Source organism: Colletotrichum siamense (assembly GCF_013390195.1).
Source record: "Colletotrichum siamense strain Cg363 chromosome Unknown KSG_Cg363_contig02, whole genome shotgun sequence".
In the NCBI taxonomy this organism is placed as follows: Eukaryota; Fungi; Ascomycota; class Sordariomycetes; order Glomerellales; family Glomerellaceae; genus Colletotrichum; species Colletotrichum siamense.
Window position 1 is genome coordinate 2,717,118 of NW_023501015.1, and position 522,709 is coordinate 3,239,826.

The 522,709-nt window shown below is 49.9% G+C and overlaps 113 protein-coding genes across 113 annotated transcripts; 56 read left to right on the top strand and 57 right to left on the bottom strand.

The window, feature by feature from the left end:
- Positions 1 to 4,382: 4,382 nt before the first annotated feature.
- Positions 4,383 to 4,915, bottom strand: CGCS363_v002707 (uncharacterized protein; the record flags this gene model as incomplete). The annotated part of the gene is made up of 3 exons (XM_036634556.1): positions 4,383 to 4,390; positions 4,511 to 4,592; positions 4,643 to 4,915. The coding sequence occupies 3 exons, from the start codon at positions 4,913 to 4,915 to the stop codon at positions 4,383 to 4,385; spliced, it is 363 nt and encodes a 120-aa protein (XP_036499762.1).
- Positions 4,916 to 6,219: 1,304 nt separating this feature from the next.
- On the bottom strand, positions 6,220 to 7,114 carry CGCS363_v002708 (Protein FDD123; the record flags this gene model as incomplete). Its single annotated transcript, XM_036634557.1, has 2 exons — positions 6,220 to 6,930; positions 6,986 to 7,114. 2 exons carry the CDS (start codon positions 7,112 to 7,114, stop codon positions 6,220 to 6,222), a joined length of 840 nt encoding a protein of 279 aa, XP_036499767.1.
- A 3,063-nt stretch (positions 7,115 to 10,177) lies between these two features.
- Positions 10,178 to 13,394, bottom strand: CGCS363_v002709 (Uncharacterized protein; the record flags this gene model as incomplete). Its single annotated transcript, XM_036634558.1, has 3 exons — positions 10,178 to 11,197; positions 11,251 to 13,040; positions 13,100 to 13,394. 3 exons carry the CDS (start codon positions 13,392 to 13,394, stop codon positions 10,178 to 10,180), a joined length of 3,105 nt encoding a protein of 1,034 aa, XP_036499766.1.
- Positions 13,395 to 16,770: 3,376 nt separating this feature from the next.
- Positions 16,771 to 17,840, top strand: preg (Nuc-1 negative regulatory protein preg; the record flags this gene model as incomplete). The annotated part of the gene is made up of 2 exons (XM_036634559.1): positions 16,771 to 17,240; positions 17,306 to 17,840. 2 exons carry the CDS (start codon positions 16,771 to 16,773, stop codon positions 17,838 to 17,840), a joined length of 1,005 nt encoding a protein of 334 aa, XP_036500783.1.
- Positions 17,841 to 18,323: 483 nt separating this feature from the next.
- Positions 18,324 to 18,972, top strand: CGCS363_v002711 (uncharacterized protein; the record flags this gene model as incomplete). The annotated part of the gene is made up of 2 exons (XM_036634560.1): positions 18,324 to 18,841; positions 18,897 to 18,972. The coding sequence occupies 2 exons, from the start codon at positions 18,324 to 18,326 to the stop codon at positions 18,970 to 18,972; spliced, it is 594 nt and encodes a 197-aa protein (XP_036500784.1).
- A 738-nt stretch (positions 18,973 to 19,710) lies between these two features.
- On the top strand, positions 19,711 to 20,192 carry CHZ1 (Histone H2A.Z-specific chaperone CHZ1; the record flags this gene model as incomplete). Its single annotated transcript, XM_036634561.1, has 3 exons — positions 19,711 to 19,857; positions 19,922 to 19,934; positions 20,008 to 20,192. The coding sequence occupies 3 exons, from the start codon at positions 19,711 to 19,713 to the stop codon at positions 20,190 to 20,192; spliced, it is 345 nt and encodes a 114-aa protein (XP_036500785.1).
- A 1,633-nt stretch (positions 20,193 to 21,825) lies between these two features.
- BET1 (Protein transport protein BET1) lies at positions 21,826 to 22,832 on the top strand (the record flags this gene model as incomplete). Its single annotated transcript, XM_036634562.1, has 4 exons — positions 21,826 to 21,836; positions 22,130 to 22,348; positions 22,427 to 22,520; positions 22,626 to 22,832. The coding sequence occupies 4 exons, from the start codon at positions 21,826 to 21,828 to the stop codon at positions 22,830 to 22,832; spliced, it is 531 nt and encodes a 176-aa protein (XP_036500786.1).
- Positions 22,833 to 23,663: 831 nt separating this feature from the next.
- Positions 23,664 to 24,940, bottom strand: CGCS363_v002714 (uncharacterized protein; the record flags this gene model as incomplete). The annotated part of the gene is made up of 2 exons (XM_036634563.1): positions 23,664 to 24,827; positions 24,905 to 24,940. 2 exons carry the CDS (start codon positions 24,938 to 24,940, stop codon positions 23,664 to 23,666), a joined length of 1,200 nt encoding a protein of 399 aa, XP_036500787.1.
- Positions 24,941 to 33,132: 8,192 nt separating this feature from the next.
- On the top strand, positions 33,133 to 39,750 carry CGCS363_v002715 (putative glutamate synthase; the record flags this gene model as incomplete). The annotated part of the gene is made up of 6 exons (XM_036634564.1): positions 33,133 to 33,257; positions 33,312 to 33,365; positions 33,424 to 33,464; positions 33,518 to 38,334; positions 38,388 to 39,550; positions 39,612 to 39,750. 6 exons carry the CDS (start codon positions 33,133 to 33,135, stop codon positions 39,748 to 39,750), a joined length of 6,339 nt encoding a protein of 2,112 aa, XP_036500788.1.
- Positions 39,751 to 42,195: 2,445 nt separating this feature from the next.
- CGCS363_v002716 (uncharacterized protein) lies at positions 42,196 to 42,461 on the bottom strand (the record flags this gene model as incomplete). The annotated part of the gene is made up of 2 exons (XM_036634565.1): positions 42,196 to 42,382; positions 42,430 to 42,461. The coding sequence occupies 2 exons, from the start codon at positions 42,459 to 42,461 to the stop codon at positions 42,196 to 42,198; spliced, it is 219 nt and encodes a 72-aa protein (XP_036500789.1).
- Positions 42,462 to 45,420: 2,959 nt separating this feature from the next.
- On the top strand, positions 45,421 to 47,703 carry CGCS363_v002717 (uncharacterized protein; the record flags this gene model as incomplete). The annotated part of the gene is made up of 5 exons (XM_036634566.1): positions 45,421 to 46,426; positions 46,477 to 46,658; positions 46,709 to 47,345; positions 47,415 to 47,553; positions 47,616 to 47,703. 5 exons carry the CDS (start codon positions 45,421 to 45,423, stop codon positions 47,701 to 47,703), a joined length of 2,052 nt encoding a protein of 683 aa, XP_036500790.1.
- Positions 47,704 to 48,068: 365 nt separating this feature from the next.
- Positions 48,069 to 48,974, bottom strand: CGCS363_v002718 (9,11-endoperoxide prostaglandin H2 reductase; the record flags this gene model as incomplete). The annotated part of the gene is made up of 1 exon (XM_036634567.1): positions 48,069 to 48,974. One exon carries the CDS (start codon positions 48,972 to 48,974, stop codon positions 48,069 to 48,071), a length of 906 nt encoding a protein of 301 aa, XP_036500791.1.
- A 1,009-nt stretch (positions 48,975 to 49,983) lies between these two features.
- On the top strand, positions 49,984 to 51,212 carry CGCS363_v002719 (D-xylose 1-dehydrogenase; the record flags this gene model as incomplete). The annotated part of the gene is made up of 2 exons (XM_036634568.1): positions 49,984 to 50,038; positions 50,095 to 51,212. 2 exons carry the CDS (start codon positions 49,984 to 49,986, stop codon positions 51,210 to 51,212), a joined length of 1,173 nt encoding a protein of 390 aa, XP_036500792.1.
- A 2,278-nt stretch (positions 51,213 to 53,490) lies between these two features.
- trm9 (tRNA (carboxymethyluridine(34)-5-O)-methyltransferase) lies at positions 53,491 to 54,501 on the top strand (the record flags this gene model as incomplete). Its single annotated transcript, XM_036634569.1, has 1 exon — positions 53,491 to 54,501. The coding sequence occupies one exon, from the start codon at positions 53,491 to 53,493 to the stop codon at positions 54,499 to 54,501; it is 1,011 nt and encodes a 336-aa protein (XP_036500266.1).
- A 979-nt stretch (positions 54,502 to 55,480) lies between these two features.
- On the bottom strand, positions 55,481 to 56,505 carry mybl1 (Myb-related protein A; the record flags this gene model as incomplete). The annotated part of the gene is made up of 2 exons (XM_036634570.1): positions 55,481 to 56,189; positions 56,276 to 56,505. 2 exons carry the CDS (start codon positions 56,503 to 56,505, stop codon positions 55,481 to 55,483), a joined length of 939 nt encoding a protein of 312 aa, XP_036500265.1.
- Positions 56,506 to 66,001: 9,496 nt separating this feature from the next.
- alp11 (Cell polarity protein alp11) lies at positions 66,002 to 66,997 on the top strand (the record flags this gene model as incomplete). Its single annotated transcript, XM_036634571.1, has 2 exons — positions 66,002 to 66,235; positions 66,509 to 66,997. 2 exons carry the CDS (start codon positions 66,002 to 66,004, stop codon positions 66,995 to 66,997), a joined length of 723 nt encoding a protein of 240 aa, XP_036500268.1.
- A 5,886-nt stretch (positions 66,998 to 72,883) lies between these two features.
- Positions 72,884 to 74,548, top strand: SDIR1 (E3 ubiquitin-protein ligase SDIR1; the record flags this gene model as incomplete). Its single annotated transcript, XM_036634572.1, has 3 exons — positions 72,884 to 73,111; positions 73,183 to 74,162; positions 74,218 to 74,548. 3 exons carry the CDS (start codon positions 72,884 to 72,886, stop codon positions 74,546 to 74,548), a joined length of 1,539 nt encoding a protein of 512 aa, XP_036500267.1.
- Positions 74,549 to 81,678: 7,130 nt separating this feature from the next.
- On the top strand, positions 81,679 to 83,355 carry CGCS363_v002724 (uncharacterized protein; the record flags this gene model as incomplete). Its single annotated transcript, XM_036634573.1, has 8 exons — positions 81,679 to 81,802; positions 81,873 to 81,926; positions 81,992 to 82,164; positions 82,229 to 82,338; positions 82,390 to 82,517; positions 82,570 to 82,678; positions 82,733 to 82,803; positions 82,859 to 83,355. The coding sequence occupies 8 exons, from the start codon at positions 81,679 to 81,681 to the stop codon at positions 83,353 to 83,355; spliced, it is 1,266 nt and encodes a 421-aa protein (XP_036500262.1).
- Positions 83,356 to 90,529: 7,174 nt separating this feature from the next.
- Positions 90,530 to 91,702, bottom strand: asl1-0 (Alkali-sensitive linkage protein 1; the record flags this gene model as incomplete). The annotated part of the gene is made up of 1 exon (XM_036634574.1): positions 90,530 to 91,702. One exon carries the CDS (start codon positions 91,700 to 91,702, stop codon positions 90,530 to 90,532), a length of 1,173 nt encoding a protein of 390 aa, XP_036500261.1.
- Positions 91,703 to 98,914: 7,212 nt separating this feature from the next.
- Positions 98,915 to 100,106, top strand: CGCS363_v002726 (Sterol uptake control protein 2; the record flags this gene model as incomplete). Its single annotated transcript, XM_036634575.1, has 4 exons — positions 98,915 to 98,935; positions 98,986 to 99,120; positions 99,175 to 99,679; positions 99,763 to 100,106. The coding sequence occupies 4 exons, from the start codon at positions 98,915 to 98,917 to the stop codon at positions 100,104 to 100,106; spliced, it is 1,005 nt and encodes a 334-aa protein (XP_036500264.1).
- Positions 100,107 to 103,101: 2,995 nt separating this feature from the next.
- Positions 103,102 to 105,480, bottom strand: VTC3 (Vacuolar transporter chaperone 3; the record flags this gene model as incomplete). Its single annotated transcript, XM_036634576.1, has 2 exons — positions 103,102 to 103,194; positions 103,246 to 105,480. 2 exons carry the CDS (start codon positions 105,478 to 105,480, stop codon positions 103,102 to 103,104), a joined length of 2,328 nt encoding a protein of 775 aa, XP_036500263.1.
- A 755-nt stretch (positions 105,481 to 106,235) lies between these two features.
- Positions 106,236 to 108,244, bottom strand: CGCS363_v002728 (putative sugar kinase; the record flags this gene model as incomplete). Its single annotated transcript, XM_036634577.1, has 4 exons — positions 106,236 to 107,294; positions 107,346 to 107,918; positions 108,002 to 108,127; positions 108,206 to 108,244. The coding sequence occupies 4 exons, from the start codon at positions 108,242 to 108,244 to the stop codon at positions 106,236 to 106,238; spliced, it is 1,797 nt and encodes a 598-aa protein (XP_036499824.1).
- A 3,200-nt stretch (positions 108,245 to 111,444) lies between these two features.
- Positions 111,445 to 113,815, bottom strand: CGCS363_v002729 (Uncharacterized protein; the record flags this gene model as incomplete). The annotated part of the gene is made up of 6 exons (XM_036634578.1): positions 111,445 to 111,516; positions 111,575 to 111,913; positions 111,963 to 112,158; positions 112,208 to 113,049; positions 113,103 to 113,567; positions 113,648 to 113,815. The coding sequence occupies 6 exons, from the start codon at positions 113,813 to 113,815 to the stop codon at positions 111,445 to 111,447; spliced, it is 2,082 nt and encodes a 693-aa protein (XP_036499823.1).
- A 1,495-nt stretch (positions 113,816 to 115,310) lies between these two features.
- CGCS363_v002730 (Succinate--CoA ligase [ADP-forming] subunit beta) lies at positions 115,311 to 116,796 on the top strand (the record flags this gene model as incomplete). Its single annotated transcript, XM_036634579.1, has 3 exons — positions 115,311 to 115,454; positions 115,543 to 116,692; positions 116,753 to 116,796. The coding sequence occupies 3 exons, from the start codon at positions 115,311 to 115,313 to the stop codon at positions 116,794 to 116,796; spliced, it is 1,338 nt and encodes a 445-aa protein (XP_036500860.1).
- Positions 116,797 to 120,070: 3,274 nt separating this feature from the next.
- Positions 120,071 to 120,868, top strand: CGCS363_v002731 (uncharacterized protein; the record flags this gene model as incomplete). Its single annotated transcript, XM_036634580.1, has 1 exon — positions 120,071 to 120,868. The coding sequence occupies one exon, from the start codon at positions 120,071 to 120,073 to the stop codon at positions 120,866 to 120,868; it is 798 nt and encodes a 265-aa protein (XP_036500861.1).
- Positions 120,869 to 121,794: 926 nt separating this feature from the next.
- On the bottom strand, positions 121,795 to 123,022 carry rpl-15 (60S ribosomal protein L15; the record flags this gene model as incomplete). The annotated part of the gene is made up of 4 exons (XM_036634581.1): positions 121,795 to 122,023; positions 122,058 to 122,421; positions 122,554 to 122,710; positions 122,936 to 123,022. 4 exons carry the CDS (start codon positions 123,020 to 123,022, stop codon positions 121,795 to 121,797), a joined length of 837 nt encoding a protein of 278 aa, XP_036500858.1.
- A 923-nt stretch (positions 123,023 to 123,945) lies between these two features.
- On the bottom strand, positions 123,946 to 124,544 carry CGCS363_v002733 (uncharacterized protein; the record flags this gene model as incomplete). Its single annotated transcript, XM_036634582.1, has 2 exons — positions 123,946 to 124,226; positions 124,286 to 124,544. The coding sequence occupies 2 exons, from the start codon at positions 124,542 to 124,544 to the stop codon at positions 123,946 to 123,948; spliced, it is 540 nt and encodes a 179-aa protein (XP_036500859.1).
- Positions 124,545 to 125,724: 1,180 nt separating this feature from the next.
- Positions 125,725 to 128,517, bottom strand: CGCS363_v002734 (Uncharacterized protein; the record flags this gene model as incomplete). The annotated part of the gene is made up of 3 exons (XM_036634583.1): positions 125,725 to 126,331; positions 126,383 to 127,052; positions 127,107 to 128,517. 3 exons carry the CDS (start codon positions 128,515 to 128,517, stop codon positions 125,725 to 125,727), a joined length of 2,688 nt encoding a protein of 895 aa, XP_036500863.1.
- Positions 128,518 to 136,634: 8,117 nt separating this feature from the next.
- On the bottom strand, positions 136,635 to 137,630 carry CGCS363_v002735 (NifU-like protein; the record flags this gene model as incomplete). The annotated part of the gene is made up of 2 exons (XM_036634584.1): positions 136,635 to 136,754; positions 136,812 to 137,630. 2 exons carry the CDS (start codon positions 137,628 to 137,630, stop codon positions 136,635 to 136,637), a joined length of 939 nt encoding a protein of 312 aa, XP_036500471.1.
- Positions 137,631 to 138,815: 1,185 nt separating this feature from the next.
- CGCS363_v002736 (uncharacterized protein) lies at positions 138,816 to 139,844 on the top strand (the record flags this gene model as incomplete). Its single annotated transcript, XM_036634585.1, has 2 exons — positions 138,816 to 139,225; positions 139,334 to 139,844. 2 exons carry the CDS (start codon positions 138,816 to 138,818, stop codon positions 139,842 to 139,844), a joined length of 921 nt encoding a protein of 306 aa, XP_036500862.1.
- A 158-nt stretch (positions 139,845 to 140,002) lies between these two features.
- Positions 140,003 to 141,088, bottom strand: CGCS363_v002737 (uncharacterized protein; the record flags this gene model as incomplete). Its single annotated transcript, XM_036634586.1, has 1 exon — positions 140,003 to 141,088. The coding sequence occupies one exon, from the start codon at positions 141,086 to 141,088 to the stop codon at positions 140,003 to 140,005; it is 1,086 nt and encodes a 361-aa protein (XP_036500460.1).
- An 8,284-nt stretch (positions 141,089 to 149,372) lies between these two features.
- Positions 149,373 to 152,641, top strand: gefA-1 (Ras guanine nucleotide exchange factor A; the record flags this gene model as incomplete). The annotated part of the gene is made up of 5 exons (XM_036634587.1): positions 149,373 to 149,948; positions 150,026 to 150,371; positions 150,434 to 150,643; positions 150,699 to 152,494; positions 152,552 to 152,641. 5 exons carry the CDS (start codon positions 149,373 to 149,375, stop codon positions 152,639 to 152,641), a joined length of 3,018 nt encoding a protein of 1,005 aa, XP_036500856.1.
- A 1,648-nt stretch (positions 152,642 to 154,289) lies between these two features.
- CGCS363_v002739 (Uncharacterized protein) lies at positions 154,290 to 157,819 on the top strand (the record flags this gene model as incomplete). The annotated part of the gene is made up of 7 exons (XM_036634588.1): positions 154,290 to 154,413; positions 154,475 to 154,513; positions 154,582 to 154,699; positions 154,754 to 154,850; positions 154,965 to 156,052; positions 156,109 to 157,353; positions 157,417 to 157,819. The coding sequence occupies 7 exons, from the start codon at positions 154,290 to 154,292 to the stop codon at positions 157,817 to 157,819; spliced, it is 3,114 nt and encodes a 1,037-aa protein (XP_036500857.1).
- A 1,604-nt stretch (positions 157,820 to 159,423) lies between these two features.
- Positions 159,424 to 160,598, bottom strand: CGCS363_v002740 (ATP synthase subunit 5; the record flags this gene model as incomplete). Its single annotated transcript, XM_036634589.1, has 4 exons — positions 159,424 to 159,537; positions 159,630 to 159,722; positions 159,939 to 160,253; positions 160,428 to 160,598. The coding sequence occupies 4 exons, from the start codon at positions 160,596 to 160,598 to the stop codon at positions 159,424 to 159,426; spliced, it is 693 nt and encodes a 230-aa protein (XP_036499627.1).
- A 669-nt stretch (positions 160,599 to 161,267) lies between these two features.
- On the bottom strand, positions 161,268 to 162,271 carry mob1-1 (putative maintenance of ploidy protein mob1; the record flags this gene model as incomplete). The annotated part of the gene is made up of 4 exons (XM_036634590.1): positions 161,268 to 161,509; positions 161,563 to 161,790; positions 161,858 to 162,018; positions 162,246 to 162,271. The coding sequence occupies 4 exons, from the start codon at positions 162,269 to 162,271 to the stop codon at positions 161,268 to 161,270; spliced, it is 657 nt and encodes a 218-aa protein (XP_036499626.1).
- Positions 162,272 to 162,313: 42 nt separating this feature from the next.
- On the bottom strand, positions 162,314 to 162,858 carry CGCS363_v002742 (uncharacterized protein; the record flags this gene model as incomplete). The annotated part of the gene is made up of 3 exons (XM_036634591.1): positions 162,314 to 162,342; positions 162,430 to 162,708; positions 162,813 to 162,858. 3 exons carry the CDS (start codon positions 162,856 to 162,858, stop codon positions 162,314 to 162,316), a joined length of 354 nt encoding a protein of 117 aa, XP_036499625.1.
- A 520-nt stretch (positions 162,859 to 163,378) lies between these two features.
- Positions 163,379 to 165,545, top strand: CGCS363_v002743 (uncharacterized protein; the record flags this gene model as incomplete). The annotated part of the gene is made up of 2 exons (XM_036634592.1): positions 163,379 to 163,634; positions 163,690 to 165,545. The coding sequence occupies 2 exons, from the start codon at positions 163,379 to 163,381 to the stop codon at positions 165,543 to 165,545; spliced, it is 2,112 nt and encodes a 703-aa protein (XP_036499624.1).
- A 495-nt stretch (positions 165,546 to 166,040) lies between these two features.
- On the bottom strand, positions 166,041 to 166,719 carry lsm1 (U6 snRNA-associated Sm-like protein LSm1; the record flags this gene model as incomplete). Its single annotated transcript, XM_036634593.1, has 3 exons — positions 166,041 to 166,363; positions 166,427 to 166,495; positions 166,578 to 166,719. The coding sequence occupies 3 exons, from the start codon at positions 166,717 to 166,719 to the stop codon at positions 166,041 to 166,043; spliced, it is 534 nt and encodes a 177-aa protein (XP_036499623.1).
- A 1,548-nt stretch (positions 166,720 to 168,267) lies between these two features.
- On the bottom strand, positions 168,268 to 168,866 carry aps1 (Diphosphoinositol polyphosphate phosphohydrolase aps1; the record flags this gene model as incomplete). Its single annotated transcript, XM_036634594.1, has 2 exons — positions 168,268 to 168,695; positions 168,809 to 168,866. The coding sequence occupies 2 exons, from the start codon at positions 168,864 to 168,866 to the stop codon at positions 168,268 to 168,270; spliced, it is 486 nt and encodes a 161-aa protein (XP_036499622.1).
- A 6,772-nt stretch (positions 168,867 to 175,638) lies between these two features.
- CGCS363_v002746 (Arginyl-tRNA--protein transferase 1) lies at positions 175,639 to 176,976 on the top strand (the record flags this gene model as incomplete). The annotated part of the gene is made up of 1 exon (XM_036634595.1): positions 175,639 to 176,976. One exon carries the CDS (start codon positions 175,639 to 175,641, stop codon positions 176,974 to 176,976), a length of 1,338 nt encoding a protein of 445 aa, XP_036499621.1.
- A 1,262-nt stretch (positions 176,977 to 178,238) lies between these two features.
- On the top strand, positions 178,239 to 179,398 carry RRP42 (Exosome complex component RRP42; the record flags this gene model as incomplete). Its single annotated transcript, XM_036634596.1, has 2 exons — positions 178,239 to 178,703; positions 178,763 to 179,398. The coding sequence occupies 2 exons, from the start codon at positions 178,239 to 178,241 to the stop codon at positions 179,396 to 179,398; spliced, it is 1,101 nt and encodes a 366-aa protein (XP_036499620.1).
- Positions 179,399 to 179,596: 198 nt separating this feature from the next.
- CGCS363_v002748 (uncharacterized protein) lies at positions 179,597 to 180,419 on the bottom strand (the record flags this gene model as incomplete). The annotated part of the gene is made up of 2 exons (XM_036634597.1): positions 179,597 to 179,986; positions 180,048 to 180,419. 2 exons carry the CDS (start codon positions 180,417 to 180,419, stop codon positions 179,597 to 179,599), a joined length of 762 nt encoding a protein of 253 aa, XP_036499619.1.
- Positions 180,420 to 181,568: 1,149 nt separating this feature from the next.
- On the top strand, positions 181,569 to 182,514 carry CYC1 (Cytochrome c; the record flags this gene model as incomplete). The annotated part of the gene is made up of 4 exons (XM_036634598.1): positions 181,569 to 181,578; positions 182,076 to 182,266; positions 182,325 to 182,419; positions 182,490 to 182,514. 4 exons carry the CDS (start codon positions 181,569 to 181,571, stop codon positions 182,512 to 182,514), a joined length of 321 nt encoding a protein of 106 aa, XP_036499618.1.
- Positions 182,515 to 183,289: 775 nt separating this feature from the next.
- CGCS363_v002750 (putative AAA domain-containing protein) lies at positions 183,290 to 185,690 on the bottom strand (the record flags this gene model as incomplete). Its single annotated transcript, XM_036634599.1, has 2 exons — positions 183,290 to 185,320; positions 185,385 to 185,690. 2 exons carry the CDS (start codon positions 185,688 to 185,690, stop codon positions 183,290 to 183,292), a joined length of 2,337 nt encoding a protein of 778 aa, XP_036500660.1.
- Positions 185,691 to 186,751: 1,061 nt separating this feature from the next.
- xpo1 (Exportin-1) lies at positions 186,752 to 190,434 on the bottom strand (the record flags this gene model as incomplete). The annotated part of the gene is made up of 9 exons (XM_036634600.1): positions 186,752 to 186,989; positions 187,046 to 187,466; positions 187,515 to 188,363; positions 188,418 to 189,186; positions 189,237 to 189,946; positions 189,996 to 190,067; positions 190,124 to 190,196; positions 190,265 to 190,294; positions 190,369 to 190,434. The coding sequence occupies 9 exons, from the start codon at positions 190,432 to 190,434 to the stop codon at positions 186,752 to 186,754; spliced, it is 3,228 nt and encodes a 1,075-aa protein (XP_036500661.1).
- A 1,719-nt stretch (positions 190,435 to 192,153) lies between these two features.
- AGX1 (Alanine--glyoxylate aminotransferase 1) lies at positions 192,154 to 193,514 on the bottom strand (the record flags this gene model as incomplete). Its single annotated transcript, XM_036634601.1, has 4 exons — positions 192,154 to 192,237; positions 192,289 to 192,647; positions 192,700 to 193,325; positions 193,426 to 193,514. The coding sequence occupies 4 exons, from the start codon at positions 193,512 to 193,514 to the stop codon at positions 192,154 to 192,156; spliced, it is 1,158 nt and encodes a 385-aa protein (XP_036500662.1).
- A 1,354-nt stretch (positions 193,515 to 194,868) lies between these two features.
- Positions 194,869 to 195,609, top strand: vps29 (Vacuolar protein sorting-associated protein 29; the record flags this gene model as incomplete). Its single annotated transcript, XM_036634602.1, has 3 exons — positions 194,869 to 194,937; positions 195,007 to 195,417; positions 195,487 to 195,609. 3 exons carry the CDS (start codon positions 194,869 to 194,871, stop codon positions 195,607 to 195,609), a joined length of 603 nt encoding a protein of 200 aa, XP_036500663.1.
- A 332-nt stretch (positions 195,610 to 195,941) lies between these two features.
- Positions 195,942 to 198,251, bottom strand: sgo-1 (Shugoshin; the record flags this gene model as incomplete). Its single annotated transcript, XM_036634603.1, has 3 exons — positions 195,942 to 197,643; positions 197,702 to 198,146; positions 198,203 to 198,251. The coding sequence occupies 3 exons, from the start codon at positions 198,249 to 198,251 to the stop codon at positions 195,942 to 195,944; spliced, it is 2,196 nt and encodes a 731-aa protein (XP_036500656.1).
- A 453-nt stretch (positions 198,252 to 198,704) lies between these two features.
- Positions 198,705 to 199,264, top strand: DAD2 (DASH complex subunit DAD2; the record flags this gene model as incomplete). The annotated part of the gene is made up of 3 exons (XM_036634604.1): positions 198,705 to 198,921; positions 198,984 to 199,043; positions 199,101 to 199,264. 3 exons carry the CDS (start codon positions 198,705 to 198,707, stop codon positions 199,262 to 199,264), a joined length of 441 nt encoding a protein of 146 aa, XP_036500657.1.
- Positions 199,265 to 200,431: 1,167 nt separating this feature from the next.
- On the top strand, positions 200,432 to 202,730 carry CGCS363_v002756 (uncharacterized protein; the record flags this gene model as incomplete). Its single annotated transcript, XM_036634605.1, has 3 exons — positions 200,432 to 200,936; positions 200,989 to 201,075; positions 201,256 to 202,730. 3 exons carry the CDS (start codon positions 200,432 to 200,434, stop codon positions 202,728 to 202,730), a joined length of 2,067 nt encoding a protein of 688 aa, XP_036500658.1.
- A 677-nt stretch (positions 202,731 to 203,407) lies between these two features.
- Positions 203,408 to 205,211, top strand: pnbA-3 (Para-nitrobenzyl esterase; the record flags this gene model as incomplete). The annotated part of the gene is made up of 2 exons (XM_036634606.1): positions 203,408 to 204,007; positions 204,072 to 205,211. 2 exons carry the CDS (start codon positions 203,408 to 203,410, stop codon positions 205,209 to 205,211), a joined length of 1,740 nt encoding a protein of 579 aa, XP_036500659.1.
- A 671-nt stretch (positions 205,212 to 205,882) lies between these two features.
- Positions 205,883 to 207,118, bottom strand: CGCS363_v002758 (putative serine-rich protein; the record flags this gene model as incomplete). The annotated part of the gene is made up of 1 exon (XM_036634607.1): positions 205,883 to 207,118. The coding sequence occupies one exon, from the start codon at positions 207,116 to 207,118 to the stop codon at positions 205,883 to 205,885; it is 1,236 nt and encodes a 411-aa protein (XP_036500654.1).
- Positions 207,119 to 209,692: 2,574 nt separating this feature from the next.
- On the top strand, positions 209,693 to 210,159 carry CGCS363_v002759 (uncharacterized protein; the record flags this gene model as incomplete). Its single annotated transcript, XM_036634608.1, has 2 exons — positions 209,693 to 209,836; positions 210,037 to 210,159. The coding sequence occupies 2 exons, from the start codon at positions 209,693 to 209,695 to the stop codon at positions 210,157 to 210,159; spliced, it is 267 nt and encodes an 88-aa protein (XP_036500655.1).
- A 2,907-nt stretch (positions 210,160 to 213,066) lies between these two features.
- On the bottom strand, positions 213,067 to 215,731 carry CGCS363_v002760 (uncharacterized protein; the record flags this gene model as incomplete). The annotated part of the gene is made up of 6 exons (XM_036634609.1): positions 213,067 to 213,307; positions 213,366 to 213,818; positions 213,874 to 215,228; positions 215,279 to 215,439; positions 215,503 to 215,530; positions 215,615 to 215,731. 6 exons carry the CDS (start codon positions 215,729 to 215,731, stop codon positions 213,067 to 213,069), a joined length of 2,355 nt encoding a protein of 784 aa, XP_036499693.1.
- Positions 215,732 to 219,270: 3,539 nt separating this feature from the next.
- Positions 219,271 to 220,541, top strand: SCS7 (Ceramide very long chain fatty acid hydroxylase SCS7; the record flags this gene model as incomplete). Its single annotated transcript, XM_036634610.1, has 2 exons — positions 219,271 to 220,094; positions 220,151 to 220,541. The coding sequence occupies 2 exons, from the start codon at positions 219,271 to 219,273 to the stop codon at positions 220,539 to 220,541; spliced, it is 1,215 nt and encodes a 404-aa protein (XP_036499692.1).
- Positions 220,542 to 225,773: 5,232 nt separating this feature from the next.
- Positions 225,774 to 228,252, top strand: CGCS363_v002762 (uncharacterized protein; the record flags this gene model as incomplete). Its single annotated transcript, XM_036634611.1, has 3 exons — positions 225,774 to 226,460; positions 226,623 to 227,057; positions 227,113 to 228,252. The coding sequence occupies 3 exons, from the start codon at positions 225,774 to 225,776 to the stop codon at positions 228,250 to 228,252; spliced, it is 2,262 nt and encodes a 753-aa protein (XP_036499695.1).
- A 72-nt stretch (positions 228,253 to 228,324) lies between these two features.
- Positions 228,325 to 229,060, top strand: CGCS363_v002763 (uncharacterized protein; the record flags this gene model as incomplete). The annotated part of the gene is made up of 2 exons (XM_036634612.1): positions 228,325 to 228,538; positions 228,594 to 229,060. 2 exons carry the CDS (start codon positions 228,325 to 228,327, stop codon positions 229,058 to 229,060), a joined length of 681 nt encoding a protein of 226 aa, XP_036499694.1.
- Positions 229,061 to 230,405: 1,345 nt separating this feature from the next.
- prz1 (Transcriptional regulator prz1) lies at positions 230,406 to 231,752 on the bottom strand (the record flags this gene model as incomplete). Its single annotated transcript, XM_036634613.1, has 2 exons — positions 230,406 to 230,664; positions 230,722 to 231,752. The coding sequence occupies 2 exons, from the start codon at positions 231,750 to 231,752 to the stop codon at positions 230,406 to 230,408; spliced, it is 1,290 nt and encodes a 429-aa protein (XP_036499697.1).
- A 6,277-nt stretch (positions 231,753 to 238,029) lies between these two features.
- rad15 (General transcription and DNA repair factor IIH helicase subunit XPD) lies at positions 238,030 to 240,836 on the top strand (the record flags this gene model as incomplete). The annotated part of the gene is made up of 9 exons (XM_036634614.1): positions 238,030 to 238,046; positions 238,106 to 238,156; positions 238,215 to 238,234; positions 238,301 to 238,432; positions 238,480 to 238,733; positions 238,785 to 238,901; positions 238,951 to 239,281; positions 239,334 to 239,431; positions 239,481 to 240,836. 9 exons carry the CDS (start codon positions 238,030 to 238,032, stop codon positions 240,834 to 240,836), a joined length of 2,376 nt encoding a protein of 791 aa, XP_036499696.1.
- Positions 240,837 to 241,092: 256 nt separating this feature from the next.
- On the bottom strand, positions 241,093 to 243,107 carry CGCS363_v002766 (putative phospholipase; the record flags this gene model as incomplete). The annotated part of the gene is made up of 2 exons (XM_036634615.1): positions 241,093 to 242,956; positions 243,016 to 243,107. The coding sequence occupies 2 exons, from the start codon at positions 243,105 to 243,107 to the stop codon at positions 241,093 to 241,095; spliced, it is 1,956 nt and encodes a 651-aa protein (XP_036499699.1).
- A 5,537-nt stretch (positions 243,108 to 248,644) lies between these two features.
- Positions 248,645 to 250,777, top strand: PPS1 (Dual specificity protein phosphatase PPS1; the record flags this gene model as incomplete). Its single annotated transcript, XM_036634616.1, has 2 exons — positions 248,645 to 250,418; positions 250,470 to 250,777. 2 exons carry the CDS (start codon positions 248,645 to 248,647, stop codon positions 250,775 to 250,777), a joined length of 2,082 nt encoding a protein of 693 aa, XP_036499698.1.
- A 962-nt stretch (positions 250,778 to 251,739) lies between these two features.
- Positions 251,740 to 253,324, bottom strand: ATG18 (Autophagy-related protein 18; the record flags this gene model as incomplete). The annotated part of the gene is made up of 4 exons (XM_036634617.1): positions 251,740 to 251,788; positions 251,844 to 252,976; positions 253,026 to 253,180; positions 253,264 to 253,324. The coding sequence occupies 4 exons, from the start codon at positions 253,322 to 253,324 to the stop codon at positions 251,740 to 251,742; spliced, it is 1,398 nt and encodes a 465-aa protein (XP_036499691.1).
- Positions 253,325 to 254,621: 1,297 nt separating this feature from the next.
- Positions 254,622 to 258,157, top strand: ppm2 (tRNA wybutosine-synthesizing protein 4; the record flags this gene model as incomplete). Its single annotated transcript, XM_036634618.1, has 8 exons — positions 254,622 to 254,681; positions 254,867 to 255,051; positions 255,134 to 255,495; positions 255,549 to 256,138; positions 256,361 to 256,570; positions 256,621 to 257,274; positions 257,344 to 257,634; positions 257,705 to 258,157. 8 exons carry the CDS (start codon positions 254,622 to 254,624, stop codon positions 258,155 to 258,157), a joined length of 2,805 nt encoding a protein of 934 aa, XP_036499690.1.
- Positions 258,158 to 258,194: 37 nt separating this feature from the next.
- CGCS363_v002770 (Bypass of stop codon protein 6) lies at positions 258,195 to 259,757 on the bottom strand (the record flags this gene model as incomplete). The annotated part of the gene is made up of 5 exons (XM_036634619.1): positions 258,195 to 258,699; positions 258,762 to 258,802; positions 258,851 to 259,438; positions 259,500 to 259,514; positions 259,578 to 259,757. The coding sequence occupies 5 exons, from the start codon at positions 259,755 to 259,757 to the stop codon at positions 258,195 to 258,197; spliced, it is 1,329 nt and encodes a 442-aa protein (XP_036500729.1).
- A 3,556-nt stretch (positions 259,758 to 263,313) lies between these two features.
- Positions 263,314 to 265,191, bottom strand: CGCS363_v002771 (uncharacterized protein; the record flags this gene model as incomplete). The annotated part of the gene is made up of 3 exons (XM_036634620.1): positions 263,314 to 264,021; positions 264,074 to 264,956; positions 265,004 to 265,191. 3 exons carry the CDS (start codon positions 265,189 to 265,191, stop codon positions 263,314 to 263,316), a joined length of 1,779 nt encoding a protein of 592 aa, XP_036500730.1.
- A 2,053-nt stretch (positions 265,192 to 267,244) lies between these two features.
- CGCS363_v002772 (uncharacterized protein) lies at positions 267,245 to 268,521 on the bottom strand (the record flags this gene model as incomplete). Its single annotated transcript, XM_036634621.1, has 4 exons — positions 267,245 to 268,006; positions 268,060 to 268,209; positions 268,272 to 268,345; positions 268,416 to 268,521. The coding sequence occupies 4 exons, from the start codon at positions 268,519 to 268,521 to the stop codon at positions 267,245 to 267,247; spliced, it is 1,092 nt and encodes a 363-aa protein (XP_036500727.1).
- A 2,329-nt stretch (positions 268,522 to 270,850) lies between these two features.
- PHHY-2 (Phenol hydroxylase) lies at positions 270,851 to 272,931 on the top strand (the record flags this gene model as incomplete). The annotated part of the gene is made up of 4 exons (XM_036634622.1): positions 270,851 to 270,899; positions 270,952 to 271,547; positions 271,628 to 271,921; positions 271,975 to 272,931. 4 exons carry the CDS (start codon positions 270,851 to 270,853, stop codon positions 272,929 to 272,931), a joined length of 1,896 nt encoding a protein of 631 aa, XP_036500728.1.
- A 1,131-nt stretch (positions 272,932 to 274,062) lies between these two features.
- Positions 274,063 to 274,875, top strand: CGCS363_v002774 (uncharacterized protein; the record flags this gene model as incomplete). Its single annotated transcript, XM_036634623.1, has 1 exon — positions 274,063 to 274,875. One exon carries the CDS (start codon positions 274,063 to 274,065, stop codon positions 274,873 to 274,875), a length of 813 nt encoding a protein of 270 aa, XP_036500725.1.
- Positions 274,876 to 275,331: 456 nt separating this feature from the next.
- Positions 275,332 to 277,224, top strand: ESD4 (Ubiquitin-like-specific protease ESD4; the record flags this gene model as incomplete). The annotated part of the gene is made up of 1 exon (XM_036634624.1): positions 275,332 to 277,224. One exon carries the CDS (start codon positions 275,332 to 275,334, stop codon positions 277,222 to 277,224), a length of 1,893 nt encoding a protein of 630 aa, XP_036500726.1.
- Positions 277,225 to 289,144: 11,920 nt separating this feature from the next.
- On the top strand, positions 289,145 to 290,083 carry CGCS363_v002776 (uncharacterized protein; the record flags this gene model as incomplete). The annotated part of the gene is made up of 2 exons (XM_036634625.1): positions 289,145 to 289,695; positions 289,753 to 290,083. 2 exons carry the CDS (start codon positions 289,145 to 289,147, stop codon positions 290,081 to 290,083), a joined length of 882 nt encoding a protein of 293 aa, XP_036500723.1.
- Positions 290,084 to 290,479: 396 nt separating this feature from the next.
- Positions 290,480 to 290,926, top strand: CGCS363_v002777 (uncharacterized protein; the record flags this gene model as incomplete). The annotated part of the gene is made up of 1 exon (XM_036634626.1): positions 290,480 to 290,926. The coding sequence occupies one exon, from the start codon at positions 290,480 to 290,482 to the stop codon at positions 290,924 to 290,926; it is 447 nt and encodes a 148-aa protein (XP_036500724.1).
- A 906-nt stretch (positions 290,927 to 291,832) lies between these two features.
- CGCS363_v002778 (Glycerol-3-phosphate dehydrogenase) lies at positions 291,833 to 294,001 on the bottom strand (the record flags this gene model as incomplete). The annotated part of the gene is made up of 3 exons (XM_036634627.1): positions 291,833 to 291,975; positions 292,044 to 292,941; positions 293,000 to 294,001. The coding sequence occupies 3 exons, from the start codon at positions 293,999 to 294,001 to the stop codon at positions 291,833 to 291,835; spliced, it is 2,043 nt and encodes a 680-aa protein (XP_036500731.1).
- A 759-nt stretch (positions 294,002 to 294,760) lies between these two features.
- Positions 294,761 to 297,779, bottom strand: ykoW (Signaling protein YkoW; the record flags this gene model as incomplete). Its single annotated transcript, XM_036634628.1, has 5 exons — positions 294,761 to 295,141; positions 295,200 to 296,891; positions 296,951 to 297,457; positions 297,506 to 297,560; positions 297,613 to 297,779. The coding sequence occupies 5 exons, from the start codon at positions 297,777 to 297,779 to the stop codon at positions 294,761 to 294,763; spliced, it is 2,802 nt and encodes a 933-aa protein (XP_036500732.1).
- A 4,968-nt stretch (positions 297,780 to 302,747) lies between these two features.
- On the top strand, positions 302,748 to 304,109 carry CIA1 (putative cytosolic iron-sulfur protein assembly protein 1; the record flags this gene model as incomplete). The annotated part of the gene is made up of 1 exon (XM_036634629.1): positions 302,748 to 304,109. The coding sequence occupies one exon, from the start codon at positions 302,748 to 302,750 to the stop codon at positions 304,107 to 304,109; it is 1,362 nt and encodes a 453-aa protein (XP_036499277.1).
- A 923-nt stretch (positions 304,110 to 305,032) lies between these two features.
- On the top strand, positions 305,033 to 306,472 carry CGCS363_v002781 (uncharacterized protein; the record flags this gene model as incomplete). The annotated part of the gene is made up of 3 exons (XM_036634630.1): positions 305,033 to 305,386; positions 305,500 to 305,883; positions 305,939 to 306,472. 3 exons carry the CDS (start codon positions 305,033 to 305,035, stop codon positions 306,470 to 306,472), a joined length of 1,272 nt encoding a protein of 423 aa, XP_036499536.1.
- Positions 306,473 to 306,820: 348 nt separating this feature from the next.
- On the bottom strand, positions 306,821 to 307,557 carry CGCS363_v002782 (uncharacterized protein; the record flags this gene model as incomplete). Its single annotated transcript, XM_036634631.1, has 2 exons — positions 306,821 to 307,240; positions 307,294 to 307,557. The coding sequence occupies 2 exons, from the start codon at positions 307,555 to 307,557 to the stop codon at positions 306,821 to 306,823; spliced, it is 684 nt and encodes a 227-aa protein (XP_036499535.1).
- A 1,552-nt stretch (positions 307,558 to 309,109) lies between these two features.
- Positions 309,110 to 311,031, top strand: TUBA (Tubulin alpha chain; the record flags this gene model as incomplete). The annotated part of the gene is made up of 7 exons (XM_036634632.1): positions 309,110 to 309,134; positions 309,321 to 309,361; positions 309,507 to 309,533; positions 309,596 to 309,671; positions 309,730 to 310,260; positions 310,317 to 310,740; positions 310,803 to 311,031. The coding sequence occupies 7 exons, from the start codon at positions 309,110 to 309,112 to the stop codon at positions 311,029 to 311,031; spliced, it is 1,353 nt and encodes a 450-aa protein (XP_036500021.1).
- Positions 311,032 to 312,086: 1,055 nt separating this feature from the next.
- On the top strand, positions 312,087 to 316,072 carry CGCS363_v002784 (putative calcium-binding protein; the record flags this gene model as incomplete). The annotated part of the gene is made up of 4 exons (XM_036634633.1): positions 312,087 to 312,111; positions 312,192 to 312,343; positions 312,417 to 315,986; positions 316,043 to 316,072. 4 exons carry the CDS (start codon positions 312,087 to 312,089, stop codon positions 316,070 to 316,072), a joined length of 3,777 nt encoding a protein of 1,258 aa, XP_036499547.1.
- Positions 316,073 to 316,937: 865 nt separating this feature from the next.
- Positions 316,938 to 319,193, bottom strand: sec6 (Exocyst complex component sec6; the record flags this gene model as incomplete). Its single annotated transcript, XM_036634634.1, has 1 exon — positions 316,938 to 319,193. One exon carries the CDS (start codon positions 319,191 to 319,193, stop codon positions 316,938 to 316,940), a length of 2,256 nt encoding a protein of 751 aa, XP_036499546.1.
- A 665-nt stretch (positions 319,194 to 319,858) lies between these two features.
- PIRL (Pirin-like protein) lies at positions 319,859 to 321,033 on the bottom strand (the record flags this gene model as incomplete). The annotated part of the gene is made up of 2 exons (XM_036634635.1): positions 319,859 to 320,640; positions 320,721 to 321,033. The coding sequence occupies 2 exons, from the start codon at positions 321,031 to 321,033 to the stop codon at positions 319,859 to 319,861; spliced, it is 1,095 nt and encodes a 364-aa protein (XP_036499279.1).
- A 1,322-nt stretch (positions 321,034 to 322,355) lies between these two features.
- On the bottom strand, positions 322,356 to 322,957 carry CGCS363_v002787 (uncharacterized protein; the record flags this gene model as incomplete). Its single annotated transcript, XM_036634636.1, has 2 exons — positions 322,356 to 322,847; positions 322,907 to 322,957. 2 exons carry the CDS (start codon positions 322,955 to 322,957, stop codon positions 322,356 to 322,358), a joined length of 543 nt encoding a protein of 180 aa, XP_036499278.1.
- A 3,119-nt stretch (positions 322,958 to 326,076) lies between these two features.
- On the top strand, positions 326,077 to 326,453 carry CGCS363_v002788 (uncharacterized protein; the record flags this gene model as incomplete). Its single annotated transcript, XM_036634637.1, has 2 exons — positions 326,077 to 326,178; positions 326,244 to 326,453. 2 exons carry the CDS (start codon positions 326,077 to 326,079, stop codon positions 326,451 to 326,453), a joined length of 312 nt encoding a protein of 103 aa, XP_036500020.1.
- A 4,095-nt stretch (positions 326,454 to 330,548) lies between these two features.
- On the top strand, positions 330,549 to 333,382 carry DENND4A (C-myc promoter-binding protein; the record flags this gene model as incomplete). Its single annotated transcript, XM_036634638.1, has 3 exons — positions 330,549 to 330,938; positions 330,997 to 332,253; positions 332,306 to 333,382. The coding sequence occupies 3 exons, from the start codon at positions 330,549 to 330,551 to the stop codon at positions 333,380 to 333,382; spliced, it is 2,724 nt and encodes a 907-aa protein (XP_036500019.1).
- Positions 333,383 to 334,250: 868 nt separating this feature from the next.
- Positions 334,251 to 335,777, top strand: BCD1 (Box C/D snoRNA protein 1; the record flags this gene model as incomplete). The annotated part of the gene is made up of 1 exon (XM_036634639.1): positions 334,251 to 335,777. The coding sequence occupies one exon, from the start codon at positions 334,251 to 334,253 to the stop codon at positions 335,775 to 335,777; it is 1,527 nt and encodes a 508-aa protein (XP_036499124.1).
- A 667-nt stretch (positions 335,778 to 336,444) lies between these two features.
- On the bottom strand, positions 336,445 to 337,629 carry CGCS363_v002791 (GPI-anchored CFEM domain protein; the record flags this gene model as incomplete). Its single annotated transcript, XM_036634640.1, has 4 exons — positions 336,445 to 336,516; positions 336,570 to 337,096; positions 337,153 to 337,333; positions 337,543 to 337,629. 4 exons carry the CDS (start codon positions 337,627 to 337,629, stop codon positions 336,445 to 336,447), a joined length of 867 nt encoding a protein of 288 aa, XP_036499744.1.
- Positions 337,630 to 342,687: 5,058 nt separating this feature from the next.
- On the bottom strand, positions 342,688 to 345,548 carry rnr-1 (Ribonucleoside-diphosphate reductase large chain; the record flags this gene model as incomplete). Its single annotated transcript, XM_036634641.1, has 4 exons — positions 342,688 to 342,731; positions 342,782 to 345,257; positions 345,318 to 345,475; positions 345,530 to 345,548. The coding sequence occupies 4 exons, from the start codon at positions 345,546 to 345,548 to the stop codon at positions 342,688 to 342,690; spliced, it is 2,697 nt and encodes an 898-aa protein (XP_036499745.1).
- A 1,034-nt stretch (positions 345,549 to 346,582) lies between these two features.
- CGCS363_v002793 (Deoxyribonuclease Tat-D) lies at positions 346,583 to 347,840 on the top strand (the record flags this gene model as incomplete). Its single annotated transcript, XM_036634642.1, has 3 exons — positions 346,583 to 346,633; positions 346,696 to 346,873; positions 346,930 to 347,840. 3 exons carry the CDS (start codon positions 346,583 to 346,585, stop codon positions 347,838 to 347,840), a joined length of 1,140 nt encoding a protein of 379 aa, XP_036499125.1.
- A 3,937-nt stretch (positions 347,841 to 351,777) lies between these two features.
- Positions 351,778 to 353,462, top strand: cys-3 (Regulatory protein cys-3; the record flags this gene model as incomplete). The annotated part of the gene is made up of 2 exons (XM_036634643.1): positions 351,778 to 352,060; positions 352,918 to 353,462. 2 exons carry the CDS (start codon positions 351,778 to 351,780, stop codon positions 353,460 to 353,462), a joined length of 828 nt encoding a protein of 275 aa, XP_036499746.1.
- Positions 353,463 to 355,554: 2,092 nt separating this feature from the next.
- Positions 355,555 to 356,705, bottom strand: CGCS363_v002795 (uncharacterized protein; the record flags this gene model as incomplete). Its single annotated transcript, XM_036634644.1, has 2 exons — positions 355,555 to 356,432; positions 356,498 to 356,705. 2 exons carry the CDS (start codon positions 356,703 to 356,705, stop codon positions 355,555 to 355,557), a joined length of 1,086 nt encoding a protein of 361 aa, XP_036499747.1.
- Positions 356,706 to 358,543: 1,838 nt separating this feature from the next.
- On the top strand, positions 358,544 to 360,616 carry aspC-0 (Aspartate aminotransferase; the record flags this gene model as incomplete). Its single annotated transcript, XM_036634645.1, has 8 exons — positions 358,544 to 358,628; positions 358,973 to 359,448; positions 359,503 to 359,866; positions 359,925 to 359,937; positions 359,994 to 360,117; positions 360,168 to 360,247; positions 360,307 to 360,537; positions 360,595 to 360,616. 8 exons carry the CDS (start codon positions 358,544 to 358,546, stop codon positions 360,614 to 360,616), a joined length of 1,395 nt encoding a protein of 464 aa, XP_036499748.1.
- A 623-nt stretch (positions 360,617 to 361,239) lies between these two features.
- Positions 361,240 to 366,410, bottom strand: rpa1 (DNA-directed RNA polymerase I subunit rpa1; the record flags this gene model as incomplete). Its single annotated transcript, XM_036634646.1, has 2 exons — positions 361,240 to 366,166; positions 366,229 to 366,410. 2 exons carry the CDS (start codon positions 366,408 to 366,410, stop codon positions 361,240 to 361,242), a joined length of 5,109 nt encoding a protein of 1,702 aa, XP_036499749.1.
- A 994-nt stretch (positions 366,411 to 367,404) lies between these two features.
- prp3 (U4/U5/U6 small nuclear ribonucleoprotein prp3) lies at positions 367,405 to 368,439 on the top strand (the record flags this gene model as incomplete). The annotated part of the gene is made up of 1 exon (XM_036634647.1): positions 367,405 to 368,439. One exon carries the CDS (start codon positions 367,405 to 367,407, stop codon positions 368,437 to 368,439), a length of 1,035 nt encoding a protein of 344 aa, XP_036499122.1.
- A 689-nt stretch (positions 368,440 to 369,128) lies between these two features.
- On the bottom strand, positions 369,129 to 369,661 carry hh3 (histone H3; the record flags this gene model as incomplete). The annotated part of the gene is made up of 3 exons (XM_036634648.1): positions 369,129 to 369,326; positions 369,385 to 369,578; positions 369,643 to 369,661. 3 exons carry the CDS (start codon positions 369,659 to 369,661, stop codon positions 369,129 to 369,131), a joined length of 411 nt encoding a protein of 136 aa, XP_036499123.1.
- A 1,901-nt stretch (positions 369,662 to 371,562) lies between these two features.
- Positions 371,563 to 372,002, top strand: hH4-1-0 (Histone H4; the record flags this gene model as incomplete). The annotated part of the gene is made up of 3 exons (XM_036634649.1): positions 371,563 to 371,572; positions 371,643 to 371,780; positions 371,839 to 372,002. 3 exons carry the CDS (start codon positions 371,563 to 371,565, stop codon positions 372,000 to 372,002), a joined length of 312 nt encoding a protein of 103 aa, XP_036499341.1.
- Positions 372,003 to 380,105: 8,103 nt separating this feature from the next.
- RPN4 (Transcriptional regulator RPN4) lies at positions 380,106 to 382,202 on the top strand (the record flags this gene model as incomplete). Its single annotated transcript, XM_036634650.1, has 2 exons — positions 380,106 to 380,955; positions 381,022 to 382,202. 2 exons carry the CDS (start codon positions 380,106 to 380,108, stop codon positions 382,200 to 382,202), a joined length of 2,031 nt encoding a protein of 676 aa, XP_036499342.1.
- Positions 382,203 to 383,552: 1,350 nt separating this feature from the next.
- Positions 383,553 to 388,355, bottom strand: CGCS363_v002802 (Pentafunctional AROM polypeptide; the record flags this gene model as incomplete). The annotated part of the gene is made up of 2 exons (XM_036634651.1): positions 383,553 to 383,636; positions 383,706 to 388,355. The coding sequence occupies 2 exons, from the start codon at positions 388,353 to 388,355 to the stop codon at positions 383,553 to 383,555; spliced, it is 4,734 nt and encodes a 1,577-aa protein (XP_036499385.1).
- Positions 388,356 to 447,502: 59,147 nt separating this feature from the next.
- Nf1 (Neurofibromin) lies at positions 447,503 to 458,608 on the bottom strand (the record flags this gene model as incomplete). The annotated part of the gene is made up of 15 exons (XM_036634652.1): positions 447,503 to 447,508; positions 449,951 to 450,203; positions 450,258 to 452,097; positions 452,184 to 452,860; positions 452,908 to 453,080; positions 453,215 to 453,301; positions 453,364 to 453,735; positions 453,796 to 454,083; positions 454,144 to 454,433; positions 454,498 to 454,657; positions 454,749 to 456,284; positions 456,343 to 456,457; positions 456,667 to 456,869; positions 456,948 to 458,441; positions 458,555 to 458,608. 15 exons carry the CDS (start codon positions 458,606 to 458,608, stop codon positions 447,503 to 447,505), a joined length of 7,548 nt encoding a protein of 2,515 aa, XP_036499386.1.
- Positions 458,609 to 459,866: 1,258 nt separating this feature from the next.
- RAT1 (5'-3' exoribonuclease 2) lies at positions 459,867 to 463,126 on the bottom strand (the record flags this gene model as incomplete). Its single annotated transcript, XM_036634653.1, has 4 exons — positions 459,867 to 459,870; positions 459,997 to 460,557; positions 460,630 to 462,739; positions 462,817 to 463,126. The coding sequence occupies 4 exons, from the start codon at positions 463,124 to 463,126 to the stop codon at positions 459,867 to 459,869; spliced, it is 2,985 nt and encodes a 994-aa protein (XP_036499382.1).
- A 963-nt stretch (positions 463,127 to 464,089) lies between these two features.
- USO1 (Intracellular protein transport protein USO1) lies at positions 464,090 to 467,452 on the top strand (the record flags this gene model as incomplete). The annotated part of the gene is made up of 7 exons (XM_036634654.1): positions 464,090 to 465,070; positions 465,133 to 466,227; positions 466,345 to 466,367; positions 466,422 to 466,872; positions 466,925 to 467,074; positions 467,133 to 467,243; positions 467,306 to 467,452. 7 exons carry the CDS (start codon positions 464,090 to 464,092, stop codon positions 467,450 to 467,452), a joined length of 2,958 nt encoding a protein of 985 aa, XP_036499383.1.
- Positions 467,453 to 467,839: 387 nt separating this feature from the next.
- rmt3-1 (Ribosomal protein arginine N-methyltransferase rmt3) lies at positions 467,840 to 469,684 on the bottom strand (the record flags this gene model as incomplete). The annotated part of the gene is made up of 4 exons (XM_036634655.1): positions 467,840 to 468,720; positions 468,780 to 468,896; positions 468,978 to 469,352; positions 469,435 to 469,684. The coding sequence occupies 4 exons, from the start codon at positions 469,682 to 469,684 to the stop codon at positions 467,840 to 467,842; spliced, it is 1,623 nt and encodes a 540-aa protein (XP_036499384.1).
- A 725-nt stretch (positions 469,685 to 470,409) lies between these two features.
- CGCS363_v002807 (putative oligopeptide transporter) lies at positions 470,410 to 473,123 on the bottom strand (the record flags this gene model as incomplete). Its single annotated transcript, XM_036634656.1, has 8 exons — positions 470,410 to 470,484; positions 470,550 to 470,662; positions 470,729 to 470,943; positions 471,022 to 471,167; positions 471,233 to 471,241; positions 471,297 to 472,461; positions 472,528 to 472,649; positions 472,761 to 473,123. 8 exons carry the CDS (start codon positions 473,121 to 473,123, stop codon positions 470,410 to 470,412), a joined length of 2,208 nt encoding a protein of 735 aa, XP_036499340.1.
- Positions 473,124 to 473,902: 779 nt separating this feature from the next.
- Positions 473,903 to 482,570, bottom strand: RAV1 (Regulator of V-ATPase in vacuolar membrane protein 1; the record flags this gene model as incomplete). Its single annotated transcript, XM_036634657.1, has 10 exons — positions 473,903 to 474,132; positions 474,187 to 474,415; positions 474,494 to 474,744; positions 474,806 to 475,052; positions 475,108 to 475,551; positions 475,612 to 476,118; positions 476,245 to 477,885; positions 477,986 to 478,174; positions 480,725 to 482,382; positions 482,474 to 482,570. 10 exons carry the CDS (start codon positions 482,568 to 482,570, stop codon positions 473,903 to 473,905), a joined length of 5,493 nt encoding a protein of 1,830 aa, XP_036499343.1.
- Positions 482,571 to 484,109: 1,539 nt separating this feature from the next.
- On the bottom strand, positions 484,110 to 487,515 carry CGCS363_v002809 (Isoleucine--tRNA ligase; the record flags this gene model as incomplete). Its single annotated transcript, XM_036634658.1, has 3 exons — positions 484,110 to 485,218; positions 485,281 to 487,336; positions 487,441 to 487,515. 3 exons carry the CDS (start codon positions 487,513 to 487,515, stop codon positions 484,110 to 484,112), a joined length of 3,240 nt encoding a protein of 1,079 aa, XP_036499344.1.
- A 987-nt stretch (positions 487,516 to 488,502) lies between these two features.
- hymA (Conidiophore development protein hymA) lies at positions 488,503 to 489,832 on the top strand (the record flags this gene model as incomplete). The annotated part of the gene is made up of 4 exons (XM_036634659.1): positions 488,503 to 488,607; positions 488,677 to 488,734; positions 488,788 to 489,269; positions 489,347 to 489,832. 4 exons carry the CDS (start codon positions 488,503 to 488,505, stop codon positions 489,830 to 489,832), a joined length of 1,131 nt encoding a protein of 376 aa, XP_036500296.1.
- A 291-nt stretch (positions 489,833 to 490,123) lies between these two features.
- On the bottom strand, positions 490,124 to 491,036 carry ykvO-0 (putative oxidoreductase YkvO; the record flags this gene model as incomplete). Its single annotated transcript, XM_036634660.1, has 2 exons — positions 490,124 to 490,707; positions 490,793 to 491,036. 2 exons carry the CDS (start codon positions 491,034 to 491,036, stop codon positions 490,124 to 490,126), a joined length of 828 nt encoding a protein of 275 aa, XP_036500295.1.
- Positions 491,037 to 491,505: 469 nt separating this feature from the next.
- Positions 491,506 to 493,058, bottom strand: ssr3 (SWI/SNF and RSC complexes subunit ssr3; the record flags this gene model as incomplete). Its single annotated transcript, XM_036634661.1, has 3 exons — positions 491,506 to 492,033; positions 492,088 to 492,702; positions 492,789 to 493,058. The coding sequence occupies 3 exons, from the start codon at positions 493,056 to 493,058 to the stop codon at positions 491,506 to 491,508; spliced, it is 1,413 nt and encodes a 470-aa protein (XP_036500294.1).
- A 997-nt stretch (positions 493,059 to 494,055) lies between these two features.
- Positions 494,056 to 496,689, bottom strand: ksg1-0 (Serine/threonine-protein kinase ksg1; the record flags this gene model as incomplete). Its single annotated transcript, XM_036634662.1, has 2 exons — positions 494,056 to 494,412; positions 494,461 to 496,689. The coding sequence occupies 2 exons, from the start codon at positions 496,687 to 496,689 to the stop codon at positions 494,056 to 494,058; spliced, it is 2,586 nt and encodes an 861-aa protein (XP_036500293.1).
- Positions 496,690 to 500,856: 4,167 nt separating this feature from the next.
- Positions 500,857 to 501,750, top strand: CGCS363_v002814 (uncharacterized protein; the record flags this gene model as incomplete). Its single annotated transcript, XM_036634663.1, has 1 exon — positions 500,857 to 501,750. The coding sequence occupies one exon, from the start codon at positions 500,857 to 500,859 to the stop codon at positions 501,748 to 501,750; it is 894 nt and encodes a 297-aa protein (XP_036500292.1).
- Positions 501,751 to 503,878: 2,128 nt separating this feature from the next.
- Positions 503,879 to 505,441, top strand: CGCS363_v002815 (uncharacterized protein; the record flags this gene model as incomplete). Its single annotated transcript, XM_036634664.1, has 1 exon — positions 503,879 to 505,441. One exon carries the CDS (start codon positions 503,879 to 503,881, stop codon positions 505,439 to 505,441), a length of 1,563 nt encoding a protein of 520 aa, XP_036500291.1.
- A 1,118-nt stretch (positions 505,442 to 506,559) lies between these two features.
- Positions 506,560 to 508,342, bottom strand: CGCS363_v002816 (Flap endonuclease GEN-like protein 1; the record flags this gene model as incomplete). Its single annotated transcript, XM_036634665.1, has 4 exons — positions 506,560 to 506,627; positions 506,683 to 508,083; positions 508,136 to 508,272; positions 508,329 to 508,342. 4 exons carry the CDS (start codon positions 508,340 to 508,342, stop codon positions 506,560 to 506,562), a joined length of 1,620 nt encoding a protein of 539 aa, XP_036499183.1.
- Positions 508,343 to 509,035: 693 nt separating this feature from the next.
- Positions 509,036 to 510,849, top strand: Actr10 (Actin-related protein 10; the record flags this gene model as incomplete). The annotated part of the gene is made up of 2 exons (XM_036634666.1): positions 509,036 to 509,472; positions 509,532 to 510,849. 2 exons carry the CDS (start codon positions 509,036 to 509,038, stop codon positions 510,847 to 510,849), a joined length of 1,755 nt encoding a protein of 584 aa, XP_036499180.1.
- Positions 510,850 to 511,258: 409 nt separating this feature from the next.
- Positions 511,259 to 512,800, top strand: CGCS363_v002818 (Serine--tRNA ligase; the record flags this gene model as incomplete). The annotated part of the gene is made up of 1 exon (XM_036634667.1): positions 511,259 to 512,800. One exon carries the CDS (start codon positions 511,259 to 511,261, stop codon positions 512,798 to 512,800), a length of 1,542 nt encoding a protein of 513 aa, XP_036500297.1.
- A 407-nt stretch (positions 512,801 to 513,207) lies between these two features.
- Positions 513,208 to 520,043, bottom strand: CGCS363_v002819 (uncharacterized protein; the record flags this gene model as incomplete). The annotated part of the gene is made up of 2 exons (XM_036634668.1): positions 513,208 to 519,832; positions 519,946 to 520,043. 2 exons carry the CDS (start codon positions 520,041 to 520,043, stop codon positions 513,208 to 513,210), a joined length of 6,723 nt encoding a protein of 2,240 aa, XP_036499204.1.
- Between the last annotated feature and the right edge of the window lie 2,666 nt (positions 520,044 to 522,709).

Consider the following 522,709-nt stretch of genomic DNA (forward strand, 5'->3'; position numbering starts at 1 on the left):
ATGCGAATCCGTCCACTTCTTGCTTCATCCCCCAAACACCCACGGTCCGATTCATTACCAACCAAACCTGTCAAAGAAGGCATGGACAAGGACGCCACGCGAAGCTAGAGATCCGCACCTCGCCCCGTTGCGAGATGACTGACTGCGCCAAATATCAAATCCGACGGAAAGGTTCACCCTTTACTGTACAGATACCCAAGCCGCCGGCATGGGAAAACGCCTCTCGAGACACACACACTCTCTCTCTCCTTGTCATCACGCACTCCTGCGGCACAGGCGGCGAGAGCCATGCTTGTTTTTGGCAATGTTTGCCTGTCTGCCTGTAAATAATTCACCCGCAAACTTCGGTTCTGCTCATGGCAAAGTGAGCCACCGCCGCCCGCAATTCGACAAGATAAGATACCAATGATCGACCGTGATCACAGACTCATCCAGAAGGCCACGGGGAACCTTTTTACCACGCGTGATTGTTCCGTTTGCCCACATCGAGTCTGGTCCAGGTTCTTTCTCTCAATAGCGCTGCAACGTACGGTGGGCAAAGTAGCAATCAGCCTTCACTCTGTGAGACACGGCACGCAAGGGAAGAGAAACTCATCGGCAAAGCGCAAATGTCAAGTCTGCCAGCTGGGAACACAGCTGGGAACACCTTCGAAATCCGCCAGGGACATACCAATCGAAAGCCATCTCGCATGTCAGCCACATCATCTCGATTTACCATCCTCTCTTACCGCCCCCATCGGCTGCTCCAACTCGCCAGTAGACTGCCGCTGCTGCCATGTAACGCGACACATAATGGAAGTGTAAAGGGTAAGGAAGCTGCTGTCGAATTCACTGGTGGTAGTGAGGCTGTGAACTGGCTGAGTGGTTGACTGTATGGTTGGTTGGTTCCTTGGTTGGTCGCGTCCACTGCTGTCTACCGTTGGACGACATGTCCCAGATCACCCATTCCCATCCAACCATCTCGTATTCCCCTATACCATGTCGCGGCGTGCGTTGACCGTCCTGCCTCATCGAAGCTTCAAGACGTTTGGTCGCCGGTCGCACGACATGAGGAAAACCCACCCCGGTCGGAGAGCTCCTACGCAGAAAGGGCAAACAGGTAGAAAAATGGGCTAGGTGAGATATGATGTCTGCCGTCATCAACCACACCGGATCTCTACCTGCGTCCTGCATGTGTTTATCGTCAGCCATGCAAGCTGGGAGCCTCCATGCGCATGCAACAGCGCTTGCACTTGCAGCCTTTCATCTCTGTTGCTCTGCCTCTCTCACACACATACACACACAGGCCCGGTCTCGTTTGTCGTCTTTCTACAACGGTTGAGGCTGAAGCATTCCTTGATATCTCCACGCCGAGAATCAACGGGGGCGCAGACGTCGAGACACACGTACCGCCGCCCCTACATGGGAAGGGATGACTTGACCTTTGCCCTCCGCCGTCACAGGCATAGGCATGCAACGCCATTCGAGAAAGAGAAGCTGCACGAACCCGTGCCTTTAAACAAGGGTTCCCCGAGCAGAGCCGGGCCTTCTCATCCCACGATTGCCCAGTCGTTCCTTAACCCACCAAGCCTCATGAAACCTCCATGGCCCCCCAAAGGAATTCTCAGCTCAGCTATCCTCGCCGGCGCCCTCCTCACTGGGTCACCCACACACACATATACACACAAACAAGGATCCGAAGCTGTGGTGCAGAGAAACCAGAAACATGTCCGGCGCACATACCTCTGTCAAGACAAGACACCATCAATGACATATGCCCTCCAGCTTTTTTCTCCTGCGGGCCTAATTCGGGCGCGCTGCATATAACACTACCATACGCCTTCAAATGCAGAAGCCGGGGAGAGGGAGGGGGCGAGGGTTCACGCCTTCCTGTTGTCCTAGAATCATTCGTTTTTGCCGGGTAGTAGCAGGCGTGGGCAATGGTTCCACGAGAGGGCAAAGACGGTCCAAGTCCAGAGCCAGAATGGCATCATGATTCCCTATCCTCGTTATTCTAGACGTTCGAGATCGCTGTGATACCTGCTGGTGCCGGAGCGCTTCTTCAACCACCTCTACCAGCCTTTATTCTACTCCTCTCGGCACCGTGTGACGTGATCTTTCACAAATGCCTCCCTTTCCCCCAAGATGCTGCTTGCTTACAAACCGTTCTCCTCTCGTCAGGGTTCTCTTGTTCGCGCCAGTAACAGAAATCGGTTGACGCGAAAGAGCGAAGGCGTGTGAGTGAGTGGGTTGGGTCGGGAGTGTGTGTGTGACCCCCGTCCCAACCTATTTACCCCTATCCCAACATTCAAAACGTAAAACGGCCCTCTTTGCAAAAAAGACATCTCATCCCAGACACCCGTCGCGTTTCTCCAAGTTTTAGCCCGCCCGGTGACACCAAACGAACTTGTCGCAATTACTCGTTCATGGCTTTCGAAAGAGGGATCCAGGGTGGTTCCCTTTTAGCCTTCTCGCAGTGTGTGTGTGTGCGCATTATCGGCGACACTGCATGAAATCCTGTACTGTGCCAACACATGAGACTCTCTTACTCTCTTACTCTCTCACTCTCTACCTGCAGTCCTGCCCCGGGTCTGCGGCTGCGGGCTCTAAATTGTCTTTTTCTTGATCTTCTATCTTGAGGGAAACTCTGTACCTTGTTCCCGTAACCTGTGTTGCAGTATCTGTACGCTGTACGCCAGTATGTGTCCTCGACTAGACTTGCCGCCGAGAACCAGAAAAACGAAAAAGAGTTCGCCGAGACAGAAACACGCATAGTCTCGTTTTCTTTTCTTGGGGTTTCTGCTCCTACTATGTAGACGTGAGCCAGTTGTACTGATCCTGTATATGTGCGATGCGGTATGCGCCATGGTCTGTTCTTTGATACTGCAGTATAACTCAGCGCGTGGCGCGACGGTCATGTGCCCAGTAATAACATACGAACATTCCTCCCTGCAGCTCGCGGAAGACAACAAGAAGGATCTAGGGGCTGAAAACAATCTTAGACCCGGAGACATATTGGCCACGTGGTGAGGATTGAAGGATTGAAGGAGGACGAGAATGAGGCTTGCCGCCAACGACCAGGTTGCGGTTTTGAGAAACTGTCCCCGGGTTCATCGGTTAGAAAATAGAGACAGAATGCCTTTCGTACGAGCATTGCAGCATCTCGATCTGTGACTGCAGCAGGTCATGTATTGGATTTTTCTTTTTCGTAAACGTGACGCATGTCTTGGTGATGTTTGGGCCACCTCGGTGTTTGCTTCTAGCTGCTTCTCGCTACTGCATGTCTTGCTTCGAGAGGCGGGTCCTCGGGGAGTTTGACGTTCCCGTTGATTCTGGCGGCGGGCAGCAACGGGATATGGACAGGTGTCCGGCGTTTGGGTTTCTGGATGTTGGCTTGGTATATCCTCATTGTCGATCATTGATTGTTTCTCTGATAAAGGGGGAGGGTTTGATTTGCTCTCTCGCGGAGTTCCGCTGCGATATATTTGCTTCTTCCGTTTGCGTTTCGTCAATGCGCTCGTTCAATGAAGTCGGGAGTGTAGAGATTTTATTGCTTTTCGGCCCCGTAGGCTGGTTCTACCCAATATCTTCCTGTGTCAGGAAGGCTTGTTATTCGGCCCTCTTGGGGCATTTTGTGACGTTCAGAGGACAGACAGTCTCCATTTTATGATGTGCGTTGACATTGCCGAAGCCGAGTGTCGACCCCAAGGTGTGACGCCAAGGACCGTAGATCAGCAGCAGGACAGTTGTCAAAAGCACTCAGATGAAATTACAAGTCAGTCTCAAGTCTCATGTGTGGTGCCTCATGACATTGTAATTCACGCAATTCAGGGCTTAGGGATACCAGAGGCAGTCAGGGTGATGAAGCCACCAGATATAGTTCATTCCTCGTGATTTTGGGGTCGATATCTTACATGTTATCTTCATTTGGGAGCATGTTTATGACATGGGAATCTTGTTCATGTAACTTCGAATGAATGTGAGATGTTCGGCTCATCGGACCACTCACGTAGTTTTGTTCTTGAACATCGAACTGGGACTCCATGATATCTGCCCCCAACGTGGCCGATTTCAACCGAACGAACGCTCAGTTGTATCTTCCGGCTATTGATGATGAACAGGATCTCATGCGTGGATAGTACTCTCACTCATTTCTTATAGGATAAATAGCAATCATTGGTCAGGCACACACGTATGTGAAATTTGTTTGATAAGAGAAGATACTGCAGACCGGCCAATAGCGCTGTAATTCCGACTTAATACTTGTTTGCAATGACTCCCTTGAGAGTCCTTCAGGTATTGAACAAGTTTCCGTTTTGAAAATTTTCATCTAAAGCTCTCAATCGTCATCGGGGTTGGGCGCTGAGGTCTGATCAGACTCACTGTCATCTAAAGGCTGAACATTATGCGACTGAAGTCGAACGACTGAATTCAGTTAGCCAACAAGTCTCCGAAAAGGTATATCTCGTCCCGTGTCAACCCTATCATGGCAGATGAGACCTAGAAATGGGAGCATATCGTACGCACTTACCCTTCCTAGCACACTCACAAGCCTGCCCCTCGGTGAGTGAATTTTGATGCACCAGGGCCGTGGTTCCTTCAAAGAACAGTTGCTTTCCAAATCATCAGCAATTGGACCCGAATGACTCAGGCCGTAACTTACATAGACAAATGTTTCCATCTTCTCTAGCTCTAGTTCGAATCGTCGGACGATGGCCTCGTCGACGCTGCTGTTTCTGAGCTGTGTGATGAAGGCGGCCAGCTTCTGGGCATCGCCCTGGCTATACCGCGTCACATTACGAATGCTGCCGAGTACGACCTGTTTAGCGTGGATGTTGTCTCGCAAGTCGTGGAGGCATGTGCTGATTTGATCCTGGTCAAGTTCCTGGGAGGGATATCTCGGGCGGGCGATTCGGATAGGGCAGTAGCCGTGCATGATGACTCTCTGTGTGTTGATTAGTAGACTACGTGAGCTTTTTCTGGAGATCTGCTGGTGGCTACAGATGCGCTGGTTCCCACGATGCGAGAGATCCCCTATATACCGAAAGGTCCAAGGAAGAGGATCTGTCTCCAGGGTCTTTGGAGAAAGATAAAGATGAGGCTACGCTGCCCTGGTCGTCCTTACGATGTTGCTCCTTTGTTCAAAGCTATCTTTTTATAAGCCGTGACTCTCAAGCTTGAGGTTCTTTGGCAGGAGGACATCGCCATCGACCTCTGATGAAACAAAGCAAAGGGTTGTCATTTGTCAATTTGACAACAATTTCATTCGAAACGTGAAGCAGAAGAACTACTATCAAACTCAGGGTTCATAATTTCATCTGAGGGACCTTAACAACCCTAGAGTGCAACCGGGAAGTCCCAGGGGCTGCTTGGTTCTCCTTTACCTTGACATGGCCAAAAGTCCTGCTTCCTGAGACTCTTTGCTGTGGATTCGCCGCATTGCGATTGCGATAAAGCAACAACGAAAACTGAACAATCAGAAACAATGAAAGCTTTGAATCATTAAAGACCACCATCATACAAAGACAACAATATGGAAGGTGACGCATTATAGACACAAGGAGCACAACCAACCAGATGCTTGTACAATACAACCAGCGCTACATAGAGTCCACGTGAATACGATATTCATTTTGAATATAAGGGACTACCATTTCCAATGAGACCGCCTAATTTTCCTGTGTCTGAGCGGCTGTATTTCCTGTGCACTTGATTACTCCTATCGAAAGCGATAGTAGCGACAGCAACAATGAGGACGGGGACGAGGATAAGGACGACTATAACGACAACGACGATAACAGAAGCGACGACGACGACGACGAAAGTACATGATTAGAGTATAGTCATGGGAAAAGTAGTCGCTCTAGCACAGAAAAAATAGGCGGTCGCTTTCCAATCTATTACACATTAATGGGTCTTTCCTCCAAGCGCTCACACCCTTCTGCCACCTCTTCAAAATGGAATGGGAATATTTGAACGATCAAGCGAGTGAGGGTATTTCCAAACGATACTCCGCCCAGTCTATGCGCCTGTCCGCACAATCAACTCCTGTTTCAAAAGAGTGTGCTCCCTTCTTCTAATGGAAATTTACGTTTCGACCGTGCAACATCGGAGCGTCGAAATACTCGTGTCGTCCATGGCGACTTGATGCCACATGCGTCGGTGACTCCTTGATATGAATGGGCTCATCCTCGTCATTTGACACCGACAAGCCCTAACATCGGAGAATCCATATGTCACTTAGACAGCAGCCGTAGCGGAAGGTGCCGCCGGGGCGGCAGCGGCCGACTTCTCAGGGAAGTGTCCTCCCTGAGGAACGCGGCCGTACTGAGTAAAGTAGAGGTTCAAGGCGTTGTAGTCCCACTTCCTGGACAGCATGAGGAAGAGCACGGAGCCGAAGGGGATCATGAAAACGTCCAAGATGCCGAAGAAGATGAAGCGAGGGGTGACGCCAATCTTGTTGCCGCCCTCGGAGACACCAAAGGCGATGGGGTAGAGCAGCCACAGGAGGTTGAAGTAGCCGGCGAGAATGAGGTAGTCGCCCGTAGTACCGACGCGCTTGGCGCCGACGGTGCCCTCGGTGAAGGTCGAGGCGGCCATGGCGAGATAGGCGATGGTGCCGAAGACGAAGAAACCCCACTTGTAGACGGAGGGCGTATAGGCGGAAACGAGGTAGCTGATGACCCAGACCCAGGAGAGGAAGACGTGCCAGGCGATGGTGGCCCAGGAAGAGTTGGATACAAGGCCGAGGAGAATGTTGACGATGGGGAAAGAGACGACCCAGTTGATGTACTTGTTGAAGAAGATTTGGCGATCCGAGACGAGTGACCATCCCAGGTCGGAGGCATTCGAGAAGTAGGTGATTGCACCGACGAGCAGGGCGATGTTGAGGAGATAGTGGAAGATCTTTTCACCGCTTCTAGGCTTGAAGGATAGTGCGAAGACGCCGAGCTGCGGTCATGTTAGAGGGTTGTTGAGGTTTGCAGATTGATGTTGGCCGACTTACGAAGACGAAGGAGTAGATGGCCACGCAGGCCCAGAGCCAGTTTGAGCCGTTTACACTGAGACGCTGCTCGACCGCAGGCGGCGGATTGATGTCGAGAGCCTCGTTCACGCGTTTTAGGAGAACACCCATGGCTGCTTGCGGTGGTAATTCTGCGGACAGCGTGTAGATTGAGCGGGATAAGAGAAGAACGGTTTATGTTGCTGTGAGATCCTAATGAGATTGACTCTAGCGGTGCTTGATGATGTTGTGTTGAAGCAGAACAGTTTGCGAAAGGCGGGAGAGGCGGAACGGTCTTATACTTTTCGTCGTGCAAAACTTCTCCCATCCTGCAGGCACTGAAGTCACCATGAGGTTCCAGAACATGAAGCACACATCAATCCTGCAAGTTCACCGTCACATCAAACTCCGAACCCGCCGACATCTGCCTCCGCCCGAAAAGAAAACCTACGATTTGAGGCCGAACTACAAGATCCCCCGTCCAATGATCTAGGCGATCAGCACAGGTCAAGGTCTCCCCGACGGATGAGACGGGCGGAAGCCAGGTGAACCATAGAAGGTTCCGCTACCGTCAGAAATCTGAGAAAGTCAGAAGACCTTCTGACTGAAGTCAGCCAAGGTCGGGGTCTGGATGCAACGGTCCTGCACGAGGGAAGAAGACGAAGTGGGCCATTGTGGGTTCCAACGAGAGGTCCGCTCCCAGGGCTGCCGGGGAGCGACCCTGGACCAGAGTCGTAGCTTGTTTAACGTTGTTCCAATCCAGTGCGTCCAGGTGTGAAGGTGCCGTGGGAAGGTGCGATGAGTCGATGATGGGACCAGAAGTGACAAGGGTTTTTGTGAGCGCCAGAGCCGCTTGCATCGGAGATATCCCGGTACTCACCTGCGGGAGTGCCTGACCATGACACCGAGAAGGGTGATGGCGGGGGTCAGGCAGTCAGGCTAGGCAAATTGTATCGTTGCTTCATCTCACCCTTACACAGAAAAGATCTCAATTCTTAGATGAAAGGCGTAGTCATAATCGAAAGCTTGTATTGAACGGTAGTTGTCGCAGAGATGTGGCACGCCGGCTCTCGAGTACAAGCGCACCTTGGAACTTCATGACATGTAGGGGTCCTTGGATTGTCAATCAGACTTCAGACTACTTGCTTGGTAACTTGAGTTTTGAAGCCGACAGGAGGACTAGTGTGTACCGTAGTAGTCATATTGCTTCGAAGTGTGGGGGACGAAACCAAATGCCGACCTATAGAGGTGAATGCACAGACGCACCGTTCGCCATTTGCTACCCAAGACAAGAGAGACGACCCTTGTCGCTACTCGGGAGTGACCTGATGATCGTGACAACAGAAAGTGAGGGAAACCTTGCGATGGGAAAAACTGCAGAATGGCGCTTCCCGAGACCCAATTATTTCCCGCGTGGTTCGGCATTGGTGGGAGGTGCCGCTACTGGAAAGATTGATAATCCTAGAGGACAAATGAGAAAGATTTTCCAAGAGGAAGCTATGACATCGTTTTGATGCCAACCTGCATGCCAATGGCACGTGGTGCTCGGTATCCAAAGGATGACCCGCTCCGGGATCCCCGGCCGGCCTCAGCCGGCGGACGTTCGGGACTATCGGAACTAGCCCACGTCCTCTTTGTCCGATGACTAAAGGGTACATTTTCTAGACTCATACTATTCATTGCCTTCGGTCGGTGAACCAGCGGCGTCTGCCTTCAGCTGAGACGAGGCTTCAAAGTTGAATTCAATGATGGGGGGTCGACGTTGCCTTCCACCATCGCACCACTGCCACCCACCAATGGTCTCCCATTCCCCTCTGGCCTGGATACTGATTGTTTAATTGTCTTGTAATATGCGACCTCGAGCTCAGAGCCCTCGAGTCAACACATAAAAGTTTCAAGATGATAGCGGGGTATCAACGAACCCAAGAGAGTCTGTCAGATGAAGGTATCGCGGCGTACCTTCAAGCCAAACCATCTCGGCCTCGCGCGCTTATTCGTTTCTTGTGACCGGGTAGCACACGGGAAGCTACACCACCAAGCGCCATGGCGGCCGGTAGTTGGGACGCAGCGAGCGCCGCACCACAGATTCAGCAGGCGGTTTCTCGATGAGTCGCTCCTCGTTCGCATGCAACCATCCCTGTCTGTGATGGGGAGGTCCACACCCTCACGTCATGCCACCAAGACCCCTGCGCACCCCGAACGACGACCCTGCCGTCGATCGTTGACCCGGTTTGGACCCTTGCACATGCAGCGCCGCCCATTGAACCTCTGGTGGATCCCCCGCCCAACGGCTCGAATCCCACTACCTACCGAAACTTCTTCTTGGTTGTTGGCGGGCTTTTCCAGAGCTTTCTTCTCTGGATCCTCTCGTGATCATCAGATCACATGGAGATGAACTCATCCGCAGCTTCCGGCACACCGATCGTCGAATAGCATCTTGTCACCAGTGGCAGCTTGGGCAGTTAACAACGATGATTAGCATACACATCGGCTAACATGCTCAATGAACGTCTCTCGGCAGTCACCGAAGGGACCTCGAAGTATATCTTGCAATTCTATGGTCTCGGAGTTAGTGGTCAGAGAACTCCTTCACCTACAGGCGTTGACGTCCGAAATTCCGCTACCAAGTGAGACAGCAGCCGAGATCCTCCGCAAGATGTAACCTCGCCGTACTATGCAGTAAGATGAGTAAGAACTCAATCCACTCGCACCTAACGTCTCTCGGAGAATTGTTTTCTGAGACTTTCTGATGTAGGTTTTGATAGCTCGTCAAAATGACGAAGAAACTCCGAGATACGCAGCAGGGCTGGGGCATGGATACTAAATTTCATTACCCGGTCTTTGTGACCATACCAGTAGGTGGGAAGGAAATCTCTTCGTAGCAACCACATCAAACTCAAGCGAACGTCAGGATATAAGGCTTATGTCCTGTGGCACGTCTGACAACAACGTCAGCAACAAGTTCACGTTCCTTAGTGGTCGAAGATGGTCTCATCTCAGTGCTGAGAGTGACTGACGAAAGGCACCATTTATCCTACACCATGGACCGAGGAATGTTTGCAGAATCCGAAGTATGCCTGTGCTTCATTCATCATGTACTGTTGTACCGTATACAGTATCCCTGCAGCAAAAATCTCCATGTACAGTCTATCGTACATTCATATGAATCGGTCGATCCAACACCCTTGCCTACTTCTAATAACTGCTGACCTGCTTCATTTGCCAAACAGCGCTCTTAGCCCTTTCCCTCACGTCTAGTTCACAATCGTCCTCTAAGCCCTCAAGTTTGGTAAGGAAACCTAATTTCTTCAGCTCGTAAGCTCTCTGCGCGCATGCGCGCGCATCGCTCTCATCATCCTGCCATGTCAGGTTGCTGATCAGATGGCAGAGAGCCACCCGTACTTCCTTGTCCTTGCTGTTAAAATGGTTCGCAAGGAGTTTGAGTAGATCTGTCTGGGCGATCACCAGCTGCCGATGCTTTGGGATACTCGCAGCCATATGAACCAGAATGAATACAACTGCTTCGATGATCTTTGCCTGAGGGTAGAGCACCCGGGCCTCGCGTCCCGCGGCAGATCCTACCGAGCGTCTCGACGTGGGATGGAGGACCTTGGCCTGAAGTTTTCTGGCCAGTATGTCGAAGAACCTGTCCTGCCCAAGCTCGCTGAACAGGTAGTCAATCATCTCCGTGGTCTCGTTCGCCGACTCTGTGCTAGAGCCAGAACCAGCCGCCCCGATCAGGTTTCTGATGAAATCAAGCCCTTGCTCCTGGATGGCGAGGTCGTCATTCCGTGCTTTTCTGAGTGGGTTGAGTTCAGCCTCGCGCAAGGCTGCTAGCCTGGCTTCTGTTTGCCGGAACTTAGCAGGACGCTTCCCATCTACGTCTTGTGGTGGGATGCTGGAGCTCAACCAAGACCGAGATAATGAATCCGGCTGATCCATCTCCACATCGCCATCCATGTCGTCGCCAACGTCTATAGCATTCTGCTTGTCCATCTTTGACCTCGCGAGGAAAAGTGCATCGTCCTCGGTATCATCGCAGATGAGCTGCACAAGCCAACCGGATTCAAGCTCCTCTAGACATTGTTTCTTGGTCTCGGGATCAACGGCATGGACGAAGTGCTTCAATGCCCATAGGGCGTTGAGTCGTAACGCAGCGTTGAGCGAGTGTGCGTGCTCACACAATATTTTCATTACGCCCTTGTCGGCCAGGACCTAGAACGACCATTAACACCGATTTTCTTAAATGATCTCGGCTTGCAACTTACTTCTCTCATTGGACTCACTTCGGTGACCAAATTGCAAATCGCAGCGGTTGCAGCAATTTGGACGTCCACGTTCGGGTGCCTGAGGAAACGGTATAGGGGGACGGCGACTGCGTAATCGACCAAGGAAGTCCTCAAAATACTCACGGAACGCGACAGCATTCTGACTGCATGACAGCCAGCAATCAGCACAGACAGGGGATTGCTTCCGTATCCAGAGTTGTGATCTGATGCAGAGGCGTCGGGTACAAGTCCATCTGGCTCGCTATTCTTCGAACGGTCCTTTGGATTTGAGGGCTTTCCAGGTGTCGGCGAAAGTGACTGAACAATATGGGCTACGACGTCCTGTTCAACAAAGGCTTTGCGATACTCGTCCTTGCCAGCCGCAAGTGCTCCAATCGCCTTGAGTGCGCTTTCACGCATTCTTACTTTGTGCGCCAGGAGCGGAGGTTGTCCTTCTGGCCCTAGGGCACACGACGGATAGGTACTTTCCAACTCCATGCCCGTGTCCGCCTGGGGTGACCATAACTTAGCGTACGCTGACGGTGGAATCGGCTCATACGCATCTTTCAGAAGCTTGCTAAAGGACTTGACAGCGCCGCAATCATAGGCCGCTTTCTGGAGGTGTTCGCTATCCGTGATCATGCGAGCCAGTATCGCCGGTGTCCGCTCCAGGACCGTCCATTTCATAGCCGTGTCCGCGTCAACCAAAGGAGACTTAACCACTGGTGGCGATGCCTGAAGTTGATCTAGCATGTCCATAAGCACAGGGACCACGAGGAGGCCAAGACTGGTTTCTCTTAGATGCTTGCTGCCAAAACCGGATCTGAAGAGCGTTGTCAGAAGGTTGGCGGCCATCAATCGTTCCACGTTCTGACGTGTCCTGACCAAGAGAATGAGCCATGGGATGAGTGGAGTCTCCTGGTCCTCCTCGGGTTCGCCTTCGTTGCCAAATAGCTCAAACCGTGAAGCCTCCCAAACTGACGCAGTTGAACTGTACTTGCTCGCCGCAGAGCGGGCGCGCTCTCGGGCATCGGAAACACCCAGAGAGGGAAAATGTGACTGCTGAGAGCCAGAGAGTCGCCCCTGGTGTATTGGAATAGCAGGAAGGAGATAATCCATAGCACTAAGACTTTGCTGGCGCGCATACCCCAGGCCGCTGATTTCGAGCGAGTTCCAAGGAGCTCGAATCTCCTTGGACGGTGTGAACTTCAGAGACGGGAAAATAGCCATAATGGCCGGAGAGCACAAAAGCATACAAGCCCTGAAGCGTGAGTCCGAAATGATGGTAGCTAAAGCCTCCAAGATAGGTACCAAGTTGGAAGTCGAAGGTTCCGGTTCGGGGAAGAAATCAGACGTGTGATCCACTCGCCCGAATACTTCAGCGTATGGAATAACATGCCCTTGGCCAATAGCGATACTCGCCAGTCTTGTTGCGAGTGAGTCGAGAACATCAGAATTCGCCAGGGCAAGCTGATGCCTCTCCTCTCGACAAAGTTTACTGATTATGTTCGCTACCAACGCGATCTGGGTCTGTTGTGCCGCGGTGTTAGATGCGCTTGACAATATCGCATTCAAAGACTCGATGTGTTCGGGCGCAAAGACGGCCTCGGCCAAGGCCTGTGTATCCACTGGTGAGTCGGGCGTTGCAAGTGCAGAAGACTCGACGATATTGAGCAGCGCGCGGAGGGCCGTGGTAACGAGCAAGGGAGCATTCGAAATCGGGCAGACGTTCGCTAGCAAAGCAGGTAGGGCACCGGCAGCCAGGATTGGCTCGACAAACGCAGTTCCTCCTGAAAACATTCAAGTTAGCATGCGATTAGAAGAAGATCGTGTCAGGATGGAAACGCACCATTGGCGAAGCTTGCCAGAAGCTGGAGAGCCTGGAACCTTACGGTCTCCTCCTCACTTATCGATCGCGGGCTGCCATGGGGGGCACCGTCCTTGCCATTCACCTTGGCTGGTGACCGGGCAGCATTGAGTATCTTGACGATGCGTTCCAGCACGCCGCGCCGAGCCCACTGCTCCTTCTTTTGCGCATGGCCAACAATGTCATTCTTGAGGGCCCGCAGCGCACTTGTCTGTTCGATATAGCTCCTCGCGCTGAGGATCTGGGAAAGAATCGGAGGACTCGAGGACCGGGCCATGATGGAAGAATTTGGTGATGATGTGGGGAAAGGACCTCGGCTCTCTGCTGTCAACTTCAACCAGCACGTCGTGTGCTTGCAAGGACGAAGTGGTGCGGCGGCGACGGAGCTTGCGTCAGAGGCCAAGGTCCATGCAAATGGTCGAGTGTCAAGCAGAAGCGGTTTGAGCTTCGCACAGCGTTGCCAAGCGTTTTCTCAGAGCGCCTAGAAATGCAATAATCGATGATGTCCTCGAACGGAGGGGAGGGATGTCGTGAGAGAGTCGTTGGCAGTGGTTACTCAAGATGCAGATGAGCCGGGAAGTCGCCCGCAAGATGGACCACGATTAATCACGTCAAGGCCGATAGGTATCGGTAGGCTGGGAGACTGACTGGGTACCAGTGCCAGTTGGCGGCACCGGGGATGGCCAAGGCACGTGCACTGCACATCGCAACCAACCGTTTTCAGAATCCTCACATGCTAGCTGAAGCTTGGGGCAGCGTGGCAGCGTTGGTTAACACCGGTCCATCGTCAATGCAACGATTCCTGCCACCACCTTTCGACTCATGCCGGATCGGTGCTAATGGAGCATGATTCTCAGAACGAACTTGCTGGAGGTTGGAAGCTTATGGGGATTTCATCTTGACAATATGCACCCTCTCGCAAGCTGCATTGAACCACGACTTTTATTAGATGTTGATGCAGTTCCCAATCTGTCTCACTCTTGAAGTGTCTATCCACTGTTATGATTCACACAGAGAATGTTTCCGGAAGGAGACGAATTAAAGTTTACTGGCACGTCCCCAGTTAGCTTACCCGGAGTGAGTAGGCCAATATGACGGAGCAAAAACACTCGAAGGGCATCACGTGATGGAGTCGTGTTCCGTCGTCCTCATTGGCGCAATCGGTTTAGCGCGTCCGACTTTTACGGCTGGTTCTCGGTCGGTGAAATCGGAAGGTTGTGGGTTCGAGTCCCACATGAGGAGAGCGCGTTTCTTTTTGTGTGTTTAACAGCTATTATCTTGAGAACTTTTGCTCCTTTTTGCCTGTTTTTGGTTCTCTCTTCTCTCAGTAGTTAATCAGCCTCGATCTAATGAGCAAATATAGTGTAGAGAGGTTATTTAAGTTCTAGTAGCAGACACGCAGTTCAGATGAGAAAAGTGTGAGGAGCGATTCGCTGTCAAGCCCTCAGCGGAAACTTAGTCGCACAATACAACGGTTCCCGCGATGCGTCTTCCTGGTGCAGAGAGCAGAAGTCGATGGCCAATATAGTTTGTGAGCCGCGCTGGTAAGCGTGGCCCTTTACGAGGCACTGTTCAACCCACGCGGAACGGAACGAGTAATTAACTTCCACACAGCGGAGTTGCCAATTCCTCTAGGTGTGCGAGACCATGAGAAGCAGCGCTGGAGCGGGGCATTCCACAGCATCGGATGTTATGTGCCTAGTCTCATTGAGACAACCTGGTCTGGACGTTGTCAGGGTTCCGTCATCGTGAGAAAAGAGAAATATCGAGCCTCTGCGTCACTGAATAGCGCGTATGCAATATGCTACTGCGTACAAGCCGTTCACTTGAGCGGGCAGACGCGTTGGCCGCCGCTTAACTAAGGTCAGGCAGATTGAGAGTAGGTAAAGTTGACTCGGGTCCCATCGTGTCACCCGAGGCGGCGCATCGCGGTACTCAGCCAAAAGCACCGGGATATCTGACGCAAGATAACTGACATCTGACGACTTTACAGTGATTTTGGGACTAGGGACTCCGTGACAGCGGCAAGCAAAGCTGGGGCATCGGAGATCAGCAGCAGGGGTGTACATGATAAGGAGAGGGCGCGAAAAAATCGCAGCGGCAGCTGACGGCACGTTGTGTCGGTGAGGGTTCCCATACGTTCAGTCGGGTCTACCTTACCACAGGGCAGATACGAAGAGGAAGAAGTTTAATCCAAAGAGATTCTCTTCCTTGGAACCTTATGTCAATGCAGATGGACGTATAATAGAATGCGCAGTGATATTGCATTAGTAAGGTACCTTGACTACCTAGCATCTTGTTGTTGTGCCCCAGGTACCTACGGAACACTACCTAGGCAACTTCTTCTGTTGTTCGAGGAAGATGAGAAGAAAAGGGCAAAGAAGATTGAGCCTCCCAAACGGCGCTTCCGGCTCCAGACCAGGCATCGCAAGCAGCCAGAACCTTGTCAGCACCTGGCCGGGAGGCTGTAGAAGGGTTGCACCGCTGGCCTAAAAGCGACTTTAGCGGCGTCTCTCGGTGTCCAGAACCAGAAGGGCGGCCCACCATCAGGGCCTCAGTGCAAAAATGGTACAATCAGCGGCCCTCAAAAATTAGAGAAAAAATCCTCAGAGGTGTCTTTTACCTCAATTGTCCCCTCCCCCTTCCCCTTCCCCCCTCTTCCATGCTGCATGGCGCAGATAAGTAGGTACTACCTAAGGTACCTACCCAATGGAAGGCAGCGAATACCAGTAGCACCACTGGCACGTTTTTGCGTGTCCAGGTGTCAAATCCCCCCCACCAAACCCACCACAGACGACTGGTTGGCACCAGAGGCGTCAATGTAAGTCTTGGCTCCGGTGCCGAGACCGCAGAAAATCAGATTCGCGCGTCCTCCTCCTCCACACATGGCATGCCAATCCCACTGACTGACGGCGACCAGTCCAGTTTCCCGACATTTGGGGCCTTGCCTTACTGTTGCGCTGGTACCTTGCCTGTTACTGCTGGTGCCGAATGCCGTCTACACCTAAGGGATCTTAGCTGCCTCTGATGGTCTGAACCATTCACGCGATTCAATCCAGTGCATCCGCGGAACCTGGATCTGGAACCCAAAGAACCACCAAACTACCTACCGCGGCGGCGAATACCAAGCGTCGACTACTTACTAAACCATCCCAGTTCCATGTGGGCAAACGATGCCCCCCTCGTCCCGATTTTTCGACGTGTGGTAATCTGATCTTGGCTTTGACAATCTGCAAATCTGAGCCGACCCCAGCCAAACCTATCCAACCCAGCCCGTTAAACTATCAACCTAACCTTACCTACCTTACCTTCCTACCACTGGCGAACACACCCCCTCGGCCTGCCTCCTCAGTACCCATCGACTGGCGACTACGGCTGTCGACCCTCGCCCGCCCGCTTCTTCGACCCACGATGCGCCCGAGACCATGTTGACAACATCTCCCATCGTGGCCAGCTCCGCCAATGCGTCGCCCAGCAGCTTTCATTATGCCCCTACGCGCTCCTCCCCGCACTCGTCTCCTGCCCGGCTTTCGGCCCCTTTGCCGCGGCGGCACTCTGCATCCAGATCCTCCCCGTCCACCTCAATGACCTCACCCTCCCAACCACGCCCACGACAATATGTAGCTGTCGATGCCGGCACTCAATACTCTCCCATGGAGTCTCCGAATCACCAGCCCCAGGCACACCCGACAGAAGGTGTCGCCGATGCCCCGCGCACCTCAGTGCCCGCCACGCCCGCCGAACCCCCACCAGCGCCGCGTCCTCAACCGATAGACCCTTCCGCGCCTCTGCCGCGACCCCAACCTCAGCCGACAACGCAAACGCAGACTGTCGTGCCTCCTACCGTACGGCAGTCATCAGTCACCATTGCCTCACCTGGCAAGCGACGGAACTCCCAAGACCCCGCCATCGCGCAAGCGAGCGCATCCGGCGCCGGCGAATCTTCGAGCGCGGCTAAGCGCCCCAAGCCAACAGCTGGGCCGGCCAAGGTACTGCCACTGCGGTATGAGCTGTGCGGTGTCGAGGATATGGTTGTTTTGATATCACACATGCTATCTGAACTCATCGAGACCAATGACGCCCTGGCTCTTCGCTCTGGCAGCCTGACTCGGTTCCACTCGAGGTAAGCAAAAAAAGGCGCTTCGTATCCTTTTGATATCTATGTATGCTTACTGATATGTTGCGCAGGACGACACCGAGCATTTCTGTACTTGACTACCTGAACAGACTAGCGAAACACGCGACACTGACACCGCCGCTGCTGCTGTCCATGGTCTACTACATTGATCGACTATGTGCCTTATATCCAGAATTCACCATCAACACGCTCACTGTACATCGCTTCCTGATTACGGCGGCCACAGTCGCGGCCAAGGGCTTATCGGACTTGTTCTGGAACAACACTACATATGCGCGAGTGGGAGGCGTTAGGGTAGCCGAACTCAAGCTGCTGGAACTAGAGTTTCTGTACAGGGTAGACTGGAAGATCGTCCCTAACCCCGAAGTACTCGTCGCATACTATCGGGGCCTAGTTGAACGCTGCCCCGGGTATGCTCTGCAGGATGAGGATGCGGTCGTCGAGGATGAAGACTCTGACGAGGTTGACGACGAGGATGGGTCGACCGAAATTTCAGATGGCGGCGGTGACGACAGTGGGGACTCGCCCGATGATGAGAGCCCCGCGAAGTCGCCGCCACCTGACGCAGCAGGTGCGGCATCATAAGCTGCTTACGGATGCCGGGGGTTCTGATCTACAACATGAGGCGTGGTTTTCTTTGGTTGTTCCTTTAAAAAGGGGTGGGCAGCTGCCCTTAGAGGCATGGCAAAGTGGCGTTTGGACAGGCGGTATCATTTTAACGCTCAATGAGTGATAGCGGTAATGAAATACCACACTTTTCTGATTTCATATGAGAATGCTTGCGGCGTGTCGAATTCTCTAGATTGGGCATGGGACTGCTTTCCCGTGGTATTTCTTAAAATATTCCCCGTGTCTTGGCCACAAATTCGATGCCGCCATCGGTCGTTCATCTAGGTGCTGCTCATTTCTGTGCTGCGTTAGGTAGCTGTAAATCTGCCGGACTAATCCCGCATCCGAAGCTGGGCCCCCCAGAACCTCTCCTCCAACAACCCCCGTCTCCTTCAATCAGCGCCATCACCCAGGCCACCGAATCCGACGACTGAACGGGTGCAGAGAAACCGAAAAATCATGCGCGCGACATCGTTCCTGTCGGCGCTCTTCGCGGCGACCCTCGCCGCCGCAGCTGAGGCGCGCCTCGCCAAGATCTACGTCGAGCCAGTCTCTCTCGCCGCGAGCAAGTCGCCCTCCTTCCTCGCCGAGGTCGAATACGACGCAAAGCAACCCGCCGAGGCGACCGTATCGTCTTTCGAGTTTCCCGAGCTGCCCGAGGACGGCGCGAAGCTCGTGCGCATAGGCGTCTACGATACCGCGACGAAGCAATGGACGTCCTCCGTGTCGGTGGCCTCGACGGAGAACTTTGCCAAGGGGTACCAGCCCAACATCCTCCTGAGCGTGGACGCTGAGGGCAACGTGGTTGGAGCGGGCTTGAAGGGCGTCAGGATCGATGCGGGCGCGACGAGGGACTTCGGGCCGCAGGCTGTTGTTCGGGTTACGGGACAGGGCAAGACACCGGAGCTGAACAAGCCTGTTGTACTGAGTCCTGAGGGAAGGAAGGTCGTCCAAGAGGAGAAGACCCTCTTCCAAAAGTATACCATTCATCACAATCGGGTGTTCTTGAGCTTAAGGCTAACGTCGGCACAGGTACTGGTGGCTGATTGCGATCGTTGTCCTCATGACGGTCACGGGCGGCGGCGATGGAAAACAGACGACGATATAGAGGATGGCAGCATTGATGAATACCCGTTGATTGATGTTTTATACTGCATTAGACCGCAAGATCTGTTCAAGCGAAGCTGTGCTTAGGTGTCCCGGCGGTGTTCTCACCCGATTCGAATCCGTAACCCCTTCTGTCACTGTAAAACTGGCTGACTTGACGCATCGGCGGGTGCAGAAGGTATCCTTCTTCCTAAGTCTAGCGGTGTACTCTTATCGGGAACCTTGGACTCAGAGCCCAGGCTATAGAGACTTGCGTGCACTAAATATGGGGAGGTCTACAAGTCCAGTTGCCAATGGTTGAACAAGAAACAGAGCTTTAATCCTGTCTGATGCCGCATCTCATATCGATCGCTCAGCCTGGAGCCTTCAGTTGACAGCCTACCGCAAGCCTTCTATCGCCTTCCGTCTTCCAGACAGCTCTGACAGGGACTGACAAGGCACGTGTGGTATGGCTTTTGTGGCGCTAATCCTGCCCGGGACTAGCGCCGTTGCTAAGAGACATGCAAACCACTGCTAAAAGCTGGGACCTGCTGGGGAAGGTACGATCGAATTGATAAAATCCGCCGCCTACCTTACCTTGACCGGCGCAGCTTCACCTCCACTTTCCATCTACACCCACGCTATCCCACCCGATTCTTTCCACAACCGCAATACTTACGTTAGGTCAACGGCAATCGCCTTTTCGTCGCCTAAGCTTTACTAAACAATCTTCCCTCTCTAACACTTTCAAACAAACACAATGGCCGCCGAGAACTCCGTCACCGACCCTACCACCGAGCTCGAGAACAAGGGCAAGGGCAAGGCCGTCGCCAGCGAGGAGCCCGTCGAGCAGAGCGAGGCCATGGACGAGGATGATGATTCTAGCGAAGAGGAGGAGGCTAACGAGGTACTTACTTCCCAATCTTCCCCCTTAGTGTTTGCGCGCAAGCTAACGTTAAAAAAAAAAACAGACCGCTGAGCCTGGTAAGAGCTGATTACCGCGTCGCCTACAGCGCAAGACTTTTCCCACGACCACGACTAACGATTGGGTTCACAGTTGACGAGGACGATGGTATGGACGAGATCGACCTGAACAACATCGTTGAGGGTGGTCGCCGCACCCGTGGCCGTGTCATCGACTTCGCCAAGGCCGCCGAGGAGAACCCTGCCGACGACGAGGACGATGAGGAGGACGATGACTTCCAGGCGCCTGCCGACGACTCCAAGATGGAGGAGGACTAAGCGATTCCTCGCCACGCCTCAACTCGTCTTGCTTGCAGCCACCAACACACAAGGTGGCACGGTTACGGTTATGGAAACGAACAGCACATCAGAAAACGGAATGGGGGGTTATACAAAAGTTTTACGTGGGCTTAGGGGTTGCTCGCTTTTGATGACGGCGTGTCCGGTGATTGGACACATGCAGCAGGCAACGGTGGATGGATATTGCCCGTTTGGACGGCGTTTAGAGACGAGTTGGTCTGCTGTCTCGCCCGCCCAGGGAACCTTAGGTGGGATGGAATGTCTCTCATTCTACCTACGCTGCTCTGCCCGCGGGCGTCAATACCCCGACCATGAGTGCTATGGAAACGAATACATGCAAACACTGAACGGCCATGTGCGAAGTAGACGTGATCAGATCAACAGTGATGCTAGTAGTTAATGCTGGTGTGAAGGAGGTAACCGGCGTTATGCGTTGATGCAGGTCCCAGTAGCCGTCCCTCGCAGCAATTTTTCATTAGCTGTCCAACGGGGATTTATCCACATGAAAGCTGCCAGCTCGATCGCTGATTCATGCATGAAGCGGCCTAGATCCGATCGAGGGACCAGCACTGCCTTGGCAAATGGCAAGTACGTAGTCACGCAGCTTTCCTTTCTGCGAATAATTCTGCAAGGCACCGCAAAGCAGACAGGACGAACCGATCCATCCGTTGCAGGTCGAGTTTGGCACAGCTGACGGGACGGACCATTAAGACGGATTTCTAAGCTCTAGGTAGGGTCGTCGGGACCCGACGAAACGCGGTGCGGCCACTGACTGCGCTAGAACCACTTCAACATCTTGGACGAGTGCTGCTGAATGAATGAATGTAGGCAGCGGGGGAAAGCTGGCCGGTGTCAGACGGCGTGCAATTTAGGGGACTTTACCACAGACGGTTCAAGGAACCCGCCCGCCGCTTGCACGTTCTGGCCCTTCCACCATCGTTCTTTAGGTTATTGTCACTGCTTTCGATTGGACAACGGGAAGACACGTACAAGAGCCTGGAAAGCACTTACGTTTTGCCTCCGAGAACAGGACCTCTCGCAGCAGGACAAATAGGTCGCATCCAAATTGACCACCTTACACGCCTGCTTATTTCTCCGTTCCCACGATGGTATCTTACAACTGAACATACTTGAGCTACTCATCTCCCTCGTCGATCTCGACTCCACGACCCGGGCCATCTCTCGTCATATTTCCCCTTTCCCACACATTAGCTTGCCTTTCTCAACAGGGGTGTTGACGGCCCAAGAGAAAAGCCAAAGACGTCAGTGGACAGGACTGCCGCTACGGAAGTCTTGCCAAATAAAATTAAAGATCGCCCAGCCGTCATAAACATACCCCGGCACGCACCGAAGCGACGACCCAGGCCGACCGGGCCATTCGACCTAGCAACGACCAGCCTTTTTTTTCTTCGACGGCTGGAAGACGGGGCAAGGACTTCTTGAATTTTTTCCCTTCTTTGACACAAGACACCCCTTTTGGCATTCCGCATAGAGACAACCCGCGATCCGAACGACGGCGCCCGGATTTCCGTGTTGCGCGCGCGATACATAGGTCTCCAGTAGCTTAGGGGGTCCTCTGGACACGCCGCGACAAGGCGACGGTTCGGACACCATGGCTTCAAGGTTAGTACCTAACGGCTGATACATCTGCGCCCCTTGCTTCGTACCCTGGCATCACGAGCTTGCGCATACATCTCGAGGTCATCTCTTCTGCTTCGGAATCGTTCTGGCGGCCGTCATGGTTCGAGTCCGTCAGCCGAAGCGTTGCGGATGAGACAATGGCGCCTCCCCCCACCAACGTCCTTCAGATCGCCAGACGAGCATGCCACGATGCGACTGCGAAGACCGCCATGGATCACCTACAACACGAAAGAACGTCGATTGAGCATCTGCTAATGTTCATGCGTGAGTGACAGATTCGGCGCGTCCTCGCTCCACCAGCGCGACTCCCGCAGCGCCTTGTTCGAGGGCTACACCGGCGACAACGCAAGGAGGCCAGTCAGCGCCTCGCCATCGCGTCTTGGCGGATATGGCTATGGCTACGCCGGCGGTAGTGCCTCCCCCGCGCCCACGGGGAGCCACCTCGGCGTCGACAACGGCGCCCGGGGGTTCCGCCCGGCGACGCCCAACTCGAGGTACGCTCGCTCCATCGCCGATTGCATGACGGCGGACGCTCCGGATGCAGGAACGATTTGCTGATGGATGTTCATTAGGGGTCAATACAGCGATGCAGTCCTCAACGAGCTCGAGAGCCAGAACGACGAGCAGGTGGAGGGCATTATGGGCAAGGTCAAGATGCTGAAGAGTGTACGTGACATCCTGGCGACAGCCTCCGGCCGGCGTGTGGTGAATTACAAGCAGCAAGACGGTGAACCGGCAGATGCGAGACCAGCCGCTGACGAGACCCTTTAGATGACGGTAGCCATTGGTGACGAGATCCGCGAATCCTCCGCCCTCGCCGAGAAGATGAACGACACCTTCGACTCGACCCGGCTGCGCCTTCGCGGCACCATGAACCGCATGCTGGTCATGGCTCAGCGCACCGGCGTGGGCTGGAAGGTCTGGCTCGGCTTCTTCGCTGCTGTCTGCTTCCTCTTCATGTACGTGTGGCTATTCTAAAACTTCAAAGAGTTGGGAATATCACACCCCCCTTATGGGTCACGGTGTCAGGGCTTGACAAAGGCCAATGAGTTGACCTAAAAAAATGGCATGCTCAGAGACGAAGTTACGGCAAGCGGGAGGAGTCTGGCAAGAGAGACGATCAGACTACAACCCTGGTCCGCAAGGGCACAGGAAATGGCGTCTTTTCTCGCGAGGTTGTGCTTGATCTTGCATTGCACAGGGTCGGCCGCGATTGATTGATCTCGCATCGCTCGGCGTTACTAGGAGTACTTCATTCACAGGCTCTCTTACATCTCAACCTGTTTATATTCATCACAGGCACGCAAAGATTGGAAATTGCGAGCAAGAGCGATGCATTTGAATCACTGACGATGAAAGACGCGACGAAGAGAAGAACCCCCCCCCCCCCCCCCCCCCCCCTTCAAAATGGCAGGCCTTTTGTGTGTCTTGCATGTGTCTACGTTTGAAAGGACGGGAAACGAAACGAAGGAGTTTGTTGCCTTTGGCCAGTATAATAAACACTTTTTGTAATAACGGGGTATACCGACTAATGCTACCACTTTTTTTTCTCCCGATAGAGCAGGTTCGATTTGTTTTTCGGACTCTGCAACTGATACATTACTGTGTCTTCTCCCACCCCGTGATAGGATCATGAAGAAAGGGGGAGTATTTCTATAAGAGAATGTCCACTTCTGGCTCCGGTCGCCTCGTCTTCGTCGTCGTCGCCGTCCGTGGTGTGAATTGCTTCGTTGTGTTTCAAAGGGTATCTATCGTTCATGAATCTGTCCTATCCGTCCGTCTCCCCCAGCCTGCAATGTAGGAACGCATCTAACGCCTCTGGGCCCTGACGTTGGGACTGCTATGCAACATGCTGCTGTCCATCATGCTGCTGTCCGCAGACAGCAGCCCGCTCAGGTCCATGCTGCTCCTGGGCCCGCGCTCCCTCGTCGGGCTCAGCGGCGCCCTCAACGGCGCGGCGACCCTCGGCGCGAAGCTGATGTCCCCGTCGTCCTCTTCCTCGTCGCTGCTGGCCCCGCCGCGTCCGTCGTCGCTGCTGCTGCTCAGGTTCACCTCGGAATCGGTCTGCTCGTACACACCGCTGAGCTCGCCCGCCTCGGGGATGTCGTCGTCCAGGTCCGCGTCCATGTCCATGCCCATGCCCATGTCGTCCTCGTCGCCGGCCGCCAGGAGGTCTTCCTCGTCGAGCATGCGGCCCCCGCCCTCGGCCTCGAGCTCCTCCTCGCCGCCGTAGATGTCCTCGCCATCCGCGTCACCACGGGCCATGGCTTGCCGGTACGCATCATCCGCCATGCGCATGCGCGCCTCGACGAGGTCCTCCCGTCTTTCCTCCTCGTCTTCGTCCCCGCCGCCGCCGCCGCCGGGGCCCTGCGTGGTATCGTCATCATCCTCCTCCTCAGACGCTTCCTCGACGCTGCTCGTCATTCCGCTAAGACCATCCTCGTCAGAGTCCTCTCCGCCGTCGAAGCCGAAACTGCCGTCCGCGTCGGGGATCTCGTCATCCAAGTCGCGCGGCTCGTCGTCGCCGTCGGGAACCTCGGCGTCCAGGTCCGGACCGAGGTCGTCCCCGCCATCCTCAAGCACATCCTGCCCCGCGCCGCCGGCCTCGGCGAGCTCCTGCACGAGCGCCTCGCGACGCATGGCCTCGGCGTGTTCCTTCTGCTCCTTCTCCTCCTCGCGCATCTGGTGCAGCGTCTTGGGGATGCCGGGGGGCTTGAGCCAGCCGCTGCCAAAGTTGCGCACGTTCAGCCTGCGCCGGTCCATGTACTGCTCGTCAGCGCGCAGGCGCGCGAGGGCGGAGCGCTCGATGAGGAGCTGGCCCGCGCGGCGGGATGAGGAGCCATGTTGTTGTGCTTGCTGCTGCTGCTGCTGCTGTTGTTGTTGCTGGGTCTGCTCGCCCGACTGTTCGTGGGCTTCGAGGAGGGCGGCCTGGGCCAGAGGGTTGCGGGAGGAGGTGTACCAGATGGAATGCGACTGTTTTGGTTGTTCTCGCGTTAGAAGACGTCACGATGGCGGGGTACACTTTGGAAGCTTGGGAGGGGGAAGCTTACATCTCGTGGTGTCAGGTCAGGTAGGAGGCCGAACATGATGGATACGTTTCTGACCGGCAGGAGGGCGGTCGACGTGGAGGTGGGTTGGGTTCGCCTAGGTTCGTCAACGTCGTTGTGTGCGGGTATCACACATGATCAGGTGCTGTTGAAAGCGAGCTCTCTCTCCTGTTGCGTAGCTGTACCTAGCTGCAGGCGCGCCAAAGTGGTTGCGAGAGTAAACATTTGACAGAGTACGTACTGGCAGCAGCGACGGGGGTTAGGGGACTTACCCCACACTCGCAGACGCGCCGCGCCTAGCGCGCTTGATCCCTGTCGCAAGAGTTCACGATGCTTCACTGCGGGCGGCAGAAAATGTGGTCGACTACGTATCTATTCAACGACATCTCGTCTCGTCACACGCGGTCTTCACGATGTCTCAACGCGCACGATGAGGTGTGTGTGGCACAAGCCTGGGGAAACTCGTGTCCCCGCCCCTCCTACGACAGCAGCAGCTGCCAGCAGACAAACAGTCGGTCAAAAGGGTGCATCGGCCGTCGCCCACCGCCAAATTGCTCTCGCCTCAGTTTCTGACCGAGGCGTCGAGCCTGTCTGCTCTGCCCTGGCCTGGATGCCAGGTTTCACTGAGAGTGAAGTGTCCGTGGTTACCCACGGCGCCTATGTCTCCTTGGGTTCCAATATTTCTAGTTTTTGTGAGGTAACAAAAACAAGGGTCCGGTACCGCTGCCGCCTGGCTCCCGCCTCCCGCCACGGCCCACGAATGCTGCGTTTCTCTCGCATTCTCGACCCATTCGCAGCGGATGGGGAAACGAGGACCAAACGCTCCCTCGCGCCCCGCGACGGACGCTCTGATGTGTCTCATCGGGAAAAGTCGGAACCACCGCTGACATCGGAGTTATTGGCATTGGTTGTGTGTGCTCTAGTGGAGGTTTCAAATGCCATATTTCCGCAAAGTGGGATCTTTTCCCCTTCCTTGCGCGGCCATGGGCTGACTCGAGTGGACACTTTTTTTTTCTGCCGCCTTTTTTCTCTCGCTCCGATGTCCCTGCATCAACGGTCTGGACAGTTTGTGGACGCTCCGATATAGGGCGGTCTGAGAAACCGCAGTCCAAGACCGCTCCGCCAGGGGTTGCATCCGCCCGGCCCTAGTTGGGAGGAACCACCGAGCCGACTTCGGCGGGGCTCTGCTAGCGCTATGGAAATGGTAAAAGCATGCTATGCAGGACATAGGTCCGCTTCCGTTGTCGTGCTCCACACAGCGGTGCGGAATTCGTTCAAAGAAAGCCGTTACCAGAAAAGACGCAGCTATTTCTAATTGCAATTGATCGAGTTGCTGGTCTGACAGTAGCCGGTGACACAGGCCAGGCATGGGGCTAAATAGGCTCAGTCTGACCATCTTGTTTGACAGCATTTAACGCGTTGTTGATTCGCCCGTGCCGTCATGCCCAAATAATTCGCCAGGGGCGCTGCAGAGACCTGCACCAGGACTGAGGTAGTGAATCCGAGCCTGTGTCATACCTCGAGACCTCAGTTGGAGGGTGGCCTCGCGAGGGCATAGGTGATCAGCCGCTCCCAGCATATTGGGCACATTTACGTATGCGTCCATCCAGATCCAGGATGTTAACACGTGCTTGCTGCGAGGGATGATCCGGGAAACCCTAATTGCCTCCCCGAGTTCAAAATTCATCAGGGTCGGAAAATGCCTTTCCGGGTGCGCGTTCTGACAGGCATTCGGCTTATGCACCTCGACAGCATCTGTGACGTAGGAACTGCGTGGCGCCCAGGCGGTTCATCACCGAGGCGTGAGTCTCTCGTCTGGCAGCTGTGCCGTCCATGCCTGTGCCTCTCGTCTTCGGCAGGCTAAGCGTTTGATTCCCTGGGACGAGAAAGGCCCCTCTCCTCTCCTCTCCTCCCCTCCAGCTCCAATAGCCAAGAGCGAGAAACGTCTGTGCGTGGACGCCAGCAGGGGTCATACCAGCAGGGAGCTGTGAGATCTCGAACGCCTCCGGCCGACGGGGTTGCATTTAGCATGGGTGAGACTAGGGGATGCCTAGCTTCGCTGTACGCAGTAGCTCAGATGCAGATGCAACAAGTCGCCGTCGTGGTTGGGCCGAGATAAGACGGTTGAAGATGCGGCTACCATTGTGATTGGCCGGCTTCTCCAATTTCACGTTGTCGATTTTTTGACAGCGACCCTTTCTGCTCTGGGCGACAACATCTCTCGATGCTGCACTGCAGTCCGGTCACGCGCCAAACTCGTTTCCTTGGGCTGGATGTGCCGGACGGCGACGAGACTTGCTGCCTTATCCGTATGTCACTCTGTGCGGCAAAGGAATACGTTCCATCCATCCATCTCATCTTATTACAGCAAGCCTTCCCTTCGTGCTGCCCTTGACGCATGTGCTCGGTGCTGCCCGCCATTGGCCAGCCTTCCCATTGAACCCGTATTGCTTGCATTTGTGATGCATCTCGTCGGGAATCTCGCTCTTCTGGGCCACGCGCAACGCTGCTTTTCTGACGAGCAGCCCAGGTTTGTCTCTGTCAGAGACTTTGTCCGTACATTCCCGCCACTACCCATGATTGATGACGCCTCCGGCGCTTTTGAGAAATGTGAGAGGTTGCGCTGCTGACCGGTCCCCTGGTTTCCCGTCGGCCTCTGCCGCCGCCCAGCCATCGACACCACCAACTTCCGTAGATCGGAGGGGGTGATAGGCAGAGGATAAACACCATCCATTCTAATTCGCGCTTGATCTTCGGAGTGAAATCGGGACATGCATTCTTGTCGTTCCATGACGCAACGGACTGAGATTATCGGACGTTGCTTGGTGCCTTGAGCCTGCTGCCGCCACCACCGCCAAACGGCGTACGCACAACCGCGACAGATGGATTGAAGGACCCTAGTCGTACACACTAGGCAAAGCCTTCGGCATCAACGCGCCCCCCCCAGCAGCAGTAGCATGTGCAAGCGCACTTGTAGATGAACGATGTTGTAGTGTACACCCTCACCCCGTATCCCCAAACTCCATCCCCCAAATCACCCGCATCGGTGCTGGATTCGCCCTGGTTCGCTAATAAGGGTCCGGGTCCAATTTCTTGGGGGTTACTGCGGGCTGTCAGGGGCCCCCAAGCGGAGGCGACATCGGCCAAGGCCTCTTTGAAATGCATCAAGGTGATTGGCCGATGCCGAAAGCTTGCTCGTCGATGACATTAACCTTTCAGCTATTCAGTTTCGCAAGACGCATAGGTCAACTGGGTGACCCCTGCTTAGCCTGCATGCGGTGTGTGGGGTGCATCTCTGTCGCTGGATTTGGCCGAAGCGCTGGGTTTCTCTGCTGAATTTCTCTTACACCAAGTTATTGTCGCAAACAACACTTGACTGGAAGACAGCTCGCCTGGGGACACCAAACGAAGATTATCAGGCAATTGCTCTGCCGCCGGAGAAGAACGCGAGAGGCTGGCTAAATCGGTAGACCCTTGGCATACGTAGCCAAAAGCCAAGTTGCTGGCGGTCGCGAACATAATTGTGCGACTTGTACGTAGTTTGAAAGTCGACTATAGAGGACGGTGGGAACGAGCTGGGCGTTAGTTGTCTCGACCTTCAGCATCAGCCCACGGAAAATCTTAGCCACTGCCAAAACACGCGGTCAGAATTATTCCTCGTGTCGACGACTGAGATGGCAGACAATGCGGTCTAGCTGATTTACCACTAGCTCGACCTGTCGAGTTGTCGAACCAAGCCGCCGGCGGCCCGCGGGTAAACGAAGACCAGGGAAAGAAAACGGCATACCCGCCCATTAAGGACCTTAGCGAGCGGCTATGGGAATTGCTAGCAAGTGACAGATCTTTTCTTGCTGATCTGAATTGGCGACGTCTCCATTGGCCACGGAGTCCTGGAGAGCAGGCGGCGATGTGAGGAGGCGAAATGGCCCCCGAAAGATACTATGTGCCGAGTCCAGTGTACAGCGCCGGGGCGGACGACGTCGCAAAACGAAGCAGAATCAGAAGAAACGACTGTCGGTCTAGGGGCTGGCTGTGGATCGGGCATTATTGCAAGACGAGTCTAGCAACATCGACCTGGCGGGTTTGGGCGCGTTGCGGACAACATCCATGTTCCCCCAGACGAGGCGGCGAGGTAGTACGTCAGGCAGTCAGTGTTGTGCTGGTGTTATGCCTCGTGGTTGCGGTTAGGCCCCGTGTCGTTCAACTGATGAGAAAAAAGGGGAGTAGTAGAATATGGGGCCAAGCGCTGCGAGACTGGTAGCACGGCGTGAGGGAACCTCAAACGGTCAGGGTTGGACCCCGCAGGGCAACGTTGGCACGTCCGTTGTGGTGGGTGAGCCAGTTGTGGTTGGGGACGTTGTTGCGGCGCATGGGGACACCAATTACCGAGACGTGTTGTCTATGGAGGCGTCTGGGGACGAAGGTTTTCGGAAATCGTGTACTGTTGGAGAGGAGAGAGAGCATCGACAGAGAGGGTAAGACATGGCGAAGATGGTAAGTCGAAACGAACGAGTGGGTATTGTCGGCCAAAGGGTGATGGGTGAGTCGACGCAGAGGAAAGTCGATCGAGGTTGACGTGGCCGGAGATGAGCAGAATGTATGCTGAATGGTGGTGCACCGGTATGTATGGTGAGGTTCCGTTCCTAGCCATCCGCGGCAAGAGTCTGAACCTTTGAGAAGGAGGGAAGCAAGAGCATCCCGGTGTGCAGGTAGTAGGGCATCTGCGGGATGATGGGCAGAGGTGTGATGCTTGCTGCTGGCCGCTCAGCAGATCAGTGACGGTGGTGTCGTGTCGATGAAGAGCGCCTCCCAGCCGATGTGCGCTGTTTTCTGGCATGTGGTTAACAGCAGCGTCCTCCTCTGTCCTCAGCGCTGCACAGCGCCGAACAGCACCATGGAGGGGCAAATCGTGCGCTGGACGGTCCACTTGCAGGCCGTCCTCGCCATGGACAGGCCACTCGAGAGGGAGAAATTCCAAGGTTCATTGCAGGGTGGCAGTTCAGCAGCCCTGGATTGTCTGGGCAGTCCATGGCAGACAGGGAAAGCTAGCAGGGTAACATGGGCAAAAATGGCAACATCAGAGGCAGGGGAGCGAAGAGAGTGGAACAGCCCACTGAAGAGACATGGACCGAAAAACGGAGCATTGAAGATGGAAGCGACGCAGCCACCGACCGGAGGCGGGGCGGAGAGGAAGAGTCAGAGATGCTGTTTGGACCCCACCAATGAGAGACGATGCTGTTGGATTGAGCCCATGGCTGATTGGCTGGCCCCGTCCCCACCGACGCGGCAGTCTGGAGGAGAGTGAATCAGAGAAAGACCGACTCGCCCGAGTGGGAGGAACAGCACCACAGCAGCTGCAGCGCACAGACGTCAAGCGCCGTCCACGGAGCCTTACCCAGCGTGTACGTGCCACCCTTCAGTCCCCCTCCCCCCCATCCCATCCCGTCCCATCTCTGTCGCTTTCGCAGCATTCTGCAGAAGATACGTACCGTTTCCATCCCACCCACGCACGCTGCAAACCCCCACTGCCCACCGTTTCGGCCCCTCTTGCCAGTATCCAGCGAAAACGAAAGCCGCAGCATATCTACACTGGCACACTCAGTAGAAAGCATGAGCCTGTGCTGGCTCCATCTTCCGTCTCGTCTCGTCTGCACCGCAAATTAGGAGGGGATGAGGCATATGGACACTCCAGGAGGCGGACGTTCCGTTGCACTACGCCTCTAGAGTCCTCTCAGTATACTTGCAGCAGCGGACCAGTTCGGTTTGCATTGCCACAGCCCATTCCGATTCCGAATTAACCCCCCCAATAGCCATCTTGCGCTGGGTTAAAGGAAAAAAAAAAATTGTACCCAATATCCCGAGAAATGGCCTACTCTTTGCCGGGTGTTGTCGTTCTTGTTCGGCGCCTCATCCGTGGCTCGGCTCTTAGTCCGCATCTTGCTCTCGCTCTCTCTTTCCCTCCTTCTCGTGCTCACTCTGTGCCTCCGCTCGCCAGGCTCCAGAATCGACAGTGTCCACCCATTGTCTCCATCGACAACCGTCTTATTCATCCAATTTACCTTAGCTCCGTCTGGTCTGTGATCCCTTGTTGTCTTCGTCGGGTGGCCGCTGGCGAGTGAGAGTCCTTCCCTTTCCAATCCGCTCCCCTCCCGTCCAGTCCAACCACCCCCGGCTTGGACCCAGCGTTGCCAGCGCCGACTCAGGACTCCATCAACTCCTCTTCTGTCCATCCCACCTCGCACTCACACACACCCTCTTGGGCTAGGACCGTCCCTTTCATAAAAGGTTGCTCTTTTCCCTCCTCCCGCCTCTGCTCTCCCTTCCTCTCTCTTTCGCCCTCCCATTCCTCTCGCGCGGTGCCTCGACGGTAGTAAAATAAACCCTCTCGATACCATTGCGCATCCAGCTTGACCATTTGGTCCTTTCAAATTCACAACGCTTGCCGGTAAGTGATAAGTGCTCACAGATAGACACGCGGAACTCAAGCCCAGCCTTGAAATCCGAGCCCGTTTCCATGCCACTTCCACGTTCATCCTACCTGCCCTTCAAACACACAAACACAATCGGTCGAACAAACCAGCACCGAAGGTCGCGTAGAGCAAGAGAACGAGGCCAGAGAGGAGACATCACACAGACAGACAGACAGATTCGGAGAGAACGACGAGAGAGACAGAGACACACGGCATAGGACCTAGGACCAAGACATAGAGTTCCACAGAGACACAGCTCCCGAGACGAAAACGGCGGTTTACACAGCGATGCCCAACAGTCCCGCGCAAGCAGCAGCAACAACAGCAAAAGCAACAGCAACAGCAACAGCAACAGCGGCAGCAAAAGCACCCACTCCAGCCATGGCAATCAGATAGCAGCAATCCCAATCGCGTGCCATCCCCATCGGTTTGGGCATCTCCGTCCGCACTTTTCTGCGCAGCGCCTGTTTCCACATGCTCTTTTTTGGGGGGGCTTGCGCTTGCGACTGCGAGACGACCCCACACACCCCCAGGTCCAGACGTCGACCCCTGGTCGCAATCCCTGTGGCAGTGATGTAAGGTCACCGCGGGAATGGAGCTTGCAGTCGCCTATCAGCCGAAGCCAAAACAACACCAAAGGAGAGGAAAAAAAATTCTTGGAGGGGCAGTCGGCCGGTGGCGGCCTAGCACGCAGCTAGCGCAGCTACATGGGCATGGCAATTTGGGTGTGTCGCCTGTCGGGTGTGTGCGATGCTTGTCCGTCTCTGATAGACGGGCACTGGCGTCACGCATCGTTAGCCGCACACTCTTTTTTTCCCATTAGCCCGCATGCCATTGGCCACTGGCTCATGAGCGCCGCGGGGCCCGGTCGGCACCGCGGTCTGCATTCTGCAATCATCCCAATGTCTCTACGCAGTCTGCTGCAGTCGGCCTGGTCCAGTGTAGGGATGCGCAGCTTTGCCTGCTCTCCTCTGCTCTGCGACCTTGTCTGAGCTGAGTTGTCTTGCGGATGCTGCTGATTGTGGCTTGCTCTGGAGCTTGCCCCTCCCCCTCAATCCTGGTCCGGCTTGCATATCAACAATGCTTCGATGCTTGCTCCCGCTGCTTGCTGCTGGCGCCGTCATTCCTGAGGCCATTGCCTGCTTGCTTGGGTACAAGTGCGACTTGCTGCTTCTGCCTTGCGTCTGTCGGAAGTTCTGTCCGGAAGCCCTGAGCTTACGGCGATATCGACTAGAACCATTATAGGCACCCTCATGACCCGGAGCTGCCTCTTCTCGGGAGACGTTGCACAAACGCCGGTTCGAGAGTAGAGTTTCCGCTACTCCAGAAAAAAACCCCGACTCCTATCTTTCACCGTGCGTCCCTGGATCAGCTCGAGCTTAATTGAAAGAAATCACCCCGCATTCGATCTCTCCAACATTACCCTCCGCCATCACCCTTCTCTGTCGCCAAAATCTCTGTCAAACAATCGCATTGGCTGTCTGCTACCTACCTCTATCTCTCGCATATGCGAACGTCTCTTCGCTTCCTCTGTGCGATCCTCCTGCTCAACATCGGATATTGCCCTTCACTTCCTCTCTTCGAGCTTACCAAAAGTGTCGACTTCGTTTTCCACCTTGCTGACTTGCGTTCGCTGCTTTGAACAGATCAGTAACCGAGCCTTTGCTCCTGCCGATCGCCTGCCGACGACTGGAATAGTCGCTCCCTCGCCGACCTATACCAGCCTTTTCATTGATACACAGGCTCGAATCCTCGCCTAGCATGGGCCTGCCCGAGGATTTCGACGACCGACAAATCCACATCGAATCTGAAAAAGAGCAATACACCCCCTATGAGTATCAGACAGAGAATAACGACTCATGGGCGGGTGCTCTGCCGGTGAAGCAGTATGTGCGACCACTCGAGGTACAACTTGGATAGAGACTGACACGAGATTGCAGAGGATTGTATGATCCGAGCTTAGAAAAAGATGCATGCGGTGTCGGCTTTGCTTGGTATGTTCATGGTCATGACTCCTAACTTTCTTGGAACATTGCAGCTGACCTTCTGCAGCCACATCAAGGGCAAGCCTAGCCACAAGATCGTCAGCGATGGTAAGCTTGACGCTTCAGACATCCCCAGAACTTCCAGCTAACCGCTCCTACAGCGCGCAACCTGCTTTGCAACATGACCCACAGAGGTGCTGTGGGATCTGATGCACGAGACGGTGATGGCGCTGGCGTCATGACTTCGATCCCCCACAGGTTCTTCATCAAGAACTTTGAAAAGGAGGAGGGCATTAAGCTGCCCCCCCTGGGACAATATGCTACGGGAAACCTGTTCTTTAAGCCAGACGAGGAGACTCTGCAAGAGTCCAAGAGGCAGTTGGAAGATATTGCCGAATCGTTAGGCCTGCGTGTCTTGGGATGGCGAAGGCCTCCCGTTGACTCGACTCTGCTTGGTCCTGCTGCCAAGTCTCGTGAGCCCATTATCATGCAGCCCTTCGTCGTCTTGACCTCCGCCTACGGCCAGGGCAACGCTCCCGAGAACACCGATCCCGAGCAATTTGATGACAGACTATTCGAAAGACAATTGTATGTCCTCAGAAAGCGGGCCACCCACACTATCGGCCTCCAGAACTGGTTCTACCTCTGCTCCCTCTCCAACAAGAACATTGTTTACAAGGGACAGCTGGCCCCCGTCCAGGTCTACCAGTACTACTATGATCTGGTCAACGCCGACTACGAGGCTCACTTTGCCCTTGTCCACTCTCGTTTCTCGACCAACACTTTCCCCTCATGGGATCGTGCTCAGCCTTTGAGATGGGCTGCCCACAACGGTGAGATCAACACCCTTCGTGGTAACAAGAACTGGATGAGAGCTCGTGAGGGTGTCATGCAGTCTGACATTTTCCGCGAGGAGCTCGAGGGGCTCTACCCTATTGTTGAGGACGGCGGCTCCGATTCCGCTGCTTTCGACAACGTTTTGGAACTCCTGACCATCAACGGTGTTCTGTCCCTCCCTGAGGCTGTCATGCTCATGGTCCCCGAGGCTTGGCAAGGCAACACCCACATGGACCCCAAGAAGGCTGCTTTCTACGAGTGGGCTGCTTGCCAAATGGAGCCCTGGGACGGTCCCGCGCTCTTCACCTTCGCCGACGGCCGTTACTGCGGTGCCAACCTGGACCGTAACGGTCTCCGTCCTTGCCGTTTCTACGTCATGGACGACGACCGCATCATTTGCGCCTCTGAGGTCGGTACTATCCCCGTCGAGCCTGAGAAGGTCATTCAGAAGGGTCGTCTCCAGCCCGGTCGTATGCTTCTCGTCGACACTCTGGCCGGTCGCATCATCGACGACAAGGAGCTGAAGGAGGCTGTTTCCAGCCGCCAAGACTTCCGCGCCTGGATCGACCAGGAGCTCATCACCTTGCCCAAGGTTCTCGAGACTGTGGGCCAGACCGTGGATGTTGCGGCCAAGCCCGACGCTACGCGTCTGCAGGAGGATCCTCTTCTCCTGGCCTTCGGTTACACTCACGAGCAGGTGAGCTTGTTGCTGGCTCCCATGGCTTCTGACGAGAAGGAAGCCCTCGGATCCATGGGTAACGATGCCCCTCTGGCCTGCTTGTCTCAGGCTCCTCGCCTTCTGTACGAGTACTTCCGTCAGCTCTTCGCCCAGGTTACCAATCCTCCAATTGACCCCATCCGTGAGTCGATCGTCATGTCTCTGGAGTGCTACGTTGGTCCTCAGGGCAACCTCCTTGAGATGGACAGCTCTCAGTGCGGCCGTCTCCTTTTGCCCAGCCCCATTCTCTCCATCCCCGAGTTCAACTCGCTCAAGAACATGGCCAGCATCCACCCCGAGTGGACTGTCAAGGTCATCGACCTGACCTTCCCCAAGAGCGAGGGCACTGAGGGTTACCTGCGCCACCTCGATTACATTTGCAACGAGACCACCGCAGCCATCGAGAACAAGGACCGCATCATTGTCCTCTCTGACCGCGCCACCTCCAAGGACCGCATCCCCGTCTCCGCCCTTCTTGCCTCTGGTATGGTTCACCATCACCTGGTCAGCAACAAGTGGCGTTCCATGGCTGCGATTGTCGTCGAGACTGCCGAGGCTCGTGAGGTGCACCACATGTGTGTCCTTCTCGGCTACGGTGCCGATGCTGTCAACCCGTACCTGGCCATGGAGTGCATTCTTAAGCTGAACCGCGAGAAGCTTATTAAGAAGAAGCTCTCTGACGAGGCTCTCATCCACAACTACAAGCACTCTTGCGATGGTGGTATCCTCAAGGTCATGAGTAAGATGGGTATCTCCACCCTCGCCTCTTACAAGGGTGCTCAGATTTTCGAGGCTCTCGGTCTCGACGAGACCGTCATTGAGCGCTGCTTCAAGGGCACTGCTTCCCGTATCCAGGGCTCCACTTTCGAGCTCATTGCTGAGGATGGTTTCCGCTTCCACGAGCGTGGTTTCCCCTCTCGCTACACCGTTGGTGTCTCTGGTCTCCCTGAGTCTGGCGAATACCACTGGCGTGACGGTGGTGAGGCTCACATGAACGACCCTACCTGCATTGCCAACATCCAGGATGCCGTCCGCACCAAGAACGACAAGTCCTACGAGGCTTACTCCAAGTCTCAGTACGAGCAGATCAAGGCTTGCACCCTCCGTGGCATGCTTGACTTCAAGTTTGAAGACTGCACTCCCGTCCCCATCGAGCAGGTTGAGCCGTGGACCGAGATTGTCCGTCGCTTCTGCACAGGTGCCATGTCTTACGGCTCCATCTCCATGGAGTCTCACTCCACCTTGGCTGTTGCCATGAACAGACTCGGCGGCAAGTCCAACACTGGTGAGGGTGGTGAGGATCCTGAGCGTTCTCAGCGCTTGGCCAACGGTGACACTATGCGTTCTGCCATCAAGCAGGTCGCCTCTGGCCGTTTCGGTGTCACCTCTGCCTACCTCGCCGACTCTGACGAGCTCCAGATCAAGATGGCCCAGGGAGCTAAGCCCGGTGAGGGTGGTGAGCTCCCTGGACACAAGGTGTCCAAGTCCATTGCTCGTACTCGTCACTCCACCCCTGGTGTCGGTCTCATTTCTCCTCCTCCCCACCACGACATTTACTCCATTGAGGACTTGAAGCAGTTGATTTACGACCTCAAGTGCTCCAGCCCTCGCTCTCGTGTCTCAGTCAAGCTCGTCTCCGAGGTTGGTGTCGGTATCGTCGCCTCCGGTGTCGCTAAGGCCAAGGCCGACCACATCCTGATCTCCGGCCATGATGGTGGTACCGGTGCCTCCCGCTGGACCGGTATCAAGTACGCCGGTCTTCCCTGGGAGCTTGGTCTTGCTGAGACTCATCAAACTCTGGTCCTCAACGACCTCCGTGGTCGTGTTGTTGTGCAGACTGATGGTCAGCTCCGCACTGGTCGTGATGTTGCCATGGCTTGCTTGCTTGGTGCTGAGGAATGGGGCTTCGCCACCACTCCTCTGATCGCCATGGGCTGCATCTTCATGCGCAAGTGCCACCTGAACTCCTGCCCTGTCGGTATTGCCACCCAGGATCCTGAGCTTCGCAAGAAGTTCACCGGTACTCCCGAGCACGTCATCAACTTCTTCTACTACGTCGCCAACGAGCTCCGTGCTATCATGGCCAGGCTCGGTTTCCGCACCATCAACGAGATGGTTGGCCATGTTGAGGTTCTCAAGGTTCGCGATGACCTCCGCACGAAGAAGACCTCCAACATCGACCTCTCCCTGCTCCTGACTCCCGCTCACAAGCTCCGCCCGGGTGTTGCCACCTTCAACGTTCGCAAGCAGGATCACAAGCTCTACGTCCGCTTGGACAACAAGCTTATCTCAGAGGCCGAGTTGACTCTGGACAAGGGCCTGCCTTCCAGAATCGAGTGTGACATTGTCAACACCGACCGTGCCATGGGTACCTCGCTCTCGTACCATATCTCCAAGCGCTACGGCGAGGATGGTCTGCCTCTGGACACCGTTCACGTCAATATCAAGGGCTCCGCTGGTCAGTCCTTCGGTGCGTTCCTCGCTCCTGGTGTGACCCTGGAGCTTGAGGGTGATGCCAACGACTACGTCGGTAAGGGTCTGTCTGGCGGTCGCCTGATCGTCTACCCTCCCCGTTCTGCCGTCTTCAAGGCCGAGGAGAACATCATTGTCGGTAATGTCTGCTTGTACGGTGCTACCAAGGGTACCTGCTTCTTCCGCGGTGTTGCCGCTGAGCGTTTCGCTGTCCGTAACTCCGGTGCCACCGCCGTCGTCGAGGGTGTCGGTGACCACGGTTGCGAGTACATGACTGGTGGCCGTATCGTCATTCTTGGCAGCACTGGTCGCAACTTCGCTGCCGGTATGTCTGGCGGTATCGCCTACGTTCTCGACATTCACAAGGACTTCCTTTCCAAGCTCAACACTGAGATGGTTGAGGCCGAAGCCGTCGAGGAGCCTACTGAGATTGCCTACCTGCGCGGTCTCATTGAGGACCACCACCACTACACCGGATCCGAGCTTGCTGCCCGCATCTTGGTCGACTTCAACCGCGCTCTGCCCCGCTTCGTCAAGGTCATGCCCGTTGATTACAAGCGTGTCCTGGCTGAGGAGGCCGCCAAGGCCGCTGAGGCCAAGCGTGCCGAGTACAACCTTCCCGTCATCTCTGGCGTTCCCGCCAAGAAGGAGGAGAAGGCCGCTAAGCTCCAGGACATCGAGGAGACCATTGGCGACAACGCTGCCGAGAAGAAGCGCGCTCTCGTCCTCGACAAGACCAAGGGTTTCATGAAGTACCAGCGCCGTGCCGAGAAGTACAGGAACCCCAAGACTCGTACCAAGGATTGGGCCGAGCTTTCCTCCCGTCTCGACGAGGATGAGCTCAAGTACCAGTCTGCCCGTTGCATGGACTGTGGTGTTCCCTTCTGCCAATCTGAGACGGGTTGCCCTATCTCCAACATCATTCCTAAATGGAATGAACTTGTCTTCCAGGTAATACCGTTGTTGCCTTCTGTATGTGCTTTTTACTAACATGCGCCATCCAGAACCAATGGCAAGACGCCCTTAACCGTCTTCTCATGACCAACAACTTCCCCGAGTTCACTGGTCGTGTCTGCCCTGCTCCTTGCGAGGGTGCCTGTGTCCTTGGTATCAATGAGGACCCCGTTGGTATCAAGTCAATTGAGTGCGCCATCATTGACCGTGGTTTCGAGATGGGCTGGATGATTCCTCGTCTTCCGGATGTCCGCACCGGCAAGAAGGTTGCCATCATCGGTTCCGGACCCGCCGGTCTGGCCGCTGCCGACCAGCTGAACCGTGCCGGCCACACCGTCACCGTCTACGAGCGTGCCGACCGCCCCGGTGGTCTCCTCATGTACGGTATTCCCAACATGAAGCTTGACAAGCGCATTGTCAAGCGCCGTACCGACTTCATGGCAGCCGAGGGTGTCAACTTCAAGTGCGGTGTTGCTGTCGGCGAGGACATCCAGCTCATGGACCTCAAGGCTGAGAACGACGCCGTTGTCATCGCCACTGGTGCCACCGTCGCCCGTGACCTTCCCATCAAGGGCCGTGAGCTCGAGGGCATCCACTACGCCATGGAGTTCCTTCACAAGAACACCAAGTCCCTCCTCGACTCCGAGCTCGCCGACGGCTCTTACATCTCCGCCAAGGGCAAGGACGTCATCGTCATCGGCGGTGGTGACACCGGTAACGACTGTATCGGTACCTCCGTCCGCCACGGCGCTAAGTCCGTGATCAACTTCGAGCTGCTGCCCCAGCCTCCCCCGGAGCGTGCCCGTGACAACCCGTGGCCCCAATGGCCCCGCATCTACCGTGTGGACTACGGCCACACTGAGGTCAAGCAGCACATGGGCAAGGACCCCCGTGAGTACTGCATCATGTCCGAGGAGTTCGTCGACGACGGCTCTGGCAAGGTCAAGGGTATCAACACCATTCGCGTTGAGTGGACTCGCTCCGCTTCTGGTGGTTGGGACATGAAGAAGATCGATGGCTCTCAGCAGTTCTTCCCTGCCGACCTCGTCCTCCTGTCCATGGGTTTCCTCGGCCCCGAGGCCCGCATCCTCGGTGACGACATTGAGAAGGACGCTCGCAAGAACGTCAAGACTCCTCCCGGCAAGTACAGCACCAACATTCCCGGCGTCTTCGCCGCTGGTGACTGCCGTCGCGGCCAGTCCCTTATCGTCTGGTAAGTTTTATCTCGTCCTGCATCCATGTCAGTCTCGATCGGTCAGCTAACAAATCTGCAGGGGTATCAACGAAGGTCGCCAGGCTGCTCGCGAGATTGATCTGTTCCTCGAGCAGTGCACCAGTCTCCCCGTCACCGGTGGTATCGTCAAGCGCACCGCCGGCGAGATCTTCAGCCGGGTGAAGCCTGCCCAGGCTTAAACTCTCCCCAAAAAGCATAAAAGTTGACGCAGTCGTTGAATTTGAGGAGTACGAAGAAATGATTCAGAATGACCGCGAGGTCGGGTGGCACAACAGCGGCGCGGAAGCGGGAAACCGGAAAGGGTTCTTTCATGATACCCGATTTACTACAAAACATGCCTTTTCAGCGATCCTTTTCGTGCGGGAATGTTCTCCTTTGGGTATTAGAGTGGTTGTCTGGATTATACCATATTTACACATATCTGAAATATTAGCAGTGTGCATACATACGTCCTGCTGGTTACTCGTGACTTTTGACGGTGTGTTTCTTGAAACCTGCGACTCAAATTGCGAAATATACGGGAGCTCTTATTAACGCAGTACACGCTTCTGAGAGAGGATTATATCCACGGCAAGTTCTCTTGAACGAGAGTGGCATTGTCGTCGTCGTCGTCGTCGTGCTTATTGTCGCTATTGCCGTCTCCTCTGCATACGTCGTCCTCAATCGAACTATAGCATTGTGTTCACTAAAAAGTAGAGCCAAAGGACTAACAACTTGGATGCCGACAGCGTCTTTTAAGAGTTTGGGTCCGATGAAGGCAGCGGAAGCTCATCCCGATCCCGATCCCGTGTTACTCCCTCAAGCGATCCAGCTCACGCCCTCAAGGTGTCGTTCACCATAACATAACAGAGAGCCCGCTCGCGAGTCAAGGCAACTCTCACCGCGGCAATTCAGCCCTAGTCTGATGGCAACTCTCCCCGACAAAAATACCATCAAAGAGCCCAGACGACTTACGCCGCTGGCCCACCTCCTGTCGTTTGCTTACGGATCCGAAGCCCACGCCGTAAGCTTATCGGGTGCATTCGCGTTGGGGGCTATGTATGTACGGCCATGGAATCCACAAAGCCCCATAGCGTCCTCCCTTGCTAGCCCCCGTCCTCCACCATCATGGCCATGCCCGATTGAGCATCGCGGGGTACCCTACTTAACATGATTATTTGCCTCCTGAGTCATCAATCCGGCATAGTGTAATGGTTAACATACTCCGCTTTCATCAGATCGCATCTGAAGATCCGGAGAGCTCCGAGTTCGATTCTCGGTGTCGGAACACGCATTTATTTTTGCAATTTTTTCCGCATTGTCATTAAAAGCATCAGTATCGAGGGTGTTTAGTCGAGCGCTTTCCATGCTTTCGAAGACCAGCACGGGTCGAGTGCCAACACATGTGGTTTGATGAATCCGAGTGTCCTCTGATGATCAGTGCTTTGAAAAGTGAGTTGATTAAGGATGATGGGTTTGGTGTTGGTGATTTCGCCAATCTCCATTATGGCCATTGATCATAGCTGAAGCAGAAGGGAAGCTCCTAATGATCGAGGTCTTGACACCGAACCAATCCATGTAATTTCGTAAGTTGATCCATAACAACATCCCTAGGAAAATGCAAGATCGTGAGTGTAAGCGCGTATTTCCCTGCCTGTATTTTGTCTCGAGGTATTGAAGAAGGCTGAATAAACTACAGCTAACTGATCGAGAAACCACCTGTTGTGGGAACTTCGCGAGACCGACTTGCTCTTTTTTCCCCGTAACTTATCCTGTCGCGTTTGTATCTCAAGGTTCGATACTATGGTCATAGAATAGAGAACTTGCCGCTGTGCCTCTCAGAAGCCTAGCGCAGCTGCAAACCCAGAACGGGGTGACCCAAGGGCTTTCGATAGTAATTTCAATAGCCTGTACTGTTTTTCGAACAGCTCACCGACCAAATCAAAAGATCGACTTACCCATTCCCGCTCACCATCATAGCATGCTTCTCAGCCAAACCACCCTATGACAAAACATGTTCCGCCATGGACACCATCAAAAATTGAAAGCTATAAAATACGGATGGTAGACAACACACAAACACACACACACACACACACACACACAAACACAGAAGGAGGAGGCAGATTTAGACTCAAAGCTTACCAGCCGCGTGTGATTCAGCCACCGAAAGATATCATGTAAGCTTCATCTGAACGCTTCCTACCGCGCTTGGTAGATATCGTTGGTTTGGTGGTCGTGTCGGGGGGTGCAACCGGAACACCAAATGGCATGCCTGAGTACAGTCTACGCCTTCCTGTGCCTCGAGGTATCAAAAGCAACGCGGTCCAGCTTTGGGCGTAAGTTTGCAGAGGTGAGGCTCTCACCAAAACCACGTTAGAGACTATCCAGCGAGGCGACGTAGACCGGATGAGAGGCATCCGCCATGCGAGTCCGAGCAGACGGTGGGATAGCAGGCTCGCCTTGGGGAGGTCGAGCCTCGTCTATTCCATAACGTACCCAGTGTCTCATAGATACGATCCGGCCGCACTTCGCCGAACACACCCACGGCTACGTTGAGTTCCGTAGGTCTAGTGACTTTCTGCTCTAGAAGTGATTTTCGCGACCGCTACACCTTGGGTATAAGAGGGCGCTTGTTATATAGCTCAGTTCAAGGCATGAACTGCATACTTGGTACTATATCTGAGGGCATGAACTTGGCGGCATGTCGCTGAGCTGTGGATCCCCACCGGAACAAGCTCCGGGCAAGCTTGGGTCATGGAAGAGGGGAACAGAGACCTCCGGGCGAACCTCGTGAGTTGAGGGGAACGGACGCAGCACATGCGAGAATTGCTATTATCGTCAGTGAGGTAAAGCTCAGGGTCCAAGTGCCTGCCCACCGGTTATCTAGACTGCGTTGCAAAACGAGCATCCTGGAGGGTCCAGTGCGCACAGAGAGTTGCGCTGATGTTCAACCCAGGTTGATTAGCGTGTAAGCCAGCCGCGTATTTCGGGGCTGTTCTGGGGACTTTCAAGATTATCTCCGGCAATAAATGCCAACTTCGATGATGCCCATATTCTTCGGTCCTCAACAGTGAACAATAGCCTTGGGCGACGTACTCTATCGGGGACATCAAAGGGACCGTCCAAATATGCCGTAGTAGTGTGCAGAGCTATTAAGCGACGCCAACTCGCGGTTGAGCATTGGAGGTATACCAGACCACCGATATGGGCTTTAGAAGATCAGCATCCAAAATACCATGGACCCTGAACCTGGCTGTCACACCACCTGAGCGACAGGTCGAAACACCAGATCCAGAGTTACACCAGGAACATCCATCAGATCGAGGAACCGGTCAGGCCACTGGTCCACTGAGGGGAGTCACATCGTTGGGTCGCAAGAACACGTCAAAGTCAGACGCGTATATTAGCCGCGGAGTTAATATTTGGAGATGGCGAGGGGCAGAAGATTGCGGTTGTCCATGACGTAAAAGCCGTTCCTGATAGTCTGAGGCAATGGACGTAGGGCGGCTTGGGCTATGCGGACGGGGCGGGAGTCGGAAGTGTCGGATGTTGGTTTCTGGGAGCGAGAGTTGTAGTCCGGTGGCGGGCATCCGAGTGAGTTTGGACGGATGGCGGGTATCGCGACATGGAGGTTGACTCTGGGCCGTTGTTTCGTCCATGATGGCTGTACCTGAGCGGTCTGCGCAGGTCTGGGGAGGAGGTAGGTAGAATGCTGGAACCGGCTCCGAAGACTGAGGAGGAAGACTGATTGGCTAGGCGGTGGTTCAGCAAGACAGGGGCTCGATCTCGATCGAACAGTGGTTTATCAGGCGTCGAACTCCCAGAGTGGCATCGGACGGTGGATTCGATTAGTGACGTGCATGGACGAGGGTGACAAGAGACCAGGCAGGGCGGTTTGTTGTTGGCGGTAACGTTGGCCAAAGCCAGGGTTAGGGTCCCAATATCGGGAGTGAACCGGGTGTCAAGTCATCCAGGCCATGGGGCAGAAATAAGAAAAGAAGGCCAAAAAATGAGAGACGAAGAAGCTCGGGTAGAAGCCAGGCCCTCAAGTTGGTGGTATGCGAGTCAGAGAACGTGGAGAGCGCGGGATGACATACGACGTGGCAGGTTTGGATTTCTTGCATGCCGGTAAGGGAGACTGGGGTGTTCCTTCCTGGACGGCCGAAGATGCAGGCTCTCCCATTCTTTTGGTTTCGGTCGTTGCGGCGCCGCGCCCTATCACGACGGGCCTCCCGCCTGCAGGCGCTGCAGCATGCTTTTGGCCACAGCCACCCGATGCTGATCCCCCTCGCCATACTTGGTGCTGAATGCTGCTGTAAAAGGATAACTGCAGCTGTTCAAGCCACCTTTCCTTACCTGAGGCGATTCGATGTGGGAAACCAACCGCGGAAGGTACCGCCCTGCTTGAATGAAAGTGAGGCAGGCAGCACCCACAGCATTAGTGGCACCTGCCGGTCTGGCCAGCCCACCAGCACCGGGCCAAGGCAAGGAAGGCAGGCCGTGTTGGCGGCGATGGAAGGCGTAGAACAAACTATGAAGCAAGGGACCGACGACTAAGAAACGAGAAACAGCGAGACCTGCTGCAGCAACGCGACGTGGAACCGCAACTGCACCTGGCGATTGCGACTGCTACTGCTACTGCTACTGCAGCCCTGCTGAGAAAATTTGACAGGACAGGACAGACTGCCATTGCATCAAGTACCTGCACTAATAAGAGCCTGGAAACGTTCAATGGAACCTACCTTACCTCACCTCACCTCACCTCACCTTGGGCGGTGCAGCATTCGGGTTCTAAACTGGCCCCGTTCAGTCCCTTCCTCTTCCGTACGAATACCGTGCCGTGCCTGCCTTACTTGTCCACCCACCACTATCATCATCACCACCACCACCACCACAACGACGCCTGTCCACGTCCCGCATTCGCCCAAACCCAAAAACCCGCCCAAGAGACCCGCCGCCGCCCGAGCTCACTCCGTCATCTCATGCCGTTGCGACACGTGAACGACCACCTTGGATTGAGGTGAGCGCCATCACTGGTTCATATTTCTCAACTCAACCTTACGACCTTACTGAGCACTCTGCTGCGGACGGGCCACTGCATTTCTGTTCTGCAGCAGTCAACGGTTACGGTTACGGCTACGATTACTCCAGCCCGTCCCACGGCCCTTACCCCAACTCTACCTGACCTTCCCTTGTCGTTCTCGACTTTGAGATGCATCTCTGATTTTCGGACAACTCACGGACGTTCACACACAGACACCCGTTTCTCATCCCTCCGACGACAACGGCTGGGCTTGATTGATCCATCCTCGCCGTCACTAATAAACAACCACCGCCTCGGAATCCCAAAAATGCGTCAATCGCTGCCTTGAGCCCCAGTATCCTTATCGACCGTCCCGACGTTCATTCCTGTCAGACACGAGCTGATGCCGGGCGGCTTGCTCTGTCTGCGACAGGCGCATTCCCCGTGACACACTTGTTGCGCAGCCACGCGACTGACGAATTCACTTACGCTCGCCCTCACCCGGACCTCATCGCATTCCCAAATTTTGTTCTTCTTCCGCATCGCAATCTTTACCTAGGCCCCCTTATCGGGTTCCTCAATCCTAATTCATCAATGAGACATGGCCGACGTCAAGGAGGGGAGGGATCGAGAAAGCCGACCCGAGAAGAAAAGTTTCTGGGGTAGCATCTTCAGGAACAGGAGCCTCGCGAGGAAGGGAGCACTGGTGCGCTCGCAACCGTCGCGTTCATCGCGCGCTTCACTCCCGCGTTTGCTGGGCTGACTTTTATCACAGGATAACCCCGAATCGCGCAGGGCGAGTGATGGAGATGTCATTCCACGGAGGCGTCGGTCGTTACCCGACATGTCCGGCGGCACCAGAACTGTCGAGTCCCCAAACGGCCATCCACCGCAGCCCAGCTCTCGTCGCAGGCCAAAGAGACCTGATCCGGCGCGAGCCAAGGGCAAAGGCCGCGCCCATCCAAACGGCAATATTTTTGAACAGGGACCACTGACTGAATGGCCACCGTCCGGCATGTCAAGTAATGAAGAGCTCACTCTCGGTGATGCTGTCGCCCTCGTATCGCGAGGTGTGCCTGCTCACAAGGGACACAAGCGCCCTGTTCCTCACGCTTCAGATCATTACTACGCTCTCTTTACGACGTCTTCCAACGGAGACAAAACCGAGGAATCCGATGTGGTCAACTTACACGACTCCATGACCCAACTCATGACTCTCCGTATGCAGGGTCCTGGTCTTGCCGATTACCCTTGGGAGACATTGGAACAACCCAGTTATGCCTTCTTTCACGGTCAACGCCCTGGCACCATTACCCTTAACCAATGGGCTGCCATGTCGAGCATACTGCCACCGAGGATTGCCTTGAGAGATTCCGGGGTGACGCCTCGGGAGGTCGACTTGGGCCACATATTCAGGCGTCTGAAAGAGCTGGAGTCCGGCCTCGAGGATGATGACGAAGAATTCATGTACAGAAGTCTATACCGCCGCTTTCTTCGCGATCCCGACAAGCTGCTGAGTCCGCACAAGACGCTTGACAAGCAGATTACTGATCTGATCATGGTTTTAACACGGCCGGATTGGATTGACTTTACAAACCCCAAAAACCAAGTCGTCACGCGGTTTATCTTCGACCCAAGTCACTCCAGCCAGGCTCAGTACCTCAAGTTCTGCCATCAACTCCTGCTCAGCATGGAGCTTGACCTCCGCATCAATTCGAGTCTTCATGCTGACTCGGCAAAAGACAAGTTGGTACTGCAACTTCCACCTACCATTCAATGGAATCTCGCACTTGCGAGACGTTGGCGGGAGCACGTTAGGGTCGAGAGCTATGGGAAGACGGTCGATCAGAGTAAGTCAATGAGCGCAGCACTTTGACGGCATGAGCTCACGATGTCGCAGTAAGCCTCCGCTTCAGATTGAAGAAGCGGCAGATCAAGATGCTTCGACGATTCGCTCAGATGATGAAGTGGCCAAACCTTGGCCAAACCCTGGACAGCATGAAGCAGCGGGACATCGAGGCGAGTCTCGACATCATCAGCTCTGATGCATTGGCCTTCTTCAGCGGGCTTGTGCTGCCAGGTGTAAGTCTCCCATTTCCCACGTCATCGCGCTTGAGCTAACCTTCGACCAGCCAACATTCCCGTTTCTGATTATGAATACCCTGATCGACATCGATCCTGACAAGGCTACCGATTCGCTTGCCCTCCTCACACATCTCCATCCTCACTGTGGATTTCAGTACAGGAACAGTTACACGTACTGGACTGCTTCATCCATTGTTGGCAAGGTCCTTGCTCCCACTTGCAGGTCTTTGGCTGGCTGGGTTGGGCCCGCTCGACCAACGGCAGACCTCGGCCGTTCTCAGATCGCGAGAGTGCGGTCGCGCCGACCCCGTCAACGAATGACGCCTGAAGATGTCCAGTCCATGAGCGAGCGATCCGACCCTCTTGGCCCTCCGGCTGAGGTGTTCCCCGTCAAGGAGTACAAACTTGTGGGGCCGGATGCCGACGACATTGTCGACACGGTGCGCATTGAGCTCCTCAGCTTCAAAGCTATCCCAGACCGATTCCAGGAACCACCGCCTGCGCCGAAGGTGTACGATGCCACGATCCAATTCGCTGTTGATGGGGTTTCGTGGCCAATGCGTCTTACCTACGACGTGTCCTTCATTTCGGCATGGCCTTGTTCAGACGGGCCGCACCCATTGTTTTTCGACTACGTCTACCAAACTGTACGAGCGGACGACATCATGAGCATCAAAGACTGGGGTGGGTTATACGGACAGTCTCAAAGTGCGCGCAGCTCCCGGACCAGTTCTAATCCGGGCCCTCATACAGCTTCAAGCCAGGAACAGATTGATGAGGAGCAAGTCTTGGTTGTGGAAGCATTCGGGGTAAGGGATAACGAGGTATTGGCCAGAGCTTGGTGTTCCCACTGGGGCCTCAGCGCCATCGTTGCTGATCTTCGCAAGACTTGGTTAGTTCTACTTGCCGTCCCATTTTCTTTGTTTGCACGAGGGAAAGCTGACCTTTGAACAGTATGGCTTGCGCCATTCGAGAGGCGTATGCAGCAACTTTGACGGTTGTGATTCTGGTCGACAGTCGAGAATACAACGACGACGATTAATGACAATTGATGAGCCACGTTTGTTATAATGGCGACCCGGCAGGATAGAAGGGAAAAGTCGAGGGATAATCTGGCCGCCATTGATCAAAGCTTTCTTTGAAGTTTCAAGATACCACTGCGAGTATACTTTACGAGGGCGCCAACTTCATAGTGGGACGCCGGGATGACGTCGAGGAAGGAGGATGTATTTTGCATGAGGGCTGGCTGACAGCTCTGGCGCGTTTCTGCGAATTACGAAATACCCCGTGGCAGAATGCATTCTTGGGCGTTTCGTCACGAATGCGGGAGAGGTACCTTGCTCTCCCTATGAATACACTATTACCGGATAGTCTTGTCGTATGATTCTCTCTGCCATTCTTCTCCATTCACTTGGTCTCTCCCAGAACAAGCTTGAAGGCTTCCAAGCTTTGCTCCCAAAGTGCTGATCCCTCGCCCGCAGCCCAAGCCGCCACCTTCTCCACGCCCTCCAGGTCACCCTTCATCCGAGATTCGTTCGTTGTGCCGTCCAGAACACTTACGCCTCCTAAGCCTAGCACGAGTCCGTACATGGCGACCTCGTTGCTCACCCCCACCGCTGCAGCAATCCCCCCCACCAGTTCACTCTTGACAATACCTGGATTCGCCGTCAAGGTCCAGAAAGACTGATAATTGATACCGCGCTCGCGGCAAAAGACGCGCACGGGGGTGTTGTAGGCCTCCTTTGGGTTCAGGCGATTCTGGACGACGACGGGCTTGACGGCGGCATCTTTGCAGAGGGCCTGCAGCTCGTCCAGGTCGACGTTGGATATGCCGATGGTGCGGATGCGATGGGGCACGTAGGACTCCAGGGCACGCCAGGCGAGGAGGGTGTCCTCGTGTTCTCGGAATGGCGAGTGTAGCAGCACGCAGTCTAGGTAGAATTCGTCGTCCGCCGTGGCGGGCTCTTTGGCTGCGTCTGCCGTCTCCTTGAAAAGAGACTTGGAAACAGACAGGCGCTTGAATGAGGTGGCGACTTGCTCGTGGACCTGGTCCGGAATGGGAAGCTCAGACGGGGCCGGAGAGAACTTGGTCTGGAGGTAGAGGGATGAACGGGAGATGCTCTTTGGGTTCTGGTTAAGCCAGGTGCGCAGGCCGGCGCCGACACCCTCTTCGTAGTAGTGGTGGGACGCCGCCGTGTCGAGGCCGCGGAAGCCGGCCGAGAGGGCGGAGACCACGAGAGGGGCCGTCTGAGCCTTCTTCCAGGCCGTGCCGTAGATTAAGCGGGGAATCGGAGCGACGGTGTTTGATGCCATGGTAGTCAATAACGCCGGTGAGTCAGGCGGTGAAGAACGACAGCTGTTGCTTGGCAAATTGACTGGGGAAAGGGAGATTACGCCGTGTTGTTACACCTTGGTGAGGGGTTGGCTTGCTTGAGGAGATGCAATCAAGCAATGGGGCTCAAGCGGCGTGGGTCACGGTCGGTTCGCAAGGCATGAAACCCTTGCCTTCCAAAAAAAAATGCAAGACTATCGTTGAGATATGTAGCAGCCGGGCTTCTAGAAGTTCGATATCGCAGGAATAGCCTCATGCAAACGGCCGACACTCCGCGGTGTTAGTTTCGGCACGCCCATTCCCGCCAACGCGCGGGATTAATACCCCGCCGGAGCTCGTTTATGACGTCTTATCAGTGGCCGATAAGAGATGGAAGACCCCGCCGCGGGGTAAGTCCCGACTTTCCCCCGTGCGAAACCCCCAAGCTCTCTGAGAGCTCTCGCTCAGTAAACTCCTAGCTGGCCCAAAGGGGAAAGTCTAGGAGTTGAACCTGTACATTTCTAACGTCTCAAAGTGGGAATCCTCGTTACCCAAGGCGCGTATCTAGGGCGTCATCCATGATGTTTCGAGACTCGGGGTTTGCACAGGTCCAATTTCTAAGCATCACCCACCGAGCAATTTAGCCGGTGCTTGGGCGGGACTGGCGGACACTCCGCCCGCTGGACTTGAGTATCGTCGCTTGCTGCCATGTTCTAGTACCTAGATATTTCCGGAGGCAGGTAGTTTCGTGTTCAAGAAGGTACCCATGTTTTCCCGCTCTCGTACCCCGCAGCAGCTGCGCCTGGTGGTGTGGAGGGGCGCGTATCGACGTGCAATTGAAAAAGGAAAAGACACCCTCGCCGATTCGCACCTTTTTACCGTCCCGTGTTCTTCAGTCAACTGTCGTTTCCTCTCTCTATATAGAGTGCTACTTGACTGCCTTCGATTCTAGTTGTACCCTCAGAGTTGATTCAGTTTGCAAGCACTGTCAGCACCCGCATCGACTTCACAATGGCGCCGCACACTGTCAAATGGGGCATCATGGCCACTGGCTGGATCGCCGAGAGTAGGCCCTCCTTCACCGCAGACAAAATATTGGACATGGACGACTAATTACTCCAGCCTTCTGCAAGGATCTCTTGACCAACCCTGCCGCCCGCGATGTGACCGATGTCGCCCATAAGATCGTCGCCGTTTCGTCCTCCCGCGACGCCCAAAGGGCCCAGGACTTCATCAAGAAGATTGACGGCCCCTCGGACGCCGCCACCTACGGCTCGTACGCCGAACTTGTCGCGGACCCCAACGTCGACATCATCTACGTCGCGACTCCGCACAGCCACCACTTCCAGAACGCCATGCTGGCCCTCGATGCCGGCAAGAATGTCCTCTGCGAGAAGGCCCTGACCGTCACCGCCGACCAAACCCGCCGCCTCGTCGAGACCGCTCGCGCCAAGAAGCTCTTCTTCATGGAGGCCGTCTGGACCCGTTACTTCCCCCTCAGTATCAAGGTCCGCGAGCTCATCGCTACTGGCGCCATCGGTAAGGTCTACCGCGCCACCGCCGACTTGTCCTTCAACAACAACACCGAGGACCCCAACAAGCTGTCTTTCCCTGACTCCCATCGCATGGTCAACCCAGAGCTTGCTGGCGGCGCTCTGCTGGATCTGGGCATCTACTCTTTGACGTGGATCTTCCAGACCCTGTACCACCTGCAGGAGGGTGAGAAGGAGGCCCCCCAGGTTCTCGCGGCCGTGCAGAAGTACCCTGTTACCGGCGCCGATGAGTCTACCAGCATGATCCTCAACTTCCCCAGGCACCAGATGACCGGTATCGCGACAACCTCGATGCGCGTGGCAACCGATCCCGATGGTGCTGGCAAGTCTGCACCCGCCATTCGCGTCCAGGGCTCTGAGGGCGAAATCCAGGTTGCCCACCCTGCCTTCAGGCCGCTGTCGTACAAGCTCATCAAGAAGGACGGCACGGTCGAGGCCGTCGACTGCCCCATTCCCACGGACCCGGGCCGCAACAACTGGGGCCACGGTATGTTCTGGGAGGCCGACGAGTGCGCGCGCTGCCTGCGCGACGGCAAACTCGAGAGCTCAACGCTGCCGCTTTCGGAGAGTCTCGTCATCATGGAGACGATGGACAGCGCCATCAAGCAGGGCGGCATCAAGTACCCCGAACTCATCACCACCGACAAGTTTGACCCCAAGAGCCCGTTGAACCTCGGAAACGCCTGAGCCATTCAAAGTGTTGCAGAGTGGAGCGAAAATATGTAACTAGATGCAAGACGGCAGATGAGGTACACAAGGTTCGGAGTCGGCGGCCGCCTCCGTGGATCCGGGACCGGCGCCCCGATCCGCCATCTCGGAACGGGACGGAGGCAGCCGCCCAAGAACCTTTCTAATGCACGAAATAAGCAATTGCCCTACTCCGTCCTCCTTCGTGACCCAAGAGTACGTACTCGTCGTGGAATCCTGGAAAGCAAGCAGGAACCGGTTCGTCAGTTTGATTCTACTCTCACACCCACCCCCTGCCGCTATGCATCCCCCCTTCCCGAAGAACCCTGATGAGGCAGGCTCCCTTCCAAAATAACGTCAGCACCCGGCCAGGCAAGGTGTAGGAACTTGGAAGGAACCATTCATCCCAAATGAGGCGCTCCGTGCAACTCTGGATCTGCCACAGCTAACACTCTGCGAGCCTCACCTCACCCTACACTCTCATGCAATTACCACACGTGGCCTCGGAGACGACTGTGTAACTCGGCCAGCGGCACAGCGCAGACATAATCTCGCCTGGCAGCACAATTCTGGTGCTGATCGGAGATTAAGCAGGTCCCAAGGACTCGGCGGCGCCGTTGGTCTTTTTGACAGTGGTTCCGGCTTCATGTGACGACATGGTCCGACGAGAAAGGAAACGGCGCAATGCAGCGATTAAAGTGACGTCCCTTTTCCTGGTGTAAGTGAAGCGTTACGAATAGAGACTTAATTAACCCAGGGATGCAGAGACCCATCGTTCACCGATCGAAGCAAACATCGGAATCACACACTGATCCCCTGGTCGCCGTTCGCCCGCCTTGCTCTCTTTCTCCTATTCTGTGCCTCGATGCATCAGGGGGAACAGGTGTGTATTTCCCGGAATGGACTCCGGTCAGCAACCTTGCCGTTCGGGGGGCGTTCGCAGGAACCCCAAGGAGGGCTACCAAGATCCCTGGCGACAATCACGCAAGAAATCATCCAGGGTGGTTCTCCATCCGTTCATACCGAGTGATCGGAATTCCAAATTTCGTTTCGAGCCCCGGTCGAGCAATGCAACGTCTACTCTTTCCTGGACGTCTCCTTTTGAAAGCTTTCGTGTCTCGATCTGGTTTGCTCACACGCCGCACCACACACCCCTCTCACCCCCTTTTTTTTTCTCAATCAATCGCCAAAGCGGCTGAAGAGTATGCAGGAGGACCAGGGTGAAAATAAGACCACAAGCAAACACACGATCCATGGGTCGAATGCCGCCGGTTCTCTCAGCCCCTCAAATGCCGCTTCTTCATCAATGCACGAACGAACGAGGGAGGAATGCCGTCATTGGAAGCCGTTGCCGTTCAAACACGGGCACACAACGGGCATTGTTTAGGCGGTAGGTTCGTGATCATGTACGACCCCGGGACAATACTCGGCGTACCCCGAGCCGGGGATTAAAGGGCCCTAATCCCGGAACGCAACCCCCGTTCGAGGCGCGCCGTTCGTAGCGCTAGTTCTGAGGTGTGCCGCACCGTATCCGTGCCGCATTGCCCATTCTGCGTCGAGGACCCACCGCACACAACGCCTACACGTTTTTTTCTTTCTTCCTGTCTTTCCCTACCTACGGATACCTGACCTTACGTTAGTGTTCCCCAGTGTCAGCAGCCAGCGCAAACTGGCGGGGTGATGCAGTGCAGGAAGGCAGACAGACGCCACAGACGCACGCTCAGACTGGTTCATTTTCTCCTCTGGCTCCAAGTTGCCTCATCGTCTCTTGGTTCCATCCCACGTCCCTTCTGCAACCACACCCGGCGAAGGAAAATCATCTTCCAAGTCCTGCAGCCCGCGGCGCACGAACCCTCCGCAGTACACCCATTTTTCTGCGTCCATTTTTGTCTTCGAAACCTGCTCCCTTGCATTGATTATATTGGCACCAAACGCCTGCGCGCAGCCGCCCGGACGAACAGAACACACGCCCAGACAACGGGCGCTATATTAACGCATACCAACCTTAACGGGACCGCAGACCAGGGCCCTGGCTGAGATTGCACCACCTCACCTCCTCTTCTGTCCCACCCAGGACAGAAACTTGCCTCAGCGTGGGTGTGTGGCTACAACACTACCTTGCCACACTACACCGGCTCTCTAGACAAGGGGAGACAGCTTTGTTTTCGCTCTCGCCGCAAACACCGCCCTGTGAAGCTCGAACCTCCTGAAAAGGGAAATCAGCTGTAGCATACCTTGCTGCAACAGCTCTCAGCCCAGAGATTAGCTAGCCGCCCACATGGGAGCATCATCCGGCCCCCAACCCGGCTCCGGCACGGCCGTGCTCGCCGCCGATCCCCATTCGCCGGAGCCCCCTTCTGCTCTCGGCGACTCCTCCGCCGCCGCCGCCGCCGCAACCCCGTCATCAGCACCGACAGCCCAAACCCAGACCGACGGTCAGCAGGAAGACGCTGAGTCCTACGAGTCCCGCCACGTCCACACCGTCTACGAGGCCATCGCCCCGCACTTCTCGTCCACCCGCTACAAGCCCTGGCCCCTTGTCTCTTCCTTCCTTCTGTCCCTCGCCCCGGGCTCCGTCGGCCTCGACGCCGGCTGCGGCAACGGCAAGTACATCGGCGTCAACCCGTCCCTCTACATCATCGCCTCAGACCGGAGCGCGAACCTCGTCTCCCTCGCACGGGACTACCAGCCCCCATTCTACAATGAGAACGCGCCCAAAGGGGGGAAGAAGAAGGGCGGAAGCAAAAAGTCCACCACTACCGCTGCCGCTGCTGCGGCTCTCGTCGAGACTGCTCCTCCTCCTCCGCCAGTAGCAACCCCCAAGAACCAGGTGCTAGTCGCCGACTCGCTGGCCCTCCCCTACCGCCCCTCCGCCTTTGACTTTGCCATCTCCATCGCCGTCATCCACCACATGTCAACCCGCCAGCGCCGCCGTGCCGCCGTCGCCGCGTTGCTGTCCTCCGTCCGGCCAGGCGGCCAAGGCCAACAAGGAGGGGGCAAAGTCCTCGTCATGGTCTGGGCCCTCGAGCAAGGGAACAGCCGGCGAGGATGGGACGCCGGCGCGGACCAGGACCAGCTCGTCTCATGGGTCACCAAAGGCAGCAAGACCACTGACACCGAGGCCGCCACCGAGGAGGATAAGAAGCCCAAGGACACGACCTACCAGCGCTATTACCACCTCTACCGCGAGGGCGAGCTGGAAGAGGACGTCGTGGCTGTGGGCGGCAGAGTTCTCGAGAGCGGCTACGAAAGAGACAACTGGTGGGCCGTATTCTGCCGGGACTCATAGTTCAACAAAAATGAAGCAGCAAAAACAAAAGGGAGGGCGACCACATTGGAAATGATAGGACTGGCGACAAAGAGGCAAGGGAAAACAAGTGATCTAGGGACCTGCAATTCTATCATGACCATATCCCATCTCTTCATATCAAGTGACATCTTTCGTTTCTCCTCCCCCTCCTCTCCCCAATACACAAGGAGACAATACATACAGACGAAGTTTCACCCACGCGCCCACACATACACACACACACACACACACACACACCCAACCCGACAACACCAAACCCACCGAGCTATTCACCCATGTTTCCTTGTGACACAAAAATAGCAATGACGATAAACTCCCTTGGTTCCATCTCCCCCTTAACCTGTTCCTCACTCCGCCCCCGCCCACCCCACCTGCCGGGTACCGTGGAAACCCAACGGCAAATAAAAAAAAGTTTTGTTTTCTCTTCGCATACCACGTCGCCGGCTCAGAACATGTGTGTTTCGAACATGAGAAAAAGGAGAAATAAAAGTTAAATGACATGAAGTAGAAGAAAAGAGGCGGGGTAGGTAGGGGAAGGTAGATGGTGGTGAAGGACACACGAAATCCGGGCCTCCTCGCTTGGAGCGAAGGCGGGGCCCGATTACCAAGATTCTTGACTGACTGGCGTGGAATGGGGGAAAGCTTGTCAAGCCCGCCGCGTGTGCGTGGTGGTAACAATGTTGTTGTGTATGAGAAGAAGTAAAAAAGATGAAGACAAGATTTTAGCTCCGATCCCAATGCAACATGCCAGTGCTTCCCATTTCTCGTGCCTCTCACAACACCACGAGCAAATGAGAGAAAAAATCAACACAAACCCCGGAGGTTCCCCATGCTATCATGAAAAAGTGGAAAAGGGGTTGCGCACACGATGGCCATGCCGAACCCCTCTACCCCTTGAAATAAAACAGGTTTTTTTCCCAACTCCAAGTTCGCCTCGCCACCTTTGCTTGCCCTACTGTCATGCCATACGTCGCCTTTCCATCTCCTCCTGACGAGGATCCAAGTGCCGTCGTCGGCTCGTCTCTCGTGCGCCCATCTCGGTACCCGGGCTCGCTCTTCTCTTGGAGCCGGCAGGCTCGTGAGGAGGGTAGTGGAGGGCTGGCAGCAACGGGCCTGGACTGGCCCTCGCGCTGGGTACGGGGCTAGCCGTAGGCATGCCGCCCATCGCGTACGCTGGGGTGCTGTACGGGCTCACGCCGGTTGTCAGTTCGGCTACTCCCGGAAGCATCCCTGCACCTCGGCCCGGCGGCAGGCCTTGGATCGGAGCCAGGCCGGGGCCGCCCGGCGGTCCAATGCCCGCCAGCTGTACGCCCTCGTTCGGATCCGGACCCATAGGTGGCCGTCCAGGAATGCTCTCACGCCTGGCAGCAATGACTCGGCCGCCGGGAATCGGTGATATGCCGGGAGGCGGTCGGCTGTATCGTGGGGAAGGTCCGCCAATGTCCCGAGGTAAACTGCCCTGGGATTGCGAGTGCATGTGGCCGCGAGAGGGCGAGTGTCGGTGGCTGCCGCCTGGTTGATCGACGTTGACCGCTGTGAGGGAGAAAGGCACCACGCCAGCACGCCGGGCCATGTCCGCTTCGCCCAGCTGCCAGTGCATAGCTTCCGCAGCACGCCAAGGAACTGCCATCTCCTCCGCAACTTTCGCCCACATCTCCGGTTTGAATCTGGACACCAGGTTAGCTCAGCTCTCCGCGTTGTCAGGCGATGGAAGACCGCATTTCTTCCACGATCTCGACGGGGCGATTCGTACCTCTCGTACAACCGTGCGAGCTTGTTCTTGCGCTCCTCGTCCCATTCGCTTCGTCTCTCGAGGTAGTTTTGGTAATGAAGTCGACAGCTGATGGCACTCCGTCCCGGCAGGCGTTTCGAAATGTCCTCCCACTTCATCCCGCTCCCCCGAAGCTCGATGATTAGCGCATCCTCCTCTGGCGACCACTTGCTCTGCTTCTTTGCCGGAGACTCCGCGACGTGCGGCGGCATGGCGCGCTTGCCGCTCGCAGCCAAGCCCGGTGCTACGGGTGGCGGGACATACGGAGGTAGTCCGCTGACAGGCGCCGTGGCCGCCGTGGTTGCGGTTGTGGAGGGGACTGACGAAGATCGAGCGTGTTGAGGAGGAGCAGCGGAGGACTCATCTGAGTCGGGGGCCTTCAGGAGAGACGCGATATCCACGGTGACGGTTTTGCCGCCTAAGTAAGTGGGATACGGCCTTGTGTCATGGGCGCGATAGACGCGCGCCAGCTTTTCGGTTTGCGGAACGCCACCCAGGAGGCGGCCGGATTTTTCTTAAAAATGGAGCTGGAGGGGCGATGGTCGGTGAGATGTTCCGACCTTTCTGAGGGGCGTATCGAGTACTCGTGGGCTCGTTGGGAAGTGCTCCCAGCTTCGCAGGCAGAGATCTGGGCAAGGTCGACTCGCTGGAAAAGGCAGCAGGATGGAGTTGGAGATGGACCGGAGAGTCGTTGACGAGTGGGTATTAGTGACAAAGGAGCCCGTAGCTGCGGACGGGAGGAGCAGTGGAGGTATCGTGAGCGTGTTGTATCAGGACAATGGACGGCTCTGGCCTCGTGAGATGGGAAACGTCCCGTGTATCCTGGTGGAGAGTGAAAAGGGGAAAAAGATCTGAAAAGGAAGGAGGACCTGAGCTCAGATCAAGACGGGTGCGTAGCTGGCGGTGTTTTTGAAGGAAGTCATCAACATGATTGGGCCAGTCCGAAAGGCTGGTGACCAATGATCGGGGAAATGAGCTTGCCTGGTGATGAGGCAAGCAGGCAGGCAGGCGGGCAGGGCAGGGCAGGACGGGAGGGCGTCGGCGTAAGTATACGTCAGTCAAACTAGGCTGCTAGAAGTCTTCATCAGAAAGCGAAGCTTTGCCAGAGTCATCGTTCTCCTACGGAAAGTCGGTAGAGGCCAACGAAACAAGGTACAAGCCAGTCTACGTCGGGAACTTGCGGTGCTGCAGATTGTGAATGGAAGAGAAAAGAATTAAAATGGACCAAGGAAGCAGTAGTTGGAGGGACGGTGATGGGTTGAAGAGGTAGTGGAGGTAGAGAGGTAGAGGTGGGGGACGGAGACCGGGGTCTGATTAACAAAGTGACAGCCAGGGCCAGAAAGACTTCTCTTAAACTGACGAGAGGAAAGTCATCGAAGAAGAAACGAGAGGAGACTTGAGTGGGAGCAAGGGAGGGGCGTGTGGAAGGGCGTGAGTTGAGGAAAGAAAAAAAGAAGAAGACGGCGGGATGAGGTTGACGAGCCCAGCGGCGGCACCACAGCGGTAGCAACCCAGCAAGCAGTCCAGCAGGAGCGCGTGAGAGTATGTGTGAGAGAGGACCACCGAGGCTGTGGAGAAGGGAAAGAGACGACGAGTAGCGGTAGCGTAGCGTGTGTGTGTGTGCGTGTGTGGTGTGTATGGTAGGTATGTGGTATGTGTGTGTGCGTGTGTGCGCTGTGTGAAAAGAGGTGTAAGAAGAAGAAGGAGAAGTGTGTGTGGTGTGTGCTGCTGTGTGTTTGGCAAGGGCAAAGGTTGGGTAGGTTTTGGAAAGCAGTTCCCAGCGTGAGAAGAGCAGAAACAGCAGCAGCAGTCAGTAGCAGCAGCGGCAGCGGCAACAGTAGCAGACAATACGGTAGCTAGCCGGCAGACGCAGTGGCAGCTACAGTAAGAGTGTACGTAGCGATAGGGCAGAGCATATATGTCAAGGTCGCATATAGGGAGGTACTGCGTGAGTGCTGGTAGATGATGGGATCTTGTTGGTGCCGCCGGTCCCTTGCCTTGCCTGGGCCAACCCGTCTTTTGCCCTGCCCTCATTGAAGAATGCGATGCGGTGGAGGTGGTCGAATAAGGCTCAGGAAGTTGACCTCACCCAGGCATAGTTTGGGAACCTACATGGATGGGCTAGTTGAGCACATGTTTGAAAGACACACGCCCCCCCTTCCCGCTGCGCACACACAGACACCAGGTGGCTTCCATGCTTTCTTTTCCAACATACACCCCCCTGCCCAATGCCTTGTCTAGCGGCAGGCCTGGTGCTGATGTTCTCCCGCACGTCGACACCCTGGACGCTGTAGCTTAAGAGGGGTCTTGAATAGGAGACGAGGACGGTGAGGGATTGAGAGAAATGCAATGGGAGGAAAATACCAGAGAGACTGCCTAATTTGTTGGACACTGCAATCCCATGAGCAACCAATACTCTAGCTGCTGGTAGTATGAGTACAAAGTCATGCAAGTGGCATTTGCGCCGTAGTCGAATAGACAGTCCGCCGCCCATGGCCAACGCGTGTAATGCGAAGCCCAAGCCAAATTCACTGGTGGGCCTGGCTGGCTGGATGACAGCTCCGAAAGACGGAATCCGAGAAACGCAGACAATGGGATTTGCCTGGATAAGGGTATGTTCGTGTCCGTGTCTGATGGGCAGGCTTGGTCACAGCTCCTCGCAGGTCGCAGGGCATCAATTCCGAGTTGGAGGCGGGTGAAAATCTCATCAATGTGGGCGGGAAAAGTTCAGAGACAGATGGAGGAGGGGGGGAAACGAGAGGTCGTCAAATGTGCAGGGCCCATCCATCTTGCAAGAACCCGACAGGGCCGAGCGACTGGCGGCGAGAGTGTGTTTAGGGCAAGACAAGCGTAGCGTGGGAGAGAGGAGAGACTGCGTGGGCGGGATGTGGTGGGAAAAGACGCAGGTGTCACAAAACCGCATACGGGTGCTGTGGAGTCTATGTTTGAAACCTGCGGTTGCTGATGCAGTGAAGAGTCGAGTGGACTTTGGCTACTAGGTAGGTTGTGGGTTGTCTTGTGTCTTGTGGATGGGATCCTCCTCGCGCCCGGCTGACGATCTGGCTGGCAGCTGGCGGGAGGAAACCTCGCAACGTTGATTCTTATGACTCTCCGGAGGCGACGGGTAGCTTCGTACTCGCGGTCCCGTGGTTGGTTGGTGCCCTGAATCCGGCACGCGGTCGTAGAAGTCAAAAAGCGAAAGTATGACAGCGCGCATAGTCGAGCAGCGAAAAAGGCGAGAGCTAAGAAACACCTAACGAACCGGAGACTGGGACACCGGCGGGAGCTGTCGAACAAGAGGGATGGGCCAGTCGGCCGAGGGGGGAAGAACGCCAGTAGGCTCGCGAGGGTTCCGATGCTTGATGGTGGCCGGGAGGACAAGCTTGAGGAACCGAACCTGAAGAGAAGGTGAGCTGCGCGCTGAGGCCTTGCTGCCACCGCTGTTGATGTTGTGGTTGTTGCAGCTGCTGCTCCGCCATTTGGGTGCTTGCTTGCTTGCTTCGCTTTGGTTTGGATGGTCCCGCCGTTACCAGTGCCTGAGCCTGTACGGATGATACCTGCGCCTGTGCGTGTTTTGGCAGCTTGCCTAGGCGGTACCAATCCCCATCTCAATCCCAATCCCAAATGCGCATGCCGTTCGATGCCGATCCTAACGACGGGGCCCTGCTCGATCAAGCAATCAGGCTGCATGTCTGTCCTTGTGTTGTCTTGGGCGGCTCCTCTTCCGCGGGTTAGCGCCTGGAGCCACTGACACTCGACGGTGCGATTCGGTTTGATGAGCTGAGCTGGGCAGTCTGAAAAAAGCGCCGGCAGTGCACTTGAGTGCTGTGCTCTGCATATGGCAGCGGCAACGGCAGCGGGAGAACAAGAAGGAAGAACAGTTGCAGAGAGCCCCGACGTCTGTGCGGTTGACAATGGGCGGCGTAAGATGAGGCTTGTCTCGACAAGGCCGGACAGCCAACAAACCACGTTGACAATGCGCCACTGCCGAGCGAGTCGTCGAGAGCCGTCGACAGTCCACAGGACGGGCTGAAAGGGCTGGGTTGGCTCGAGAAACATTCATCAATGCCCTTCATGCTCTCGTCGAAATTTTCTGTACACGTCCCAGTCCGACGAGCCTTGGAACATCCATGACCTTGGCCACAAGCCAGGGACAGCCCTCACGAAGCCGGTCTGTCTTGTCTTGTGTTGTCTTGAGGAGGGGGGCTGCTCGCTCGCCCTTCCGCTGCGTTGTCCGGCCCTTGGCCTGCCCTGCTTCTCCTCTGTCTATTTTTTTTTTTTTCTGTGTGTGTGATGCTTTTCGGCTTGGCCCTTGGTCTGATGATGAACTGGCGGTCAGATATGCAGCGCAGCGCAGCTTGCAGCGTCCAGCGTCTGTCCAGCAAAAAGAGTTCCAGGACCGGGGCGGTAACGTTTTTCCCGTGGCGGCAATCCAGGTTGCGAGCTTGTGCAGAGACCTGGCTGCATCAAGTTGCCATGAACCATGATCGCCATGCAAGCCTGGGACATGCTTGCTGGGTGCTGTGTTGGCTAGCGGCTTTTCCAGCAGCCCTTTTTTTGCGGTCGTCGCATCCTTGAAGCTTGCTGTTCCCTTTTGCCGCACCACCATCACCCATGATGATCAACTCACAACCACCCACCATGTGGACAGGGCGGCGGCCACGACGTCTTCCTGGTGGTTCGGTGTCCGCAAGCCACATATGGCCTGATTGGGCCGTTTGACGTTTGTCTGTTGTCTCCCGAAGCCTTGAACTGCATCAGCCACACGGTATCGGTGCCTGACATGACGACGGGGCGGTACATAAGGGAGCAACTAAGGCCAGCGAAAGGGAAAAGAAGTAATATCGCGGCCATTCGGGTTCGAAGGCGTGTACAAGGAGAGACACTCTGTTGTACAACAGCACCGATAGCGAGGACGCGGAGCTCTTTTGGGTCTTTGGAACCGACATGCAAGATTGAATATTGGCTGCTGGGACGGAATCGTCTTCCCCGGGGACAGGTACCCAGTAGGGCGATGTACCTCAAGAGCGGCGCGGGGTGAGATCAGAAAATCGATATTTTCTCACTTGTTCTGTCGTTGTTTCTTTTTCTTTTTTGCTTCCTTCCTCCCTCCCAATTCTAGAGCACCTTCCGAGTAAATGTCCCGATAGGCAGGTAAGGACTAAACCTCAGGCTGTCCGGGTACGTACCGCGCAACGTACGCAGCAAGGCAGGTAGCTACCTAGCTACCTTACCTACCTTACCTACCTTCCCTAGGTACCTGCCGAAGCTACATGTCTACCTCATCTTACCTAAGCCGGTTGTCCGCGGTGCTACTTGTTTCGCGGCATTTCCTCCTTGCGCGTGCCCGTCCCACTGCTGACGGAGACCTGGCTCTCTGGGAAGGCAGGGCAGAAACGCTGAGACAACATAAATCCTTATAAAGTTCCGCTAAACTAGCACATAGGTAAGGTAAGGTAAGTTCATCTTGGTCTCAGTCTGCCGTCTTGCTCGTGGTCTTGGAATGAGGGATGCACACAGAGACGGAGGCGGAGGCGGAGGCGGACGGTCCACGGCATCCATCCACCACGACTTGTGCAACTAGGGTCGCAAGCAGCGTCCCTCTGGCTTCCCGCCCCAAACTGTAGGTACAGGAAAGCGTACATCGCAGAATGCCATACAAGCTACCTCGTGTGCCTCAATTCCCGGAAGGTCGCAGCCAGAATACTCCCACGCTGCCTGGCCCAAGGCCCGGTGTCGAACTAAGTCAAGGTAGCTTCGTGATTAGCTGACGACGGCTGGTACCCAACGGCATGGCTAGTAACATGGACACCGTTGAGAGATGTCGGTCAGCCATCAGCCCTGATCTATGGGTGGGCGAACATGGAAATTGCTCTAATGCTGCCTTGTCCTGACCTAAACGCCCGTTTCTCTACACCGACGCAAATTATATGCGTCCAGCTTGAATCGTCTCAAGGCCGTCGACGACATGACTAAGACAGCTCACCGCTGCTTTGATCAGGCATTGACTTTCTCATTGCCTTGACTCGAAAGAAGGAGCATATCGCCCTCCCTCACGAAAGCATCGTGACACGCGCAGCCGGTGCTAATGATATGCGCCTGCATCCCCAAACATACATCAGAGCCTCGTCGCATCCCCCGGCTCAGCTCCAGACCCTGCCTATCACTCGGTAGATGACATACATACGGCTGTGGATAGAGCGGCCGGCCTAGTGCCCGACCCGGCATGTTTGGTCTGTCGTTGTCCGAACAAAGCAATTAAGAACACGACCTTGTCCCCACGCACGTGTCATCGTCTTGTCTTTCGTTTGCATTTCCAATGTGGCTAAACACCTCCCCAGCCGCTCGTAAAGTAGCCAGATCTGATATAATGCCATTTTATCGTCATTTGGGCCCGCCAAGTTCTGCAAGCCCTGTTCATATTGAGCCTGTCGCCCTTATCTGCGCGAGGGCTACGGGCATATCCAACACAGCCGCCACATTGTCGTCGACGAGTAAGCAGGTCAAGTGAGCTGAAGCGTATGTATGTCGGTTTCCTTGTTGGTGGTGCCGAGTGAACTCAGAGCCTATCAAACAGCTCTCGACGTACTTAGCAACCGCCTGCCAATCCACCAGGCACCACTCGGCTGGGGTCGCATCCCATTTCGGGGCTGACGTTTAAAAGAAATACTTTCATTGGAAATTCTCCTTGCTGCACCTGCACCCCCTCAGAATAATATTTTTTTTATTGGCTCGCTGGCCTTGCATCGTGGCTTCGCGCGATGAGAGCGTCGTCTCAGGGGAACCCAGCCTCGGGGTTCTCATCCCATCAACAAGGCGAGACACCAGACTTTGCTGCATTTGCAATGGTAGTCTGGCAATAGACTGGAAACAAGGGCCAGGGTAACAACGGGCGATAGGACTTCCATCTTTGTCGTCGGTAGGTCTGCCGACCACCTTAACACCCTGTGCTATAGCCAGACCAGACGCGCTGTGCTGGCTATGCGCCTGGCCAGATCCCTGCCCCGGAGCTGCCTCACCAGTTATCCCGCGCCATGACTGGTGCCGACGTCATGAGGGGATCTGCGAGAACGAACAGATTGACGGGCATGTCCACAACAACTGTGCGGATGGCACATTGCCAATTGTTCAGGTTGCGAGCGTTGTGAGAAGCTCGTACGGCTCTGGGGCAGAAAAGCTGCCCCATTGATGTATGCACTCCGCACATCCCTGTCACCATCATGCCCATCCTGGGGCCGACCTAGCTAAAACAACATCTCGTCTTCTGCTTCTTCTTGTTCTTCGTTTTCTGTCACTAGTGCTTCCTTCCGCGTCGGGGCGAGTGCCACAGATCGGATTCGCACTACTCGACCAAAACAACAAATTGTCGGTGACACAAAGAAAACCCAACGTGGCGGTGAACGGCAGCCAACATTGCAGAACCGGATCTTCCTTGGGCATAGCGGCAGGCCATCGGCGGATCGGGTAGCAAGGATAGATCTGGCGTGTGGTGGAGGCAGTTTGCCCGTGACGGATCAAACATCCAGCATCGTCCAAGGATTTGTCGGTTGTCACTGCAGTCTGGGGCTGAGCTCCCCTGAGCTGACGGCCAGTGAGCAGAAACCTGACGTCGCTAATATGTCGTTTTTCCTTCTTCCCAGGCCCTCACAATAATACTTCCACGAGAAATAATATAATGTCGATTGCTCTGGGCTGTTGTCGAGTTCGGACCGACAAGTGATTTGTGACGATGTTGCATAGACGATTAGGAAGGATTTTCCTTTCCCAGAACGAGTGCCAGGATTGTTCTGGAAAAGCAAGCCCTTCACATCAAAGGGTTTGTCCATCCCGAGTCGAAAAGAGAACGTGCTCCTTGCCGTGCCCGTCCGCGAGCGACTGTCCCATGCTCGCCTAACTAACCAAACTGGAGCCCGAAGACTGTGTGCGTGTGTGCGCGCGCGCGCGGTCTCGCAGGTGTGTGTGTGGGTTATCATGATTCTGCAACGAACATGATCGTGGATGTTTCATCTTATCCGTTTGTGCTGCGTGCGCTCTTACTGGCTGGAACTTCTGGTTGCTTGTTGGCCCTGCACACAGGGTGGTGCATCTTTTGGGGTTGATGAAATCATGAACGAATATGCACTGTGGTGATTTGTCGCTGCTGGCTGGTTACACACACCAAAAAAGTAGGATCGCGAGGGGCTCTCTGGTTGTATCCGAATGGTTGCGATATGCCTTGTGTGTCTGCCCCATTCCACACACCCACCTTTGGGCTCTTCCAGGAAGTCCCGGGCGAAATCCGTTTGTTGCGGGTTGGTGATTGACATGCTTGATGATACTGCATACCTTAGCACATGTAGACAGGCCAGGATTGGGGCGTAGGCCTGGCTTTGTCAGACAGACAGACCAGAAGACCAGACCAGACCAGACGGGGCTTTGCATGCGCGAAATCTGGCGTTTGACTGCATCGATGCCGCTGTTGCCATGCTGTGGTTCCCGACCAAACGGTTCCCGTAGATTGTGGTCTGCAAACGGAGACTCGCCAATCATTGTCAATAGCGTTGTTCCCATCGGCCGAAGGTTAAACTTGTCTGAAGCGGCCTCGGACGGTTGCACCTGGATTTTGTACGACTGTGCCACAAAGCCAGATTCTTATTTTCGCGGGACGAGCTACCCGTCAATGAGGAACCGGGCTGAAATGTTTCGATCTCGTTGTATCGTGGATGACCCAGCTTCAGACTCGCGTCGAGCAGCCGCCTGGTAGGCCCCTGGGCAGGAACGAAGCAAGGCGGGATTCAGGTTCGGATACCTGCCAGAGGTTGGCGTGCCGCAGTTGCGCATGATACAGTCCTCATTCTCTTCCCCTTCCCGTTTCTCTCCCTCGCCTTCTCGTACTTGCATCGATGGTTGTCATCTAGCGGTGTACGGCCAGAGATCGGGTGAGGATGAGAGGGTGAGAGAGTGAAGTGTGGATGGGTTGACAAGTCATCACCGCAGAGAGACGTACCCTTTCCATCCAAGTTTGGGGGCGGGAGGCACCAAGCTACCTAGGTACGCTACGTACTGTGGCTGGAGCCTGAGTTGGCGTGTGGGGCTCACGCCATGTAGCTGCACCAATAAGAGAAGCTCTGAGGTGCGCTAGGTGCACGCCCCCTCCGTTACCCACTTCCTGGGTAGTGAGGCTTGAACCGCCTCCACGTTCTCGACCGATTTTCGCCCATTTCACTCATTTCAGGCACACGACAAGTCAACCACACCTCGTCAACTCATCGAGCCCGAACCCGACTGGACCTTTGCTTTGCAACAACACCCAACGTCACCGGACAGGTTTTCATACCCTCCCTCCCTGATTAAACCCGTGACAAAAGCACCACAAGCATCAGAGTGCCTACAACAGCCCAACAACCGACTGGGTCGTGCGTCTGACTTGCATACAACGGGACTATCCAGCCCTACTGTGCATTGCTCTCGCCCCAGCCAACGAAATAATTGTCCGGTTGACACCCAAGACGCTTGGTTCCTGAACCCTGTTGCGCCGTCACAACTCCTTCGGCAACTTCTATCGACCAAGTTTGCCGCCCTCTCCCCCTACTGCCTGCCTACCTCACCTTACCTTACGCTACGCCAGAACCTCCGAGGAACTCAACCCGCCCCACGTGTTCCTTGCAGCCGACCATTAGCCCGAATCCCATTCCACTCGGACCAGGAAACCAGACCAAGTCATCCAACATGGCCGACGTTCCTCTGCAAGTCATTTCGGAAAACTCCTCGTCAGAGCGCCGTATCACCCCATCATGGACCATCAGCCAGCTGAGGTCCAAGCTGGAGCCCATCACGGGTATTCCCCCTTCGTCCCAGAGAATCAGCCTCAAGACCGCTTCGGCGAGCATTCCGATTGAGGCTGCCGATGAGGACAACGCGCATTTGACAGCTTTCCCGCTCGCCCCCTATGCAGAGCTGCATGTAAGTAGGGCTGTGTTCTGTTACCTGTACCCCTTCTCAGCTCGCCTATGGCGGCTCGCTGGCGCTTCTCCCTGCCCCGTCTGCCTCGCCACCACTATTCAGCACACATATCCTCACTAGCCGCCTCGCCAAATTCAGTGACGCGGATAAGGCGGCGAAGTTGCCACCCAGGCCCTCGCCCTAATCATCTTGAGGCCTCCCATGGCGATGCCCGACTGGATGTCTGGCGTTTTGTTTCTCTGGAGTATACTGTGCTAAAAACACCTCTCTTAGGTGGCCGACACACGGCCGGCAGGAGCCCGCCCGAACTTCACAGACACCACGGGTGTTGAGAAGTATGTCATGCCGGAGGAGGAGTATGCCAAAAAGACCGACTCCGTCCTAGCATGGAAGAAGGCCCAAAAGCTGGGTCGGTTCGATCCTGACGCGCCAAGCATTGAGGAGGCCAAGATTGCAGCTATCCAGCAGGAAATTGACCAGCGGGGCATTGCGGTAGGCAAGCGTTGCCGAGTTGGAGGCGAGGATTCTCGCAGAGGTGTCGTCAAATACGTTGGAGATGTGAAGGAGATCCCCGGAGGCCTGGGTCCCTGGATCGGGGTTCACCTTGATGAACCCGTTGGAAAGAACGACGGCAGCATCAGTGGAACTAGGTATTGGGGCGAGGATTCGACCTTGAAGCATGGCGTCTTCGTGAGGCCCGAGCGGGTTGAGGTTGGCGATTGGCCGGTTCTGGACGACTTGGAAGACATGGAGGAAATTTGAAGAAAGGAAACACTCGGCGCCATCGTTGCCGCGCTTGGAGTCCATGGCGACGGGCTGACCAGGTGGTCGCGTGGCTACGCGAAGACAACGAACCCCTTTTCTTCTCTGGAACGTTCCCCAGGTCAAGTCCGAACGCATATTTCAGACGAACGCGAACGTGGAAGTTCGATCATGCACTGATCGAAAACTTCCAACTTGTTCGCGGAGAACGCTGGCCCAGAAAGGCCGTTGACCAAACGGCAAAGGGGCGTTGGTGCAGTAATGACAAGATTCGATGCTTTCTCCCGTTTCGAGTATTTCGCCCTGTGTGTAAGATGATCAGCTAAACACTATCGTCAAATACCAGACCAAATCTGTGTCAGCGATATCGGACGACGTCCAAGTCTCGCTCTCGAGTTCTCGATGCTTTCTCCTGTTTTCGGCACATCTTTGGATGAACCGTCTGCCATGGCATGGTTCGTTTCTCTCTTCCAAACATCAGACTTGACGTTCTTGTTCCAAAGAACCAACTCTCGTTCCCGCCGGGCAGAAAGTCTCCGAGTCGGACCCGGCGGCATAACAAAGCCTTGCTCTGTGACCGGCTGCTTCCCGAGCCATGTCGTTGCGTACAATGCTCGCCCACTGGTTTCTACGTCCGAAACCCGGGAGTCTTTGGCAAACTCCCACGATTCCCAGTCCGATGACTTTAGGGTCGGACGAATCGTCCACATGTTCAGCAAGCTCGCGGGCTTCTTACCGGACTGAGGGCTTGTATGACAGCATATGGAGATCCACCTCCTCGAAGCATTCCATTCTGGTGCAGCGCTGAGCCTTCTTGTGCTTGATCGCTTCGCCAGTCTCTATGGATATGGAGTGCCTTGGCGTTGACTGGTTTTAATTTTATCCTGGCAAAGGCAGGCGATCGCTAAACTTCATAAACGAAAGTCTTCTCTTCATCCCCTCCATCGAACCATCACAACGCCCCTTTTGGCAGTGACTTCATCCGACAGGGTCTGTTCCCTCAACGTGACTCGATCGTGGCAAGAAACATAAAGGCTCGTTCTCGGTGCCTGAACTCCTGACGATGGGCCAAAGGCAAAAGTTGAGAGGGAGTAGGGGGAGAGTTTGTGGTGTGTAGGAGAGTCTACCAAGAAAAGCTTTGGTCGGGGACCAGCATGAAGAAGCCAGCATCATCATCAGCTCCGAGACTTTGTGAACCTTGAAGCATTCACATACAACTGCATGAATGACAGGCAACTGCCGACCACGCCCTGGGAGATGTTTGCGGCTCAACAAAGCGGGTAAGAGACGGGACTGTCTGGGGAAGGTTCGGTAGTCAGAATGCTGGTCGGCAGCCAAGGATCCAGGATCAGCAAACTTCTCAGACATAGGCTGTGTCTGAGCCAGCTCCACGACCGCCTGGTCCAGGTCCTGCAGAAGTCATAAGCGTCGCCCGCGACCGACAAGTTGCCTTTCCTCGCTCTAGGCACCTCCCTTCTTCTCTCCTAGAATGGAACCCTGGACAGCACCACGAAGTCCGTGGGAGAATCAACTTTACCCGGGGAGTGGTAAATCTACTGCAATTCTATGATGACCTATGAACATGGGTTTTGAGAGTGGTTGAGGCTACGTTGATCAGCCCAACCTCAATGAGAGTTTGCAGAAGAAGGCGGGGATAAAAAGGAGAAAGAAAGGACGTCGCCATGCAGCGGGATATGGGGTTTCCTGTCACGCGGAAGGCATGGGGACAAGTTTGGCATCTGAGACTGAACGATGGTCGATCACCAAGCAGAGATGCGAAGAAAGTTCCGAAGGAGCCGAATGGGGGGGCGGGCGAACCGCAAACAATGTTTGCATTGGCATGGCGTTCGTCAACTTGAACTGGATGACGAGCGAGTAGAGCGCAGCAGTGTTGGACGAGATCAATGCAGATAATGCAACGGCAAAGGCTATACTATCTGATGGGACAAGCGTTCCATCCCTACCTGCCCGAATCGTCCAGAGTTCGTCTTTCGAATGACGAAGGAAGCTTGAAGTTTGACGTCGGAGGCGGGTGCCGGACGGTGAGTTAAGGACACCGGGGTCCGGGTGTTTGATGAAGAGGGTTTGTTACTGTTTCTGTTCTCGTCTTGATGCGCCAACGAGGAACAGCCCAGCAGGCCCTCCGGAGTCAGAGCCGGGCATGCTGGTCTCGTAGCGGAAGACAGATTTGGGGTAAGTTGTCCGTCCAGGAGGGTTTTCCCTTCGCCCTGTGAACTCGCAAGAAAGTATGGGCGGTTGGGGGATGTGGCCCCCCCCTGCAGCTGGCTGGCCAGTAACACGCACAAAATGAGGGTTTTGCTGATCACACAACCTCGGAGCGGTGTTGAGAATGGACAAAGTGGCAGCATCATGACAGGCAATTCGGCCGAACTGGCGCAACACCTGATCAAACGGACAGCTTCTTTCGATCGGTTCGGGATTGCAGCGCAGTCCGAAGAACGCACGGCGGAGAACAATTGCGTGGCGACGCGTAGCGAAGCTGTACAGTTGCATGGCCAGACACCACATGCGCGGGACAATTGAACGGGCAAACACACCTTACTTATCAATGGTAAGCCGAGGAAGCCGCCACTGAACAGGCGTGAGAAGTCCGAACCGACCGGAGTGCCGACATCACCTGATGTTCTGAACCCAGAAGTGTCGAAGAAGCCAACGGGCCCCAGGTGGCCTGAGTCTGTGATGAATCTGGACCCGGGCTCGAACACGACCTGGCCGAACTGTATCACAAGTCAGACGCGTCCATAAGGTATGGGATGTCCTTGAAGGCAGATCCGAACTGCCGAACTGGTTAGAACAACGGCGGCAAATTGAGGGCTTGACCTGGACGAGCTCGCTTGTCGACGACGATTTTGCCGCGCAAGGCTGAAGTTCTGGAGGCGAGATTTCTGTTAATAGTGACAGCTGCGTGTGAGGTAGAAAGGGGCGGCGGCTGTGAGGTGAGGATGCTGCTTGTTGCAGTGTGTCGGGTGCGGGATGAAGGCATGAGAAACGAGAGAAGGAAGATTTCTGATGCGGCGGCGAGATGGGGCCACGAGAGAGGTTTGAAGGCAGGGAGGCAGAGGCAGAGCAGCGCAGAGAATGGCGGGTGCTGCAATATAGCATTGAGCTTTATCGGTTTGAGTTGCGCTCAAACGGGGCTCGCCGTCTCAGCGTGTCGGAGGTTCGCGATCGCTGACGCCCAGCTGGGCAATCTACCGCACACACATCGGTTTCTCTTACAGGACACTCAACGTCAGGAACAGGCAAAGCGAACCAACCCCGGACTCCTGACAGGGGATGGACGGGGATTTGTTCGGGTGCTGGGCTGAAGATGGGGAAAAGATCTGACTGCGTTCCTATTTTTTTATTTTTTTTATTCTTCCGCCCGAGGTGGGAGTGGGAAAGGGGGCCGGGGCCGGGGCCGTGGGTGCGCGTCAATTCGGAAACCCGTGAGAGATGTCACAGGGCAGTCTCGAAGCCTGCCAAGACCGGGTCCAACGGTTGCATCAGATGCGTCAGCGATCGGTGCAGGTCCTCTGAGTGGCGGCAGATGAGGCTCGACTTGTCCAAGGGATGCAATGCAGATGGATACCATCAGCCCTGATTGCTGCGGCCTGCCACACACGCACAGGACAAGCAAAAAGAACAATAACAACAACAACACGACCGTGGCCTGTGGCGAGCGTTCCATATGTTCCTTCACCTCAAGGGGGGGTAATGGGGGCTTCGGCAAGCTCCCGGCGCCTCCGTATTGGACGCGAGGCTCTTCGCGACACGTCTCGTATTTCAAGCCAGAGGCAGGTTGAGGCCCGGGTCTCTTCTGCGTTGCGGCTGTGTTGTGTATCGGGCGCCTATATTGTCATTGTTGTTATGTGGCCTTGCGCAGTCAGTGATTCTGTGAGGTGCAGTGCAACGGTTCTTCTGATGATCAGGATTGGCCCCGGATGACTCGAAACTCTCGGGTGCGGTGCGAGGTCGGGTCGGGTAGTTTGGAGATTTGGGCATGGTTCAAATCGCAGGGCGCCCAAGTGACTGGAAACGAGAGAATGCTTCTTCAGTGTCGCCAATTGATGCCCGTTTCGCGGCAGATGGACGGGCAAACATCAGATACATGAGCTCACATCAGTCGAAGGCGTACGTGTTGGCTACTGTATCTCGAACAAACAGAGGTTCACTTCGGAGACTTTTCCCAGCGGAATCTGTTTGGTGCAGCGAATGTGGGCGACACGGCACGGCACATTTATCCATGGTGACCCCACCCGACCTTGCCCGGAAAGGCATCTGAAGCCTGAAGCCTGGAGCCCGGGGCCCTGTTAGAAGGGCGGGCTGGAACCTGAGAGGCCTGATGGTGATCACGGCAGCGTCTCGCAAGTGAGAAAGTCTGAAGCCAAGCCTCACTCATCCGTCTCCAGAAACCTGGCAATGTACATGGTATTCGTAGGTGAGCTGTGAAATACCTACCTACTTGGGAGTGATGTGATGGGCGCTGGAGAATTTCCGCGGCGAAACTCTGGTGTTGATTCCCCCGGGGCCAACGGGCCAGTCAGATGCGAGGGAATAAGAAAAACAGCGGCGACGTTGATGATTGCTGTCCGGTAGAGTTCCCGTCTTCCTTGCGCGCGCCTGGCAATCGGACCAGGTTCATCTCAGGTCTCGACGTGTGAGTTAAGGTGCGCCAACGGACGGCATGGCGACTCGCGGTAGGGATTGCGGGATAGCGGGATGGGGGGATTCTGAGATTCTGCATCTAAATCTGCTTGCGCCCCGTCTGCGTCTGGTCTGCTGCGACTTTGCGGCTCTGTCCTTCGTCGTCGTTGTCATCGTCATCTGTCATCTCCAGTGAAGGACACAGACGAAAAGAACGTGCTCTTCCTCTGTTCGAAACTGCCGCCGGAGCGCCGTCTCGTCGACAGCCAGCACATCGATTCTCACGGCATCCCCGTCGTGCTGCTGCAGCTGACCCGAACTTGCCTGGGGTCCCGGGCTGACCTGTGGCCTGTGTCGCTGCGACTGAGACTGACCTCCGCCGTCACTCCTCCACATTCGTCTTGGCGTTGGCACATCCTCCACTGGAGCCAGCACCCAGTCGCTTGCACCAGGTACTTGGCTCTCCCTGCCGTCCACCACCAAACCGCCGTGTACCTTGACCTTGCGCCTGCCTGCGTGCCGCCGCTACCGTTCCCTTCCTTTCCGGCGGCTGACTTTTGTCTTCGTCGCTCCCGCCTTTCAACCACCTCCTCACCACACCACTCCAACCACAAACCACTGCCGACCTTTCCATCTCCGACCCGGCCGTTCCTGTCGTCCAACCTTATCAACGACATCACCACCAGAGCACCGCAACAAGAAGAAGACGTCCAACCGCCCGTCTGTTCGTCGACGACACACATTAAGCGCCCTCATCCATCGGACGCATTACACTCGGCGCGACGACCACTTCTTTGCGGATACCGGAATCCAGAGAAGATGACCATCTGATATTGGCGGTTCCGAGGAGATGTGACACGCCAATCCCCCCATCTTCCTCACAAGTCCAGTCCTGCAACCGAGCGATCCCGACCACCCACGTCCTACCGTCTTCCAGCACCTCCTGCCGTGCAACTACCCGCCTGACCGCATCGACCGCATCGCACCGCACCGCACCGCACTGCATGCCCAACTGCAATTGCACTACGCTTCTTCCATCGTCGTCCCTTTTGCCTTTGGCTCAAGGTTTCCACCTTTCCCTCGACTGACATCTGTGTCGACCCCCGCAATCTTACCGACATCTTAACCTCGCCTGTCATCCGAATTTCGACTTCTGTTTTCCTCCGTCCGCACCAAGCGACGTCGACCGTCGCGCGAACGTGAGAGAAGGGAGAGAGAGCATCGACACCCCGAGGCGACATGGCTCGTTCGTTGCTTCGCGGCTTGGCCTGTGCCGCTGCCGCTGCCGCCATCGCCACGGTAAACGCCGCCACCATCGCTGCCCAGAATGACATTCCCTCATGGAGCGAGAAGTCTGCCATGCAGCTGTCGCTGTCTTCTGCTGGCGGCGATGTCGTGCCTCTGACGTTCATCGTCATGCCCTCTACCGAGAGTCTGGGCCTGAATCAATCAGACGTCGCTCGAGGGGTACGCATCAAGTCACCGTCTCGACGGGTGTTCTCATCAAGACAAAGTCAACATCGCTAACGTATCAACAGACAATCAAGATCGAGGGCACCATGGTTGCCGCCACCTCGTCAAATTACAACTCAATCAACCAGAACTCCCAGATTGCATACCTGTCTTGCGACGACAATGATGGCAGCGGCTTCATCAACCCAAACATGATGCTATCCACGTTGATGGAGAACAAGCCAAGGGCCATTGTGTTGTACAGCACCGTCGGGAACTGGTGCCAATTATCCGGGGACGTCTCGTACGGCTCCATTCTCACCATGGCGGATGCCGGAGACGCGTCGCAGGCCCTGCACATTCTCAACGGCACAAATGAGGTGGATGTAATCAAGGTCACCATCACTGGAAACGCCACGTCTGCCAACGAAGGGTCTGGCAACGGCGGAGGCGGTAACAACTCAGCGGTCGCTATGAGCATCCTTTATAGTATAACGGGTCTCATCACGCTGCTTTTCCTCATCATCATCGCTACGGGTGCTGTAAGGGCACACCGTTACCCCGAGAGGTACGGACCCCGCAGCGCGTTCAATGGCCGTCCACGCCAGAGCCGTGCCAAGGGCCTTGCTCGCGCTGTTCTGGATACCCTTCCCATTGTCAAGTTTGGCGAGAGGCAAGAGGGTATCGCTAAGCCCGACCCAAACATCGAGTTGGAGAGCGCTTCAATTCAGAATGAAAGAGGGCCTGAGAGCCGCAATGAGCAGAGGCAGCAGGATACTGCCCCAGCAAATAAGAGCGCAGCAGCCACAACCACCACGGCCATCGCCGCAGAGGCAACAAGTGCGTCAGCCGCAGCTGCAGTTGCCACTGGAGCTACGGCCAAGACGGCTGCCTCTGATAGCAAACCCGAGGCCGCGGCTCAAGATGAAGAGAACTTGGGCTGCTCCATTTGCACAGACGACTTCACCGTCGGCGAAGATGTTCGTGTGTTACCCTGCAATCACAAGTTCCACCCCAACTGCGTTGATCCATGGCTGGTCAACGTCTCGGGCACCTGCCCCCTCTGGTGAGTTGCTGTCTTTGAAACTTTGTCGAACGGAGCACTTTCTAACATACTGCAGTCGTCTCGACCTGAGACCTCAGGGTGGGAACACTGAAAACCCCAGCGATGAACTTCCCCCGCCACTGGACCTCGACGGTCACGAGAGTGACGGCTCATCAACCACACAAAGGCGGCGGACCCGGCTGTTCGACCTCAACCGGTTGAGACACGCTTCCGCCGAAGAGCGTATCCAGGCCCTGCGGCAGTATAGAACACAGCAGCAAGGCCAGGACGCGTCCGACGAGTCCGCTGGTGCAAACGGCGACGAGAGACAAGAGAGAAGTCGCAGAGCGAGGATGGCCGACAAGCTGCGGGAGAAGTTTCGCATTAGAACAAACCCCCAGTCTTAAACCTAACTGCCTCCGACATGAGCATATCAACTAGGCGATGAGCGCATGAGGTATATCGAACTTGCAGTTGCAGAGGCTGCAACAAAATTGACGAAGGAGAGAACAGCATTGAAAGCAGCATATCGACAACACACTGCGATGATCCAGAGGCCCTTGTTCAAGCGTAAAAGCGGGCAAGGACCCCCTTTTCACTTCTTCGACGGATAGAATTTGGCGTTACAGGAATAAAGTCATACCGGCGGACACTTTCAGCATTGTACGGCGTTTAGCGGACATGGAACCACGACGGACTGGTGGTCACTGGCGAACCCTAATACTTTCGGCCGGAAGAGGGAGGGCGACTGTATATTTGGTGGACTGGGAGGACTCAACGTCCATGGCATTGAATACGAATCACAATGGGCTACGTTGGCCAGGAAAGGCAGGTTCGAGGAAAACAGAGGCCTCGACATGGATGGCCATGAAGCATCTCATCCACGATTGATCACGAAGCAAGCACACGTTCTTGGTGGCATTCACGACGGTACATAGATAGAAGAATGGTGAATGAAGATTTGAATTACTTGACTCGAGTAGCGGCAGTGACTTTTGCTTGACCTCGGCAGGCTGGGCCACTAGGGCCGGCGTTTTGGACATGCTTGTTCGTTTTGGTGGAGGATGGAGGAAACGCCGAGACAACGATGGACAAGCCATAAAGGCGCGGCCAGTCAATGGGAAGCCAAACCGACTCGGCCGGCGTTTTGACTCGAGAGAGGCCGAAAGGATTCGTTGCCTTTGGTCCCCCCCCTGTGCCTCTCTGTCTCTGTGTCTCTCTCGCAGATCTTTGAGCGGCGGGATCTACCTCACCCACTCTCACTCCTCGGCCTGCTAGCCTCGTTACGTCTTGGTGCCCTTCCCTCTCTCTGTTGCCCGGCTGGCAATAGAACTGGCGGCGGCGGAGTGGAGGAGGAGGAGGGGGAGGGGGAGGAGGAGAGGAATGCTGAGCTGGAGCTAGCCTCAACTTGGTAATCCAGCCCACCGGAGGGGGAGGGACGGGACGGGATGGGATTTTGCCGTTTCTTTTGCTTTCGCTGGGTGCTAGTTTGGGCGATAGTCAGGGGAGGCCACGGGGGGCTAGAGGCGCTCATCATGGCGGTTCTTGTGTGCTTCGTCGCTGTCCCGTCCTCCCCCAAGTGCCGATCTGTCTGGATTGGGGGGGGCATGGTGAAGGACCGGTTGTTCATTCCGTTGGCTTGGCATTTCCAAGGTATCGTGACGGACTCTTGTGGCGACTGGGGGAGGCAGGATTGGACAATCACAATATCTGCAGGTTGATTGTGATGTTCCAAGAGGCTTAATTAAAGTTGTCAGGTCGCGCACAACGGCCTCGCAGACGGCCACGGGGCTCATTCAGTTTTGCCATTCTGCTGGAGAATGCCGGCACGAGACAAAAGAACTCACTCACCGGGTTCCTGGGCTCCGAGCGAGGCGGCATCTGAATCCGCAATGCCAAGTCGGGAGTGAGATGCCTTGCCAACCTCTTTGGAATGCAGAAGCTCAAAGGACTGTACCACCCTCTATAGGGCTGTGGCGCGGTGATTCAATGCCATTCGACTGCGGAAATCTGGGATTGTCTTGGGTATTTTCTGATTCCCCAAACCGTCACTCCCGAAAATGCGACTCTTTAGGGTCGGCGAAGTCTGTTTTCAGAAGTGCTCACGGCGAATCTGGGTGTGGCTGTCGTGGGCTTAGCATCACGCGGATCCCAGGTAGACTCCGGGCATGTCTCAGAGGTTAAACGACAAGCTTGAAGTCCTTTTGATCTTGGAGAAATTTGTCACGGGCGTGCTTTCGAATTCCATTGCTTCTGGAGGGGTTCTCTGTCGACTGGCAACGTGAACGCCTCGAAGAACGGGGCTGGCGGCATCTTCCACACGTTGCGCGCGTGTGCAAATCCACGCAGTTCAGCCCGCACGTCTATCAGCTGGGGAACGAAACGTGTCGTGAGCGTGGGCGTATCCTTCAGATAGGCGTTTGGGTTTGCGCCAAAGGAAGCCTCAGAATCGTTGGAATGTCAAGTGGCTTGGTGAGAGTTGGAGACTACGAGGTAGCCTCCAGGTCTCAGACACGGACGCTTCCGTGAATGAAACTAATCGAAATATCGATCGCTGAGAGGCGTCTCGGAGATCTAATCAGGCTGATCAAGGAGTGTTCCGCGTCGCATCGAAATACTACGGTGGGTTCGCGGAAAAGGGGGCGGGCGAAGCAGAAACAACTGGCTCACGGCGCCGTCGTACGCAATAAACCATGAGTGTGAGACTGCCGAAGAAAAGGGCGTTCTGGTCTAGTTGAAAACGAGGCAAGCCGGCGATGCTAGCCCTTAAAGCAGTCTGGCGTGTGGGCGTCGTGGTGTATCATCGTGTTCCCGACGTGGCTGACGATGTGTGGCTAGACGGTGATGACATGGGTGGTGGTTGATGTCGGGCCAATCAAGCGCCTGTGGACCCCTTTTTTTGTCCTTCCTTGGTTGAGGCCGCTCTTTCCCCAGACAAGTGAAGTCGGGGTGTGGCACGGTCCCTCCGTTCCCGCCGAGGCGAGCAGGAACAACCAGCAATTCCGGCAGGATGCTGTCCGTGAGAGCTTCGGAGATGTGGCTTGCGCTCACGGGCCCTTCTCAGCGGGGTGGGATCCCGCAGAAGCCGCTGTCATTGGATGTTTGGGGTTGGGCAAAAGTGGAGTTTCGTTCTTCCGAGAAAGTCGTCCACCAAAAAAAGGTTTGGTCCCTGCGCCGTCGTCCAGCTGGGGCCGGATGAATTTGCGCAATTGTCCAATGGCAACACGACGTTCTCTCCTCGGGCTGCTTGTCTCATTGCTTGCTTATCCTGTCTTCTTGTCAACCGCTTGTTTCTCCCTGATACCCGGGGCCTGGGAATACCTTTCTGTCTCGTCGCACCTTGCATATCCTCCCCGGGTCCTCGTGATCCAGTGTCGGGCGCCCCAGATCTTCGTTTTTCAGTTCGCTTATCTTCTGGCATGGGCAACTGCAGCCGCAGGCTCGCAGACTTGGCTAGATTCTGTATGGTCGCGTTTTTGGGTCGGGTTGCATTACGGGATTTGCGTCCGCCGCCGTCGCACACCATCTAGCGCATAATGGCCAACATGGAGAGTGCAACATCAGCTCGGGCGTCGTTTCTGGGACTGCAGGCCCTGCTCTCGCAACACGTTTGAATGGTACAGCGCAGCGTGCAAACGGGAGACAAACGCCTCGACGACAACGACATCTCCTCGGCCAAGGCCACGCGCCTGACGTACATACTGCAACGCAGGCGAGCTTTGAGACCGGCTGCACGAAAGCGAGGGCGGGGAGAGGAGGGTGAATGGCAAGCAAGACGGGGTGTAGCAGGTATCGGTGCCACGCATCTATCTGCATGGCGTTTCTGTCCATCTGCACGACCTGAGTGCACGGTGTTGTCCTGCCTCCTCCCCGAATCCACCCCACGACAGGTTTTCCGGCTGGCAGCCACATCTCAGCCACCAGACCGAGCACGACACTGGACTTGCCTGCCGGACAATTGTTCCCTCTGGCCTCGGGCATTTCCTCATCAGACAGACCTGCTGGCTTTATGAAGAGGAAATGCACTATGGAGCAAGCGTCCGCGGAAGGTCCCCCGCTGCACAAAACACACAAAAGTCTGGACGACTATCTTACACGATACTTTGCGGATTATGCCTTCTTTTCCTAGACGGCCATTGCGACATCCGTGGCTCGCAAAGCTCTCAAGCTCCAACCAGCCCCGGTAACCTCCGGGTCTCACCATCTGCCTAGCCTCTGCCCAATCTCTCCTTCCCGTCAACGCGGTTGGCTGGCTGCCATCTGGATGTCCCCCGACGACGCTCGACCCGCTAGCTGACGATGAGGAAGATCTACCCTTGGTGCCTCCTGCAGCTCCGTGAGTTGTCTCGGTGTTAGGTGCTAAGGTCAGCCGCACCCTCGAGCACACAATTGCCTTGGGCTGTTTGGCGTGGCGCGCATGAGCTTGAACGAGGAGGAAACCGCGGATTCGCATATCGAGGGGCACAGTCTCAACGCAGATTCAATAAGCTCAGCGACCGTTTGTTCTGGCTTCTTGGCCCTCGTTGAACCACTGCTTAGTGGTTCTAATGGTCCCCTTCTCCTTCGATTATGGGCGCTGGCAATGGCACGCCAGATGACCTGGCTCAAACGTTCGACCGAACTCTAGATCGTGACGATGATGCAAGATTGCCCGCATGTCCCGCCCACCCACAGACTCGAAAAGCCAGAAACAACTATATTGCACAAAGACTTCTCAATCAAACGCTAAACCGATCGTGCATCGAAGGTATGGCATTTGGGATTTGCGGAGGTGCGGCGAGGGCGTCGAGGACTCGAACAACGGTCAAAAAAGAAAAAGGAAAAACATAAATCAAAGATGAAAGCGAAGCGAGCGATCTGACATCTTGGCCGTGAGTGCTGCTCGCCGCCGGCCGGCGCTCTGCCACTTTCTTCCATCCATCTCGTGTTCTTCCTTTCCCTCAGGTTCATTTGCAGTCATTTAACCCCAATCGCAGAGTTGAACTTTCAAACCTTCTTTTTGGATCGTCCATCCTTCTAGCAGATACCTCTCGAGGCTGTGAGGTCACCGTCGGCCGTAAGACTTTTCTTAGTCGGTCTTTTCGGCGAATACTTGAATCTACATGGCCAGGCGGCTATAGTGCTCTTTCTTGGAGTCTTTCCCGCCGGATGAGGCGTGGAAGATCCAGGGAGGTCTCACATCGGTAGCTCGCCCACATCGGGATCCATTTAGTCCCAACTACCTGAAATGCGGATACGTTTGTCGATCTCTCCGTTCCCCAGGAATGCGTCTGTTTTAGTTGCGGGAATGGGTCTCACAGATCCGCCGTGCGTACAGCTCTTCTTTGTTGCTGCTGCTGCTGCTGCTGCGCAAGAACCAAATGGAGACCCCGTCCGTCGTTCGGCCGCGCAACCGCGGAGCCGTGACGATGCGGAAGCCCACAGCCTCAAAATCAGCAAAAGAAGGGACCCAATATGCCAGGGGGTCAGGGCTGGCGGCGTCCCGTGTGCCGCAGACTAGATTGCTCGCGCAGCTCGAACAATATCCTCAGCGGAACATTGATCGTCAGAGGCGCTCGGTGGAGGAAGATAAGCAGCAGTGGCAGCAAGTCACGGGGAAAGGGTCCATGCTACAGACGTCCAGCCATGTTTCTAGCCTGCCGTCTTTTCTTTGTGGCGGACAGCTCCTGAAGCGAAACTACGCCAATGCTGGTGCTGGCTAGCGCGGGACGTCCGCAAGTCCGCACTTCTTCCCGCAGTAGTCGATATCTGTCAAGGAGTGTGGGTGGTGGTGGACAGACGGTGAAGCCTGCCTGTGCCTAACGATGCAAATAATACGTCGTTAGGTTGCCTTGAGGCGAGATAGGGCTTCTTCGTTGGACCTGGTCAACATGGTGATTTAGCCCGGCGGACCGTCGATAGTGGACCGCGCTGGTTGGTTGCTGGACGGGATCGGCAGCGAGGTTCGACCATGGTCCCCTGTCGCCCCGTTGCAGATATTCAGCTGCTGCGTCGTCTGGTTGGAGGCATGCTTGGTAGCTTCTGCTAGGCCAACGTGCACACACAGCAGAACAGCTGCAAAGCCAACGGAAGCTCCCACCACCATCACCGCTCGGTGGATGGGCCTTCCTGTCGCGGATTTCTACTTTGTGCCTTTGACCTGCAGGCGAGAAACCCAGAGACACCCGACGAGAGAGAGCGAGAGAGAGACGGGAAAACACACATCGGATTAGAGTTTATCTCTCGTAACGATTTACCCCTCCACCTCGACTCAGGCACCCTGTCCCCCGTCCCGTCACCGTGACATGAGCTTGGCCACGAAACAGCCTTTGGCTGCTGTGTTTCCTGTCGTCACCTGTGTCTGGGGTGCTGCAGTCTTCGACCCGATGAGGTCCTTGTTCCTACCTTTTGCCTTACCGTTTTCTCCGAGGGCTGGAACCTGACCCGACGGAATGTGCTTCCCTGCTATCTTTACCATGTATTGTATGAGAGAACTCTGTCTCTGCCTACGGCACGTAAATGCTCTTTTGTGTATGTACGCAGTATGTGTGCACGAGCACACGTCTTCTCCGAGCCGTCATCACCTCTCCCTTGCATCCTCATTTCCGTTTCCCACGAGACTGCGGCTGGGTACCGCGGTACGTGTACAAACCGTTTCTCCTCATTATTAGCCCCAAAAGAATCCATCAGAGCCTGTCTGTCGCTTTGGAATCCCCTTCCTTGTGGCTTGCATCAGGGGCCGCTAGCTATCCCAATGATACTCGTCGTACCTACATGCTACTAAGCGGTAGCACATTTTCACTGTTCAACGCCGTCACTTGTTTAAAATACCAAGATCGTACTAGCATTTCTTGGCCGGTGGCTTGCTCCGAGTCAACCAGCTGCAGCCGGACCTAGACCGGTAGCTGCCACAAAAAAAAGAAGAAGAAACCGAGCAAAAACGCCCTTTTTTTTCTTCTCATGCTAAGTGGGCTTGAGTCTTACTATTGACCATTCAGCTGGGCATCACGTACGTCTCTGGATGGATGCGCCCCTCCCCCCCTCCCCTGCCTTCACATTACCCACCAGGAGGAGGAGGAAGACGAAGGAAAGAGACGTAGCCACGGATAAGTTTATTCCTCTTCGCCTGCAAGTCTGCTTTCCCACCCCTTGCCTCTAGCGCATCGGACCTCCTCCATCCTTGTAGCAGCACTGGCTTTTTGGGCTGTCTGTACCGTACCGCACCTTAGCTTGCCCCTCTCACCCGTCCGTCCTTGCACGTACGCTTCGATCACCTGTTGGACGAAACTTAAAGACGGTTGTGTCCCCCTCCCAGACATTGCGAGACGAAGGTAGCTCGGACACCCAAACCGTCGATCTCCTGCCTATAGCGTTCCCGGTTTGTCTTTGGTATATAGTTCTTCTGGCCCTTTTACACCTCTGCTCGGAGCCTCTCGTTGCCTCCCCATGTACGAAAGATCGTGACACCGAAAAACGAATCCCTCGACATCGCCTTTTCCGTCACCTCCCTCCCCTTGCGACGACCACCCGAGGGCATCAACACAGATATCGGGACATGATGGCTCCAATGGTGCTCCCCCGAGCGGACCCCGCCGGGCTGCACACGGTAGAGCCTTTGGCGGGCACGGTGATGAGCGTCATCATCTGTCTGGTTTCCATCAGTATCATCTCAGGCTTCATTGGTATGTGGATATCGCGGGAAGCGGGTGGATCAGTGGGGGCCACGACCGGGATGCTAATGAGACCTTGCAGCCCAAAGAAGTTCAGCGATAAAACAGTGGAGGAGGATACCATTCGTGGTGTGGTGTAAGTCGAATACACGGCAAACCAGTAATGCAGGGAGGACAACACATACTAACGACAGCCTCAAGTGGTGCTATTAATCTATCTCGACTCATACCTATTCGTCTTCGTCACCGCGGTTCTACAATTCGCCCTCGGCGTCAACACGAACATCCAAATCTGCGACGGCGCCATTCTGCTATGCCTCGTTTGTTACATCACGACGAAAGTGTTGATCTACCTGTTCCTGGTTGAGAAAGCAGTGCGTACCCTGTATTTCGGGAAAGGAGGTTGAAGGATGGGAAATTGGCTAACAGTCTGCGAAGCACATTATTCGAGGCGCGACGAAGCCACGGCTCAAGTCGAAGCTTTACATTTTCAACTCGTTTGGCATGCTGGGCGTCTACGCAGTTATTGCCATTCTCAACTTTATCTTGTACGCGATCCGGAAACAACTCCAGATGGACGACAGCTAACAACGCCACAGCCGAATTACTAGGATAGACGACGGCCAGTGCTACATTGGTATGCAGAAGGTCTCGATGATCCCTCTCATCTCTTTTGACGCCGTCGTCAACGTTTACCTGACTATCCTCTTCCTCATCCCCCTCAAGAGTAAGTCTCATCTACCCAGTCTACAAAAGCGCACCAACTAATCCACGAACAGGCCTTTACTCTTTCAAAAACTTCCCCAAGACTCCTGCCAACGTCCGCTTGAGGACTGTCGCGTTGCGGACGTTCGTTGGTGCCCTGTGCACGCTTACCAGCAGCATCGTGTAAGTCGCGGGCAGATAACATGATTTAAGCTCAAAGTTTCTGACTCGCTCCAGGAACCTGACTGTATTGATGGCTCTTGACGGTGAGCCCGGCTGGGTTTGCCTCATGTGCTGCAACAGCGATAGTACGCTTCCCACCCAACCATATCCCTGCTTTTCATCGGCTGACTCCATCCCCAGTCCTCTTCTCTGCTGTTGTCGTCCAGTGGGTTACAAACAAGGATAACGCTGCCACGCAAGGCTCCTCAGGAGGTGCATCGCGCAGCAACGATGCGAACCCGTTTGTGGTCGATGATTTCCGTGGTGGACCTGAAGGCGGCTACTCACCTCACATCGCCCCGAGCCAGAAGCACGTCATGGATGACATGGGAGAGATCTCGCTCGACAGCGGCACCCGTTCCGAGTTCGCCAACAGCGACAAGGGCTCGAGCGAAGCGGAACGCCAACGCCACGCCTCTTCGGCCAGCACGATACCATCGACCGGCGCCGTGATGGTGACGACGACTATCAAGCGCGAATCGAAGCCCGGGCCGGCTCTTTTCGAGGAGATGCAAATCGAGGACGGGTACACAGCACCGCCCAGTAACGCATCATCTAGACCGATGAGCGGCAGGGATCAGGAATTTGATAACTACACCAGGGGATCGCGGACGAAAATCACGGCCGGCAAGCGTTGAGTGAGGACGATCAAGAAAAGGGCATTCCCACTGCTTTTGTTTTGTCACAGGCGGCATCATATCCAGGGATCGCTTTCCTCATTTCCCGGCGCGCAACGGTTCCAAACCTACACACAACATCATTGGCGTCACAACGGTTGCTTTTTCTTTTCTTTTTGGCGGATCGGACTGCCCTCACGGGGGTTCTAGGACGAAAGACACTGGAGTCAACATATTTCCTTTTTCTTGATATCACGACATTATGAGCTCTACGATGGGCTGCATGTCTTGTCTTTGTTTCTTTTTTCTATCTCCATCTATATACACGGGCAACATGGTTGTTATTGGGTGACGGGCTTGGTATTGGATAAGGTTACTGGGGACATACACGAGGATAACCGGAAATGACGAATCTCTACGGCTCATATGAACTCTTTTGGTGTTTTGGCAAGAGAACAGGCTCACTCTTATGAGGACGTGGGAATTCTCAGGACATGGGGTCATTTTCCGCATGAAGAGACAGCGAAAATGGCGATGGGTAGGAAAATGGGGTTTCTTGCACCAGTCACGAAAACCAACAGGGTTGGACGGATCAGCGATCCGCAACGTTACGCCGCGAGCATTAGCAGCAGCACCGGCTGCAATAGTCGAGACCAAAAAGTCTTATCAGAATAAAGTATTACAACACGTGAGAGAAACAGATCCAAGAACCTCGTGTCCTGCAGTGTTCGTCGCGCATTACGTGGGCCAGGAATGGGACCCCTTCGCCACAATCTCGATCAAATAAGCTCACATCTAGTGACTGAACATTTACCTTTTGGGACTTTGGGACGTGATTTGCTCTCCAGAGAAGAGGAGCCAAGGCGGCGCCATTCACTAACCACAACTAATGCCAGACCGATGGACTGCTGCAGCTGCTGCAGAATCCGCCACCCAAGTTTAGTCCGGATTTCCCACGTGCTTGATGTTTTCGCCTCTTCCTTTCACATCTGCCGAACGTGCTTCTACGGCTCTTCTAGCGAACCTTGGACGTTTTGTTGCACCTGGAAATCGTGTCGAGCGGCGGCGGGACGCCATGTGTCACACGTCGTACAACATGTACCCGAGTGCGCGGGCGTCGGAACTTGACTTCCATGCCACGTTTTATTCGTTTTTGCCCTCTTTTCTATGTATGTATGTACTGCTTTTGACCCTAGTGTCTCGTAATCTCAGATATCGCCCATCCTATGAACGGGGATGAATGCGACCAGGGAGGCAGGGGGCCTGGGGTCAACACGCGCTTTCGGGACGTTGATTGTAATGCGAAAGGAGGATTCAACGCATACACGTGGCTCAGAGATCCTCCGAAATCTTCGCTCTCTCTCATCGGTCAGACCCTTGCTACTACTACTACATCTACGAAGCGATTTACCTCATGGAGTAGGTATGTAGTCAGTTGGTCGAAGAAGCCAAATAAAGAAAAAAAGAAGCTCTGGAACTCGAGACTCGGGCCTTCTTCATCGGGAGCTGAAAACAATGCGATATTGCGGCCTTTTTGTCCGCTCCCAAAGCGAAAGCGCCCGTTTCACCCATCAAAGACCAGCCACATGAAGAAGGGCTGCCCTGACCTGCCCTTCAGAATTACTCCCATGACTCTGCTCGTTGTCGTTTTCTCTACGAGCTTTCTGGCCGCCCAAGTCATGTAGGTGAAGCTGGGGCTTGAGCTGCGCCGTAGCAATCGTCCCAGTCCCCAAGGCCAGGAAAGCCTGTCGTTTCCCCGGTCTTGGCTACCTTCGCGGCCCCTCTGTTCCGTTTACCTTGCCGCTGCTCCACTCTGCGTGCGGGTTGTTGAGAACGGAGGGTCCTTCGGGGGAGGAGGAGGCATCACCCATGGAGCTTATCCGCAGTCGACGAACGTCGAGTCACCAGAAGCAAACAAAGTTGCATTCCTGACTCTGGACGCTTGGGCGCCTCAGCCTGCTATCTCTCTCCCTTCTTCACCGGTGTTTGCTTGAGCTGCGCAAGAGCCAAGAATTGGCCCCTCGAGCTGTAGGTGTTGTATGATTTTAACTCGGACTACCGCTTCTCGGGATTTGCTACCGTAGCAGAGAAGAGCACGTAAGCGCCTGTCTCGTCTAACAAGACCCCTTGTTTATCTCTGAGGCCTGTCTTCCGGGCAACGTGCATGCTTGTCTATGGTCGGTTACATTGCTGCGTAAACATGATTGAAAACAGCAGCTGCGTTGGTTTTGAGAGAAGGGTGCGGGCCCATCAAAAAAAAAAAAAAAAAAAAAAAAAAAAAAAAAAAAAAAAAAAGCACTGCACCGGGCTGGGCAGACTCTCTGCAAAATCAGAGATGGTGACATCTTGCGCATTGTCCTGTTGAAGCATGGGCATGAAGCATTGGGCAAGGCCCGGGCAGCAGCTATTCTGCGGGCATTGGCCCATCTTGATGGGGACTCCCCCGGATCATTCAAACCGCATGCAGGGCGTCCGTGTTAATCCTCGCGAATTCTTCGCTCTTTCTCGGGTCTTGACAGCTGACTTGGGGCATTTGACAGGATGCATTGGCTCTCTCTCTCTCCCTCGGCAAACGTTCCGAACCGACGCTTATTCGTTTCCTACGTGCCGAAAAAGAAGAAAGGCACTTTCTATTACACATGTCAGGGAGGAGGAAGGGAAGCAGTGTGTGCTTGACTGGCAAAGAGCACCCAAGAAGAAAGAAGTATGTTCTTCTTTGCATCTCATTCGGTCAGAACTTCTACCTCGCACGCACCGTTGGATTACGAAAGAGTAGCAGAAGCAGCGACCACTCAGAACGAGGAAGCACTGGCGTGGTGGCGGGCACCTTGTCCAATCTTTTCTCCCTCCCCCCAAGCAAGCGAGGCGCAATACAAAAAGATGGGATAAAGTGTAGCGGGAGGGAGGGTTGATGCGTCAAACTCTAGCATTGCGGGCAAAAAGCGTACCGCCCTCGCAGTGTCCGCGCATCATCACGCAATAACATCCCAAAACGGCAAGTCGATGGAAAACCACATGGAACGGTTTGTATCTTCGCGTGTTGGAAAAGTTCAAGGGTAGCATTACAGAAGGACAAACCAAACGAAGAGGAGGGGGGGAGGAGTGAGGAGGAGGAGGGAGGCGAAACGAAGATGAGATTAGAGATCTATCTACCGAGAAACCCAGATCTGCCGTATCCCGCAGCGTAGCTTCGCTCCTTCGTACTAGGCAGCCAGCACCACGTGTGGCGGTTTGCATGTAGCCAGTCGGAAGCGATGTTTGTGGTGTTACCGTGGCCAAAAGGACGAGGAGGAGGAGGAGGAGGAGGAGGAGTAGCCAAAAGGCTAAGAAGCTCTTGCTCCGCCCAGTAAGCCATTGAGTGCGGCGAATACGGTCCCAACCGTAGGATGATACTATGTAAGCAAGTATGCGGCGCTAAGGATGCATGGAAGAAGGGTAAATAGAAGCAGGCTCGGAAAAGTGTAGGGTTGGGTTCTTGATGGACGGGTCGTTTTGGAGGTGAGAGCTGATACCACGTCAAGACGGAAAAGTCAGGCTACAGCAGACGTCAGGTCAGCATACTATGACATCTGAAAGCTACCATCGCCCTCCAATGTGTCGCTGCGCCAAGGAGGCGTTATCTCGCATGTCTCGCCAGAGCCGCACCACGTCTCGTGGACCTTCCTCTGATATGCCGCCGCATTGAAGAGCCGGACGGAAGCGGCGTGGGAAAGAAAGATGGCAGGACTCGACAGTGGTATCAACTTACACCAGCCAGACACTGCCTGCCATCTCTTCACGCTCGCGTGACATGCCGGGTTCATCTGCAACGCAGCGTTGTCAATAGGGAGACCACACGAAAGCCGCTCCTACCGCCGGCCTATCCCCACATCACCGACTCAGGACCGGGGGAAGTTGTGTACAATGTCTCCAGACTTCAGCCCCTCCCCCGGTCCAGCTCGGAGCGCTGCGACGTATCCACACCGAGAAATGTCCCAAGCTCCCTTCCCCCCCCCCCCCCCTTCCCCTCCATCAGCCGGGGAATAGCGGTCGGTTCGACGTGTGCAAAAAGTATCCCTACTTTTCGTCTCATCGAAGAAAGCCAAGAGGCCAAAGAGACGGGAGAAACATCCTTCTTCATGCACCGTCCACCCCTGCTACGACGTGCTTCCCCTCACGAGTCATGTATTAAGCCCAGCTTCTACGCTACGCTTGTCTTCCATTATCTCCTTCTCTGGCTCACTTACATGTGCCTCCATCCCCGTTCTCCGCACACACATACACACACACATACATCGACCAACCGCACCAGCCCAACCAACAAGAACGCAAACACAGCCCAACGCAACTCTACTCGACCTTTCCGCCCCCGGCCTCCCTGTCTTTCGACTGATTTTTACATCATTCCTGCCTTTAGTCTTTTTCGTCCGTACGTGAAGGTTGCGTCGGAAACCCTCTCCGGGAACGAAGCTTCGAACTGGTTTTGAGGCAGTTTTTCTACTAGTCTACCGCGCCGCTACCTTGCCTTCGCCCTGCCCTGGCTCGTCGTCTAGCTGGCTGCCTGCGTTGCGTGCGCACAGCTGGATCTTTCCCATGCCCAAGGACGAACAACTGTAGAGGTCTATCTAATGTATCCGAACGGCATAACTTGGAGACCGGACATCGGCTGAGTTTCCTGCAAGTGCGGAACCGCATCAAACTTGACCCCCTCCCCGTCTGGCTGACCACTAACAAAACGGTATGTGTTATTTACGATTCTTGTTGCATACTCTTTTTAAGCTGTTGGCCAGAATATGTATCTACAACACATCCGAAGCTAGCATGCAATAGAGAGTTGGCTGGCTCTGGCTCGAGGACCTATGTTTACACACAATCCGCCCTCGTTGGTAGGCTATGGACACACGCGACGACAGCAGCCACCAATTTTACGCAGAGTTTTGGACAATGTCAGACATCGAGACGTCCCATCATCGGCATGCCGTTCAGTCGTCCGGCGCAATGGTGACACCCACACTCAACTCACACACTCATTCCGGCAGACCACTGGTTCGTTCGGCAATATTACCATTGGTGAGAATTCACCATCAATATGATAATGGGCAAATTTGACCAGAAATTCTCGGCCGTGGCGACAAACTGCCATTGTCAAACACATGGCAAATGGCACAATGCCGTCGATCACGATCTGATTTTTCCTCTTCGTCCTCAACACCATCTTTTCCATCGCTCTCTCCCTGAAGGGCCGGATTGGACGCAGGCGACACTAGTTCTCTGCACGTAGCGTGTCAAACACGTGTGTAGAATACCAAACCGGCGGTGAAGAAGAACATGGCCCGGCATGATGGCACCCTCAGGCGGCGGCCATTCTCATCTCCTTCCTCCGTCCGACGAGTCTTTGACCTCTGCTACACCATCACGACTGCCGTACTATGCATCCCGTCGGTCTCCCCTTTCAAATTTTGAGATGTGGATTCGTGACAGGTCTAGCACGGAAAGAGCGGCACACCGGCGCCGAAGCTCTGTCTCTCTCGTACTTCCTCAGCATCGCCGAAAGGCAAGATCTGAAAACGCCGAAAACTGCACCCCTTTCCTTCCCTCTCATGTCCGGTCGGCACACCATAATCTGCGCACCATCAGATTCATCTCTTGAACCTGCGTCGGCCTGAACCATAGTGGACGTTGCCAAAACGTCTAACTTATCCCCACTACGTGACGTGAAATCGTGTACCCGGGGTGGTTTATCCTATTCTGGCACTCTTTCGCCCCACGGTAGCATCATGATCTGCAGACGTGTACATCATAGCCATCAACCCTGAAACCTAATTGAAGACGGATGACAGTTCTCACGAACTCTTACAAACCTCGTTGCCTTCCATACATACTCCGACCCACCAAGACGGCGGCCATAGAAGGCGTTTGTCAGCAAGGAAGCGTCCCACGCAGGGCAGTCTCCATATATGGAGGAATATGCGTAATGCCATAACTCTAACGAGTCTCTTGAGTTTTGCATTTCCCCTACGTATGACCCCATACAAGCATCGCTGCGACTGCTCAGACGGCTCCCACCTCGGGCCTTTATCCCGGAAAGCTAGAATGATGAAGAAGAAAGATGGAAGTTGGCAAACAGTCATGGCCAATGAGACAACAAAGGCATACAAGGCTTACCTGCTGTAGGATCACAGGTGACACAGCGGTCCCCCCAACAACAAAGCTGTACGTCAAATCTAGAGGGCCTTCCTTCATCTTGCCTTGGCCCTACCTTTACTCTAGTCCTTTACTCTAGTCTTCACTGTGTGTCCACCACCACTAAAGGAAATGTCTCGTACGGCCCGATCAACGCACGGGCTCGTGACATCCGGCGGAAGTTTAAAATGTGTACTCGCGCACACAGGCTGTTTGTGTCACCTCTCCCCAGTGCTCTAAAGACTCGGAGCGGCTGGTACGGGCCACGGCAGACAGTGGGCCTTGTGTCTGTGTGTCTTCGCGGGAAGGAACAGGGACTCGGAACAGCTTGTGACTTCGGGACCGAACCGTTTTTGTTGCCATTGGCAATTACCCGTTGGTTGGCGGACCGCACACCTCTTCCTTCTACTCTCACCGTTTGGCCGAAAGATCAACACCGTTTTCCCCCTCTACAGTAGCAGCAGGGCCCAGCTGCACGGGTCCATGACAACAGAGTTCAAAGCATCGTCACAGCAAGGACTTATGGAATAGGACAGCAATTATTCCGTGCTTCTTCTTCGGAGTTAGTTAGCACATGGCGCGGACTACAATGGGGTTCAATGTTTGTGGACGAATGACGTGGTCTTGGCGTAATGCCTGGTATTCCATTCCATGATTGTTTGTCTGATCGTAGCTCGTGAGTCTATCCTTTTGGTTCCTCGTAGGATCGTCCAAGAGCCAATTTCCCTTTTCTATGCCTCAAAAAGTCCGCAAACACCTTGCGTCGGGTATCCCATATTTTTGAGCCAACCCCGAAGCGAAAAAAGGAAGCATCCTGTGGGAAAATATCCAGCGAGTGACCACCCCCAGATGTGAAAAAACGAGAGTCCCGAAAAGGAAGAAAAGTAACTGTATGTACAGTAGAAGAAGAAGAGAGAAAGTGCCATCCACTTTCACAAAGTTGTCCACCTTGAACCCCAGAAACCGAAGAAATGCCTGCCCATCCCAAAAGTGAAGCGCGCTCAAGAATCAAGTGAAGCTGACTTGGAACTTCTTAAGCGGCAGAGGCGTAGGTCTTGCCGAGGGCGCTCAGGCCGGTGCCGGAGGTCAGGACACCATCGCTAACCATGAAGTAGGAGTAGCGGTCGAGGTAAGAGACGGCATCCAGCTTGGGGACGTTGGTCTGGACGAAGCTGGAGATCTGGTCGTCGCTGCCGAGAGGAGCGAACTCGGTGAGCCAAACAGGCTTGTTGCCGCAGATCTCGTGGACGGACTGGAGGTGAGAGAAGAGGGTGTCGGCAGCGTCGGAGGGAGAGTACCAGTGAGTGACGCAGAAGTCGTAGGCGCAGCCAGCAGTGTCGCAGGCAGAGACCCAGGCCTTGAGCCAGTCCAGACCCTGGCCGGCGATGTTGCTGTTGGTGATGGCAGGAGAGCCGATCTTGACCTTGCCGGAGTAGGGGTTCATGTACTTGACGTGGGCAGTGGCGGCGGTAGCAGCGTCAAGGTTGGCCTGAGCGGGAAGGTCAGGCTCGTTGAAGCTCAGGATGTGGGTAGAGCCGGCCTTGATGGCGGCGTCGGCGTTGGCGGTCCAGCGGGCAGTGTGGGTGTCAATGGGTCCCCACAGCATGGGGACGTAGTTGAGGCTCTCGGAGAGACCGTTGGAGGAAGAGTCCCAGTTGTAAGCCCATGAGCACTGCTCGCAGCTGTTGCCGCTGGAGAAGAAGTTGCTGACGAGGCTGGCCGAGTTGTAAGCGAGACCACGCTTGCCGCCAGTGCTCGAGGTGCTGACGGTGCTAGCGGCAGCGGCCTTGGAGGAAGTGGCAGAGGTGGCAGCGACGTTGACGGCAGCAGCCTGGAAGACAGCAGCGGAGGAGGAGGAAGCCGGAGCAGCCTGCTGGACCTTGGGGGCATAGGAGGTGACCAAGGTGGTGGTAGGGGCAGGAGCAACGGGGGTGGGGGTAGGGACCACGACGATGCTGGTGGAAGTGGTGGTAGAGGGAAGGGGCGAGGAGGCAACCTCAGCAACGGGCTGCTGGGCAGCAGGAGTGGGAGTAGGAGTGCTGGGGGGAGCGTTGCCCTCGGTCTCGGTGACGGTGACCCAGTGGGTGACGATGTCGTACTGCATGGCACGCTTGTCCTGGTGGGCGTGACGGTGAGCGTTGAAGCCCATGGCCTGCTCGGCAAGAGCCAGAGTGGCGGCGAGGGAAAGAGCCTTCTTGGTGTACATCTTGAAAGTCGTCGATGGAGTTATCGGGTTTGGTGTTTTTTTGTGTTTCGAGGGGGCGTTTGCGTGAGTAGTGTCTATCGAGAGGTAGGTGCTTGTGAAAATAAGCTGTTGACTGTTTCTTTCCCGAAGATAACGAAGACGCGCGAAGTGCCAGCCGCTAGAAGGAGTGGTGGGTATATCGAAAGTTGATATCCGTACTCAGAAGGAGTGGTTATTGCTGTTTTGGTTTTCGGTCTGTCAAAGACGCGAATAATGAAAGTGATGCGGTCGTTGTTGGAATTGTTAGCTGGACAACGGACTGCGAAAGCAAGGTCGAGGCTGGCGACCGAAGCTGAAGGAATGTGTTGTTGGCTTGGGAAAGGGAAAGACGAGCCGGTTGATGGTGAGGTGAAGAAGGGGAAACAAGAAGAGAGTGTGGGGGAAGGAGGGCAGTTTAAGAAGACTCGGGAACTGGGTACTGGGGGGGAAACAAAAACAGGCAAGGCAGGGACGAGGAGGTGGAACGAAGGAAACAACTGGTGAAGTCGACGGGGAGGAGAAGGAGCGAGCGAACGATCTGTGGGTGTGCCGTGTGCCAACGCTGGCTAGACGCAGGAGCGACACGGGAGGAGGTGCGGGCTGTGGGTCCCGATGGGTCGGGGCTGCAGGATAACGGGGCTGATTCACGATTCACCACGAGGGATTCGGGAAGGAGCTGGGAGGGGTGGGCACCGGCACTGACTCTGGACTCTGGACCTGCCTATCCGCGCAACTCCCTCTCAGCCGGCGCCAGGCACAGACAGGACAGGGCAGCCGGAGCTCTCTCTGTCCACGTCTGGTCGCTGAGGTGGACACAGGGAAGGAAGCAGGGGGGGTGGTTTACGACGGCCCGGACGTATCGCGCTTTCCAGGAAAGGAATCATGGTGCGGTAGTGGTTGCGTACCGCAGGGAATTGTGGATGCGCCAGGACGCCAGCACACGCAATTCGCCAGTCGCGACGTGACTTCCTCAGCTTTGGTTTACTGATTTTTCATCCTGCCATTGACCTCTACCACACACCAAAATACCCGAACGCCTCAGTGACTGGCAGGTGGAGCATCCGCCGTCACTGTCGTGGTGGTCGATGGAAGGTCAATGGTGGTGGTCTTGGAACTTGAGTGGTGGCACAGATGGGACGGAATTGGATTGTGGAAACTCCCTTGCGCCCCCGTGTTCCCCTCCCCCTGGCAGTTCATCAGGTCTTTCTTCGTCTGATTTTTCTTTGAGTCTTTTTTATTTTTTTTTCTTCGTTTTTGGGAGGGGGGATCAGCGCCTCGCAGGCCCATGCTTTTTTTTTTGTGGCACCCGTCATGGGCTTCAGGGCCTGGACAGTCTGGACTGACTCTCTGGCAACCGCTCAATGGCAGCCGAGAGGGCGGGACGCATCCGCGAATGCTGCTGGGGTGGCGTACCGACGCAACTCCTTTTCGAAGGAACATAGTGTATTTTTAACCGTGTATTGTATTGGATTACTGTGTACTTGTGCTTATCCTTTCCTCGTTCGTCCCCGCACCGTCCCTATTCATCCCCATCCCCATCCATCCCCTAGAGCAATGCGTACGCTTGTCGAAGATCAGCGTACCACACCGCATATCTCAGTTCTTCAAAGGATTTAAGGCGAGCTTTATCGTTCTCGCTATCCTTTCTGCTATCCATGAAGTTAGCCTGTATTTAATAGTATATAGCTATAAGGTTTTTGCAAATAAGGTGAAGGAGATCCTTCCTTCTAGGTAATATGCCAGGCCTTCTAAGCTTAATTTCAGCAGCTAGAAGGGCTATAAGCGCTCGTTCTATATTGCTGCCTGCTAGTAGTATGCTACGCCTAAGAACGCTATTTCATATCGCACAGCACCTATTCATAACATCATTTATAAAGCTATAGCCAGGGTTTTGTTATCATATAGTGTATAACACTGCTACGTAGAACTTTAGCTTATTCTTCTTATTATAGTGGTCTTTATATCTATTGAGATTCATGCTGTTATGCAGTCTAATGGCTGATGTAGTGAGCTGGTTGTAGTATGTTTGTAGATACATCTACTAAGAGTATTATGCTTAAATTTCTTACATTTAAGCAGCCTATCTACCTCGCAAGGTATCTTAATGAAGACCTAAATAGTATCAATACCTTTTGATCTTAGTGTTAGTTTTGCGCAAAGGAAAACTCATAAAGTGTTGAGTATAAGATAGGTACTCTAATCGTGTGTAGAAAATTTCGTGTAATGTTTAGGTGGCTTACGCCACTTGCTACCAAGGTACTAAGTACCGACGCAACGACCTGATGACAGAAGATTACCCAGGGCTTCCTCGACTGTTGCATTGGAGTTGCTGCCCAGAGCGGAGACTTCAGAAACTGCCGCGGTGAATCACGGTATCACAGATAGCAGGTTCCCCGTGCAGACGAACACTCGGGAGCCCACAGTGACATAACTCGCTGGAATTCTGCGTCCTAGTCACCTTCAACGGCCAACCAAATGTACGGATACCGAAACAGAAGGGGGCAGGCAATGAACAATCCCTTTCTTCTTTGGCTATTTGCCTCTATTCCTTAATAGTTGGAGTCTCGGTTTCACTGGTCTTCGATAATCCAGATCCCCGGGCTAATTACGGCTGCTCGGCGTCAAACGAGGGAGAAACAAACAGTCGCTTTTTTGGCTTGTTTTACATTGCCGCCTACAGAGTGCCTTCACACCATCCATCACGTCCATACTTTATCCTTCCATACCTAAGTGCTCAACATGCTTCCTTCCTTCCGTGCTTCCCTCGCCAGGGCAGCACGAGCCCGGCGCATGCAGCAAGAAGAGGGGAAAGAAGCAAAACTTGGCAGGGTCGAAAACTCGTTCCCGTCAGCCTCAGTGGCCAACCAGGAGGCGAATCGAGCAAGAAGCGCCATTTTCACCCCTGGCTTATGCAGGAACGGGGGGCAAAATGCTGCAGGAACCGGAACCGCGGCGCAACCTTGGAACACCGGGCGCCAAGGATACCTCGGTGAGAGCTACTCGACAAGGTACACCTCGGCCTTGTCGTCCGCCAAAAGATACGAGCCAGCAGCCTGCACCACAAGTCGTCTGAATCAGCCAGTTCCTTGCTTATCCCCTCAACCGTCCCTGTACTATGCAGTAGTCCCCACCAAGTCCAGTCGGCGGCTGCCAGACCATGATGCACCGCACAGGCTGGCAACAGGCACAGGTGGCAGTCGATGGTAGGTAGACATGTCAGAGCCGGTGCGTGTTGTAAGCGTGATGCAGGTAAGAATCATCATCAGCACTCTCGGCCGTCTGTTTCCCGTCTGCGCTACACTGAGGTGCTTGACTTAGTACGTTGTACCTGCATCTCCGCAACTAATTAGGTTCTTGCAACCCTAACGTTTGTTTTTAGGCCCGTTGCTGAGTGCAACTTGATTGAGCCTTGACCTTGGGTCTGGACGGATACTCAGCAAAAGACTCTGCAAGTCTGCATGTGAAATCCTGGCGAACGGCCTCCACCACTTTCTTAGTTGTCCTGCTATTGCTCACAGCAGTTGCTCGGAAATCCCTCTGTTTTCGCCTCCCTCCTCACTCATCCAACAAACTTCTGCTTGGCTGCTTGGACTCGTCACCATTGCCTTGGCTCCGCTCCCTCTCCTCCCCTCTCCTCACCCATCTTGGTCCTTCTGCGCCATCACCAGGGAGACGTGTGCAAACAAACGACGAGAGCCACCGCCGTTTCCGGACATTGCCGCCTCTTCGTCCCTTGCCAGGCTCCAGGCGAAGCCTCATCGTCGACGAGTCACCTACCTCGAGGCTTCGACCATTACGCGAGACCCTCAATCCTCACTGACGAAGCCTTCAACGGCTCAGCTGGCCTGGCCCCGGGTTGAAGGGCCCGCCCTACGACGCACACAACCTGGTGTGCTTTCGTATCGGTCCCGCAGCTGCCAGCATCGGATGAACAAAGGATGACAGAAACGACAACATTGGACGGCAGCCCCGCGCTTGGGGCAACCGACAAGACTGATGCCATCTGCGAGGGAAATGGGACGAATGCGAGGCCACTGAGAGCACGATCAGGCCCACCCTTTGGACCCGTTTCACCACTTTGGGTTGGCTCCACGTTGTCGTCTTCCTCTTTCTCTTGAGCCTATCCCCTTTTGCGTTTAGTACGTTACGTGGAACCAGATGGATCGACTGGGACCAGGCCCAGCCCGTCCACGTCCCAGCCCTTGCCCGGGACTTGGGCGACTCGACTTGGAGTTGGACACGGCCGACTCTTCCAGTCCCCGACAACGTCAGTTCCGGCAGGGCCAACCCGCAAGCCCCAGGGTGCCGGCTGTGAAACCCTAAGCGAGATGAGCTTCCGCCGCCACGGGGCAGTTGTCGACCACATCCCATCGATTATCCCCGAAACTTGGCGCCCATTCTGGCATCTCTCTCACTTTTGTCTGGTCCTCTCTCCACGGCGCCCAGAGCCGCCCACATCCCTCGCCCAGTCCGACCCGGTGCCTCCCCTGCCTGCCGTGCTGCCCTGTCAAAGGAAGCTGATGATGACCAGCTCTCCGGATCAACCAAAGCTTGGTGGTCCAACGGGAGTTCGACCTCGTCCCAAATCCCCAGCAGGGCGTACCGGGATGCGATAACCTGGACACCACTGCGCCACGCCGAAGCTAGAGCCTCGGAATGTCACCCGGGTCCATTATCCGGGACTGCCATGCCGGCCGCTGTTCTTGATCAGGCCAATTACTACCGGGCTGGACGCTCGGGTCACTGTGGTTGATAAAGGCTGAAGTCGACGTCGATGGAAGCACGACTCAGAGCCCTGGGCCGCGCAACGCAGTTCATTATGAGGAACAAGAGGCTTTTCGCCGTTCAGTAGTTCAACCATCGCGGCGTACGTAATCACTCGAGCTGTGCCTCTTGCCGCAAACGGCTGCCGCACTCAAACACCGAGTACTTTCGTTCGACGCTGAGGGCATTTTCCACGTTGTTGATTCCCGAGGTGACCTGGCTTGCCTGACAGCGCCCTAACCAAGCAGGCAATCATCCGCGCCAATGTCTTACAATCATAGGCTTTAGGCCTTGGTATTGTTCTCCATTCTCTAGGCTGAAATCTGTCGGTTGGTGTCCGTCATCTGCGCTTGTCCAAACAGGCTGTCTTACTTGCATGCTGCACGCCGCACGGGAAGGTTGCCTGCAGACACCCTAAAATACCGACATTCCTTCAAAGTGTCATTCTCGTCGTTTCCTCGCCGTACTGCCGCATGGAACACAATTCCTCCCAGCTGCATGCATTTATATTTATTCAAGTCTTCCCTTGCAGGACCAGCCTCCCTCCGGCTTACGGTGGCTATGATGCGGGCGTTCGCAACGTGTCAGACGCTGCAAACCGGAAGTCGGCAGCCATCATCCGATCTCATCTACTGATACAAAGGATGCCATCCATAGCATGGGATGCTGAAATTATTAAGGAGTCCTCCAGTGACGTTGTCGGCAGCATGATGCCGAGAGAACGGGCCCCACTAAATCGGAAGTCAAAGAAAGGAATGAGTTGGCTCGCGGTACAACTTCAGGGTCCTGGGAGATCAGGTGAGTTTGGGGAGAGCAAACCAGCTGCGTCGCACCGCTGCTTTCGTCGTCGCCAACAATCAGGGTAATGAGACTTTTGCAAGCCCTCGAAAATATGGCTGAGGCCTAGGCTAGAGTTGTCCTTCTGCTCAACCTTCGGCGGCCCTTCTAGTCCCTTTGTGAGTGTTCAGCAAGGACAGCTTTCCATTTCCATCAAGGGGGAAGGCGGCTCTAGCTAAGGCTATTTCGAGGCTATCCTAAATTCGCATCCGTCGCATCGAAAACTAACAATGGCATGTCAATAATTCCGGAGTAGCGTCTGGCCCTTCTACAAGCCTCGGGATATAAGACCATGATCGTGTATGGTTAACTGATTCTGAGTACAAGTCTGTGTTGGAACAGACCGACCCCACAAAGTGAATACTTACCTCCTATGGCAGAGCACAAACACGCTTAAATTTAAGCGGGTGCGCCATGGCCACGCACACAATATGAAACCTTGCATTTCTTACGACTCAAGTGAGGAGATTGACTACACAAGCCAAAATCGTCAAAAGAAAAAAAAGGGCATCACCAGGATCGAAGTGCAAAACTGAAAGGACCGACCGCGGTTCGAACGCGGGGCCTAGAGATAACTGCGTGGAACTGCAATCTCTCGCTCTACCACTGAGCTATCGATCCAGCTGCATCTGCGGTTTTACGGACCCTGGGGCGCTTACGGAGCGCACGCGCATGCCGAAGCGGGTCTTCCGTGTACCTACACGGAAGGGAACCTCACGATATTTGCACCGCCGCGACGATGCCCGCTTGGTCGCACACAATGTGCCGTTTCCAAGACTCGTTCGGTGAGCAGCGAGCCATATCACTGGTTCTGTCGCAAGGCAACTTGAAAGGCTTCATTGCGCACAGCCCCCACAAGACAGCCACCAAAGCTGAGTGACGATCTGGAGGGGCCAATGAACGCTTAGGAATGATGCATCTAAGACCTGTAGCGGGCTGAAAGTCACTCCGACACCCTGCCACGATGACAATCTTGGACGCTACCACACGTGACTGTGCTTGGCTTTCTTGGGTGCTTTTCAGGCGATGGGTTCAGCGTCAGCCCGTTGTCGACGAGCCGTTGAGGCGATGGAACAAGCTTCTTAAAACGTCTAGCACGGCGATTCGTTTCTAGCTGTCAGGCTCTTTGAAAACGACGACACATCCATCACTAACTCCCCCGAAGTTAGAACAACGAGGACATGGACGTCACACACCAAGGCATCCCGATTCAACCTGTCTTCAGTCTCAATGAGTATGACCTCGGGCCGGCCTTCACGGACGAGGACCTGCTTCTCGGAGACGGGGCCGCGTACTCTAGTGAGACGCTGTCCGCCTCTCCCCCGACGGGCGCCTCTTCGGCAGTGGCTGCCAATAACTCACGTCCCGAAATTAGCACGTCCAATGCACCGGTTCAGAAGCAGAGGCTTGAGCGAAGAGGACATACGAAGAGCCGAAGAGGATGCTTTAACTGCAAAAGAAGGCGGATCAAGGTACTCCATCCGTCTTTGAATTATCTGGGGCCGGTTGGCCTGACCGCTTCCGCAGTGCCAAGAAACGCGCCCATCTTGTGGTCATTGTGTCAAGACCGGTTTGAAGTGCGAATATCCAAGCATGCCAACCATCATACACCAGGTACGCCAGGCGTCAATATTTCGAGTACGGCAGCTGATGATATTCTCCAGCCTCACCACCAAGTTCCGCTCTTTAGCTTGCAGGACATGAGGTTCTTCCAGCACTTCATGCTCCAGTGCTACCCGCACCACCCCATCGGCAACGAGAACATTTGGACCCACGAGATTCCATGCTTGTCTCAAAGCGTACGACCCTGCTCGCTCCCGAGGCATTTGTCACGTTCACTAACGCCTCCACAGCACGAGTTTTTAATGCACGCCATCCTCGGCATGGCGGCCTGCGATCTAATGGCCCAAGACCCGAGCCTGTTGGCCTTCGCCATGGCACATCGTGTCAAGGCCATCAAGGCAATCAAGAAGTCTCTGGCCGAGCTTCCGACCAAGGGGACCAACACAGAGCACGCCAACGCGCTCGTAGCCACGTGCTTTGCACTGACGTTCCAGTCGACCAGCTTCGAGGATGGCATGGGCGAGTTCATGACCTTCATTAGAGGCATTCTCATCATCGGCGCGCAGATGATGTGCAAAGGGATCAAGCCCGTCTTCGTCAACATGCTTGACCAAGATTCGCGGGCGGTCTTGGAGCCGAAGATGGTGAATCTTCCATTGATACGGCAGGAGTGGGCTGACGGTGCGGTTGAAGCCATTGGTGCGTTACGACATCTGTGCCGAGACGATGTTGAGATTCAGTACTATGATATCATATACGAGTTGGCGTGCAAGATGCATACATCATCCTGGGAAGGTACCGCAAAGTCTCTCTATCTGCCCCGATACTGAAGAGTCCGCCAAAAGAATAAGAAGCTGACCTGAGCGGAACTCGAAAAGCGTACAGAATGATCTCGAAACACTACGGCTGGTGGATCCAGCTGCCACATGACAAGTTCCAGCGGGTCATCGACATGTCAAACATGACGATGGTTCTCCTGGCTACTCACTGGATCGCCGCTCAGCTAGTAATGGCGTCGGTTACCAAGGCCGAGCATGAATGCCGCGAGAAAGCGCCGCCGAAGAAGGAGACGGACAACCCTGAGGACACGGGCAGCATTGTCCGCTGGCTGAGGTATCTGAACAGGCAGATAGACCATGAGCACCTCATATACAACCAGTGGCCGGTGTGGGTGGAGGACCAGATGAGTCGGGATCACTTCTTCTTTACAAAGATAGAATGAATGATCCGGTGCTCCCTCAGATACAATGACGGATAGTAATCACAACTTTGGTGCTATAATCTTACATCTCCTCTCGTGTGCTTGCAGCCCGCAAGACGTGCTCGAATTCGCCGGTAAGAAGCCAGCCCTACAAAGATTGCAAACTCCACTGGATCACTCACGCGTGCAGACGGGTAGATCAATCACGCAAACTCAAGTTCCCACACGGCGAAAACGACATGTGAGCAAGACAAGGTTTGTTCTTCCAGGACCATGGCAACAATACCGCCGATCCTCATCACCGCTCTAATCGTCGGTGCGGGTACCCGAGGCAGGATGGGCCCCACCCGGCCCGGCACCGCCTCCACCATCATCTTGACGCACCGCCCGGACGCCCGGCTTCTCATTGGCTGAAGTGAGCAAAACGAGCAATACGACGGCCGAAAGTGGGGCCGCTGGAGAATGAGACTCCAACCATCTCACGTTTGAATTTCTGATGACCAAGGCGACCTGGAGAAAAGCTTGATTTTCTGCAATTTGGCCAGCGTTCCAGGAGGCAATTGGAAGACATACGATCAATACGCTTGGTGACCAAGCACGTGGCGGGAAGGCGCATAGAGTTCTCCCTGCCACTTTCAGCTCTCAAAGCTGGGACGATGAGGTGGCTAGGCAGCTGCGCCTCTGGGGTCGCTCGTGGAATCTCATGGGACACTATATGCTTCCTGCCCCAAGTGGGTGAGGAAGCGAATGGGCAATGTCGGATGGACGATTGCAGATTGTGAGGCGCTGCCATTTACCGTATTTCTCGTTCTTTCTTCACGGAGGCCAACCTTTTGAAATCAAGCATACCTTGGAGAGAAAGGCCAGCTCATTTAAGGCGTGCTTCCCCGTGTCCTGAACAACTTCGTGTCAAGAGGCTTTGCATGTCTATCATCCAAAACTTTTCAAAGACCCAACAATACTAGTACATTACATCGTCATTTGAAATTTCCCACCTCTTCAATAGCAAAGTTAACCATGTCTACGCTAACCGAAACACCTCGACCCGTTTTGCGCACATCGTCCCTCCCGTCGTACTCTTCAGCGACAGAGCTGCCGTCTTCTTCTGCCGTGAACCTGACAGAGCTATCGCCGCGAACACGGCTCTCAAACTCGCCGCCAACCTACGATGATGCCACAGCCCGTTCGTTTCCCAATGCTAGCATCAGACCTCCTCCAAACACCCCGGATTCTCTCTCCTCTGACAGCTCTCCATCTCGAGCCGACGAGCGCTTCACACCCACAGTGCAATTTCAGATCGAGTCCTCGGGAAAGCATTGGCTTTCTTTGCCGAGAGGGACAAGGCCAGACCCCATCCCAGTCTTCCGAGTCGAGGAGGGGCGCTGGAACTGCTCCACGCCAGCCTATAGGTCCCTCCGCTTCTCACGCAGCGACAACAGCTGTATCCTGATACGGGGAGACGATGCGGCTCAAATGCCCGTTTGTACAACGCTCTACCGCTTCGGACCAGGAAAGCCCCCAGTCTTTCGCTTGCAAAATGAAAATTCGTCACTGCATGGCTCTGCAGCAGTGACAGAGATATGCGAGGAAGATTCGGACCTCCAAATACGCTCAAAATCCTTGACCTCCCGCACCCAGGTCCTCAAAACCCCATGCGGAACTTTTCGATGGCGCTACGCTTCCCGCAAAGAGCGCGCCGCTGTCGACGGTGCGGACACGCTACTCATCTGTGAGCTTGTCCAGCAGGCTATTCCTGCGAATGGGATGAAGACAGAGGAGAAGGCTTCGCGCGTCGCTCAGCTCGTGCGCGGGGAGAAAACAAGAACGCCGGGGACCGGAAGGAGTACGGCCGGCAACGGGGGCCGGCTGATGATGGACTTGTTCAGGTGGACGGATTTGAAGAATGGTGGCAAAGACACTGTAGAATGCCTCATCGTTGCAAGCTGTATTTGTATGCTGAAGAAGGAGGTCGACAGGAGAAGAATGCATCAGCTGATGGCTGTTGGAGCTGGTGTTGCCATTATAGCCTGAACCTGAGGGAACTTTAGTATTCATATCATTGGTCGTCCTGTCCATTTAAAGAAGTCGAACTGGATATGAAGGATAACATAATGCAGCTGTTATTAACTCGACATTTACGTAGAACAATGCTCACTTGGGTATATCAGCCAGTAAAAAGTAGTTTCACATAGAATTTGTAGCAGCTAGACAGACAAGAGTATAACTAGCGTCAAAGATTGTGATTAAGGTATTTCGAGGCATACTCTCCGTCGTCAGGGACCACTCATCACATTCTGCAATTGATTCTAAGTAAGCGGCAAGGAAAAAGTGCGATAGACGACGGCGGCTTCAAAGCGTCCCTTAATTATCATCGTTCTTCCATCACACAAGACTCAGAGAAGAGGGACAGCAGAAACAGACGCTAGTGCGCATGATCTACCTTGATAAAAAGACGGAACAAACTTTCCAAACATGTTCTCAACCAAGCCTTTGGACTCAGCTAGCAAGTCAGAATTCATCGAAACAGCGCCATCGAGACTATCCTCCGAACCTCATCAATATTTGAAGCTGGAGTCGAAGCTTGCAACATGGCAATCCTCGTTATCTTAATGTGACTATAGCGAGACGCGCTGCTTGACGAAATATGGCCGGTCTACACTTCCTGCGCACCATCGTCATCGTACACGGTAACGCTAGGAAACTTGTACAAAAACCACAGAGCCTGAACAGAGAGAAGTCGAGAGTTTCGAAAGCAGAAGCTCGTGTCGCCAGTGTGGTGCAATATAGTTCTACTTGACCGACAAAGGAAATGTATTTTTTTGATGCACAGTCCTATCCCATAAACATTTACACGATGCTTCTACATCCGCCTCCGACTAAGGTATCACGCATTATACCAAAAAAAGAGCCAATGCAGCACCCGGCCCAAAGCCATGTTGATCACCAAACGAAATCTACGCGAGACATCTACATAGGGTTCACCCACACAATCTACATTTGTCGAGTTTCTCGTCACTTAAATGAGCTCCTGGCGGATAGGCTCACCGGTGCCGTTGATAATTTCCCAGGCCATCTTCTCCCCGTTCAGCCTCTCCATAGCACCGCGGTACTAACATGTCGTTAGCTTTCTGTCACAGTTCAAAGATCGGCGTCAACTTACAGCGAACACAAAGTTCAACACAAGCGCAGCCATCATCGCGACGCTGATAATCAACGGCCCGACGAGGTTATCAAAGTCCTTTCCGCTGCGGTCGATAATCATCTTTCTCCGGCTGTGCATCATGAAGTATCCCCACATGCCGGCAAAAACGGCGATCAAGATGTAGGCAATACCCATGACCTCGGCGAGGAAGTTCTCCCCAGCGGCGGTGTACAGCGAGACGGCCAATGCACCCAAGAGGATGCAGATGTGCTGCCACTTGAGGAACGTGCGCTCGTTGGCCAGCCACACCTTGGGCTCGATCTTGAGCTCGCCCGAGTTCTTGAGCCACTGAACCGGCTCGACAACACCTTCGGGCAGCTGCACCTGATTCTTTTGTGCTCTCTTAGCCTTGGAATACTTGGACAGGGAGAAACCGGGGAGGACGGAAGACAGCGTGCCATAGCTGCGCGGCTGTTGGTCACCATTCTCCTGATTCGAGCCAGCTTGCTGGTTCTCCGTGGTGCCCGCTTGCCTCGAGCGAGCGCTCGCCTCGGCCGCCATACGGTTGGCGAGATAGGACGCGCCGGCCGGCGAGCTCTTGGAGACCTTGTAGGAACTGACTTTGTTGCCCAAAAAGCTGCCGACGGCCTGCTCATCCTCGGCGCGCTGGGCCCGACGCTGCTCCTCAGCCTCGAACGCCTTCTGAGGATCCTTGCGGATGTCGGCTTCCAGATCGCTGAGCCAGAAAGGAAGGCTGTTGACGTAGTCTTCAAAGAGAGAGGCAACACCGTGAACGAACTTGGAAAATCGTGGAGTGGGATGAACCAAGTGGGAACCCATGAGATCCGCGACCCACGCAGGACGCTTTCGGTTGGGGTCTTCCTTGAGCTTGATCTCCAGGATGGCGTAGGGGAAGCGAGAGACCTCGCTCTGGTTGATGGCCTTGAACGGATAGGTCACGTTTGAACCGTCAATATCGGTGCGGTGCCACTCGGAAGGGTCACGGCAAGGCCTATCGCAATCCAAGGTGTCCTCGCGAATGAAGGCAACCTCGGTGTCGATCGAGATACGGACGCGGTCGTCAGCGGGTTTCTGGAAGGCGGTGCGGGCGTAGTTGGCGCGAAGTACGGGCTGGAGCTTGTTCTCTTGAACGAAAGCCTGAAGCGCCTGGACGGTGTTTTTGAAGTTTTCAATTTCCTCGGCCTGGACGCCTTGTCGCTCCATCTTTTGCACCGTCTTCTCCATCTTGTATGTTCCGTCGATGAACGGCTTGATGTACTTGTCTTTGATCGTGAACTTGCGCTCCTCGCTGGATCCCTGCTCTCCGACAATCTTTTGCTCGATGAACAGGTCAGGCTTGGAGCTCAACTGTCCGTACCAACGCACGCGCAGTGAAGAGGCCTCGGCCTTGCGCTCCACCTTCTTTCCATAGAGGTCGAACTTGGGGCTGTCGAAGTAGAGCGACGTAATCGTAGGGTCGCTGGAGCCGTCGAGTTCCCTGGCCGACTGTTCGCTGTAGACAAGCGCGGGAAGCCGTCTCATGATGTACGTCTTCACCTCTAGCAGGTTGTCCGGATGCACCCAGAACTTGTGGGCAGTGTACCTCTCTCCGTTATGCGTCTCGCCTTGGCTTTCCAGGTCCAAGGGCTGCTGATCGGCGCTGCCCTCGTCAAGTTGTTGGCGGATAGCGTAGTACATGATGGATAGCTTGTTGAGCAATGGCGAGTAGCCCTGCTCGGAGTTGAAGGGCCGCTGCGACAGGCTCAGCTGCATCATCGGGCGCACCTTGTAGCGGTCGCCTCTCTTGCGATCGTGCTTCTTGACGATCTTGAGGAAGCCCGTGTAGTTGATATTGCTGTACTTCTTGAGCTCCGAGATCTCGGTCGTGATCTTGTCCAGCTCCGCTTCAATGTCCTTCAGCTTCTGGGCCGTCGCGGCGTCGGGCTTCTTGGCTTCGGACCCGTCCTGCTCCTCCCCCTCACTGGCCGGCGGCGCCAGATCCTTGAGTTTCTCGAACGCGGCATCGATGCGATCCTTCAGCGCGTTGAATGTCTCCTCCTGAAACTGCGCGACTTTCTCGAGTTGGGTGTTGAAGATCTCGTCGCAGAATCGGTTCTCGTCCTCCTCGGTCCACGCGACATCCTCGTCGTCGTACTTGTCCTCTCGCAGAAGGGACTTGAGCTTCGCGTAGTCAATGTACTTGTCTTTCCAAGGCGCATAAATGGCCTGCCGCAAAGTCTTTCCGAATCGCATGGTGGGCTCGTGGCAGCGGCGGCTGCAATTGCTGCTAGGGGCTCTTCGGGAGGGATTGTTGGTGAAGCTGGCGAGCTGTTTGTTTATCGGTCGTCGAGGGATTGAAACGGGCCAGTGCACGTCACAAATTTGCCTAGATTTTGTTCTCGATCAACTAGATCCGAACCGGCAGGCCTAGAAGCAGGAAATTTAAAGAGGCAAAAGTACAACGGAGAAAGAGAATAGAAAAACAAGCTTCGGCCGTTGCAAGGTGATGTCTGTCGCCTTGGTCCGTGGCAGCTGAGGCGCGGCCCCACACGCCTCTCCCCGTTGCAGCATCACAAATCCACCGTCCCGCTACCTACACTACTAGCGCAGAGGCCATTGCCCTATCAGCTGCTATGCTCATAGGCACGTGTGTTCGCTACAGATGCGGACGTGCAGCAACGAAACCCGCAGCTACCCCTGTTTTCACTGCAGCATCCTCGCTGTTCGCCTCAAAACATTCGCGAGCTGCAATGCGACCGAGCCACGGTTCCACGTCGGATTAGTATGAAATCTCTTTTGTGTGTGAAGAACTTCTATGTTCGTAACGAACGACTATTATCATTATCGTTGAAAAACCCTCGAAACGATCCATCCAGAGGGTGACCGAAGTCCAGGGTCTGAAAGCCGCAAATCCCCTGAGCCAAGCCGTCTAACCCACGCCGAAAGATTCCGTTTCCCCTTTTTTTTATCTCGTCAATCCGTCGTTAGTCCGTGAAAAAGAAAATGCCCTAGTTCTGCAGCCACTGGTCAACGGCGACATCAACCTGCTTGCGGTACTCCTGCTGCGTCTTGCACTGCTCGAGGAAGACCTTGTACTTGGCGTCGAAGAGGAACTTCTCGCCCTTCAGAGTGCCGGGCTTGACAAGCTTGCCAGGCTTGCTCATGCGATCCATAATGGACCACAGGTTCTCCGTGGTGCCGTCCTCGGACGCGGTGGCCGCCTTGGCACCCAACATGGCGGCGCCGTGGACGACGGCAGCGTTGACGTAGCGGGGCACCAGAACGGGCATGTCGCAGATGGTGGCCATCAGGTCCATGAGCAGCGGGTTTTGGCACTGGCTGCCGGACATGAAGATGGTGTTGAGGACGTGACCGGCGTTGTTCATCGACTCGACGATCTGGCGCGTCTGCATGGCAATGAACTCCATCGTCGCGTAGTACCATAGCGCGAGGTTATCTGTTGTCTTGTCGCTGCTCAGGCCAATGACGGCACCCTTCATGTTGGGGTCGGCGACGGGTGATCGGTTGCCCCAGAGGTCGCCATAGAAGAAGAAGTGGCGGCCCAAGTAGGAGATGGAAGGAGCGTTCGCCTTCTCTCGCATGTACTCCAGATGAGCATTCAGGAAGTCGTAAATGTTCTTCGACTCGGCGGTGGCAAGCGCCTGGGTCTCGACGTATGCGGGATGGATATCGAGAATGTGACGAAGGAGCTCACCGGTGGCGGACTGACCACCTTCAGCCATCCAGAACTCGGGCAGAAGCACATCGCGGTAGGGACCCCAAACGCCGGGCACGAACACAGCTTCTCGGGACATGGCCAAGTGGCACGTGGATGTTCCGGCAACCGCCGCCAACCTATGGAAAGCCTGGGACAGGTCATTCTTGGGCGCCTCCTCATCGAGATGATCAGGAGGGAGCTCAACCTTGGCTCCGACGGTGCCGATCCATCCAGCGTAGGCGTCAATGACACCACCACCGACGGCGATGCCCTCGGGAAGTCCCAGCTCCCGGGCAGCCTTCTTGCTGAGAGTTCCGACGAGCTCGCCGGCACTCTGGTACTTTCCGTTCTGCGATTCTTGTTAGCCAAATGTCCTCGATTCACGGGAACCGGCGCTCACCACCCCGTTGACGCCGCCCATGCGCTTGAAGTTATCGTTGCACAGGTCTTCCAGACCGATTGTCGTAAGGAAATCCTCCTGCCAACCCTTGACGCTGCCGTCGACACCAACAGGGACGTAGCCCTGCTTGCAAACGGTGCTGCAGAAGCTCCGCGTCTCGTTGCCGGTGGCCATGTGCGTGAGGGCATCCGCGAGGTCGTAGAACTTGCAGCGGTCGAAGAGCTCCTTGGGCATGTGATTCTTGAGCCAGAGCACCTTGGGGATCTCCATCTCGATGCTCATGGTGCCGCCGACGTACTTGAGCAGGTTGTGGCCAGTGGCGTTGATCTTCTCCGTCTCCTCAACGGGACGGTGGTCCAGCCAAAGGATGACGTTGCGGTCATTGCCATCGGCGTTATCGAAGTCGGGGCCTGTGACAGGGACGGGAACATCGGTGTCGTCTCTGAAGACGGCGAGGGAGCAGGTAGCATCGAAGCCGATTCCCTTGATTTTGGCAGGGTCAACAGAGGAGTCGATGAGGACCTGCTTGACGCAGAGGCAAATGCATGCCCAGATGTCTGTGGTCGATTGTTCCTGCCGATAGTCAGCTTACTTTGTTTCGGTGGCGGAGGCTGTCGTAAAGCTAGAGAATACAACGGGAGGATCGGGAGACTCACGTAGAATCCGGTCTCTGGCTGCCAGAGCTTGATGGGCTCGGTGGCCAGGGCCTTGATATCGCCGGTCTCATCAATGATGCAAGCTCTGGCGGAGCCAGTGCCCACATCAATTCCGATGTAATGATCCTATCGATTGCTTCAGTCAGTGGCCCGCGCTCGTGTCGAGGGTGAGATAAGCCGGTGAGCTCTCGGTTGGCAACTCACGAGAAGTTGGGGAGGCCTGGAAGGAGGATTGTTAGCCATCTTGAGGCTCTTTTGTTAAGCCAATGTGAAGCCAAAGGATCAGGATACTGTTGTGAGCGCGATCAATAGCTTCACAAAGGGAGAAGAAAACACCATAGAGATAAAACTTACTCCATCTGTGGCAGATATTCACCCATTCACGCGGTATTGTATGACGTAGTGCAAAGTTGGGAAAGTGAGACTTTGGGGTCTCGTTTGTTTTTGTCGACTGGTGAAAGATTTTAGCACGAGTGGGAAGGCAGTAGAAGTTTTGGGTCCTCCAGATCCATTAATCAATGGCACCCAGAGGAAAAAAAAAAAGAGGAGTGAAGAGGAGCTTTCTTAAGAAGGGAGCTGGACCTCAACACGAGCTGGAGGGGCGGCTGGAGACAAGACAGACAAACACACACACCCACACCACGACCGTCAACGTCTGGACCACCACCTTCAACACTTCTACGACGGGGATTGAGCTTGGTGCTCGCGCCGCCTGCCCAGGACCTGGACCCCTTTTGCCCCTCCGTTGGGTGGGGTAAGTAAGGTACAAGAGCTACCCTGCGCATTTGTAGGCCATCGCTTGTACACGATGCGGAAGTGTGAGAGGGCCAAGCTAGAATCCAGCAGACTGGCAGAAAACAGAGAATCAAAGTAGCCAAACCGCAAAAATGATGGCAAGCTCGGGATGGATCCGCGGCCTGTGTCAGCTGCAATTCCAAGCGCTATCGGGGGCCGGCCAGGCTCACCCTCGTACCGGGGGCAACACCGATGGGATGGAGGGGTGTGGAGGGGGCATCCACTTCGATATGCGGGCACCCACCCAGCCCGCAGCACCGACCACAAGCCGCGCCGCAAGGGACCTTCGGGGAACCTGAACCTGACCTCCACTGAATTTGGGGTGTGTCCAGCCGCCTGTTGGGAGCCAAGCAACCAAGGAGCCCAGTCCATCGCCAGCTCTGCCTTTCGAATCGAATCTGCTGGTCGCTGGACTGCAGCAAGGGGGGTTACACCGTGGGATTTCCGGGGCTCGGGGAAGCTGCCACGACGTCTGGGAAGGTCCCTGAATGGCCAGGCCCCCAACCTAATGCTCCAGAACTGGTATGCTCCGGGAGAGCTCATCCATCATCGCCTTTTCTCTCCCCAGTCGCTCTGGTCTCGCCCCAAGTGCCTACCTAGGTTCCTACACCAAGTCCAGAACAGAGCTCTTTGGGTAACTGGAGGCAAAGTCGAAGGCCATGGAAAGGAAGCATAACCCCGCCAAATGACAGCATTCCCCACATGCTTCCAGAAGGGGTCGCGATACCATCCATGAACAGGCGGGCTACTTTAATTTTAGCAAGACCTGGAGAAACACTTGGCTAGGTGGTGACGGCCCTGACGGGAGTTGTGTGTCAACCCAATGCTCGCTCGCTCAGAAACGAACTTGGGAGCTCCCTCCACAATTATGATGTTGCTTTTGTTTGAATTTCAATGTTATTTCGTCCCGTCTCCGTCACCGCCACCACACCCGTTGGGCCCCAATGCTACCTAGCATCTACACCACTGACTACCTTACATCATAAGTACGCTGTCCATGTAACAGCTATTCAGCATTTTGACATCCGAATCAGACTAATACAACTCAATGGGTTTCAACGTAGAACACCGTGCTTGTAGGAGTCTTTTGTGGTCTAATCAAACAAGGCAATGGCTCACTAGATAGCAAAGCAAATTCTTCTATCAATAGACGGTCAGACAGCAGTACTTACTTCCATACGGAGATCTGCATACGCCAGCCAGAAAACAATGAGGCACCAAGCCCCGAAAGAAGCAAAAAGAAGGCGAGACACAAAAGAGACAAGGGCGCCACGTCGGGAAGCCCAAAAAGGATGGTCCGGCTGCCATCCGCCGCCTCCCGTCCCAAGCCACCAGTGTCTTCGACCTTGCCAGTGTGCTCCTGGACTGCCACCGACGTCGTCGTGGGGTGCTGAGTCCTGCACTATCCCCATACTATTTCCTTCTCCGTCCTTTCCGCCTCCATGCGACCCAATCGTGGCCCAACGCCTGTGTCTCTCTCTCGCGCTCCTCCTCCAAGTTCACACCAATCTACGAGTGCCTCTTGTGGCCGATCTAAACGGAGGTCGGAAACATTGCCAGGAACCAGCCGCAAGAGAGCATCGCAGCAGGCCGCGTTCCAGCCCGCTCCGGCAACATTTCCATGCACCTGCACCATATCGGAGTCGCCCACGCACTGCAATACAATGAAAAAGGGTTGACATGCAAGGATTCCTACAGATGCGCGCTGCGTTCCCTTGCAACCCTCCTCCCAACTAGCGCAGAGTCAAGACTGTGGGGAGTGGGACGTGGGATGCGATGCAACGGCAAAATCCATGATCACAAGAGCTCATGTGGAGAAGCGTCGAGAAACTTCATGGGGCGCGGCTGCATTTTGCATGGCTTCGAGATGCCAATAGAAGAGGTTGCCTGTCATCGCCATCACGGTTTCCACGGAATCTTGCATGGTTTCGGCATTTCATTATTAAAGCCAAGGTGATATCTGACCCCCCCCCCCCCCCCCCCGAGAAGCACGATAAACACGAATTGTCACGATACGTGAAAAAAGTGTCTGCCCGCCATGTGAGCATCAAACCCCTGATGCCAGCTGCGCTGTCACCCGTCTGGATTTGCGGTGTGTCTTGGTTGCTTTCTCAGCCCTCGTCTCTCGCCCCTTGCGCATCGTCTATAAACATTATCTCCGCTCATGCAGCCATAGCCTAGCCTTGCCGAGCATGTAGGTTGACCGCGATACCAAGGAGCTCGTCCGCCGATCCCCTGCCCGGCAACTCCGACGAACGGAGGAGCTTCGAGAATCACCACCACGAATGCGTCTTCCCACCTGGCGCCCGCACCTCTGCTGTTCCGTATGTGCCGATCCCCCCACGATCGACTCTCATCTCTTCCAACCGGGCCTTAGTCCATGGAACCCGTTTTTTTTCTTATTCTCTATCGTCGGGTGCGTTGGCGTTTTTACTTGTGTGACAAGTGTTTCGATTCGCCCACACCGCCTTCCAATCAATTGTTTCGTAAATGTCAACGACTCGCTTGGCAACGCGTAATGCCCCCAGAAAGTGTGCCTCGTGTGTTCAAGATGCAGATATGGTGTCTTCTAGACCTCCCCTGGATGATCTGACGCCGTCCCACGAGGCCCTGTCAATATGCCGCTTCCCACTGGTTCGATGCAATCGCTAGTAATCGAGCTCTGTTTCCCATTTCCTGTTCTCCGCCTTCACTCTTCCTCGATGAGATTTGTGGTCACCCTGTTATGGATGTCAGCGAATGTTGGCCGATGAACCTTCTTGGTTGTGCACTGCTTACCTCCGCCTTCCGCTTGCGGTGCACCGGCTCGGGGGTACTCCTCGAGTATGTCGGGGTGCTCCCCCGGGCTTGTGTTGCCTCCGCGTGGCAGCTGTAATGGTATGCCCGGTTGCCGACTAGAATTGTATCCAGCCAAACCCATTCCTGCGCCGTATCCAGCCACTTGTTCTCGAACTTTTCTTGACATATAGGGCAGACACTGTTGACTCTGCTTGACGCATCTGGCACAGGGATGTACTTGGGCTTGGCTTCCTTCTTCTCCTTGCCGGGGCTAGACGAGGCATCGCCCGTAGATGGCGGGTGGTCGACATCGACTGCCTCTCGTGACTTGAGCCAGTCCTGTGAAATATTAGATACTGCCACACCTCAAACCAGACAAGAGACTTACGTTATTGTCGACATACCAGCTGCGATGCTGGCCTCGCTTCTCTGCTTCTGCAAGCCGTTGGTGAGCTTTGAAGTGCCAATCCATGTGCGCCATCTTCTTCTTTCTGCCCTCCTCATCTGTCTTGAATCGTCTGCCGCATTGCGTGCATTGCGGCCCTAATTGCTCGTAGATTGACGCAATCAAATGCGGCTGGTATCTACAGAAGCGTGAGTACAGTGACATCCATAGTCACGGGAAAAACTTACTGCTGTTTGAGCGCTGTGGCATCTAGCTGGTTAGCGTTCATATTCGGCATGGGAGGTCGCGGCATGCCAGCTAGCAAGCTGGCAATGTTCGGAGGCAACAAGCCGGGCGGCAGCATAGGCATTCCCGGAGGGGGAACTGGCGCGGGAGCCGGCGGTGCTGGTGTTGGCGTAGTGCTTGGCGCACCTCCAGACAGCAATCCCGCTTGCCGCAATCCTGCAAGCAAGGCCATAGGGTCCGCAGCGGGCGGAACGCTACTCTGCCGTTGAGGCTCGGCTCTTTGTGGTGGAGGAGATCGGATCGCCATGTTCGGGAACGGCGGAGGCGGCGTTGGTGTTGGTGCTTGTGGTGTAGCTGACTGACGGGTCAACAGAGCAGCAAGAGCCCCTTGGCCGAAGAGAGCGTCAAGTGTCACGCCTCCTGACTGCTGAGGAGGTCCGGACGGCGGTACTACAGGTGCCGCAGCAGCGGGCGGTGGATGATGGGGGACAGGCGTAGCAGCAGGGGCATGACCCTGGGCCGCGAACGGCCTCACTTTTACAGCAAGATCGGCTACTTGATTCTTTATAAGGACCAATTGGTCCTGAGGCAAGTTCTGGTGCTGGAGCAAGTTCTGCACATCCAACAATGCCTTAAGTCTTTGATGAACACTATGATCATGTGGGTTCTGCGCAAACTCCAACTTCGACGCATCGATCAACTTCTGGATATCTTGACCCAGAGAATCTTTGCTTATCACACCAGTCTGAGCACCCGCAAGCCCAGCGTGTGGCATTTGTGGAGGGGGCTGGTAGGGACCAGGGGCCGCTGAAGGCGGCTGAGCACTGTACGATGCTGGCGGGGGCTGTAGGTGAAGTTAGCATGAGTGACGGATACCCAACGAACGGATTGACGTACTGCATATGGCGCCATTTGCGGATGATGTGGGAGCGGAGCACTTGGAGGTCGGTTTCCGTTCGGCTGTTGCATAGGAGGCGGCTGGCCGTAGGGTCCTTGGTGATTTGATCCAGGTCGCACACCTGGAGGCGTGGGCGTCTCGCGATACGGCGCACCCGGTCGTCCACGGCCGCGGCCTTGTTGAGCTTGAAGAGCCGACGTCCGGGCTTTCATGAGTGCGCTCTCGATGGGCTGAGTGACTTCCGGAGCAAAGACTGGACGCTTGTCCAGAGATCCCGGGACAGGTTCTTTCCATGTGCGCAACATCTCATCCATCTTGCGGCGTACTTGGCCGTCGACTGCGGCATACGCTTCCATGAATGTTTGGTATAGCTTGGCTCCGAAGAAAAGGGTGTACGGAGTTCCGACATTTTTGACGATCGAATCGAGGACGTAAAGGGCTGGCAGCTTCTTGTGTGCAGGGGCCTGGGGAATATGTCAGATGTTGAATAGCGATGCAGATGGACGGTGGCTCGTCAATCGTGAGCAAGGGAGGCTCAACCTACCTTCAAGATGTGGTCCTGCAGCACTTCAGAGATGACCTGTGCATGTTCGGTCTGTTCTCTTGCAATCATCGTAAGATTGCTAATTTCGAAGCGCACGTTGGTAGTCAGGTCCTCAAGAGCCTGGCGGTAATCTTCCGCCACTTCGGCGGCGGAGGATTCGTATGACATTGTTGTGAAAGTCCCCTTGGGTTGCGAGATTTGATATTGTTTTTGATCTGTCAAGAGCACGCGAGCAAAAGCGAGCAGAAATTGCAGAAAAGCGAAGGGGCGACAGGAAACACCTCAAGTCCTTGTCGGCCCTTCACCGTGAGCACTGGAAAGCACGAGTGAACCACCGTTATTTGAGAAGCACAGCACTGTCGTTCTGATGGGAAAAAGACGACGCTGGTAACCTAAACTGGGAGGGCCGAAGTGCAGTTTCCAACTCTTGTGTCCAGGCTTCCTCCTGCTCAATCCCCCACACCAAGCCAACCAGATCCAAGCAGATGGCGCGGTAACCTCTACAACATCATCCGACGGGAGTTATCGCATCCACTTGAAGTATGCAATGGTGTCTCTGTGTGATGTATGTGGACGTAGGGGAGTGTCGCGACGACGGCGCGGAGCGGGTGGCTTTGGCAGTTGGGCGATCACGAGGGTATCGCTGTGGCGATACTCTGTCAGGAAGTCAATCAATATGAAGGCGTTTTCGATGAATGTTCGCGTCGTCAGCGATCAAGGTCGTCTTTGCAAGGTGTTGTTGAAGGAAAGTTGAGAGACTAGGTGGGACCTCGGACGTGATTGACGTGCTAAATGAGGCGTCAGAGTGCAACAATGCCAGCCAAAAACCTAAGGTACCTGCCTAAGCCCATCCTACCGAGCTCACGTGTTTTGGCAGTGCACGGTCCAGGAGCTGTGGCTGGAAGCAGGAACCGGGAGTCCCAGTTTTGGATTGGATGACAACCAACGAGTCAAACTGCGCTTCAAGGTAGTTGCTATCTCTTATCTAATCGCTGGAATCAAGTCTCTCCTGGATGCAATAGCCCGGTACATATAGCATAGCTACTTTCAGGCTCTTGATGGCAATGCCACTCAAATGCAGGAATGCTTAGGATGCGTATTTAAGGACAGAAACATTACAACTCTGACTTTTTGGCGCCTGCTCCATGGGAAGGGTTTCTACCTGATTGTTTTGGCTGATTGCACTTCGAGAAAGGTGCTTTATCTTGGTCGCCTTAGGTAAGCAGGCGTCCCATCCCACCTACCTACCTAAGGTACCTGCTGTACCTACCGTCTGAGCGGCGGTGCATCCTTTTACCGGGTGCTCGGTCCAGCGTTCCCTTTGCAGGACACAGGACAGCTGTCTCGCTTCGGTTGAAGCTTTGTTCCGAGCGAAAAACAGCCAGTCGGGGCCGGGAATTCCCGCGGACCAGCAGACACACCTCTGGTTTTCTGCATTGCTGTGATAGCGCTTTTCCCGTGAAGCCCCCGATTGCATCACATTACATCCGCCTTGGACTTTTTGGTCCTTGTCTTCCTTTTTTGGCCCTTTCGTCACTGAAAGCGCCTTTTCCATTCTCCCACTTGGACCCTCTCCCCTCTACGGTTTCGATTTCCTCGAAAAGGTCCCCTCTCCTTTTTCCTCACCCCTCGTCGCGACACGCTTCAATACACATCTTCGACAATGTTCAAGCTCGGACGTAGCCGTTTGGCTTCCGCCATCCCTTCGAGGCTCGCTGCCCCGGCCGCCAGATTCCCCGGTGTTGCTCAGCAACAAAGGAGAAACCTGAGCATCCACGAGTACCTCTCCGCCGACCTCCTGCGCCAGGTAAAACGTCCCGCGATTGCGCCCCACTCTCCTCAAGCCAGGTTTTCAGGAGCTCCCTATCAACTAACATCTGTCGCATTCTCGATAGTATGGAGTCGGTGTTCCCAAGGGCTCCAATGCGAAGACCGCCGCCGAGGCCAAGGCCATTGCGAAGGAGATTGGTGGTGAGGACATGGTTATCAAGGCCCAGGTTCTCGCTGGTGGACGTGGAAAGGGTACTTTCGACAACGGCCTGAAGGGCGGTGTTCGCGTCATCTACTCGGCTCACGAGGCCGAGATGTTCGCTGAGCAGATGATCGGCCACAAGCTCATCACCAAGCAGACCGGCGCTGGCGGCCGCCTCTGCAGCTCCGTCTACATCTGCGAGCGCAAGTTCGCCCGTCGGGAGTTCTACCTCGCCATCCTGATGGACCGCGCCACCCAGGCCCCCGTTATCGTTTCCTCCTCCCAGGGCGGTATGGATATCGAGACTGTCGCCAAGGAGAACCCTGAGGCCATCATCACCACCAACATCGACATCAACAAGGGTGTCACCGATGAGATTGCCCGCGACATCGCCGTTAAGCTCGGTTTCTCCGAGCAGTGCATCGAGGATGCCAAGGACACCATCCAGAAGCTCTACAAGATCTTCGTCGAGAAGGACGCTACCCAGATCGAGATCAACCCCCTCTCCGAGACCTCTGACCACAAGGTTCTGTGCATGGACGCCAAGTTCGGCTTCGACGACAACGCCGACTACCGCCAGAAGGAGATCTTCACGTGGCGCGACACCACCCAGGAGGACGCCGACGAGGTCCGCGCCGCCCAGTCCGGCCTGAACTTCATCAAGCTCGACGGTGACATCGGCTGCCTGGTCAACGGTGCCGGCCTGGCCATGGCCACCATGGACATCATCAAGCTCAACAAGGGCGCCCCGGCCAACTTCCTCGACGTTGGTGGTGGTGCCACCCCCGCTGCCATCAAGGAGGCTTTCGAGCTCATCACCAGCGACCCCAAGGTCACTGCCATCTTCGTCAACATCTTCGGTGGTATCGTCCGCTGCGACCTGATCGCCCACGGTCTCATCAACACCGTTAAGGAGCTTAACCTCAAGATCCCCATCATTGCCCGTCTGCAGGGCACCAACATGGAGGCCGCCCACGAGATCATCAACAACTCCGGCATGAAGATCTTCTCCATCGACGACCTCCAGACTGCCGCCGAGAAGGCCGTACAGCTGTCCAAGGTTGTGAAGATGGGTAAGCTGTTCCAGCCTCCATGATGTGTCTGAAATGAACTGTGCTAACTGGGACTTTCAGCTCGTGATATTGACGTCGGCGTCGAGTTCACCCTTGGTATCTAACTCTAGCGTTGTGTTTAGACTGGCCTCGCCCTGTACATTAATTAACATAGCCCTAGGTTGATGGCGCTAGCACTGGGAGCCAAATTCAAACTGTGTTCAATGTCATTTCGAAGTCTTTCGTTGTTCAGTGTGATGGTGACCCTTCTTATTTCCGCTGTGCTGCGCATGTAGTCCTGTCCACGGATAGATTGACTAGCCCAAAATTGTGCCCCATTCTGAATGTGAAACATGTAATTCAACATACCAACAGTTTCTACAAAGGGCGAAGTTCCTCTTACTAATTTGGTGAACTAGATCATGGTCAGTCGTCATGAAGGCGACCTGTAAGCAACTGGGACAAGTGACGGTGAGGAACCCTCGGGATGAAAATAAGCAGCTCATCATACATGTGTCTCATTTCAAGACAGGCACGTCAAAGTATGATTCAACTTCTGACCTTTTTGGCGCCACATGGTCGCGGCAATGGCCCAGGAGGCAGTGCTGGCGCTTCTACGCAGTGTTCGTGATAAGCGAAGAGGGAGCGCGGCTGGCCGTGTGAATGGCCTAGAATTGCTTGTGTTAAGAAAAAGAAAATGGAAGCGCGGAAGACGGCAGCATACAAGATATGAGGTGGAGTTTGACAGCTAAATTTGGGCAAGGCGAAATGAGGTGCAACGCGAGCGGGCGCTTATTAGGCGACTTCGGTGGGCCATATGCAGAAAGTATCTGGACTCGGAGCCGACTTCATCTGGAATTCTGGATGCATTTGATGGCGCTTGAGGCACGGTCAATTTGTCATTCTTCTTCCGTCGAGGTCATGCCCAATCCTGCGGTTTCATGCTCAGGTTTCATGCGATGAAGGTGCGTCGTGATCATTGCGCAGGCCGTGAGGCATCGTATGTGTGACGAGCTAGAGTCGGGAGCTTGGGCCGACCACTCAGCTTTCCAAGAAGAAGAACGGAACCGAAATCATGAAGGAATCGAGAGTATTCGATTGGCATTCGAGTGATTGACATCATCGCGGTGATGCCTCGGCTTACTGCAGTGCCTGGGGCAAGCCGCCAGACTCATGAAGCAATAATGACTGAGGTGTAGACGAAATATATTCAGCACAGGGCTACCTTCAGCCACACATACTTTGCTCTCATGACCAAATGATTGATTGTGAATCGAGCAACCATCCGAATATGTCTGCATACACAAACCTCGTGAGGCGGATGCTCCATGTAAGCCATCATCAGCTTGGTGGAGTGGCTTAGAGGCTGTCGGTATTGTAGTGGGGATTCCGTATCGTATCGCACGGAGGTGGTTGCCAACCGGTGCTGTGAGGGTCCATCGCACTCGGGACAGCCAACACAATAGCGTCTGTTCTCAGTTGGCTCAGCTGCAGCACGGCAGGGGCTGCTTTGCCGCTCAAACTTCAATGCCCTCTCAACTGGCAGCCTATCGGCAGTTCTGGCGCCTGCAGGGGTCGCCCAGCGGGTCTTTGTGCCTGACATTCGGCCGGCGGCTGTCTCTGCTAAACTCGCATGAAACAAAGTCTGGTCGCCCGTCATCCAATCAATCCGTCTTCGACGCCAACAACTGAGAACATACCATGTTCCTTCAACCCATTGCCATGCACTAGTTCTATCTGTTTGCAACTTCTCAACTGCAGCCCACCCCTATTCACGTTACTTCTGCTATCTCTGTATCCATGTCTACACCGTTGGCCTCGCTCCCAGGCCCTGTCTTTTTGCATCCCTCTGGCCTGGTCTATCGCCTCATCCCACCTCGAAGCGCCCCTTCATATGTTCGCTTGCTATTCTTTACGGGCCCCGCCAGCCGTCTGTGACTGGTCCATGATGGCAACGATGGTGGCCAGTGACTTTCAGTGCACGATTGGATGAAAGCGGCCCACGCCACTCATGCCACACCCATGGTCTCTGCTTCCCGGGGCCCTGCTTCGTCTCGTCTTCGCTATTGATCAGCCCGGGGGATCTTCAACAAAGCTGAACGTTCACAGGCCATCAGCAGCTCCGGCTCGAGTATGGGCTCACGCACATGCTGCAGGTCCCCGCTGCCCGACCCGTAAGATGGAAAGCAGAGGCCCGGACGAAAGACACCCGCCTAGACGCCTTGGACTTGTGGTTCAGCTGGTGCTGCGAGTGCTCGACCAGGGGACCTCATTGAAACCACGTCTGCTCGCAGGAGCACGGCAACGTCTGGAACCTCAACCGCAGGTACAGCAAAGCAAGGCATCTCCTCACGTTGCCGCCACCTCCACCGCTCTAGTGCCCGTCCACATGCCCACAAGCGTGGTGTTCCCATCCCATAATCCTGGTCGTGCTTCGTGCCGCTGCTGGGATGCGAGAGAGAAAGAGAGAGAGAAAGTAGAGATGGAGGAGGAAATGCTAGATCGTCTAAGCCGTTCGTGAGAGAACCCTTGGAGGTCTCCTCATCCCTCCTCATCGACCATCCCCCACCGACCCATCCCGGCCCTGAGGGTCCCTTCGCGCTGCTGAATCGATTGGTTGATGGCTGCGCGAAACTTTTTCCTGCATTTCGAAACGGCGAATAGGGAGGGTCACCGGGCAGGCACCCTCGGTCAAACCATACCTACCCTACCTGACTTGACTTTGCTCTTGTGTTCCCGTTCAAATAAGAAATTCCTAGTGACGCGCAGGAGGAACAATACACTGTTTCTGCTCTGCATTATTTTTTTCTTATGCTGTCACCCAATCTTTCCCAGAGCTTAACAAAAAAGAGGCCAGACACTCGGAGCAACAAGTCCTTGTCCGTATTAAAGGAAGGAACTCCCCGTTCCTCCTTCCTTTGACATCGACATCACCCACCGGTCCTTTGGCAGGCGCTTCCTCACCCCTCCTTCCCCATTGAACAGCTGTGGACAATCCTGTTCTTGGGTCTCAACTAATCCTGTTCACGTTCAGTCTTTCCTCTCTTCTACCCACAACTCTGTGTGAAGCTCTCCGTTGCACCACACCACTCTCCCTATATCAACGCACCTTCTGGACTGGTTTCCAGAAAAATTGTCCATCAGCCTCATAATCATCTCACATTCTCTCGACAATCTTGCGACAGATCACTAGTCACAATATTTTGGATTGCTCAGTCTGATTGACTCGACTGTTTTGCTACGCCACGGCTCTCGTCACCCACAAACTCACAAACAGCTATCGACAGCCAGGCATCGGCCTCTCGTACGTATATATACACACACCATCGCGGTCTCGACACACCACTAACCATGCCAGTCAACATTTGCGACGTCCCGATCGTCAAAAAGACCGTTAGGATGTTCAACATCGCCGAGAACCAACGCCTCGCCGGCTCGAGCCATGTGGTTCTGAACGTTTTCCGCGCCTTCAACATTATCGGCCTGTCGGCTGTCTGCGCCTCGAGCTGGGTCATGATTGTCATGTCCATCCTCAAGGGCAACTTTGCCTTTTTCGACTCTGTCTCTCACTTCTTCACCTTCTGCATCGCAGTTTTCCTCATCGTCTCCGAGCTCCCCGTCTTCGAGGGGTACTTTCAGCGTAACTGGCCGGTCCTCTCACTCAACCATGGTCTCAGCTGGCTGGGTATTGCCATGATTGTCATGGGTTGCCAGGTCCTCGCTAACACCTCCGAACCCGCCTTCTCTGTTGAAACACTTGGCCTTCCGCTTTGGCGTCTTATTCTTGCCTCGGGCATCCTGGCTATTACCTTTGGCTTCTTCAACATCATCTCCGCCATCATCTTCCGCGATGGTGACCTCAACTCCCGCAACTTCCGCGCCGACGGCTCTCTCGCTTCGGCCAAGAGCGTTGACGGGTACTCGTTCCGCAGCAACTCCGTCCGCGAGGAGAAGCCATCCAAGTTCAAGCGCCTGACACAAATGACTCCCTGGGGCAGAAACGACAACGGCCGGCCTGAGATCAGCCATCCGATTCCGGACATGGAGCGTGGATACACACCTCAACAGCCGCACGACTACGATGAGGACCGCCGCAGCCCCATCATTCCCAACATCGAGCGGCCGCTGACCACGCTGCATCCCGCTCACCGGGCCCGAGCCACCAATTACAGCGTCGCTTCAATGAGCCAGTTCTAGGGGCACTACGTACGGAGTCGTCAGTAAAGAAGAGTTAGATGGGCAAATGAATTGGCCTGAAAAGCATTGGTCACTAGGGAGTCGGCGTCGCGAGTCTTTTTCTTTTGTCACTGGAAAACAAAATACCCGGGTATGGAAGGTCTTTAGCGAGGGATATGAGATTTAGGGATCTTTCTTCATGAGCGCCATCGGTAACCACCCTATTACAAGATGACAGATAATCTGGGAAGATAGAACCAGTAATTACAGTTTGATATACAGGAGATCAAAACTTTGCAGTTGCATGCTATGGTAGTAGACGTGTATCTGCATTGCCAGTCGGTATCGCGTCCGGCGACGAAATCAGTGACCCTTGTCCTGCTTCATATTTCCTTCCACTGCATGTGTAGACGCGGTGCTGGTTTCACATGAAAAGAGGAGTGAAATTCGAATCGGAGCAAGGAAATGTAGCTGAAACCGTGTGGCAGACGAGGACAAATTGCTTTGGCTCGTCAGCCCGGCCGTGATGAGGCACCTCGACTGATGAGACTCCCGTGCCGTGCACATCTTATCGGGATGTCTCCTGTCGATCACGCCTGCCGGGGGGTTGCCCGCTTGCAAAACCCCCCACCTATTGGAGCCTTGGTCGAAATTTTCACTGCTTTGTTTGGAAGAACCACTGCGACCGGGAAGGCGACTGTGAGCACATATCAAGGCCACTTAGAGCCCGTAAGCCTGACTCTAGAGGTGTATCCGACATGAAGACATTCAGGGGCACACACACGAAGCACACCACAGCCAGAGAGGACTTTACGAGGGAGAAATCGGGGAGTTGAAGTGTGTCATCACAAAAATCACATTTTGATCATTACGCCCGCCCAAAAGTTATGTAAAAGCTCTTTCAGAGAGTCTGTTTCCATTTTCGTATCGTAATTGAAATTCCCTGGTCAGACCAGAATACTCCAGCGCATGATACCAAGTGCGTCGCGCAAACGCGCGGCGGCAGTCCCGAATACCACCCAGAAACCACACCTGACGGCAGCAGGGCCCGATAGTACGCCAGCCGTCTTTTTCTTGTCGTCGTCGTTAAAGTCCCCAGTTGTAGTAGAAACAGTAGCAGCAGCAACAGCAACAGCGCCGACACCACGACGACCGCCCTTCTCAGAGCGGTGCCGCCTATGTTGACGTTGATGGTGGGCGAGCCGCTTACCGGTAGCGCCAGAGGGAGAGGGTGTTGTGGCGCTTCCAGGTCTTTCTGCGGCCGGCGCGGGTCTTGTTGTAGCGGTGGCCCTTGTTGAGGCCGCGGGACTTCTTGCCGGTGGCGGTGAGACCGCGAGCCTCGCGGTGCTTGTGGACGGGGTTGACGATCCAGTTGATGCGGGGGTCGGTGCGGATGGCCTTGTGCTGGGGGTCGACGAGGATGACCTCGTAGTACTTGTAGGTCGAGTCCTGGTTGATCCAGTAGGAGTTGAGGACACGCAGGTTAGCGCAGCGGCGGCCGACACGCTCCTCGGCGGTGGCAGCGAGGGAGCGCTGGTACTTGAGCTGGTTGACTCCCTGGTTGGTGGGCTTGCCTGTTGGTGAAGCGTCATGTTAGCGGTCTGTGACAAGACAAAAATTCTCTTCTGCCCTCATCTTCTTCACTCCCATTTCCGAACATCTCTTCCTTCCACCGGCAATCCTTTCTCCAGAGGGACAAAACGTACCGAAGGTAGCACCCTTGGCGACGGGCTTCTTGCGGCCTCCACGGCGGACGCGGACACGGTAGATAACGTAGCCCTGCTTGGCCTTGTAACCGAGGCGGCGAGCCTTGTCGGGGCGCGAGGGACGCGAGGCGCGGTGGATGACGTTCAACTGACGGAGCTATATTGATGCACTCTCAGCAAAAAGTTCAACGAGTGTATAGCAGGAACGCAAAGTTTTCCCAATCCTCTCCCGAGTCCCCGCACTCCCAGACCGACTTGTGCTTCTCAATAAGATTCTCTCACCAAATCTCATTGAGAGCAGTCGACAGGAAGATAGGTCGTCGGAGAGGAGAGCGAAAAAGTCTTTGGCGTCCACATTTTCGGATTGGGTGATTCAACGTACTTCCCAGCAGCGAACGCGCAGAAGGAAGCGCATCACATCGGACTGCTTCTTCTTCTGGAGCTCTTCGACATACTTGAGGGCACCCATTTTGACTGCAACAGCGAGACAAGAGGTTAGCCGCTCTGTTTGATTGAGGAAATAGTAGAAAGAAAGTCAAGCCGACGTCAATCAGGCTGTCGAGGGGATCGCAGGGGAACAAACCAGCTTTTCACGTAAAATCCGGCTGCCGAGGTTTTGGTGAGGGTGGTGGTTGGAGTTGAAAAAAATGGCTACGAAGAGAAAGTTCAATCGGGCAGTGAAATTTCGAAGTTCACAATGTGGGTGCTAGCCCCAAGCGAGCTGCGCTAGTCCCGAAGAGGACAGAAAGACGGGGCCATACCCCGCTCACCGACAGGGCTCGGTGAGCACCAGGGCAAAGCAGGGCTTCTCGGTGAGGCCAAGTGCCCCACCAGGCAGACGCTCGCCGCCTCTGTCGTAGTCTGTACCTTATCGTCGGACGTTGTCTCTGCTATCGTTGCCAGTAGCTGTGCTATGCTCATCATAGTCCATTCAGTGTTATCGTGCTATTCATATCCGATATGTTCAACCTTTAATCCACAAGAGCCACGGGTTCTTGAACTACCACTCTCGTCATCGACAGCACCCCTTTTTATACTGACACCAATGCAAGTTTTGCGCCCTCCCAGTTCAAAAACCACAAGCTCCAAGTCTTGGTGAACACCCCGTTGAAAGGATTGCACCAACTTCATGTCAATATTGAACCAATGCCGACGCTCTCTGCTCCATGGACATCGGTTTCACCTCCTCTGTTCGCCGTCAGATGCAGAGAACAGCAATCACCCAACCCCACTTCACCAGGCAAGCTTCTTCCAGTTTACTTCGACGATCTCGACCCTTTCTTTTTGGTGCTGCCGGGTTTCTTCACGCCGCCGGAGGAACCCAACCGCTTGGGTCGTCTTGTCCTTGGAAACTGATCAGCAAGTAGGGACAAATGTCTTGGCTTGAAAATATCACCCATCGTGGCCGGGCTTCGCATCCTCTGGCTCCGAGGGTTGGTCCTCGCTCGGCACAGTCCTTCCCTCAGGCTGGGAGACTTTCTTCGAGGCGCTGCGAGTTGGAGATTCACTTTTCTTTGCTCTAGCTCTAACAGTTCCAGCAGCCTTCTTCTCAAGACTCGGGTTCTCCGAAGAATCCTCATCAAGAACAGAGGGGTTTGACTCGGTTGTGGGAAGTTTATACTTCGATCTGCCACGTCGTGACGGTGCTCTTGATTTGATTTGTTGCCGCCCATCTATTCCAGGTCAGATATCAAGGTTACATGTATGGGGACCACGAGTAACTTGCCTGGACCTCTCCATGTGCGGTTCTTGCCGTACTTGGTCAGGCTGACTTTTCTCCTCTGATCCTGGCTCCCGTTCCTTACCGGGCTGCTCCCTGTTTTCGCTGGGCTGCTCAGGGTGTTTGTAGTAGTAGTAAGAGTGTCTTTTGTGGCAGTAGGAGTGTCTATCGTGGCAGGTGTGCTGCTCTTCTCAGGCGCCGTGGTAGCTTTGGGGGCCTTATTGTCTTTGGGGGCCATGATGGCTTCGGCGCCGGCGATGGCTTCGTCCATCGTCGCCAGCCGGCCGACACGTATATAAGGATGCGAGCACTGAGGCGAAATATGCACACAAAAGAAGAATGGTTGATTGGATATCCTAACAATGGGGATTGTTGCTTTTCGGACGCGATGTCGAATGTGGAAAACGAACATCTGTTGGCATGAGACGAGGGAAAGCTGCACCTCTCCAGCAGGCGTGGCATCTACCTACCTAGGTACCATGCCGTTAGGAAAAATAGCGGAAGGAGGTGACGACACCCATGCAAAGCAGCGCTTTCCCGATTCCATTGTATTACAGGAGTAGAAGTCGCCATCCAGTCAGGGAGGACAGCTGACCAGTCAGGGAAGCAAGTGCCTTCCTGAACATCGCTCTATGTCAGAGATACCTCTTGACCGAGGAATTAAGGACAAAGCAGCATGGGCAAGAACATCATTACAGACGATAAGTATTTCAAGGATGTAAGAACGTCCTCAAGATCAGGTACCAATTCACGTGTGGCCCCTCTCAAATGGCATGATTGATACCTGCAAATCGGCACCACCATCTCCAAGGTCTCCTGCGAACTCGTCAACTAAATTGTGTAATCCTTATATTCTCGAAACCCAATGGAAAAGCAAAATCTTTCGTACAAGAATCCCACAGAGCCATTAACCAGAAACAAGTCCCTTTTTTGATTCTCAGGTTACACCATGCTCGTGCTAAAAAGTCTCTCTGTCTATGACGGTAGTGCCCTGAGTAGTAGTGAAAGTCTCTCTCAATCTCCTCTTGAATCTCTCATCATCATGAATGGGGGAGGCCGTGGTCCCTGCATCGCGAAACGCAAGCAAACAAAACAAGAGTGAAAGTGGTGTGTAGTTCAACATGTCTTCCTTTCCTTTTTAAGCCTTCTTTTGTCTTCCCAAAGAAGCACAAAAAGGTCCCGCCGTTTTGACAATTTAAGCAGAAAATGAGAACCATTCCAACGCCAAAAGTGAGAGAAATGCCGCCGGGCCTCTCAGCCACGGCCATGCTTATAATGCCTCGGCCATGCCAACCAGATTCGGATGCGTGGGTTCGATGTGGCAGCAATGCGTGAAGAAGTGGAATGGAAGAAAAAGATTAAAACTCGGTGCGAGGATCGACGAGTCGTAGATGAATGAGGTTGCGCGTCCAATATCGATAACGTTTCAACCGGAGGAAGAACAAGTCTTATCACCGGCTGTTCAGAGACAGACCCTGGAAGGCAGCCGCCCAATCATTTTGGGAGTTCATTGGTGCACCCGTATCGTGAGGGCCAGGTCCTTCCGGGGCCGGAGCAAAACGCGTGCGCATCTGATAGTCACCCGCTCCCTGGAAGCTGTAGCTGTCAAGCGAAGGCATGACTCCAGGTACGTAGGGCATGTTTCCAGGCCGAGGGGCGCTGCTCAAACCACCACCCATGTGGGAGTACGGGTAGTTTGGCTGGCCGTAGCCAGCGCCAGGGCCGGGCCTGTCCCCTCCGAAAGGAGGCGTGAACGAGTTCTGGAATCCACGGCCGCCAGGCCCAGCCCCGTTGAACCCTACAGGCTGCTGTTCCTGCTGCTGTTGTTGCTGCTGGTTGGATCGTCTTTCTGAGTTGTTTGAACCACGACCAACGCCGACAGCGCCTGGGCCAACGCCACTTGGTGCCTGAATGCCGAGAGTCGGGCTGGCGAAGGACGCCGGGTTGATGGCCGACATCCAGATCCTGGTCTTGTAGATCTTAAACAAGTCTGTAACGAGCGAGTTGAAATTGATGTAGGAGTCGGCGAAATAGTAAAAAGTCAACTTCTTCCAGTCCCTGTGGCCGATTAGTTAGTTGTCCCAACAGAGAGAAGTACCAATCACTTACATTTGGAACTCGGCGTCGAGGATCTCCATATTGAGCCCATGCTCCTTGACCTTCTGCATACAAACACGCTTGGCCTTGGCCTCGTTGCCCTCCTTGTCCCGCAAGGCATGGATCTCGTGGCTTTGTGCAAGGCGTTTGATCAGTTTCGGCTTGAGCTCTCCCGCGTTGGGCTCTTGCATATGATGCTGGTTCGGGGGACCCATGCCGCCAACAGCACTACCTTGGAGGCCGTTCGCGGCCGCCATCAGGCCGGCGCCTGTGCCGTCCTGAGCGGCAGCGGCATTCTGCGAGTACATCATCAACCACTTGTACTGCTCCTCAGCGTAGTGCTCTTTCAGCTCCTTGGCAGTTTGCCAATCAACATTGTCTCGCGCAACGGTTCCCAAATCAGTTCCTCGATCCGCTTCGACAATCACGAGATCGCCTGGTTTCACCGTGAGACCGGTGCCCTCCTGAATGTAGAATACATCGGCTCTGGCGCACTTGAACAAGACTATGTGCAGTAATTGGTTGTGGCGCGGCTGTGACATGGCATAGACGTTACGATGAGGCGAGGGCGCTCGGTTGCCGTACTGGGTGGGGTGCATCTGAGGGTAAGGTGAGGAGAACGGGTTGCTGAACATGCTCGCTGGGGGGGCCTGGAGGCTGCCACCAGGTGTAAAATACGATGCTATATCGCTGAGTCAGTCGTGTTAAATCCAAAACGACATAGTGATGAACTCACCGGTATTGACAGGAAAGTTCGGGTTCTCACCATAAGCAGCGGAGAAATCCACGGGCTGTTGCGGTTCTGCCACGGGCGTATCGAGCCCGGTGACGGTCTCACTGATGGAGCTGATGGAGCCTTGACGCGTCGGGATATCTGCAAATGAGTGTCTCCGACTCTGCTGTCCTTCGGGCCCTCCAAATCCGAGCGAGCTATGCCAGTATGCCTTCTTAACGTTTTCCAGCTTGCGATTCTCGTATGGAGAACGGAACGCGGATACTCCAAACTCGCTCATCCTGCGACCCATGGCCCTCTTTGCTGCCAAGTCAGCTCCTTCGTTGGCCTCGTCCAGCTCGTCAATAGCATAGTCGGATTCCTCTGGCACAGTCTCTCGGAGTGAGTAGCCGTTGCCAAGCCCGTACGCGGCACCAGTTGAAGCCCTAGGCCTGAGTCGGTTCTGATATTGCTGCTGTTGCTGCTGCTGCTGTTGTTGTTGCTGTTGCCGGAGCATGGCATTCTCACGCGCAAGAAGCTCAATCGTCTTCGCTTCGGCAGATTGATGCATGGAGCCTTGCATGGACTCGCTTGCGCTCTCGTCATCATCGTCGTCCACCTCCTTGACCTTGCCAAGCAGACCTCCATCATTTGACATCTCACTCAGCATGCTGGGTCGTGAGGGACGGTGCTGCAGACCAGAGTGACCATGAGCGCGACCACGTCCAAGGATCGTCGAGCTGCTCATAGATGCGGGCGGCGCATCGGGTTCGAGCTGGCCGACAGAGTACGACTGGGAGCGGTATGTCTTCGGTGTCGGGTGCAGAGGAATCGCAAACGGGATCTGAGCGTTAGGGGCGGAGTCTCGCGGGGCGGGCGAAGTCTGTCCGTAGCTGCTCTCGCTGAAAAAAGAGCCTCCAGCTGAACCAGGAGGCATCGTCGAGGTAGGCGAGGGCAGAACCTCACTCAGGCGCGAAGGTGGATCCTTCCTGTCGTTGTTCCAAATACCAGTTCCCCAAGTGAAAGTAGATCCTGGCACCGGGGCCCGGCCCATTACGCCGGAAGACTGTGAATGAGAGCCCCAAGGCGCGTTGCCCTCCGCTGATGGGGTGCTCGGGTGGGAAGCCGTAGGAGACATGGAGCTGCTGGCGAAAGAACCCTTGCGTGGCCGAGGCAGAGGTTGTGTGGTATCGTTAAGCCAAGAGGCGCGCCTGACTGGTTTCTGGGGTTGAGACACCGGCTGAGGAAGGTCTTGACGGTGAGCGTCGGCCTCGTCGTCTGAGCTTGCCAGAGCTTCGGAATCAGGAGTCGAGCGACGGTTAAGCTTATCGAGAAGGATGGCGTGGCTACTTGGAGCGACCGCCGAGAAGGTGCCCTGGCCCGGTTTGGAAGGCGGGCCGGGTTTGGCGGGGTTAGCACTTCCTCCAGAGCTCATTGTCCTACTACTTTAGTCAAGTGAGACCCGAACCCTGAAACCAACTCAGACAACAGCTTCCTCGTCGAAAGAAATGGCAGTCGAACCACCTGCTGTGTGAATGTCAAAAGAACAATATCTTCAAACGAAAGAATGAGTTCAGTGAGATGATGAGAGAGGACCCTGTTTCGGCCGGAAGTAGTAGAACAAGGATGAAAGGCGGTCAAGGCCGAATGAGCCTAGAATTTGTGTTAGCAGCTATGTCATTAAACGTTAAAAGGCAAGCGCTGTGAGACAAGATGAAAGAGACGAGTTTCGCCGCAAGCAGCTTGGGGTGTCACGGGAGCTGCGGCTCAGCTCTCGGGGGGTCCAAGCTGGCAGCCACTGGCATAGGGCAATTGGAATGCGCCACGAGGTCCGAGCAAGAGTCATTCAGAGGCTAGAAGGCCGAGGTGACTGAATGACAAAAATTGCTGAGTCCTCGAACGAGCCTCTTTAGCTACTCGTTCAACGATGAGCTGAGCCGAGGTGGAGCTGGTGACACGCGCGAGGATAGACAAGACCGTCAAGTCAGACAGACGATGGCGCCGCGCAGCTGTTGGACCAACGAGAGCAGTGAACCCGGTCCTCGGAGGATTTATCGCCTGGCAGCAGCAGCAGCAGCAGCAGCCTTGCGACATAGGTGTGTGATTCGCACAGCAAACGATTGAAAGCAGTAACGTACCAGACAGCAGGGACTTGGGTAGATCTATCGGCGGGGTATCAAAAGGCGCAACTTCTAGATATTGAGAAACGTGGATGATGAATCAATGAGATTGAAGCGGCAACAGTGGCGCGGGGTGTTGTGTTGTGTGTCGGACGTGGGCGCAGTCGAGCTGGGAGCCTGGCCGAGGCGAGATGGAGGCAGCAGCAGCAACAGTTCTGACGATGTGGCAGTGGGCCAACGCAACTGCAGATGTAGGTGCAGGGAGCGAGAAAAAGGGCGTGTCCTAGAAGATGGTAGGCCTCTGAAGAGTGGACGGCTTGGGTTGGGCGAGATGCGACTCGACGGCAAAGAGATAGAAGATGATTATGGCGCGCGCGAAATGGGAACCGAAAAAAATCGCCAATGTCGTCTAAACCAGTTCGTCTAACCCAGACCCCAAGTGCCGAAAGGAAATACAACGTTTTGTTTGACGGGATTGTTGCGCAGCGCAAGGTCGCCGGGAGCCCAAAGGTACCGTGTAGTGTGAGCGAGCGCGAGTGCGCGGTTGCCGTCTAGAATGGAGATGCGGTGCGGTCGTTGGTCGAGAGCGAGGTAATGCGACAAGAGCTACGCGCATCCCATGGCAGGCGCGTAGGGTAGTGATCGCAAGGCGGGATGCGGTTGGAGATGGCGAGATGTGTGTTGGGGATGTAGAAGGGAGAGAAAGAAAAAAAGGCTTGGGACGGCGCCCTCGATCCTTGAAGTGGTGGTCCTTGATGGAGGAAGGAGGGAGAGCAGCAGCTTGTGAGGAGAAGGGGAACGGACGAGAAGAGAGTTGGAGTGGTTTGAGAAGGCGATGGGAAGAGGTTGTAGTACGTCGACGGAAGCGGGGGAGGAGAAGACGTTGCGACACGAGACCAGAGCTTGTCCAAGTGGCTGGTGCGTAGCTACGGGACGGGTAGGTACGAAGTAAGGTAAGGCAGGAGGTATGGGGGCAGGTAGGTACTAGGTAAGGTAGGTAAGTAAAATGGGACTGGACTGTGCAGTGAGGTGGAAGGGTCCCGGTACAGGGTTGTTGGTAAGGTAAGGGTAGTATGTATGTATGTAGCCTGTAGGTATGTAGTCAAGTATGTAGGTATGTATGTATGTACCTAGGTAGTGTAGGTGGCAATCTGGAACGTATGGAAGCTACCTACCAGACGACAGAAGCGCCGAAGAGGTCAGGTCAGGTCAGGTTCAGGTACGTTGCGACGGCGTCAGGCAAAGTGGTGGTGGGTGGCTAAGGCGGGAAAGGATGGGAGAGAAACGTGGAGTGGAGGAGGGGCGAGACGCTCAGCGGATGGATGGGTTGGGACTGCGGGAATGGAAGATGCCGTCAGGAAACGAGGTCAGCCAGGGCCGGGTTCCTGAGGTGTTGGATTCGCAGATTTTCCTACGTCGTTGGGGAGGGAAAGACGGCGCACAGAGACTGAGCAAAATAAGGTGAGATGGAGCTAAGGTGAAGGGTAAGATTGGCTTGGGCACCTGGTTGGAGAGAGAGTCGAGACTGACTGACTGGACGGAGGAGAAGGCACAGCAATCCGTGAAGACCAGGCGTCTGTCGGTTGTCTGTCTGTGTGCTTTGCCGTATGCACTGCACTGCACTGCGCTACGCTTCGCTTCAAGCCACGAACACCATGCGCACTGTACGAATACCACTCGCAGAAGCACACTACAGGCGCACGAGTCTGCCCAGGCTGGCCTAGGTAAGGTATCCGTACCTAGGTAGGTTAGGGATCCGGGCAGGGCAAGGTGGCACGGGAGTTGGGTCTGGTAGGCAGATTGTCAGGGACGGGAATGTGCGGCGGGCGGACGCGGGCAGTGGATCGAATCGACTAATATCGGTGGAGAGGACAAGTGGGCAGGACCCAGTTGATCATCGTACGGGAGAGTGGGAACGCGTCGGAACGATGAAGCACGACACACAACGGCGATGCTTCGAGATGGAGATGGCGGAGAACCGAGGAGAAAAAGAAAAAGGAAAAGGAAACGGATGGGCTTGCTGGCGAGCAAAGACGGGACGGGGTAGGGTATTCGTAGGAAGCTCGAAAGCACTGCTTAGTGTAAGGTAGCTACCTACATAGACACACGCACGTACGCACACTCACGCACACACCAGACATCCATCAAGTGAGAGAGAGCGTAGGCAAGCTCCAGCTAGGCATTTGCAACGTTCTTAGGTAAGGTGAGGTGTTGATGTACGCAACTCAACTCACGTCGTAGGCAAAGCAAGGCAGGGGAAGGTTGTCAAGCATGGGCGTCTGCATCTGCGACTACCTGGCCAAGGTGGTGAGGAGACTTGGAGGATGAGGAGTAACAGACATGGCCCTGAATGAGGGGACTGGCGATGCAGGCCGGGCTGCCGTGCAGAGAATGATACCTGCGACCCTCAGGTACCGACAAGGACCACCTACGTTCATTGGAGGAGGGCATTTTATCTGGCAAGGAGACTACATTACTTTGCCTGCAAGACACGAGATTCGGTTGACGCGGAGAAGCAGACCAACGGCAGTCGTAAAATCGACACGACCGCTGTCTGAAGACACAGACACCGCAACCACAGACTGACTGCCCGGCTACTCTGGAAGACCGGACCACTTGGAATCCCTGGAACCCGTAAAGATCGAGCAAAGTGAAATATTCTAGAGACTAGACCGGTCTTCAGACAACATGATATCCAGTTTCCGGCCCAAGGATTGGATGAGTTTGCCAGGTTGCGGTCCGTAGGCTGTAAGAACGTCCGGGGAAACATGAAGCATGCATCTCGCTGAGGGTACGGCAGCTAGGTCACTTACGGCAAGGTTGGCACTGAGTGTGCTGCTGGATGGTTCCCCCCTCCTTGTCAAACGCCGCTCTATGGCTCAAGCTGGACTGCGAGAGGGTGTGCACCAGAAAGCGAGACAGAAAGAGAGAGAGAGGGAGAGAGAGAGAGAGGGGCGACATGGAAGACCAGAAACCCCTTTTCACGGGGGCCAGCCAGCGATGAGAACCATAGTACGCAGGAAGTTGTCCAAAGACTGCCGCTGGAGCCCAGAGGAGCTTGAAGTGGTGTACTGCACCTAGCTTCCGCGGCTGCCAGGGAACTCGACAACTCAGGCTGAGGCCTCTCTGATGGACCAATGAGCAACGTGCCATTAATACATGAAGCATAAGAAGTCGACTAAAGAGCAGGTTGCCCAAGAGCAGACGGGACGGTTGAGAAGACGGATGTCGGACAAGCTCAGGCTAAGGTACCCCTTCTGCCCTGGGCCCTGACGCCTGCTGTTCAAAAAGAAGGAAAAATAACGATGGGCGTTACTCGGTCGGTTGGTGTCCATACAGTGCAAGCAAGATGTCCGCCCTGAGTGATGGAGTCGCGCTAACCACACCTGTGAGCAAGCAGGTACGTACCGCTCAGTATCGTTCCGATTCCCCACACTTTTCTCCAGGTAAAGGCCCGCTTCATGTCCTGTGCCACTGCCAGTCAGAGCCAAGCTAGGCTGGGCTGGGCTGGTCAGGGGTGCTGGCTAGTGGGGCCGTCCATCTCTGATGCGCCAATCACGTTAGCCCCTCCCCGACCCCCGTCCACGTCCTCTTTGTTCCTCACGGAAGGAGGAACTGGGAGCTGCCTCGACACATCTAAGATTCTAGACCAAAAGAGAAAGAAGCGGGGAAACACAGCCAGAAGGAGGCCAGACGAATATTGAGATAGAGTAGTTAGGAAGGAATCGGGAACCACAAAAGAAGGAGGCCAGACGAGAGGGAGAAAAACCCACTGAGATGTGTTCTGGCCGTGGCGAGCAGCCTGCCCCCAAAATCCCCAATTTGCCAACCGGGTTTTTTCAGGGTAACCTCATCTTACGGTGCTCTTCTTCTTCATCGACTCGACTTGACTGCACCTCGTGTGCCCTGGACAGCTGCATCTCTGAACCGTTTCTTGCTTGTCAACCCGCACTATCTTCAGATTCCAGCTTTGTCCCGTTCTCAATCAAGGCCAGGAAGATACCCAAACTTCTTTTTTGGCCGGGCGATGGATACTAATTCCGTGTCCCAGCAGCTTTCAATTAAGTGATTGGGAAACTCGCATAAGATTCTTGCGATTACAACGAGACCCCGGCATCTCAACCAATTCTGTTCTGAGCCCATGCCATAACATGCCTATGTACTACGCCGTACAATGTTGCTGCGATCGACACGTCTACAGCCATGCACCCCAAGCTATTCACCACCCTTCCATCTGCTGCCGGTGCGGCCTTCACCGATAAAGCTTACCTACACGACTTCCGAGCTCCGACATCTGTCTTCTGCCGGATCAGGACGTTTACAAAGAGACTTGAGAGTAACTCACGGCCAAGCCCCGCGCGCCAAATAAACAGTCTGACTGTGGCCCCGGCTGAGAGACTGACAAAAAGTTGGCCAACACGAAATCGAACAGGGCCATCACCGGATGGAAACCCCGTGGGATGGGCCCGACGATGCCGTCAGTCTCGCAGCTCTGTTCTTGCATGCTTTCCCTCAGCCTCCCAGCATGGAGTGGGCATCTGACCCAAATGCGGCTGTAACAGGCGGAGCCCATTCGCCCATCGCCGATCCTCCAACCTTAGCTGCCTTTCGCCCCCCGATTAACGCTGGGCCAAGTCCACCTCGGTCAGCGGTGGCATTGCGCAAACAATCGACAAGGTATCATCGTCGCAATTCGCGACTTTCACTCGACCCGTTCCTCGTTTCCATGTTCCGTCCTATGTGCAGTCATGCAGACCCGCCGTTGTAGGGTCTCTCCCCCCGCTCACATCACATCGCTCTGGCCGCGGACGTACGTGAGACGCCGTCTCGATCCAAACACGTTTGTTTCTTGAACGCTACATGACGCACACGCCGCCATCGTGCCCTATCAGCGAAAACACAGGAGCTCTGGTCCAGTCTTGCAGGGCCTCTCCTTGCAAGTGTATTGTTTCTGCCGTTGGGGGGTTGCGACTGTGTTCGGGAATCTGCAGCTGGTCACCGGCTTTCATCCAACACCCCGCATCGAATCCATGTTCCTCGAATGTCCGTGTGTTCCAGCTCCAACACACGAGGACGTCTGTCCCTCTGCAATGGTTCATTCCATAGCTTATATGGCGGCCTTGCTAATCAACTGCTTCTTTTTCTTACAAGCCGCAAGATTAATTGAAAGGTCAATTGAAACCCAGAAAAAACAGCATTTGCAGCCGTCACCACATGCCCCAGCTACTTCGGCAACCGCCTTACTGAAGAAAAGCAATGGAACTGGGTAGAGGCATCCGTGACGTCGAAAGGACCAGCCACTACAGGCGAACGTGCATGTGCAGACGCGGGCACAAGGTTTGGTGTTGAGGGTCTGGGTACAGGGCACATCTCCGAGACCAAGAGGGGTAAGGATCCGTGGAGCAGACGGGCTGCTGCAGCTTGTCACGCGCGCCGTTCTCCACCTAACCTCCTTCATTCTGCAGAAGCCCTCCTCAATGGGGTTTCCTTCTTCACTGACCTCACTGTGGCATCATCCAGACTTGTGGCATATAACACTTTTTGGAGGGACGATATGTCGAATGAAGGTATATCATCGAGGTCCGCGTGCGAGCGCACTGCCGGCAGCCGACGTGTTTGGCAAACGTGCGCTGAAGAGATACATGCAACCCTGGATTCCTGCATACCGATGCGCTGATGTATCTGTATGTGCAAGCTGGCTAGCCTATTTTTCCTACCCGAGACTGGAGTGAGAAATGCTGCCGCTTCTGATGTGAACAACCAAGGGCAATACTAAGCTCCCGAGAGATAAGTTGGAGGTCGGGTTCACCGCTGCATCTTGATGGCATCATCAACAATCAACAATGGCATCGTCCCTGAGACTGGCTCACCGTCGAATGGATGTGATGTAGGGAACCGAAACGCGACGTACCGCACCGCAGCCCAGATCGACATACCCCCGAGCCGATGGAGGGCGAAAGTCAAATGTCAGCCAGGGGCTTTACCCCGGATTCTCATCTCGTCATTAAACTCAACCTTGGCTCTAGCTGCTCTAACGGGTGGATGGGCGAGAAAACCACAGGAAATACTCAAGCGGCGCCATCCGTTGACCGACAGCATCCATGCTCACTCTCGCTGGACGTAAGAAGATCAGTTCAACCCAAGGCTCACTTACGGCAAGCGATACTTTGATAAGTTACAAAGCGACCCTCTCGAAGCGCGCTAGCGCATCTAACATCCTAAGGCTCCCAAGGTCAGTTCGCCAGCACCACCACATCTTTCTGCTGCGCCGGCTGCCCCTCATCCTCTGTGCCCTGCAAGCCTTTGCTCGGACGGCCTCTGTTCACATTGTGGTCTTTGGAACAAAGCTTGCTCAGGACGTGACCGTTGCTTGTCAGAAAGCATCCAGTTGTATTCGGTGCGGAGACGGGACAGGCATGTACCCGGAATGGCTGGCATGATGATGAGGAGATGCGGCACAAGATCAGCGGAAGTCAAGGAACCTAAACTTGACCGAGGGGGAAAAGCAAGTTACCCCCAAGTGGATTGATTTCCCCCCGTCCACATATGCGAGGACAAGAGGGGTGGGAAACAAGCCGGACGTGGCCGTGTCGTGGAACGGATCGTTGGCCTGCTTTGCTCGCTGGGTGGCCTTACGACGACGTAGGCGAGGGAGGGCAAGGAGTGCACTCCGGTCGGCGGTTGCGACTCTACACCACGGCGAAAAGCGTGGAGATGGATGCCCGCCCACCCTCTTCATCCAAGCGGATTGAGGGGTTCACTCTCACTTGAGGGGTTCCTGCACGGCGACCAGCTACCCCGGCTCCCCGCCCTGATCCGCTGCAGCAACCCTTGGCTGGACAAGAGAGCCCAATCAACGTTGAAGAACAGAAAACCCTCCGCCAACCCTGACGGTTGTGAAGACGAAGACGGTCTCGAACGCTCATGTCTGTAGGAATTATGACGATCTTTTCCCGCCTCGTCTACGGACGTTGTCTGGCTCTTCATCTGGCCAGCGCCGGCCCGAGGGGGTCTCGTGCACCCCGCGCATAGGCTGGCACGCACTTGGACCGGTCTCGCCCTGGAACACGAGTCTATCTGATGGAAAGCCAAAGTTGCATAGTTGTCGAATTGGTGAGGCTCACTCGATTTACAGCCGAACACGAGCCATCGCGAGCCTGATCAGACAGACGCTGGCAACCAGCTGAAGCGGTGACGGCTTGCGTGAAGCATGCCACTGGCGATGGCGAGGCTGTACGGGCGACGTAGACGAGGCTGTGATGAACAGCGATGTGATGGGTATTGCCTCGGTCACCGGCCTTGTTTTTGGCCTGGTGAGTCCTGAGGATGTAATGATACAGCATTTTCTACAGGATCCATACCGCGCCCCCAACTCCTTTTTTTCCCGTCTCTTCCCAAAGTCATAATCGCGCAAAGACTCTATTCCCAGCTTTTAGGCGATGGCCTCGACGCCCTTTTGCGCCTTGAGCTTCTCCTCGAACTTGGCAAACTCCTTGAGGGCAACCTCTTCTTCCTCGTCCATGATCTGCTCGACACCCTTGACTTCCTCAATCTGGCAATAAGGATTAGCACACAAAGCCAGACAGGCACAAGATTTTCGAATACTCACGTAGTGCATCAGCATACTCTCGATGCCGTTCTTCAGGGTGGCGGTACTGGAGTCGCACGTGCGGCAGGCACCGCGAAGCTTCAGCAGAACGACGCCCTCGTCCGTGAAGCCACGGAAGTCAATGTCGCCACCGTCCTCCTGAATTGCGGGTCGTATCCTCGTCTCGAGCAACTCCTTGATCATACCGACCACCTCGCTGTCGTTCTCGTCGTACGCGAGACTGTCCTCCTCCTCGGCCTCGGGCGCCGCGGCGCCGTCCTTCTTTTCCACGACGTTGACGATCGTCTGGCCAGAAGTGATGGCCTCGGTGATGAGCGCAAAGATCTCGGGACGGATGTGTGCCCAATTAGCATCGGCGGCCTTGGTCACCGTGATGAAGTCGGCGCCGTAGAAGACGGAGGTGACGCCGTCAATGTTCATCAGCTGGGCGGCCAGCGGGGAGGGGTACGGCGGTGCGATGGTCGAGCGCGGGTTCATGTACTCGATGAAGGGGCTCGAGATCGTCTCGGGGAGGATGCGGTGGTTCGGGAGGAATTTGATGGCGTCCGGGTTCGGGGTCGACTCCGTCTGTATGAAGATTGTGCGGACGGCGCCCTGACGCCCGGCGAAGGGCGATTGTCTTTGTTGGGGCTGCTGGTGCGTCGGACTGCGAGGCAGTCGACTCTGCTGCAGAAGGCCGGAGGATACGGCCGCGGGCAGGCTGGAGGGGTGATGGCTCGCGAAATGTCTCGATCGCTGCGCGGCGGGGGCCGATCTGATTTGCCTCGTGGAGCGCGCAATGGCGCGGAGCGCTGTCCTCGACGTTCTGAAGGATGACATCGTGTGTGGGTGTGTGTGTGAGTGTGTATAATTATGTTTGTCGTCGTCAAGTGCGTACTTGTCGGCAGCGGCGTCGTTACTATTCAGGTTTGGCTCGTAAGTTGGTTTGCAAGGTGCAAGTTTACATCAAAATGATGACTGCGGTCGCCATGTACAAATTTACCCCAGGGTTCGAACGCTCTGCTCCTCGGCATTACTCAACGCAGGGCGCAACCGCCAGATGGAGCTAAATCGGCTTTTCGAGCACAGTTTTGACAGAGGGATCCTCTTTTTTCCCCTTCGCCGCTCAATTCCGAGGCCTTGTATTACCAATCATGGGTCTTGCGGCTGCGGGCCTTGTCAGGATGACGCAAAGCCTTTTTCCCTCACTAATATTCGCATGCCTTCGTCCGCAGAATTCCCGACTCGCCCGAACACAGTGGGACTGGGTAGGCACGCAAATGGACACTCGGACGAGCTCCAGAATAATTCGATACTGGCACGAATGCACTTCTCACAGTGTTCAAGTTGCATCCATCTTGTGGGGAAGAGCCAAAGTCACCCCGGGTCCCCAGAGTACTCTATACATGGCGGGCAGACATTCGACTCGGGCTTTTGGCGGTCAGGCCCAGCTGCCCAGTGGACTGCGGTGCGGACCTCTGCACTGAGGTTAGGACTGACCGCCTAAAAGCTCAGGCCCCACTAGAATTTTCTCGAGAGCTCCGACGCTTGGGTCTGCGAGCCCGTTAAGCGGCAGAAAAAATGAAACGATGTGAGGGAAACAACAGCAAGCAACGTTCCCGAACAAAAAGGAAAGCGCAGGGTGAACCACAACGGCTGAACCTCCGTTTGCGACCAAAAAGTTTTTTCCGTCTTCTTTTTTCTTTGCTTCCCCTATCTCTGACATATCCTAGTCGGCATTCTTGTCCAAAGCCAGCACGTTGTTCATATTAGCGACGCAGACGAGGTCGAACCATTCTCTACCGAACAGGACGCTTCTCAAGCACCGAGGCAAGTAAGATCCAAAGCCTGGATCTTTGCGAGAAACGCAGCCACCCAACGAAGACTTCAATTGCGGCGCTTGCAGACATAGCTACTCGGAGAGCTGCTTAGAGACTGCTCACGGAGCGGAGAAAGTACTTCAAAAGGAAACGGGCGAAACACTTTGTGGCGGCGCGCGAATCGATCCGAGAAAGAAGCGAAACAATGTCCGCCGATAACGACGGCCCTCCGCCGCAGCCGGTCGTCCCTCGGTCCCCCAAGCGCTCGCAAGATGTGCTGGAGGAGCTGATTGAGCATGCGAACAAGAGGTCGAGGACTGTGAGCCCCCACGAGAACCAACAAGAGGCGGAGGGGGCCGCGGCGAAGAGCGGGGAGAAAGATGCGCCGGCTGCCAACGGAACGACGAGCAAGGACGCAACAGGCGACGCCGTTGACGAGAGCAGAAAACAAGAGGTGTCACCAAATCTTGCCAAAGAGCCTGCGCCAACAACAGCACCGCAAACCCAAGAACCCGAAGCAGTACCCGAGCCAAAGGCGGCGCCCAAGACTAAGATGTGTGGCATTTGCAACGAGAAGGAAGGCAAATACAAGTGCACCCGTTGTCCTTTGCCATTGTACGTCTCACCGTGGGGACATTTTGTCTTCATTATACATTCTCTGTTGTCGTGTGCATTATTTACTAACATTAATGGGTATGAAAATAGTTGCTCGGTGCAATGTAGTAAGATCCACCGCGAGAACCACCCGCCAGATCCCGAACCCGTTCCCAAACCGCCCGTCGAGGCGCCTAAGCAGCCAGGGGCCAAAAAAGCCTTCGATCCAAAGAACCCCTTCAGCGTCCTCGACGACTCGCCCCAGCTGCGCTACCTGTTCAAGCGCTACCCGAGTCTAAAATCGCGTCTGCTGGGTATCCTCGCCGCCACCGAACCGCCGCCAGAGTTGCAGGGAACCGGAAACAGCCTGAACGACACGATGAAGGCGAGGGCCTTGGCGGCCGCGAATCCCAAGAAGGAACAGTGGTCGCATGATGTGGGTATCCGCAACGGCAAGGAGGCATTGCGGAAGGCGAGGACCGCGGCGGGGGAGGACGGCGAGGGAGTGCGGGAGTACATTGAGCTCATCAACCATCTCATCCTCAAGGGCGAGGACGCCGCTGCTGAGGAGGCGATCCGGAAGAGTGCAGCGGAGAAGGATACGGATCTCATCAGGAAGCTCTTGGAGGAGGGTAGGTGAATAGCCCGGCGGGAGACAAATGGGCTTGACGCCATGGTTTGGATTAGGCGTACACATTCGAAAGGTGTGCTGTGAACCACCGTGTACGTGTAGAAGTATTCGTATAGTAATATTGTTGGACAACGGTAAGCCGACCCCCCTCTGTATTGCCGCGGGGATCAATGGTTGACCTTGAATCTAGCAAAGAATCCACTCTTGGGTGACCTGAGCGTGGTGTCAGACGGCGGGCTGCCATCCCTGGACCTCTGCTGCTGATCATCCTGCTTGTGCTTGGTCAACGCGCTCAACTTATTCCTCAGCGCCCAGATGGAATCTGCGCTGCGCAAGGAGGGCCTGGACTTTTGCCGTTGTGCCTGCTGCTCTGGCTGGTGGGGAAGAGTCTCGTCCCTTTGCGTCCAGTCGGCACGGCGGTCATAAGGATCCTGATCGGGCACTTCGGGGCTGTCGCCGTCCGGGTTCGGTGACGAGGTGCCGGATTCCCACGACATCAGCAGGTCTGCAGCCCCTGTGCTCGCGCGCCTCGCAGCGCGGGCGCGGCGGTCTTCCGCATGGTGTCCGGCGGGTGCACCTTCGATGGTGTGCCTGTGGTGATTCCTGTCGCGATACGGACGTTCAATCGGCTGCGTCTCATCCTCCGGGATGCGGTCCGAGTAGAAGTTCTTGCGCTCCTGCTGATGCCGCTCCCGGTGAGCCTGCGCGATCCTCAGGGCGGTGCGGGACAGCTTGTGGACGAGCCCCTTGCCCTCCGGCATGCTGTCTGACGTGGTCGTCCGTGCAAACTGCGAGGCGGCGAACTGCGGGATGTAGTGGTGCTTGCTCTTGGAGGAGTCCTTTGACTTGGAGCTCGAGCTCCGGCTGTCGTCGGACATCTTGGACTTTGGCCGTGCCGCGCTGGTATCGGGTCTCTCCTTGGGTGCCGTGGGTTTCTTCGCTGCTGGCTCGGTGCGTGGCCTGACGGGGTTGATCACGGTTCGACGTTCTCCGGGCTTGAGAGTGCCTTGTTCGAATATTTCCCTGGCCATGCTAGCGTGTGGTGGTGGTTGAGTGGCTGAGGATAGGTTCATGGGCGCTGCGTTCCCGCCGGCCGCTCCCTCGGCCCTGGCTCTCCTCCTTCTCTCGGAATAAGCCTGGCGATCAGCAATGACTTTGTTGAGTTTCTGTGAGAGCTCCTCCGGGTCGAAGGGCATCGGCTGGGAGCACCGCTGTTTCGGCGGCCGGATGGCGGCGGCGCCCACGGGTGCCATTGTGGGTTTGATGGGTTGCTGCCCCGCTACCGCCGCCGGAGGTGCCCCCGCGTGGTCGTGAGGGTAGCTCATGTTGTATAACATGTCGATGACGTGCAAGTACCCCACTGGGGATTTCTCTAAGCGAGGCTGTTTGGAGGTGAAAGTGTTCCAGAGTTTTTGGCGACTCTTGGTGGGAGTATGTGAAAGCCCTTGAGAAGTGTATACACAATGTAAGGCGATGCTATTTGTCGTGTGTTCGTAAGAAGTTTCGCCGTGTCAATCGGTTGATCGGAGGACGGTGGGTTGACGACAAGGAGAAAATAAGTAGCGAGATCTTTGGTGGTTTGTACAACAGGGTTTCGTTGATATGTCACATCCGGAGAACCCAGCCTTGACGTACGAAACGGAGAGGTGGACGGCGAAATGCGAACGAAAAAAGGTGACTGCTGACTTTTGGTTACGCTGCTTGCTGCCCTGGAAATGCGACAAACTGCCCTGGAAGTGAGAACGGTACAGCCGCCAGTCTTGGGTCCTGTGTGGGCTATGTATATGTCATACGACCCGGCGCAGAACCACGGTTCGAAGCAGGTCACAAGCGACCCGAGTGTGTGTTCCTTTGGCTCGATCGTCCCAGGCCCAGGCCGAACGGAAGTGGGGTCGAAAGCGTTTCCCCCCGGTCCTGCTCTTCTGTCACTCTCCCGCGGCGCGGCACGGCGGGCGCACAGGGGTCCTTGTGAAATCCTGTCGGCTGTTCGTCTGGTGCAAGGCACCGTAGCGGAGCGAGCTGGGCTTGCGTCGTGTGTCCTGCGTGCGGACTGAGAGGGGGATGGATGGGTGGATGGATGGATGGATGGGAGGCAAGCCAAGGAGGTGAGAGGTGAGTTTGCGTATGCGTGGTTGCGTCTTCTTGCTGCTTCGTCCTCTCTTTTGGTCCGGCAGGGTCCCAGACAATATGTACCTCACGGGCGAACACACACACTTTCAGACTGCTGTGTCCGCGCTTAGTCCCTCCCCGGTTCCTTCTACTCGGATGCTGATGTGTGTGTTTTGGGACGGGAGAGCGGAGATAAAGCGTAGGTATGATGACTGTGTGTGCAAGAAGGTGCAGGAAGAGGAGAAGAGAAGAATGCGTTTTGCTTATATGTAAAGTTATTGCTGTGTTGTTGGTGTGTGTGTATGTATGTTTGGTCGAGGCGAGAACGGACGCTCTCTCTTCCTCTCTCTCTTTGCAGCGTGCAAGGATGAGGAGGGCAGGAGGAGAGACAGTTGACTGAGAATGCTCCGTGTGCTAGTGGTCGAGAACACAACCGCACCAGGAATAGTACAGAGACAAGACCCAAGAGAACCAGAGACAGAGGAGACAAAAATAAAGGTTGTTTTTGTGGTGGGAAAAGATGAAGAATTAAGAGCCACAAGGGGGGGAGGAGGGGGTCACGGATGTCTTGAAGGACGAGCGTTCCATAGGTTGCATTTTTAGACAAGCTCGCCTGGTCAGGTCTGGTCAGGTCTCTCTCTCTCTCTCTCTCTCTTTCGTCGAGTGTGAGTGAGTAAGTGAGTGAGCGAGAGAGAGATGTCTGGCTCATTATGGCTTAATGCTTGCATGGGGTTGGGTTGGAGGAGCTCAGCACTACTACTACTGACTTACTTGCTTGGAGGCTTTATTTCCCGTCCATTTCATGTCTTCAAGCGGGTGGGGGTTGGGAATTGCGCCGCCATACGCAGTAACGCAGTAGGGGAAGAAGGGTAGGTACTTTTCAAAAGTCCATGGATGAAGAGGTATGGGGAACCTTGGGACGGGCGACGGACGACGGACGACGCCAGACTCGGGGCGCCATCTGGCTCCTCCTCTGCTCCTCTGCCTCTCGCCGGCACGCGGCGCATAAGGGAAGCCATCAAACTCGCATGCCTCTCTCTGGATTTTCTTGCCCCTCGGGCCAATCGATAGTGATGGCGCTTGTGACTGGCAACTGGGGGGGTTTTGGTGCTAGCAAGATGTGATTTAATTAATTAGCAGCGTCGTAGTAGCATGCTGGGCGAGTAAGGTGCATGAAGGCTGCTTCCCCGCTGGGGGCAGAACGGATGGCCGATGGCAGCAAAACCAGGGCGACCATTCCCGAACCGATCAAGATCGTGACCTGCAATGGGGAGAAAGAGGGTAGGACGGGGTGGGCGAAGCGAGAAAAATTAAGGCCAGGAAGCATAACCAGCCAAGGGCTTCAGACTATCTTAGCAGATGAACCGATCAACGAACCAACTCGGGATAGTCTCCAGACTTCAAGGGGTTCCTAGGACGCCCCGTTGGTCGGTCGAGTTGCACTGGGCCAGTGGTCGGATACCGCTTTGGGACACACTCTCCGCCGCTTCACCGACACACATGAAGCCGGTTGGAGGCGGTTGCATGGGCTTTTTTGGACGTCCATCGTTTGTTTCTGTCCTTCTCCCTGGTGCTGGCTGTCGTCCCAGCTTTTCCTGATCTCACACATCGGTGGCGTTGCGGCACTCGACCCTTGGCGGCCCTCCCTCCAGCCCGTAGGAAGAGGCAACATGGCTTGGGCGCCTCTGCTGCTGCATAATCAAGGAAAAAGCAAACGTTCCTTTGGATGGGATGAATCAGTCAAAAGGTGTGGTGAGCTTTTTGAGTGTGTATGGTGAGTAGCACCCTTGGGTTGGTGGGGATGATCCACGGCGGGCATCAGTCTACTGCAGTGCACTCACACGACAAAGTGTCAGCGCCCCGTGAAGGACCACCTACAGGAAGCAACTGGTGCAGACAAGCTCCTTGACAAGTCCGATGGGCCGTCTCCATTGGCCATGGTGTCCGCAGTCCAGCATCTGTACGGCGTAGTAGTCTGACCTCCGGTCTCTTGAATGTGGTTGGTTTCGTCATGTCGGAGGCGGTGGAGGGGGCATGCCACGTTCCCAACGCCTCCGTCCCTTGTTCACGTTTACTGCCTGAGGTGCGGCAAAGAAAGAACCAACCCCAGGAAAAGGCTGGATAGCGAGCCTCAAGGCACGGTTGTTGTTGTTTTTTATGGTGGCCCTCAGCCATCAGGCGGGTTAGGGCTTCGCCGGCTGTCTCAGAACAGCCATTAAATCGCCGACTAAGAAGCAGACCAGCGGCCGGCCTTGGCAGTTGACGATGGCGGATCTGCTAGCGTTGAGCTTCACTCCTCCCACTCGCACTTACCCCATGGAAACGCGAACAATGGACAATGGTCGATCATGGGATCAATAAGCTGGCTGGCCGTCATCCCTCGACAACCGCGTCGCGTCGGGGCCAGCTTTCTAGGGGTCCGTCTTTTCTTCATTTCTCACCAGTAGCCACGGCAAAGAAGCAATCTGACGACGGCCGTCTCCTCCATCGCAAACCGCCCTCACCGTCTCAACACAGGTGCGGCGGCGGCGGCGGCGGCGGCTCGTCGATTGTTGAATGCGTTTCTCGGTCAATAGGGCCCGTCCAATCTCGACACGTACCAGGCCGAACCTCCTGTCTCGGTTGACGGACACCTTACCGCCAGTGCTGTGCGCAACTCGCGTGCCATCCAGAGGCCTCGGCAGGCAGAGCAAGCGTCTGTCTCTGATTGCGTTTGTCCCATGCCTGCGATGCGAGTCCAACAACACTCCGATCTAGGACGAAACAAAGACGACGTGGGTTTCGGCAATGAGCGATATCTCCTGCTGCTGCGTGCAGTGCTGCAGTGCAGTGCATTGGCAGTAGCAGTGGCAGTGGCCTGCCTCTTGCAGTTTGCTGCTGCAGGTCTGCATGTCTTGTCCTCGTATCCCAAGTCCATGTAACCCAAAGACGACGCTTTTTACGAAGGGTCTCGTCGTCGTCTTGCCATATCATGCGGCTTGGCGATGCAGCCACAACCCCATCCTCCCCTCTGCGCATCTGAGTGGCACCAAAAGCTGCATGCGCCTCCAGAAGGATCGCCCTTTAGCTTATGTCGCCAATGGAAATAAGGCTTTGTGACGCCACAGCTGCACGCTGATATCCATAACACTCTCGCGGGCTGGGGTTTACGGAGGATGTTCTGGAAATTCAAATGTGCGTGCGGTCAATTCTGGCCATCCCAAGGTAAGGTCGCCAGCCTTTCGAATCCTGTGCTCCGCCATTGTTTCCCATCATCTGCTGGACTGAATGGCCATTCTTCGCCCAGATGCTGGCGCTGTCACTCATGGCCTCAAGCCGTTCACGGATACAAACTTGCGCACAGTCTGCGCAAGCCCTTTTTTGCAAAGAAAACAAGCCGTTCTTCAAATTAGCACCCGGCCAATCCCCGGTAGTTGTGATCTCTGGAATGCATGAGGTGAGCACACTAGGCCGCCACAATGCTCAGCATTTCCAATCTATTGAGCACGTCCATGCCTCGCTTGATCCGCCGGTCAAGCTGGTAAGGTGAGATGTTGCTGACGACGACTCGGGGCGGGCAAACTCAAAGTCCAATTGCACACTGACTTTGTAGAGATTTGATGATGAGGACGGTGAAATTGTGAAGGTCGATTTCCGGATCCCGGAATCAGACGACGGTCGGGTCCAGGCTCGTCAATTGCTGCAAGATGATTCGATGGCCACTCGTTTTGTGCAGGCACGCGACGAAGAAGTGGCCAAGACCAGGGGTCCGCGGCGGAATGCCAAGAAAGCGGCCAGAAGTTTAGTCCACGACGTTATTTCCACCACGCCCTGACGACGCCTGCGGCCGGTTGGTTGCTTCAGTGATGGCCTGAGAATATTCCATAGTCAAGCGAAGGAATGGCTTAGAGTCGTAGCGCAATGAGCTGGAGCTGACAGAATGTCGAGCGGGAGCTCATAACTAGCTGCGTCAATGTTCAGTGCTGGTTGGTTGCCTTTGGCAATCCGAAACCAAGTTTCGACGAAGTTTCGGGCCATCACAAAATTGCATCGTTCAGAGAGGGCAATTTCAAGACGAACCGTGCTCGAAATTGACAGAAGTTTATTATCCGAGGCAGAAGCTTGGCGCCGTTTTTGGAATGCGGTTTCGAGATCCGAGTGTCCGGGACGGCAAGTGAGAAGGGCCGTTTGCACGAGGCCGACAATCTGCGGATGGGTGTCGCGTGTCCCGTTCCGCGAGATGAGGGAGTGACAAAGTCAGATCATGCTGCCGGATCCGACATGGGCTAATTGGGAGTTTCCCAAGACCCAAGCTACTGGAGCTTGATGGGCAACGCCAAGCTCCAAGTTCTGGAGGATCATCCATGGACGACGGGTCTTAATTTGGTCAAGGATCATCAGTCAGAAGATGAGTGAGGCGCACAACGTGAGGCGCCCGTCCGTAGAAAAGGAGCCGGTGCATGAGGAAGGTCCGTCGACGAAGGCATGGATGGCACAGAATAAAGTGCCGACGATGAGGCGTCGCAAGCTTCTTGTGGTGAGCAAGTAATACATTGTACATGGCGGGGGTGTCCGGGGCTGGAGCCAACGGTTCTTGGTAATTAGTTGCTGATGGCAGAAGAACAGTCCTGAACCTTGACAGAGTATCCATACGGACACTTAAAGTAAAGTAAGGTAGAACGGATACTTAGCTAGTTACCTTACGTAGTATACCATGGTATACTAGGTAGCCAAGAGGTGTGATTCGCTCCGCGGCCACGTGTTGATGCGACTCTGAGCTGATTAGGGCGCTTGAAGATCATGGCACCAGCCGGGCTGCTTCATCTTGAGACATCAACGGTGTCCGTACGCGCGCTCACGGCAGGCTTGCTGTGATGTGCGGTGACATTAGCTTGCTTGGTGCTACGCGGATCTTGTAGAGGAGATATTGCGACTGATTGAATCCTAAAGAGGAAGGGAGCTCGACGTTGGAGCTTGGTACGTCATGCGGAGAGGAGGACGTGTTGTGGTGCTGTCTTACGCGAGGCGCATATCGTATATCGTACCTAGGTAGGTAGTTGGAGTGGGCTCTGCAAGATGCCAAGGTCGCGCAATCCAGACGGCAAACCTCGGCGTACGTGCTTATGAATACGTAGGTTTATGACAATGGATTGAATTGACGATTCCATTGTCCGAGTCGTGCGCATTTCGGGATGGCCAGACCGCCATTTGATGTTTGCTTGCATGCCATTTGACTGTAACGTTCGAGGTGGAAGTGGCTGGAGGGGAAGGAAAGTGAAAGCCCGGGAATCAGAGCAGACCTGATGGAAGCACCTGCACCTGCACCTGCACCTGTCTGCACTGTGAGCCGGAGTTGACCCCGGTTGACGGGCCTGACGGGCCTGACGGTGCCTGAGCACAGGTCCCGCAGGTACGAAAACTCGGGCTACGAATAGCCGCACCTGTTGGTCCACGACCTGTCTGTAAAGACTAACAAGCACCAAACCACACACACGCTCCACTGACAGCTGGGTCCGCGGCGCTGGGCTCAGGGTGGCCTGGGTGCCTGGGTCCAGCGGCCCACTGAACAGACAGGGCCATCTGTACAGTGTACCGTATCCACCACTTGTACCTGCAGCCCCAGCAGCTAAGTGTGCCTACCTAGGTAGGTAGGTAGGTACTTGAGGACGGGACCAAGAGGGGGCAGTTGCCAGGCGTGATTGAGCGGGTGCGGTCCGGACGTGGCGGCTCCCAGTCTCTGGGATACGGTGCCGGGTCTCCGAGCGCTCACGGTGCAGTCGGCTGCTGCCAGCTTGTGGCCCATCCAGTGCTGCTCCATGGCCAGCGTCCCGTCCCATTCGTTCCATGCCGCGCACTAGAACCACCCAAGCCGAAAGGCCCCCATTGTCGTTTGCTGCATTGGGGTCTTGAAATCCACACCAAACGACACACAATTTCGTAGAGTTTTCAGACGGACTGCGCGGGAGAAAGGGAGCATTAGCATTCGCTGCGTATTGTTCCGGCTCTATTGCTCTATTGTGCCTTTCAATGCATGCGAATGAATGTCTGCAATAGCATCATCCATCTGTGACTGAGTACGTACCGTAGGTATTTGTCTACCCTACGGGCAGGTACGGATACTTACCTCACTTACCTTACCTCGTGCCCACTAGCAGGAGGTAACTAACACTCCCGCCGCACAGTCGCATTCGCGCTCCAAGCCCCCCCTTCCCTCCTTCCCCCCTTTCCCCTCTGATCATCAGGTCCAGGTCGCGGCTATATCCCGCTCTGCCGTTAGTCTCTCTGCTGCTCTTCCTCCCGTCCTCTTCCTGCTGGTCCCCTAATTAACCCTTCAGCAATCATTATTCCCTCCTCCACACCCCTTTCTCTCATCTTACTCGACCAGTCCGGCCCAGACCAGCGTGGCCCAGGAACGACCATTCCTCACACTACCTTACCTACCTCACCTACCGTACCTACCGACGAAGCAGACTTGTTGCCTCTGCATCGTACAACTTTGACGAATCTCAAGAGGTAGGTAACGCAACGTCCCGTCCTGCTGTCTCTCGCCCCCCTCCCCGTTCCCCGGCCCGCTGTACCAATCCCAGCCTAAAGGTTGCGCACCATCACAACCGGTCCTGGTCCTGCACATGCGCCGTCAAATGTCCACAAAGTCCACCTTGCCGTATTTCACTCGTCCAAGGGGGTCGTGCCCTTGGCTTGGAACGAGTTTGCCCTGGATCTGGATCCGCGACTGACCTCATTTGCTGTGCCTAGCATCGTCGTCGACCGCCGTGCCGTGCTTCCCCTTCCCTTCCCCCTTCCTGGCGTGCCGGCCCCCTTCCCCATCAAGCAGCTTCCAGTACTGGCCTCTGCCCTCCGGACATCTGCGTCGTGGTGGAGCGCCTAGCGAGGAAAAGGGCCCCTTTTTGCAACCCCTGGTCCGCCGCACCACGAAGCTCCAGAGTCAACACTAGGACAACCGCGTACTGCGTACAGAAAAGAGTACAGAGTACAGAGTACGAAGGGTCTGCTGAGTACAGTACAGTGTACGAGAATCCCTCTCCCCTCTCCCCCCTGCCCTGCCCTGCCGTGAGATGATCCATCCTGCTCCCGTTCCTGTTCCTGTTCCTGTCCTTGACCCTTCCCGTTCGTTCGTCTCGCCAGCCAGTATCCGTCGCGTACCTGACCCTACCGCTCCCTTGTTCGCACTAAGTACGGTGCCTGTGGGTTTGCCATGCCTTCCTTGAGCCTCGACAATCCCGACTTTTAGTCAGTGCATCCACTGTCCCAAAAGTTTGGTTTGGACAAGGCTTGGATTTTTTTGGCCCTGCTCATACATTGCCTGCCTGTTCTCCTGCACTCCGTCGCTGTCGTTTTTCCATCTTTTGTCCCTTTCACGTCGCATGTTTGTTTTCTCCGAATAGCCTCTGCCGCAGTGCTGCCTCCCCCCTGCTCGTGGTCGTGGCCATGGCGTCAGATCGAATAGGAGCTCGAAAGGCTCACAGGAGTTCAGAAGGCTCTCACATCCCTCCGAATCACTTCCACCGCTCCGGAACCCCGTCCTCTTTCGCCTCCGCCTCCGCCTCCGAGACAGCAGCCGCAGCGAGGAGGGCCGAACGCGAGACCGCCCACCGCTCCGCGCCCGCGGCCTCGAAGCAGTACCAACCGCATTACGCCCTCCACCGAGACGAACCCTTCTTGCCTCCCAGATTCCCGACCGAACAGCCGGCCAACTACCGCGACTCGATTGTGTCGATTGTGGACGACCCGTTCTTCCAGCGCTTCGACGACTACGCAGGGGAGGGTGCGCATGGATTTGAGCCGCTTCGGACTCCCACACTCCACGACCCTAACCCCGAAGACGATAACGAACAAGACGACGAGCACGAGGAGATAGGCGCGACGCAAAAATACGAAATCACGCAGGAATTCGATTTCGACTTCGACTTCGGATACTTTGAGCTCCGCGATGACGACAACCCCAACGAGCGCTGGCCGCCCCCAAGAAGAGAGTCGTTGATAATAGGACCTTCCTTGTCCTGGGTAAATGCCCCACCAAACACAGACTGCGGGGTAGCTGATGAGACGGGAAGTGGAAAAAAAGGGGCTGACGATCATAGCAACAACCAACCTCCGCCGCCGCTGTCGCCGCCGCCATCATGGAGAGCCTCAACATCGCCGTCATTGGCGCATCCGGCGTCGGCAAGTCGTCCTTCGTCCAACGAGTCCTCGGTCTGTCGCGCCCTCCCATAACAAACGCCTCCAGCGTGCGCATGGTCGTCGACAACGTCACCTACGGCGTAACCCTGATCGAGCTCGACCTCGAATACTTCGAATTGAATCCTCTGCAGCCCATCCAGTGGCCCAAGCAGATTAACGGCCACATTGTACCTCGCGTAGACGGCGCATTGATTATTTACGATGTTATGAACAAGGAGAGCATGAAAGAGTTGCCACAAGCCACAGGTGAGCGATAATCTTGTTGGTTCTCCGTCTGACGCGTCGCGCCTTGCTGACGAGACCGCAAGCCGCCTTGACGAAATCCGGTCTCCCCGCGGTCCTCGTCGCCAACAAGTGCGATCACCCCGAGAGCGAACGACAAATTGACGCCGCCCGTGTCGCCAACCACGAATACTTCAAGTCCTGCGTCGGCCAGTTCAATCTGTCGACGAGTAGTCCCGAACGGGCGCGAGCCTGCCTGAATGCCATGCTGAAAGCCGCCATCGCTTATCGCAAGGGTACGTGAACACGAGTTCCAACTGCATAAGCCAATGCATGCTGATGAACCGTCAGAAACGCAAGCGTCGGAAGGGGGCTTGTCCCGCCGTCGTGCAGCCTCGGCAGCCAATCTCGAGGCCCACGACAGCTCCAACGGCCGCCCGCTAAGTCAGCACAGCAAACATAGCCGAGCGAGCTCTGATTTGTCGCTCCTTCGAGGTGTCCCCCCTCCCATCCCCGACCACCTACGCGGCCCACCAACTCCAGGTAGTCCCCGACTGGCCAACTTCAGCGCGCCATCAACCTCAACTTTTGGAACAGAGACCATCGAAGAAGAAACACAACAACAAACCGTATCGAGCCAGCTGCGGACCCCGGGCATCCGCCTCGATCGCGGGCCAACCGACTCATTCCTCGACATGGAGGAATCAGACGCCGAGTCCTTCAGGTATTCGGAGGACATCCCGATCCTGCAGCGGAGCGAAGAAACTTTCCTCGAAAAGCCCAAGCCAACGGGTGTGGCGTTTGACGAATTGGTTGACCGCCTCATCGCCCCACGCATGACCAAAGCAGATAACAACTTCTCGGATGTATTCCTCTGTCTGTATCGAAAATTCGCCGCACCAGGCGAACTCTTCTCAGCCATCCTCACGCGACTCGATCGCGTCCGGGACGACAAGTCAGCACACTATCTGTCAAAGACAGCCACCCAACTCAGGATCATTGAAGTAGTTGCGAAGTGGGTGTCATTGTATCCCGGCGACTTTGCGCGGCCAGGAACGAGACGGAATTTGGAGGAGTTTATCAAGCACCTGTCCACTGAGCCAATCTTTTCCATCGCTGCGCAGCAGATCAAGCGCCATCTTGAATTCAGCGTTGTGGAAGACGACGACACGGGCTGGGCGAAATCAGATGAATTGGCGGACCAAGAGGGCAGCAAAGTCTTGTCCAAGGACAAGACGCGCTCAACATCAGATTTGTCAAATGGGATGATCACACTCACCGTTGACGATGCGATCGATGAGAGGCCATCCAATAGCTCTGATCTGTCACACGTGGACAGGACGAGTAGCGTTGGTACACATGTCTCCTTCCATTCTTATGACGAGTACGAAAGGGAGGCTGCCAACATGGAGCCGACAGATGTTTTGCCCATGAACAAGTTCCGCTACCACATCTTCATGGACATTACAGACGATGACATTGCTGATGAGATGACACGTATCGATTGGGTCATGTTTTCGTCTATTCGTATCAGAGACTTCGTACGGCACGTCAGCCTCTCATTGGAACTTCGATCCAAGTGCAAGAGTCTCAAGAACGTTAACCGCATGATCAATCATTTTAATCATGTGGCGAAGTGGGTGGCCAACCTCATCCTGCTCCGGGACAAGGCGAAGCATCGCGCCCAGATGCTGGAGAAGTTCATGAACATTGCGCAGAAGCTTCGGCGACTGAACAATTACAACGGGCTGGCAGCTGTGCTTGCCGGCATTAACGGCACTGCAGTTCACCGGTTGGCGCAGACATGGGCGCTGGTGCCACCGGAGGCGCAAAAGTCGTTTGCCAAATTGGGCATTCTTATGGGCACCCAAAAAAGTCACTTTGCGTATCGCCTGGCATGGGAAAACTCACCGTTGCCCCGGATACCATACATACCACTCCATCGGAGAGACTTGGTTTCGGCCGAAGAGGGAAGCAAGACATTCGTGGGGCCCGACGGCGACAGAGTAAATTGGAAGAAGTTCGAGGTGCTCGGCGAAGTGCTCCTCCCTCTCATGAAGAGTCAAGGGACCGCATATCCGAATCTCACAAAGCACGAGGCGGCCCGAGAACTTATTTTGGACTGCAGGATGCCAACAGATGAAGAGGTAAGTCTAGGGAAGACAGTCTGAGACAGGCATGTGATGCTAACGGTGGTCCTCCAGGAAATTTACCAGCGCAGTGTGCAGCTCGAGAGCACGGCAGGAGGCGGTGGTGACATTAGCAAGAAGAAGTTCCCCTGGTTCGCCAAATAGAATTTGGCAGTCCGGCGGTGCATATCGATGGAGAAACTCTGTCTAACGAGGCGACAGCAACAGTGGCAACGACCAGCGATGGCGTGACGCGCGAATGGAGGGGCAGGCCAGAAGCTGGCATGTCGGTGCATGCAGGCGTATATATAACAAGTCGGGTTCATACGACGTTGCGGGAGGGACTGGTGAATGGCGATTTGGGTCGATTTCCGCGATATAGATATCCTCTTCAGCAATTGACATCGGGGCCACAGAAGGCCTCGAATTCCTCACGATATCCAGACCATTCCTGACACGGACGTCCTGGCTGGTGTGCGGTTCTGGTCCTGGTCCTGGTCCTGGTGGAGTTTTATCTCATCTCCGTCGCGGGACAATTCGCCCGTTCGAGAGACGAGAAGGTCCAGAATAACGGCGGAAGAAGAACGGCCAAGCACCGGTACGGCGGCAGCTATATTAAAAAACAGAGGCTCATCGGCGATCGTCAAGGCCGTCCGTTCGTCCCCTGTCGGTCGGTGCGGTCCAGGCCTACTCGGGGCCTGCGGCGGCCCAATGCAGTGCGATGTGGTCGGTGAACAGCTTGCCCCGCTAGGTTGGATTCAGGTGCGCTAGAGCTGGTTGACGTCATACCTCTGAAAGCTCTGATTTTAGCGTTTCAAGGAGAGGGGCAACAAGGGGCAGAAACCGGGAGCCAGCGAGCTGCAAGAGAGAGGACGAAATCACAATGGAGAGCGCATGTTCTGCAGGAATAACTGTCAATACCTAGGTAGCTAGGTATGTGATGGGCATGTGGGTATGGGGCAGTGGACAACACACTCAGTACCTAGTGTACCTCTTGATAAGGGCCCCATTCGTTGTTGTTGTTGGGGCGGGGAGACGGCCATTCCACATGGAAAAGAGAATAGCATACTGATGAATGCCCCGCGCTGTCGCCCCCTCAACCTTGAACCTGGGCAGGCCGGGACTGTCGCCGTCGCCGTCAACCACAGCGCCCCGTGTGACAGAAGCAGGCACCTGCTTGCCGGTGCTGACACTTTGCGCACAGTCTCTAGAAGGGCAGAAAGAGCCAGATAGGTAGCTTCCTTGAGCTAATCTTGCTGTCATTTGGTTGGCCGACCGGCGCTTGAAGCGTAAGGTACCTTAGGTAGTTAGTTACCTTAGCCCGTGTTCCTTGTTCGGGGCTGAGGTGCCCGGAGTAGAGCTCCCGTTGACGCCCGTCTCCCGACACATTGGTCGTTTCTCTGGCCGCTCATCAGAAAGAAAAAAAAGAAGCACACAACACGGCGAAAGTCTCTTTCCGCCAACATCCCCTCCAACCTCCGCCATTCATCAATCTACATTGCCAGCCCTCCATTGGCCAGCAAGACTAACTTGTCCGACTTTTTCCTAAGCTGACCGCCTGCCGCTGAAGCTATCGTGATACGTGACGTTGCCTACTGAGTCGTTGTGGTGGTATTTGCTAGGGTGTCTGGCTCTTACTAAAGCCAGCTCCTCCCAAGGCCTGCAGCCTCTCGCTCTTTTCGCCGCAGCAACCCACAAGTTTCTTCCCTTCTTCAACTCTCGCAAACCCCTCAAGCTCACCCGCTTGTCGTTGTCGTGACCGGCGTCCTGCCAGCCACTGTACCCAGCTCCTCACGGTGCCAATTCGCCCGCCATGGTTATCCATGACAAACACGAGTTCCTCACCGAGGAGGAGAGGCGCCTGAGGGAAGACCGCCATCGCGAGAAGTACTGGAAGAAATGGGGTCCCTATGTCGCCGAGCGACAATGGGCAACCGGTGAGCCAGCGGCTGTCTCCCAATCATGACAAAAAGCCATCTAACCAGAGTTGTGTCGCAGTGCGAGAGGACTACAGTCCCGACGGAGACGCGTGGAGTCGTGAGGATCTCCCCCCGCCTGCTTGCTCCACGAGCTCCAATTGCAACCCGCTGACAGACCAACCCCAGACTTTACCCACGACGATGCACGATCCCGAGCTTACAGATGGGGTGAAGACGGAATTGCTGGCGTTTCCGACACCCACGGTTTCCAAAACATCGCATTCGCCTTCTGGAACGAGGAAGAGTAGGTCGGCGTAGAAAATCATGTCGATCAGCTCAATTGCTGACGATACGATAGCGATTTTCTCAAGGAGAGGCTCTTTGGTCTCTCTAATCCTCAGGGCAACCATGGCGAGAGCGTCAAGGAAGCTCATTTCCACGTCGATAACACACCCGTGAGTAACCATTCCAACAATCTTCCAGAATAGGAACAAAGCTAACAACTTCGGCAGACGGTAAGCCCAAAGAAGGATCCAACTGGGATCATTGGTGCTGACGAACAGACGTAGCACTCTTACATGAAGTTCCTGTACAAATACCCCCAGAAGAAGTTTCCGTACAAGGATCTCCTTGACGAGAACGCGAAAAGAGGCAAGACAGACAAGGAATACCAGATTATCGACACTGGTGTTTTCGAGGAAGACAGATACTGGGATATTTTTATCGAAACTGCCAAGGCGACCGACGACCCTGAGGAAATCCTGTTCCGCGTGACGGCATGGAACAGAGGTCCCGATCCGGCACCCCTCCACATTATCCCGCACATGTGGTTCCGCAATACCTGGGCTTGGGGCCGCGAGCCCGAGGACAAGAAACCGTCCGTTGAGGCATACGCGGAGAGCATGGTCAAGTCCAAGCATCACAAGCTTGGCGACCGGTATCTTCTCATGTCGCCCTCGCCTGGTGTCGGCTCTAGCGGCGACGACGTCCTTCCCAAGATGATGTTCACAGACAATGACACCAACTATGAATTGTTGTACAAGCAAGAGAACAAGACTCCCTATGTCAAGGATGCATTCCACAGGTACATTGTCGATGGCGAGAAGGAAGCAATCAATCCCGAGCAGAAGGGAACCAAGAGCGCCGCATGGTTCAGTTTCAACGAGGACGGCGGTGTTGGCCCTGGCGAGTGCGCGGTTGTGCGTTTCCGCCTTTCCAAGCGGAATGAGACATATTTCGACGAAGGCGAGTTTGATGACTTGATCGACCTCAGAATCGCCGAAGCCGATGACTTTTACTACCGCCTCAGCCCGTTGCCGATGGCTGACGACCTCCGCAACATCCAGCGTCAGGCGTTCTCTGGCATGATGTGGACCAAACAGCACTACCTGTTCATTTGGGACCAGTGGGCGAATGGGGACCCAACTCAGCCACCGCCGCCGCCAAGCAGGAAGGACATCCGCAATAATCAGTGGAAGCACATGCATTGCGACGATATCTTGTCCATGCCTGATTCTTGGGAATACCCTTTCTTCGCCGCTTGGGACAGTGCCTTCCACTGCATCACGCTCGCCATGCTGGATCCTGACTTTGCAAAGAAACAGTTGGATCTCTTCACTCGCGAGTGGTACTGTCATCCGAACGGTCAACTGCCAGCGTGAGCTGCCTACCATATGCGTTGAAACAAAGACGGTGTTTGCTGACTAGGAACAGATATGAATGGAACTTTGGCGATGTCAACCCCCCCGTCCATGCGTGGGCCACCTTCCGCACGTTCAAAATTGAGCGCAAGCTGTACGGAAGGCAGGATCTGGACTTCCTTGAGCGAGTTTTCCAGAAACTGTTGTTGAACTTCACTTGGTGGGTTAACCGCAAGGATGCCGAGGGCAAGAACGTCTTCGAGGGAGGCTTCCTCGGCCTCGACAACATCGGGCTCTTCAACCGATCTGAGCCGTTACCGACTGGCGGCTCCCTGGAGCAGGCCGACAGTACCGGCTGGATGGCTTTCTACTGTCTCAGCATGCTGAACATTGCCCTTGAGCTTGCCAAGCACAGGCGCACCTACGAGGATATTGCGTCCAAGTTCTTTGAGCACTTCATCTTCATCAGTGACGCCATGACCTTCAGGACTGGCCAGAAGGATGAGAAGTCTCTGTGGAACGACGAGGATGGCTTCTACTACGATGCCATTTCTTGGGGTGGCCCCTGGATTCAGCAGCTCCCTGTCCGATCTTTGGTCGGCCTGATTCCACTCTACGCCACCATGACTCTGGAGCCTGAGCTGATTAACAAGCTGCCCTCGTTCAAGAAGAGAGTGGATTGGTTTATAGAGAACCGCTGTGACTTGGCCGAGAGAAACATGGCCAGTATCGCTAAGCGTGGCGAGGGCAACAGAATCCTGCTGTCTATCGTGAGCAAGGACAGGCTCGAGAAGATTCTCAAGCGCATGCTTGACGAGGATGAATTCTTTTCCGAGCACGGCATTCGGTCTCTTTCCAAGTTCCACGAGAAGAATCCCTTCTCAATGGACGTCAACGGGCAGACCTTCTCCGTCGGATACGTACCAGGCGATTCTGACAGTGGCTTATTCGGAGGCAACAGCAACTGGAGAGGACCCATCTGGCTGTGTGTCAATTTCCTCTTGGTTGAGTCCCTCCAGCGCTTCTATTTGTTCTACGGCCATGAGTTCCAGGTCGAGTGTCCCACAGGCAGCGGCGACTACATGCATCTCGGCCACGTCTCGAGAGAGATCCAGCACCGTCTGCAGCACTTGATGTCTCTCAACGACGACGGCCGTCGCAGCATCAACGCCGGAAACGACTTGCTTGATTTTGACCCTTACTGGAAGGACTACCTCTGGTTCTACGAGTTCTTCGACGGCGACTCCGGCCGTGGTCTCGGTGCCACCCACCAGTGCGGTTGGACTGGCCTGATGGCCAAAATCATTCACGACACTGGGTAAGCTTCCTGGTTTTGATGCTTGTTCTTTTCTCCTTGTATGCGTGCTAACAACGATCACAGCATCACCTGCCGCCTTCCACAGACTCCCCGCACTCCTTCTGCTGGCATGTCGCACTACTTCGACGATATCCTCACTCGCTCGATCAAGCGCCGCGACTCTACCGCCCCAGGCACCCCGGGACCTAACGGCAAGCCACGCATGCGCAGATCTTCTACCGCACGCTCCATCGGCGCACGTAGCGACTTCGACTCCGAGATGAACGGACAGGACGGCGGCGACGATTCGCTCGGCAACTCGGTCACTTTGGAGGATCCGGACAAGCTGCGCGAGAGGATGAGGGAGCGCTCGGAGGCGGACGCGCACATGCATCGCTACATCTCAGATCAGCTCCAGCGCTACAAGGATGACAAGGAGGATAAGGAGTATGTCAACGGCGGCGACGAGTACGAGACCAGAGCCTAAGTGATTTATGTGACCTGTAAGTATCGTCCTATCTGGTTAGTATAATCATCGTTCGATGCTTATCCGAGTGTGAGAGAGCGAGAGAATGGTTTGAAATGTAATGGCGACCGAAGTACCGGGCGAGAAAACAATTATGTGAGAGAGCATGGGAGGGGGGCTTCAGAAGAATAGAGATTGCATGCGGGAAACTTCCCTTGGTTACGAATCCGAATATTACTGCCGTCAGTGCATATAGAGCCACAGACAGAACTGTTAGAATGTGGAACAGATAGATTTCAATTTTTTCAGGCTTCTAATAAGTACACGGAGAGTCCAGCTCATCTTCTGTTTTTGTCGCCCAGACCTGGCTCGTCTCGGTATGGTTCTTTGTGCGTGAATCACTCAAGAAGCCAGCCTCTCTGCCTTCCCAATTCAAGGTCGTTCTCTCACCCGCCTGCCTGCCTGCCTGCCTTACCTCCCCTCAACGCATCAACCCCTCCCTCCCCCCTCCTCCTTCCCTCTTATCCAACCTGTTGCCTCGTCACCGTCAACCAAGCCTGATGAAGGGCCAAGTGGCCCAGAGGTATAACGCTGTGAGTCGTTAGTTTGAACTTGGTATGAAATCCGATTGCTGGTTTCGTAGGGTCTGCGGTTCGAGTCCGCACCTGAGCTTTTGTCTTTTAACTTGCTCGAGCTCTTCTCACCACCCCTCCTGTATTCCACTTTTAGTCTCTCCTTTCTACCTTTCTAGGCCCCCTTTCCGCCCTCTAGCTGATGCCATACGTTCATCACTAAGTAGGCTCTCTGTATCCAAAGGCGACTTTACCCCAGCGGGACAAGACTCGGCCCGCAACATGCGCAGCATCTTGAACCAACTCGTAGTCGGGCTTGATCAAAAGCGGGCATTTTTCTTTTGTGACGACCAAACGAGAATACCACATGTGCCCTCGGCCTTTGATGACTCCTTGTCTGAACGAAAGTCTGGTTTTAAATGAGAATTGACAAACCAGGGTCATTGGAACTGTGTCCGAGGGACCAAGTCGAGGAACGCCCCAATGTTGTTGAACGCGACTATTGGTCATCGTGCCACACCATCGTGTCAACCTGCGAGAACGCTTATGTAGTCCTTATCGGTAGACAGCAGCGGGTTCGTAGTGCATGGGTGTCACTGGTGTCATTCACCAGCTACTCACGCTACCTACACAAACACGACGTCTACTCGCTTGACTCGCAGTCTAGATCATATCACCAAGATCAGAGTACCGTGAATGCTTCTATTGTAGACTATGCACAGCTCGTCTCATGGCCTGGAATAGGATCCCTCCCATCTCTCTCTCACCCAGTCGAGGTCGAAGGACCCAACGACAGTCTCTACAGGAAGATGACGTCTTTTCAGAAGAAACATTTCCCGTTTCCCCCTTTTCCCCCCTTTCACAAGCCACCTCCCACCCCATGGCCAAAGTTTACAAGAAACACACACAAAGAGAAATCAGTTCGGCGGGGAGGTGTGGGAAGGGGATTAGATGAGTCATGGAGATATGCTAGTCGGTTGCTTCATCTTTTACTCTTCTCTTCTCTCATAAAAAAGGGAGGGGCTTGATGGTTTTGTTATGGTAAGAACTGTTTTACAAAGTGTCGGTAAGGAGCTTGTTGAGCTTGGCGATCTTGGAGGAGACGCTAAGGTCAATGGTACGGTCGCCGACCTCAACAATGAGGCCACCGACGATCTCGGGGTTGACCTGGATATTGTGTCAGTCCATGTTGCGCAGGGCGCAGAGCTTCGCCCGGTCCGAGGTGATCTCGGGGACTCGGCCGAGGTGAAGTGACGTACCTGGTTGGTGACCTTGAGCTTCTTGCCCTGGCCGACGTAGGAGGACTTGGTGATGGCAGACTCCAGTCTGTTGAGAGTCTTGTTGTCGAGTTGCTGCCATGATGTCAGTCGCAATTTTCGTGTAAGTCATCATCCGCTCTGAAATCTGCTTGATGAGAACCGCACATATGCGCGGTATTTCTGTTCGTCGAGAAAGTTCCGCCGCCAAATCCTCAGTCAAGCTTCGCTTTCTTGATTCACTGAATGCTCATGCCCTCCCCAAAGCAGAAAACACAATGCAACATTCCCTCAGCATGGTGTGAGACGTACCGTAGCGCTGGTGACAATAAGCTCAACCTCACCACGAGCAGCGCTCATGATCTCGCCGAACTTCTGGCAGACACCGGGGAGAAGGCCGAGGCGGTTGTTCTCGGCGAGGGCGGCAAGGAAGTTCTTGACGGTCTCCTGGGAGCCGGCGCCGGCCTGCTTGGTGAGCTCGGCGACGATGGCGGTCTTGTCCTCGGCGCTCAGGGTAGGCGCGGCCAGGATGGTGGACAGCTTGGCATCCTTGCTGACGAGGGCCTCGAGACTGGACAGAGCCTTGGCCGTGGGGTCGAGGGCGGAGGTCTTGACAGCGGCGGTGTACTGTGGTAAGTGAACGCAGTTAGCGATTGTTTCGCTCGATTGTTATCCAACTTTTTTTTTATCCCTCCATTTCGCTTCCTTCATCGGAGGGGACCCCTCGATGTTTCGAGCTGCTTCAATTGAATGACAGGACCCAATTGAGCCAGGAAAAACATGACAACAGGATGTTCGTACCAGGGCAGTGGCGTAGGTGCCATCGAGGCCAAAGACGGCGACGGGGGGCTTGACGTTCTCGGTGGCAGCAGCGGCAGCGGCGTAGGTTCGGACGGCCGGGACACGGGGAGCAACGAGGCGCGACGCGGGAGCCGCCGCACGAACTGCGCGGGTAGCCGATCTCGAGAACATGGTGAACGTTCGGGTGGGAGTGTTCGTTTGATGGGAGTCGGACGGGGGGGGCGTCGAGGCGGGGAGGGAGGGATGCTGCTGATTTGAGGAGCAGTGGTGGTAGCTGTCGGTTTTCGAGGTTGAGGTTTGAACTTCGGCAATTTGGGATGTTGATGCCTTGGGGCTGGCGCTGTGTCGTGCGCTGTTGCTGTGAGGCATCAACTTAGGTAAGCTGGGTCTCCAGGGTGGTCGGGTCGGTGGAAATCGGAGCTGGAATTCCATTCCGTGCTGTGTCCCGTCATTACGTTACAGGCACCAACAGCACGGAGCCTAAACAGACGCAAGCCCCACACCAATTGAGTTCCCTGTAAGCGTCGATACGAATTGAGATGAACCATGAGTCCTTGGCGACACATTCGCCCGTGGCCAAACGCGCGAAAACAGAGTTGGTCATGTCTAATGCTCGAATTCTCAAACCCATAGCCGAGTCGTCCGTAACCCTGTGCGTAATCTACAGTAATATCACATATGTCGCTACGACGCCCCGTCTCGGGGCGCTGCAACGGTCTCAAAGCCCAACGCGCCCAGTCATTAGCACTTCCCTCATTGCAAGCCAGCCCGCGTCCCTGTTATCCCCAACGCCTAGACAATGCAGTTTACTCATCGGCGCAAACATCGTCATTACTGCGCTCAATCGCTCTCAATCATCTTTTCGGCAAGGTCGTTCAAAGGCCCGTAAAAATCCTTGCCGCTCGCGAGCTTGTGCTCGTCGACAAACAGCACGTACTGCTTGAAGCTCGTGTTGAGATGGGGCTCAAGACCGAGCTCTCTGATGATGCTGTAGTGGTGGCAGTAGACGTGGGCGTAGACTCGGTACATGCGCTTGAAGATTTGTCGAACGTGCGACGGGAAGTTCTTGGGGAAGGGAACGCCTGAGCCTTGCTGTCAATACCACGTCCTCGCATGCAGGGGGGAGTATACGTACCAATCCTGCTCGGCATCATCGTCTCGTTGTCGATGGTGCTTTGCACCCAGGTCATGAGGTGCTCAATGTAGTCCGGGGCTGACATGTGGGTTGGTTTCTTATACTGGTCACTATCCTGCCACAGATACTCGAATTCGTCCGTTGCCTTCATCTCGGGGCACGACTTGGGTGAGCAAAACTCGGTGATGGCGCCGTAGAGGAGATTGATCTGGTTGTAAAAGTCGACCACTATGCATCGTAAACGTCAGCCAGAACGGTACGCCGCTGCTGTCTTTCAACGCCTGGGATCCCTTACTGTTTACCGCCAACCACTCGTTCTCGTCCTCGCCCTCCGGCAGCTTCACGACCTTCCTCAGACTTCCTCCTCCCAGGGTCGCTTCGGCATACTGTCGCAGCGCAACACCATTGTTGCCTCCCTTGACAGTGCGCGCACGGAACTGGTTCCTACCGGCCTTACTGTTCCCGTCGCAGTCGTCGTCAGCGCTTGTCTCAATAACTTCGGGTTCATACGTCTTGATGACGGTCACGTCGCGAGTGACAGCATTGCTGCGCAGAGGGTCTGGTGCCGCTGGCGGGGGCGAAGGCATCGGCAGCGATGGAATGCCTCCCGCCAGCAACCCAGTCCTCACGCTGAGGTACTGCAAAAGGGACATCATCGGGGCCGCTGTTCTGGTGGTACTGACACTGTCATTCCCGGCACCGCGCTCATGTTTGCGGCTTGTCGAGAAGCGCTTGAGAGTTTGGATGCGTTTTAATACTGTCGTCGTTTCGTTTGGGATCCTGCATTCCATTCCAACGGTTAGCGGGGTAATGGAACAAATAGAATCCACAAGATGTACGCCGAGATGTTGTTTGGAGCATGCATACCTGCTGACGTCGGCGGACTTATGTGGTGGATGTAGGGGTCCGGTCGGTGGGAAAATGTAATGTTGGGGCTGAAGATCAACCTGGGATCGCAAAGGTTGCAGGTTAAGCAAGAGATGCGGTGCAGGTTGTTGTTTTGGGATATCGGTAAGGTGCTGGTCAAAGGGTCCTTCCTGCCTATTGTGTTGGTGGTGTTTATGCGCTTGCCCAATCGGTGTGGTTGCTGGGCTGCAAGGGCCGGCTTTATGGGTACTTCAGCCACATTCCCCCTTGTCTCTGTGGCTAGAGCACGGGGCCATCTCCGTTGCTGTTCCGCAATGACGGACAGCCGGACGCGGTCCCAGCTACGGATACGGAGTACTTCGCAGCTGTAAGACCCATTCTCCCAAATCCAATCGTTCGGGAGCCGATCCGTTTTTCGTGTCGAGCCATGCTTTACGGCGTCACTCCGGTTGAAAATCCAAAGCTTTGCAGACCGGGTCCTTACTCGTGTCTATCCATGCAAATCCATCACGCTCAGCCCCCTAATGAGTTCTACCGGCCGCTCATTTGAATAGCCTCAATACAAAGTGGGGAACAAGTCATCCCCGCACTCTCTGTTCCTGTTTCCCCTCTTTATCCCTCCCTCTGGGTCCAGGTAATGCCGGTCTGCTTTGCAACTACACTTGGGTGTCTTCGGTTGAGAAATGCCCGAGATTGTTCATTTTACGAAGGAAGCTCCAGACAGAGGCTAGAAATGCTCGTGACCCCAACCATTAGTCGTCATGGGTTGGGTGTCGATCTCCCAGGGTTCTGGTCGTGGCAGGCCTTCCCCGCGCAGACGGAAATCCGGAGACGACAACGCGAGTTAGTTTACAAATAGTTATCAGACCCGTTGTGGTGTCTAATAGATCTCTAGCTCTCAACAAGTTTTGGAAGCTGTACTTGGAAGTTCTGGGAGTTGTCTGTCGCCATGCGTGCCTTAGACATCGTGCCACTACTATGTACCCTGGTTGAGGCCAGGATAGACCGGCAGAGGGTCGTTCAGGCTTTCAATCCTCGCCGTACTGCCAGTTCTCCTGAGACGCCGCTGCAGGTAGGCAATGGCAACTTTGCATTCGGGGCCGACATCACTGGCCTCCAAACCTTCAGTCCCTTCGCGACTATGTCAACGTGGGGATGGCATAACTTCAGCTTGCCCACAGCTCCGGGTCAGACGTCAATCGATGGTTCGTTCGCTGAAGATATTGACCTCTAGGAACCAGACACTGATTACCTTCGCAGACTACCATGGCACTGAGTGGTGGACCCATGGCCGGCTCGTCCAGTACAACATGGCCAACCCGACAAACAGTGAGATTGCCGACTGGCTCCGCGAGAACCCTCATCGAATCAACCTTGGCACAATCGGCTTCTCTTTCAACGGCGGGAACATCACCACGGTCACGGAGAGCATGCTGGGCGACAAGGAACAGACCCTCGATATGTGGTCGGGTGTTATTCACTCGAGTTTCACACACAAGAACGCTTCTGTCAAGGTCGAAACCTGGGCCGATCCTAACTCTGACACCGTCGCTGTGGCCGTTGAATCAAAGCTTCTGTCATCCGGAGATTTGGCCATCTTTTTCGACTTTCCCTATCCGACGAACGACAAGTTTGGGGCGCCCTTCGTAGGTGCATTCAACTTGACCGACCAACACACGACCACTCTCGGGGAATGTGGAAAGAGCTATGCTACGATTCACCATAACCTGGCCACCGCAGAATACGACCTGCGTCTTGGATGGGATAGCGGTAGAGGTGATGGCAAGTTGGCATCACCAACCGACGGGAGCCATCGGTATGTCTTGTCCGCAAGTGGTACTGACAAGCTCCGCTTCACGGCGAACTTCGCACCTTCCAAGCTAGCAAGCCAACCCAGCTTCGACGAGATTGCGAAAGCGTCCCAAATTTGGTGGCCGACATACTGGTCTAGTGGCGCCTTCATCGACATGACCGCCACCGCAAACGCAAACGCAACCGAGCTCCAGAGGCGGACGATCCAGTCCCAGTATCTGGTAGCTGTCAACTCGGCATCGAACTACCCTCCGCAGGAATCTGGCCTCGTTAATAACGGCTGGTTCGGCAAGTTTCACATGGAGATGGTCCTCTGGCACAACCTCCAGTTCGCCCGTTGGAACCACTTCCCTCTTCTATCCCGCTCTCTGCCCCAAACCTATACACGTCTCCTCCCTTCCTCGGTCTCCCGCGCCTTGACGCAAGGGTATGCTGGTGCCCGCTGGGGCAAGATGACAGACCCCTCGACTATCGATGCCCCGGGTGAGATCAACACCCTCCTCATCTGGCAGCAGCCTCACCCAATGTACTTCGCCGAGATGGAGTACCGCCACGCGCCAACCACGGAGACCCTGGAGAAGTGGAACGAGATCTTGACAGCAACGGCTGACTTCATGGCATCCTTTGCCTTCTTCAACGAGTCGACTGGAGTGTATGACCTGGGGCCGCCAATGTACCCCGTCTCGGAGAACACAAATCCAAATGCCACAGTTAACCCTACGTTTGAGCTGGCATACTGGCGCTTCGGGCTCGATATCGCGTTGTCCTGGAAATCTCGTCTTGGGGAGCAGGCCCCTAGCACTTGGGAAAATGTCAGAGACAAGTTAGCACCTCTACCCATTATTGATGACACATACCCTGTCTACGAAGGCATTCAGGGAATGTGGACCAACATATCCACTGTACAAGACCACCCAGCAATGTCGGGTATTTTCGGCCTCCTCCCACCACCAAGATCAGGCCCTGCTTTGAACCGGACCACTCTGGAAAACACAGCCGCCAAGATCTGGGATCTTTGGGATCTCGACGAGTCTTTCGGCTGGGATTTCCCCATGCTTGCGATGAACAGCCTGCGGTTGGGTGACTCGCAACGAGCGGCTGAGTATCTTTTGCACTCGACTTTCCAGTTCGACGATGCGGGTTACCCCGTCGGAGGGACTAGAGTGCCCACGCCATATTTCCCTAGCTCAAGCAGTTTGCTCTTAGCAATGGCTATGATGGCGGGCGGCTGGGACGATGCTGAAGGCCCACACTTTCCGGAAAGTTGGAATGTTGTCGTAGAAGGTTTCGTGCCGGGTTTGTAGATGAATCAGGATGGTTAGCCTAGAGATTTATAAAGTTAGACATCCTCTCAAGTTGAACTCTCCACCAAGTCTGCATGACCAACTCGCCTCTCCTACTGTCCCTTTCAGCGTAGGTAAGCTCAGATACAATGTCAAAGTCGACCAAAGCTATTGCACGGGACAATCCACTTATTGATAAAACACTGGCTGGAATCCGAAATGTTTGATTTCCCTATGCTGGCGTCCGTCATAACAACCAGACCCAGGATGGCGAGCATTTCACAATATTCTGCTCCCCATCCAACCAGCCGTTTGCTGCGGCGTCGAACGACAAATATGAAGGGGTGCCGGTACGCCGTATCCTGGCGCTCATCCCACCAGCACCTGAAACTCCGCCTTTCCATCCTCTCGTCTTTCAAGTTGATATTCACTCCCTAATGCGCATTCAGGCGTTTTGCCATTTGATCATTCCAAGGGCTGCAGAGTACAAGAAGCTCCGGTGCGGTAGAGCAGAGCTCAGAGCAGAATTTCGCCCATATTCTCGCCTTCGAAGCCTAGCTTGCTCAACTTCTTGATGCGACTCTTGTCACGCGCCTTGTCTTGCTCCTTCTTCTCAGCGGCCAGCTTGTGCACCAGCTTAAGGTCAGCCGGCTCGTAGCCCGGTGGCGGGTCGTCGTCCTTGTCAAGGTCGATCTCGCCCAGAAGGAGCACATTCTCGCCGCGAACGAGGAAGATGCCTCTCTTTATGTCGGCAAAGAGCCCCGATGGGCGGGGTGGGTTCGCCTCCGGATCAGGATGGGCAAAGACACGTTCGATGGTGTCTTGAAGGACGAGGTTTGCTGGTGACGCGGAGAGTGTCAGTCATGGCGCCTATGCCACGCATCTGTATGCGATGCACATACCGAACTGATCCCAGCTGCGAAGGACACCGATCAGTTTGCGACCGTCACGGAGGGCGACCATAAGCTTTTCTACAGTCTGGCGTTAGCCAGCTACGTCAATTGCGCCTGCCTCAAGCCAAGCAGGCAACGGCAGTCGCGTGTTTTGCCTTACTGTCAGTAAGATCCAGCAACTGGGCGGCGGTGGTGAACATCTGCGGCGGGAGTTGAGTCTGTTGGGGAGGGGGCGGTGCGCGGCCGCCGAGAGCGGATTGGGCCCCCTGTGCAGGGGCGTCGGAGATTGTGAGGTTTTCCATGATTTTTCCCCTCGTTATCTGGTTGGCATTGGTATTTGAGAATTATTGCATTCGGACCAGTCCCAGTCCATCGATTATGGGCCAGGGGAGAAAATGCGAAAAGAACAAGCAAGAGCTTATGCGAGGGCGCCAAAAAGCATCATCGAGGTGGGAGCGTGCGTGTCGGTCGTGTCTAGTTTGATGGCAGTAGCCTTGCGATTCTGCCTCGTTTCGCTGCTGAGATACGAGCTGGAGTGTGGTGGGTAGGTAGAGTGGTGTTCGATCAAGCCATCATCATCGTAGGTCCACCCTGGTCACCTCTGCTCCTGTGGGCGACGGCGTTGTCAAGCGGTGCTTCAATGTTAGGTTGAGGTGGGTCCCAGCCGTCGTCGGAGGGAATGTTTTTGCGTCATCCGAAAAAGAAAACTGCAGGTGCCCTGGATGGATCCCGCCTGGACGGCAGCTGGCTGGTTGGTTGGCTGGCTGGGTTTGGAGCTGGCACTTTTGGGCGCAAACCCCGGCAGGAACTCCGAGCACGGATCGTCGGGTGACAGGCGTTTGGGCGGCTGGGGCACGTGAAAGGCGGGGCATGAGTCAACCCCCTGCTGTCAAAAATTCTGATGATCTCAGATGCATGCGGGGCATAGGTACAGTTGCTGATGTTCCTTCAGCACCAGTCACTGCTCTCGCCCTTGGAGGGGTATCAGCTTGACCAGTCTGCGTCCCTGCTTGGGCTCTCGCTCTCTCTCTGTCTCTCTCTCTCTCTCTCTCTCTCTCTCTCTCTCTTTTTTTTTTTTTTTTTTCCCTCCCTCTTCTTTTCCCTTATTCTTTTCTTCTTCTGTCAGTGAAGGACCATAACTTGAGCGCTTCGTGCCGCGCAATTGCAAGATATGGATGGAGGACGACCAGTCTTGGGCCCTCGTGTCACACGAACCTCCAGAGCTGGAAGCTTACTTTTACTTCTAGCTTTTTGTTTCTTTCTCGCCTCTGTGGAGACTACTTGCGCTCTATCTAATAAGCAGTGATGGGGCCCTTTCTTTGGTGTGTGTATGTAAAAGCAGAACCGACAGATCCGAAAAGCACTCATTCGGGTCATGGACGAAGAAGACTACGGTAAACTGTGATTTCAAGCCTTCCGCTTCGCCCGTTTGTAACGACCAAATACCCTCTTACGCACCAAAGCCAGGCTGGTTCATAGCTGTTCCCTTTTCCCACCATCTATAGCAAGCCAGCCGATAACGCCCATTCGTGATGCAATTGTTTGTTTCCCCCATAATCTTGGTTAATGAAAAATAATAATGTTTCGTTTGTAAAGCAGGCAACATCGCTGATTGACTTTACGTCCAACACGTTCAGAATCTCCGTTCCGAGACTGAGTACGAGGGGCCATTGGGGCTTGTGTGGTCTGCGTTTCGTGAGACAAAGTGTATAGCAGCGGCGAGGCGAAATCCGGGCGGCTCGCGGTGAATAAAGACCTTGCAGTAATGTTCGCGCAGGAAAGGTGCATGCGTCGCTTTCATATCATGAGCAAGGGACGAGGGACCAAGGCGCCAACGCGCCCATTGCGTATCATGACTTTTTCATAGTGCATCTAGTCAAGGCTTCAAGAAGCTCTGGCCGTGCCGCCAACGCTTCCTTGGCCTGGGTGTATGTCATCCATTGACGCTCCCTCTTGTGCTTCTCGGGCCAGTTGTCCTCTTGGCGAACGACTGTCGCTTCGTAGAATCGGTACAAGGACTTTGACGAGTCCTTGCTGGAGTGCTTCGGCGGGCGAGTCTCGACGATATCTCCCAAGTCATAGTTGATCTCGATGCTGATGCCTGCTTCTTCCCAGGCCTCGCGGGCCGCTGCCTCGGTGCACTCTTCGTCTGTCTCCCAACCACCTTTGGGCAACACCCAGCCTTTCCTACGAGTAGACTGGATGAGGAGAACGTAGTGCTTGTCCTCTGTGAGGGGAACAACGCCGGCAACCAGACGCTCGCCTTTGGAGTTGTAACCTGCAGGACAAGGTGTTAGTGGGTCCCGCGCTGCAAGCAGGCGCACCAGGGTTTGAGGGGAGAGACATAGAGAAGGGGAAGGGGAAAGCCTCTGCCCGCAATTGCGCACTTACGCTGCTTGCTTCTTCCTGTGCGCGACTCCATCGTCCGCTCCTTATGAGAGGAAGACATGCCAGGCAGCCTGTTGTTGTTGAATTCGCGGGAATTTGAAGTGGTGGGAGGGGTGTCGGAGGAGCTGACTAGGTAGTTGTGGGCTGCAGACTGCTCTGATATGTAGTCGCGGTAGCGTGGCGGTAGCGGTAGGTACGGCAACAACTTTTTTTTTTTTTTTTTTTTTTTTTTTGCTCCTTTCTCGCGGTTGATGTGCAAGTCAAAAAGGTGCCGGGGCGTCGGGGTTTGGCGAGGGCTCAAATGCTTTTCAGCGACATGATCGCGTATTCAGTAGGGCAGTTTCTTGTTCCAAACGGCAAGCGTTCGCTCTCTGAATCAAAGGTTATTGCGAGATTTGGAGAAGTGAATGGCGTGGTGATGGCGCGCGCTCTGTAGCTTCGGATGGTGTCGGTTGGGAGCTTCCAGATTCCGCTGGAGGCCAGAACCTGGTCTTGCCTGAACAGGGCACCACTCCCACACGGTGTGATCGTAGGCGCGGCAGAGCAAGAGGGAACGCTCGGATAGATTTGATTCACCACCTCTGGAGAAACGAGTGGGACCAGCCTGAGGTGTGATGGGCCAGCAAGTCGCACGCTTCCGGCCGGAGGGCAGATTTTGGCTGAACCGACGAGTAACTCGGGCGGCGGAAGTAACAAGCGGACGAAGGCGCAAAGTCGAGTTGAGCGGCGAGGGAAAAGCAGGCAGCAAGAGTTGTATGCTCAGCCTTGGCAAGCACCAGAGGCGAAGTACGGATGGAGGCGAGGTAGACACAAGGGCAGCGTCAGATATGACTGAGGCACCACCGACTGACGACAGACCGCACCTTGGTGAGAGGGTGAGGGCGAGTGTCGGGTAGAGCGTCTGGCTTACGACCTGGCCGGCAACGGCACAAGACTAAAAAAAAAAGACCAAAAAAAAACCCGAAAGGGTTCAACGTGGGAGAAGAAAGAGGTTGAAGCCGGGAAGGGCCAGGAAGGTTGAGGGAAAGCTGTTGTAGCAGTGGCTGTAGTAATAGCTGGGAGCTCTGGTGCAGACCAGAGGGTGGCATGTCTCGTGCCATAGCAGCAGAACGGGGGAACGGGCTTCAGGGGAAATTAAAGTTGATTTATATACTTAACCCTTTGAAGATGGAGCTTGTGCTCGAACAGCCCACGCGTGCTAAACAACTATGGAGGTGGCCCAGCTAGCATGTCCGGCCCAAAGAAAGGGAAGGGGGAAAAAAATTAAAAGAGAGGTCAGGGTATGATGCCAGACCAGGTTGGTAGCGGTAGGGAGTGCGTTGTGTGGCTGCGGCGTGTGAGTGAGATGCGAGTGTGTGTGGGAGAGGAAGTGGGCAATGGGAGGTGTGGGCTGAGCGTTAAAAACCGAGAGAAGATAAACACGGGCAAACGGTGCACCGTACCAAGCACAAGCAGTATGTACTGCGTAGGTAAGGTAAGGTAAGGAAGGTAAGAAACGAGAGAGGAAAAGGGAAGGGGGGAGGTGTGTGTTGTGTTGTGGGAGCGAGCAAGCATTGGGAAAGGACGGCGAGATGGGGTGAGAAAGAGAAAGTGAGTGACATGCATAGGAAAGCTTCCTGTTGGTCTCTGGGAGTGGGAGCCAGGGCGGGAGCAGGGACAGCTCCGGTTCTGAACAATGGAACCCCCGCCGGCCCAGGCCCAATCCAACCGGCGGAAACGGGGAGTACCTTAGGTAAGGTACCTAAGGCACCTTAAGAAGCAGCAAGAAGTGCCTTCCCGATCCTTTGCATCGAGCAGCAACTCCCGTCGCAGCGGAAATGGAAGCAAGAACAGCAGACGCCGCCGCTAATCTTCATGAAGCAAGCTGACGATCGATGGGGGTCCTGGGTCCCAGGTCCCAGGCTGGTCCAGCCAGACCCAGTGTTCCAGCGCTTTTTCGCGGTGCTCGGCGTGTCAGTGTCAGGCCTGTATCCCGTTCATACGACCTGGAAGATCACTCATCTTGGTTACGAGCAGGACATGGAACCCGGTCTTCCAATTCGCACCTTGCCAAGTCCTTCATTCACTTCACTGGACAATCCATCCCGCGCCCTCGTCGCCGCCAGCTCTGCCCCTCCTACCAAACGCCAAAGCCAAACGCCAAACACCAAACAACGCAGAGCACAACGCTTAAGCATTGGATGCCAAATGTGCCGCATGTCCTGCAGGCTCGGCATCCACTGCACTTGCGGCAGGGCATGTTCCCAAAAATGCGTTAGAGTGGTGGGGTGCTGCAGTCGGGTTTTGATGCGACTGGAAGACCGTTCCGGCAGTAATAGTAGGTACCTAAGTAAGGTAGGTAGGCACCTTGGACCTACCTTATCCACCAAGGGTCGGGTGCCTGAGGTGGTTACCAAACACCACGACACTGCAGTGTGTCCAGCAAACACCCCCGCCGTCAACCAGCGGCACGGGCTGCTTTCCCACCAGAACTGCCTTACTGAGTCCTCCCCCTGAGGAGCCAACTCGTCACGACCTGGAGGTAAGGTACCTACCTACCTACCTGTATCCGTAAGGTACCCAGCCAGGACTGCCACCGTTTTGCCGCTCCCGTCCCCGTGTCCGTCCAAGGTTCTCTCAGATTTTGGTTTCGCACCGTTTCCGAAGCTCTGCAACACCGCAGACATTCTTCGGCCTCAAGACCCTGCAACTCTCTCGCGTCATCAACCACTTTTCCCAGTCCTGTCGCCAGACGGCAAGAGATCCATCATCTTTGAAACCTGCGGGTGAACGGGCATGATAAAGACCTCTCTATTTCGCCGAGGTCTTGTCCAAAGAGGTTTAGAAGCCCAGAGTTAGGATGGCGTATCCTTTGAGTTTGCCTCGCGCCTCTGAAGGTTGCGTTGCGGCTTGCCAGAAAGAAGACTAAACCCTTCTGTCCAGTAACTATTAGCTACCTACCTACACACAGTGACTCCTCAACCTCGCCTGTTCTTGCTCCAATGACTCTCCCCACCAGACAACACCGCGCACGATCACGCCCTTCTGCTTCAAATCCACGCCCCCTTGTTTCCCTCTCTTGGCACGAGCCCTGCCGGTCCGTTTCCGTTTCTCAGTCGCCTCAATTGAGAAGGCAGAGCCGGTGATGCGACTGGAGCAAATGATGATGCTCCCAAGAGCCCATCATGAGCTTCATGTCTTGGCGTCCTCCTCTCAGCCAAGCGATGCAACGAACAAGCATATCGCTGGGAGATGTGTCCAATGCAAGCCATACCTTGCCGCTACTAAAACAAACGAGGGCAAGAACGTCGGTATGAACAGCCGTTGTCTGCACTTTCATCCATGGCCCGAGAACCAACGAGCTTGACCCTGCAGCGAGTGCACCACCGCCTACAGCGCGAATCTGTGTCAGCCAGCGAAGAATGACCTTCAAACCGGCATGCAAGCAAAGATCCTTCTGACCCCATCCACCCCCTCTTCAAACTTCAAAGCAGGGACTTGGCAACCGCCGCTGGGGCTGCTGCACTAAAGGACTAATTAAGATCGGGTGCAAAAGAGACCGGTCAGTGGACCCGAGGAACTTAGGCGCCTCCTCTGACATGCGGACAGCGTGGCAGATGGAGATATCGGCCTGCATCTCTGCTTGATGATCGCCTGTAGACGGACGACTTTGGTGTTGCATCCAAGTCATCAATGAAGAAAGACCCCAGACTCGACCCGTCCACGCGGGCCAGTTGGTTCAAACAACGAGACAGGTCTAGAGGTTGCTTCAAGACACGGCATTGATCAGCCGCTCGCATCACTGTTATTCTGTATAGAATCCGGAACCTTCTTGAGCCCAGGCTTCCAAGATGAACCGTCGTTCATCTTTGGCGTCTTCCAGAAGCGGTTCCACTGATCCGGTTCTCCCCTCGGGGGGCATGCAGCCAACCATCCAATGCAGTCCGTCCAAAGTAGAATTGGAGAGGCTACCGGAATGCATGCCACCACACTCCGTTGCCTCTCTGCACCACTGAAGGAGGACCGGCCTCTCAAACGACGACATGAGAATAAACCAATCCAGTCTTCCGGTTGTGTTCTGGTGACGGCTCATTGTGGGGGTTTCGCATGTGCCCAAGGCATTCTGAAGATCCGATTCTGTAAGTCATCCTCATGTTCATGGAGGAGTGAGGCACACTGCCATCCCACGCAACAATAACACAGCATCAATCCATGTACCCGTGCCTACCTAGGAGGTAGGTACCTTACCTTACGTGCTTACCTGCCTATTATACCAAAGGTGCCTTATTCCAGGTTGTGCCAGGTAAGGTAGGTAAGGTAGGTACCGAAAGGTAGGTAGGTAGGTAATCATGGATCGCCCACTATTGGAGGGGTTTCACAGCGTTCATACATAAAAAAGCTTACTGGACCACACTACGGCTCACTGAAATTGCGTCGGTAGGTAGGTACCTACTTTACGGTGCCCGGTGCAGCATGCCTCCCGCCAGGGCCTGGGCAGCTGAGCTTCATCTCAACGGCCTTGCGGGAAAGAAATAGTTGTACTTTGTCAAACTACGATCTACCGGCTGCATCGATCCCAAATCATACTCAACAACACCACGTTGTCACAGTCAATCCCCACGAGATAGACGAGTTACGTCGCAATTTGCACGTCGATACAGTCTTTGTGTAACTGTCAATTTCTCGACACCCTCTCTGATGGTGCGCCTCTCCTCCTCGTGTTGCGTCCCACCTTGTCTTCCGCCATCGCATCTCAACTCCTGGCCTCCATCTCTCGCGTCATTCCAGATCCGACAGAGCCGCCGCCACCATACCCTGGCTCCCCTGTCTTATGTGCAATTCCTCGAACCAAACAGAACCTGATTTTACTCAGTAATCAGTCGGGAGGTAACGCTGGCAGCTCGCATCACACGTGCTCCAAGCTCCGAGCTCCTGCATATCCGTGCCTCCATCTCTGTTCCGAAAGACTTGCAAACGGGCATCTTCTAAGCAGAACGCGGTGCAAAGCAATACCGAGAGAGGGCCAAGGGCAAGTACTCGAATCCGAATCACACACCCACAGGCCCTGTCGCGCTGGCAAGGCAAGACGATCCAAGACGTTGGGCTGGCAGTTGACGGTATATCGCACGCCACGGATGAGTGCCTACTGGCTGCAGCTAAGGTAAGGTAGGCAGGATAACGGCCAGGCAGAGATCAAGGTCGTCACACTTTGGGGATTCATGGCCCCATGTATTTGACGTTAATTGGCCGGTGCAGACTACAAATACAGACCGGCCCGTGATACTAGCAAGCTTCTTCGGTCATCCTAGAGCGAGCCTCATCGCAGCACGGCAAATTGTATCACACCTGCGCGCATTCCTTTGCTTCGCCTCGCCTCGCCTCTCGCCTTGCCTCGGAGCGCAAATTGCTGAACAGGGCAATAGTGCGCAGTCACACTTACAACCAACCAGCTGCACTTTACAGCGCTGCATCTCTCAGCAACGACGACGGGAGACAGCCAAACCCCCAAATCCCGTCCAGGCCGGGTCTGACGACAACACAACTGCCCCTCCATCCCAGGCTTCCCCGAGCCCCGCCATCCGAATTTCCCTCTGCTCCATGACCTGACGGCAGCGTGTTCCAGTCCGACGGGTTCCATTCGCAGGAATCTGTCCATCCACAACCCGCGATTCGACTACTGCAACAATTCTGTCGGTTTATCAAACATCGCCATCCGCTAAAAGCGGCTCCCGGAAACCCCAATCCTCGATCCTCGTCATTCCCAGGAAGAAAGGACCCCAGCCCTCCCTCTCGGGCGATGCGCGCTGCTACCTCCCGAATACCTGATTCACTTTTACAACGACCATCAGCCAACGTTCCGTGCTTGTCTAGCGCTAGTCCAGCTGGCTGCTTCCCTGGTGCGTTAGAGCGCGCAAGTTGCAGCAGACAGTCATGGACGCAACGAGCATGCAAACCCCTGGTGATGCATTGTCCTATATAACTCCAATCGGTGAGTCGTTCATCCTATTCTCTCCTCCAACCATCCGCCCCCGTGCAGTCTTTCCAGCCTGCCGTTGGCTCGTGGCATTTTATGGGGAAGCCCCCAAACGACCTCCCGTCACCTGCACATCTGCCTTAGTTGTTTTTGCCCTCTTTTTTTTTTTTTTTTCCTCGTCATTTTCCCCTCGAGTCTCTGCGACCGTCAGTGTCACTCCGTTATCATTTCTTGTGTCACACACCACCGTACAGGGCTTCGCTGTAAGTCTGGCCTGATTACGGAGACGTCAACTTGGCGACGTCAACGTTGAGGGGGGGCAGGCTGTGCGCGCAGGTCTGACTGAGGGAGTCTATTTCACGCTCGCTCAGCTAGCTGCTATCAATGTTGGAGCCGCGTTCCCTACAGTGGTTTCTCCATAATCACTCGAATGTCCTTCATTTCTTGGCCGTCGCTGTAGAGACAACAAGTCATGTCGTCCAACAAGACAATGAGATGTAATCTAGCAACATAACATATCACGAGCAAGTGCCCATATTGAGGGACTAGCTTTGAAGGATTTCCGTCATCTGAGAAACAGGACTTCATAGCCATTAGCCTTGCTTTTTTACTGACGTAAGTCTAGGATATTCGAACTCGTCGCGTTGTGGTTATTGTGGCCGCCAAGGCAAGAGTCAGTCAAAACGTGAATTGCATCCCACGTCCCCCTTGCTCCCCCCTCGTGATAAGCCCGAGACTTCGGGTCACTATGTTATATCTTGCAATGATATGGCGTGTTGTTTTGCGTTGTGGCATACCACTCTCACGTGGGCTGCACGTGGGCTGGTGTTGTCGGCGATTTGCAGAAATAACTGAGAAAGATGATTTGATCAGCACTAACATGGATGTCGACCTCCCAGGCTTCTCCTACTACGCCAAGGCCACATTACTCACGCCGGAATACTATCAGACGTTATTGGATCATTACTGGAGGCGTTCGGGAACTACTCTGTATCGGCCAGATCAACTCCACGCGTGCTGTGTTCACTACACTCTGCGCCTCGACTCCACTCAGTTCAAGCCAACCCGGGATCAGCGCCAAACGGTGAACCGTTTCAACAAATACGTGACTGGCGAGGCTTATACGACGGAAGCGGCCCGCCTCCACCCTCGGTCACGCGAGCAGGCCAAGAAACGGGATTCAGAGTTTGACCTGATCGAGAGGATCCATGAAGCGGAGCATGAGACCCTGCAGGTACCGCCCGAACCCGCTCACAGGTTTACTGTGACTTTGGAGGAAGATGACTTCACCGAGGAGAAATACCTCGTGTACGAGAACTATCAACGTATCGTGCACAAGGAGGACCCCGCAGACATCACAAGGCGTGGGTTCAGGCGCTTCCTTTGCGAGTCTCCTGTTCAACGCAAAACCGTCAAGACGGCCGACGGCAAGGACCAGGTTCTGGGCTCGTTCCACCAATGCTACCGGCTAGATGGCAAGTTAGTGGCTATCGGTGTATTGGATCTGCTTCCTCACTGCGTCAGCGCCGTATACTTTCTCTACCACGAGTCTATCCACAAGCATGCTCCTGGAAAGCTCGGTGCCGTTCGCGAGATCGCTTTGGCTCGGGAGGCTGGATATCGTTACTGGTACCCAGGTTTCTACATCCATACCTGCCCGAAGATGCGATACAAGATGGACTACAATCCTCAGTACATCTTGGACCCAGAGACACTGACATGGGACCCCATGGACAAACGCGTGATGGATTTGCTCGACGAAAAGGCTTACCTGAGTCTTTCCAGGGAAGCAAAGGGACGCCCGTCGGCTGAAGGCCAAGGTCGGGGGTCTGCAAAAGGGAATGACGGTGGTGAAACGAAGGTCAGCTCTGATAGCATGGATGAGGACAACGACAAAGTGGATAATGAAAACGACGATGACGATGACGACGACGACGACCATGATGATGATGGTGAAGACGACACTTTTTTGTTCAACACCGGCATGCCAGGCATCATGACACTGGACGAGATTCGTGCTTTGATCGAGATGGATCACCTCAAGCTACGCATAGACGGGTCCGGCATGCTCTTTGAGACGGGCGACCTAGTGGCATGGCATCGCCAGGACATCGGAACGAGTGGCTGTCTGAAGGCCGGCATTGCAGAATTGATTGCGGCCCTCGGGCCTGATCTGCTGGAAGGACTTGTCATCGACTTCTGGAACCCGAATTTCTAGGTCAAGAGCATGCAGCAGCAAACAGCATTGCAGCATGGCTATTCAGCATGATGTTGCCACTATGGGCTAGATAGCGAGTAGCGTCTATTGAGACTTTGCGAGGACACCCAAGGCTTCTAGACGTCTGCACATGAAAAAATTCCAATAATCTAGCTGATTGACTCGTCTTAGTAGATGCAAAGCTAGTGAAAACAGGTATATGTCTCGTTTGAATATCGTGAGCATCACATATGGGTCCTGTAGAACGAAACAGCATATGTGCTAGCTGAGTAACCAAATGTGGTGGTATGCAGCTTTCAATCAGAGTGTGTGACTGGCCACATGGGCAACTTTTCTCTTCGTTTTATGTCAACTGTAAAGTTCTAACCGTCGAAGTGCAAGCTTCTCAAGGGCTTTCAACGGTTTTTTCATACCTACTCTGAATCGTTCAGTTTTCTTCAAAGTGATCGTCACACACACTGTGCCATCAGTGCAGGAGACGTACGCTTCCACACTCCACCAATCGAGTGCAGGAAAGCCCAGGAACAAGAGATAAGAATACTGTCTCGGTCCGAAGGGAAATATGTCTTGGCAGATCTTGTTTAGCCTGTTCAAATTGCTCAAATGGTATTGCGTGAAATACCCCATCCTGTAAACAATTGTGAAGGCAAAGGTCAAGTTCAATATAGATGTAGTCACCATTTCTTTTTGCCATTTTCGTCTAATTTGTCTGTGGTTTCATCCAAGTAAACCTACGATTTACAAGGACATAACCAGCGACGTACAAAGCCAAGCAGACAATATTTTGTTCACTCCATCTACGCCACGTTAAGTTGACTACCTCAACATACCAATTCAATTGAACAGCATATGGTGGCCCTTTACTATCACAGTTGAGGTAGTGGAACGAATCCATCGCCATGAATAAGAAAGAAAATAGAGTTGTCCACGTAGCATTTGAATCACCAGTGACCCCAGAAGAAAGCCAACCATCTCAATAGCTTGTCGTTCCGATCCGGACAGCTCGCGCCGGTCGGCCCCACACCCCGCGGACCCCACCATCCCAAATCCCTGCAGTGTCCCTGCTGAACATTTGCTTGGTGAAATCTAATCACGGTCTATGCAACTTTTTGCGACGACTACCTGCCGCGATTCGAACCCGAAACTCCCAAACAACTCGCTACGGAGCCAGCAATTCAAAATTGCAGGAGGTTACCGGACGACGACGCCGGAAGAAAGAGCAATATAGTCAGAGTAGCGAGCCAGCATTCTCAAAAGAAGCCATGGCGTCGGCCCAGCAGGTTCTGCTCTCCCCGGCAGAGCTTGCCTACCTTCACTCAACGCTCTCTCTCACGCCGCCAATTCGCCCAGACGGCCGGAAGGCGAACCAGTTCCGCCCTCTCACTGCTGAGACGGGCATTCTCCCCGGCACCAACGGCAGCGCACGTGTGTGCTTCGCCGACGGCACCGAAGCAATCGTGGGCGCCAAGGCTGAAATCGAAAAGACGCCCAGCCCCTTCGGCAGCGAAGACGACAGCGAGGAAACGAGAAAGCTGAGAGAGGCGGGCGAGGAGGCAAGAGGTCGCAATGAGTGGCTTGAGATCACGGTTGAGATTCCCGGATCGAGAGACGATGACGCCGCGACCGTTTTTCTGGCAAACATGCTGAGCGAGGCGCTGCTCGCCGACGGAGAGTTCTCAAAGAAGCTGCGCATCAACAACCGATTTCATTGGAAGCTCTATCTTGATGTTTGTAGTCCCCTCGCATCATTCTGGGCCACTGTCGCTGACTTCTTTTTGCCCTACAGATTCTCCTGATCTCGCCGCCCCTGTCCTATCCGCTACCTCTGCTCTCCCTCACAACCCACATCGCGCTGCTGGCGACCCGCCTCCCGCGTCTCAAGTCAGAGGGTGACGAAGACCCGATGTTTGATGACGATTGGGAAGCCTCGACATTCCTGTATCCTCGCGACGGTGGCGGCGTTTCGACCACGCGGCCACCTATCACTCTGCTCGTTATCGCTGTGGGAGGAAACATCATATTCGACCCTGCGCGCGAGGAGCTGGCGGTCGCCGAGTCAGCGTTGGCGGTGTCTGTCGCGGAGGAGAGGAGGGCGACCGACGCCGGAGCTGGAGGTATGGAAGTGGATGGTGCGGGCAGAGAGCTGAAGCTGCTTGCCGTCAGGACCGTTGACCCGCCCTCGAGACTGACGGCGCCGGGTGTGCTCAACTCAAACAATCCTGCGACCGGTCTCGCTGGCACGCCTTCGAAGCAGCCGCCGACTCTGCCACATGCGGACGGCCAAGCTGCAGAGGGCGTCTGGAAGCCGCCGATAGGAGGTACCAAGCTCAACGTACTCGAAGCTATGATTGCCAAGGTGCTGGAGAAGGGAGGCATTGCAGACGAGGTGCTGGATGGCGTCGCTGGAGTGGATTTGTCCTAATGCTACGGGGGTAATCGGACCGGTATTTGTTTACGTTTTCAATGTGCATCAGGAAGGCAAGGGGGGAAGACAAAAAGTCATGATACCAACTGGTGGTTCTGGTTTGAGAGAGGTCATGTTGTACAGATTTCTTTTACGAGGGTATATCACAAAGTGGTCCTCCACCTCTTATACTGACTGACTAGCGTTGATGATACCTCAGAAGATGCCAAACCACTTCTTCCTCGGCTCGCCCTCCGCGGGCGTCGTTTCAACAGCTCCGGATACAGGTGGAGCGTCAGCGACAGGCGCCGGCTCGTCAGCACCCTCCTTCATGCCCAAGAAGTTGGCAATGGGGTTCTGCTTGTCCAGCCCGTGCTCCTTGCGGTAGTATTGACGTTTGGCAACGTCGTCGGTGTGGCGCGTGTGCATGGCAATGGCTTTCTCATTGCGGTCGCGCTCGTGCAGTTGGAGGACTCTGATCCAGGTCTGGACAAAGTCGACCGGATGACTCCAGAATTCGGAGGCGGGCGGGAGCAGGTGCTTGAATGGGGATGTGTGGGTGAAGTTGAGGTACAAGCTCGTGACGGCTAATGTTGTGAGGGTTCCCTGTTGGTCCCAGGATTAGTTGATGCCTGTTACAGGGTCCGTGGAGGGGTCCTGATCATACCATGGTAATGAACAAGTGAATGGCCTTATTATTCACAAACCAATGCGCCCACGTTCCCTCAGGGGCTGGCATGCCCGGATACTCCTTTACACGCTGCGCGCGCACCTCCTGAGAGCTCAGCTGGCCGCCATAATGCTTCGGGAGACCCTTCTTGGGCAAGCGAGAGCCGTGTGAGGGTGGATTGAACTTCTCGGGCTTCTCAAGGACGATAGGGCCCTTCGCGCCCCCGGTCGAGGCATACCGGACAATCCAAACGGCATTGCCACGGAAGGCCGCCGGAGCTGGGCCGCCGGTCGCTCTCACTGCCCCGGCGCGCCACATGGGGCTCAGGGCCGGGAGGAGGAACCTGGGGAGGATGGTTGAGGCCGTCATTGATGTGTCGTGTGCTGAGATGTCCGCCACACAAGATATTTTCCCGGGAGCCGCAGGTTTGAGAGACGTGGTCAGCTGGGCATATGAGACTTTTTTAGGTTCCAGGCTAGTGAAAGCGTTTCACGGCGTCATTGAGGCTCTGGGCTGGATCGGCGGGATCATCAGGTGCGCGGTCGGGCGGTGGGTTATGTGTCGGGGCTTGGAAAAAAGAAGCTCCAGGAAGAATTTCTTCGCGGCCGGCGACGTGTGGAGCTGCGTCCGTCCGAAGCCAAGTTAGAGTCTAAGGCGCACCAACACCAACGGGTCGCCGAACTTCCACCGCGTTGGGTACGTATCCCGGGGTACAACCTCTCGTCGTCATCCGCTATGTTCGATTCTCGCGAGAGAATAGAGTGGTCCTCCCCCCCACTACACTGTATCGGTGAGGTCCTCGATTCGACTGCGAGATTGACTCGCCCGGGCTCTGCGGTATCAGACGCCGAGGGAAAATACGCAGGAATTGCTGGGAATATTCAGGAATCCCAGTCGAAGCTCGGGAAACGGGATGGACGGGGCGGGTTACCTACGACATCCAACAAGCGGCGGCGGCGGGCTCTAAAAAAACTCGTCAACTGGCAGGGAAGAGACTGCGAAAAAGTCCCCGCTGGCCCGCCCAGTTCACCAGCGCACCAGGCCAACCACTGGGCTGGAAACACCGAAGCGCAGCGGACCAAGTGATGTTCCGGCTCAGTATCCGGTTTTGCCCGGGTAAGCGACCCCGGACGCATGACCATCTTAGCAATGCTGCACATCTGATTGGCGGGCGCGTCGCCACAGCTGTGGCTTGTGCACTGTGGGAGAGCGAGTGAGTGAGCTCATTCCAGGCGCAGGTGCCTTGCTGCCGGCTGTTGTCATAATTAAAATCGGATAGTCTTAGGTTGAGCGTGGTGGCCGTAGCCGTGGCCGTGGCTGTCGTCTCGTCTTTTTCCCTGGCCCGATCCTCTCTCAAAACTTTTTTTTCTTTTCCCTTTTTCTCTCCCAACACTCCTGAACATCTACCAACCTCAACGACCTTGACGACTTTGCAAAAGACTTCTTCTCTTTTGCATCTCATTACCTGATACCCCCTTTCGACCTTCTTCTCCTTAATAACACTTTTAATCCGTCAAAATGGCCGGTGGTAAGTTTCCTTCCTGCGGCGCGCGCATCTTCATGCTTCCCCTTTGAGCCGTGCGTGGTTGGCGAATCCCCGAAATCCCACGCCGAGGTGTTTCTTGTCTGTCGCCGACGAGCCATTGAGCAGCAGCACGCTTTTCGATGAGCCCAAAACGACACGGACTTGTTTCCCGGGTCTTTTCCCCTTCGAATCGACCACCTGCGAACCCTTTATCATGTGCGACTTGATCTCGATCACATCCCAATCTCATGCGCCATTTTCCTGGGGCCCTTCGCTTGCAGGGGAGTCACCGGCAACTGGGTGGGAATGGGGCTGCGCGACAAGTCAACTGGCAGCTGGTGACGATCGCCCTCCATCGGTGAGCGAATTTCGCTCACGAGAGACGTTGGCTTCCAGCGCAGACACACCTTGGCGGTTTTTTTTTGGGGATTTTCTGCCTTAACAACGCATGGAAGCAGCACACAGCATGTGAGCAGATTTCACTGACCTCGGCAATGTAGGTGATCTCAAGAAGGGTGCCAACCTCTTCAAGACCCGTTGCGCTCAGTGCCACACCGTCGACAAGGACGGCGGCAACAAGATCGGCCCTGCTCTGCACGGCCTCTGGGGCCGTAAGACCGGTTCCGTCGAGGGTTACTCCTACACCGACGCCAACAAGCAGAAGGGCATCGAGTGGAACGACAAGACTCTGGTATGCGACTTCGGCTTTTCTCTCGCCCTGCGACATTCACTAACGCTATCCCTTACAGTTCGACTACCTCGAGAACCCCAAGAAGTACATCCCTGGTACCAAGATGGCCTTCGGTGGTCTCAAGAAGGAGAAGGACCGCAACGACCTCATTGCGTGCGTTCACCACCCGGAACTATCTCTAAATCAACACAATTGGACTCGATTGCTAACATGTGCTGTGCAGCTACCTCAAGGATGCTACGAAATAAATTTGGTGACGTGTAACGATAGGACTGCATTAGACGGATTGGCGATTTGCGAATTGTATCATAGACCACTAGAACAGTGTGTTTTGGGGCTTCATCAATAGCCCCCATTTCATCTCGAACATTCTCCTCTTTCAAAACAATGAAGATGTAATACCACCAAACATATTTTTTTATTTTTTTTTCGGCTTGCGATCGGCAGACTCGTCCATGATGTAACCCGCTTAGCTAGTCCCGAAATCGAGTCGCACGCGGAATCCAGATCAAGGAACAAAAAAAAAAAACAAAAAAAAAAGCACCTGCTTACTCATGTGATGCGAACAGCATTTCTCCTTTGTCTCGAGCCAATCAGATGACTCGTCTTGCATCGATATCCCAGCAATGATCAGTGGAACTTTTCCAGGCACAGGTTACAGAAAAGGAGCCGCCGTTTGCAAAAATAGCTGGCGAGACAAAGGGACTTAAGTACGGATTGGCGCGATTGTGAGGATGCGGCTCGAGTTGTCGTTTTGCCATGGTTCTTCCCCGATTCATGGTACGTGATTGTCACTTCTCCACTCTCAATGGCCAATCGCCGTCGCATCGCATACGGCTTGTATGCAAAGAAACTCTCGCTCCCCCATCCTGGGATCCTCAGGGCATCGCATGATGTCCTACTCATCATGATGTAGGTGCTTGAGAAAGTATTGCTAGGAACTATCGGGGCGTATATACCCCATCATTATCATCATTGCTCGAACTGTTGTCTATGCAGGTCTACCTTGCATCAAATTCCACGTTAACTCTGATGGTGCAATTTCGCAGCCAGCTTCCTGTACGTCTCCGGGTTCGGCACGCTGGGCTTCGTCTTGTTCAGCGCAGCCTCCCAGTCGTCGCGCGTAAGGGCCGGCTCTCCGCCCTCATACCGTAACACGCACTCGTCAAGAGCGTTTTTGTACAAACCGTACAGATCGGCGCCGCTGAAGCCCCTGCAACGGGCGTCTCTCGCGATGCTCTCAATCTCTGCCCCATCCGTGCCGCCGATGCCATTTCGGACAATCGTGCGGAGGATATCCACGCGCTCGTCCTCGGTAGGGAGGTCGACAAACAGGAGCTTGTCGAGACGCCCGGGACGCAGGACGGCGGGGTCGATCATGTCGGGCCGGTTACTGGTACCAATGACGTAGACCTCGCCTCTGTCGCCGGCGCCGTCGAGCTCAGCGAGCAGTGCGTTGACGACACGGGCGCCGGCCTCCGTGGTGGTGTTCTCTCTCTTGGGCACCAACGAGTCCATCTCGTCAAAAAAGAGGATACACGGCGCGCAGGACTTGGCGCGCGTGAACAGCTCGCGGATGGCCCGTTCCGACTCTCCCACGTACTTGTTGAGCAGCTCGGGGCCCTTGATGAGGATGAAGCTTGCCTGGGCATCGTTGGCGACAGCCTTCGCGACGAGCGTCTTTCCGCAACCCGGGGGACCGAAGAGGAGGACGCCTGCGGGGCGCTGCTTGCCGAACTTCTGGAAGAGGAGAGGTTCCTTGATGCGGCGAACGATGGAGACCTGGAACGCGGCGCGGACAGAGTGCAGGGCGCCCACCTCGGACCAGCTTGTGCTGGGGATGGAGGAGAAACCTTCCCGGCGCATGTAAGGGGTGTGTTCTGCGATGGCATCGACGAAATCCTGCTGGCTGACGTGTACGCGGGTGGGATTTGAGTAGGCGGGGTGTTCGATGTAGTCGTGGTACAGGCAAGTGTCATCGTAGACTCTGTCCCAGGTTTTCACGTCGTTTCCGTCCGTCATGTCCATCCTGTCCGCCTCGAGCGTGTTCCTCGCTCTCGCATCCTCCAGGTCTAAGAAGCGATCGCTCGCCTTTCGGTTCGCGACCTGGACCACGGCACGGATGTCGTCTCCCACGAAGCCGTGAGTGCGGACAGCCAAGGCCTTGAAGTCAACTTCTGGAGGGATCTCGAGCTCTCGCGTCAACACCCTGAAAATCTCCTCGCGGGCATCCGTATCGGGCACCTTGACTGTGATGGTCTGGGCGAAATAATCCGGTCTCCTGAGAGTAGGATCAATCAACTCGAGCTTGCTTGTCGTGGCCACAACCACGACCCGCGGCCCACCCCCAATCTCCTCTCCCTCTCGTAGACGTCGCATATTCAGCTTCAGCTGTGTGATGACCTCGTGATCGAATTCACTCTGATTGCTGCCCTTCGCCATGTACTCATCCAAGTGCTCGATCAAGAGGATGCACGGCGCAACCTTCTTCGCTTCGTCTATCACGTCTGTTATGATCTTGGCGACCTTCTCTGGGGACCGGGTCTCGGCCAGGTATCGTCCTAGGGAGACGACGGGCGTCCTCGTTCTCCATGACAACGAGCGAACAAGGGACTGCTTTCCAGTGCCCGGCGGGCCGGAGACGAGAATTCCGACCGGTTGCTCGCCAAAGGGGAGGAAATCTTCTGGTTTTCGGGCACGCGCAAATACATAACGACTTAGTTCCCGTAGGATGCCTCCGACTCCCCCGAGAACTACGGAGCCATGCGGGATCTGCTCGGGGCCATACTTGCTTGCCTTCAGTGCCTTCTTTGTCGTCGTTGTCGTCCTTGCCTCGGCTCCGTTAGCCTTGGCCTTGGAGTTTACAATGGCCGAAGCATCGCTGACCGCTCCTGCTTCCACTCCCGCGCCATTTGCGTCAGGCTCCGGAGACAGGCGCCGCTTCTTCGTGCTCTTGCCCTCGGAGCCCTGTGCCGTAACTGCCGGCGCAGGACTCGCCGGGGTCACATTCCAATGTTTCGTCATCTGCCTGTTCAGCAAAAAGCGGTCCTCTTCCTGTTGTATCGATCAGCGAGTCGCTCATTCCATAAGAAGGGGGGGGAGGAGGATGAGCGCTCACCTTATACGCCTTCTCTGCCAGTTCTTGGGCTTCGAGAAGGTCGTCGCTGTCGTCATCCTGCTCCATCTCCTCTTTCCGAAAATCTAGAACCCTCTCAATGGCATCCTCGAGTGGTCTTCGCTTCTGTCGGCTCAGACTACTGTTACTCCTCTTGATGCTCTCGTAGATGCCCGTCACTGTCAGTTTCGCTGGCTTCTTCTTCCCTTCGCCCTTCTTGGAGCATTCGCTTTGGCGCTCATCCTCCAGCTTCTTGACGATTTGATATACATCGCGATCGAGGCCTGTTCTCAGGCTTATCCGGGCCATGGTGTCTTGAAGCTGAGCTGGATACAGGATGAGATTCCGTCCTCACGCTTGCTTTCGACGACCCAAGAAAAAAAGTTGCGATCGGAGTCCTTATAGCGTTTTTTAATTGGCTGGGAGCCATTGGATCTCCACTAAAAAGTTGAGCAGTGGGGGGCGGGGATACCTCCGAAGCTACGAGCTTATGCCTACTTCAGTCAATCGTCTGTCGTCCATGGTCAGCACCGGGAAATGTACCTGTCTTCGCCGAACACAATTCATACAATTCGCATGAATTGGCCATAGGTTTCCCTGTGACTCTTTCATGATTCTTCATCTTCACCAATAAGCCTAGAAAGGTACGCTAGCAGGCGGTAAAAAGCTGCACTGAAAGTTCGAAAGGGAAAGAAAAAACAAAAACACGATCTGAGCATGCCAATGACTATAATGAGCGTCTTTTCATTTACATTGCATGGCTATTAACGTCTTCAACAGAAGTCATTGGTTGAGGACTTTGTCATCGGAGATGCGAAAGGCGGCGGTAATCATGCAATCTATCTGCTGAAATTGCCTACATAGAAAGCTGTCTACCACTACATCCGGCTTTTCGCCGTTCTCGTTGTATAGCTTTTTCTTTTGATTTAACCACCCGTTATCATAAACCTCCTCTCGCCACTTGGTGGGCTCCACGAGTGACGGCACCTTTCCTCCGAGAAAACACTCAGAGGAAGGTGGTGCGCAATCTGCAGATACCCTCCTCACCATTTTCCGTTGCCAGATGGATGAAAGGAAATAAGTCGGCCCTATCTGTATCAATGCCAGGGGGCCCAAAGCGGCGAAAGGTTATCCTGCAATCATCAGGTCATCTATCCATGGTATCACTACAGAATGAGAGGGCTAGAACGGGCCGCAGAGCCAGGGATTGGCGAGTCGTGCTCAAGTCCATGACGCTTGGCATCTGGTCAGAGCCCGTACAGCTCCCACTCATCAAAATCGGTTCCTTGCCCCTGAGAATCCTTCGGTGTCGTGTCCACGTTCTCGGGCTTCCATGTCGGGGCATACTCAGTTCGTAACTCTTGGCCAAGTCACAACTCGTCATCCTCGAGCTCAGATGGCTTGAGAAGCCCGCCAACCTTGCCTCGGCGCTCAAGGTCGGCTGCCTTAGCATCCCGCTCCTGCTGCTCCTTCTCCACCAAGAAAAGCTCAGCGTTGTCGCCAGCAAACTCCTTCAGAGAGATAAGGAAATCGCGCAAGTTCAGGCGGAACTTATCATACTGAACGTTGAGCGTGAATAATCCCTCGACGAAGGTCTGAATTTGGGCACTGAACACTGTTGTTAGCACGCTCTCTGGGTTATCTGATCAAACGGTGTTACGTACGGTTGCAGGTTGGGGAAAGCACCACGGAGCAAGTTGGCCACGAAGTTAGCGAGGAACTCCTTGTTTGAGGTGCCGGCAGCAGCCTGATCAGGGCTGTAGATGGGACCCTGGATCTTGGGCGCAGATCCGTCAGCGGGCTGCACAAAGTAGAACATGCGCATCAAGACCATGGACTGGGTCTTGAAACCGGCCTTGTGGTCGCTGTCGGTAAGAACGAAGAACACATCCTGCAGGATCGTGATGAAGAACTGCTGGAAGAAGGCATTGGAGGTTTGAACGTCCGTCTTGTCCGCAATGTTGTTAATAAGCTCAAGGCACATGTTAAGACCAGCAGCCTCAACGTCACGGTTATCGTGCTTGAACGCCCAGGAACAAGAGTCAATGACGAACTTGAACTGGCGGTTGTCCAATTTCAACAGAGCTAGGCGAATTAGTTTTGAGTCTTCGAGGCAAAGGAGGTTGCACATACCAGGGAAGCAGTGAAGGTTGATCGCGCGGAGAAGGTTGAAGAACTCGACACGGTGCTCGGGGAACTCAGAGAAATCCTTGTTGATCATGTCCAGCGTACATTCAAACACATTCTCCATGATGTTAGGAACCTGGTCTTCCATCAAGGCAGAGAGCTTCGTGATGATGGCAGACATGGCCTTCAGCACTTCGGCGTCGCGAGCTCCGGGAACATTGCGGTTGTAGTCGACGAGAACTGACTCCAACAGGGGAGGGACCATCTGCTGACGTACGGACTGCAAGTCCTCAGCCTTCTCGACATAGGTCTCGACCAGCTTGAGGATTTCCTTCTTGATGGTTCGCAGGCCACGGACATTGGGCATCTTGGTTGCAATTTCACCCTGCTTCTGAACAGCCTCACTGATCAGCTCACTGGTAGCTCGGTACATCTGCAACATGTCAAGGAAGATGCGGCCGATCTGGGGGTAGAAGTAGGGACCGATAGACGTGCAGGCTGAGACGTTCGTCTTCATGATGTTGCCGATGACTTTGATAGTCTCAGCATCCTGCAAAATGACCGGGTTCATCCGCGCCTGCTTAATGATCTCGTCCCACGCAGCATTGGGGATAGCCATCAGGTCGCTCAAGAGCCGCTCCTGCTGGTGCTTGTTGCCCTGGGCTGCCACCATGTAGCCGCACGCCTCGTAGAAAGTGTGAACCTGCTGGGGGGACAGATCGCAAGTGATCTTGTGCATGTTGCGGACAATCTCCTCGATGAATGGCTCCTGTTCAGACGGCTGAAGAGCAACGAAGTGACGACGGCACTGTCTTGCGATCTTGATGAACGTGTCACAAGCCATGTCCTGAACACCTATAATGTGTTAGCAAGAGAAGGCCGATGCGACTGTGCATGATTCCAACTTACCCTCGTGGGACTCGTGCATGAACTCGAAGAGCTTGTTGACAACCGTCTTAAGAAACTTCCAGTGGGCCTTCAGGAAACGCGGGTATTGTCCAACAATGTACATAATGTTGGACGCGACCACAGCCTTGTTGTCCTTGCCACGCTTCATCTCTGTGAGACCAAGAAGATCTTTAATGACCGTAACCAAGAAGCGCTTCTCGGTATCTTCATTCATAGCCAAAGAAATAGAACCAATGGCCCAGCAGAGCACATTACAGTTGTGCCATGACCATTCGCTACCGTCGACTTGACGGGCGAGTTTCTCCGTCATGATGTTCTCGGTATCGACGACGTCCAAGTGCGTCAGGTACACCAAACACTCTCGGATAGTCTTGTAGAGTTGTACCGTGTCACTCTCCTTGACGAATTCACGAACAATCTCTCCCTCGTCGTTTTCGACAATGAGAACCTCCTCGGGACGGACCATCTTCTCAATCATGACTGTACGCAGGTTCGACAAGACCTCGTTGTACTTGTGCTTGCGCAGCGGATAGTTGTTCAGCATGTCCGGACTCGGCGCGCCGGCTCCAGTGATTCCTCCAGCCATGCCCATCAAGGGATTCACTTCCGTCATAGGGAGCTGCTGCATCTCCGAGAAGAGCTCCTGAACGAGCTTGAGCCAGTAGTCGAGGCAGATCTTGAAGATCTCGCGGTCGTCGATCTGGGATATGCGGATCAAGTAGTAGTGGCCATGTGTAAGGAAGTCCCGGTTAGGCAAGTTCTCGATAAGCTGCTAGAGTGTCAGCTTGGGTCTATCAGCAGCTACACAGCGATTCTTACGTTGAGGTGCATCCCGAAGAAATTGCACAAAAACAGAGCCAAGTTCTGAATGAATTCTTGGTCTCTAGAGTTACTATTGGGGTATGTCGACTTCAAATCCAGGCTAATGGGGATAATCGTTGCGATGGTAGTCAAGACCTCAGTGAACATCTTGACCAACTGCTCGTCGTAAGTGTTTCCACCGGTCGGCAGACCGCCAATCTCCGTCAAGCATTGCAAAGTAACGTTGCGGAACTCGGGAACAGGCAAGAATCGGGTTCGCAAAGTGTCAATCAGGGGGGTCTCGAAGATGTAGCCGAGGGGGATCCAGTTGCAGAAGCGCAATAATGTCTCGAGGGTAGCCTTGACGAGACTCGGTTGGTCGGCGGTGTTAAGGACCTCCTGGCAGAGGGTAAAAATCTGAGAAAACTCGGCGCACATGGTGGTTTTGAGGTTTCGAGTCTTGGCGGAAGTCATTTGCTCGGCGGAGTAGTCGAAGACCTCTTCAGACAGCAGGCGGAGAATGACCATGTTGTTCTCGCAGATGGATAGACTCGAGTGGCACGACGTGATGATCTCGTTGATGAAGGTAGGCCAGTTATGGGGCCATTCCTGCTTGAGGATGGAAATCAGGACGAGGTTGAGCTTGTTGAGCAGGGTGCGCTCAGCCTTCATAGTCTCTTCGGAGCTGGAGCACTGGATGATGAACTGCACAACAAAGTTACGGATACCTGGTTGGGTCAGTCGCGGTGTAAAAGCGCGGTGTAGCAAGCTCCAAACCTTGACACTGATCTCTTGGGAGAACCTTCCATCTCGTCATGATCACGTTGTCGAGCACCTGCAAGCCCAAGTCTGTATCCGTCAGCTGGTCTGCAAGGCCAGAAAAGGGTAATTTATGCTGGGCATACACTTTGTTTGGGGGTAGGTCGCTTCGGAGAGGATCTTGTCGACGAGGAGCCAAGCATCTTGATCTTCCTTGAACTGCAAGAAAGGTACCTAGTCAGAGACTTGAAATAGGATACGATGGCGGGAGGGGATTGGGTTCGTACCTGGTTGAGTGCAGCTTGCGCTTGCTTTTGCTGTATGGGACAAATGGTCGGTCAGCCTCGGGCCAAAAATCTCTATTTATTCGAATGTGTAAAAAGCTGCGCACCTGTTCGCCACGGCCCTCGTAGAAGGAGCGGACGAGGTCGTCCAGCTCCGGGATCGTAATAGCCATCGCGTGTGGTGCGGTACGGCGGGCGGGGTGGTCGAAGGTCGATCTCGATCGCAAGAGGCAACGGATGAGGGGGAACTGGTCGCAGGCTCTCTATGAGGAGGAAGGGAAACAATAGAGAGCGCGGCGCAAGAGTGCTGCGAGCGCTACGGTAAATCCAGCACGGAACGAGGCCAGCTGGTGATGATTCGGGAGATTGTTGCAATGGGGGGGAGAGAGAAGGAAAAGAGGAGAGAGAAGGTAGAGGTCGCAGAGGAGAATATGTGGTGAGGAGAGTCTGCCTGGCGTGAAGGCGAGGATAGGTTGGTTATCGAAAGAGCGAAAGAGGCGGATGGCGGGGGACAACCAATTTTGTCAGCCGCCCGCTAACTCCACCAGCCACAGGTATCGATACCTGCCATAGGTCTGGTTTTGGGCCACTGGGACCGGAGCCAAGGGCACCTAAAGACCGCCAGCACAGAGCACTGAGGTGAGCAGCCTACCTAGGTACCTTCCCTGGGTACCTTAGGTGCCTACCTGGGTAGCCTGACAGCACCTCAGCAGAACGGGAAGTCGCGAATGGGCTAGAAGCTTGGGCCGGACCACGTTACCGCCTGGCCTTGAAGACTTTCTTTCCCCTTTGGCATTGGATCGTTTCTTTCCACCTCATCCACTCGGCCTGCGTTACCCAGGCACCCCTCTTCCCCTCTTTTCCACCGGGCCTGTTGCTGCAATCACTTGGCGCGGTGAACCCTGCGACCGCCAACTGCAACAACCGAACTGGGCTGCAGCTGAGCTCCGGGTTCCCCTTCCTCTGATATTGGCCCGTCTGCTGTGAGGCTGCCCGCCTGCTGGTGTGCCACGCCTACGGCCACTGCACCCGACTCAAGAAAACACCCGACTGTGTGGATGCGCGTCATAGCCAGGCAGGACTCACCTTCTTCACCTTGTTCACCTTGTTCACCGAGCTCTTGCCTCGTGCATCCCTCGGACTCTCCGACGACCCGGCCGACCTGTCCAGTCCCGTCGCATCGACACTTGAACAGCCGTGACAGCATACCTCAAGGCGCCTCCAAATTTGGAGTATCGGATGGCATCGGAGCATCCTCGCCCAATTACTACCCTGCGCCTCAGAATATTGTCCAGCTACGGCACCATGTACTGATACATCGCGTCACACATTCAGGTAGACTTCCCAGCCTTCTACTCATCCCCTCCTCACCCCACCTTTTTGGCGATGATCACAGTACATGCTTTCATCGGACAACAATGCGCCCAGCACACCGAGGAGGTCTCCGGATCGCTATTAGTAATAGATCATGTCAATAGACGCACGCATAGATGCACGTATGCGGTCGTTCTTGCATCACCCTAGGTGCCACATTATGGTTTCCTCAAACCCCGCCAACAGGAGACTCGGCCGAAATCCTCTATCGTCCGATCATGGGGCTGATTCGACAACGTTCAAGGTGATTCATTGCCTACCATACTAGTCTGAGGGCGAACCTCATCCGCTACCGCGCGGCTCTGAGCAGACCCCAATTGCCATTGAGTCCGAACAAGGCACTCGTTCCCACGTAACTATCACAACCTGTCACCTTAAGCGCTGGTTGAGTCTTGCTTCACCAAACGTTTCAAAGGCGACCATAGTCTTTCACAAAATGATTCTTTCTTTCTTTACTGCCTTAGGGATGACCGTCTAGTTGAGATGTACAAAATGCAAACCCTTCTATAAACCGCCGTTTACGGCTTCTGGTAGCCAACCTCGAAAAGGCTGTCCTGCAGCGCCTTGATGGCGTTGTCGATGTCCTTTCGGTTGGGATCCGTCTGTGTTTATTAGTATACCATTGCCCAAGTATCCGTACAGTGAGAACTTACAACGCTGACGCCCATGTGTCCAAAGCGAATGTACTTGGGCGCAATCTCCTTGTGAATACCACCGGCAAACACGATACCCTTCTTGGCCAAGCTGGGAAGAATATCAGTAGCCTTGACGCTCTCAGGGAGGTAGATGGCGGTCATGCCATGGGCTTGGTCTTCGGGCTTTGCGGCAACCTGCTTCAGTCCAAGATCGGCAACGGCCTTCTTGACCTTGTCGGAAACCTCCTTGTGCCTGGCGAAGCGCTCAGACAGAGGCTTGGCGAGAATCTGGGTAAGACCGGTGTGCAGGGCGTGGATCAGTTGAGGAGAGGGTGTCGCAAAGTAGGAAGGCTTCTTCGCCTCGTAGTTTTGCATGACTGCGCATGGTCAACAATGGACTCGCAACCGACTTCTAGATCTGTGGCTTACCAGGAGTCCAGTTCTTGAAGGAGGCAAAGTAAGACGCCGGCAGGGTCTTGCGGTTCTGGAAAGACTGCATCGCCTTGCCGCTGAACATGGATATCGACAGACCAGCGGGAACGCCAATGGCCTTCTGCGAAGCGGTAATGACACCATCGAGCTTCCATTCGTCGAACTTGATTTCCTCAACGCCGACACTGCAGACACCGTCGACGATGATGAGGGTTTCGGGAGACACCTTCTTGACGACAGCAGCCAAGTCCTTGAGCTCGCTGAGCACAGCAGTAGAGGTATCGACGTGGGTGACGGTCAGAACCTTGTACTTCTTCTCGGACAGGGCCTTCTCGATCTCGGGCAACTGAGGGCGGGAGCCAACGGGGGCTCTGAGCTCGGTAACGTTGGCGCCGTAGGTCTTGAAACAGTCGGTGAAGCCATTGCTGAAGTAGCCGGTGGCTAGCACGAGGACGTCCTCGCCGGCCTCGACGAGGTTGGCAGCGACGAGATCCCAGCCAAGGGTGCCGGAGCCGGAGATGACGAAGGGTTGCGACGAGGAATCGGTAGTCTGGAAGAGCTGGCGCAGCATGGACAACGCCTCGCCGAAGGTGTTGACGAAGCCAGGGCCGACGTGGCTCTCACTGTGCAAGTCGACTTCTGGTCAGCAATGGATCATCGCGAGCTGGAGGTCAGTTCAGGTGGAGCTCCACCTGGGAAATGGGCATATATGATAGCACGGACCTGTAGTGGCTCATGGACTGCAGGACAGCATCATCGAACTCGATGGGCCCGGGGATGAGGAGCGTGGGGTGGGGTGGTTGAGTAGACATGGTGGAATGTAGTCTTTGTTGCTGCTGCCGAACCAGATATGGATGAGAAAAGAGGTGATCAATTAATGGTTGTGAGGTGGACTTACAGGAGTTGAAGTAGTCTGCGGTTCCGGCTGTCGCAAGTGCCTCGAGATGAGAGATACCCGGGCTGATGAGGGGTTGTTAAGGTTATGGAGGGGCATTCTCCCCCCCTTTGCCAGAGTGCGGAGAGGCAGGAGCGGGAGCTGGAGCCGCCGTAGGGGAACGTGCATGTGTGCCTGTGGCGTCAGAGGTCGGAACGTAAGCCGAGCGTCGCTTTCAGACGGGACGGAACCGAGATATGGATGTTTGGATTGGGACCAGACGGGATTGGGCAAGATAGACACGTTTTGGAATGGTTACGCTTACAACTTTGCTCAGTTTATTCCCGTGGCAGCGGGAGAAGATGAAAAAAAAAGAGGAGAAGGACAGAAGATTACACTGAGTTTAAGCGGGCGGAAATCGGAGCTGGATCCCCCTGATGGATCTTTTTCCCTCTCTCACTTTCCCCTGTCCTGCTAGCAAAAAGCAATTGAGCGCAAAAGATGCTGCTGCAAGTCCTGCCGTCTAAAGAAAAGCGGTCCTTACAGTATGTCTTCAAAAGACAATGGGCTGGTGAACACTATTAACGCGAAGACTAAATCACAATGTGATATGGTCGTACTGGAGGTAACTCGGGATTCGAGTCAGGGCGGATGCCGTCGTTCGTTGGTGTCGGAAAGTGGAGGCCACCGTTCAAAGCGCTTGAGGAGCATCAGTCCACGACACACAAACAAGCTGGCTGGAATCAGACTGAGAGCTTCTTCGCATGGACTGGTTTGGCGGCGTATGTACACCGGACGACATCGGCGGTCTTCCGAGTCCCCCGAGCACTAACCCCCATCGGGCAGACATCCGAACCATGGCCAGCCACAGATGAAGTGGTGCTTCGACAGATGGTGTGGCTTGACTATACGTACCTACACTGTAGACGCATGGACGTCCCCACTTGCAACTGAGGCTAGGAGAGCGGTCGCAGCAAGCTACCAAGTGCCTCCGACAAGCAGCCAAGCTGCTACCTTACCTGCCTGGAGATCCGCAAGATATTACGTCGCCTGCCGGAACAGCAACACGCCCGACCATCGACCGTCGCGAATATAATCTGCCGCTCAGCGTGTCAATATCAGACGCCCTCCGAAGAGGAACTGTGTCCGGCCCTCGGCCTCCCCATCGGCCGCGCGACCCTCCTGCGCAACCACCGACCTCCCGACGTCCCAGCCAGCGTCCCACGCGCCGCCGCTACGACTCCATCACCATCGCAAGACCCAATCGAAAACTATACACACCCCTAACGACCATGGCTTTCTTAATACTGGTCATCGGCGACCTGCACATCCCAGACCGCGCTCTTGATATCCCCCAGAAGGTATACGCAGCTCGTCTAATGTATTGCAAGCTACTATCGACCTTGGACTAACACCAACAACCACTGCAGTTCAAGAAGCTTCTTGCTCCAGGCAAGATTGGCCAAACTCTCTGCCTGGGCAACCTGACCGACAAACACACGTACGAGTACCTCCGTACCATCGCTCCGGACCTCAAGATCGTCAAGGGCCGTTACGATGTCGAGGCCACAAGCCTGCCCCTAACCCAGGTAGTCACTCACGGCTCTCTACGCATTGGCTTCCTCGAGGGGTTCACTCTTGTCTCCAACGAACCCGATCTGCTCCTCGCCGAGGCAAATAAGCTCGATGTCGACGTTCTCTGTTGGGGTGGCACCCATAAGTTCGATGCCTTCGAGTACATGGACAAGTTCTTCGTCAACCCCGGTAGTGCTACTGGCGCCTTTACCGCAGGCTGGGGCAAGGACGGCGAGGAACCCGTCCCAAGTTTCTGCCTGATGGACGTACGTATCTGTGGAATTCCCCCGTGTTATGGGGAGGCTTGCGGGAACGTTTGCTGATCGTCAACATAGGTTCAAGGCATTTCGCTGACTCTATATGTTTACCAACTACGCAAGGACGACAAGGGAAATGAGAATGTTGCGGTGGAAAAGGTGACTTACACGAAGCCCGTGGAGCCGTCTGCAACATCATGAGCCGTCATCATGCAAGACGAGCTGCTGCAGGAGACATTGAATTTAACCAAACGGGAGGTTCAGCCACCGATGGCTGACGTCATGAATCAAGACCACACGAATTCTTAGGCGAATGATGATCATTATAATAATAACGGTTTCAGCCAACCGTATCCATGGACTCATGTTTGATGCTCTCGCCAATATGCACGGGAATCCATTTGTTTCCCCCCTCGGTAACCAGACAATGAAGCCACTGAAACACTAATACAGAACAGTAACCCAACAATCAGAGTGGTATCTGCGATGGTGTCCAACTCCAAAAACACCGGTGCTTGCCAACCGTCAAGTCATTATAACATCATGCTCCTCCTCCTTCTCACAGAGATTTTCGACGACTCCTGAATGTCACCGTCCAGGCTCTCGAAGCTGCTATCTTCGGAGCCCTCCGTATCCGCTCGGGTCCTCTTTGGCAGGACCATCGAAGCCCTCTTCCTAGATACGCCAGTCTTTGCTCGCTCGGCCCCCTCAAGGCTTTCAATCTTGAAGTCCTCTCTCACGACGGACGAGAGCCGTCTCGAAGACTTGGATTGTCTTGCTGGCGGCGCGCTTTCTTTCATTTCAATGATGCGCGAACTGTCACTTCCCGGGGTCGAGGTGGTGAAATCGTAAGGATCGACGACCTTGGTGGACGATGATGAAGTGGAACGACCCGGAGAAGCGATTTGAGCCTGTCGGGCCGATGTCTCTTCTTCAGTCTCGGATATGGACCTCGACATCATCGATGATGTTCGCTTCTTACGGTCAGGCCTTGCTGGGCCAGGTTCGGTGTCCAATGATCGCATGCTTGTCATCTCAGCAGGGCTTGACGTTCTCTGTGGGGTATCAACTGTGGATGGCGCAAGAGATGGAATATGCCTTAGCGTATCGCCGTCGGCAGACTCGCGCTTGATCGTGACAGTGGCGTCTGGCGTGGCACTGTCCGATTTGGCGCTCCCACCGCGCTGCAGATATCTAGTCTGCCCAGACACTGCGTCATAAAGCTCCTTGGTCGGACGTCTCATTTTGTCTCGCAAGTTGGGCTCAGCATAACTGACGGCGGATCGAGCTCGCCTGCTTGGTCGTGATGTCTCTCCATGAGAGGATATTTCGGCAGGCGGTGGAGTGTCCCTGACACTAGAAAGGCTCATTCTGGACGTCTGCTCTGGGGAAGCCGGTGAAAGCAAAGCAGCTTCGAGGGGAACAGCTTCTGTGCTAGGGAGAACATTGACAACTGAAGTCGGGGACAATGGGGCTGCCATGGGTATCTCAACAGGCGCATTATCGACGTCGTTCTCCCCAGCCTCAGTCTCCTTGATCTTTTGCGCCGCTCGTTCTCTTGCTGCCCGCGGCTTTGCCTTCTCAACTCCGATTTTGCCCTCTGCTGTTGCAGCCTTTGCGATCTTGATCGGAGAAGTCACGTCATCGTTCGTGCTTTTTGCTGACAAAGGCTTCCTTGGGTTGACGGGTGGAGCCATACGTTCCCTCGTCTCACGTCGGATGCTTGCCAGCTCCTTCAATGTTTTCCCGGTCTGATGATCTCGTCCGATGAGCGAACGTTCCGAAATGTTCTTCGACTTTTGCGGTTCAGCTGTTTGCTGCCCTGTTTTACTTGTATCCTCCCCAACACTGTACTTCCGCTTGGAGCCTGTCTTGGCAGATACACTGGGCACGACAGGAGGCAAGATGGGGCTCTCTTTCTGAAGCACTCTCTGAGGTTCAGATGCCTCAATGGTAGGTACAGGGTCGGGGCGGACGATGAGGTTCTTCTCCATCCTTGGTGTTGATTTGGTCGCCGAGACTGGCGCCGGTGCCGGTGACGGGATCGGTGAAACTGCTGGAGAACTGTGCGCGAGTGGCTCCGGCTCAACGTACTCGATGGATTTGCTGGGTGATCCAATATCGACAGTTTCGCCGTCAACAAATCGAGACACAGGCGGGGGGCCGAGCTCTGGCGAGTCTGTTGTGTCGGTCGTATCTGCAGCTTCGGAGCAAAGGGCCAAGATTTGCTCGCGACTTGCGAGACGCGTCAGCAAAAAGGGGTTTCTGCGAATGCGGACGTTGCTTGACTTACTCCAAAGTTGCTCTTGGGTAGGATTTGTTTTCTGCGATCGTTGGCAGCTTATCATCCTCCGGCGCTCGGGCCCCTGCCTCCCTCATCAACTCGCGTGGCGGACGTCTTCGAGGGGGGCTTTGAAGCGGCAGACTTGCTCGTGATGATCTTCTGCCCCTGGGACTCGCGTGCCTCTTCGTGGGGGGCTCCTGGCCAAGGCTGGAAAGAACAGACATGCATTCTGAGAGCTGTGCCTCGAGTCTGGACCTGATGTCCAAAGCGTGGTCGGCTATCCTTCTGGCATTGTTGTCCTCCAGCTCCTTTTCTAATTCAATAATGCGGCTTTCTAGTCGAAGATTGTCGGACAGAGACCGCGCGAAGTCGGCTTCGATGGTACGGATGCGGAGTAAGTGGACGGCATTTGCTTTTGCGAGATCTCTATTCTGGCGCAATAGCTTCCTGCGCACTACAGGACATTAGTTGATGGGCTCCAACAAAATTGAAGAAATGAACAGAACATACATATGTCGATGCTATCTGCTGATACGGGAGGCTCGTTGAGTCGAGCCATGGTGCATTCTGGGTGAGGGAGTGGCGGTTGCGTGACGAGTCCAGAAACTGAGGAATGAAAAGCTGAGAAACGAAGCGAAGCTCGATACGGAGGAGGCTGGGACAGTGACGCTGGGGGTCTGAGTGAGAGAAAATTTACCGAGTGTCATTTATTTACACTCGGCCTGATTTGGACTAGTGTAAACAAAGTCCAGGATGAGGGGTTGCTGGGGGCGCATTCGCAGGGCCAGAGACCCCACTAAACATGCTCCAGTTTCCCACTGCCCAGCTGCGTGCAATTCTTACATGTGCATCTACGAACATCTCACCTCACATAACTTTTTGTGAGGAAGCTGCATTCGACGAGATAACAACCCCGCCACCACACGCACTTTGCAGAGTTTCTCGGGACAGCAGCAGGCCGACTCTGGAGAGCCATCAGGTCGACTCTTTCAATCTCATCGACGGATCCACGATGTCGTACCCAACTAGATCGCTTTCGACTCGACTGCCCGGCACGGGGTCGCAGAACGCCTCCTCGGCCGGTCCCTCGCCCATGTTGGTTGCGCGCATTGCAGAGAAGAAGGCAGAGCTAGAACACCTGAGAGAGCTTCGCGACCTGAGCGCAGCAGTTGCAGGCCAGATGGAAGCTCTGGAGCAGAGGCTGTCTACGCTGTCAAACGGAACGGAAGGTGGGCATTAGCACGCTTTCTACAGCACTGTGGAATCGAATGTCAGGGCTAACCAACATTAGCGATCGCCATGGTCATTGGGAACTGGCATAACGTGTTGGGTGCCATCAACATGGCTTCTGGTATGTGCAGCCCGCAAGCAACTGGTGATGTCCGATAAAGCTCACGAACATGCCTAGCCAAACTTGCAAAACCACCTGCAGACGAACCATCAGAGAATGAAGACCCCAGCATGCCTCTTCCACAAACGTTGGTTCGCATTCCAACGGAGCATGCACCGACGTTGCAGGCGCAGGCCGAGAACGCGGCAGAGAGCGCAGAGAACACGTCGACCTTGTCATGATGGCGACACACCAATCCGGACGAATCAACCCAGAAAGCAAGCATGTCTTACGCCGCATCATCCTCCTAGATGCCCAACGCTCTGACTGTTACCGTACAACGTTGGCCAACCTATCCTTTTCCGGATAGAGTATTCAGTCAGGTCAACTCCCAATTCACGCCTAGCACGTGTACCCATGGCGGCCATCCACTACGTCCTGTTGGACAATATGGCTATACTGATATTGTCACGAAAGCGCAACTCTGCATGGAGGGTGCCACCATAGCGTACCCAGTCTGCTATCTGGAAGTAGCATGCCCTGCTTTATCTGAAGCTGACGGAAAGCAATGTGTTGGCGCCGCTTAGCGTCCAGCTCCTGCATGTCTGGAATGACATTGGATTGGGCGGAAAGGCCCCACCGAAGTCAACAAATGCGTGCGGGGTCCAAACGGAAAGACGCGTCTGAGGGCAGACACGCGTTTCCTGCACTTACGGATGCTCTGTACAGTCGCATGAGTCGTCGCACTTGCACGTTGCTACAGCGAGATGGACTAGGTAGCTGCCTCATCCCTCGGGGGCCTTGCCTTGTGGTTTGGGCATGCCACCCTTCCCTAGCAAGCCAAACGAGCTTGCCGCAACCCAATATCCGTCATGTCACGCCGGCGCCTGCGCCTGTGCACACACACTGGCGCTGTCCTGTCCTGTTCTGGCTGGTGTGATGGGAACTGACGGTTAGGTAGAAGAGGAAAGTGCAGTATTGATTACAATTTCCGCCGACTTCTTGGCCATTGATCATTGCCTGTGTTTATTTGTCCCTCCCAGCCGTGACCCCAGACTTCTTCAGTTTCTCCCGGCGTCAACCCCCTCTCATCTTGGTTTCCCATCAAACTCAGCTAAAGGTATACGCCCAAATACGCATTGTCTTGGTTTTTCCATCCTCTCTTCCAGCTGATAATCCCGAACACTTCATCGACATCCCCTCCGCCTTACGCTGTCCCAAGTTCACAAGGCCAAATAACCCCGCCAATATTACACGCACCCCGGCTGTCCCGAAGCGAGATTGCCTGCGAATTCCAGATAGCCAACTGGTCCCCAAAGTCGCCATTCCCTTGCCCGTCCAATTGCCTGGGTTGGCAGCTCCCTGCCACGTTCAGGTCGGATCCGGAGATTGGTCTGGCTGCTGGCACGATGGCTCGCGGTGCACCTCGATCCAGGGCCCGGGCCCACGCCCACGAGTTCGTCGTCGTTGAAGACGACACAGCCACCACGGATATTTCCAAGCAACATGCTTCAACAGACGCAAACATTGCTCTCCTTGACAGACATGACACTAATACTGAGAGAAGCCCCCACGACTTCATTGACCACTTGACCGACAAACTTAAGGAGCTGCATATTTATAGCCCTAAAAAGAATCGCGGCGACAGATCATTACTTCCCATTTCCCACAGCCGTCCAACTCGATTGTCTGTTCACAGTGTCGACACCGAGATCTTCCCACTCCTCGAGGTTGTCAAGGAAGAAGCCGAAGACTGCGACAATTGCCCAGCTGAGACCATTTACGCGCAAGGACCAATCCCTGCACAGCCGCCTCGAGTGATCGAGGGTGTCCCCTCGTTGGCTGAAACAAACGCATTAACGGCGTCTGCTAGCCAGGCACAGGACTCATTTGAAGCCAGCGTCCCCTCTGAAGGTTTGCTCATTTTGTGCTTTTCCTCATGTACCATCGATCCTAACCGCCGTAGTCTTTTCTGTCCTTAACATTCCTGATCACCAACGGCCGCTGAGTATTGATTTACATACTCAGTCGAGTATCGCACGACACAAGGCAGGTCAGTATGACTACGTACTTTCGGTTCCTGGCCTAGACGGCCCAGTCTCGCGAATTGGTCCGCCCAGTCGGGTTCAGGATGAATCGCAGAGCTTCGGCTGCAATGTTTTGGCGCAGAACCAAGGCTCGACCTCTCATGTCTGCAGTCAGGGCAAACCGACTAATACCTACCGAATTCTAGCCACTCCTTTAGGGCGTGAGGAAATCGTGTCACAGCCCGCACATCGACACTCAGAGGTGGAAGAAGCCATGGCCATTGCCGAGCCCGTCATTCGACTTCTTTCTTCGACGCCTGTGGGGAACGACACCGCATTGAACAAGACATCGCAGTCAGGTATCACGGTCACCATTGTTGAACAGACCCGGCCGAACCAGATGGATCCTTCAGCCAAGGCAACTGAAAACAGGAAGGAGTCCTCAATTGATGTACTTGAGCATTCAAAGGACAGAGTCATTTCCGTATCTACAGACGACAGCAGTTTTCAGGCTCCGCGTACGCCCTCACGATCGACTTCTGCAAGTTCGCAGTCGCGCATAGAGGACTCCTTAGAAGCCATTGATAGACTCGAAGAGCAATTGGAGCTTGTCGATGCTGCCATCACACCACCTAGCAAAACCCGGCGACACCAAGCAGCAAACGATGGGTCGCTTGCGTTGAACAATTCCGCCATCCGGTGCAACGGCTCCTTACTGAATCATGGCCCAAGCAGTGCCGGGCCAAAACCTGTGACCTCTAAACCCCGCCCAAATCAGAGAAAGTCTGTCTCAATCGTTGACGACAAGAGAGCTACGGGGTCTCCGGCCAAAGCAACTCCGACCCGATCTTCTGTTTCTCGGCCAACGAGCTTGCTGCCACCAATCAAATCCACCAAGCCCCCAACAAAGCCATCGTTTGAGCTGCCGGGAGAGGCCGTCGCTAGGCGTCTAAAGGAGCAGCGCGAAGCCCGTCAAGCGCAGCAAGCACAGGACAAGGCTGCAGCCGCAGCGGCAGCAGCGCCTCAAAGAAGGAGATCAACTAAAGCACTGACTCGACCCACGTTTGAGCTTCCGGGAGAGGCAATCTCCAAGCGCAAGAGGGAGGATCGTGAAGCCAGGCTCAGACAACAGGAGGAGGACGAGCGCAAGCGTCGCGAGTTCAAGGCGCGTCCTATCAGGGCGAAACTGAATTCAGCTTCGTACCCCCGCGAGACTGCTACTAGTCGTGCTCGCCAGGGCAAAGCCTCTGAGTCGAGCGAGGCAGCCCAGGTTGAGCAAAGCCCTTCCAAGCGCTCATCGATTATTATGACTCCGCGAACGCCAGTTACAAGGACCACATCAAACAGATCCCCACAGGCTCGAGGCAGAGGCCTGTCCCAAGCTACCGTCACTTCCCAAATCAGCCGTGGTACTTCTACTTCTACTACCAGCATGGGCAAGCGTAGCACGCTATCTGCTGAGGACTTGGAGCAGCAAAAGATGAAGGGCAGGGAGGTTTTTGAGCGGGACAACGGTTACCTTGAGGATAAGGAGCGGGAACGTCGTGAACGTGAACTCAATGCCAAGCTTGCTCGCGAGCAGGCCGCCGAGCGCTCCAGACAAGCGAGCAGAGAGTGGGCTGAGAAGCAGCGACGCAAGCAGCTGGCAGCAGCTAATGCGGCGGCCCGTCAAGCGGTTTAGCCCGTGTTGGGTTTTGTGGCATTGGATTGTGTGGAGTTTTTGGAGTCAGAAAGGTCTGTAGTTTTAAAGCCTACCGTGTAAGAGAACCTGTTACCACCTCATGTCAATTTCCAACGTGTGTAGCCAGTGGCCTATCATAGCGGCTCTGAGAACACTAGCGAGTATGATGAGGCAAAGAACATTGGTGAGAGCTGTCAAACAAAGCAACAATACCAGTCGCCCAGTCTCAAACTTTGTTTCAACTTCAACCGTTCGGCAGTCCGGTTTGCTGTTAATGAGATCTCCTGTAAATATGATACAGCCAGCTGGCACGTGTCTCCCCCCGAGTTTCAGCCACAACAGAAATTTTGCGGCTGGGACCGCCCAGCTCGCTTGGCTGACCAGGCGGTTCCGGCGTGCCGTACCGGGGGGGAAAACGGACAGAGCCGCTCGGTCGGACTAGCGCCGGGTGATAGCGGAGCCCGCCAACGACATCCCGCAAACTTGGTCTCGGTCCTCTTGTCGCCTGGTTTCAAATTCCCACAAGCTTTGTGAGGGAGACGTACCTGGATCCTTCAATACAACAAAATATCGATCAAATACCTGATTCGAACGACGCTTACGAATTGTGAGACAGTCTACATCACCGCAATTCGTTATACATACGAGCAGGGGCATCGTATTCCTTTTGCTCCGCCATGATCATGAGAAGTTTTGAAGGCCGACGGCCTACCGTCCGCCTAACCCAGGGCATATACACTGGAAAGATAGTCGATGATGAGGACTTTCCGCGTGAAATAGAGGCCTTTCTTGGCATCCCCTACGCGGAGGCCCAACGCCTCCAACGCGCATCGCACCCGCCGGCATCCTCGGAGACCTTTGACGCTTCCGAATACGGCCCCGCCTGTCCAACGGCAGACCCTTCTGTCCCTTCTCGTGAGGCTTGTCTAAGCACAAACGTCTTTCGGCCCTACTCAGAAGGTTCGGGAGAGATCACGAAGAAGGTCCCGGTGTTGGTCTATGTCCACGGCGGGGCCTTCAACTTTGGACGAGGAGCAGACAGGAATCTCGGTGCTTTCGTGGCCTTCGCCAAGAAGGACATCGTCGCTGTGAGCTTCAACTACCGTCTTGGACCGCTTGGCTTTCTGCCGTGTGGCATCGCAGCGAACGAGGGCATCTCCAATCTGGGGCTCCATGATCAGAGGTCCCTCCTGGATTGGGTCCACCAGAACATCGCTCAGTTCGGGGGCGACGCAGAAGATGTCACGGTGATGGGCTTCAGTGCCGGCGCACATTCAGTACGCCACCCCTCGTTCATCTCTTCGCAATCTCACACCTAGAAGGCTTCACTGACACCCCCAGCTTGGCCATCACCTCCTCTCGACACCCTCGCGTAAGCTCTTCCGCCGCGCGATTATGGAATCAGGCGCGGCAACAGCCCGCTCCGTTCTCGCAGCAACGCATCCTCGCCACGAAGCCCAGTTTGCGCAATTTCTGTCATACGCCTCCCTCTCTCATCTCCCAAAAGACCAAATCCTCCCCGCCCTCCGCTCCCTACCGCTGCCAAAGCTCCTCCAAGCTTCAGTGGCCGTTTGGACGGAAAACGCGCCGTCGGTCCAATGGCCCTTTCAGCCATCCATCGACGGCAACGTAGACACCGAGACCGCAATCATCCCAGGCATGCCCATCCGTACATGGGCGACACTGTCTCCGGACCTTCCCTCGCCTCCACCTCTCATTACAGGCTTCAACTCCTCCGAAGGCACAACCTTCGTCCCGGCGTCCGCATCGTCTCCCACCTCCCTGAAAGACTTCTTCGCCGCCCTGATACCCTCCTTGACGCACTCCGACTTGGAGACACTGGACTCCCTCTACCCTCCCGCCTCAAGCTACCCACCCCCGCCAACGCCCGGCCACGGCGCCCAGTTCCGCCGCCTGGCGCACGCATACGGCCACTACGGCTATATTGCGCCGCTGATCCATTCAGCCCACTTTGCGTCCCGCAAGGGCGGGCCGGTGTGGGTGTATGAATACGCCGCGCACGCGGACCTCGGCGCCGCGAACCACGGAGACCACGTCCCCGCCGCCACTCGCGACAGTGACATACTCTCGCCGCACCGGACGCCCGGGTTGTGGGCCACGAGCGAGGCCATGCACGGATTCTGGTCGTCTTTCGTCACCAGCAAGGATTCCGAGGAAGGGCCCAACGAATTGGTCAACTCGAGCGGTATCACCTGGCCGAGGTTTGTGTCCCCGTTCGGTGATTCACCGGGAGGCGCGGACGATCACGTTCCCAAGGATGATGAAGATGAGGTGAGAGGGAAGATTGTCGTCTTTGGGGAGGGGAATGATGAGTTCATGGGCCGTCGTGGGCAGCGAAGGCATGGTACTGTCGCACGGGTGAGGGCGTTGACAGAGGCGGAAGTGCGGCAATTCCGATTCTGGTGGGATCGTGTTGGGTTGAGCGAGGGCATGGGGCTTGCCGGTGAGGACGGGACATGATTGTAATGGTCTACCTAGAGCGACACCCATTAAGAGGAACAGGTACTCATGACATTAAGACATGTTGCATCCACGAAATGTCATGCAAGTCTACGACAGAATTGTTCAGACTTGACAAAGGAACATCATTTCATACATATCTAGAAAACTAATTGCCCATACGATATATCTGGGTTGACCCAACATCCATTTTAAACCGATACTTCAGAAACTTTTGCTGCGGGACAATGCCTTGCATTCAAAACAGGCAACACGTGCTTCTCTGTGAGCAACAAGTCATAGAGCCTGTGTGCCTTCATTCTCTCTATGTACACCGATTAAATTGAAGCAACATGGCTGCGACCGTGGAGGATTTGACCGGAACAACCCCAACTGGTGTATGTATATGAAGAAATGAATCATGTGCGTCGAATGAGTGATTATAAGCTCCGTGCAAGCGATATGGTGCAAGCTGTAGATGGCAGGCAAATGGCAGCGGAGATGGCCGATATTAATAGTGTAGTTCTCTGAGCAGCAAAGGTGCTGTCGCATGCCATGATTTCCGTGATTCCGTAACGCCGTTTTAACTTCCCGACTTGGGCATCGTTTGCCTGGTGGGGACGGTGGGTATCTTCAGAACAAAACCCCAGCAGACTGGTTATCAACAAAGTTTTAGCGTGACTCGCTAGATTTCAAAAGTTCTGCGAGATGCCCGCATTTTGTTGTTGTGGGTAGTGAGAGGGGTTTTCGATCCTGGTGTTACGACGAGCCGGGTTGTCACGGATTACGGGTTGGCCGGGAAGCTCGGTGGGTCGCTGATCGCCGTACGGGTTATCGGAGTAAGGATTGTTGCCATACTGATCGTAGTAGGCATTGCCTCCTCCTCCTCCGGTGTAGGCCATGCCGATGCCACCATCAGACGTATCGGAGCGGTTGCCAGCACTGTAGGAGGACGATGCGTTTGATGGGCCACGCTGGACGCCAGGTCCACGATTCAGAGCGGCCGAAGGGCCCATGGCGCCAAGAATCTCGCCGTCGGGTGAGTATGAGCCGTCGTTGATCAGAGGCTCTCCTGAACGGGTGTCAGTGCCGCGAGTTGGTGATGTTGTGTCCGAGTGAGCCGCACCTGTGTTGCCTCCAGACATGGTCGTAGATGCCTTGCGTCCGGTGGATCCGGCCAGAGTGGTGGTGCCCCATCCGCGGTATCCAGCAGAACCATCCTCTTTCATCTCATAAGAGCCGCCATCACCAAGAGATGGGATCGTGGGGTCCGCGTTAGGGTTGTAGGCGTAATCTTCAACCTCCTTCCGGCGTTCCTCCTCGGCATGCTTGCGCTGCTTCCTCTTGCGCCAAAAGTAAATACCGGCCAAAATGAGCAGCGCCACAGCTGCGATGGGAACAACCACAGCGACAGCGATTTTACCTCCATCGGTGAGACCGCCTTTCGAATCGCTGCCGGAGTTGGAAGCGCCGTTCGTTGAAGAGGCAGATGCAGAGGTGCTCCCGGTCGTCTTGGAGGGGTTGGCAGCCTCGGTCTGTGTAATAATTTGGATGACTGTGCTGGTCTGGCCCCCGGGTACAGTTGGGGTAATCACAACAGTAGTTGCGACAACCGATGTTGCTGGCTGTGTGGTTTCAGCAGCGGCCGTGGTTGTCTGCGGGGTGGTCTGCTGTGTCGTGGTCGTCGGAACCTGTTGCTGCGTTGTTGTCTGAACTTGAGATGTAGCCGCAGGTGCAGTTGTGGTAATCAGCGTTGTAGGAGCAGCTGTGGTGGTCTCAGCGGCAGGGGTTGTTGTCGCCGCAGCAGGTGTGGTTTGCTGCTGAGTCGTTTGAGGAGTCGTTGCAGCAGGCGTGGTGGCAGCTACGGTCCCATTGGAAGATGATTCCTGCCTCAAGAAGAGGTGCGGAAACCGACTGGGAAACGACATGTTAGTGATGGTTCTAGGAAGTGGCGAGGTCGCATCGCCAAGTGCACGAGTAGGAGAGATGATGCGAATTGAAGCCGCGGGAAGACGGGGTGCAGATTTCAAGTACAGAATGGCAGTTGGGTGCCACGGCTGCAGGATCCCTCCGCGAGCTGGCGATCTGCAAAGGTGCCGTAGTTGGCTCGGCAAAATGGAGAGGAAGCACAAAAGTTGGACAACTCACCCCCAATACATGGTTGGCGCAAAGTGCAGACTGCAGGGCCGAGTACGGTGTGTTTCAACGCGCAGGCGACTAGAAACAGCGCGCTGTCGATTTCAATCGGCTTCAATCGGCGGGCGGCCAACGATAGGGCTCAATGAGACCGCTGAGAAGAAAGTTGGCGACACGCACGTGGAACAGGCGGCAACGAAGGGCCTGATTCGCAAGTGGCACGGTGCGGCAGGTTGTCAATTGTTTGGAGTTCGTGCGGGAAGGGGAAGAAAAAGGGAGATGTTTCGCGTTTGAGTCGCCGTCTGCTCAGACAAGACGAACGGGCGATAATTGGCGCGGGTGGCTGAGTCAGGTTCAGGCGGTGCCTGCGAAAGCGACCAAGTGCAGACGGTTCGGCTGCGCGTAGCCCAGATACTACTGCGCGGGTCGGCGGAAAAGGTCGGGCGGTTGGCAGGGCCGAAGTCGAGTTGGGCGAAGCAGCAAGCGCCGCGGAGGTTGCGACTTGTCGATCGCGGTGACGCAAGGAGTGATCAATTGGACGGGAGTAAAAGACCCCCCAAAAAAAAGAAGAAGAAGAAACGGATTAGACAATTACGAGGGAAGAAGAAAGCGAGGGGATATGAGGAGCAGTCGGGAAGGAGGGGAAAGGGAGGATGTAATAGAACGGGTGGGTGGAAGGACTGTCGAATTATTCGTAGCAGGTCGTGGATTTCTTGGAAGCGTGTCGACTAACTTGTTACTGCTGCTGCTGCTGCTGCTCCTGCTGCCGCCGATTGGAAGGGCAAGGGCAGGGGTTGACGGAGGCGGGAAGGGACACGGGAGGGGAAAAGCAGCGAAAGGGAGGAGGAGGGAGAGGGAGGAACGCTCCGAAGGAGCAGGACAGGAAGCCGGGAATATGTATGTTTTGAGCAAGTGAGATCGCAGGTGGAGCTGCCCATCCGTCCCTCGCCCTTCCGTGTACAGGAACGGGCAGTGAACACGGGCAACGAGGTAGGTAAGGTAGCTACTACTGCCTACTACTGCAATTGCACTGCACTGCAGGCACCATACCAAACCACACCACACCACACCACACCATCGTCCTCGCATTGCACTCAAACGCACATGGAATCCGAAGCAATTGCAAATGCGGACGCAGAGGTAGACGCGCAGGCACAGCTACATTGGCTTCCCTTCTGCTTCCACAGCCCAGCACAACCCAGCCAGCCATCTTGCCTGGGCAAGTACCTAACATAGGTAAGGTAGGTCAGGTAGGTAGGCATCTCATCCCATCCCATCTTACCTTGCGGACCCCGTCCCATCCATCCCATCCTGTTCTATCCTGTCCCCTGCTATCCCATTGTCAGCCGTTTGGGGTGCCAGTGGCTCAGCAGCAACGGGCGATGATTCCAACGGCAGGTTACAGCATGAGGTCACCTTCTGCAGTCATGTCGCCGGCGTGCCTGGCAAGCGACCCATATCGACTTGTCCGATCTGCAGCTCGGGCACGGCACCTTACAGCGGATACCTACTTCATTCTAGGTAAGTAGCCCAGGTGAGGTACTCGACTGAGCCCTTTCCTCCCTCCCTCAACGCTCTTGAACAAGTTTGACCTCTTTCAGAACCATCATGTTTGTCTCTTGACCAAAACGAACACTCGAGTCTCGAGACCTGCCGCCAATATCATATCCCGATGTCTCTGTCATCTCGCAGAAAGTGCGGCGCATGCCCGTCGAAATTGCGAATCGCTGCAACCACTGCCTTCTTTGGCTGCCCTGCACCACAAAGTCCCCGAGGTACTCTGTACCCTGGCCAGCACAAAAGCCTAAAGTGCTTAGACGCGCGAAGGGAATGCACCTGGACTTGGTCCCTTCACTAGGCCACGGCAAGCGGTTGTCCGTCATTAAAATCCCGGGAATGTTCAGTCCTGAATGTCATCTAGTTGAATGCCCGTTGGCGCCCGCCTCCTCTGCGTTTACGAATACCTGACAAGCACTTGCGGCTTGACTCGTCTCGACTCGAGTCCCGTCCCGCCGCCCTTGACAGTCGCTCACAACGTGCTGCGCGTTCCAGACCTTGCCACACATGTCGGCCGACAACGAGAAACGGGAGACAAATCAATAAGTTTGGAAATGCACGACACGACTTCTCAAACGCGACACGCCAGGCGAGTACGCAAGCGAGGAAGGCAAAGCACGATGGTAAGGTTTCACTTGGGGGACAGAAAGACCAGACGAAGAAGCACCCTGGAAGCCATCCCCGGACTCCGTTAAGAGTTGGACTGCCCTGAGTCCGTCCTCCAACAGCACGGTACAGCACTGCACAGCACCCGACCGCAATGCACGGATCTCGCTCCTTTTGGAGCCCTCGAACAGCAAATTGAGCTCATGATTGGGATTCGCGATTTGCTTCGCTACGCCGCGCCGGGGACACCAGATGGTCTGTCCGCTCTGCTCGTATCCAGAGTGACTGCGACTTGCGCCGGCCTGGCCCAATTTCTCCTCGTCGTCCGACCTACCAACCTAAGCTGGGTAAGTTGCAGGCCTCCTCCTGGCAAACCACGCCGGATGCCGGGGCCAACAGCCTAGCCCAGCCCAGTACCCGTCATCATTGTTCCCGGCCATGTCCACTGTTCGTCGGGCCATTCATCCACCCGCTGCTTTCCGTTTCCTCGGGTCTTGTTCTCTTTCCTCGTTCCGTGGGTGGAGGAAGAAGTCGAACTGACGCCCTGTCAGGAATGACGAGCAATTGCCAACAACGCGTCCTGATTCCTAGAGTCCAGCCTTTGACTCTCAATCTCTTCTTCATTACTCGCAGCCCAGGCAATACTGTTACTGTGCACATACACAAATAACCCTTCCCGGTGTTTATTTTGCCGCCCGTAGCTGTCCCCACGTCGACATTTCAGCGGCGCCAATTATTGCTAAAACTAGCCGATTTGCCTCACAGTGGGCTTTTGCTTGTGGACCGCTTCGTATCCTGTTGGCACAAAAAAAGGCTGCTGATCTCCAGCGCGTGCCTGTTCGTGTGCAGCCAAGGCAGCGTGGATACAACTGATCGCTTGTGTCCGTACGTACGATCCCGCCGATCGACCATGGTAACGATATGGCGTCAAGCCCACGCTTCTCTGGTCAGATCGGCAGGAGGTGACCCGCTTGACCAAGCGCAGAGGTTGCGCCCATCCAAGCGCGAAGGCGGACAAGGAGGGAATAGGACAGCCAAGCAACACGGCAACAAAACCGATTCTGTGAATGATCGGCAGCCGCACCGGCAGACCTCCTCGGTTCAAGAAACCCACATTGTGTTCTGCGTTCTGGAAGTCGAGACCGCAGACAGTAACAGGGTCTTGTTGGCGCAAATTTTTGGAGCCAGCCAACTTTCAGAGCCGCCAGGCGAATTGGCGACTCACCGCTGCTCCGTTATCCGCTGTCGACGTTATTGGTGTAACCTTGGTTTACATCCGACAGCTTATTCAAGCCCCCAAGTCCCGTATTGAGGGGCCGCCGCTTTCGAGATCGGGGTCACATCTGCTGGACTGCCTACCGTCCGCACTTGACATCCGAAGGCCGATCATTTAGACCTCATATCTGCATGCGGCCCGTATCAACCATCAGATTTCGTAGCATTGCTTACATGCGGCTTGCAACCTACGGATAGATGGTCTTTCGAACTGCCTCACCTGACCTATACGCTGTTTTCTTTCCTGTAAGCTGACAGTTCATTCGCAGACAACCGCGTTGTTGAGGCCATCAGTAGTGTCAGTTCTCCGTTATTACCACTGCGTTGGCACATATACCCTTGACCCCCCAGATGACGTCTGGAGTTGGCAAATCTCGGCCAGAGACAGCGGCCAGGATTGCCCCGACGTGTCAAGATCTGAGGAGGGATAACTGCAATAACATCAAGTTGAGTATATTGTCCCGTCGGCATCTCCTTTTTCAAGCAAGGGATCAACACCACCAGCCCACCAGGCAAAACGTCATGTCTCCTGTAAACCCCTCCACAGCCTCGGGGCACTGACCAGATCCCCTTGCCATTTCGCCTCAACCTATCCATGGAAACCTCTCAAACAAGCAGCAGCCAATTTGCTTTCATTGCATCATCCCATCTTTTGCAAACAAGACTCAACATGGGCATCTGTCCTAGACCATACAGCCCAGAACTCAATCGCTCCTGCACTACCCGGTCTTTCGCTCCAGGAGATGACGGCGGCCATGCGGTGCCCGCATTACAGTTCCAGCGTCGTTGTAGTTGGACAATGCGGCATGTCAACCGACTACGCTTACGTGATCCTGAACCTTTTTTATGTTGGAAACTTTGAAGCATTCCCTCCTTTGATTGGTCTCATCCTCTATTCAGAAGCATACGGCTGGCACCATGCAAAGATTGGTCTGGCAACGTCACATGAATCAGGAAGAAGCAGAGCAGGTGGGCGCCGGTAAGCTAACATGCTAGATTCGCCCACGCGCAGCTTTGCCGCAGATATCAATCCAGAAGTTCTTCAGCAGCGTGGAACTCCGCACACGCGTACGCCTCAAGCTTGCCTCTTCAGTCTCGAAAGAGACAGAGATAAGCTGTTGGTCCCCTCTCTCCTCACTAATGGGAAATCTTTGTCCAACGGCGTCGTCCCGAAACTAGCTTACTCTTAAGCTAAGTTACCGAGCCCAAGCTCGTTTTCCCGGCCGCCTCACACATACACACATACACACACACGCATGGCTGCGCCCTCCTTTGAAAATCCAAAACTCATCCCAGCTTCGTACCGACAGCTTCCCATTGGCTGCGGCCCGCGCTCCTCGCCAGTAGAAACGCCACCGAGTGCACCGTCGACTGCTAGGCGCAAACAAGAACCACGCCGCTCCACAACATCTGACAAGTGTCCGGATGGTAATTAAAAATAACTTTCTAGTCAAACCTGCTGTCATCGGTGCCGAAAACGCCTGGGAGGGACTCGCCGCCGACGACATACGCTGCCGATGATAGTGGCCGCCGGTTCGGGTTCAGTAGAATCGCGAGAGGTGTTGGGCCGTGATGGGTGTTTGATACTGACTCGCAGAAGGGGGTGATCTATTGCGAGTCCACGCACCACGACAGTCAGCAACTTCATCAGCGGACGTCAGTGAAGACAGTGGAGCGGTTGGAGTGTCTCTGCAGTGAACGGCGGAGCGATGGCGGCGTCTGCGTCTGCACATGTCCCGCCGGCTGCAATCGGAGGCCAGCACGGAGCGTCTTACTCCTCGTCGGAGCTTACCCGGCCCTGCTCGCATCATCATATCCTCTGAAGCCCACGTCTCGCTGGAGCGTGGCTGGAAAAGAGCGAGCAGGAACGACTTGGCCGTTCGATCCCATGTTATGAAAAGCCCAGCCTCTACTGTCTTTCCCGACCCTTTGGTCAGATCTGTGCCTCGCCTTGATCAAATGTTTGCCAAATTATTGCTGCAAAGGGGCTCTGTTGACTGTTTGAAAACAAAGCGGTAGCAGGATACTTTCGGTCGTTGTGATGCTTTCCATGTGTTCTCATCGTCAACCAAAACAAACGTGAGTTGTGTATAGGTCCTCATCCCGATTTTGCTTCTCTCGCTTCTCTCCCAGACATGCCACTTGATGGTTGCGAAATGAAATAAATCATGTTACTCATGGTCTGTGGGAATCATTCTACATCGTGCCCATTGCAACGAACCTCCTACCCCCAGTCATCCGCCGAGCCCTTACAAGCCTTAGCCAGCCTGTCAAGTCCCATGACCCTCAGAACCTTCCCAATCTACAACGCATCGTGACTAGTAGCGGTGTTGGCCTGGGTATTGTCCCCAGCCACCACCACCACCACCCTGCGGATGATGGGGGTGATGCGGTTGCTGATAAGGAGGATACTGGCCCGGCGGTGGTCCACCGTATCCAGGGCCGCCATAGCCTGGTCCGCCATACCCCTGAGGAGGTTGCGGAGGCCCCCACTGTCCCTGAGGAGGGGGAGGCGGCTGGTGACCATAGCCTTGCGGTTCAGGCTGACTGTAATAGCCGGAGGCGTGGCCTTGAGAAGATTCGTAGCCACCACTTGGGTACGGCTGGCTGCTCGCTCTATGGTCTTGGTCATAACCGTAGTTTGTATTCTGTGGTGGCAGAGGAGAGCTGGACAGAGGCTTTCTGTCGTCTCCGTCCATTGAGTTGAGATCTCTCGTCCGGATTTGGCTCCAAAGCGATCCCTTGTTCTTCCCATGACCCAACTCGCCAAAGCTGTCCCAAGCGCCGTGAGAGTGGCCGGGACCATCTTGGCCTCTGGAGGCCTCGCCGCTCAGAATATGGTTCTTACCGGCCTTGACAGACTCAGATGACAGAAGGCGGGACAGCTCATGCTTGTGAGGGCTTTCGTCGACCCACTTGCGAACCGTCTCGAACATACTTCTTTGAATCTCAATTCTCTCGTCTCGGATAGCCGGGTGGTGGAAGGCCCGAAGGACATCGTTGACAACCTCGTCAACAGGTACTCCGGGATTCTCCCAAGCATAAAGAACTCGGCTGCCTTCTGTTAGCAACTTGTTCAATATGTCGTTGTCCCCACGGGGGCACTTACGGAACAACATATTGCAGAACAGTCGCGGCAACTCTGCCGGCGCACGAGTTGAGGATGTTAGTGAAGTGGTCCTTGGACAGCATTGAGTGAGTGGGGTCATCGCAGCTCGGATTTTTCCAAGGCTCCAGCTGTGAGTTGGAACTTGCACTGATGACGGTTGAGGAGCCATCCTTGAGGACCTTGGAGACTTGGTTGATGATCGGTCTCACGAAAGGTGCCAGCAGCCCGAGGATGAAGGCTGTTAGTGTCTCACTGATATGGTCCAATAACTTCTCCAGGCCAGGAACCTTGGAAATGAGGTTGCTGATAGACTTGACGATCTTATCCCTGAACTGGAGGATAGGGTAGATGTTCTTCGCCGTCTTGACAGGGTCGAAGTTTGTACTCATGCCGGGTACTTGATTGGCGCTGTCGCGAGACAAGTCACCACGACTGCTTGAGTAGTTGCCGACATTCTGGTTTTCCCGCTCTTGTTCAGCCGATCGGGCTTGTAGCTCCTTGGCTTGTTTAGCCAAGCCGCCACCAATACCCGGGAGCTGGTCAACAAGGGAGATGAAGTCATTTGACTTGTTTGAAGAAGACGAGCTGGAACCAAGTCCAAAAAGTCCACGGCTGCCGCTGCTACTGTTGCCGCCGAGGCCGGCAAGATTGCCCAGGCTTCCCAGTCCGGGTATGCTTCCCAGACCACTTGAGGAGCTCCCAGAAGAACCACCTCCTATGTTTCCAGTCAGGCCTTCGGCGTTCTGAAGCGCTACGTTCATCTCGTCGACCTCGGATTGTGTGAAGTGATCAGTAGCCTCGCCTAAGACAGAGTGGAGGAAGTCTACAGCTCCAAAAGTTCCGGTAACAAGAGGGAACACTCGACGGCCGTGAAGATCGATCTCCGTGGCGGCGCCACAATGGGGGTAGACTTGATGATAACCGAGTTCGCGAAGGGCGAGCTCGCAGTAGTTGCTATGGGCGCTGAAGTCCTCCATGCAGTGTAGGGCTTGGCCGAGACACCGCAGGGCCTCGCAAAGATCGTCCTCCTTGCCCGAGCCACGGGAGCCGTTCGTGTAAACTCGACCATAGTGGATGCTGCGAGCAAAGCTGAAGCGAAGGTAGCCAGCGCTGGTTGCCCAACCGCCTGATTCGTTGGCAATATAGTTCTTCATGCCGGTGCGAGAATCGATTTTGGTCTCGACAGGGTCTACAGGACCTCGCAGACGAGGATCAAACTTGCGTGCGTCCATGCCGTCAGCGTACCCAAGGGGGTTGTCGATATGCTCCTCGGGACGGTAGACGCCGAGGCGCTCCTCAGTGACCTCGAATTCCTCAGTCGCATAGCCAAACGCCATGAAGGAAAGCACCCAGACCTAATTGAACGGTAAGAAGCGAAGGGGACAACATTGCGCGAGAGACGAACCAAGATTCTGATTGTGGGAGCATTGACTCCCTTCAAGCTTCCAACATCGACAGCCTGAGAATAGTCACGCAGCCAGTTGCCGAAGTAGACCCTTGAAACCAGCATCGACGTCCACTTCTTGCCCTTCAAGAAGGCGATGGTCTTGAGCATATCCTCGATATCTGCATGCGACCACGTCAGCGAATCAGTAATTATGAGAAGCAGAGGAGCAAGAAGGAACACACCTCCATGACGCCAATTGACACCCTCGACCTGAGAAATCGTCCAGTGGTCAGTAGTTGCAACATGTGGTAGATAAAGAGCATCAGCAAAACAGTGCTCGGGTAAAGCGCCTACCTGCGCGATGGAGGGAATGTTGCCGGCGCCAAAAGCTGCGGCGCGCCCTGGTAAAAGCACCAGGAGAAGGCAGAGGGCAAGGAGAAGAGATCCTCTCCCAAGACCGGATGACGCCATGTGCAGGGGAATGAGGTTCAGGTTGTGCGAAAGAAGGGAAGTGAGGTTCGATCGCAGAGGCGCGTCGGATGTTCGGTAAACAGTGGAGGGGTCGCCTTGTTATCGGGTGTTGTTGGCCCACGAGGTTGGGAATCAGCCTTGGAGGGGTAAAAGGTGAGAAAGCAACGTAAGGTAGGATGGCGAAGGAAAGTTCAGGTCCAAGTAGGACAGATGAGCTAAGCTCAGCTAAAAAACGGCGAGCTGAACTGTCTCGCCAGGGAGGGGAGCTTGAGTAAGATGGACTGGGTGAAGATTTTAGCTTGACGAAGTAAGATTGGGTTTGGCTACCCCGACTGTCTGAAGCAACACTGGATTATTAGCTCTTGCTGGTGCCTCTTGCCCAGATACCTAGTCTTCGCAAACAGCCTAACAGGGTGATGTAAGGTAGGATGGTAGGGTCGTACGTCAACGGCAAAGCCGTGCCGCGCAAAAGATTGTGGAAGCTTGGGTGCTTGGCTACGGAACCTGGGGCTTGGGAAATGGTAGTCTTAGATAATACGTGAGGCACAAGCGGGGCAACATCTCTAGCATGAGATACCTCACATTACTACCCAGCTTGCTGCCCCGCCACACGTCAGGATCACTGCTGACGACGACGTCGTCCCGCACCGCACTGCACCACACTCTCGCCCTTCCAGTGCGGCTATGCCCTAGGGTCAGACGGAGGACTGCCCCAAGAGAAGAGCTGAACAATTGATTACTTGGCTGTGAAGCTGAGCAAGCCATTGGCCTGCGCCACACGGGTAGTCGTCCCTGGCTGTTGTCCAATGATTGACGTGGGCTTGGTTTTGCTTGGTCTTGCTGTAAGATAACGTAAAGTGAAATAAGGTATGCGACTGAGGGGCTCCCTCGCGGCAATCGGTCAATGCTCTAAGCTCAAGCGCCGAGCGACAAATTTGTGCTGGGGGGCAAATCTTTTCAACATGGTCCCTGCTCATCCGCCCCCTTAGATGGTTATGTATCTATTGAGTATAGACATAAACCCGGTGTCAAGGCAGCCGGACATTGCATAAGAAGATATGTTGCTGAGAAGAATTCCATTGTGGCAGGTAGACGCATATGGATTTAATGATGACGTCTTCCGATAATGAAAAGCGTACCGCATGATGCCAACGAACAAATGAATGTGCCTGACAATGGAAAACTTCCGGGGGTCACATACTGCATAGTAGGATGCGTGGCTGTAAGAAACTTCCTGTTTCTTTAAGCGTGCCACCGCAGCTGCAAGGTTGATGGTGATGAGCTCAGCGCCAAAGGTATTCGTAGGGCAGGGCTGTCTTTGTACGGCAGCTGGTGAGACGTTCTCCTCTCCAAGCACATCGCGTCTGGTAGGTTAGGCCTGGGTGCCCGGCAGCTAGTCGGAGGGTGCCTGACAATGTCCAGGCTTCTTCCCAGCTCGAGAGCCAGCCCAGTGAGGTGATCAAGCATGTTTGGCAGTCAAGGTTGGTTGGTCTAGCCGCCGTGTTCGTTTCCTCATCCATTTCCTCCAAAAGTTGGGCGCGACTTGACTTTCAACTCAATTTGACAGCGACTTGTGCAGCTCAAGTGCGGGGGAGTTATGCGTAAGTACACTACCTTATGTAGGTAGGTAGACAGCCAACCGGGTTCACAGCTTCAATTTACACACAAGCGAATGCTCTGTCAGGGTGAGTAGTCACCTCAGCAGATACAGAATGGAGCCAACGATGGACGTCGATATAGACGAATCCAACGCGTGGCTTTCAGCTACCACGCAGGCGGAGCCACAGTGTGCCCTGGCAAAGGCCTGGAGGCCACATGCACGTGCGAGAGATTGAGGTCGCCACTATCACGCATCCCTTCAAGAGAGGGACTCTGTCCAACGCATCAACAAGTCACAAGTCGCATCTTGCAAGCCAAGCGCATTGCATGTGCGCTGCAAGACACCGGCTGCTTCTGCTGTAAAGCAGAGTGCTAGAGTGCCGCCCCCAACAATGCTCTAAGAAGACCACAGACCGCCGCTGCTGCCAGAGGGCGCCACGGCACTCGCTGCGATCTTGCTCATTGGGGGTCACGGCCCATTGCCGATGGTGCTAAGATGTAGAGGCGACCATGATAGGTGTAGGTAGGTAAGACCAAGAGCCCCAAGCCCCAAGACTACCCCTCGTTTCCAAGCCACGGCCCGCATGTGAGAACTCTACGCCGTCTACTGTGTCCATCTACCCAAGGTACGAGGTGTAGAGGCCTCACACCGCATCGACATCCTTCATCCTCTACTGCGTAGATGTTTTGCCCAATCCACGACCCCGTCCAACAAAACCACAAGGTCGCAGAAGCATTTCCTGCACGGACCCGTCAGCCCGGGGCGATCCAGCGGCGCCGACACTCGGCTGCTTTTGCATTGCTGTGACCTGGAGGCTCAGTGATTATCGTTGTTTAATGGCACGGCCGAGGCGTGCTCTTAGCGTCGCCATCTCCCGAGTCCCGTCTCAAAGGTCCAAACTGCCATGCAACTCTTTCTTCTGCCAATGCCCATCGCCGTTTGCCCTCTCAGAATCCACATATCCACACCAACTTTTGCAGATGCTCATTGACATTTCATTCACCAATTGTTTCTGCGAACCCACTCCCGTCACCGTCCATTCCCTCCCCTCATCCCTATGTCCCCGGGCCTTCGTACCTGTACCTGTATCTATCTGTATCTGTACCTGTACCGGTACCCTCACGAATACCGCTGCTCCTGCACACTCACACCCCCCGCCGCTCATTGCCCGTTCGGGAACGTGTTCGACTGTTGCTGAGCTGAGGCAGGCACAGCTTTCCACCAGCCTACTGCGTGGCTCCTGGTGGGAATCTCGGGGTTTGCATCCAAGCAACACAGTGCAAAGTAAACCCTGAATGATGAGAGGGAGCAAAATCGACGGAGGAAAAAAAAAAAAAACGCCAGAGGTTGTCGAGCAGTGGAACCACAAATCGGCTGTCCAAGCTTCCGCAAGGTGCCAGAGTAACGCCACCACGCCGTAAATTTTCGGTCTAGAGAGATTGGCAATCGCGTAGAGAGCTTCTCCCTGACCTGCCCGTCCACTCATCCCCCCAAATCAAACGCACCCCCTAATTAATTCTTCCCCCGTCTCCGTTCGTCTCTCACCACCCTGTTCCACCGAACCTCAGTCCCGGCCTCTCTTGCCTACCTCCGGCCCTCCCGGCTTTTGGCTCCTTTTTTTCGCATTAGATCACCTTTTATCTGTACTACACACACCTGTCAAGGTGCCACGGTTACCACCTTAATACCCTTTCTCTCCCGCGTCGTCGCTCCTGTCCTTGTCCCTTCTTTTTCCCTCCTCGCCAGCGCCTGCGACTGCCTGCTGCGACTCCAAACCGTCCACTCTCTTTGTTCTGCCACCGCTACTCTGCACTCCGTCCTGTTTGGACCCGGCCAACCGCTTAACCACCTAATCGGCCGTCGCAATCAGTCTGCATCAACCGAGTCGTTTCACCTCCAGGCCTCCGTTGCAGCGTATTCACGATCGCCACCTGCAGCTATGCCGTCGAGAACTCTCCCTACCTTCACCCGCGCCGAGGTCGAGGCACATAATTCGAAGAAGTCCTGTTATGTTACGATTGGCAAAAATGTCTACGACGTAACCGACTTCGCCCAGGACCATCCCGGTGGCGCCGACCTCGTCTTCGACTACGGCGGCAAGGACATCGAATCCATCCTGCGCGATCCGACATCCCACCCCCACTCCGAGGCTGCGTACGAAGTTCTCGACGACTCCTTGGTTGGATTCGTCATTTCTCAAAAGTCAATCAATGGGACGGCCAACAAGCCCAACGGGAAAGCGAATGGACATGTGAACGGGAATGCGAACGGCAATGGCAACAGCGCTGCCAAGACCCAGGAGCATGAGGACGAGCCAAAGATGAATGAGAATGGCGAGCTCTGGGATGGTGAGCGATGGGTTCATCCTCGCACTGGCATGGCTAGCGAGGAGGATTTGAGCAAGGAGACGGATTACACCAATGACTACAAGAAACACAAGTTCCTCGACTTGAGCCGCCCACTGTTCCCTCAGATCTGGTACGGGGGCTTCAGCAAGGAGTTCTACCTTGATCAGGTTCATCGCCCTCGCCATTACAAGGGCGGCGAGTCTGCACCACTATTTGGAAACTTTCTCGAGCCCCTTTCCAAGACGCCTTGGTGGGTTGTGCCTGTGGCGTGGCTCCCCCCAGTTGCATACGGTACCTATTTGGCTAGAGAGGGCATGGACAGCACCTTCCAGGAGGTCTGCTATTGGGGGCTCGGCTTCTTTCTCTGGAGCTTGATCGAGTACATCTTGCACCGCTTCCTCTTCCACCTTGACAAGTAAGCTGCCCCTATGATGTGCTATGCAATTCCAGATAACCAACAGCGAAAACCAGGTGGCTTCCGGACAACCGAGTTGGCATTACCATGCATTTCCTCCTCCACGGCATCCATCATTACCTGCCTATGGACAAGTATCGCCTCGTCATGCCTCCTACACTTTTTGTTGTTCTCGCCACGCCGTTCTACAAGCTGGCTCATTGGGTTTTTTCGTACAGCTGGCACGCCGCTACCGCTGTTTATTGCGGAGGCATCTTTGGTTACATCTGCTACGACTTGACGCACTACTTCCTTCACCACCAGAACTTGCCGCTCTGGTACAAGGAATTGAAGAAGTACCACCTTCAGCACCACTTCCTTGACTATGAGCTTGGCTTTGGCGTCACCAGCCGGTTCTGGGATAGCATTTTCGGCACCGAACTGCCTCCCATTGTCAAGACGCAATAATTCATCGACCAACGTTCATACATCTTGTCACGATGACGATCCGGGGGACTATTCTAATGCCCAAGAGAGCGACTTTTGCTCATTCTTTATCAACATGTGCCCCCATGTATATACGCTCGCAGGAGTGCCTAACGCAGTAATGGGGTCTTTTCGCCAGGCGTTTCGAGGAGACGGTTTCAAGGTGGTTGTCGCGTATTATAGCGCCCCGGGCAGTTATGATACCGCCATGGGAAGAGTCGTCATCTTGTCATGGCGACTGGTTCAGTACAGAATATTTTTGAATGATACCACAACTCAGTAGGCCATGCCTTAATTAGAAAAGCACGTTCTACATCTTTCAAACCATGTCCTTGGCCACTACCGCTGCGTTGACAAGCTTGATATCTGCCTCTACGCGAAAGTTCAGTGCCCCAACCAGCGAGGCAACCTTAACGACGCCATGATCGCAGCCCACGGCGAACCGTTAAAGCGGACTAGTTCACGGGCAGTCGTAAAGGGGGTCTGGTCGGGCCTCCGGTTGGAAGTCAGTTCGACAACACAAACACTTCGGAAGCATGGGACGGATAATGATTACTCTGCATAGCCACGTGACTAACGAGATCTTGGTGCACAGGTTTGACCTCAGACCGTGCGGCTCGGTCTGGACTCTGGTAGATTGTGCAGACCTGGTCGCTTAGGTAAGGCACCCGAATGACCGCATGTAGCCAGTGCTTGGCAAGGTAAGCGTGTAGGAAGGTACCTACCTACCTGGTAGGTAAGAAGGTCGGGTAGGCACCTAGTGGAACTACCAGGCACCTACCCAAGGTACCTACGAATACCTACCTTAATGCTTGGCCAAAAGTGCCGTAGTCCCTAAACCCGACTCATGAGCCACGCCTGCCTGCCCGCCCAAAGGTTTTCTGGTGAATCCGCTGCGCTAGTCACTTCTGACACGAAGCCAGCCTCCCCCATCCCACGGAATCTCGTTGTCTCCTTCCCCCTCCATCACCACAGCGACAAGACTCTGCTCCTGGCCCCGTCGAGAGCAGCTTCCCCATCGAAACAGGAAACATAGTCGCCTTTCTCTCTGATCACAATTCCAGTCAACATGTCCGGCCTAGATGTCGAAGCTTTGCTTGACGCCACGGCGAAAAGCTCGACCGAAAGCAAGCCAAAGACCACCGAGGTGGAAGATCGTCCTAATGGAGATCGCCCAGAGCGCCGAGACCGCGACCGTGGCCGCGATGGAAGCCGCGACCGCGACTACGACCGTCGACGCCGAGACCGCGACCGCCGCGAACGCAGTTCGACTCGAAGCCGCCGTGGCACACCGGAAGAACACAAGGCATCCACCCCTCGGAGCGACGCTGGCAGCCACAAGAGTAGGCGGAGAAGCAGAAGCCGCGATGATGACCGCCGTCACTCACGTCGTCACAGAGGAGATGGTGACTACTACAGAGGCGGACGCAGACACTCTCGTTCTCGTTCTCGCTCACCCCACCGCTCTTACCGCTCGTCGCGTGACGACCGTGACTACCGCGACCGTCGGGATCGCTCTGATCGCTACTCGGGGGACCATCGCCGGGCAAGGGACGACGATCGTAATGAGAATTCCAAGCGTGAGGCAACACCACAACTTACTGAAGATGAACGGGACCGCCGCACTGTCTTTGTCCAGCAGCTCGCCGCCCGTCTTCGCACTCGCGACCTAAAGGCATTTTTCGAAAAGGTCGGCCCTGTCAACGAGGCCCAGATTGTCAAGGACCGCATCAGCCAAAGATCCAAGGGGTAAGTCTTCACTCTACACTACAGACCCAGATACTAATGATTCATCCAGAGTTGGTTACGTTGAATTCAAGAACGAGGAATCTGTCACTCAAGCTCTTCAACTTACTGGGCAGAAACTGCTAGGTATCCCTATCATAGTTCAGCTCACAGAGGCCGAGAAGAACCGCCAAGTCCGCAACTCCGAGACCGCTACCGGCGCACACCCAAACTCGATCCCCTTCCATCGACTCTACGTTGGCAACATTCACTTCAACGTCACCGAACAGGATTTGCAGGCTGTTTTTGAACCCTTTGGTGAACTTGAATTTGTCCAGCTCCAAAAGGATGACAATGGACGCAGCCGAGGCTATGGTTTCGTGCAGTAAGCTTTTCGTATCCTTGCCTGCAAATTCCCATGCTAACCATTCTTCAGGTACCGGGAAGCTAGCCAAGCCAGAGAGGCACTCGAAAAAATGAACGGGTTCGACCTTGCTGGTCGCCCGATCCGTGTTGGCCTCGGAAACGATAAGTTCACCCCTGAGAGCACTGCCAACATGTTGCAGAGATTCCCTGGTCAGAACCAAGCGTATCAAGGCTCTGCATTTTCGGGTGCTGGCGGACGTGGCCCGCAGACATCAGCATTTGACCGTGCCGGTGGACGAGACAGCGAAAAGTCTGGTGGTGCCAGCGCCCTGGATGACACCGATGTTGCCGGAGTCAACTTTAACAACTACAGCCGTGATGCCCTGATGAGAAAACTTGCCAGGACTGATGAAGCTTCGAACGGAGCAGATGAGCGACAGGTTCTGAAGCCCAAGACCGAGATTAAGCCCTTACCGGTCAACGTTAGCATGGCTAGCCGATGCGTTGTGCTGCACAACATGTTTGATCCCGAAGAGTACGTTCCACCACCGTCAATCCAGGATAATTTATGCTAACTCGATGACAGGGAGGATGGTGACGACTGGGCTAAAGAGCTGGAAGACGATGTGCGACAAGAAGCCGAAAAGAAATATGGTCGTGTTGTACACATCGCAGTCGATCCTAACTCCAAGGGTGACATCTACCTCAAATTCGACAAGGTCCAGGGCGGCGAGAACGCCATCAGGGGTCTGAACGGTCGCTACTTCGGAGGCAGGATGATCGACGCGTCACCTGTTGTAGATGCCGTCTACAGCAGTTTGTTCTCTCGCACACGAGCGATCTGAAAGCTAATTCATGGCGTCGAAGAAATATTGTCTAGGATTCCTCACTGTAAGCATTGGTACACATGATCCTCAATTTCTTTTTCTGACCGGACCATTAAGGCGACGCTCTGCGACTCCAAATAGATCCTCGAGACAGACGAGCCCGCTCTGGTCTCCATCGAAGGCCACCAAACGAGTGGTGGCCAAGTCGCCGTCTGGCCAGAGAGCAAAGGTCTACCCATCATCACCACAGGAGAAAAGATCGACACCACACTGATTCTCCAGCAGAAACACGTTACATCACATATTCGATCGCCAACTACTTATGGCTGATTCTGTACCTTAGGTTTTTTCCTTTCTTTCTTTTACCCTCCATCGCCCTCCACTACGTGTGGAGCAGGTATCAGGCTACCGTGTTGGCGTCCGGGTAAGGTATAGGGAGGCATAGCTCAAATTAAATTTCGCGTATTAGAACACGAATTCATAGGAAATGTGTCACATATCTTTTGACAAAGTTGCAGATAGAACTGGTCTCTGCGATCTGCTGAGCATTCGCTGCCTCAACGCTCTCGGGTGAGATCGCAGCCCTTGATGAACCTGCCTTTGTATGTTTCACAGTCAGATTTGGTTTTCTATCATGATGTGCTCCATCTCTTCTTTCTATGCGTTGTTTAGTGTGAGCACCCACTATCTTCACTGCTGCTACATGTTTTTGTACGTCTCTTTACTAGACTGCTTGCTTCACTTGCTTATTCTGAGCAGCGCTCTCTGAAGGCCTGCTGGTCTGCCAGCTTCTATAGAACAGATGGTGTTTGTTTTTGCTGCAGCACTCCATGATCAAAATACCTGTAATTTCATGTCCAGACCTGTAGACCTAGTGCAGTGTCATTAATAGCATGCTGATATCCATTCCTGCACGTTTGTTCTGCAAGTTAGGCACAAGAAAGATCTCGTGTACTCATAGCTCCTGCCTCTTGGAATACCTTTGTTGTCGACGTCCTCCATCACCCACGTCATCAATCCGTCCCTTCCTCACTAGGTACCTTACTCCTCTGCCCCCACCATAAGTCTCTCCTGTTATTGCCCTTCTGTGCCCCGAGACGAGGATCCGCCTCACGCTCTCTCGCAGCAAATCTTAAGCGCCAGCAAATACAACCAAAAGTTCCCATCCGGAAAGCGTGGCCTATCGGGAAACGTCGGCAGTGCACTCTTGGAAGAACAGTACAGATTTACTCTGCCGCCGTAGGTTTGCGCATTTTGCTTGCCACTTTGCAAACAATAGGAAATCTCAAACTTCGCAAACGTACCTTTGAAAGGGTTCTGAGAGTAATTTGATCGATAAGTTTCGCTCCTGCTCCCAAGTTCGGTCGTGCTTTCCACGATTGCCCCCAAGACGCCTGGCATAGATAGTCCTGGTACTGGCTTCGGGGCTATTTCGATCAGCCTCCTTGGACCTCGGCTACCCTAGCAAGATTCAACAACAGCATTTGGTACATTTGACCAACAAAACTACCCACCCAAAGCAGAGGTCTTGTGTGCTGGACTCGGTACGCGAGCTCAACTTGTACGTATGTTTTCTTTTCTCTGCCAAAAGCCCCAGTCTTCCCTAGCCTCCTTCTCATTCCTCCAGATCCTTGTGGTGGAGGTCCATGAGGCATGCTGCTCTCTTGCCCTCTGAAATCTTTGCTTTCATATAGTATACGGAAGGAACCTATCTGTTTTTGCCACGGGGCTTCAAGTGAAGAGCTGGTGCACGCCTATTCCTCTTGCTTTTCTCTTATCATTGGGGTTGGATGTAAGCAGACAGGAAGGTGTGAGGTGAGCATGACATTCTTATCCTCTCGCCTTGGCTTAACTTACTTCACCTCAGGTTGGCTAAGGCAGACGAGCTACCAGAAGCTTCACCTGTCCCCTCGCCCCCCCCTTTCTGCCTTTTTTTTTCATTTTTTTTTTTTTTCATCTTCACTTCTAGTAAGTGAATCTGATGCAACTCCCGCAAAGGCTAGCGTCAGTTGTTTTGTCTGGAAGGCGCGCCTTTCTTTCTCCACTTCCCCCTCGCTATCTCTCTCCATCCATAACTCGAAAGAATCATCAACAATCTCTCACCTCCCGCATGTGAGGTTTTCTCCCACCCATATCCCTTTCCCACCACGACATCCTTTGATTACCTTCTTTCCGCACATCGTCGTTATTGTTCTTCCCCTTCCAACATACACCTAGTGGTTCTACCGTGCTATAGGATCTCCCCCCCTTCCTCACGGCGCCCTCGTTGTGACGGCCACAAAGGAAGGAAACCAAAATGGCTGACTTGAGACACAACAGTAACAGCTCCGGAGAGGATCGAGGCGGTGTGCGCCTTTCCGACCACTCACCTCCTGGTAATTCTTCGTCGCGCCACCAGCACCATCACTCAACCCCAAGCTCATCGGCCAGTACTATTGTGTACGAGAAGTCGCCTCCTGACGTTTTTGGCCCCGAACTTTGCCAGGGCAGGGTTGGCCAGCTCTATCAACAGGACTACCATCAAAACTACCAGCTTCCTGTCCCGCCAAAATTTCATACTACTCCCAGCCAAGGCAGTGCCAAACGCAGCGGTCCTTCTCACTCGCAGAATTCGACCAGCTTTTCTGCGGGTAAGTTGTCTACTCGCTCCGACGGAACAATTCTGGCAACTCCTACCGGTCGCCCAACTGCCGAGCCTTCCTCCGCTGGATATCGGCCGGCCTTTACGACGCTCCAAAGCGGCTTTGGACCAACCCCTCCTGCTGTCAAGGCACCTGGCAACACTCCCAACGCTCCTGACAGCGAAGTTCGACGTGCCCAACGAGCTCTTCCTACAATTTCTGAGGAGAAGGGAAAACTTGCAGCAAACAATCTCGCTCACTCCAAGCCAGTTGTCGCAGAGATGGCTGCCCACTGCCAGATCGACGGCCCTTTGGCCGGTCCTATCCGAGACAATCGCCGTTCTGAGCTCGCCCGAAACCACGTATGTCGACTTCCCCTTCTGGTTGCTGCCTCTTCCTGATTTACCCATCCTCCCCTCTTTACCCCCTTCGGATTTCAAGTCCCTCAATGTTTTTCCTTTTCGTCTTGAGTACCCCAAACGTCGTTCTTGTTTGAAAACATGACTGATTTTTGAGATGAAAAGCCGGCCTGGATCCCTGCCCGTCAGGTTCAGGCGGGTATCATGACCACGCAGCAGGCCATTCGTCGCACTCCAGGAATCCCCAGCAAAATCGCCAACGATCTTTGTGATGGCCTTCAGAAGTATGCGCAAGATGTCAACAACATGCTTCGCCAGGCGATCAACGAGGTCGCTGACTATCGTCTCGATATTGAGTACAACGAGAAGGTCCTTTGCTCCACGAAGCTGGAGGCAAGTATCATGCTTGAGGAGCGCGACAACCTCAAGCGTGAATATGCCGAGCTCCAGAGCAAGCATGATGAGGTCGAGAATCGGCTCGCTTGCTATCACGTGGAGACTGAGAAGTACAAGAACAAGTTGCGCGAGTATCAAGCCAGACTTGATCATGAGAACAACGGGGAAGATACCACTCAGGAAATCATGCGGGAGTTGGTGGAGGTATGTGCTATTCAGAACTACCCAATCTGTAACCAAACTAATAAGTGAATCTTAGACTGTCAAGGAGTTCTTATCTCGTCCTACTTCCCAGTGGCTGGTTACGCGAAACGAGGAAGGCTCACCTGGCAACGTTATCACCGCCCTGAGCGCTTCCAGTATCGCTGCCTTGGAGCAGCAGGGGAATGAGACTCCTCGCTCTCAGAATGTGCAGAAGCAGCTGGTGCCCACACGCGCTACCATCAAGTCAGAGCACAGTGAGATAATGCCTTCTATAGACAATGCGCTGCAGCCATTCAACTACCAGCAGCAGAATGCAGAGACGTCTCAAATCTCCGGAATGCCCAACGCATCTTCTCGCAACGGGCCGCCCACTTCTTATCCCGGCATGTTCAGTAACTCTCGTCGCCCTGCCGACAACAGAACCACTTCTTCCGCCGGTTGGACTCGTGCTTCAAGTGGCGCTTCTATGCAGCAACCGATGCTGCCAGCTCGCTCCTACTCGCGATCTGGAGATGCTCGCAGCTCTTTCAATGGTGATTACAAACAGCCAAACGAGTTTGACCTTTCTTGTGGTTATGGTGCTCAGTTTACCATGCAAGCTCGCCCTGGTACTGCCATGGGGCACCGAGGATACAACCAGCAGCAGTCTTCTTTCCGTCCCAATGCTCCAGAGTTTCATCCCGGACATAGCAGCAGCAATGGCGGTTTTGACAATGCCGAAAGCTCCTACAGCTACAGCTATGGACCTGGATCAAATGCTGGCTCTCGTCGTGGCCTCAACACCAGTACTGGCCCCTTTGAGAGCCCAACGCCTCGCTCCGTTAGCCGTACTGGATTTGGCAACTTCGAGGGCCCTTCGTCTGGCTTCACGGGGGCTTCTCCTTTGATCCCGAGAACCCCTGGTTTCGGTTCCACTCAGCAGTACAATAGTGCTCCCACCCACCGTGGTTCCCAATCTCAGCGGAATCACCCCTCCAGATCTTCGGTTCAGAACTACCACGCAGTTGATTACAATCACGGAGGCTTCACCCCTGGTCCCTTCAGCCATGGCAGCAACGGCCCCAGATCAGTCGGCAAGCCCGCAAGTGTCACCGGGACCTTGGCTTCTGGAACAGCTTTCGGCCAAGACGACAGCGGCGATAACGAGCGCTATGCTCGTGCCTTCGAAGGGGTTTGGGGTCTGGCCCGGAGCTAGGTGCTCCGATTTGCCTCCTCAATCGACCCAAGTGTGATGTTGCATCTCTCGGAAGTTCAGATTGCCCGCTACATGACTACACTGTACTCTCCTTTTAGCGAGCACCAAGCCTGGTCCTACATTCGACAGCACATGAACGACAGCATGACCCGCGCTTGTCTCATCTCTCGCGCCATTATCGACTTGCTTGTTCATCGCATCTTCGTCTTTGAGGCTTGGCAGGGCTTCTCTGTTGACGCTGATCGCCAGATTGGTGAGATACGTTATGAGATGAACAACCTCCCTGGTAAGTTTTCAGCCTTGCCTGCTACTTGATATTGACGCTGACTTAGAAGTCACAGCTGGCCAAGGCGGTGCCCTCCAGGTTTGCATTGACCGTGTCGCGGCGATCGTCAACTCATGCATCAACCATGAGCGCTACGACGCCTATCGCAGCCACCGTATCGAGTACTTCCAAGCCGAACTGCGCGAGATGCTCGCTCCCCTCATGCTGCCTGAGTCCGAGGGTGGTCCCAACTTGGATGATGCCGATGATGCTCTTCGTGACATGATCGAAAAGGCCTGGTCCATCTCTGCGAAAATGTTCACGTCACGCTGCACCTTTGAGTTTCGGTTTCCCGATGCTGGCGCTCGCTTCAGCACTCAGACCATGGTCGGTGTTGCACCCAACATTGACCCTCACATCCTCCAGGCTGAGCACTGGCGTGTTCAGTTGGTTGTCACCCCTGTCATCACCGTTCGCAACGACACAGGCGCGACTATCTCAGTCGCTTCTATTACAAGGGCCCACGTCATCTGCATGAAATGATGACAGCGGCCTCGCAATTGCTCTCTCCATTCTCTCTTTACTCCACCTTCGCGACCTCCACGGAATGATTCCGACATTCACGGCGGACCGCAACCTTTTGGGGCTTGAAAGCTTGTATGATCATGAGGTTCACGAGATTTACGACTTCCGCTTTCCAGTTTTAGCGACGGGCCACTCGTTGGTCATTAATGACGAGCAGGCTGATGGGCTGCTTGGTAACAATCAGGGTGAAGAAGAAAAAGAACAAGAAGAAGAAGCGGCAATTCTCATTGGAATCGCGGTTTGGGTTGAACGTGTTTGGGGACAGACGCTCCTCTATCTGGAGTGACTGACGCACTTGGTTTCAGGATGGTAACGGCAAGGTTTTTTTTTTTCTTTTTCTTTTGTTTCTGCAGAGTTCTTCTTGGAAGGGAGGAAGTTCCGGGCTTCTGTATCGACGATCAAAAGGATATGGGTGATAAGGAACCGGATAGAAATGGAAAACGAAGGTAGCAGAGACACGATTCGCAAAATAGTATCTGGAAAACCCCACCGTCCCAACCTACCGTGATTGTCCAGTACACCGACTACTTTTGTCAAAAGCATGATATCCGGCCCCGGGGTAAGGCGGTTTGTCTCTTGAGGGATGGATAGAGACAGATATCTTGACCTGTGCAGCCGAGTGGCTCCAATTGGTAGCGCAAAACGCAAATCCAAGCTCACCAGAAACGAGCGTATAAGACAGACCGCCGAGCGCCTAAAATTGAGATGATATCTTGTTGGGATGGAAGGAGACAGGCATGCAGAATACCTACATATCCAAAGGAAATGGTAGGGATGAGTCACCGCGTGCTCTCATGCGGATCTTTTAGGCACATCTCATGAGCGAGGGGGGTTTATACAGGTAACGGCTTGGGCGCCGCTTGCCAAGCTGGTTACCGTCATCGTTTAGCCGGTACCAGAAACTCCTCCAGCACTTGAGGATTCTGAGGCCAGGGATATGTCGTGCCTTCACTGTTGCGGCGCCGATGAAGCTGGGCCATTCTCGGAAAGTCTCGTACGTGCGTACAGAATCTCAGTATCGGAGCACGAGGCGATGTCCTGCGCAAGGCGCCGTTTTGGATACTTGCTGCTGTGTGCATTCCGTCATTTACCTCTGCAGTCCTTCATTATCGCCAACCCACTACCAAAACGCCGTTGCCCACAGGTATCTACCCTAGAAAGATGGTCATAAATCCATCCCAACCGCCCATATAATGATACAGACATGTTCTTAATATATACCATGCCACGTGTTATATAGCTTGCGCACGCATGTGTGTTCGTTCGTCGTACTTCCCGTAACTGGCCTACAACCAGCCATACATCATCGTGGCCAGTGGTCGCTGTGGGTGTCGCTCGTGCCGGACATGACACTTCTACCCCTGCTAGAGGAGGCCACCGGATGCAGCAAACCACCGTTGTTGCCCATGGGCATCGTGATCGGTGGCAGAGTACCTTGGCCTAGACCCATCGGATGCATAGACCCTCCCATGTTACGGTTGACGCTCATCCCTTCATAGCCATCGATGCGAAGGTCACAAGTTCCCACGTCGAATCGCTTGGAACACCCGTCTTCCATGTGTCTGGTACGAACCTCAGTATACGCTCCCCTGGAATACGATTCTTGCACTTCAACTTACCTCCGGAGAGTGTCTTTGCGAGCAAATAGACGACCACAGTAGTCACACTTGTGGTTTCGCTCCTTCATGTGAACGCTCTGGTTGTGCCTCTGAAGGTCTGTCTTCCGGACGAACTTCTTGTTGCAGTCGGCGACTGGACAGGGGAATGGGTACTCTCTCTTCTCGTCATGCGTCTCCAGGTGGGCTTTGTAGTTGTAACTACGACTGAACAGTTTTCCGCAGCCCTTGACCTCGCATTGGTAGTTGGCGTCCGCTACGGTCGTCATCCGCCGCGCCGACCTCTTTGGCCGGGTTGGTTTGATCTCCGCGCGCTTTGAGCCATGATGACTGCCAGATGCACTCGAATCCCCCAATGGAGTTTGATGTTGGTAGTAATGTTCGGCATCCAGCTCTGTCTTGGACCATGCAGGAGAGCTGGTGTCTGACAGGTAGGCCTGATGTGGGCTTGCATACTGGCTGGGCTCCGTCATGTACGGGACTTGCATCGAGCGTGGTGACGGGTAATGGGAAACATCGATTCCGGATCCGTAGTCGTTGGTGTTTTCCATCTTGATCCTGGGACCTGTGGGGTGGCCGCCGCCGTGCGGGTAAGAGAACGAGCTTCTTGAAGAAGACGGTGCTGGCGAGCGTCCGGTTACATCTGCGAGAGTATGCGGTTGGTTGACAACCGATGACGGTTGTGAGGGTGGCGGGGGGTACGTCTCAGATCCGTACGGGGCCGGGTCATACTCAGAAAAGGGATCGTATTCTGAGGACAGAACGTTTGGAATGGACAGTGAAGAAGAGGCCGGTGCCATGATGCTGGCCGAGGTCCAGTCAGCTGTCGTCGTGGGATCTAAAGGCGGCAAAGAGGAATCGGTGTCAGGTGTTTGTGCGAGAGAGCAGAGTTGGCCAGCAGCGTACAAAGAAGCAAGCTTGTACTGCTGAGTTGCGAGATCTGGTGATGGATAGTCCAGGGAGGATTCCGACGGGCAGTAGGTGTGAGTTGAAGACGCCGGAGATCTTGTTAATGAGGGTGGTGTGAGATCCATGACTGGCGTGGGCGGCACCCTTTTTTTGTTGGCGTTCTTGTGTTTCCCTTTTCTCCCCCCGGACGCTTTGTTGGACGCAAAAGATGAACTTATATACCAACAGGGCTGTTGGAACAAGACGCAATCAGGCCCTGAAGGGGGGGTGGAGGGTGCTGAGTTGGGACTTGTTGGAGGGATGCGCGTGAGTGGGAGGAGTGTGTGGATAGGACGGATCGGGGTGCGTATCTGATTGGCAACCTTGCCCAGGAAGGCTGAAAAGCAGGAGGTAAGATGGGGAAGGAGGCACTTATAAAGAACGTGCTCGAATTGAGGAGAGGAGCAAGACAAGGCAGCAGGACGACATAGGACAGGGGCAACTGGACTGTACCTTATTTTACCTTACATCCGACGAGCAACGGAAGGTAGGCAAGCAAGTAATCAGGCAGTGTGCTGGGAAGGGAACGCAAGAGAGGAAAAGAGAGGGCGCGGGCGCGTGTGTTGGGGCCAAGACAAGGGAAGGAAGTAAGGTAAGCCAGGTACGGTATCCGGAAGACGGGAAGAAAGACCCAGTTTGCCTCGTTCTGTAGGGGACCCAAGGGGGGTGGGCAAGTTGACCGGGACCACACGCGATGACTTTGATCGTCACTTGCAGGGTTGATCAACACAGAGGAGGGAGAGATGGACAGAGAGACAAGGAAGCAGGGCAGACCGCGAGCGCTTCACACATTGATTGCATGAGGCAGACTGGGCCAATTTTTATACAGACCTTGAGACGGGACGCCCATCTCTTTCTCTTTCTGCCGGGTCATGCTTGGGACCAAAGCGGTTCAGTCGCAGAGCAAGGTAGTATGGGCAATTTAGGGTGTATGTATGTGTATAAGTTTAGCACGGGTGAGATATACGGTACGGGGGTTAATTGAAGACAGCCGGGGGCGGAGACTGACAGCACAGAGTGTATTTACGGCATCATCAAAAGAGACTTGCGTGCATGCCATAGAGTCAGAGAAGCAGAAGCAGTGTGGGAGCGAGATAGAGCAAGTGAGAGCCAGGCCAAGATGGAGAAAGGCAGAGCCAGAACGTCGATAGCAACAGGCAATGCACGGTAGCCCTGTATTACGTGCAAGGTGATGGAGAACATGGGGGCAGGGTGGGCAGCTGGACGAAATTGGTGGAGACTGGAGTAAGATGGTGCTTTCTGAGAGGGTCCAGCATCCAGCAGGGCAAGGGGACCTTTGATTTTGTTGGAGCAGCATGTTGGAACATGTTGGTGGTGGTGGTTGGACCGTCCCGCGAAGGATCCAACCAGCCCAGGATGGGTGGCATTGGGGGCTGCTGCGAGAGGTGGAGGAGAAGAGTTGGAGCGAGGGGTGTGAGACGAAGAGGAGGACATGGAAAAGGACTGATGAGGGTGCGGAGGTTTGTGCAGAATTCAAGTCTGTCTGCTGTTAGGACGGCTGACCTCTGAGAGGAGGTTGCAGTGGGATGAAAACTCTGAAGCAACATTGCGATCAAGGTCGAGTATGCGTCGGTCTCTCTTTTCCTCCTCACTTGCCTGTATCTGTATCTGTGTCTGTGTCTGTGTCTGTCGGCGCGGTGCTCGTGTTCTTCCTCGTCTGGTTGGTTTAGCAAGTCGACGACCCTGGCTCTTGTTTGGCCGGGCGTGTTGTTGGTGGTGGTTCTAGCCGACTTGGGTGAGTAAAAACAACTTGGTGGTACGATAAATGCTTGCACCAACGCAGCCGATGCACATTCATCCGTAGGGTTCCAGTGCCATGAGTGGCCAGTCCAACAACTTGGGAATGAAAGAGGGCCTTGCCTGGAGACTAGACCAGGATACTGAGCGTAAAGCCCTGGCTGTGGACGAGCCTTTGGCCGGTGGCCCAGCATCATCTGCGCCAGGGGTCCGGGGAAGGGAAGGGGCGAGGAAGACAGGCGGACAAGGGGAGTTCGGATACAGAGAGGAGAAGGGTCGGAAGGAACAGGACAGGGCTGTGGGAGGGCATTGAACGAGAAGGGGATGGGATGATGTGGGTTGTGACAAGAGCAACAGCGAGAGTGGAAATGGAATAGGTAGGCAGGTAGGTAGGTAGGTAGGCAAGGTGACGAGCCGCGACAATGACAGAGTAATGACTGTGACGGACAACCAACAAGACTTGTTGGTAGTTGGAAGACTGACAGCCAACCGTTTAATTAAGACTCGCCGGGAAGCCACCCAGACCGGAGAGCGCCCGTGCTCTGGGTGGAGCCCTATCGATCGATTGAGCCACATCGGCCGTGGTGGACACCAGGGGAGGAGCGCAGGACCGGTGAAGGTACGTACCCCGCAGCTCACCTACTAGGCTACTAGTAGGTAAGGTAGGTAAGGTAGGTAAGGTAGAGTGAGGCCCTCCTGTCACAGTCTACTTACCTACCTACCTACCACTACCTAATACCTTGGCGTCAATACGGATAGTGAGCACCGAGACTCCAGCTGCCTGGTCCTTTTAACCAAGCTGCTGCGCGTGCTGTGGGTAGGGCAGCCTAATGACACCTTAAAGTGACATGCAAGATGCTTGCGTGCGTTACCGCGCCCGTTGCAACTCTCCAGTTTCTCTTACCTCACCTCGCGAACCGGCGAATGACGGGCCGCACTTTAAACTTCGTGGCATCAACCTGGTCTGTCGCTCAAAGTACTCCCGCCATCTCTGAGCCTGGTGGACCGTATAAATCGTTCACAACCGGGTGGAATACCTACTATGTACGCAGCGAGAGGAGAACATTATTTCGCCTCCGTCTTGCCTGCTTCACCCAATTGGCCGCCAACCGCGCCAGCACGCCCGTTTCCGAGGCGTCAACATTGAGCGTGGGATGCCTGTGGCCAATGACGCCGCATTGCTCTCCCCCCCCTTTTTGTGAGATGAGCTGTCTCTGAGCTGCAGTTTCCGAATCTGAGCATCCATAGGGCAGGCCAATCCACGGATGCCATCCAAAAGTCCTGATCTTGGTCTTTGGGCTGAGGCGGCAGGTCAGAGTTGGGGTCGCAATGGGCCCTTGGTGTGCAGTGCACTGCAGTGCAGCCCAAGGTACAGCGCAGTACATCGGCAGGGCTTCCCAAGTCGGCCGGGCAAACTGTGGAGTCAGTCACCGGGCTTGCCTCTATGTCGTCTCTCTTTCAAACACAAACACACACACTCTCTCTCTCTCTCTCTCACACTCTCTCTCCTTTGCCCACCACCCGGACTCCTCGTCATACTCCTCGTGAGAGGAAGAATGAGGTGGCCAAAACCCCAAGCTAAAACTATTTGATGTCGTCGTTTGTCAAGGTTCCAGGTGAATTAGTTTAGACGCTGTACCTGCCGTTTCACGGTGCTATCCCACCCAAATGCTCAAATTAGCATACAGCCCTGCAGAGTAAGCACTGGAGATGCGGATACGACAGATTCCAGGGTCATGCCGTGGACCTTACGGCATCGCATCGTATCTGAGCAGTATCTCAGAAATCCATCACTGGCAGAAACACACACAACTCGACTTCTTGAGGGGCATCTTTCCGCAGATAGGCTAGATAAGATGGGCAGAGTCACGTCCGTATAGCCGTGCCGTCATAAGCATATATAGGGACATTCCCATAATTGTCAACAATTCCTGATCCAGGGGCCGTGGAGGAATCGCCGCATGAATGCGGCACAGACAACGTGGTTCCTGGAGGCCGGAATGCCCCTGGAGCAAGAGTACAGATGGGGCAGAGGAATCTGCCTTGAGGCCCGCCATCTTCCCATCTTCACAGCAATCTTACTGTGACTATCATTGCGCTTCCTTCCCTGCCCATGCGTTCGTACGTAGAATACGTCGTACTACGGTAGCATAAGATTTGACAGCCTATGGTGCGTGCACACTATGTATGCGCAATGTATTCGCAGTGGCTGTTCTCTCCGCCGTTGGTGCCCGTCTGCCTAGACCGTTCTCTGGCTGGCTATTTCCAACGGTGTTGGCGGTTCGGTCCATACCCCATTACATTGATCCAGGCCAGGACCCTTATGGATGCTGCAACGTCGCAAGGTAGGCAGTGGAGGGAACACTGGGACTCCAGCGGCCACCATCCCTCCCATTCAGCCCTCATCTTCGCCTGTTGGAAAGTCAATCTCCATGGAGTTCTCATGCAGCAAGCAAGGGGCATGGTGGTGGTGATGATGGTGGTGATGCAACCAAGAGCGCCCAACAAAGATTGAAGTGTTTTCTGTGCTATTCCTGTTGGTCTTTTGTTCGTGGCCCCCAGAACATGGGCTAGCTGCTGCATCCTCTCAAATTTCCGGTGATTTTTGACTGCAACGATTGGGACGCATCTTGGTTTATCGCGGGTGCATGTAGCTATTAGATGTCTGCGGCCAGACCATACCGGACCTCATCTTGCAGAGCCTCTGACTTAAATGCTTCCCACTCCTTCGACCGACTCCCGTCTGTGGCGAGGGCATTTATCGCGGCCCTGCCCGTGCCCACCGGCTCGTTTCCTCTGCTCCCTACGCCTTGTCTTGCTTCCATCTGGTTGAGTGAGCATATCCGTCAAGCGCTATCCGTAGACGCACTAGAATCCAAATAAAACCGGCCCTACGAGACCCTGCGATCTCCCACCCCCAACCAGCCACCGGCGTCTGTATGCCCACGAAGAAATACACTACTGCAGAGCAGGTGTAGAAGACTACGAAAACATCCCTGTACTCGGTCGGCTTCCCAAGGAGCCGGGGCAGGGGTATCTCTGAAGCGAGACCGCAGTCGGGCGTAACCTGCGCCATGGTGGGCTGGAAATGGGGACTTTGGCAGAGTAAAAAAGTACTGTGCTTTTGCTCATTCCCCGTTGTTGGTGCAGGTGTACACTACTACTCCGCAGTGTACCTCTCTATCCGAACTCGCGAACCAAGTGTCTGGAGCCCGTCGGTCAATCGGTGCTCAACCGTTCCTCGGGCAGGCAGGCGGTCCCGCTCGTCCCATGGTCTGTTTCTTTACTTTCTTGGTTTCTACGTCAAGATAGCTGCGATGAGATGGGACGGTCCCGCCTCTGTACTTGTGCGCGTACATGTGCCAAAGGCGCGCTCGCATCAGTCACACCGGGATTTTCCAAGCCAGGCCATCTGATTAAGTGCTGACTACCGCGAAGGATTACTCGGTCACAGGCCTGTAGAGCCTGTAGAGCATCCATTTGCAGACGGTGATTGTGTGCTAGTTCATCGCTGCAGGCCCATCCCAGCGCAGTGAGTCTACTTACTACCTAGCAGTACCTATTATTTCCCCGCGGCGGCCGCCCTTAGACCCGGCCCCCGGCCCCCGATTCGCTAAGTAGTCGGCGGATCAATCCCGCGCAGTCCTTGTAGGCGCCACCAACTTGTCGACTTATTGGCTGTCGTAGGCGAGTCGTCAAGGCAGAGCATAACATCAGAAAATGATCTCAATCGAGAAACTGCCTCGCGGGCTGTGAATGCTGTGAAATCAGTAAACGAGGCCCGGTAGGCGCGTGATGCGGACTGGGAGATATGTAAGGTCGTGGACTACAGATTGTCTGGAACATTTAAGGACTCGCAAGGCGAAGAAGAGATATGGCTGGCAAGGTTTCCGTGTGTTGCTTCCAACGGGCCCGACGGCCCCCGTTGCATGTGGGTGTATATTCATCTGCAACTTGCTGGATTATCAACTTGGATGGCTCCTCCCGCCGGGATGATTTACAAAATTGGAATTCGGAAAAACAATGGGATTCGAAGAGAATCATTGCCCTTATGCGCACCTAGCCGGTCTATTTCTGAAAGATCAGCTATCAACAGTTAGACCTCTTCTCACCATGGTCAACGCGCTTCACACCGAGAATCGGAAAGGTGAAGGTGATGGTCACCGAAGGTCACGTGAAACCGCGACGCTTTGGCTCCACAGCTCCCCCTGCCTGTTCAAAGGCAAGAGCTGTCTCACGTCACCGATTTTCAGGCACAGCACAGCAACGCGCATCACATTTTTCCATCATCGCGGATCGTGACATGCAGAAGACTGGCTAGAATAGCTGATACTGATTCACCTAGATGCATGCAGTATCTGATTGCTCGAATACAGCAAACCTGCCCAAATTTCTGCTTTTCTTGCCTTTATCGCGGTGGCACTTTCGCTCAACCTCGACCAACCACCAAAGTCCACCGCAACTTCCACACCTGGCCAGCCTCACATCGTCACCCATATCCTTCCCTCATCTTTGACAACCGTCCCTTCCAAACTTCCAGGTCTCAAACAGGGTTCATCGAAGTATAGCTGATCGGCGGGCTTTGGGCCCCTTATCGCCTTCACAATGAAGTTCTTCATTGAGTAAGCCTCGATCGACCTTCCACGGTCCTCAAAACCCACAACTAACATCACCTTCCCAGTGATCTGCCAATTCTTTTCCCCTACCCTAGGATATACCCTGAGCAGTATGCGTAAGTCACCACGCTCCGCAACCTGAGCCCGATGAGTGCTGACTTTGTCGGTGTTTAGCTATATGTGCGACCTCAAGAGTGTGTTCGCTAGACATTGCCCCTCGAATCTCATACTTCTTACTGACTAGTTAATTCATCCACTAGAGACTCTGGACGCGGGTGGCCACTGCGTCCTAGAGATGCCTTCAGGGACAGGAAAGACGGTATCGCTGCTCTCACTTATTGTGGCCTATCAACAACATAACCCAGAGCATCGCAAGCTCATCTACTGCTCACGTACGTCTGAATTCTTCAGAAGCTTTGACTATATCTAACCATATCAGGTACCATGTCTGAGATCGAAAAGGCCCTCGCAGAGTTGAAAGCTCTCATGAAGTACCGCGCTCAAGAGCTTGGAGAGGAGGAAGAGTTCAGAGGCCTCGGGCTGACAAGTCGAAAGAACCTGTGTCTTCACCCGTCAGTCAAGCAGGAAAAGAGTGGTGCCATCGTCGACGCTCGTTGCCGAAGCCTCACGGCTGGATTTGTCAAGGAGAAAAAGGATCGAGGCGAGAATGTCGACCTATGCGTTTACCATGATGTGGGTATTGCTTCCGTCGTGGCTTCTCATTCGGCTAAAGATTCGACATAGAACCTGGATCTCCTCGAGCCGCACAATCTCATTCCAAACGGAGTTTGGACCTTTGAGGGCCTTCTGAGGTACGGCGAACAGCACAAGCAGTGCCCATATTTCACTGCAAGACGCATGGTAAGGATTGAAAGATCACTATGTTGTTTCTTGTGCTGAGCACGAACAGATGCAATTTTGCAACGTCATCATCTACTCTTACCACTATTTACTTGACCCCAAGATCGCAGAGAGAGTATCGAAAGAGCTCTCAAAAGACTGCATTGTCGTCTTTGACGAAGCCCACAATATTGACAACGTCTGCATCGAGTCCCTAAGCACAGATATCACCGAGGACTCTCTACGGAAAGCAACAAGGGGCGCACAGAACTTGGAGAAGAAGATCTCGGAGATGAGAGACACCGACCAGGAGCAGTTGCAGAATGAGTATCAGAAGCTTGTGGAAGGATTGCGGGATGCCGACGAAGCGCGACAGGAGGACGCATTCATGGCCAACCCAGGTATATGATGCCCTGATTTCTCGCTTCCTTATCGTTCACTGACAGTCAGCAGCCTTGCCAGACGACTTGCTGAAGGAGGCGGTACCAGGCAACATCAGAAGGGCTGAACATTTCGTGTCTTTTCTGAAGAGGTTCATCGAGTATCTCAAGGTAAGCAACTCTGACAGAAACAGAAAGCCGGATGTTAACCACATACCAGACACGGATGAAGGTCAGACACACCATTTCAGAGACACCTCCTTCTTTCCTTGCTCATTTGAGGGAGTACACCTTCATTGAGAAGAAGCCTCTGCGGTTCTGTGCCGAACGATTGACGTCCTTGGTGAGGACTCTCGAGCTCACGAATATTGAAGACTACCAGCCTTTGCAAGAGGTAGCTACCTTCGCGACGCTGGTAGCAACATACGAGAAGGGGTTTCTCCTGATCCTAGAACCATTCGAGTCGGAGACAGCAGAGGTGCCAAACCCTGTCCTGCACTTCACTTGTTTGGACGCCGCAATCGCAATCCGACCCGTTTTTGACAGGTTCAGTTCTGTCATCATCACTTCAGGAACGATCTCCCCTCTTGAGATGTACCCGAAGATGCTTGGCTTCTCGACCGTGGTACAGGAGTCATACAGCATGACGTTAGCGCGAAGGTCGTTCTTGCCCATGATTGTGACACGTGGAAGTGACCAAGCGAGTGTTTCCACGAGTTTCCAGGTCAGGAACGAGCCTAGCGTGGTGCGAAACTACGGCACGCTGCTGACCGAGTTTGCCAAAATCACCCCGGATGGCATGGTGGTTTTCTTCCCTTCCTATCTCTACATGGAGTCCATCATCAGCATGTGGCAGGGAATGAACATCCTCGAAGAGGTCTGGAAGTACAAACTCATCCTCGTCGAGACACCCGATGCGCAGGAAACCTCGCTGGCGCTGGAAACGTACCGAACGGCGTGCTGCAACGGCCGCGGCGCTGTTCTTCTGTGTGTCGCTCGAGGCAAGGTCTCTGAGGGTATCGATTTCGACCACCAGTACGGCCGTACTGTGTTGTGCATCGGCGTGCCATTCCAGTACACTGAGTCCCGAATCCTCAAAGCGAGACTCGAGTTCCTTCGCGAGACGTACCGTATCCGCGAGAACGACTTCCTGTCATTCGACGCCATGCGACACGCTGCCCAGTGTCTGGGTCGTGTCTTGAGAGGCAAGGACGACTACGGTATCATGGTACTGGCCGACCGCAGATTCCAAAAGAAGCGAGTGCAGCTGCCCAAATGGATCAACCAAGGTCTTCTCGACGCCGACACCAACCTCAGCACCGACATGGCTGTAAGCAGCGCTCGCCGCTTCCTCAAGCAGATGGCTCAACCGTTCCGGGCTAAGGACCAGGAGGGTGTGAGCACATGGAGCTACGACGATTTGATGAAGCACAAGGAGAAGATGGACATGGAACGGATCCAACAGCTTGAAGCTGCCGGGGTTGATAGCATGCAGTTGGGAGCTGACGAGGGCGACGAATACGGCATGGACGATGACCTTGACCAGGACATGATGGAGATCGACGATGGATTCTGAGGTTCTCGATGAGCCAGCTCATTGACTGCAGCTGGTACCTAAGCTGGAGCCCGTCAGCGTCTGGATGGGAAGCGAAAACGGCCATGTACATTAAATGTTTTGTCTGATAGAGACCTAAATCTGGTGCTTCACCCACGATCCAGTCGCACTGTCTACGCATCATGCGGGAATGACTTTGTGTCACGACTCTGCATCTATGTTTGAATCTTGCAAACCTCATTTCAAATCGTCCGCCCATCCGTCCGGCATAAGTCACCTAGTTAACGATGATCCTTTTGGTTGCCTTCTGAGCCCTCATGGCGGGAATCGTGTTTTGTCTCCCAGGCTTCCTCCCAACCTCCATGCACAGCATACGAATGAAATCCTGGCTCGTCCAGTAGCACGTATGGGCGCTCAGCATATTGAGGTACTGGATCTCCAGAGGCCCACCGCCATATCTGAGATAGTAATCAATTTGGCCATTGTCGTTCAACAAGTACGCCTTTCTCTCTGCAATCTCCTCACGCGTGAAATCGTGTACCTCCAACTCGAGCTGTGACGGCAAACGCACGACGGAGGGCTTGGGCGTGACCGCTGGCTCGATAGTCGCGGGGCTTGGGGTTGCGCCTGGCACAAGACTTCGCATGGCGTTGCCAACGTACTTGAAGATGGAACTGGTGGTCGAGGGAACATGAGCCGTCTTGAGACTTGAAGCATATACCGGGTCTATTGTGCCGTTGAGTAGGTAGGCGATTGGGTCCTCCTTAGCCAGCACGTTGTAGATGTTGTCTACTGCAATGCACCCGAACCGGCCAACTTGTCCCGTAACATCCGGTGCGTGTATATCGCTCTGATCAGCGCCAGGTTTGATCCGGCCACGCCGAGGTTGGAGCATGCCTCTCTCGAGAAGCAGGAAGAATCCGGCCGGGCTTCCGACGAGGAACAAGTTGTTGGTATCAAACTCGAAGAAATCAGCTCCTGGCAATTTGATGGACATGTCCAATCTAGGAACTCGTGTGGGTTGTCGGGACAAGATGTCAATCGCCATGGCACTGCCAAGAGAATGCCCGATCAGATGGACACGCCCCTTCTCAGCAAAACCAGGGTTGTTGCGACACCACAGCCGGTATACGCGGTTGGCCTCCGTAACAAGCGCCTTGATCATTTTGCCCTTGTGATGGGACATGTAGAATGGAATATCGAACATGACATCAGAGATCATGCTTCTCACGGCCGGGATGCTGCCAGGTTCGATGTCCTTGAGGCTGAACCCATCAGGCACGTGGGTTGCCTTGTCCTCTTCCGTCATCGGGCCACCGTCTTCGAATGACAAAGTGTGGCGCCAGTTTATCGGAAGTACCATGATTCCGTTCTGGTCGTCTCTCAAGACTCCCTTAACCACCGGATTGCACAGTTCCATATTGACTTCCCGGCGAAATGCGTTGATGGCGTGCGTGAAGTGAAAGCTTTCGACTCGCTCAGCAAACTTCTGCCCTATGCCATGTACAACCATCACAAGGTCGGTAACCTGGCCCTTCTCCTTTTCTGCCTTACAAGCTGGACATAAAACGTCCTGCCCGACGCTTTCAGCAGGGTCGCTCGTAGGAGATTCTGACTGAGAATTTGTGTCGCGCCTACCCTTCTTGTCGTGGATGCGTTCCCACGTCTCCCGATCAAAGCCACGAACTACAGGGATGCCGATAGTCATTCCCTTCATAATCTTAGCTACTGGCCGTCTCCCATAGTAGGCCGATGGTTTTAAACTGGGTTTCAAGAGGAAGGCTCGGGAAGCGTCCTTGTAAATGACGTGGTAGCTGGCGTAACTTCGATGCGGCATCGTGCTGGCAGACTTTGGAGTTGGATCGACGGATCCTTCAGCCGCAGCTTCTCCACGATAGCAGCTAGCAGCACAGAACGGATCTGTTGAAATTCGGGGGTCTGAGACGGTCTGCTTGTCGCCATCGCTCAGATTTTCCACATCTTCCGGCCAGAGACGATGCGACACTTTTTCTTCGCCAAGCGGACCGACTTCAATCGCACAGCGAAGCTCATCGCTCCAGGTCTCAGTATGCGGTTGCAGCTCTCGGTATCCAGCTTCTAGTTGATTCGCTACTGCTGGCGGAATTGGAAGCATTGTATCTCTAGGATCGCTGTCAGACCCAGCCCACAACCACTCATATCTTGATAAACATTCACGAACCTGTAGAACCATGTAGCACGGAGTACCACGGCGATGTCATTCACAGGGGACCAGTAAATCGGTTTCATCTGTAGAGCAGGAATGGACACCATGTGAAGCCTAGATACGCCAACGACGACGTCAATGGCTTCTCTTCTGTAGCTCGCGTCGCTCAGTGTGGCGATTTGTACTGTACTTGCCCTCGGCCTCGTTGGTTCTTGTGCTTTGGGCGGAGTTCGCAATTCGCGTTCATCTCCATTGGCACTGGGAGTCTCGATAGGGGGAAATGAAGTAGCAAAGGCGTCTTGTGGTCTTTGCCTTATTCCTGCTCTGACGAAAGGCTTCCCGGATATCCCATCATCCACAGACGGCCGGAATGAGGTACTCGTGCCGGGGGTCGATGGGCGAGACGCTTGCTCACTCGCGCGCGAATCAGATCTTGGTCTCGCTTTGGTGTCAGCTCCATATGTGATCCCGTCCTTTTGAGAACGAGATAATTCATTGGCGGCTTCACGGCGGGGGCTGAAAGAGCCCACAATTCCCATTTGTCTTGAGCGCGCCGAATCTGCACGAGGCCTCGAGGAGGGAACGCTCCCGGCTGTTGACCGGGAGTCATCGGCGGCTGGATTTGTACTAAGTTGGCGTCGCAGTTCCATCATGACCTCCTGAACCACATTGTCCTGGCCCAGAGAGGGTTGTTGTTTTCTCGCAAGGGCACAAAATGTGTTTTGTAGTTCGGTGGACACGTCAATAAAAAGGTCGGGACAGCAAACTGTAGCTGGAGTGTCGGGGAGGATATCCGAGTCTTCGCCTGCGACTACGGATGCCTGAAATATCCCCCCATGCTTTCGGCCATGTTTTGCGGCCAGGTGCCGAACCAGAAGCTCTAGCTTTTTTATGTTCGCCTTCTCAACATCAGGACTCAGGGTGCGATTCCGTACTAAATGCTCATGAGCTTTCACGTTATCCTCGGAGAGGAAACTGAGCCAAGCCTTCTCCAGAGCGTTGTTGTCGCCTAACGAAAAGGGACGGATTTGACCTCGAGTAGTCCGCGCATCGGACGCACCAGCGATCGTGCCAGGCGACAACGGGTCGTCTATTGGCATCACCGACGAGTAGAAGAATTGCCCGGGAACAGGGGGCACACCGTTGTCCTGCCCGGTCGGGGTCGGGTGCGCAACGGGAGTAAGGCGACACTTGGGGCCGTACGTGTGTACCTGTGCCGGGGCAGACATCATGGTTTCTCCTTAGTCAAGCAGGCAGTGTCTGTCTGTTACGTGTTTTGGTCTGACGGTGGCGGGAGTCGATCGCTGCGGACGAGCAAGCGCAACAGCCAGGTGAGCAGGAGCGGATTTTGTGGCTTCGAGAGGAGAGTGTTTGTTGTGGAGTCGGGCCTCTATCATGAACGGCTTTCAGCAAGCCGGACAAGCGAGGTGGACTTGATCATGTTTTGCGAGTCGTTAAGAGGGATCGCAGGATCGGGGTCGCGAGAAGACCTCTTTGAGGTGGAGATGGTAGAGTGTGTCTGTGAAACCAAGTCGGCGTTAGCAAAGTCACACGGGCGGATGCCGAAGAAGACGGAAGAACAGCGACTGATATGTAAAACCTGCCGGATGATATTAGCTGTACGCGCAAGACAGCGTTAGGTCCGAAGGCTGTCTCAAGTTGGCAGGGCGAGACCAGAGCTCTGTGTGAGATGCGCTTGTTGCCTTATCGCTAGATCAGGTACCAAGTAAGGGATTGCGCAGGCACGCATAAAGCGCGGACCAAATAGTCCAAAGTGCCGGAATTTTTTTATTTATTTTTTTTTAAAAAAAAAAGGAACGTCCGCCGTTTGCACATGGGTGCCTTATGTAAGGCAGATGATGTGCTCCAGATTCAACAGAACAGTGCATGGGCGTAGCTGAATCTACGATTGTTATTGAGCGATTGTCAATGACGTATGTACCAGAGCTCATGTACTAAGATGCCTGCCTACCACCTTACCCAGTACGTTCGCGTGTAGGACGTGTGGGAGCGGATCAGCCACATGAGGCACAGAGCGGGAATGGAAGTCTGTAACGGTGGCTGAGGTGATAGGATTCAGCATGGGCCTCAGACACACTAGGTAGGTACGGTGCCGGAGCTCGCTCATACACTTACGCATTAGGGACCCTCTACCCCGCCCCCGCCTTTCAGTGGGACGTGGAATTGAAGGGAGTGTGCTTTCCACTCTCAACTCTCGGCAGACAAATAATACAAAAACTTTGAGATGCTGGAGGGCGTGAGGGCTTAGTTGTTCGTGGGCATGATGTAGAGTATCCGCCACCAATAACTTCATCTAGGAGGGCATGCAACGCAGACGCAAGACTCCGCCCTGTCCTGTCGCTCTCTGGCCCATGGGCTGCAGAACCGAATATATGTTTGGTTACACGGTTCTCAAATATACATAGCTTCCAATCTTTGAAGCTGGAAATAGCTGCAACACGCACTATATTGACTGATATTCGCTTGAGAGTTGGAAAACCTTTCTAGAAAATTGATACAGGGCGCAAGTAAACAAGGTAATCTCGGGTGCGCGGAATTCGTCCTCGGTGCTCAAGATATCAAGTACACTAAAGGCAGATGTTGGGAACAGAAGCAGACCTGACGTGGAGTGGACGGGTCTAGACACTGCCCCTAGGGGGGCTTGTCGTCGGGGAATATCAAGAACCGAGATCCATAGAGCCGGATCCCTGACCGGACCCTTTCTTTCTACCTACCTTAGGTTTACTTTGTATCCGCAAGGTAACTAGGCCATGTCCACAGGTGCATCTGCCGGGAGCAACTGTTGCGGATGTGGTGCGGCAACGATAGACCTTGACGCGGTGCCGTGTGCAGACAAGGGTTCGTGCTGGAGGAAAAGAATCCAATTACACCCATTGCAAACAGGGTCAATGTACGGGTTGAATAACACGATAGAGTAAACTACACAGAATAGGGAACAAAACAAAAGTACTATGCAGTACGTAGTTTTACGGCGAATTTTGTAGGGAGCCATTCGCACGCGGCGGAATGAGTGTGGGGGCGCGTGGTTGTGGAGCGGGAAGGGAACGCTTCCATGTGGTCGTCAACTGACGTCCCCCATTCCAACCACTGTTCACCTGCGCCCCCAAGGGCCTCGTACTGCATGGTAGACGCTTGCTTCGATAATGGCAGCGCAGTAAGGTGCAGACGACATATACGCAGTAAGTCCAGATGCAAGTGCAAATGCTGAGTCTCTGCTGCCACTCGTCTTGTTTCAAGGTCGGCAGACAGGCAGGGATGGATAGCCTTGTGAAGTTCCATTCGGCGGGCGATCCACCAAACCCCGCTTGGACCGTGCTCAAGCCGTGTGGTTTGGCACCGTGATCTACCTCCCTACCTTTTTACCTACTATTGTGCTCGTTTTGCCAATTGTCCATCTGTCCGCTCACCCAACACGTTGGGGCTTGAGCAGTCCAACAGTTCATTGCCTAAACACGGCTACCTCAAGGTAAGATAGGTAGGTAGGTAGGTACGTGAGTTAATTGGTCTGTCACTTCACCGGGCAGTTCACTTTTTGGAGAGGACTGGGGCCAACACTGGATGGATGCGGATGCAGCACCTACCTTAAGGTACAGTGTACCTGGTGCTGTGTCCGTGGTGCTAGCGCCGACGCCCGTCCCCACCTGGATTGTGACACCAACTGCAACCCCAGTACTCCGTACGGTAGCCAGTACACTACGGATACACTAGGTAGGTCTCCATGCGTCCGTCCAGCTCCCCGTCGTCACTCGCTCGTCTCCTCTTGGGTCGCCTAGGTTTGCCCGGGCATCTCCCTGTCTTGTCCTGACCAGTGTTGGTCTAGTCCACTATGGTGTCGTTATCTTGGCTGATCTCTTGCGACAGACGATGCTGTGCTGCGCTGCCCATCCGCCTTGGTCACGGGATATGGCAGGCGGAAAGGCATTGGTAGAACTACCTGAGGTACCTTAGGAACCTAGTATGTTGGCAACAGTGGCAGCAGCAGCAGCAATCAGCAGAGAAAGCGCTGCCTCTGTATTGCCCAACCAGGCAGCGTATCGCGTGCCCGCCCCTCGACCACGCACACTGTACGTCTTGTACGCCCGAGTCTCCCGCTGTCGCCGTCGTCTGTTGTTTGTATGAAGCCATGAAGCAATGCTTCTCAGTTGATGGGGGAGCCCAGACCAGATCGGCACTAGAGATGGGCGACCCCAGGTCTCCAGTGGCGCGCCATGCCATTCCCCATTACTGCGTGCTCTACGGGAGTACATGAGGTAGTGCCTTACCTTCCAGAGCTAAGGTAGCTAAAGTACCTCAGGTGCAACGTGTACCTCCAGGAGACATGAGTGCTTAACAGGGGCCATGTGCCGAGTCTGGAAAACCATCCCACAGGAGCTGTTGGTGACGCTACTGTTCGCAGTAGCTCAGAAGATGCTGTAACCGTGCTCGCTCCAATTCCAACCCACCCAGCCCTCTTCAGTGTTCTCTTGCCTTTCTCCTCCCTACTACTTCACCAAGGTAACGAAGGTACAACCCTCACCCTCACCCTCCCATTCATTCAGTCATTCTGTTGGCCTGTCCTATCCTGCATGGCTGTCTCTCCCTCCCTCCCTCCCTCCCTCCCTGCCTTACTAGGTACAGGTAGGCTTAGGCTGGGTCTTGGTCCTGTCCTTGGTGGCGGTAGTCTCTCGCGCATCCATGTCGAATTGGCGGTACTGCGTACGGTACGGTGCTGTACCTCACCAATCGCAATCACCAGCCATACTGTGCGCTGTGCTCCTTCCCTTCTCCTCATCTTCTCCTCGTTGACCTTCTTTTTGGCCTATGCAGAGTTATATTCTTCTGCTAAACGCTGCTTCTTGACACTCTCCATCATATCATACGCCTTTCTACTCCCTTTCCACCGCCAGTCTTAATGAGGCCGTCTTTGCAATAGCCGTCCCTCGTCGTTGGTATTAGCTGTACAGAGTATCTTTGCCGTCTGCCGACGATAAATCTCCACCACCGGGCGCCGCTTCTGCCGTTGACGTTATCACCGTTGCAGCAAGATAACTCGTCTGCCTTCCTACCTTACGCAGCCCATCACCGCAGCTCGCCAGATACCCCTCGCCGCCTATCACGAACCGAGCTGGCGTTGCTGCTACCGTTATTGCTTTTGGGCATGTGCGATAAGGATCGCCCGCCACCCCCAGCCGACGCCAACACGCCAAACCCAGTCCATTCGAGTGCGTACTCTATTCATTACCACTCACTACCTCTCCCCGACCTCAGGCTTCCGCTGTGACAAACTCTCTTCTCTCACACACGCCGCTTTTCACCCAGTACGAGGCGCGATTGGCATCGTCCTCCATCTCTAAATCGCCTTGAAGCCAGCCCATAGACAGTGTCGTCCGAGGCAGATGCTCCAGGACGACAACCGTCCGAGTCTACGGATCTTGTCGAGCGACCTCGTAGTGGCTTAGCTGCAACACCAGCTCACTACTTTCTACTCCCGCCCCGACCACCGACCAACGACCCCAACACAACACCGACCACCCCCTATTACCGCTGATAAGCTGCCAAACCCGACGTCGAGTCAACTGTTCAACACATCCCACGTTAATTGCGACTTCCAGTCCGTCGCAACAAGAAAATTCGCCTTTGAAAAATGGCCACAATTGCTCTCCCGAGGCCTATCCCCCCTCATCGCCCTTCGTCTGCAGTGGGCTCCGTCTCGTCCATATCGCTCGAGTCCATCAGCGCAGCCCAAGTCCCCGTACCAAACAAGCATCTTCCTGTCTGCCCTCCGGGGCCAGTTCCAGCGGAGGAGCCCAACACTCCTCCTCCCTCTCCCCCACGCGATGAGGAACAGGCTCAACAATCATCGCTGCTCTATCCTCCTGACAAGTTCAATAGACAAGATTCCGCACCATTGACCTTGTACACGATAAGCCCCGCAGACGTCGCTGCTGCCGTTGACTACATCTCCCGCCAGCCGTTACCGGATCCGAATCAAGTCTTCCCCTGGTTCCACGGGCTCCACCCCCACAACCATATCCAGCAAGCTTTCTTCATTGCCCGTCATCGCTCCCTGAGGAAAACGCCCACATGTATGCGCGGCGTCACTCTCGTCAAAGCCGACGGTGATGTTGCCGTGGCACGTCTCAAGGGCGCCATCGCCCCTCAAGAGTTCATGTACTTGGGCGCTTCTCCCGAATTCATTGACATCGACCCACGCGACGGTTTCTGTGTAAGAAACTTCCAGATCCAGGCAGCCAAGTCGGCCATGATGTCCGACATCATCGTCTATGGAGAGGACGAAGCCACTGTGCAGAGGACCGGACTGGATATTGCCACAGCTCAATCACGGTGGCGCCAAAAACACGAGGCACAGGGCCACCCACTGCCAGCGTACAACACATTTCTCTGCGTTTCCCCCTTCAGCGAATTCGAAACGAAGCACAAGGACATGGTTGCCATCGATCATCAGGGTGAATTGACGGGAAATGTTCTCGACTTCTTTCAGCAGGAGAGGAAAGAGATGTACGAAATGACCAAGGCCTCAGAGATATCCCACAATGTTTGGCTTGGCCCAACACCAGATCCCACTTCTGGAGAAGAGTACAAGTACGACGTTTTGATCGAGTGCAGCGATGTTGGTCGTTTGAACCCGTCGACACTACGCGCTCTAGCCGAGTCCAAGATCAAGCCAGCCGTGCGCCCGTACATTGACTTCCCATCCTCTGGCAGCATTCTGCCACCGACTTGGTCGCAAGCTGAAGCCGACGGCATTCTAGAAACCTGCAAATGGATATATCACTTGGCACACGGCACCCTACCACCCTCTGAACAGTCCAGCTTTGACTTTGACGGAGATGTAGGAATGGACGAACCAGCGGAAGGTGAGGAGCCTGCAGGTTCTCATCCCATGAAGATACTTATTCACTGTGCCGACGGATACACTGAATCTACGATGCTGGGAATCGCCTATTTCAGCTACAGCACTGGACGAGGTATTGCTGATGCCTGGCTACACTTGCACACAGTCAAGCAACGCAACTTCTTCGCATATCCAACCGATGTGGCTCTTTTGACGTGCATTGAAGCTCGTCTACTCCATGAGTCGCCAGTTCACGCTGGAAAGGGATTACGCGAGGTGACAGCCCTGATCAAGGAGCCGGCGTGGCTGCCTGGTCTCGATGGTTCTCTGCCCAGCCGGGTGCTGGACTACATGTACCTCGGAAACCTCGGGCACGCCAACAACCCGGATTTGCTCAGGGCTCTCGGAATTGGCCAGATTCTCAGCGTGGGTGAAACTTCAATGTGGAGAGAAGGCGAGTTGGAGGAATGGGGCCCAGAGAATGTATGCGTGGTCCAGGGCGTTCAAGACAACGGCATTGATCCGTTGACTGATGAGTTCGAGCGGTGCCTCGAATTCATTGGTGAGTTTTACCAGTCTCGAAGTGTTGACAAGTTTCTGACTGTGCTCCTAGACCACGGCCGGCGCAGCGGAACAGCCACATTGGTACACTGCAGGGTTGGTGTATCCCGCAGTGCCACCATCTGTATTGCGGAAGTGATGCGGGCCATGAACCTATCGTTTCCCCGGGCGTATTGCTTCGTCCGAGCCCGCCGACTCAATGTCATCATCCAGCCTCACCTACGATTCGCATATGAGCTCCTAAAGTGGGAAGAGCTGAACCAGGTCAAGCAGTGCGGATCTGCTGGGATCAGACGGGAATTAGAGTGGGGAGAGATTGCCAGGGAGATTGCCCTGATGAACAGACCTTACGCTCGATAATGTGTCCTCGTGGATCGTTGGATGTTACACAATTCTCTAGCTCTTCTATCCTTGGTAGGGATTTCTGGGAGTTCTCTGAGGTGTTTGGCCCGGGTTTTTGCTTTCATTTTCATCCTTTTTTCCCTCTTTTCAAAATGGCATGACGGATGCACGGAGACAGGCGTCTATAACTGTCTTGCCATGGCAGGGTTTGTTGGAGAAAGTAGTTTCTTCCGATGGGTCATGGTTCGCGCGGCACTGTTGTTCCAAATGGTCGGCGTTGTTGATTTCACGCTTCCCGCCCCCTTGTTTTTTTTCACCCTTTTTTTTTAAAAATCTTTGGCGACCGCTCGTTGGGGTCTTGTGGTGACGGAGGGCATTTGACTTTCTTGGCCATCTCCAATGTTCTCGGTCTTGTTATTGCACCATCGTTGGGGACGAGTATTTAAAAGGGTTCAGCCACGGTCGATGGCAACAGGTGATGATGCCAAGATTTACTCAGCTATCCTGCTGATCGAGAACCTATACTTCCCGATGAGCAGAGATGCGACTGCTGATAATACATATACTATGAACAAGTTACCGCGCTATCGTGCGTTACCGCACACCAACCATTCCATGTTCGGAGGTTGCTCGTCTTCGGGTATCGTGATTTCACGACAGCATCCCTTCCGGAGTCTTTCATGTGGCCAATCGTGTGCAAGCGCAGAAATCGTTTCTTTTTTTTTTTTTTTTTTTTTTTTTTTGAATTAGCGGCCTCGTGATGGCCAAGCGGCAAGCAGTGTTCGCTTCGTATTAGATCAAGAATGCAAGGTGCTGTAGCCTCCTAGTCACCCCTAGGAAGAAAGCATGTAGCCAAACGCCTCCGAATGCAGCTGTCTTCTTCTGATATCAACAATGCGCAGAGCGCACACGTAGAAACCTGACCCCGATAACTCCCGTCGCCCGCAGCGGAACTACTACGAGGAGAAAAAAAAAAAAGACTACGTGCCGTAGGCCGACGAGTCCAATTTGTCGTCGCCGTCAAGAACCCTACAAATTATGCTTCGTTAGCTCTCGTCCGGGAACAATATGGACGAAGACTTACGAGAACTGCTTGACCAGGTAGCCCTCACCGCCGTGCTCCATATCGATATTGTAAACGTAAAAGCCTCCGTCACTGGTCACAACCATCACTTGCGGGCTACTACTGCTCATGGCTACAACGCTCCTCAGCGGACCGTTGGGAAGCTGTGACCCGCCTGTGAGCCCGCCGCCTCGAGTCGATGCTGTTGGCGAATTTGAAGACTTCGGGATCTTAATGTAGGCAAAGTCGCGAAGGGGCTCCCACATTTCCGTCACTGTCTGAGGCAGGTAAGAGCCAACGACACCGGCCACGCTACGACCCATTATCTGTGACGACCGTCGGAGTATGCTGCTGAATGAGCCACTTTGCCGCCGATTTATCTGCTGCTGGCTGGTACCGCCCCCATTGCTAGGTCCGACCGGCTCAACTAGGTCGCTTCTAGGGGACCCTGCTGCGCTGCCTGCAGGTGATTCATTACTGCTGTCGTAACTCCTGGATCGCGACCATCGATCCTGCCTTGGCGACCCGGGTGTTTCTGCAGCAGCCGAAGCCGAGTTGTTTCCTGGGGGAGGAGCACCGAGGCGAAATATATGAACGGTATCGGATGTCGAAGAAACGCAGAGCAACGTCGAGCTGAGATTGAAAGACATGCTGTAGATTGTGGAGGGGTAAGTTCCCCGGCGGAACTGGTACAGCTTCTGTCCTCCGGGGACAGAGAACACACGGATGATGGTGCCGGTCTCACTAGCAGTGGCAAGCAGTGTGCCCTCGCTGTTCAACGAGATGCTACAGAGAGGTGATCTATGGGCCTCGATAACGTTAACAGCTTTGAGGGTAATTGTATCGAATACTAGGACCTCTCCTGATGTAGGAGCAACGTAGGTCGAGAGGGGTGGGGCATGAGCCGGTCTCTTGTCTCCGTTATCCTCGCGGGGCTTTGGCAGCGGATATGCAATGTAGCAATTTTCCGAGGATGGTGACAGGGCACAGATGGCGCCTGGGTTCGGCGAAGTAGGGATTGTATAGAGTAGGCTCATGTTGGAAATGTCGTAGAGATAGATTTCAGACTCAAGCACGACTGCGAGACGTTTGCGATTCAGGCGGACGGCAAGAACGGCGGAGGGAAAGGTAAGCTCGCATATGACTGAAGACCTCTTTCTCAGAGTTAGTATTTTGGCAGAACAGGAACGAAAGACGACCAACTTTGGTGTTCTGTATGATCAAGTGTCGTGGAGAAAGGATCAGCGCAACCAGTGAGGTCGAGAACAGCATCTCGATGATGGCAATATTCCCGTCATCGCTGCTGAAGATTTTTGAAAAGGGATCGGTGTGGTAGATGCGGAAACCTTTTGATGTGCCTATGTGGGCGACGCAGCCAGTCAGTGAAAGATGTTCATCAACCAAATGGGGTCCGCGGGTGCGGTGGCGGGGAACCCGTTACCGACTGCGAGACAGCTATGGTCCTGGTTGAAAGTAATGAAGTTAAGGGAAGCGTTCGCCATGGTGTACGACCGAAACCGGGGCCTTCGGCAGGATGTATGCGCCGTGATGCGACAGACACCGAAGATGCACTATCGCCGGGACAGCGCCGGCGGTGGGAAACTACCAGACGGAGATGATGTTCAGTCGACGACGGGGGTTCGAGAAGCCGAAGGGTTTTGTATTTCGCCAGTCACAGCGACGATAGAAGTCCAGTATCTCGACTGAAGCCTGAGGAAGGTAGGAGGATTTGCTGTCGAAGGCAGCAGCGCAAATTGGTAGCCGCCAGGAGGCTGGAGTGCTTTGGTGTTGGTCGGTGGACGGTGGTCGGCGGTCGGGTCAAGGTTCGGACAAAGCCAAGCCGTCAAGCCTTTGATGAGCTGGTGATTGTCGGGATAAGCTGAAGTTTCGCTGCAGCGTCTGGCAGCGGAGCACCTTTTAACTTGAGGGACCTTAGAGGAAAAGTGACGATAGATGTGGAGGGTGAGATATCGAGTCTGGACGGTACCGGCAAGGTAAGGTAAGGTAAGGTAAGGTAAGGTAAGGTGAGTTCCAGACACTGAACGTGAACCTGGTGGTGGGTGGCCCCCAATGGCAAGGTGGACTGGAACCCTGGCAGCGGGGAAGCTATGTAATCCGTCGGCCGGGTGGTCCCAGCGCCTGAATGGTAGTACCTAAGTGCTTTGCGCTGAACATGGGGTGCGTTTGTGGCACGTGTGGCTGTGTTTGGCTCGGGCACTTGCGCCAGCTGACCGCAAGGAGTGTTCTAAGGTACCTAGGTAGGTACCTAGGTCTGTTAATTATTAGGTGGGCTCCCCGTGCCCGTGGGTAAATGGCAGATGCCTGTCCTACCTGCTTACGTAGGTACCTAAGGTAGGTAGGCAAGGCAAGGCACCTGAGGTAAGGTGTGGACGATAAGATAAGAAGTCCAGGATGGCACTAGAAGCCACACACAAACCCTCCATACGATGACAGAACATTCGGCAGTCTGGTCGTGGAGCTGGAATAACTTGGAGGCAAGTGCTTTGCTTGGGTCACATCAATACACAAACGAGATTCATGAAGCATTTCCATTATTCATCGGGAACCCAAATGAGGCGTTGTCGTGAACTGCAAGATGGCGCACTGAGCCCAAGAATATTAGTAAATGAGGGCTCTAGACGGGGAAACCCCGTAAACAACGTAGCTGAGCTCTCCCGCGGGTCGTTTTGGGAGAGGAAAAAAAACTGCACACCAGTGTCGGAAAAGCAAAGGCACAGAACTGTGACTCGACAACAATATTTCACCACTTTTTAGAAAGTCCGTCAACTGCCACCTAGCATGGCGCCCTCGGTGCAAAATGCCCGCAGGGGTCAGGCTCTGGACGACCTCATCATGGCAGTGAGTTAATATTGAGTTCTATCCCAGCCTACGGCTCACCTCGGTTCTTCGGTCCCTTGCTGATTAACGTGTCTTTCGTTTGCTACCTGTCAGACAAACAGCAGTTCCATAGTTTCAAAACGGAGTGTTGTAAGTTAGCCAAGCATCTTCTCCCTCCTCTATTCATCAGTCACTCATTTAATCAGGAACGCCTGTATTACCCCGACGAGCCGCATTACTTTCGGTTCTTCGTCAAGAAGTTCCAGCGACGAGCTCCTCTTATCAACAGGGGTTATCATTTACGACTGAAGGTCATTGACACGCTCGTCCGCCGTTTTCTCCAGAGGCCTTCGTATCGCAAGAAGGTAGTCGTCAACCTTGGTTGTGGAAGGTAAGCTGAGGATCCTTCTGGATTTGCGTTGCTAGACTTGTCCAATGCCGAATGTTGGTGGCGCTCACTAAACTCTCATCAGTGATGTCTTGCCGTGGCAGTGCGAGGTGCGCTACCCGGACGCCTGCCGAGATGTCACATTCATCGACGTCGACTATCCAGACCTCATCCAGAAGAAGCGCCGTATTGTTCTCGACACGCCCGAGCTGCATGCTCTTCTTGGAACTTGGGAGGTCAATGACAAGTCCCCCATCGTCCTCCAAAGCCAGAAATACTGCCAAATCGCCTGCGATCTTCGACAACTCTCCGCCCTGGAAAATGCTTTATCCAAGCTGTTTGACCTATCCGCAACTGAATTTTTCTTCGTGGCTGAAGTGTCTATTACATACATGGACACGGAGGGTGCTGATGGTGTCATCAATTGGGCTGGTTCCCTTCAACATGGTACTGCACTACTGAACACTCCCTATCTTCTATGTTGCTAATTACCGATGCAGCCGAGTTTTGCTTGCTGGAGCAGATTCTGCCGGACGGGCCGGATCATCCGTTCGCTCATACGATGCTCAAGCACTTCAACAAGTTGAATACACCAATCAAGTCTGTTTATCGCTACCCAAGCGTCGCTAGCCAAGAGGCCCGCTTTGAGACATTGGGATGGTCCGCGGCGGAGAGTTGGACGCTTTGGGAGGCTTGGGCCAACGACCTGTTCATGACTTCTGAAGAGAGGCGAGCTCTTGATGTCGTTGAGCCCTTTGATGAGTGGGAGGAGTTCGCTCTCTTCGCCAGTCACTATGTTGTCATCCTTGCCTCAACTTTTGGGTCTGACCACGGCAGACATATCTCTCAAAAGCCACGGGATTCCACCATTCCATCCTATCAAACGCACATGAACTTGTCCAAGTATGAAGCTAATCGAGGACACCGCCGATTTGGCGCAGCCATGCTCGTCGAGAACCCCAATGGTCAGGTTGTTGTCTCACACATCCAAGGCCAGGGGCCAAATGGAAGGTTGACCTCAGTGGACTTATACCGAATCTCGGCTGATCGCCCGCCAGCTTCTTCTTCTCAGAAGGGCCCGTCCGGCAGGGTTTGTCACACACTCACAGATCTAGGAAATGCCGGTGTACTCCTCGTTGGTGGACGTGCTTCTCCGTCAACGGCCTTCAAAGATTGCTGGCTTTACAGAAAAGTATTCAATACCTGGGAACGGGTACAAGACCTTCCGGCCCCCCTATTCCGCCATTCAGTGACTCGGTTGGGGACCTCGTCATTGGCATTGCTTGCTGGCGGACGGCCTAATCACACACAGACCTCTGCAGATTATCTACTCTTTAATCCCATCAACGGCTGGACAAGGTGTAAGACACAGGGCTCTCCACCTCCACTTTACGGCGCCACCTTCACGTGTATAAGCAGCATGCTGGGAGAATTTGAGGGAATCATTGCCGGGGGACTACTTGAAGACGGCCTCGTAAACCAGAGAACGTACAGATGGACATTGAAAACTTCAGATCCCGAGGTAAGAGCTCATTCCGATGTCCTTGATTATCAGCTGACCCGCGAATACAGCCTGTTGTCTCATTTGAGATCGTCGATGCACCGATTCAGAGGAACCAGACGAGCTTGTTGTCTAGATTTGGGGCAACAGTCATCAACTCTGGGGAGTACTCCTTCGTGTTTGGTGGCGTAATTAAGGACGTCCAATTGCCTGCGGCATTGGACATGATTATCGTCAAAGAGGTCAATGCCGGACTAGAAATCGTTGCGAGCCTCGTTGGATTCGGCGAGTCTGGCAGCCTTCGTCCTTTCTTGATTGGAGCTTCGGTTGTTCCTCACGCCGACGGAGAGTTCGCCGTCGTTGGCGGCGGTGCCACTTGCTTTTCGATGGGAACCTGCTGGGCACAAGGAAGTTACAACTTCGCATTCGACACTCAACGACTAGTTTCCGGGCAAAAGAAGCTACCACTTCTAGCTTCCCAAATTGCGCCAGTCGAGTACTCTGAGACTGTCGAAATCAGAGCGGACGAGACAAAAGCGAGTACAGAGATTTTGCCGCCGGTTTCTCTCCAATGTCTGCCTCGTATCAAGGTTGAGTCCAAGGATCAGTTCCATACAATCTTAGATGCGGGGAAACCGGTCATCATTGAGTCTGCAAATTTGGGCCCATGCGTATCTGAATGGTCACAGGAATATCTCGTCGAGACTGTCGGCGCAGACCGTGAGGTTCGTCCACCGGGTCCTCCACATCCCCGCCGTTTGATCTCCTGGCATCGCTAATATCCTGCTCCTTAGGTCTCAGTTCACGAATCTGCGGTCGAAAATATGGATTTCAACGCCAAGAACTTTCGTTACGTTACCAAGAATTTCGGCGAATTCATCAAAGAGACTGGAGAAGGGAAGCGGCTTTACTTGAGAGCTCTTTCGAAGGATGAGCCATCAAATCTTCCTACACAATTGGCCACCGACTATCCATCCTTGGCAAAGGACTTCATACTCCCCTCCCAACTCGCCTATGTTCAAGACAACACCTTCAGTTCCGTGTTGCGCATCTCTGGCCCGGTCAACATGTGGTTGCACTATGATGTAAGCTCCCATCTTCTGTGGTTTTTTTGCACGCAAGATCTCTCAAGATAAGGCTGACTCTCTAACAAAGGTTATGGCCAACGTTTACGCACAGGTCAGGGGATCGAAGCGTCTCATATTGTTCCCGCCTTCGGACGTTAAACACCTCTCCTTTTCCCCGGGTGCGTCAAGCTCCAGCGTGGATGTCTTTTCCGCACTGGGTGCGGGCTCACTGCGCGGCGTACAGCCATACGAGGCCGTCGTGGAGCCAGGCGACATTCTCTTCTTGCCGCCCCTCTGGCTCCATACTGCCGCTCCGACTTCGGACATGAGCGTGGCCGTCAATATATTCTTTCGCAATCTGGAGAAGGGATACTCTTCAGGGAGAGACGTCTATGGCAACCGCGACTTGGCCGCCTACGAGAAGGGGCGCCAGGACGTTTCACGCATCGCAAATAACTTCAGCAAGCTGCCATCAGATGCTCGGGAGTTCTACATAAGACGCCTTGCAGATGAGCTACTGCAATCAACAATGAACGTTTAGTGCAACGAATGTTTATTGCAGAACCCATTTTAACCTGTCACGGAGGTCCGCGAACCTTCTGCGTCGTCCAGCGGAAAATTCCGAGCACGTCATTTCCAAGTCCTTCGTTGTTCTCTCGCGCCCTCTCAAGCCCGCCACATCTGAAACCTCCAGGGAGGCAGAGCCATAATGCGAGGATGAAGACGAGTATAGCCATAATGATGGGCTGGAGTACTTGAACTCCCTTGCTTTGGGCAATGGCCCCGATGGCAAACGGGAATATTGCTGCACCGCCGCCGCCGAAAGCGGCCGCGAACCCGATCGCGCTCACGTGGTAGTCGTTGGGCAAGAGTTTGGTGGCGGCGACAATGACGGCGGGGAACAGCGGCCCGAGAAAGAAGCCTAAGAAGGTGACAAAAATAATGGAAGCTACGAAGCTAGGCACCAACCAGTAGAGCAACTCCAGGGCCACGGAGAGCACAAGGTAGATGGCAATAGCACGTTTCTCTCCGATTCTTCCTGTGATAAAACCTAGTATCACTCGACCGATCGTGAGTCCAAGCCTATATGAAACCCGGTCAGTGGGATTTCAATAGCAGCAACAGAAAATGGGGCAACGTCTTACCAGAACAGAACCACAGTAACGCCAGCCAAGAAGGGTTCCGCCTGTCTTACACGAAGCATAAACGTGACGATCCAACCTCCTAGGCTTACCTCAGCTCCAACGTAACCAAGCAGGAAAAGAGCAAGAAGCCAAGTGATTGGTTTCTTCAGAACTGTGCGGGTTGTTGTTCTCCCGCCGTTCGTGGATGGCTGATGAGTTTGTCGATGAACATCGCCGGTTGCCCCCCAAAACGCCGTCAGTGCCACGGCAAACTCAACGACCGTGACTCCTATCATCACGTAGTAAAAGGCATACCACGGCAATTTCTGCCCCTTGGTTACCATAGCAGAGGCAATGAGCGGGCCGATAGTCCCCCCAACCCCGTAAGCGCCATGAAGAATGCCCAAGAGTTCGTTCGCATTTCGCATATTACCAACCCAGGCGTTCCAAGCGCTATCCTCAAGCCCGTTCCCTAGACCGGTGAATAAGAGAACAACGGGGAGTACAGGGTACGGCGGGTGTAAGGCCAAAGGTATATAGCCAACGATGCGACTCAAGGGGCCTAGCACGGCGACACCACGTTGGCCAAAGTGGTTGTGGATCAGGTTGTTAGAAAGCGCGGCAATGACATATCCAACGAATGGCGAGAGAAACAGCAAGGCCACAACGGTGTACGTGACGTTGTAGTAGGTTTCTATCTGGGTAACCCGATCAGTGAGGCTGCATACAAGAGGTCTTGCGGCATGCCCCCGTACTTACATATGGGATTAAGGCCTGTGGTGAATGGCGTTGAGCTTGGTGATAATGCACCGGACGAGATTTTTGGCAGAGACATACCCCTATTGCCGCATCATTCATCCCCATGATCGTGAAGCTCAGCAGCGTCACGCTGAAGCGGAAAGCATTGGTACGAGTTCCGTTCCACCTTTCTAGAGGGCTCTCAGGGGTTGTTGAAGCTAAAACCTTCTCATGCCCTTCGATGACAACGTCAAGCGGCCGAGCTATCTTTTCGTCCATAACAGGCGACTCGCGCGAGCTATAATGTAGTAGATTAGAGATGATGATGAGAGCAAAGTAGACGAGAGAAGGTGTAGTGTGAACTGCAGCAAGCACAGTATTTATTCATTTGACAGCAGTATGGCCGGGGCATGGCCCACAATGGCGGCTACGGTCCCAGAGCTCTCATCCCGAAGCCGGCATGCCACAGAGAGATGAACCAACGGGCTGCGGGGCCGATACCAGAGCGAAGACATCCAATAACATCGCGGACTTGGGGAAGAGGTGGCGGGAGGATCCAGTATCATTCTACCGAGAAGCGATGTGCAGCCGATATTTAGCCATCTCCGCGCCGGCTGGTGCTCACCGGATGAGTTGATAAGGGGCGGCGGTGAGAATGAGAGTAAGTCATGACCGGATTCGGCGTTGTTGTCCCACTGTGGGGCCGGGTGGGCGCGTCGGAGCCGGTGATGACCCGAAAGTGCTGAGTTCCGGTCGGACTAATGTAAGCCGTCCGCAGATGTTAATTCGACGAGGTCCGTAATACAGCACAGAAATTTGCATACGAGTATGTCCAGTTTTCTTGGGTCTACGCGGCTATGTTTTCTTTAGACTTCCAATAACTAAAGCAATACTATGACCATGATGGTTAGAGACAACGGTAGGTACAGGCGACCATAACAACGATGTCGACGACGATATTCAGCTACAGCGACGACGAAGAAAACTGCAGTAAGATATGAGTACGCCTACCAAAAAAAGTCGGCAGTCTCTGGTGTAACCATACCGCAGGATGTCGTGCCGCAGCTTGTGTGATTACCTATTTAGTACACCCTTGCATGGCATCAATAGCGCAGTTGGTGGCCAATGGCGGAGCGTCTTACAGGGTCATGCGGCCTTGTATGTAGGTGGGCTAGGCAGGATTAAGGTGCTTCTAGCGTCCGGCATTTCCACTCTCCGGCGTGCCCTCTTGCTGCTGCGTCCAACCTTGCTCCGCCGCCCAACCTCAGCTTCCAGCCCTCTACACGTATCTTTGAACGATTTCATGCCCTTTCAATAAATGAACTGGGGTGAGAAGCAACTAAAAAGAAGAAAGAAAAATATCAGAAACAATGCACGGCGGATGAATCAATGCGGCTCAACTCAGGACGTGATGGTATTCCAGCCACCAGCATGTCGCAATATGCCGTTATTGACACCGATTTTGATACTGATGCTGATATGGATATGCGGCACGAGGCACGAGGCACGGCCACTCTGATCCCTTGGCCACCTTCCCCTCTTCATCCCGCCTGACGACTCCGTGCTCGCTGCGAAGGTGGCCGAGTGTCATGCACTTGCTTCAGCCATTCTCATCGTGTGACATCATAATTCCTCACAGCTTTGGTTGGAGGAGCCCTGACCCATACCAACAGACTGGCATCTCCTGGGTACAGCAGGGAACGGCTACCTCGCCCGTTTCTTTCGCCGGAAAAGCCACAGCCCTACAATCCTAACAATCCAGCCGCTGTACATCAGTTTCTTTTCTACTTGTTTGTACCACATATCTGGAAGCAGATAGGCTAAAGTGTGCGATACTGCGACAAAGACGCGCAAGGCTCTAGACGGGGTATTTCATCGGCTGCCCAGATACCATTCCTTTTTGGGTGACCTCACCTGGCATTTGTGGCCTTAACCCCTTCCCTCCTAAAACCACTAAGACTCTTTGACCTGTCTACAGATCATCTGCTGTCTTACTTGCCCGAGCTGATGCTGGCTGTGAGCTAGTGTACGAGAAAAACAGACAGGAGGGGGAAGAGAGAGTGTGTGTGAGTGTGAGAGAGAATGGTGGACGCTAGTGCTTTGGCTACCTAGCCTGCTTACTCGTTCAAATCTGACCTTGGTGTAGAGAAAGCCAACCGAGCCTCAAAGATAGCCTCACTTATTTTTTCGCCTCCGAGACTCGCTCTCAGGCTTTGCAAGTTCAACCCGGGACTGAGTTGCTAAAGAAGGCAGAGACCTCCTTTCTCACAAAGATCACGTCTCGGCTGCCCTTCCACCACTCATCCAGACAACCCCTTTCTTCTTCTTCCAAAAACCCAAGTTGGTCGATTCAGTCTGACGCAGATCAATTACCGTCTGACCCTGCAGAAAATCCGACGCCAAGCAGTCAAACACTTCCGTACGACACACCGACATCTCCCCTCTGCTCGATCTCAGCCTACTTATGTCTAGGCAGTACGGAGAAGCCCGCGAGGACTTTGTCCGCAGTCCAAGCCATCGCCGCGGAGAGCCACCTCCGGTATCCAGAGATCATTCGCCCGAATACTACTCCGGAGGGGGCGGGGATCCTTTGGTTCACTCCAAAGGTCCAGCGCCTGACACCGGTCCTTATGTATCTGGTGCCATCCCCCCCGAAGTAGCCAACGGTGCCGCGCGTTCATATTACGAACTGGACTCACCACTCCCACCTCGCGATACCAATGCTCTGCAACTACCGCAGCCACCGCAATACCGCCCACGTTCCGTCCCCCCAGCAGCTTTCGCCGTGTCAAGAGGTCGTCCGCGCTCGCGATCACGCTCCCGCTCCCACTCTCGCTCCCGTTCTCGCCACCGTCCCCGAACTCCGCTAGGCAAGGCGCGCCATGCTGTCGACCATACGTTCTCGAACTCTTCCTCGGGGATCGGCGTCGGTCTTCTCGGTGCCGTCGTTGGTGGTCTCGCTGCGCGGGAGGCTTCGGATGCGGCTTTGCGCAATCGCACCCGCAAAGAGATAGAGAAGGGAACATATCATCCGCGATCACCACACGACGCCGAGAAGGCGCGGGTGATATCTACGGTTGTCGGTGCTCTTGTCGGCGGGCTTGGAGCTAACGCACTTGAGAGGCGATTCGAATCTGCTCGTGAACGGGATCGTGTACAGCAAGCAGCCTGGGAAAGGAGATGGGGAAGGGACCGAGATCTTCCGCATTACGACACGGGCAGAGAACATGAACGCGATCATGGTAGGGGACATCCACGTGCCCGACGCCACGATGACTGGGATGATGACTACTATCGCGATTATGACGGCCGCGTCCGGCGCGGTTGAGATCTTAGGATCTTTAACCCCCAGAGGAATTGATTTGTCTTGGTTAACTAATCTCTTGGGACGTTACTTGTCACGACGTAATGCATAATGACAATACTTTCTTTTGCTCTGGAAATGAGAAGTTCGCTGGGTTCTCATTTTGTGACAAATTACTGAAAATCACATATCCTCACCAGCCCCCTTTCCGTGTTTCTTCCTTCTTACCGGGTGTAAGTTTTTGAGAAATCTTTGTGCCGCGCCGTCGTGCGTTCAATTACGCAGAACTATCCGTACATCGTTTCTTCATTTGTCATAGCCTCAGCGGCTTGTAGTAACGTGTTGCCGCCGCGATAATGTGAGGGGAACCATATGATGAAACCTCTTGGCACATCTCCAGCCATGTCACTTTCCACCTGCTGAGGAAACCGCAGCCCATCACCGCCTGAACTTCTCTTCTCGTCCCGCTTCAATGTACTCGTGCAGTTCTTGCCATAAGGACAAGGCTCGAGTGCGCTCCGCCAAACACGTTTATTTATCGTACCGCAGTGCCTCGGAGTTGACATCGTAGCCATCAGGAATCAAATGAAGCCTACCGTATGGATCCATCCCCTCGGCCAGATCTTTCGAAGGCTCCCACTGTCTGTCTCCCTGCCCGTGGGGCAATGTCTTGGGTGTATTGTCGCGGGCTAGCTTCTCTCGATAAGCTTGCTCCCTCTCCACGATGACTTTGAAGAATTGGGCTATCTCCGCAATCGCAATTTGCTGGGCTTCGGAGCATCCGATTGTATTGCATAGAGACTGCGAGTCAACCAACTGCTTCGCGATTACGGAATCTGGCTGGCAGAAAGTGCGAATACGGAGGGCTCGGGCGTTAACCTTCATCGCATGAAGAAGGCCTGCGATCTCCAAGTGATTGCCTTGGCGACGTCCAAAGAAGCGGAACTCATCAATATGCAGATGAACAAGGTCGAGCTGTGTCTCGAGGTCGTAGCGAAAGCCGACGACTCTGGGACGGCCCTTCTGATTCCACCCATCTGCGATCTTCTTCAGCTTGTCCGGGTTCAGGCGGCCGTGGTTGAGCTCGTTCGTGATGTAGGTATGAAGGGCATTGCTGATGTGAAACTCGAGCTCGCAGTACAGAAGACTCTGCTCGCGAGGATCTAATGAAATTGTGATTCTCTTGACCTTCCCCTCTCTCTCTACATCTCGGACTTTGCGACTGGGCTTGCTCTCAGTCTATTCACATCTTAGCCAACATGCATACACTTGTAGAAGGAATCGCACTCACCATCTCTTTGGCAATCTTCTTGAGGCTGTCGAGCAGACCTGGCTTCTTGGGAGAGGTGTCCTTCTTCTTGCGGTCCGGAGATTTTTGGTCTGAAGATTCGTTCGGTCTCTCGAGCCATCCTTGCTCTCCAATCAGGGTCTTACCGGCAATTTTGTGCACAGCCAGGTCTTTGTAAGCAAAATAGGGTCTCAGAGGAGAATATAGCTGGCCAGCATCATCCATTGCAGGCTGTCTGAGGGCCTCAAGTCTACCCTTGGGGGGCGCCTGTCTCTGAGAAGCTACTCCACGACTATCGACATCAGGCGCACCAGTAGGGACGGTGGTGGTGTGCGGGTTCGAATTCTTCCAGCCGCTGTATGACTGCAAGACGCTATCGACTTGTTGAGAGGTATTCTTATGGATCCGCAGAGGACTAGGTTGTTCTGCGTCCCTCGAGTAGATTGATGAAGATTCTTCCTCGTCAGGAGTTGCTGGAGACGGGTTGTCTGGGGTTGGGGAAGATGCAGCAACCATGTCGTCACCATGGCCGACAAGAGTAGCGTACTGACGGCGATCCTCAATGTTGATCGGAGTAAGTGTATTCTGTCTACGACGCTCTGCAATGTTTGACGACATAGAACTCTTGGCCTTGTGAGTCTTGCGAGGTGATCGGGGCATCAGCTCCGAGAAAGTCGTGGAATCACTGTCATGACCCTTCTGTGCCATTTGATCAGTCGCCTGGCCGCTCTTAGCATACGCATGTGGCTCCTCCTGATCGAGTGCCGCATGTGCTCGAGACGTGGCATGGGTGCTGGCGAAATTGTTGTTACGTTCGGGTGACCCGGTTCTGGCTGTGTTACCAGCCCTGACGCGACGAGAGGGCGACTCGTTCTTGCTCGCAAATCTAGCGATTTGTCAGTAGGGAGAAGGATATCGCATTGCGACACCTACACGTCTGTTAATCTCTCGACCTGGTTCTCCGTCAAATTCAGATTGATCTGGACAGATTTGTTTGGTTTATGTCGCATAGGCGACGGAGATCCACGCTTCCTCGGTGATACCGGAATGAAGGTGCCCTGGATAGCAGAGGGAATCATCGTGCGGCCCTTCTTCTCCAGTTTGTCCGAATTGTGTGTCATGATGGGAAGATTAGTGGATGATGTGGTTGATGTTGTCGACCTCGCGTCTTTTTTGTGTAATGTGTTGGTTAGAAAAGCCTCAGACCAAGGTCGAGACTCTTTCTGTTTGGTGAGATTTTCGATCCGCGATCGAAAGGAGTCTTCGCGAAATTGGGGACCGCCCTGTTTGTCAAGCTGCGCAGGCGTTAAAGGCGCCTGTGGGGTGAAAGACCCAGGAAATGGCCCTACAAGTTCGGGATCCTCGAATCGACTGGTTCGAAGGTCTGCAATCCAAGCTTCTATCCGTTCTTGGAAAGATGATGGTTCTGACCAGATAGCTTTAGCAGGGGTCTGAAGCTAGAAAGGGCGTTGTGGACGGGATTTTGCAGACGTGATTTTCTTTCACATCAGATTTTTCGGGGCTGGTGAATATGTCGTTTTGTTTACGTACCTCGCTGTGGAAATACCGTCTCTAGTTCGACGTATTTGCTCACAGTGTTTTCTGCGGACCCCAGCGTTTCTTTCAGGGGACCAAGGCCTTGGGTGAATGAGCACGAATCCGTCCAGGAGTTGAGGAAAGAGCAAGTCGCTGCCCGTCATAATAAGCTTCAGCCTCTACGTACCTTCCAAAACTAGCTCGTCTTCCTGGCCGGCGGCACCGTTGTCCCAACATGACTGTTCGTCACTGTAGTTTGAGCCAGTTTCTATCTCAGGCGATTTCTCATCTAAGCATATTTAGCTACAGTAGGCAGGCATGTACCTCTTCTATGACCTACGGCGAAATTTGCCTGTCTGTAAATTTGCACCACCAATGCCTTCTTGAGGTGAACCCTCAGCCTCCTTTAAGCTGTCCTCGGACGGAGAGTAGAACTGAATGCCATGTGCTGCAGGGGGACTGTCGCTCACAGAAGCTTGCGGTCTTGGCATGCTGTGTGCTCTTTGAGAACCGGCAGGAACGCGTCCTGATAGTGAACAATCGCTTGGCACGTACGTATAAAATTCGGAGAATGATGGTTGACGGTGTGCTATATCTCAGGTATCAGCACTTACTCATGCCCAAGTAAAGATCAGCCGGGAGCGACAAGAAGCACAACTCACCGGACTTAGCAGCTGTCTGATTCGACCACAGGCTCCGAAGGGAAGAAGTTCGAGCGTGAGATATCTTCTCCGATTGGTCACTTGAAGCCATCCTGCTCGACCGGGACGGTCGCCCAACGTCACGGAGGACGGGCTGCTGCTTTGTGAACGTCAGCTCTCGAGCTTTTCCAAGCATCACTCCGGTGGGAAGACGTGAGACTCTCACATCATCGAGAGCACTATGAGATTGAAAGAGGCTCGAGTCGGCGGGTTTTGTCAAACGTGTTGGGCAGCGAAGTTGGTTGAGCGATGGAGCATGCCGTAGTTTGTGGGTCTGGACTTCGACGATGCCGACAGGGTGTATCCTTGGATTCTCTGGCACCAGCCATCGACAACCAGGAACACGACGCTTTTCCTCGCCGTTGGCGTAGCCGACCGAGTCCTGCCACTTCTTGGGTCCTTGTCTAGGAGACAAGATAGCATGGAAGGCCGAACGAAAATTTGTTGGCGCTTGGGATTCGTCGACATTAGTGGCAGCCCCGCATTGCCTACGCACCATCCTCCGATGACCCGCGCGATTCGGCTCTGATGTCTTCAAGCTACTCCCATTGTCCATGCCATCGTCCATGGCACCGTCTAGTCCAAACCAATTGTTGCTTGACGGAAAACTGTGCTTCCCTTCGCGTCTGGCCGGATCGCTATGCGCGATTCTGGGAAGCCTATCAACCACGGCGCTAACAACTGGAGGACTTGTATTTGGTGAGCCGAACCCAGATATGGGAGTATCTAGCCCGAACCAATCATGGCCTCGTTGAGAACCTGGTGTTCTGACCGTTAGAGGAGTTTTCATGGCGACATAATGATGAGGGCTCGGAGCTTGGCAGGAAATCGACCGGCCGGTTGTGCGGGTTTTGGCAGGCGTGGAATCCATGAAGATCCAACGATAATCAAGCCCACCATCAAAGCCAAGTTGAGGCGTAAACGGACCCCTAAACTCCTAGGATGGATCCATGAAATCCTCCGCCGCAGCTTCCACGAGCACTTTCCTGGCCTTTATGTCTGCCGTTGGCATGAGCTCACGGGATAAAGACGACGGCAAAGGTAACCCGTCAGCTACCAAGGAAAACTTCCGGGCGAAGATGGCGTGCGGTGTCATGCAGCCATCGGGAAGCGGCACCTGCTTTGGCTCGACAAAGTCGCGAAGTGTTAGGACGGTATCAAGGCCAAATATGTTGGTAAGCCAGCTACGGCGTTTGTTGTCTAGCTGCGCTTCGGTACCACTAGGTATGTGGGCAATGTGGTTCTTCCTGAAAGCTCGCAATAGAAGGCCTGCTTTGCTGTTCTTCGAGGCTTTGGCTTGACTTGTATCAGCTTCGACTATGTCGTTGCTGTTCCTGTGATCTGAAATTGGAAATGAAGCGGTTGTTGGTGTGACCTCCTCCTCTTTGATGAATCGACCAGCTTGGATGGTTCCCATATCCCATTGCATTTCGTGCAACTCTTTGGGCTTTGGACTGCGAAAGGCACATGTACCACCCTCGCGAGTTGAAACGTACATGGTATGATCAATCATCCAGGCCTTACGACTGCGTATGCAGCTTGGTTCAATTGAGCTGGCGCGAGCCGAGAAATAGTGGTCTGAAAGTCTGATGGGATAGCGGCTTGAATGTTTCTGGCGCCATTCCACAAGAGAAAGCGTCGGACGTATGGACGTAGTGATTGTGGACATGTGTGGTATGTGAGGTAACTCGAGATTGGACTGCATGAGAATTGTCAGCATGAGAGCCACTTGTCCCTAAGCTGTTGACTCACATGTCGGTTAAGATGGTCGTATTTCCAACGCTGGAATTCGGCTCCTGGATCATCGGAATGCTGGCAATCGATTTCTATCAATTCGTACAACACTCCCCCTGCAAGATCCAGATTTTCGTCTCCGAGGTGCTCGCGCAGAACTAGGAAAACCTGCAGATCATGAGTCTGTCAACAATTCGTAACGGCGTTGACTTCGGATTCTGGTGAATTACAAGTTGAATACCGTCGCGATACTGATAGTTGCGAGGGATATGTGCACAATATCTGACGAGGACGTTGCGGCATTCTGGGACGATATGAGTATACGGCAACGTACAAGAGCGAGGTCCTGGAGAGATCAGTGGCCCAATGCTTACTTTCCTCGTCGTATCCATTTCGAGACAGGGTATCTTGAGTAAAGGCACTTGTCATGGCCTCCAACCTGTGCCGCCAGTCATCCTCGTCGGGCTCGGACTGCGGCATTGTCGGAGTCGAATCGACCCATGTCTGGAGACTGAGACGATTTCGCATCTTTCGAGGCCGGCGAGATCTCCGAGAGTGGCCTAGAAAGCTCGGAGAATCTGCAATAAGAAGAATGCCCAGGACGAGACAAGAGGCCTAGGTAAACTGCCCGGGTGAAGAAACTCAAGACTCAATTCCAGCCTTAGTAGCGCAGACAACTGCGGGTGCTGTGTTCAGGAGAAGCCCGCACATGTGGTATAAGGAGTGACTTTGGGCAACAGCGCAGAGCGACTCCGATGTCCACAACATGGTCCGGACTACCTGCCTTAGAATAAGTACGTGAACCAGGAAGGGCCATGGCACTTTATGGTAACCTCCTTTGGGCAAGAGCGCCTCACCGTACCTAGGTAAGGTAGGCAGTCCACTAAACCAGGAAGGTCCACGTGTGTGGGAAAAAGAGCCTTTCCAGACGGGTCTTTCTGACTTGGTGAATCTCGTCTACATAACATTAAGGAGGACTTCTTTATAAAGGATTATGATAAAACAGACGCTCCGAGTACTGTGTCGATGGTGACACTGGAATTCTTCGGTTGGTCCGGTCACTTGGCAGAAACTCTTGGTCCGAGATGAGGTTCACCCGGCCAGGTCCAGCCCGGGTGACCGAACCGACCTAGCCTTCAAAGGTTCAAAGCCGGCGCCCCCGAGTAGTCGGATGTCCGATCATGACGACCGGCCGGTTGTCTTAGTTCACTTGACATTTTCGGCGCGCCATCTCAACGGTGGTACATCCGTAGCTCAAGAGATGGCGTACGTACGTGCCTTTCGGCTGGCCATTGTGCCAGGTAGATCCCGTCTCTGGATGAGAGGCTAGCGCGCCCTGGCACCGGCCCAGTGCAAAATCTTCTGCGACGTTGGCGGGGCAAAGGCAAAGATAGCACAGACGTTGTCAGGAGCCCAGAAAAGTGCGCAATCGGAGGGCTGTTGACCTGAATACGGACTTGGAAGGCTGTTGGTCTGTGGATAGATAACGGGGACGTATTGGTGGGTGCTCGTGGGTGGCGGCATCGTGAGATGAGTAAGGCGGAGTAAACTGAAGTTGAAGCACCCAGACCATATCTCCACACCTATGGATGTAAGGGAAGCGACACCGGAAGACAGAGAGAGACATACGTGCTGGTCTACCCTCCCTCCCTCCCCTCTTTCCTACTTTACGCACTACCTTATTTATGAGTGTTTTGGTCGGCATCGTTGAGCGGGAAGCAAAGAGGGAAGACTCATTGGGCACTCATGTCCGGACATGGTACGGGAATGTTTTGTTCCACCTCGTGCCTGTGGACCCTTACGGCCAGTGCAAATGACAGCGGACGGATTACAGATTCGGATTCGCTACTACCTTTACGCAGTACGTCCATTTCTCCACGTGCCTTCCATCCTCGGTGCCAGCGTGGCGGCCAGGCAGGGTAGGCTCGGTTCGGCGCATTCACAGCCGCAGCGTTTCCAGGCACTTTGGGGTGCAGCCCCCTTCCCCGCACTTGCCTGCTTCTCCAACTTCACGTTCCGGGAACCCCAAATGACTTGGCCCACATATGACTGCTGGGGCCTATCAAGCTGCTCCCATCGGCCTTCGCGGACGGCATCTCTCAGGGCAGTCCAGTGTTAAAGAACGGAGGTGGACAAAAATACCTCCCGTGGACCTTCCCAAAGCACCTCACACGGCCCCACCACCGACTTGCCGACTCGACTTCCCGAGTCCCTTTTGTCTGGGCTGCGCTGCCCCAGGCAGGGATAAGCACCCAGCCAAAGTATCGAGACTCAATCTCATCCCCCAAATGCGCCACCCACACGCCCCTCCCTCTCCCCCATGACGTGCCCTTTCCTGACTCTAGAGTCTCCATACCTACACGGATCGAATGAACGGCATGCCCTTTACCAGTGCGAGCACTGCCCAACGAGATACTTCTGTTGCCTCAATGTGGGGATTTGGAGTTCCCGGCCTGTCTTGCCGTCCCCGTTCTGCTTACCGACTCTCTGTGCCGGCGAGCTTTTAGCATCTCGGTCCCCTTCGGATGAGTCTCGCTGGATCCAGATCTCCCCGCGGGTCGTCAGTTACCCTAGTCGTCTATTGATGTGTAAAATCTGCGCCAATCGGCCGGCTGCCATATATAACCTACATTCTTGCCTCCGCGACTTTCTGTGCGTGTATTCTCGCGTGAATGCGTTCGTCCCTAAGTTCCTCTTCCCTTTTCTTTTCATCACTTCTCCAAGTGCGTGCCACAGGCATCTGAGTACACAGTGAACTCTTGATAAGACCCCTAAACAACACCATCCTGCCTCTCAACTAATTCACATCATGGAAACCCAACCAGATCGCCAGTCGAGCTCGACGCTCTACGATATCGGTAAGACCGACACTGTTTCCATCTCTCTAAGCGTATCTTCTAACAGAGAAAGTCATCGTTGGGGCTGGGCCCGTAGGACTCATGCTGTCGACTTGCTTGGCCAGATGGGGTTACAAGATCAAGCACATTGACAATCGAGCTGAGCCGACACCGACCGGAAGAGCTGACGGCATTCAGCCTCGTTCCTTGGATTTGCTCCGGAACATGGGTCTCAAATCAGCCATCATGGCCCACAAGCCAGCCAGAGTATACGAAGTTGCGTTCTGGGATCCCCCAAAGAATGGCACTGGAATCGCAAGAACGGGCACCTGGGCCAGTTGTCCAAGCTTTATCGACGCCAGGTATCCCTTCACAACTCTTTTGCACCAGGGCCACATCGAGCGAGTCTTCATCTCTGACCTCAACAAGAACGGCACTCAAATCCAGCGACCATGGACAATTACGGGGTTCACCTCCAATGAGGCAGAGAACCCAGAGTATCCTGTCGAAGTCCAGTTGGAGCACGTCGATGGTACTGCTCATGAAACTGTGCGCGCCAAGTATCTGTTTGGAGGTGAAGGCGCGCGTTCATTCATCAGAAACCAGTTGCAGATTGGCATAAAGCACAAGGACCCCATCTCCCACGTATGGGGCGTCATGGACGGCGTGGTCAAGACCGATTTCCCTGATATCAAGGCACGCTTCCAGGCATCATCATGCTCGATAGAACGCTGGCTAACCGAAGTTAGATGAAATGCACCATCCACAGCAAGCATGGTTCTATCATGGTCATCCCTCGAGAAGACAACATGGTGCGCCTCTATATCCAGATTGCCTCCTCGACGGATCCCGATTTCGATCCCAGAAAGACAGCTACAGAAGAAGAAGTTCAGGAATCTGCGAAGCGAATCCTCCAGCCGTACAGCATCGAATGGGAGAGGACTGAGTGGTATTCAGTCTACCCCATCGGCCAAGGCATCTCGGACCGTTACACCTTGGATCATCGAGTTTTCCTGGGGGGCGATGCTTGCCACACCCACAGCGTACGTCGGACTGTATCTGGGTTGCGTGACTGAAGTTACTGACAATACTGCAGCCCAAGGCTGGCCAGGGCATGAACACAGCCTTTCTGGACGCCCAGAACCTGGCCTGGAAGATTCATGCAGTAGAGGCTGGTTTCGCCCATCGGGATATTCTTAAGACTTACGAGACCGAGCGCAGAGATGTCGCCGAGACGCTGCTCAACTTTGACAACAAGTATGCAGCACTGTTCTCAAAACGACCGCCAGCTGCCAGCGAAGTCGAGGCTGCTTCGGACAAGGCTATTACCGACGGTTCAGACAACGAATTCATCCAGACCTTCAAGGAGTCTTGCGAATTTACCAGTGGCTATGGTGTAGCATACAAGCCCAACTCTCTGAACTGGTCCGAATCACACCCGGCGAAATCACCTCTGATTCACCGCGAAGGTACTAAGCTTCGCACGGGACGGCTCTTCATGAATGCCGACGTGACAAGAGTTGTCGATGCCAATGTTGTTCACCTGGAGCAAGAGGTCCCTTTGAACGGTTCATTCCGTATCTTCATATTTGCTGGCAAGCCTTCGGTCACGAAGGCTGCCCTGAAAGACTTCGCCAGCCACATGAACAACAAGCGGTCGTTTTATGCCGCATACCTCAGAGACGACGTTGACAGCGTCTCTCATCACGAGAAGCACAACCCACACAGTCTCTTCTTCACCATTTGTACCATATTTGCAGCCAGCCGAAGCAGCATCGAGATTTCGCGCGATGTCCCGGACGTAATCGGACGTTACCGTGAGCACGTCTACGCAGACGACAGATGGGACCGCCGTCACTTGGACTCCAAGGCGGCGGCCCACGCCAAGATGGGGTTGGACGAGGAAAGGGGTGGTGTTGTTGTTGTGCGCCCAGACGGATACGTAGGCATGGTTGCAAAGTTGGTGGAGGGTAGCGGCACGGTCGACGCACTAAACGAGTACTTCAGCACCTTCTGCACGAAGAAGCTAGGAGAGACTCTTGCCCAGCTTTGATTCATGTAGAGGCCGGCGGCGTTTGTATGGGGAGGAATTCTTGATTGTTGTAAATAACTCGGAGCAGCGACATGCTGCCCCCGATGAGGGGCGAGAACCCGTGAGCTGCGCAGTCGGGACACTTGGACGAATATGTGGCCTGCGATCAGTATCAATTAGAATTTTGTATCTCTGCTAGACCCTTCGACTCTTTTCCAACTCGTGCATGTTCTTAGCCGCGCGCACTGCAGATGCTTTGGTCTCTATCTTCATTGTTGTCGGGATGCAATCTAGTCACTGCAGCCAGCAGCACCTATCCATACCTGGTACGTAAGGTGTGAGGTGATCGAATATACCTTACCGAAGCAAAAACGTAGGTACCTAGGTACGCTGTAAGGTACCTTATCGCGTGGGCCGACCCCACGCATCTGCATGCACCGGTTGAAGGTTGAAGGACGGAAACACTGAAGCTGCGTCGGAGCTTTCAGTGAGCAGCACCCCGGTAATCCATCCCCGGGCCATGCGCAGCCTACCTACCACTTCCATTAGGTACCTAGGTACGCTATACTTTCGGTAAGGTATGGGAGGTACCTAAGTCAGTGGAGGTCTTATGACTCTCGGTGTAGGTGAGGTGCCTGCCTAGGTACCTTTCCACAGGCAGGAAGGCACCTAAGGTAGGTGGTCATCTAGGTAGGCAAGGTACCTAGGCAGTACCTACTTTACCTTTCTCTACCTACCTAGGCCTGGTGGTTTCCTGAGCTACCAAAAAATGTAAGTTGCACCCAGTGGTGCTCTCTTTCCTCAAATCACCAACTTCATCACCAGCCTGCCCCCCCGATGGGGATTTCGCAACTGCTGTTCCCTCCCCAACCGCGACCGCACCCTCTTCCGACGAACTTTCAGAAGATATCAATCTTCTTTCAATTCCTCATCCGGTGCGCTTGCCCTCCATTTCGCGATCCACCACCGCCATCTCCAATAATTCCGACGCAGACAACAATAACAACACAAGCCTCAACTCGCCGCCGCCCCTACTCTCCGGTCTTACCAGACGCCGCGCCAAATTTATTGTAAAGCTCTCCGGCGTTTCTTTCGCCCCTCATACCTTTCACGTTTTCAGTTCCTCGCATCTTTGACCCTTCCCATGACACCATGTCTCCTGCTCAGCCATTCTGTCATGCTCCCTGCAAGCTAACAGCCATGAAGCAAGACAACTCTCAGCATCGTCGTCGCCGCCCTCGTCCTCACGGTTTCTTGCGAAAACCAACCGATTTCCTCGAGCGCTGTGCTTCCCGGGCGCAGATCCAACCTTCCGCATTCGAATACCTCTGGCACCCATACCCGGTTCCCGGTTCTGCTCTTCTCTACAACCCTGGTCTTGACTCCCGCGACCCCCTCGCTGGCTGCGTAATTCCTAGCCAGCTGAAAAGCTACGTTGGCGGCCGCTATAGAACAGAACGAACGGGTCAACCCAGCTTGCGCAGAGGTGCAACATTAGCGAATCTCACGGTCCGAAAGACTGGCTGCGATTCCGAGCGCACACCAGACGAACCAAAAAGCGCTGAGTCAAAATCCGTTGAGGGCCACGAACAGCCGAGACGTGGTCGGAATAGGTTGATTATTTTACCCTTTTTCCGCTCTGCGGCAACACCGACGAGCACGTCGCGCAAGCGCCGGGCTCAAGACTCCGAGTGGGATTTGATCGCAGGCGTTGCCGACCAGGCCCAATTTGAGGAGGACTCAGCCAATCGACAAAGTCCCCTGGACCCAAACAAGCAGAGCGTTGGTCACTCCTCCACCTTCAGCCCGTGGACAGTGGTTAACAAAGCGCAGAGAGCCACTGGCCATACGGCTTGGCTGCTTGATACCATGACATCAGTTCGCGGTGCAGTCACCAAAGTTTCCAACAGCATTGCTGGCTACGGTACGCTGCCGATCAAGACTATTGCTCGTACTGGAGTCTGACCGTACTTAGTTTATCCCCGCAACTATAATGCAGTCGAGCTTCACTCCCGCGACGAACAGAGTGGCAGCATCACCACCAAACGGATAAAACTGGAATCTCATACGGACTCAGCTAGCACCGAAAGCTCACGAGAGGAGCAGCGAGGGGCCGAACCGCAATCTCCAAAGACAAACCTTGTTTGGATTGACGAACCGACAAGAACGGCGAATTGGCATCAAGTTGCTCTGCTCGTACGAGCGTTAAGAGATATCGACCGCCGTATCCAGAAAGGCCGTGCGAGAGAGAGGACTAGCTCACCTAGCTCTCGACCGGATGACGAACCCCGCTCCCGACGACTTTACGCTCTAAGCGCTAATCTGAGGACTCTTCGGCAGACTGCGGCGATTCTTGAGCACATTTATTCCCATACGTTCCTGGTCAGGTTGAAGGAGATGTCAAGGCTTCCGCAACCAACAATGGACTACGCAACAAACCCGGATGAGTACCTCGCCATCTCAGCAGCAAAGCTATTTCTCGACGACTTGCCTGATGAGTGTGCCTCGTCTTTAATCGAGGCAGGGGTTACACCAAGGGTCATCAAAGGGGTCAGCGCTGACTTGAATGCCATCGTAACGCAAAAACCAATGCCTGGGCTAGTTCACAAAGCCGGCTTTGTTGGCAAGATGATGAATTTCTTTCGGGGGCGCGATAGTTTCGGCGTCGACTTTACGGATTATGTCATGCCTGGCAGTTTCCCCAGCAACTTTCCAGAGACACGGAAGAAGGAGCCGGCAGTCTCGGAGGCGAGTAACATTGCGGTTAATACTGAGGAGCGACAATCGAAGGGAAATCCGCCAAAGGCATTTATGCCGGTCACGGAAACGGATACCTACGCTTACATTCGAGAGCACCTTGCTGAGATGGAAACGAAAGGAAAGCCTTCGCACACGCAAACGACGATTGAAGGGACTTCTGAGGATCCTGTACCTAAGGGGATAACAAGTCCAATCTCCAAGAGAGACAAGTCGTCACCAGCATTGAAGCGCTTACAGAAATCGCGAGGATTGAAGAGGGTGCACTTCTCTTCCCCATCGAAGCAATCCTTGCCGCCTCCAGGCAAACCCACTGGCTTCCTCTCCAAGTTCTTTCGCTCTCGCGCCGAATCAAGCATAGGCTCTCAAGTTCGAAAGGATGAAGCCGAGAGTTTCCTCGGTGGGACACAGACTGACGGATCACCCGACAGTCGAAGGTCTGAGGTCACAACCCAGGATCCAGAGACTGAAGCGGAGTCAGACAACACTTCCGAAGACACCAAAAGCGAGGATACCATGGCTAGATATAGGCCCAGGCATGTGCAACATCTAAACTCGTCCATCAGAGGCCACAAGTTGAGAGCTCTCTCCGATGACAGCGAGCCCCCAAGAGTTCCTACAAGATCACCGAGCCCCCCGACATTGGCTGGGTTGAGAATTTCGGATGATAAGGAAGGAGAATTAGATGACCTGAGCGCTGCCTTGCAGTTGATGCTTGATGAGGGCGAAGCACAACGACGTGCCGAGGAAGGCAGAAAAGCCAAGCAGGCGGAGGAAGAAAGGCTGCAACGAACGGGAGGCCTTCGCGTCCCCAAGAAGCGATTAGTCAAGTCGCTGTCGACAGATTGGGCGGCAAAAGTGCAAGACAGTATTCATGCAGACCCCCAGCAGGTGCTCGCTAAAACGGCCGAAAATGTGGAACTCAGGCGACACGACTTCCTGAAGGTCGTTCCGGAAACCGAATGGCTTAACGACGAAATCGTCAACGGCTCGCTGCTGTGGCTGGATCGATATGTCAATGAAGCGGCAGGCGCAACCGATGTCAAGTCGACGAAGAGGGTATGCCTCGCCATGAATTCATTCTTCTATAAGAGACTAGTGGACAACGGTGTTCAGAATACTGAAAGGGCGCTGCGACGGTACGGGGTTACGAAGGCTACTTTTCTCAACCTTGAGACGATCCTCATGCCCATCTGCAGCGGCAATCATTGGACATTACTGGTTGTTCGGCCACAAAAGCGAACAGTTTCACACATGGATTCACTCAATCCGCGAGGCACATCGACACATACCAAGAGAGGTCTAGCATGGGTGCAGGCGGTTCTTGGAGACGACTTCAAGGCAGACGAGTGGCGCGTTGTAAAGCACGAGGCGCCAGAGCAAGACAACGGGTACGACTGCGGCGTGTTCACCATCACCAATGGCATATGTTTGGCGTTGGGCCTCAACGCCATCGACGCATACTCGAAGGATGAGCTACCACTTCAGCGCCGTAGAATCGCAGGGATGCTATTGAACAAAGGGTTCAAGGGCGACTTTGATCTAGCCGACCTCTGAGTTCTTATTAACGGGGTTAAGAGTCCCGGTCATTTGACTGGACTGCATGGAGGGGTGGTCAATATTTTGAATGTGTTGAGGACCAAACGGTTGTGTCGTCAAACGGACGGGTAGAGAGAAGATGGAAATGATGAGGGGCGACATCTGGGTGCCGTATTTTTGCTTCTGACAAGTTGGTCGAAGGGACAGGTCAAATGGCGTTGAAAAAGCTGCTTGGAGTTCTTGGGATACCACATAGAAACCGATTCAGGTTTCTCCTGCAATGTTTCAAATCGAATTTCATGGCCTTTCGCATTCCACCCTCGCCTATAGCGGACTGAAGGTTACATTTGATCAGTTGCTTGATTATAACCGGCCTGGATCACGTGAATGATGGGCAAACAAACTAGTGCCGCCGATACGGATAACCAAAGCTCTCTACGTCCCCCCCCCTCCCCCCCCAACCAACCTTGTTTACCATCTACAATCCATGGAAGCTCGAGCATTGAACGGGACGCAAAAGCTCGGCTGGCAAATACTGGACCACTTTGAGACGGCTTCGAGCCGACGAATGCAACAGAGATTGGGTGTGTTTGTTAGCAGGGCAGGCGGTTTCAGGTGCGGAAGCTAAGCGACGACCAATAAATCTCTGCGCGACCAACGGCTGCAACGCTGTCCCTCAACGAGCTGGGCTCATTGGGACAGACCATGGGCTGGCCGCGAGGAATTCCGTTGTGTCCGCCAAGCGTGACCCACGATCTGCCCAGGGTTCAGATGTTCCGTCGGCCGTCTTGACACAAGTCGAGGCAGCTGCCAAGAGGCGGGAAGAGGTGGGCTCGGGTTCCGAAGATTCAGCGACTCAGGCAGGTGCATTGTTGAAGCGTTTGGCGCTCCCGAGGTGGCGACATGTAAGTCAGAGATGAGAGACGCGGAACGAGAAGAAGGGACTGGCCGAGAGGGGAGAAGGGAAAAAAAAAAAAAAAAAAAAAAAAAAGAAGAAGAAGAAAACAGGGGCCGTTGGGAGGCACGGCAAGGGCAGCTGGTGGAGTGTTGCGTGACGGCCACTCCGCACCGGAGAGGGAAGATGTTGGTTTTCACGTATTGGACAGATGTTCGCAGTTATTGACGGCTATTCTCTCGAGACAGGATCAGGTACGGAGAGGGACGGAAGAAAGGCGGATCTCTGGGGATGCGCATGGGGGGAGGGATCTGCTTGATGTTGCTGCAGATCGTGTTGAATATACTATGTGCTTACTCCGTCCCAACCCGGCGTGGGAAAGATTGGGAGGACAGGGCAGGGCGCAGTTGGAGTCTACGCAATGGGTGGCCCGCGCCGGCGTGATGAGGTTATCGTTGGAGGCGGGCGGGCCGAGGACCACAACCAACACCGGACTCGACTGAGGTGGACCTTGCAAACCGAGCCGAGGGATTCGGTTCACGAAACGACGACGGATTCTAGCGGCGGCAACAACTGACAGTTGTTCAGAAAAAAAAATTAGGTTGAAAGTGGGGAAAAGCGGATGGGAATGGAGACGAAAGTGAGGTCAACAAGCGACGGACGGGCAGCGGTGCGGTGTTGGCGAGTCGCGCGGGCTGCGACTGTTGGACGACAAGACAGCGTTGGACGAGAATGATATGCTGACTATCAACTCAGGTAAGCGGCGGCATTACCTTAGAGTCAATGCGTGGGGAATACAGGATTTGACTGGCCAAGTTTGCGGCAGGCAGGACCTTTTTCTGAAAGGGATGGCTTGAGATGAAGAGTCAGAAGGGTCGCTGTCAGAGGCAGAATATTCTGCTTGGGCAAATGATACTTGTCGCGGGCCCGTCCATCATCATCGGTCGGGCATCCCTGAGAAGCCTTCACATCCAGCATGGCAAACATGGCATGAACAGATTTTGCTCGTTTGCTGCACAGAATCGGAATGCTGAACCGCGCGGGCGGATGCGGATGCGGATATTGCGAGGGTGAGGTGAGAGCGCAACGTGGAGCGGTCCCAGATTCGGGTTCCCGGCGAGGCCGTGGGCGCTACGGGAAATTTCCAAAGTGGTGAGTGTGACCGTGGTCGTCGTCGTCGTCGTCGTCGCTGGGCCCTGGTCTGGTTGCATCACTCAGGGATTTCCCCGTCTGAGCGGCAACGAGTGACTTCACTGCATGGCTCGTCTTGCCCACGACTCCTGGTCCATGTTGCTGTTCCCTTGGTCAGTCGGAGGAGGTGGTGGTCGTGGTGGTCGTGGTCATGGGCGTGAGAGTGAGGTGGGCTGAGTGTGTGTGCGCGCGTGTGTTTGGCGCTGCGTCAGTGAAGTTGTGTTCCATCCGCAGCCACCCGGGCACCGTTCCAGCAGGGAGTGCCTGGCCGCTCCAGAGGAGGGTCCAGTGGAAGGCAGCTGAGCGCGAGGCCGCAGGACATCCATGGATGAGGTGGGTTCCGCACTAGACCGAGAGGGGCAGGGTTCTAGAAGCATGGAAGCCTTCCACCCGTGGCACCCATCCACTCTGTTCCCCCCTCAAACCCGACAGACGGGAGGGACTTGTGTTGCTGACGGGCCCTGACGGGCGGATGCATGGAAGATTCTTTACGTGTTCCTCCTTCGGACCACGGCGATGTCAAGCAGAGCAGCAAGTACGTTCCCTACATACTGCGGTACGATACATACATGGATACCATAGTAGATAGATACTACATCCCTTCCGTCGGTCGTTGTCCGGCTGGCCATCCTTGGCGTAAAGGCTCTGGCTCTGATGGTCATGGCCTGGACTCGGCCACTCCAATTTTCACTTTGGCATTTCTGCGTCTGTGAATCCGATGGTGCGGTGTAGCTTAGGGCCCCTCTAAACAGCGTTTGTTGATCGTCTGAGGGAGCCCAGTCCCGCACACCTATCCGTTTGCTTGCTTTGGTATCGTCGTCGTCGTCGTCGTCGTCGTCGTCGAGACTCGGGCAGGCTCAGTCAAACCCGGAATCGCGTCAAGAACCCTTCCGACACGCAGTCTGAACCAGAACCAGAAGTCCCAAGGTGACGGGCCGGGTGACGCTTGTAAACGTGGAACCCACCCAAGGTCGTCCGTCTTACCTAGGTAAGGTAGGTACGGAATCGCCGTTGGGCTGCGCCGCATCCCGTTCACGACTGCAGCGAAACACCACGCAGCCTTTTGCATGCATGGCCTGGGCAATCGACATGCACAACATACCTCAACGTCGACGCCTGAACCTCGCCGAGCGCTTTGCCAAACATACCTGTACCCAACATTATACGCAGTGAAGCGGTCCTACGGATGCACACAGCATGCCTGCCATCGGGTAGCCCTGCTTACCTCATACCTCACTTCGCCATCCATCTGTGTTCCAGCAGATCCCGTAGCCCGCGCCAAGGACTGTGCTCAGCGCCCGCAGAAACTTGACCACATTCTCATCTCAATCTGGCGTCGTGAAGCAATTCCCGACTCCAGCCATCTCTGAACCCTGGCATTGCATTCATTCATTGTCCGCCACAAACAAGGCCAGCTTGCACCCATCCATCACCGCAACATGTCCACAAAACGTGACTGTCCGACGGTGGCAAGCCTCGTCGCAAACGGTCGCCTGATGGCATGATCAAGGCCCTAGCTCGTACACGTGGATACAGCCACAGTAGCTGACTGTTTTGTTAACCTGCCCGAGGTGAGCTGTGTGGCGGGGGAAAACCGAAACCCCGCCAACGTTGACCACCATAGTTGTACCTAACATCGCAATCATACCAGCACAATGTGGGGTACAGCGTGGCCTTGATACGGACTACGCAAGTGCTTGCATAGAGTCAGCCAAAGAGACTTGGACGCCAAGATTGAATCAAGCCCAAACTATTTCGTACACCGTCTCCGAAAACAGGTAGATGACCATCCATCGTGTCAGGTTCATTGTCGTTTTGTCTTGGGCTGATCAACGCAGAAACCAGTATGCCAACCAGACCTAGGAAGCAGATACCCCACTAACCTTTTTCTCCGCGTTCCTCGAATGTCTTTGCTTATCTTACAGTCTGCCATTGGCCTCGTTGTAATGATCGACGGCTTATTGCATTCGGACGGCTGCAACTGCCACTGCAACTGCATCTAAAGATGCAACCCTCCGCCGGTAGTACGGCAATCTACATTTGAGTCGCGCAGAAGAGGAAAACGACTGGCTACACTCCTTTCCCCTCTGCCATGCGTTTCAAGCCTGATGAAGGGCCTAACAAAACCTCCATAGGTTCGGGCGGTGTTTGGACTTTGCTTGTTTACCGTGTTTACTACTCGCCCAATCATTATTCTCATTGAGTGCGTGGAGAACGAGCCAGGTTTGATGTGGCATAAAGTTGCCACGGCGTGTGTACTGCGATGTATGCGGACTAATAACATGCAAGTCCGAACGATCGTCGTTTAACAGGTTATGTGTTGTATCAAGCCTAGAGGTGGATGTCGGTCTCACCAGCCACATATTCTGTCATATTCGCTCCTTGTTTGCGACCAACGATACCACACTAATGCAATTCCCCCCCTTTCTGTTAAGCGCCAACGCCCGCCGCCACCACTGCTAATGAGTGTCGTCTTTGCTGCCCATAGAGTGGCTGAACCTAGATACTACCCTCCGTCTGCGTCCGACCCTACATCATCGTCACTGCGCCATGCTATCACCGCAAACCCTTGCCAAGCCCTTGCGTACGTATATTCCGACCGCAGACGGCCGGGGTGATCTGTCGGTTTCTTTTAGTGAGAGAGACGGAGAGAGAGAGGGGGAGGGACAGAGAAAGACCAGATGGTTCGTAGAGCCGATGCAATGAACCCCGCGACGGCAGTGGTTCTGACTTGTCGCTTCCACACAAAATTCCGCGAACCATGTGTCATATCCGCAGACCATGATGTGAGGGACCCATCTCCTTCGTCTGATGATGTGACGACCATGATTTCATGGCACATATTCATGCTGAGCCCGTGAGACAGAGCTTCAGCCACAACACCTTCTCGAAGCTTTCCGTTACCTTTTTTCCCCCTGCAAATGCCGTCATTTTGTCTGTGAACAGAACGTCTCAAATCATCTTGACCCGTCACAAACAACTGTCACTCCCCATCTCATCGTTGGTCTCGTCAACTTTGTTCACACCCGAGGTTCCACTCTGATCTCCGTCTTGGCCGCTGCTGGTGCCATGATTCGGATGAATCGCCGCGGCGGCCGTAACTCTAATCCTTTTTTTTGGGGGGGTTTTTTTTTTTTTTTAAATCTTTTTTCTTCTTCTTTTGGTCTCTCCTCATCTCCTCGGCTGTACACATGCTGGGGGCAGGGGGTAAGGAGGGGATATGCAGTATCCGTAGACCTTTGAGGCTCAGCGTTACTTCTGCTGCTCTCAAAAGCCAGTTTAATGGGGGTGCCCCTGGTTAGCCCCCAACTTCCTTCCCGGGCCTCTTTCCCCATCATAGCTTGACCCCGGCGCATCTGGCTCAGGTGATTTGCCATATCCGAATACTGTATATTACAACACGCGGCCATCGCATGGGCGATCCCTCAACTGCCGTGTCTCTATGTCGTCTCATAACAGATCTGTGGGCAGTTCCTAGCAAGCGTGCTGGCTCGTAGGGTCTGATGAAGAAGAAGACGGAGAGGCTGGCTCATGGAGAGGAAGCCCAACCCCCCGCGTGTTCCTGAAGATCGCCAAGCTGATTCACAACTGAATGAAGGCAGAAAGTGTGATGTGATTTGGTGGACGGCACCGCAAAGCAACGGTGGCTTGACGAACTAGCACACCAGCAGAGATTATGACCCGTGGAGGGGCAACAACTGTCACTTTCTGCTTTCGGTAAGCGGCTGAAGGTCATGCTGCACAAGGGCTCCTGCCTCCCTCCCAGTGCATGGACTGTATTAACTTGGAAACGGCAGGGTTCTGTCGGTCATTGAATGCTACATGCTGAACGGTAAGTAACATGTTGCGGAATGAGGTTATTGCATCCAACAACGAAAGAAGGAATCGTTGAATCCCTGAGAGCAGAACTACAATAAAACCGAGACGGGAATACCATAGATCAATTACGGTTCGTACTTCGAGGGCATTGGGACGGGATTGCAGTATAACGGCACCTACTAAAATATGGATGTGCGTCCGGCAAAAAGCAGCACGGCATCACAACAGGCCGAGGACGAGTCTGTGTGGCTCTTGGACTGCCGCATTATTGTCACATGGCGTTATGCCGCAATCGGAAAGTTGAAAGAATACTGGCTTTTCGCTAAGCACGAGACTGGTGGCATATTCGTGGCATGGCATGTGCAATTGCTGGTCCATTGACGGTAGTGCCAGCGCATGATCTGGGAATATAAGTGTTAAATTAAGCGTGATCACCTCAACGGACCGGGCGGAGAGGAGAGGCAATTTTTGTCGTGGTATGTTAGCCACGTCTGCATCACGGCCTTTTGATAGGACACTAGCAGACTCATGGCTGCATGCACTGCACCCATGGCCCTTGAGCCTATGTAGAGCCTAGCGCATGTATCTAGATCTGGGGTGGTACCTGGAAAATGACGGCAAAGAGAAGGAGAATCCGGGGCAGAGCCGACGAGACGAGAGACAAATTGCGTGCGTATGTGGTAAATTAGAAGACGTGGAGCTTTCACGCCGGCAGGAAACAACGCCAAGTTAGGAATGCCCGGGGAAGGTGATAACGAAACATGAACACACCTTGCGACGTGCTAATCTGGGGGAGGAGCATGACAGCTTGGCTTGTATTGTGTAAGCACCCGTACGTGACAACTTCATACTACTTGTTGCAGGGGTTTTGAAGATAGATGAAGCCGATGGCGAGGAGGAAACACCGGGGAAGGCCGGCTTGGGACGGTGGATGGTGTCCACCCGGATGCTTCTCCGTCTGAGTGATGGCCGGAGAAACTATGCACTTTGAATACCGAATACATCAATCGCGGTCAAACATGCCATAACGACATACAGGTTGCTTAGCAGCCGTGCCAGGCCCAGCAGTCCCCGTCAACATCAGTCGCTTGCGGGCGCGCTTCTTCGAAGTGCCCGGGGGACTCGCGACCGATCCGTCATCTACACCAGGCGGCCGCTGAAGCGCGGAGGGGGACACTAGCTTGTCGGATGTTTCTCTTACGGTGGGTCGGGGCAGAGACGCTGTGGATGTGGATGTGAATGTGGATGTGAATGTGGATGTGGATGTGGATAGGATGTGCGACGCGCGACGCCGAGATTGAGGATTTGTTACTGGCACGGAAACAGAGCGACTGGTATGCCGTGGTTGATTGATTCATGGCGACGCGGGCTGAGTGAGGGCAGAAGACGCGATAGCAGCCGAAGATTACGGCGAGATGTTCAGCAAGATGCGACGAAACACCGGCGACGGAGAGATGACCGAGCACACGAGAATTGGTCACATCACAGTCATGGCCGAAGTGAAGTACAAGCAAGATAGGGCGCGAGTAAGAGAGCGAGCGAGCGAGAGCGGGAAAGAGACGATGGAAGACGACAACCACAGGCCTGGGACCGACCGTTACCACTACCACTACCACTACCACTACCACTACCACTACCACTACCGCAACCGCAACCGCAACCCCGACAGCCTCAATCACGGGCGCCTTCGCCATAGGAATGTGCCAACCAAGCCTGAGGGTACTGGTAGACTGATGACATGCCGTGTGGTGGAATCCGTGACATCAAATTACGCCATTGGCACGCGTTGTTAAGACCATCCGTCAATGTGTCACGCCCACGTCCGCACCCACTCCGACGCCCGACAGCGCTGGGCGAGAAAGAGGGCGAGACTGAGAACGGTGCTGCCACTGGAGCATTGCGGATGGGATGGGGATGGGACGGAGGAGAGGAGAATTTGTAGACAGCGGACAAGTGTGCCGTTGTTGATTGGACGAGCGGGCATTAAACGGAGAAGACGAGCATGAGCCAAGGGAGGGGGGCCGGCAGCCGGCACCAGGGCAGCAGGCTACACTTACCTTCCTTACCATCACGATGACGGTTGCTGATGTGTTGCTCTACACTAGTGAGACGGATGTTTGACAACGGCGTGAAGAAAACGATGGAGAGGCTCAGACTTGATGCATGCATTGAGCCAAGCGACGATAGTTATCCGTACGCAGCAGAAAGAAAGGAAGAGAAGTTGGACGTTGCCGCATCCAGCCTGAGACCGGATGGACTCGTCCAGACGGGACGGGGACGGCAAGGCCGTACTAGGTACCCGACGTCTCTGATGTATCGCGCGTCGTGGGCGCTGTCTCGTGGCGGACAGCATAAAATAAGGCGCGGCACAATCTCCGTACCAAACGGGGCGTTGGGAGTTCCCTTCTTTTTGGCTTTATTTTTTCATTTTCTTGGGAGACGGGGGACAGCAAGAAACCCCAAGCCAGACCAGACCACGACCACGACCTAGACCACCACGACCCAAGGACCCGCCACCATGCTTCATCCTAGGTAGGTAGGTACCTACGGATACCTCTCACCTCCTGAACAACCCTGACCCTGGTCCCTCCAGGTGTGAGGTCGGGCCCTCCCTGCCTTGCGTTCTTACCATCCTTCTTCGAAAGTTCCACAGCTTCCATTTTCCATCTCTGTTTTTTCTACCGACTTTCCCTATTCGGGCCCGATCAGCAGACACCAAAGCGCTATTGGATCACTCGGCCCCGCTTTCGAAGCCTTCTAGCGCGCTCTAGTCCTTGCTCCACTCACACCTTTCTCACGCCTTTCTTCTTCTTCTTTTTTCCTTCACGTCCTTCCAGTCACCACTGACCAGTGTCACTCTCAGAATGGCCCCACCAACTTCCGGTTGTGTTGCCAACTTGCCAGTGGCCACTCGCACTTTGGCGCTATCCGTACATTCCATTCCGCGTTGCCTTCCTGCGACGGTCCAGTGCGATTTGTCCCAGCTTCCATCCACCTTCCATCCACCTTCCATTGTGCCTTCCTTTCCACTTATATTATGCTCTCGTGTTGTGCCACATCAATTGTGAATGGTCCCGTCGTCTGCCACGACGGTTTTGAATTTGCCCAGCCAGGGCCCCATCGCAACCGCGTACCTACATAGCACCTACCCTAGGCGCCCCCGGTTGCCAAAAGGGGGTCCAAAGGGGTTCAAGCCCCTTGACTTACTTCCCTCATGGCGATGCGACCACATGGGAGATGGAGGACGGGGTGAGAGGATGGGAAAGACCAGGCCAGCGTGCTCGGCTTCCTCAGCAGACCGAATAACCCGCCTGGGGCCTAGAATTGCTACGGCGGAAGGTGCCTATTCGTAGGTCCTACCTAACGTAGGTACCTAGATCACTCCCGTCATCGCCTCAACGTCCAGTCCAGGTGCGCGCCCGGCGGCCGGCGACACTGACCGATGTGAAGACTGTCCCCGTCTCTGTGCCACTATGTCGTCGCAAGAGCAACGCGTCCTGCCGCTCGTTAGTCACGGCGTGCCTCCACCGATATCCCACTGGTCTCCGCCTCGGGTGTCTGTTTGTATATTTATGGTGTTTGTCGGGCAGCTGCTAGTCAGTCCATCATCGAGAGGAAGGGATCTCTCAAGCCCATCCCAACTCACTCTGGAGGGCCAAGTGCCGTACCGTGCAAATGTGCCCCTCGCTCCTTCAACCCAGGCGCCTTTCTACATAGGTAGTAGACTCCCGTCTGCCTCGTCTCGTCTTCTTTGCCTACCTATCTAATGAACCCTTGTCCACAGCCTGTAAGTACCCTATTTCCGCACAGGGTGGGCCAGCGCCGTGATGTAGTGGCTCGCTATCTGAGTGGATGCTTGCCAGCAATGAGGTATCGCCACAGCCAGCCAGCGCTGCTCCCGCTGCCTCTTTTGCGGCCTTGTCCCGTGTGCGGGTACATTCGCCCTGAACTTCCCATAGGCACTCAGACGGGGTGAATCCTCTTGGTTTTTTTTTTTTTTTTTTTCGGTACTCTACCTTAGGCGCTCCAGTATGTTTCTCTGTCCGCTTCTTCCAACTCCCCTCGAGCTCACTCTACGTTCCGCTCTCTCAATCCGGCGTTCAGGTCTCCTCTCTCCTCGCGGACCAGAGCGACTGGATGATTGACTGATTGATTTGGACCGAGAAAGCTGCCTGATGGTGCCGGCTTGGTAGTTGTCGATGGCATGGTCTGTTGCTGGTGGATGGGGAACGGGCATGGGTGGCAAGGAGAAGTAGGAGGCATCTGATTTGATGTCACTCCCCGGTCCAAGTCCCTTGGTGTTCGACCCTTGCCGTGACCACCTACCGCAGTACGCAGCACTGGCGGTACGTTCCCTCCCAAATGGGCAAGTGAGGTGAGGCGAGGCAAAAGGTTTTGGGTACGTACCTCCCCTGATATCCCTTGCCGACCTGCTCGCGCTAAAGCGGAGGTTCCTCAGGTACCTGCCCAGCTACGGTACCTCACGGGCCACACTCCCTGCCTGGTGGCCCCCTCAATGTCCATACCTACGCCTACCATTCCTTGCCTTACGGTACGGTACGGCCGTCGCCGCCAGCAAGTACGGATACCTGGATGAGGTGCCTCCCTCCACCTGAGCGACACAACTTACGGGAACCGACTGCTTTTAGCTTCCTTATGTTCCTCTCTCTCTCGGTCTCTCTCTTCTCCCACCACGACCCATCCACATCATTCCTGCCGTTAATGCTTCACCATCCCCCTACTTGTCAATCAATAATTCGGACCCGCTCGACATTACGCTGTTACCATTCCTTCTTCTTCTTCTTCCTCTCTCTCCCAATCTATCGCTAGATCCCATCTTCGACATCACCCGTCCCGCCTGATTGACGCTATTGGAGAAACCACATTCCGCATCCGCCGAACGCCATCGTCCTCGCCGCCACCACTGTCTGGCTCAAACCTCAAGTCTCGGTCACTCGTTCGCTGTTGCATAACCACACCCATCTTGTTCTCCCTGTCCTAGTACTTCGATACCAGGCGCCTTTTCTTGTCTCGTACAGTATCGACGAATTCGACCGCCCAACGCGTCCCCCTCCTGCTCCGATCAGCATCCACCACGCCCCCGAACAGCCCAGCCTTTAGGACGTCACATCGCCATACTGCAAGCCACGAACTACTCGGGACCCGTTTCCTACCGCGATCGGTACTCATCCGCAAAGTCTGTTGGTCCGCAGTCGAACGTGTGGCTTGGTCGCATTCCGCATAGATCTCCTCGAGCATTCTGCCAGCCGGCTACCTTCGCAGTTGGCGCATTCTTGCCGTCCAACTACTGCACCACTTTCTGCAAGCAGCATTGCGCTCACCTATTGACGATTGCAACGAGTCAATTCCATTCCCGTCACCAAGACACTTCTAGCGTCTCCAGCTCTGCCTTAGTGCAAGCCTCTTTGCAAAGCCCACCCCAAGGAAATCGTTCTTATCTGCAACGCTCCCTGGGCTATTTACCTCGCGTGGGCCCCGTCTGTTCCAGCACGTCGCCGGTTCTCCCGCCCACAGTCGTCTCTCCCCTCTGGTTAGACGCCTTGACATAGCCACTTCACCACAACGCTCAATCATACGATCAACACTCTCAACACCTACTAGCGACGAAGAAGAAGTTCGGTAGTGTCTTCGCCTACAAGAATTTTGGTATAGGACGGCAGCATTTGGACGACGGAAAATCGACCTTGGATGAGTTTCTGGCGTTGAACAACACCATCCTATTGGCAAACTATCCGCACATTTCCAGTACTCGTCGACCGGGTCAACGGCCTTCTATGGGGTTCTTGATGCAGGTCTAGGCAAGCCAGGCTACCCCGTCTTCCAGGTCATCTACCCTTCCTCGGAGTGGGACAATTGGCAGTCTTCATTCCTGAATAACACCTTTGCGTGGAAATGAAAAGGTCCAGGATACGGAGACACTCCCCCATCTACCTGAGTCCATCTCCATCTCCCGAGAGGGAGCTGTCACCACCCAGTCCAGCCTCAACTACGGGCTGGGAAAGCAACATAGTCATGTCGAGATCCAGGCCCACCAGCGGGTCCTTGATGCCCGGCGCTGTCATTGTCACCCCACCTTCACTTTCCGAAATTCTTGCCAACACGTCTTCTCCTCCGTGGACCTTAGCCGCTTTCATGGCCTACCTTTCTCAGAACCATTGCTTGGAAACGCTAGAGTTTACTATGGATGCGGAGCGATACCGAAAGGATTACGACAAGTTCATCACCAACGAGGATTGGGCCGGGGAGGGTGGAAACGACCATGTCTGTCAACTATGGGAGAAACTGATGCAAGCCTACATCATCCCTTACTCTCCCCGGGAAGTCAATCTCCCCTCTCCCGTGCGAGATCGTCTCATTGCCCAGACCTGCTCGACGACCCCTCCATCGCCATCCGAGCTCGATGAGGCTGTGAGGATTGTGTACGAGTTGATGAATGATTCCGTTCTCCTTCCATTCATCGAATCAGCATTGCCGAATCACAGCGATGTGCGCATGGACGAAGACCCGATTGATACTCGCCAGGGCCGCTCGCGCGCTCGTGGAGCAGATGAAGTAGGAGCCAGGTTAGAAGAACCCAGGCGATCTCCTAAGTTTCTTCCTAAGCTGACTGTTGGGCGCAGCGGAGCTACCAGCCGATCCGCTTCGGCATCGGGTGAGCACACAGAGCGTGAAGGATTGACAGACGACAGCGGAAGTGCTGTTTCCCCTGGTACCGAACCCATGACGCCTCCCACCACGCCACCAACTTCAGATTGGACGTTCAGCAGCACATCACCCGGTGGTGGCTTTCAGCGAGCACTGACGGCTCATAACAACGGCTGGAAAAAGGTTGGCGCGAAGCTGGGATTGCACCGCAAGTCACGCTCAAACCGCCGAAATAACCCTACGTCGTCCGCTCCTCTGGACGGAGATATCAACATGGCTGAAACCAGCCAGAGCAACACCTTATAGGAATCAGAGGTCATGCTACCATCTACATCCACCACTCCCGCAACATCCACTTCTCACCTCCCTTTGGACAGTCTCTCCCGCGTCCGTCATCTCTTCAACCCTTGGGAGGAGCCTCATCCTGGCAAACGGCTGCCTCTTGCCGGGGCTAATCAGGAGACTGAGAAGGTTGCCAACGCTGGTTCATACCACTTGAATGGTGGACGTAGAGGTGGCATGGCCGCGAAAGAACTTACTCCGTACAACCCCAATCGTCCGTGGCTGGTGCGACGCCCAATCCGTGTCCGAGCTCGAACCAATACGCCGGTTCCACTCAAAATTACCACCGAGATATCCGAAGATCACGATGCGAAATCCGCACCGAGACCGGCGGTTCGCGACATCCACGTTCACTCTACAATGGAAACAACAGCTACTGTCAACGATGAGTGTGAATCGGGAACCGAGAAGACAGATGCCCACATTGTGAATGTTTCCGGCAAAGCAGGCATGAAACCGAGCGACCTGCCGCTGCCTGCTTCTCCACCAATCGACTGTCAATTCACCGACTTCTCCAACCTCCTTGGGATCAATGTTCATTCCGAAGAGAATATCGCTGTAGACAATGCGGAGCCCGGAACATACTGCCATGTTGCCCCGGATGAGGATCTTTACGGATGGGACGCTGAACTCGACCGGCAGAGTAAGCAAAGCAGTCCCCCTTTGCCCTGCCAGTACGATCACGAATACCAATACCGACGAACGAGTTTGACAAAACGCAGCCTCTTGCACCGGGTTTTCAGCATGGGGCCTATACCCAAGGACATCGACATCGAGGTTCGTCGCGCAAGCAGCACCTCTAGTTAACGCGCCATCATTACATCGTTCGTGAGCGTCTCCGGCTTCCAGGCGATGCCTTGACAAAGTTGCCGCGAGGCCTCAACAACTCCTTTGTGCACATTTTATCGGCGTTCAGTTCTTTACCTTCGACATCTGTATTCAAATTTTGGTGGCAAAGAAAGATATCACGACTGCATTTTGGGAAACAAAAAGGGATCATAGACATGGGTTCGGACACATGGATGAGGAGTTATTGTGGCATTTAAAGGCCTGGCCTGGAAAATATCATGATGCATTGCGAGGAGCTGGTTGGAGCGGTTCATTTGATTTGATTTTTGCTTTATTACACCAGAAATGGTTGAGTAAAGAAGGCCCTTGTTTTTTTTTCCTGGGGTCAACGGTTCGCCAACTTCTCTCATATGCATTGGCACGCAACGGTCGCATGAGGCATATGACTTTCTTCTTCTTTCTGCCGCATTTTTTTTATTTTTTTTATATTAATGAGTAGTCAGGGCACGTTAACAGGCCATGCATTTAGGTTCTGTCAATGTATAAAACATGTCCGATCTAAGCTCTTACTTTTTTGACCCTACCATTGTGACTCTGTGACGCGGCAAGTATGGATGTTGACGAATGGCGTAAGTGTCATTAGGATCACTAGGCACGGCATATATTTGCCTCCTGAGGCATCGCACAGTGGCAGCCGACAATTGCATATCATTTTTTGGTATTTTCTGAGATAGTTGCGTCGTCTAACAAAGAGGCGAACAGATCCCCCAAGCCAGGCGCGAAAGAAGATCCGCAATCCCTTGTTTAGTGCGATTCAATCTTTGCGAGTGTTCTTATTGCCGTTTTGTTGAATTCTATCTTGAAATCTTGGAATTTCTCATGGGTTTAACACACCGCGGAGTAACCCTTCGACCGCAATACCTCTTACTCGTCGGCAGTGCCATCGTGCCTAGAATACATTTTGTACTCCAACGAGTTGGCAAAGTCAATCTTGCCCTGTTCGACTTGGGTCCTGGTGGCCGAAAGCATGGGCTTTGGCAGCCCCATAGACTCGAGGAAGGCGACCGCTAATGAGAATGAGCAGAGCACAGCAGCGGTGTGAAGGGAAGGCCGGTTTGAAATTAGTTTTACTCACTCTCTCTCCATTCAAGCTCCTGGCGCTGCCTATCCCACGCCAACTCCTCCGACATGATGTCAATGATCCGGGGCAGAGCTTCAAGAGAAGCTTGGGCATTGAGGAAGGCCAAGCGCATCCGTCGAGCCAGCACGTCCACAGCTGTTTGAGCGTACTCGTGTCTGGCTGCATATCTCACTTCTCCATCAACGAAAGGGTACAATTGAGAAATTCGCTCGCCTCGGGCAGGGAAGCGATTGTTGGTTGGTCGACACAGGGAAGCGACAGTCCATGCACGGTCACCGTAGCTCTCAGTAAGATGCTTTGCTACTTCGGTCTCGATGCCGAAATGCTGAATAATGTTGATGAACAACGTTTTGCTGAATCCATGTGCTCCAATAAGACGGACCTGATGGGATTTGCAGCTTCCATCGAGAATGGCGCCGTCATCGATGATATCAGTGCCACTCATTCGCGGAGGATCCCTCAAAGGCTTTGGTTGGAGGTTGAACTCGGCAATGGCAGCGTCGACACATTCTTCGGCCATTTGTCGATACGTGGTCCATTTCCCGCCCGCACATGTAAGCAGACCAGAGGCTGATATGTCAACGAGATGGTTTCGGACCAACGATTCCGTGTTTTTGGCCTTGGGGTCCTTGACAAGAGGGCGGATGCCGGACCAAGCAGCGAGAACGTCACCACGTCTGACCTTAATGTCGGGAGAGAGGTAATGGCTGATTTCTTTAAGGATCCACTCAATGGACTTTTCATCGGGCAACGGATTTTGTGAGATGGACGAGGGCTCATCGGTGGTTCCGGCGATTGTGTTGCCTTGCCACGGCAAAAAGAAAATGACACGGCCATCAGAGGTGGAGGGGTCGATGAGTCCCATATTGGAGGGACTGTAGTAGCCAGGAAGCTACGACAACGACTTAGTGGCCAAGAAGAGAGAGATGGAAGAGTCTAAGTGTACTTACAATAATATGAACTCCTGAAGCCGGGCTCACGATAGCTTTGCAGTCGGGCTGATCCATCATGCGAATCGAGTCTGTGAAGGGACCCGTGCAGTTGATGACGCATTTTGCTTTCACAGGCACATCTTGTGTCTTTTGGCCGTTTTTACTGGCCACAAGATCCCTGACAGTAGCACCACACAGTCTCCCACAGGCATCTTTCTGCAGACTAAGAACCTCCATGTGATTGACCACAGTAGCTCCGTACAGAGCCGCCGTCATGCCGATGGACACATTCATACGGGAGTCGTTATGAGCGCCGTCGTAGTAGACAAGGGCGCCGACAAGATCCGTTCGCTTCAGCATGGGAAAAGCCTCGAGAGCTTTGGATCGGGTAAGGAAGTAAGAACTCTCTATACCCTCACTCCCAGCCAGGAAGTCGTAGGCTTTTGTGCCGGCCCAATAGTACGGAGCCTTCCACCAGCGGTCGATGGGCAGCATGATAGGTAGCCACATGCTCAGATGCGGTGCGGTTTGCAAAAAGTATTTGCGCTCTTTGAGAGCTTCCATGACCAATTGAAGCTGGCTGTAATCCAACTGCCAGAAGGCCTTTTCCAAGTATCGTACACCGCCATGGACGAGTTTCGTGCTCTTGGATGAGGTGCCCGAGGAGAAGTCATCTCTTTCGACCAGAGCGACTTTTAACCCGCGAGTGGCCGCGTCGAGAGCGACTCCCGTGCCGGTGGCGCCGCCGCCAACGATCAAGATATCATATTCCCCATCTGGCAAAGCGGTGCGTTTCAATTCTCTGATCTGTTCATCTCGAGATTTGACTTTGGGGAAACGCGGAAGCTTGAAAGTACCGTCGGCACCGTAGATGGGAGGTGGAACAGCGGCAGCTTCAAAGCCAGGGATGTTCCGGGGCCGGTAGGTGTAGTAGATGATGGCACCACCGGCTGTCAGGACACCAGCAACTGGGGCGATTCGGCGCAGAAGCCCGGCGCCAGACCTGGGCATGGATGCCATGTCGCCGTCGTCTCGGTGGCGGAGGATGAGGAGATGGAAGCTATCGGGCGAGACTGAAGGCGGGCGAGTGCTTCTGCTTCGTATAGGTGAACTCCAGTGGAAGCGGAAACCAGAATGGAAGGCATTGATTGGTTTGCCTACCTTGTTAACTGGACTCTATTCTATTAAAGAGACTGTCAAGCGTCGAGCACGTGGACCTGAAAGCATATGGAAGGTGACGCGGACGGCTACAGGCTACATCAATACCGAGATTAGTAGAAGCGTTGATTGGAAATAGGTAATTCGGGGACGTGGAAGCTGCCTACCTTATCAAGGCACCAAGTGGTGAATTGCGGATTGAGGCTTGTTTAAATACATGCCCACATGTGCCTTGGCTTCCCAAGCACTGATCATCCACGCTCTGTTCACGTCCCGTAGCCTTGATACTGACCAGAGGCACGCGGACATGCACGCATGCCTCACTCACATTCCAGCTCCAGGTCTGGCTCAGGTCCCCTCAAGTTGTCTCATAAGAGCCTAATGCGGGAGAATTGACGTCAATGGAGGGTAGCGGTCCAACGAATATCAACCAATTAAAAGTGATGAAGCAGCCATGAGCGGGGCCATCCTGATCCGGATTGGAATGAATGCATGATGCAGATAACCTGGTTAAGTAAGGTATCCGGGTCTGGCTCATTCAATAGGTAGGGTATCTTGATTCACTACATACATGTGCTTTCGGTACTCGTTCATAACCAACACGCTTCCATCGTGAACCCGTCAACTTCTCTCAACACAGATCGTGAACAACTCGTCGACAAACGTGGGAATATCATTTGATCTCTCCGCTTCCACATTAGAGATCTGGACGCCGCCCCCGGCGTGGACTTTGGTTCTTATTTCGGCCACTGGCAACGTTCTCATCTCGATCGCGCCATCGCTATTAGAAGAGGCCTTGCCTCGTGCCTCTTCCATTGCTGGCGCCGCCGTTTCGCCTCCAACTCCGACTCCGATCCCGCCACTCGTCGTTGATGGGTTGTCGCTTGCCCTTCTACCAATCAGAGTTTGGGGCCTTCGGCTTGTCTTATCTGTGTCCTGAAGTTCCGCCTGGGCGACCTCTCCTGCCGAGTGCACCTCCACCCGGATTTCCTCGCTCACCATCTGCAATTTCTGTTAGTACGGGACACTCAACCATTCTCACGATGATATCTCAACTTACTATGCCGCCAAACGGCGAAGACTGAATTGCGGCTTCATGGGTTGGGTATGCCGGTGGCGCATCGAAGCTTCCGCCCCCTGGTGACAGGGCGTCGCTGCTGCGGCGTCCTGGCCACAGCTTAAGCGTCGAACTCGATCCATGCGAATTCGTTGCCGACGATGATCGATTCAGCACCGTAGGTATCGGGTTCCCTTCAGAGTCGACGGGGTATGACTGCCCAAGCCGTCCAAGCCTGCGCAGGGCGGACGGCAGACGAGACTGTCGCTTGCTCTGCACTGTAGGCCTGGGCTTTTCCAATGGGACGGACTGGATGACGGGTGCCATCTCGCGATGAACTGATTGGGTAAATGCAAGATGCCGAGACGCGTCGCGACCAACGAGCTGGTGGACTTTGAAGAAATTCAGCGGTACGAACTCGCATTTGCTACTGGATACGTTGACGTGGATTGGGATCACCAAGCGAAAGGTGACGAGGCTTGTTGGCTGAGACGCAGACCCCTCCACCTTGTTTCCTGGAAGATTGACCACAGTGCTTGTCAAAATCGCCTCGTTAAATATCGAGTCGTTCATCCACGTTCGAAACGCGTCGATACTGTCTGTCAGCTGTTGTGCGAAGAGAATCTCTCTGGCGCCCAGACTACTCAATGACGCCAACCGTCTGCTGACACCGAGCGGTGTTAAGCGGTTAACCTGGCGGAGCAAATCCACCTGCCACGGCTCGATACGATCAATGGGCATGTGTACGCTGGGAAGCAAGTTCCGAGCACCTTTGCGCACCAAAACATCGAACCCATAACCACCGACACGAGCGCGAATGCCAAAGAAGCCCACGTGTACGCCAGGTTCGAGTTGGCTGTTGTCGTCTGCATAAGCGGCCATGTTACGCAGTTTTGATTCGAGATCTTGTGACTTGATCTGCATGCTGGAACCGATAATATTACCGACCTGTCGCAGTTCAGCGAAGCGATAGCCAGCTGCCTCGAGTCTTTCGATTTCCCGGTCGGTATGGACCCGGCGTACCAAGAACATAAGCGAACCGCGACCAAATTCGTGAGGACGACGACGGCTGAGACCCTTCTCAGCGAGGTCTTCGACCCTGCCAGATGCTTCAACCTTGCGGGCTGTTCCGTCGGGGTTCAAGATCATATCGGGTTCTTGAGACGGATCCGCTTCCAGTCCCGGACGCTCCCCTCCTGCCCCGGTTGGCAGAATTTCATCCCACAGAAGACCGGCGGAGGTTATGTGTTCCTTCATCTTCTCAGCCAGGCCGGCGGCGGCAACGCAAAAGAGCTCCCGAAAAATCACGTCATAATTCTCAATCAGCTCGCCGTGCTCGTTGATTAGCTGGATACCAGCTCGAGAGTCGCGGTCCCGGCCTCGACGAGGAAGGTGCGCAAGGTGGTTCATCATTCCACCAACCAACGTTGAAATACCTGACCAGTTCCTGGATGCTTGAAACATCCACAGAAAAAGAGGGTGGGATATGCTGAAGCTGTCGCTCGCGTTCTTCTCCAGGAACGTGTCGGTGATCTTCTCGGTAGGTACTAGGCCGTCGGGGTTGACAAGAATCCGGTTGTGCCTGTCAAATACGGCAGCGGCAAGCACAACTTGTTGAGCTTTACTCGCATAGCGCCTCATAATCCTGGCTGTATAGATGGCTGTTCCGCCCATGATGAAGCATGCGCCGATAGACTACCCACAACGTCAGTGACGACGATTCAGCGACCGCAGATAACGTTTGGAGAACCTACCAGGCAAATAACGACGATGACGGTAGTGTTGCGAGAAAGCTCATTGCTGCCGGTGTTGAGACGAACAAGCTGATATTCTGTGCCAGTAGCTGCACACCAATGCATTCCCGAAACAGCACCAGCCAATACAACGGCGCATGTAGCTCGCTTCCACCAAGAGTTCGTCCATGCCGCGCGAAACACAAAAAAGAGAGACAAGGCCACGATACTGGCTGCTACAGCGATGAGAGCTGCACCGATGACGTTTACTGGGTTGTAGATACAGATGTAATTGTCGATGGAGTTGTTGCCAAGATAGTGCATCCCACATATGGCGGCACCAGCCAGGACACCTCCGACAGCAACTCGCCACCAAGATACAGTATTATTGATACCGACAGCGACGAAAGCAGCGAGAAGGACGGCAATTGGGACGAAGAAAGACAAGGCCGTAAAGCCACTCGAGTATGCGATTTGCAGCTCTGCCTCCCCATCCGCCAAGTCGATTGCTCGGTTTCCGATGAAATGCTGTCTTGATGTCAGATAGGAATCAGCAACCACCACTGATCTGCGTACCATGCACCAAATTGCAATTCCTCCCATGGTTACGGCAGCGCTGACCAAGAGCAAACTGCGCTATGTGAGCGAAATAGCGCCGTGATCAAAGGGCGAAAGCAACATACTGGTTGAACTTTCCTTTGGGCGAAGTTCTTCGATTCAACAACTCAAGCGTTGAGGCAGCACCGATCAAGCTGACGGCGAAGCTCAGTGTAATGAAGCCGCCATTGAAGGCTCGCGGTACGATGTGCCCGTGATACTTGGCGAACAGATCTTCTGTTGTTGCAGACATGTTGGCGACAATAGGCTGGGAGGGTCCACCCAGGGTCGACTCGTTCTCTAATGTCTCTCTTGACCGCGACGGGCTATCGGCTCAATGATATATATTCCAGCTCGCGTGGCAAGCTCGAGGATGAGCGGCCGTTAACCAACTTAAGGGGAGGGGGGCTTGGAGCGGCGTGCTTCCTCAGGGAAGACTGCGGGCCTGTCCAAGACATATCAAGGATGCCAGAGTAAGACATAAGTGGCGGTACGGGACCTGCGGACGCTCTGGCGCGACAGTGATCAATCTCACGACGTATCCCCACCCACCATGGAGAATTGTATCCGGAAAAGACAGGCTGGAGGACCTTCTTCAAGGCTGATTGTCTGTACTGGGCGCAGCAGCGATGGCTAGTGTTCAAGCTACGACTTAGTATGTTAGGAAGTACTGGAGTCCTGACCGATGTGCCTATACCTCGCCTGGGCAAGGGCCGGGTGTTCCTGAGCTGGTCTGAGCTGATCGACCTCAGAGGATCGGGGAAAAGGTGGTCGCCGGTAAAGGGCAGCTGCGCCGATCAAGATCAGAGCAAGCCTCTTTTCCACCCACACCTACATAACCAAGGTCGGCGACCCTACCTATTTCCAGGCTGCTCGGACCTCCCATTCACGGTGACTCGCTGGTTCTGACGACCTAGCGCACGCACGATGGGCTTCTTCTTTTGCCCATAGCGTGATGTTTTTCCGGGACGGCAACATAGTTGGGTCTGGGCTGATCCAAAGAAAGAGCTGGTCCTATCACTTCTCTCACAGCCGGCACGAAGTTTGAAAGTAGAGACCGAGGTTCAACATCAATGGATCTCCACTCGAGTCCGATAAAACATGGGAAAAGAAACGGCATTCAGCCGAGCTTGGTTAGGTCAACGCAGGGAAGGACGAGCTTTTCAGCTTGCCAGCCCGATGCATGACAATGTCGTAGACATACACAAGAAAGAGCCAATCACAACTTGGTGCGTATTGCCACGTACGGCTGGGCTGCAAGATTTTACGGCAACATCATACAGCTCTAGAGACCCGCCAGGATCAAGGGAGACGGCTAGTGAAGATTTCTACCCGTCTCTGATTGCTTGCAAAGAAGCACATCGGAACGTCAGACTCGTCCAACAATGACTTCCACGAGTCTTCAAGAGGCGTAGGCTAATAAATAGCCTCAACGCCACTACTTAATGTGTAAGGGCAACGGCTGGTCGAGGAATGCTAGCTGGAGCGCCGTTCCATCCCGCACGCCCGAATTCCCAGGCGAGAAACAAGTAGGAACGGAGGAACCCTTTCTGCAGCGACAAACCGCAGTGCCCAACGGTCTATTCGTTGAAAGGAATATCGCGGAGGCGTTCGTCTGAATTTTCCCAACCAAGCATTTCGATGCAGATTGGCTGGGATGTTGCGTTACCCCATGCCCATACAACTTCGGGCGATGATTGGATGATCTGCGCTCATCCCTGCGGACGGACACAAGGGGGAATGCAGGGTTGCCGGCATCAGGCTCTATAGAAAACCCCAGCAAGTCTCGTTCGTCGGTTTGAGACACGATACTTGGGCGAAAGCTCTCAGTTTCAAGCCGTCAAACTCGCTTAGCCCGGCTTCGTTTCTTCTTCTGCCTCTGCTTCTGCTGCTGCTGCTTCTTCTTCCTTTTTCTTGTCCCACTAGCCTACGGTGTCGCCATCCTGAGTTGCCGAGCTTCAGCTGCATGGACCTTGCGAGCATGTGGAATTGTGACGGCCACCAAAAGATTACGAATATGTCAATGTGACTAGTTTCGATCGCATCGTTTCATACATCAAGCCAAGGTGGGACCAAAATTCCTATGTCTTTCTACGACACCCTCAAATCTTTCCCTCTCTCACGACCAGCCAGGATGCTGAACTCTAACTCTTCCATTTCCGCCATGGAACACCTTCGTGCGGGCTTCAAAAGAGATCTCGGTGACCGGTCCACAGACGATATCTATTTTCTGGTGATACACAGATGCGAATTGATGTAAGTCATGCGCCAACAAGACGCTAGTGAGCGCCTTGGATGCACACTTGGCTAGCTACATCCTACAAGCTGCGCACAGGGCTGCCGAGGTGCCTGTGAGGTATCCGAGTTCCGCCAAAGCATTCAGCCTACAACTAGTTGGCGGCATATCCTGCTCGGGAGCCTCTCACAGGTTTCGCCAATCATGGACTCGAACCTGGTCTTGGGAAACACCAGATGCTCGCGGATTACTGCCGCATTGCTGACTTCTAGCTCGGCCTGGCTCGGCCGTCTAGTCCCTGCTCTTCTAGGGAAAGGGATGAAAGCCCCGTCACCCCGCTATCACTACACGTTCCTCCGAAAGTTGCAGTTGCATGGCATATGCCAGCTCGTCTCGTTTACTCGGCAACCTTTATCAGTGCAGTGACCTAACGCACCGGACACTCTCGACGCAGCGGTGACGTGGGCCCGTCGCTGAGTTCATTCGTGAGCCATCACGATCTAGCCAATTCAACTCGAGTTCACCAAGGGCGGTTGAGGTTTAGTTTTCGTCATGAGTCGAAGAAAGGAGGCGGGAGGATGCAGAAGTAAGGGGTTGGAAGAAACAAGACTTATGGTGTGTATCACCAAGCACAATGTCGCTCAAATGGCTTGGTTGTCCCAATGTCTCGGCTGCTGGGCCCTCACCCGTCATCACACAAGTACGGCGACCCCAATAATACGATAGCCGGCAGGATCTTCGACTGTGTTCCACTGTCATGTGTGGCCTCCAATCCCTGTTTTGCTCCAGTCTGGCTGCCAACCTGGACTAGGAGCTCTCATCAGGATATATCATACAACATGCTAGCTATTTTACCTGAGCAAGCAGAATCCTCGGCACATCATACAGCTCATCGAATAGATCACCGCCGCGATTGCTACCATGATGATTCTTGCAATGTGAAGCTGTGGGGAGACCTCCTGCATAAACCGAATCGAATTTGGTCAATTAATCACTGTCTGTCAGTCATCCAAGCTTCCTTTCTCATGCTACGCTACTAATTTGATGGGTGGTTCAGAAGACGGTTGTTCTGTTCTCTGCCGCGTGGTTCTCATTAATCCGTTCACTAAACCTGAGGGGATCTATTCAACCTCGCGCCACGCTTCTCAATGATTTGTTTTGGGGGTGCACCAAAAGCTGCGACGTAACTTTTGCGGGCCACATAGTGTTATTGCTGTTTCCTCGCCGGTGCGGGCGAAAAGTCTGCGGCTATCTCACAGGTGAGATGGCAGCTGTGGCTAGCCACATTTGAGCAATGCGAGTTAATGCTGCAAGCAACTATTGTTGCATTGGTTTCCACTCATTCATCTCGAGCCCCCGTTGCCACGATGTTAAGTCAGCATCTGTAGGCACCGCTACGCTAGCTCTGGAGAATTTTCAGCCCCTGAGCTAACGGAAACCCGGCGCCAACCAACGGCGCAGGCGATAATGGTCTCAAGGCGATCCTCTGAATACAGACGACTTCTCGTACGACTTTGCTTTCCAGATCGTCATCCGACAAGTGACAGCCACCGGCTGCAGAAACCACACGCGTGCGGGGTCAGTCTTGCTAGGTCGAACTTGAGCATTTGTCTCTAGGCCGGGCTAAAGGCCCCTCCTAAGTGACCTTTAAACCACGCTTGTTCAAGTGGGAGCTAGCGGAGGTCCTCCGTAAATGAAGAAATGCCCGACACGGCTGGGAATACGGAACGACTGGTTCTCAGTTGAGTCGGACAATGCCGCTTTTTCTGACCCTACATGCAACATGCGGTCTTTGATGACATCGGGTCCCGAAGCCAAGGCATGGTCCCGTCGTCCAGTAGATCAGCGAGCAATGCGCAGAATGAGTCGGGCAACCCGAAGTCTCGGTCCGTTCATGTTGTAGAAACCATGCTGCGGCAGTTTTTCCACCTACTAGACAATATAACACGCTGGCGGTGATGGCGTTCATTAATTCTTTCATATGAAACCCGGCGGATAGAACGTGACAGATTTTACTGCAAAAGAAGAAAAATTAAAAATAGATCACGTAGGTGATATCAAATCACGGCCCGCCACTCCTTCGATTGCCAAAAGTTTGCATTTACTTGGCTGATGGCAACATATCACAGTTCTTGGTCATGGTTCTCCGCCGGGTTCGACTAGGCCACCGGATTAGCATCGGCCCAGTCACCCACCGTCTGAACGATGAGCGGAGAGTTTGGTTCGGGGGTCGCTGGTTGGTAATGGAATATGCGTGTAACATCTCAAATTATCTCCACCGATGTAAATTGAGATGGTGGTTGAACTTCCCCTTCTCCTTTAAGTTATGGCTTCGCTTTCCAAACGCACCAGGACCAACCCCCACCCGCGACAGTTTGTGCACCTGCACGAAGTGTCCCGTCCTGCTTCTCAACTCCACTTCTTCCCTCATGAAACTGCATATTTGAAGAATGTCTTGGTGCCTCTCTCCTTTTTTTCTCCATTGCTGAATCAATATCGTGTACGGTCCGGCGGCAAATGTCGATGTGGGGCCGGCAACTCCGACTGACGGCGATCCACAGGCGGCACAGGGCTTTATCGGAGATTAAAGGTCGCTGGAAGAAAGATTGCCCGTTGTAGCAGCGATACCTAAAGGAAGAACGGGACTCCCGTCATAACCTGACCGGGTGTAGTGTAGTAAATCCCAGCGACGCACCGACCGCGGGGTAGAATTCACTCCTCTGCTATCTGTACTGTGAAAACATTGCGCATGCTACAGGGCATGGTGGGGCATCTAATTGCATCACCAGATGTCCTGCGCTCTTACCCATACTTGTCTGCACCGTCAGCACTGCCGCGTCCACTCTCGCAACCGGCATTCCAAAGCAAACAACAGTCTCTACGGTGGGTAGATATAGAGATTTTGCGTGAATCTTGAGCAGCCGATTGTTCAGTACGCACAGTCAGTTGTGCGACACCGCCTTCGCTGCGACTACCCCCATAACAATGCCCGCGTCAACGGATGTGCCGCCATCTTTGGCGATCCGCATCAGTCCGCTCCCGCCCTTCAAGCCTGATCTCTACGAACGCGCATGGTGCTCGGTGCCGCACCCGACGCTGCCTCTAATTGCGACCGCCCACTCTAAATCGGTCACAATCTACTCGCTATCCTCGCTGTCCTCGCACAGCAGCCTCTCCGGCGGCCACACACGCTCCGTTCGTTCAGTTGCCTGGAAGCCCAATCTCCCACCTCAACAGCTCTGCCTAGTCACCGGCAGCTTCGATTCTACTGCTGGCCTGTGGCGATGGGATGACGAGCTACCTTTTTCCGGCCACGACACTGCCAGCGATTCCCTCGAGATCGACCTTAATTCGTCGCAGCGAGCCAACAGCAATGGAAACAGCGACGATGATGGGGACAAGGACTGGGAGTTCACCCTGGTTCTGGAAGGTCATGATTCGGAGATCAAGGGCGTCTCATTTGCGCCTTCAGGCGCCTACCTCGCCACGTGTAGCAGAGACCAGACTGTGTGGATATGGGAAGATGTGGGCGCTTCCGAAGGGGATGATGAGTGGGAGACGGTTGCCGTGCTCAACGAACATAACGGAGATATGAAGGGCATCGCATGGTGTCCCGATGTGCCCGGGAGAAACTCGCGTAGAAGGTACAGCGCTGATGTTCTTGCGAGCGCGAGTTACGACAACACGGTCCGGATATGGCGCGAAGATGGCGATGGAGAATGGGTTTGTGTGGCGGTACTGGAGGGCCATGACGGCACCGTTTGGGGTGTGCAGTGGGAACAGAAGCCGCGTGCGGACAATGGATTCCCGAGGCTGATGACCTATTCGGCGGACCAGACCATACGGTTATGGAGTCTACAAGAGGAGGACGAGGAGGACGGGGCGAGTGTAGGTTCGGGTTTCCGTCCAGGACTTGGGGGCATTCCCAACACCATGCGAAGGTCGCTTCGCGAGGAGTGGGTTTGCGACGCCATCCTTCCAAAGGCGCATACGAGGGACATCTACTCGGTGACCTGGAGCGCCGACACAGGATTGATGGCCAGCACTGGCAGTGACGGTGTCATTGCCGTGTACCGGGAGTATGATGATACAAGGGTCGGAATGGGAAACGACGACGAAGAAGCACCTGAGAAAGCCAGCGAGCGACCGGGTCAATCAGGGAGGTGGAGGGTGGAAGCGACGGTACCGAACGCTCACGGTCCATACGAGATCAACCATATTACCTGGTGCAAGAGGTACGACGCGGGATCAGAGAGAAAAGGGACGGAGGAGATGCTTGTCACAACCGGTGATGAAGGCATGGTGCGTCCCTGGCAGGTCATTTGCTCGGACACGAAGTCCATCTGAAAGCCAAACAGTATAATGCAAAGGGATCGAGATCCACAGTCTGAGTCTGAACATGATGACTTGCAAGTTGCAGATGATGTTGATACTTGCTAAGCCACAACATGATGCGGCAACAGGGCCCGGGCTGTGGCTTAGCGGAACATCCATTGGCCGAGGTGTTTGAGGCCGCCTCCCGTCCTGTCCCGTCCTGTCCCGTCCTCGTCCTGATCCCCTGTCACTGGACAGAAACAACTTGAAACCTCTGGATTGCGTTGTCGGATAAGGTGCTGAGATGAAGGCCGGGTGAACATAAGGGCGCAAGGCGGCGTGGCAGCGCAAGCGTGCAGTTCAGCAAGTTCAATGGTCAGCAACTTGGTTGGGGCAGTGCTAAAAGCTGTCGTCACCAGCCCTTCAAATTGGCACACAGACAGTGAAACAGGGTTTTCTTCAGCGCGTCTGTTATTCTGACTGCGGTAACTTCAGGCGGCTCTCGTCCAATTCTTCTCCTTCCTACCTACCTACCTTACCTAGGCGTGCTAGGTAATATACAGAGCACCTTACCAAGAATCTGGGTACTCCCGTCGGCTTCAATTCAAAATCTGGACCTGGGTCCTACTTTGAGGTAGGTGAGATACCTACCTCCTTTACTTGCTAAGCTCCCGGGGCCATCCAATTGCAGAGCCAATACGTGCAGCCAATATCCATCCATACCTAATTACCTTCCACTTCAACACCGCACGAACAGGTACCTAAAGAACGTACCTGGCTGCAACGCACCGCACAGCACCGCACCCGCGTCCACCCTCCAACCGTCCCCGCCGTCCTTTGCACCCAACACCACTTTCTCTCGACCTTCGACAACCTCCACACTCCATCCTCGCCGCCTCACCGAATACTATTATCCTCCGTTCGCCTACGACCAGACGACGCCGTTTTCCTCTCTGATGGCAGGTCCGACCTCGCCGGGCACCGAAGGCCCCACGTTTGCCCCGCCCCATCTCCCTGCTGGCTGGATCGCCCAGTGGGATGGCTCAAGCAAGAAGTACTACTTCGTGCAGCTTTCCACCGGTGTCTCGCAATGGGAGGTTCCGACCGACGCCGCTCCCACAGGCGCAACTCCTGCCCAACCCTCTGATCATCCGTACGGCGTTCCTCAGCCCGAACTCATCACCCATCCCGACGGTAGCCAGACCGTGCGACACGCCGATGGCACCCTGGAGCCCGTCAACCCTCCCATGCCGCCCGACAATACAAACACGAGAGGTCTTGATGGTCCGACGGGCGACCGTGGCCTAGGTGTACGTCTGCCCGTCGTCCTTATCGTCTTCAAGATCTTATGCTCGCCTCCTTGCGTCTTCTTTGTTGCTACGTTTCTCTGCCTACATGATGCTGACCTGCCGTCTGTCTACAGAGCATGGCTATGAACGCGCTGCTTGGCAAGAACTCCAGCCATAGCAACTCATCAGGCTCCCATGGGAATTCTTCAAGTCCTCTCGGTGGGCTTGCAAGTCAGCTAATCAGTGGGATTGGAGGCCATGGAAATAACAACGCCAACACTAGTAGTGGGGGAAAGAGCTCTCTGGGCAAACTCGGAGGTGCACTGGCTTCCAGTTTCCTCAACAAACCGCAACAGCAGCAGCAGCAGCAGCAACAGGGGCAACAAGGCCATCAGGGACAGCAGCAAAACTACCACGGCAGCCAGTCTACGGGACACCAGCAGCAGCATGGAGGTCTCGCAGGTTCTCTCATGGGCGGTGTCGCCAATATGTTTGGCGGTAATAAGCCAGCTCACGGCGTAGGTTCTAGAGCACGCGCAGACGCCCATGTGACACTACTGATTGTCCTTCTAGAGCAACGATTACGGATACTCCAACAGCGCTTCTGGCGGCGGCGGCGGTTACTCTGGCCAGGCTCCTCCTACCTCTTACCAGCCGTCGGGCTCGACGCATACCCAGCACTCATCCCCACCGGCAGGTGCCTCTTCCTACCACTCGCCCGCTTCCAACCAGGGTCACAACCAACAGTCGTATCCTCCGCCGCCGACTCAAGCCCAGAATCACAACCAGTCATTTCCTCCACCGCCTAACCAGTACTCCACGCCGAACCAGGGCCAGACGCATCACAACACCGCCTATGGGGCGCCGCCTCAGCAATCTCATAACCAGTACCCTCCTCCGCCTTCTGGCGGACCCCCTTCATCATATGGCCAGCAGCACAGTTACGCCGCTCAGTCTAACCAACAACAGCAACAGCAGTATAGCGGATACAACCCGGCAACCTACGGTGGTGGGACCCCTCAAGGCTCCCAGCCCGGTGGCTACCCCAGCCAACCCTCGTATGCTGGCAATTCTTCTCAGCAGGGTGGCTACAACACCCACTACTGAGTGCCATGAGGAATAGACTGTTTCATGGCCAGACAGGAGTGTGACATGGCATGGGGCTGCATTTTGTGCCTTTCACGTCCAGGAAGGCGCTTCTTGCTATTCGCTCCACTAGTTCGTCAGGCTAGGAGGTTTGCTGGACAGGCCAGAAACAGAAGCCAGCCATAAATTGTACCGTCTCGCTCCAGGAGGCTAACTATGTCGAGACGAGAGCGAGGAGAAGTCTGGAGGCCGTGACGCAAACTGGTGCGGTCCCGATTTGTAGGCAGTCGATGTTTGTCGTTAGAACTCCCTTCATTTTGAGCAAGACACGAATGCATGGAGAGGGCGATAGATGCGGTAGTCTCGTGCTTAAATGTTTTTCTTCCTCTCAGGCTTGCCCTCAGCGGCAAGTACTGGCTGAATCCAAATCAGAATGACCCTAGATAGAAGCCAGGCCATGATGGACACCCCCTTGATGTAGAAGACGGTCGGAAGTAGTGACCTCGGCAAAGCATTCAGTAGAAATGGATCGAGTATGAGGTCGGCGCGAACGTGTTCAACATTGGCCATGAGCGTGGCGTTGTCGGTGTAGTAATCCGCCACAGCCAAGATCCTGAGGAAAAAAAGGGAAGTTTCTTGCTCCATGAGCGTTGAGTACAAGGCCGAAGAGCTATCCGCCTCACGGTTTGCGATGCGAGAGGAGGCATATTTCGCAAGGGAAGAGATGAGCTCGGGGGTATCCCAAACAACGGGCAGCTCAAACACATCGAGGGTGAAAGCTGTAGGTTGCTACTTGGTCGTCAATGGTGAGACGATGATGAACAGAGTGTGAAGCATCTTACAGTAGCCGCCCAGCACACTCTCAGCTCATACCGCTGGTCTTGTGTGAGGTTCTTGAGTAGCAACCAGGTTGGGCTCCCAAAGGGAGACGCAGGGGCCGGGAAAGAAGCTGGCAGATCAATTCTCTTGGACCAGTGGTCTGGTGTAAGCATGTCTAGACGGAGGTCGCCGAGGTTGGGCGATGTATTCGGAACATTGATAGTCTCTGGCGCTTGGAAAATGACCTTCTCGGTATTCGCACCAGCGAAGTTGGAAAAAATGGCCATGGAAAGGCCATGCTGTAGGGAGAGGCGCATGTGACAAGCGCGGCACAGAGCCCAAGGGGGGGCTGAGGTCTGAGGTGAAGCAGATTGCGGTCGGAATATTCCCGTGGTACAGAAATCAGGGAGAGAGGTGGCATATATCTTGTTCGATGGTAAACAGCAAGTCTGTCCTTCGAACCTATTCGATGTGGTGTTGGAGACAAGGATGCATGGAGGTGACGAAAGATGGTTGTTGTCCCCGCCGCCGCGACGGTTCTCAGATGGGTCCGTTTCCACTGTCCGTTCCGTGTGCCGACCGCGGTGCAGACATGTACCTCACACTGATGGATGCAAGATACCTACGTCTATTGCGGCGCCCCGTGATCTACTTCGAGCTGGGAGAGCGCCTGAAATGGCGTCCGGGACAGACTCGTCAGAATGAAATGATGGTATTGCGATCTAAGGCAGCTTTCCTACCAAAGGTTGTAAGTAGGCAGGCAAGAAAAAGCGCAATTTGGCGGTTCCATCGTCTGTGTCCGTGCCCATGCTCTGCCTTTATTTGATATCAGAAGTGAGTGCAGCGTGCCTCATCTTGCAAGCCCGAATGGCTGATCCCTCGGCTCTGGGGATCTTCGACGGGTTTCTCTCTCTCCGTAGGTATGTGCATGCCCTTCGTGTCCTCTCTCTCTCTCTCGTCCCGCCTGTTACCTTTATGCTCGCACAACTGCTGCTTCTGCTTCTACCTAGGTATACAGCGCAGCTCGCTCCTACCTATACACCTCAGATAGGTACCTACCTACCTTACCTAGCTAGGTACCTGCCCTACTATGATAAGGAAGGTAAGATACTTACCTAGGTAGTTCTCTGGTAAGCAATCTGGAACGCGTTAAACCACTTGTGTGTTTTTTTTTATAAAGCACTTCACCTAAGACGAGGCAGCTGTGCACAGTCAAGCTACCTCAGGCAGCTGAAGGTTGAAAACAATGGAGAGGAATTGTCACCGGCGGTCGCCTTTCCCAGCGAAGTGCGGTGTACTGGGCTTCGGCCCAGGGTCCTTGCTCACCTGTCAAACCAATCACTGACTGGCCTGTACCTGCCAGAAGATCTCCACCATGGGGCCAATAGGCAAGGCCCCACGCCCCGGGACGACCGCGACTCGATGCGGCCATTGGCCAGTCGTCCTTTGGACGGTTGTCTGAGAGAGACGTGGACAGGCGCGCTTACCAATTCGGGGAGGCTCATATCAACAAAAACTGTAGCACGGCCCCTGTTGCGCACCAAATTTCCCATCCCACCCCACCCCGACTTTGACCACCTGAGGAACCCAGTCGAGGACTCCAGCAGCACCACCAAAAACGAGGAGCACGAGCCCGGCACCTAGCACAACCTATTATTCTTTCCCTTGTACTTGCCAGGCCTAACCTAACCTTTTCAACCTCCTGTCGACATCCTCTCGCGATAGCTGCAAAAACAACTTTTTTTGTTTTTTGCTTGCTCGACACTCCCGACGCTCCTGATCCTGCTCCCTACCTCTACTCTCAGTCGCTTGTCTCATTTTCCTCTCGTCGCCGCAATCATGCGTGAGGTCATTAGCATCAACGGTAAGTTGCCGCCTGTTTTTTTTTTTTTTTGTTTTGATCTCCCCTGACCCCACGCGTCGGTTGTCTTCACCGCATCCTCGATCCCGTTTCCTTCGCAAGCTGCTTTTCGGTCGCTGATATCTCCTGTCACGAACATCCTTATTTTGCTAATTGAAAACACACGGTTGCTGACTTGTCTATCTATAGTCGGTCAGGCTGGTTGCCAGATTGCCAACTCCTGCTGGGAGGTACGTCTGGACTTGTGCTGATTCCGTTCCGCCGTGCCGCCGAGTCAACTCGCGGTACGAAGCTCTGCTGGCCCAATCAGTGGCCATACTTGATGATGACCTGCTTCTTCATGCGTCTGATGGCTGACCTTGATTCCTTCTGCAGCTCTACTGTCTCGAGCACGGTATCCAGGTACGTTGGCAACCCACCGCTCCTATCCAGTCCACAGGATGCTAACCCGATGCCCTTTCCAGCCCGATGGATACTTGACCGAGGAGCGTAAGCAGGCCGATCCCGACCATGGCTTCAGCACCTTCTTCTCCGAGACTGGTATGCTTCATCCTGAAGTATTCTCGCCTCCGCTGTGAGTGCTGACCAAATCTTCTAGGCCAGGGAAAGTATGTCCCCCGCGCCATCTACTGCGATCTTGAGCCCAACGTCGTCGACGAGGTCCGCACCGGGCCCTACCGCGGCCTCTTCCACCCCGAGCACATGATCACCGGCAAGGAGGATGCCTCTAACAACTACGCTCGCGGTCATTACACCGTTGGCAAGGAGCTTATCGATCAGGTTCTCGACAAGGTCCGCCGCGTCGCCGACAACTGCGTTGGCCTGCAGGGCTTCCTCGTCTTCCACTCCTTCGGTGGTGGTACTGGCTCTGGTTTCGGCGCACTCCTGATGGAGCGTCTTTCCGTCGACTACGGCAAGAAGAGCAAGCTCGAGTTCTGTGTCTACCCCGCCCCGCAGACCGCCACCTCTGTCGTCGAGCCTTACAACTCCATCCTCACCACCCACACCACCCTCGAGCACTCCGACTGCTCCTTCATGGTCGACAACGAGGCCATCTACGACATTTGCCGTCGCAACCTGGGTCTTGAGCGCCCCAACTACGAGAACCTCAACCGCTTGATTGCCCAGGGTAAGCCTTCCGATACGATCGTGCAATATGCGAGCTTGCATCTGACTTTTACTTAGTTGTCTCGTCCATTACCGCTTCCCTCCGTTTCGATGGCTCCCTGAACGTCGACTTGAACGAGTTCCAGACCAACCTTGTGCCTTACCCTCGCATCCACTTCCCTTTGGTCGCTTATGCGCCCATGATCTCTGCAGCCAAGGCCGCCCACGAGGCCAACTCTGTCCAGGAGATGACCATGTCTTGCTTCGAGCCCAACAACCAGATGGTCAAGTGCGACCCCCGTCACGGCAAGTACATGGCAACTTGCTTGCTGTACCGTGGAGATGTCGTCCCCAACGATGCCCACGCAGCTGTCGCTACTCTCAAGACCAAGCGTACCATCCAGTTCGTTGATTGGTGCCCCACTGGTTTCAAGCTTGGTATCTGCTACCAGGCTCCTCAGATGGTGCCCAACGGTGATCTTGCCAAGGTCAGCCGCGCTGTGTAAGTCACATCCTCATCCCTCCATGCCTAGCGCCATAACAGTCTACTGATAATGCGAATAGCTGCATGCTCTCCAACACAACTGCGATTGCGGAGGCCTGGTCCGCCCTGTCGACCAAGTTCGATCTCATGTACTCCAAGCGTGCCTTCGTCCACTGGTACGTTGGTGAAGGTATGGAGGAGGGCGAGTTCTCTGAGGCTCGTGAGGATCTTGCTGCTCTCGAGCGTGATTATGAGGAGGTTGCGGCCGACTCTCTTGAAGGTGAGGAGGGCCTTGAGGCAGAGTATTAAGATGTGTATATCTCGGCGTTTGGATGCGGAAGAAGTCGCCCTCCATTCTTCTCAGGGTGCAGGCTCTGTTGCCCTGGGTCTTTGCACTTGATCAGTCCGTTGAGCCAGTGGCGTGTTTACTTCAGTTGTTACAGTGAGAAAAAGAATAGCCAACTTTAATGCTACCGAGGATAAATCAATTGTGCTCCTCAGGCTACGTGACATCTGGTCTCGGTCAGCATCCTTTCTTTCGCGGATCTGCATTGTGCATGCGTGTGTTGTGCCACTGTGCATATATATTCAAAGACAAAGCTGCACACTGCAAGGTCTGCAGAGTGAGTCTCTTCCAGCCAGATTTCACTATTTTAACTGATGGATGTATTCGCCAGTTCAATGAAATGAAACTGATAGAGCGGAGCGGGCCTTTCGGATGTTCAAGCAACCTCGGGTGTAGGTATCTCAGTGTAGGTACCTTAGGTGCTTCTGTGTCCAGTGTAGGTGTCTCACAGCCACCTACCTTACCTACCTTCCACTGGACTCAGAGCTGCAACAGGACGTGGAGTGCCCGAGCTTTATTATGGGGCATATGTGTGTGCTCATTACACCTTCACACAGGTGACTGAATACGCCTGGGTACGTACTTGTTTGTGTATCCGTAAGGTAGGTACTTAGGCAAGGCAGGTGGCTCGGCCTGCCAGTTACCAGCCCGACGACCTTTGAACCAACCTAAACCCCCGGCCAGTCCACGGTCCACAGTCCACAGTCCACGAACAGCATCAACACAAGCCACCTCCTCTCCTTCCAAGGCTGATCCTTTGGGACTAAAGGGCTGTCCGGGCCATCATCTGTGTACAAGGTATGATCCTGCCGTCCATCCATTTCAATAGCAACACTTTACTTGCCGTGAAATCTAACCTGCAGTTTCCCGATCGTCAGACTTACGCTTCTTTCACCCCAGCCCCCCGGAGGCCGCCGTATCGAACCAACGAACAACTTCCATCACCTCTAGATACACTTGGAAACAGCCCGTCTTGATTGCTAGTACCACCCCGAGGCAGGAGTTTCACGCCGCCATCATGTCTGCTGACGGCGTCGATGCGGGTAAGTGGACTCTTTCGATGGTGACAGCGCGTCGCGCGGCAATGAGTGATAGCTAGATGCTGACGACAATTGTCTCACAGCTGTGCCGAATTTAAACCTCAACGCCGAAGAGAAGCGCCTGTACGGTCAACTCTTTCGCCAGGCTGACTCGGACAGCGTCGGTGTTGTCACCGGAGAGACGGCAGTGAAGTTCTTCGAGAAGACAAGACTCGATTCGAGAATATTGGGAGAGGTGAGGGCCGATTGATACTTGCTGCTCGCTACTGCCCGAATCCAGCGCAAGTGGCTAACGACACATACGATAGATATGGCAGATCGCAGACAAGGAAAACCGAGGCTTCCTAACTCCTGCCGGCTTCGGTCTGGTGCTGCGGCTCATTGGTCACGCCCAGGCTGGAAGAGAACCGACGCCAGAGTTGGCCCTACAGCAAGGACCACTACCGCGCTTCGATGGCTTGCCCCCTCCCGCAGGTCCTCTTGCATCTCCGACTCCTCCCCCTGCTGCTGCTGCTCTTCAGGCGCAAGGCACCGGAGGAGGCCCCATCCGAATCCCCCCTTTGACCCCTGAGAAGGTTAACCAGTATGCCGGCTTGTTCGAGCGCCAGCCGCTTCAAGCTGGCAACCTGCTTCCCGGTGACCAGGCCAAATCTATCTTTGAAAAGTCGGGCCTGCCGAACGAGGTTTTGGGTAGAATTTGGCAGTTGGCCGATACCGAGCAGCGCGGAGCCTTGGTTCTGACAGAATTTGTAATTGCTATGCATTTGCTCACGTCTATGAAGACCGGCGCGCTAAGAGGTCTTCCCAATATTCTTCCCGCCGCCCTCTACGAGGCTGCGACCCGTCGTGGACCTGCCGCGCCTCGTCAGTCGCCTACGGGCACCGGGCCAATATCTGCAATCCCCCGGCAAATGAGTGGTTCGGCCCAGTTTCGCGCAGGCAGTCCTCTTGGACGCCCACCGATTACTGCCCAGACGACTGGTACTCTGGGAAGCGACTGGCTGATCACTTCGGCTGACAAGGCCCGATTTGACGCACTTTACAATGACCTTGACAAGTCTCAAAAGGGCTTCATCACCGGCGAAGAGGCTGTCCCCTTTCTAAGCCAATCCAATCTCCCAGAGGATGCTTTGGCCCAGATCTGGGATCTCTCAGACATCAACTCAGAGGGTCGACTGAACCGGGATACTTTTGCAGTCGCGATGTATCTGATCCGCCAGCAAAGGAGCAGACGAGATGGCTCGACTACTCTGCCAACAGCGCTTCCTGCTAACTTGATTCCTCCCAGCTTCCGAACACAGCCGCGACCTACTACGTCAGGCTCACCATTTGACGCGCCGCCTCAGGCCCAGCCCCAACCACCAGCCCCAGCCCCGGCCCCGGCCCCGGCCCCGGCTCCTCCGAAATCTGCCCTTGATGACTTGTTTGGCCTAGACACCCCGCCCGCTCCGGCACCCGCTCAAGTCGCCCTTTCAACTGGCGGATCAACAGCTAATGACCCATTTGGGTCTGGTTCGGCAGTTCTGGCCCCATCTTCCCCCATCCGGCCCTCTCCCACCGGCAACCAGTTCAAGCCTTTTGTGCCGTCCTCTTCTTTTGGCCGCGGCCTCACAGCGCAGCCTACAGGAGACTCGAATTCTGGCAAGCCCTCCGCTGTTTCCGCAGCTGAGGATCTTCTCGGCGATGGTGACCCTGAAGTCAGCAAAAAGCTGACGAATGAAACTGCTGAATTGGCGAATCTGTCAAATCAGGTCGGCTCGCTGTCTAAGCAAATGCAGGAGGTTCAGGGCCAGCGTACCTCCACACAGAATGATCTCAACCAAGCCAATTCGCAGAAGAAGAATTTCGAGCAACGGCTGGCTCAACTTCGCACAATGTACGAGAAAGAAGCAAAGGACGTGGAGGCGTTGCAGGTGCAGCTCAACACGTCGAGAAACGAAACAAAGAAGCTCCAAGCCGAGTGCATGACGCTGGACGGGACTTATAGAGACCTGCAGAACCAGCACCAGCAAGTTTTGGCTGGATTCCAGGCTGACCAGCAAGAGAACGCCAATCTCAAGGAGAAGATCCGCGCCATCAATGCTGAGATCGCCCAGTTGAAGCCTCAGATTGAGAAGCTCAAATCTGAAGCTCGACAGCAGAAAGGACTCGTCGCTATAAACAAAAAACAACTGGTTACGAACGAGACTGAGCGCGACAAGCTTCAGTCAGAAGTCGCTGATCTTTCCAGGAGCAACGAGGACTTGTCTCGACAAATCAACACCAGCTCCCCAGTGGCAACGTCTGCTCAAGTCGCAAGCCCTGCGCCCTCGACCGCGAGCGGAAACAATCCCTTCTTCCGTAGAACAGGAAGTACTGACATTATGGGTACCTTCACCTCGCCGCCGCCAGCCAAGCCATTCAGTGGCGATAAGTCTTTTGACGATGTCTTTGGCCCGGCGTTCCCTCCTCCCACATCGACAAGCACACCGCCACCTGCTCCATCATTCAAGCCCCAGCACACGGGGGCGTCGACTGCTAGCTTGGGCTCGTACTCAAATCCCCCTATCCCCACATCACCCATTGCCAGCCGCCAGGCTACTCTCACAAGTGAACCTCCCGCCCCGCCTGAATCACGACAGATTAGCTCGAGCTTCCTTCCGTTCCCGGAGGCCTCCGAATCCCTTACGTCTTCTCGGGCCGTGTCACCCCCTGCCTCGCGTGCCGATGGGTCTGGAGACACCTCCACTGCGGCCTCATTGCCCGGAGCATTCCCCGTCGAGCCTACAACAACGGGACAGAGCACCGCCTCGACTTCTACCGCAAGCAACGCTGAGCCACAGGAGCCTGCGGCTCAAGGTGGTGCGCAGCCGCCAGGCGAGGGCGCGACAGCTGGAACTGAAGTCGGTGCAGTCGACGCATCGAACCCAGACCCATTCGCGGCAATGGATCAGGACAAGGCCAAGGCTGACTTCGACAATGCTTTTGCAAGCTTCACAAACGCGCATAAGAGCTCAGACAAGCCTGGTGCTGACGGCGCCAAATCATTTTCGGCATTTGATTCTGAATTCCCTCCAATTTCTGAGCTTGACCGCGACGATGACGAATCTGATAGTGCAAGCGAGCGTGGCGGTTTCGACGACGACTTCGCACCAGCGTCTCCTCAAGCCAAAAAGGTCGATGATCATAAGGGTGCCACATCCCCTCCACCGACGGCTACTGCTGTTGCTCCTGCTCCCACGGTTGAAAGCTCCGCGCCCACTGCATCGTCTGCCGAGCCCCAAGTCGCCCCCGTCGATACGTCTACACTCCCGGAGGCCCCGGTGACATCGGAAGCGGAAGCTGTTGAGACGACTGCTCCTGCCGCCTCCGCTTCACAACCATCCGCCGCACCCAAGCCGCAGTCCTCCTTTGATGACCTCGATGATGATTTCGAGGGTCTCGAGGATGCCAAGGAAGGCTCTGCCGATGATGACTTCCAGACAATCTCCAGATCTGGTCTCGATGACTTCAACCCTGTCTTCGACAGCAGCCCCCCTCCAAGCCAGGTCAAGACAGAATCCACTGCTTTTGGGCACGAAAGTAGTTACGACTTTGGCGCTGTGTCCCCTAATGCTGCCACTGGCAGCACTAACGGTGCGGGCACGAAGAGTGCGACGGTGCCGGATGCGCAGGACTGGGATGCCATTTTTGCTAGCCTGGACTCTCCCAGTGCAGCCAACGCAGACAAGGGTGCAGAAGTCCCTCCTGCGACTTCAGACTCCCGACCTACACCTGGCCGTGCTTTGACCAGAGATGGGGAGCATGACGACCCCATCTTGAAGAACCTCACGAGCATGGGCTACTCAAGAGAAGATTCCCTTCTCGCACTCGAGAAGTATGATTACAACTTGGAGAGGGTATGTCATAGTCACAGAAACTCGTTTGAAACTTTCGGCTGCTAATTCTCTAACAGGCCGCCAACTTCCTTGCCAGTCAATCATAGACCTGATCTAGATGTGTTGGGGGCACAAAAAGCGCAACTGGATTTCCTCATGGGAGGCAAAGTGGCATTAAATCGACAACAGCAGGCATTATATTTCTCCCCCTTTTCACTTGGTCTACAAGAGATACCTTCGTGTTCGGAAGTTGTTACCCTACCATTCCCGCCATGTCCCTCGCGTCTCACGATTGGAGCACGTCGGACCTCGGCACCTAATATATATGTATGTATGTAGGATATACATGGTTGACTCGAAGCTCACAATGCTCGGCCCTCTTGATTTTGTACTAAGCTTGCGTGTTGTCATCATGAGTCTGGACGCAAAACAAATGATATTGAAGACTCGTAGGTTCCATGTGTGACCTGCTCGTAGCTCGAGCATGCATGTGTCTAGGTATGGCGGGCCAAATTACATGTGAGATCAGAGAGTCTCCCCAGTCTACTGAGCCCAGCAGCTTTGGGTCAGTGTTGAGTCACTCCTCAGAGAAACCCAGCTTCGCTACAATCACTTATGGTCCTGTGAAGGCCGTATTCTTCGTCCAATGTTGGCCCTTGGGGACCGTGTGCAGCATTTCGAAGTGTCCGTACATCAGCAAGCAAAGACATCTTGTCTTCTAACCACCTCATATTTTCCCATCCAATACCTCCAACAGCAGTACTCTGGATCGTCGTCTTCGCCGAGTCCAGCAGTTGTCTTGATTTTCATTATCGTCTAACCCGACCCTCGTTGAGCAGCTCCATCGTCATCTCTCGCGCATCCGGATCCCCAGTATCACCCTCTTTTCGCTCTTTTCATCAGCCTGCTCGGCCGCCTCAGCGCAGCTCTGTCTGCCTGACAATGATACTACGTGCAACCGGCATGGCTTGATCACTTGACCTTGCTCATGATTGTCTCGGGACCCCTGACCACATCAATCTGCGCCGCTCGTGCCTTGACGGCGTTGAGCATGCTCCTTTCAAAGTCATCGCGCGACCGCAACGCTGCCTCCACCCACGTCATCTGCAAGTCCCAGTAAGCCATCTTGAAGCCCTCGAAGGTGTCCGGGAGCGCGTCCTTCTCGACGGTAAGCAGTTGCAGAAAGTACTCGGTGACACGCCACGTCTGCTTGACGGAGTTGCCGACGTCCGGATTAGGAAGGGCACCAAAGTACTCGAATGCCGTCGAAATGTCGTTGAACAGCTTGTCCTGGAAGGGATCGGTGCGGCGAAACTTGGCTCCTTTGTTGCGAACTGATGTGAGGTAGCGGACGAGCAACTCGTCGGCGAAGATTTCTGTGAAAATGTCGACAAGAGAGTGGTGCAGAACTTGGCTATAGTCGTTGACGTATTCCTCAAACGTTACCACCATCTGTTTCATGGCTGTGCTTGTGTACCACTTGGGCGTGAAGAAGTCGGGCATGACCAACTTGAAGTCGACGGAGAAAATAAGCTGAACAAACTTGGTGATGCACCACGTGCTAAAATCCACATAGCCATCCCGTAGCAGCTCAACTTCGCCCTCGGCGCGCTCCATGTACGCCGGCGATACGAGGGGCTCGAACTTTTGCTTGAAATTGGACAGGTACGCTAGCCTGCCTTCTTCCTCATTGTCGTCGACGCAGGCAATCTGGTCGTTTGCCGTGGCCACAAGCCAATCTTGAAGTGGTTGGAATCCTTCGAGCTCAGGCATCTTCCCAGTCTCGTATCTGATGGCCTCTTCGTCGAGCATCTTCTGCCACGACTGCTGCCTGCCACGTAACCGCAGAAACATGGCGTCGATGACTCCCTCAATAACATCCATACGCTTTGAGTTGGCAGCAGCATCAATCTGCTCACGCAGCATACGCCACATGTCGACGAGGTTCTTGGTTCGAAAGTAGCCATACTCATCCTGATCCAGGTTAGAACCTTCAACATTGCGCTCGGCAAAGTCCTTAAGCTCTGCATTGAATATTCGCTCGATCCATTCATCCAGGAACTTGATGATGAGCTGGCGGAAGTCGCGCACCAGTTCCGTTTCTCTTGAATCGATGACATGAGGCGCTAGGTCCTCCTGCTTGAATCCCAGCTTCTTCATCTTTTTATAGTACTTTTCGGGCCAGTTGATGATCTCCAAGGTATTGGCAGAACTAGAGTCTGGGTCATCGATCATTCCCACCAAGAAGTCGTGCATTGTTTGGTGGTAAATATCCCCATAGGTCTTGAGAATCTTCCATTTCTTAGGCATCAAGGGGGCCATGCCCATTTTAACGGCGTTGAGGTCGTTGAAGTACCATTTGAGAATCTTATCAAGTGCCGAAGGGTCGTCCAAGAATTCACCTCTTGCCTCCGCGAACTGTCCCTCGACACTGATCTTGATGGCTTGTGTGAATTTGTCCTTGTAACCTCGGACCTTTTTTGCACCGTCGGTTATACTCTGGAACCTTGTCGCCATCTCCTTGTGGTCTCTCAACGCTTCTTGCAGTGCCAGCACTCGTTGATCGCTCTTCTCTTCCGCCTCAATCACGACAGCAAAACGTACCACCAGGCCATTATTGTCATTAACGACCAAATTAATAAGGTTCAGAGCTAGAATACCGATATGCTCGTCAAACCAGTCGATCATGGTATCCAGTCTCTGAAAGTAGTCCTCGAGTGTTGACTCCAGACTTGGGTCCTCCGCTCTTTGAATTTGCTCCATGGCATCATCTCGAATATTCCTCAGCTGTGTCAGCTCGTAGTGTATCGGCAAGAGGTTCGGCATGTTCTCCTTGTCGCTCTCATCCTCGCTCAACATTCGCTCGACAATCTCTAGGCGCTCGTTGAAAGTCTCCAGGTTCTTGCGCATCGCCTCGACGGCGCCGAAATTGCGATGTGCCTGAGACACCAAGTTGATGCTGGCGAAATCCTTGATCATGTTCTGCGACTCTGAACACAGGCGGTCGATCTTGATCATCTCCTCCTTGATCTGCTGCACCGTCTTCTGCCCGTCCGTGAGGCCAGTCATGCCTGACTGTGTCGTCTCCAGCTGCTCGCGAAGGCCGCCACGGAGTTGTGAGTCGACAGCAGCCTTCTTTCGGGAAAATTCCTGCTTCAGGCCGGCGATCTTGTCGAGGTCATCGGGATGACGGAGGAGCTCGGCGAGCTTTGGCACGGGCGCATCCATAGTGAATGAACTATGTCGGTAGTTGACTGAGGTTGGCAGGTCAATAGGGGCTCTTGATAGTCGTCAATCGATCGGTCAGATAGTCAATTGTTCGTGCAGTCGGATGAAAGAGGCTCGGGTGTTTATGCTGCTCCCATAATCGTTTGGTGGTGACGGTAGGGTATGAAAATCATGGCATTGCGCGCCACAGCTTGGGTTTCGTGTACATACATGGATGCCACCTAAGGTAGGAAGGGGGGGAAGAGAGCGAGAGCTACCTTACCTTGTACCTAGGTAGTGTACGCAGCTGCGCAGCGGAAGTGGGCCGGGTCAGTACGCTCCAGGTACTCCGCTCCATACATGAGTGTTCCTATGGATAGGTGCTTGGGCCTACGTAAGGTAAAGTGTACAGAGTACCGACTGACTGGAGGGAGTGAGAATCAGGGTCCGTGCACATGAAGCTGGACTCTCGTCGTCGTCGACCTCAACTAATCATGCAATTAAGTCTTGCTGAATGTTCGTCTTGCATCTATCTTGCGATCTGCTAGATCATCATTTTATATTGTCTAGAAAGCAATTGACCATGATTGGACGGAGAAACATCCGACTAAACGCTGCATTGCGTGACTGCATAACACGAGTGCCAAAACGCCGAGCCAAATCTGGAAACGGACCCGAAAGATTAGTTACTCCATCATTGACTTTCCAATCTCACTCTGCCAGCCCTCGGCTCGCTCGAAACCATTGGAATGAGTCTGATAGTCCATCAAGGCCTGGTAAACCTCGGCCTTGGAGCTGAGGACAAATGGTCCGTACTGAACAACCTCCTGATCAAGGGGTGTGCCAGCGATGAGCACAAGGCGAGCGTCCTTCTCTGCGCTTGCATCAACCTCAATATTAATCACTTCCCCGTCAAGCTCAAACACGACATTGTGGAACGGGTCGACCACACGCTTCTGAGCTCCTGTTCCGAAAATGCTCTGTCCGTCGAGCGTGTACGCGAAGGCATTCCAACCCTTGGGCAGAGGCTGTGCGACTTTGCCACCAGGCTTGATGTTGATGTCCAGAATCCACACCGGCGTGTAGGCGAGATCGCGCACCGAGTCGACGCCGTGACTCTGGCCAGAGATGATCTTGATGTGGACCTTACCGTCATCGACGTCGACGGAGGGAATCTCTTTGGCGCGCAGGTCGCGGTAGCGCGGCTCGCAGGACTTCAGATGCTTGGGCAGGTCAACCCAAAGCTGGAGGCCGACATTGGCGCTGCCATCCAGGTTCTGTTTGGGCATCTCGGCATGCATTATGCCTCGACCCGCTGTCATGAATTGCAGGTCGCCCGTCTCAATGGTGCCCTTGTTGCCGGCAAAATCCTCGTGGTCGACTCCGCCATGGAGCAGGTAGGTGATGGTTTCTTGGCCTCTGTGAGGGTGGTCGGGGAAGCCCGCCCCCGGGGAGATACGGAAATGGTCTTTCAATAAGCAATGTGTTTTTTTTTTCCTTTCCCTTTTTTTCCCCCTTGGGACGAGATGTTGCGGAAACCCTACTCACCGAGCATCAAAAATGGAGAGAAATTTCGTAACTGGGGAGTCCCGATAGAGCGGCGGACACGAGCCCCGGCACCTTCTGCTTGTTCAACGGCCAGAAAGACCTTGCGAATTGCACGAGGAATGGACATATCGCTCGCGTACAGGTGATGGTCTATATGTGGCTTTGGGGTCTGGTTTCCTCTTCTGGATGCGGAAGACGTCAGATTGAAGAAAGTCTCGGTGGTAACGAGTGCAATGTTGCGTAGGCCTTGTCTGAAGAGAACAATCGATGCGATTCCCACGATGATGGACAAGAAAATCGAGAAGGGCTTCATTGACGAGAAGCACGCGCGGTATTTGTGCAGAAAATTGGAGTGGTTCTCGGCAACGTCTGGGTTGGGCAACCGGAGGACAGATGTAGAAGACTCCTATATTCTAGAAGCGCGATTGGTAAACGGCATACACATGCACCTTTTTGTTTCCTGGTCTATTTCCTCGCCCTTTTCGCTTTCTCTCCACCTGAGGCAGGTTACCTTACCTAGCATCGTGAGGGTGTCTCTGCCACATTCTGACCAGCGACTAGGCTTAGTCAAATTTACATCAGCAATTATCAGTATGGGACTTGCTGACACAGTCAGTCGTGGCCGGGCGCTATGACGTTGATGGCCGGAGGCACCGAGCTGGGTGCCTGAGGTCACACAATGCTTTGGAGAAACCCACCCTAGCCCAATCAGCAGGCGGCAATTCTCCCCAGTTTCCCTCTCTCGTCCAGGTCGTCCTCCAGCTGCTTGCTGCTCGTAATTGATCCGATCTCACGTCAAAATTGAGTTGCTGAAAGCAAGCTATAATACCTACCTACCTTACCACAAGGTACACTCATGCCTGGACGTGGACATAAGACCACAGAACAGGGAGCTTAAGCAGCACTGTCAAATTATCGCATCGCGCTCGTGCTTGTCAATTGTCTTAGTGCACTTCCGTGACTGACTAAGGCGTCGTTTCTCCTTTCTTACCCCTTTCTACGCATCTCTCCCTGTTATCCTCATATCAGTGGCAAAGTCCTCTGTAACCGGCTTGACGGCGACTCAGATAACACCCCGTTCGTGCCTGGACACGCGGCATAAACTGCGGCACGTGCGGTCATGCCAACAGAGGTTTGATGGTTAAATATTCAGAGCTCCTGAGAGCAGGGGGGTCAAGAGAAAAGCGCAGATCTATTAATTTTGGGTCTCATCTCGTTCCATGACCAACTCCAGCACTGGCAAAGCCTCGCTTCCCCGTCGCACACTTGCAACCAATTACGGGTCCATTCGAACTCCATACTGAGCGAAGCGCCCTATTTTCTACGGAACCCATCAACGTTGAGAGAGATACCGCAATCAGTTGGTCCTAAAACTGAGGACTGGGGTGACGCACAGCAAGCCTTCCATCTCGTACATCAACATGGGAAACAAACATAAGAGAGCAGAACATGGCAAGTACAAATAAAAGCTCTTTATCCGAGGTATAAATTCCGTTCCTTGCTGTATGTCGTTGAAGCGTCCGCCATCATGACTGCGATACAAGAATCAAGGATAGTTCGAGTCGCATGAGAAGGGTATATGAAGTGGAGGGAAGGGAACTAGCCGGCGGTACGAATGCCAGTACAGGTACAGGCTTAGTTGTTGACCTTTTCGTTCACGACGTCCTTGGCCTCCTCCTTCTTGTAGTGCATGACGTCTCCAACCCAGATGATGATTTCGCTCGTAGTGATGAGGGTAGTGCTAACGATGGCCTTGCCGTAAGTCACCAGGTTCTCACCACCAACCTTCTTCTTCTCCTGGGCATACGTCTTGAAGACGTGGTCCTTGGCCTCGAAGCCGGTACGAATCGGCAAGGCGATGATGCCCTTGGCCCCAGCATAAAGTTCCTCAGTGGGCTTCTTGATGACGGGGACGCGCTCCTCGACCTTGGTCAGGGTCTGGTCGCCAAGAGCGTCGGCCTTCTCCGCGTAAGGGCGCAGATAGCCCCAGGGCCGGGCCAAATAGGGAAGGAGAGGGGCGGCAAAGGTTTGGTAGGCAGAGTCACCAATGGCGATCGACTTCTTGCCGAAAGGGTTGTTCCTGAAGGCGACAACGCCGTCGTGAATAACGGGAATGTCCAGCAGATGCTGTGTCATTGGGTCAGCGCCGACAGTACAAAGCTTCGGGTGTATTGCGAGCTTCTCACCTGAGCAGTGGCTGAGTTAACAGCCGGGAGGTCACCGTTGACTTGGGCCATTTTGGACATGTAGGCGGCTGTTCGATGGTGAGAGCGGTAGTTCAGGGCAAGTGTCGAGATGGGGGTGAAGTCGATTGAGGCTCAACAGTCAGGTAGTCGTGGATGTAAGCAGGTGGTTGCTAGAGCAAGAGTGCAGAGCGGAGTAGAGCAGATGTTGAACAGGAAGTTTGGAAAAAGGAAAGGACGGCCGGAAGGTTTTGGGTAATGGGAGGGGGAGAGGGAAGCGAGTTGGAGGGAGTAGGCAGAGCTAAAAGGGAGGGAACGGCTGGAACGAGAAGACGAGCTTGTCTGTAATGGACGGGACGGGATGGGATGGGATGGGACGGGATGCAATGGGTGGTGACGAGGTTGACGCCACAGACGGGCATGGACAGAAATGAAAAAGTAAAGTAAGGTATTTATCTACCCAGATAGTACCATTGCATGTCAGTAGCAAGGCATGTCTGGGCTGGCCTTGCTTGAACCCCTTAGAAATTAGGATGCAGACTAGGTAGAGCTAGAGCGAGAGCGATTAGCATGTGCTTTCCTTCTCATCCACCACCACCACGTCTTGTCGCGACTATGTCAAAGGCTGAGGGAAAGGAAAACCAACGAGACGCGCAGGAATGCCACTGGTGGCGGGGCTTGGACCAAGTATCCCTACCCGCGAGGTACATTGGATGCACTGGTTCAGGACATGCATCTCCTCGACCCTCCACACGGCCGCATGCCAGCGGGAGATGGTGCTCCTGCTGCTGCACCATCAGGAACGGTTGCTCCTCGAGATTGAAGCTTGCTTCCTGTGTGTGAATTCCTTTTGCCGTGTCTCGAACGTCGCCGCCCTGCGAAGATCTGTCTTCGTTTTTCGTCCCTTGCCCTTCTCCCTCTGCCTTCCCAGCGTTCCTCCATGCCGCCGTTCTTTCGTTGACCGGCAGCGGAGCCCAAAGTTCACCAGGTAAGGTCAGGTAAGGTGAGATGAGGTCGAGGTGAGGTGTGGCCGAATTGCGTGCCTTATCTCGCTCTCACTTTCTTGCCCTCCCTCGTATGACATACGGCAGCCCCGTCTCGGAGCTGGTCACTGCAGAATATAATGCAAGAAGATGAGGTACGACTTGGTCATTGGTACACTCGTTCATCAGAAGCAAGAGCAGCATCAACGCAGTCTCGATGCATCCCTATCATGACCCCGGGCTTTTAACATGTGAAAGTGAGGTGGTTTGTTGCCCCGCCCGCTGGTGGTCGAGCTGCGCAAGAAATCGGAGGGGAAAAGAGGGGCGCAGCGGCGGTATCGGTAATGTGCCCGGCTCACTTCCCTTAGTAGGGCTCTGGGCCTTTTCATCCTTCCTGTCACGATCTGGTCATGAATTGCACCTCAATGCCCATCTAGGTCCGCAGTGTGAATATGGTCTCGAGCTTTCCACTCGCTGGTGGTCGAGTCGCTGCTCAACACGTATGCGTGCTTCACATGGCCGTGCCTTATCTGCCAGCCCGTCCTGGGAGCAGTTGTCGATCTGTGTTCCGAGGAGTGGGCTGCTGCTCGGGCTTTGGTCTGTGAGTACCTTACCTCTACACTGTAAGGTAGGCAGGCTCTGGGTGAGGTGGGTTGAGCATGGCAGGTGGCACCTAACCTGGAAGCAAGTGACAGCCTGTGAAAGGTTGCATCCGTGTGCTCCTTACCCTAAGGTAGGGTACCTTAGGTGGGTAGGCACCTACTGCGTTGTAGTGTTAGGCACGCCGCGCTTGGGGCTGGTGATGGGCCAACCTCAGTTTACCTTAGCAGAGGATCTGAGGTGAGCTGATGCGCTGCCCAATTACCTCACCTTACGCTGTGGCTGAGGCGTCCCGGTACCTTTCCCCGGGGAGGCACGATACCTTGACCCAATTGGCCCACTGTGAGTGAGCTTATCACTTCACATTTCTCAAACTTAATCACGGGGAAATTCCAAGCCAACGGCTGCGCTGGGCCGCGCTACTACACAATAGCGTAACACTGAGGAGGCATGGCCTCTATCACGAAGTCAGGGTGAGGTCGTTCCCATGTACCGCGTTACCTGCCGTTCAGTGTCGCTGGCTTGTGACTTTCTGACCTTTTGACACTTGCCTGCTCTGCCATCTTTTGGGACATGAGACCACGGCCCTTACCCTGCGGCTATTTCTCCTACTCCCTGTCCCTTTCGTCATCTGCATCATGTTTGACCGAAACACTCCGCCGAGCTACCAGTCCGAGAGATTGGGTATAATATCCGCCGCGATGCGCCGCTAAGCACCATAGCCTTCCAATGACTCCCTTCCTCTTCTCTCACAAACCTTCCCGTGCCGTCCCTGGGCAGGAACCCAGCTTCACGAGCCTCGGACTTTGATGCTGCAGGTTCTTTTACGCTCACTTCGATCCATCAATGGTTGTCGAACCGGTGCATATCATTGACCCTGCCTCGTCCGCCCATAGCGATCAACCTGATTCTCTTCGCTACGTTAATACGACTGGAAAATTCTGCCCTGGTAGTGGCTCTTTCCGCTGCGAACCCTGCCGTCCTGTCCTCCCTTGATGGCGTTCGCTGGCAATCCTCTCGCGGCGCTGCACTAGCCACATATGCCCACATTCACATGTCAGACATGGCTCAACGTAAGTATCATGCAAGTTTGCTCTCGACTGCCTACGGCGTACTCAACAGTGGAATCCTCGCATAATGATGCCTGCATCTAGTGGATGTAGATTCTTTTCAATCGTGACTTGCCGACACGGCAGAGTGAGCATCGTCGTCCATCACCTTCGTCAAAAACACGGACGTTGACGTCGCTTTTCGCGCTACAGCGACCACGGCCGCGAAGGCCAGAATAAGGGGGCGGACGCAAAAGTCCTTGCGTCTTGCGCAACCGCTCAGTGAAAAGCGGGGTTTTAGCCGTGTGTCATCCCTCTCAAGACACAGTATAGAAAAAAGAAAAATCCTATTAGCTACTGGGTTGGAATGTCGCCATTTGCGCGAGCGCGACAAGAAACTCCACTGAGTGATTCTCCACCGCAAGACCGTGCCGAACCTCGGATCAGCAGTCTCGGGCTGCCATTATATGCCTGGCGAAAGAATGAAGCTTACGTCGGCACGGAGTCGTTGTCGCCGTCCCCATGTGTCGCCGCTCCCGCCATGGGGACGGCGTACCTAATGCGGCGAAGAGCCCCACCCGCTCTACCGTCCCGCTGGCGGCTCCGATGGTGCTTTGCCGGCATCCCGGAGGCTTACCATCTGGTGTGCACATACAAACATAGTTAACAGACCAATGAGAGAGGGTAAGAGCGTTTACCCATTCGTAGGTAAGACACACAGCAAACACAACTTGCTTGCCAGTCAGCCAGCGCATCGACAAAGAATGGAACCGTCATGCACGCTTCGCCGCCGGGGAGATCGGCACTCCTCATTTTCGGGACGGTAGAGCAACCGCAATCCTCCCGCCTGTCCTCCGGCGAGTTGATCTCAATGCTTTCGCCATACGGTTTGTCTTGGTACAGGGCAACACTAGATAGGTGCAATGGGGCTGATGCGCAAGAGTTATATGCAGCAGATGGAACCTATCTACGCAGTAGAGAAGATTACGGATGCTTCATGGAAACCCCGACCTCAGATAAAGGCACTAGAGTATGGCACGGGCAGCGCCCGAGAATGCATGCGGGTCGACAATCAATCTTGCGAATCATTCGTCCAAGAGCGGCACGCCTGAACAACGATCAGGGCTTCGGGACTGGCGCTCAGATCGTGACAGGGTCCAGCCCGCGACACTTGGGCCATGAAGTCACAGTGCCGGTGATACCGTACACATTCGGAGTTCTCTGCATGGATAAAGCAAACAGAGATGATGGGGCAGAATGCCCAGGGAGCGAGCACGAAGGACGACCAACTGCACTGACCTTTTGGCCTGGCTTCACGCAGATATACACTGGTGTATGCTGCGGATGAGTGCGAACATGTGCAATGCGTTCCAGCATTGAGGCACTGCAACAAGGCCGAATCGTATCCGTACAGTCCCACGTCCAGGATTCGACAGAGTGAGGAATTTGGTACTCAACCCCGGGCCGTGGGAGGGTGGGGGGGAGCACGGGTTGCAGGTCCACGGCTGGCTTCTTTTTGTGCGGAGCATTATCTGTATTATAGAAGAACTGGTTTGGTATACTGCTACTGTGGTATGGTACGGGGGAGGTATCCAAAGCTGCCTTGTGCTCCGCGTCTTCAACCCAGAATATCGGGTCAAAGCGCTGGCTGGTGGCACCTGTTTTTGTCAGCAAGTCGGACCGCGGTCGTTCATCGCTCGGCGCTACTGGACCGTAGGTTTGTGACAAGTTATATGGGTGTTGGGACTGTCGCCCACAGTCCGAACCTGAGGATTCACTGACAACGCTAACAAACAAAGTCGACACTCCCTGCTGGCACACTGTCTGCCGTGCTGCCAGTGTCGAAAGGATTCGACGGATGTTTCGGTACCCAATACCTTATCTAAATAAAGTAGGGAGCATCTTTCCACCCCGCAACAGATTGGACGACTCGAGAGTCGAAATAAGCCCGGCGTTCGTTGGTTGGCGCGATTGGCGCTTTGGTTCTGGCAGCGATCGCCAGTCGGTGGACAGGTGAGAAATCTGCGGATACTAAGGTAGCTAGTGTCGGGGATTCTTCGCGTGGACCCATCGCTTATTTTCTTGTTTCTTTTCTCCTTATCCCACAGCCACAGATGCTCCCCGTTACAAGTAGTGTACGCGTACTTTGTTATAAATCTTGGGCTCTGCGGCTACTTGTCCCTGAGACGACCCCTGATAAAGCCCTCGATGAACTTGTGAAGTGCGTCAGGATGAAAGGTACGAATACCCAGTAGTCCGGGAGTGGGAGGGAAAGGGCACCGAGCAGCCGGTGGGTTCCACTTACACTAGTGAGTGGCTCTGGTGCCACGGATTATCGCACTACCGTATGCACTGCGTATTGTCAATACCTGCTCGTGTCTGTCATGGTTTGCGTCGGGGATGACTAACTTCTTTATCGGTCGCACAGTAATCGGCAGCGATATGAGCCGGGGCGAGGGTCGTCACAAGACGCGACGACACGGATCTGTCCCCTCCCCAAACACTTAAGGCTCTGTTTATGTGGGATGCGATGCAGAAGCGGCGATCCGGGTTCGTCGTGGTTCCTGGGTGGTGCCCTCACGCGTAGGAGCGGGCTTCAGGGTCAAGCAGTTTGCACGCAGTATCCGTACTATGCTGCCATGGGAAATATGGCAGCATGGTTGGCATTGTATGTATCGGGGGCGGGTGATGGAGAAGGGGGGCGGCTTGAGCGCGCTTCGGCAGATGATGTATTCTGAGCCCGAATTCGTCATCCATCTAGAGGGGCATGTCGGAAGGTTACATTGTTGCGCGTATCTAACATTTTGGACGACCGTGACCCTGTTTATACAGAAGACAAAAATTCGGCGACGATTCCGTCCCAAGTCTGGAAGGCGTTCGTTTCTGCGGAGGTTGGAAGAGCCCCCCACCGTCCAACGTCTTCAGTGGCGTGTAGGTATGAGAAACGGACAGGTCGGACGGACCTACCTACCTACGTCGAATACTAGGTAGTCAAGTATAGGTAGTGTAGGCAAGGGCAATCAGATTCAAGGACCAAAACAGACAGCCGCAATCATTTTAGGTCCAATATTCGGGCACAGATGTGACCAAGAGACGACAGAATTTCCAAACGAGACTGGTAATTTCCCTCGTCAGCGACCGGTCTTGAAGGGCGGCGTCTGTAATTGGCTGTGATCTGGTTGCTGCATAGGAGATGGGCGCGGAGGGCGGGGCTCAAATTTGGGAGGGCGACCAGGTGCACCGGATGGCCCTGCAAGTGATGGTCCACTACCGTACCTACCTTACCTTACACTAAGGTAAGGTACCTACCTAAGGTACCTAAGGTGAGGTAGGTAAGGTACCTTAGCTTGACGAGATGGAGGGGCCCCTGCGTCAGTGAGTGGGTGGGGTGAAGTGGTGTAATTACGGATACTTGCATCTCACCACAGGTCCAAGTCGTGGAGCGTGTTTCTTTCTCTCGTCGGGACCAACGGGCGGCGGACGGTGGATGGGACGGCAGACATGGCGAGACAGAGACACAAAGACAAGGTGGAACTGGAAAACGACACCGTCGACACGACAGAGTCCGTTTCAACGGGCCATTTGGCAGTTGGAATGCGAATCTATGTCTGTGCCGGTGCCTCCTACACTAGGTACTGCACTCTACTCCAGGCCAGGCCAAGTCCGTGCGGACCCGCCTTTGTTCTTCTTGAGGAGCGTGGAAAGTCGACTCTTCGAGACCAGGCCGCTCCCGATGGTCGTTGCTTGTATCCCGTCCTTGCAGATCGACTGACGCCTACAAACGAATCACCAAACACCTTCTCCTTTGAAGCCATATCACATCGCCGTGTTCGCGGTCCAGACCCAAACACTAGGGCGCTGCGGAAGAGTCTCAAGTCACACACTCCCGCCCAGGTTGCAACAGCAAGAGTCAAGGCCGTTACTTGCCTGGTCAGGAACATGACGGTTCCCTCCCCTGTTACAAGGTTACCTGGCTACGGATGGCCTGCAAGCCTGTCATCCTGGCCCAGTGCCCTGAGCATCCCCCCTGTTCTTTTCCTGAAGCTGCATACAGTACGGATACTCCCCCTGCACACCCGTCCCCCAATTCTCTGTCAATCCTCTGTGCTGTTGTGGCCCCTCCCCTCTCCTGTCTTCTCTTTCTCTCTTCTGTGCCTGCTGTATCCGCATGTACGACACTCACCTACCTGCGGATACCTCCTGCATGCTTACAGCTGCAGTTGGCTCCAGACCTTAATTCCCCGGCACGCCATCTGCCACTTTGCAATGATACCTTAGGTACCTACCTAGGTAAGGTACGGTATTGTGCCTTAGGTGCGCTACCTAGTATACTCACCTTCACCTGCTGGGCCCATCCCTCTTACTCGTCGTTCACCTCATCTTGGACCTTACTACGTACCTACCTACCTACCTACCTTACCTGCTGCCCAAAGCACCTGCACCTACCTAGGGAGGTGCTTGGTCCTCTTTTGCTTCATCTTAGCCCGCCCGCCAGTGGCACACCCTCGCTTTCTTGTCGTCTGCATCTCCACGCCCACGCCCTCGCCCTCGCCTTTCCCCCAAACACTTCCTAACTTGACACCCCCCCGGCCAGTCCTCTCCTTTTACCTGAACCGCCTCTTCTTGTCTCGTCTCCAATTTCTTGCCTTTCTCTCTCTTTCTCCCTCTCCCTCTTTTCTTGTTCCTTCTCTCCCCCACCTGTCACCGAGTAGTCTATCAGTCAAGCAATCTGTCGGTGCCTGAGCCTCAACTTCTGCTCGACCAGACCGACCCGACAATTGTTGTTGCTGTACACTCGGCCTCTTCGAATGGCGGCCTTCTGAGCAACACCTCGCCCCCGACTCCTTCCTCGACGAGAGCTTGCTCTCCTGGTAGCTTGATCGTCGTCTAATTCACCGTTCCGAATTTCCTTGCGCATTTATTCCAGCACGCTGGACACGTCGTTGCGACCCGGATTGCCGCCCGCTAGATCGCACTTCCAATCTCTCGATATCCTCCACGACAATCCTCGAAATGGCGCCTTCATTGAACGCACATTCGTCCTTCACCCGGCCCCGGACCGGTGACCGTGATGGTCGGCCCGTCACCCGCGACCAGGCCGACAACAATCTTATTATTCCGAGTCGTACCTCCTCCCTTCACTCACGCATCACCCAGCCGATTCCCTCAACCCTAAACGCAAAGCCCCAGCAGCGAACGCCCAAGACTCTGACCCACGCCTACATGGTCTGCGGTGTTGGCAGGGAGCCTTCACAATGGGTAAAGGCTCCTGCCCCTGCTCAGGGCAAGATAGGTCACATGAAGGGCGCGGTTGGACAATTTTGGCTGCCCGAGATCCTTGGAAGCAGTCCTAGACTTGAGCAAGACAATGAGATCGCCAGGTCGTTGCACGCCGCCATGCGGGTAAGTCGCCGTTCGCAACCCTGGTTGCATGAATTTTGGTGTGGCTTACGCGAAGCAGGCTTGCTTTCCCCACGACGTTGAGATTTGCACCGGCCGCAGTCAACCTCACTGCGTCCATCACGCATTCGTCCTGCAGCAAGATTCTTCCCATACACTGTACGGCATCTGCCTTCGTGTGTGGTCCAGGGCCGATGAGAAAAGAGCCGAAACCATTAGGGACCTGCGCAAGAGGACCGAACCCGACTACTACGATAACCCGGATGAGACTTATTGGATTCCCTACTGCCTGTCCTTCCTGTCTCGGTACCCGCTCTACAATCTGCTCGGAGACTATCTGCGTGGCATGTGGATCCACTGGAACAAGGCCACTAACTTGTTTCATGCCGAAGAGGTCTCGCGCATTCTGAGCTTTCCTGCCCCGAGACTGAACGACTTGGTTCGAATCGACATGAAGGATTATGCTTTGTGTTATCAATTCCCCTCTTCGCCGACTGGCTTCCAGAATTTCGCGATGTGGCCATTGTTTTGCTGTTTGTCTATCCCGAACATTGTCGGCGTTGTTGAGGCTGCCATCTCACCCACTCGCCGCATCATTTTTGTCAGCCACTACCCTGCCATGCTTACCATGGCCGCAGAGACCGTCCGATACTGCGTTCGCGTCTATGAGTGGAGCGGTCTTTACGTTCCCGTCGTACACGCACGCCATGCCAAGGATCTGGTCCAGGAACCAGGCCCGTACATCCTCGGTATCACTGCTGAATGTCGTTCTCTCTTTACTGCGCCCACCGACGCATTGGTCGTCGATCTCGACCGCAACTTTGTTCTCACATCCAGCCCTCCGACCGCATTGAACCCTGGTCAGCGCAACAAGTTTGTGACCCGCCTCACTCAATCTCTCAACGGCGATGTCACGCCTTCCGGAGTTCCCCCGCACCTCCGATCGGCTTACGGAGGAGGAAAGCTGGTCCCGGCCGGCCAGATTATCGTTATGCGTGGCGAAGTCGAGTCAATCCAGGACCCCGAATGGTGGAACCAGGACGCGGTGATGACGGTCATGGATCACGTTTGCGAGAAGATGGGTCGAAACACTGGCATCAAGGCTGTCTTTGGTGGCTCTGTAAAGAAGCCTCTTATGACCAAGGTTTCGATGAGACATCTGAATGAAATAGTTCGGGAGAGAAACCAGTACTCCCGTGACGCTCTTGAGGCCTGGCAGGATTTCATCAACCTCAAGGGTCGCATGGACACCGAGCTGAATAAGGTCACGAAGCGCAACAACTATCTCAATGAAGAGCTGGAGAGTTGGAAACAGCAGGTGAGTTTGACTTTTGGATCATTCACGATGTGCACATGCTAACTATTTGCAGTTTCTCAAGTTCCAGGCCTTTGCCGAGCAGCTTACCAAAGAGACACAGGATCTCAAGGTCAAGATCGAAACTCATAAGAGGGAGAACAGACGCCTTGCCGGTCTCATCGACCAGCAGAAAGACGACAACTCGCGACTCAATGTCCGCCTCGGTGCTACCGAGAAGCAGCGTGATGATGCACTAGAGGCTTTGGTTCTTCAGCAGGAGATTGCCGAGGAGCTCGAGCGAGAGCGCAAGCGCAACAAAAAAGAGCTTGCTGCACTTCAACACACCAACGTTACCATCCTTAGGCAGCGTGACGAGGCTCGTCGTGTGGTGCTTCACCTGCGTAGTCTTATTGGGGGCCAAAGCCATCACATGGAGCATCTTGTTCAGTCTCTTACCAAGCCTGATGACCTGGAGCGCGAGATCGAGGAGGGCTACGACCCTGAGGAGGTCGATGGTGAGGCGCCTAGAGATGCTGATGCCAACCAGGCGCGCCTTCTGTCCGCTGCCGCACAGGCCAACAAAAGACTCTCGACGTCTAGCTTCAAGGACGTGGCCGATCGCCACCTGAAGGACAAAACTGATGCGATCGCGCACATCATCAGAAACATTGCTGAGCAGTGTCAGGCAGCTGTTGAAGGTCTGCAGTTGGCTCAGGATGCCGAGATTGACGAACGCGCGGCGAAACTTCGCGCCCAGCGCCGTCGTAGCAACCTCTCCGCCGCCGGTCAGAGTGACGATGGCCATGACACGCAGTCAAATGCCACGTCTGAAATGGGCGAGGACAGCCTTTTGCATCCTGTATCTGGCAGGACATCTAGCATCCCACCCACCCCCGATCTGGTCCCCAACAGGAGCAGCACGGCGATGTCCTTCGCTTCTAGCGCTGCCACCCCTGAGCGGTCAAGTCAGCAGTACATGATCCGGGATGATATTCCAACGAAAATCGTTGAGGACGATGAGGACTTCGAGGAAGAGCGCAGCGAGTCCGAATCCATGCCGCCACAGCACGGCGTCGTCGGCAAGCATAATGACGGTCTTATCCACCGGCCGTCGGGCGCCCGCATCAGCGCTCTGGGGGGCACCCGCTGATGAACAAAAATTGGTCAATCCCCTGGGGCGCAATTCATCTGCGAGGGGGGGATAATAAGCGGTTTGGGGGAGGAGGCTTGTGTCTCTCCTCCCCAAGCCGACGGGGAGGATGATTTACCGATTGTGCATATACCTTTTTTGCCTTATACCTTTTTGCGACTGGCCGTCGTGGACAAAACTTTTTCAGTGTCCGGCGTTAGATTTGATATTTTCTTTGTTTCACTCGGCGAGACAATCGCTGCTCGTTATACTGAGTTCTCTCTTTCTTTTTGAGGTTAACCGACAGTGCTCGCAGGGGGACGGGTTACATGTGCTCATGATGTTACATCATCTGTAGGCTACGAGCCGATACTTAGTTCAGTTCTTGTCACTCCCTGCCAAAAGATTCAATCCAGCGAGTGTAAATGTACCAATTCTGCTGTAATGAAAAGCAAATTATTGACAGGCGATGTTGATTGTGTGCACAATGACATGTACGGAGAGTACAGAGGTGACAGAGAAGGCCAAAGTTTCAGTGATTTGACGTCTTCGTGATGCGCCTAGCTATGCTTGAGATTGGTCGCACATTGTCGGTGACCTTACCCCTGAGCATCTTATCGGCGGACATAATCTCAGATAAGCCGGTGGAAACAACAGCCAATGATAACAACAGATGGATGGGTTAGGGTGGAGAGAAAAAAACCTACCTGACAGGCGACTGACATCAGCTACCTACCTAAGCTAGTCAGTACATATCAAAGATTGCATCACGTTGGACTTCGGCAAGCACCTGAACTCAATCACACTTTTGGCTTGGGAGGAATTTATCAACTGCAGGCGTCTGGTTCACGCATACGGCGATCGAATCAACCTTCCGCAAGTCGCGGCTATGGCCGATCCTCTCCTCACAAGCCTTTGCGCCATCTGCCACGTCAACCCTCCAAAGTACAAGTGCCCTCGATGCACGATTCAGACATGTTCAGCGGGCTGTAACAAGCGGCACAAGACGTGGTACTCATGCAATGGCATTCGCGACGCGACCGCCTACATCCCTCCCTCGAAGCTCAAAACTCCCGCAGGTGTCGATCATGACTACAACTTTTTATCGAGCATCGAGCGCGCCGTTCAGCGGTCGGAGAAGGAGATTGTTGAGGAGCGCCGGCTTCTTCGTCCCGAGGATTTGCGTCCTCTCGAAGTCAGAAGCGTCAAGTGGAAGACGGGCAAGGACGGGCGAAAGAGGAGGGTACTTGTGACGGAATTGCTGCGTGGTGACAATGCTGTCGTTTTGGATTCCAAGAGTGCGGAGGTGCTGTCTTCTCCGGCTTTCAGGAAGAGGCTGGGCAAGTTTGCCATCCTTCTTAGGCGTGCGCCCATGGGCATGACGAGACAGAAGCAGAATGGCACAACGTTTAGCAAGGCCTCAGGTCGGATTAACTGGCAGGTTGAGTGGTTGCTTGTGCATTCCAATACCACTGGAAGTAGGGAAACATTGCCGCAGCAAGAAGAGATGGGTGCCGACAATACTGCACAGCTGGCAACGAAGAGGATCATGGCCAAGGCATTCGACGACATACCACTTTACAGGGCCTTCATTGCAGGCCAGAAGAATTCCGACGATGAATTCGCGAGGAAGGAGGAGGTGGCGATACAGCAGCAGCAACGACAACAAAACCATCAAGACGACTTCCAATATGTTGACGAGTATCGAGACGCGAATTCGAGTGGCCGCGCCAAGAGGCGTCGCAAATACCCTCATAAGCCTGGCCAGTCGATGGCAACTGCTCAAGATACGGAGACGGGCGCCTGGCATCCGGGGAGATACTGCTTGCAGAACCCTGTCGTTGGTAGCTGGATGCCCTACACAGGAGTGTCCGCCTTCACTGGAACGACGGAAGAGGAGGAGGCGCAGAAAAAGAGGTACAGCTTCTTCCTCGTAGGAACAACCTCCGCGGCCGCAGCTGCCGCAGGGCAAACGGTGGTTCACAGTGTCGACGCGACGCTGCCACTAGGCGAGGCACTCCGCGATATGACAGTTCTCGAATTCCCTACCGTCTATGTTGTCGAGCCAGGGACATCACTACCCTCATCATTGATATCGGAACAGAAGCCGGTCCGTCTCACTCCAAAACGGAAGCGGGACGACCAGCTCCTCGGTAGGAAGGGCGGCAAGGGCTACAAAATGATACGACGTAAGCTAGAGGAGGGTGAGTTGCCTAGCAACGAGGATGACGACCAGGAGAGCGATGACATGGGCGCTGGGGGGAGGATAAATGCCTTGACAAATGTCATTGCCGAGGAAAGTCTCGGCGAGGACGACGACGAGACTGCGACAAGTAGCTCCGGATCCGATTCGGATGAAGATGACAGTGTGAGTGCTAGCCTTGCGGCCAAGTTGGCCTTGTTGCAAAAGAAATAGTCATCTGCTATGGATGCGTATGTAGTAGCATGTAGCTTAACATTCAAAATACCCTGGGTGTCATTCGGCCTCTTGAGTAAGTGATTGGTTAATTCTTCAAGTGGCGACATAGCAAATGGGCCTATGTCTTTAATGATACCGTTACTGATTGAGCCTACCTAGCGAGAGGTCTCAAGCGTGGACATTCTCCGATGTCGTTATGTGTTTCATTATGGCGGCGTCCCTGCCTTATGCTATGATTTTCACTCGGGTTGTCCGTCACCGTCAGTCACTTGCGGATAGGCGAGTCGAAGACCACGTCCTGGTGAGTCTACGCAGCCTACAAATCGATACCCGCCCATTACACCATTAAGTCCTTATCAGAAGAAAACCGTGTGTATCATGCATCATCCATTGATTGCCATCTCAAAACGAAGACGGGAAATAACTCATTATGCCTGTCCCCCCAGGAAATCCCATCCCCAACGTTTTTCTCCATCTGACCTTTCCATCCCTATCTACCAAATATGTACCCGACACAGCCGTGTCTGGTTCAAACCTGGTAATAAAGTAAGAATGATCCGAATGTGGAGCAAGATTGGGGGGCCAGGCGGGTATTTGCGGTTAACATGCGCATATCGTAACCGAGGAGCAAGGAAAGAGGCCAAACACATCCAGGCAGAAGACATTAGATGAGCATGGCAGCAAGACCGGCGGCGGCCAGAATGCCAACAGCGGATCCGGCAGTCTGCTTAGGAGCCTGAATAGGGTGTCAGTAACTGCGGCCAGCTTGCAGCGGAAACGAGTACTTACAAGACCGGTGGAGGAGGCGCTGGCGGCGCTGCCAGTCTCGGACTGGGTCTCCTGCTGGGTAGCAGTCGCAGACGCAGTCTCGCTCACCTCAGAAGGGGCGGTGGTGACATCAGTCTCACCAGTGAGAATGGTGGTAGGACCGACAGTCGAGAGAATGGTGCTGTCGCCGTTGGTGATGGTGCTGACAACAGGCGCCGTGACAGACGGCTGGGGAAGGCCAGTAGCACCAGGAACTCCACCAACGCCGAGGAGAGTAGTCTCACCGGTGGTGGTGAAGGTGGACTCGCCGCTGGTGACGACAGTAGTGAATGTAGAAGTCGAGACAGGGCTGGGGACCACTGTCTGGCCACCGCCAATGCCGACAGAGGGGGCAATCGTGGTCTCTCCAATGAGGGTTGAGAAGGTGCTGCCACCAGAGGTGATGACCGAGAAGACGCTGGAGACGACAGGGGAAGCAACGACCGTCTCAGTGCCAGTGGGCTTGGTGACAGTGGCCTCAGGAGTGGCAGTGATGGCGACTCCAGCCTCTGGTATAAAGTTAGTCTGTGTGCCATAACATTGTGCTTAGTAGATAGACACTCACGACGGCAGATCTCAACACCGTAGTCGATGGCCTGCTTGGCGATGGCATCGTCACCGCAGGACTGGTAGGAGCAGTCGCGGATGCCGTAGGTGAAGTCCACGTTGCGGCAGAGGCAGGCCTTGTCGTCGGCGACGCAGCCGAGAGACTGAGCCTTACCCAGCATGCTCTCGATGCATTTGGTCTGTATCATCGTTAGATAACTCGAATCTCTGAGAGGCATGTGCACTCCGCCCCGGGGGCGTTGGATAGACACTGGTGCCCAATTGCATGCAACAAGCGCATTGGTCAGCAACCATCAAACTGCTTGTTTCCGCAGTGTCGAATGCAGCCAGAAAAGTATCCGTAAAAATCAAGGGCAAGTAGATGAAGGTAGGGAGAAACAACACTTACACCGCACTCAGGAAGGTCGTTGCCCTGGGCCACAACGAAGGAGGCCAGGAGCAGGCCAGAGCCAACATATTTGACAGAGTACTTCATCGTGAACGACTGTTGGGTTGGTGGATTCTGTAGACTGTGGCGTGTGAGTTTCGGAAGATGGCAAATTTGCGTCAGGTGAAAGGCCTATGCAAGCAAGTTAGAGATGTTCGAACAGCACAAGAAAGCAGCGACAAAAGAACGTGATGAGATACAAAGCTGGATGGAGGATTTTTCTTTTTTAACAGCAAGTTGGGAAAAAAACACACAATACCTCTTGGTGAATAGAGTTGACTTGGTCGATTGGACAGCTTGTGAAGATTTTGCAGGTGGTGCGCAGGTGGGAGTGTGAGGTGGGAGTAGAAGAGAAAGAAAGTTGGTGGGTGATGGAGATGGAGGGAAGAAAAGGTAAACAGGTTGCTGCCAGGAGGTGGCAAGGGAAATGAGGGTGTTACTCCAATCAGGGAAGCTGCAACTGGAGGAAGGTGCAGTGTGACGGGAAGGAGGGAGATCAGTAGGCCTCAAATTGCACAAGAGCACCGTGAGCAGATGAGTGTTGCAAGTCCACTTCTTGGATCACCTCCACTCCAAACTGGGAAAGAAATGGGCAAGACTCCGAATTGCCAGGCAGGATAGAACATCGTATGGTGCTGTGGTGAGGAAGGTGCAAAGGGAGTGTGGCCAATAGCTGGAACGGCAAAGCCATGCAAATCCCAGAATCTCAGTAACTTACCTACTGGAGTTATTGTGGTACCTCGTGAGGTGACTTGTGATCCTTAGGATTGTTGTGAGGGTGAAAGTGGAGGGAGGAAGCTGAGGCTGTTGTTGAAGATGGACAAATGTACGAGACGGTCAAATATCTCGGTAAAGGTCGTGAGGGTCGACCGCTTAGGTATCTACACGTTTCTGAGGAAGCAAGGCCACGCAGAGTTAAGCGAGATGGGGGAGACCAGAGCAGGGCAAGACAAGAGGAAGGAGCTGCCTCAGTGTTTAATAAGTTGCAGATGGCAGGTGGGCGTGGGAAGCTGCGAGTGGCTTGCCATCACGCATGGCCATGGCCATCCCACACCCTGGCACCGTACATCATTACGTCTCATGAAGGTCCTTTCCCACATTCGCCCCGAACACCTGCCCGTCTTGCTCATTCTCAACCTTGTTTACTCACCTGTCTCGGGCTTGCTTCGCCCAAGACGCCTTCGCACGCCTGCCCTGGTACTCAAGATGCACCAAGGTAGCCAACGAATAGAAGCTGAAGGAAGCTGAATATGAAAGACCCAGCAGTCGAGGAGCGTCCCGAAGAGGGGTGGTGCCGCTTGATCCGCACCTTATCTTAGTGCAATGTAGACATCCCGGCCAAGCTGGACCTGGTAGTACCGTGCCCAAGTCGTCAGCTACGGTCAAACTCGGCTCAACCCTCCTGGACTCGACTCTAACGCTTACAAGGCCCTAGGCACATCGATCCGGTGCCTGACAGCTCTAGTCCAGTATTTCTGACCGCCTGGCTACTTTCACTGACTTCACCGACTGCGACTCTACGGTTCCTAATCCCTTGGGATCTCGACGCAATGACAGTGAGCAGCTGGTTGTGCAAGTCAAACATCGTCAGGATGTGGCTAACGGGCGTCTGCGCCTTTGTTTGTCGCACTCCCATCCAAAAAAGCTCAGACACAGCTTGACTTCATCTGTCCCGCGCCAACGCTGTCAAAACCAGTCGCTCCCGAGAGATAATTGAAGGGCCGGGGCCACGTTCTAGACTACCACTCTGAAGCTTCCAACTGAGCTAACGAGACCAGCATAGGCCCATGTCCTGGTCGGGGAGTGATGCGGTATCTATGGGGAAGAAGATGTTACTTGCCGGCGGTGACGATGCCGCATGCCTGCAGAACTGTTCGTCTGTTTTCCTGGTCCCGGGGGAACTACTTTTGTCGCATTCTCTGCCCACGTCAGAAAAATGGAGATTATCAGCCCATCTGAGGTTGGATTAAAATTGACAGTGACACTCCCGACTGCAGAAGTGTGTTTTCATACGCCCGAAAGGAAGAGGCAGAGGTCAACAATATCCAGATTGAGGGTGAGCCTGATTCTCAGTAGATGACTTCCTTTGCAGACAAGCAATGTCCGTCGGTACTTTACCTAGTCAACGGGAAGCATGGTTCAGAATCAGGGAAAGGAAAGCTACTACGTAGTGCGCAAGGTCAGGGGCGCGGTACTTATTACCGCTCTTGCACAAGGGCATGAGGTCAATCACTAGAGGCCACTTCTCTGTGATTGGCCAATGGCCCAGCATCCGCATCGTGATGTTGTGTTGTCTCTGCGACCCCCCGTTTGTACATTCTCATGTGATTGGACGAATCTAGGCGAAAAGGAAAGGCAGGGAGGATGCATCAATTTGAGGTGGACAGGGAGACTGGAGTTGCACCGCACGGCGCACATGGAGCCAAGCCCACTCACACCGGAGCTTGAGAATTATCGCTGCACTTCTACATGAGCTAATCCAAACCCAGATGCGTCTTGATCGATGCCTTCAGGACACACTTCCTCTAAGCTTTGGACGACACGTCGGCGGCGCGTTGGATGGAGAACCGTGTAGCAGTACGGGCAATATATCCGTACCGAGGTAGGTACGCACGTAGGGATACTAAGCATGTCAGCTCACCTAGGTACCTAGCATAGGTAAGGTAGTAAGGGAACACTGTACCTGAGGTACCTAGGTAGTGTGTCGGCAAGGCCGCCAGGTCCCACCCGCACCACCTGTTCCCGTCTTCCACCGTTGTGCTCCCGTCCAGGTCAGTACAAGGGCTGGGTTCGATGCCCAGAGTTTTCTCTACATAGTACTTGAATGTAAACACTGAACCGACACACCCCCAGCCCTGATGATCCACGTTCAGCTTGCCAGGGGCCACTCCAACCAAGCGAGCCTTGCTCGATTCGACATCTTCACTCTCGAGAGCCCTGGTCTATAAACACCAGAGTACCCTGCAATTCCTTGACCTGATCTGGGTGCATCATAGATCGCAGGCTGTACCGGGAGAAAACTTTGTCAATCCGACAAGAGAACCGCGCTGTCAGGCATCGCCCTGGCTAGCTCACCGTGGCCTCCTGCGCATCACAATCAAATCAGATCCCTAAGTATCCCGGTTTGATCAAGAGAGAATAAGGCTGGCATATGACCATACCTATCAGGGGCACATCTACGTGGCGCTATTGAACCTCCAGCCGTTTTCCAAGCCACAAAGGGAACAGTTTCTGACGTCTTCAAATCTACTATGGTTGGTTTTCCCATACGTCCTTCCGACATGACTCAATTTGCGGCGCTTGCGGCATCGACATCGGCAGTCGCTATATCTACCTCACATATTTCGGCGCGGTGATGATTCTCGACGACTGAACTAATCGGCATCATACATCATATCGTGTCAGTCTACCAAGGCAGGCGACCAACACGGTACAAATGGAGATCGTCAAGCCCCCCAAGCCCCTCAAGCCCCTCAAGCCCCATTCACCGTACCTTATTTTTACCTCCCTGACACCTTGGGCTTCGCGAATCGACAGGAACGTGTCATCCCTGCACACCTCGCCCAATCACTTGACACCCCATGTGCTGATCGTTGCGCCCCTTCTTTCCCTGCTTGAGAAAGGTCGCATTTCGAAGGTGGTGTTTGCATCTGCGGCCTTCCATTCAAAAGTATTTTTGAGCGCCGTATGCCTTCATAGGCGCTGGCGCCAATCAACTGACTACCCTAGCTTGTATCATCTACATAGTCATATCAATTCTGTCTCTGCCCGTGATACCTCTCATACTATCATGGGCGAGAGCTTGAAACAAACAAGAAATGAGCGGCCCATGGCACATAATTGAGAAAGACGTGCGCTATACGGAAAGCCAGCAATGAAACATGAAATGAGCAGGGTTGACCAGCAGATTTCGGCCCCCAGAACATTTGTAGGTAGGCAAAAGTGGGAAGCCAAACACAGCAGCAATATGTACTGTGGACAAGCGATACCCTAAATCACCGAGGTGAAGTTCGACTTACAGAGGACAATGAGTCTGAACGCTAAAACATGAAAGGCCAGGGGCTATACGACAGCGCGGGCCTGTTTCTCGAATGTTGCCAGAGGGTCATTTGTGCCTGGTCCCATGCCATTGGCCCGCAATAGTATCTGCCATCGCCGTCAAGCCGATGGCTAGTTTTTGCTAGTCCTGCACTTTTGTAGAGACCACACAACTTATCTTCAGCTGGTCATGATGTGGTCGGTCGGCAACGTCGACTTCCTGCGGCGCAAATAGTTGTCGCTTGTCGATGCGCAGGAAGACGTATTGTCAAGAGCAAAAGACGAGGTCTGGCCCATTTTTCCGGAGGCCTCTGCAGTGCCCCTTATGGCGATGATCATGTTGAGGAGGTTTCGAGCCCACCTAGTAGGGGTTTACACAATAGGGAGAAAAGCAGTAAAAGTACCTCGGTCACTGTCCAGTCTAGTATCCGTAGCTTCGCAGTATACGTAAGGTACCTTAGGGTCCGGAATGACTGCCCGCGCTAACCTCGACTCGCTTAGCGAAAGTATCTAGGTTAGACGTATATGCTATTATAGCTATCAGCCTCGTTAACGATGGCTTCGTTGCTAGCAAAGTCGATAGCCTCGCCCGCATGACTCACGCTGCGTAGAGATAGCTTCACAAGGTCTTCAGCCACGGAAAAGCTTGTCTTGGCCACGAACTTGACACGCCGATGGCGATGATCATAAAAAGAACCCTCGCAGAGAACAGCGAAGTGTTGCAGGCTTCTGCAGCAGGAACATTGGCATACACACTCGTAAATTATGCTACTTGAGGCGACTGGCCCAGTTCTCATCCCAACGCCGGAAAACTTTGCAACAAGATGCCTACGCACTCGATGAAAAACGAACAACATGGTCTAGGGTAAGAAGCTGTAATCCCTGCAAACCATCAGAGCATCCCAAACCCGATATAAACATGCAAAGGGTGGAAATCACCAATGCCACCCTTGAGCCCGCAAAGTAAAACACCCCCGTGATCCTGATACCCAAATGCTGCAAACCTCTTGTATACCATCAAAGCGTGTCATCAACCGTCAGATCCATCAAGTCCATTGCATTCGTGTTTCAACCGCTGCACATGACGCAAGACTCAGGGTTCTCAATGCTGCCTGTCGGGATGTCAGAATCTGTCTGGGGTACGATGTAGCAAGCAACTCACATGCAAGAACAGCTTCAGAATAGATATCCATCTCACGTTCCTTGCTGTCTTCTGCCTTATCCTCGGCATCGGGGGTCTTGCTACCGGGGGTCTGAAGCTCCTCTATCTTGAGCTTATCGGCAGGCTCCATAGGGAGAGCGCGGGGGCTACCGCCCTCTTCAATATCAGCCTTCATGTTGTCGGGCTTCTGAGCAGGTGCCGTCCGAGGAGGAGGCGTGACGCTAGGCGTAGGAATGCCGTTGTCTTGGGAAGAACCCTCGTCTTTCTTTGCATACATAGGCCTCGGGCCCAGGTTCGTGGAAGGAGATGAAATATGACCCGGCGGCGGCGCGCGCTTCTTGTTGAGGACCTTGCTGCTGATATTGCTGTCGGCAATTTTCAACGCCTCCTGGTCGACAGTGAACTGAATGGGGGCAGCTGCAGCTTGCGTGCGCAGGTAGTACATGCCGGTCTTCAGCCCGAGCTTCCAGCCTGCGAAATGCATGCTAGTGATCTTGCCCATGGTCGGGTCTTTCATGTGAATGTTGAGGGACTGGGACTGGTCGATAAAGGCGCCACGGTCGGCGGCCATCTGAACGACGGTACGTTGGGAAATTTCCCAGACGGTTTTGTACAGGGCCTTGACCTCGGCGGGAATGTTGGGAATGTTCTGCACGGAGCCATTCTCAGCAATAATGCGGTTCTTCATGGCATCAGACCACAAGCCCATGTCGACGAGGTCCTTGAGAAGCCAAGGGTTGACAACCTGGAACTCACCAGCCAAGACGCGACGCTGGTAAATGTTGGAGGTGTAAGGCTCAAAGCATTCGTTGTTGCCCAGAATCTGGGAAGTACTGGCGGTTGGCATGGGGGCGACGAGCAAGCTGTTACGCACACCATGCTGCTTGATCTGTTCCTTGAGAGAATCCCAGTCCCAGAGGTCGGAGGGCTTGACTCCCCACATGTCATATTGAAGGACGCCCTGTGAGACTGGGGAGCCTTCATAAGACGAATAGGTGCCCTCCTCCTTGGCTAGCTGCACTGACATGGTGAGAGCAGCGTGGTAGATGGTCTCGAAGATCTTCTTGTTCAGTTCACGAGCCTCAGGCGACTCGAACGGCAGTCGCAAAGCCAAGAATGCATCAGCGAGACCCTGCACACCGAGGCCGATGGGCCGATGGCGCATGTTGCTGTTGCGAGCTTCCGGGACGGGGTAGTGGTTGACGTCGATAATCCTGTTCAGGTTGCGAACAACAACCTGGGTGACATCGTGTAGCTTCTGGAAGTCATAGATTCCGTCGTTGTAGTTCACGAAAGAAGGGAGAGCAAGGGACGCCAAGTTGCAAACAGCGACCTCGTCAGGGGCCGAGTACTCAATGATTTCCGTGCAAAGGTTGGAGCTTCGAATGGTGCCGAGATTCTTCTGGTTGCTCTTGCGGTTGGCATGATCCTTGTAGAGCATGAAAGGGTTGCCGGTCTCAGTCTGGGCCTCGAGAATGGCATACCAGAGCTTCTGGGCCTTCATGGTCTTTCTACCCTTGCCTTCGCGCTCGTACTTCTCGTACAAGGCTTCGAATTCCTCGCCATAGCAGTCGGCAAGACCCGGGCACTCGTTGGGACACATCAGTGTCCAGTCGCCGTTCTTCTCCACTCGCTTCATGAAGAGATCAGGGATCCAAAGGGCGAGGAAAAGGTCACGGGCACGGACCTCCTCCTTGCCGTGGTTCTTGCGGAGGTCCAAAAACTCGAAGACGTCGGCATGCCAGGGCTCGAGGTAGATGGCAAAGGCACCGGGGCGCTTGTTGCCACCCTGGTCGACATAGCGGGCGGTGTTGTTGAAGACGCGGAGCATAGGGGTAACACCGTTGGAGGTGCCATTGGTGCCGGCGATGTAGGAGCCAGTGGCACGGATGCGGTGGACGTTTAGACCAATGCCGCCGGCCATTTTTGATATCATGGCGCAGGTCTTCAGAGTGTCGTAGATGCCCTCAATAGAGTCTTCCTTCATGTCGACGAGAAAGCAGGACGACAGCTGTGCCTGGGGTGTACCGGCGTTGAACAATGTGGGCGAAGCGTGGGTGAAGCACTTGCTCGACATCAAGTTGTACGTCTCAATGACGCGCTCAACATCGTCGCCCCAGATGCCAACGGCAACACGCATGATCATGTGCTGTGGTCTCTCGGCAATCTTGCCATCAAGCTTGAGAAGATAGGATCTCTCCAAGGTCTTAAAGCCGAAGTATTGGTAGTTGAAGTCGCGGTCGTAAACGATGGCAGAATCAAGCTCCTCCTTGTGCCTCATGACACAATCGTACGTCTCCTTCGCAATCATCGGGGACAAGCGGCCGTTCTTGGGGTTCACATAGTGGTAGAGATCGCTGACGACTGAAGACCATTGCTTCTTTGTCTGCTTGTGGAGATTGGAGACTGCAATACGGGCAGCAAGGATGGCATAGTCGGGATGTGTGACAGTCATGTAGGCGGCAGTTTCGGCGGCCTGGTGATGACCACGTTAGCGATTGACAAGCGAGTGGGAAGGTTAGGTGTAAGATCTCACCAAATCATCAAGTTGCACAGTTGTAACGCCTCCGTAAACACCAGAGATGACCTTTTGGGTAATGGCGACCGGGTCAACGTGGTCCATGTCGAGGCCATAGCATAGCCTCGACACTCTGGCCGTGATCTTGTCGAACTGGACGCGCTCCTGGCGCCCATCTGTATTCCGTTAGAAGACTAAGGATTCATGATACGCGTCTGCGATGGACGTACCGCGCTTCCTCACAAACATGGCGCCTGAATTCGGCAGTGAGGATAAAGGGGGAGGTAGCGTTGGTTGTTGGAGCCGTCAAAGCGGTGGACACGCAACACGGGAGCAAGAAGATAAATCGAATGAGGAGTATCGAGAACACCAGGGTATCAGAGGCCTCTATCCAAGACGTCAAGAAAGGGTGGTGGTTTTGTTGGTTGTAGGAGGGTGAAAAAAGATGAGAGGGTCAGGAAGTGCTGCAGATTTATTGTCGTTGCCAAACGGCACAGTCCATGCTAAATTCGCGCTCGCGTACGCGCGACGCGCCTGAGCCAGAGAGGGGCAGCACGCTCTTACGAACATGATTCGCTAAAAACACCATCCGACCTCCTTACACTGTTCCTTAGTCAGAGTTCCGCCCCTCGGTTTTGCGGTCTTTGCCCTCGCATCCGACTCCCCAGCCAACCTGGGAGACAACAACAACAACTTGACTAATCCTAGCCTTCGAAATCAGTCCCGAGACGACTAAACTCCACTGAGGGTGCTCGCGCCAGAGTCGGGTTGCCGCTTGCAACGTGCGAGATGACTTCAGTTCAGCGTCTTGCTTAGTTTCTTGCATCTGCGTCAGATTTTTGATCAAGAAATGAAAAGTTGAAGGGGCGGGACTGGAGATCCTGTGAAAACATGCAACAGGTGCTCAAGTGTCCTCCAAGCGGCTATGTACCATTTTCTTTAATTGATTTTTTTCGTCAAAGCTGCAGGCACTTAACGCGTGTCGCGAGAGTGGACACCATGCTTGCAGCGTATCACGCACTCACGTGATCTGGTGAGGCCAAGTGGTGAGGCCAAATAGCGAGGCAAGCTCTGACTACGGAATTACCTAGTAATCTGCCTTGGTGTGGTATAAATTCCAGGGAAACTGGTGCTCAGGGTCGAACTTGTCTCAGTGCCGTGTTCTTTTCTGGCTCCTCATGAGGCTCCATGCGCCTGCAATAGCACCATCACGGCCGAACCATTGGTTCCTACCCCTCCTTCAACAACGACGAGCCTTTCTCAAGTCAGCTTCCATCGTCACCATGGCGGCCGCAGACGCGCCCAAGTCGGCTTTTCAGCCAAGGTACATTGATGTGTGTAACCTCACTCGCATTTGATAGCTTTTGAGCATGACCTGACCGTAATTGATGATTAGATCGGCATCAACTTGGCCGATCCCATTTTCCGCGGCATGCATCATGGGAAGAGACGCCATCCTGATGACTTGGACGCGGTCATCCGCAGGGCACAGCAAGTCGGCTGCTCCAAGCTGATTGTCACCGGGTCCGACTTTACCAGTTGCCGAGATGCCCTCGAGATCGCCAAGCAGTATCGTGCGTAAATGACGGACAACACGCACCATGTTAAGCCATGCTGACATACAGCTCAGCCAGCATCGTTTACACCACCATCGGCATCCATCCGTGCAGTAGTGCAATCTTCAGCACTTTAGATGAGGGTGCCGAGGGTGCACATTCCGATCCCGACCCAGCTCAGGCTATCCCCGAGCACCATCAGCCAGACCCTGCCAAGACAGAGGCCATAGTCTCCGAGCTGCGAGGCCTCATCAATCATGCGGCTGCCTCCAACGCCGGTCTCGTCGCCTTAGGCGAGTTTGGTCTTGACTATGACCGTCTGCACTACTGTTCAAGGTCCATTCAATTGCATTCGTTCGCTGCACAGCTTGATCTCGTTCTAGAAATCCAGCCCCAGCTGCCTCTTTTCTTACACTCCAGAGCCGCCCACCAAGACTTTGTGAGCCTGCTCAAGCAGAAGTTTGGCGAAAAGCTTGAGAAGCTCGAGAAAGGCGGCGTTGTTCACAGTTTCACCGGCACTATCGAAGAGGCGATGGAACTGATGGATCTAGGTCTTTATATCGGCATCAATGGCTGCAGCTTCAAGACCGAAGAGAACTGCAAAGTCGTCAAAGAGATAGCTTTAGATAAGATGATGTTGGAGACCGACGGCCCTTGGTGCGAGATTCGGCCTAGTCACTTTGGCTACAAGTACTTGATAGAGAGGAAGCCAGATGTAAATGGTCTCACCACCACTGCAGGCACGGATATTGCTGCGCAGCCCCATACGAAGAAGAAAAACCAAAAGAAAGAGTCCGAGGTGCCGGAACGCTTCAAGGTCGTCAAGAAGGAGAAGTGGGAAGAAGGTGCGATGATCAAGGGTCGCAATGAACCGTGTACCATCGAACGAGTTGCCAAGGCTGTGGCCGGCATTAAGGAAGTAGATGTTGAGCAAGTCTGCGAGGTAGCTTGGAGTAACACGGTCAAGGTTTTTGGCCTAGACTAATAGACGATGTTGACTGCATCAAGGGGACTGGCAATGGGGGTTATAGAAATGCGACAGGGCGCTACGCTAATCTTGACAAGACAGGCCCTTCTCCAGATGCTCCGATCTAAGCCTCGGCCGTCTATCTCGTCTTATAATCCAGATCCTCTGTGCCCTCTGATTCTTCCGTGCCGCACAGCCCCAAGGGTGACTCCTTCTTCGCCTGTTAACCATCCCGGCATCCGCTGTCCCTCTATAATACCGTTCTCAACCAGCCGTCGTACGCCAGCGAACACGTGGGCCCCATACAGAGTGACTTTCACATTGGGAATCCAACCCGATACTTCGTCGTTTGAGACATGACTACCCATTTCCTCGTCATCCACACCATATTTTCGTCGAACAGGAAAAGGGTCTTCGATGACAACATCCACGCGCTCGATACCCAAGCCGTCATCCAGCCTGGCAGTGCTACTGAACCTCGCCTGAGCGCAAAGCCGAGCCCGTTTCAACGAACAGTGACTGTCATAGAGAGCGTCACCGTTCCTTTTGTTAGCCGTCCTTTTCGTCGGGTTCGAGCTTTCGTCGGACGATTCTTCAGACAACGGCGGAGTGGGCAGCGTGTTGTCAAGCGGTGACTCGTTCTTCTTTTTGTCGGCATAGAGATTCCATCCGCCGCCAGCCGAGTTTGCACGACCGACACCTCTTGCATGTAGGAGGGCCGAAATATTCTTGGTCGAGATGTTTGTGGGTTTCAGCATGTACCTCTCTCGTGGCCGAGACAACGCCTTGGGAATCCCCTCAATAACTAGGTTGCGGAAGCTTTTGGACTCTGCTGCGCCTAGCGACCCTATGGTCTGTGATTTTGACAAGTAAATGTAGTGTGAAGCATCTGGAAATGCCATGTAGAGTGTCCTCGAACAATCAACATCGGAGTCCGAGGGCGCGAGACTATCTCCAAGGTGGGCCATGCTAGTGTTGTAAGGGGATTCGATGATGAAAATGCGCAAGACTGACATGGCGAGGCCCTGCGGTCGATGGATATGATAGTGAGCTTTGACGTCTGGTAAAACGTGAGATTGAAGGTTTTGTATGAAGGTCGAGGGATGAAAGCGTGGTAGTTTCAATGACTCTCTATCCAGGTCGGGGGGACGCTGCTCGTCGTCCACGGTAGAGATGTCCTTAAGAGGCAAAATGCGATAGGCAGTCCATCTCTGCGAAGAAGGGTGATCCTGAAGGTACTGTGCGTCTGCCATGGCTAATTGATACAGAGTTAGGCCATGCTGCCAATCGCCCTCTGTCACCCGGTCGAGAACCTCCCTCTTGGAACCATTCCTGCATTGCCAATCTTTGTATATAGCGCGCAGTTCCTCGAGTGACGTGGCGGGCTGGTATAACCCGTCCTCATCAACATCGTCGCCTAAAAGCGGTACGCATAAAGAGACATTCTCATCGCTGATCCAATCCAAGGCCAGCGTGAGAAGAGAAGGGCGTGAAAGCCTGGTCAGAGCTTTCTGGACTGCGGCACTGGAGGTCGGAAGTCGAACATCTGAAGACAGGGACCGTTTGGTGGGAATCGAAAATCGAGCCATGACCCTCAAATGACTGTCAATTGAAGGGACGACGGTTCTGAGTCGATGCGAGAATTGAATGTTGTTGATGAGGCTGAACGACGCGCTCTAAACTGTTCATTTCATGGTCTATTGCTCGGGGACGCGTCGTGGATGCGAAACGCTGAAGGGACAAGGGTGCTAGGTATGGCTGGGCTGCTTACCCGCCCGTTCTACCTACCTACTACCTTATCTAAGGTACCTTAGGTACCTGGACGGGAACCTAAGGCACCTTCCCTACCGCTTAGGTTGTGAAGGTGCCTACCTTACCTACGTCACTACGTACTCAATCAAGTTCCAGGCAAGGTCAGAACACGCATAGGGAAGGACTTTGCCGCTCTGAGAGCTGTCTAGGATCTCACCTCACCTCGGACTTCGTTTTCACTACTAGGCACTCCATATCAACGTTCGCTTGGGGCTGGGGACGTTGAGGTGCTGCAGGCCGGCGGCGGGCACTGGGCCGGCGGGGTGCAATGCACCTACACTAACTGGTGGGACGACACAAGGGGACGTTGGTTGCAGTTTGCATAGCAATATTGAACATGGCGCACGCCCTGTCGTGTTCCGAGCGTCGGAGCTGCTTATAAATTCGGATTTTCAGGGCCCTTGGCTTCCTCCCCAAAAGACCTACGGGAAAGAACCAGATCGCCCAGCCAAGCCGCGAAAGGATGGTTGGGTACTAGGGTATAGTGTGTACAGTCCATCGAGTCATGCATTCCGGGATTTCATCTTCAGGGTCAGGCTCGTCTGTCGTTGACTAAGGAGGTTGGTTGGTTTGTTGGTCGGAGAGAGGTTTGGCGCTGAGGCGCTGGCATGTGCAACAGTAGGCAGCGCGGATGTGGCCTCTACCTTCAGGATATCGAGCCATTTTCAGCAGAGTAGCAGCCATCGAAGTGCTAGCCAGTGACGGCGCGAAAAACCGCACGCGCAAAACTCTCAAGTTTTGGAGGGCTTATTAATACTCCTCAATGATCCATCTGAACGACATTTTTGTTATTTAGCCGTACTGGGCGCAGGAACACCATGAAAACTGCCCGTAGTGTTGAACACTGTTTCGTGTGGCCCAAAGTCTCTCTCGTTTCCGTGCTGATGCAGCAGACCCGGAGAAATGGCTCAGAATGACGCCCTCCGCCTTACCTGCCGATCAGCAAACATTGCGAGCAGAAGACGTCAAGCGAAAGCATCCCAGGATCGAGGACTGTCAGGTCAGAGATGCGCAATTGCCGCGAGGGGGGATGGGTGAGCCAAAACCTCTCCCGGGCGATGATTCGTTATTTTGTGTTCATGACGGATGGCAGAATCCAAAGACACGTTATGGGAGTACGTACACATCACGGCCCTGCTATATGCACTTGGCCGCGTCGTCGCTGTCGTGCCGTGTAGAAGCTTAGCACATGTCGCCAAAAGCTGCCCTTTGCTATTAGCCTTGTCGTTGCCGGATATCGACCCATTCATCGGCGGGTGGGGGGCGTCATCGCGGTAAGAGTGAAGTATCTACGGTTCTGAAGTCTCCGCCGGCGTACCTATCCGTAGCGGTGTCGGCCGCGCCTCCCTCTGTACTTAGCCTGTAATGCGTTGGGTCTAGGTGCCTAAGGTAGGATAGGTACCTCACCTCTACCTTACCTAGGTACCTCAAGAGTAAGTGTCTTCCCTGCAGTGGCGCGCAGCTGCGTGGGGTGCTCTCAAGGACATGGACACACTGCCAGCCAATTACTTCAGCGAGCCAACAGTGCAGTGCTTGTTCCGGGCCCCCTCCCTGGATGCTGGGAAGGCGCGCTGTCGGGTAAAGAACTTGACTAATACAATCCACTCGGCCTGTGTCCGCAGCCGGGACCTCCACGAACAAAGGCTTCATTTTCTCATTTTCGACTTCTCCTCCCCCATTTCACCCACTTTCCTAAACTCCCCAGCATCGGATTCACCACCCGTCCAGCACTCGCAAAGCATTCGCTACTTGCCTCGCCCGATATCCCATTCATCGATTGACGAGGCGACAATTACCTCTGGCGTCGACGTCTCATCGCCACCGATACTTCTCGCAATTGTGGTAAAAGACCCGGAAATTTGGAACTCGAAGCCGGCTGGCCATTTCCCGCATTGGTTGGTCCGCGCATAGCACTTCGCACTTTAATTGCTTGGGGGTCCAGCATCCAAAAACAGCCCACTGCCCCTCCAAACGCCATCGCCGCCGTCCCTTACTTGAGGCCCCAAGTTCTCGCAACCACAAAACAACTCGACGTCCGCGCCCTAGGCCTGGCTTCGACCGAGTCACTTCGCTCCTCTGTCATCTTGCAGACCTGAACAACCACCCCGGATTCGCTTCGCCGCGAGCCGCGCCGGCCTTCGACATGTCGCCTTACAGCAGTGGTGGGCGTGCCCCCAACGTCTCGCATTTCTTGCGAGATCTCAACACCGTAAAGGAGTCCAGCCACGAGGATAACTTCACTTTCGAAGAGGACCTGGCCGTCTTCACCAACTCCTCTTTTTTCGACTTTGAGACCGGCCAGCAAACCGATTATCAGGCACAGCCCGCGAAGCCAGAGACGGAGACACAGGCCCCGTCCAGCGCCGCCGCCGAGGATTTGACTTCTCCTCTCGGCGAGTTTGGCAATGTCGATTTTTCTTTGCCAGGTGAGCCGGTGTTTTCTTCGTTCTGGCGTGGGATTTTCCCGTTGTCCCTTTTTGAAGCCGCCGCTCCTGCACATCGCCAGTCCCTGCATTTAATCACACAAAACTCGCTCTTACTCACCAGGTTGATGCCTTGGAGTCATGTCAAGCGACTATGGCACAAAGGGGCTTTTCTGTACTTCTGATGGATATGTCAATGCTGCTCTACACGCTCTCTGGGTTGCGGCAAAAACTGGGCCGAGTGGCTACAATTCTTCGACTATCTCATGGCTTGCTTCCATTCACTTTCTGTGCAGACGACCACTAGGGGACAGAGTGGTGATCTAGATTTACATGAGTCAAGCGGCTTATGTGTGTGAACTCTAACTGTCGAGGTTGAGGAGAAAACCGATTCGATTTATCTTCAGGGTCGCAGCGAAGCACATTAGAATGCCTTATCTCAAGGCTTCAAACCTATTGTTTCTACCCCACCCGGTTCATGCGCGGTCCATGTTTCAACGAGACGTCTTGATTGGGAGTTTTAGCAGCTCCTTATGCAGCTTGCCGGCCTGCGGTGTTGAGAGAGAGCCGCGACTCCAGATGACAAATTGTCTGGGGAATGGTGCAATACCCCGTGACTTGCCGTCATCGACCCTAGCAGGGGGGTATCGACCATCTGGGCAGCCGCCATCACAGACGGATAGAGCAAGTGCTCGCAGGTGAAGGCCCTGTTATACCAGCATTAAGACTCGCGGATGCAATTGCTCCTGCGAAGACCTCTGCCCGTCCGTCTTCCCCCTCATCCCGCTGTCTCGCCGACGCCACGATGCTAGGAACCGATAACCTGCCTTGAACACCCATCTGACCATGAACAATGACAGGCGACTTCAGCTTCACCGATTTTACCAACCACTACCCTGCTTCGGGTGTCCCTCCCTTTGCCGAAGGTCTGGGTAATCTTCAACCTCTTCAGCCCAATCCGCAAACCACCTATGCTCCGCCTCCGGTTTCTCAGCAGCCGCAAAACCATCACTATGGCGCGCCCGCTCCGCGTCCAGCCGAGAACAGTACCCCTGAGTCTTTGACCAGTGGCAGACCTGGCCAAAGCTTTGAAGAGCAGTCCCGTCTCGCCGCCGAGGAGGACAAGCGCAGGAGAAACACAGCCGCTAGCGCCCGTTTCCGTATCAAGAAGAAGCAGCGCGAGCAGGCTCTCGAAAAGAGCGCGAAGGAAATGTCTGACAAGGTTTCTCAGCTAGAGGCACGCATCAATTTGCTCGAAACCGAAAACCGCTGGCTCAAGAACCTTGTCATGGAGAAGAACGAGGGCAATGAGGATGTTGCATCCATGTTGAAGGACTTCCAGAATAAATCCAAGACGGCCACAAAGTCCACGACAACCTTGGACGCGCCGAAGGAGGAAAAATAGCCAGCAGACCTTTTCACCACTTACGGGCTGATTCTATGATGGTCGCTTGCGGGCATTACGCTTCATGCTGACGATCTTGATATTTTTCCCAGCACCAGATGGCGTGCGATCAAAGGAACATTATGAGACTATCGAGGGATAGGTGATGGCTGTGGGAAGTAGAGGGCGGGCTTGGATGGGCGTGTTATGTTTCAATTCGGCTCTAATGGGGAACATGTGACGAAATCTATATACACCGACACGGACTCATGATCAGGACTCGTGGTAGAGTATCTCACCAATGAATTATATGAGACTGTTGATGGCTATTCGCTATGACAAACCCGGTTCGAAGAATGTATTGGTGACTGGGAGTATAAGCAGCGACTGGTTCATACATGACCTTCGTTGAGTTCGACCGGGAATCAGAGTGCTTGCAAGCATGTCCCCGGTCTCCCTACTCATTAGATTTCTACTTTTCTTCCACGCCATCCCCGCTTCTTTAAATCACCGCGAGCTTCCCCATCTGCCAACAAAGCCGACCTGATACTCATGAAGGCCAAGGGAAAAAAAATTGTATGTATTTCTGATACATGGCCTAAAGGATCTGGCACCTCTGCTGACAATTCCACCACCAGAAATGCTTCCGCGTCGGAAGTTCACTGGCAGGTAGGCCGGCCAGGACACACCTGAGGTGGCCACAGACGCGATAAAGTAGGGATGGAGACGGTGGTTGCGACGAAAGCTCCAGCGGGACGGAAGGCAAAATTGGCGACACGAACATGATCAATATTTAGTGAAACCGTAGACCCTCAATTCTCATCGTCTTTCGCTGCTGCTCTCGGTCTTTCCTTCCTGTCGCTGTCGACGCTGTCGACGCTGTCCCTAAGACTGGCCAGGCGAGTCTGATTCCGCCGGCCAATGATACTCATCGTGCTTTCCCTCTCGATCTTAGTCATCTCACCCCAGTTCTTTATTCGCGACATCGTACCGTCCTGGTGAACCACGAGGGGGCCCAGGTGATCCAGCTTGGTCGATGCGCCGCCTCCTACTTGACCCCCCAAGTCAAGGGTGATGTACTCAGCGTTAGACCGCGCCTCGGGAAGCGGCGGCAAAGCCAGATGACTATGGGAATGAGGCTGGCTAGAACCGGAAGAGTTGTTGGTGCTAGAGCTTTCTGCCTGAGGGTTGGATGTCGTGTTTTCAGGGGCCGGTGACGTGCTTTCCGTGGGGTGGTGTTGGCAGTGGTCCTCGCCCGGGAGAATTTGCTGTTGTTGGTTGACGCTGGCTCTCGTCACCTCCGCCTCCACGCGGTCGGCTTCTTGCGAGGCTGGTTTCAACTTGGACTGAGATATCGATGATGTGATCATTTTTCTAATAGGTCTAGTGGTGGTGGCGGCGTAGACAGTGATCAGGGCGGGTGATGGTCTGGAGGCTGGGCGTGTCTGGTTTCTCAGTGGCGCGTACCCACGGGGAATGATTCTGTGAAACGGTCTCATCCGGGCGTTTGGCTGTCAGATTTTGAAGGAGTTGAGCGTGGACAAGTCAGGCCTTGAGAAACCGAATGTCCTGTGTAGTTGTGGTGAACGACTGCTGCGAGGGTAAGTATGTCTGTCGTTCGTCGAACAAAGGTAAGGCGTCTTTGAAGTGGGTCGGGTCACTCACTTCTGGCAGTTTCCATGCCCCATGCTTATCGTGTCAGTTTCTAGTCTTTTGAACATCATGTACATGTATTCTCCCCCTCCTCCCTCGGCACGCATATTGCTGGTCAAGGTTCTCCAGGCCTGCGACTTTTCCTTATTTATTTCCTTGTCTTTTTGAAGAAAATTAAACTTCCTTTTTTCATTTAATTCTGGTTTTCTGATTCTTGCAGGCGCATATTGATGATGGCTGGTTCACATGACCGAACGCGACATGAGGTACGTGGGTATGACTGACTTCTATTTCTAAATATCAAACAGAGAGGACCTCCTGTTTGGGTATCAATTGGTTTGTACCGTCCTGTCTATAACAAAACGGACTCTTTCTTCTATCCACCGTACCTAACGCCGTTGATGCCAAGGGTGCTAAAAAGAGGCAACAGAAAAGAGAAGAACAAACAACCTTATCTGTCTCAGCGATGGACCTCTCCACTAGTCCTCCGACGATCAAGTCGTCTCACTACCGCACCTAAAACCACCTTCAGGATGCTGTCTGCCGTCAGAACACCCCTGGTACCATTCTCCCAAGTGACAGTGTCGACCATGTCGCGAAGATCGCCGTCAACTCTGTCAACAAGGTCGTCATCAAGCTCGCGCAAGGCCTCCCGGGCGCCGGGCTCGTTGCCAACTTGGAAGAACTGTATGCCGATCTGGTGAAGAGGGGCATCAAGTTTGTCGAGCTTTTTGGCGGCAGTGATGATAGTAGACTCGACATCGTCGGAGGGAGCGCCATCAGTGATGACGATGATGTTGATAGGCTTCACGCTCTCAACGTCGTGCTTCTTGGAGTCCAACAGTTGCAGATATGGCTTGAGAATGCTGTGAAGACGCTGGCCGGTAGGGGTAGCGCCACGAGGACGGACTGATGTGAAGATGCCCTCGACCGTGTCGGCACGCTTGATACCGTAGTATCCACCAGCGGCTTTGCCTTCCCTGGCACTACCACTGGCAGTCGTCTTGTGGTTTAGGAAGTAGAGGTCAATGCCATCAGCATCGTGAGCGGTGCAGACGGGGGTGACGGCGCGGAGAACACCCTGAACCTCGGGCCAAGATCGGCCAGACATAGAGCCGGAATCGTCAACAACGAAGATGGTATCGAAGGAGGACAGGAAGGCATAGGGGTCTTCGGGGGTCGAAACACTCATGCCAGAGACAGAGCTGATGGAGCCAGCATTGGAGGGGGCAGGCGAGGGGCTTCTAACCGGACCGTCGTTGGGCCCCAGGAAGCTGGTGGCTGGTAGAGCCGGAGCAGAAACCGAATAGGCAGGGGGCGGCTGATCGACAGATGCGCCTGTTCATTGGTCAACGGGTGCTTGAGAAATCTCAGGCGTTTTGTGAGCGAGGATCATGACTTACCATTTCCCGGTTGAGCCTGGGTAAAGGGGTTATGACTCTTCGGCATGGTTATGGGAGGTGCGGAGGATTTGGTCTTTGGCGAAGAGGACGACGAATTGCGGGTGAGTTTATCCTTCACACAACCAAAGATGGATTTGCGCATTTTGCTTTGGCGCTCGTCGCAAGAAATCGACGTAGGGGAGTAGAGGTCTGCAGTGAAGTGAGGCATTGTGAAGGTGCTGGAGGTCTGGCCGTTGGATTGATATAAGAAGGTAGGTGGGGCCGTTGGTCGGTGTCGTCGGTCTCGAAAGGTAGGGTCCTCAAGGAACTCACAAAGCAAAAACAGAGTTCGAGTTTTGCTTTTCAGGTCTCCTTGCTCGTCACTCAAGGTTGTAAAAGAAGATTACTACTAGTATGGCTCAGACTGCTTCGACTCTTAGTTGGTTCCTTATGGGGTTGGCGTTTGAGATGACAGACAATGTTCTGTGTTAATGCTGAACTCAATCATTCATCTTATACCACCGTCTTTCAACTTGAAAGCCCAGCCAGTATGCCTTGATGGCGCTGAGTTTAAGAAGTTGAAATATTTGTCAATGCGTTGGTTGTTCCTCCAAGAGGGACCTATGCTGAATATGGTTGTGGTTCAGTCATTCAAAATGTACCCAAGGTACCTACCTAGTGTCCGATCATGGTGGCGGTGCTGTGGTCATCTGGGAGGCGGCTGCGTTCGTGCGATCCTATTGGTGGATGCATTCAGTGGCTGCGCCCCAGGCTGAGCGCCCGCGCCTCAGATGTAGTAGATTTTGCTCAATCCGCCTGTCGCGCCTTGTGGCTTCGTTCCTATCGTTCATGCCGATAGCACCGATGGCACCACGTGACCGGAACCTTTTCTGGGGGGCCAGTGCCTCCGAAACGCGGTAAGAGGGAAAGGGCTGACTCAATAACCAAATCCCCTGACCCACGACGAAAATCGAAGCGCCCTAAAAGACCAGGGCGCGGTCGGTAGGGTTTTGGACCTTTTGCGGTGCTGCACCTGGCCGAAGACGACGGCAGATGTCCTGAATCCCTCTCATGGTGTTATTGCGCAGCAGAACTCTCAAGGGCGTTTGGATCCACACACTGTCATCAACAAGAAGTAAAAAGCTGTGCAACTTCTTTAGGTCTGTCGCACTCTATCTCAGCGTAGTACAGGAATGCCAACTTTTCCCGGTCCGGTTGGGCACGGCAGCACGGATAGGTAATGACTGGACGTACAGATTGGCGATGCAGAGATCCGCTTCTGACCATGGATAGTGGACACCGCTATTTCCCTTCGTGCAATCAGTTGAATCAAAGGCCGAATGAAAATACTGAAAAGAAAGCTTCAGTGCTGTTCCGTTCTGCTCCAGCTTTGCCCAGCCTCGACCAACGTTCGGAACGCAACTTGTTGGCTATCGAGACAGCAGGATCGGCGCGGGGACTATGCTCTCCTGGTCTCCAGCCTTCTTCGATTGCTCAGGCTTGTTTAAAACCCCCTTTCTGATCTCTGCTCGAAGAACATCTGGCCCTTATTGCAACTTCGTCAAGTGACAGTCCCGCTGCCATCTTCAGCGTGGGAAACACTGGCAACGCCAGCAATTAGCCTATCATCTTCCCTCCACGCCCAACGAAATCCACAATTGGAAGAGCCTGCATGAAAGCTGCATTCCTGACCTACAGGGATCCCTCAGCCAACTTCAAGGCCCAAGTGCCGGTGAAGAGAAGAACCTAAGCCGTTCGTAGCTTGCCCGTATAAGATTGTTTGTGTGCCCCTCGCTGCTTCACCTTGACCATGGTGGGCAGCTGACCTTCTATCCGGATCTTGCTCTTTTTTCTCCCGTCCCCTTCTGCCCGACCTACCAGGCCTGCGAATCGCACAACGTCGATTTCCCCGGGAAAACAGACGGGGCGGCAACCAACTGCAACCTGACTGGAGTCCCAGCTAGGCACTTGCCTTTTCCCCCTCCTTCAAGCAGCAAATTGCCCACAACCTCACCCTCTCGACGTCAACAACCAAAATAACGACAAACTGCGTTGTCTACCGCCATCATGTTCAACCGCAAATTCTCCATCAATCGGCACACCGGTGTGCCTAAGCCCAGGCGCTTCAGTGTCGGCGAGAGTAGCGCCAATGGTAAGCAAGCTTTCATTGATCCGTCTCCCTCCCGGATTCCCGGATCGCGGCTAGAGCTGCGTGTTCTTCGCCTTTTGATGCTGCCGCACTTATCGGAACGAGATCAAGCTGCCAGCAAGAGGAAGACAGTAGGGGAAAAGCTTGTCCTCCAGCTCTGGTGCTGGTGCGGGGTACGAGCTGAACTGGTGCCCTCAGCTCCAAATTCTTGTCCCCAGCAAAGCTGCCCCTCGTTCCCCACATTGCTCCAACTCGAGCTCAGTGACATTTGTAGCATCTCAAGGGGCGGCGGTTACAGGAGGAACCTTTTGTATTCTGATCTCAAGCTAATTTCAGCGACCTCTCAGAGGTTCAATCCAAGACTCATAGACAATTTCGCAATGCTCACGAAGGCCACCAAGCCCACGCTGGTCTCGACGCCTCCCGCTCCTCTACCGGTGTTGTCTGGTGTACTGAGCGCGCTGCCGAGTACGGTTTCCTCGAGGACCCCGACTCATGGGCCAATCTGGGCCAGGGCGCTCCCGAAGTCGAGGACGATATCGCCGGCTGCTTTCCTCGTCCTACAACTATCGACATCTCCATGGCCGGTCGTGAGTATGGTCCCACAGCCGGCATCAAGCCTCTTCGCGAGGCTGTCGCCAACCTGTACAACGTCATGCATCGCCAGGGCAAGCAGAGCCAGTACACCTGGGAGAACGTCGCCATCGTCCCTGGAGGCCGTGCCGGCCTGATCCGCATTGCCGCCATTCTCGGAAACTCCTACTTGTCTTTTTTCTTGCCTGACTACACGGCGTACAACGAGATGCTCTCCCTATTCAAGAACGTGCGTCCCCCGCTCTACACGGATAACAATCGTATGATCTAACGGTTCTCCTAGTTCTCTGCCATTCCTGTTCCTCTTGCGGAGGAGGACGGCTATCACATCCATCCTGATCGTATCTCTGAAGAGATTTCCCGCGGCTCCTCCGTCATTCTGACCTCGAATCCCCGCAACCCCACTGGTCGCGTCGTTGCGAACCCCGAGCTGGCTGAGATCCAAGATATCTGCCGTGGTCGTGCCACCTTCATCAGTGATGAATTCTATTCCGGGTACAACTATACTAGCAACTGCGACGGCAGCACGATCTCCGCGGCGGAGAACGTAGAGGACGTCGATGAGGATGATGTCCTTATTATTGATGGTTTGACCAAGCGCTTCAGACTTCCAGGCTGGCGTATTGCTTGGATTCTTGGTCCCAAGGGTATGCCATCACAATTAAACGATTGAAACGACACATGCTAACGGAAGTTACCCCACAGAGTATATCAAAGCGTAAGACCAAAAGTTCCTAGATCCAACAGGACATGCTTACTTACATATGCCTCTAGTATCGGGTCCTGTGGGAGTTACCTTGATGGTGGCGCGAACCACCCTTTCCAAGAGGCTGCCATTCCCATGCTTGACCCGACGCTCGTGAAGGAGGAAATGGTCTTCCTTCAGAAGCATTTCCGCGTATGTATGGTGATCTGACTGTACCAAACATGTACTGATGGAATGAGCAGGACAAGCGTGACTACGTTGTTCGCAGACTGCGCGAGATGGGGTTCGTCATCAAATATGTGCCCGATTCCACTTTCTATCTGTAAGTCCACGCTCCTCCTACCACCAAAGACAGAGCAAGCTGGGAACTGACATGCCTAGTTGGCTAAATTTGGAGGGCCTCCCTGACGCCATCTCGGACGGCCTCAACTTTTTCCAGGCTTGCTTGGAGGAGAAGGTCATCGTCGTCCCTGGCATCTTCTTTGACCTGAACCCTTCCAGACGCCGTGACCTTTTTGACAGCCCCTGCCACCATTTTGTCCGTTTCTCGTATGGCCCGAAGATGGAGACCCTCAAGAACGGTCTCGACGGCATCGAGCGCGTGGTTAACAAGTAAGTATTGATAATGCCGGTCGGCGACCCAAATTCAATTAACTAACGTTCATTCAGGTTCAAGAAGTCTAGCGGCTAGACTGGAAGGTGCTATGGAAGAATGGTTCGTATGGATAACACGACGCGACGATCACGCCGCGACTCTGCTTGGGAGTTGCAAGAGGGAACGGCAGAAGCATGCGCGCACTTAGGGCTACTTGGCGATAGATTCATAAATCATTGACCACCGACTTGTCTGCTCCCTGATGCTTGTCAACTTCGGAACCCTCTGTCATCTTCCTATTTCCTCCCAACTTATCTCCACAAAGTCATCGTGCTGTCTGCTGTCCTAGGCTGCGCATGCACTGTGAACACGAATTATCTCCCCCATGAGCAATGCACAGCCGAGATTATAGTCCGTCCCCGCCCTAAGCATCTGCCCAGCCCAGGCCGTTGGCGCAAACAACCGGAGGATAGATAGTTGCACCACGTGCGATTCGAAGATGTTGTTTTTCAAGCTGCAAGTCACCAACAGAATTGGACCGCAGGCGCTTACCTACTTCAATCCGTCAAAGCCTCCGAAAATTCCATTTTGATTACTTTTGCAGCCACGTTGCCTCTCTATCGATTCCAGATGAAAAAATACAATTATCAGCCGAAGGCTTTTGTAAGCAAACCCAGAAGAACGCGAAACAACATAGACCAAACACCTTCGCATGTCGACTACTCCGCATGAGACGACATGTGATGCGTCGGCAGAGCAGTAAGGACATCGAATGCACCCGTTCCAATCCTGCCCAAACGGCCCATCACGATGCGACTGCTTGGCGTCCTGAGGTCATCCCAATCACCGTCGAGCACAGCATCCTTCAGGAATGAAAGAGTTGTTTCGAAACTCATTTTGGTGAATGGGCTAATGTTGCCGCGCAGGCCGTTGCGGTTGAAGGGTGTGAAGTCACCGTTGCGGGTCATATAGTCGGCAATGAGGTTCAAATGGCGGTTGTCGACGCTAATTCCGTGACCTCCGAAAACGCCGGCCAGTTCCGAGACAATATTGGTCCGGCACGCCTCGACACCATACACGTCCAGGACGGCAGCAATATCGTTCGTTGCGATCTTGTTCGGGTTGATGAAGTCGCCGTACTTGTGCATCGCCCTGAGGTTGGCCCCAGAGGTGTAAATGGCTGGCACTGAAATATCCTTGCCTGTGATGGGGTCCGTCGTCTTGTGGTCCGCAGTGAAGGTACACGAGCCGACACCAGGTATTTGCTGGACAACTGACTTCTTGACTGCCGCTTGCACGATATTGAGCATCAACACCTTGGGGGTATCTGCCTCAAATTCGAGCGTGAACTCGCACCATTCTCCGGCCTCGTCGCTGCTGAAACGCGTAACACGAAGGTACCGTTCTTTCACACGCTCAGCTCTCCAGGCGCCCTCGCTTTCCGACTCATCGTCTCCTGCCTCCTCCTCCTCCTCGTCTGAAGCCTCCTGCCGAGTCTCGGGGACTGGGCTGCCGCCAAAGCCTTCGTCTTCTTCCACTGACTCCTCGCGCTCCATCTGTCGCTGTATGGCGTCATCTTCGTCATCATTGGGTCCGTAGGATACGGCTTCTTCTCGATTTGCCTTGTTCTTAGCGTTTGTCGCATCGCCATCACCGTCATCGTCGTCATCGTCGTTGTCGTCCCCGCCACCTCTTGTCTCTCCGTTGCCTGTCGCCATCTCGACAACGCCGGCCTTGGCACCGATATCAGGCGTGGCTGAGCTGGACTCACTTCGCCGTTTCTTGATCTCCTTGGTCATTATCTTCAAAAGATGATCCAAGAACCTCTTTTCCACGGTATCCATGACATCAGAGGCATCGATCGCGTAGGTCTTGGTGTATTCCTCCGAGGGGAAAAAGTTCAGTCGGACATCGTAAAGTTTAGCCAGCGCACTATTTTGCCCCTTTCCAATGCGTTCATTGACGCTTGCGGTGTCAAGCACATCGGCCAGAGGCAACACACTGATGGACTTTGCAAAGATTTCTCCCTCAGTTGCGGAGAGCTCCTCGTGAAGAAGGAGAGTCATCGACGGCGTGGAGATAGACCGACTCGCAGTCATGAGAATCTCGCGAAGACGGGGAATACCAAGCGTGACGTTCTTCGCTGAATGACCGGCCAAATGGAATGTGTTCAGCGTCATCTGTGTAGAAGGCTCACCGACACTCTGGCCAGCTACGATACCGACACCTTCTCCAGCCTCGACGAGTGAACGCATGTATTTAGCGGCGAGTACGAGCTCAGCTGACTTTCTGTTCACGGCAGGAGCGTTGATAAGACCAGAGACATCCTTAGACTTGTCGCGGATCAGGCCATCCTCATTGTTCTTGATATACTTGGACATCTTCTCGTAGAACTTCTCAGACGTGGCGAAAGCCACCCTGGCCGGGTTGACGAGAGAAATGATTGGGTCTTTGGCGGCGATGTCGACCTTGGCGTGCTTGATGGCGCTCTTCATGTGTTTCAAAACGTCGTCCTTGTTGCCGGCAAACCTGTCCTTGAACTCGCTTCCGAAATTCAACTGAGCCGTTTCGGAACCGATGTTGCGGAGAACGAAGCCAAAGTCGGTGAGATACTTCTGCTTGGTAGGATCCAGCCCGTCTTCGCCATACAAAAATTGCACCAATGTGCCGTCGGCGTCGCGAACAGTAGAGTCGTACGAAACCGTCAGTCCTTCCATGCCCTTGATGATACACCTCTGCAGGTAACCAGAACGAGATGTCTTAACAGCGGTGTCGATAAGGCCTTCACGGCCTGCCATGTGATGGAAGTAATACTCTTGCGGCCGGATACCCGTCAAGAAACGCTGGACAATGTAGCCACCAGCGCGAACATCTGTCTCGAACGGCCGGAAGCAAGGCAAAGACTTTCCACTGACCATGAGAGGAACTCTTCGACCCTCAAGGACTTGTTGTCCCAAATTGCACGAAATGAGGTTAGCATTGACTTGGCCACCCTTGGCGCCAGATGTTGTCATAGACTGCATCTGGTTCTTCGGGAATTGCTTGACCAAACCGACCGGCAGACAAGCAGCTGTCACCATGCTAGAAACCTTTGCAGAGCTCTGGTTCATGAGCATATCGAGACCTTCCTGCTTGCTGTCGTCGCGCATAACCTCTTCTAGGCGAGTGAGAAGTTCTGGGTCATCGCTGCCGGGCTTATTGTCCTCCAGAGACACGTACCTGGCCGCAACCTCAAGACCGATACCCTTAGCAGCCTTGAGAGTTTCTTTTCGAGATACCTCGCCTTGAGGTGTGAGCCTCAGATCATCCATACCGCAAGTAAATGCCCGCATGTTCAGGTATCTCGTAAGAAGTCGGCCAATGCCACTCAGCAACTTGCCGGCAACCGCAGGACCGTAGATTTCATGAATAGCATGAATCAGGCCGCCTGAACTGGGACCGAGCTGGGCCTTGTCGAGGATGCCGGAAAGGAACTGACCATCCTGGAAAAGTACAGTACCCTCCTCCGAGCCTTTACCCCACTGCTCGCCCTTAACCTGGCTTTTGCCGGTCATCCACAGTCCCTCGCCATTTGGCGGCTTAATGTTCTTCAGGATGGTGGTTACAACCTGCTTGCCAGTCCACCTGGGAATCGGCTTGATGATGGCGGGTGGGATAAGCTCAATCCTCTCACCGAGAATGTGGCCACTCTCCGGGCGCAACGCTGAGTAAATAAGCTGTTGATACGAGTCGCGATCAAAGAAAGTATCCTTGTTGCAGAGCGCCACGGATACCGAAAGATGGTCCTGAATTAATCCGCGAAGGGGCTTGCCTGCAGTTCCAGAGAGATACTGATGGTCCGTGTCGGCGATCTGAAGAGCCTCGGCTCTAGCCACCTCATTCTGGGGAAAGTGCATATTCATTTCATCTCCGTCGAAGTCGGCGTTGTACGTATTGCAGTTGGCGTAATGCATTCGAATTGTCTTCTCACCAGGCAGCACCCGCACCCTGTGGCCCATGATGGAGGGCTTATGCAGGGTTGGTTGGCGGTTCATCAAGACCACATCACCGTTTGTCAAGTGGCGATAAACCTTCTTGCTTTTCACGCCACTCATCTGGTTGTTGGTAGGGGCGAGAAGCTGGTTGGCGAGCGATACACGGTCATCAGTCGACTTGGACCGCAAGTTGACAATCTGGCCATTCTCGTACTCGATTGCCGCAGCGCCTGGCCACTTATCGACACCATTGATGACTGCTTGCTGCATATCTCTGAAATTGTGGCTTGTGACTGGCTCGGGGTAAGTCAGCTTCCGTGCAAAAACAGGAGGCACGCCGATTTCGTTTGTTTCGATGTTCGGATCCGGAGAGATAACACTTCGCGCAGCGAAGTTGACTCGCTTTCCCATCATGTTCTTTCTGAACAGACCTTCCTTCTTCTCCAGCTTTTGTTTGATCCCGTCTTCATTTCTCTTGGCCGCTGCGCCCTGCACAGGGTTTTTGCTCTTGTCGATTAGGGAATTGACAGACTCTTGTAATTCTGTCCATATCTGGTGCAGGTCGCTGATGTCTCTCGCTCTTCCATACTGATCCGTACCTCCGACGTTCTGGTGTATTCTAGCAATACTGACACAGTTCCGCAGAATGTTCTTGTACAGAGAGTTTTGCTGAGCCTCAGAGATCGAGTCGCCGGTACGAGCTTCAGGTCGGAACTTGTTTGGGGGAACAAGGATTGTGCGGAGAAAGAACATATCAGCCGTGATCTTAGCGGCCTTCTTCGTCACTGGCTTTGAGTTGTAGATCAGAGACATAATTTCCTGCTCTTTTTCGAATAGCTCTCGCAGACGAGCACGAACTTCCATGGCGCTGATGTATCGCTGCTGTCCCGGGGAGACATTGTTGGCGTCTTCCTCTCCTTTGTCCATAGGTGGATGCTCGTCACTGCTGCTGGCATCGCGCATCTCAACGTCGTTCTCCGAGGCCTGGTCAACATCAGCAACGCCTTCGTCGGCGTGATCAGAGCCTCGCGTCGTCTTAGGCTTCGATGTCATGGCAGCAGTTGCCATCGAGTCCTTCATGTGCAGGTTCCTTTGAGCCATGTGTGCAAGGTCTCTCTCGCTGAGGGCCTTTTCAAAGATTTTGACGAAACGGTCCTTTCGATAGGCCGGGGAAATGCCACCGCAGTTGTCGCACTTTCTGGGCTTGGTTATTTGCACCATAAACTCCTTGATGAGCTCCCTTCGCATTTCAATAGACCCTTCGTGCTTGCCCTTCCTCGCCTCTCCCAGGCTTAGCTTGTGAGCCTTCAAACTTTGGCGAACGAAGGCCTCGCGTGCGCCAATGACGTTGTCGACAGTAGAAGTGCCTTCTTCCTCGGCCTCACTGTCGTAATCGGTGGGGACGCCGGGCATCGCAAGGCCCTTGAGCTCCTCACCAATGGCATCAACAAGATGAGCCTCATGCAGCAAGCCATGTTGGAGAAGTCGAAGTTTGCACGAGAAGCGGTTGATTTCGCGGTGGCGCATGCGAAAACCTTTGCAATAAGCGCATTGCGACCTCAAGAGCCGAAGGACTTGATCGAGGAAGATCGGATGGTATACAGGAACAGGGAGCTCGATATGGCCGGCGTGGCCAGGACAGGAAGACTGGTTGAGATTGCAGGTCGCGCAACTTTGGCAGGGTTTTTGTTAGTCAATTGAAGCGAGGAGAGCCGATTGCAGTGACAAACATACAGAGCATCGCCCCAGGAGCCGAGCGCGGGGTCGTATAGACCACCGGGAACAGGATTGAGAAGATTATCGAAAGTGCTGTCGTTCTCAATACGTTTGACGGAAACGGCTCTGATTTCCTCCTCGGTAAGAAAAGTGAACTCGACCGTCTCCACGGACGACGAGATAGGTTGTGAGATATTCATGCTGCCAATGAGGCTTCAGGAACTAGCCTGACACCGATCTGAGTCTATACAGAGGGTGAGGCGGAGGGAAACAAATTTTCCATTCAGTGTCTTGTTGGTCGGGTTGGTACAGGCAGCTCGGTCGCAAAATCAACTAGACCGGTGGGTGATCAAGTGTCGGCGGAAGGCAGGCAGAGGGGAACTTTTTTTGGCGGTGGTTCGCGGCAGAAAAAAAGACCCGCCAATAGTGGAGCTGTCGAGAGGTGTCGAGGCAACATCGAAATAAGGTAAGGTAGTGAGAAGACGCCTACGAAATCCTCGGCAATCACCCTTATGTAAGAACTGTTTACACCAGCCTGCAGGCCTGCGACGCCATACACGAGGCATCACATGCATATGCATTACTCCTTGCCTATCAAAGCACGCTCGTTACTTTGATTTCGTCCGTCCAGCCGATTCAGAAATCACAGCCGACGACTGTACCACTCGCTCGCCGACCCCCGTTGCCTTCTCGAAGGGGAAGCCCGCACTTCTAGACTAGGTTCCCAACGCGCAACAACAAATATCTCCGCCACATCGAATTACGATGGATCGACGTTCCGACTCAAGCGGCCTAGGGCCTCGTCACGATCCAAACTCTCGAGTGCACAAGCCCGAAACCGCTGCCGACAAAATGGCTGCGTTGAAAGCAAGGGTGGCAGCGGCGATTGGGGGCAGCAAAGCCAAAGGCGTCCCTGAGGCTGGACTGCATCCTGCCCTTCAAGGTCTTGGGCAGGTTCAGTCTTCGGGCCGTGGAAGTGATAGAGCTCCTCCATATCGATCTCAGGTTGACTCCAGCTCATCGTCTTTGGCTGGCGCTAGGTCGTCGATCCCTTCAGCGCGTAGTCAAGACAATACAAGACCAAACCCCTACTTCAACGACCAACAGGCGGGTCCACCCACAGGAAGCCGGCAGCGACAGTCTCGCCCCCTTAACTTCCATCCGAGGGGCAGATTCATCCAGCAGGGCAATGCGATGCGACGACAGGCTGCGCTGGAGGAACTGAAGAAGAAGATCGCCGCGCAGACCAGGAAGGCTGGCATCGACGAGGAATTAGATCTGGAGAAGAACCTTGTGGTTGAAGCACCTCCGGACATCGAATGGTTTGATGAAGGGCTCGTCGATGGCGGTAATTATGACAACATCGACGATGAGATTCACCTCAAGATCACATCGGAGGACACAATCGTCACCGAGTACATTCAGCATCCCGTTGCATTAGAGCCACCGCAAGAGCGAAACAAACCTGCACCGAAACCCATGTTTCTTACGTCGAAGGAGAAAGCCAAAGTACGGAGGCAGGGGAGAATGGCCGAACTGAAGGAGCAACAAGCAAAGATCCGGCTTGGCCTTGTGCCAGCACCGCCGCCCAAGGTTAAGAAGAGCAACATGATGCGAGTCTATGCAGACTCGGCAGTCAAGGACCCTACGGCGGTTGAGAATCTAGTTAATCGCCAGATTGCGGAACGGCAACAGAAGCACCTAGAGGCCAATGAGGAACGGAAGCTCACCAAGGAGGAAAAACACGATAAGCTTGCCGCCAACCAGGAGAAGGATGCTGCCAAAGGCATCCACGTTCTGGTGTTCAAGATCAACAGCCTTGCGAATGGACAGCACAGATTCAAGATTGGGAAGAACGCTGAGCAACACTCTCTCACTGGCGTCTGCATCATGCACCCAAAGATGAATCTGGTTATTGTAGAGGGGGGGGAGCATAGTATCGGAAAGTACAAGAAACTGATGCTTCATCGTATCGACTGGACAGAGAACTCGCCATCGCGCCAGGGCGCCACACGGCAACAGGCGCGAGACTGGTTACTTCCGGAGAATGAGAATGGGGACTTGAGAGACATGTCGCAAAACGAATGCAAGCTTGTCTTTGAAGGAGAAGAAAAGACACGGGCATTTCGCAAATGGGGAAGTAAGGTGTGCGAATCTGATGCCGAGGCCAAAGAAATTTTAACCAGATCGAAGATGGACAACTTTTGGGCCCTGGCGAGGACCATGTAGAAGTAGAACGGAAGAGGGGCATTAGGTCTCAATGCAGTCAAGTCGAGGGCTTAGCCCAAGCCTTTCTCAACGTTGTAGCGGCAGAAATATGTTCATCGGACGAACACGAGTTACTATCGCATTTCAGTTACCCCCTGGTGAAGCTACGTTATCAGGGTGCAGACAAGTTGCAAGTCTCGTCAGACGGGTAAGGATCCGCGTCGGCAGAGAACTTTGCTGACGATCGGGCACTGGCTCTGCATCAGGTAGGTCAGTATCGTTCAGTCGAAGAGGACATAATCATGCTCTACACGCAAGAACACGAAAATGAGTCACAGTAGTGCGGTAAGGTGCGGGTCCCTCTGTAAAGACGTGACAGCGACCCCACCGACTGGGGAAGCGATCGCGGCACTCCCATTGTTTATCCCATGCGCGACGCGTAGCGGGGCGAGTTTTGGCCCGCAATCAGAAACATCATCATAACGAACATATCACACTGTGCACAGGACAGGACAAAAGATATAGATCATGAAGTGTTTGGCATTCCTTGCAGCCATCCTTTGCTGCTGTTTAATTGTACAACCCTTGCGTTGTTATCAAACGCATTCGTAACGCCAGATTACCCCCAAAAACCAAAGACGGTCCCTTCGTCAAGCATTCCCAAAGCGCGAGTCATGAACCACCCATAAGAGAAAATCGAAAGACAATGTTTAGTTACGCTCACCGCGGAGGCGGCGGGCGAGCTGGATGTCCTTGGACTGGATGGTGACGCGCTTGGCGTGAATGGCGCAGAGGTTGGTGTCCTCAAAGAGAGAGACGAGGTAAGACTCGACGGACTCCTGAAGGGCACCGATGGCGGAAGACTGGAAGCGGAGATCGGACTTGAAGTCCTGGGCAATCTCACGAACCTGGGAAGGTGTTGGTTAGTTACCTTCATAGAGTGTGAAGCGAGCACATGGGACTTACCAGACGCTGGAAGGGGAGCTTGCGGATCAGAAGCTCGGTGGACTTCTGGTAGCGACGGATCTCACGGAGAGCGACGGTACCAGGCTTGTAGCGGTGAGGCTTCTTGACACCTCCGGTGGAGGGGGCGCTCTTGCGGGCGGCCTTGGAAGCAAGCTGCTTGCGGGGAGCCTTGCCACCGGTGGACTTACGGGCGGCTGTGAGGAAGGAGTCAGCGCTGTGCAAGTGGTTGGCAGGTTGGGCCAGAAAGGAAGTGCGTACTCTGCTTGGTGCGGGCCATTGCGACTGTTGTTTATGGTGATGAAGTTGATGGTTTGGGTGTGGTTGAGATGTTGGTTGGTGTATTGATTGAAGGCGGTGGGTGTGAGTGGATGAGGAGAGAAAAGGTTGGAGTGGGTGGAGGGCAGAGGGAAATAAATAGGTAGGAAACTGGGCTGGCTGCGGAGGGGAGTGATTGTGTGCCAGACGGGAGGTGGCCTGTGCGTCTGCGCGCGACGGTTCGAAAAACCCCGTTTTTGCAGGTGCGATTACTTGGAAAAAGGCAGGCGCAGCTGGCGGGATTCTACGCTTTGTTGTCGAAGTGTGGATGGCTGATTTTTGATTGGCTGGAAATCTGGCATCTGCGACGCCACCCATCTTTCCAGGTCCCACTCCCACGGCCCAAGACCCGGAAGGTAGGTAGGTGTAATACGTACCGGTCCACAGGCATTCTACCCAGAGTTAGTATCCTCACTTTTCCCCATCGAACGCTACCTTGCGACTTCCCTGTCACTCTGTCCGTGGGAAATGCGGGATGCGGCAGCAGGCCCTATGGCGCTTCAATCACGCCTCACCTTGTCTGACGCGGTAGCAAGTACGTAGAAGCAGGAGGACGCGATCTAATACCTGCTGCCCACTGTCACGCGTCTACGTCAGTCGTGGCATTCTTGCTGCAAGCGCAGAGGTCACCACTTTAATGGCAAGCAAATTACGTGCACTTTCATATCGAAAGTAACCGCGTTTGGGTCAAGCGAATAATAGCTTGTTCATTGAATCATCCGGTCGCTTTGTACCGCGGCCGCCGAACATCGAACACTGAAACGCACCGAACAAACAATAAGAAGAGAGATCACTAGGTATTCTATCTGCTGCAGAACACTGCGCGATGAGCTTGAAGGGAACCAAGCGTGCGTGGTTGAAGGCTCTTACCCCGAAGTTCCACAACCTAACCGCCGCGTCGCGCGAAGGAAACCTTGGGGAGGCGCGTAGTAGACCGCATGCACTGTGTCGCACTCACAAGAGGTTTCGACAGTTCGTCTAAACTGCCAGATGGCAGAAGCAGACCCATACTTCTGCGTCTGCCCATCTGCAAAGTCGATGGCGCCTGTGCAGCGGCATAGACGAGCTTGGAATTTTAACTCGTTTTCTTATAGGCTCGTGCCAAATCCATCACCCATGCGGCGGGGGCGATAATACTCTTCCGCTTCGACGTCGAATCCATTTGCATGCATCTGGCGTTGGCCTTGGAGTGAGTCCCCACTGTCCAAACGCAAAGACACAGGAGACGTGCAAGTCGCCGCTGTCGCGTGCAGTCATTGCTATAGGATAGGTATCTGAATACTGTAGCCCTGTACTAATAACGCAACTTTGGCATAATGCAGCATAGAAATGAAGATGTGAGACATCTGTACGATATCTCTCATCGCCAGAGGTGTATTTATCCCCGAAATACCCTGATAGTCCACTATTCCTACGCGCGTGTTGAACGCGTGCAGAACTCGTTTAGCTGTGAGAGGCGGCCGCATTCACTAGCACACTACCTAGGTACCTAGAGCAGATCGATGTGGATGGAGTAAGGGATGGCTTCTGGTTGGCTAAGTAATTGTCCCTTGCTGCCTCAACTGGTCTGTGCACGGAGAAAAAGGCAGTTGTTGTTTTTAATTTTCGCGTCCAGCCCGCATCGGGAGCACTGCTCGGAGTACGTACCATGGCCCTTTTTTTTTTTGGCTGATCCCGAATCTCATCAAGCCCGCGACCTGCTGATATAAATCCCGTTCCCCCTCTTCGCGTCACTCACCATGTTGCTTCCCAACTCAGCCCCACGTTATCTCACGCAACCACTTTCGCATCCCTCCCATTACATCTGTCTCAGAGCCTCACTACCAACATTACACTTACAAACCCCCAACCACTTTACACATAATGACTGGACGTAAGTACATCCATGTGCTGTCATTGATGCAGTCTATATCCGGGTTCTCTCATGCTAACTCCTCTACTAGGCGGCAAGGGCGGCAAGGGCCTCGGAAAGGGCGGCGCTAAGCGTCACCGCAAGATTCTTCGTGACAACATTCAGGGTATCACCAAGCCTGCTATCCGTCGTCTCGCTCGTCGTGGCGGTGTCAAGCGTATCTCTGCCAGTAAGTTGCTCTTGCTTCGTCAAGCATCACCAGCTCATACTAACTCGGTCCTCCCTAGTGATCTATGAGGAGACCCGTGGTGTCCTCAAGTCTTTCCTTGAGGGTGTTATTCGTGACGCCGTCACCTACACTGAGCACGCCAAGCGCAAGACTGTCACTTCTCTGGATGTCGTCTACGCGCTGAAGCGCCAAGGCCGCACCCTGTACGGTTTCGGTGGTTAAGCGTGTTTGTTCTTGCATGTCGGTTACGAATCTTTCTGGGGCCACGACGCGATCCACCTTGAGGCGCGGTGGCACAAACGGACTTTGGGAGTGGCGTGTTTTGTCACGAATGACTATGGGTTTGGCTGGTTTTGGGTGTTCTACTGTACCATACGGGAAACAACGGGGTTCTACATGGATGGCTTGATTGGCTTGAGACATAATCGATCGCTCGCCGAGGCACGTTCTAGTTATTTTTGTGATTCTTTGCTCCTGTGTTCTGTAATGCTGTGCTTAAGATGATGCCCAGCACGATTTGGACTCTAATCGCAGTATTTACTCGTGATCTTCTCTGTTTCCTTAACTTGCCAACTGTGTTGGCAGCCTACCTTTACCGTATCCACTGCCTCGGCAGGCCATGCCACGGTATCACGCGTTTGCTCCACAGCTTACGAAATGACACGCTTTCTTTCAATCTGCGTCAACCTATGTGAAAGGGAAATCTTCGCGAGTCCTGTGCTATGGGACTTATCATGTTAGCAGAGTTCATAATGAAATTGGTGGGCTAGAGATTTCCTGGACATAAACGGGCTTCGCTTTTAGAATGATGAGTGAGGACTGGGTCTCAGTACATGCTCGTTTGGTGCAGATGTTCGCCCACGTGATTGCCGTTTTCCTTCAGGGAGTTATCCTGGCGTCGGTCTCGACGAGGCTAGTCGCGATAGGCGTGTCTTCCAATTTTGATGGTTTATCTTGGTCTAGAGTTGAATGTAGCTCCTTTTGGATCCAGCTGCCGCTTGATCTCATGAGAAGTATATATTTGCAGCGATGTGAATAATACAATGTCTATCACTCTCATATGATGGAGATATACGAAGACTGACTGATCACGAAGGCAGGAAAGAGGAGTCATGTACTTACCGTGGCAATAATGATAGCAACTTGACCATCCAGCGTCATACCGCTCATACCGCTTGTACAAAGGCAAAGCCCGGAGATTCCTCGTGAGATAGTCATCACAGCTCGACTTTCCCCAGGAGTGCTTTCGAAGCGTAATACCCGCACAAGTAAAGTATTCAATTTGTGCGGTTTGGCCATTGTGGACTCGTTCGGAATCCTACGTCTACGGATCGAATGATTACTATATTCACTGACATCAGCGCCAACGACACAAACATCAACGGCATGGTTATGTGTAATATTTATAGCGCGCCTTGCCATCAAGCCGAATGGAAAGGCCAGGGGAAGTAGTGCCGGACGAGCAAACAACGTGAAATGTAGTCGGCGCGCACTTCATCGATTGGAAAGCTGCCCAGTGTGTTGAGGATGTTCGGGTAATGAAAAGATGGGATATGGATAGACAAGGGGACCGCCAGTACGAATTATTTACAGACTGCTGGCAGCATCACGGTTCACACGAACACCTCACAAGGACATCGTCGCAGGGTTGGCAAGAAGCTAAAAGTTACCGCACTTCGTCGTGCGTATCAAACCAGGCTGGTCGGTCTTATTACCAACATGCCGACTCAGTGCGTTTTATTCCATATTTCTGCAAGCAGTGGATTCACTATCGCTACATTGACCAGGATACCGGCGCAAACGGGTCCTTCGTGTTTACATCAAGACGGCCAAGAAGTAAGCGGCAAGCATACCACAACTGGGTTCAAACCCGCTCGAATCAAGGCGCTGGTCGCTCGAGTTATGCTAACGGTCGCACACCAAGACATGATGACCCTCGTGACTCGCAACATTCATGAAGCGGTGGCACTTCAGACCTGGCATGTCCGCGTCTCGGGCATCATGTGTCCAGAACATTGGCAATAGTTTCCCTAGGAGTATAATTTCAGGCGTATGATAGTTCTGGAGGGTTGTAGGAACATCAAGTCGCTAATAAAACATATCTCCAAGAAATTAGGTCCGAATCCGCATCAAGACGGTGCAGATACCTCGAAAGACCATGATCACACAAGCTACTGTGGTGAACGGATATGCTACAGGAAGACGTGTTGCACTTTGACGAAGAGACATACATGATGGGCATGGCTGAGCCACGAATACTCGTGGGACCTCGGACGGAAGGTCGCGTTACGAGCCAAGGTAGGAGAGGCCTCGCGACAGTTGGTTTCCCGTCATGAGTGAAGACGATCAACGCACACCGCCGCGGAACAGCAGCCAGCGGAGCGTAGCAGCACGAACAAGTAGAGCCACCCGACTAGGCTCTTCGGAAATCGCTAGCGAAGGAAGACAGTTGAATAAGGCAGGCATGCAAGGTTGATGATGCTACTTTCGCGGAAGGCAAAGTGCGGCTGAAGCTCGGACAGAGACATCCAGGGACGAGTGAGACGAGGGCTAAGCCACATATTGGGTTCAATTGGAAGGACCAGGGTTTATAGCAGAAATAGGCATCAATTTTCGCATTTTGAAGGGACGGATCAAAGCACACAAATGCAGGGGCGCGGTTGGAGGCAGATGACAAAAGCTCAACGGCCAGGGCTTGAGACATTCATTGGCCTTGTGCCTTCCAGCAGCAGCAGGGCTTGACTTCGGATGGCGCCGGCCGGTAAGGTACTGTTGAAGGGGATGCATGCGCCACCCCCATATTCCTGTTGGAGACTTCTAGGAGCGGATACGAATACCTGCACCAAAGCTGGCTCGCCGACAAGCCACAGTCCACACGCGAAGACCGAGGCCGCCGCCAACACTAACCAACACCTGCCGACACCGGTACCTTATCTTGTAGGGCTTGAGCCAGTCGAGTAAGGTTTGTCTCTGCTGCGATGCAAACACACCAGTCGGGAACCCACTAATTTTAGATCTCCACGGAACAGGCCCCGGCCACTTGGGCCAAGGGATCGACGGGAAATTCTGACGTTTTTTTCTCCATCGCTGTTTGTGCTGTCAGCTAGCGGGGCGGGAATGCCATTGTCCACTATGTGTAATGGTGTAAGAAGAATACCATTCTGGAAAAGCCCAAAGCTCCCGGGTGTGTGTGATTTTGCCACCCGACTTGAGTCGTGCCTTGCAGCCCTCTTCGACGCAGGTGTTCAAAATTATCGCTCAGGTTGTTCCCTCTCGACAACGAAGCGCGTAAGGTGACGAGTCCGATGACAGGCGCTGTGCACTCCCAACGTAAGGCGAGTGCGCGGCGCCGCCCGTGGTGAGTCAAGCCCATGAGTTTGTACCATCATGCACACGCACACATGTGTAGCGATCCGCACCGTGAGAACAGAACGATTAGAAAACGCAGTATCCATGATAGTTGCATTTCGCCCGGGTGAGGTGGGCTGCCGACCGGCAAAAGCGGATGGGCCGGGGTAATAAACCAAAATACGTGTGCGATACGTAGGATTTCGGTCCAAGGTTGTCAACTCAGCGGAAAGAATCCGTGCCTCTACCATGTCGGATGGAAAACCAGAAACCCCATCCAAGCGCGGAATGCGGAATAGGCGGGCAAGCTGGTTCGGGGTGCGCTTCGTACGTAGACTGATGTGCCGGAGCTACCGATGCTGCATGCCGCAGCTTTGAATGTCAAAATGTTGGGGTCGCTCGCTGAGCTTAATTTGTAAGCGCGGCCTTCGCTGCGCGTCTGTCAAACCGGCTGTGGCACCCATGGACCAAGAGAGGAAAATCAAGCCGCAAGGTTCCCGATGCTCCTGAGTGTGGCTTGTTAACCGAGATCGGTCAGTCGGATTCGGGTTGTGGGATGTCATTCCGATGCCTACCTACACTTTCCATTAAAGGCTGAGCCACATAGATGCGCATTTCAATTGGTTAAGCCGCGGAGGCGCAGTCAGGCCAGGGGAACCACGAAGACCGCAGAGAAGGACACATGAGAAATTCACCCTACCTACTCGTCGCTTTTACTCAGTCCGAGGCGCTTGTCCAGTGTGCATGGGCCTGTATTCGGTACGAAAATCGATTGGATGCACCAACTCGAAAATTTAGAGCATGGGAAAGCCGAAGACCAGAACGTAGCAGACCCGCAGGCCCGGACTCTTGGCTGCATAGCAGAAAGGATCGAGAGTTCCCCCCCCGGAGTAGTACTTTTAGGGTCCACCTGCGGCGGCCATCCTGTTTGTCTTCTTCCCTCTAGGCTCTGACACAGTGACACCTGCAGCGCCAAGCGTACTATGGATGATTCCTTGCACTACCTAGGTATGGATCAATCCACGACGGCACTGCATCGCTATCGGCAATGGCTCCATGAGTCTGTACGTGTGCGGTGCTTGATCTGGATTGCTGCGTTGGCGGAAACAATCCGGCGCGGCGGACATGTCCTGAAATAGAAAATGCATGTATTCAGCTTGCATCGTCTACCCGGGGGAGAAAAAAAAGTGATACGCGAGTCAACCAGACCATCACATCTAAACCACGATCAGGGAGAGTTATGAAATGCAATTCGACAAACCGATGTGGAAGTTAGGAGGCTTTGCTACGGAAACTTGCAGTGCAAAGGGGCGCACCAAGGACTGAACACCTGCAGTCCGTTGCATGTCAATTCCTACTTCCGACTTCAACCGTGGCCGTAGGGTCCAACAAACATGAACGCTGCCTGCCAGCATGGCCAGACCGGCCGACCTACCTGGCGACCCACATCACCACCGGCTGCCGACGGTCGAGACCGCTGTGAGGTCTCCCCGGCCGATCCCCCTCCATTCTCATAAACCGGCAAGGCTGTGATGCGACGGATCGGGAACACGAACATGTGTTAGGAGCGCAGCTCAACGATGAGGATGACTCACTCGAGTGGTCGCTACGTAAAACTTACTATGGTACGCACCAAAGCATCAAACCCTAGCCGGCGGCAACGCAGAATGTATGCGTCCGCATGACGGCTTGTTTACTGTGACTCCCCGAACAGAACGCATAAGGTCGGCTTCTCAGCGGGAAAGCTACGGATGAGATTGAAGTCGTTCAGGAAGCCTGCGTCAAGCTCAGCCTGCGTCCGCTCGGTTGGGTCGGCTAGAGCCACAACTACGGCAACTAGTAAGGGTAGATCACCCGACAAGTAAGTGTGGCTGATATCCCAGATCCTTGGGTATGGGCACGGATACCCTGCACTCAGCAGGTCCTGGGTTGCCTCGGGAGCGTTATCCGTATCCTGCGCGGAAACAAGGCGCTGAGGATGAGTTTCTGGTTGCCTCCGGAAGTTGAATTCGGGAGGCTTGCGTCAATCGCTCACATGCGTGGCAGAAAATTTTTCCAGAGGTTGGGGAATGCCAGAAAGCATGAGGTGAGTTGGGCACAACGGACTGTTGACCGACCGACGGCAACGGCGACGGCGACGGCGGGAGACAACGGGCACCACCTGCGTAGGCGCCGTACGACCACCCCATCTGCTACCTACCTTAGCCAATGTTCCCGGGCCAGGCCACTCAAGCCAGCCCAAAACCAATGGAACACACTAACACACCACCACGCCACCCCAGCCTACCCCAATGACGATGGTTAGCCGAACACCAATACTGAGCAAACGTGGTTTGAGTAATGTGCACCTGAAGCGCGAGAAAGACTTAAAGAAAAAAGAAAAAACAATGGTCTTGCATTTGGAAGTCAGCAAAAAGAGCGGGAGAACGAATCATCAAGAACGATACTTTGCGGACCCCATCGAATATTCTTCGAGGTCCATAATCGTATTCAAAGGTCGCTCAGCGGATGACGAAGCAAAGGGTCGCACGGAGAACTCCTAAGCCCGATGTTCGTGCGTAAGACAAAACGAACGGTTGGAGGCCTGTGGGCGGAGTCCGGACAGGCCAGCAGGGGACGACGAGATGGTTATGTAAGCCAGAACGGTCTCGAGGACAGATCCCGAGCCTCTGCCGAGGCACGGGCAAAGAGCATCTGCTCATGCGCAGAGCTTGCCCTTGACTCTTTCAAAACCCTGAACTGAGGTGAGGCGGCTTTAGGGAGACCCATCAAGAGCCTGGTTAACCATTTTTTCTTCCCACCTAGATCCTGTACAGGAACGGAGCCTTGGCTGCTGTTAGACATGCCACGAGGTCGTGTGCAGCTGGTAGAACGGTTATTGGCGTCGGACCTGCACACTGCATTCCAAGTGGAAAGTCACCTTTACTGATGGGTTCATGGCTTGCTTCGGCTTGTGTGTCTGGCCTGGACCCTCAGCGCATTACGCTTAGCCACATAAAGACCTGGGTAGGCATCCTGTTGGCGGGGCGCCACTGATGTTCTGCTACCTATTCATTGCTCGGCGGGGAAACGTTACCACGGAGCGGCCTTTGCCCCGCCGATGCAGCCACAGACACAGAGCAACAGTCCAGCGTGGCCTGGGCCGCTCTCGGCCCGTACTCGCTTTTCATGGCATCTAAGTACGGATAAGGCACCTAAACAGATAGCGAGCAGCAAAAGCGATTGGCGCAGCGAGCATGGTCGCGATTTGCTCTCCACATCACCGTCCCGTCCTCAGCCAGCCAAACTGCGTCAGACAGCAGTCCAGCTAGGCAGGGTTGCCTTGGTGCAGCAAGTCAGCTTCGATTGCGTGCGAACGTTCAACAGACCCCTACTACCCTTAGGTGCGGCGGAGACCATATTGGTAACCAGTCGACATTGAAGGGCACGGCAAAGTACGTATGTGGTGAGCTTGCAGAGCTCAGGTGAAGGGCAGCGTGAGTACCTGCAGTACTGCGTATGACCGCGGCGGAGGGTGGGCCCACTCCTCCAAACATTCCAGTGCATCGATTCCACCTACCGTCCATGCCCGTCTTTGACTACTGCGTACCTACGCAGTACTCATGCTGTGAGGGTGTGCCGCCGAGGCGTCAGTGCACAGCGACCTTACGTCACTCCACCTGGCAGCGACGGGATGATCGATGCCCCTATCGCTGAAATGGAGTCACCTACGTCTTGATCGCTGGCCCAAGCAGAACCGGAGTGTTTCCGACGCAATCGCAGGTCTACTATGTAGAAGGTCATTTCGACAACGTTTTCCCAACCTGCGTGCCTGGTGCCCCAAGATCAGGTAAGATGCCCCAGACAACCTGGCTAGGATTGATACTGTAGCAAGGACCAAGGGCGATTGAGAACCACGCAGAAGCTTCGAGCGAGCACCAGCATCTGTAGCGACCGTTTGAATACCAAGCCATTAAAATCTGGAGTGCAGCCCATTACTCATTGTTTGAATTGTGGTATGACCAATTTTGTGTCATCTGCCAATGCCGCCGGTGCTGGTTACATGCCGCAGCTTTGCCTGTAGCCATTCGCGCTTGGTTATATGAGCCAACCAGTGTCGAACAGGTCCTGCGTGATATCAGGCCAAAAATCGGCTCCATCAAGCTCCTTTTCCGTCTGTCTCCCTCACTAGCAGTCCGGGAGAGTTGGTAAGAATGCAAAGATAAGTCAAGTAGAAGGCCTTCACACTTCAAATCTATCGGCCATGTGGCTTCGAAGTCGCATGTCATCGTAAGCCGTATATTTTATGGGGGGAAAAAATCATCATAAGCCGACTTGCTCAGCACAAATTACTGAACATCAGATAACCTTACCCTCTCTTTGGTGGTGCTCGATATGGGAGGGGGAGAGGGAAAAAAGTCAAAACAGGCAGGACCGTCATCGGTCTTGGGTATTCCCCGAATTTCCAAACGAAGTGTTGGTCATCCATCCTAATGTGGGAAGCGAGGAACGGAGATAGAGGGGAAGAAAAAAAAAAAAAAAAAAAGCATCCCCCCCTCCTTCCCGTCACCTTCTGCATCATCCCCACGCACCCTGGTCCCGATCCCTATTACCTTGCACCCTGCTCCCCTGATGATGCTCCCTCTCTGGGCATCAGTCCAAGCCTCGGGTATCCAGCCGGTACCTCCGCTCCGCTCTCTAAGCAAGTGAGAGACGGTACGTACATATTATTCCACCATGTCTAAGCCCGGCAGGCTATTGCATGCCTCAACCATGTTCACTAACACCCCACACCGGTACGTATACACTGCCTTACCTCACTCAGTCGCTTGTCAGCATGGGCCTGCAAGCCCACTACCAAGCCCATACGTAGGTTGTGCAGCTAAGAACCTGCTCGATGCGCATTTAGTCTTCCATATAAGCCGCCGTCCCTCCGACGTTTGCCACCTTGACACCTTACTTCAACGAATCTACAAAATCTTTCTCAATAAACACATCATGCTGTTAACCCGACCCGCTACTACGCAACCTCTTCAGCAACAACGCTTTTATCGTAACCAGCCACAGCCACACCATCAGCCCCAAGGCCACCACTTCTACCCTCACCCACTTGACTTCGACAACGATACCAACCCAGACGACTCGACAAACGACATTAACATTTCGAGTATATCATCCTCGCCCCTCTCGACTCAGTCGTTCACGTCCCAGCACTATTCACTCGGGGCTCACCCGTCCTCCTCGTTTCCCAACTTTGACTCTTCTCATCTTGCTATCCCAAGAAGAGCGGCGCCCGTCTCTGCAGTTTTTGGCGACTCACCTGTAAGCGTCGACTTGAGCAACCCCAGCCAACTTCCACACGACCTGATGCAGTCCGACGCCTGGGTTCTTGCAAACCAGTACAATACCAAGCCCATTGGTCGATTCTCCCACCAACGGGAGTCATCGCTGTCGTCACTGGGTTCTGCTGGTCCTGCATCGCCCTTCAGCCACAACACATCGAACCCCCAGATTGCAGTCACCGATTCTACTCCCGACGGTCTTTACGACATGCAAACTCAGGACAGCAACTCCTTCTATCAGCTGGCCAAGGCCATGCCATCTCATGACAACGTTTACCCCAATTACAACGGTCTTGCCGCGATACCCTCTGATATGAGTGGGTACACATCGGCGCTCAACATTCAGAGGCCTAGGTCCGATCGCAGCGGCCTTTTGCCTGCACCCGAGCTTTCCGTGGCAGGCAGCAGCAGGTCACACCCAAACTCGGTGGCAAGCTCGGTAGCTGGTGACTCACCCGCAACGCCGTCCGCAGGCGATCACGAAGATGATAGAAGACGCAAAGCTGGTACGATTACCTCATCCTGTTCTTCCCAATTTCCGTTCTCCAGCTCACACTTTCTGAACGATGTAGTTTTCAGCAACGTGCCCAAGTTAGACCGCACAATGACAGACATCTACAACGACGAGCTCTACAGCCCCAACTTCACTATTACATCAGCGTCACCGGCCCACAGTCAAATGGCAATGTCACCAAACAACGACGTCTTTGCTCAACGGCTGAACGCTGCCAACAATCAACACCTTAGCGCTGCGCAATCCCCAGCCTCAAGTGGCTCTCGAGACCGATCACCATTTCGCCAAGGCTCGCCACTGGCACCTGTTGCAAATCATGAGTTTGGTGCAAATCTGGCAGGATCTCGCCTGAGATTCAACTCTGCACACCAAATGAGGGAGCAGAAGAAGGCCGAGAGGGATGCGCAGATCTTGAGACAGCAACTATCCATGAAGTCTGAACCAGAGACGCCTAAAACGATATCGCCTAAAGACGCCATGCTGGAGTTTCATGATGCGGAGGGGGATGATTCCTTCCCGTTGTTTCCCTCCCAGGATGCAGTGGACTTTGATGATCTCGCCAAGTCGGCGGTCCCCCAAGACCACAGTAGCACATACGTGAGAACGGCTGTGCCAAGTGCCGCTGCTTTCCCGTACGTGGCGATGCAATTCCCCAATGGCGTACAGATACCTCAACAATATCCTTTCATTGCACATTCTCGACAGTCACACGAGCAAACACCGCGCTTGAGCTCAGCCGAGTCCAGTTCTGGAAAGTCTGAAGGAACATCAAGTTCGACTGGCGGCCCCTTGGTCAAGCCAGCTGGCACCGCCGCCGATGGTGGCACATACACCTGTACCTATCACGGCTGTACGCTGCGGTTCGAGACGCCTGCACTGTTGCAAAAGCACAAGCGCGAGGGCCATAGGCAAACGCAAACTCTCGGTGGCCCTCGAAGACCCGATGCCAACATTGTCCCCTCGCCAAACAGCTTGCTTAACAGCCAGGCTGGCCCACACCGATGTGATCGGATCAATCCTAGTACTGGTAAACCATGCCATACCATCTTCTCTAGACCGTACGACCTCACCCGCCACGAAGACACGATTCACAACGCGCGGAAACAGAAAGTCCGTTGCAACTTGTGCACTGAAGAAAAGACCTTCAGCCGTGCGGACGCCCTCACAAGGCATTACCGCGTCTGCCATCCCGATGTCGAATTTCCTGGGAAACATCGCAGACGTGGTCAGCAGTCATGAGCGGATGATTGCGGCGCACGCCTACACACTTGATATGGTCATTTGTGGTGCAGCAACTGCCAAAGTAGTTGCGCGACAATGGACGATTGACAGGGCAACTTTGTGGATGCGGGACTCATTGCTCGCGACGTCGTCACGAACCCCAAAATGTGCGACATGATGTTAGGCAACGTTCTGCCAATCCCAGCCCGTCGAGACAACTTCGGATGCTGTTACCAAGGATTGTCCCCGAAGTTGTTGGAATGAGTGGGGTTGGTGGACACTACGGTGGGGATTCAGGGTCCTCACACTGCAGCAAGGGTCGCGCACTATGACATCACAATGGTCTGTGCAGCACGACCCTGACGATCTGGATGTTCCGCAATGACATCATGCACATGGACAGTCCTGCGCCTATCCATGCGACCCTGCTGGTCCGACCTCCCACCTCCGCTCGACGACATCATCACCAGGCTTGGCATGATCATTTGTCTACGCTAAGAACCTTTGTCTCACTTGCGAGGCGACATGAGCAAGTGCATCATTACATCCTGCTTGGATGTGGATCCCATGGTTCCGTCAGCGATCATCCGCACCTAATTGGAATTCCCTCAGCTGTCGCACGCCTTGCCATCGCGAGCGTATCATTTTCTTTTTCTTTTTTCTCATCGTGGCAGCACAATGTATGATAGTACGGAAGTGAGATGGATTAAGCTCAGAAAAGCGTGTGCTCAATGTCTGATACGGGCCATTGATCGAGTCTCCACGTTGTACATTATCCCGAATTTCTTTCTTGATTGGACTGGATTCGGTTCTTCACAGTACCACCGTCATGCGTAACTGTTTCATGTATACTATACTACTCAACATGTGATGATATGGACTAGACAAAATTATAACGAGCGTTACTACACATTAGCTTTTATGGCAGGACGGGGAATGTAGGCCTGGGGGGGGGGGGGGGGACCACAATATAAATTGCGATTATTGCAAACCGTTCTGTATGATGCACATCTTCATTGCCGCAAACAATTTTCTTGGACTAAATGAGTAGAACAACAGTATCGTAACGACATCCGAGTCTGCCGAGCAAGGCGGTGTGTGGTAATTGACCCAAACTCAAACGGCAAGGAATGTCAACACGTGCGCATGATTTGCTGTCTTCGCCAATTTGAACGCCCCCTGCGTGCCAAATGGTTCAATATTCCATCTGGTTCTATTCTACTGTCTAGTATGAATCGTGGTCAAAGCGAAATACCACACATCCCGCGCATTTTGTCTCCTCCACCTGCCAGGCCAGTAGACGAAGACATAGCGGCTCTGCGTTTACCAGAGAAACTATCCCTTCTGTGTTTCTTCCATTCACCACCGTCATGCCTCGGTCTTGCTTGATTCACCAAGTACGGCTTCCCGAGCGGTTTCATACTGGGGAACGATATCGGTCCATCTCTGGAACTATAATCAGAGTTAGTCTAGGCCTTCATCTCAATCATCATTGCTGCACTGGGATAGGAGCATGCGTACCTGATACCATCCCTGGGCTGCGAGTACTTCAAGGCCTGGAATAGTCGTCCATCCAGCATCTTCGGCAAGTTGCATCAACGGGGTATGGCGAGGCTGATACGCCATTTCGAGAAGAACGCGAGTCACATCACCTACGTTCTCGTGGCGAAGCACTGCCATGAGTGTCTCTCGAAGCGACGGGTCAACTGGCTTGTCAGCAGGGATCGTGCTGACTACAACAGTAGGCGACGATGCCAGCATGGGTACTTGGTCAGCACTCTTCAGTGCTTCGATGCGGAACTCAGGAGGGAATGAGGCTTTGAGGGTCTCAAGGCCGTTGGTGTTGCGCGCAAGTGCGTAAATGGGCCCGAAGCCTAGCGAGTGCAAGGCGAAAATGGCCGCTCTCGTCGTCCCACCAGAACCAATTACCATGGCAGCATGTTGGGCCCCCGAGGATGAGCGAGCAGTCGTCCCCTCCGATTGAAGAGCGTAGACCATCCCCAACCAGTCAGTATTATCGCCGACAAGTTTGGCTCCATCCTGGCCGCTGCCAGGCACGGGGATGATGGTATTGACAGCTCCAATAACCCGAGCAGCTTCCGAAACCTCGTCAATTTCGTTCATGATGTCTAGCTTAAGAGGAATTGTGACAGATGCGCCGCCGAAATCTGGAGCGCGAATGATGTCACGTAGATCGGCGGCGACATTGGTCTCCTTCCGCCAATACTTGTGCGGTAGACCGACCAGGTCGAAAAGTGAGTTATGCAGTGCGGGAGATCTCGACGCTGAGATAGGTTTGCCAAACAGGTAGAAAGACTTAGGATCGATGCCCCCTAGGAGCGACAACGCCTTCCGTATCTCGGCGGCCGATAGTTGTCCCGGAGCGGCCTTGAAGGGCAAGCCGGGATGCGAAACTGGGGTGAGACAGCCATTCAGAACACGGCTCAATTTACCGGCACTCCCCATATTGAGCGCAATAATGGGCGTCCTGTGGGAAGCAAGCATCTCCGACTTGAAGCGTGCCAAGTCGTAGTTATCCTCAAGGCTTCGGGCAGTGCCAACCAACTTGATAACGTCTCCCCATTGAAGAGCTTTGTTATAGAACGGAGTCCAAGAGCCGTTTTTCCAGGAAAGGGTACCATGGGGATCATGGTGTGACGCGATTATGCGGGAACGTCCCTTCCTTTCCACCACGGCCTGGATGACCTTCTCTGGAAGGGTCATCTCAACGTCAATGAACTCCACGCCCATGCGGCTAGCCTTTTGGTACAACTCAAGACCTTGATCAAACGCATCATCCGGGAATTTGCCTCCCTGGGCCATTGTTCGGAGGGTGAAGATGATGGGCACATCGGCGACGGATCTGAGAAGTGCCACTTGATGAGCTACGAATTCTGGGGAGTAGTCCTGCAGCAAGTCGGCGCGAAGCTCCACCGCATCTGACCCGACAATGACAGTCGGGATCAGAGCCAAAGATGATGCGACTTCCGGCACGGTAAGTGAGACAAAGAAGCTGAGGTCCTTCGACAATGCCCGTGTCACCTGACTGTTCTCGCCACACAAGGCCATGACGAAACGACGGAAGTCCAACGGAGGCTCGCGGGTAGCCACGGTGCCAGGAGGATGAGGGCTGAAGTATTCGAAATTGCTGCACTCATCGAAGAAAGGCTTACGGCGATAGTAAACATCCTCGATGTCTTCTCTGTAAGCCGGCCTTGTCTTGTCCAGAAGAAGGTAATCGACAACTTCCTTGGTGTTGCGGTGAACCAACAGAACGATGCCTCCATTCTGGCGGTGGGCGACAAGAAGTTTACGAGCCTCGGGAGTCTCTACAATGCCACCACCGCAAGAGAAGATGCGACCGTGCCCCTGCTTCTCCATGACGTCCCGGAGAAGATCCACTTCGTCTTTTCTGAACCCCTCCCAACCCCTGGAGCCCCTGATCATTTCAGGAATGGTCATACCAGCACGTCTCTCTAGCTCTTCATCAAGGTCGATGAAGGCCCTCTTTAACGTATCAGCCATCCATCGGCCTGCGGTAGTCTTACCGGCACCACGCATGCCAACGATGAACACCGACTTGTTTTTGTGAGAATTGGTGTGAGAGACAATCGGTTCTGTCTTGGGATGTTGATCGACCCCGTCCAATCTGACGTTGAAGTACTGGGACATAGTATCCCACCAACCTGGCCATGTCTTGCCAGTGCATTCTCTCTCAAGGATAGTCACCGGCGTTGGCGACACAGTCGACAACACACCGAAACTCATGGCAACGCGGTGATCGTCGTAGCAGAACACACCTTCCGTAGGCTCCTGGAGCTTCTGGTAGGAACGCCCAGTAATAATGATGCCGTCGTCAAACTCATCCGTCTCAACGCCAAACTTGGCTAACTGTTCACGCATGGCCCCAATGCGATTGCATTCCTTGACGCGCTGGTTGGCGATTCCACTGATCTTGGTGGTTCCAGAGGCCACAGCAGCGAGAACAGACGCCGTGAGGAAGGCATCGGTCATTGGCTCCATGTCAACGTGCTCGATTGCCTTGAGGGTACCAATTGCCGGTCCCGTGACAGTGGTGGAGGTGCCAGTTTGCTCAACTGCGCAACCCATAGGTTTGAGCACGTCAACGGCGAAGCGAGAGTCTCCCTGCAGCGACTCTGAGCCAATGTTAGGTACGGTGCAGGTGGTTCCGGTGATCGCAGCGATGGCCAGAGGATAAGTTGCAGAGCTCGCATCGCTCTCGACGACGTACTCGGCCGGGTTCTGGTAGACTGCTCTCGGAATGTGGTAGGTATTGGGTTCCTCGCTCGATCTGATCACATCAACGCCAAAAGTCCGCATCATCGCGATGGTCATGTCGATGTAGGGCTGAGAAATTGGCTTTCCGCCTACAAGCCGTAACGTAACGGGGCTTTTGGCGTACGGGGCAGCCATGAGAATGGATGAAACGTATTGCGACGATATTGTAGCTGCCAGTTCAATGACGCCGCCTTCGAATCCGCCAGCGGCATCGACTTGCAATGGCAGACTCTTTTCCTGGCCCAAGTATTTTATCCCCAAACCGTTAGCTCGTAGGGCGTCGACAAGAGGTCCGATCGGGCGAACCTTCATGCGGGCGTTCCCAGTCAGTACTGTTGACGAAACGTCTGAAGGGTTACACAAGGCCACAACAGTAGTTAGGAAACGAGACGCAGTGCCGGCATTGCCCAAGTACAGTGCTTCTTTGCTGGCATTGAGCTTGCCGCCCTTGCCCTCCACAGCCAGAACTTCGCCTGCCTCTTCCCAGACATAGGTTGCACCGCCGAGCTTGGAAATAGCAGACAGCATATACTCAGTGTCATCAGAATGCAGCAAGTTTTTGATGCGGCAAGTCCCCTGGCCCAGAGCAGCGAGAACGAGAGCGCGGTTCGAGATGCTCTTGGAGCCAGGAGGGGTCACCGTGGTATTGTGAGATTGAGGTACGCCAGGGAATACGCGGGTCGCTGGTGACAGGACAACCCTTATAGCACTATCCTCAACCACGCTGGCCTTCTGCTCGTACGTTTTGCCGATAGCCGACAACAGCACGATCTTCTTGTTTGCTCCATCATTCTTCTTGTCCACGGCCATTTTGTCCAAAAGAACGTCCACGGGACACTTCTTACCCGCTGTCAACTTCACGATCCGCTTGTCGTGTAGAGCGGTGGGCAGATCGTAGCTAGCAATGCACTTGACCAGCCGGGCCACTGCGCCAGGCCGAAGGACGCCGAGGAAGCGAGCTAACTCGGCCTCTTTGACCATGCCAATGGCGACAGCTTCGCCGTGTAGGAGTTGAGGAGTAAGCAAAGCCTCAAAGGCATGTCCGATAGAATGTCCAAAGTTGAGCAAGTTGCGAAGACCTCCTTCTCTTTCGTCGCTGGAAACCACTTGGGCTTTGACTCGGGCAGAGCCCAACACAATCCGCTTAAGTATATCTCGGATGGGTGCAAGCCTTTGCGAAGGCTCGGCATTCGACTTGATTGCGGTGAGGATGATGGATGCGTTGGCTTCAAGTGCTGCGAACTCCTCCTCGTCCCAGATCGCGGCGGTTTTGATGACCTCAGCCATGCCGTTGATGAACTCTCGTTTCGGCAATGTCTCGAGAAATGCTAGGTCAATGTAGATTCGGAAAGGTTGCCAGAAAGCCCCAATGAGGTTCTTTCCCATGGGCGTATCAATCGCAGCCTTGCCACCGATAGATGAGTCAACCATTGAGAGCAAAGTCGTCGGCACCTGGACAAATCGAATGCCGCGCATGAAAGTTGCCGCAACGTAGCCTATCATGTCTCCAATCACTCCACCCCCAAGCGCAATGATGACCGTGTCTCTTGTGCATTTTTGCGACAGCATCCAATCCTCAATGGCAGCTTTCGTTTGGCGGCTCTTCGAAACCTCTCCCGGCGGGATGGCGTAGGTGAGCAACCGCGTAGTCGCCGGGGAAGCCGCATTGAAAACTTTTTGGAACGATGGAACGTAAGTGTCGAAGAGGTTTGTGTCGGTAATCAAGACATATGTTGACGTCTTGAGATTCTGGAGTAGGTCATGAGTCACAAAATCGAGCCAGATGCCGTGGTCGACGATGATGTCGTCTTTGCCTAGGATGGTTATGCGGGTAGGGTTTGACCCCGATCCCGAGCCATTGACCAGTCCCATGATCAAAAGCAAGTGCGACGTGTTCACACTGGGCTTTGGTGCATCGATTCGTGACGGTCAATTCTTTGCGCTGTTAGTTGAGAAATCGAAAGCTGACGATGGCGTGGGTGTGAATTATTTTTCTGGGGGACATGAAGAGGGGGAGGGGCAGCCGACGCGCCTATACCGGAGCCCTGAAAAGTATGACTCTCATCCGGTCACAATTGGCCAGGGGATTGTCTGACGTCCGCCCCAGTTTTTCGTCTTTCCAGGGGGTTGAGCTGCCCGTGCAGCCCCGAAGCACAAGGCCAGGGGGCTTACACAGGCAATATATCTAGCTAGAGCGCAGATGTCCTATTAATTAGGTCTTATTTGCCTTATTCTATTAACCTCTAAATATATGTTTTCACGCTATATTTCTTATAAAGATAGTAAAAAAGAGTTAAGCTAGATAAAAAGTAGTATTCTTTAGTACTATATTTATTTAATTATAGCTATAATAAATTATTATATAAATTAAATATAGTTTATTTTTAGCGTTTTATATATTTATATTAGAAGGAGGTAGAGTTTTTAGAATTATTAGTAATTCTAACTTAAAAGTAAGAAGCTAAATAAGCGTTTTTATAGGTATTAAGTATTATTATAAGAAAAAAAGGTTTATATAAATAAATAGAAACTTAATTAACCTATAATAAAGAAAAAGAAAAGTAAATAAATAAGAAATATATTTATTTTTATTCTTTTTTTATTCTTTTTAATAATTTTAATAACTATCCTCTTAGAAGAACTTTTAGGATTCTTTAGTTTAGTTTATAAAAAAATCTATTAATTCTTATTTTTTAAAAATTAAATAAAAATAGATATTTTTTAAATTTCTTAAGTTTTAATTAATTTTACTTTTATTTTCTTTCTTAATCTTTATTATATTTTTTAAATTAATTAAAGTAATAGTAAAATAGAATATTATAAAAATAACATTATTAAGCTTTTTCTTAGTAATCTATTTTCTTTTAAGAGACTATATAACTTAAAGTATAAAAAGAGTATAAAATATAAGTAAAATATAAATTAATTAGGTTTATATTTATATATTTACTTTTATATTTCTTATAGTTATTTAAAGAATTAATATATAAATATTTAAGTATTTTAAAAGGTTTCTTATTTAAAGTAAAATATTTAATATAATTTATAAATTTTCCCTTTTATTTTATTATAAAATTAAAAAATTCTAAAACTATAGCCTCTAGCTAGCTACTATGATTTTTACCTAGAACTTATACTATAATAACCTTTAACTTCCCCTTTTAGCTAATAGCTTACTAGTTATATAATCCTTTAGCCCTATTTCTCTTATACACGCTTAGGTACGCTATTATAATCTTACTACTTTTAATATTACTTTAATAATAACTTTATAACTTTAACTAAGTTTAATTACTATAGACTTTCTTTAGCCTTCTAACCTATCTACTAACCTTTATACACACCCTCTCCTATATTTATTAGTAATACTTATAATTAGTTAGCTTAATTAACTTATTGACTATACTACCTTACTAAAGATATTATTAAAGTAAGCATAAATACTAAGATTAATAGTAAATATATTTATATTATTAAGTAAGAGGTTTTACTAAAATAAGTAAGTAGTCTCTATGTTATTACTATGAAAGTTAACTTTTAGGACTTTAAAGTAGGACTTAGCTATAGCTATTTAATCCTTAAAGTTTTATATATTAAAAAGTATTATTTTATTAATTACTATAAACTTAGCTTTATAGTTAGTATTAATCTTAATATCTTAAAGTATACTTTAAGTAAAGCTTTATAGTATAAGATTTTATAAGTTAAGTAAAATAAAATATATTATAAAAGAATCTAAGTAGTTTACTTTACTAGTATTAATTTAAGATTAAAAGTAAGAAATAAACTTAAAACTTAGTATAAGTAGTAATATCTTAAGTATATAGCTAAGATAAGCTTTTTTATAGCTAAAAACCTTATAAAGCTATCTTTATATAGTATAAGTTATATAGGTAAAGCTATTAACTTTACTAATAATAAAGCTATTATTAATAAAGCTAATAGCTATAATAGTATATATATATAGCTTAAATGCTTTTGCTTAGTAATTTAGGGTTAAAACTTCCTTAATATAATTCTAAAACTACTAAGTTCTAACTAAGTACCCCCTGAAAGAGAATTTAAGTAAAACTAAATATAACTAGCGTTATAAAAAAGATATTAGAATAATATAGAGGCTTAACCTTAAGAAAAGTAAGAAGGTGTTATTATTATTAATCTTATTTAGTATAAATATTTAGTACTAATATTATTATTTTATACCCTCTAATTAGTATTATTATTTACTACTATTACTAATATCTATTATCCTTAATTAGTATTATTATTATTATTATTACTATTTAACTTACTTAATACTCTCTATACTACTTTAATTAAACTATATATATTATATACTTTTAGTTAATAGAATAAGAGTAACTTACTATTAAAATAGTCCTTAGATAGCTAAAAATCTATAATAAAAACTTTTAGAACTTAAGTTAAAAAATTACTTTAATACTTTATTACTACTAAATAGTTTGATAAGTTATTTTTATTACTAAGTAAATAGATCTTTTTTAATATTTTACTCTCTAATTAAATTAACTAAAAATTTAGAAATTTTTTTTTAAAAACTTATAATTACTCTAAAAAGTATAAAAAAAAAATATAGTATTACTTAATCTACTATCTCCGCTAAAACTAAAACTTCTTATTAAAATAACTTAATTAAAATAACTACTTACTAACTAAGATATAAAAGTATAAAAAGTAATATTAAAAACTTTATATAAACTACTATCTTATTCTAATTATCCCTCTTTAATTTACTAAATACTTTATATTATAAATTAAATAACTTATAGTAAGATATATAAATCCCCTAAATTATAATCTTTAGGTCTTAAAACTTTAGTTAATCTAAAATAAAAATAAAAATAAAATTATTATAAAAGATTCTTAAAAAACTACTCTTTATAAGTAAAACTATATTATTATACTAAAGTTTCCTAATTATTTATCCTTTCTAATTACTAACTATAGCTTCCTTAAGTATTATAATAGTTTTTATATTATAATTACTATAAAGATACTAACTAGTTATTAAGTATATTCTATAAACTAGCTTATAAAGCTAGCTATTACTAATAAGTATTATAGTAAATATAACTTTTAAAGTTAGAAACTATAGTAAGTAATAAGAAAAGTTATATTAAATAGTTTAGGTAATAACTTAAATAACCTTATTATAATAATGCTTAACTTAGTTATTTTAGCTATAGTTTAAAGGGTTCTCTTAGTGGTTTATAGCCTATTAATTAGCTATATCTTTATTAGTAAAATACTCCTCTGTAGCTTTAAGATACTTTATTTTATTCTATTTTTATACTACTACTTTATCTATAGTTAGACTAAGCTTTGCTTTTTTATAGTAGCTAGAAAGTAAGTTTATTAAAAACTCTAAGCTTATACTTAGATTAGATATTAAAGTAGCTAAATATCTATCCCTTTATACTAAAGTACTCTAATTAATATACTAAGCGTAATTACCTTAAAGCCTAAGTAGCTTATTCTTATTATCTAAGATAATTCCCTACTAGCTATCTTTATTATCTAAAAACCTAGAGGACTAACTAGGTATTAATAAGTCCTATAATATAAATATAAGTAGTATAAGTATAGCTTAAATAAATATAAGTAGTATAAGTGTAGCTAATATAAAAATAGGCTGTATAGAGGTTATTAACTATTTCTTAATAATCTCTACTTCTAAGTTATTATCTATAGTAATAGCAAGCTACTAGCTTTATATTATGAAATTTAACTAGTATTAACTGTGAAAGCTAAATTAGTCCCCTTACCCTCTACTAATAACTTTTAGGTTATATAACTTTTAGACTTAGATATCTTCTTCACCTCTATACCTTTCTATTAAACTTTAACTATTATAATAAGCCTTAACTATCTTCCTCTAGCTACCTCTATCTCTATTAGTTTCTTCTATCTCTCTCTCCTCTATTATTTAGACGTCTACACTATACATAACGTTTTCTACCCTACTATATAGTCTTAATAAAGAGCCTTACTACTATTAGCTATATTTTTACTATTAGATTTACTCTTTTTAACTTACTAACGTTCTATTTAAGCTACTTTAGCTATTTTAAGGAAGCTTATAAAGTATTTATAAGTATTAGGATTATTATTAATAACCTTAACTATCTCTATATTAATTTTAAAGTTATATAACTTTAATATATAATACTTATTAACTATTTTAAGTAAGTATTTTAAAGTGAATTTAAATAAAGTTTTCTTATTAATATAGAAGAAGTTATTATACTTAGAACTCTTAATTTTATTAGTTTTAGTTTTTTAGATTAAGTTATTTAAAGTAACTTTACTTAGCTTATATATAGGTATAATAAGGGGGAAAAATATTATATAAAGTTATTATATATATAGGAGGATATAAGGAATAAGTTTAAAGCTTTATTTAAAGTAGTAATTAAGTTCTTATACTATAGCTATAAGAACCCTTTTAGCTATATAAAGAGTTATACTATTAAGTTTATACCTTTACGTATAGGTTTAAGCTATTATTAAGCTTTAGCTATATTATAAAATAATACCTTTATAATATTATAAATAATATACTTATAATATTATAAATTACACTCTTATTAGTATATTTTACTACTCTACTACTTACTTATTTACTTACCTACCTTCTTCTACTAAAGATAAGTTAAGCTAAGCGTTAATAACTAGTTATATTAAGATTTATTTATTTATTTTATTAAGATTAAGTATAAGTTAAAGTGCTGCTATTAAGTTTAAAGTATAGAGAAAAAAAAAAGTATAGAGTGAACTATAATACCTACTTATATAGGTTAACTAGACTGCTAATATCTATAGTAATAACTAATTACTATAACTAATAGTATAAATCTTAAGTTTAAATAGGTTATCTATATAAAGTAAAGTTAATTAGCTTAGATTAATAAAATTCTTTAGAAATCTTTCTAATCTAATAAATCTATATACCTTCTAAGAAGCTATAAAGGTTACTTATTATATTATTTAGCTTACTCTAAGTCCTTAGAAATTAATAGTTATACTAGCTATCTTAAGTTATTAATCTAAACTACTTATATACTATAAACTTATACTCCTACTTTTATAACTATTAAAAGCTATTAACTATATAAGTAGTTAGATTAATAATATAAAGTATATTATTACTAATACTAAAGTACTTATATAGCGCTTTAAAGGCTTAGATATTATTAATAAAGCACTTCTCTAACTCTATATCCTTTATAGAATTATATTAATAAACTAAACTATTTTACTAATTTATAATTATTATAATATAGTAGTAGTAACTTATATTAAATAGAAAAATAAATATATAGTTAGTACGCTTAAAATTATACTATTTAGCTAAGAAAAAGAGGTTAAAGTTAAAAGTAGTATAAGTTTAAAAAGAGATATCTTAAAATCTTAGTATAATATAAACTATAATAAGTAAATACTAATTAATATCTCTAATTTATTAGTAAGCTACCTACTATATCTTATCTATATTAATCTAGTTTTTATACTAAAAATAACTTTAAAAATTATAGAGGTTTATAATATACTCTAAAGTTTAAGTTTTTAGAAGTTTATCTTAGATATTATTATAGTTAAACTTATCACTTTAAGTTTATCTAATTAGTAGTTTATTAAAGTTACTACTTATTATAAACTAAAGTAGTTTATTAGATATATTTATAGAGGTTTAATTAGTAAATATTTTATACTTATAGAAGTTTAATAAGAATTAAAGTAGTTTAATTAGTACTTACTTACTATTTAAAATATAAAACTAAGAGTTTATAGTAGTTATAACTAGCTAAGTTTTAGAGAAGTTATAGATTACTTACTTATTATTAAAGTTACTCTATAGGTGTATTATATTAATAATAAGGATCTAAAACTATTAAGTCCTAAATAAGTACCCTCTAAAGGAGAATTTAAATAAAACTAAATATAACTAGTACTATAAAAAAATATAGGGCTAAAATTACTAATACTAGTATAACTAGTAAAACTATACCTAATAATTGAATAACTATTCTTATAACTATTAATTATATATTAATATAACTAAAAGAAATAAAGTAACTATAATTTTAACTAATTAGAATAAAAAGTATAATTATATAAGTTACCTATTATAGTAATTCTTACGATTAAATAAATAAGAACTATATATTAAGTTAGTTACTTTAAAAAGTATATATTAATAAAATAATAATCCTTAAAGTTAATAATATAGTTATTATTAACTAAAGTTAATATTAAATTAAGATTTAAAACTAAAATAATAGAAACTAATAATCTATATTAAATCTATAAACTATAACTATAATAATACTATAGATCTAGAATATCTAAATTAAATTAAATAAAGCTATAATAATTAACTTTATAGTAAGGTTTTTATAGTTAATTACCTATTATAGTAATTACTTAATTAAGTAATTACCTAACTAAGTAAAGGTTTATAAGGAAAAAATATATTATATATATAATAGATTTTTCTACTTAGAATAGATTTTAAAGAAGTAAATAATTAAATAGTTTTATTTATTTAACTACTACTACTACTTATTATTATTATCTTTTACCTATTATTACTATTATTAGTATTATTTCTTTTGTATTAATAATAACTATTTATACTAGCTATAAATAGTTATTCTTAATTATTAGGAATTTTATTATAATAACTAATAAAACGAAAAGTTTCCCCCTTTTGCTATAATATATAATATTCCTACCCCTAATAATATTACTTTAATTATATACTCTTTTATAAAGGATCTTCTTAATTTATATATTAGCTAAAACTATTAATATATAAATTAAGTTTATAGTTATAACGCAGCCCTCCTATAAAAAGACTACAGCAAAATTCGCCCTATACGTAAGCATAATTCTAGAAATACTATATAAGTACCTTAACCTATACCCTCTACTAATTAAGGAAAATAGTATAGAAACCTTATATATTCTTACTAGTAAGTAAACCCTTATATAAAGTCGAACGCACACCCTAGCTAAATAGATTAGTAGAATAGTAATAGCGCTAGCTACATAGCATAAGGCTAGTAATGCTATATATAGTAGGGCTAATTATATTAAGGCTAAAGGGGTTATTAAGGCTTTTATAGCCTAGTAATAGCTTTACTAAACCTTCTAGTGAGGTGAATACTATTATAAGAGAAATAACTCCTTAACTAAAGAGGTTATAATACTACTATATAAGAGATAACTCCTTAAGTAAAGAGGTTATTAGAAGAGGTTCTTATAGCTAGAAGTATAAAAACTCTACTAATATAAAGCTTTATATTTATTCCTCTTCTTCTTCCTCTTCTTTATCTTATAACCTATAATAAATCCTTTACTATATCTATATTATAAGAGATATATAAGAATACTAATCCCTTATAAAGTATACCTTTCTATAAGGGAATAGCTAAAAGTATTACTATATAGAATAATATCTATATAATAAATAAAGCTTTTAAATTTAATAAATACTCTTTTATTAATTAATAGTATATTATTAAAGTAACTATAACTAAAGCTTTTATAAATACTTTTAGAGGGGACCCTCTTTATACTATAATTAAAGTAATAAATAATAGCTTTAAATACCTCTATATAGAGACTATATATATTTCTAACTACCTTAAAAAGTAGCCCTTTTTTATATAAGCTCTCTATAATATTAAGGTAAAGGTAGCTTAAGCTTAAACCTAATAAGGTTTATTAGTAAGTATACTTTATACTAACTATTATATAGAGAGAACGTTACTAATAATAGCATAACTACTACTAGGTTTATTAGCTTAATATATTACTTTATTTATAGATAATATAAGGTATACTAAAGGTGTTAGCTAGCCTAATTAAATAAAAAGATAATAATAGTGATAACTTAATAGCAGATAGTAAAGTAGTAATAAGGATAGTATTAATAATATAAGTAATATATAAGAGAGAGGATAGGTTAATAGTTTAGTAGTTAGTAATTAAGTAATTAAGTAATTATAAACTATATTATTACTAAAGTGAAGTTAAAAATAGTGAAGTTATCTAGTATAACGTGTATATATAAGTGCGGCTAAGGTTAGGAGAGAGATATAGTTAGAGACTTAGGAAGTTGTTAGGTTATGATTATATAACTGAAAGCTATATATATTATTAGGAGGCGTGGAGTTAGGAGGTCTGTCGCTCTAAGCAGGTAAAAATCATAGTGAACAGCTAGAGGCTATTAATATATAAATAAAAGTAATAAAAGAAAAGCTTAAGTATAATATAGTAATTAAAAAAAAAGTAGAAGCTATTTAGATATTAATTAAGAGAGTAAAAGTAGTAGTAATCTTAGTTATTAGTTTTAGCTATTAGAGAGTTATAGAAGGGATAATATAATTTATATAGAGTTATTATTAATTAGGTGAAGTTATAAAAAAAGAAAGCTTAATACTTAAAACTAATATAAAAATATTATTAACTTATAAAATAGATTATTATAATAATATAAAGTTAAGAACTAGCTATTTAGAGGAAAAAGCCTTCTTTTTATACTTTAGAGGTAGTAATTATTAAGAGTACTAATAGTTTATTAATTTAAATAAAAGTGAGGTTATTATAGTAAATATAGCTATTATTTAGGTAAGTATAATAAAAGGATTATACCTTTTTATTCTTAAAATAGTAATTTACTTCCCCTTTAAATAGAGTTATATATTTTAAGTTTTGCTATTTAAGCAGTATAGAGAATCTATTAGGGTAATACCTACTTTTCTAACTAATTAGATCACTTATATTAGCCTAACTCTAACTTTAATACTATGCATGCTATATATATATAGTAGTAATCTTATCTTTTTTTATATTTTACTAAAATGTTATTTTTTTAACGTTAACTATAATAATAAACTTTATAACACTAGATAACACACCTTATACGTATAGCCTACTTAGTGCTTAAAATCTATTAATTTCCCTATCTCTAACGCCTTTTATAGCTTTAATTACCCCTATACAGCCTAATTTTACTATAATACTAAACCCTCTATAGAGTAGTATTAATAGTAAGCTTACTAACTTAATTAACGCCCTTATAGCTTATTTTAATAACTTTACTTATACTAACAGCTTTATAATTATATATTATAGTAGCTTAAACCTTTATAATAGCTAAGCTATATAATATAACCTCTTCTATAACTATAGTGTAGTATATTAGATAATTAGTATAAGTTTATATAAGTTATTAATAAGTAAGATTACTTATAACTAAAAAGGTATAGCTACTACTTATATTATTAATAATTATAAATAAACTTAGAGGCTTATTATTAACGCTAAGTATTACTATTATAGCTATAGCTTATCTCTTCACTTTTTAGCTTATATAACTTATTATGAGATAACTATTACTTAGTAAGCTACCCTTACTAACTTATCTAAGTATAAGGTTATTAAAAGCTATAAAGTAGCCTCTATAGTTTATAATATAAAGCTTAGCTTATATATTACTTAGAAGGATATTAATAACGTTTAGTAATATTTATACCTAGCTAACTTTAATAGCTATATATTTATATAGGCCCTCTTCTATACTTTCTATACCTAAAGCTTTAAGTATTATATTCTATAGAATAAGAATAACTTTAATATCCCTAAAGCTATCTTTTAGACCTACCCCTTCTATAAGTATATATAGAAGTAGTTTCTTAAGGTTTTTAGTTTAATAATATTTATAAAACTAACTAATATAAGATATTACTATTCTAAATATAAGAATAAGATATTTTTAAGTTTAAGATATATACTAACTAGCTTTAGATTACTAATACTATAGATATTAGTTCTCTATATAACTATATATTTAGCTTTATCTCTATAAAGTATAAGGAAAACTATAACTTCTTTATTAAGTCTTTTAATAAAATATATACTAAAGTAGGCGCTTATAAGTCTAATATTATTATTACTAAGTTTAAAAATACTCTATATACCTTAATTATAGAAGCTTTACTTATTACTTAGTTACAGCTATATATCTTTTATATTAATACTAATATTAATAAATATATATATTATTACTAGTAGAGTAATAATAGTATATCTATTAATAAGTATAATTAACTATAATAAGGAGGCTATTAAAATAGAGGCTGCTATTACTACTAAAGCTATATAAGAGGCTTATAAAGTAGAAGTAGTTATATTTAATAACCTTTAAGCTTAAGCTTTAAATAAAGTAAGCTATATTAATAAAGTACTAAATAAATATTAACTTAATACCCTTACTATTAACTACACCCCTATTAGCTTTATAGAGTTATAGATATATATAATATATACTAATACTAAAGAGGACTTTAATACTACTTAAGCTTACTTCTAAGATAAGTTTGCTAACTAAAAGCTTACTCTTAAGTACTTCTAATTAACTTATTTCTTTTTATACTACTAATAAGCTTAATACTTTATTAGTAAATATAAGAACTATAATATATATATAAACTCTCTTACTAAAACTATATATAAAAACCTTAAATCTTATATTATCTCTAAGTATTTAAACCTTTTTAATATCTCTTAAGCTATTAATAAGATACTTTAGAATAAAGAATATATATATATTTAGTAAACGTATAGCTAAAATAGAGAAGTATTTATACTATAAGTATCTTAGCTAACTATAGCTTATAGAGATTAATAAGAAACTAAACTATAAAGCGCTTAAACTACTTACTTATTAGTATTATATTACCTTAACTATTAAGCTAAAAAATAGTAAGCTACTTCTATTAAACCTTTATACTTATTATAGCTACTTTACTTATTAGTTTAAGCTTCTTTACAGCTATAAGATCCTTAAGCTTAAAGAGGATAGTAAGAAGCTTATAATATATAATATTAACTTATATTAATAGCTTAACTAACCTCTTAACCTAACTAATATACTTCTTTAAATTAAGAATCCTTAAGTTATTAATAGCTTATATAGTAGGCTTTATAATATAAAGCTACTTAGCGTAAAGAAGTTAAAGAAAACTAATAATATAGCGCTATAGCTTATATATTAAAGTATATACTATAATTAAATAGAGTTTAAATATGTTAATAATAATATAAGTATTCTATAGATAGCGCTAGTAATAGCGCTAGTAGTGCTAGTATAGAAGTAGTACTATAGTACTTATATATTATTAGTACTATTATTAATAGTACTAAGAAAGCTATAAAGGTGTTTAAACAGCTAGGTTTATAGGGGATATTATTATAGAGCTAAAAATATATATAGAGTAGTATAGTTAATAAGCATAGTAGTCCTAATAGCCTTTTTACTAAAACGTTAAAAACTAAGCTAATTAAGATCTCTTAATTACTATAACAAAAATCGCTTTGCGAAAAGTTATATAACTTTAAACTAAGTGATCTAATTAGTTAGAAAAAGTAGGTACTGCCTTAATAGATTCTCTATACTGCCTAAATAGCAAAACTCTTTATTTTTTAAACTTATTTTAGTTAAAATAATATCTCTATATAAACCTTTCTTTATTATAATTACTTTAAAATAGCTACTATATTACTACTAGCTATTATTTTTACTTATTATTTACTTAGTAGTTATATTATATAATATTATTTAAAATAAAGAGGGTAAATAGTAACATATAATATACCTTTACTTTTTTACTTAACTAGTATTAACTTTTAGTCTATTTAAGAGACCTCTTTTTCTCTCAATTTATTCCTCTTAACTTATTAGTTTTACTGTAACTTATCTTTAATAATTTTATTTTTCTTTACTTTTACTATTTAGCTTATTATATCCTATTTTTTTACTTAATTAAGCTTTTACTATTATACCTCTTTATAAAGTTTATAATCCTATTACTTACTTTAAAACTACTAAAAAGCTATAATACTTTATTAAGCTTATCCCCTAAGAGTTAGCTAGTTAGTATAACTATATTAATATAAGCTTTATTTATATAGGTCTTTCTTAATCTTCTTCTAAGACTATTTATTAATCTCCTCTTATATCTTAATTTACTATATATATTAATTAGAAGTAACTTAACTACCTTTATAGAGACCTTTATAATAAGCTAGTTCTAATTAGCTTTAATCTTTAATATAAATAGATTAATATAAATATATAGCTCTAAAGCGCCTTTATTAACTTTAAGAATATTGTGATAGCAGGCTTATGAAGTATAGCTAACGCGTATTAATAGATAACCTAGATTAATTAATATTAAGTTATAGAAGGGAAAAGTTAGAAGTAGGGGGTATAGGCGCGTGAGGGCTCTATAAGCACGCCTAGCGCGCTTACTACTAGTTATATACTTAGGTATATAATACGCTTTGAGGTAGGTATAGCGCTAGCGTTATAATAATACCTCCCCCTTCTCTATAGGTTTCTATCTATAGAAGCTATTTATTATATATATAAAAGATAAAATCCCCTCCTCTATAAACCTCTTTTTCTCTTTCTCTATACGTAATAGAAGGTATAAATCTATTAATTAGTAGCTTAGGTGAGTAGGTATATGTATATATATATATATATAGTAATATATAGGATTTATAGAGTTAAAGTTTATAAACGTTATATCTTACTACTATTATTATTATCTTATACGTATAGGGTTATATATACTTATAGCTTTAGGTTTTAGAATAAGTATAAAATAGCGCTTATTAGTTTTATATTAATCTTTTTCTTCTCTAAATAGGTAAATTTAGTCTCTCTTCTAAATAGTAATATATAGTCTTATTTTTATATATATATAAGTATAGGTATAGTAATAAGATCTTTAAACTTAAGTTTATATATATTATATACTATTATTATTATTATCTTCTTATATATATTAAACCTCTATAGCTATATTATTATTATCTTATATAGGGGGCTTTTTATCTATTATAATAGTATTTAGCTATAACTATAGGTTTTTTAGTAAGCTTTTAGTAGTTAGGTATATATTATAAAAAGCTTATAATACTACTAGAGTATACTTAAAAACTTCTATATTATACTATTTAGGGTTTTTATTATAGCTTAATTAGTTAATATAGTATTATAATTTTTATTAATAAATCTATAATTATATAACCTTATTAACTTTAAACTTAAGGCTATTAGTATATTTAATAAGTAGTAGTAGTATAATATATTACTTTAATAGTAGGTTATTATTAGCTTTTTATAGCTAGCTTAAGTTAAAAATATTATATATTTAATAGCTAAATAGTAGATTTATAACTTAAATACTCTTAAAGCTTACTACTTTAATCTTATATAATTTATCTTAGAGTATTAATAGTTTTAACTAAGTTAAAGAGTACTAGCTTTTTATTAATACCTAAATTAAGTTATTTATAGTGAAGTTATTTAAATAATAGCTCTAGTTAGCTATATATATATATTAGTATTAAGCTATAGCTATTTACTTTAAAATAATACGTTAAGTATTATATATTTAGCTAATTATAGCTTAAAAATCTTTATAATTTAGTTTATTATAGGTATTATTAAACTTTATTATATATTTACTTTAGTTATAGCTTATTCTTAATTTATAGCTTTATTTAATTTTAAATAGTAATAAGCTTATAGTTTTACTAGGGAGATAGGTTTATATAAAGTTAGCTATAAATAGTAAGTTATTTTAGTTATCTATATACTTATTAACTAAAACCTATAAATATTACTAAAAGTATTAGTTTATAACTTCTATTTATCTATCTATTTATAAGTAACTTATTATAAAGAGGTTAATTTATATAGTAGTAATCTTATAAAGTTTATTTTAGAAACTTAAAATAAATTAAGCTTTATAATTTAATATAATTTTATTAGAGAAACTAAAGTATAAGAAAATATAATAAAAAAAAATCTAAGTTATATCCTTTATAGTAACTATTTTATAGTAAAAAACTAAAACTAAATACTTAGAAAAGTAGTAAATTATAACCTAAATAGTATTAAAACTATAGTAATTTCTTAGTAAAACTATAAAGTTTATTATAATAAACTACTAAAGCTATATAAGGATTAATAATAATCTTAATTCTCTTAAAGTTATATTTTATAGTTTTTAAGCTTTATAATAAATATAATAGTTATAAATATATTACTTAATATTACTAATTAAACTTTATTAATAATATTAGCTTTTAATAATCTTAGTAGTTTTATTTTAATTTAAGTATATTAGAAGCTACTATTTATAAACTTCTTATATAATATATATAGAGGTTTTCCTCTATTAATATTATTATATAGCTATCTATTAGTAATAACTTTTCTCCCTTTTTAATTATTTAATACTTTAAGTTTTTACTAACTAAAATATAATAAACTTTAAAAGATAATATCTTTAGGTTTCTATTCAACTATAAAGTATATTTAACTAATAGCTAGCTTTATAGTTTATTTATAAGCTTAAAAATACTAACTATAAGTTTTAAAGTAGTAGATATAATAGTTAGTATTTATTATAGTTTTTTTAAAACTTCTAGGAATAATATAAAAAGCTTTAGTATAATTTAAGTTTTATTAATATCCTTAATATCTTTTTAAGTATATAGGTCCTCTCTACTTTATATAATAATATATCTACTAATATATTTTCTTAGTTTAATTAATATTAAATTATAAAATTATAATTAAATAGTAAGCCTATCTATTTAGCTTACTTTATATTTAAAAACTATTTAGTTATAAAAAATAGAAAAGTTTAATAGTTTATAATTATATTAAAATATTATAATATAGATATTAGTTTTATATATTATTCTTTTAGTACTAAAATAATTATAAATATCTTATAGTTATAAATTAAGTAGTTTATTTCTATAAAGCTTATAGTTTTAAAAAAAAAAAGCTATAAAATACTAAAAGTTATTATTAAACTACTACTATAGTAAGGTATTTATATAAATAGAAATAGAGGTATCTATTTCTATATATATAAATAAGTTTAAGTTTTAATATTATAAAATAAGAGTTAAAGATAAAGTAGTTTTTAGGTTTTTAAAGCTTTCTCTATAGTTATTAATCTATTTATATTTAATACTTTTAACTATAAATTAGTTTAATAGTTAAGCTATTTTATTATAATCCTTAATAAAATATCTATAGAAGTTATAAAACTTAAAGAATAATTATACGCTTTTAATATTCTTAAGTAGCTATTATATTCTAATAACTTCTACTTTTTCTAAGTTAAGCTATAAACTTTCTATAGATATAATAAATCTTAAGTATTTTATCTAAATAATACTAAACTTATACTTCTTAATATTAATTTATAATTCTACTTTATATAATTAGTTTAGTATTTTAGTAATATATTTATAATACTTTATTAAGTTATCTAAATAAATTAAAATATTATTTATATATATTATATAAAAGTTATTAAAATATTCTATTAGAACTTTATTTATATATTATTAGTATATTAAAGAACTATTATAAAGCTTAAAAAGTAATACTAAATATTTATATATACTAAGTTAAGTCTTAAATATTATAAAATTTTTATAGTTTTTAGTAATATAAATCTTATAAAAGGTTTATTTAATATTAAGCTTAATATAGATTTTAGTTTTATATAGGTATATAAATATATTTTCTATTAGTAATAATAAGTATTAATTTTTTTTAGTTTTAGTATTTAGTTAGTAATAGTTAATATAGAACTATAAGCTAATATTATATTTATAAATAAATAAAGTAAATAAAGCTTAAAAAGTATTACTTATAGTAATAAATCCCTTATTTAGATTATTTTTTAAGTACTTTTAAGTTATTTTTAGTTTTTTTAATAATTATTTATAGAGTAGTAAGTATTATAACTTATTTTAGCTACTTTCTATAAGCTTAATCTTATAGTTATATAGCTAATATAGTATTAGTTTATTATTAATAGCTTTATTAAAAATATCTACCTATAGTTATAATTTTAGTAGTAGTTTTTCTCTAATTAAGCGCTAAGTTTCCTCTATATTATTATATAATAGGTTTTCTATAGCTTATTTCTTAGCTTTTTTATTATTAATTAGCTTATTAAGTTTATATAGTAATATAATACTAACTTTAATAGCTTTATACTTTATCTAACGTTTAAAGGATAATATATTAATAATTAGATTTAGTATTAACTTAATAAGTATAGTTTTAAATAGTATTAAGTTTTATAGCTATAATAAGTATCTTTCTTTATATTAAATAGTCTTACTTTATAAAGTATATTCTATTTTATCTATAGATTTAATAATATCTTTATACTATATATAAGATAATAGTTTAAGCTATTTAAGTATTTTAATTAGCTAAAATACTATCTTTTTATTATAAGCTATAATATTTACTTTAAAAGCTTTCTAATAATACTTTATATTTAGCTAGTATTTTAGATCTATTTTATTAAGTATAAATAGATCCTCTACTTACTAAATAATAGTTAATAGAAAATCCCTAAATAGGAGTATATTTTCTAGCTAGCTAAGGCGCTAGTAGTATATATTTAGGGATATATTATAATATTTAAACTACTTATAACTAAATATTAAGTTATATTATCTAATATTAACCTATAAAAAAAGTATCTTTAAAAATACTTTATAATTAATATATAAATTAATAGTCTATACTATATCTATAGTATCTAGCCTCTAGCTATTCACTATGATTTTTACCTGCTTAGAGCAACAGACCTCCTAACTCCACGCCTCCTAACAATACATACAGCCTTCAGTCATATAATCATAACTCTCCTAACCTCAGCTACACTTATATATACACATAACTTTACTATCTTTAACTTCACTTTAGTAATAATATAGTTTATAATTACTTAATTACTTAATTACTAACTACTAAACTATTAACCTATCCTCTCTCTCACATATCACCTATACTACTAACACTATCCTTATTACTACTTCACTATCTACTATAATAGCTTCTTTAGAAGTAAGTTATTACTATTATTATCTTCTTATTTAATTAAACTAGCTAATACCTTCATAGCTATACTATTATTAATAACATTCTCTCTATTAGTTAGTACAAAGTGCACTCACTAATAAGCCTTACTAGGTCTAAGCTTAAGCTACCTCTACCTTAGTATTATAGAAAACTTATATAATAAAAAGCTACTCCTTAGGATAGCTAGAAATATATATAACCTCTATATAGAGGTATCTAAAGCTATTCTTTATTATTTTAATTATAATATAGAGAAAGTCCCCTCTAGGGGTATTTATAAGGGCTCTAGCTATAGCTACTCTAATAATATATTACTAATTAGTAAAAGAGTACTTATTAAATTTAAAAGCTTTATTTATTATATAGATATTATTCTATATAGTAATACCCTTAGCTATTCCCTTATAAAAAGGTATACTTTATAGAAAATTAGTATTCTTATATATCTCTTATAGTATAGATATAGTAAAGGATTTATTATAAGTTAATAAAGAAGAAGAAGAAGAAAAGGGATAAGTATAAGGCTTTATATATAAAGTTTTTATACTTCTAGCTATAAGAACCTCTTCTAATAACCTCTTTAGTTAAAAAGTTATCTCTCATATAGTAGTGTTATAACCTCTTTAGTTAAGGAGTTATCTCTCTTATAGTAGTATTCATAGCACCTCACTAGAAGGTTTAATAAAGCTGTTGCTAGGCTATAAGAGCCTTAGTAACCTCTTTAGCCTTAATATAATCAGCCCTACTATATGCGGCGCTGCTAGCCCTATGCTACGCAGCTAGCGCTATTACTATTCTACTAGTCTATTCAGCTAGGGTATGCATTCAACTTTATAACGTTTAGAAGGTTTACTTACTAGCAGGAATATATAGGGTTTCTATACTATTTTCCTTAATTAGTAGAAGGTATAAGTTAAGGTATCTATATAGTGTTTCTAGAATTATGCCTGCGTATAAGGTGAATTTTGCTGTAGTCTTTTTATAGGGGGGCTGCGTTGTAACTACAAACTTAATATCTATAGTATCTAATTATTCTCTATTAAATCTAAATATAAAGATAAGCTATTTTAGTATATACTAAAAAGCTTAATAAAAATCCCTTAGTAGTATTTATAAATATAAGTATATAAATCTATAACTATTTATTTTAGTATTAAGTAATGTATATATAAAAATACTATATCTATTATATATTATAATAAGTTCTATTTTAAAGAGCTATCTACTTATTAGGTATTATAAGTTAATAAATAGAAGCGTAAAATATATATTTTATATACTATTATTCTCCTCTAGCTAGGAGTTTACTTTAACTAAAAGCTTTAGTTTTCTAAGCTATTATAATAACTTTTAGTAGGTTTTTTAAGCTTTATAATATTTATAGTAGCTTTCTTTATAAAGTACTCTTTAAAGTAGTATCTTAGCTTATTATAGCTATAATAAGTATTAGAGGTTTTTAAAGTCTTATATAGTTTAGTATTTATATAGTTTCTAGTTTTATTAATATTAATATATATTCTATTAGTATTAAAGCTAAAACTAAAGCTAGTAGTAGTAGTAAGATATAATCTAATACTAAAAGTAGTATAAGTAATATTAAAGTAGCTTTTACTTTTCTTATAGTTAGTATATATTTTAAATAAAACTTAAAAAAAATAAAAGATAAGTAATATTATAAGAAGTTAAAACTTTTTAAGAGATAATTAGATTAATACTCTATATAGCTATATTTATTAAAATAGATATTATATTTATAGTAATACTTCTATCCTAATTCTTTATAAATTTATTTTAAGAGTATTTAGCTACTATAAGATATACTATATAATACCTATATAAAACTTAATACTTTATAATTTACTTTAGTATTTTAAGGAATAAGTTTATAAATACTTAGATATTATTTATAGTAATAAATACTTTATTTATAGATAATAAAATAATATATTAATCTTTATAAAGATATTTTATAATACTATTTAGGAGACTAATCTAATAAAAAGTAATTAGATAAATAATAATTATAATATTAACTACTAAAATAGAACTTCTAAGCTTAATAGAGATAATAAAAAAGATAGTAGCCTTTTAGAGGCTATTTAAAGATATTAAACTTAAGCTTAGTAATATATAAAATATTTATTATAATAATTAGTAAATAATTAGACTTATTATAAGTAAAAGAGAGAGAATAAGTATTTATTTAAAATATATTAATATTTATAATATATAGTTAAAATAAGAATACTAAAAGGGAAGTTTTTAAGTTATTTATATATTAATAAATAAAATACCTATAGATAAACTTATAAAAAACCTCTTATAAGTAAAATTTAAATATTTTTATTTATTTTTAAATTTTATAGATATAATATATATAATTATAATATATTTATAAGAATTATAAAGTAAAATAGGGTTTCTCTTATTATATATAAAACTTAGAGGAAAACTATTTATAAACTTAGAGTATTTCTTATAAAACTAAAATTATATAGTTTTTAAGTTAAAATAAGTTAACTACTAAAATTATTTTTATAAGAATTTTATATCTCTTAGTATAAGATATTAAAAGTATAAATAGCTTTTATAAGATCTTCTTTAAATATTTTAATATTATTAATAAATTTCTTAATATTTTTTAAAATTACTATATACTTATTAGGAGTTAAGATCTAGCTTTTTAAGAGGTTTTCTAGCTACTTATAAATATTAGATATATCTTACTTATAGAGGTTATAATATTTAAAAATTATATAATATATAAGTAGATCTCTAAAGAGTAATAAGTTTAGAGCTAATATAAGAGCTTATAAAACTAAAAGTAATAGAAACTTTATATTAAGAAGCTAAAAAGAGAGTATTAGCTTAAGAGATAGCTAAAATAAGCTAATAAGAGGGAGGAAGTATACTCTTAGTAATAAAAGTTAAAGGTATATAAATAGGTTTATAAAAAGATTAATACTTTTAAGAAAAACTTATATAAAGCTTCTTAATAGATATTATAAAGATTAATACTTACTTATAAAGATATTTAGAAGAGACTTTCTATTAAATAGAAGTAATAAAAAGGATATTTATAAGAGAAGAAATAGCTTTAGAGGAATATTTAATATACTTATTAAAAATAGTCTATTTATATATAATAGAAAGAGAATATCTCTTATTATTAAATAAATTATTAATTAAGAAAATCTCTTAAGAAAGCTAAGAAGTATATTATTTATAAGATAACTTTAAACTAAAAAAGCTTATAAGAAGAGGTGTTATTTAGTAAAATATTAAAGAAAGAGGGAGCTTAAAAGATATTTAGCTTAAAAGCTTTATTTTAACTTTTATAAGAGAAAAACTTTAAAACTTTATAAACTTATAAAGCTTATAAGGAGTAAAGCTTTTAAAAGCTTTTACTTTCTTTTTATAAGTTTTTTTCTAAACTAAATTATCTATAATAAGCTTTTATATAATAAAGTACTTATAAGTAATAAAGAAGTTATAAACTTTTAAGATTTTATAATACTTAGATATTAATAAGTAGGATTTATATTTATACTAAATATCTCTCTAAATATTATAAATATATAAGAAGTATTATTTCTTATTAGCTAAAAAATACTTTTATAAAGAAATATAATATATATTTTTTATAATAATAACTTTAAACTTAATATAGGTAGTAAAAAACTTTATAATAGCTATATTTAGATTATTTCTTTTTTAAATAATCTTAAATAGAATAATTATATATTTATTATAACTAAAATAAAAGTATTTATTATAATAACTTAAATTAGAGGAGTTTTTATAGAGATATAGTTTCTTACTATAAAAGTTACTAATAGTATACTTAACGTATTTTATTTTATTATCCTTATTAATCTAATTATTATAATTATTACTATTAGGAGTAGTAATATAAACTCCTAAGAAATATTAGTTTATAAGAAAAAAGAATAAGAACTAAAGAGATATATTAGCCTTTTTATTATACTAAGTAGAGTTAATATTACTATTACTATCTTAGTAAGATATAGCTTTAGTAAGGGTATAAGAATATATTTTAGAGAAGGTATTAATAAAGTATTTTAGGATAGATAGGAAAATATATTTCTAATACTTATAAAAAGCTTATTATTATTATTATTATTTTTAAAAAGATTATTATCTTTTTAAGCTTTAATTAGTTTATTTTAGCTTATAAATAAAATTTTTAATTAATATTTTTACTTAGTAAAAGGAGTAATATTAATTTTAATTTATTTATAAGCTTTAAGAATTATAAAGATATTATAATCCTTAATTATAAGAGAATTAATAGTAATAAGAAAATTACTCTTTTTATTTTTAAGCTTTTTACTAATAGGAATAGGTTACTTATAAATATTTTTTATTTTTTTATTTTACTTATAAATAAGTATTATAATAATATCTTTAGGAGTAAGAATAATACTTTTAGTAAATGTATTAAAAATAGTTTTAAGGGTATATTAATAAGAATATTAATATAAGTAAATAGAAATAGGATAGTCCTTATAAGTCTCTTTAATAAGATAAAGAGCTATAATAAGATTAGTAAGTAGAGATAGGAAAAGGAAAGGATATAAAGTATTTATTAAGCTTATTAAGAGATTCCTAAGTAGTACTAGTTATATAAGTAGCTTAGTCTCTTAAGAGAGCATCTTACTCTATTTATAGCTAGAGATAGCGCTTATAAGTAGAAAGATAAGTTATTATAAGTAATTATATAATAGTAATTTATAAAATATAGTATAATATAATATATAAGATTATAGGAGTTATTATTATATTATAAGGGAAAAGGTAGGATTTTATAGGAATATAAAAGGTTATATAAAGAGAGAAAAAATCTTATATATACTTTAGAAGAAATCTTCTATTTTATTTACTTTTTAATTAGTTAACTGCTTTTATTTATAAGTAAAGGTATATAAGTTAGTGTGTTTTATATATTTATGAGGCTAACTAAATATATTATAAGTTAAGAGAGCTTATTAAGGTTTTTTTAACTATATTATAGGGAGTAAGCTTTTAAACTATTCTTTCTCTAGAAGGTGTTTCTAATCTTATATATATAATTAGTTTTTATATAATAATTTTAGTTTATAAGTATTTTTATATATATATAAAGTATTTTTAGTTATTTTTATAGCTAAGGAGGTATATAATAGTTTATTTTATAATATATCCTCTATTTTGTGTAGTTTCTTTAGTAAGCCTCACTAAGGGAATAGGTTATATAATTAGTATAAGCCTTATAAGCTTATGATTTAAGGATGCTTAGGAGGGCAACTTCCTCTTAAGTAATATATACCTTTTTATAAACTCTTTAGTCTCCTCTAACTGCTAGCTCTTAGCATTATATTTAGAGGAGATATTAAGGCGTATAATATTAGCAGTTTAGTTAACCTATATAAGTAGGTATTATAGTTCACTTTATACTTTTTTTCATAATACTGAAACCTAATAGCAGCACTTTAACCTATACTTAATCTTAATAAAGTAAATAAATAAATCTTAGTATAACTAGTTATTAACGCTCAGCTTAACTTATCTCTAGCTATATAGAAGAGGGTAAGTAGGTAGGTAAGTAAGTAGTAGAGCAGTAAAACGTACTAATAAGAGCGTTATTTATAACGCTATTATTTATAAGCGTATTATTTATAATATAGAACGCTAATAGCACTTATAGTAGCTAAAGCTTAATAATAGCTTAAACTTATACTTAAGGGTATAAACTTAATAGTATAACTCTTTATATAGCTAAAAAGGTTCTTATAGCTATAGTATAAAAACTTAACTACTACTTTAAATAAAGCCTTAAGCTTATTCCTTATATCCTTCTATACGTATAATAACTATAATATTTTTCCCCCTTATTATAACTACATATAAGCTAAATAAAGCTATACTAAACGACTTAATCTATAAAACTAATATTAATAAAGTTAAGGGCTCTAAATATAATAACCTTCTCTTTACTAAAAAGAAAACTCTCTTTAAATTTACTAAGAAATACCTACTTAAGATAGCTAATAAGAGTAATATAATAAAGTTATATAACTTTAAGATTAATATAGAGATAGTTAAGGTTATTAATAATAATCTTAATACTTATAATTACTTTATAAGTTTCCTTAAGATAGCTAAGGCAGCTTAAGCGCTTAAATATTAGTAAGTTAGGAAGAGTAAATCTAATATTAAGAGTATAGCTAATAGTAGTAAAGCTATTAAGACTGCGTAGTAAGGTAGAAAATGTTATAATAGCGCGACAGTATAGAGGCCTTAGGGCTCTTACGCTTAGCAGAGCTTATAGCGTAGATATCTAAATAGTAGAGGAGAGGAAGATAGGTGTAGATTAAATATAGCGTGGAGATAGGGGCGGCTAGAGGAAGATAGTTGACTTAGCTTGTTATAATGGTTGAAGTTAGAGGAGCATAGAGGTGAAGAAGATATTTAAGTCTAAACTACTTATAGTTATGTAACCTGAAGGTTATTAGCAGAGGGTGAGAGGATTAGTCTAGCTTTCGCAGTTAATACTAGTTAAATTTCATAATATAAGGCTAGTAGCCTTTAAGGTGTATAATAAGCTTTATAGATAGCTACTTATTAAACTCTCTAAGTTTTATAACTTAGGTTTAAAGAGTAGTTTTCTCTATAGTAAGAGTATTAACTTAATACTAAAAATAGTTATTCTAAGCTTTAAAAGTAGTGATTTTATACTAGTTTTTAGTATTAAATAAGTTTATAAATATCTAAGTAGTATATTTAGCTTTTAGTATAGTTATCTTACTATTTAGAGCTTTAATTATAAACTAAAAAGCTTTAATTTTAGATTATAGAGAAGCTTCTTTAGTAGTACCTTTTTATAAGAAGCGTTTATTATAAACTTATTAAAAATATCTCTATAAGACTTAAGCTATACTATATATTTATAAAAAGCTTTAATATTATTAGTTATATAGATAAAGTTAGTATAAAATATCTAAGCTTCTTAGCTTTAAATAGTATACTACTTAACTTACTTAGTAACTTAAGTAAAGAGATTCTTAAAGTTATTTTTATATACTTTCTTAAAAGCTTATTAATCCTATAAGTATTTATTATTATTACTAAAAAAGTTAAAGTCCTTAATAATAAGGTTATTACTATTAAACTACTTATATATAACTTTTATATAGTAAATATAGTTAGTAGTAGTAATCTTAAATAGAAAGTTCTTAATAAGCTATATATAAATAGGATACTTAAGGTTTATAGTAGTAATCTTTAATATAAAGCTTTAAGTACCCTTAAATATTTTATATATATAGTATTAGTGTTTTTTTAGCTACTTTAAAGGCTTAAATACCTCTTATATATTTAGGATAAAGTATAATCTACTTATAGCGTTATAGCTATAGTAATATTTAGTAGAGCTATCTTTACTTTTCTTATTTTTATACGCTATTTCTAATTAATATAAGAGATATATAATTAGTTAAATTAATAGGTATATAATAAAATAAGGTATATTATTAATTATATTTATAGCGTTTCTTAGTTAGGTTACTTTTAACTATATATATAAAGTTTATATAATAGGGTTTTTTATTATAAATTAGTAGTTAATACTTCTATAGAAAGTTAATATTATACTTCTATTACTAGAGATAAATTAATTAAAGAACTTAATATACTATAATAGTAGGCTTATAAAGTATAACTAATACGTATTAATAGATAACCTAAATTAATTAATATTAAGTTATAGAAGGGAAAAGTTAGAAGTGGGGGGCGTAGGCGTATGAGGGCTCTATAGGCGCGCCTAGCGCGCTCACTACTAGTTATATGCCTAGGCATATAACGCGCTCTGAGGTAGGTATAATGCTAGCGCTATAATAATATTATTAAGTAGCTTAGTAATATAAAAATAGTTTTTAGTATTTATTTATTTTTTAGCTTACTTTAGGTGTATTAAGTCTTTATTAAGCACTTATATATTAACTTTTAAGGTCTTCTATACTAAAAGCTAAACTAGCTATTAAGTCTAATTAGTCTTTTAATTTATATTTATAGTATTTATAACTAATCTCCTTACCCTTACTACTTTAAATACTATAAAGAGTATAATAATAATCCTTCTAATTAAACTTAAGTAATATAGCTTTACTTTAAAGATATATCTTTACTTAACGTTTAGAGTAATTCTTATAGTAACTACTTATATTTTAAGGTTTATTATAATTTTAAAATAAGCTAAGCTATATAGGAGGACTATAGATCTAATTAAGAGGATAAATATAACTATTATAATAATAGTAATAAACTTCTTTCTATTATTCCTAATAATATTAATACTTTCTTTCTAATAACTTTTAACTTTTACTATACTATTAATATTAGCTCTAATTAGATTAAGGCTACTAGTTATAATAGGAGTTTATTTATTATCCTTTTAACTAAAGTAGTAAATTAAGATTTTAGTTTTTTTAGAACTTTTTATCTTTATAAAGCTCTTAACTACTATATTAATAATATTTAAGCTAATCTATTTAATATATAAAAGGTATAAAGAGTACTAATCTTAAGAAAGTAAAAGGGGGATATATAGTTATTAATACTAAAATTAAATAGGGTTATATATATTTTTAGCTTTTTCTTTACTATTAATCTAGCTTTTTTTCTCTCCTTTTTTTAACTTCTTTTCTTTTTAAGAAGGTTATAAATATATAGCTAGATCTTCTTTAAATTAAACTTAATTTTACTTAAATTACTTTTATATCTTATATATTTAAATTATAAAACTTATAAAAATAAATAACTACTTAGGTATCTAAATAAGTTTAATACTAATTATAATCTTCTAATAATATCTAAAATAGTATAACTTTAATCTACCTTCCTTTTTCCTTCTACTTTTTTAATTCTTTTTCTAACTTATTATTTTTATCTTATAACTACTTTTCCCTTACTTATAAATAAGTTAAAAGTACTAAATTAGCCTATTTAAGCTTATTTAGTTCTTAATTTTCCCTATCTTTAGTTATTTAGTTTTAAGTAGAGAAAATAGCTTATATTTTATCTTTTAAGGCTTTTATAGCTTAATTAGATTTTTTTAACTCTTAAAATTTATTTTTATTCTTAAAAAAAAGCTTTAGTTAATATTTATTATAAGTATTACTAATTAGCTCCTCTCTAAGTATTTCTAATATATATAAAGAGATAGTTTTAAGCTAAAACTATATTTAAAAAGAGCTTTTCTAATAATATTAAAGCTTTTTTTCTTTATTTTTATTAATTACTTATTTCTTATTATATTATAATACTAAAGTTTTTATAATAAGCTAAGTTTTATATAAAGTTTTAATATATTTTATATTATATTAATCTATCTACTTCTATTAAACTTATACTATTACTATTATAGCTACTTCTCTATCCTAGTTAAGTTATTTAAAAGCTTATACCTTTATTAGATACTCCTATTTTGAGGTTTATACTTTATTTTAAGCTAATACTTACTACATTAATATATCTTATTTAATTAGAGTAATTACTTTTTATCTATATATTAAATAAAAAGGTATAAATCTAATAAGCCTTCTTAAGGTTATTTAATTAGTAAAGAGGGTAGTAAGAAGTATTAAGTCTTAAACTTTATAACCTCTATTTAATTAAGCTAAAATTATATATATAATTAGTTAATAGCCTTTCTCTTTAAGTTTATTTATTTATATATTATAAACTAAAATAATCTTCTTTTAAGCTTTATACTATTTATTTAAGATATCTACTATCTTTATATTCTCTAAGCTTCTATTTACTATTAAATATTTTAAGACTTTATATTAGTAAAAAAATTCTTTAAATATAAACTTTACTATTATATCTAAGTTAACTATTATATTCTACTATACTTCTAGCTATCCTATTAGATTATAATATCTCTTAATTAAAGTAAACTTATTAATCTACTAAATATCTATTAATATCTTTAAAAAAGGTACTACTTCTAAATAGATTATAATATATTAATTATCTTAATAAGCTAATTAAACCTTCTAATAGATATAGTATTTTATATTAGTATTTAAATATCTTTATATATATTATTTTAAAAATAATATATAAATAAGTAATAAAAAGTTATATTTTTATTATAGTATCTTAATTTAATATAAGTAGCTTTAATAAAGTGTTTTTATAGTAATTCTCTATTAATTATTCTTCTTAGCTATAAGTATTTCTTTATTAGCTATCTAAATAGTAAGCTATCCTTTATTAAAAACCTCTTAGTTTAATACTTAAATCTCTTAAATTAATACTAAGTAATACTATATAAATATAGTAAGATTTTTGAGTGATATATAATTTCTTAAGAATCTTAGGACTAATTTTAATTGGTTTATAGCTATCTTATTAGTATTATATATAATATTATTTTATTAGAAGTGTTATACTAAGATTATATTATATAAACCTTTATATTAAAAATATTTATATTAATAAACTCTTTAATCTTCTTAGAAGGTTTATATTTTGTATAATTTAATAGTCTTAAGGTTTTTTTTAGGAAGTTATTAGTAGTAGTATTTAATTTACTAAGAATATACTTAATTTTAGAGGTAAAAAGTTAAATTTATATAATCTATTATATAATTAAGGTATTTAGTATATTAGAAGTAGTACTATTTAGCTATACTACTAGAACTTAAGTATCTATCTTAAGTCTAAAGTATACTCTATAGATATATATTTAAAGCTTCTTTAGTACTATAAAGACTTTATAGAGTTCTAATTTACTTATATTATAATATAGCTTTAAGCCCTTCTAAATCCTACTTTTATATTTAGCTACTACTTATTTATTATTAATTATCTAATATAATATTATACTTTAACCTTATAAGCTTATATCTATATAAATAATAATAATCCTTATATTTCAGCTATAGTTAAGCTTAATTAGAACTAGTAAACTTATTATGAGATATAATATTATATATTTTACAAGCTTTAGTAAAGTAATACATTATTATTATTTAATAAATAATAAATAATTAATACTATATTTAAATCTATATTTAAGGTTTTTTATAAAACTCTAACTATACTAAAAATAGTATATTACTTATTTCTAATAATAATTAGAAATAAATAATAATCTATTTTTAGTATAATTACTATTAATAGTTATAGTTTAGCTTACTAACTAGCTTAGTAAAACAGATTAAAAGTGGGGAAATCTGCCTCCTAAAAAGTATTTAAAGAGCTAGAACTTCCCTTCTCTTTTTCCTAGAAATCAACACTTTTAATTCCTTTAAAATTCACCCCTTAAGACGCTATTTATTTAATACTTATAAAAGCTTTTTTAAGCATTTTATTACTTCTACCTATATTAATCTTTATATAAATTAAATAGCTTTCTATAAAAGCTTTATAAGAGGTAATATGTTATGACTTTATAGCTACTAAAGGTGGGGTTAGTGATATAGGTGTGAAAGTCTCTGTCTTATGCTCTACCTGTCTAGCTATTTAGCTAAGTATATAGTAACTTAGTCTATATATACTTCGCGTGTATATAAGTTCTATAATAAATACCTCCTCTTATCTTAAGAAGGTAAGCTATCCTTAGCTAAATATAAGTAAGTAGAATAAATTACTCTTATTATAAATAATAAAAGAAATTATAAATAAGTATATTAGTTTTTATATTTAATCTATAACTATATAATATATAATATAAAAAAGAAAAAGAAAAATAAATATAGTAGTTTTATATTAAATTTATAACTATACAATATAAGTACTATAACTATGAAACTTTAGTTTTATTAAATAATTCTAATATTCTCTCTTATCTATTTATATTATTCTTAATAAACTCTATTTTAATTTATCCTCTATATATCCCTCTTATTATAAAAAGCTTTTTAATTTTAATTATCTTATAGTTATTATAATAGGTTAAGATTAAGTTTATTAGTAATCTATTTAGAGTTTCTTACTTTTAAGGAATTTATCTAAATATATATTTTAGTATTTAGTAAGTATAGCTATTATAGCTAAGAGGATATTATAATACTATATAAATTTAGTTTTTATAATTATATCCTCTATATTAGTAGTTTTTATTTATTTTATAATATAAGTAACTTATTAAATAAAAGTTTAATATATATAACCTTTTTATTAGTTATTAAGGAGGTTAAAAACTAAAGAATATATATTATATATATATACTACTTATATTATATATCTAAGTATATTAAGCTTAATAGTTTATAACTTACTATATATATAGATATAAGTTATAAATATTACTAAATTTATATTACTATTATAACTAATATACTTCTATATTTAATTATTATAGCTCTAAATAATATATATTAATCTATAGATATATCTTTTAACTATATCTATATTATTAATAAGTTTATATTTATATTTATTATTATTATTTATAATCTATTTCTTAATATTAAATTTAGTAGTAATTATTTATACTTTCTTTTCAAAATATCTAATTATCTAATAAGTATATAATCCTCTTATAGTAAATATAGTTTTATAAATATACTTAATATATATATAGTAATAATTAGTCTTTATATAGATAAAGAAATTATCTAATATTTAATAAATCTTCTTATTCTCTTAATATCTATATAAATAGTAAGTTCTATTTAATAGTAATTATATATTAGTTAAATATATTATTATAGCTATATAGATATACTTATTAAATTTCTTTTTAAAATTAGTAACTCTATTAAGTATAAGTATAGCTTAAAGCTTAGCCTCTTCCTACTTAATATAGATAGTATTAAGTATACTATTAAATTAGTAGATTTTATAATTATTACTTCTAATATTATAAAAAAAAGTTATTTATTAATTAATATCATTATTTAGTTATATTATATAGTTACTATTAAGTTTAAATTATTCTACTATTTTATAGAGTTTATATTAAGTTAAAGAATAAAACGGTTTTTAATATTTTTAGTAAAATAAGTTATTATATATTATTATTAATCCTATAAGTTTTAAAAGTTATTTATAAAGTATTTATTAGTTATAAAACTTATAGTAAGTAATATTAAGATAAGTAGCTATAATATATATATTTAAAGTATTATTATCTTAGAATAATATTAAGTAGATATTATATTTAATTCTAATAAGTAGTAATATATTCTTATCTTAATAGTAGTATTATAGTTATATAAGAGACTAAAGTAGTAATATTAGCTTATTTTTACTATCTTTATTAGTATTATAATTCTTAATATTAGCTAAGTAATATTTATAATACTTTTTTACTTAATATATAATAATATTCTTAATATTAAGGAATATTTATTAATAGATATTATAAATTTCTTTAAAGTTATCTAAGTATTTATTTAGTATATTAGTATTTAACATTAAAGTTATAAAAATATTATTAATATATTACTTCTACTAATATATGGATACCTCTTAAATAGATATTTTACTTTTAATAAGTTCTTTATAGAGAGTATAAATAAAATCTAAGCTATTTTCTAGCTAGATATCTTTCTAGTTAAATTTAATATAGCCTTTCTTTTTTAGTAGCTTAAATATATTAGTTTTATCTCCCTTATAAAATCTCTTCTATTATATATTATAAACTTATTAAGTATAAGCTTTATAGTTATCCTTATATTAATTAGTTATTAGAAGTATATAATATAAAACGTTATTATTATTATTATAATAACTATAAGATATAGGTTTCTAAATACCTCTTTATATTATATATTAGATCTAATTAGTATTATATATTAAAGTAATATCTAATTAGCTAAGTTTCTTTGTATAATATCTCTTTTAATACTAATATATAGTATCTTAAGTTTTAATATAAAAACTATAGTTAGAACACTTTAATAAGTACTTGAATAGAAGTAGTTACTTCTTTAAATTTATTAGGATTTTATTATACTACTTAAAGATTATAATATAATATCTAAAAATAGTCTTTAAGGATATTATAGTTATAAGATCTAATATATAGCTTTTTAATTCTTAGTATTAAGTTACTTACTTCTATAAGTTAATAAGAACTATTTTTCCTTTTTAGTAGTAAACTAAGCAGAAAATATTAATTAGATTAAATTTATTAATAATATAAATATTATTCTTAAGTTTAATAAAAGCTTTAATAAGCTTAATATTACTTTATATACTTATAGTAATAAAATTTACTATTATATAGTTTATTCTATTAATTAGCTTATTAGCTAATATATAAAATTTATTATAGGATATAGCTATTTTATTATTACTAAGAGTAAAATTAAAGAAGTTATCTTTATTAATCTAATATCTCTTAATATTTATAATAGAGTAGATATTAATAAGTTTAGTATTAAGTAGTTTCTACTTTATAATAAGCTAGTAATTATTATTATAAAAAGTTTTAATATTATTTTTAATCTATAAATTAAAGTTAATAATACTATTAAATTTAATATCTTTTTAATAAGATAAGATACTTATAAAGATTAATTTAAACTTACTAATTAGAATATATATATAAAATATAATAGCTATTACTAGCTTAATATTTACTATAGTTATAACTATAAGATTATAATATATTTATAAATAGCTTAGTTACTTAGTGCTATATTTATATAATTTCTATTTTATATTACTAATAAGTTAAGTAAGTCTCTCTTTAAATATACTTATAGCTAATTTCTTAATTACTTTTATTATAATAGTTATATATTTATAGATTACTTTATTATACTTATATTTATTTTTAAAATAATTACTATAATTATATTAACTTTTTAAGAGTAACTTTTTAGCTATAATAAAATCTATCTTACTTATATTAATATTAAGGAGGAAGGTATAAATTTTAAAAAATAATATAAATTAAATAGTTTTCTAAAGAGTAAGTAATATTTTAATACTTAAAAATAATTATTATAATTTTATCGTAAAATTAGTTATAATTTAAGTACTTATAATAAGTAAAAGTTATTATAAAATTATTAATAAGTTTATATCTAATAACTTTAATTCTATTTTAAAAGATATTTTTTCTTATATAACTAACTTATATTTAATAGGTCTATTTAAAGATAGTTTTTAATAAATAGTTTAATTAATAAACTTATAGTTTAAAAACTTTATATTTATATATTTATTCTCTTATTAAATTTATCTATTTTTATAAGTTATATATTTTATACTAAAAATCTTATAAGTAATTAAAACTTAATATTACTTCTAAAAAGGTTTCTTTATAAACTTATACTTAAAATATATAATCTATAGTAGTATAAGTTTATTTAAGTTATAAATAATAAAGCTATTTAGTTTATAAAGTTAGTAAAATTTATAGTTTAAAGATATCTTATTTACTAAGTTATAATTAATATCTATATAGTTAAAGATAGATTAGTTTTAGAATTTATTTAATTTCTAAATCTTATTCTTTAACTTCTTAACTTTAATAAATTATAGTTTCTAAGTTATTAAGATCTGAAGCTAGGTCTAAATAGATATATTTTTATATTATTCTTAAATAATATTTATAAATACTTTTCTTAGTATTATAAGTTACTATAAATTTATAGTAATTATAAGAATATTCTATATTAATTATATAAAATAAATTAAGAGAAAATAAAAAAGTTATAAAGGTAAGTAGTTAATATTAGAGGGATTTTATAAGTAGTATAATTATTAAAAGAGAAAAAAGTATATTAATAAGTTATAAGATTTAAAGTGAAATTTTTAGATAGTTTATATATATTATATATATAGAAAGAAGTTACTTATTACTTTAAGGTTAATTTCTTTTTTAATTAGTAGTTTATATAATACTATAATAATCTATATTATTATCTTTTTAGATTAGTAGCTAAACTTTAATATTTATCTATATATATTTTTTAATAACTATAAATATCTTATCTAATTACTTATTAATAAGTTTAATAAGTTTAATAAGTTTATATTTATTAAATTCTAAAACTAAATTATTTATATTTTATATTAAAAGTTCTTATTGTAAAAGAGTATATAATTAAAGTAATATTATTAGGGGTAGAAATATTATATAATATAGCAAAAGGGGGAAACTTTTCGTTTTATTAGTTATTATAATAAAATTCCTAATAATTAAGAATAACTATTTATAACCAGTATAAATAGTTATTATTAATATAAAAGAAATAATACTAATAATAGTAATAATAGGTAGTAATAAGTAGTAGTAGTTAAATAAATAAAACTATTAAATTACTTACTTCTTTAAAATCTATTCTAAGTAGAAAAATCTATTATATATATAATATATTTTTTCCTTATAAACTTTTACTTAGTTAGGTAATTACTTAATTAAGTAATTACTATAATAGGTAATTAACTATAAAAACTTTACTATAAAGTTAATTATTATAGCTTTATTTAATTTAATTTAGATATTTTAGATCTATAGTATTATTATAGTTATAGTTTATAGATTTATTATAGATTATTAGTTTCTATTATTTTAGTTTTAAATCTTAATTTAATATTAATTTTTGTTAATAATAACTATATTATTAACTTTAGGGATTTATTATTCTATTAATATATACTTTTTATAGTAACTAACCTAATATATAGTTTTTATTCGTTTTAGCTAATTATAGGAATTACTATAATAAGTAATTTATATAATTATACTTTTTATTCTAATTAGATAAAGTTATAGTTACTTTATTCCTTTTAGTTATATTAATATATAATTAATAGTTATAAGGATAGTTATCTAATTATTAAGTATAGTTTTACTAGTTATATTAGTATTAGTGATTTTAGCCCTATATCTTTTTTATAGCGCTAGTTATATTTAGTTTTACTTAAATTCTCCTTTAGGGGGTATTTAGTTAGGACTAGGGTTAGCAAACTAGTCACTTAGTATTTAGTTAGACTAGTTAGTCAACTAGTCTAGTTAGACTTAAGTTACTTAATTTAGCTGACTTAACTTAACTAGCTTAAGTTTGTAGTTATAACACAGCCCCCCCGCAAAAAGACTACAGCAAAATTCACCCTATACGCAGGCACAATTCTGGAAACACTATATAGGCACTTTGACCTATGCCCTCTACCAATTAAGGAAAACAGTACAGAAACCCCATACATTCCTACTAGCAGGCAAACCCTCTAAACATCATAAAGTCAAACGCACGCCCTAGCTAAATAGACCAGCAAAACAGCAACAGCGCCAGCCGCGCGGCGCGGGGCTAGCAGCACTACACGTAGCAGGGCCGATCACATCAAGGCCAAAGGGGTCACTAAGGCTCTCATAGCCTAACAACGCCACCAAACAGAGATAACTCCTCAACCAAAGAGGTCGTCACAAGAGGTTCTCACAGCCAGAAGCATAAAAAGCTCTACTACTACGCAAAGCCTTATATCTATCCCTCTTCCTCTTCCTCACCTTATAACCTACAAGAAACCTTCATAATATTAGCACCCAACCCCGCGTACAGATACCCTAAGCCCTATAGCGCGTCTATTAACATGAATAACGCATAAAAGCTTGCTATAGAGTTCAATATTAATCTGATTAATGAAAACCTCTCTTTCCTCGCGTAGCCTAATACATACAAAGAGCGTATAATTAGGATAACGCTTAAGAGAGCTCTCATTAATACCCCTATAGGGGACCTCAAGACGCGCAACTTAATTAATAGCAAACGCGCAAACTTAGCTGCAGAGGTAGATAGGGTACTCACGCACCCTATAGAGTAGCCCTTCTTTAAACAGGCCCTCTGCAATGCTAAAGTAGAGGCAGCCCTCTAGGGCTTATTGGTGAGTGCCCCTTGCGCCGACTGATAGAGAGAGCGTTGCTGATGATAGCATAGCTGCTGCTAGGCTTATTAGCTTAGCATACTACTTTATTCGCAGATGACGTAAGGTATACTAAAGGCGTCAGCTAGCCTAATTAAATAAGAAGATAACAATAGTGATAACTTAATGGCGGATAGCAAAAAAGTGATAGGGATAGTATTTGAAGGTGGCGTAGGTAATACGCAAGAGAGAGGATAGGTTAATAGTTTAGTAGTTAGTAATTAAGTAATTAAGTAATTACAAACTATATTGTTACTAAAGTGAAGTTGAAGATAGTGAAGTTATCTAGTGTGATATGCATATATAAGTATGGCTGAGGTTAGGAGAGATAGTTAGAGATTATGATCATATGACTAAAGGCTGTATGTATTATCAGGAGGCGTAGAGTTAGGAGGTCTGTCGCTTTAAGTAGGTAAAAATCATAGTAAACAGCTAGAGGCTAACTTAACTAGCTTAGTCTTAGTTAGTAGGGTAACTTAACTAGCTTAGTTTTAGTTAACTAGCTAAGTAACTAGTTTAGACTAGTTAAGTTATATATAAACTAATTAAATTAATATTTTATTAATTAATTAATTAATTATAATAAATAAAAACTATATTATATATAATAATAATTATTATTATTATATAATTAATATTAATTAATAGGTTTTATATATAAATACTAGCTATAAATATATCTTTATATATTAGCTTAATAACTAGTCTGACTAGCTAGTTAACTAGTCTAGTTAAGTTAAGTCACCTAATTTAGTTAACTTAACTTAACTAGCTTAGTCTTAGTTAATAGGGTGACTTGACTAGCTTAGTCCTAGTTAGCCTGTTGACTTAACTTGACTTGACTAAATCCTAACCTTAGTTAGGACTTAGTAGTTTTAGAACTTAGTAGTTTTAGACTTATAAATACTATTTATTATTCTTAAGTCTCTAGCTTTTCTATTGTATAAAGTATTTAAGCATTAGTTTATAGTTTATCTAAAAAGTCCTCTTTTTTATTAACTTCTTAATTTTATATAATTATTATTCTTTATTATCCCCTTCTATAAATATTAAACTAAAATATAATCTTTAGTATCTATAAGAATTTATACTTTTTAGTATAAGTTTAAGCTATATTATAAATATTACTAAGTAAACCTTTTAGTAATTTAGGAAATTAAGCTTATAAACTAAGTTTCTAAATTTTTTTAGTATATAAAATAAGCTTATTTATTATTATAACTATTTATAATATAGGTTCTTAAGTAAGTTATATCTCTTATATAAGTAGAGGTAAACTTTATTACTAACTTATATATCTACTAATTATTTTATTTTATTATATTAGATTTCTATAGCTATTATTATAAAAATTACTAAAGTATAACCTTTTTATATATAAAGGTATTATAGTATTTCTAGCTATTTAAAAGTTATTAGTCTAAAGTTAAGATTATAAAGATTAGCTATAATATTAAAATAGAAACTATAAATTATTTTATTTAGTAATTAATTAAGTATAATAATAAAAGCTTAGTTAAAAATATACTGTAGTATAAATAATATCTCTATTTATAAGGTATTTATAGTTAAGATATAATATCTAATTATAATTTTAACTTTATAGTTCTACCTCTTAGTAATATTATTAATCTAAAGATAATAAGTAGTAAATATTACTAATTTTATAGCTATTATATTAAATATTATAATTTAAAAGTCTAATAAGAACTTAACATTTTTATTAAAGATAATTTATAATAATAAGCTTTAGTTATAAAACTAAAGCGTTCTTAATAGTATTAAAGCTTAATCTTTTATAATATATATTATATATCTAGTAAGAAGAAGTAAATATTTACTAAATTTATAAGTAATAATTAGTAATATATTATATTTAGATATAAAGTTTAAGGTAATTTATTAGAAGCTATTCTTTATTAGTATAGAGAGTAATCTAATAATAAAGTTTATAATAAAGATACTAAATAGTTAAAATAAGTATTATATTAGTTATAATTTATTAAGGGGTTTTTATCTATCTATAGAGTTATTAAAGTAATCTAAGTATTATTTTATATAATCTTAGATATATTTTACTTTATACTAAAGATAAAACTTATTAAGTATATAAACTACTCTTTAATATTTAAAGTAATATATCTTATTATATACTGTATCTATTATATCCTTAATTATAAAGTTTAGTATTATAAGTTATTATCTCTTATTAACTTTAATATAATATAAAAGCTTATTATAAAGTATTATTAGTAATCTAAGTTTTTAGTTTTATAATATCTATATATAATAGTTATTATTTAATTTAGTAGTTTCTATACTAATATATTTATTATATTTCTTAATAGCTATTAATATATTTTAATATTATTTCTTATTTTTATAACTTTTCTTTATTTTCTCTATAATTTTATTTAAGATATAAACCTTACTAATAAAAGGTTTAGAGAGATATATAGTTTTATTATTATTTTAAATATTATTAAGTTTATTTATTATTTTAAGAGTAACTTTTTTATTAGTAGCTTTTTTCTTTCTAGTTTTATTATTTACTTTTAGTAGTTTAAGTAAATTACTATCTTCTATAGTAAAGAGATAGAATAAAACGTTAAATATAATATTTATATATCTAAATATATATCTAATATTAAAATAAAACTAGCTAAAGAAAATAAAAAAGTTAATAAACTAAAGCTTTATCTTTATAGTATCTATAGTTTATAATAAAATCTATTTAATAATATCTCTTATAGCTTTATAGTTAGTTAATATAATAACTAAGTGTTTTATAAATTATAGTTATATCTTTAGCTTCTTATATATCTATATAAGATATATAATTTTAAGTTCTATTATACTATATAGACTCTATAAGTATTAGTTTTTAGCTTAAAAATAAAATTAATTATATAAAATTTATAAGAATATAATTACTATTTTAGTTACTAATAAAATAAAATATAAATATATTAAATCCTTTTCTATTAATATTAATATTAAAAAATATAAGCTTTTTAGGTTAATAGTAATATAGTATTATTTTTATTATTAGCTAGTTTATAAGTAGTTTAAATATATTCTACTTAATCTAAGTTAGTTAATATTATATTATTAAAGTATATATAAATTAAACCTTTTTAGATTAGTTATTTTTTAGTTTATTAGTATCCTTACCTTTATAAAGGAGTATTATTTTATACTTTTAGAATAAATATACTTTATATTAATATTAAAAGATAAATCTCTATAGAAAATTAGTTTTCCTAATAAATATACCTAAGTTTAATAAAATCTTAAAATAAATAATCTTCTATAAAGCTTCTATGCTATCTTTAATAATATATATATTAAGAATATCTACTTTAAATCTAAAAAGCTTAATAAAATTATAACTATGAAAGCTTTTCTTTAAGTTAAATATAAATCTTAAACCCTTAAAGATTATTAAGACTTTCTCTAAATATTAGATATATTCCTTAAATATATTACTAAAGATAATTATATTATTAATATATACCTAAATAAAGTGTTTATATCTTTATAGCTTCTAATTTATAAACCTTTAGGCGAAAATAATAGAATTATAAAAACCTTATAAAGCTATATTAGATATATCTAAGCCTCTAGAGCTAATAATAACTATTTAGTTATAATAATTAGTAAATATAAGTAGTTAGTAGAAAAATCCTAAAGTATTAAATATTAAGAGCTATTTCTTACTATATAAGCTACTAATAATATTATCTTAAGATAGAATAAAGTAAGTATTAGGTATAGGGGCTGCTAGCTTTATATTGTGAAATTTAACTAGTATTAACTATAAAAGCTAGACTAGTCCCCTCGCCCTCTACTAATAACCTTTAGGTTATATAACTTTCAGACTTAGATATCTTCTTTACCTCTATACTCCTCTAACTTTAACTATTATAATAAGCCTTAACCACCTTCCTCTAGCTACCTCTATCTCTATGCTATATTTAATTTACACCTATCTTCTTCTTCTCTACTATTTAGATATCTATACTGCTCTACTAAGCGTAAGAGCCTTAAAGATTCTATACTATTACGCTATTTAGATATATTAATTAAATAGCGTCTTAAGGGGCGAATTTTAAGGGAATTAAAAGCGTTAATTTCTAGGAAAAAGAGAAGGGAATTCTAGCTCCTTAAATACTTTTTAAGAGGCGGATTTCCCCACTTTTAATCCGTTTTACTAAGCTAGTTAGTAAGCTAAACTATAACTATTAATAGTAATTATACTAAAAATAGATTATTAATTATTTGTAAATATTATTAAAAATAAATAATATACTATTTTTAGTATAATTAGAGTTTTATAAAAACCTTAAATATAGATTTAGATATAATATTAATTATTTATTATTTATTAAATAATAATAATATATTACTTTACTAGAACTTATAAAATATATAATACTATATTTTACAAGATAACATCTTCTACCTTACTACGCAGTCTTAATAGCCTTACTACTATTAGCTATACTCTCACTATTAGATTTACTCTTCCTAACTTACTAACCCCTTAAACTACTTTAGCTATCTTAAAGAAGTCTATAAAGTAGTTATATATATTAGAATTACTATTAATAACCTTAACTATCTCTATATTAACCTTAAAGCTATATAACTCTATTATATTATCCTTATTAGCTATCTTAAGTAAGTAATTTAAAGTAAATTTAAGTAGAATCTTCTTATTAGTATAGAGAAAGTTATTATACTTAAAGTTTTTAATTTTATTAACTTTAATTTTATAAATTAAGTTATTTAGTATAACTTTACTTAGTTTATATATAAGTATAATAAGGGGGAAAGATATTATATAGGGTTATTATATATATAGGAGGATATAAGGAATAAGCTTAAAGCTTTATTTAAAGTAGTAGTTAAGTTCTTATACTATAGCTATAAGAACCCTTTTAGCTATATAAAGAGTTATACTATTAAGTTTACACCCTTAAGTATAGGTTTAAGCTATCGCTAAGCTCTAGCTATATTAGCTATAAGTGCTATTAGCGTTCTACGTTATAAATAACACCTTTATGATGTTATAAATAACGTTCTTACAAATAACAGCATTATAAATAACGCTCTTACTAGTATATTTTACTACTTTGCTACCTACTTACCTGCCCTCTTTTGCTAAGAATAAGTTAAGCTAAATGTTAATAACTAGTTATACTAAGATTTATTTATTTGCTTTATTAAGATTAAGTATAGGTTAAAATGCTACTATTAAGTTTTAGTATTATAAAAAAAAAGTATAAAGTAAACTATAATACCTACTTATATAGGTTAACTAGACTGCTAATAAGTATTAAGTATAATAATATAATTAAGTTTATAAAGGTTAACTACTATATAACTTTTCTTTTTACTATTAATAATCTTCTAAGTAATAAATATAAAGTAGCTAAATAGTATTAGTTTAAATATTTAGTTAAGCTTATTTTTAATATATAGTTTCCTATATATTTTATTAAAGACCTTAAGTTCTTTAGACCTAAATAAATATAAATATATACTTAAGTTCTCTTTCTACTATCTCTTAACTAGCTTAATCTATATCTTTTTATTTTTAAGTATTAAAATAACTCCTCTATTGTACTAAACGTTAAATTTATTTAGTAATATCTTAATAATATTTGCTTTAGTATAGTTTTTAGCTATAATATTTACTCCTTTATTAGTTTAAATTTTAGGTATACTTTTTAGTTATCTTAAGTTTAGTAAAGTCTATATAGTAGTAGCTTTATAAGTAGCTTTTATAAATTCTTTAATATCCTCTTTTAAAGTATTAAGGATAGCTATAATATATTTATTTAACTTAAATTCCTATAGTAATTATTTATTTATAAAGTTAAAAGTAGTTAATTTTATAACTATGATATATTCTTAGGATAATAAGTACTTATTATTATAGTTATATATATAGAGTGAACTAAATTTCTAATATTATTTAATATTAAAAGGTTTATTTTTAGTATTAACTATAAGTATAATCTCTAAGGTCTCTATATTATAAATATAATTAAAAGCTATTTTATAGTTAGCTTTAAATATATAATTAGTAAGTATATAAAGTATATTATAAGAGAGCTATAAGTATTATATAAGAATTTATACTGTAGCTTTTATAAAGATTATTATATTATCTTTAGTAGTAATATATTAATAGATTAGTTTTTTATATAATAAAAAGGTTATTAAGGTTATAAAGCTATAGTAATAAGTAAAATAAACTTCTTATATAAGATATCTTAACTTAATATTATATTTATAAAGAAAATCTATACTAAGTAATAACTTTAGCTTTAGATTATCTATAATATATATATAGTAATAATAAAGTAGCTAAATATAAAAATAGCTCTATTTTTTATATTAATTATACTTATAATATAGAAGTTTAATATAGCTTCCTCTTTAATCTTAATACTACTTATAATTTTATCTATATTATAAGGTTTAATTTTATAAATTATTATACTTTATAAGTTAGATATTAGCTAATATTAATTAATTATAACTAAAGATATACTAAAGTTAAAATAGATTTCTTTATCTTACTTTTATAGATCTCTATAGATATTTACTTAGTAATAAATATTCTTATAGAAAAAATTTAACTTAATATTAATTAAGCTAGATTTAATAACTTTATTAAGTTTAAAAGTATAATTTATTATATTATAAAGTTTATTATCCTTTATACTTTTCTTATATTTACTTAAGTCTCTAAAAAATATAGCTTTTATTTTAATAAAAGTATTAATAGCTAATATTTTATATAAGGATAACCCTTATTAGTTTGAGATTTAATTTATTATAAAGTATATATTAAAGTAGATATAGTATATAAATATATTCCTTAATAGGAATAGATCTTTATACTTTTAATATATATAGATATATAGTTTAAGTAGTATTAATAGTAATACTTTTAATTTTAATTTTAGTGCTAGCTTTTATTATCCTAATATTATTATTATTAATAGCTAGTTATATAATAGATATAATATTTATAAAAATATAATTATAATAAAGAAAGTAGTATAAGTATTAAAAATATCTATATTATTAGCTATAATATTATCCTCTATAAGTAAAACTTCTTCTTTACTTTTACTTTTATAATCCTTACTATATTTATAGCTATTATTTTCTAGTTTAATATATCTTTCTTTAAAATTAGTATTATTAATATAGATATAAATAGATTAATAGAAGTTTATATTACTATAGTAATTACCTTATCTATAGTTTCTATTATAGAAATACTACTAATAATAATAGTAATAAGGTTAATAAGACTAGTTATACTAAATATTATTATAGTAGAAGTATACTCTAAAGCTATAGCTATATATAAAGCTTATATAGGGGTAATATAACTAATATTTATTATTATAATAGCTATTAAATTAATTATTATAATTATTTTAATAATTATAGTTATTATTAAAATTAAAATAATAATTATTATTATTATAATAACTATAGTTATTCTATTAGTTACTATAATATCTACTATATTAATAAGAGTTACTTTAGTAGCTTTAATTAAAGCTATTATAACTATAGTTACTATATTAAGGTTAATTATTATAGTTAAAACTAATATATATAGGTTTGTTATAATAGTTAGTTTATTTATACTTTAAAGTATTATAAGCTATAATAGCTAAGCTATTAAATATATTCTTATAAGAACTAATAGGTATTATACTATATATTTTATTTTATATAGCTTTAACTTTCTTAATAATATACTTAATCTATAATATAAGATTATAGCTATTAAGCTTATTAAGAATCTATTAGATAGTAAAGTTAAGCTTTAACTAGATCTTATTAAGAGTATTTAGAATATTATATTTATTATTATATATAATTACTTTATAGAAGTAGGTAATATTTATTACCTAAAAGCTAAAACTATAGTTATCCTTAGTATTTTTAGTAGTATACTATATATTACTAAGCTTATTCTAAATAATAGTTATAGAGATATTAAAATAAATTTATAATATTTAAAACTAATAACTAAGTAATACCTTTATCTATTTATATTTAGTTTTAGTTAAGCTAAAGTAATACTATTTATATATAATACTAAGTAGTAATTAATTAAAGTTAAGCTATACTATATCCTTTCTAATAGAGGTATTATAGTTATTAATAACTAAACTTATAAATATCTCTATATCTTATTAATATATTTAGTTTTTAGCTATACTAAGATTATTAGTTATAATAAAATAAAAATAACTATAACTAGTTAACTTAAAAGTATTAAATAAGCTAATAAAGCTAAACTATATAAGTAGTATATTAAACTAATTATTAAATATAGTTATAAGAAGTATAAATAATCTACTACTATTAAAAGTAAGCTTTATTCTAATATAAGAATTAGATATAATAAGAAGTTTAAATATATTTAGGAGGTTCTAATTAAGCTATATACTATTTAGAATTAATAATATATTAGTATTTAAGATATTAAGTAACTAGCTAAATTTAATAAAGAACTTAAGAGATAAAAATAGTAGTAAACTAATAGGAGGTAATAATAATAATATAGTCTATAAGGCCTAAATATAATTCTCTTATAGTAAAATAGATATTTAAGATTAAGATAAGAGTAAGAAGAGTAGTTTTATAGAAGTTATAAGAGTATATAAAAGTAAGTTAATAAAAGATAGTATAGTTTATTAGAGTAATAAAAGTAGAACTATATATAAAGAAAAGCTAAAATAATATAGTTCTTAATAATTTATAGTTCTTATAAACTATTATTTTTAATTAGTTTATTTCTAAGCTTCTACTTTCTTAATTATAGTAACTTTAACTTTTACTTATATAGTAACCTAAGTATTAATTTACTATTATTCTTTTAGGTATTTCTTATATTAATTATAAACTAATATATTATACTTCTCTTAAATATAAACTTTATAGTTTACTACTCTAAGTTAACTATAAAAAGTAGTAATATTAAGTATCTAATAAAGTAAGTAGGTTAGTAGAGAAGTATTCTTATTATATCTAATTAGATAGCTAGTAAGATTTAAAGGAATAATAAAGTTAGTATATTTATAGATAAAGCGTTTAATAATATTATTAATATTAGTAACAGTAAAGTTATTAAGATTAAATAGAATAAACTAATTAACTTTATATAATTTATAGTTTTTAGTATTAATCTAAGATATCTTTTAGTACCTTAGAAGTATATTAGTTATAATATACTAAAGTAAGGTTAGAAAATACTTAATATATAAAATAAGGCTTATTTAGCTAAAATTAAGTTAGATAGCTATAACTAAAGTAGTATAGTTAGTAATAAGTAAGTAATATAGTAAGGGATAACTAATAGTTCTAATTAATAATAATAAAGTTATTAATAATAAGAAGTCTATAGATACTTAGAAATATTAGAAATATTAGATCTATATAAGTTAATACTAAAGATTATAATAATATAGTTCTTAAGATAAATAATATAGCTATAGTAATATAATTAATAAGGATAAGGTTAAAGTTAAGGGGGGTACTTAATAGTTAATAACTAGTAGTAAGAATAGTAAGATAAAGTAATAAAAAAAAAAGTAATTACTTAATAGAGTCTAATAGTAAGAGAAGAGAAGTAGAAAATAAATATAGATATAGTATAGTTAGGTTAATAAATAACTAGTTATATTATTAATTATTATAACTTTATAGCTACTAAAGGTGTGGTTAGTAATATAGGTGTAAAAGTCTCTATCTTGTACTTTGCTTATCTGGCTGTCTAGCTAAGTATATAATAACCTAGTCTATATATACCTTATATATATATAAGTTTTATAATAATAAAGCTCTATATATAGTAAAGCTTTTTATATTTCTAGCTATAAGAACCTCTTATAATAACCTCTTTAGTTAAGAAGTTATCTCTATTTAGTAGTATTCACTTTACTAAAACGTTTAGTAAAGCTGTTATTAAGCTATAAGAGCTTTAGTAACCCTTTTAGCCTTAATATAATCAGCCTTATTATATATAGCGCTACTACTATTAGCTTTATACTATAGAGCTAGTGCTATTACTATTCTGCTAGTCTATTTAGCTAGGGTATATATTTAACTTTATAATATTTAGAGGGTTTACTTATTAATAGGAATATATAGTGTAATAGGGCAAGAGAGAAAACTTATTAATTATACTAAGCACTCTACTCTAAGCAGAAAACCCCTAAATATGCCTAGATACTTATATATTAATTTTTTAGATAACTATAAGAGATATAAAAGTGAATATATAAATATAAGCTTAACTAATTTATATTTTATCTATATTTTTTACTTTTTTAATACTTTAAGTTATATAATTTCTTAAGAGAAAATAAGTTATTAAGAAGAAGTTTCGTAGTAATATCTTTATAGTATTCTACTTTATTTTTATTTTAAATAATTAAAGAAATATAATAAAGATTAAAAAGGGAAATAAAAGTAAAACTAATTAAAGCTAAAGAAGTTTAAAAATACTTATATTTATTTAATTTTTAAAAATTAAGAATTAATAAATTTTTATTATAACCTAAGCTAAAAAATCTTAAAAGTTCTTTTAAAAGAATAGTTACTAAAGTTATTAAAGAAAAATAGGAATTTTATATAAAAATAAATATATTTCTTATTTATTTTTTTTAGTTTTTTTTATTATAAGCTAACTAAACTTCTATCTACTTATATAAGCTATTTCTTTCTATAATAATACTTAATACTTATAAAAACGCTTATTTAGCCTCTTATTTTTAAGTTAAAATTACTAAAAATTCTAAGTTCTCTACCCCTTTCTATATATCCTTTAAGTTTTTTATATATTATAAAAAGAAAAATTTAATTAGCTTTACTTTATATATTTAAAGTTATATTTAGCTCTTAAAGCTCTTAAGCTACTAGCTTTACTTTAAGCTAAGTTCTTAGCTATCTTTTACTTTATATAAATAATATCTCTATCTTCTTTTTATAGTTTTTTAGTATATTATATATTAAGTAATAAATATCTTTTTAGTATAATTAGAAATAAATAAAAGTTTTAAAGTTTTATTTTTTAAGTAATATCTTTAATTAGGTTATTTTATACTAAAAAGAAATTATTTAAAATATAGTTATTTAGTTTAATAGTATTTTTAAGTAAATTAAACTTTAGTTTTTATTTTTTAACCTTTACTTAATATATACCTCTTTAAAGATTTTCTATTTTAACTTATTAATTCTACTCCTTTTTAATATTTTTAATAAAATAATCTCTTTTTTTAATATTATCTTAATAAGTTAAAAGGTTTAGATCTTTATTCTTAATAAAGTTATTTAAGTTATAAATATTTAAGGGGGTAATTAGGTCTTTTTTAGCAATTTAGATTAAATCTTAAGTAACTAAAGACTAATTAAAGTAAGTTAGATATAGCTTTTTAACTCTTTCTTTAGCTTAATTTATATTAGTAGATCTCTAACTTTTACTATTTTTAGTTATAGTATTTATAGTATTTACCTATTTATTATAAGTCTAATTAGGTTTAACTTAAAATCCCTTAATATTATTACCTCTTTATAACTTAAATTTATTAATAATAAGCTAGACTTAATAATTAAAAAAGAGTTTATAATAGTTATCTCTTATAATCTACTTCTTAGCTATATATTATAACTAAGTTATTTCTAAACTATAGTTTCCTTTATAAAATATATAATAAGCAAAATTAATACTATAGAAGCTATATTTCTAAAAGTTATTTAATAATTTAAGTTAGAAGTTTAAAATAATAAAGGTAATATAATTAATAAAGTCTTATATCTCTATTAGTACTTTATAAATTCTATATTAGTTTCTAATAAGTTTTACTATATCTTAAAAAATAGCTTAAGAGTAGCTTAAGATATTAAAAGTAAATTTAAAGTCTTAAATAAGGTCTAAATAGAGATATAAACTACTTTTCTAATTAATAATTATAATTAAAAACTAACTACTTACTTTATAAGTTCTAATAAAAATAATAAAATCTCTTTCCTCTAAATAGTTTTATTTCTTTTTATAAGTTTTTATTATACTATCTCTAGTCTAAGAAGTAAGTATTATATAGATCTTTATATATCCTTCTTTATTAATATTTTTAATAATAAATTTATAAACTAATTTAATATATTTAGCTTTAAGAAAGTTATATTTCTAAAGGAATTTTAAAAAGTTATAGAGGTTAAGAAGGTATTTTTTTTAAGTTTCTTAACCTTACTTATATTACTAATAATTATTACTATTTTTTCTAAATATATTACCTTATTACTTAATTAGTATTATATTTATAATATCTTTACTTCTATATATTTATATAAATATAAAGTAGCCTCTAAAAGCTTTAAACTTTAATATATTTAAAATATTCTATAAATTAATTAAAGCTTTAATAAGCTTAATTATATTAAATATAACACTAAAAAAGCTATTTTTAGAATAAATAAAAAAGATATAATAACTTTCTTTAATTATTATATTAACTATATTAGGAATATTTATATCTAAGTAGTAATCTAAAATAAGAGGGTTTTTAGCTCTTAGAGATTTAAGTACTTCTCTAACTTATTTAGTTTTTATATATTTAACTAATTAATCTTTATAAAAGAAGTAAATATAGATCTAAAGGTTTTTATAAAGGTTTTTAATATTATTTATATTTTAAATATTCTTTTAGACCTTATAGATAATAGGAGAGTAAGAGGGGCTTAAGAGAGGAAAAGAAATAATAAATATCTTAATATTCTTAGTTATTATAAAAAAGAAGTAAATATATAAGATATTATAAATAAAGCTAAATAGTCTTATATTATAATCTATTTAAGTTATAATAATAAAATATCTTATAAAAAAGGAAGAGTTAAAAAAGTAAACTTATAATAAGTAAAGAAGTATTATTTATAATACTAATAGTTTTTATTAAGAGTTAGAAAAAATAAGTAAAAAAAAAAAAATATAATTTTTATAATATATAAGTAATAGTTAGGTTTAATTAAAATATTAAAGTTAAATATAAAAGTATCTATTAAAGAAAAGTTATTATTATATATATAGATATATAAAGTTATTTAATAGAAAGTTAGTAGATTAAAATACCCCTTTTTATAGATATTATAAAAATAAATTTAGTATTAATAGTTAATATTCTTTCTAAAAATATAATTTTTAAATAAAAAAAGAGCTAGTTAAGCTTAAGAAGTAGTTTTTTAAAGGTGAGATTTATATAAATAATTAAAGTAGTTAATAAGGTTTTAAAAGTGAAATTTAAATTTTAAAGAGGTAGTAAATATAAAAAAAGGAAAATAGTATATATAATTTAATACTTTATAAAAGGTTAAATATAGTTATTAAGAAGTTAATTAAACTTATAATAATATATTTTTAAAAAAGGAGATTAATATAACTATAGAAAAGTTAAAGTTTCTTAAGATCTATTTATAAGATACTTAAAGCTTATAAACCTCTTTTTATAGATAGTAGTACTTTAATTTATATATTTATTTTATTTTTACCTCTAAGATTTAATTAAATATATTCTTTTTAAACTAGTTAATTTTAAATTTATAGTGAAAAGTCTTTTAAGTTATTCTTTTTTATTCTATAAATAGATTATTATAATAAATAAGCCTTTTTATTATTATAACTACTATTTTAATATTAACTACCCCTCTTTTTAAATATAAAAAAGTATATTTCTTTTACTTAGTTAGATCTTTTCTTTCTTCCTCTTAATATATTAACTTTTATATTTCTTAGCTTAACTAAACTTTTTATAATAATAATTAGACTTTCTTAAGTTATATAATACTTATATTATAGATATTAAAATTAACCTTAGTTATTTTTATACTACTAGCTAGAATACTTTATATAAGCTTTTCTCCTTCTCTCTTATTCCTACTATTATTATTAATAAATTAAATAAAAATAATAAGTTTTATTTATATTAAACTATTATATCTACTTTAGTTATAATAAGTTAATCTTAGCCTTAATTAAATTAACTACTAACTTATATATAAGCTTTTCTTTCTTTTTTATAAGCTTTAGTTAAAAGTTCTATTAGCTTAATCTAATACTAACTTAGATTTATAGATAAGCTTTATATTAAAAATTATATTAAAGCTATAGTAAAGTAGTTTTAAGAGTTACTTCTAAAGTTTTCTATTATATATATAGCCCTAATTAAAAAGTAAAAAGTATTTCCTTATTAGCTATTTTTTATATATAAAGTCTATATTACTAAAAGTTATTTTAATCCTTAAAAGTAGTTATATTAGAAGTTAGATAAGTTAGAAGTAATTAAAGCTCTATTAATCTATATATATAGTATTTATAACTTTTATCTTTATAATAGATATTTTAAATAATAAGCTAAGATAGCTTTTAAAGTTATTAAGAGTAGATAGCTAATTAGAATACCTTTATTATTCTAAAAGTATATTTCTTATTAAACTAAATAGAAAGGGGCTTATTCTAATTATATTTACTATAAAAAAGGCTTATTATACTTATATAAAGCTAATTATAATAAAGAAGAGATAGAATAAATTAGATATATTAAGAAAAGTAATCTATAAAAGAAGATTCTTAATAGTATACTTTATATAGATAGTAAAAGTATAAAATCTTTTCTTAATAACTAGTTAGATTTCTTCTTAAATAATATAATTAAAGAGGATTATAAAGCGTTTTTTAATTATATAAATAAGTTAAATAAGAAGTTTAAATTTAATAAAGAGAAGGATATTTTACTTATTAATATTCTTATAATAACTTAGGTTATAATTAGATAAGTAAGTTATTTAAAAGTAGAGAAAGAAGCTTTATATATATAATAAGAATATAAAGTAGTTTTTAAAGATAATAGCTTTTAGTAAAATATTTAGATTAGCTTAAATTTAAATTTTTTAAGAGTAATATTAGTTTCTTTTAAGTTTTTTAATATTTTTTAGTTTTTTAGTATTTATTAGTTTTTATTATTATATATCCCCCCTTCTTTTATAATAATATATATTAAGAGTAAAAAACATAATATAAATATATAGTTTAATATAAATTATAACATAAAAGTAACTAAATATAAATAAATAAAATAATATTTTATTTACTAAAAATAGATAAAAATAAATAATTTTTATAGATTTAGCTATCCTTTAGTTTCTCTATATCTTTATATTAGCTATTAAATTCTTTATTTTTTATAAAGATACTTATTATTATTTTATTCTTTTTCTATTAAGTATTAACTTTAGCTTATAGTATTTTATTTTATTTTTATAATTATTTAATTTATACTTTTATAGCGTTAAAGTTATTAGTCTCTACTTCTTTTAATATAAATAACTTATTAAAGTTTAAGATCTCTATTAAGCTAGATATATTAAGATTAAGTTAGTTTATAGTAAAAAAGACCTTATTAAAAGCTTATTTAAGGTTTAATTAAACTTCTATTTTAGAGATATTATCTAGATAGCTATCCTTATTTACTATAAATTTCTTTAAGTAGTTATTAGCTACTATCTATTTAATTAGGATTCTAATAAAAGTTTTAAGTAGATAGGATAAAGTTTAAAGAGATATTTATTAAATATAAAAGGGGCTTAACTAATATATATTAAGCTTACTAAAAAAGCTTTTATTAATAAATAACCTTATATTATAGATAAGAATAATATCTTTAACTTATAGCTCTTTATATTATATTTTATACTTATTTCTTTAGTTATAATCCTTAGTAACTTAATAATAGTATTTTATAATATATTTAAAAGCTATTTACTAGTTAGAATTAAGTTATTTAAAGATCTATATATATAAAAAGAGTTTAGTCTTAATATTTCTAACTTTTAATTAGTCTAATACTTATTAAGTAATATTTTTAGTTTTAATTAGAGTGATTAAGTTATAACTATAGATAAAGTAAAAAAGAGAGTACTTTATAGAAGATCTAACTAATATTTAGTTAGTAAAAAAAGCTATATAAAGGACTAAAGTTTAATTCTTTCTACTAAAGTCTAATTAAGTTATAAAAATATAAATAAGAGGTTAATATCTTTTTTTAATAAATCTATTAGTTTTTAAATTATATATTAAGATAATAAAGTATTATCCTTTATAGATTTAATTAAGTTTTTTAATAAACCTCTTATTTTCTAATCCTCTATTAACTATAAGAAGTTTATAGATCTTATAGTAATAAATTATATCTTCTTAGATAAATTTAGCTATTATCTTTAAGTTAATATTCTTAGTAAGTTAATAAGCTTCTATATAACTAATAAGTATATTATAAGTTTTAGCTAAAAAGTAATTATTAATTTTTTAGATATTAATATAAATATACTAAAATAGGATTCCTAGAGGTATAGAAAAAATATAAAAGTCTTTAAAACGCTTTAGTTAGGCTTATATATAAAATAGATAGCTTTTTATCTTATTACTTATTATTTAATATATATTTTCTTAAACATACTACTCTTAGAGTTTAGTATATATTATATCTTAGCTTTAATACCTTCTTTTAATATATATATATTAGATTAACTTTTTTATTCTTCTTTATTATTTATTATTTATCTTAGTATAAGGTTTAACTTTATCCCTTTTTAGAAAAGAAAACTATCTTAGAGTATATATTTTACTATATATAACTTAAATTTCCTAAAGTTAATCTAAGAGATAGTCTTTAAGTATAATAATAAAGCTAAATACTTAGCAATTTATTATAAATATTAAGATTAAGCCTAATTAAAGCTTAATAAATTATTAGCTTTAAGTTTAAGATCTTCTTTAGTTTTAAATATATAGATAGAGTTATTAATTATTTCGTTTAGATCTTCTTCTTATTTAGCTTTTTAGATATTAAATTCCCCTATTAGCTTATATAAAAAACTATCTACTACTTTATTCTTTATACTAAATATATAATAAATATTAAAATTAAATATCTTAATCTAAATAATCTATTATATTAGAACTACTCTAAGTAAATCTAAAGTAATACTATTAATCTAGTTTATAAGGATTTTTATATTAGTTTTAAGAGTAAATTATATGTTATATAAATAGTTCTTAAGTCTCTTAAGAGTAAGTAAAACTAACTAAAGTTTAAGTTTTCTTATATTATAATTAAGAGCTATACCTATTTAGATTCTACTTTTATACCTAATAATATATTTCTTATCTTAATAATATTATTTAAATATAGCTCCCTATCTCTTAATACTTATATTAATAGATAGATAGATTTTATTAGCTTCTTCTTTATAATTAATAAGTTAAAATAATAAAAAGCTAACTAAGTAAAGCTTAAAGGTTTTTATAGCTAGTTACTATTTTAGCTCCTACTTAAAAAGTATTTCTTTTTAAAGAAGCTTTATTAGTAAAATAGAAATAGTTTTATAATCTTTAATTTATACTTAATAAAACTTAATAATACTAAAAAGACTTTTAATTACTATAATATTATTATACTTTTCTTATTTAAAGATCTTAATAACTTTATTCTAGTTAGGCTTATATCTCTTATTACTTATTATATAGCTAAAGAGATTAATAGTAAGCTAATAAATCTAAGATTTTTTAAGAGAAATTATAGCATTAATAAGCTTAAAGTTCTAAAATATTATATTTAAACTTATAAAATATTTAAAAATATATAAATATACTCCTAGAAGCTTAACTATATAGTTATTATTATATATTATTCTAAGCTTCTTAATAAGAATATTATTAAAAAAAAGTTAATAAATACTTAGAATAAAGTTATAGAGGATTCTTATTATAACTTTTATAAACTAAATAACTAAATTTATTACTCTTTAAAGTAAAATATATATTCTAAATAACTTTAAAAATATAATAAATATAGTTAAGTTTTAACTTAACTTATTAAGTAAAACTTAGTTATATTTAGAAAATAGGTCTAAAAAACTTATAATCTTATAGTTAGTAAAGTTTTCTAAAAACTTATTAGTACTTAGAGAAATAAAAATATCTCTAATACTAATCTTATTAAGTTTTATATAAAAGTTAATTAGCTTTATATTATTATCCCTTTTAGTAATAAGGAACTAAGAGTTTCTATATAATCTATAAGATTCTTTTAAAACTCTTTATATAACTTTTAATCTAAATATATTAATAATGTTCTCTTATAAAACTTTTAGAATAAGAATCCTTTTCTCTTACTAAGTAATATATAAAATAGTCTTAATTTTTTATAGTAAAACTATATAAAAGTTAATATAGCTATATTCTATAAGTTCTTATATTAATATCTCTTTTTAATTTATAAAGATATATTTAAGTATTTTAATCTCTCTTAATAAAAGATATAGTTATATAACTTTAAGCTTTAAAAACCTCTCTAAAGTAAAATAAATCCCTTAGTTAAACTATATAAATTATAAGTATATATAGCTAATAAAAAAGAAGTTAAAAAGCTAATAATAGCTTTCTACTTTTTAAGTTAAGATCTTTTTCTAGTCTTTCTATTTATTAAGAATAAATCTATTTAAAAGTAGATTATTAACTAGATAAATTTTTTTATTTTTATATTTATATATTATATAGATATTAATAAAGCTTTAGTTAAGCTTAAAATCTTTCTTAACTAATTTAAAGAACACTTAATCTTTTAGGACTTTAAGGAGATATTACTAGCTTTTAGTATTCCTAAGAAAATAAGCTTAAATAGTTTCTATAATTAAGGTAACTACTAATTTAGTAATAATTCTTAAAATATTAAGTATAGCTAAAAATAAGATTAAAATAAAGTATTAATTAGTTTTAAAAATAGCTTTTTCTTATTTAAGAAGGTTAGCTTCTTCTCTTTTTTAAATAAAAAGGTGCTCTTTTTTATAATCTATTATAGTATTAATATAATAAGTTTAAACTTTATTATATATATTATTAAGGTTTTAATTAGTTTTAAGTTAGCTTTTAGTAGCTTTAGAGGTATTATAGATATCTTTTATATAGTTTTCCTATTTAAGGAAATAGCACTAAATCTAATATAAAGAATTTAATTATATAAAGCTAACTAGAATACTAATTTTTTAAAATTTATTACTTCTATAGTTTTTTACTTTTATTATAGTAGTAATAAAGTATTTTAAATACTTAAAAATAAGTTTAATAGAGATAATAAATAAAAGTCTAAAAAGTAAGTTATAATTAATAGTTTTAAAGTTTACTACTATTATAATTATTATAATCTTATAGTTATTAATCTAAATAGGTATATAGTAAGCTTTAATAAAGTATAGCTTTAAGTTACTTTTAGCTATTATTCTTATTATTAAAGTAGTAATAGAAATTAAAATATTATAGTTTAAGATATATTAATAACTTATAAGACTAAATTTTATATTAATATTAATTATACTTTATATAAATAAGTAGTTATTAAAGTATTTACTATTAATAGAGATTTTTAGAATAAATTATAATATAATAATTATAAAAGCTATCTAATTTATAATTATAAGAATAATAGCTTTAACTAAAAAGATTTTTAAATAGTTTTAAGTTTAAATAATTTTATTATATTTAAAAACTTAGTTAATTTATTATACTCTTTCTTTTAAAGTTTTAGTAAAATTAGTAAAGTCTATAAGAATAAATATATAGATAACTCCTTTTAGATTATCTATAAAAATATATATTTTTCTAATAAACTCTTCTCTATATTTTAGCTAAATCTTATAAACTTTTTTAATTAATAAACTAATTAAGCTATAAAGTTTATATAAAATAAGTTTATTAATAAGTTTTTTATTTTTAATAGATTTCTAATTTTTATTATTAAGGAATATAGCTAGCTAGAAGTTACTTTTTAAAAGAGATAATTTTAAAATAAGTTTTAGAAAAAAGATCTTAATAACTTTATTAAGTATTACTTCTCTTTCTATCTTAATAGTTCTTTTTAGTTCTAAAATATTAATAAGAGTAAAAGCTTATTCTAAAAAGCTTTCTTCCTTTATTTTAATATCTAAGTTTTCTTCTTACTTTTCTTAATTAAAAGGTAAATTTTTCTCTATAACTAATTTTTCTAATAAATCTAAATAACTTTTAAAATAAGATTATAAAAAAAAAGGTCTTTTTAAGATAGTTAGAATATCTTTAATATCTTATATGATAAAATAAACCTTCTTAGAAAGAGACTTTAAAGCTTTCTTTTTAACTTTTTTAAAGTTTAATAGCTTTAGTTTCTTCTATAAGAATAAATTAATCTTATATATTTTTAATTAAATAATTATAAGCTTAGATATTATAAAATTAAATAAATCTTCTTTAGTTAAACTATTAAGTTATATTAAGTTATAAAAGTAAAAAAATTAAACTAAATTTTTATATTTTTATTTACTAATAGCTAAAACTTAAAAAGTAGAAGCTTAATTAGATATTTTATCCTCTAATATAATACTTTCTTCTTCTATAAACCTATAAAAAACTTTAACTAAATTAAAATTATTATAATCTTATAAAACTTTAATAAATATAGATTATAGGTAGTTAATATTCTATTTAAGAATCTTAGTAGCTTAAGTTTTTATAGCTTTATAGCTATTTTAATTCTTAAAATAAGTAATAATAGCTTTTTAGTTAAGCTTATTATTTTATTATAATAAAATAATAATTATTTAAGAGATAAAAAACTTATTATTTTAAGGTTTATAAGAATAATATCTTTAGAAGTATTAAATTAAACTACCTTTTTTATTAACTATCTTTTAAAGATAATAGCTTTCCTTAAAGTTATAATCTATATAGCTTATATATTAATACTAACTATATAAGCTATAAAGGAAAAGCTTAAGATTTTCTTTATTAATTTTAACTAAATAAACTAAAGCTAAATAGTAGTTTTCTATAACTAGAAAAGAATAAATAATCTTTTTAATAGAAATTTTCTAATTATCTATTATTTTTACTAAATTAGAAAGTTATTAGTTTAAAAACTAGTTTTAGAGGTTTTTAATATTTTAGTTAAACTTAGCTTTACTTCTTTTAGTTTATAGAGGAGAGAAAGCTTCTCCTTTTAATATATTTAGATATATAAGAAATAAAGTATAAATAGGGGTAATAATTTAGAAAATTTATCTCTAAATAGCTTTAAAGCTAAGCTAATTTATTAAGTTAACTTTAAACTTATTAAAATCCCTCTTTTTAAATAACTTATAAATATTAATCCTTATAAATAGAGCTATTCTATTTAAAGCTAACTAATTAAATCTTAATATAGCTACTTAGATAATTTAAAAGCTAATTATAATATTAAAGTTATATTTTATAGCTTTAGTTTAGATATTATTAATCTTTTATAAAAATTATATAACTACTTTATAGTTTAGATTATTTATTATTAGAGTTATAAAAATAATCTAATTAATTTAGTTATTTAGAAGTTCTTAGTAATCTTTATCTATAGCTTTATAACACTAAATAAAATAAATTTTTACTTATAACTAAGTTTTCTTATTAAGTTTTATTTAATTATTAGCTTAAAAAAGTATATCTATATAGAAAATAATACTTAATACTTTTAAAATATTAGTTATTCTTATTACTTTTACTATAACTTTATAGCTTTTAAAGAAGTTTAAAATATTATTTCTAATAAAAAATAATACTTTAGCTATTCTAAGTTATAATATTTTAAACTTTTAAAATCCTAAGTTATATACTTTAGAAGCTCTTTAATAAGATTTAATAAAGTTTAAATAGTTTTATACTACTTTATCTTTTAAAAAATCCTCTCTAAGTATTATATTTATATTAGAAGTATTACTTTTAAAAGCTATTATTTTAAAAACTTTAGTTTCTATAATTACTTTAGAACTTTAATCTAAATCTAAAATTAAGAGGGATCTCTCTTATTAAAGTTAATAAAAAGAAAGACTTATAAAAGGATTTATTAAAATATTATTAATAATTAAGTTAGCTTTATTATTTATTATTTTTAGTTTAAATTATTTATCTTAAACTAAAATTAAAGTTTTTAAAACTTTAGAGTTTAATAATATTATTCTAAAGAAAATATAATTAAATTAATAGAAGAAGAAATAAAAAAAAGCTTTCTTAAAAAAAGCTAAAATAAAAAAATTATATAAGATTTAAATAAAGCTAATAATTTATTAATAGAAAGAATAATAAAAAAAATTTTATAATATAAGTTTAAAAGAATAATAAAAAATAAAGAGAGAAATAAAAAAAGAAAAAAATATTTTTATTATTATTTCTATCTTTATCCTTCTCTATTATTTAGAAAGTATATCTATATTTATTATTCTTCTTCTTTTTTATTATCTTAGTAATAAGGTTATTTTATATTTTAAGTTTCTTTTTCTTCTCTTTATAAGAGAAGTTTAGTTATTATTAGTAATATCCTTAATAGTTTCACTTTATAATACTCTTTTTTTATAAGTTAAATTTAAGATTTAATAAAGTTTATAATAAAACTATAATATTAACTATAAACTTTAAAAGAAATACTTTATTTTAGCTACTTATTTACTACTTAAAAATATAAAAAAAAAGTAATAGAAGAGATATATATATCTTCTTTTCTATAAAATTAGTATAAAATTATTTTTAGAAAAGAAAAACACTCTTAATTAAGCTTAAAAAATATTCCCCTCTTCCTTTTTTAAAAAGTTAATATAATTATAATCTTTTTCTTTTTTAACTTTTTATACTTTTATACTTATAGTAGTTTATAGTTTAAAAAAGTTAGATCTTAGTATTTCTATATATAAATATAACTTAAATTTTAAAGTTTTTAAGCTTTTTAATATTTCTTCTTATTAATTAATATATAATTAGAAACTTTCTAATAAGTTTAAATAAAAAGAAGTTTCTTAAAATAAATTAATTAATTTTATTCTTTTTAAAATTTATAAAAAAGGTAAAATAAATCTTATTACTTTTATAACTTTAGCTTTAAAAATAAGAGTAAAATAGGTCTACTTTATTTTAATTACTCTTAAGTTATTATTATAATAGCTTATAATAAAGTAGTATATAATAATTTTAAATAAATAGATAGTAAGCTAATAAAGGGGATTAACTAAACTTATATAAAACTTTATTTACTTTTTTCTACTTAACTAAATACTCTTTTTCTTAAAATCTTTTAAACTCTTATAAGTTTAATTAATCTTTAATTCTAAATACTTAAATTATTACTTTTTATTTTAAGAAAATAGAAGTTAAAAAGGTATTAACTAAATTTTCTTCTAATATAATAATACTTAAATTACTTTTTTTTTTAAACTTTTCTTATTTTAGTTTAATAAAATAATATAAAATAACTATAAAGGAAATCCTCTATAATAATTTAGCTTACTCCTTTATATTAGTTATTAATTTTATAATAAAGTAAAAGAGAAAACTTATTAATTATACTAAATACTTTATTTTAAGTAGAAAACTCTTAAAAATACCTAAATACTTATATATTAATTTTCTAAATAACTATAAAAAATATAAAAATAAATATATAAATATAAACTTAACTAATTTATACTTTATTTATATTTTTTACTCTTTTTATATTTTAAGTTATATAATCTCTTAAGAGAAAATAAGCTACTAAGAAGAAGTTTAGTAATATTATCTTTATAGTATTTTACTCTATCTTTACTTTAAATAATTAAAGAGGTATAATAAGGATTAAGAAAGAGGATAAAAATAAAGCTAACTAAAGCTAGAAAAGCTTAAAAATACCTATTTTTATTTAATTTTTAAAAGTTAAGAATTAATAAATTTTTTCTATAAACTAAGCTAAAAAATCCTAAAAGCTCTTCTAAGAGAGTAGTTACTAAAGTTATTAAGGAAAAATAGGAATTTATATAAAAATAAGTATATTTCTTACTTCTCTTCTTAGTCTTTTTTATTATAGGCTAACTAAGTTTCTATCTACTTATATAAGCTATTTCCTTCTATAATAACGCTTAATACTTATAAAAACGCTTATCTAGCCTTTTACTTTTAAGTTAAACTTACTAAAAATTCTAAGTTCCCTGCCTCCTTCTAATACTTCTAAGGAAAGTTAATATTATACTTCTATTACTAGAGATAAATTAATTAAAGAACTTAATATATTATAATAGTAAGCTTATAAAGTATAGCTAATATATATTAATAGATAACTTAGATTAATTAATATTAAGTTATAGAAGAGAAAAGTTAGAAGTAGGAGGTGTAGGCGTATAAGAGCTTTATAGGCGTACTTAGTATGCTTACTACTAGTTATATGCCTAAGTATATAATGCGCTCTGAGGTAGGCATAACGCTAGCGCTATAATAATAGTTTTTATATTATTACTACTAAAATTAGCTTTTAAAACTTTAAAATAAAACCTAGCTATAGCTATCTAATCCTTAAAGCTTTATATGTTAAAAAGCGTTATTTTATTAATTACTATAAACTTAGCTTTATAGTTAGTATTAATTTTAATATCTTAAAGTATACTTTAAATAAAGCTTTATAGTATAAGATCTTATAGATTAAGTAGAGTAGAATATATTATAAAGAAATCTAAGTAGTTTACTTAATAAGGAATAAGTTTAAAGCTTAGTATAAGTAGTAATATCTTAAGTATATAGCTAAGATAAGCTTTTTTATAGCTAAAAACCTTATAAAGCTATCTTTATATAAGTTATATAAGTAAAACTATTAACTTTACTAATAATAAAGCTATTATTAATAAAGCTAATAGCTATAATAATATATATATTTAGCCTAAATACTTTCGCTTATATATAAGTAAGTTAAGGTTATTATAAGTAGTTATTTTAAACCTTTAGGTATATATACTATAAAGCTACTAAACTAAGCACTAACTAAAATACTTTTACTACTTTTTCCCTTACTATAGAAACCTACTAAGTAAGCTTAAAACTTCCTCTATATAGTAGTAATTATAAAGTTAACTACTAATTAGTATTAGTTTTATAAAACTAACTAGTTAATAAGATATTATAAGTAATAAATATTATATTATATTAACTATATTAATAGTAATATAGATAAGGTTAACTATATTAGAAGTAATAACTATAATTATAGTATTAATTATAGAGGCTAGCGCCTTATATAATTACTAATTTTATAAAGCATACCTAGCTTAATTAATATTATAATAGGCTAGTATTACTAATAAGTACTTTATTTAATAAAAAGATTATAATATATATCTAAAGGCTTTAAATAACTATTTATATTAAACTTAACTATAGCTATTATATTATTATAGCTCTTAGTATTATATTAGTAATAGCTTTATTATTAATAAAGTTAATTACTTTGTTTAAATAACTTATAGAGATAGCTTTATAAGGTTAGCTATATAAAAGCTTATTTTAGCTATATACTTAAAACGCTACTATTTATACTAAGCTATAAGCTTATTTCTTATTATATAAACTATTTAGATTCCTATAAATAAACTACTTAGATTCCTTTATAATATGTTTTATTTTACTTAATTTATAAAGCTTTATACTATAAAGCTCTACTTAAAATATATTTTAAAATATTAGAATTAATACTAACTATAAAGCTAGTTTTACTATAATTAGTAAAGTAATACTTTTTAGTATATAAAGCTTTATAAATAGGATAACTATAGCTATATACTACTTTATAATTCTAAAAACTAATATTCTAGCTATAGATTATACTTATTTACTTTAGTAAATCTTATTAAAAAAGATAGTTATATTTACTATTAATTCTAGCTATTATACTTATTTTAATAATATCTTTAGTAAAGTAGTATAGCTAATAAGTTAATTAAGCTTAACTATAATATTAAAGATATTATTAATAACTATTAAACTATAAAGATATTAGTTTAATTAATAAAAAGCTTAAATTATTATAATATAAGCTATAAAGAAGATAGCTAAGTTTAATAATAGAAAGTATATATAAGAGTTAAAAAAAGGTTAAAAGGTTAAAAAAAGTTTATTATAATAATTAAATTAAGTTAAAATTATAAAGTTATTATTAAAGTAATATTAAAAGTAATAAGATTATCTAATATAATAATAATATATATAACTATATATATAGAGAGAAATAAGACTAAAGAGATAGTAATTATTATATAACTAATATACTATTAACTAAAAAAGTAAGTTAGAAATTATTATAATATAAGTTTTAAGTAAAAATTATAATAAGTAGCTAGAGGCTATATATAAAGTTATAAATAATTAATAAACTTATATTATAATAGAAATCTAAAAAAATTAATATATAATAAGTTATAATTAACTATAATTTAAATAAGAATTTATATTTAATTTTAATTTTATAATAATAATTAATTATACCCTAAAATTATACTTAAACACTTTAAATAAAAATTTACTTTATTTTAAAATACCTTCCTAATTCTAAAACAAGTTAAACAATAATAAGCTAAAATACTATTAGTAAAATGTTTTCTAGTAAATCTTTAAGTAACTTACCTCTATTAGCTTCTCAGTTAGAATAAAGCATTTGCGATCTTGATCCTGGCTGAAATTGAAAGAACAAGATCGCCACAGTCCACTAAAACCCATATCTTCAAGGATCTCATTAAGAACAGCAGTTGAATCTAGCGCGGAGCTGAATTTCGGATTCGAAGTTAAAGCGTGGAGAAGTGCCTGAGCTGACTCTAGGGTTGCAGAGTTTTGACAATGCAGCAAAACCTCATCAAGAATGGGAACGATAGGCCCGCAGCTACTTCGGGTCAGCTATAACGCCCGGTCACACGGAAGGGGTAGGGGAACATACAGATGCATGATGACGGCCGGCCTTGCTGACGCAAGCTCAGTCAGCCAACGGAGAGTCCGGTTCTGCAGTGCGTCTTCTAGGTACTGAAAATCGATTAACTCAATCGCGGTGTTCAACAGCAGATCTTTGTCCTTCATGCCACTCAAATCGTCGTATCTGCGTGTGTTCGTTACATCACCCAGCACGGAAGGATTGATACCCGCCAGCCACAGGCTGTCTTTCAGCTCTTCACTTCCAACAGTTCGCGCTAGGATAAGCGCCATGTAAGGCGAACGTGAAATGATGTCCGATGGTCTTCCTGCCTCATCTGTGGAGTTGCCAGCCATATCGAGGAATGCGGATAGCACTCGCATCGCGTTGGTTTTGGTAGTGGTGTCGGCGAGGCCGCGTGCCAGACAGGCGCACACGGCAAAATGAAAATTTTCGTGCGTGAAGTGAATGCCGTAAGCTTCGTCCAGAGATAGTGCAGCGTCCTCTAACTGCACACGACCTTGGAGAAGAAGCGACCCCATCTTGTCTCCTCGCAAGTCCCCGACTGTGCTAATGTTGGTCATAACAGCCTCAAGAAACTGGGCCGTGCAGTTGAAAAGAGCTGGAGGAACCAACCGTAAGAGTGAAATGGCAAGCCAGAAGAGTTGTAATCCGTAACGCGACGCAGAAGGCAACTTTGCCATCATCTTGGACAAAGAGGTGACAATGGAAATGAGCATGTCACTGTTGGTGTCATCTCCTAGACGACCTACGCTGTTGCGCAGTGCGACGAGAACTTGGTAGAGTAGGTCGTCGTCCACCTCCTCACGTGCCAGACAGCCCATGACAGCGAACGCGCGGGGTTGTATTGCTGGGTTGTTCTGAAAGGCCGTGCTGGCCACGAGGCTCATCCAGCGTGACCTCCAGGCATTGGATATGTCCACTGATGGGGCAGCCACAGAGCAGACCTCGAAGAGCAACGCAGCCAGGTTCTCAGTTGCAGCCAGCGACGGGCCTGAGTCTTGAGTAGTCGACATGGAAGCACCATCACGCAGGAACGGAGGTGGTGCTGCGAATATTTCGCTTCTTGGTTCGCTTAGGAAATCCAAGCTTCCCCTGAGCTTGTTGAAACGGGTGTCGTCCAGATTGAACGACGTACACGCCGCATGAACTGTGTTGACAAGAAGTCTGTGAACCAAGAGACGCACTTCTGGAGAGCCAGTGTTTGCCAGTATGGTGACAATGTGAAAGATCTCCGGTAGATAAAGCTGAGATTGCACACCATTATCAAACGACAAGGACAGACAGAAGTGTAGAAGCACACAAATCTCTGCCCAGACGGCATTGTCAGGCAAGTACCTAGTCGGTCGGAGGGAAGATCGGTTCAGTGCTTTTCGCAACCGGGAAATGACCTTCCCACGTAGTGTGATGCTGCCCATGCCCGACACTATAGAAGAAAGAGCCTCCATGGGCTCCTCGGAGTAGCTGAAACTCAAAGCTGACCGCATGAGTTCTTCAAGGAAAATATCCAGGACCGTCTCGTCTTGGTAAATGGCGGGCCATACGACTTGCTCCAGCGTATAGGTCAATGAATGATCGGTCATGGCCACGTCGATCAGCTTTCGGAAAAGAACCGCGACCTTCTCTTTGCCTTTCTCCGCGTCAGCTTCATTGGCAAGCACGGCTGTGCGAAGGCCTGGAAGCCATGGTGACATATATGCAAGACTAAGAGGCTTCTGCTCCTCAGCAAATGTCTCCCACCCGACGAAGAACTCAGTCAAGAAATCGAACGTCAGCTGAGGCTCAGACATCGCCAGTTGCCTGCTGATTTTGATGATGAAATGTGAAGGATCCATTGGCACGGAAACGTCTATACAAAATGGTTAGCAGTGTTTCAAGCGAATTGAAGTAGTCCTCGGGGTTTAGTCGTGCATCACAGCATATTGATGTTCTTACCCTTTGTACACATCAAATTCGATGCAGCGCTGAACTTGAATGCCTTGCACAGGGCCCCGAGCAGGTTGTATGAAGAGAGCCTGAGCACGTGATCGGAACTTGACAGGTTGGTAAGTGCCAGGTTAAGTAGAGTCCCGGGAACGTCCTGCGGGCGGATAAGCCGTTCATAGGCCTTGTGAGCTCTCGTATCCTTGCCATACTTGGCCTTTGCGCCGCGAATCGTCTGCAATACGTCCGCCTTCTTGGGGCTGGTAAAGTACATGACGATCTTTCCGTTATCAGCGCGTAGGCCAAACGCAGAGTCATCTTCTGTCTGGATTGAAGTCGGCGCCTCTTCCACCTCACCGAGACGAAATATGTCATTGACGGTCGTGCTCAACCTATAGCCAGGAAAGACCTCCTGTTTTTTTGTGGTTGTCACCTGTACGAACTGGCTGCCAACTTTGATGACAACTTCAATCTTACCCTTAGTCTTGGAAAGTCGGGTAATTGGTTGAAACACATAACGTGTGTCGGTGACGACGCTGATTGTTTCTTTGGGGAGGTGAAGTTGACTCAAGTGAAAATGAGCCTGGAGGTCCTGCAGACTACCGATTAGGTGGTAATCGACATTCTTCGGATTAAAAACGCTGGTGTCGCTCTTGGCGGACACCCGAAGGAGCCTTCGGAAGCATTTCCTGTCGTGTGTCAGTAGTGACATCCAGTGTCTCGGCAATGCTCATACCTGAATGCGCTGTTCATGTTGTAAACATATATCCTAACGAGATTTCTCGACAGCTCGACAGGTGTGAGAAGCTCAAGCTTCTTGAAGAGCTCGTCTTGTGGTTCGTTCTGGCCGTTGTAGCATGTGGCATCGATGAGCAACCCGAAAGGCTTGTGCCAGAGGCGGCTTGCAATCTGTCGGCAGTCAGTCACAAGAATCGGAGAACGAGTAACTTGCACATCTCGAGATGAATAGAAATGATCAGTGCCAACGCTGTTGGAGCTAGCATTACAAGAATCGGTGAGGCGAATGATTCACCGCAACGTACCTTGAGATAGCAGTACAACAGCGTGTCATAGTCAATGCTCTCTGCATCAATGTGTCGCAGTATGATGCAAATAATGGAGAGGGAATCCTGTGTGGGCGAGCCTATTAGTTGACGGGCGAATTTACAGATGCACCTGAAGGATGACACACCTTGCTCTCTCCTCCATCGTAGACGGCTCTAGCAGTCACAAAAGATTCAGTACTTCGGAATGCGTTCCGAAGCATGAAGTTCTGGAAGCGGGAGTATGATGGTGGAGTATTCGTAGAAATTTGAGGCCTGTTCCAGGTGACAGCGAGTGGTGGGGGTCCAAGGTTCGTGATGAGGTGGCGCAAAGGCTCAAGAACCGGCGACCTTCCTCTAGATACCTCGGCTGGCGATCGCACATAATCTTTGCGTTCCTGGGTGACGAGCCTCTGCCGCATGTGGTCCCAGTGATCGTAGAGGAATCTATGGAGGGCAACACAGGAACCGAAATCAAACGACTCAATGCTTGGGGGACTGTCGATCGTCTCTGGAGCCACCTGTAATGAGTAGTCAGCGGGAACAGCTGGAGACCGCGCAGGACAATTTGTGTCACCTACAGATATCTCGCGAAGGAAGGTAGTGACTCGATAGATGTTTTGCGTGAGAAAGTCATTCAGAGGAAACATGTAAGGCTCTTTCGCTCCGAAAAGGACGTTATTCGCCAGATTTTGAATGACCTTGGCAATCAGGAGCAGGCCTCGGCGCATCTCCTTAGAGGGCGTCGTTGTCACTAGGCCCTCAACCTCAGGGGCAACAATTGCTGGGCAAAAGAAGCGAAGGAAGACAAAAGCCCCAACGGCGGTGTACTTGGCCTCTTGAAACCTCGGCAGCACAGCAGTGGATATCTGGTAACCTCGTGTCAGACGTTGGACATTGGAAGGTTCAGCGCAGCTTGGCGCACATACGATGTTACAAATTTTGCGGAACGACGCTGGCATGCTCGTTGAGGATGCGCAGATATCATCGATGAATACTTTAGCCACAATCCGTAGCTGGAGGGCGTTCTTCTGCAACTCATCTGTGGAGCTGACCCTGGCAGGATCCAGCTCGAGATCTAGATCCTTTGATGTAAGCATCAATCTCTCTACGACCTTTTGCAGCGTTGCCTTGAGATATGGCTGTCCCTTCCACTTCGCGTAGACGGACAGCATCTTTGTGGCGACACAGGTTCGCCTAAGGATCTCGGATTCGTTATCTTGCCCAAAGGTGTACGGTCAGCCTCACACCCCTCATGATGCAGTCAACATCTGCAGTCTTACCCGTTTCCTCGATTTCCTGCTTGATGAGAACCTCCAACAACTCAAAGCTAAGGCCCCGATGCTCGAAAATGGTGAGCAAAGATATAGTTAATTCGTCGACTTCACTGCTTGGACACACGGCACTCATAGCGGCAACAAGCGTCATGTCCTTGGTTAATAACTAAGACAGGTGTTAGACAGCACTGGTGATGGTTTTCTTTCTGAAAGAGGGGAGGGTATAAGATTTGATGGAGTCAACTGGATTCACACACCTCTAGCAACTCATCGTACTTCTCGCTCACAGCAGCGTCAGTCAGGTTACTGAACTCCGTCCCTTGTATGAGTATGTTGTACAAGACTTTAACAAAAGCCGTCCGGATTTCGACGTTGTCGTGATAACCAATATTCAGAGAGTGTTTCAGACCAACATCGATATTCGCACTCAGCAGGTTCGAGAGAATGGTGATAGCAAGTTCTGAAGTTGGGGTGCCCTCGTCTCGGCTTGCAATTCCAGCCGGATGGTCGCTCCTCCCACTCTCGGGAGATTCGTGGTTGAGCAATGATAGGAACCGATTGAAGTAGGTGTGAAACATTTGTGACTTGAGCTCACTCATGCCGGCGTCGGTTTGACCCTCCCCAGGTTGAAGTGGAAGACGAAATGTAAGCTCAGCTAGTGACCTGAGAGAAGCTCTATCAAGGTCTTTCTGCACCCTCACCATCTCATCTAGGCGGCCGCCTGTGCTAGCTGTTGAGTCAAGTCGCGGGGAGCGCGGCCGAGCAATCCAGCCAAAAATGTACTCAAGAAGCTGGTTCCGGATGCGCACGTCGTCTCTCAGATTTAAATGCTCCTTCCTCTTAGTGACAGCCTCGCACAACTGGCACACCTTGATCTTGACGCGCAAGGTGTTCGTACTGTCATTGACGCCGTCTAAGAATTTGGCAAAGTTGAGAGCGAGCGCTCCTAGGTGAATGGAGGAGGCTGCACCAAGGTCTGAAGGGCTCTCAAGACGCTCAACCAAAGCTTTCAAAAGCGATATGGCCTGCTCAGCGAAGATGATCTCAACATCTTGGGCTTTGTCGCTCGGAGCCAGTGCGCCGGTGAACAGGACCTCGAGTTCAGATTCTAGTGCTCTGAACAGAGACTGATAGAGTGTGGACGAGACTTCGCTGGACAAGACTTCCCTTGTAGCCTCCCTAATCCTGACGCTCGCACAGCCGAGTAGTTGAATGCTCAACTTGAGATATCGACCAAGCAGAGGTTCCTCGTGGTTTTCGGACGGCAGCCTATCGATCCACCTTAGACCACTGATGGCTGGCTCTTCCATGATGATTGCTTGGTTTGCAGTACAAATTCCCCCGAGCGATGCCAAGAAGCCGGAGTAATTGCGCCATTCCGTCAAAGTCCGTTCGTCAACCGCATCAAGCGCGGCCATGGACACCTCCCTGGAGAGAAGAAGCCACCTTTCGAAGCCATACTCCCATGCTGAAAGGATACCGCTGGTTGGGTATTGCAGTCGTCGGAGCAGTCCGCGAACTCTCTTCTGAAAGGCAACCAGTCCAGTGAAGCGGAAGGCTCGTGACGCGATCTCCCCATACACCTCGCCGTTTCGGAGTAATGTGGCAAACACTTTCGCAGCGTCCGAAGAGACGCCAGCAAGATTATTCTCTTCGTAGAAAATACCGATGCATGAAGTCACAGTTTGGCAGGTGTCAATGTCTGCGGAACACAGAGATACAAGCAAGGTTGTCTCGAGTCTAGAAGACGCGGCTTCTACTTCAGGCACGTCGTCGGGCAGCTCCGCAAGTTCCTGCATAGACAAACGGCGTGTTAGTCTCGCCATTTGGAATGATGATTGCGTTACTTACACTGAGAGAAGCGAGTAGAAATTTGCGTGCTTCAAGAAATTCGTGAATCGCTTTAACCTCAGGCCCATCACCGTCAGATGTGACTTGGTTACACATATTGAGAAGAACAAGAGAGCTATTCGGCGCAACTTAGCCTTGATATGGACACTCAAACGGGAACGGAAATGCACGCCTTACCATCGTCTCCAAAATTCACGCCTCAGACCTAGGGATTTCAATCTGCTGCGAGATTTAATTGTGTCAAGAATGGTGCTGTCAGAGAGGAGGCGCTTCGCAACACCAGTAGCGAGTCTGCGAACAGTTGAATTTACAGACACAACGCACGATAGGAAGGACAAGAAGGCATCTTCCTCTGCAGCACCCGCACCTGGCTCGCCGGATCCATCTGCGTTGAAAAGCGAGTGTGGGGACGCATCAAGAAACTTGAGCACGTCGCACGCCATGTTCGTGGAGGAGTGAAGGTTTGAATCACGCCGGGGCATGGCAAGCACAGTGGCAGTGGTTTCTGTCGGTAAGTCCGCTACGGCCTGCGATCCGGTTAAGTCAGGTCCTTAAGACGTCTTACGGGAGTAGAAATGTGGGAATGGACACCCGGAGTTGCATACCTTCAGCTGAGCTCGCATATACGGCCCCGCGACCGCGAATATCTGCTCGTACCTATACGAGTCGGCTTGGCGCGCAAAGTATCGGCAGCCCTGCACCACGGCGGTCTTGAAGGCTTGTGGCGAAGAAGGGCTCAGATATGATTGGAGAGAATCAACACAACTGTCCGGACTCAGTTGTGCTAAACTAACAAATGCCGCTGTCATTAGGTCCTGGTCAAGAAGAGAGGCATCGTTGCTACCACGACGAAAAACTGCCTCTCTGACCTCGTCTTGTACATCCATGGCGTAGCTAACGAGCGCAGCGTCGTCCTCAGCAACGAAGTGTCGAGCAGCTCTGAGCAAAGAGACGAGAGAGTATGCCGCCTGTTCGTTTTTGTTCCTCAATGCTTTCCGCAAGCCGTCCAGAAACCCGACCTTCTTGGCCATGCTCCCGCTCTTCGCATCTCGCAGGTTGCTAGCCACTTCAAAAACGTCTGGCAGAAGAAACAGTAGGGTGGTCTGGAGCGGATAAAGCATTCCTTTTTTCCGTCCATTATCTACAACAGTCTGTGTCATGTCGAAAAGTGTGTCAGCGCCGCCGTCGAGACGTTTATGTAGTGTATGTTGCTGAACAAACTCATGGGGATACCGTTCTAACCAGCGCGTGATGAGAAGGGGTGCCACCACAGCGACAGTGTTCTGGAACGTCTTCCGAAAATGGAGGAAGCTGGAGCAAATCTCCTGGATGATGAGTCCCAGCTTCTGAGCATCCACCCAAAAGAAGGACAGAATCTTGAGAACGGACAGAGCCGCCTTGTCGTCATCTGGGGCAGTAGCAGATTGCCCCGGTGCCGCTTGCACAACGGCGGCAGTACGAACCGTGTACACCACGTTTCTGAAGTAGTCAAAAGAGCTTGACCAAGTGGAGGCGGTAACGTATTCGACAATGACTCTGATGCAAGGCTCCATGATCTCCAGATGAGAAGTGGATAGAGTTTCGTCTTCAGAGCTGTAGGTTCCAACAAGCAGCGGTGAAGCGATGCCGCTTGGAGGACTGAATACTGGATTGGCGGTTTGTCTCGTTTCATCGTCTAAAATAGTGGATGATGGGAGGGCGAATCCTTCAGGTATAGGTTCCACGAGCCACTTGAGCAACTCAAAGATGCGGGTAACGAGAGCTTCGTCCAAGGGCTCAGGAGCTTGTGTAGGAGAGTTGCGACGCGTCCCCGAATCAACGGCAGGCTGACGTTGCTGCGACTTGACATGATCCCAGTGGGCGGTACAGCAGTCGGCAGCCAAGGCTAGTATGTATATCTCGGAGAGGAGGACGTGAGGAGGATGAGTAGGCGGAGGAAGCCCTTTGTAGTTTCGAATTATATCCTCGAGGAGGGCGACGAGGGAGTCCAGGACAGAGGCAGCAGCGGTAGTGCTAATCTTAACAAGTGTGGACCTTGTGATGATGACGATGTCGTCTTGTTGAAGTTCTTGGCCGTGGGTTCCTGTCCTGTGAGGGAGCTGTGGAGGCGCAAACACCATACAAGGTCAGTCACGCGAACTCGAGAAGGAGGCGAGGCAAGTCGACCCAAGATGGACGGCCGAATCGCATCCTCACAGCGATAACAACTCACCCTGGTAGCAAGTCTGTCAACCAGGCACCCGACGAGACCAGCATCGCCGTTCATTTCTGCTAGTCGAGGCAGCCGGGTTCATGACCGCACGCGCCTGCGCCGGTTTAGTTTCCCTTCCTTCGTCCGGCTTGACTGAAGACAAGCCAATTCAATCTTGAACCTCGGAGTGTGGAAGTAAGACGGTTGCGGGGCGCTACGACAGCTGGGTTTCGGAAATATCGACGCCCAACAAGAGGAGCGAGGATGGCAAAGGCCAACTGAAATTCGATAGTGTGGCGTGCGGTCGGTGCGTTACTGACGGCGACAGTGTTGATGCTGAGCACAGGAATATGGGCACGCAAGTCGCTATTCAGATATGGATGCTACCTCAGCCGTGACGTTGTGGCGGACAAACTGAGGTTTAGGATGCAGGACTGTGCTTTTCGTGACCTGGGCACCTTACCTGACCGATGGGCTGCGAGGTATCCGTAAGATAGAGGTAGACGCGAAGACCTTACCGGTAGTGAGGTGCTAGTCAGCCGAGGCAGGGGTTTGACAGCGGATCTGCCTTACCTCAGGTACACTGTATGTGCTTAACCCAGCTAGGTACCTTAAGGTGCTTATGGAGTAGGGAGACAACCAGCGAGTGCGGGGGCATTGGCTAAAGTGGATTGCGCCGCAAGGTGAGTACGGATACACTGCAACAATGTGATTTGAATCGCGCAACGTGCTGCATAGGGAACGGCACGACCGCCCTTCAGCCCGTGGTGTGAGACAGGTGTTGATAGCAGTTGTGTGCCTGCGCACTATGAGGTAGTATTTCAGATCGTGGAGGGGTAATAACAGAAACTCGGCCTACTCCTGTAGGGGAGAGGAACGTCACATCTGGCCAACAATGAGGCTGAGAGCAACACACCAGCTACATGGCTATCGCCAGAGGTACACGGTCTAATCCTCTTTGGGCATGCTCAGGAACTTCTTACGAAAATTGGCAGTGGATCCCCCACAAAGGCATCACCAACTTAGAGTGAACAGTCCCATCAGCTGCCTGATTTAGATCCCTTCTCTCCCAAACCTCAAAATAGGCATTTGTCTTCAGTTTTTTGCCAAGTACCCTATCTTTAGCACTACCCAATTACCGGCGCCGGTGCCTTCCAACCGCAGAGTCAATTGCGGACCAAGTCGCCCTCCGCCGAGGTAGCACCATAGCGACAACCTGCCACACATCTATCGTCGACCTTGATATTCATTCTAGATATAATCTCACATCCAAACAAATCATCACATTGAAATCTAACTCCTATGCAACTCTGCATATTTACTAGAGCTCATACTATCTAACACATAGCATGACTTCAGCAGTAGCAGCTCCTCATCCCTTTGCGTCGTTTTCTTCTACTTTCATACAAACGCTTCCGTCGACACACCCCAGCATAGCTACAATTACATATGATCTCAACTACCTATGGTTGCGTCCGCCGCCATAACCCCCACCCAAGCCGCCGCCGCCGCGACCACCTCTGTGCCCACCACCTTGATACCCGCCGCGCCCACCACGACGACCTCCGTCATTGTGATTCGCATATTGGCCTTGGATGGGCGGAGGTCCGTAGCTTTGATACTGTCCATATCCTCCGCCGCGAGAGTATCCATTTGAGTTGTGGAAAGCTGGCGGGGGCGGGGGCGGTAGTCCCATCCCGAAGCCCGGGTGGCCTGGTGGTGGAGGCTGCCATGACTGGCCCTGCGGTGGTCCAGGGGGGCCATAGCCGTGTTGCATGTAGTTGCCATTGCCCGAATGCCGTCCGTTTCCGCCGCTTGGGGCGTAACTGAACTGATCTCTGCGCCCTCCGCGGTTGTGGCCATTATGCCCCAGTGGCGCACCACCGTAGCTCCGTCCTGACCGAGATGATTTGCTCTTGAGCGTCTCGATGTCATTGCGGTCGAGAGCCGCTGTAGGCAACTTGACGCCACGCAGCAACATAGACTTGTGAGGGTGCGAGCTCGCCGGGAAGGAATACCAGACGCTGTAAAATGTATTAGTTTGCTGTGCAGGATACGGAAGCCATATGTGGCTAGTTTCGTTGTGACCAACGTACCTCAGGGACCTGTCGTAATCAAGATTGGGCATGCCGCCGCGCTCCAGAGGATATACTAGTTCGCCGTGGGGTAGGTAGTCCGGAATCTTCTCAATCTTGCCAGACAACCCGTCGCTCGTACGCGGGTTAAGCTTCAATGTTGGTTCTCCTTGCTTCTTGGAGTAAAAGTTGGTGGTGATCTCATCGTACAGATCGTGATGAGCATCCGAAAGCAGCAAGACATCCCTGCCCACTCCATTCCTGGCCCGGTCTGCGGCACTAAGAAGAGGGTACTTCTTCTCTACAGCAGCAAGTAACCTGGGCATCTCAATAAATGGCAACAATGCCACTCCCTGCCAAGCCATCTTTTTGCCATTCAAGTCAATCTCGAAGTCGGTAGGGTAAAAGTCAATGACCTCGCTGTCCTCGTTCAACATGAGATCGTGGAAGACCTCAGGTAGAGCGTGGCGAGATGCCGCAGGCAGCACACTCATCAACTGCTCAAAGGGCCTGGAAATTCGCCCTTTCTCGAACGCGATTTCCATCTTGTCCAGTTCCACAAAGTCTGCCGCGAAGGGGGCGTAGTGGTAAGGGTAGTACCATTCCCATGATGGGCAGCCTTGAAAGTAGTAGAGCAGGACCCAAGACAGACCTTCAACATACGCTCTGGCAACCTGATGTCGGAACTCAATGTCCTTGCGGTCAACATGGAACTTCTGTTCATAGTATCTGTCCGCGTAGCCCTCCTCCCACATCCTCACATGGTCCATTGCCGCCTCTTCGGCCGCAGATGGTGTGCTTGTTCCCGCCGCAGGGGTAGGAGTCGAAAGCTGATCAGGTTCACCATCAGCCTTGCGCTTGCCAAGAATCGACTTCGCGTCCGTCGAAGCGCTTGGGGCATCGACCTTTGCAGCTTGACTTGCATCGCCTTCTGGTATAGGTTCGGCCTTGGACATCATGCCCTTGATCTGATCCCTTATGGCGCTTGCTGCACTCTTGTTGGCGGAGTTAGCATTCATGTTCGATGATCGACCAACGACCATGTCGTGAGTGATCCCATTAGGACCCCCTGCAGCAGGGAATAGGGGTAAGCCTGCAGCAGCGTTGTCAACCTGCTTTGGCCGAGCGTTCCTGGGTTGGTTACGCTCTTCTTGAAGCTTGCGACGCTTGGCGTTGGCCTCCCTGCGATCTTCTTGTTCTTTCCTCCTTTTGAAGATGCCGTCCTCTTGCTTTGCAAGTCCGTTGAGGATTAGTTGCGCCCGAGCAAGATCAACGTGCCCGTCTTTAGTGACGTAGCCACCCATATGAGGGAGGTTGTCTTTCCAGATCGCTGTCAGAGTGTCGATACCGTTCTCGCGAATCTCCAGTGCAGGCAAGTGAGGCAAGAAATCGTTGCCCACGAAACAACACATGAAAACCCAGTCGTCAAGAGCTCTCTCCAGATCAAAACGGAAAGGCAGGCCAGGAACATTGAGCTCAATAGCCAGGTACTCGCGTAAAATTGAGACATGCAGCCAGATGAAGGGTTTCAGTGCTGGCGCCTTTTCTTGTTCATCGAACTCGCCAACTTTCTCCTTGGCCTCGCCGCGGCAATTTCGAGCCTCGTGACCTTTCTGCCCGCAAATCCTGCATACCCTCGGCTTGCTGTCTTGAAAGAAGACATCCTCTCGCAAGACTCGGAAATGAGGCTCGTGAGTTGCGAGACCCAGCATAATCAGATCGGCATCAAGACCGTAGATGACATGGCGCGTGTTTGGGTCATAGTCTGGCGAGATACGCTGAGACCGAACAAACGACATAATCTTGTGCTCCCCCTCACCGGGTACTGTGGCATCTGAGATGATAATTTTGAGCCTAGCCCAGGCCGGGTCCGTGTTGAGCTTGTATGCGCACCAATATCTGAGGCTCGCAGCGAGTATGTCCATGAAAGGGGTCCCAGGTGTAATGGAGTTGGAATCAAATGCCTTCTTGGTCATACTCTCAAGTGTCTCTTCTGGGATAACGCCGCCATTTTGCTGTTTTAGGAGCTTCATGAGCTCTTCTTTGTCCTCCTCCTTCTGCTGAGCGTCTTGAGCGGATCGGAAACGTCGCGAGCGCTGTTGGTTCATCTTGGCACGAGGAGCCACTCCGTCTAGCCAGTAGAGGTCAGTGATATTGTTGCAAGAGACTCGCAATGGATGCAACGCGGAAAAGGGGGGCAGGACATACCAACAGCAATCATTAGAAGCTTTCGCGGCCGAACCATATTGACAACACGGTCTGTGTACCTGAATACCTCGAGCATCATCTCCTCTTCGTCCTTGGGAGCTGGGCGATCCTCAGGGTGAGAACAAGGATGCACGATACCGTTCATGTCGAGATAGAGATTGTCTAGTTCCTCGCCGTTTGGATTGGGGCCGGTGGTGTCAACCGGGATTTCAGATCCATCATCCATCTTCACAGGCTGCTCCTCGATCACCGGCGAAATGATCTTTGGATACTTGTTGGAAAGCCATCGGAAAGCGGCCGGGATACCCATCTTGTCTTGGGTCAAGCAGTGACGCTTTGCGCGCGGGATAAACAAATTGGCGGTGCTTGAAGAGCGAATGGAGCTGAAGAGATTTCTTGTGTGTCCCAATGGCGAGGCAAGGAATCAGAAGTCTAGACCAAGGGAAAGCCGGTTCAGCCAGGCTTCTTACAAGCTTGGGTGAAAAGGTAGCTTGTCGACCAATGCGACAAGTCCTGATTGCGGTGATGGGTGTGTTTGGACTCGGCGATGCGCTTCCCTCCAAGCGCTGAAGATGAAGCGACTGTCAAGTTGGCAACGCGACGGACTGCGAGGCGCCTCAACGCGTACGCGCGTTAGAACCCGAAAGCAAGCAAGCTGAGCGCAACTAGAATTCGCGATCTCAAGGCGGAGACAAGGATGTGATCTGCTCGACACTGTTTGGAGCTCGTCGATATAAACAGAGGCGAGCTAGGGATGCTGACGGACAAACTGCGAAAGTCCCAAAAATCGGGATTCCAAAGTTCTGCATTGCCATCTGCAGTATCCACTACTAGCGCTAGGTGGGCATTGGCCGTGCACTAACTTACTGCGATAAGATAGGAGGCCTAAGACTCAAGTAGATAGGTACCTAAGTAGCGTAGTAGGAACCTACCTACTTCAACAAGGTAGGTGCCTCAAGGTGGCACAAGTGAAGGCCATGTACTCGCTACTGTGAAATATTCGCTCTAAATGCAAAGAAGCCTCGATACCTGCACAAACGATGGTAACCCTGGTTCGAAGCGAAAGTACACCTTGCGTTTTAGTCACTCAATTGATCCGGGTGACAGATACGGCAGCTTCAAGCTTCCCAACTGAGGATGTTTTTATGACTTGAGATTACTCCAACTTGGCTTCTCATTGCCACTTCCATTGCTATTGCCATCTTCTGCACAATTTCCCTGTCGTCAGTGGGCTCGCTGCAAACCTTCAATGGCTGGAGTTTGAAGGGACAGCATGTTTTCCATCTCCACTGCACCGGCAAAGCAGTCGGTCGGCGAGACCATCACCGTCTTGAGTGGCCGTCTCAGCTCCGCAACCTTGCTCGAAGATCGTCGCGCTGCTATACTTGGCCTGCGCAGCTTTGCCAAAGACTTCCCCGCTTCTGTTGCCTCCGGAGCTCTGCGCAGTCTCATAGGCAGCTTGAGCAAGGATGCCGAAGATGTTGATACCGTCAAGGTGGTCCTCGAGACCTTGCTAATGCTTTTCAGCCCCAACGAAGACAGCCCAGAGGCCTCGGAGGAAATTGCGCTTTGGCTCGCTGACGAATTCACCATGCGTCAGGAGAACGTTACCCTGCTACTCGACTTCCTAGACTCAAGCGATTTTTACTCCCGACTCTACTCCTTGCAACTCCTAGCTGCTATCCTGTCTGCCCGGACAGAGCGGACTGAGGAGTGCGTCTTCACGGCTCCATTAGGCATATCTCGTCTGGTGGCTGTATTGGACGACTCCCGCGAAGCCGTCAGGAACGAAGCTATCACCCTTCTCACCTATTTGACCCCTTCATCGACTGACATCCAAAAACTTGTCGCCTTCGAGAACGCATTTGACCGCGTATTCAACATTATCATATCCGAAGGCTCCTTGTCCGAAGGTGACCGTGTTGTGGAGGACTGTCTGATTCTCGTTGCCAACCTGCTCAGGAGAAACCCATCCAACCAGTCTCTGTTCCGCGAGTCTGGTGGAATTCGCCGGTTAGCCGTTTTGCTGGAGGGTGCGGGAAAGGCCCAGCGGGAGGAGGCCGAGATTGCCGCATGGGCACAAACCCAACGCAATCGGAATATATATGCCCTTTTAGCTGTGGTGCGCCTATTCCTAGTCCCTGGGGCTGTGGGAACAGCGCAGAATCAGCTTGCTTTCTGGCAGCACGGCCTGCTTTATCATGCTCTCCAACTGGCGTTTAGCCGCGTAGCCCAGCTTCCAATCAAAGCAGAGGTTGGTCGTTTCCCGTCAGCTACGTCATTGATGCCGTCGTGTTAAATATCTTGTGCCTGCAGGCTCTCGAAACCTGCGCCGATATCATCAAAGGCAACGCCAGTCTACAAGAAGGCTTCGCTCAGCTCCAAGTTCCTTCACCTCTCGATACACATACCCCAGTCGAAGTTAGCCAACCAAACAGCGCCTTCCAGGTTTACGTGATAGACGGTCTTCTGGATTTGGCACTCGGTGTCGAAGATACCGAGGCATTCGACTTGCGCTTGGCGGCGTCCGACTGCCTCAAGGCTTACTTCTACAGTCATGCAGACATCCGTCTGCATTTTCTCAGAAGGGCTATAGAAGGTCACAAAACAGGCGCGGATGAGACAGCCAACGTACTCACAGTACTTTTGCGGCCGTCTCCAAACGCCGATATCACTAACCCCTACCGCAGCTGGTTTGCTGCAACCATTATGTTCCACCTTGTCTTTGACAACCCGGAAGCTAAGAGCCTAGCTATGGCCGTTACAGAGGGCGACGCAGAAAGTGGCGAGGAAGTCGTCACAAGCATTCAAATCGTCGCCGCACACCTGATATCTGGTCTGAATCGAGAGGGAGACAGTCGCGTGGTGGTTGGATATCTAATGTTGTTGCTTGGTTGGCTCTTTGAAGACTTGGACGCCGTCAATGACTTTCTTGGAGAAGGAAGCAACACCCAAAGCATCATTCAAGCAATCAACCATCCGTATCCTTCAGGCGAAATCGTTCAAGGGCTCTGCGCCATGCTTCTCGGCGTGCTGTACGAGTTCTCGACTAAAGACTCTCCCATTCCGCGCACAGACTTTCACTCCATCTTGGTGTCCCGAATGGGACGCGAACGGTATATCGACAAGCTGTCCAAGCTGAGAAGCAATTCGTTAGTCAGAGACTTCGAAGTCATCCCGCAGAAGCTGAGCAATTCAGGGTCCGGCAAGCTGCCTGATGTCTATTTCGATGCTACTTTTGTCGAGTTTTTCAAAGACAATTACAGCCGTATCTTGCGTGGCATAGACCGAGATCCTGGGTTGGAGATATCTGTTGTTTCTAATGGCGTGCAGAAGGGTGTTTCGCGCGAACTTGTTGATTCCCTTCGAAGCCAGTTGGCTGAGAAGGACCAGGCATTGCAGGAAGCACAGGTAAGCATCGAAACTGTCAGCCGGCAGATTGGCCAAGAACAGGCAGACCATCGGCGAACTCGAGAAAGCTCTGCTTTGGAGCTGGCAAGAATGAAGCAACTGAATGAAGGATTACAGCGGCAGCATGATGCAGAGCTTCGGTAAGCTCTATCCCGTAATCGATGGCAGAGGAAGGCACTGATACCCAAGTCTAGGACTCTGCAGGACAAAATCACGGCCTTGCAAGAAGAACACCAAAAGCAGATGGACCAGGCCCGGCGGCAGATTGAATCTCAAGTCGCAGCACTGGAAAAGGAACACAAAAGGCAATTAGCGGATGTTCAAAACCAGGCAGAAGCCCGTGTCTCTGCTCTAGAAAGGGAGCACAAGAAACAGATGGCAGAGATCCAAGTTAAGACGGACCGCCGGATCGCAACTCTCGATGAAGAGCGCAAGGCGATTGATCAAAGACACAAAGAGGAGATAGATCGGATACAGAAGGAAGTTAAGGCTCAGGTGGCTGCTCAAAGTGAAGAGCATCGCAAAGAATTAGAACATGCAAGGAAGACGGCGGAAAATGATGCCGAACGCGTTCGGCACCGAGCTGAGGCCGATATGGCTGACCTCAAGGCCACTATCAGTCGGCTAGAGGTTGACCTTATGAAGGTAAGACTCTTAATGCTAGTCCGCTGTCCCGACTACGACTTACCTATGTCAGGCCAAGAAGACCAAAACGCAAGAGATGCAGGCATTCCGCGATGATTCCACTAGGAAACTACAAGAGCAAGAGGACCTCATCAAAAAAGCCGAAAGCCGCGGAAAGCAGCTAGAGAGTGAGCTCAGGGAGACTCGGGAGAAGGCCATCCAGGTTGGTTCTATTCATGGAATGCGCGTCTAGACACATTTGCTGATGGAGACTGCTCCAGAGAGAGGCGGCTGTTCGAAAGGCCGAGGAAGACAAGCAGGCAACACAAAACGAGCTTGACGACCTGCTCATGGTGTTTGGCGATTTGGAAGACAAAGTTGCCAAGTACAAGGTTTGTTCTCCGGTTACTGAACTAGGCCACTTGCTAATGATTCTTGTTTCGTATTTTATCAGGCTCAACTCAAAGCACTCGGCGAGGCTGTCTCCGACGGAGAAGAAGAGCAAGAGGATAGTGATGAAGATGATGAAGATGAAGATGATGAAGAGGAAGATGACGAGGACGACGCCAAAAGCGAAGACGCGAACGGCACCAAGACATAGTTACACGCTGTATCGTCGAAAGCGCCGCCATTACTAAGGCATGAGCAGATTTCCACCGTCTTGGGGCAATGTTCGGTATCATATTCGAATCTATATAGTTGTCCGTCACAGAAGGTGAGACCGGTGTTGTTCGCCTGTGCGTGTCTACCTAGTCTAGTTGGCATGAATAAGTCCACTGCTACTCCACTGTGATTCAACACCGAGATACGCGCATACCCAACGTCCACTTTTTGGTAGGCGTGTGAACGCCGCTGGGTATACGCCTTGACGTCATTTAGTATTCCAGCAAAATCCTTCTTGTGAAACCCAACGCCGCCCACGGTACCTCTTGGTCTCAATGTCCTACAACCTGCCAAATCGAAATTACCCCGGAACCGAGAAACACCTCTACCGCAACTTCCACAGTTGCTTTTTCTCTCCTTGGCCAGACACAGTCCATGTGTTGCCGATGGTTAGGGCGCGTGGGTTGTTTTCGGGTGCCTTGAAGACGATGCGGCCCGAGACATCAGTCCCGGCTTTAACTTCGATGTTGTCTTCCAGAGATTTGCTCATCAGGAAACCCTGCTTCCAGTGGGTGGCGGGGCCAAAGGGGCCAGTGGTAAACGCGATCTCGCCGGGGCGGGTTCCACTGGACTCGCCAGGCTTGACATGCAGGCTCGCCGGAACAGTGTCCTTCCGAGAAGTAGTAAAGAAGATATCAAACCAAACCAAGAACCCGTCGAGTGAAGGAATGTCCCTCGACAAGGTGGACTTCCACGGGGCCTCAAAATCGAGCTCCTCGGTTTTGATGCTGTGCAAATCCTGGAACGCGATCTGCGTTGCAGAGCCGCAAACACAGCTTTCGGGCATGACTTCGATGCGCGCCTCGTCGTAGATGCCAGTCTTCATAGACTTCATGTCAAAGCCGTAGACGTCGTCCCAGAAGGTGATGAAGTCTGTGACATACTCGGGGTCCGACACGGGAGCAGCCCAGATGGTCGAGACGCTAGGGACAAGCAGACCGTCAGGCTTGAGGTAACGGTCTCTGGCCCAGAGAACGCTAGGCAGCATGGCTTCATAAAGGAGACAGTATCCCATCCATTCACTGATGATGATGTCCACCTGATCCACCGGAAGGTCGATTTCCTCGATCCTTCCCCGTATGCAAGTGATTTGATCAGTGAGTCCGTTGTGGAACACATTCTCTCGGGCCTTGTCAATGATGTCCGATTTATCAACCGCAAAGACCTTGGCTGCACCAGCTTTGGCGCAAAACATGCTTAAAATACCTGTTGTTGGTTGGGCATTAGATTTTGAGAGCAAAGAGCCACCTAGGTCCACAGCTTACCGGTTCCGCAACCAATATCGAGCACAGTCTTTCCCGCAAATAGATGCTTGTTGTCGTAGACAAAATCGCGATATGCATCTGTCCGAATGGTATCCTTGAGCATGGTTTCATGAATATCTATCTTGGTGTTAATGAACTGGTTGAAAGCATACCTCGCAGGACGAAATTCTGTGAGGCTTTCGATGTCCACGAACTTACCATTGCTAGCATATGATTCCCAGTAGTACTGGGACTCGTCCTTGCGGGCCTCCTTGTCGACCGAACGGTTCCGACGGCTCCTGTTTGGAACATCTTCTCCCCAACGCTGATCCAACGTTTGTTCGACGGCCAAGCGGTAGCTGGCGAACTGTGCCTTGACTTTCTCCAGATCGTCCTCAAGTTGAGCTTCTCGGCTTGACTTCGACTGCAATTCCTCTTGAAGAACACTTTGAGAATTAGAGCCAAGGTCTAGCTCAGTTAGTGCCATGATCAGAGCGTCATCCTCGATGACGGGCTTGAAGAAGCGATCATCAGAGATGTGCTCGGCAGAAATAATTTCGGGCAGACGAGCACCATCGTGAGTGCTTTGGCGGACTGCGGTGGCGATGTCAGTTTAGGAGGACGCCACCGATGTCCACGGGGTGAGCGCTGTGAACGTAGTTGTCTAGAAACTCACCGAAGTTGACGAGCCTTACGGTGCCGAGGAAGTCGAGGCCGAGCCGGTGACGGACTTCAAGGAAATCGAAGTTGTGCTTTTCGCGGCAATGCTGCAACATGGAATCGAGACTGGGAAAAACGGAGTCGTCCAGCAAAGAGATGAAGTCCACGGTCTCTTCCTCCTCAGGCTCGGCATCTTCCCAGTCAGACTCATCCGATGAAATGTCCGACTCGGGAAGATCCTTCTTGTCGAGCTTGTTATTCGCCATGGTGAAAGCCAAGCAGGGTAGTTTGCTTGGGTGTGTTTTAAATATACGTCTTCAGTCCTGGTTGTCAAATTTTGTCGTCGGTCGATGATCGTTGCAAAGTGAACACTGACTGAGTTGAGAGTGACTGGTGAATATTTTCCGTCGTCCACGCCGAATGTGTGGGCCTCATTGGGGCAGGCTTGGATGGGCCTGCCTACGGATGCCAATGCGGTAACAGGGAAGCTGCAGCCAACGTGCCACCGTGCCTACCATGCGTAGAAGTTGGAGTCACTTTTTGTGCGCTGGTCCCGTCAAACTGGACCTACCTATCCAGCCATCGGCTGCCGTTTGGTTGTCCCGTTCCGGTCCCATCCCGTTCAGTCCAGTTTAACGCCGGTTGTTCTTCGGGCGCAAGCTTGCAAAATTCCAAGCCAGCCAGGCACATGAGATACGAAGGTAGGTGAGTCGTGACAGGGCGACCCTAACAACTTCAACTAGGTACCCTGCCCAAGTAATTATTAGTTAGGTACACGATAAACAACACATCCCAATAAATTGCCTTCCCAACTTTATGTAGGCTTCCTTCTGTTTCAGCCTGGAACGGGAGTGCCATTTAAACCTAACGCACCTGCCCTTGCCTCTTCTTCCACCCCCCCCCCCCCCCCCCCCCCCCCCCGCCTCATATCCGCCTCTACCTTACTGTCGTCTCCTCCACTTGACCCGAACCACACCGAAGACCTACCCACCTAGTAATGCGGTACACTAAGGCTCTGCAGCACAAGATTGACAATGCTCAGGAAGCCCTCTCCTAGAATGAAGCCCTGCAATAAGCACATAGCGTCAGCCGAGAATCAAAACCACCACACTGCCCACGACTAATACGCACCGACGCAAGCACAATCAATGGTGTGCTGGACTGCCCTCGCCGCGAGATCCAATACCAGCTGAGCAAGCCGCCGACCGTCCGTGCCAACGTGAAGGATGGAACGTTGTACATTCCTGAGCATCTGTCAGAATCCATTTTCGCCTCCACGTTCTTTTCAATCAACCCCTGGTTAAACTTACCCACAGCCACTGCGATTCCGCCCGGTATAAAAGACCGCCATGCTTTGCCAGTCGCCGTTGTCCTTATCATAGTCGTGATAGCAAAAATAATGGCAAAGGCAAATGCCCATTCCCTGGCATTCGGTGGCAGACCTTTCCCGGTAACGAGTCTGGCGGTGAAGATCCAGACGTAGCCCGTCGGGACCTGGAACAGATCACCAGGAATTGCATAGACCCTGTACCAGTCAATTATTAGCCTTCCATGTCTGCCGAGACGGTGTAGAAAGGGGGGCAAGGAATATAGACACACTCACGCCGCGTATAATTGGTAGACAAGAGCGCTCACGACAGCACCAGCCGTTGCGCCAATAACCTGCCCCCAAAACTGAGCATCAGGTGCGGCACCGAGAAGATGGCCTGTCTTTAAGTCCTGCATGAGGTCCCCGGCTTGTAGAGCACCCTGGAAATCGAGTTAGATGTACACTTAGAGATGTTAGAGTTGCGTTTCAACCACACTCGACGTACTGCTTCGGACTGCGTGAGCATCATGGTTAGCGTTGCTTTTACTTCATCTTGATGGCATACTTACCACTGCACCCGCCACAAGGTTGATCAATACACTAGACTTATGCGACTGTGGTATTATAAGGGCAAAGAACAACTGCGCCAATTTACTGATTCCCGACACAGGATTTAAGTCCGTCTCACCCAGTGCTCTCACGCCCATAATGCTGAGCAGAAGGGCCATGAGAACAGCAACTATGGTCGCATAAAGCGGGACAAGATCGCCAAAGACAATATGGATCGTCATGATGCAAAGAAGAACAGATAGAACAAGCCCCACTGAGACCAGACGATTGCTAATCTGTTGCTCAGGTGGTGCATCTGCATCGTCTTCCTCCGTATAGTTGTCAGGCAAAACCGAAGCTCTGCGATGCGCAATCGTGTTTGGTCCTTGGTCGGGCAGAAGACGCGACGTGCTGGTTGCTTCTGTCTCCTCTTCGGTGCTCAAAGCCGAGTAACCTTGCCTAGATTGGTCCTGGGACCGGACAAGCTTCCGCCAGATGTGCAATCCTCGTTGCGAAAACGTATTGCCAGTCAAAATACTCAACCGATGGCAGAGTGGCCGAAAGGCAATATGACCAAGGCTCACGATGGCATCAGCAAGCATAATAGCCAACGAGACCCATACGATCCAGCCTTTACTTCCAGTCTCCCAGTCATCAATCGAGCCAGGTGCCCATCCATTGTATTTGGCCAGAGGTGAGAGAATACCCCACCCCACTGCTGCACCCAGAAGCATATGCAGGGTGGTCTCGGGTCCCATAATGATTCCTTGCCCTATGTAAGCAGGGCTCGGATTCAGTGTCCACAGCCAGATGCTGGCGGCTTCGGTCCCAAAGACGGGAATGTTGCGCAGGCTGGGTAGGAAGTAAGAGCAAAGCGTATAGAGACCCGAGACTCCGAAGCAAATCAGCAGCAACCTCATGTTCCCGGCCCAGTCCTGATGGACATCAGGTTCCGACCCTGCGATGCGGCCATGTTCGGCATCTGCGCCTGTAGCGGTGCGACTGTTGTCCATGACAGTCGCCTCGTCAGGGTCCGGCACTAGACTCGCGAACCCACCAGCTACGGTGTCTTCCGACCCACCTGAATTTGAGATACGTGTCTGTCCGTGTAGCACGCCAATGAGGACGGCTGTGCTGAAGCCACTCGGAAAGCGCAGCCTTTCGCGTATGATGACCTGCCGACGTCTAACGAGTGTTAACAAGAAAGCGAGTACAACCCGAGGGTGGAAGGAATCATTGGGGCTGTCTCACAGAGGAACGGCGAAAACGACACCGAAGTAACATAGACCCAGGGACCATAGGATCAACTTCCATAAGCTGATATGGAGTGGCCCTTGCTCATCGGTCGTGAGAAGGTAGTTCATGGCGGGGATCTGCATTCATGTTCAGCCGTGTCTACTTGTGTTAAACCATTGCAATAGATGACTTGACCTATTGCAAGATGGCGAAAGCTTTCCTTTGCTTATGATGACGGGAAGACATACAACACCGACGAAGCCACATCCGAGAGGCATAATGGCCATACTCCCCGCAACAGTCTGAACAAGGACGTTCTCGACAGGGCTAAATGGAAACTTCAAGTGACGCGCGAGCGCCTTGAAAATGCCAAACCCCATCAGGCTGGCGGGCATGGTCATGGTGCTCACCCAGCCCGTCTGCAATCCAAAGTACATATTTGAGAAGCAGATGACCAGGCCCACGAGCAAACCGACCACAACGCCGCGGATCGTGAAACTGCGGCCCTGTATGGCCGGACTTTGCCTGAAAGAGTCTCCGCCGCTATTGCCGCCAGCGGGTGTCGCGTCAACAGCAAGCTGGCCATCGTGGTAACCCCGATTTGGAGCCATGGTAGCCGTCACGTTTCCTTGGTCGATAGAGAGACAGCCTATGGTGCGGAGAACTGATGGGAACCGATGAAAACCACGTAAGTGGCTCAGTACGAGGGTGTCGTCGACGTGGCTGAAGGGTATGATGATGGCGATGTCAATTTGCTAACCAACCCGACGTCTGAAGCGCTCCCTCAGCGGCGAAATCATGCATGAGGTGGTGGCAGGTTGCTTGCAAACGGCGACTACAGAAGAGCCAGAGGAAGGGGTAATGAAGTCCAAAGCGGGCAGAAATGAATTCGTACTGTTCTATGGTGAAGTCAATCAAGTAAGATAAAGTACGGTCGCAGCCCTTGCCCGTGCAGGAGAGATCCTCGAAACGGCATGGGCAATCCGGATTCGTATCCGCAATGGATCGCTTATCTTTTGATCCAAACCCCCAAGTTTGTCCGTGCCTGGTCAGAATTGAAGCAAGTCGCTGAAGGCCCATCCTTACATTAAGATTATGCCGGCCCACCACGCTAGTCCGGCCCGGAACTCGGTAAAGTGACGTGCAGGCTCTTACTGTGTGGCTTAGTAATCTTCATGATTGTACCAAGTAAGTGATCGGAGTTGGTCAAGGCTGCTTTAACGACAGCCTGACGCGGCATGCGTTCTGTTTCTAATATTGCACGCGTTGCAGATGCTAAACGATGAATCCACAACTCGATTTCCGCTATGTGAATGCCTCACCCTCCTGGTTCATGGAGTCCGGCGGATCCCCCCTTTATACTACGTGGCCCATGTTCGTACGCCGACAATTAGAAACCAAAGCTATCAAGCAGTGAGCTTGAGTCCGGCTCTTGGAAGACTGTCGGCGCTGAATCCTTGCTCCTGCTCACGCCAGATCTCATCTCCACATGAAGAGTCGACATTGGGAGATCTGCAACGACCAATGAACTACGGCGACGCAATAGCTTCAGCGGATTGATTTCGCCGCCCAACCCGTTCGTTGTGCTTATGGCGGATTTCAAGAACTCCCAATTACGGACTGCCATTTTGTTAGTTTCTCGTATCCGCATGTCAATGTTGCATTCAACCATACCGAGATCTAGACCGAGTAGGTCGCAGCCCATTCGGTCGTAAAGCTTCGCACTATGTAGCACAAACTCCCATTCTACGCGAGGAGTGACCTTGGAGGCCCCGCGAAGCGTCTGCAGCGTCTTTTGTCGCAGCTGGGCATACAAAACCACTAGAGCCGGGTCGTCTGTGAGGAACAACTTCGATTGCATGTCAGGGGTACATGGTGTTTCGATCAAGGTATAAACGGGTGACTGTGCCATGGATCCAGACGTGGTTAGTAATCGATCAGACACGCCGGGGCTAGCTGTTGGGAGGAAGCAATAACTCACAATCAAGGCCCTTACAGCCATGTCTTTGCGATTTAACATCCAGAAAGTCCAAGAGGCGAGCCAACGATTGCCTTCCCTGGCCGCCAGAGCAAGCACCTCTTCTTCCAATAGCTTTCTTAAAACAGGTCCCTGATCTCCTTCGTAAACCCTTGCAATGGCAACTGCGCGCTGGAGATCCCGCAACTGATTAAGACAAACATTTACGGCGTCCTGCAGATGATCCGCCAGGAGGAAAAATGCGGCCGCGTACTCTGTTGGGCCAAACGTCAGCAAGTCGTGAGCGGCTACAAATGTGCACAAGCAAGTACTCACCGAACCGACGCTTGCTGAGCAGAGCATAAGCGTTCTTAAGGGCTTTTGTTCGCCACACTGGATCATCAAAATTATTCGCGAGGAAGCGCTGAGTCGTAGCCTGTTCACGATTTCCGTATGCCATGCGCCACAGACCCTGGAGCACCGTTTTCTTCTTTAGAGCCAAGTAATACAGACTGCAATCGACCGGGTTTTTCGCGTCACTTTTGGTGTATTCGTTTCGAGCAACATTTTCAAACTGCGCTCGCTGTAACCCAATCAGCTTCGGGGGTGGTCACTTATCACCTGATTAGTGTTCTTACCAACGCATTGCGGTCACCGAGCCACATGAACATGCCGCTTTCTTTCGCGTCTTCCCAGCGAATGCCGCTGTGACACTGTTTCGTGACAAAGTCAACAAGAATGTCCTGGCTCGTGGAATGGTAGGCCCAGTTGATCTCTCTCCAGGACATCTGGATTTCGCTCGTCCGCCCCTTTCGTAGGGCATGTTGGCGGAAGAAGAGCATAAAACGAGCGCCATTTTCATCTAAAGATCTACGTTGTTTCTCAACGAGCCCGGCACACTCGACAATGTCTGCCAATTGGATCTGCTCATGCCCAGAGAGTTGTTCAATATCGACCTTGGTCAACCGCTCGTTGATTGCATAAGCAACGTCTTCATTGAAATTTTCGTCCTCTTCATCCGCAGCTGCCTGGTAATCAAAGTGAGAACTAATTTGCGACCCGGACGCATGCATTGCTGATGCCTGCCATTTTCTTCAGTCAGCGCTCAATGAGATGCCTCTTGGTTAAAGGAAGGTTGGTACCTCGTCCTGGTAAAACTCAGATGGATCGAGTCCAAGGTAGTCGTCGATGGGTTCATCCGCGACGTGAAACTTGAGTGTTTTGTGCAAAGACATGAGCACTTTTCGCACCGCTGTACTCTTCCCTGCAAGAATGCTCTGACTCAGAAACTGTGGGTGGAAGATTGGCAGTGGACCATTAAATCGTTGAACAGCTTCAAACAAATCCCACACGCCATTCTTTCTATGGGGAAGCTGTAAGCTCTTTACCAACGAGCCAGAAAGATCATACTCTCTTCCGTGAACAAACATCTGGTTGCCAGAACCGATAACAAGATGCCCATCACCAAGCCAGGTCGAATCGCCTATGGGATGGGGAGTGAGCTCTCGAATGCTGATCTCTCGCACAGCAGCCCACGCCGGTCCTTTATTGAGATAGTCAAAACGCATCTGACATAATAGAACAACCTTGGACTGGAAGCCCACCGCCAGTATTGACTGTGAGTCTGGAGTGGATGTCCAGTCAAGGTCCTGAATTATGTTGTTAGTTCCGTAGTTTTGTGTGAATTCAAGTCGAGCAGCCCCGATGTCCCAAATGGATAGCTGGGACCTGGTTGAATCGACAAGTGCCGCTTTCTTGAGTGTACTGCCGCTCACCAATGCTGGCTCCGAAAGTCCCGTTTCGGCTGAACACGTTGAAAGCCATCCAACCCTGTCCCCTGTATAGTCGACACGGGCTGTCCAGAAATCAACCCGCCCAGAATGCGTGTACGAAATAGCAATATCCTTAGCAAAGACGTCAAGAAAGCCGGATGTAACAGGTGCAGAGCCTGCCGGGTCAACAGGCAAAACGTAGGCAAGACCTTCGATATTGTCAAGTTGAAACCTGCAGTACTCCTGTATCGAACCTTCATCGCGCCCGTTGACACAAGTTTCGGACCCTCGGCGTGAATACTGCGGGAGATTGACCTTCCAAACGAGACCCTGCTGTTCCGAGGTGACAGTTGCAATATGGGCTACTGCGTACTCCTCGTGCGGCTGCCTAGGCAGTATCACCAAACACAGAGGCTTGCCAGCAATCTCATAGGACTGACGTTCCAACAACATAGCCTTTGGCAATCGGCAATCCCAGAGATATATGGTGTTATGCTCCAGAAAAATGACAAAGCGGCCTTTCCGGAGAACACATATACGGTGAATATGTCCACTACCTGGAATGACACTCTGCCGCGATAATCCTGATTTGGTGTTGCCATTATGAGTCCAGACGATGCTTTCGCCTTCCGCTGTCCTGGAAACCACTGCTCGCCCGCTAAAATTTCGGACCATCTTCTTGATAGGAGCCGAGTGTCCAGACCACATACATTGCCGAGAAAGGCAATTTTGGTCGGCGGCCGGGCTGAGTAAGTCCACCAAGTCAGATTCGTAAAGATGTATTTGGCCCTCAAAGTCGTGAAACAAGATATGTAGTCGCCCAGTCCGCCGGTCACAATAGCTTTGCACCACAACGTGCTGGCTGCACATAAATTCGAGGTCTTGCGGCTTGAATCGAGACAAGTTCGCGGCCGTGGACTTGCTGGATTTAGACCCTACGTCTTCTAACACAAAGACAGCCGTTTCCCCAGCACCGTTGAAGGCGACACATAGTTCAGGGCTCTTGTTTGCAAGGGAAATCAGGTGCTCAAGAGCGTTATCTTGTTCTCCGTTCTGAATCGGGCGGCGTTGTACAGCTAGCTCCGTAGCAGCGGATACGTCCCTGCCGTCGATGATGAAGGCCAGAAATGCTGAAGGGGGGCTCACGGTCCTGAGACTCTGCTCCCGGAATGCCGAAGCCAGATCAATGGTCCCCCACAGATTCAGTTGCTGGGGGGCATGGGGGTCGGACCCCGTCCAAATGCGAATCTTGTTGTCGACACATGCAGTATAAAGCACGTTTTGGACAGTTTGTTCGATATGATAAGGTTTTCGCCATCGGATACTTGTCACAATATCTGGGTGTCGCAGGTAGGCCAAGTCGAAGCGCACATCTTCAGCGCCGTACGTAAGACGGCGCCACACCTTGACGAGGCGGTCGTGAAAGCCAACCGATGCGATGTACGCCGAATCGTAGGATATTTCTGCAAGCTTGGAGGGGCTCGGAAGGGTTTTCGTCCATATGCTGTTTGGCTCGTCGGCCGTCGAATACATGCAAAGGACAGAATGAGCTACGAGGAGCTCTTCGGATGTGCCCCAGCTCAAAATGGTATTGTCGATAGCATCTCGAAGGTCGGGTATAAGGAACGAAGACTGGAGTCCCCACTATCGCAGACACATAGGATTAGCGATGGGCCGCTTCAAACTACAGAGCATAGTCTGCAGGGCCAGAGCAAGCTAGTCCAGGGCTGGATCGGAGAACTACCTTTAAAGCGTCCTCTGACTGTCCAAATGGCTTGTACACTCTGATGACGGAGTTGGTGCAAGTTGCGATCTTTCCAGACCACTCGTCAAATGCAACGGCTTGCAGATGAGCTGGGTCTTCGTCGTAGACGGTTTGGACAATGGTGCCTGGATCGCACAGGATGGTGAACGCGCTGCCCGTGATATAGACCTACAGGGACGCATATCAGCGAAATAAGAGTAAGCGAGGGCGCCAATGGCTCACGTTGAAGTGCCTCGAGTCCCAGAAGCCCGTCGCAAGCGCGTAGAGCCCAGATTTGGGCCTGCCTGGGAGGACTGCTCTCATCCTACTAGCCCGAGACTCGCAGCAGCATTGCTCGGGTAAGCAGATCGCGGTCGTTGCCCGTCGCCGACGGAAACTTGGTCGGCAAGGCGCAGAGAAATGTTGGGGCGGGCGATGGCAGAGGTCGTAGATGAAAGACACTGGATACGGCGCGTTTTGAATGGGTTCTGAGACGCGTAAGGTTCATGCAAAGAAGGACAGGACAGTTTTTTAGGAGCCCTGTCGGGAACAAATGAGATAGCGATCTTTAGAGGGGTACGACCTCGAATAGGTCGGCACCAAGGTAAGGCAAAGTGAGAGAAGGCAAGGCAGGGAGAGGCAAGGTACGTAGCTATATCTGGTGACGGGTCTCGGGGAAGCTTACAGCGATAAGATAACGTTGGAGAATGACGCCAGCTTGCAGAATGGCCATCTGAGCCACGGTTGGCCAATGCCTGTCAACGAGGGGCAAGTGCTTTTGTCGCGGATTTTCCAGAGTCGGAAAATATGCGTGTCAACTTGTCTCCTTTTTCCCCTTCTATCATTACTCTTTTTTGGCGGCCTTCCGTGACAAGCAATGTCGATATTTGCACGTCCCAGGTGGTACAATGCACGTTGGCCCAGATCGTACGTCTTTACTCAAATCAGTCGGGTATACTAATAAACATTTTTCCAAGACAACACACGACGCCAATATCCACCAGAAGCCACATTATGTAGCCTGAGTTTCAAGCCTCTTTAATCTACTTGACCCAGCGCCCCAGGCCGGCCGCCATTTACCCGTCGCATACTCATGTCGGCTGTGGAAAGCCTCTGGGCCTGTGCGAAAGAGAGCCTGCTCAACTGACCAGCCTGGGCTGGTGGCACACTCCTGTTGTACCGCTCTCGAAGCTCACGTTCGAACGGCGTTGGCAAAGGAGCAAATGGTGTCATGGATGGTAACTGCACCGAGGATGCCATCCCTGTCCAACGTGTTGGTGTGCTCACAACCACTCCATCCGCGTCCGCTCCTGAACCTCCCACATCTTGATCCTCCTCCTCTTCAACCGTAGGGCCCATTTCTTGGCGTTTTGAGGCTCTGAACAGCCCTGTCCCCGGCCGCTCGTGTACTGCCCTTGATAGCTGGAAAGACTGGCGACTCATGCCGAGCCCAGTGCCCTTCCGTGAGCTCCCAAGGCTTGCTCTCATCGCGCTGAAATGTTGTGACCTGGTCATGTCTCCATCTCCTTTCCAATGGTGAAGAAGACGACGAACGAGCTGCTTCTTATTCCTTTCTCTGACATCTGTGGCAACATATTCCCTGCTCTTTAGTTGAAGTACTGTAGACTGCCACTGACCCCAGTATCGCATTTTTAAGGTCTCCTGCCAGACTTCCTTCGAGCGACCGTGCACGCTTGCAAGGTCTTGCGAAATGATATGCCACTCGCCGAGCCATGCGGCTGTAAGGAGCCTGGAAGCACCCCGATCGCGGCTGCTGTCCTTGTACCAAACGTCCAAGAAACCAACAACACGATCCCGCTTTTCCATGTTGTGGTGCTTAGTCGCTTCCCAGCCAAGGTTGCGATACACTCGAGCCAATGACTTCCAGCGACTTAGATTTTCCTTCGTTGAGGTGGCCTTAACATGTTGCCTGCATCGTGCGTAAGACCTTCGCGTTTGAGATCTCCAGGCCCCCTTAGAGCGCCAGGTTTTCACCACTGCGTTGACGCTGGCGAAAAAATAACCACGCTGGGTCCATGTACAGAGATTTGAGCTATGCACAATGCCGGCTTGCCAGGTATCGACCACGTGTCGTGCCGCTTGATGTTTAGCAGAGGTTCGCGATTTCTTACTAAACCGAGCCATGTCCAATGCTTGCCAGTGCCAGATGTCTAAAACCTTTGTCTTGAGCAATCTATGAGAAATGGCCAGAGGGGAACGCATGCCATAGGGTGTCTGTGGCAGCTTAGGATCGGTTTGGTCCTTGTTATTCCTTCTGTGGCCGCTATACCCAGGTGCAACTCGGTGTGGCGGTGGTCGACATGCGTTGTGCCATCTGCATATGGTATCGCGTACCAGATTGAACCCCATCTTTGCACGAAAGATCTCGACCCTTGTCTCTAGTTGCCAATGGTCTAAGGAGTTCCGGACGACACTGAGGCGCCGATGAGTTGCTACGCCGTCTTGGTGACATCGCATCTGTTGGTGCCAGGAATTGAAGGCAAGAGACCACCGAATCCTGGTCCTGTGTTCTTCTGTGTGTGCATAAATCATGCGCAAGGCTGAGCAGGACAATCTCCATTGCTGGAGACAGAGAGCCTGTAACTGGGGCCGAACCGACAACCTCGTGACCGTTGAACATGAACCAGACCAGGTGGCCAGAACTCTTCCAGCTATGCGGCGTGCAGATATTGTTACAGCCCGCTGCTCCATGACAACACCGTCGTCAGCCCACCTCACCCAAAGAGTCAGCAAGCGGGAAGTAAAGATACGACGCCCCTTGAGCTTGGCGTCTGCTGTCACCAACTCCCAGGGGTCAAAGTGGCGCATGCGCAAAATATGCCGTCTGGCTACGGCGGTTCTTTCACGCTTCTCGGTTGCGTAGGTCTCCCAATGTGATATTCCTCTGAGAATCTGCAGGTAACGAGCCGCTCGAGTCGCTCGTTTTCCCAGCCAGGCGTATCGTGCTTCCATCGCTAGGTCATCTTCCAACCCCTCGTCGGGAGGTGTGGCTTGCCTAGTAAATAGGACGTTGTCACCAGAAGGTTCCTTTTGTGGAACTGGCGCTACTTCCTGCTGCTGCTGTTGCAGTATTTTATGTCGTTCGATATTAGACGACTCCTGCCCAAGAGCCTTTGTGTCAATGCTGGGCCGCTTGCTGGTCTCGTGCTGGACGACTGTCGAAAGATCTGGCTGACGACCGCTGACCTCATTTCTGGGGGTTTCGTCAACGTACACCAGCTGTCGCCGGTGCGGTTGCTGCTGCTGCTCTTGTTGTTGTTGTTGTTGTTGTTGTTGTTGTTGTTGTTGTTGTTGTTGTTGCTGCTGCTGCTGCGGGTTTTGAGGCGCATTGGATTGCTGGGGTAGAGTGTAATGTTGGTACTGTTGATGTTGGAGGTTATGTATGTCGTTCTGGGCTGCATATTGTTGCTGGTGTAGATTGCCCTGCTGGGGCAAGTATTGCTGGGGCTGCTCGTGTTGATGGTACTGGCCATGAGACATGGTTTGGCCAGGAGAGAATTGTGGCTGGTCTTTTCTTAGTGGACGCTGTTCGCTTTGCGCTTGAAATGGCTCGTAATGGATGTTTTGCTCCGCCCGTAAAGTTTCGTGCCCATCAACAATAGGCCTGGCTCCAACGTCCTCTGGCAGAAGCCAGTTGACTGTCCTAACAGACTTGGGTCGGACAGGACGGGAAGCAGCGATGCTGACGTTCTTTCCCGCATCGTGGGCAACAGTCTCAACGGGTTGAATAGTGGTGTCGCTAGCTCCACGGTGCTCATTGGAGCCAGTCACTGACCGTGGGCTCTGGTGACTCGGCTCCGTACCCGCAGCTGTGGATGGCGAGTGACTTTGGGATGAGTGCTTTAAGCGTTCGGAGAGATCAGGAGCCAGGTGATTTGGCCTTGGAAGTATGGGCATCAGCCTTTGGAGGTTTGCACAGTCGCCATTACGGATTGCCTCGTCTGGGGCAGTGATCGGCCTGAAGCGCCCCTGCTGTGGTGGCTGTATATGCTCCGAAGAGCTATCGTCCGTGGTAGCAAAGTTATGTTCGCTATTGGAGTGAGGAGGTGACGGTTGCAACGGGAATTCATGGTCTCGTTCATCGCCTGGGTCTGAAAGCGGTCTCGAACCTTCGCTGCGACTGTCGAACTCCAGCTCAATACTCATCCTCGCCAAAACATTGCGAAGTTTATCCAAAAGTGAACCGTCGCCGCGCTCGCCGCCGACTCGGAAGACCAAGCGCGAGATGTGGTGGTCCTCCTCGGGGTCGATACCATATTTTGGGAGAACGGCGTCGTATGCCTGAAACAGAGCGTTCGTCGCCAACCTCTCACCCTCGGGGAGGAGATCGAGATTATCCTGGGCAGCCGTGACGACATCGTGGAGGATGGCAATTTCTGATTTTGCGTCAGTCGCAAAGCCATTCGATGGCTCTCATTTCGTCTATAGAGGCTGTGAAATGTGGAAGGAAGTCCCGGATTTCCTCACCTTCGTTACTGTAGTAAGAGTCGGAACTTTGAATTGACGCAAAGCTGGATATGCCGTCACGGGGAGCCAGCGCTGGGCGATGCGGCAATGACGGCATGTGAGTTGATGCCGTTCCGGTAGCATAATAAGATGACAGGAGTGGCGACAGTAGCGGCAGCGGTAGGAGAACAGGAGGAGTTGTTGCTTGTGATCGTGCGGGTGTGCTTGGTGTTGATGGGTACGATTTCGGTCGCGATCGCAATCGTTGCGGGCTGTCGAAAACCGGGGTTATCGTCAAATTTCATGGGCAAAAGGCGAAGGATCGCGTGCAATGAACGCCGAATACATTTGGCCGCAGCGATATCCACGGAGGAAGAAATGAGGAGTGTCGAAAGAGCTCGACCGACTTCCGTGGGCGAAGAAGGATAATGTACAGCGGCGAACGCAGCGCGTCGCGAAAAGTTGCAAATACAATGGCCAGGTACAATGGTAAAGCCTGACTGACAGCTTTGTCTATCGCGCGCGTCGGCGGTAAAGGCGGCACTAGCGAAGCTCGGACAAAACGCAAGGTATCCCTGGACACTATAAGCGACGCGCTGTCCTAAAGTGAACAACGTCTAGGAGGGACTCTGGGAGGACAGAGGGAAAAGAAGATCAGGAAAGAGGTTGAACTGCCCAACCCCGTCTTTCCTCCGCTTCTTGTGTGTTTATTTCGAGGACCACACCCAGCAACCGCAGTCTTATGGTGTGCCTTAGACACCAACGGTTCCATGGTTCACAATACCACCTAACCTACGTAGGCACCTAGGTCTGGGTCCGTGCTGTGGGGCCCTGTCGGAGTGTAGGTGCCTGGGAACCTAGCACTCCACTTACCTCAAGTAGGTAAGGTACATGTAGACCATAGTGTAGGTACAAGGTAAGGTAGATGGTGTAGCATCGACCGGGCTGCAAACCTAATTGGCCATTTTGTTGGCTTCCCTCGCTGCCTTAGCTAATCAAAGACTGCCCAAGGTACCTATGCTCGTAATCAGTTGTTGAGGTTGACTATTAGTGAAGTTCCTCTTCCAAAGCTTTTCGCAGCCTTTTCTTTCCTCCATTTTGCACACCGCACCTGCGCCTGGAAATTGAACATTCCTTCTGCGAATCCACGTCGCGCCAAGGCACTATCACTATGACTCGTCCGCGGCCCATCCAGAAGTTTGCTTCTGCCGTATCGCAATGCTCTGTCGAGGTCGGTTCGACAACCCACATCTCTACTTACCTCATCCCTAAATAAAGCCTTGATGCTGACGTGAGCAGACCACGCTGTACGGCAAATGCATTGTCGCCGACTACAATTCCGTGCATAAGGACAAGTGTGTCAAGGAATTCCTCAGATTGAAAGACTGTTATATTGTACATCGCTACCAACCCACAGCTAGTTACGGCGGCTCAAATCACATCACTAACACATGCCGAGTTGCAGGCTGCGGCTCGTACGGCTAGATAGTCATCGACACTACCCTTACGAATGTAATATTCTGTAAAAGTCTCAATTTGACGTTGCACCTTTCTATTCTGGTCTTATAAGGCCAAGGCGCTTGTTTGCCTGCACATGTGTCTTCCGCCCAGCGCTTTTTACCCCACGGATATCTCCACGCCTTCAGCCACCGCAACTTCACAACTCAAGCAAGCGGAGCAGGAAGGTCGCATGCTGCACCTCCTGCTCCTCCTCCGCAATAACTCCTTTCCGCCCAACGCCAGAGGTCTCACCCTCCACCTGCGTGACTTCATGCTTGTCCATGGGTCTGCGCAGCGCCTTCTCAATAGCCTTACCTTGCGTCTGGAATACCACCTCGAGTCCAATCTTATCGGGGTCGCTGATAATCTTGTACTCCATCTTGATATCATCGGTTGGCTGCAGTTGGGCCTTCTTCCGGAGGCGCTGAACGCGATTGATGATCTCTCGAGCGATTCCCTCGTGCGCGAGATCCACGTAGAGCTCGGCGTCCAGGATCGTGAGTACATCGTTGTCTGAGTTCGTCTCCAGGTTCTTGGAAGCCTCACCCTCCCTCAGACCACGCCTCACTACAAGATCGCCGTCCTCCAGACGAATTCCGTCGACCAGGATCTCCTTCTTCTCCGAGTACTCTTTGACAGCATCGCTGCTGAGAGTCGGCAGCGCCTTCTTCACCCGCGCCATATCCTTCTTGAGCTTCTTGCCTAGAACAGGCCAGTCCGCCGTCACGCTGTATTGAACGTTGTATTTGGCCTCGTCTGAAGAAAGAACCAGATCTCTCACGTTCATCTCTTCCCTAATGTAGGATGAGAGAGACTCCAAGTCCTTCAGGTATTGAGGATCGCGGTGAATAACAACAAGTGTCTTCAGGGGCGTTTTCAGACCAATGGCCCTCCTCTCACGAGAGACGCGGACCAAATCAATGACTCTCTGCATTCTGCCCACTCTGCGCTCGACCTCCTCGTCGAAAAGTTCCTGACGCACATCCGGGAAGGGCAGAAAGTGAATGCTACGCGGGTCCTCTGCGTCCGCCTCTCCGGGAATGTACGGCCTGAGCTTTTGGTAGATGGTATCGGTGATAAAGGGTGTGAAAGGGGCAAGACCTCGGCAAAGCGTGAAAAGTACTTCAAATAGGGTGTTGAGGGCATGCTTGGTGTCTTCCACTCCATTCTCACCCTTGAGACGTCTTCTGTTGAGCTTGATGTACCAGTTGGTCGTGTTGTCAATGAGGCCAAGAAGTCGAGGGACAACGGTATACAAACGGTACGCTACATGTTAAGTCAAAGTGTCAGTCAAGTTTAACAGCTTCGGATATATGGATTGAACATACCCTTCATCTCGTCGTTAACAAATTGGAGCAGACTCTGACAACTGGCCAAGATCCATCGGTCCATCACATTGTCATTGCTTGACTGCGTCTCTGGACTCCAGACATAGTCAACGCCCTCGACCTTCTTGAGCAAGGACACTTGCCCCTCGAAAAATTTGTAGCTGTTCCAGAGCGGCAACAACACTTTCTGCACAATCTCCTTGACCCCGGACTCCTTGAAGCGCAAGGGTTCGGCACGGACGACTGGCGAGTTGATCAGATAAAGGCGAAGAGCATCCGATCCGTACTTGTCCATGACCAGGTCTGGTGCTGGGTAGTTCTTGAGACGCTTCGACATCTTCTTGCCATCCTCAGCGAGAACGATGCCGTTGACAACGCAGTTTTGGAAGGGGATCTTTCCAAAAAGATGTGTGCCGAGAACCAGGAGAGTATAGAACCAGCCTCTTGTCTGATCCAGGCCTTCCGCAATGAAATCACCAGGGAAGGATGCGTTGAACTTGTCGACATTCTCGAAGGGATAGTGTTGGCTGGCGTAAGGCATGCTGCCTGATTCGAACCAACAATCGAAGACTTCCTCTACGCGCCTCAGCTGTCCCTTGCCCATTTTACTGGGGATGGTGATGTGGTCAATGTTGTCACGATGGAGATCCGACAGGTCCCCATCGTAGCCACTCAGCTCCTTCAATTCTTGCACGCTGCCAATACAGACGCGCTCCTCCATGTCGTCGCTTACCCACAAGGGAATGGGAGTGCCCCAGTACCGGTTTCTCGACACGTTCCAGTCGCGGGCGTTTTCAATCCAGCTGGCGAACCGGCGTTCCTTCACAAAAGAGGGGACCCAGTGGGATCCTTTGATGTTTTCAAGCATCTGTGGAATAATTTCTGGGATGCGAACAAACCATGAAGGTACAGCTCGGTAGATGAGAGGGGTGTCGGAACGGTAGCACATGGGATACGAGTGCTTGAGAGAAGAATCGACGACTAGTCTTCCAGTACCCTTTAAATACTTGATGATGTGTTTATCGGCCTCCTTGACATGCATTCCTGCAAAATCAGAAATGCGCGGGCCGAAGTGACCCTTGTCGTCAATAGGGTCTGGCGGCGGTCTGTTTTCAGTGATGATGCCAGCAGCGAGGGCAACGTTGTAATCGTCCTCGCCAAAAGCCGGGGCCTGGTGAACGATACCAGTACCGCTGTCGTCAGTAACGTATTCGGCGTTCAAGACCCTGAAGGCGACGTCCTTGTACTCTTCGTAGAAGTAGTTGAAAGGGGGCTCATACTGCCAGCCAAGCATTTCCTTGCCTCTGATCTTCTCGAGAACCTTGTACTTGGCTTTCTTGGGATCCTTATACAAAGTGTTTAAGAGCTTCTCGAGAATGATGTATTTCTTGCCGGATTTCTCGTCCTGGATTTTGATGTACTCAAATTCAGGGTGGGCAGCAAGACCGAGATGCGACGGCAGTGTCCAAGGTGTGGTTGTCCATGCCAGGAGATGAGTCTCAGGGTCATCGCGGAGAGGAAAGGAGACAACAACGGCAGGATCAGTGACATCCTGATAGTTCTGGTTGGCCTCGAAGTTGCTCAGAGCTGTGGTGAGAGCGGTAGAGTAGGGCATGACACGATGACCTTGGTAGACAGCTCCCTTATCGAACAATTGCTTGAACACCCACCACTCCGACTCCATGAAGGTGGGGTCCATGGTCTTATAGTCGTTGTCGAAATCAATCCAGCGTCCGAGTCTCTCGATGGTGTGCCGCCATTCCTGACTGTAACGCATGACGATGGATCTGCATTCAGCATTGTAATTTTTCAGACCAAGCTTCATGACAGCGGCCTTTCCGGAGATTCCCAGCTTCTTATCAATTTCGTGCTCAATGGGCAGGCCGTGGGTATCCCAGCCGAAGCGTCTCTCGACATGGAAGCCCTTCATTGACCAGTATCTCGGGATGATGTCTTTGATGGTGGAGGCCAACAGGTGACCGTAGTGAGGCAGACCAGTGGCAAAGGGGGGGCCATCGTAGAATGTGTAGAGAGGTTTTCCCTGGGTCAATTCGAGCTATGAAGCAGAAATGAGATGTTAGTAGGTGAAGGGAATAGTGCGGCGCTTATAGTTTTCTGGAAAGCGAGACAACGCTCAGAGATGAACAAAACAAGGCTTACCTGGCGCTCAAATGCCTTGATCTCGCGCCATTTCTTGATGATCTCGACCTCTTCCTTGGGAAAGTCGATAGACATGTTGGCGGAATCGAAGCGGTGCGGCGTCGAACGCAACAAGTGCGCAGCGTGGTTGTGAGGGTTGCAAACGCGAGAGTTGCGCGCCAAGGATGGCCAGCGAGGGTCCGATTCGATGGTTTGTCACAAGAAAGAGAAACGAAGCCCAAGCCCGTATCTTGTACAAACCGTTGTGGTTGTAAGCAGGCAAGGCAGCGGCAGAGGCTCGAATGAGTCTTTGCGGGTGAGTCAAGACCAACGACTTGTCGAGGAGAGGTTGTGGCTCTTAATGCACGCTGACTTGGAGGGGTCTTTTTTGGTGGGCGATGTGAGTCAGTGGGGTAATTTTTTCCAATTGATTTAAGTCGAGCGCGGGGCAGCCAGTTTTCCAAATAGGACCTTCCCCTCCTTCCCGAGAAGAACAAGGTACCTAGGTGCCCAGGTAGATACCGTCGCTGGGTGTCTTACCTAAGCCTGCACAAGGTGCCTTACGTGGTAGGGAGGTACCTACCTAGGTGCCATGTGCCTCAGCTAGCAGCCTAGGTGCCTAAGGTAGTGCAGTTGATGCCGCACACTGCTAGCAAGCACGAGCACGGTAGGTGCCCAGATAAACGGATAGGCGCCTTCGATACCAGGTCACCAAGCAACGCCTTCTCCGGCTGGCAGGGCCTGATCATCAACATAAACAACCCAACGTCGACCTGCCGCCACGCTCATTTTCGCCAATCCCCTCCCCGCGATACTCTCCTCGACGGTTCACAATTCCCTCGCCCCCGTGCAACCGTGTCGTTTATCCCGTTGCAGGGGAATTTCCTACAATCAACATACAACAGCCCTCTTCCGAGGTATTCAGCACATCTCTCCTGCAATCTTCGTCAACGACACTGAAGCATACCTAACAATCCAGCCCAGTCCGCACACTCGACTCAGACCCGACAAAATACCTCAAAACCACCCATAAAAACTGCGAATCCCGCAAAATATACTCGGTTCTCTCCATCCTCGTCCGCCATGTCCTTTCTATTTGGCAGGGCCAGAACGAGGCCGGCCGTGGACCTGCCCAAGCAAGCCAGGGACCATGTGACGAAGCTGGAAGGACCAAATGGCTCTGTAAAGGTAAGCCCTCATTATAGTTGCCGCGCATCCCCTCTGGACCATCAAAGTGCTGACCTATCGTCTCGTCAGGCCGAAGAGCTTGCCAGAGTCCTGAACCAGATGAAGTTCGTTTTGCAAGGTACTCAAGGTTGGTCTCCATACCTCGTCTACCTTGGACCATGGCAACTAATGTCGAATCAGAGGCTGATAGCAGCCCCGAACAGATATATCAACTCGTTACTGGCTTGATTGAGGAGGATCTTCTCTACTTACTTGCCGTAAATCTCTGGCGCTTACCGTTCGAATCCCGCAAAGATACCCAGGTTATCTTCTCCTACGTCTTCCGTTTCCGCCCACCCACCGCCTCGCCCAAGAGCGACCCTCTCGCTCTGTCCTACGTTGTCAACAACCGTCCGCAAGTTTTGCTGGAACTTTGTCGAGGGTACGAGCACAAGGAGAGCGCAACGCCTGCCGGTTCCGTTCTCCGAGAAGTCCTCAAATCAGAAGCCGCCGCCGCCATAATCTTGTACGATGACAATGAAGAATCTGGATCTAGTAATAAAGGTATCAATTTGATTGACCGAGATCGCCGTCAAAGCGGCGACGGCGTCTTTTGGAGGTTTTTTGACTGGATCGACAAGAGCTCTTTCGAAGTCGCTGCGGATGCCTTCACCACGTTTAGAGTAAGGCGGCACGACCCCCTTGCTACAGCAAACCTTGAGCTGCGGGTACGATTTCTGACCTTCTGCCCTATATTTAGGAACTTCTCACGAAACACAAGGAGCTTGTCCCGAGGTACTTGTCGGTCAACTTCGACCTCTTCTTCGACAAGTACAATAACATACTTGTACAATCCAACAGTTATGTCACCAAGCGACAGTCCATCAAATTACTCGGCGAGATCTTGCTGGACCGCTCAAACTATAGCGTTATGACCGCCTATGTTGATCGCGGGGAGCATCTGAAGATTTGCATGAACCTATTGAGAGACGACCGCAAGATGGTCCAGTATGAGGGCTTCCACGTCTTCAAGGTCTTCGTTGCCAACCCTCATAAGTCAATTGCGGTCCAGAAGATACTACTCATGAATAGGGAAAAGCTACTCACATTCTTGTCCCACTTTCTGGAAGACCGGACCGACGATGAACAGTTCATTGATGAAAGGGAGTTCCTCATCAAGCAGATCAGGAATATGCCGCCAAGCCCAGTGCCGCCTCAGAGGCATGGCATGTCTGGCGGCACTTGACCGGTTCGAATCAGAGGAAAAGGAAAAAAAACTATGCGGGAAGTGACAATCCCAATTTGAACATGTCGCTGAAAGGGGTTTCGGATATAATTGAACCGGAGGTCTCAGAAGCTCGAGCTTTCATAGCGACATCGATTGAATGTGCATTCGCGTCTGGCGTTCATGGTAGGACAGTTCCTCAAGGATCGCGTTGTCCAGCAAGCTGATCCTCAATTTCGGCATGCCGATATTGTGACTACGGATGGATTGGAAAGTCTCCATGCCGATCGTCCTTTCCACGGCGACCTCGATCTACGTATCCTTGATGATCCACTGTTGTGCCTTTTCCTTATATTCCTCACGCCACCTGCTCAACGGAGGCCGGCCATGGACGATGTCCCCAACGCCCCAAAGCATCCTCTTACGATCCAGGTCTTCCGTCACCTCGTTGTCCGGGCAAATAATATAAAATAAGCCCAACTCCATTTTCTGTTCCAAATACTCAGCTACTTGCTCAGGACTCCAGGCGGCGGCTGGCTTTTCTCTGTCGGAGCCAGCACCGGCGAGGCCAGTGAAAGTCCAACCTGGCACGAGGAGGTGCGCTGTCGTAGCGGTGTTTCTGAGATCAAATGACAAATGTTCGGCGACGGACTTGACAGCCGCCTTGCTGGCATTATAGGCCGGATTACCTGGTGGATTCGTGATGCCTTGCTTTGAGCCTGTAATGACCACGGCCGACTGGGAAGATTGTCCATTGCCCACCAAAGGCAAAAGGGTGTTGATGCCGTTAATGATACCGTACAGGTTTGTGTCGATGATGCGATGGAAACTGTCTAGATCCTGCCAGCTTGATTTGCCGCCAACACCAGCGTTGAGAACTAACAAGTCGATTCGGCCTTTAAAGAGGTCAGCTCCAGTGGCATTATGGCGCAGTGGCGTGTCTCGAAAGGGTGAGCGGGGAGTGAGAAGAAAAGAACTGACCACCAAGGATGCTGCTGACTTCAATCTTCAACCTCTCCCAGTCCTGCAAGATGCTGACGTCCATCTCGAATAGTTTCACTGAGCCCCTCAGTGTGGATTTAGCCTCGTCGAGAAGCCTTACATCACGGTCAACTATGATCACTGTCATTTGTCGGTCGAGACATCTTTGGGCAATTGCCAGGCCAATGCCTGAGGCGCCACCCGTAATAACTGCGGTATTCGAAGAGGCAAAGACGGACGCCATCATAAAACAATCTTTCGGCCAGCTTTCTGCTTTGCGTCTTGGGTACGCTCACAAATTAAAGACGCCGGCATACACACGGAGTAGGTAAGTTTCTGGAAACACAGAACAGGTAGATGGAATCGCACACCGTCACCGTCCCCATCCCGTTTGCGGGGAAGCCTACGGAGTTTAGCACCATTATCGCCGCCATCAGCCATCACAGACTGCCGAGGCACATGAACAGAGCCAATCAGCTTTACTTCACGAACAGAAAACCCTCTGTGGGCGTCAGCGTCAATAATCGGCCCCCAACAACGATGTGTCGGGATCGAGGAGCTTCAGGATCCAGCTGATAGCACATTAATGAGAGCCTGACCCTTAAGACGCCTCTTTCCCCCGATCCATGCCTACTAGAAAAGGAAAAGCAAAACAGAAAACCACTCGTCACCTTGAACTGGTGGGTACCCGCGCGGCGCAATGTTCGGCAGCATCAGCGAGAGGCCTGAGTCGGCTGCTTCGCCAGCATCACACTAACACTCTCTCGCGCGTTCGAGGAGGCCCATACACTTTCCTTTCCGCCCCGCCGCCAGTCGTCGCCGGTTGCATCTTCTCCGCCTCCTCTTGTCGCCTCCCCCATGATTACCTCCAAATCTCGTTTCTGGGAGCTGATCCAGTTTCTCACAAAGTTTGCTGGATCTTGGCTCATGGATGTGAAGAACGAGTGTTTCGCCTTCGAACTGGCAATCGCCGAGACCAGTGTCGCCAACTGCTCATCCAAAGTAGCCACATTCTTCAGAGCACTGGCATAGGCTGGGTTAGCCACAAAAGGCACCAGCTTGGATCGAAGGGGTTCCTCCATAGCCACCCGTACGTCATAAACCGTGGGCTGAGGATCCTGATGGAACGTCTCATCCACTCGAACCGTGTACGGTAGACTAATTGGGGGAAGAGGTCGTAGGTGAGGCTGGATGTAGTCGTTCAAGTTTGGAATCATGCCCACGTCATTGCCATTGATAATCTGGGCGAATAAGTCAGCGGAGAGACAAGTCAGTAGAGGAATCAGCTGCGCTACCTTTCTTAGGAGGTCATCGCAGCGAAAGTTACGTTTCTCCTCGTCTTCTTGCAAGCCCATCATCTTGATATACTCCCACACGGCTAGAACAGCCTCTTGTCTGGACGCCTCGATCATATCCACAACTTCAGCCAGCTCGGGGCTTAGAAGGTATCGTTCTGGGTCCTCCAGGCGATGCAAGTTGACAGTGATGTTCATGTTCTCGTCCCCACTCCTTTTGAAGGTAAACTCGTCGAAGTCTGAGACGTTCGTAGCATTCTGTGCAGACTGCCTCTTCCATTCAACAGTCTGATCGGATGCCGCTCGTGAGCGGCTTCGGTCAAACTCAACGTTGAGAGCCTTAAAGAAGCGCGAAAATCGACACTTCTGCGGCGCCGGGGCTGAGCTTTGACGTCTTGAGCTGGGGGCGTCATCCTCGTCCATTTGATCTTCGTTCTGGGCAACATCCTCAACAGATTCGTCCTGGTCATCGTCAAGCAAACGAGCTTCAATCTTGACGCGATAGGAAGGCTCAGCACTTGGTGTGAAGTCGAAGCTGTCGACGCTAAGTCCGCTGCCTTGCCATGCCTGGTCTTCGACGGTGTTGCTAATCCAGACTCGCAGGGTTTTATACCGCTAGGGATCGCCAAATTTAGCAACGGAAGTGGGCAGTAAAATCGCGGGTATAGGCATCGAAGAAATCATCGTGCAAGACGACTGACCTTTGCGTTGCGACCAACAGCCTCGACGATGTCAAGGCGTTTGCGAGTCATAGTCGCATCGAGGCGGCGCTCGAAGTCGCGCAATTCTTTGTATCTCTGGGCGACCTCAGAATCTGTGATACAGTCCTCTACGCCGTCTGGCAACGTTTTATCGGTAGGCTTTCGACTGCGACGTTTTGCTAGCTCGCTCGTAAGGGCCTGACCCGGGGCATGGTGTTGCGCTATAGTCGCCTGGTTGATGGCTGCTTGTTGGTGATGTCCTGGAGGCATGATCGGCCCTTGAGAATGCGTGTCAGCCAACTGGAGCTTGTTGCAAAACGGGGGAACAAAAAGGGCACGATTCAGGACGTAAGGCAGGTGGAAGTCTTTCTCGACAGAAAGAACTAAAGGAAGGGACGGGCGTACCGATGCCGCCTCTCCGTTGATTTGGGGCGGTATGTGGAGCCCGCTGGGGAACTTGCGGTGCGCCAGCATGGGCAGCATACTGACGGTATTGAGGCTGCATTTCGACAGTGAAGATTTTCGACGCGCGCTGGGAGTTCAAAAACACGGTGGGAAACCCCAACAATAAACCCGAGTTATTGGATTCAGAAATGATGACCGTGGCGATGTACCAAGCTGGGCAAGAGGTCGCGTCGTTTGTTGCTTCAGGGCGCGTGTGCAAAGGCAAATGGCTGAGCGGCACAGGCGCAGGATGAAAGTGCCACCTATGTTGATTGGTCCATTAAAATGGGCCATGGGGCAGATCCACCCTAAGGGTTCGGCGCATTTGATTCGCAGAAATGGGAGCAGACTACCGACAGAACCTCCAATGACCTTAGCATCACAGGACATGTGAGATGATATCCCACTCTCTTCCACAATGTATGTCAAAGATCCAAAAGCGTTTCATAGACACATTGATCTTCTAAATTGACTATAATGCCATGAAAACGTGATCAGGATCGAAAAATACATCATATGGACTCGCTGTCCCTCAGGGCTTGATTTGGCCTTGCTCGATGATTCCTATGAAAACCTCCTAAACTCCCTATGAGAAGACAACCTCTCTTGTTCATGAATGCTTCCGCCCGTGAAGGAAACCGCAAAAACCCTTATATAATTGGCCAAGTCGTCCAAGAGTGCATAGCCGACGGGACGCCACGCTACAGAATGCTTACTTCCAATCCCACTCTCATCATTAAGAAGTCTTGGGCCTCCTCTGCATGCACCTCGTTAAGGGCACCACATCTCCCTCCTGTGAAGGCCCTCATCATACCCTCAGGCATCAAAATTGTGCCCCTAGCCCATTTTTAGATTGCCGCTTGCTGAATCGGTTTCGTTTGGTCGAAGAAGAGTCTTCCAAGCTCGCTTGACTTTTGCTCAGATGGTTTCGGCCGGACCGGTCGCTGACGCTGAAGCTATCGGGGTATGCTCCTCGTCCACCCAGTGTACTTGCCGGACTCGATACTGCTGACGACATGTCTGCAAAACCATTGTCACCAGCATAGCTACCAACAAGGTTTTGAGAAACCGCCAACTCCCTGGCTCTTTCCAATGACTCGATCCAGTCCTCGGCTGTAGAACCATTGTCGGGGGAGCTGGAGCTGCCCTTCGGCTCCTCAAATGTGTAATGGACGCCGCCCTGTCGAAATTTAGATGAGCGGCGATACTTTTTGCCCAGAATACTTACCGCATCGACGCACCAAACTGTTTGCCCTTTGACGTCAAGTTGGGTTCTCCATGAGCTTTCGGGCGACAAGAGCGATATCTCCTGCTTTGCACGCTTTTCGTCCCCGCCAGCCGGAGCCAGCAGTATTCGACCACTTGATGTGACCATGACCAATCTTTGTCTCTTCTTCGTTGTGCTGCCGCCGAAAAACCTCGACAGCTTCTTATGCCCTTCATGCTCACCTCCTTTGCCATGACCCCCATTGGGCAGTGGGCTTGACACGACCATCAAGTCGCCCAACTTGAGAATTCTCTCATTGTTCCGTGTCAAGACAGGCGACCATTCGATATCCAGCTGAGTTGGGGGAGGTAGCTCGGTTATAATCCTGGCTGGACGAGAACCACCATTCGCAGTAGAGCTTTGAGCCGGCGCCTGTGATGTTCTAGGAGGGGCAACAGGATTCGGACTGCCGGCCGCACCATTAAGCTGAATCAAATTCGGTTCCTGTGGCGCGGGGTTATAAGGTCGCAGTCGCGGAGCTTTGGTTCTCCACAGTCCCTTGCCGAACTGTTGCCCATCAAAGAATTCGTGGTTCTTGATATGCTCCACTGTAAGACGCCGGGCTGGGTCAAGCACCAAGCACCTTTCCACCAAGTCCCGTGCTGCTGGGGGAAATCCACTGGGGAAATCGTACTCTAGATTAACAATCTTCTGGAATGTGAGGTATTCCGTGCCCGCCTTGAACGGTGGCCTGCCGGCCAGCAGCTGGTATACTATGCATCCGAAAGCCCAGAGATCGCTCGCCTTGCAAGCATTTTTGCTCGTCAAAAGTTCAGGGCTCACATACTCGGCGGTTCCTACGAACGATGCTGCCCGGCCATCATCCTCGATGTCGCCACGGCTGCTTTCAGGAAGACCCCTTGCTCCCTCACCTGCGATCTGTGACTCTCTGGGATCCTTTAGCAGTTTGGCTGTCCCAAAATCGGTGATCTTGACATGCATGTGGTCATCCAAGAGAACGTTTTCGGGCTTCAAGTCTCGGTGAATAACCCCTCTTGAGTGCATGTAGTCAATTGCATCCAATATCTGCGCACCGTAAAAACGTGTGCACTCCACATCGAATGTGCCCGTCTTTTTGAGAACACCGAGGAGCTCGCCACCGTTGCAGAGATCGAGGACATAGTACAGTGATGCTTCGTCTTGAAATGTGTAGTAAAGGCGCACAATGCCTGGGTGTTCCGTGAGGCGGTTCAGGGTGTTCTTCTCGATGTTGACATACTTGATCTTCTTTTCCTTGATGATATGCTTCTTTTCCAGAACTTTGATGGCATACTCTTTGAGCGTCTGTCGATCAGTGGCTAAATAGACCGTACTGTACGAGCCTTCGCCGAGCACTCGACCAAAACTGAAGTCCCTAACTCCTTTTTTGACGTGTCGAATGACTGTCTTCCCATTCGCGTCCGTCTCTTTCCTGACGCCAATGGCAGCACCACGGTCTTTCCATTCCTCGCTGCTGGTAGGGAGTGGCATTTCGGGGCCATACGGATCTCGTGGAGGCTGAGAAGCTGTAGTCGCTGAGACGTATCCACCCCCCATGCCTTTGGAGCTCCTCCTCGGCGGCAGTGGTCCAGAACCAGGAGGCAGTTGAGATTGGCGAGGGTTTGTAGACCTGTGGCTTGGCTCTCTTGTAGGTATTGATGATGGGTAGCCAGGGCCGTTACCAGAATCCTGTCTTGCTAGAAGGCCATACACGGAAGATCGTGATCGTTCGTTCTGTGACGCAGTTTGGTGCTGCAACAAGCGTCCATCCTCAGACGCGGTGGGAGGATGCGCGTACATGCCAGACATTGGACGGCCAGTTGGGGATGCCGAGCTGCCTGTGGCTCTCTCGGGGTCTGGGTATGACGATACAGGTTGACGGTAGACTTCAGCTCGCATGGCAGCGCTAGGGCTCGTTCGGTGCGATTCGGCGTGTGCGGGCATAGCATCCGGGGCAGCGCCGAGTTGTTCGGGAGACTGGATGTGGGATACGGGGGACAGAAGACTATCTGAGATCGGGATCGAAGCATGCGAGGCGATGGGTTGTTGTTGCGTGCCATGCCGGGCAGTGGAGGGTGCTAAATGAGCATCGGGTTGGTCATCGGTTGGCGACAGGGCGCCTCCATCTGACAAGTTGTTCGGAGACGAATCGTCTGGATTGGCTATTCGTAATCCTCCGAGGGCCCTCGACAGACTGAGGTCCCCATTCATGGTTCGTGTGTGTGTCTGTGGGCAGATGGCGGGAAGGGAGGGTGTCAGGAATGGGAAAGGAGAGGATGGGCGGAGGCTAGAGAAAGGATGAAGGAGAAAGCAGGAGTAACGAATGGCTCCGCCGATTGCCTCGTGCAATGGCCGAGATGAAGTCAGGTTTGGAAGGTACGCGGCGCGGCACGATTAAACGGGATAGGAGAGAAGCGGTCGTTGGTCGTTGGTCGGGAGGGCAATCGACCACATCTAATTCGGGCCTGTTCTGCGGTCTGTCGGTCGGTCGGTCGTGTCAGACAATTAGGTATGTAGGTATTCTGCTGGTGGGTAGGTGGTAGCAACGCCGCCAGGAAGGTAGGCAGGTAGGTACTATGCCTGAGGTATGTTTAAGTGGTTCGCAAGACAAGGTAACCTACCTTAGGTAGGCACCTCCCATGGGCACCTGACCTTCCATTGCCTTAAGGTAGGTTGGGTAAGGTAGGTAGGTACCTAAGGTACCTACAGGCACCTCACCTTAGACGACCCGCGCTTGGTGCCTGTCGGAAAACTACCCAGGTCCCGTCGGAAGTGACCTGGATTGCTGGGAGAAGAAGCCCCCCAAATGAATGCACTGGTGCAAGCCCAGGACAAGCAACCTAGGCAAAGCAGGCAGGGCAATGTGGAAGAATCTATGAGCACTTCGCCCAGCATACGGATACAGTACTTCATTTCAACCCCAGCCATTGAGGGCCAGGTCAAGATGCCACCAACATGACAAACTTCTAGTTTGTAAGATGACAACCAGCAAAGAATAAGAGAAGGGGATTTGGTTTCTTGCGTCATCCAACGTGGGCGAAGCTAACCTGGAAGAAATCGAACAGCAGAGCGTAAGGGAAGGCGCAGTGAATACGTGCGATCTCCCCGCAACAGAGAGCCTCGTGCTTTCTTCACGAGCAGCATGAGCCTTGTCGCCCAGGACACCGCACTCATGTGCAACACTTGCTTTCCAAGGTTGACCGCTCAAATGTGTACAAAACAAGCACACCATTTCGTCATCACCTACGCCGAAATGTTGCGCCTCGAACCAACTGTCATCCGCCTGACGCTATGCGAGGTGAACGATCTGCACCGGCGATCGAAAGCCCAGCAGCAGCTTCATCCTCTAGCTAGACATGATCTCGGAGCCCTTTCTGTGCCACTACGGCAACCTCAATATCCAACCCCGTACTCTAACTGCATGGACTTACCTAGATTGTTATGTTCATCGATTCCGACTGGAACAGCTTCGCCAGAAATTCTAGTAGAAGACGCTAGCGACGATATAGACGGCGCAAACGGCCAAGGCTTTGATCCTCTGTCAAGGGCTGAGGGCGTCGAGAGCAGCCCTCGCAGTGGTTGGCATTCCAACATGGCAAGCGCTTGCGACGGGCCATCGAACTCGTTGAACACGATGCCTCGACCGTCTGTGCCATTTCCTTCAATGGGTCAAGCTTCGTCATCTCTTGTACAATCCATGAGTGTCTGATCACCATTGTAATGCTCGACTTCTAAGTAAGGCTGACACTATCAGCAGCAACCGCAACCTGCGGCCTTACGCGGGGTCGGCCCTGGGGAGCCAAGTCGTGTCTACGCTTCACATTCATCTCCAGTCACAATGCGCATGGGCTTTGGGGGGCATAGAGACGTTCGTGGAAGCCCTAGGCTCATTGTATATAACGATTCGGTCACTGCGATGATCCAGTCCCAGGCTCGTCACCTTCCGGAAGCCCGGCAGCAGAGTCGGCTGCATGAATCATATACGAGACCAAGCGGAAGATACTTGTTCCAGGGGCCAGCGACTACCGCGCTGGGTCGCCATCGACGTCGTGCGAGGGCGGCCAGTCCATTCGACACGGGCATTCCAGGACTTGTTAGGCTTTACGGCGGTATGGAGAACCCTGGGGAACTGGCACCGTATGATGCCGCAACGCGCCGGCACTGGGCAGGACAACGCAGAGGATGAATCAACAGACGTACTGGCCTGTCTCTGACTTGGCGGGTGATTGCACATGCCCATATCTTGTTCGACTACGGTTTGGAAGCATCATATTGTCGGTGGCGAGAAGGTGACGAATGGGGAGTCCCACGCGGTGACCCTGACAGAAGAGGACTGCCAACTCAGTCTATCAGGCTCATTAATATAAGAGTAGTTGACGAGAGTGAATACGTCGATTTGCTAGAAGAGAGTGTACATTTTTGGAAGGGGGATTCCGGTACTTTGATTTTCCAACAGGTCTGGCTCAAGAGCCATTAGTAGTGTGGATGTGCGGCGACGGAAACGGATTGTTAGCCTGAGCGACAACCAGGTGACTCTGACGGCACGGGGAGTCTCCCGCTTTCCGGACGCCCGTCCAGTGACTAGGATCACGTGACATCTGTAAGCATTGAGAGAGTGCTTCTGGCAACTGGTGCCTGAGGCAACAAGGTGAGAGGAGAAGAGTCAGTACACTGCGTAGGCTTTGGGAGGTTATCGCGTGCAGGTTGTGTGCCTAGACAGTACCGAGGACCTATGTATACATAAGATATGCATTCATGTACGAGTAACGCGGTAGGGGATTGCATAACTGTTATCCAGACGTTATCCGCCCTAAAGTCAGCAAGCCCGCTTCTTCATCGTCCGCACCGTAACAGATACGTACCAGTATGCCGATTTGCTCGTATGATCTGCCTAGCTATTCGCGACCGGGTTGTTTGCTCTGCTGGTGTGGATTTTGTATGCGAGTGTTTGGGCGTAATGCAGTTAATTCCCCAGTTATCCAGGTCACCGGCCAGCAAATGGCCGGCCAGTATCCGTACTGGACAAGGCACGACACGACGGCTGCAGCTGTAGCAACTGCGGTCACCAGCCTGCCCGATTTGGCAAAGGCCCAAAAGTAGAAATCAACATGGACCCGAGCGCAACATAAGGAGCCACAGCAAGAAGCCGTACTGAGGTACATGCGCGGTACGTACACGTACAGTGGACTGCAAGGTGGAAGCTCATTCGCGGCGGCCATCTACCTCCGTCTAGGACAGCCCAGATATCGCACGTTACGACGCTGACAGGCGCTAGCATATAGAAAGAGAGAGAACATCGGATGATGGTCTCACTACCGCAAAATGCTAAGAGTCCTAGTGACACACAAGGTAGTCGTCCAGCAGGGACAAGTCCACACGGGGTCCCGGAGATGGTTTCTGCTGCAACTGGCAGCGATCCGCAACTACGATCCCTGCGTCTCAAGTCGTGGCAAACGATACGTACCTGCCCTACTCCGCAGTGGCTCGCCTTCTCACAAGAGCGAGGACTCTCTCCTCCATGTCTCTCCGCAGCGGCTGCGCCAGCGCCAGCGCGAGAGCTGCGACAATGCGACTCGCGACGGGGAGCTGGGGTGTAAAGACTCCCAAGGCGACGTTCCCTTGTCTACCGCACTCCAACCTTTTTTTTTCGCCGGCCCTGTTCAGTCTCTGTTCGTCTTGTCCTGTCCTCGCGTTTTCTTTCCGTCTGTCAATTGGCCTGGCCATAATACTGCAAAATACAAAAGGATAGCTCTGTCTACACCTACCTCCCTGCACCCTCCACCCTACCTCAACCTCTACTTTTCACCCCTTTCCCAGCCACTGCAAGTTCATCCACCCATCTGGTGTTGAGTCTCGTCTCGTCTCCCATCGTCTCTTTCTGACAGCCTCGCTCTTGCAACCTAAGTTCTTCCCTCTCTTCTCACTGATGTACCCCATATGCTAGCTTGGTCAACCCTGCTTTAGCTGCTACCGTCATCGAGCCCATCACCAATCGGCCATTCTATTCTGCCTTACACTATCACCTTCAGGTTGCTGCCGTCTTTTCAAACCACCTCTTACCACCAACCTACCATTGCGAGCTGCCATTTATCGCTCCGATCTCGAACAGTCCTGCCTTATCTCGGCCTTCTCTCGCCTCGGACTCCTTCGACCATCCGCCAAGTACCTTGTGGCCCTGCACCACAGCACCGTATCATTCTCGCCCATCCGCTATCGCCGCCAGCTGCAACCCATTTCTGGGGTGTCATCTTGCAACTACTAACCTGTCTTGATGCGTAGAAGAGCTATCTAAAACAGACAATTGAACTTACCTTCCACAGGTCTAACCACGTAGCAATGTCATCTTTCGGCCGATCCTTCTCAACTGCCTCGCCAGTCATGGCCCTACCACCGCAGCCCGCCCATCAAGCCAGCTTCAGCATGGAGTCTTACGCTTCCCCAGCAGCCTCTTTCGATCAGTCTGTCGCCTTACAACGCTGCGCTCACCCGACGGCGGTACCCTCCGGAAACCTCAAGGTCGCAGGTCGCAAACGCTCTCGCGATGAGGCCGCCCCCAACCTTGTTACAGACGAGCCCGAGCCTCACGCCGAACACAAAGAGGCTGAGGATGAGTGGGAGTACGGCCCAGGCATGGTACTCATCAAGAAGGGAAGCTACGTCGCCGACGCAAGCAGTCAGTCAGGCACCTGGGTCGAAGAGAAGGCGGCGGAAGACGAGGCTCGTAAGGCCAGGGAAGCCATCACGCGTCTGCACGAACAACAACAGCGCCCTTCTCTCCGCAGCAATAAATCTCAACGACTCACGCAGAACAACGTGCATGGTTTCGGCGCGGCCAGCCAACCTGTTCCTGCGTCAACAGCAGAATCTCTTCCCTTGCAACAAGCTTCTCAGCCCATAGTCGACCACTTTACCTTGCATCTCGGCGTTGGCTGGAGACGCATCAGCGAAGATCAGCACATCCAGGCTGCTGCTCGTGGATGGGCCCGTTACATTGAGAACCATTACCCAGTCTCGTCGGCTGTCATTCGACTCGAAAGCAAAGGGCTACAATCATATCTAGTGGAAGCAGCTGAGGGCTTTTTTCTCTTTTCCGAGGATCTTCGACAAGGTCGGTTTGTCAGTGCAGACGCCGAGGGTGCACTAAGAAACTTGAAGTGCTCACCTCCCGCATTCGACGGCCCAGAGACTCTCGCGGCGACTGAGTCCCCAGCTAGCGAATCACCCTCCACCACGCTTGCAGCAGAGGCAGACATCCAGATGGAGATGTGCTAAGGCGCAATCATTGTGCAGTACAGCGCGGTTCATTTGTTTGTTACTTGAGATCACCACACGAAAATGGCAGGCTTTTGGGGAGGGGGGGCGGGGGCGCATCATTATTATTCTTGCGTATGGGCTTGCTTGATGGGATTGGGTTCGATGGCAGGGCGCTTGCACGCACCCGTCAAGACTCTCTTGCTCCATGCAGTAGAGAAGGAACTGAGTCCAGGCGTTTCATTCTGGCAATGTAGAAAGACTGGTTCTGGCGTATCAGTCTAATTGGTTTCTTAGTCTTAGTTGCACTTGACCTTGCTCATCGGCGGGCTATGAATCCGTGGCCAACCCCGGTCGCAATTGATTTTTATCCTACTAAACTCGACTACAAATCCGATTGACGTGTGCAGCGTTTTGACCTGATGGCGTTGATGATGCCCGTCCAGCTGAGAGATGCTTGACGTGCGCGAGACACACGACACCAACGCCGGAGTGCCCTCGACGCTCGTGGCGTGAAGTTTGAGTTCGGACTTGTTAGTCGTACCGTAAGGAGGCATGGGCAATATGCCCAAGATTGTCTCGGAGCGAGTAATGTGGACTTAACACCCGGGTAACACACCGTGACTCGGATTAAGCACCATTGCTAAGGAAGGCGGTGAGTATGGGCAGTGCACGAATAAAGCCCGGGCTCGTCCGAAGGTTGGTCGGAGCGGCACCAACCAGGTCATCCGCCTCACTGTTCTCAGGCAGGGTGGGATCCATAGGTACACTATAGGTAGGAAGCGCGGATTTCGTGATCCAAAGTGTATTATGTAAGTAGTCAATCAGGACCGCCCCATCTCAGCCGCCGGAAAGTTGCAACGAAACATGGAACGGATGGCAGAGCGTGAGGGGACACTATGTACTGGAAGTAAGGTGCCTTGGGCGGATTACGCCTTGCCAATGTACCTACCTAGGTATGTCAACGGCCCCTGCATGTTGCCTTGAAGCCAGAGGTGACAAGCTAGAGATGCATACATCACCAACCAGTAGCAGCGTGATGGCCATTCAATCTCTTGCTGACGATTCGTGCTCTTGCAGCGTCCGTTCACCAAGGCATTCTTTGATCCAAGCAAGGCAAAGGGTTTCGTGACGTTGGAAGGGTGGCCAGGGAGTGTCTTACAAGTTACGGCTGATCCATGCGTGTTCGTCGTGCCTATCTTGCTACGTTGAGCTACCTAGGGTCACATCACGTTAGCTGTTGATATACGTCCAGTCCCGCTGCTCCGTGTTCCGGGCGCTCTAATGGCCCATATGCATGGCCGGTGTTTTTGCTTGGCCTGTGGGTGAGTCGACTCTACGCTCTCTTTTGCCTCCACGCCTCGGCCCTCTCTCCTCATCGCGGGGTCTTTGCCATTCGTTACAAACAGGTGTGCCCTGCCGAGTCATCCCATATAGAACTCGCTTGTGTCTTATGTTGGGTTGTCGAGGCTGGGAGAATTGGACTTTTCTTCTGGGTTCATCTCTGCTTGTTACCTCAACTTCCAACTGCCATCCGAACCAACCTCACACCTGCTTAAGCGTACTACTGCATCGTCTCTTCTTCTCATCTTTCCAAACACCGACCGTCATTGTCAGTTTGGCAGGTTTTTGCGTCACTACTGCTGATGATCGCGGCTCCCAATTTTCGTCCGCGCCCGACACCAACAAATCCCATCCGCCCCGCCCCGTCCCCTACTCCTTCTTCAACTTACTTGTCATATTTCTACTTGTTCGTCTGTCTCCGTCATTAGCCCTCTGATCGATTACTTCTTTGACTGCTCCCCCCGCGTGTCATCGCGTGGCTGATCAGTGCCGCCTTTGCACCATATCTCAAAGTGGTCCAAAGTCTTCAGGGTCGTGCGGCCGACAGACACCCCGGCTCCTGGGTCCCATACAAAACAACAACAACAACAACAACAACAACAACAATAACAACAACAACGACGACGACGACAGCCTGTCACAGGATCCTCCCCCTGCGCAACCCTTCGCCACGCCGTCTTCAATCCTCCGTGACTGTCCATCGACAGCGGCGGTCAAATTCGCAATCGACTCTCCCCCCATGTTCAGGCCGCCGTAGGTCCTCTTCCGTCGCTCGAACATCTAGCTCCAGTTTCGCGACGTCTTCATGGTCTCGCAGCCCGACTCTTCGACGTCCTTGACCTTGCGAGGGCCTTCCTCGGTCGTTTCGCGTCCCTCCCTTTCGCGCACGAAGCGATACAACAGGTCACATGTCGGCGTCTCTACCAGCATTCCTCAAAATGAATTTCCTACATTCAGCAACTCGGGCGACGTCGAGATCATAGTCAAAGTTGGCGGCCACCAGAATCGCTATCTACTGCATCGCCATACTCTCACCCGATGTTCCGGCTTCTTCGAGGCGAGTACAAGTCTTGAGTGGTCCAAGCCCGTTTCGGATGCCGCTTCACTCGATACCGGTCGCATAAGTGACGGCTCCGACTCTACTTCTGCTACCACTACCTATCGAGCCCTGACTACGCCAGCCGGTGTTCGAAAACGATGGCGCTACGAGCTGGATCAGGGGACCGGCGATGGGGATATACCAATGTTGGTGCAAAAGGACGAAGATCGGTCCGACGTTGCTGGGTCTGGGCCTGAATCTCTCTTCGGCTGTGGTGTCGCTCAGAATCGCCACCAGCCTTTACCCGCCACACGCAGCAGGACCTCGGACCATTCGCAATCCTCCTCCGGTCAAGGTCAACCCTTTTTTCGCTCCGTGGCCAATCTGAGCTTGATCCCCGGTTCGAAATCAGTCCAATCGCTGTCCCAAGCTGATCAAGACCTGCTCAGAGACTACGATAACCTCTTTCGCATCTTTTACAATTATCCCCCGGCTTTGGACGGGATCAACATCGCCGACGCCTACGTGCAATGCAAGTCGCTCCTCACTTTGGCGGATCAGTATGATGCGCTGGCCGTAGTCGGCCCCAGAGTTGATCATCACTTGCTGCAATTCCAGTCGAGGCTTTGGAAGCAAATCGCCAAGTATCCCATATCCTATCTCCGCTTGGGCTATCTCGCACGTAGCAAGGTAATCTTTCAAGAGGCTATGATACACGTAGTTGGGCAATGGCCAGCAGGAGAACGCAGTTTGCGGGCTGCGCTTCCAGATATTGTCCTCGACATCATCGAAGATAAGGTGGATGAGCTCGCGGAAATCGTCAGCCGTATCGAGGGCCGCTTATTCAGAATCAATCTCTTGACAGCCAGGGGTGAGCGCGTTACACCTAGCACGTCGTACTTAGATTGGCTCGCCGTCAGTTTGTTTCGGCAGTGGCTGGCCGACAATACCAGTCCATCGATGTTCAAAGACTCCCGGGATGGCCGTGGGGTCGAGCCCCAGCAATTTGCCCTCCCAAATTCGGTGCCTCCACTGGCAAATGTTGGTCGCACGTATCGAATACTTGGGTCGTCATCGTCGTCCTATCTTGGTCATGACGAGTGCAAACGGTTCCTGAAGTTGACGCCTGAGCTGTACAGCCGCGACAATCTTCGACGTTTTGAGAAGCGGATTGATGAACTCAAGATGATGGCTCATGATATTGTACGACCCTTGATGGGAAGTGGCCTCGAGTTGGACATTAGCAGTGGCAGAACAGCTGATGGGATTGGTTACCTCATCTGTACCACCGTCGGGGATCATGATCTTCCATGGCACGTTGAGTACTGAGGCAGAGGAAGGAGGAGGACGGGAAAAGGAAGAGCGGCTCGAAGCGTCGACATAAGATACCCATCTGCAGTTCGCAGACAAGACGAAGAGGCCTTAGTCGGTCCTCTGACTGATGATATACGACACTACTGAAATGATTTGTTAGTATGGACGGATGTAACCTTGGATACCCAACGACGACCTTGTGTGCGACGAGATAAATTTGGCGCCTCCTAGACATGCCACTAGACTTCTCCATAATATATGCATATGTATCGCAAAATGATCAGCATGCCTCAGTGTGAGGTATTGTTAGTCGTCTCCAGTGAGATCTATGATAGATACACTACGTTGCCTCGATGACTTCGTTGCCGAGCGCTTCGCCAGTCCACATTCCCTGTCCTCTGTTTCCTCGTCACTTATGTCAACCTCTTTGAAGAACCCGACCGCACTTTTACGAGGCACCGTCTTGTATCGACGCATCGGTTTAGATTGAGGCGCGCCTGGCCTTTCGTCGACAGGCCATACTTTCGAATCTAGGGTGGTTTGTGACAATGCATCTGGGCTGGCAGTTTTGCAAATAACCGACGAAGGCTCATTGGTCTCCCTGTCACCCATACCAAGTTCTGGACTAGTCCTTTCATCATCAATGAGCGATGCAAACATGTCCCTCGACGCCTGCTGTCGTCCGGGAGAGCTGGTGATGAAGGAATCCATCCTGGTCTGCTTCATGGATCTCTTGCTTTGGGGCAGAGTGGGGGGAAGGTCTGAAGTCGTTGACCGTATCCGTTCAACCTGGCAAGGCACTTGTATTTTGGGGACTGCGGGTCGAGCAGACGTTTTGGGTTGCTTAGACGTCAGAGTATCGTCGGGACCGCACAAATCGACTATATCTGGAGCCGATGAGCCGGTCAGCGGCGCACAAGTAGGCGCAAGCGACGAGTGCAAGGGGCTAGACGACAGAAGAAGTGGCTCTGAGGGCTGAAACTTGGTAATCCTAGGCATATGTTGTGAGCCACCGTATGCCCAGGGGTTATTGTGCCCGGTCGGTTCTGCGGCAGTCGCTTTCCCGGTGGAACTGGATTGCTTACTTCGACTGGTCGAACTTCTCGCAGAGCTTGAGTGTAGCGATGCTGCTGTCACCACTTGAGCTTGGGCAGAAGCTCGAGGTAACGCAGCGGGTGGTCCCGGATGGTTGTTGTTGCTGCTGTTGTTGTTTGTTTTGCTGTTGCTGTCTTTGGGTATTGGTTCTAGCATCCTACCTGCGTCCCCCATAGCCGTAATTGTTGACGCGCTTTTCGTCACTAGAATCCATTTGTCGAGACCACCTGCTTCTTTCGCAGCAACTTTACCCGTCCTATTTTTGTTGACTTTTGTTGCGGCACGAGATTTTTCTTTGGCCCGTTGCGTCTCTTCCCAATCCTCCACGGTAATGGGAACGCTGAGTTTGAGTAGGGATTCCGGCAGCCAGATGGATTCGGCGATAGTAGGGTCATAATTGGCCCTGGCTTTGGACTTGTCACTGGTGGTGTCAATTTCGACATCCGCACCACCGTGAAAGTCGTCGTCGCTATTCAGTGCCAGCCCGTGTCGATCAAACGAAACAGGTTCGTCTTCCATCTCCTTTGACATATCCAGCCCGACAATGTCTGCTGGGACATGCGAGACCCTTAGCTCAAGTATCCCGTCGGTGCTATGGTGATTTCGGCGCCCAGAAATGCGTTTGACGAGGGCCGCCTCGTTCCGTTCCATCTGGTCTGTTGTCTCGTCGCAGCGCTCAGTGAGATGCCGATCCAATAGCTTGTGCACCAGCAGGCTCTGGGAGAGAACTCTGGTCAGTTTCACTGCACCGGCTTTGTTGGCCCATTCGAACGTCTCGTCAACGAAACATCGAAGACCTTGAACGTCTATTTGGCGGTTCCAGTGGGTTCTCGCCCTCAGCTGAGCGATAGTCTCGGCATTCGATACCACTGGATGAGTGTAGTGGCGCAGCACTTGTCGGCTTGGGAATTCGTCAGGAATGGCCAGTGCCTTGTGTTTCGTCCGGAAGAAGCCACACTCATTTGTCCGAAGCTGGTGCTTCAAGAAGGTCCTCCACTCTTCAAATTGCACAGGCTCATCGATCTTTAGTCGACACAAAGACTTGCCAAACCCTGCCTTGGCAGCCTCACAAGCCAGCTTGACACCACAGCCCGGAACACCTTCTGGGATGTAATCACCACCACTCATCAGAGCGACCAAAACCATGCCCTCTCGATCCAGGCCGGTGCCAGCAGATAGGAGCACGTCGACATCGTATAAGCTGACGTGGGTTGGCGTCTTGGAACCGCGGATCCCCTCTGAAGACCAGTTTCGAAGTGTTCTTGTACATCCAAACATGATGGTGTCGACGTCCTCGCTCAGCACGGCGTCGACAATGCCTTGTTGTTGTAACAGGGCGCACTCTGCCTCAGCCTCGCCGGGTGCATCGTGTACAGGAAACCCGAAGAGTCGGATAAGTCTCTTGGCCATCGCCGTTGCCACTCCACCACCTTTTCCCGAGCGCTTGTTGCGTTTGAAGGCAGGCTTGTGAGGGCCATCAAACACGAAGATGGGATGTATCGTAAGACCCAAGAGTCGTACTAGGCGATAAAACAGAGTTCTTATCGCAGGGTTGGTGCCGCCTGGTAGGCAGTCAGCATGATACCTAGAAAAAACACTTTGACACAGCTGTACCTCGTGCTGCCTGGGTCTGAAACTGCCAGATAGCAATATCAATAGCGACGCGCAGTGGCCGGCCAGAACTCTCAAGGTGCTCAGTTGCCAGCTTAGCCAGGGAGACTCTCTGACCTGAGCCAAGCTCACGGTAGATGCTGAGGAAGTGATGTCAGCCACATAGAGAAGAAACATGACAAATGAGTTCTCTCACCCCTTGATACCCATGGTAATGTGCTGGTCGAATGTTTTGATCGGTGATTGTGAGACTTGAATGAAAGCAGCAAGCTCCTGAACTAAGATACTGTTTAATGCTGCTGATCATGCCCCCAAAAAGATTAGGAGTGCGAATGACCAGTCTGATGCCGTTGAGGACTTTAATACATGTACGTATCGTGATACTCAAGGTACGTCTTAAGAAATTCGCTGCCTGCAGATCAACAGAGGCTGGGAGAGGAAGCGCTCGTTCCAGGCTGTTTCACAGCATGATAATTCAATGCCTCCTCTGTGTTCCGAAATTGAAAATGGCTATACCAAGAGCGCTCTGGAAAGCTGGATATACCGTAGTCGTTGACGTCTTCCACCTAGTAGGTGGGTGTTTGCAAAATAGACAGCAACTAGGTTGGTTACTCAGGCTACAGTGCCACTCCGCTGGGTTAACATTGGCTGCACCGATGGTGGAGGGGACTTAGCGAGGCCGGGGATGCGCTAGTGCAGGCATCGGGCCACCGGGCTTGCAGTCAGTGGCCCCGCGCCTTGAGGTGCCAGGGTGCGGGCATAGTGTTGCTGAAGTGCCAGCTCCGCCAACTTACCTAAGCCCGCCCCACTGCCTGGAGTCGTACCTGCAAGGCACGAAGCGCTCCGTTGCGCATATCTTTTGGCGTTCGACATCATTAAGAGTACGTTGCCGGAACTGACAATATGTCGTCTAGTGCAGGCCCAAGTCTTGCCCATCGATCCGTTTCGAACATTCGGACCGAGACTGGTGGCGGCTCCAGTCTTGGTGGCCCTCTCAGCCCGCATACGCCGTCCCGCACGGTATCGTCTACATTTGGCTCGCCGTCTAGCTTACGAGCTGAGGAAGATATCATAGTAATTGAACTAGGATCTCGATTCATCAGACTTGGGTTTGCGGGTGAGCCAACACCCAAGGCGATCATCTCACTCGGACCAGAAGAGCAACGCCGGGTTGGGGATTACCGTGCCTGGGACCCAGACCACCAAGATGACTGGAGACGACGCCAGAGAGGCAAGGCCTGGGGTAATGATCATCAGCTCTGGCAGTACGATTTGCGATTAACAGACCTGGGTCTTGTCGAAGACAAGATTGATCGGGCTATTCGAGAAGCCCTGACCAAGTATCAAGCCGCTGCCACCCGCTGCTTTCTCTGGCTCGTTGCTTACTTGTGTTACCCAGGTTCCTCCTTATCGATTCGCGACCTCGTAGGACTGCCCTTGTCCTTTCCTCATCGGTACCTCTGCCGCTCCTCGGAGCTGCCCTCGATGTTCTCTTCCACCGTTTCCAAGCACCAACAGTTTCGCTCATGTCTACCGCGGTGACGTCTGCCATTGGAGCTGGTGCTCGATCTGCGCTGGTTGTGGACCTCGGCTGGGCAGAAACGGTAGTGACGAGTGTGTACGAATATCGCGAGATCCGTACAACGCGGACCGTACGCGGAGGCAAGATGCTGGTTGATGAAGTGCACAACCTCATCCAGGCTGCCTTGTCAGAAAATCCTGCCCAATCACAAAGAATACGCCAAGAAAAAGAACATGGCCAACATTCAGTGAGCTTTGAGGAGTGTGAAGAAGTGGCACGTCGTATGGTCTGGTGTCGTCAATCAGATAGCGACCGTGTGTTGGCGGCAGAGCAAAGGCGACGTCAACACCACGGACAGGGTTTGCCCACAGTCGAGGAGCAGGATGAGTCGGTACCACCATCGCCTACGGTTCCTCAGCAATCGAAGGGAAACGTCGAGATTCCGGTTCTGTCTATTAGTCCATCTGTGACCTTGACTGTGCCATTCCAGCAACTATCCGATCCGTGTGAGACTACCTTTTTTGCGCCGCAATTCTGTCGTAGCAGCTTCGACGACGACGAAATACCAGTTCACCAGCTCATTCACCAGCATCTCTTGCGGCTGCCTATCGACGCTCGGGCCGTTTGCATGTCTCGCATTATTTTCATTGGTGGCTGTTCCAGAGTGATTGGGTTACGACGCAGAATATTTGACGAGCTGCTGCACCTCGTTGAAGAGCGCGGATGGGATCCTATCCAAGGCCAGGCACCGGCAAATTACAAGAATAACTCGCGGCTACGGAGAGCCACGTACCGGCAGACTACCAGTGGCCCAACAGAGGTTGTGCTGGAAGAGGAACTGACAGAAACTAAATCAGACTCGGCACATAACGCTTCTCGAGATGCCGCAGACATCATCGAGGACTCACTTAGAAAGCGCGACAACACATATCCAAATAAACAAGGCCAACTTCGATCTTTAGAGTCGCTTGGACCATGGGGAGGCGCCAGTTTGACATGCCAGCTGAAGGTCGCAGCGATGGCAAACATTGATCGCGAGCTTTGGATACAACATGGAGTCAACGGTGCTTCGCGGCCTAACGAAATCGATGTCAAGGCTCAACAGCGGCAAAGCATGGGACCAGGGGGCTTGATGCGAGGAGCTACTGGCGGGAGCATAGCAAACTGGACGCTGGGGGCGTGGGGCGCTGTCTGACACGGAGCTCCAGAGTTGAGCAGAACACTGATGAAATGCATTGTCAAAGGAGAACGGAATCGTCTCAGCGGAACAAACCTTTCATAACAGACCTAACGATATGTAGACTCTAAGTATGCAGGCATGTACTGTAGCCCAGGAATAATACCCCAAAAGCATGGGAGTTTGAATGAGTATGCACATTCGAAAGAAGAGAGAGATGGGAGAACAAAAAAGTATTTAGTTTTCGTCAGCATAGAAAGAACCTTTCGTATATTGCATTAAGCGGCAAACGGGAATGCATAATATAGATACCATTATAACCGATTCGAGAAACATCACCTTATACTTCGACCTCGGATGATGCATCAAATAATTTAACTTGAAGTAGAGAACTCTCTGTTAGTCACGCCAAATTCAACCAGACGACATGAGAAACTTTCCAAGTTTGACGCATCGCTCGCCCAGGGCCGTGAAGCTGTCATCTCGACCATCGTCTCCGGCGCAAACGAACGGCATCGTCACTAGTCGCACATTTGCTCGCGCATTCGCCGATATAAAGCGGCCACCTACTGCGCCCAAGCCGATTATCGACATTAGGCGTATCCGGGAAAATCCAAGTCTTTTTGAAAAAAATTGTCTCGACCGGAACTACGCTGTCCAGAGCAAGAGCCCGGCACGCATCAACGAAATATTCACACAATGGCAGGCTCTTCAGAAAGACAGCCGGGCCGTGCGAGAAAAGTCCAATCTCCTCCGTCGTCAGATCGCCAATCCCGCCTCCGTCCGCGACGATGCCGACTTCGTCACCTTGAAGGATATGTCTCGTGGACAACTTCTTGAAGAAGCTCGGTTGCTGAAGCAAAGTTTGTCGGTAGTCGAGCAGAATGAGGCGAAGCTGGTCGAAGAAATGGAAAGCCTCGCTCTGGGTATTCCAAACCTCACCAGCGAGGTTACTCCTGTTGGCGATGAACCGCTGTTGCTAAGCTACATAAATGACCATCCTATTGAGCCCTCTAGTGCGTCTGACACAGTCTGGAGGTCTCACATCCACATCGGATCGGAACTCGGCTTACTTGACTTTGCCGCCGGCGGCACCACCTCAGGATGGGGGTGGTATTATCTCCTGGACGAGGCGGCACAACTAGAGCAAGCTCTCGTTCAGTACGCTTTGGCTGTAGCTACCAAGCACGGCTGGCGCCAAGTCTCACCGCCGAGTATCGTCTACAGTCACATGGCCTCGGCATGCGGGTTTCAACCGCGAGACCAGAATGGCGAGCAGCAAATCTATGCCCTCGCACAATCTCAGGACGACGTAGAAAGGGGCAAGCCGGAGCTCAGTCTTGCCGGCACTTCGGAAATTCCTCTTGCCGCTATGAAATCAGACACAACGCTGGACGCTTCGGAGTTGCCAATGAAGAGGGTTGCCGTCTCCCGATGCTACCGAGCCGAGGCCGGTGCTCGCGGTGCCAACACCAAGGGACTTTACCGTGTTCATGAGTTCACAAAGGTTGAGATGTTTGCCTGGACAAGCCCGGACGCCGACGAAACGGGTGATGTTTTTGAGGAAATGCTCGATATTCAGACGGAGATTCTCGGTTCCCTTGGCTTGCACTGCCGCGTCCTCGAAATGCCCACTGCCGACCTCGGTGCTTCGGCCGTTCGGAAATGCGACATGGAGGCATTTTTCCCATCTCGCCAAGAGTTGAATGGCGGTTGGGGCGAAGTCACTTCTGCTAGCATATGCACCGACTATCAGACCCGACGACTTGCTACCAGGGCCAAGATTAACGGTAAACTCACGTTCCCGTGGACCGTCAACGGGACCGCCCTCGCTATTCCAAGAGTGTTGGCGGCACTCTTGGAGGTGGGATGGGATGAGAAGGATATGTCTGTTGTTATTCCGGCTTGCCTACGTCCATGGATGGATGGGAAGGAGAAGATTGTGCGAGAGAATGTTTCGTCGTTGTGACCGTACGTACGTTGACTGGCTAGGCTAGCTCGCATTACATTGCCCCTTATAACCATCACACCAGAGATTCATTCAATCACTACCTTAGCCATGGTCGGGCTCAACAGGCGGGGTCATATTCAGGTCAAACACTGACATACCGAAAAAAAGAAGTGATGGTCACGAACTGGGAAGGAGAAAAGATGATGGCTATTTCCGCATCTCACTAGTAATACGATAACAAACTTTACCTGCGGAGTGGATCATCCACGATGCAGAAGACAAATACAAGACAAGCAAGCAGCCGACTGTTATCTCTTACAAAGTGTGCCAGAAGCCTTGCAGGATGCAAGAATTGAAATGACGGCAGGTTCCATAGTCGCCATAATTAGACCGTAGCAACACCGTAGCGAAATCAGGTTGCGCTCTCATTGTTCCGCGAGTACTGTGGCCTCATTTGCTGGCGTCTCGTCGCCCAGCGTTGAGCTCACGCCGCTCTCCACCCAGTCGCTCTGTGGGTCGCTTCGGACATTGTCGTTGAAATGCGAATAATCGCCATCCCCGCTGCAGGTTTCCGTGCCTTCCGTAACAACCGTCGTACCACGGCTGCTTCGTCGCAAAGTTTCAGTATCGCTCGTATCGTCGCTGCCCAACATGGTTTCTGTTACGACGATGGCATCTTCACGTGGCGCCGGGCTCGGCAGGTTCTCCTCCTCTGTCTCCTTCAGCATATTTTCCTTGTCCAACTCTCCATAGCCCTTTGCAAAGCCGCCTGCCCAGCTAGATTTCCGAAGACCCTTACCGCCAGCGCCAGCAGTCCTGACACTCTGACTGCGCTTAACACCTCCTGTTGGCACGTTGTTTGTGATCTGGCTGAGCGACAGGATGCGACGCGCGGTTCCCGTCTGGGTTGGCGGCTTCAGACTCCGTTTGGCAGAGAGAGCCAAATTGACTGTGGGTGATGAAATCTTCTCGTTGACGCCGCAGTCTTGGCCCGACTTCTGGGTCTGGACACGTTTCCGGCTCATAGCGTCACGTCCCTTGGTTGCCTTTGACATAAGGAGAATGCGGGAATGATCCATGACGCCCTCCAAAATCCGGCGTTCCAACCCTTCGGCGCGAGTCTCCATGTCGTGGAGCTCTTCCCGGCGCAAATGTAGAGCTGTCTCGAGAGACGACACGTCAGCGGTGAGCCTTGTCTTTTGCCGTATCAAGCCATCTTGCTCAGTCCTGAGTCCAAGCACTGATGCTTTGAGTCGCTCCTCTTCCTGCTTGAGGTCAAGCAGGTTTTCTTGGATCTGCTCCTTGAGGGCTAGCTGGCGCTCCAATGCAAGATTGACCTCGTTCAGTGTCTTTTCTCTGTCCTCGTCCTCGTCTGCAATTTTCTTAGTCTGGTTTGCCAGGAAGAGTGAGATGTCCGCAGCAGTCTGAAGGACTTGTTGGTGGACCTTCTCGAGTGTGTCAAGCTGAGCAAAAGCCTTCTCCGCTGCATGACTATGGTCGACGAGTTCGTCAAGCTTTTCATGAACAGCTGTGTCATCGTATTTCTCAACCGGAATTGATACATGCTCAACTAGCTTATCGAGCTTTTCGTGTACGGGGCTGTCGTCATACTTCTCAATAGGAACGAGAGAGTGCTCGACGAGCCTGTCGAGTTTGTCGTTCACACCCGCGTCAAGCTTGTTGAATCTCTCGCCCATACTAGCATCAAATTTGTCGAGCTTCTCAATCATGCCCATGTCAAACTTCCCGAGTTTCTCGCTCATACCTAGGTCCAGCTTGTCGATGTTTTCATTGATGCTTGAATCGAGCTTCCCGATTTGTTCACTTATGCCGGTGTTAAGCTCGTCGAGCTTGTCGTTCATGCCGGTATCGAGCTTGTCAAATTTCTCGCCCACACCTACGTCGAAACTGTCAAGCCTTTCCCCGACACTTACGTCAAGCTTGTCAAGCTTTTCACTGACGCCCATGTGAAGCATGTCGATCTTCTCAGTCTGTCCAATGTCAAGCTTTTCGAGTCTCTCATGTACGCCTGCGTCATCATACTTTTCGACCGGCAGAAGTGAATGCTCTACAAGCTTATCCAGTTTCTCCTGGACGACTGTGTCGTCATACTTCTCAACCGGCACAAGCGAATGCTCCACGAGCTTGTCAAGCTTCTCCTGAACAATTGCGTCGTCATACTTGTCGACAGGCGTCAAGACGTGCTCCACAAGCTTGTCGAGCTTCTCCTGAACAATTGCGTCGTCATACTTGTCGACAGGCGCCAAGACATGTTTCACAAGCTTGTCGAGCTTCTCTTGTGCAACTGTGTCATCGTACTTGTCGATGGGCATAAGAGTATGTTCAACGATCTTGTCGAGCTTTTCCTGGAGTGGCGTATCGTCGTACTTTTCGGACGGGACCAAAGTGTGCTCGACCAACTTTTCGAGCTTTTCGAGCACTACGGTATCGTCGTAGTACTTCTCTGGTGGTGGCAGAAGCGCGTGCTCGGGTGGTTTCGCTTCCTCAATCAGTTGCTGAATGTCAGTGGCCGAAGCTTTGGCATAATCGTAGTGTTGGCCGACGATGGCGAGGACGTGCTTGACAGCCTCAAGGATTTGCGGCTGTGCTTCGCCAACTTGTCCCTGGAGACCTTCAACAGCGTCGATGGCCTGCTTCAGGTGATCACGGGTTTGTTGATGCTCGGCCTTGTCGTCCGTATGGTTCTCGTCAGATTTGGCCATGAGATTCTCCACCCTGTCAAATACAGTCTTGGATGCCTCTTCCATCTTCTCCATTGAATCGGTCACGGCCGCACCCAACGTGTCAACAAGCGATTTGAGGTCTTCCGCAACGGCCTTGGTTCCCAGAACAGCCGCCTCCGTGTCGGCATCGTGAGCTTCTCCCGCCTTCGTTCGGTCTTCGAGAGTTGCCTGGAATTCGTCGTATTTGGTCATCAGTTCCGCGACCCTTTCGTCGATCTTGGTACTCAGGGCTTCCGTCGTCTGCTGGAACTTCTCATCCGATTCTAACTTGGCACCAACTACGCCTGCCTTGGACTCCTCGAATTCCATCTTCATTGTGTCAGAAAGATCCTTCAGCTCCTGTCCGATAGAAGCGTTCTGGCTAACTGTGGTTGAAACACCCTCGATGAGCTTGGCAAGAGTCTCAACTCCGGTGACTCCATCCTCAAGCCTGCTTTTCATCAAAGTCTGGAACTCCTCAAGGAATGTTTTGACCTCTGAGACTCTCTCACCAACACCGACGATCTCGGCCTGGCGCTCTTCACTTCCCTTAGCATGAGACTCGGTCAAACCGTCCAGTCGTGTCTTCAGCTCTTCCAAGGGGACTTTAAGTTCCTGCAAAGGGGTCTTGAGCTCGTTGAGGGGAGCCTTCAGGCTCTCGACGGGTGCTTTAAGCTCCTCCAGTGCTGTTGCTGTCTTTTCCAGGTCCTCCTTGGTTGCGAGCGCTGCCAGGTCCGTCTTGAGCATCTGGTCAAAAACATTTTTTATGTCAAGACAAACCGCCTCAACAGCGTCAACATCAGTCTTGGTAACACGTTCGGGGTCTTCCAGCTGTTTCGATGCACTCTCTTTCATCTCCTCAAAGCCCGCAGCGACTTGCGTGACCAGTGACTCGACACGCGTAACGTCGTCCTTCTGAGAAAGGGCGTCCATCTGAGTGGTAAGTAGGTTGATTGTTTCCCTAGTCTCCAGGATGATGTTTTCCAGACTGTCGAGATGTTCCTTCCGCACTGCTTGTTCGCCGTCGATGAGGTCGTCTAGGCGGCCCTTGGTATTGCGCAAGATGGTTTCGATGGCTTGCACGTCTTCTTTGGAAGCGGCTTCGGCGCTAGCTGGGTTAGGTGCATCGCTGCTCTTCGTCTTGACCGATTCCTGGTTGATTGATTCTTGGATGCTAAGAATGGCCTCCTCGAGACGTGCCAGATCTTCTTTGGGCACAGAACCCGGGGCATTAAGCAGGGCTTCCTCGATTCGGGTCGAGTCATCCTTGGACACGGATTCCTGAACAAGCCGAAGCATGTCCTCGAGACGAAGTATGTCATCTTTGGACGCGGACTCCTGCAAAGAGTGCAGAAGGTCCTCCATATGCGAGAGATCCTCTTTGGAGACTGGCTCAGTATTGTTTGGCTCTATGGCCTCAACCTTAACACCCAGCTGGGTAATCAGAACCTCAAGATTTTTGATGTCGTCCTGCTTGAGTGCATCTGCGATCGCTGGGACAATCGCGCCATCGTTCATCGTCATCAAGGCTTTGTCATTTTGGCCCTGATGCTCCCGAAGATTGTCGATATCCGATCGAACACTGTCGAGGCCAGATTTCAAAGCGTCCAGTATTTCGTCGTTGGCAGTCAAATCTGCCGGTCGGTTTCCGACCTTTTCGATGCTGATGCGCAAATCCGCTAAGCCGTCATGTAGAGCGTCCAGGATCTCTGTCACACCAGCGAATGGGCGGCGTAGCTCGGCACGCACGCTGTCCACGCCGTCTCTTACTGCTTCGATGATCTCCTTCTGGTTGATCTGGGGAGTGACAGGCACCATAGAAGAGTTGACTGTGTCTCGAAGGGATTCCATGTGGTTCTCGATAGTTGACCTTGAGTCGCTCGAAACCCGATCAACTAAGGCAGCCATTTCATCTCTGAAGGAATCCAGGGTGCCTAGCAAGGTGTCCGTGATCTCATCTTGATTGGCGGTAGTGGTACTGAGATGGGTCATATACTCCTGCATGTCGGTCCTTAGCTTGTCCAGGCCGTCCTTTGTAGCCCCTAGAAGCTGCTCAGTATCACGGCTGCCAGCCGCCATGGTGTCCTTTGCCTCCTCTGATGCTGCTTGGAATTCTCCTCGCATATAGTCAAGAATATCCTGCAGTCTGGACACAATCTCATCGTTACTGGTTTGATGAGGCACAAGGGAGCCAGCTGTAGGCAAATCGTATCCGCTGAGGCCTTCCTTGACAGCATGGATCATGTCTTCACGTGTGAGTTCCTGGTTGAAAGCCGACGGGGCTGCAGGAAACTCGAATTCCTCCAGACACTCACGCACAGCGTCGAGGATCTCGTCTCGTGAAAGACTGGCCGGGGTGTCAACACGGGGTGGAACAAAGTGTTTGAGGCCCTCGACCACTGCCTGGAAGACCTCTTCCCTGGAAGCACCCACAGGGTGCCGATCTAGTTTGACGTAGTCCTGAAGGCCCTCCTTGAGATACTCCAGGATCTCTTCCCGTCCGAGGCCAAGGTCTTGATGTTCAACCTCAGGCTTGTAATTCTCCCAGGCATTCCTGACAGCGTCGATGACGTCTTCGCGGCTCAAGTCGGGAGCCTTGGGCTGTGATGCCTGTGAATCGCGCAGAGCCGCTCTCATGGCGTTGTAAATCTCTTGGTAATCGACTGCGCTTTCTCTGGAGGAGACTGAATTGGCGGACTGTCTTCGGTGCTCCCGGAGTACCTCGTCCATATGCTCCCTCATCCGTTCAAGGCCGTCGTGGACAATCCTTGACATCTCTTCATTGGTTGCTGGTGGCTCCGTGGACACAGCTTGTGTATTGGCCTCGTCCAGTCTTCTACCAATTTCTCGTCCCATGCCTAGAACTTCACCGCGAAGCTCTCTGACGAGTGCCTTGACTTCGGCGGTGAGGCCACCTCCTTGAGCAACACTATCCTTGACGGTACGGATGATCCTGAGGACCTCGTCGTTCACCAAGTCAGACGCCCCGTTGGGCGTTGAACCGGACATCGAGGTTGGCTCATTGTGTAATATCCGCTCCGATCTGTGAGTGAGCTGACTTGCGTAACCGGGGTCAAAGTCAAAATCGGTGCTGTTGCCGTCATCATCAAAGCCGGCTGGGCGAGGCCGGTTCCCATTTCCATTTCCGTTTCCGCCATTGCTTCGGGATGCGACGGCATCCTCAGACTTGGCCTTTACGAGATGAATAAGTTCATCCACCTTGGAAGCTGGAGCAACGCCGGCAAGCTTTTCTGCTACGTCAGTGAGACGAGCCAGCAGAAGGTCATGTCCCTCTTTTGTGCCCATGTCTCTGATGATCTTGTCCAATATTGCCATTGAAGCTGGAGACTCCGAGTTGCACAGCGATGGAGTGCTCAAGTTGTCTCTGTCGATTGATGCTGCGAAGCTGTTTGGTGATGGTATCCTCGGAAGTGAAAACGGCCGGCCGGCTTTGGACGCAGGAGGAGAAGTGTGATGGGACTTGGTGTCGAGGAAGAGGCTGCTGGCGAAGGGGTCCCGCGAAGACGGTCTGGTCGTCGAGTCGTGGGCATTGTTTATGAGTTCGCGCAAGCTCTTGCGGATGTCTTCATCTCTTGCCTTTGTCGCTTCTTTGAGACTTAACAGATCCGTAGCATTGTCACGACTTCGCCGGCTTAGCTGGGCCATGTCTTTCTGAAGAGCAGTAGCAATATTGGTGAGGCTAAGGATCTGCCCAGAAAGAGCATCCACTGACTGTGGTGCCTTCACAAGAGCTGTGGAGCCGTTGGAGGAAGCCTCGGGCTCCTTGGGGCCGTGAAGCGGCATGTTCTGGATGGCAAGCATTGTTGCAGACTGAGGCGGAGTATTCTCCCCCAAGATGCTCTGCTGTGACCGCTTAACAGCCGGCCGTATGATTGGTGTCAAGCTTGGGGCCGAGGATGGGGTTGTGGCTTCTTTCTCCACCGATCTTGTGTCAGAGAAGCTATCTCGTCGCTTGGCCGCCGGCGTTGAGGGTCGCGGGGCTCTTTCGGGCGACTTAGTCGGGGATGGAGGATTCGACTGCTGGCCACTCTCCAAGAGCAGACTTAGATCCCGGACACTTCCTGGTTGAAGGGACTGCATCCGTTTGTGTTGGGAGCCTCTGATGAGGGAGCGCTCTGGCGAGCCGTCGGTGTTCCGCTTGGTCAGCGGTGCAGGGAGCATTGCGCTCTCTCGCGCTCTCTCGGTGAGAGCAGCATGGGCGGACTGAATGGCGCTGGAAGTTCCTTTCCTAGAAGTGCCGACGCTGGGCGATTGAGGGTTGAGAGGCAGGGGCGGCGGTGCCCTATCAGGATCTGAGCTATCCCACCTGGTTTTCATCAGTCGACGCCAAATGACAGACATGGCCAGCACATGACAGGAGAGAGCAGAGGAGGTTATCGATTTAGTGGTGTGACGGAGGCCAGTATTTTGGTTGCTTACATGGGAACCAGAGCTCTGCCCTGATCGGAGGACATTGAATGTTGGTGTCTCAGGTGGCGATCCGAGTCCCTCGAAGCTTCACGCTCGACGGGAGCCATTCTTCTGGAAGTCAGGGTCTGGGTCGTTGGAACTCAATCCAGAGACGTGTGGCGATTGGGAAATATCGTTAGGTCGTAAAGTCGTGGAATGTGAGTGTGAGGATGGAGAGGAAGCCGGTGCGATGTGGATCTAATGACGAGTTTGACTAGGTGTGTCTGATGGTGATGAATGGCGCAGCTGGTGCTGCTGCCGTGCTGAATCGCACAAATTGGTCTTACTCGCAGAGCATAAGGGTGTCTGTGACATCCGCGAGAGGGGAAGAAAGGCAATTAGCGAAGCAAGGCGCGAAGCAGAGTCAAGTAAGTCAAAAGCAGCCAAAGATCTGGACTGAGGTCGCGTCGGTGGTGACTGTTGATATGGGGCACGTCGTAAGAGCCGGGCTTGATGTTTGTCAGTGATTGTGACGTGGGTTGGGCTGTTGCGGTGAGTTGTGTTAGTGGCGATGCCCCCCAACCAGCAATCGAGGCGTTTATTTTGCCCACCCGGGTTGCGGGGCAACGGGCTGCATTACTCCCACCTAGCGCTGGATGAGCTGTTTGGCTTCGTTGGTTGGGCACCCACCACATCCGGTGCCTGTTGCAAGGCGGGCCCGCTAGTTAGGTGCATGTACTGTGCTGTACGGATAGGTACCCAAATTGTCAATTCGGCAAGGTGCCACTTCAACTTGATAAGATAAGGTAAAAGTGCGAAGGGACAGGTGCAAATTGCTCTGTCACCGTACTACGGACGCAGCCGTGTTGCCGAAAGATTCTCCCATTGCAAAGTCTGATAGCACGAAAGTGACTCTGATTTTTCGATCCTTTCATGCTCCTAGCGTCCGCGCCCACCCGCACAGTTGGCAACTGCATTTCGACGCAGGCGCAGGTGTCTGTTAAATACCCCGATGCTCATGATCGCCGCGAGGGATCTGGAGACTCTATTTTCGTATCTTAGACCCCACGATTGCGGGGCCAATATTTGGTGCAAAGGCCATGAAAAAAAGAGAAACTTGATCTTTAGGCAGGCTTCGTCGAGTGGCGCCGAGTGTGGCGGTGTGGTTGGGCGAGCGTTCGGTCAGTATTTGTGCTGCCGCCTTAACCTTCCGTATAACTGCAAAACTGCAGTGTGAGCTTGCAGTCGCCTCAAAAGATGACGCTCTCCTCCATCGCTCCAGATTCAAACCATCAATAACTTACTGCTACGCGCGGCGAAAGATCAACTTCAAATGGGCAAGGCATTCTCGCCATCGAGAGGTGCCTTAGCCGCAAGGTAAGACTAGAAATTGGATGCACTTAGGTAAGCTGATATGCTACACTGAGAAGGTATCCGTACTTTCCTTGTAGAGTTGAATCAATTTATCGCCATATCCGTATTGTCTCGTCAATGCCATTCTCAGGTACCATATGATTGACAAACGGGACGCGATGCGGCCAATGGGTTGCTTTAACCCGAGCAACAGACGATAGTCTGTCTGGTTGGTGGCAACCAAGGTCCGTATGATGGCAGGGGAGGGCAACAACAGGGGACTCGGCCATTCGACGAGGGCTCCAGACTGTTGCCGAGACTACGGGGGAACCCCTGTCCCTTGAATCGAATCATTGGTCATCGGACAGCGAACTGACCTGAGACTACGAACACCGCTAGCTCTATCGTGGGTTGTAGCTTGGCGGTCCGTCCTCGGATCGGAGCAGGCTGTCAGGCGGTGGGCAGGCGGTGGGCAGGCGGTGGACAGGCGAGCCACGTCGACGATGACAGCCGTCAGCCGTCGGTGTGGGATCTTATTGAGGTGGACGAGCAACCTAGCCCGGCCCATGTTGGATGAAGGCGAGAAAAGTCTTAACTGCAGGGCCAACCATCACATCGCAAAACGGGATGCTGGGTAAGAACAAGGCTAGCGGCCTTCCTGTCCCGGCTTGGTTCCGTGGTTGTGAGGTGCCCAAACGACTTTTCTATGTGGATGGAGCAACGGGTTTTGCAGTGGGTGTAAATACAGATAGCAAGTTCACATCTGTGCGGATCTTGGAACGACGCGTTGCAACCTGCAATAGATCAATTGGCTGATTATTGTAATGTCTCGAAACTCGCAGTAAGGCAGGCACCTTCATCAAGCCGCTCGTCCCATCGCCCTGGTTGTTTCAATCCCTTTGAACTTGCAACTCACATTGCTACCATAGGGCCGCTCGTTGGCCGCATTTCCGCAAGTTGTGCCCGGCCCAGTGTGCTTGGCCATGCCGCAATCCAAGCTAGAGCTGAGGGTTCGGTGAACACCACATAGGTACGTGTGTAAGGTACCTAGGTAGGTAGGAATGGATCAGACGGCTACCGCCCAGAATCAAGGGCCCGTAGTCTGTGCCACTACCAGTGCCAGCCACTCAGTGCCAGTGCCGGTATCTGTGCCAGGACTCTCCCGTCTATCTGTACTGCGTACCTAGGCTCCCATGTTCATAGGTCGGCCCGCCGGCTTGGCGTTGGCAGCCACAGGCGCCGGGCGGTTGACTGAGGCGGGCGAATCGTCTCGAATTTTTGCGCAGCTTGATTTCCTGGAAGAAGGGGGGAAACAGGATGGTGCCTTTCGCTGGCATTGTCGTAGGGTCAGTGTCATTCAATGACGCCGCATAGCAGTCGCGAATTGCAAAAGCACAGGCTCCAGGGTGCCAGATGCATATGACATCTGTCTTGCAGAAAA